The sequence below is a fragment of the Pristis pectinata genome, chromosome 1 (genome assembly GCF_009764475.1).
Source record: "Pristis pectinata isolate sPriPec2 chromosome 1, sPriPec2.1.pri, whole genome shotgun sequence".
NCBI classification, from domain to species: Eukaryota; Metazoa; Chordata; class Chondrichthyes; order Rhinopristiformes; family Pristidae; genus Pristis; species Pristis pectinata.
This window is the reverse complement of record NC_067405.1, coordinates 87450993-88027708: the sequence shown is the minus strand read 5'-3', so window position 1 is coordinate 88027708 and position 576716 is coordinate 87450993. Positions and strand designations below refer to the sequence as shown.

Genomic DNA, 576716 nt, shown 5'->3' with positions numbered 1-576716 from the left:
CCAGGGGAATGATATCTCTGTCCAGTCATCAACAACGTTCATTTGGTTGGACTCATTAGCAGGGGCCACAATTACAGGAGGCTAGCACCACTTAAAACAATTGCCCTGCTTCAAACGAGCACCTGGTTGTTAAAAGGAAGGCATATTGTATCTGGAGCAGGTGCCAGGATTCAATGGCTTAGGAAATAGTAAAGGAGAGGACAGCATGGGAGAGAAACGGCTCCCAAGGAGTTGGGTCTCTGCAAATGAAGCCTTGGTTGAGGAGAGATGTCCTGAATCCCTCGGGGACAAGGAAGGCCTCTCGACCCAGTGAGAGGAGACAGCTCTGGAGGTCAGTGCCAGGAGTTAAGTCCCAAGGACTTGGATGCGATGCCCCACTATGTTCAATAGTGATACACCGAAACCGCAAGAAACTGCAGGGAGTTGTTGACACAGCTCAGCACATCACGGAAGCCAGCCTCCCCTCCATGGACTCTGTCTGCACTTGCCACTGCTGGGAAAAGCAGCCAGCATAATCAAAGACCCCAGTCACCCCTGACATCCTCTCTTCCCCCCCTTCCCATCGGGCAGAAGATACAAAAGCCTGAAAGCCACGTGCCACCAGGCTCAAGGACAGCTTCTATCCCACTGTTATAAGACTATTAAACGGACCTCAAGTATGATAAGATGGATTCTTGACCTCACAATCTACCTTGTTATGTCCTTGCACCTTATTGTCTGCCTGCACTGTATATAATAGTAACACTATATTCTGTATACTCTTATTGTTTTCCCTTCTACTACCTCAATGCACTGTTGTAATGAAATGATCTGTATGGATAGCATACAAAACAAAGTTTTTCACTGTACCTCGGTACATGTGACAATAATAAACCAATTTAATTGAATTTAATTAACTTATCCATGTACCTGTCCAAGTGCCTTTTAAATGTTGTTAATGTACTGCCTCAACCACTTCCTCTGGCAGCTCGTTCCATGTACCGACCACCCTCTGGGTGAAGAAGTTTCCCCTCAGGTTCCTATTAAATCTCTCCCCTCTAGTTCTTGATTCCCCAACCCTGGGAAAAAGGCTGTGCACATTCACCCTATCTATACCCCACATAAATTTATACACCTTCATCGGTTAATATTTCAAGTCCGAGACCTTTTGCCAGAACTGTAACCACAAAATAGTATGTCCACACCTAATACAGCAATACCTTCCGATTTCTAAAGTGCTGCTCTTGCCTGTCCCTTCCACTCACTGTCAGACCTCCACATAGATGGCCTTCCACTTACAGAGGACCAAACCCCCACCTCTTCAGGGACCATCTGCCACACAGAAAAGGTCTCGATCAGCCGTTAGCTCACGGCCTGGCACTTTGCACCCTGCGTTCGTTCTACACAGGCTGGGCACGTCGTGGGACTGGGCACAATTGGCCTGTACCCAGGGCAGGGAGGTGAGGGAGAGGGCACATGGGACTTCCATGCCAGAGGAGTCAGATGAGGACGTCAGGCTACCAATGAAGATCGATGTGCATGCACGGCGAGGTGATGGAAACCCCATGTGAATAGTCAAAGGTGCAAGACACTTTGACCTGGCATTGGGCAGAGACTGGAACCCACCCATTCCAGCTCCATGCCAATATTTGTGGGCCCAACCACCGTGCCAAGTCTGGTTCCCTTGCAGTCCTGAGCTTGCAGACCAGCTTCCATCGCAGTGCTGGTAGAAGTCACCCAGTGCAGGAGAACCGCACTCACTGGGAGCTGGTCTGCAGACTCAGGGCTCTGGGGTTCCGCCCTTAAGGGGCATTGTCAGCAGTCCAGCAACTCCTGCTCTGGCAGATGTAACTAAATGTGTGGTGGTGGGGCTGCCTTTAACACAGGCAAAGATTTACCCAGTATTCCTGGCTGAAGACACCCCAGAGAGGCACTGCCAGTCCAGCACTCTCCCCTCCAGCCCAGATGTTCGTGGATCCAGGTTCCACTCCGGTGTGTAGAGAGGGCTTGGGGAAACTTCACATCACATGTCCAGACTAAGTTTGCCAATATTGGAAGTAATTGCCAATCTTCACAGATGCACCATAGAAAGCATCCTACCGGATGCATCACCGCTTGGTATGGCAGCTGCTCTGCCCGTGACCGCAAGATATTGCAGACAGTTGTGAATGCAGACCAGTTCATCGTGAAAACCAGCCGCCCCTCCATGAACTCAGTCGACACTTCCCGCTGCCTTGGGAAAACAGCCAACGTAATCAAGTACCCCTTCCATCCCAGTCTTTCCCTCTTCTCCCCTCTCCCTTTGGGGCAAAAGATACAAAAGCTTGAAAACACGCTCCACCAGACTCAAGGACAGCTTCTATCCTTACCTTATAAGACTCTTGAACAGACCTTTCATACACTAAAAGATGAACTTCTGATCTCTCAATCTACCTTGTCATGGCCTTGCACTTTATTTGCCTGCTCTGCACTTTCTCTGTAATTGCAACACTACATTCTGCATTCTGTTTTCCTTTTAACTACCTCAATGTACTCGTGTATGGAATGATTTGGCCGGATGGCATGCAAACAAAAGCTTTTCATTTATCTTGGTGCATGTGACAGTAATAAACCAATACCAGTGCCAAAATGACTCAGTGGGCAAGGGAGTGAAATTCAGCCAATCTCTTGCCCGAGACTAGTGTTTGAACCAACACCACTATCGACACATTCCCCACCTTGTCAGCTCACTATGTTCTGGGACCCAGCTCTCCCAAACAACACTCAAGCACTTAGAGAAATATGGAATATGTGCGCCTTACTGCAAGAGGCCAAGTACTTTGGGTGTTAGGCCTCCATGCACCCTATTACATTAAATCTTCACTCATTGCTTGGAGTGACCACCCACACTGGGTGCTGCCATAGACTGTTTACTTGCTTTGTAACATGGTCTCAGTTTCCACATGTATGAATAAATTAAAGCCGTTTCCCTCTTATTAAGAACAGTGTGGAGAAACAGATCCTTGCTGCTAAGTGCGTGCAAGAGTTTGAGTTGCTGGTCGTGCCAACTGAAATCAATGGCGTAAGAGTGAGGGAGCCAAGTCAGTGCTAGATAAACAGAAGCTTTCCACAGCTAAATAATGGGAAGAGTGAAGTCCCCATCACAAACTTTGTTTCCCAGTCATCATTTCCTACTTCTTGGAAACTGTCCTGGGATACTAGCTCTCTGAAAGTGGCTGCACAAGTTGATGGGGTGGTAAAGAAGGTGTTTGGCATGCTTGCCTTTATTAGTCGAAGCATTGAGTTCAAGAGTCAGGAAGTTATGTTGCAGCTTTATGAAGCTCTGGTTAGGCGCATCTGGAGTATTGCATTCAATTCTGGTCACCCCATTATAGGAAGGATGTGGAGGCTTTGGAGAGGGTGCAGAAGAAGTTTACCAGGATGCTGCCTGGACTAGAGGGTATGTGCTATGAGAAGTTGAACAAACTTGGGTTGTTTTCTCTGGAATGGCGGAGGCTGAGGGGAGACCTGATAGGTTTATAAGTCTATGAGGGCCACAGATAGAGTAGACAGCCGGTATCTTTTCAGCAGGTTTGATATGTCCAATACCAGAGGACATGCATTTAAGGTGAGAGGGGGAAAGTTCAAAGGAGATGTGTGGGGCATGTTTTTTACACAGAGGGTGGTGGGTGCCTGGAATGTGCTGCCAGGGGTGGTAGTGGAGGCAGATACAAATGAGGCGTTTAAGAGGCTCTTAGATAGGCACATGAATGTGCAGAGAATGGAGGGATATGGACATTGTGTGGGCAGAAGGGACTAGTTTAGTTAGGCTTTTGATTACTAGTTTAATTAGCTTTGCACAACATCGTGGGCTGAAAGGCCTGCTCCTGTTCTGTGTTCTAATCTCCCAATCCTGAAACATCTGGTCCAGAACTGAGCTTTGGACCACAATTCTGTGCCATCGTGACATCCACCAATTTCCTTCTCCACAACATCACCGATTCCTCCCCTGACTCATCTAAAACCCGCATCCATTCCTTTGTTACCTTGAGCCTTCTAATGGGCTTTTCATCTGGTCTCCCTATTCTATCCACCATAGGCAAGGTCATCCAACACTCAGCTCACTGCGCCCAAAGTTCCATCAGCACCCATCTCCCCTGGTGCAAACCAACCCGCACTGTCTTCCGGTTTCCATGTAAAACTTCTCATCCTTCTTCACAAACCCCTCCATGGCCCCGCCCCTTCCTGTTTCTGTGATCTCCCCCGATTCGTTCATCCTCCATTACCTTCCATATCTGATCTCATGATGGTCCGGAATGTAATTGGTTCATTACTGGTGTCCACTTCTTCCGCTGCCGAAGCTTGAACTCTGGAATTCCCACCCCAATCATTTTGACATCATTCCCACTCCCCCCCCCCCACCTCATCTGCCTATAACCCTCCCCCCTCCCACGCCCAGATCTACCTATCACCTCTTCACATTACTACCATCGGGCAGGAGGTACAGGAGCCTGAGGACCCACACTCAACGTTTCAAGAATAGCTTATTCCCCTCCGCCAATAGATTTCTGAAGGGTCCATGAACCCACGAACACTACCTCGTTATTCCTTTTTTTTGCACTATTTACTTATTTTTCTAATTTATAATAATTTTATGTCCTTGCACCATACTGCTGCTGCAAAACAATATATTTCACATCATCTAGATCAGTGATAATAAATCTGATTCTGATTCTGCTTCACCTGCCAGCTCTTGCTCCACTCCTTCCCTCCACCTTTTTATACTGGCCATCTCCCCTCTTTCCAGTCCAGATAAAGGGCCTTGAAACGTCGACTGTCCATTTCCCTCCACAGACGCTGCCTGACCCACTGAGTTCCTCCAGCATTTTTTGTGTTGCTATAGATTCCAGTATCTGCAGTCTCTTGTGTCTTCACCCCAGACACTTGCTGCCTCTCCACCTCTTCCTGTTTTAGGACTCTGACTGAGCTTTCCCATTGGGCTTGGTGTTGAATTTTTTTCCTGTGAGCCACCTTGCGACACTACTCCTTCATTAAAGATACTGGATAAACATGCACTGTTGTAAGCACAATGGGGACACTCCACAGTAGTGAGGAAATTCCCAGCATCACCTCCATCAGGATCTCACCGCCAGCATCTTGCACTCCCAGTGCAGTTTCAGCACAGGTTCAAATGGAGTGAAGCTACCTCTTAGACGACCCTATCAAACAGTGTTGGATATGCAACAAAGTTCTCTCTGCACTATCCCATCCAACACACCCAGTGTTGTGCAGTGCAGGTTAGAAACAGAGTGAAAGGTACACAAGAGACTGCAGATGCTGGAATCTGGAGCAATAAACAGTCTGCTGGAGGGACTCAGCAGGTCAAGGAGCAGATTGTTGTTCCAGATTCCAGTCGCATCTGAAACCTTGACAATTCCTTTCCCCACCATCACAGATGCTTCTCGACCCACTGAGTTCCTCCAGCAGATTGTTACAGAGTAAAGTTCCCTCCTCACAAACACTGTTAGGTTAACAATAGCATGAGATAGATATGGAATAAAGCTCTCTCTACACAATTCCATTCAATGCACTCAGTATTGTACAGCATGGAATCAAAGCTCTCTCTAGACTATCCCATCAAATGCCCCTGGATAAACAAAATAAGTTAGATACAGAGCAAAGCTCTCTCTACACAATCCCTTCCAATGTTCTGAAATGATATTACATGGATTAGATACAGAGTGAAACTCCCTTTAAAGTTATCTGACATTTTCCATGTTGCTTGCCAGCCATGAGAGATAAATGAGGGTCAGTTCTGCCCCGTGCACTCCCTGGGACCTTGGATTAAACTAAATGCATTCACTTCTCAGATTGAGCATGCTTTAAACCTTTTGCTTGGGATTCCACTTTAAGGAATCCCAAGCAAAGCAACAGTAACAAACCCACAGCTGTGGCCCCATCCTCTTCCCATTAGCACCCCGTGTTTGACTGCTGCCTCAGGCTAAACATTTGCTTGGTAAATCATAAGGCACAGCCCAAGCAGAACGTTATGTCAAGCTACAGCTACAATTGGATTCACAGCAAAGAAACATGAGCAGTTCTCACTCCACAGAGCCAAGAGACAAATGGCTTTATTACAAGGGGGAATGTTAATTGAACTGCATTTAGGAACGTAGGGACTATATTTTGCTCAGAACGTGAGCCAGCTGCTGGTGAGTTGGGTTTCCCACACAACTTACTGGGACTTGCAAAGGCTGTAGAGCAAGGTTCACTTCCATACTTGCCCTGGCACTGAGAGGTCTGTGGTTCACTCCAAATGTACTGTAGGGAATGGCCCAATGTCACTGGACAGATGAGATTGTCTGATAGATTGGGGTAGAGTTAGGCGTGCAATCTCAGAACGCTCAGTCCCACCCCTAGGCACTTTCCACCATGAGATGGACTCTGACCTCACGATCTACCTTGTTGTGACCTTGTACCTTATTGCGCTGCATTTTCTCTGTAGCTGTGACGCTTTACTCTGCACTGTTATTCTTTTTACCTGTACTACATCAATGAACTGTACTAACTCAGTGTAACTGCACTATGTAATGAATTGACCCATACGATCGGTATGCAAGACAAGTTTTTCACTGTACCTCACTACAAGTGACAATAATAAACCAATACCAATACCAGTATTGGTGTGCAGTTACTGTTGTCCAAGATTTCAGCAAAGTACCCCGAAAGTGAGACAAATGAACGGGCAACCTGTTGCTGGAAGGGTTGAACACTGGTCCCAACACTGAGAGAATCCCCTTTTGATTCACTGGAGTGTTACACGGATTGAAGCATTTCAGTTAAAAGGAGGGATCAGATAGGTTTGGTTTGTTTTCCCCGGAGCAGAGGAGGCTGAGGGGTGACCTGAAAGAGGCATTGAAAATTATGAGGGGGATAGACAGCAGATAGTAAGAATCTTTCTCCAATAGTGGGGGCGTCCAAGACAAGAGGGCATTGGTTTAAAGTGAAGATGTAGGAGGTTTACAGAGAATCTGAGAGGGAATTTTTTTTTTCACACAGAGTGATTGCAATCTAGTACACACTGCCTGAGGAAGTGGTGGAGGTAGGTACTTCCATAACATTTAAGAAGCATTTCGACAACCATTCAAATTGCCAAAGCGTAGAAGGCTATGGATCTAATGTTGGTAAATGGGATTGGTATGGATAAGTACAATGGGCAGTATGGACACGGTGGTCTAAGGGGCCTGTTCCTGCACTGCACAACTCTATGGGTTTCTCCATTCAGGCTGATCTCACGTTGAGATCCCCAGTGGGCTAGTAGTTAGCCTGGTCCACCTCCCACCGCTACCACCACAGACTGATCAACCAAACCTTTCACCCTCACCACTGGACCAGTTTTCAGTCGGACTTCAAAGTGGTAAGCCTGGGTGGCCACAACAGAAGTTACGTTCCTGGTTACATACAGTGCTCAGGGATATGACAGCCAACAGCCCTAATGAGGGAAGGAAGGAGCCAGGAGGGGCCCATACTGAATAAGATTGTTTCTGCTGCATTCCTTCAAACACCGTTGGATTGCGAACGCTGGAGTGGACTTGAAGTAGAACGAGTAAAAGCAAGTCAGCTTTGGTTCCTTGCTTTCTCTTTCCTTTCCTTTCCAATGCTCACATGTAAGAGTTCTTTGCTTTGGAATCGCAGCTTATAAATTATGTTAAAATGAAATTAAACTGCTGTATTTAATGAGGCTTTTAGACAGGCACATGAATATGCAGGGACTGGGGGGATATGGATCATGTGCAGGCAAAAGAGATTTAGTTTAGATTAGCATCATAGTCGGCACAGACATCGTGGGCCAAAGGGCCTGTTCCTGCACTGTTCTATGTTCCATGCTGCTTAGGAAGAGGAACAGTAATTAAAGGGCATGTGGTCTCAGCAAAAAAGTGGGGCTAGAGGAAGTACCTTATGTTGATAAAAGTTGGTGTAGCCAAAACCCAAGACTAAATGCCATCTTTCTATGCACCAGCCCTTCCTTGTCATTGCCCAGTGAGCTGTGCTGTTAATGTCATGGCTCATGGACAGACAAAAATGGACAGGACAGCTACCTGCCAATGCTCTCCCATTCTTAGTGTGTACTAATGTTGAGTATCAGGACTGGCACATGAGGTATGGTCCCGTAGGGAAACAGTTGCCAGAATTGGGGGGGAGCTGGAAATTGGACTCCAGCTGAAAGAACGTTGGGGAACAAACAGAGCAGTGATCCAAAATCATTCCCAATGGTGTCACAGGGACACTTGTCCTGGCGCTTGCCAAGTATTCTACACACGGTTACCTGACACCCAACAGCACATCTCATTTCTCAACAGCAAAAATTGCACAAGGAATTCTCTTTGAGGTTCAGCTCAGGTGGCTGGAAGGAGGTTGAGGGTCAAACCCAGCTGTAGAACCGGCTCCAGTCTTCCTGCTGAGAGGAGATGAAATCTCAGAGCTGCCTCTCTGCTGGCGATAGGTTCGTTCTCCACCGTGACTGGTAACATGGCTCACCTCTCCCCTTTACTTCCACCTGCAGCAGCTCCAGCCATTCAATCGGCCCCATCTAATGGGCCACGGATTCGATTAATTTCCTTCCTGACAACCTTGTACCTTCTTCAAAGTGACAAGACTTTCATTTCTTTTTGTCTATAGCTGTGCAACAAGGGAGTTTGTTACACCCACTCCTCATTAATGTGCCATTTATTGAATAATTTGGCTCTTTAATCCCCTCCTCTGTATTCTGCCAAATAAAATCCATTAATAGTCACAGTGACTCTTTAATCCACTCTCTGCACTGTGCCAAGCAAACTCATCCTTGACCAATTTTGGCTCCTTAATCTTCTTCCCCTTACTGTGCCAATCAAACCCCACTATTGATCAATGTGACTCTTTAATTCCCTCTGCTCTGCTGTGCCAAATAATTCCATAAGGATTGATTGAAGTGTATTAATTCCCTCCCATCCCATGCCAGCTGGACTTCACTGAGCATTAGATATCTTTGCTGCTCTTCTTGCAAATGTGGTAATTGGTTTATTATTGTCACATGCACCAAGATACAGTGCAACACTTCTGTTTGTGTGCCATCCAGACAGATTATTCCATATATAAGTACATTGAGGTAGTACAAAAGGAAAAAACAAACAGAATGCAGGATATAATGTTACAGTTAAAGAGAAAGTGCAGCACAGGTAGGGAAATAAAGTCCAAGGGCCATGACAGGTCAGACTGAGAGATCAAGAGTTCATCTTTATCATATAAGAGGTCCATTTAAAAGCCTTATAACAGCAGGGTAGAAGCTGTCCTTGAGTCTGGTGGTACCTGCTCTCAAGCTTTTGTATCTTCTGTTCAATGGAAGGCGGGAGAAGAGAGAATGACTTGGGTATAGGGGATCCTTGATTACGTTGGCTGCTTTCCCAAGGCTGCGGGAAGTGTAGACGGAGTCAATGGAGGGGAGGTTGGTTTTCGTGATGGACTGGGCTGCGTTCGCAACTCACTGCAATTTGCAAAAAACATTCACCACTCAAAAGGGTTAATCTTTTTCATTTCTGGGATGAGGTCACACAGCATGGACACAGGCCCTTCAGCCCACCAAATTGTATGACCACTTTGATCACTTTGCATTAAAGTGGTCTTTTGTTCTAATTGCATTGTTTCTTGTAAAAACTGTGTATAATTTATGTTTAATTTATGTTTTTCTTGTGAATGCTGTTCATATGATGCTACGTGCCTGTGATACTGGTGAGGTCCTGGATGCCGCCTTCTTGAGGCACCGCCTCTTGAAGATGACCTCAATGGCGGGGAGGGTTGTGCCCATGATGGAGCTGGTTGAGTCTACAACCCTCTGCAGTCTCTTTCAATCCTGCACATTGGAGCCTCCATACCAGGCGGTGATGCAACCAGCCAGAATGCTCTCCACCGTACATCTGTAGAAATTTGCAAGAGTCATTGGTGACATACCAAATCTCCTCAAACTCCTAATGAAGTAGAGCCACTGGCATGCCTTCTTCATGATTGCATCAATATGTTGGGCCCAGGATAGATCCTCTGAGATGTTGACGCCCAGGAACTTGAAGCGGCTCACCCTTTCCACCACTGACCCTTCAGTGAAGACTGGTGTGTGTTCTTCCTGCTTCCCCTTCCTGAAGTCCACAATCAATTCCTTGGTCTTGCTGACATTGAGTGCGAGGTTGTAGTTGGGACATCACTCAGCCAGCCGATCTATCTCACTTCTGTACACCTCCTCATCGCCATCTGAGATTCTGCCAACAACGGTGGTGTCACCGGCGAATTTATAGATGGTGTTTGACCTGTGCTTAGCCACACAATCATGAGTGTAGAGAGAGTAGAGCAGTGGGCTAAGCATGCATCCTTGACTTGCGCCTATGTTGATTGTCAGCGAGGAGGAGATGTTACTACCGATCTGCATTAACTGTGGTCTCCCGATAAGGAAGTTGAGGATCCAGTTGCAGATGCAGGTACAGAGGCCCAGGTTTTGAAGTTTGTTGATTCGTATTAAACTCCACACAGATAGCACCCGAGGTTAGGATTGAACTTGGGGTCTCTGGAGTTGTGAGGCAGCGGTTCTACTAGCTGCACCACTTTGCCTTCCAAATGTGTCAGGGTACACAGGAATCCTGAAAATTTGACATAACTGAATTAAACAAAGAAATTCAAAAGCCACAGCCTATCATCAGATAACAAACAAACCTCCATCTGAAGGAAGTGTCCTGGCATTGAAGAGGCTCATGATCCCGAGATAAAATACCGTAACTGCACCAAAAGCACCTGAATTTCCAAACACTGAAACTCTACCCACTCACCACAACCCACACAGTCATCTCAACGAGACATACTTTCACTTGGCCTGTAACCCTTCTGTGACTGTGGCTTCTAGTGAGGATTGAAAATAACAATCCCATGTCCCACCTTAAGCCTCTCTATTACAACAAGCACATTAACCCAAGGCAAATGGACTAACTGTCCATTAATCAACTTGGACTATACACAAGGAGTTGAGTGCTGCACTATTGAAGGGTCTGCCTTTTTGAATGTGGCATTAAACCAAGTTCCCAGCTGCACGATGTAAAAACATCCAATGTCACCACCTTAAGAAGAGCTAGGGAGTTATCCCAAGTACAGTTAGCTACTTTCACAACATTTAACAAGTATCTTGATGTGTACCTGAATCACTAAGACTTGGAAGGCTACAGACTGTACTGGTAAATGGGATTTCTATAGATAGCTAGTTGATGGTCAGCATGGACATGGTGGGGCAAAAGGCCTGCTTCTGTGCTGGATGTGATGTTATTGGGGTGGGCCGTACATGCTGGCTTTGTTAGTAACACCTCCATGCCACATTATGAATAAAAATTACCCTTGGTCCTGAGATACATCAGAGCCTGTGTGGGTCAGGATGACCCTACTGGGTAAATCAGAATAGACTCGTACTGTCATAGAGTAATACAGCACAGAAAGAGGCCCTTCAGCCCAACTCATCCATGCCAACCAAAATGCCCACCCAAGCTAGTCCCATTTGCCCCATATCCCTCTAAACCTTTCCTATCCAGGTACCTGTCCAAATGTCTTTTAAAAGCTGTTATTGTACCTGCTTCAACCACTTCCTCTGGCAGCTCATTCCATGTAACCACCACCCTCGTGTGAAGAAATTGCCCCTCAGGTCCCTTTTTAAATCTTTCCCCTCTCATCTTAAACCTATGCCCTCTAGTTTTTGATTCCCTTTCCTTGGGAAAACGACTGTAGGCATTCACCCTATCTATGCCCCTCATGGTATTTTATACACCTCCATAAGATCACCCCTCAGTCTCCTGCACTCCAATGAGTTAAGTCCTAGCCTGCCCAACCTCTCCCTATAACTCATAAATCTTCATCCTCATAAATCTTCTTTACACTCTTTCTAGCTTAATGACGTCTTTCCTATAACAAGGTGACCAAAACGGTACATGATACTCCAGGTGCGCCTCACCAACGTCTTGTACAACTGCAACATACATCCACCATCATGAAATGCTTTGACAGGTTGGTCATGGCACGCATCAACTCCAGCCTCCCAGACAACCTGGACCCATTGCAATTCGCCTATCGCCAAAACAGGTCTACAGCGGATGCCATCTCCCTGGCCCTACACTCAGCTCTGGAGCATCTGGACAGTAAAGGCACATACGTTAGGCTATTGTTTACTGACTACAGCTCTGCCTTCAATACAATAATCCCAAGCAAGCTTGTCACCAAACTCCGAGACCTAGGACTCAACACCTCCCTCTGTAACTGGATCCTGGACTTTCTAACAAACAGACTGCAATTAGTGAGAATAGGCAGCAATACCTCCGACACGATTATTCTCAACACTGGTGCCTCACAAGGCAGCGTCCTCAGCCCTCCACTCTACTCCCTATACACTCATGACTGTGTGACCAGATTCTGCTCTAACTCCATCTACAAGTTTGCAGATGATACCACTGTTGTAGGCTGTATCTCAAACAGTGATAAGACAGAGTACAAGAAGGAGATAGAGAGCTTAGTGGAATGGTGTCATGACAACAACCTTTCCCTCAATGTCAACAAAACAAAAGAGCTGGTCATTGACTTCGGGAAAGGGGGCGGTGTACATGCACCTGTCTACATCAATGGTGCTGAGGTCGAGAGGGTTGACAGCTTCAAGTTCCTGGGAGTGAACATCACTAACAGTCAAATCACATAGATACCAGGCCAAGAAAGCTCACCAGCGCCTCTCCTTCCTCAGGAGGCTAAAGAATTTGGTGTGTACCCTATGACTCTCACCAACTTTTACTGATGCACCATAGAAAGCATCCTATCTGGATGCATCACGGCTTGGTACAGCAACTGCTCTGCCCAGGGCCGCAAGAAACCGCAGAGAGTTGTGGACACAGCCCAGCGCATCACGGACACCAGCCTCCCTTCCTTGGACTCTATCTTTACCTCTCGTTGTCTTGGTGAAGCAGCCAGCATAATCAAAGATCCCACCCACCCGGGACATTCTCTCTTCTCTCCTCTTCCATCGGGTAGAAGATACAGGAGCCTGAGGGCACGTACCACCAGACTTAAGGACAGCTTCTACCCCACTGTGATAAGACTATTGAACAGTTCCCTTATACAATGAGATGGACTCTGACCTCACGATCTACCTTGTTGTGACCTTGCTCCTTATTGCACTGCACTTTCTCTGTAGCAGTGACACTTTACTCTGTACTGTTATTGTTTTTTAGCTGTACTACATCGATGCACTCTGTACTAACACAATGTAACTGCACTGTGTAATGAATTGACCTGTACGATCGGTATGCAAGACAAGTTTTGATTATGCAAGACAAGACACAGGCCCTTCAGCCCACTGAGACTGAGTCCGTGCTGACCATCAGCCATCCATTGACACGAACCCATCTGATTCTCCCCATCAACTCCCCTCAGGTTCTACCACACACCGACAGACTAGACTGGTCAATTAACCTCCAAACCTGCACCTCTTTGGGATGTGGAAAGAAACCAGAGCGCCTGGGGAAACCCACATGGTCACAGGGAGAACGTGTAAACTCCACAAAGGCGGAAGTCAGGATCGAACCCACTTTGCTGGAGCTGTGAGAATTCAGCTCTACTACTGTGCCGTCCTGGACATGCTGAATTCTTTCTCGGCTGGCCTGATGTCGATGTAGTTTTGGAGCTTTGGTCTTTCTCTTCACTGACGACGACTCTCAGCCTGCCTACTGAGCACAGCCTCTGGCCAGTGATCGTGAGGCACATGCTGCACACCTCCCAGCCATTGAACCCAGAGAGCATCCAGTGAACTCTGCACTGACGATAAGCTGGATCTCTCAAGGATTTCATTGCTAATGATCCTTGGAGATATGACTCCAACCAACAGATTGAAGGCAGAATCTGTTCAGTCTCCTGCTTGGAGTTCTGTAAGTTAAACCACAGCAGGACGTACACAGTAAATGGTAGGAACCTGGAGAGTGCTGTAGAACAGAGAGACATAGGGATACAAGTACATAGTACCCTGGAAGTGGAGACGCAGTGTGGAGAAGAAGGCGTTTGGCACGCTTGCCTTCATTCGAAAGGGCATTGAGTATAGGACTTCTAGTTACAACTGTAGAAGATGTTGATGAGGCCACAACTGAAGTATAGTGTACAGTTCTGGTTGCCCAGCTATAGCTAAATTGGTTTATTATTATCACATGTACTGAGATACAGTGAAAAACTTTGTTTTGCATGCCATCCATACAAATCATTTCATCACATCAGTACATCACCAGGACGGACGTCATTAAGCTGGAAAGGGTGCAGAAAAGATTCACCAGGATGTTACCAGGACTGGAGGGCTTGAGTTATAAGGAGAGGCTGGATAGGCTGGAGCTTTTTTCCCTGGGGCATAGGAGGCTGAGGGGTGACCTTATAGAATTTTTAAAAAATCATGATGGGTATAGATAAGGGGGATAGTCACAGTCCTTTTTTCCAGGGTAGGGGAATCTAAAACAAGAGGTTACAGGTTTAAGGTGAGAGGGGAAAGATTTAAAAGGGAGCCGAAGGGCAACTTTTTCCACACAGAGGATGGTGGATATGTGGAATGAGCTGTCAGAGAAAGCTGTGGAGATGGGCACAATTCTAACTTTTAAAAGACATTTAGATACATGGATAGGAAAGGTTTAAAGGGATGTGGGGCAAATGCAGGTAAATGGGACTAACTCAAGTAGACAATTTGGTTGGTACGAATGAGTTGGGCCAAAGGGCCTGTTTCTGTGCTGTATAGCTCTATGACCCTGTGAGCATGTGACCAGCATTAACAGCCATATAAAGAGTACTCAGTGCACAAGCCTAATTGACAGAAACCTTAGTGTTCAGGATCCCAGACTCACGAGGTAACTTCACCAAAGCTGACAGAGGCTTTGCTGCTTTTAGATCAAGATGTTAATCAAGGTGCAGTGAACTGATAAGACATGAACCTAGAGTGACTTAGAGCTGGGTGGGATGTTGAGACGACAGCAGTTTTCGTGATACTGATCACCAGGCTGAAGTTCACACTTGCATCATTTCATCATGATCTGTAACGCTCAAGATGAGGGGGAGTTGAATGTAGCGCATTCTACAAAGAGCAGGCCTTGAACACTGAACTGGGTGGCATGCTCGAAAATCACATGTTGAACAGGATGCTGCCCACCCTCAATTCCGCCAGTACACCAAATAGCTCACTTTGCAAAGAAACGATGGCAGAGCGAGGACGCAGCCAGTATCAGTGGTGAACTCAGGCAACGTTTCACTTTCATACCAGGTGGCTGCCTTGTAAACTTGTTAAGTGGGGAGAGCACCCATTGTGGGTTTCCAGCTTGCGACAGGATCGTGTCAATCTGAAACCCTTGCCCAAGTTTGGCACATCTTATGTCAAGGGGTGGGTTTTATCTTGCAAAAAGCGAGCTTGCCTGTCTCTACTTCATCAACCATCGAAGCGCAGGACCCTCAAGGTCAAGGAATCTTGGCTGGCAGTCCAGACAGCCACCAAAGCCTGTGCAAGCAGATTCAGATCCGCTGTCAGAGAGGGGACCTTCAATGTACCTGCAATGGCATCAGACACTTGGTGCGATGTGTGAAAGGTAGAAGACGATAGCAGCCTAACTGACAGACAACAGGTGGAAATAAAGAACAACAGGAAATGCTGAGGATACTCAGCAGGTCAGGCAGTAGCTGCAAAGAGAAGAAACTGTGTTGATGGCTCAGTTTGAAGACTCTTCACCAGAACTGGGAAAGAGGGAAAAATTTAGTTTGAAGTTTCAGCGAGTGTGGGTAGGTCCACAGGGATAGCTCAGATAGTGCTAGTTCTGGTTGCCGTGGGGATGCGTTGTGAATGGATGCAGTTAGAGGGTGACAAAGTGGATGTGTTGCAAATAGTGGGTCGGGGGTACTGATGGAGAGGGAGAGAAAACTGAGCTAACATCACAGATGGCTTACAGAAGAACTGATTGGTTGTGATACAGGCACCAACAACTTAACAGGTGGACTGAACCCTGCTCTGCTGAACACATGCCCTCATCTGTGATACGGTCTTGCTGCTATTCCCCAGCCTACAACCACGGGAAAGGTGCATTCAATTCTGAAAAGCATCAGCACCGGTCCATCTATCACAAAGGAGATGGGAAGGGAGGCGGAGGGAGGCACATGGACTATACACAGCACAGGTGAGCAGGAACAAGTAGGGATGGGCCTGCATATGTCACTCCTGAGCTGGTACTCAAAACCATCTGGCAGAATGGCTCATCACCAGATCTCACCAACAAGCACCAAGACCTCACTTGGCTGGCAGTGAGACGGACCCTCCCCATTAAATCCTTCATTCGTGGTCAGAGTCTCGCTCCCAACACTCGACACCATAGAGGACATAACAGCTCACTTGATAGGCACCCCATCCACAACCATTCGCTCACTCCACCAATGACGCACAGTAGCAGCAGTTTGTACTATCTCCAGGATGCACTGCAGCAACTTACCAAGACTCCTTAGACAACACCTTCCAAACCCACAACCTTCTCCAGTTAAAGGCAGCAAAAGCATGGGAACGCCACCACCCGGAAGTTGCCCCTCCAAGCCCCGCTTCATTCTGACTGGAAATATGTCGCCGTTCCCTCACTGTCACTGGGTCAACATCCTGGAACTCTCTCCCCAACAGCATTGTGGGTACACCCACACCTCAAAGACTGCAGCGGATCAAGAAGGCAGCTCACCACCACCTTCTCAAGGGCAACCGGGGATGGGCAATTAAATGCTGGCTCAGTCTGCGAAGCCCACATCCCTTGAATGAATATAAAAAAACTTTCTCTGTGACTGATACATGTAATGATGGGCTGTCCAACATTCCCACTGGGACTCAGTCCAAGGGTCTCTCCAGATTCATTATCCCACCCTTGAATTTCCCTTTGTTCCTTGATATGTAAAACACAGAATCCTGTTCACCTGTTTTAAGGCATTTTCTTCAGTCCTCTTATTTCCAAAGTCTGTGTGTGGGTGTATCCTCTGATCTCCCTGTTCATTTGTACTTGCCCTGTTTTCTAACAAGAGCACCCATCCACTTTCAGCAGTGGGTGGTGAGGTGGCACAGTGGCACAGCTGGTAGAGCCACCGCCTCACAGCTCCAGAGACCTGGGTTCGATCCTAACCTCAGGTGCCGTCTGTGTGGAGCTTGCATGTTCTCCTTGTGACCGCGAGGGTTTCCCCCCTCATCCCAAAGACGTGCAGATTGGTAGGTTAATTAGACACTGTAGATTGCCTCAGGCAAGTGGTGTTGATGGGAGTGTGGGCAGAAAAGGTTGCAGGAAAAAATGATTGGCTGAATGGAATTGCCCCAAGAGCTGGCATAGACTCGACGGGTTGAATGGCCTCCTTATGTTGCAGGGAAATATGAGATCTATGTAAAATTTTGGGAAGGAGTTACAGATCCTACCATCAAGGTGAAGCCATCTTTTCCAGTTGTTGGCCTTTCCTATTTGTGTTTAGTGCAGTGGCACCCCCCATGTAACAAAAGCCCAGGGATCACCAGTCGCAAGAAGAAAGGAAAGAGTAAGCAATTATATGACTTCTCCACAAATGTTGGAACTTTCCTTAGCCTTTCATCCCTCTGATTATCAGCATTCCCTTTGCTTGCCCTTTCAGAAAGGGTTAAAGGTCCTTCCAAAGGGAATCCCCGGCATGATGGGTCATGACTCAGCGACCACACTCTCCCTCCTGACTCAGCTGTCTGTGGGTTTAAGTCCTACTCCAGGGAGTTGACCACAAAACCTCGGCTGAACCTCCAGCAGTGTTTGTGAGGAGGGGGTGCTGGCTGTCAAGGTACCACCTTCCCGATGAAATGGTAAACAGGACCCCATCTGCCCTCAGATGGATGTAAAGGATCCCATGGCTTTATATCAAGGATCAGGGGAGTTCTTTCTGTGTCCTGCTCAATATATGTTAACATTGTGCAACATCACACCGTGGCTTGAGTGCAGATTGCCGCTGTGTTTCCAATAGTGGTTCCCCTTCAAAAATAGAGAATTGGCTGTCAAGTGCTTTGGGATGTCTTGAGGATATGAAAGCCATTGTATATGCACGAGTCATCTCCCTCTTTACTTCCCAGAAAAAAAAACAGGAGAAAAGCCACAAAGTAGCCTGAAAACATCTGAAAGGTTCAGCAGGTCAGGCAGCACCTGAAGAGAGAGTTACAGTCCAAGACCCTTGGCCAGAAGGCGGGTGAGCCTCAGGCTGGTGAGACTCCCTGGGTGATACCATACTGATTGCTCCCACTTGCATTTGCCTGAAGAAGGTTCAGAGGATGAAATTGTCCTTGATTGTATCACACTGGTGATAAAGGAATATGCTCAAAGATGGCATAAGCTTACCAGAATGATAATGATGAGACTGCACTTGGAAACAGAGGGGAAGGAGAGGTGAAAATGGAGTACTGTGCAGTATTGGGGATGGGGCATGCTTAGGGAAGTTTGGTGGAGGGGTGTAATTCACTTTATTTCTTGTTGGTTCGAGTAACACTCTGTCATTATTCATTCAGGGATGCTGTCCAGAGCTATAGGTTCTGCCCATTTCACTTTCCCAAGTAGAGTGATACAAGGGCTGAGTCTCAGTCATTGCAAATGGGGCAACATGACAGGCATGGAAAGCACCAGCCATTCGACATTCTGGGCATAGGGTAGTTGGGACATTGGGTAGTCTGGGCACTGGATATTCTCGGCATTGAACAGTCTGGGCATAGGGTAGTCTGGGAACAGGGTAGTCTGGTCACTGGACATTCTGAGCATTGAACAGTCTGGGCAGAGGGTAGTCTGGGCACTGGATAGTTTGGGTATAGAGCAATCTGGAGACTGGATAATTAGGCAGTCTTTTCATTGCACTGTCTGATCATCAGCTAACCTCCTTCTTGTGGTCTATGGTTATTGGGCATGTTTAGGCAGTCTGGTCATTATTCAGTGTGGGAATTGTGTATGATAACAATTAGGCAGTCTGGTCATTGGGAGATCTGGGCACTGGGTACTTTCACCATTGAGCAGTCTAAGCACTGGGTCATTTAACAGTCTGTTCACTTGATAGTCTGGTTATCAGTGATCTGGGCATAGGACAGAGTGGTCATTGGTCACTCTGGTCATTGGAGAGTCTGTCTGGTCATTGGTCACTCTGGTCATTGGGCTGTCTATTGATTCAGCAGCTTAGTTGACAGACAGACAGGTAGCTGGACAGTTTGGCACCTAGGCTAATTAATCATTGGACTAATTTGGCATCGTACAGGCTAATCAGTAGGCGGGCAAACAGGTTTAGCTTTGGGATGAATGGCCATTGGGATGACTAGTGGACGCATGGATAGGAGTTGTGCCAATCCTTCATTGGCCTGAATGAGAAATGGATAGATTGGTCTTGGGAAAACGGGTCTTGAGGAGATCGGTTGTGAGTCGATTGGTAGGGCAAAGGGACTGAGGGGTCTCATGTAGAACATTCATGAGCGGACAGATCTTGGCTTTATCAATCTTGAACGTAGATAGGAATAGATAATCAGAATCTTATTTCCAGGGCAGGGGAGTCTAAAGCTAGCGGGCACAGGTGTAAGGTGAGAGGGGTGAAATTTAAAGGAGATCTGAGGGGTAGATTTTTCACACAAAGGGCAGTGAATATTTGGAACGATTTGCCAGACGAAGCGGTAGAGGCTGATGTTATTACAATGTTTAAAAGGCATTTGGACGAGTACTTGGGTGGGAAATGAGTTGAATGATATGGGTCTAATGCAGGCACATGGGATTAGCATAGATGGAGATCAGGGTCAGCGTGGACAAGAGAAACCAACAGTGAAGTCTAAACAGGCTAGAAATCCACAGCTGGCTGATAAGAAAATGAGGCCTCAAAAAATGTTATGTGGTTTGACAGAGTAGACACAGAGAGGATGCTTGTACTTATGGCAGTGGTGGATGGTTTGAAATCTGAAGGCTGTAAATACTCTGGTGTATAAAACTATGAGGGACATAGATAGGGTGAATACATGCAGTCTTTTTGCCAGGGTTGGGGAATCAAGAACTAGAGGGCATAGGTTTAAGGTGAGAGGGGAGAGATTTAGTAGGCACTTGAGGGGCAACTTTTTTTCACCCAGGGAGTGCTCAGTATATGGAACGAGCTGCCAGAGGAGGCGGTTGAGGCAGGTACATCAAGGACATTTAAAGGTACTTGGACAGGTACATGGATAAGAAAGGTTTAGAGGGATATGGGCCAAATGTGGGCAAATGGGACCAACTTTGATGGGAATCTTGCTCGGAATGGACCAGTTGGGCCAAAGGTCCAGTTTCTGTGCTGTGTGACTCTGTGACCCTACTTTAATTAGGAAATCATTGAAATGTGCAGTATTTGAGATAAATAGCAGAGATACATTTCAGGACAAAATAGGCAGGTAGAGGATGGAGAAAGGAATCGAAGACTTTCTAACTGCCAACCCACCAAACTATCAGACAGCCAAATGGGCAATCAATCCAATGACCAATTCATCGAACTACCAATATGTCCAACTAATGTGAACTAATCCCCAGACTGCCCAATGACCTGACCATTATGGTTAAATTAAACATTGTGTGGGGGGCTCATGTGAAACACAGAAATAATTTCTGTATTTTCATAAATTATTTAAAACTAGCAAATTGAAAGCATTTAAAAAGGCTAATGGAATATTGGCCTTTTTCCAAAGGGGTTAGACTATAATGCAGAGGAAGTTGTGCTCCAATTGCAAAGAGCCTTTGATCAAACCCCATCCGGAGTAGTGTCCAACATAGATCTGTGGGGCTGAGTAGATTTTCTCAATCGGGTACATTCTCTGTAGGAAAATCTGAGCCCACCCTCCTCAAAGCAAAGCTAAATTCTTCTGAATATAAGAAATAACAAGCTGTCTTTCACATGGGATGTGAAACCAGAGCCCTGTCTGAGTTAGCAGATGGAAACAGAAAGTTGCAAAGGGAAGTTGATAGATTAAATAAATAAGCTAAACTATGGAAGGCAGAGGTTACATGGCAAGGAAAAGGCATTATCAGAAATGGGGAGAAACTCAGAACTCTAGAGAAAAGAGAATTTGATTGCTTTCTGTGGATTTGTTTTGAATAATTTCTCTATTTTCATGCATTATTTAAAACTGGCAAATGTAAAGCATTCAGAAAGGCTAATGGAATATTGGACTTTATCCAAAGGAGTTAGACTATGAAGCAGGGGAAGTTATGCTCCAATTGCAAAGAGCATTTGATCAGATGCCATGTTGTTCAATCTTGGGCACCACGTCTCAGCAAAGATAATAATGGCCCTGGAAGGAGTGCAGTGTGGGATCATCAAATTAACATTGAGAGGTAGAGGGTTAGATTAGGAAGACAGATATGCTGGACAGAGCTGGTTTTAATTTCTTTCTGGATGGGAGATGAAACCTCGTTGATTTACTCAGAGGAGTTACAGGATTAAGAAGGGTAAGTCAGGTAAGACCACTTTCACCGCTGGGGAATCGAGAACAGAGAGAGACACAAGCTTATAATTATACAGGCCATTTGATACAAGAGAAGGTGAGGAAGGCAGAGAGGAGGGAAGTTCAGATGGTGGAGGGTACATCAACAGAAGCCAGTAACAAAACAAGGATTTCTCCCTCCCAAAATGCGTCCAGGGATATTTGGAGCGTCCAAGATGGTTGTTAGGTAGGACCTTATGGAGGCATTATTCACCTTATAGAGGTGTATAACATCATGGGGCATAGACAGGGTGAATGCACACAGTCTTTTCCCCAGGGAAATGGAACCAAAAACTAGAGGGCAGAGGTTTAAGGTGAGAGGGGGAAGATTTAAAAGGGACCTGAGGGGCAAGCTCTTCATGCAGAGAGTGGTGTGTATATGAAAAGAGCTGCTAGAGAAAATAGGTGTGGCAGATACAATAGCAAAATTTAAAAAACATTTGGTTAAGTATATGGATAGGAAAGGTTTAGAGGGATCCGGGCCAAATGTGGGCAAATGGGCTGGGATCCTTGGTCGGCATGGACTAGTTGGGCCAAAGGGCCTGTTTCCGTGCTGTATGACTCTATGACTCTATGATTCCAATGGATATGAAGCAAAGGTGCACAGATGGACTTAAATGAGACATGATGTCATCGAGAAGCGCAAGGGGGCTCAATGGCCCATTCTTCTTCCGAAAGCTCTTACGTTACCGCTCAGCAGGTCCCATCAGTGTACCACCAGCAGACAGAAAATTGCACCAGGCAGTCTGCCATCAGCTGAGCTCTGGCAAAGGAACCCCTTTCAAGTGAAGCCTTTCTCTTGCAAAAGTTAATTGGCCCTCTTAGCCTCCCCCAGCCCTGAGAGGTGTTGCTGATACAAGCTTTGAAAAGCAGTCTTCACTCTGCCACTTTCGTTTGGGGTTGCCCCATTACAAGAAACATTGAGCACAGGAGTTCAGAATTATAAAACTAATTATAAAATTATTAAACCATCGGACATTCTCTCTTCTCCCCCCTCCCATCGGGCAGAAGATACAAAAGCCTGAAAGCACGTACCACCAGGCTCAAGGACAGTTTCTATCCCGCTGTTATAAGACTATTGAACAGACCTCTCGTACAATAAAATGGACTCTTGACCACATAATCTACCTCGTTATGGCCTTACACCTTATTGTCTGCCTGCACTGCATTTTCTCTGTAATTGTAACACTATATTCTGCATTCTGTTATTGCTTCCCTTGTACTGCCTCAATGTACTGTTGTGACGAGATGATCTGTATGAATAGCATGCCAAACAAAGCTTTTCATTGTATCTCGGTACATGTGACAATAATAAATCAATTTACCAATCTAAAGATGAGAGAGGTTGGTGGGACTGAGGTGAGAAGAAAGTCCAAGGTTGTAAATCTTTGGAGTTATCTACCCAGAGGATTGCAGATGCTCAGTCACTGGATACCTTTGGATTCTCAATTATTCAGTTGCAACAAGTAAATCTCACCTAATCCCTAACTGGAACATTGTTTGTATTTTCACCAATAAAGCTCAGAATAAATGTCAACCTTACAGGATTTACATCGTCATTCATTAGCTGCTATGTCTATCTTTCAAAATGTTGATACAGGCCATTCCCTTGAGTTTGTTTGGACACATTGGTCAGAGATGCGTAAAGCTGGGAGAGTGAAGGCCTGGGTAGAAATGGGGCGAAGAACAAAAAAGTTTAATGCAATTACATGAAATAAAAAGCAAGATTTTGTCAGAAGTAATTAAGGGGAAGCCTGCAATTGTTATTATTACCTGTTTCAATTTAGTTTCCCTTTATAGACCAGAGGCATCTACTGAGTGAATGACTTTCTTAAGAATGGAAAGTACCTGATTTTGATGTTTACTGACAAAAACCAAAAGTAAGACAAAACAGTCCAGAAAGGATCCAATAAGAAAAACTGGAATATTCCAACGCCAAGTGTATTCAAGGCTGAAATCAATAGAATTTGGACGCAGGTAACCGACGGATAAGGGAATCGGGTGGAAAAGTGATTGAGGTGTAGAATAGGCATGGTCTTATTGAATGACACACCTCCATGTATCATATGGCCTACTCCTGCTTTTATTTCTAATGTGCCTCTGGCCACCATATGACCTGTTCCACTCGTTTTACCTTGTCCCATTCCACTGTTGTGGCCCAGTCCAAGGTCTTCTTCCTTCCTCCACCCTGGACAGTGACCCAGTCTATCATCTTCCTTTAGTGCCTTTTCCCCTCACAATCTATGAACCTTCCCATTGCCTTGCAGTCTTCATCACCTTCTCCCACCTATTATGTTGTCTCTTCTCTATGATCTACCCTTCAGCAATCATCTATTACTTTGTAACCCCTCCCCACCCCCATCACCCCATCACCTTGCCCCAGAGTACAACATGGATATGTGAATTGAGGTAGGGAGGACGTAGACCACAGAGACAGACACATCAGGGATCCAATGGCTGGAAAATGGGAGCTGGACAATTGGAGGCAGAAAGTCCAGGAGTACATCCGGCCACCTTAACATCAGCCTGAGAGCTGGTAGGTTCTAGAAGCCCAGCTGTGTGCTATTGGGTTCAACTTCCCAGCAGTTTGAAAGCCACATTTCAATAAAGGGGAATGAGAAACAGCACAGTCATTGACTCCAACTTCATTTCATAATTGCTCACAGATATGCTTCTTTAAATACCAAAATTAAATTAACACCCTCCACCCATTATAAGATACTGCGGTCCCAATCCAGAGCCAAGCGTTTCACCATAGGTTCTGTAACTGGCCATTTTTCAAGCTTTGATTGTCAGATTACATGTGCCATGCATTCCTGAGTAAGTCCGACCCATGCAGTGCATGATCCCGTCTTCAAACACACTCTGGAGAGTGCCTCCCCGCACATGGTGAGGAGTTAGGGTAATGAGTATCATTATCAATTTGACATAATCAAAATGAGTCAGTCAACATGAAGCCTGTCTTCTTCGCCTTTACTTCAGCCAGAGGCCACCCACTCTCTTCTGCAAAAACACACTATTTATAGCATGCCTTAAACTCAGTAAAAGGTTCTTACAAGTCTTCTCGTGAGCATTGTCAAACATAATTTGGCCATGGGTCACCAGAGGAGATGGTGGAGAAGGTGAGCTAGGGTTGAAAAGAGGAAAGAGAGGTAGAGAGGCAGAGAGATTTAGGGAAGGAATTCCAGAGCTTGAAGCCTTGAGAGTTAAGCAACTGACAACTAAAATCCAGGATAACCCAGAGTTGGAAGAGTGAAAATAACTCTGATTGCTGGGATGGAGAAGATTACAAAGGTGGGAAGGCCATGGAAGGATTTAAAACAATGATGAGAGTATTAAAGATTGAAGCGGGGCTAAACTAAGGAGCAGTTGAGGCTAGTGAACAGAGGGCTGCTGGGTGAGTGGGGATTGCTTTGAGTCAGGATGCTGCAGGTTGAACTATCTGAAGTTTATGGAGAGTATGGTGTGGGTGACCGGCCAGAGTAGACAAAGGTTTCTGCAGCAGATGATTCGAGGCAGAGGAACAGTCACACAGAAGTGGAAACATGCAGTTATAGTGCTGGCAAAGATATGAACAATAGGAATAGAAAATTTACAACACAGGACACCGTTTGGCCCATCAAATCCATGCTGGGCAAAAAGAGCTCCCCAATCTAACCCTGCCTCCTAAGACTGGTTACATACCCCTCCAGACACCAGCACCTCAAGTATACATCACAGCAAAGTTTAAGTGTGATGAAGACTTCTGCCTCCACCACACATTCATGCTGTGAGTTCCTGACCCCACCACCTGAAAAAATGTTTCCTCATCTCTTGAATCCCGTGCCGCTGGTTTTTGACCTCTCTCCTTCCTGTTTTCCCCAACTATGTCCCTCAGAATCTTATCCACTTAATTTAAGCCTTCTGTCAGCTTCCTCTGGTCTGATAAAACATCCCGAGCTCATCCCATCATTGCTCCAATTCTCCAGCCCTAGGCAACATTCTACTGAATCCCCTCTGCACCCCTCTTTGGCACAATTACAACTTGCCCGTGCTTTGATGACCAGAACTGCACCAGACCAGTGCTGAAGCTGGAACAAGAGTTCCATACAATTGCAGTGCAGCCCCCCCACCTCCCCCCCCTTCCCTTTCACTCTGTGGCTTGGCTAATAGACAAAAGTATCCTGTATCCCCTTCAACCACCTCACTGACCTAGCCTGGTCTCTTTGAGGATCTGTGGACCTACACTTCAAGGTCCTTCTGTTTCTCCACACCACTCAATATGCTTTGATTTATTGGGTGCACCTCACTTTGTTGCACCTCTCCAAATGAACCATCTCACATTTCTCTGGCTAAATTCATTTGCCATCTTTTCTGCCCAACTGACCAGTCCATCTGTACCTCCCCTCCTCTCTCTCGATGTCATAGACAACTTCTGTCATCCACAAACTTCTCGAATGTCTCACCCATTAATATGTTATGGAAAGCCAGGGATTTAACACCTACCTCTGTGGAATTCCACCACCAATATATTTCCAATCACAAAAACGCTGTCAACCATTACGGTTTTCTCCATGGCACTGAGCCAATTTTGGATCCAAGATACCATTCTCTACCTTTGGATTGCTTTTTGACCAAGCTGCCATGTGAGGCCTTGTCAAAAGTTTTGCTAACATCCATGTAGATTACATCAAATATACTGCCCTTACTGGCCCTCCTTATTACCTCCCTGCTAATAACCACATAAACTACATCAAATATACTGCCCTCATCGGCCCTCCTTGTTACCTCCTTGCTAACATCCATGTAAACTACATCAAATATACTGCCCTTACTGACCTTCCTTGTTGCTACCTTACGTGTAGTCTACATCAAATATACTGCCCTCATCGGCCCTCCTTGTTACCTCCCTGCTAATATCCATGTAAACTACATCAAGTATACTGCCCTTATTAACCTTCCTTGTTGCAGCCTTACATGTAGTTTACATCAAATGTACTGCCCTCATCGGCCCTCATTGTTACCTCCCTGCTAACTCCATGTACATTACATCAAATATACTGCCCTTATTGAACCTTCTTGTTACTGAAAATTAAGTCATTAGTCAGACCGTACTTTCCCTAACTAATCCATGCTGACTATTTGTGATTAATCTTTGCCCTTCTAATTGAAGTTTCATATTGGTCCTTAGAATTGGGTCCAATAATTTGCCCACCACCAAAATTAACTAACTGTCCTGTCATTACTTTCTGCCTTTTTTAAATCAATGATATAACATTAGCAGTCTGCCAATCCTCTGGCGCCATTCACAGCCAGAGAGGATCGAAAAGTTGTAGTCAGAGCACCAACAATTTCCTCCCTTCTTTAACAGCTGGGGTTAAGCATATCTATTTTCAAGCATGATGAATTCCTTAATACTTCTTCTTTTACTATATTTATTCTGTCCAACATTTCACACTTGTTTGCCTTAATTACGTCATAGGTATCATTCCTCTCTTTTGCAGAATCAGCCATACAGTATTCATCCTTCCACACACAATATTAGAGTCCAGTAAAGTAATAAAGAGTAGATGATAAAGGCTTATCTCTGAGTCAGACATAACCAAGGACATGAACAGTCTGCTTTAGCTTCAGACAATTGCCAGGGAGAGGGAGAGAGGCGATGGCTGGGAAATGAAGTTTGTGACAGACACTGAGGACCTTCTCAATATTTAGTCTGGGAAAATTCCTACTCAGCCAGTAGTAAATACTGAATAAGGCAGTCTGACAACTTAGGGACAGAAGAGAAATCGAGAGATGTGATGTCAGGCAGAAAATCGTGTTTTCAGAAGATGTTATGGAAGGGTTATGTGGTATGGAATGAAGTTAGATCCTGGGAAGGTTTCTAATGGACTAATGGTCCAGGGAGCAGGAAGAGAAGCCACTGTAGGAGACCCTCTGACAGTGACTGAGAAGAGGAGATTGGAACCAGAAGGGTGTGTTCCCACCTAGCTGGATGACAGTGGAGAGGTGTTAGCGCCCTGTCAGAAGACGAGCAGGGTTCGTTACCTTCATCAGAGCCTGCGGTTTTCATTTGCGATTTTGCCATCTCGATACAGGGCCCGCGTGCAGAACTGATGGGAGGATCCAATTCTAGGAAAGGTGGGCACGGGTTTGGGAGAGGTAACTGGTTCAAGGACTCTGGAGTGGAAAATAAGGTGGAGGGTGTCCTTTGAGGAGATGGTCAGTGACAGCTAATTTGACAGAAAGGAGCAGAGCTAACCAAGGAAAGGGAAAGTTTAGCAATATCAGCTCTGTGAATTTGTGATATGTGGTGGATGGGTAGGAGTGTCTGTACTGGAGGAAGCTCCACACCTTCCCTTCTGGGCACTAATCCCTTCCAGGTCAGGTACATATCACATGAGAAAAACTCCTTTTACACTGTCCTATCAAACATTTCCAGGGCAGGTACAACATGGGTTGGAAACAGAGTAAAATGTCTTTTATGCTGTTAGTCCCATGAAATGTTCAGCACAGGTTAGTTACGGAATGAAGATTCTGGTACACTGTCTCAGCAAACTTTACCAGGGTAGATACAGCACAGGTTAGTTAGAACATAGAACATTACAGCACAGTACAGGCCCTTTGGCCCACAATGTTGTGCTGACATTTTATCCTGCTCTAAAATCTAACCCTTCCCTCCCACATAGCCCTCCATTTCTCTATCATTCATGTGTCTATCTAAGAGTCTCTTAAATGTCCCTAATGTATCTGCCCCCAAACCTCTGCCGGCAGTGCGTTCCACTCACCCACCACTCTCTGTGTAAAAAAACTTACCCCTGATATCCCCCTTATATCTTCCTCCAATCACCTTAAAACGATGCCCCCTCATGTTAGCCATTTTCACCCTGGGAAAAAGTCTCACTGTCCACTCGATCTATGCCTCTTATCATCTTGTACACCTCTATCAAGTCACCTCTCAACCTCCTTCTCTCCAAAGAGAAAAGCCCTAGCTCATTCAATCCATCCTCATAAGTTACAGAGTAAAGTTCCCTCTACATCGTCCCTCCAGATGTTCCCAGACCAGGTGATGAGCTGCTCCCCATGCTTCTAAAGCTCAGTGAGATGATCGTGTTCAGCACCCGTTGCAAGCAGCAAGAGGCCACCATCTTCTGCAGGATTAAATGCTAAGAATAAAATTTGATCTGTGTCCACACTGGCACAGAGATGGAACCAAACCCTGAAGTTACTCAACTTGGCACACCTATGTCCTTCAGGTCAAGTTTCACCACAAACCCAACAGAGCAATTTCACATAATTGCCTCTCTTTGCCCACTGAAACACACTGAGATTTAATTATGCTCATTTATTCTTGGATTCCAATACCTTGGCTCAGTGGCAAAACTAAAAAATTCTGAGCATTGACTGGCCTGTTGGAACCCAACAAGTCAAGTGAGATCCACAAACCTGCTTGTCTATAGAGTCCAAGAAAAGAAACGATCAAACCTGAAGGCATCCTTTTTACCCCCTAGATAAAAAAGTTGTCTTCCCTCTAGTAAATGAAAATTAAAAAAAACTGCAGATGCCAGAAATCTGAAATAAAACCAGAAAGTACTAGAAACTATCAGCAGACCAGGCAGCTTCTGTGGAAACAGAAACAGAGTTAACGCTTCAGATTCAAGGGAAAATTTTTGACAAAGAGATTTTGACCTTAAATTTTGACTCAGAAAACAGGTCAAAAGCTTAGGGCTTATTTAGGTCTTCAATCAGAAATGTTAACTTTGTTTCTCTCTCCACAGATGCTGCCTGACCTATGAGGGTCTCCAGCGTTCTCTGTTCATGTTTCTTGTGAAATGGGGATGAGAGAAACAAGTTAGTCGAGGTAGCCTCTAGGTACACTGATTCATTTTCGTTAAATCTAAATATTAATGCAAGGTGCAATTGCACTGGATGCCAACAGTCTCTCAAGGCGATTCCCTCACTTAAACCCAATACGAACAAGTTGCTACTGAGTTAAGTGAACCACACCACCAAACAAGTAAGTTCAGTGAGCTAATTGGGAGCTATTACCATGACAAAACTTTATCATGTACACATTACCATGGTGAGAAGGGCTCCTTTAAGAAAAATTGATTTCTTGTGAAGATTTCATGATACAGGTCTAACTTTTACAAATCTCATTGTTCCAGGGTTTTTTTTTGCCATACCTTCTCTGACCAGTCATGGCACAAACCAATCCTCCTGATTAACCCTGGAGTTCTCTCAACTTGCTCAACAATAGCTCAGTAGTCTATGGTAAGTTCTTCTAATGTGGGGGCCTTGCTTCAACAAGACATTGTGCATCAGCCACATGTGGGGGATTATCCTGCTTTTTAGTAAAGAGGCGATGGATGTCATAAAGTGCTGGCCTTTGGCAAGATTGGAACACACTGGTGCAGGATAGAGGCAGGAAGTATATGGCAAGGTACTGAATGAGTTGTGTGCAAGGATCTGGAATGTCAGAGAGAGATTTTTGGGTTACCTAAAATTTGTGAAAATGTGACTAACAAAATGAGGTCGGGATGAGGGACTTCAGTCATGTAGATAGACCGAAGAAGCAGGGAATATTCTCCTTGAAAGAGAGGAGAGTGTGCAGAGATCTGATGGAAGTTTTTAAAGTAATGAAGCGTCTAGAAAGTAGACAGAGAGAAAATGATCCCGATGGTGGAGGAGTCAAGAACGAAGGGAATTAGAATGAGGTAGCTGGCAAAAGAAGCAAAAGTGACAGAAAGGAAAGCTTTTTTACACAGCGAGTGTCGGCGTCCAGAGGCAGGGGCATTCAAAAGAGAGCCGGACAAGTTTCTGAATGGAAAGAAATTTGCAGGGCTTTGGGCAGAGGGTGGGAAGAATGAGATCAGCACAATGGTGTTTACAGAACAACACACAAAACGCTGGAGGAACTCAGTGGGTCAGGCAACACCTATGGAGGGAAATGGACAGTCAACATTTCGGGTCGAGGTCCAGTCTAGATGAAGGCTCTCAGCCCGAAGCATCAACTGTCCATTTCCTGCCACAGGTGCTGCCTGACCTGCTGAGTTCCTCCAGCGCTTTGCGTTGCTCCAGATTCCAGCACCTGCAGTCTCGTGTCTCCTCTGGCTTTTCCACAGAGCCAAGTATAGACTCAGTGGGCCACACGGACTTCCATGCTGTAACCATTCTGAGACCCTTGGGATGGGATAACCGGCAGTAAAGTAAGGGAGATCAGGGGCAGCCGGCGCTCTTGAGGTGAATGAGTTTTGTCGATTGGAAGAAACGAATATGCACCATCTCCAGATCAGTGTTTGGGGTAGAAATTCATCACAGGGCAGAGTGGGCGAAAACAGACCAGCAGACTGGTCTGACCTCCTGACGTTCCAGTGAGGTTCCAAGCCAAGCTATACTCCAATGTTCCCTTCTTTAAATACAGGCAACACTGTCCATGTTAAATTTCAGAAATCCATAAATTTCCACAGCACTCTTTCCAACACCAGAAGTACAACAGCACTGTTCAAAACCAGACCTGACAATCGCAAATCCAGCTCCATCATATGGTTCTCTAAGCAATGTTGAGAGGGCGGAGGGGCGATGTTGGAGGGAAGTAAAAGACAACGAGGGTCAGATGGTAAAAGGTTAGAGAGCAGACAGACCAGGAGATCACTGACATCCGTGTTATAAAGTTATACAGCACGGAAACAGGCCCTTCGGCCCAACTCATCCATGCCGACCATATGTTTGTGTGGAGGTCCCAAAAGAGTAAAGCAGGCAGTGCAAGATGTTCTTGAGGCTCGAAGTGTACAGACAGTACTGAGAAATCCCTGATCCAATTTACAGAAGATCATTGAAACCAGATAAGATGAGGAGAGCACTAATTAATACTCCTGGTGATCACATAGAAATTACCAAGGAGGTGGTTTCCACATACAAATTACCGAGGAGGAGGTATTGGCGACCTTAAATACATAAGTACATCGAGGTAGTACAAAAGGAAAACAAAAACAGAATGCAGAATATAGAGCAAGTGCAGTGCAGGTGGACAAATAAAGTGCAGGAGTCACAATAAGTCGATCGAGAGATCAAGAGTTCATCTTTATCATACAAGAGGTCCATTCAAGAGCCTTATAACAGCTGGATAGAAGCTGTCCTAGAGTCTGGTGGTTCATGTTCTCAAGGTTTTGTATCTTCTGCCTGATGGGAGAGGGGAGAAGAGAGAATAACCAGGGTTGGAAGGGTCTTCGATTATGCTGGCTGCTTGCCCGAGGCAGCGGGAAGTGTAGACGGAGTCAATGGAGGGAAGGCTGGTTTCCATGATGGTGTTTCTGGTACTTCTGGTGTTGGAAAGAGTGCTGTGGAAATTTATGGATTTCTGAAATTTAACATGGACAGTGATGCCTGTACTTAAAGAAAGGAACATTGGAGTATAGCTTGGCTTGGAACCTCACTGGAACGTAAGGAGGTCAGACCAGTCTGCTGGTCTGTTTTCACCCACTCTGCCCTGTGATGAATTTCTACCCCAAACACTGATATGGAGATGGTGCATATTCGTTTTTTTCCAATTGACAAAACTCATTCACCTCAAGACCGTTGGTTGACCCTGACCTTCCTTTCTCTACTGCCAGTTATCCCATCCCAAGAGTCACAGAATGGTTACAGCACGTAAGTCCGTGTGGCCCACTGAGTCTGTACTGGCTCTGTGGAAAAGCCAGAGGATACACAAGACTGCAGATGATGCAATCTGGAGCAACGCAAAGCACTGGAGGAACTCAGCAGATCAGGCAGCATCTGTGGAGGGAAATGGACAGTTGATGCTTCAGGTCACAACTCTGCAGTTTCTTGTGGTCCTGGGCAGGACAGTTGCCGTACCAAGCCATGACGCATCCAGATAGGATGCTTTCTAGGTTTGGGTGCAGGGACCAGCTGCATGCTTAGTCTCTGACCTGCCAAAGCTCTGAAGCTAAACGCTGCTCCCCCAGTGCTGGGCGCAGGAAGAGGGCAAACAAGAGCCGCGTATTTGAAACGCAGGCTCTGCGCAGGCCTCCTTGTGTCACAGCGCCACCAAAGGAAAGAACAGGGCACTGCACTCACTGGCATGACAACGTGACTGGCTTCAGCTAGTAGGCACTGAGACTAGCTACACTCCTTTCCCCTGAGCCTATCCATAAGCAGTCACTCTCCTTTCATTCCAGCATCACAGCGGTCTCCTCCAGGGTCAGGGATGGAGCAGAGAAGTGGGGCGTTCCCACGTCACAGCGAGTGAGGCGTAGACACTCTCCAGACTGATTGGCAGAAGCAATAAACAAGCCAGAATAAAACAAAAGAGGAAACTGCAAACAAAACGCTAGGTACTTTTTAACATTCTGTAAATATCAGTGTGATGTAGACTGCAGCTAAAATTAGAACCTGTCCCTCTCTCTCTTTTTCTGGCAAGCTGCAGTTGAACTTCACAGTGCAAGCACTATGACATACTGTCACCTTCAGACATCTGTGAACTCATCAATGTTCAACCTCTTTTTTAGAAAAGTACCTTACTTCTTCCCTCTTCTACCCCTGCAACTCTGTCACTCCCCCTCCCTCCTGTACTGAAGGCTGCAGTGCATCTCCCCAGCGTAAAAAGGCCACCTACCTGTGCTGTGTGTGTGAACCACAGAGAGCGTAGCTATTCAACTGTGGTGGGCATCATGACCCAGCCTGATTTCCCAGACGCCTGCCTTTGGTGGGTGCAGATTGGGTCGGTTGGTGAACAACAGACGGAATGGTCCTTACATAGAACATGGTACAGCACAGGAATAGGCCCTCCGGCCCACGATGTCTGTGCCATGATGCCAATACGAACTAGCCCCATCTGCCTATACATGGTCTCTGCCTATCTGTGTAAATGCCTCTTAAACATTGCCATTGTATCTGCTTCCACCACCTCCCCTGGCAGCGTGTTCCGGGAACCTACCACATAACCTACCTCGCACATCTCCTTTAAACCTTCCCCCTCTCACCTTAAAGCTATGTCCTCTAATATTTGACATTTCCTCTGGGGAAAAGACTCTAACCCTCCATCCCCGTAACCCATCAGCCAAATCTTCCCCATCTCAGAGAGGCTCGGATTCACTCAGGATAGTTGGAGAGCTCATAAGGAGATGCGCAGTGGGCGTGGACCAGTGTTCCTGTTTCTGATCACCATTCTGGAATGGGAAAAGTGCACTGAGGGCAGACAGAGAAGGGGGAAACAGCTGAATAACCTCAGGGGGGTCAGGGGCCTGGGAGAGATTCAGCACTGCGGCTTCACCACTACCAATTGTCCTGGTAAAAGTCAGCTGGCTGCATCATGGTCTGGAACGGCAATTCGAATGCACAGGAACATAAGAAGCTGCAGAGAGTCGTGGACTCAGCCCAATACATCACGGGCACATCCCTCCCCATCATCGGTAGTATCTACAAGAGGTGCTGCCTCAGGAAGGCAACATCCATCATCAAAGATCCCCACCATCTGGGCCATGCCATCTTCTCGCAGCTACCATTGGGCAGGAGGTACAGAAGCCTGAAGTCCCACACCACCAGGTTCAAAAACGGTTACTTCCCTTCAACCATTTGCTTCTTGAACCTACCTGCACAACCCCAATCACTACCATTTAGCAACACTATGACCACTTTGCACTAAAATTGATTTTTTTTGTTCTAATTGTGTTCTTTCTTGTGTATACTTTATGTTTAATTTATGTTCTTCTTGTGAATTCTGCTGATCTGATGCTATGTGCCTGTGATGCTGCTGCAAGTAAGTTTTTCATTGCACCTGTGCATACATGTACTTGTGTGTATGACAATAAACTCGACCTTGACTTTGAATTAGAAGTGAGGGAACAAAACAGTAGGGGCAGAGTGCCCAGATATTGTGTGACTGTGCAGGCAAGCTCATGTACAGGGGTGACCATGGTTACTCTTCGCTAATTTCAACCACAAAGAATTAAGGTAAAATGCATATTGAGCTAAACACTCTTCATCTTATTCAATAAATATCGATAGATGTCTATTGGTTGTCCAATCTATGGAGAAAATCATCAGGAACCTCCCTCGCCAACAGCACTGTGGGAGCAACTTCACCAGAAGGACTGCGGTGGTTCAAGGTGGCAGCTCTTCACCACCTTCTCAAGGGCAGTGAGCGATGGGCGATAACTGCTGGCCCAGATCCCAAAAAAGATGAATAAATAGAAAAAGGCAACAATGGAGCCTGCAACAGAAACCCCCGTAAATGTCAACTGCAATCAGCAAGCAGTTGGTGAGCCACAGGAGGCAAAGGCCACACTGTCCTCAAGGTGAGGGCACTGCAAGGAATGGACCCCTGAGGACAGGACACGAAGCAGAGTGGTTGAGCTGGGGTAAGCTCCCAGGACCGGGAATAAATCCCTATTGCTTCTGTAGCTTCTCCCCGCATCCGGTGTGTGGGACACAAGTGCAGTTCTCCCTACCTCTAGGTTGGTACCAACGCTTAGCTTGGGATCGACCTCACTCACATGTCTCCCGTTGTTATCATTGTCCCCCCTGGTGCAGCCTGTAGTTGCACCGGATCCTTCAGGATCATAGGGAAGGGGCAGTGGAGCGTGAGGAGGCGAAGAGCAGCTGCAGAAGTCTTTCCCAACCGAGGAATCAGCACCTTGAGGAGAGTAAGGGGAGGGAAGGCAAATGTAAGAGTAACATACCGGATAAGAGAGGGAGGGACTTTGCAGATGGTGTTGGGAAATGAATTGGCCGGGTTCAGTAGTCTGCATTAACTCAGTGCACCACCCCGTCCCCGTTGAACAGATGAGAACTCCATCCCATCTGCCTGCCCGATCCGACTTCGAATCTCAGAGATGAAAGTCTAACGTTGGAGCTTAGCGTGACTGCCCATGCCCGCACTGCCCTGAACTTCATTGCAGATGTTCTGCTCCGGTGACACCCTCGCTGAACTTGCTTCACACAACTCAGCGGCGACAGGCATTGACGCTGGAGGGGTCCTCTGTAAAAGGGAGGGCTTGGGGAGGATCAGCCCACCCCCTGAGGATGGATCCTGATGCCCATATCGTCACCCCATTTCTGCACCCCCCAACTCTTTAATAAAACGTTCTGAAAGTGGCTTCCCTTTTACAAGATGTTGGGTTGTCAACGTGTGTGGGTGTGAGTGTGAACATGTCAGTATCACTGTGTGTGTGTGTGTGTGTGTGTGTGTGTGTGTGTGTGTGTGTGTGTGTGTGTGTGTGTGTGTGTGTGTGTGGGCTTATGAATGTGAGTGTGTGTATAGCAGGGTGCATGTGTGCGCATGGGTATGTGTGTAACTTGAGTGCATGTGTGAGTGTGTCAGTGTGAGGATGAGGATGTGTGGGAGCAGTGTGTGGTTGTGAGCATGAGTGCGCAGGACTGAGGGTGTGAGTGCCGGTTGTGTGTGCAGGTGTGGAGGACAGAGTGTGGCTGTGTGGTTGTAAAGGTGTGTGTGTGTGTGTGTGTGTGTGTGTGTGTGTGTGTGTGTGTGTGTGTGTGTGTGTGTAAATGTGGATGTGTGGTTGTGAGTGTGTGGATCTGGGTATGTGTGTGTGTGTGAGAGTGTGTGTGTGAGACAGAGAGAGGGTGTGAGTGTGTGCGAGAGAGTGTTTGTCTGAGAGAGAGTGTGTGTCTGAGACAGAGGGTGTGAGTGTGTGCAAGAGTGTGTGCGAGAAAGTGTGTGTGTGAGAGTGTGTGTGACAGAGAGGGTGTGAGTGTGCGAGAGAGTGTGTGTGAGTGTTTTTGTGTGTGAGAAAGAAAGTATGTGTGTGAGACAGAGAGAGGGGGTGTGAGTGTGTGAGAAAGTGTGTGAGTGTGAGAGAGAGTGTGTGTGTGTGCACACCTGGGGTTGTAGTATGGGTGTGAACGTTTGATCTAAGTGTGGTGGTGAGTGTGCAGTTGTGTGTTGGTGGGTCTTGAGTATGTGTGAGTGTGAGTGTGCAAGTATGGGTGCATGAGATTGAATGTGTGGGTGGATGGTTATGAATATGTGGCTGTGAGTGCATGGTTGTGATTGTGTGGGCATGCAGCTGTGAATACATATTAAACAATACAAACGGACTAAACTATATTCCGCATGCCCACACAATCACAACCATGAGTGTGTGGGAGTGAATACACCAGTATGAGTGTACAAGGGTATGGTTGTGAGTGATCGAGTGAGTGTGCAGGAGACAGTGTGTGAATATGTGGGGGTGCATATGCGGTTGTCCGTGTGCAAGTGCAGTTGTGAGGGATTGTGTTGTGTGGCTCTACGGTTGTGAGTGTGTGTTGGAGTGTGGCTAAATAATTGTGAGTGCGCGAGTGTGTGTATGTTGGAGTGAGCATGAACTTGTGAGTGCGAGAAGCGGTGTGCAAGTGCGGTGATGTGTTTGTGAGTGTGCGAGGGTGCAGGCATGTCAGTCAGTGTGGGATCGTGCGCTTGTGCCCTGCAGGCTTTCGGTCCCGCTGCTCGTGCGCACGCACGCACACACACACACACACACACACACACACACACACACACACACACACACACACACACACACTCACACTCACACTCTGACTGTCCTGGGACATGTGTGAGAGGGAGCCCAGGCTGTGCCTGAGGACCTGACCCAGGGGACAAGTCGCAGCAGATCCTGCGGCCCCTGGGACGGACGTGTGGGTACACTGACTGCGACGGTGCAGTTCCACTCCAACTCCCGGAGACAGGAAAGGAAGTTGTGCGTCTGTGCAGTCCCCTGTGAGAGGGTGCAGCTGCTGTCCGCTCCACTCCAACACCCAGCCAACCCCCATCCCCACCCCCTCACCAGCACCTCCTACAGCAGCCACTCGGCCGTGAGGTTCCAGAACAGGCAGCACTCTGAACGTGGGTGATCAGGTGCCAGGCCCCCAACCCTGCCCTCAGCGGCTGTGGGGGAGTCAGGGGATTGAAGACTGGCGAGAGGCATGAATTATTTCAGCTCTGCTCCTTTCTGTTCCGTCACATGGTTTCACTTAGAACAAGGCCCGAGTTCAAATAACAGCCGAGTGCGCTGCCAGACTGCTGCTCTGTGGCTGACCTGCTTGAATGAGACTTTTAAGCACATTAATCCAACAATCAACCCTTTCTTGTGTGAGAGCCTCCCTGGGAAGTTTAGGATTTGGATTTAAGATCCCATGTCGGCTCCCTCTCACTGGTTTGCTGATGGGAAGGACGACCCCCATGCCTTCTGGCTGCCTGTGGACCTCGTGTGCTCACCTCCCCCTCTCTTTCTCCCCACCCTAACCAACCGTGGACCTCACCTGATCCTCCTCTTGCCCAAAGGATAGGAGGGTTTTAGAGGGATGTGGGCCAAACACAGGCAAATGGGAATGATCTCAGTGGGCACCATGGTCAGCATGGACAAGTTGGGCTGAAGGGCTTGTTTCCGTGCTGTATTACTCTATAGTTCTAAAAGGGGCAGCCATGTTTTCACTCTGGGGTCAATGGATGGGAATCCCGGGGAGCCCTCCCCACTACCCCCAGAACATTTAAGGCTGAACATAACCCCCACCAACCCCACTCTGGCTGAAAATCCAGTCAAATAGGCACAGGCCGAGAATGGAACCTGGGACTTTCCTGATGAGCGTGACAGCAAGAGGCACACCGACCACGGCTAGCAGCTCAGCCAAGCCAAGATTTTCAACAGACGGAGGCTTTCCTTTGGTCCCTGTCTCCCACCCAATTCTGAGACGATTTAGGTTAGATTTTTGCTTCTTCCTCTTCCTTTTCCCCTCAAGATTGCACCATGAGGCACAGGACAAAGGTTCTTCCAGTCTCGAGCAGCTCACATTTAGGGAATGGTGATGGAATGGGCTGTAAGATGACAGCTCACACTGAGATAGCTCCTGCTCTGGTTCCTGGCACTTCCAACCCACCCATACTGTTCGGGAATTAAAATATAATCTCTGCTATCAGACTGGGAAGAAGTCATTGTCTGACAAATGCAGTCTTTTTAGTATTGAAGTATTAGAGATATTTGACCATCAGGAATCATTCAGTTAGGGTCACAAAGAATTTATCCAATCAGCAATAGGAGGACGGGAGGGGCAATATGGGAAAATAAAAACAGAAAATACTGGGGACACCCCTTCATTGACTCTGTCTACACTTCCTGTTGCCTTGGGAAAGCAACCAACATAATCAAGGACCCCTCCCACCCTGGTCATTCTCTCTTCTTCCCCCCCTCCCATCGGGCAGAAGATACAAAAGCATCAGAGCACATACTGTACCACCAGGCTCAAGGACAGCTTCTATCCCGCTGTCATCAGACACTTAAATGGACCTCTCATACGCTGAAAGATAAACTCTTGATCTCTCAACCTACCTCGTTGTGGCCCTTGCACTTTATTTGTTGGCCTGCACTGCACTTTCTCTGTAACTGCAACACCTTATTCTGCATTCTGTTTTCCTTCTACCACCAGGACGTACTTACGTGTGGCATGATCCGTCTGAATGGCAGACAAAACAAAAGCTTTTCACCGCATCTCAGTACTTGTGACAATAATAAACCAACACCAGTGCTCAGCAGGTCAGGCAGCCCCCGTGGAGAGAGAAACGGCTGACATTTCAGGTCAATGACCCTTGCTCAGAACCGGGAAAGTGAGGAAACAAGTGTGTTTTAAGTCGCAGAGAGGAGCAGGGGTGAAGGCCAGAGGGTGGAGAATCCTCTTGGTTTCTAGGATTTCCTTGGTCTCCGCCCTCTCAAGGACTACATGGAGGGCTATGTGGGAGGGAAGGGTTAGGTAGATATTAGAGCAGGATAAGATGTCGGCACAACATTGTGGGCCGAAGGGCCTGTACTGTGCTGTAACGTTTGATGTTCTATGACATTCCCTCTGCTCCAATTTTAAGTCAGTGGAGCTCCACACCAGGGGAAACCCTGTCGGTGTACCAGTACTGTCTCCCGTTTAGAGAGGATGTTGTTAAGTGTGTCAGCAGCGGGCATATTCAGATCATCACTCCTCCCTCTGACAGCACTCCGGCTGTTGCTACCCGCCACCCTGGGCACTGGCCATTTTCCATGGGTGCCACTGCGTGCCAGTAGCTTGGTCAGGGTAATTGCTCCACGCTGCTCATTCACCGACCCCAACAGGGTCATTCCACAGATGGTGGAAAAAGTGTGGTGTCCTTGAGCTGGGGGAAAAATTTGTGTCATAGTGACAGCGGAAGGAAGCAAGAAACAATGATGATCCGTCGACCTAGCCACAGGGCTGGCTGAGGAGGAGTGAGTTGGGGGTGGGTCAGTCACTGCACTCAGGTAGACAGGAAGCCAGAAAACAATCAGCGGGGGCTGTTCTGGGCCAGTTTTTGATGTGTGCCATGGAGAGAAATGCTGTGGTTTATCCACCTGTAATGCTCACTCAGTTCTCCCTCCACTGACACTGCCTGGTCCCCTGGGCATTTCTGACATTTCACAGCTTTTACGTGACCCCTTTGTTTCTCTCTCTCTCTCTCTCTCTCTCTCTCTCTTTCTAACTGCTTTCATCAATCTATGACCTTATAAAATCATGAGGGGCATAATTAAGGGGGATGGTCACAGTCTTTCTCCCAGGGTAGGGGAATCTAAAGCTAGAGGGCAAAGGTTTAAGGTGAGAGGGGCAAGATTTAAAGGGGACCTCACACCGCGCACTCGCAGGAGGTGCTTGCTTTTCACTACACGGTGGAGCCACTGCTCCAGAGCTGCTGAGAGTGCTGCCAGGGCAGCAGCAAACCTGTGTGTCTCAGTTGCAGTCACCGTAGCACAGAAAGCCTTGTGCTGGGAGGTACAGTTCACAGGGAAGTTCACCATTGCCAGTGGAGTTCCCAGTCCACTGTTCTGGCCCCTTCGCCTTCACTGCCAGGGAGATGCTGGAAAGACGAAACAAGAAAACCCAGAAAATTCCAGAGACGCTTCATAAAGTCTGTGGAGAGAGATACAGAGTTAACTTTTCAGGCCTCAGGCTGCCAGAACTGGGAAGGGGAGAAGGGAGATTCGTGTTATGTTGCAGAGAAGACGGTGGATGGGTAGGACAAAGGGAGTATCTTAGATAGGGCGAGGGTTATCGTGGTGGTAACCTGCTGATGATAGAGTCGCTGAGTCACCCACCAAGGAAACAGGCCCGGCCCAATTCGTCCATGCCAACCAAGTTGACTACCTGATCTAGTCGAGTTTGCCTGTGTTTGGCCCATATCCCTCTAAACCTTTCCTGTCCACGTACCTGTCTAAATAAATATCTTTTAAGCTTTGTAATTGTCCCCGCCTCAACCATTTTCTCCGGCAGCTTGTTCCATATACCCACCACCCTCTGTATGAAGAAGTTTCCCCTCAGGTCCCCTTCAAATCTTTCCCCTTCTCACCGTAAACCTACAGTATGCCCTCTAGTTTGAGACTCCCCTACCCTGGGAAAAAGACTGCAACCATCCATCTTATCTGTGCCCCTTGTGATTTTATAAACCTCTAAGGTCATAGACTGATGAGAGCAGTTAGAGAGAGAAAACAAAGGGGTCATGTAAAAGCTGTAAAATGCAGGTCAGGACTGGGCAGTGTCAGTGGAGGGAGAACAGACTGACTGAGTGAGTATCACAGGTGGATAACCCACAGCATTCTTCCCTTTACTACCAAGTGCTCAGCCCTACCCTGTAGCGCACTCCAACCTGAGGTCACTTCGGAAGCCCAAATCCTTTGCAGAACATGGGTGAAGATTTCACATCACACTAAAGACTACTAAAGAAGTGAGGAAAGCAAGATCATTCCGTCCTTCCCATCGCCTCCTCTTCACCGCAGTGATGGTGTTCACCTTTTGCATGTTTTGAATGGTACTGAGGTACTAGTTGTCTGGGACTGTCCTGTAATTGAAGGTTCATGCCCTGGATGCTGCTCCAAACAATCTCTGGAGAAAAAGCGGTATATAAAATCATGAGGGGCCTAGATAGGGCGATTGCACTCAGTTTTATTCCCAGGGTTCGGGAATCAAGAACTAGAGGGCATAGGATTAAGGTGAGAGGAGAAAGAGTTAATAGGAGGGGCAACTTTTTTACACAAAGGGTGGGTTACATGTGGAATGAGCTGCCAGAGGAAGTTGTTGAGGCAGGTAAAATAAAAACTTTTAAAAGACAGTTGGACGGGTACATGGACAGGAAAGGTTTAGAAGGTTATGGGCCAAATGCTGGCAAATGGGACTGGCTTGGATGGGGCACCTTGGTCGGCATGGACTAGTTGGGCCGAAGGGCCTGTTTCCATGCTGTATGACTCTATCCCTCTATGAGGGAGGAAGAGAGAGAGAGAGAAGGGGAGAGCAAGAAAGAGAGAGAGAGAGCAAGAGAGAGAGGGAAAGAAGGAGAGAGAGTTTAGAGAAGAAGTTTCAGAGCCTGGTTAAGCAGTTGAAGGCATGGCTGCCAATGAAGTTCCCTGCATCACAGGCTCAGGTATATCCTGACTAACTATATTATAGACCATTTTAACAACCCTTAAGTTCTAAGTATATGGAAGCAGAAAGCAGAAAGAAGGTAGACTGCCCAAACACTGAAACCTGTGTGGAAATGAGCCATGTGGACCAAGCTAAATCCGGGCTGCATTAGCTACTGAATAGTAGTGCAGCCAAGGTCAACCAGCACAGGACTGGGTCAAGTGGTGGTGGGGGTGATAATCAGGCAACTTTCCTGTTCTCTGCTAAAATCCAGATTGAGTCCTTGGTGTCCTGAGCATCAGGTAAGACTGTGGGGCCCTCCGTGAACATGCAATAGAATGCATTAAGAAGGACACCGTTAGTTGTTTACAAGCTGCGACGGCAGTAAGAGCAATATCAAATGATCTCCGTGACTCCAATCTGGCAATTGAATCCAGCTTTTCTGGGGAGAACCCACTCCTCCTCCTCGGGGTTATTGATGTGGATACAAGTCATCAGCTCCCTTGGGAAAGGTCTGGACTGGACCACCGCTTTGGACGTGAGCCAATCAGCCACCCCCACTTCCCCACCCCTAGAAGGAACAGAATCGGAATGTCTTTTGTAGCTTCGCCACATCAGGACGTCAAGTCCTCTTTGAGCTGAGTCCTAGTCACTGTGTTGAAAATATGCCAACCAGGTTGTATAGAGCAAGATCCCACAAACATGAGCAGGTAACCTGTTTCCATGATTCTGGTTAAAGGATTCCAGGGATAACAAGTTACCAGTCTCGCCTACCCTATCCATCCACCCCCATGCCCACCCCTCCCAATCACTGTGCTTATTCCAACAGTCCCATGGGGTCTGTTAAGTTCATTTGAAAAGGCAGGCATGGTCTCAGTTTCTCTTAACTAAGAGATAAGAGCTCTTTATTAGTCACACGTACATCAAAACACACAGTGAAATGCAACTTTTGCGTAGAGTGTTCTGGGGGCAGCCCGCAAGTGTCGCCACGCTTCCAGCGCCAACGTGGTGAGCCATCACCTCCAAACAATCTCCCCTGGACTGTGTGCCTGCAACTCGGGACTGGTAATCAAGAAATAACAGCATTTTACTCAAAACCTGACACATAAACAGAAAATGCTCAGCAGGTCAGGCGGCATCTGTGGAGAGAGAAACAGTCAATGTTGGCAGTTAACCTGAAACGTTAACTGTTTCTCTTTCCACAGACACCACCTGACCTGCTGAGCAATGGGTCTATGAGTAATGCAGGACATGTGCAGTTCTGGTCACCACACCATAGGAAGGAGGTGACGGCGCTGGAGAGAGTGCAGAGGAGATTCACCAGGTTGCCTGGATTGGAGGACTTTAGTTATGGGGAGAGACTGCATAGGCTGGACTTGCTTTCCCTGGAGTAAAGGAGGCTGAGTGACCTGATGGAGGTATTTAAGTTACGAGATGCATTGGTTAGGTAGATGATCAAAATCTTTTTCCCATTGTGAGGGTATCAAAAACAAGAAGGCAAAGTTTAAGATGATAGGAAGGAGTTTTAAAGGGGATCTGCAAAGTAAGTTTTTTTTACACAGCGGTTGATACCTTGGTGCTAGAGGTGGTGAAATCAGATACAAACACTACCTTTAAAAGGCACTTAGACACTTAAATAGGCAAGGCATAGAAGGATATGGCCCTAATGGAGGCAAACGGGATTAGTGTGGATGGCAAAAAAGTCAGCATAGACGCGATGGGCCGAAGGGCCCTTTTCTGTGTTAAGGCTGTACTCAAATAGGAAAGACTGAAACGCTGTGTCTTTAATTAAAGGCAGAAGGTGGAGGGAAACACACAGAGAGAAAGCGAGCGGGGCGTTATTTTTAAAAAAGTAAACTTTCCAGCAAACTATCTGAAGTGGAGGACGGGCGAAACGGGGCCTATTTTGCGAGAGCCGGAATTGTTTACAGTGTGTGAGAGCAGGAAGTACTGCAACACGCCATCCCATAGAACCTCCCCTCCCTGTAGCCGGGGGGGTGGAATCAGACCCAGAGCAAGATTAGACATAGACCCGGCACATGGAGAGAGGCGTCAGAGCAAGGAGCAGTTGCACTCCCTCAGATGAATCTAAAGAGATTGTCTTTGGGTTCGAGCTCCTACCAAATATATCTCAGTGGCCGATAAGGTAATTAACCAAAACCTTTCAAACCGACCCAGTCTCTGCTCATTCCGGCTTCTCTTTTTTTTGAAAAGAATGTCTGTCGCTAGACCATTTCCAGAAAAAATAATATATGCAAAAATAAAGTTGAGTTGCACTTGATTGACGACCTGTAGTTAACTTTCTGCCGAGCATCAGCCATGTGCAGATGGGTTTAAGAGTTTGGGGACTGATGTTTGAATGTGCATTATTTTCATTTTCCCTAAGGTGAATTAAACTGGAAATCCAGCACAGTTCCTGACCTTCCCTTTACGCGTCGTCAGTTCATAGATTTAACATTGATGAATGCTAAGATGTGAGGGAATTAAAATAAAACACACACGAAACATATTTAGTGAAAACTTGTTTGTTTTTTGCTAATCCGGTAAGTATTTGCATTAAATTCAACAGGAAATTGGGACCTTTTGGAGCTACTTGTGTTTTTAAAAGAGGTAGGAAGTCTTTTAAATTTTAAAAATTCCGTGAATTAAATCGGAACTCTCCATTCTGTTTAGTTTAAAAAAAACTACCGCATTCCTCTAGCCAAAAGACAAGGCAAAGAAAAACAGGCCTAGCTACTAATATAAATACTGGTTTTCCCCCGTCAGCTGGTTTTAATAAGCCTTTTTTTTAAACCTCCGGGGTTATTTTGTTTAGGATTAACAGCGGGAATACTTGACTCTTTACTTTAGAAATACTCGTTTGCCCTTTCGAATTATTTTTTTAAAGATTTTAATAACATTACCCCACTTTATTTGAATTCCCCTCCCCAGCCAAAAAAACCCCTTTTAGCGCCATGTGCGCTCTCCCGCCAAAACCCGTTGCAACAGACTGAAATTGTAACCATCTGTTACACATGATAAGCTGCGCACAATGCAAATCAGTCGGAAACGAGTGCCAGAACACGGCGAGTGGACATCAGGCTTTGCAAAAAAACACTAACCTAGGCTTTGACAAACAACTCCACAAACTTCTAAGCTTATCCAACTTTCACTACCCTTTTTTCAAAAAAAAGCACAACAAACCTAGACCCTTTAATCGATTACATTTTAAAAATGGGACAGTAAAACAGAAAGGGTTTTAAACAACTGTGCACTCTGTCCTCTTGCTCGAACATTTCGCAATAACTATATTCCCCCATCTAGATCCAATCCCTTTTGAGCTGGGGAGCTAGTCCAAATCCCGCCCCCCCCCCCCAGGAAAAAACAATAAAAACCTATCAATTAGTTACTTAAATTTTCTCGGTGAGGTCATTAAAGTACATTATTTATTAAATATTAATTTTACGATCCAAAAGTTTTCTTTAAAAATGAACAGACTTTAGAAGGTTTTAAAGTTATTAAAAGTCTTGAATGTTTCTTTTTTGGGGCGAGTTAAAAAAATGCTGGTGGGTGTAGTTACTGTCAGTCAAGAAGTTGTTTCGCTAGCCCACAAGCTTGGCTGATTTAAATACCAGGGATCCGCCTACGGATGGAAGGGAAATTATTTATGGGTGATGTCGGACTGCGAGTTGCTAAAAGTCTGCGGGGCGAGTGGGAAGCTTGCAAACGAGAGAGGAAAGAAAAATAATAGCAGCCGGAGACTCGCTGCAGTTGATTCGACCCGATCTAAGCCGTCCCGTCCCGTCTCCGGCCGCCAGTCTTCCCTCTCGCTGCCGCGTGGCCCTGCTCAGTGTTAACATCGGCAATGTCCACGAAATTAGTCTCTTGTTTCTACGATATTGGAGAAGTTTTATGCAAGGTAAAAAAAAGCAAACTTTGAGTTGGGTTGGGGGGGGGGGAGGGTTGGGGGGAATGGGCGCTATTAATAACAACACGTTGCAGCTTTTAAACACTCCCGATCTTGCACCATTCATTCTGAAACTTTAAAAAAAACATTTGCAGTTTTGAATTCAGTCTCTTTTCGCAGACCCTACAAAAAAAAACAAGCCTGTTGATCCTAGCGTTTTAATTTTTAAAGACATTTGCTATCGGATTGTGTTTTTTTCCAATTCCCTTCCAATTTTAGTGGATTTTCTGCGACTTTGGATTTTGTGTTGGAGGAGCTAGTTTGTTGATCTTTGGAAGTTTTTATTTTGTCTGACCCATTTCTGTCTCTGTGTGTATGTTGAATTTTAACTCTTGTGTTCATAACATTTAATCCACTTTTATCTTACTCCTCCTCTCCAAACTGGCTGTTTTAAGTCCAGAGGGAAAGGTTTTGATCCTGAATAAAGTAATGTTGATTTTGAGTCTGGAGGTTCTGATTTAGAACGTAGCTGGTCTGATTTTGGAACGTTGGCAATGTGATTTAGAACGGGCCGGTGTTCTGAATTGGAGCGTTCGATTCCCGCCAGCTCCGTTCCTTTTTGAACGTCTTGTCCCGTCTTGTGGTCGCCGGCGCTAGATGGTCAACCGCCTCTTTGAAAACACCGACCCGCCGCAGAGATAAGGGGCTGGCAACGGGTCCCCCGGGCGGGGATCTACGGCAGAGACCCGAGCCACATGCGGGGACTCTCAAGTCACCCGCTTCAAATGTGTCTCGTCCGAGCGCGCTTTTATTTTAAGTTCGATTGCGTGCTTTTAGTTGGGACGTTGCCACCTCGTTTTTCCTAGACAATTGGGAGGTGTGTGTGTGTTTTATTTTGGGACAGGGTTCTCTGGGTATTGGAGGAAAAAAAAGTTGGGAGATGGAGAGAGCAGAGTGGGCGACACTGGCTTGGTGATTTTGCAGGGGAGAGGAGCGCCTAGTGGGTGGAATCTTAAATCTACAACAGGCTTAACAAGCTAGCAGTGGGGCTTACCTTTATTGTAACTGTATGAGGAACAGGCTTTATGGGGACTAATTGGTGTCTACTTCCGCCCACTTAACTGCAGTCTGTTTCTTGCCTGTTAATGTAAACAAGATTTTATCATGTTTGATGTCAAATTCAACCAGCTTCCACTGAGGGCGGCACTCCTTGGCAACTCCTTGTGCCTTGTCATGGAAAGGGGGGGAGCAGGCAAGGGTCGCTATTTTTTTAAAGTAGAGTGTGTGAAACTAAGGGAGTTTAATCAGGGGTAGGCTTGGAATACGAGTCTGTGGCGATTTGTATGAGGGCAGTCCCGTAAGGAGGAAGAGACGAGGCTGAGTTCAACTACTCCTTCCACACCATTGGCTCTTGCCTGCTTCTCATTCAACACCATCACAGAATGAGAGGGGCGTGCCCAGCAGCTCCTGCTCTCCTCCAATAGGGTGGGTAGGCCTTGTCTACAGTGCTCTTCCAATGGGCTGCTGGGCAGTCCCACCTCATAACCCCCTCCCCCTCCTCCCACACTACCTTCAAGGAAGACTTGTGCTCCTTGTCTCGAACCCTAGCAACCTGTGCCAGCTACCCAGCCTCACCAGGAGTGGATTGAATATGGGGCTCGTCTTTGGCAATGTGTTCAGCACAGACATGGTGGGCCGAAGGGCCTGTTCCTGTGCTGAACTGTTCTATGTTCTATCCCCAATTGGTGCGATTGTGAAAGGAAGCTGGGGAAAGACGTTATGCTGGTTGGGTGGGGAAAAAGACAGCCCAAAGCTAGCATTAACCATTTGGGCTGAATGGCCTCTTTCTATGCTAGATGTCCCATGTGACTTCTAATGTGATATGTTATCTTCTTCCAACCCTGCCCATTCCAGAACAAGATGATGAGCTACAATAACAACATCAACACAGGCAGCACCGGGGTGCCCCTGCTGGACAGGAAGGCAGTCGGGACACCAACTCTGGTCGACTACCAGAGGCGGCATTCGGTCACCCTCGGCAACACTAACTCCAAGTTCACACAGAACCAGCTCCTCAACAGCCTGAAGCTGGAGCAGGGTGGCGGCGGCAACGCGGCCAACAAGGAGAACAAGTTCCGGGACCGCTCCTTCTCTGAGACGGGCCTCCAGAAGCCCCAGAGCCAGGTGAACTCCAGCCGCTACAAGACGGAGCTGTGCCGCCCCTTCGAGGAGAACGGCGCATGCAAGTACGGTGACAAGTGCCAGTTCGCCCATGGCATTCACGAGCTGAGGAGCCTGGCCCGCCACCCCAAGTACAAGACGGAGCTCTGCCGCACTTTCCACACCATTGGCTTCTGCCCCTACGGACCCCGCTGCCACTTCATCCACAACGCGGAAGAGAGGCGCATGTCACCCGGGCATGATCAGCACCACCTCCCACTCTCCTCCTCCAACAAGGTGGACAGGCCCTGTCTACAGCACAGCTACAGCTTCTCCGGCTTCTCCAGTTCCTCCAATGGGCTGCTGGACAGTCCCACCTCCATCACCCCTCCGCCTATCTTCACCGCGGAAGACCTGAGCTCCTCCCCCACCTTGCCGAGCTGCGCCAGCAACCCTTTCACCTACTCAAGCCAGGAGCTGGCTAGCCTCTTCGCGCCCAGCATCGGCATCCAGGTCCCCACGGTGTCCACCAATGGTGGCGCCCACTCCCCCACTTCGTTCCTGCTCCGCCCCCTGGCCGAGTCGCCCCAGCTCTTCGAGCCTTCGCCCAGCCCCCCCGACTCGTTGTCCGATGATTGCCTCAGCAGCTCCGGCAGCGTGAGCGGCTCCGAGTCACCAGTCCTTGACTTTAACAAGCGCCTTCCCATCTTCAGCAGACTTTCCATCACGGACGACTAGCTCGGTTCCTCCTTTTCCCCCCATCCCGAGCGCCGGAAGAAGCGGAGAGCTGTCAGCAGTAACGAAACATAGCCCTAATCTGAGCAAGCATTTAAGATGGACCTTTTATTCCTTAATGTACCAGTTAGCCAGCCTTTGACCCACTACCCAGGTTAGAATTGACTTACCAGCTATGTACCATATCCACTGATGACCTACAATCCAACTGTTGAGTTTTCACTGTGATCAGCAGGGGTACTGCACATTTACTTAGCTCTCTTTGTTTTCTGTGATAAGAAATTCAATTTTTGGAAATGGATTGATTTCCCCACCTCCCCTACTCAGTACGTTCCTGATATGTCAGCAGTTTGGGATTTGCAGAGAATTGTCATCCCAGCACGATCTGTTAGGTTTGGACTGCCTGATTGGATTGGCCCAGTTGAGTCGAGGCACTTTGTTGAAAGAGTTTGACGTCAAACAGCTACCTATCTGCCGGACTGTAAAAGTCCATGTGTTGTCGAAGAGAATTTTGTTTTAAAAAGAGAACTGCGTGGTGTAATTATCAGTCATTTGCTGAAACAGATCGTTGATGTAGCAGAATCTGGATTTGATACCCCTTTGCAGTAACTTTCTGTGCCCTCCCTTCTGGAGTTGCTGCATTGTCTGTGACAGTGGCCTCTCCATCCCCTCCCAAAGTGCCTTTGCACAGTTTGGGTGATCTTTTTGGTGGGGATGATGCTTGTACACATCCTACTCTGATGCTTTTGTGAAATGAACCAGGTATCAGGACACCTCTGCCTAACCATCTTTCACAAACCTCCCATTAGTACCGACTCTGCTTACCTCGTTCCTCACCTTGCTTTGCCCCTCCATCTAAGTCCTCTAATGACAATCTATCAACACCAGGGACTGGATTTGAACAAGCACGGCGCTGATTGCTTCCATTATAGCCACTGGGATTGTTCTACAGGAGGTGTTACCTTGCCTGGGATTGACAATTGCTGGTGACTTACTGTTACAATTCTGGCTGACTTGTTTCTGAGCACCTGTTGGACAAAACAACTGTAGGAATTAGCCTTTTTTTGTGTTATGGGAGGGACAGGGAAAATTTCCTTGCAGGGGTTTAAAAAAATAGTTGGATAGTTGGTATTCCAGCTCCCCAATGGGTGGGGAGGGGAGGGTGAGAGATCGTATAACCAGCTAGTCTTCAGCCTTTGACTTGTGCCAAGTTAATTCATTTTATTTCCTTTTGTTTTCCTTTTTTTTAAAAAAGTTCTGCAGAACATTCAGAAAGGATTTAAAAATATCGCTTGTCACTGCATTCACTTACACATACACACAAAAAAATGCTTATTTAACTTATCAAAAACATATTTATTGCAAAACATATGCATTTTTGTTTGTATTTATCACAATGACGAACGATAGAAATATATTTTTCTTTTATGTTTAAATTATGATCTTATTAATCTTAAAATTGTGAGGTTTTTCCTTTTCTTATTTTCGTTTTCACAGTTTAATATATTATACTACAATGACGAGGGTTTTTGTAACTTTACTCTTCAGTTATTTTATTTAATAAAAAAAGTAATTTAAAAACACAAAAACATTTGAATTTATTTATTTTTTAGTTTTCCCTCCCTGCCCCCTTCCTTTTTAAAATAAAATAGTTTTTTTCTCATGTATTTTTATGTCAGCCTTGTGTTTACTGCCTTTAAGCTCTTGTTGCCAACGATGGCCTTGTACTTTAGGCTTTTGGGTCAGCTTCCATAATGCAAGAGACTTAAGAAAGTGCAGACTCAGTACTGTGACACAAAAGTGCCTGTTGAACACATTCCAAGCATTGATGTATGCTTTCCGTGTAATTAATACTTATATTGGTAGGTCCTGCCCTCTTTTAGAGAGAAACAAGCAGGACTTGGCACAAAGAGAAGTTGAATGTATTTTTTCTCATTGTTCACTACATTTGTTTATTTTTTAATGTCTGTTTATACAGAATGCTTTTGTAATGACTGGTTCTGATGTAAACCAATAAACCCCAATGTTTTTTTTCCAAAGTGTGGTAACTCTGGATTTGTCCCTCCTGGAACTGTTGCCTTGTGCTCTGCTAAAATCCAAGGCAAGGTGTAGCCAGGGTGTGCTGGTGTTGAGTGATGTGCTAATGATGTGAATTAATGCCGTCCTAACAGAAATTTAATGCAAACACAATGGTCACTAAACTTGTCCAACCTGATCTCGAACTTGCAGACTTGTTTTTCTAGCATGTGATAACCAGCTCTTAAAATGAGTTGACACCGCTGGACAAAATCCGATTAGAGGAAATTGGAACCTGCAAAGGCCGGGAAATAGAGGGAAAGTTGTGAATGCACAAAGTACAGGGCCAAGGTTAGGACTCTGTGTGGATCTGACACTGTCCTGAAATGGCATAGTGGCACTGCTGGTACAGCCACTCCCTCACAGTTCCAATGATCCAGATTCAATCCTGATCTTGGCCGTTGTCTATGTGGACTTTGCACATTCTCCCTGTGACAGTGGGTTTCCCCGAGGTGTTCCAGTTTCCTCCCATGTCCCAAAGATTTATGGGTTAGTGGGTTAATTGGCTGCTGTAAATGGACCCTACTGTGCAGGTGAGTGGTAGGATCTGGGCAGAGTTGATGGAAATGGGGGGGTGGGGGGTAGAGAATAAAATGGGATTAGTGTAAATGGGTGGTTGATGGTCAACAGGGACTTGATGGGCAGAAGGACCTGTTTCTGTGCTGTATGACTGATTAATGGGAGTTACTTACTATATTTCCAGAGTGGACCTTGGTACTGGGTTCAGGTTCAGACAGAATCGAGAGTTGGTGCGGTGGGGATAAATGGATAGTGGTCAAGATAGTAATGATACACCACAGGCAGATGATCCTCACCCGACCTCAGGCAGTCTGTTGGGTAGCAACAGAGTGCATGGTACTAAGGTGATACAAAGGGAGAGTGAGTGATAAAATCATGGGATGTGAATGTTAGCAAACTAAACAAGATTATTTTTAGCTATGACAAACACAACAAAAGGTACTGTGTATTACGGTGCTGGCTGTTTTGAGATGTCAGAGGGCTTGCAATTGAGATGAAGCACTTGATCCCAAAATGTTCTACAAGTAGCCTTCCCTGCCTTGGAAGGAGAATAAGTGAATTTTTTCAATGAGTGTGCGTGCAGTTCTGAAATAATGAGAATTGGATGGACCTCTTGGCCTGAGGACCCTGCCAGGATCGGTGAGATGAAAGCAAAGGTTCTCGGAGTTTCTATGAAGCAAGCTTGAAGAGTCCTTACTCTGTTCATACAGTAGAAAAAACACACTAAGTTGGAACTAAGTGACTTCAGGACGGCATGGGGATATGAATAACAAGTTCCTCTTTGGATTTGGTTCGAAAGTGATGCTATCAATCACAGTCAACATGTGATTAGTGCATTTGTGAGACAACGAATAAATTTGTGCCGTGATGAAAAAGGCAGATCAAGAGTGTCTAATACATGGGCCAAATCCAGACCACCGTGTCCCCTCATGATGTTGGCTACATAGCAACCTCTTCCACACCCGCCATATCCACAACCCCACCCAACTGCCACATTGACGGCATTCTATACCCCATCCTCTGTTCTGTTAACAATTCTCAGCCAGTATGGGGAAAGAATGCTTTTACAGTATCTCGGTGGACCAAGTCTGGGTTGCTGTGGTTGCTTGGAAACCCAACCACCATCTTGGATCTGGCCCTCAGCTGCTGGAAGTCTTTGGAGCAACTGTCCCTCATATTTGGTGATTTCTTCTTTGGTCTTTTGAAATGGGCAAAGAATCTTCTTTCATCTAGTTAAAAGCAAAGCCCTTTGTTGTTTAAACACGCAATGGTTTTATAAATCCCCCTTAAACTATATGCAATGCCTGATAGTAACCCCATGCCCATGTCATTGAGATTTGCATTATCTTTTGATTAACAGGAGTCAGGAGGATTTTTTTGATCCTCCTACTAACCTTGGACCAATCTAAAGTATGTGTTTGCAGGGTAGTGTGAGGATTGTAATGCACCAGTTTCATTTCCTACATCATGTGTCCCGATCCTACTATTTAGACACTGTCCACCATTGATGTTGCTCAAGAGCCAATGCATGTGGCTGAACTCAATGCCTTGTGGTCAATGGGTGAGGGGTTACTCTGTCCCTTCTCCTGCAGTGTTCCGTCCTTCCCAAACCTGACTGCCCCTGCCCCTCTCTTGCTCCCCATGACCCAGACCGGGGCGGGGTCTTTCCTTGCTCTAAGACCATCACCTCCTCTGTTCCCTCCCCACTGTTCCCTGTACTTGCTGCTCCTCCCTAAGCCATCCTTCACAAGATCTTAAGGCAGAGGGATTTGGGGAGAGGGAAGATCGAGCAGGAGGTAATGATGAGGTGGAGGCAATGGGCAGAAGTATGTGAGTGCTGACAGGTATCTGGATGCTTGTCCACCTGTTTGTGGGTGCCATAATATCCCTGTAGCAGAGCCTGGGGTCTCCATTTGCCTTGGGCTTCCTTGCCATTGGTCCAAGACCTCCCTCTGTCAAGACTGTGGCTGCTGGTATGCACAGCCACCCCATGTTAAAAGTGTGCAGGAACCTTATACTCTTCAGTGTGATGTTCAGGACCCTCTCCACTATTGTAACACAGGATCTTGCATTCTGACATGGATATCGATGAAAAACGACAGACAGTAGATAACCAGCTCAACAAAGCGATGGGGCAGACCAAGAGAAGGTATGGGGGTCTTCATGCTGTGGGACTGATGTCTGAACAACTCTCCTAGTGAAACAAGTGAACATCTCATGATCGTCTGGCTCATTCCAACATAGAAGCAGCAGGTCACAGTTATGAATACATTTGCCCAACCCTGGAAGCTCTGGATGGAGCCCAAGGAGAACTTCTATTTTGACCTGGAAAAAACCCTGGCCCACAGCCCAGAAGGAAATAAACTGATCCCTCCCGGGCAACTTCAGTACTGGGTTGGATAACATAGAATCATCCGGAACAGAGGGTGTAGGGAAGGGTAACTCCAAATTCTTGGAGCGTGTTTTGTCATAGACAACAACTGAGACAAGCAGAGGGCCTCAGGGCACTGGCTCAAGGTATGTCATCATCCAAGCGAGAGACCACAAGGGTGTACACATCATTCATGCCAAGCACTGAAGACCACCTGCTGTGTTATCTCCAGCAGCCTGGCTCCAAAACAGGGGCAGCAACAGAAACTCCACCACCAGCAAAATCAGTGTTGAGGGTCACAAAGATCCTGTGAGGCTCCTCTGAGACTGGGCCTTCCAGACAATCTGACAGCCTCAACCAACAGCAGCCATGGAACATCTGCAACACCTGGACAGTGCTAAAGACAACCATAGCATTAGTGAGGAGACTCTTGGCTTCTCTTCCACAAGATACCAGGGCTGCTTTGATGAGAATGACTAGGTGCCAATTAACCACAAACACAAGCCATTCATTGATTGGAAACTCCTTCACACCTCAAGGAACAAGGCATCCAGAGGACGTGGTCCAATAGAAAACCCACTACTTAAAGAACAATGGTGGGAGGAAAGAGAGCAGGAGATCCAGTAACTCGCTGGTAACCACAACATGGACTTTCCTCAAAGCTGGCAAGGCTGCCTATTGCCTAAACATCCAAGGGCTCATCCTGTTGAGAACAAATAATGGAGGGGAACAAAGATGGGGAGAACTCCTCAAGTGAGACTCCTTGTCTCATCCCCACAGCACACACTATCCAGACCAGTTTCCCTCCCAGCACAGAAAACAGGCCCTTCAGCCCAACTTGTTCATGCTGACCAAGTTGCTGACCTGAGCTAGTCCCAGTTGCCTGCTTTTAGCCCATATCCCTCTAAACCCTTCCTATCCATGTGCCTGTCTAAATGTCTTTTAAATGTCGTAATTGTACCTGCCTCAACCACTCCCTCTGGCAGCATGTTCCACATACCCACCACCCTTTGCCCCCCGGGTCCCTTTTAAATCTTTCCTCTCTCACCTTAAACCTAGGTCCACAAATTCTGGACTCCCCTACACTGGGGAAGAGACTGTGGCTATTCACCTTATCAACGGCCCCAAACATCTATAAGGTCACCCCCTCAGCTTCCTTTACTCCAGGGGAAAGAAGTCCCAGCCTATCCAGCCCCTCCTTACAACTCAAACCCAACAGTCCCAGTAACATCCTTGTAAATCTTTTTTTTTGTACCCTTTTCGGTTTAATGACATCCTACAGCAGGTTGACCAAAACTGTACACTGTACTCCAAATATGGCTTTACTGATGTCTTGAACAGATATAATGTCTTGTAAAGCCGGTATATCAGCCCAGACTGATAATAAGTCAAAGAGGCCAGATGTCACCTGAAAGCTCGCAAGGCCACAGAGGCAGATGGTATTCTTGCTCAGGTTCTAAGGGTTAGTGGAGAGGTACTTTAAAGACAAATACACAGCCTCATCTGGATAGAGAAGGTTATACCTTGGAGATACTGTAATTGTGACTTCTCTTCAAGAGAGGTGGTGACTACAGACACAGACACAAGAGATCCTGCAGAAGCTGGAATCTGGAGCAACACACACAAAATGCTGGAGGAACTCAGCAGGTCAGGCAGCATCCATGGAAGGAAATAAACAGTCAACATTTTGGGTCGAGACCCTTTATCAGGACTGGAAAGGAAGAGGGTAGAAGCCAGAATAAGAAGGTGGGGGGAGGGGGAGGAGCACAAGTTGGCAGGGGATAGGTGAGTCCAGGTGAGAGAGGGAGGGTAGGTGGGTGGGTGAGGGGGAGAAGATGTAATAAGCTGAAAGGTGATAAGTAGAAAAGGCAAAGGGCTGAAGAAGAAGGAATCCAGTAGGAGAGGGCAGTGGACCATGGAATAAAGGACGGAGGAGAGGAGATGGGCAGGTCATCAAGGCAGGCGAAAGGAATCACAGGAATAAGGGAACACAAAAGAGTTGGGGGGGAACTACAGAAGGGTCTCCAGAAGAAAGTCAGTGCCAGGGTCCTCCTTAACGAATTCATCTCAGTGGCCGGAGAGCGACATCCCAAATCGCAGTGGGGATTCTGTCCATATGGAGAGACAGCGATCTTGATGAACTCCAAGAGAAATGTAGGGAGTCATTATTGGATCTTATAAAAGCCTTTGACTCCACCAATCAAAAGGCATCGTGGAATATCCTTCTCCAATTTGGCTTCTGTCAGAAAATTGTCTCCATCTTGCGTCTTATGCAAGCCGTGATCTTAACCCACAGGTGCACAATCCCAGTACAGACTGGTGTCATGCAAGGCTGTATCATCCCCTGATCTTTCATGCCACAGTGAAGCCCCTCCCCTCCAATGGGCTTCCCACTGGAGTGGAGATCACATGGAAACTGTTCAGTCTATATTGCCTCCAAGGACCTTCCACAGCTTTGATCATCAAACCACAGGACACAGATGAGAACAACGATGCAGGTAATTGAAATTCTTGAGGCGCAATCCAATTCCAATTGGTCCAAGTCCCCAAGGTGCAGTCACACCGTAACCTAAGATAATTCCCGAGGTCTGTGCAGATCTACTCTCTGTCCCATTCGATCTCAAGCCATCCAGGCAACTTTGATTACAGGTACTCCTCGATTCATGAACATCCCATTACAAATCTGTAACATCATTAACTCTTCGGGATACGTTCCTTCAATTTACAAAGCTATTTCCTTCTACAATAAATAACACGCCGCTTCCCACCTAGAACTGTACCAAAATACCCATAATGAATTCCACCTATCTTTTTCAAACTACAAACTTTTGCTTAAGACATTTTCCGGAAGCCCAATCCCAAGTCAAGTCGAGTTTATTGTCATATGCACAAGAACATGTATGCATAGGTGCAATGAAAAACTTGCTTGCAGCAGCATTTGCAAGCACATAGCATTAGATACACAACGTTCAAAAGGAAAATATAAATTAAACATAAATTATACAGTATATAAATTGTACAAAAATTATACAAGAAAACAGAATTAGAACAAAAAAACAAAGTTCATCATAGTGCAAAGTGGTCATAGTGTTACTATGCTGAGGTAGTGATTAGGGTTGTGCAGGTTGGTTCAAGAACTGAATGGTATCAAGGTATGGCGGTAAGTTTGCCACTGTTCTATGGTCCTTGCTGATTGCAAATCTTCATTGTTCAGACATTTCTGCATTGAGTCTATTTGGAGCAAAAAAGCAAACAGCTGTAGCGACTCAGTGGGTCGAGGCGCCTCTATGGAGGCAAAGGGATAGTTGATGTTTTGGATCAAGACCCAGCATCAGGACTGAGAGGGTAGAGAAGAGGTAGCCAGTATAAAGAGGTGAGAGGGAGGGGTGAGGCAGGGGCTGGCAGGCGATAGGTGGAACCAGGTGAAAAAGGAGATGATGGGCAGACGGAGCCAGGCGGGCGAGGGGTGGAGTTGGGAGACAGCGGCCAGTGGGTGATAGAGACCGATAAGGGGAGTGGGAAAAGGGGGCAGATTGAGCCAGGTTGGGGGGAGGGGAGGATGGAAGGTGGGAAGTGGAGACACAAGAGGCTGCAGAATTGGATAAGGGAGGGGTGATAGGCAGATGGAACCTCTTTTTGCTTTAAATACCTCTTCTCCAACACTCCTGTCACCTATTTCTTCTTCCACTGCAGTATCTTCTACAACCACAGATGTTAAATGCTGCTTGCCCATTATTTGGCAGACTCACTTTTATCATTTCTGAGCCTCTTCCTCAGATTCCACACCCGTCCTCTTTTATGGGGTCGCTTGCATCTAGTCCCAAAATGTGAACAGCTACAAAGGTGTGACAACACAGTGTGGAAAATATCGCAAGCTAAGGTCCGGTCCCGTCCCTGTGCAAGGAGCCTGATCTGATTTTTTTGCCTTCTGCCTCTGGGCTCTCAGGTCAGATGTTGCATGTAGAATGAGCACAGATTAGGCCTTGAATCTCAGAGCTGCTGCTCTCTGCGTCTCATTGACCTCCAACTACTGGGGGCTTCTAAAATAGCAGGTCATCTTTCAGCTAATTTAAAGCAAGACATCTTAAACTTAGAAGAGACTGCAGTTTGCCCTTGCTGCCTGGGCATACAACAGAAACTAGACGTAGATCAACCACACTTACCATTATAACGTTGATTGTATGGTTATTCATAACTCAAGAGAAAGCTGATGTAGAACAGCTTTCTCTTGAGTTATGAATAACCATACAATCAGTTCTACATCAGTGCCTTCCCTGTTGACAGCCACCTTTCCCCCAATGTCAGCAAAACAAAAGAGCTAGTCATCGACTTCAGGAAAGGCAGGCACTGCACACACTCCTGTTTACATCAATGGTGCTGAGGTCGAGAGGATTGATTGATTTATGATTCTATGACTTTGTTGACAGGTTAATTGGCCACTTTAAGTTGCCTCCCCGGTGTGTAAATAAGTGGTAGAATCTGGGGAATGGGGGAATGGGCAACTTGACGGGAATATGGGGAGAATAGAATGGATTGGGGTTAGATTAGTATAAATGAGTGCTTGGCGGTCGGTGCAGACTTGGTGGGCTGAAGGGCCTGTTTCTGTGCTGTGGCTCTTTCTAACTTAACTCGGTTGAATTAAAACACATCGGTCAGATTCTCATTGCTCCTCCCTGCAGCCGTTCCTCTCCACTCAGCTGAGTGGGCTGGTACTACTGCAGCAGATCTGTGGGTTCAGTGGTCAGATTTCCCAGTGTTAGGTACCGAGAAGCTGTGGAGCTTCCTGCTACACTGCTGAGCTCCATGGGGAGTCCAGCACAGGAGCACGGTGACCCTGTCAGTGACGATCAGCCACGCGGGTGGTCAGGACTTGCACGTTTGTCCACCCAAACCTTGAGAGAGTTACCCAGGTAATGGTGATTCTGGTGCAACGGGCAGCTTTTCAGCAGAAGGATCAGCCCGTGGTGCTGTTAACCAAAAACTCCGGTGGTTTGAAACAGGGCTTTAAAGAAGGAAAGGCTAAAACTGAAACAGAAACTGTTGAGATTCAGAAACACTCAGCAGGTCAGGCAGCATCTGCGGAGAGAGAGAAACAGGGTTATCATTTTAGTTCTGAGACCCTTTGTCAGATCTTGTCAAGTTGAGAGGTTTACCAGGATGCTGCCTGGATTAGAGGGTGTGTGCTATATGGAGAGGCTGGTTGTTTTCTCTGGAGCAGCTGAGGGGAGACCGGATAGAAGTTTATGAAATCATGAGAGGCACAGACAGAGTAGACAGCAGGTATCTTTTTCCCAAGGTCAAAATGTCTAATACTAGAGGGCATGCATTTAAGGTGAGAGGGGGAAAGTTCAAATGAGATATGCCGGGCAAGTGGTGGGTGCCTGATAGGCACATGAATGTGCAGAGAATGGAGGGATATGGAGGAGATACGGATCATGTGCAGACAGAAGAGATTAAGTGTCAGTAGCTTAATTAGTTTGGCACAACATTGTGGGCTGAAGGGCCTGTTCCTGTGCTGTACTGTTCTATGTTCTTTGAGATGCTTACTGGTGGGATTCCAGAGCTTGAGACTGAGGCAGCTGAAGGCACAACTGCCGCTGGTGGACCAATGAAAATCAGGGGCATGCACGAGACCCGGACTGGAGGAGGGTAAAGTGTAGTGATTAGCGTACTGCTATTACAGCGCCAGCGACCTGGGTTCAGTTCCGGCCGCTGTCTGTAAGGAGTTTGTACGTTCTCCTCGTGTCTGCATGGGTCTCCTCCGGGTGCTCCGGTTTCCTCCCACATTCCAAAGACGTACAGGTTAGGAAGTTGTGGGCATGCTATGTTGGCGCCGGAAGTGTTGGCAACACTTGTGGGCTGCCTGCAGAACACTCTACACAAAAGATGTATTTCACTGTGTGTTTCGATGTACAAGTGACTAATAAAGATATCTTATCTTTTAAATTATGAGAGTGAGTAAGGGGACAAGGGAGATAACAAGAGTCTGGCAGTACCAGCTTTGGGTTTGCTATAGATCTCCAGCTTGGTTTTGCCCCACTCCTTCAACACTCTTCTAAGGAAGAGTTCTCAATGGTCACTGCCTCTGAGAACCCAAGGGCTTGTATGGCTCAGCTCCCATCCAGTTTAGGCCTGTCCTTTGTACAAGATGCTGTCTGGTCCTGACAGCGGCCAGCCGGGTTTTTGTACCAGTGTAGATCCACGTTCTGAGGACTTTAAATAGTCACATCCCTTTAATTCCTGGCCACAGCCCTTTAAGAGTTGGTAATGTCCCAGATCTCATTTTGATCCCTCTCACCCCTTTGCCAGTATGAAACCTAATGCAAGGTATAAGGAGAAGTTGGACAAACTTGGATTGTTTTCTCTGGAGCGTTGGAGACTGAGGGATGAGCTGATAGAAGTGTATAAAATTATAAGAGGAATAGACAGGGTAGATAGTCAGAGCCTTTTTCCCAGAGTGGAAATGTCAGAAACTGGAGGGCATTGGTTGAAGGTGAGAGGGGGAAAGTTTAAAGGAGATTTATGAGGCACATTTTTTACATAGAGAGTGGTAGAAGCAGATACAACAGCTATGTTTAAGAAGCACTTAGACACATGAACAGGCAGGAAGTGGAGGGGATATAGATCACGTGCAGGCAAATGGGATAGGTTTAATTTGGCTTCGTGGTCAGCACAGACATCGTGGGCTGAAGGGCCTGTTCCTGTGTTGTACTGCTCCACATTCTAAAGCAGAAGCTTCTATGCACATTTATTTATTTGGCTGTGGTGTGCAGGTGTTGCTGGTATACCAACCATCCATTATTGCTTTTGAGAAGGTGGGGAAATTCAAGCTTTTTGAATCACTGCGGTCCTTCTGGTTAGGGTGCTCCCACAGTACTGTTGGATCAAGATTTAGAGGATTTAGACACAACGGCGTTGAAGAGATGAAAATAAAAGAAACCTGCAGATGTTGGAAATCTGAAATAAAAACAGAAAATGCTGGAAACACTCAGCAGGTCAGGCTGCATCTGTGGGAAGAGAAACAGAACTAAGGTTTCAGATCAAAGAACCTTCGTCAGAATTAGGAAGGAGACAAAATGAGCTCGTTAATCTGCAGGGAGGGTGGGGGAGGAGGATGTCTGTGATGGGGTGACCATGGGGATAAGCTGTAAATAAGGTTATCTGGTCAATGAGTGAATGGGAATAGCTAGAGGGTGAAAACATAGCCGAAAGAACCTAGGCGAAACAATGTAGGAGTTGCAAAATGCAGAGCAGGAAGACATGCCTGGCAGGTTTAAACTGGGGTTATCCTCCATTCCCAGAGGGAAAAAAAAGAAAAAAGGGAGAAAAAGAAACAGACAATCTGAGCCATTATCACAGATGGAGGACTGATACAGATGGATGTCAAGTTACCTCAAGTGACGATGAGGGAATGGTGATATAGTCCCAAGTCAGGATGGTGTATGACATGAAGGGTAATCTTCAGGTGGTGTCCTGGTCCTCTTGGTGGCAGATATCAGGGGTTTAGGAGGTGGTGTTAAAGTACCTCAGCAATATGCTGTGGTGTACTTTGTATAGATTTAGCATGGTGGATGCGAATTAAGCCGGCTCCTATTTTCCCAGATAGACTCAGAGTGTTGTCAGAGGTGTACTGATCCAAGCAAGTGAAAGGTATTCCATCACATGGACAACTAAAATACTGAGGATGCTGGAAATCTGAAAAAAAAACAGGAAATGCTGATCAGCAGGTCAGGCAGCATCCGTCGAGAGAGGCAAACTGAGTCGATGTTTTAGATTGATGACCTTTCATGTCTGACTTGATGATGGAAGAGCTTTGAGGTGTCAGTTGAGTCTCTCACCACAGGATGCTCAGCCTCTGACCTACTTTTGGAACATAGAACAGTACAGCACAGGAACAGGCCCTTTGGCCCACCATATTTGCACTGACCATGATGCCAGTCTAAAGTAATCTCATCTGCCTGTACGTGGTCTGTATCCCTCTATCCCCTGCTTCTTTATGTGTCTGTCTAAATGCCTCATCACATCTTCTTCCACCACCACCCCTGGCGGCGCATTCCAGGCACCCACCACCCTCTGTGCAAAAAACTTGCCTCACACATCACTCCTGTAGCCACAGCATTTATGTGGTTGGTCCAGTTGAGTTTCAGGTCAACGGTGATGCCCCAGAATGTTGACTATGGGACCCCCAGCAGTGGTACTGCTGTTGAATATCAAAGGTGGGCAGTTAGACTCTCTCTTGTTGGAGAGGGTCATTGCCTGACATTGTGGAGTCTGCACATGACAGGCAATGATATCTTTTTCCTGGGCGTGGTGTCGATATTCGACTGGTTTCACACCTTGGAACACTTTACAACATTAAAGGTGCTCTCTATACATGCAAACTATTATTGACACCACATAGATGGGCCAAGTGGCCTCTAGTACCTCTATTTATCTTTCTCAGCAGTGTGATTGCACCCTCCTCTGTGTGTAAACAGGGCAAAGTATCGCATGTTGCTGTGATAACGGCAGCTTTCAAAGGCAAAGCAAACAGCACGAGATAAGGAATGGAAAAGGCAAAGAACAAAGTCTGGCCATAGTACTTGAAAAGACTGAGATCACAACCTTCATCTCCTCCCACCACTCTATCCCACCCCTGCAGCACCAGTACATACCTCGATTTACTTCACTGTAATTGGGGCAACAAGCACTTTATGATCCATAGGATGGGGCCAGAATCTACGACTGGATCAGCTGAGAAAATAGGAGACCTCCTGTGGTCAACTCTTACCACACTATGCACCATAGGAAGCATTCTATCCGGATACATCACAGCTTGGCATAGCCTCTGCTCCGCGCAAGACCACGAGAAATTGCAGAGAGTTGTGAATGCAGCCCAGTCCATCATGAAAACCAGCCTCCCCTCTATTGACTCTGTCTATACTTCCCGCTGCCTCAGGAAAGCAGTCAGCATAATCCCCCACTTTGGTCATTCTCTCTTCTCCCCCCCCTCCCATCAGGCAGAAGATACACAAGTTTGAGAACATGTACCACTAGGCTCGAGGACAGCTTCTACCTCACTGTTATAAAACTCTTGAATGGACCTCTTAAATGATAACTCTTGATCTCCCAATCTACCTCGTCGTGGCCCTCGCACTTTATTTGTCTACCTGCACTGCACTTTCTCTGTAACTGTAACACTATATTCTGTATTCTGTTTGTTTTTCCTTTTGTACTACCTTGATGTACTTATGTATGGAATGATCTGTCTGGATGGCTGCAAACAAAAGCTTTTCACTGTATCTCGGTATATGTGACAATAATAAACCAATTACCACTGACTGCAAGTAATCAGGGGAGGACCATGCAGTGCTCCCTTGGGCAAGGCCAGAGAGGTCAGGACTGCTGGATGAGAAGTTAGAGGTCTATGAAAAAAGTACAGGAAAATAAGACAGTAGGTCATTAAGTCCCTCAAACTCGAGTCCTGTAATCAATATGGTCAAGGCTGATCTAATTTCATCTGTCCTTTGTTCCACATCTACCAATTTGAAATTAACCACCTGGTATCACTTGCCGTTTGTGGAAAAGAGCTCCTCCAGGCTTTGCTAAAAAGGAGTTTCCCAACTTTGCTCCTGAGAGTCTGGTTCTAATTTTTAGAATTGCACCCAGTACTAAACTCCCCAACCAGTAGAAGTAGTTTCTACTGAACATTAATTCCCCTTGATTTCTGAAAAAGTCAGCCTTTAACCTTTGAAACTTGAGGGAATACAACCCTGGCTTGCATTACCCCACTCTGTCACCCCTCCTCCCCTCATTCTTAAGTTAAACCTTGGAGACCACATATTATTTGGGTAAATTTACGCTGCATTACCCAAGGTGAACAGCTATGGTCTAACTCAGGATTTGCTGAGCTGTAGTGTAACTTCTCCCATTGTGGGGCATTCACTAACTGTCAGTATTCCAGCAGCCTTTTCCATAATGGAGTCATAGTCATAGAGAAACAGAGCACGGAAACAGGCCTCTTCGCCCATAGAGTCTGTACCGACCATCAACCACCCATTTACACTTAATCTACTTTAATCCCATATTTTATTCTTCCCACATTCCTATCAATTCCCCCGAGATTCCACCACTCACCTACTCACTAGGGGCAATTTACAGCAGCCAATTAACCTACCAACCTGCACATCTTTGGCATGTGAGAAGGAACCAGAGCAACCGGAGGGAAACCCATACATTCACAAGGAGAACGTGCAAACTCCACACAGGCCACACCCAAGATCAAGACTGAACTCGGGTCGCTGGAACCGCGAGGCAGTGGCTCTACTAACTGTGCCTCTGTGTCACCCACAAATCCTCCCAGCCTGCCTGCAACATTTTAATCATATATGTCCATGTACTCCCAAGACTCTTTGGATTTCCAGCTTTACAGCATTTAGAAAGTGCTTGGTTCTGTCCTTCCTGGGTCCACAGATGGTGACCCCACATTTGCCAAGATCCAAATCCACTTGCTTCAGTTTTCCCCATTTGCTCAACCTGTTAATATTGTTTAGTAATTTGATTCATTGCATTATCGTCAAACTTGGCTAAGTTGCTTTCTGTCCTACCATTGATAAAGGTGATGATGCTGCTATCTGTCAGCATCAGTGGTATTACACTGACATTACTTGGTGTGGGGGAGGGGGGGGAGTGTGTTTGTTCTACAGAGTCGTGTTCCCACGTGCAGAACCATGTTGCAATGTTTGCGTTTCTGGCTGAAGCCTCTTGAATCACGTTTGTTCCCAGGAGGGCAAGCATAGGATTTTACAATAAGTGCACAAAGATTTCTCCATCTCAGAGTCACTAAACCTTTGTAACTGGATGAGACACTTGGCTGGATCGGAGGGTTTATCGAACTGGAATTTTTCTGAATATGCAGCTCATGAGGTATTTATTTAAACAGTAGGAATCAGGTTCATTTACCTGTCCACATACTGTTCTGCCAACCATTCAGCCAACAGTGCAATGCTGCATGGAATCTTAACATCACTTACCAGGCCTCATTCTGATCCATGTGGTTTAGTGTGTCATCTTGTCACACACTGTGAAATACCTGTTACTGTGTATTGTCACAGCTTACAATGATTATGTTTCATGGTCAAAAGGACAGACAGAGAAAGGAGAGAAAGGAAAAAAATTAAGGGAGGAGATAGGAGAGAAGCCCAAAGGTAAGAGTGCACACGGTGAGATGAGAAAGAAAACTATAAGGGAGGTGGAAAAAGGCCAGAATTTTGCCTTAACTGCATCGGAGAATGTCACAGGGTAGTAATCACAATGCCAGTTCACAGTTATGTCAGGAATGTGAGCACTAACCTAGCAGAATTAATTTATATCACCAATCATGGCTCACGGTCAGCATGGATGAGTTGGGCCGAAGGTCCTGTTTCTATGCTGTATCACTCTATGACTGTAATTTCAAGTTCAAGTTTATTGTTGTCATAGGCACACATACCCAGGGTATAAATGCCATGAAAACGAGCTTTTTGCAGCAGCAACACAGTACATTACAAATATAAGGGACATTTAAGAGACTCTTAGACAGCCACACAAATGACAGAGAAATGGGGGCTATGTGGGAGGGAAGGGTTAGATAGATCTTAGAGCAGGATAAAATGTCGACACAACATTGTGGGCTGAAGGGCCTCTGCTGTGCTGTAGTGTTCTATGTTCTATAAGTTAACATAAACTTAAATTAACATAAATTATATTTAACTGAGAGGTGCGCAAAAATAAACAACAAAATAAACAGAACGACAGTAGTGCAAGACTCCCCATAGCATGGTGGGTTTACGACTTCCTTCAGAGAGCTGCTGTCCTAAGGCAGTTCTGAGGAAGTGCAACATTATTCTAAGCTCTTTCAAAATCACGCTCCCTTCTGTCCTTGGAAGGGATCGCAAAACTTCCCTTGGCATTATTCAGAGAAGAACAGGAGAGTTCTCCCAGGTATCCTGGCCAAGCACACTCCTTGCAAAATCAATACTATACTTTAAAAGTAATCTCTTGACTGTGAAGCTCTTTAGAGTCATTCTCCAGACACGAAATCAGCTGTGTAAGTAAGGGTGTGAGGCACAGTGGTGTAGCTGACAGAGTTGAGAGGTTAATTGGCCACTGTGCATAAAGGTGAGGGGTAGAATCTGTAGGGAGTTGATGGGAATATGGGAAGAATAAAATAAGATTGGTGTAGGATTAATGTTAAGGGATGCTTGACGGTTGGTGTGGACTCGGTGGGCCAAAGGGTCTATTTCCGTGCTGTATGGCTCCTGATTCTTCTTTTGCATGCAAGCAAATTCAGTTCGAATGTAGACCCATGCCTGGATTTAAAGGACAAACCATGGTTTAGCTTTTCATTGTTACGGCATTCTGGTTCCCCACACCCAGGTTGGTCCTAACACCTCAGCACAGATAGTCCTATTTTGGGAATGGCAACACTTAGGAGGTGGGGAATCCATGATGATTCCTTGAGATTGGCTGGACCAAGGAATATCCATGGCTTCAGGCCATTGGTAATGCACAGTTAGAAAGCGTAGCCATGTCAACCGATTGGCCCATGCAATTCTGGTGTGTGGCCATGACACTCACTTATGACACTTGCTCATGAGAGTGGTCATCAGGTGGACATGTAATCATGGACTACAATCATCATTCCTTGGAGAACTGGAGGCTCCTTGGAGCATAAGAGACTAAGGGGGGTAACCGATAGAGGTAGGCAAAATTATGAGAGGTGTAGATGGTAAGAAACTTTTCTCCATGGGTGAGATGTCTAAGACCAGTGTGCATCGGTTTATGGGCAAAGATTTAAAGGGGATCTGAGGAAGAAGTTTTCCTCCCAGAGGGTGGTGGAAACCTGGGATGCAGATGATAGTGGAGGCCGGTGGTCACAAAACATTTAAGAAGTATTTGGATGAGCCTTTGAATTGCCAAGGAACAGTAGGCAACAGACCAAGTGTTGACAATTGGGATTGGTGTAGATAGGTATGTGATTGTCAGTATAGACATGGTGAACCGAAGGGCCTGTTTCTGTGCTACATGAGTCTATGACTCTATACATGGTCATGACATTGGCAGCCAGCAAGATATGGTACAGAGCCACATTCAACTATTGGGAAGGGCAGACTGTAAGTAACATTTCACAGTTTTAGGACATCATCGAATTATAGTTTGTTTTCTTTAAAGATTCCAAGATCTGAAACAGTTCTCTCACAACCTGGTACTGAGAGATTAGAGAAAGCAGCCATTATCAGCTCAGAGGGTGAGGCATGGATTAAAACTGATTGTGCACAAATATCCTTACCAGCACGTCCGCCTGTCTGACCCTGTGTCACCAGCAGGAGAAGGGTAGCGTGACAGAGCCCTTCTGCTTGTGATACCATTTATGATAATGTTCGAGACGCAAGAGACCGCAGGTGCTGGAATCTGGAGCAACAAACAATCTGCTGGAGGAACTCAGTGGATTGAGCAGCATCTGTGGGAGAAAAGGAACTGGGCATTTCAGATCAAAACCCTGCATTAGGACCCAATGCTGGACCTTCATATAATCTCAGTCACACCTGACAATCAGCTTTCAGTGCAGGTGTCCACGTAGTCACAGCGATGAGATGGTGCAATGGTTAAACTGCTGGAAAGTAACCCAAAGACTGGGTTGAAATCCACCATGGCAGCTGAGGAATTCAATTTGATTAAGACTAACCTGCAATTAAAATTTTAAAAATAGTAATGGTGACCATCGAAACTACTGAATTCTATTTTAAAAAAAACATTTGACTACTGCTTTTCAGAGGAATTAATCTGCCATCCTTACCAAGAGAAGACCCTCCATCCCAGATCCCAACGTGTTTCAAGAGGTTTGGTATGTCACCAAAGACTCTTGCAAATTTCTAAAGATGTATGGTAGAGAGCATTCTGGCTGGTTGGATCACCGCCTGGTATGGATGCTCCAATGCACAGGATTGCAAGAGGCTGCAGACAGTTGTAGACTCAGGCGTTTCCATCACGGGCACAACCCTCCCCACAATCAAGGACATCTTCAAGAGGCGGTGCCTGAAGAAGGCGGCATCCATCACTAAGGACCCTCACCATCCAGGACATGCCCTCTTCGTGTTACTACCATTGGGGAGAAGGTACAAGGGCCTGAAGACCCACACTCAATGATTCAGAAACAGCTTCTTCCCCTCCACCATCAGATTTCTGAATGGTCTGTGAACCCATGAACACTACCTCGTCAGTCCTTTTTTTGCACTATTTATGTACTTTTGTAATTTACAGTAATTTTATTTCTCTGCACTGTACTGCTGCCACAAAACATTTCACATCATTTAAGTCAGTGATAATAAACCTGATTCTGACCATCAGAGAAGTTAGTCTTCAGCCAGTTTGATTCACTCCACGTAATATCAACAACAGAGACCTACGGATACAGCAAAGGTCAAGGACCGGACAACACCCCAACTGTAGTACAGAAGACCTGAGCTCCAGAACTAGCTGTGTTTCTAGCCAATACTGTCACAACCCTGACAATGAGGAAAATTGCTCAGCTTTGTTTGTTCACAATAAGAAGGATGTTCCAATCCACCTAATTACTATTAAATCACTCAACTCTTGAGCATCACAAAGTGATGGAAGGTGTCATTGACCATGCTATCAAGCAGCAGTTATTAAGATGGAAGGTGTCATTGACCATGCTATCGAGCAGCAGTTATTAAGCAATAACCCTACTCCTTTGGATTTTGCTGGGACAACTCACCTCGAGACCTTGGTCCAAACACAGACCAAAGTGTTGAATTCTAGATGTAAATTGGGGGTGACTGCCCTTAATGCCAAGGCCACACCGGACCTAGTGTGGCATCAAGAAGCCCTGGTAAAACCAAGGTCAATGGGCATTGAGAGGAAGACACAGCAATGGTTGGAGTTGTTGCAGATCAGTCATCCCAGTCCCAGGACATCACTGCAGGAGTTCCTCAGGGCAGTGTCCCAGACTCAACCATCTTCAGCTGCTTTATCAATGACCTTCCTTCCATCATGAGGTCAGGAGTGGAGATGTTCGCTGATGAATGCACAACGTTCAATTCCATTCACAGAAAATGAAGCAGCCCATGTAAACATGCAGCAATCCCTGGACAACATTCTAGTCTGATTGTCAGGTGGACCACTTCCAACATGAGAGATTTTATCCAACTACCTTTGTCTTTCAGTGGCACGACCAACACTGAGCTCCTCCACCAGAAACATCTAAACCTTCTCCTGGACCAGCTGCATCAATACTAAGGCTGCAAGAGAAGGTCAGGGGCTGGGTATCCTGTGGCTGTGGTGGTACACCAAGGCCTTTCCATCATCTACAAGGCACAAGTGTCAGGAGCGTGATGGAATTTCCTTCACTTGCCTGTACAAAAGCAGCTCCAACAAGCTCAACAGCGCTCAGGACAAAGCAGCCCATTTCACTGGCACCCCATCCACCACTCTAAATGTATTCATTCCACTACCATGGCAGAGTGTGTACCTTCCACAAAATGCACTACTGTTACTCATCTGGGCTGTTCCCAGAGCACCACACTGACTTGTAAATATGTTGCTGATCCTGTAACATCTAACTCCTGGGACTTTCTCCCCAGCAACACCATTGCAGTAGCAACACCTGAAGGACTGCAGTGGTTCAAGAAGGCAGCTCGCCGCCGCTTTCTCAAGGGTGAATAGAAACAAGCGATCTATACTGGCCTGTAGTGATGAGTAATTATGCAGTCATGAGTAAAAAAAATACTTTGAGGGAACTCAGTACAGGTCCTCCCCAGCTTAGGGATACTCAACCTAGGTACAGCCCGTACGTTTGAACAAGCGTTTGGGAGACAGGAGAGATGGATCTGCTGGCTGCTGTGGGGCTGCAGGCATCTCCTGCCGTGTGGGAACTCAGTTCGTGGCCACACTTACGACTTGTGCACTGTCGGGTTACAAACACTTCACAGGAACAGAACCCTGGGGAGGACCTGTGTAGCGGCCAGGAGTGATGGATTTGCCCCTCTGTGATCAGAGGGTGTTGAGAGTAATTATTGTGGATTTCACTGTGCCAGACCTCAAGCTAGGAATCAAATTAGCACCCTTTTCATCTGCAGTCCCATGGACTCAAGTGATGGAGCCCTTGGCTGAGTCTCTTGATGTGTTATTGGAAAATATATACGGTTTATAGTGTGTACAAGGTATGGTGTGAGAGCTTGTGGTTGAGCCACTAATTGCAGACTGAATGTTCATGATGTGGACGCTTGTTGATACATAGTGTGAGGGTAATTGCAACTCCAAATATCAGATGCTGAGGGGGTTTGGATCATAAAAACATTGAAACTGTCAGCCATTTAGCCTCAATGGCTCCTTCACCATTCTCTTATGTCAAGGCACATCTGTACCTTAACTCCATTGATCTGCCTCCGTTCCATGCCCCTCAATAACCTTAGGTAACAAAAATCCATCCATCTTAAGTTTAAAGACTCCAGTGTCCTTCTTCCAGGGGATGAGAGTTATGAGCTTCCCCCATGGTTTGTTGGAAAAAATGTTTCCAGATTTCGCTTCAGTGGACCAGCTCTAACTTTACCTCTCCTATCTGCATTCACCCATCAGAGGAACTTCTTAGGCAGTTCCAAGGGACTGAGGATGATTTGCTTCCACCTAGTTTTTGTGGGTTGTGAGGTGGCTGATGAGGGTGATATGGGAACAGTCTGATAGGATGTGTGGATGGTTAGTTTGTGAGGTGGTGTGCTCCTTCTGCCAGTTAGGCACTGCCTCTGTGTGTTCCCAATGCCTGGCCTCGAGGTTCTCAAAACCATCCTGAATGTTCCCTCTTCACATTGAGCAGTCATGGGTCAGAAGTTCCCAGGAGACAGCGGGAATGTTGCATTTCTTCAAGGAAGTTTTGAGGTCATCCTTGAACTCTGTCCGCTTGGTAGTCTCTTCCTATGACAGTTCTCGGAATAGAGTGCCCACTTTGGGAGTCTGTCGTTGGACCTGCAAGTGATGTGGCCTCCCCAATATAGTCAGCTGCATATAGCTAAGGCCTCAGTGCTGGGGAAGGTAGTGAGAGAGGACACTGGCATTGGTTCGTTTATCCTCCCAGTGAACTTGGAGTACTTTGCAGAGACAACGTTGGTAATACTTTTCCAGTGCTTTGAGATGTCTGCTGTAAGTAGTCCGGGTCTTAGAAGCATCCCAGAGGGCAGGGGTCACTGTTGCCTGGTAGACCATGGGTTTGTGCCAGGTCTGAGGTCTTAATCTTCAAACTCCCTTTCCTTGATTGACCAAAAGCTATGCTGGCCCATTGAAGGCGTTAATGAATTTCATCATCCTTCACTAAGAGGTGGCTCCTGAGATATGGGAAGAGGTCCACATTTTCCAAGGTCTCGCTGTGAACCTTCATTCCGAAGGGTAGTGTGGTGCAGCAGGAGCAGCTCGGTAGAGGACCATTGTTTCATGGATGTTGACTGTAGGCCCACCTTCTTGTATGCTTCAGTGAACAAGTCAACAATGGCCTCTGAGTACACACAAACCTAAGTGTCATCTGTACATTTCAGTTCAACTAGTGAGCTTCAGATAATCTTGATTCTGGAGTGTTCCTGATGTAACTTGAGTAGTTTTCCATTATTTCTGAAGATAAGCCACTGAAGAACCAGAGGAACTCCTTCTCTGTATCTACCCTATCAACTTCCAGTACATACACCTACGTTAGACTATTGTTTATTGACTACAGTTCTGCCTTCAATACTATAATCCCAAGCAAACTCATCACCAGACTCTGAGACCTAGGACTCAACACCTCCCTCTGTAACTGGATCCTTGACTTTTTGACCAAAAGACCGCAATCAGTGAGGATAGGCAGCAATACCTCCGGCACGATTATTCTCAACACTGGTGCCCCACAAGGCTGCGTCCTCAGCCCTCTACTCTACTCCCTATACACTCATGACTGTGTGGCCAGATTCTGCTCTAACTCCATCTACAAGTTTGCAGATGATACCACCGTTGTAGGCTGTATCTCAAACCGCGATGAGTCAAGGTACAGGGCACAGTGTAATGAATTGATCTGTACGATCGGTATGCAAGATAAGTTTTTCACTGTACCTCGGTACAAGTGACAATAATAAACCAATACCAATACCAATACTATAAATGCATCAACACATACAAAGTGCTGGAGGAACTCAGGCAGCAGCAATGGAGGGAGATAAACAGTCGACGTTGCGGGTCAAAACCCTTCATCGGGACCCTTCATTCTCCCTCCACAGATGCTGCTTGACCTGCCGAGTTCCTCCAGCACTTTGTGTGTGTTGCTCCAGATTCCAGCATCTGCAGAATCTCTTATGTCTCCACGATAAATACATCGATTGTTTTCTCTTTAAAACCATTCAGGAATTGCTGGCAAGGCCAGAATTTACTGCTAATCCCAAATTATCCTGGCCAAGGCAGTGGTGAGGCTGAGTTATCTTCTTACCTGGAAATAGAAAATACAAGTAGGAATAGCCCATCAGCCTTTTAAGCCCTGCTTTCAGTCATTCAATATCATTGTGGCTGATCATCCAAATTAAGTGCCCAGTTCCTGCTTTCTCTCCATATCCCTGGATCTATTTAGCCAGACTTCCTTCTTGAATGCTTGCAGTCCTTTGGTGAAGGTGCTCCCACCTGTGTTATTAGGGAGAGAGTTTCAGGAATTAGACTCAGTGAGGATGAAATACTTCAAAGTCAGAGTAGTGTACAGCTTAGCAGAGAACCTGCGTTGGATTTCCCCATTTCTCTGCTGCCCTGTCTTTCTGAGTACAAACTTGGAGATGCAGTTGAAGAAACTGTGGTGAGTAAGTGCAGTGCATTTTGTACATGCTACACACTGTACCCAGTGTGCTCCAGCAGTAGAGGTGGTAGATGTGGACGTCCCTTGAGAGTTGTTGGTGCTGCACCCATCTGGGCAAGTGGAGAGTAATCCTTCTCACTCTTGCCCTGTCCCTTGTAAGTGGCAGAAAAGCTTTGGGGTGTCAGAAGAAGAGTCACTCACCGCAGGATATCCAGCCTCTCGCCTGCTTCTGGGGCAACAGAATTCTAGTTAAGTTTTTGATTAACTTAAGTGGGGATCAGGAGGGCTAAAAGGGACTATGAAATATCTTTGATAAGTAGGAAGAAGGAAAATCCCAAGGCATTTTATGCAGACATTAAAAACAAAAGGATAACTAGGGAGAGGGCAGGACAACTCAAGGACGAAGGAGGGAATTTATGCCTGGAGCCAGAGGAAGCAGACGAGCTGGTAAACAAATGATTCGCATCAGTATTCACCAAGGAGAAGGACATAGAGGATAGTGAGATCAGGGAGGGGTTTGCTGATATTCTGGAACATGCTGATATCAGGAAGGAGGCGGTGTTGGGTGTCTTGAAGAACATTAAGGTGCATAAGTCCACAGGGCCTTATGGGATCTATCCCAAGTTATTGAGAGAGGCGAGAGAGATTTCTGGGCTTTGACAGAGATCTTTGTATCCTCTCTTGCAACAGGTGAGGTCTCAGAACTGGAAAATAGCCAGTGTTGTTCCTTTGTTTAAGAAGGGCAATAGGGATAATTCAGCAAATTATAGGCCATTAACCATTTCACCAGTGGTAGGGAAATTATTGGAGAAGATTCTCAGGGATATGATCTACTCACATCTGGGAAAGTAAAGACTTGTTAAGGATTGTCGATATGGCTTTGTGTGGGGGAGGTCACGCCTTATCAACTCGATTGAGTTATTTGAGGAGGTGATGAAGATTGAGGAGGGTAGAACAGTGGATGTTGTATACATGGGCTTTAGTACAGCATTTGACAAGGCCCCTCATGGTAGGCTGATCCAGAAGATTAAGGCATATGGGATCCATGGTAACTTGGTAGATTTGATTCAAAATTGGCTTGGCCACAGAAGGCAGAGTGTAGAGATGGAGGGGTGTTATTCTGAGTGGAGGTCTGTGACTGGTGGTGTTCTACAAGAATCAGTGCTAGGACCTCTGGTGTTTTTGATATATATATAAATGGCTTGAATGAAAATGTAGGTGAGCTGATTAGTAAGTCTGCAAATGACACAAAAATTGGTGAAGTTGTAGAAAGTGTGAGGTGTTGCATTTTTAGAGATCAAAGGTAAGAGGAAATTCTAGAGTTAATGGCAGGCCCCTTGGGAGTATTGATGTAGAGAGGGAACTTGGGGTGCAAGTCCATTGCTCCTTGAAAGTGGTAACACAAGTAGATAGGGTGATAAAGAAGTCATGTGGTATCACGGAGACACAAAAAATTCTGCAGATGTTGGAACCTGGAGCAACACACACACAAATAGTGCTGGAGGAACTCAGCAGGTCAGGCAGCATCCATGGGGGGAAATAACCAGTCGACATTTCGGGCCGAGACCCTTCATCAGGACTGGGAAAGGAAGAGGGCAGAAGCCAGAATAAGAAGGTGGGGGACGGGGAGAAGCACACGCAGGCAGGGGATAAGTAAGTTCAGGTGAGAGGGGGAAGGTAGGTGGGTGGGGGAGGGGGAGAAGATGTAATAAGCTGAGAGGTGATAGGTAGAAGAGGCAAAGGGCTAGAGAAGAAGGAATCCGGTGGGAGAGGGCAGTGGACCATGGAATAAAGGACGGAGGCATGCTTGCCTTCATCGGTCAGGGCATTGAGTAGAAAAGCTGGCAAGTCATGTTGCAGCTGTATAATACTTTGATTAGGCCACATTTGTGTGCAGTCCTGGTCGCAGCCTTACAGGAAAGATGTGGAGGCTTTGGACAGGGTGCAGAAGAGGTTCACCAGGATGTTCCCTAGGGAGTATTAACTATAAGGTGAGGTTTGACAAACTTGGATTGTTTTCTCTGGAATGTCGGAGGCTGAGGGGTGACCTGATAGAAGTTTATAAAAATTAGGAGAGGCATAGACAGAGTAAATAGTCAGGGTCCTTATCCAAGGGTAGAAATGACAAATACTGGAGGGCATAGGGGAAGTTCAAGGGAGATTTAAGAGGTGAGTTTTTTTACACAGAGAGTGGTAGGTGCCTGGAGTGCACTGCCAGGGGAAGTGGTGGAAACAGATATGATATTTATAGCAATATTTAACAGATGGAAATATTTAGGAGGCATTTAGACAGACACATGAACAGAGGGATATAGACCACGTGCAGGCAGATTGGATTAGTTTAAATTGGCATCATGGTCAGCACAGACATTGCGGGATGAAGGGCCTCTTCCTGTGCCATACCGTTCTGTGTTCTATGAATAGTATGTTGATGGCTGGGATTTAAAAATGGCATTGAATGTCATGGGAGCTGGTCTTTCTCTTTCTTGTTAGAGATGGTCATTGCCTGCATAGCACAGAATTTACTTAATATTTCCAAGGTTGAACTCTGTCAAGATCATCATGCTTCCTTATTTGAGGAATAGCAAATGGAACTGAACGGTGGAACTTCTGGGATGATGCAGCACCTCAGTGGGAGTGTTGATTGTTTGGGATCATGATGAGTTGAGTGATAGAGGGGTGTGATGTGTGGAGAATGCAGGAGATAAAGGTTGCATTTGCTGGCTTTCGGCTTTCACGATGTGACCCTTTACCACACAAGGTAATTAAACTTCAACCAACACTAACTGCAGACTTCACAACTCTCTGAAACCTCCCTGAACCCATTATCGATAATCTAGTCCTGACTGTGAACCAAAACGTTAAATGGACCAAAAATACTACTGACTGCAAGCAGGTCAGAGGCTGGGTATCCTGTGGTAAGTGACTCACCTTCCGCCATCCCAAAACCTTTCCGCCACGCACAAGGCACATGCCTGGAATGTGGATGACTGCAACAACTCCTGACACCATCCAGGGCAAGGCAGCTCACTTGATTGTCATTCCATCAATCACCCAAAACAGTCATTCCCTCTACCACTGGCACACAGTGGCTGCAGTGTGTACCATCTCAAAATGTATTGTCGTTACTCACTCCAACAGCACCTCCCAAACCTGTGACCTCCACCACCAAGAAGGTCAAGGACTGCAAATACATGAGAACACGAACTACCTGCAGGTTCCCCGCCAAGTTTCAGGTGTACAGTATATTGTGGGTCCTTAATTGTTGCTGGGTCTGGAAGCAGATAAGATAATGGCGGTTGCTTCTATCCCACTTTTATAAGACTATTGAACCTTGTATGATAAAATGGACTCTTGACCTAACAATCTACCTCGTTATGACCTTGCACCTTATTGCCTGCCTGGACTGCACTTTCTCTGTAGTTGTTACATTTTATTCTCTGTTCTGTATTATTTTACCTCGTACTACTTCAATGCACTGTGTAATGTATGACCAGTATACAAGACAAGCTTTTCACTGTACCTCGGTACATGTGACAATAGTAAACCAATTCCAACTCCAATTATGCAGGCAATGGAGGGATATGGATCATGTGCAGGCAGGAGGGATTGAATTTAATTTGGCACCATTTTCGGCACAGATATTGTGGGCCCAAGAGCCTGTTCTTGTGCTATACTCTTCTATGTTCTAAATTCTGGGACTCAATCCCAACAGCCCTGCAGGACTACTTTCACCAGGCGTGCAGCGGTTCAAGAAAGTGGCTTACCATTTTCTCAGGGGAATTAGGGCTGGGCAACAAATGGTGACAGCAGCAGCCATTTCTCATGGATGGGGTTAGGTCCCAGCTGCTGTGGTGGGATAGGTGCTGATGGCTCTGGATCATTGGTCCAGGCTCCTCTGTCACTGGCCCAAAAACTACCTCTGCTCCCGACTCTCGCGTCTATATATTCTGGAAACAATAGAGGGCATGCTTTGCAATCTGACATCATGCCTTGGCAAGGAGAACGTGTCAGGTGCCTCGATGCACACTTACCTCTTCAGGATCTAGGCAGCATGTTGGTAGAGGCGGCGGGGGAGCTGTTTAGATGTCAAGCTGGTGAAGTTGGAGGCTGTGTGGAAACTCGGCAGGGGTGCTTAAAGGAGAAAAGTGCTGAGGATTTGAAATGTGAGTTGGAGATGGTTCATCGACAATCATGAGAAGGTTAATACAACATAGGAAATAGAAACAGGAGTAGGCCATTCAGCCCCTCGGGCCTGTTCTGTCATTCAATAAGATCATGGCTGATCTTTGACCTCAGCACCACTTGCCTGCACTATTCATATATCCCTCCATTCCCTTAATGTCTAATAATCTATCATTCTGTGCCTTGAACATACTCGGTGACTGATCTTGGATAGAGAATTCCAATGATGAGAGCTTTCTTCTCATCCCTGACCTCTTAGTTTGAGACTGTGACCCCTGGTTCTAGACACCCCAGCCAGGGGAAACATCCAGTCCACATCTGCCCTGGCAAGTCATGCAGTAACTCTGTATGTTTCAATGAGATTGTCTCTTGTTCTTCGAATTTCACGAGTACAGGCCTATTCTGCATGATTCCTTATGACACAACAAACCAACCCCATCATAGAAGTCAGTTTGTCATCTTCTGCTGAACTCCCACTGTGGAAGTATATCACTCCTTAAGCAGGGAGACCAGAGTTGTACCCAATATTCCAGAAGCAGTCTTGTAATAAGACATCTCTACTCGTAGAGTCATGGAGTTACACACCACAGAAATAGGCCTTTTGGCCCAACTCAACCAAGGTGTCTTCCTGAGCTGGTCCCATTTGCCTGCCCATATCCTTCTAAACCTTTCCTATCTGTCTATCTGTCCAATTGTCTTCTAAACATCGTAGTTTTATCTGCTTCATTCCCTATACCCACTATTCTTGTGTTTGAATTCCACAAGAACTAGAAACTGAACACTTGAGGCTAAACAAATGGATGGGGACGAAATGCAAGGGATGTAAATGCCTGCTGCCAGGAACCCAAGATGTGGGGAAAGATTGGAGAGGCCCAGAGTAAGAGATGACTGAGAGAGACTTTGATCAGTAAATGGCAGAGGAAGCTAGACCTGAAATACTGCTTCAAATTGAATTGACGGGACAAGGCTGCAAAGAGTGAGAGGAGACTTGAGGACTGGTACCAGGAAGTTCCTCACAATAGACAGTGACTGGCACATTGAAGAAACCACTTTGCAGAACAACTCCATTCAGTCCATAAGGGTGACCCTGAGCTTCCAGTTCCCGCTACTTTAATTATCCATCCCACTCCCACTCTGTTCGATCTGTACATGTTTCCCCTCACTGTTCCATTGAGGCCCCACATAAGTTTCCTCATCTTTTGTCTGCAACATTAGGAACTCAATATCAAATTCAACCATTTCAATTGACTTGCTTTCAGCTCTTTGCATCTGAACCGACCAGTCCTGCCATGGGTTATCCGAATGTAATATTAACTCGGTTTTCTTGTCTCCACAGATGCCGCCTGACCTGCTGGGCATTTCCAGCATCCTCCTTTTAGTTTCAGGTTTCAGCAACAGCTCCGACTTGCATTTCACAGCTTTCTTCTCTCTCTGACTGCCTTCATTAATCTAACAGCCAGAAGACCCTGTCTTTTTTTTACAAAGGAAGTGGTAAATGCCTGGAACGTTCCTGGGGGTAGTGGCGGAAGCAGATACAATAGTGCCGTTCAAGAGGCTTTTAGATAGGCACATGAATATGCAGGGGACTGGAGGGATATGGATCATGTGCAAACAGAAGGGCTTAGTTAAATTTGGCATTATGTTTGGCACAGATACAGTGGGACCAAGGGCCTGTTCCTGTGTTGTACTGTTCTATGCCCCATGTAACATCACTCAGGCAACCTTGGCCTCACTAACAGAGATATCCCTGCCTCACCTTCTCTGCAATTTAAAACCAACTTATTTTCTCCTTTTCCCAGTTCCGATGAAGGGGCTTCAACCTGAAACATTATCTTTGTTTCTCTTTCCACTAAGGCTGCCTGACCTGCTGAGTCTTTCCAGCATTCTCTGTTCTTAGTGCTGAATAGGAGATCAACAGTAGAAAAGACCAACCCCTCCTACACCACCTCCTACTAATCCAGCATCTCTGTTTATAGGGACCATCATGTCCCTCACTGGTTAGTTTTCACTTGATCTCTTCTGACCACTCTCATGACTCTTGGACTATTTTGTGCTTCCTTCAGCTGTTCCAAGTTACAGAAGTCTACAGGGAAAAAAGTGACACGTGTTGAAGGGCTTTTCTTGCAGCAATCAAAGTTTGTCTACAAAGCAGCTAATGCCATGCTGCTTAACCCTTGGTGAACCCAAGCCCAATTCACCTTTCACCAACAGTCCTACATCTGACCTTCCCTCTGTTACTGACAGCCACAGCATTCATTCACCTACAGAAGACGGGATCATTAGAAGGTGTTTACCGGGAGAAGGAGCAACACAAGGCAGCGGCAAGGAGACGAGGTGGGAGTGAGGCCACTTCCGCTCAAGATGTTCAGAGAGCAGCTCTCCTCCCTGAATCTCAGCCAGAAAACAGCCGTGTAGGATGCTTGCACTTCAATAAGGATGCCCTTACTGAAATCTGTCATTTGCTGCAGATACAGCTGCAAGGTCAGAGCAGGGCAAGGACTGCATTGTCAGTGGCTGTCAGGAAACCATGTGCTCTTTCCGACGGAAGGTCTGATGAAGTGCCGCAGACCTGGCACGTTGGACTGTTTCTCTTTCCGCAGATGCTACCTGAACTGCTGAGTTTTTCCGCATGTTTCCCATGAGTGACCCCTTGTTCTGTAATTTTGCCCCCTCTGTACAGCAGCATTCTGTGGGTCTCCTTGCATTTGAACGATCCTTTCTGCTCTTCCTAGCAAAGTGAATGACTTCACATCTCCCCACATTATACTCCATTGCCAAATTCTTGCCCACTTATTTAACTTTTCTATATCCTTTTGTGGATTCTCTGAGTCCTCCGCACAACTTATTTCCCTGCCTACCTTGGTATTGTCAGTGAATTTGGCCACAATATACTCAATCCCTTCATATATAGATTGTAACTAGTCGAGGCCATAACACTGATCCCTGTGGTACTCCACTAACTACAGCTTGTCAGTCTGAAAATGAATCTTTATCTGGATTTCAGTCCTCCATACGTACCATCATATTAAAGCCAATGCCATATTGTTCAGTAATCTTTTGTTACATCTTGTCAAACACCTTTAGGAACTCCAATTACACTACATCTACTAGTCTACTAGTTCCCCTTAATCCACCCCACTACCACATCCTTAAAGAACTCCAATAAATTTATCAAACTTGATTTCCCTTTTATAAAACCACATTGAGGCTGCTTGATCATCTTATGATCTCCTAAATATCCTACTATTACCTCCTTAATAATGACTTCCAATGTATTGCCAATGACAGATGTCAAGGTAACTCAGTTCCTGCCTTCTGTCTCGCCCTGTTCTTGAACAGTGGGCAGCACAGTGGCACAGCTGGTACAAACGCTGCCTCACAGCACCAGAGGCCCAGGTTCAATCCAGACCTCGGCCGCTGTCTGTGCAGAGTTTGCACGTTGTCCCTGTGACCACATGGGTTTGCTCCAGTTTCCTCCCACAAACCAAAGGCATGCAGGTTGGTAGGTTAATTGGGCACAGTACATTGTCCCCAGTGTGTAGGTGAGTGGTAGACTCTGGCGGGGAGGGGGGGGGGGTCGTTGAGAATGTGGGGAGAATAAAAAAATGTAGGATTGGAGTAAATGGGTGGTTTATGGTCAGCACAGACCCTGTTTCCATGCTGGATTTCTCTGTGACTTTGTAGTTTTCAAATCTGGCAGAGTTTTTCAAGAACCTATTGTATTTTGGAAGATCAGAACCAATGCATTCACTATCTCTGCAGCCACTGAATCTAAGGCTCCACGACACAGGGCATCAGATCCAGGACAATCGTCAATCTTTAGTGCTTTAGTTTCCTCAGTACTACCCTCTGTTTCATCTCTTAATCTTCTTGTATTATTGGGATGCTTTTAGTGACTTCTACCATGAAAACAAATGAAAAATGATGTTTGTTCAAAGTTCCTGCCTTTTCCCTTTTTTTCCCAGTAGAAAATGAAAATGCAGAATTAGTAAGGGATGATCAGAAACTTTAGCCAGCAAAAACAAACTGCAGATGCTCGAAGTCTGAATAAAAGCAGAAAATGCTGAAAACACTCAGCAGGTCAGGCAGCATCTGTGGAGAGAGAGGTACAGAGCTAATGTTTCAAGTTGGTGGCTTGCCATCATTTTCTGTTTTTATTTACTTTAACAACCTTACTTCCCCTCTGTTCTTATATTTCTTATTAGTTGGCTCTCATATTTTCTTCCTATTATCTTTTTAGTCATACTTTGCTGGTTTTTACAACGTTCCCAACACTCCAGCCTATCACTAACCTTTACAACATTTTACACCTATTCTTTCAATTACATACTTTAGTTGTCCCAGAATGATCATCTTTTTTGTAGTCTTCATTTTGCAATGTAACACACCTTTGTTGAGAATGATGAAATATTGCCTTAAATGTCTACTGCTGCTTATCCACCGTGTAACCTTTTAAACTTCTTTCCCAGTCCACTTCCGATTGTTCGGAAATCCTGATGTTTTGGCATCTGGCTCACTCATTGGCATGAAAGCTGGAGGTCCAGAGTGTGAATGAGGTGTGCGGCCACAGCTGAAGCCAGGCTCCAGAGCACTTAGGTATTTCCCACTCCCTTTACGGTCCACTGGAAAAGTTATTATACCGCTGTGTAATATATAAAAGTAGTGAAATAAATGTATTGATAGGAGTAACATCCAATAGTTTGGAAAGCCTGCTAGTCCCACACTGCCAAAGTCCCAAGATTCCTGATTATCAGTATTTTGCTGTAATTACTTTTATTTAGGTTTACAACACTAGTTTCAGACCTAAATTTCTCACTCATAAACTGAATGTGAAATCACATCATATTATGATTATTCTTCCCCAGAAGATAATTTACTACAAGATCCTGTCTCTTTACAAGTGTCCAAACTTAAAATAGTCAGTTTCCTGGTTGGTCCCACAACATATTTTTCCAAAGAACTGTTGTGAATTCACTCAATGAACTCATCCTCAAGGTTACCTTTAACAACTTAATTTGTCCAATCTATAAGAAGACCAAATTCACCCACGAATATCATTTTCTGCAAGGTCCATTATTTTTTTAGTTATATTTTGTCCTACTGTATGGTTACTGCTGGGATGAGGGTGGGGCTATATACCACACCCACCAGTAATGTTGTTTCCTTTACCTCAACCCAAGCATACTACATGTTGATTTTCCAAACAAGAACATTTCTCACTCATGTGCATAGGTACTTATGATCGTATGCCTCTTTGTGTGTGTGTGTGTGTGTGTGTGTGTACTGTGCCTGTGTACAAGGGTGTGGTTGCAGTGTGCAGTGTGGTGGGAGGCATGTGTGTGTGTGTGTGTGTGTGTGTGTGCGCGTCTGTCCAAGGCTATGGTTGTAGTGGGAGGTTGTAGTGTGTGTGTAGTGTGCATACAGGTGTGTGTTGTCTGCATGTGTCTGTAGTTTGCATGCCCATCTGTTTGTGTCTGTGCGACTATCTATGTGCCAGTGGTGTAATGATCTGTGTGATGTTCATGCTTGTGTGTGCATCTGTGCACGTGTACCTGTCTCCATCTATATATATGTGTGCATCTGTGCCTCTCTGTATGCTTGAGCCTACAACTAAACACAAGTTTGATCATACAACTCAGTAGACATCCTTGTATCACCACACTTTACTGTGTACAATATTGTTTGATGCTCTCCCTCAGTAGACATTGCCAAGCCTCTAATGTATAATGGTGAAACATCAGTGAAAGATTTCCTATCTTCTACATGTAGTGAGTAATGCATTAAGAATGCTCTACTCAGTCCCGTCCAGTAAAGGCTCCCTCCCATTCTGCACCAGACAGCTGAAGCAGTCTAAGAGATGAACACAATCAACAAGGAGACAGAACAAACCCCTTTCTGAGGTCCAGAGTATCACGTGATGGCTCTGCCATCAATGGAGTGGAAAACCTCTACCCATCCCCACTCCTTCTCCTAAATAGTTCAATGCCTTCTGCAGCTGCACATGATAATATCTTCTGAGAAGCAGTACGCCTTTAGCCCTGCAGGCTGCAGTCAGCTCTGCCGTCACTTACTGCAAGAGGAGGAGGACTTTCAGCCCATCTAACCTACTTGCTTATTCAACAAAACACTCTGATCTGCATCTCAAATAGTAAGCAGCCTTTGCTTCATATCGAACATTAGATTTGATTCCCCCAGAGTCCCATAGTGTTCTGGCCACTTTTTATCCTTTAACCCACATCACTGAAAAAGCTTATCCAATCTTAGAGTCCTACAGCACAGAAACAAGCCCTTCGGCCCACCGAGTCCGTGCCAACCATCAAGCACCCATTTACACTAATCGCATTTTACACTCCCAATGTTCCCCTCAACTAGATTCTCCCACTCACCTATATGTTCACAGAGGGGAGGAACCGAGGCAGCAAGTATCTAAAGGAGGCACAGCAATTTGAGAGTCTGTAAAGAAGGCATATAGAATCTTTATCTTTATAAACAAAGACAGAGGGTATGAAAGAACGTTGTACCAGGTTTTTATAAGTCACTGGCTAGACTTCAGATGTCTATTGATTCATAGAGGGACATAACACACAAACATGCCCACTGAGTTCACACTGACCATTAATGCCTTTTTTTTATTCTCCCCACACTTCCATCATCTTCCACAAGACTCTACTGCTCACCTACACACTCGGGGCAATTTACAGCGGCCGATTAACCAACTGACCCACATGCTCAGGAAACCAGAGCACCCAGCGGAAATCCACACGGTCACAGGGAGAATGTGCAAACTCCACACGGACAGCGCCTGAGGTCGGGATTGAACCCAGGTCTCTGGAGTTGAGAGGCAGTGGCCATACCAGCTGTGCCACTGTGCTGGTCAGTGTCTACTTGTGGAACTCGCTGGGTTCAAACTGACTGTTGTGATTTCTCCATCATAACAGTGGGAGTACCTCAGGGTACCTCTGGCATTACCAAAGCTCGTATATAGAAGAATCAAAATCTGGAGGTGTGTTCAAGCCACACCTCCAGATTTTGATTCTTCTATATACGAGCTTTGGTAATGCCAGTTTGGTTAAAACTTTGGTGCAACTCTGGTTGCCCCATTAGAGAATGGATGTGGAGGCTTTAGAAAGAGTGCAGAAGAGGTTTACCAGGATGCTGCCTGGATTAGAGAGTATGAGCTATAAGCAGCGGTCGGACAAACTTGGGTTATTTCCTCTAAAGCATCAGAGGCTAAGGGGAGACCTGATAGAACTTTACAAGATTATGAGAGGAATAGATAGGGTCAGAATCTTTATCCCAGGGTAGAAATGTCAAGTACTAGAGGACAAGCATTTAAGATGACAGGGGGAAAGTTGAATGGAGATGTGCTGGGCAAGTTTTTTTTACACAGAGAGTGGTGGGCACCTGGAACAGGCTGCTGGGGAGAGTAGTGGAAGCAGATGAGACTGTGGTGCTTGAGAAACTGTTAGATAGACACGTGAATATGCAGGGAATGGAGGGATATGGATCATGTGCAGGCAGAAGAGATTTCATTTAATTCGGCACTGTGTTTGGCACAGACATTGTGGGCTGAAGGGCCTTATGCTCTTCTGATGCCTTTCTTTAAAGTGACCTAAGGGGTCACTTGAAATGAATAGTCCTGAATTCAAATTGAAATAGAACTGGTGTTCCCCTGCCCAATCTGGGTTTCTAAACTTCGTTAGTCTATCGTGCGTCTGTTCTATGGTTGTTCTAAGCTATCTGTATCCTTCAGCTGGATCTGAACCTGTAACCCACCGCCGTGTAATTGTTATTTTGTAAGATCTCTATGAAATATATTTTAGCCTGCCAACCACTGCTGGGTCTCCATTACGTTACCTCTCTCACCTAGAAGGGCAGGGGCAGCAAGTGCATGGGAACACCACCACCTACAGGTTCCCCACCTTCCTCACTGGGAAATATATATCATCACTCTTTCATTGTCGTGGAGTTTAAATCCTGGAACACCCTCCCCACCAAAACTCTGGGAGCATCTTCACCAGTGGCTCAAGAAGGCAGCTCACCACCACCTTCTCAAGGACACTGAGGGATGGGTCATAAACACGAGCAGATCCCAAAATATGAATAAATAAAAAATAGTAATGACTACGTTATCGCATCATTTATACCTCTGTGTCATACAATGAACTGTCCAAGTCAGTAATTGTGTGATTGCACCAGTTTTATGGTCTCTACGTAGACACAATGATAATCAGTCTTGAAGGTAGAGGATTATCAAATCTGTCATTGGTAAAATGATCAAGGCACTCTTTCTTTAAGGTGACCTAAGGGGTCACTTGAAATGAATAGTCCCAAGTTCAAATTGAAATAGAACTGGTGTTCCCCTGCCCAATCTGGGTTTCTAAACTTGGTCAGCCTGTTGTGCATTTGTGGTATGCGACCTCACAGAAGGTTGAGGGAGAAAAGGGACTCTTCTTGCAAAGGATGGTGTATCTTTGGAACTCTCTACCCCAATGGGTTGTGGAGGGTGGATCACTGGAGGTAGACAATTTTTTGAAAGATTAGGGAATTGAAGGCTGTGGGAAACTGGGACAGAAGAGATGAGGCCTGGGGCAGATCAGCCATGATTGCATTGAATGGTGTGGTAGAACTGAGAGGCTGAGTGGCCTACTCCTGTGACTATTTCCTTGTGTTCTTATGAAAACTTCTGAGAGGCATTTGGTTTTGTGTTGTCGATTCTGTTGCTCACAAAACGAGTGCTGCCCTTGGCCCAACCACCAACCGACCCTAGCACTTCACTGGGATCCTCATCTCTAGCCAAAGCTGTTTCCCCAGTGAGCTGGCCCAGACCGTCAAAGTGATGGTGGCAATTCACCAGCACCAGAGAATCCTGGGCTTCATTTATCAGCCACTACTGAGCACTACCGAGTCTGTTCTGAGAGACGCTTGCTGGATTCCTATGGATCTGAGCGGGAGCTGTCAATTCTCGACTGGAAGTCTGGAAAAATCTCCCTCGTTCCAACAGAAGAGCTGCAATTCAGTGCTTCCAATCCTAGCCCTGCCTGCATTTCGGAACAGTTTATCGCCGGCTGTCTATGAACCAATGAGTCAATGGCCTCTCTGTGGAAAGAATCAACTGCAAATGTCTAGCAGGGCCTGGAGGCTGACAGCAAATGAAAAGATAATGAATTGTACACAGCAGACTCGCCTAATCAGGAGCTTTTCCACACACCCATCCTCATTATCTGTGCATTGCATAGAATGGACAAGGCAAGACCTTGTTTATCAATATGAATTACGAGTCCATGTTGTAGTCTCATGTTTGACAGAGGAAGGCGGGGTGGGGAGAGGGGGGAGGGTAGTGGCAAAATGGAACAAAGGAACCCTCACAGCACAGAAAACAGGAGGAAATCTGTAAGCTGGGAAAAGGCAGCACAAAACTTGAGGGAGTGTGTTCTACAGTCCTGGAAGTGCCATGGTGGTTGGGGTGTCCAGAGGAACAAGTTTGCACTGTCCACAGTGCGGGGCATCATCTGGCCTGTACCCGAGAGTCAGTCCTCCTGGGAAAGAGATCCCCGCAGTTAACAGGCCTCTCCCTGTAAGTGGGCCCAGAATAAAGAGCTGTCTTCAGGCAGTTCTCTCTTATTCAATATTTCTGATTTGGTTTTATCCTAGGTTAAAGAAAACCCAAACCTAGAAATTTCTTGGCAGTTAGCGTAACGCTATTGCAACGCCAGCAATCAGGGTTCAATTCCTGTTGCTGTTTGCAAGGAGTTTGTACGTTCTCCCCATGACTGCGTGGGTTTCCTCCGGGTGCTCCGGTTTCCTCCTACATTCCAAAGACGTACGGGTTAGTAGGTTAACATGGGTGTAATTGAGTGGCGCGGGCTCGTTGGGCCGGAAGGACCTGTTACCGTAGTGCATAAATAAAGTTTAAAGTTTAAGAAAAAAGAAGGGGCACTTTAATCTATTGTTATATATGTGCCGATGACTGGTGGGAGGAAGGTGGCGGGCAACACATTAGGCCCACAGATCGGGTCCTGTGGTGGGTCCCGTTGGTGCATGACGCCATCAGTCTAGGGGCTTGGGGAGGAGGTCACCCTCGAGTCATGAATGTGGGGAGGGATTTCATTGACTACCTTAAAGGGGACCTGGCCCAGCTGGGTTGCCAGTGTAGAGTGGGGTAGGATTGGAGGGAACGGCAAGGACAGGCTGCTCTGAAGGAGCATTGCTCAGGGAATCCCATCGTTAGGTATGGAACTCCTGCAGGAAACGTGTCATCGGTACAAAAGCCCGGTTAAACTTCTGGACCTGGGCAATCCAACCCAAAAATGATCATCCCCCCTTTCTGCTTTGGAGAAAAATAACCAATCTTTATACGCAGAGTGCAGAAACGAACAGTGCTTTGTATCCAAATTTCTAGTCCAAGAACTTCCCCTGAATCGCTGAAAATGTGGTGCTCTTACTTTTGAGTCAGAAAATTGGGGTACAAGTCTCCCATGACTTGAGAGCAAAAACCTAAGTTAATGCCCCAGAGTGTAGTTATTGGTATCGGTTTATTATTTCTACATGTACTGAGATACAGTGAAAAGCTTTTGTTTGCATGCCATCCAGACAGATCATTCCATGCATAAGTACATTCAAGTGGTAAAAAGAATGCAGAATGAAGTGTTACAGTTACAGGAAAAGTGCAGTGCAGGTAGACAGATAAAGTGTAAGGGCCATGACGAGGTAGATTGAGAGATCAAGAGTTCATCTTTTAGTGTCTGAGAGGTCCATTCAAGAGTCTGATAACAGTGGGATAGAAGTATCTTTGAGTCTGGTGGTTTGTGTTCTCAAGCTTTTGTATCTTCTGCCTGGTGGGGTGGGGGGGAGGGGAAGAAGAGATAATGACCAGGGTGGGAGGGGTCCTTGATCATGTTGGCTGTTTTCCCAAGGTACTGGGGAGTCAATGGACGGGAGGCTGGTTTGTGTGATGGACCGGGCTGTGTTCCGTCAGGAAGAAGTGGGAGATCTAGTTTATTTGAGGACCTCCAAAGTGGGCAGAGAATATTCCACTACATTCTAGCGAAGAGCAAGTGAGGAACAAACAGATGAATTAGGAGCTGTTCTAAGTCATCAGCCCCTCAAGCATGCTGCACCATTGAACAAGTTCACGGCTGATCTGATTGTAACCTTGACTTTGCTTTTCTCTCTACCCTTGGTAACCTTTCACCCCCTTGCTTAACAAGAACCTTTCGACCTCTGCCTCAAAAATATTCAAGCACTCTGCTTCCGCAGTGTTTTAAGGAAGGGAGATCCAAAGACTCATGACCCTCTGAGAGAAAAAAATAATCTCATTTCTCTCTTAAATATTTTTATATACTGACCTTTAGTTTCAGATTCTCCCAGAGGAGGAAACATCTGTTCCATATCTATCCTCTCAATATCTATCCTCTCCATATCTACCCGTCAGGATGTGGTATGTTTCAATCAAGTCCCCTTTCATTCCAGTGCATACTGGCCTCGTCTGTCCAACCTTTCCAGGTTCTCCACAGTGTCCTCGCCAGTGTTTACCCCTCAGTTAATTTCACCACAAAGAGTTATCTTAGCATTACTGTGCCTCCGTTTGTGGGTTCTTATTATGCACAGATCAGCCCATGTTTTACCTGCTGTTCCTGCACCTTGGTCAGACTTCACAGCCCAGAAGGTGTTTTGTGACATGCTAGGACCATTGAAACGCTATCAAATAAACTTATTGTTTATTTATCTGTTTTTACCCTTTGACATTTTAACTTCATCACTCTTTGGGTCTTCCTAGCCACAAAGATGGAGATGGCAACAGGGAGGTCAAACCAATTCACCCTCAGAGGCCACCCTGTCTCTACATGTCAAGAATCCAATGTTTGCAAATCTTGGGACTGATTTATGCCTCTGAGACTTATTGCCCCACCCCATACACACTGCTTATCTGTATCCAGTATACGTAACACTAATCCATGTCCCTCTACACGTAATGCTGACTTGTCTTCCCACAGCATCATAGCCATTTATGTGTAGATAACACTGATGTGTAGATAACACTGATATGTAGCTACACTTTCATAATACTGTCTTCAACCTGAAACATTAACTGTTCCTTTTTCCACGGATCCTGCCCAGAACTAGAATACTGAACAGTAATTCCCAACTCCAGGTCCACCTCTACAAAACCGCAGTATTTGACTGATAACAAAAGAAACTGGAGTGAAATATTTGAATTATTTTACTTATCCTGAGCTAACTTTATTGAAATACCCGTGGAACCATACACAAACTAATTACCCTGATGGGAAACAGCTGAATTGATTTAACTGTTCTGTCATCTTTAACCAAAATAGCTTAAGTTTCTGAAATGAAGTATCAGGACTCGTTATGAACTGCATGTACCAATGCACCAGATCTTAAGAAACCTGAATTAAGAAATCTAGACTAAAACAGCTGTACTTAAATAATAATATAAAAACAGAAATCCTGGAAAAACGTTCTGTGGAAAGAGAAACTGTTAAGGTTGAAGACCCTTCATTATAACTGAGAAAGAGAGAGGGAGTGTCCGGGTAACAGACAAGGTGGGGGAGGACAATGAGTGGAACAAAGGGAATGTCTGTAATCTCTCTCCACAGATGCTGCCTGACCGGCTGAGTATTTCCAGCATTTTCTGTTTCATTTGAGTTTTCCAGAATTTACACTGTTTTTGGTTTGCACTTCCTTAAATAACACCTGGTCTGAAATATCTGAAAGAAAATTACTCTACTGAAACACCTGAAATAACATAAATTAACTTAAATACTGACTTCCAATGCCCATACTTAATGCCTGAAGTAAAATACTGGATCCAAATTACTGAAATCTTTAAACTGAAACACCTGAATTTAAAATATCTGCATTAAAACCTAAGATAAAACAAACCTCTGTGCTGTAAGAGTCGTGCATTAATACCTGAAGTGAAAAGAGCATGCCTTGGAACACCTGGATGTAGTCAGCTGAATTGATATACCATACCCACAGTGTAGTATCTGAACTAAAATATCTATGTGCAATTACCTAATTTTGAATACCCAAAGTGAAACACTTAAATAGTCATACTGAAATAGTGAACTGGAATCCTTGCTGAAATCTCTGAACTACTTGCTCTTTCTTACCATTTGTAAAGAAAATGTTTCCCAAGAGAGTTCTATTCTTGTACCTCTCAGTGTGTGAAGACATGCTTCCCTGACTTTACTTCTGAAAGACCTGGTTCCAAGTTTTGGACTCTACCTTTACTCCTGGACTGACCAAGCTGGAGAAATGTTTACTCTCCCTCTACCTTTCAGTTTCCATCAATACCTTGAAAATTCTATTCAAATCGGCCCTTGACGTTCTAAGTTCCAGGGACTACAATTCCAGTTTGTGGAATCTCTCTGTGCAATTTAACCCTTGAACAACAGGTACACTACACTGCTTATTAGGCTAATGTATCCATCCAAGGGTGTAATAACTTGACTCAGGCACTGAAATATCTTGTACTATCTTGTTTTATCTTTCAATACTTGTACTGAAATATCTGAGCTGAAATAGTCCCGAAATACTGACCATTACTCCCCTTTTTATAAATTCACCCCACATTTCCATCATCTTCCACAAGACTTTACCACTCGCCTACACGCTAGGGGCACAGTGGCATAGCCGGTATGGCCACTGTCTCTCAGCTCTGGAGACCTGGTTCAATCCCGACCTGTGTGGAGTTTGCACATTCTCTCTGTGACTGCGTGGGTTTCCTCCGGGTGCTCTGGTTTCCTCCCACATCCCAAAAATATGTGGGTTGGGAGATTAATTGGCTGCAGTAAATTGGCTTTACTAGAATAATGAAGCCGGAATATCCGAAATAAATACCTACACTTAAAAAATTGCATCTGAATAGCATCTGCTGAACTAAAATACCTGAACAGACCAGTGTTGCATAATTGCAGATTTTATGAATAAATTATACTCCGTGGAAAAAAAACTGGACTAAGGTGATGTAGTGAAATTCTTGTATTAGATCACATGCAGTAAAATGTACTAGAATGCCTCAACAAACAAATAATATGCTTAAATGTTAAAACAAGAATGTGTGAACTACAATATTGAATATATTCATGTAGGGAGATATCTGAATACAATTGTCGGTGCTAAAGTGATGAGTTGAAATGTGTAAATTTAAATATGTAAAACTGAAAATCTGCATTAGAATACTTGAACTGAGATATGAAAACTAAAACACATGTTTTGAAATAGTTGAAGTAATGTACTTAAAGTAAAGCTTTTATATATCAATAGCTCAAGAGCAGTAACTATACAGTAAATGTTAAACTTATCTGTTTTAACCCGACAATTAAGTCAGGGATGATGTGCAATACAATGATACATGTTTGTAGGTTGGGCAATAAATTGTTCTGTGTTCCATTCTCTCTCTGCTAGCCCATTCTGCACATTACATAGATTATTTCTTGCCAGTTTTGCATTGTAGTTGCACTTGCCATGGACTGCCTGCCTTCACACAGTCTGCTGTGTTAAGTAAAAGGTCATGATAAATGGCATCAACTCAGTGACTGACTGTGCAGAAAGGAATCAAACCACTCAACAAGTTGAATATCTGTACTTAAGTTCCTGCAACAAAATACCTGGTGTAAATACCTCTACTTAACTGCCTGAGCTAGAACACATAAAATCGAATTCCTGTACTGACATGTCTGAAATAAACCACTAAATTCCTGTACTTAAACCACAATACGTGTTCTGAAATAACTAAACTAAACCTTGCTGAAATATCTCACTGGAGTGTTTGTGCTAGAACTATGGTACCTACCAGTACTTGGAAACCTTGAGTGAAGTCCAAATAAATGTGTGGCATTGCATTTGGGAGATCAAACCAGGGTAGGACTTGTACAGTGAATGGTAGGGCCCTGGGGAGTGTAACGGAACAGAGGGACCGAGGAGTTCAAGTGCATAGTTCGCTGAAAGTGGCTGCACAGGTAGATGGGGTAGTTAGGAAGGTGTTTGGCACGCCTGCCTTCATCGGTCAGGGCATAGCGTATAGGAGTTGGAAAGTTATGTTGCAGTTATATAAAACGTTGGTGAGGCCGCACTTGGAATATTGTGTACAGTTTTGGTCACCATGTTAATTAAACTAGAAAGAGTGCAGAAAAGATTTACCAGGATATTGCCTGGACTTGGGTGCCTGAGTTATAAGGAGAGGTTGTGTAGACTAGGACTTTATTCCCTGAAACGTAGGAGATTGAGGGGTGACCTGATAGAGGTGTATAAGATCAGAGTGAAAGCACATAGTCTTTTTCCCAGGGAGGGGATGCTAAAAACAAGAGGGCATAGGTTTTAGATCATACATGAGAGATTTAAAAGGATATCAGGGGAAGCTTCTTCACACAAAGGGTGGTGCGTATTTGGAATGAGCTGCCAGAAATAGTGGTTGAGGCGGGCACATTAGCAACATTTAAAAGCCATCTAGGTAAGTACATGGATAGGAGAGGTTTAGAGGGCTATGGGCCAAATGTAGGCAGATGGGACTAGCTCGCTGGACAACATGGTCAGCATGGACGAGTTGGGCTGAATGGCCTGTTTCCATGCTGTATGACTCTATGACTCTAAGTATTCACACCAAAACACCTGAAGTACCTCCTTTACATTATATGATGTGAAATGCCTGTACTTAAAATGTCTTTACTGAAATACCTGAGCTAAACTATATGAATAACTGAAACAGAATACTTGAACTCTGATGCCTGAAATAAAATACATTAGTTTGAAGGTATGAACTAAATTAATTAAACTGAGAAACATCAAGTAGATTACATGAAATAGTATATGGAAGCTAACATTCTTGTCCTGAAGTACCTGCACTAAGATATCTAGACTGAAATACCTCTAGTTAAACACCTGAACTATCACATATGAACTGAAGCAAATGATGAATAGGAAGCTCTGTTCAACTGGGAATGGAAGGGCATGGAGAGTGTTGTAGAACGGAGGCACATAGGAGTTCTCTGTAAATGACAACGAAGGCGGACAAGGTGGTGAAGAAGGTGTTTGGCATGCTTGCCTTCGTTGGTTAGGGCACTGAGTACAGGAGTTAGGATGTCATATTGCAACTGCACAAGTCGTTGGCGAGGCCACACTTGAAGTATTGTGTGCAGTTCTGGTCACCCAGCTATAGGAAGGATGTCATTAAGCTGGAGAGGGTGCAGAAAAGATTCAAAAGGATGTTACTGGGACTGGAGGGCTTGAGTTATAAGGAGAGGCTGGATAGACTGGGACTGTCTTTCCTGGAGATTAGGAGGGATGACTCTATATAGGTCTATAAAATTACACAGAGCGTAGATAAGGTGGATGGTTGCAGTCTTTGTCCGAGGTTAGGGGAGTCTAAAACAAGAGGACATAACCTGAGGGGCAACTTTTTCACACAGAGGGTAGTGGGTATATGGAATGAGCTGCCAGAAGAAGCTGTACAGGCAGGCGCAATCATTACATTTAAAAGACATTTGGACAGGCACATGGATAGGGAAGATTTAGAGGGATATGGGCCAAACAGAGGCAAATGGACTAGCTCAGGTAGACAACTTCGTCAGCATGGACAAGTTGGGCAGAAGGGCCTGTTTCTGTGCTGTATAACTCTATCACTCTTAAGGGTACAGAGCAAAGGTAAATAGATGGGATTGAGGTACAGATTGTTCATGAATTTCAGAGCAAGTTGGAGGGGTTAAATGGTTAACGTTCTGGAGCCGGGTTAGCGATGAGATAGGAACAGACGAGTCCGAGCTTCTGAACAATGCTAATCACAGACTGTGCAATTCTTGTTTTTAAAGCTCGCACCGACTCTGTTGGAAAAATGAAAGTCACGTTTTGGCTGACAGCGGAGAGCAGCAGGGTTCCAGGAATCTTCTGAGGACATTCCTGAGGTGGAGGTTATGCAGAAGTCAATGAGATGCATGCAGTACAAGCTCTCCTTTCATTCCAGAGCAACATTTGGCTCTTCCCCCATGATTGCACATTGTCTTCAAGCACATAATAAACACGGTCAGAGGGTCCGCTGACTTTTTATCCTGACATAAAAATAAATACCAGCCTAGGACATTGGCAAAAGCTGCCCAACTAAAACAGCTCGCGCAGCCTCCTGGGGGATGAACGGTCCCAGACAGCTCTGAACACAACCCAACATCACCAGCAATCAGACCGAAAGTGCAACAGGATTGACAGAGGCTAAAGTACAGGCAAAACCAACCTCTGATCAGCTGACTGCAGATAAGAATATTCCAATGGTACAAGGATGCAGAGAGTCATAGAGGGAAACAGGCCCTTCAGCCCATCACATCCATGCCAACTATCCACCACCCATTTTTACATGTATCCTCCCTAACCCAGTTTATTCTCCCCACATTACTATCAACTCCCAGATTCCACCACTCACCTACACACCAGGGGTAATTTACAGCGGCCAATTAACCTACCGACCTGCATGTCTTTCGGACGTGGGAGGAAACTGGAGCAACTCGGGGAAACCCACGCGGTCACAGGGAGAACGTGCAAACTCCACAGCTACAGCACCAGTGGTCAGGATTGAATCTGGGCGTCTGGTGCTGTGAGGCAGAAGCTCTACTAGCTGCAGCCCTGAAAGATAACCTCCAAGTACAGCAGCAGTTAGAAACATAAATGAATGGTTCGCTTATACGATGAGATGGACTCTGACCTCACGATCTACCTTGCTGTGACCTTGCACCTTATTGTCTACCTGCACTGCACTTTCTCTGTAGCTGTGACACTTTACTCTGTACTGTTATTGTTTTTACCTGTACTACCTCAATGCACTCTGTACTAACTCAATGTAACTGCACTGTGTAATGAATTGACCTGTACGATTGGTATGCAAGACAAGTTTTTCACTGTACCTTGGTGAAATAATAATAAACTAATACCAATACCAATAACAAATGGCCTTTTTCACAAGAATATTTGAGTTCAAGAGTAAAGGTATCTTACTACAGTTATATATGTTCTTGGTGAGACCATACCTGGAGAATTGTGTATAACTTTGGCCTCTTTATCTGAAAAAATGCCACACGTCCTATAGAGGGAGTGTAGCAAAGATTCACCAGACAGGTAACTGCTATGGCAGAACTGTCACATGAAGAGAGATTGAGTAGACGAGACCTCTAACCTCTGGTGTTCAGGGGAATAACAGGTGACCTCATTGAAGCATACAACGTAGTTGGAAGGCTCAACAGGAAGGATGTTATTGCTGGTTGAGGAGTCTAGAACTAGAGATCGCAGTCATAATATAATATAAAGGACTGAAATAAGGACATTTCTTCACTCAATGTGTGGTGAACCTTTGGAATGCTCTTCCTTGGAAGGCTGTGGAGGATCAGTCATTTCATTCGAACCTGAGATCAAAACAGGTTTCTAGATACGCGAGGAATCAGGATATTTGGATGGGCCTGGAAAACGATGTTGATGGAGAAGATCAGCCTTGATCTTATTGAACGGTGGAGTAGACCTGAAGGGCTGAATGGCCCACTACTATTCCTTATGCTCTTGCGAGAGACAATGTTTTTAGATGCTGGTCTGGGCAACAGTGGAGGAGGTGGAAACTTGACATTGTGTAGGTGGAGAAGGTTTACCAAACATATTCAATTGCACAGGAGCAGCCTGACTTGGAGGTTAATCCCAGGAATCAAGCCCAGTGGACCTAGACACAGTGCCACAAGGAGTTCAATGACTTCCCATGAAAGGTCAAGGTCAGTGAAGGCACCTTCAAATGCCATACTCCACCCGCTGGATGGGGGATTGGGGTTGTGGGATCACACTCAGATGACTCCCCATGGGAATGCATGAGCAGGGAAGAGCTCTGCACCCTCTTCCTGGAGAGGGTGCAGAAAAGATTCACAGGAATGCTGCCTGGAGTGGAGGGCTTGAGTTACAAGGAAAGACTGGATAGGCTGGGGCTGTTTCCCTGGAGTGAAGGAGACCGAGGGGTGACGTTATTGGAGTTTATAAAATCAAGAGGGGCACAGATAAAGTGGATGGTCACAGTCTTTTTCCCGGGGTAGGGGAGTCTAAAACTAGAGAGCATAGGTTTAACATGAGAGGGGAAAGATTTAAAAGGGGACCTGAGGGGCAACTTTTTTTATGCAGTGGGTGGTGGGTATATGGAACGAACTGCCAGAACAAGAGGTAGAGGCAGGTACAATTATATTGTTTAAAAGACATTTAGACAGAAATATGAACAGGAAAAGTTTAGAGGGATATGGGCCAAAGGCCCTATTTCCATGCCGTATGACTCTATTGCTCCATTGTTACTTCCAATGTAATGGGATTAGCGTAGATAGGCATCTTTTTCAGCATGTACATGTTGGGCTGAAGGGCCTGTTTCTATGCTGTATAACTGTATGAATCCCTCTTTATCCCCCTACTCCTTATGCGGGTGGGGTGATGTGTTTTGCAGTGACCTCCGGTGAGAACTGCAGAGGTCCTCCAGAGCTGCCAAAGCTGCAGAAGCCTTGCTCCACAGGTCAGGAGACTGCTCTGTCACACCTCATGCACACAGCTCTCGGGGACAGGGATTGGGACGGCCCTCTGATACGGTGTAGTGGATCGAATGCAGCCAGCACGTGGACCGTTACAGAATGAAGGCATCACGACAAGTGCCAGGATACTGGGCACAGGCCCACAGGATTCACTGCCCTTGCTCACACACCAGCTGGACCCTGAGGAAGTGGAATGCCTCTCTGTTCCAACACAGGATAGTCACCACCTGCTAAGCATTGTGCACCCAGTCTACGGCACTCTGGACCACAGGGGATGCCTGCAATCTGCTCTCTCCACCTGCCGCTCCGAGACAAGAGACAATGAAATGTAATGCTCTCTCTGAGAGGGGAGCCTCAATAACCTCTCTTACTCAACAAGCTGCAAGACCTTGCAAATGTCTCCATTTCCCACCTGGAAGGATCTTGACACAAAAAATTGTTACCTTGAGAACCCCTGGCAATCTGGTCCTTGCCCTGCTCTGAGCTTGTCATTAAGTTGCAGGAGCAACACACACACACAATGCTGGAGGAACTCAGCAGGTCAGGCAGCATCTACGGAGGGAAATAAACAGTCGACGTTTCGGGGTGAGACCCTTCATCAGGACTGGAAAGGAAGAGGGCAGAAGCCAGAATAAGGTCGGGGGAGGTGCACACACAGGCAGGGGATAGGTGACTCCAGGTGAGAGGGGGAAGGTAGGTGGGTGGGGGAGGGGGGATGAGAGGGAGTGATGTAAGAAGCTGAGAGGTGATAGGTGGAAGAGGCAAAGGGCTGAAGGAGGAGGAATCTGGTAGGAGAGGACAGTAGACCATGGAATAAAGGGAAGGAGGTGGGGAATAGATGGGCAGGTCATGGGGGCAGGGGAGCAGAAAGCAGGAGATGCCGAGTTTCAGTGACACAGTCCTCAGTGAAGGGCAAATATCTCGAAAGTTATTGTAAAGAAAAACTGCAGATGCCAGAAATCTGAAATAAAAGCAGACCTGAAACACTGAAGCTGCTTCTTTCTCCACGGATGCTGCCTGACCTGTTGAGTGTTTCCATCTTGAAAATTATTCCTTGCTGGGGTTCAAGTAGTTGACTTGTTCAATGAATACCCTGGATTGAAGTGTCCTTCTATCCAGAGCCTTCCTGCTCTTGCCGCCTCTCCCACTGGCCTGTCTTGATCTGGAGGTTTTCGCTCCTCCTGCAGGAGGGGTGTCTACCAATGCAGCTGTGTTTGCGAGCAAATAGACGGTGCAGCATCCTGAAGTTGGCAAAACAGCATCCTGCTCCCTGTAGTTATTCATCAGCTTGAAGTAACAATGGAGTCATAGAGTCATACAGCACGGAAAAAGGCCCTTTGGCTCAACTCATCCATGCTGACCAAGGTGCCTTCCTGAGTTAGTCCCATTTTGCCCACATTTGCCCCATGTCCCTCCAAACCTTTCCTATCCACGTACCTGTCCAAGTGTCTTTTAAATGCTGTAATTGTACCTGCCTCTACCACTTCCTCTGACAGCTCGTTCCATGCACGCACCACCCTCTGAAACAATGGAAAGAACCAAACACTGGTAGAACTGCAGCAACAATTGGAAAAAAATCAACCAGCAACCAACTAGTCAGCAGTTGATGGTGCTTGTAAATAGTGTAAGTGGACTGTGGTACAGTATGAGTTTGCCATCCAACATTAAGAAGGCACTAGATGTAGCTCTGGGCTCCAAAATACCCGTTGGCATCTATATTCATCATGTGCTAACACCCTCACCCATAGTTATCCTCACAGAAACATCCACACTGCGGATCAGAGGTTCAAGCCACTCAAAGAGCACCCTCAACAGAGTAAACCATACCAAGGCACAATGCAAGGAGTGATGTCAAACACAGTTTGTCCCAGCCACATACCACTTTGATTGATTTGATCAGAGTAGGTTCTAAGGTGGAAGGTTTTGAGCAGGCACCCTAGCCCTCTCTGCTGGCCAGCTCTGCTGTTTACAGGGAGGTCAACCAGAAGATCAGAGATACGTCTGTATTCCAGCCCTGTCCACCTTCCATCAGGGCCCGCTGCTCTGGAATCAGCAATTCCTCCTGCAGGCCCACTGACATCAAACAGCACACTGCTGCCCACTGTCCTCTGTGTGATCAGCTCCTTCACTCGTGCAGACTGCTCTGCTGTAGGGTATTAACCAGGACACCACAAAGAGTCAGAGACAATCAGGACTGGTACTCATCAAGAGTTCAGAATCCAGCTCAGTAATCCTTCCACATAACAATCTGTAGAACCCACTGTGCCTCTACTATTTTTAGTCCTGCACCCCATTCACTCAGTAACTTTCCCACAGCACCGTTTGCTACTGACTGTGTCTCTACTGGTGTTAATCCAGCTCCCTCACACTGTCCCTCAGTAACCCCTCTCCCCCACAACCTGTGTCACTGACTGTGTCTCCACTGATGTTAATCCAGCTCCATTGCCCAATGCTCTGTGTCACTACCTGTTGTTCTCATGCTGAGACCTCTCTTTTAAAGCGGTATGATATGTAACTCTGTCCAGAAATGTTATCCAGATTGTGCGGCCTGCATGTTGTTTATTTTACTTAACAAGTCCAGGCACCCATACACCCCCAGGCTATGCAGCGACCTCTTTAAAAGTTGGTCAATGGCGTTTTGAAACAGAACCCACATTTAAAGGTGAATAATGTATAACAGAGAGTGGGAGGGGACGTGCGGCTGAGAAACTCCTCCCACCTGCAGTATTGCACAGCATTTCTGCTCCCCAGCCGACGCTGAGCACTATTTGCATCTAAATGGCAACGTGACCATCTGGGAGTTCAGGACGTGCTCAAGCACAGCTCCCCTCTCGGTGCCGCGCACTCGGGTATTTCCCACTCTGAAGGACTGGCTTGGAGTCCCCTGGAATCAATTATAGAGCATTGCTGCAAGCAAATCTCAGGGAAAAGTCGGCGCTACGTGAAACTCTTCTAAGTTTGTTTTTATTAGTTCAAACAACACTAGAGCTGGGCTTGGGAACCAAGCAACTCTTGAGGTGCTCCCTCCTAGCAGAAGTCCTGCCAGAGTAGCAGCTCTCTGCTAACGTCAGATAATACACAAGGAGTGGAGCTTCTTCAAACCGTAAGACGCGAAGTTATTGATTGCAAAGGAGATGTTTTCTCTCAGGCAGTTAAAACGAAATCCCAAGTTTTCCCTTTCTCGGGCTGACCTGTTTTCTCAGCTTTTTCCCTCACCACAGCCGGCGGGATGGCTCCCTCTACTGGCTTGTCCAGGAAGCTGATCGGCTGAAGTCAGACTCCAGCAGTGATGGTCGGCTTTGTATTAGCCTTGAGCGTGGATTGAAAGTGGTACCAATAGCATGGGTGTGGGCAGCCCCTGTGCCAGCTTTGCAGGGATGCAGGAAAATTAATCTAACCAAATAAGTCAATTGTTCTTTAACAGAGCAGCCAGTGCAACACTGAAAAATGACACACAATTAACCAGAATGCTCCGGGTAAACTGGTTTATTATTCTCTTGTACCGAGGTACAGTGAAAAACTTGTCCTGCATACCTTTCATACAGATTAATTCGTTACACAGTGCATTGAGGTAGTACAAGGTAAAACAATAACAGAACGCAGAATATACAGCTACAGTGCAGGTAGACAATAAGGTGCAAGATCATAACGAGGTAGGTTGTGAGGTCAAGAGTCCATTTTATCGTACGAGGGAATCATTCAATAATCTTATAACAGTGGGACAGAAGCTGTCCTGATAGAGGGTGGTGGGACTCATAGAGTTATCATCAGAAGATCCAAGGCCAGCACCGATAGAACTCAATCCACTGCCAGAAGGGTTATTGAGGATCTTTCCTTCCCCAGCAACTTGAAAGGGTCATGTGGCAATGGAAACAGGCCCTTCTGCCTGTTGAATCCATGCCAACCATCCATTTACACTAATCGCACATTCCCATCAACTCCCCCCCTCAGATTCTACCACTCACCCACACACTAATATCAATTTATAGCGGCCATTTACCTTACCAACCTGCACGTCTTTGGGATGTGGAAGGAAACCAGAGCACTCGGAGGAAACCCACACGGTCACAGGGAGAGCGTGAAGACTCCACACAGAGAGTAGCGGAGGTCAGGGTCGAACCCGGGTCATTGGAACAGTGAGGCAGCGGCTCTATCAGCTGCACCATTGGGGTGCCCTTGATATCTTTGTCCCGTTGGGGGAATCTCAATTATCTGAGTGCTCTCTGGATTCAACCTATCTCCACTCCCTCCTTATTTGACCTCTGGACCCAGTGAGGATCTCCTTAACATAAACTCAATGGGCAGTTTAAAATAATAATTGGCTCTGGGGTAACATGCGGCTTAAATGTAAAGCAAGCCTACCCTGGCAGCCAACAACCCCAGAGGCCCCGGAAGCGACAGATATTTGTGTCTAACGAAACCAACACTGATACTTGTAGAACGATTAGAATGACAGATTGTCATTGGACATGGCAGATATCTCAACACTACTGAAACCAGGTCTGGGTGTGGGAGGCTGATCACAGTGACTTGAATTCCTGTGGGACCAAGGACATATTTGCACTTGGTCTTTGATTACCATCAGCGTCTTGTGATAGGTCTGTTTACCTGCAAGCTCAAAGCTTGTCTGGGGCACTCCCACACACCTGTCAGAGCCAGCTTCTAATTCACAGCACGGGAGCAGAGCCTTGCCCTTGGAGTTGTGCTGAGTATTGCAGCACCAGCAAGGAACCTCTCCCAACCCAGGTCCAGTTTCGGTGACGCTGGCCATTGCATCCAACGTGACTATGGGATGATATGGACTTGAAGATATTTGTTGTACTTCCTCTGCTCCAACAGAAGGAGAAAGCGTGAAAGTCAAAATTAGCCTGCAGACATTGAAAATCTGAAATAAAAACAGACAATGACTTGGCAGATCAGGCAGCATCCAGAGAGAGAGAGAGAGAGAGACAGTAAACATTTCAGGTCCAAGACTCTTTGTCAGACAGGAAAAGCCTGATGCTTACACAGTGCCGTAAACATCAGCCTTATGGTGGCCTGAAAGAGTCCGTATTTTAATTTACTTTTAAGGATCTAGGCACCACTGGCAAGGTCAGCATTTATTGCCCATCCCTAACACCCTAGGGAAGGTTCTGATGGAGCTGCTCCCATGATGTTGTTGGGAATAAGGATTCCAGGATTTAGACCCAGTAATGGTAAAGGAATGCTGATATATTTCCAAAATGGGATGATGTGCAACTTGGAAGGGAACCTCCCAAGAAGGCAGACCAGTGTCACTACTTCCTCAGAGGGCTGAGGAAATTCGGCATGTCCCCAATGACCCTTGCCAATTTTTACAGATGCGCCACAGAAAGCATCCTCTCCGGATGCATCATGGTTTGGTATGGCAACTGCTCTGCCCAAGACAGCAAGAAATTGCAGAGTTGTGGACACAGCCCAGTCTGTCATGAAAACCAGCCTTCCCTCCATGGACTCTGTCAACACTTCCCACTGCCTCGGGAAAGCAGCCAATATAATCAAGGATCCCTCCCACCCCAGTCATTCTCTCTTCTCCCCCCTTCCATTGGTCAGAAGATACAAAAGCTTGAGAACACGCACCACCAGGCTCAAGGACAGCTTCAACCCCACTGTTATAAAGCTCTTGGACAGACCTCTTATAGGGTAAAGATGAAGTCTTGATCTCTCAATCTACCTCGTCATGACCCTTGCACTGTATTTGTCTACCTGCATGGTTAATGACACCAAAACTGGTGGTGTGAAGGACAGTGAAGGAGGTGAGGGGATGTAAGAATTTTTCACATTCTCTGTAACTGTAACACTATATTCTGCATTGTTTTTTTTCCCTCTTTCGTGCTACCTTAATGTACTTATGTATGGAATGGTCAGTCTGGATGGCACGCAAACAAAAGCTTTTCACCGTATCTTGGTACATGTGACAATAATAAACCAATTACCGATTACTAGGTGGCGCAGTACCCTTGCCCCTGCATCCGTTATCCTTCTTGGTGCTGGAGGTGCGGATTTGGGAAGGGTATCAGAGCAGCCTGGGCAAGTATCTGCAGTGCATTTTTGTAAGTGGCGCACACCACATTCATTGCATGCCAATGGTAGTGAGAGTGAATGTTTCAGTGGTGGATGGTTGCTAGTCAGTGGGATACATTGACCAGGATGGGGTTGAGCTGTTTGAGGATTGGCGCTGCACTCATTGAGGCAATTGGAAAGTATTCCCAATGTTCCTTTAGATTGTGGAAAGGACTTGGAGTGACAGGAGCAGCACAGTGGTTAAGTTATTAGACTTGTAACCCAAAGACTGGACAACTATCCTGAGACATGAAATCAAATCCCACCATAATAGCTATGGAATTTGTGTTCAAATAATCTAGAATTTTAAAAAAGCTAGTCAGTAATGACAATCATGAAACTATTGGAGTAGTGATAAAATCTATCTGCCTTAAGTAAGCCACGGAAGGAAATCCACCATCCTTACCCAATTTGGCTCTCTGCAACCCTGGAGTCTAGCCCCGCAGCAAGTTAAATCTCAACCGTCCTCTGACTTGGTCCAGCAAGTCAGTCAGTAGTATCACCGATGGATTATTTTGAAGTGCAGTCATGGTTATGATGGAGGCCAGGATAGGCCTAAATTGCATACATGGATTTCAGAAGTTCAAGAAGGTAGCTCACATCTGCCTTCACAAGGGCAAAGAGCCTAAGAGTCAATTGGCATCGGGGTGCACATCCCATGGGAAAGTGGAAAAGGCAGTTTGATCTCATGGTCTGTGTATCCATTATCCACCACACCGAGAGTACATTACACTTCCAGTTAGAGCTAGAACAGGAAAATGGCAAAAAGACAAAACTGAAAAGTATCTGAAGGCATGCAGCGTTCATAACATAATGGCAAGTAAGGTGCCAGTTGGCTCTGATGCTAATTGCCCTTGTGAAGGCATTTGTGATCTGCCTCCTTAAACTGCTGCAATCCCCGTGGTTAATGCCCTGCACAGCCCTTTAACCCAGTAACAATGAAGGTAGGGTGATGTATGAACATACATGACAGAGAATTAATGGCACAAATGGAAATAAATGGGGGTGATCTTACAGCATTTAGAGATGTGATTGCAAAGTGAATGTTGAGAATGAAATATTGCAGGATACCTAACTTTTAGAAGAGATAGGCGTAAGAGAAAAGTACCTGAGGTAGTCCTGACATTAATGAATGGGGTAAAGGCAGCAGATATTTAGGATCCTAGCTCAGAAAATCAAGAAATAGAATCAGTATGGGTGGAGTTAAGAAAGAGCAAGGGAAAGAAAACCATTACTGGGAGTTGCCTGTGGGTCCCCAAAACACCAATGGTGAAGTAGGGCACAGAATAAATCAGAAAATTACAATGGTAAAACAATCATCATGGGGTTTTTAATCTATGTATAGACTGGGCAAATAAAATAGTGGGAATATTGTGAAGGATGAACATGTGGAATGTAAAAGAAATGTTTTTCTAGATCACAGTGTTGAAGAGGGAATAAGGAAAAGGCAGAGGAATGAACAAATATTTTGTATTCGCCTTTGTGGAAGTAGACACTGAAAGCCTTCTGGAAACAGTGGAGAACCAAGGGTCATACAAGGATACAATTCAGGAGCAGGAAGCCTCTTAGACCCTTGCATCTGCTCCTCCATGTAATAAGATCCTGGCTGATCTGACTGTAACCTCAAATCCACATCCACAACTACTTGTGATACCCTTTCACTCCCCCTTTGCTTATCAAGTATCTATCTACCTCTGCCATATGCATATGCAAATTATGCTTCCACCAACCACTGAGGAAAAGGGCAAAGCTGTAGATGTGCTGTATTTGGACTTACAGAAAGCCTTTGATAAGGTGGCAAGGAAGAGGTAATTACACAGAATTAGAGCACACTGTATAGAGGACTTATTCTGGCACAGAATGAGGTTTGGCTTGTGGGTAGAAAATACAGAGCAGGAATAAGCTGGTTAGTTTTGTGTTGGGAGGATGTGCTCAGTGGAATGTGACCAGGAATGGCAGAAAATGTCCGAGCTCAACCTGGAATAGCACCGACTGTGTGAAGGTCCAGGATTGGGAGCAGCAATCTGACTGAACACCAGGTCCGGGAGTGGCAGACAGTCTGAATTCAAGAACCAGGAATGTCAGAGGCAGCCTGAACTTGAGGTTTAGAAATGGTAAACAGTTTGAGCTCAAGAACCTGGGATGACAGACACTGTGAACTTGAGATCAAAGAATGGCAGAGGCAGTCAGAACTGAAGGTCCAGGAATTCCAAAGTGCCTGCACTTGAGATGCAGGAGCAGAAGACAGTCTGAACTTGAGGACCAGAAATAGCCGACAGTCTGAATTGAAGGTCCAGGAACCGCAAAGCCAATTCAAATGATCATGCATTGGAACAGCAGACGAACTGAATTTGAAGATCAGGATTGACATAGAAGAGTACAGCACAAGAACAGGCCTTTCAGCCCACGATGTCTGCACTGACCACAATGCTGAATTAAACTCAATCTCTTCTGCCTGCACATGATCCATCTCCCTCCATTCCCTGCATATTCATGTGCCTACCTAAAATCCTCTGAAACACCACTATTGTATCCGCTTCCACCACCACCCTTGGCAGCCCGTTCCAGGCACCCACCACTCTCTGTGTAGAGAAACTTGCCCTGCACATCTCCTTAAAACTTTCCCTCTCTCATCTTAAATGCATGTCCTCTGGTACTTGACATTTATACCCTGGGGAAAAGATTCTGTCTACCCTATCTATGTCTCTCATAATTTTATAAACTCCCCTCAGCCTCCGCCACTCCAGAGAAAATAACCCAAGTTTGTCCAACCTCTCCTTATAGCTCATACCCTCTAATCCAGGCAGCATCCTGGTAAACCTCGCCTGCATCCATTCCAAAGCCCCCACATCCTTCCTGTAATGGGGCGACCAGAACGGCACACAGAGGTAGTCTGAATATGAGGCGGCAGGAATGGCAGGCAGTCAGAACTCAAGGGCTGGGAATGGACCCGACAGTTTCAAATTGAGATCCGGGACTGCAGAGGCGGTGCGAGCTTGAGGTGTAGAAATGGCGGACACTCTTGTTCTTGGAACAAAAGGACATTTGAACTTGAGGATCAGGGTCGACAGACCAATATCAACCGCCAGGAGTGTAAGTCTGAACTTCAGATCGAGGATTGGCAGAAACTGAACTTCGCCAATAAATGGAAAGACAGGCTGAGTTTGAGACCCACAAATAGTAGACAGTCTGAATTCAAGATCCTGGAATGGCAGACAGTATGAAGTATCAGAAACAGGAGAAAAAAAAATCAAGGGAGTTGCAAGAATCTGATTGCTGAATCAGACAATGCACACTAGATGCTGTGTACTCTCAGACAGGGGCAAGGACTGGACATCAACAATGTGCCTTGGCTTAATAACAAGTTTATAAACAACATTAATAGCTGAGGAAGATGTTGACGCATTATTCATGCTTAAATATTGACAGGAACTCCTCCAGAACAAAAGATCTGGAGAGCTTTGTAGTAACAAAGAGAGAAAGTGACCCCAGTGTCTGACAGAGTGCAAACGTCAGTCGGGGACACTGCCTTTGTGTGTACTGGAATGATGGGGAAATGCACCAACCTCCTTCCCAAATCTCCTCATCGAGGGAGACCCCTCTGTAATCACCACTGCCAAATTAATCTCCTTTCTTAAAGGTGGTCGCAATAATAAGGTTCCCCGACATGTCCTCTGCTAGGGAGATGATGCAGCTGATCCATGACTGAATTTTCTCTTTGCCACGTGCTTAATGTGGGCAAATATTATGAGTGTAGATGGACAAAAAGGTCGGCTTGGACCTGATGGGCTGAAGGGCCTATTTCTATGCTGTACAACTCTGTGATGCAACATTTTGGAAGTACAGCAGGGATACCACTTACTTCAGAGGCCCTGTGCTTCTACAGTTGACATATGACACTTTCAACATGGAGTCATGGAGCAATACAGCACTGATACAGGCCTTTCGGCCCAACCAGTCCATGCCGACCACAGTGCCCACCCTGCTAGTCCCAATTTCCTGTGTTCAGCCCATATCCCTCTAAGCCCCACCCCTCCACGTACCTATCCAAGTGCTTCTTAAATGATACTATTGTACCTGCCTCAACCACCTCCTCTGGCAGCTCATTCCACATATGGACCACCCTTTGGGTGAAACAGTTACCCCACAGGTCCCTTTTAAATCTTTCCCCTCTCACCTTAAATCTATGCTCCCTAATTTTGGACTCCCCTACCCTGGGGAAAAGACTGTTACTGTCCACCTTATCTATGTCTCTCATAATTTTACGCACATCTCTAAAGTCACCCGTCATTCTCCTACGTTCCAAGGAATAAAGACCTAGCCTGGCCAACCTCTCCCTATGATTTAAACCCTCTAGCCCTGGCAACATCCTCGTAAATCCCTGCACTCTTTCCAGTTTAACTACGTTTTTCCTATAACAGGGTGACCAAAACTGTACACTGTACTCCAAATGCAGCCTCACTAACGACTCGTACTACCGCAATATAATGTCCCAACTCCTATACTCAGTGCACCTGACTATTACAGCTAGCGTGCTAAACACCTTTTTTACCAGCCTCTCTACTTGTGACACCACTTTCAACGAACTATGCACTTGTACTCCTAGGTCCTTCTGTTTCATTACACTCCCTGATGCTCTACCATCCATAGTACAAGTCATATGCTGGTTTAACTTTCCAAAATGCATCACCTCACACTTATCTGTATTGAAATCCATTTGCCACCCCTCGGCCCACTTCCCTCACTGATCAAGGTCACCTTGTAATCTATGATAATCTTCTTCACTATCAACAACGTCTCCTAATTCTGTGTTATCCACAAATTTATTGATCAAGTCTTGTGCATTTGCATCCAAATCATTTATATAAAGAACGAATAACAAGGGTCCCAACACTGACCCCTGCCGCACATTTGGTCTGGGATGGTGCTGAACTGGATAGAGAATGTGCTGTGGGATGGAATCACGAACAACATCCATGTTGAGGAATTCTTCAAAGTGGACCTTCCGTGGGTGGTGAATACCTCTCTATTCTTGCTGTTCTCCTCTGTTCTTGGCTATATCAGCAGAGTGCTTGTGCTGTAGATAGCTTTGACAGAAACCGCACACGGTTTCATGGCTGTTGTTGGACCTCCTGTGCTCTTTCTAGCCGTCATCTGTTCCTTAGGTCATGTATTTTCTGTTGGACCTGGGGCCTTGCTTTGACAGAAACCGCACACGGTTTCATGGCTGTTGTTGGACCTCCTGTGCTCTTTCTAGCCGTCATCTGTTCCTTAGGTCATGTATTTTCTGTTGGACCTGGGGCCTTTAGATGCCTGCACAGCTGTTTCCTTTCCCCTGAGCACAGTAGGGCTTCCAATCCAAAAACACCTAATCCAAGTGCAGAGTGCGGTCAGGCAAGGATGCATCATCGCTCCTGATGCATTCCTCAATCTTTTGTACTGCAATCTTGGCCTTTACCTCCTGTTAGATCTGAACTAATCTACAAGTTATCTACCTCCCTTTGCAACTGGATCCTTGACTTCTTGACCAACAGACTGTAATCAGTAAGGATAGGCAGCAACACCTCCGTAATGATTATCCTCAACACTCAAGGCTGTGTCCTCAGCCCCCTACGCTACTCCCTATACACTCACTACTGTGTGGCCAGATTCTGCTCTAACTCCATCTACAAGTTTGCAGGTGACACCATCGTAGTAGGTGTATCTCAAATAACAAGAAGACTGAGTACAGGGAGGAGGTAGAGAGCCTAGTGACATGGTATTATGATAACAACCTTTTCCTCAATGTCAGGAAAACAAAAGAGCTGGTCATTGACTTCAGGAGGGGAGGCAGTGCCACATGCTCCTGTTACATTAACGGTGCTGAGGTTGAGAGGGTTGAAAGCTTCAAGTTCCAAGAAGTGAACTTCACCAGTAGCCTGTCCTGGTCCAACCACGTAGACGCCACTACCACGAAGGCTCATTAGCATCTCTACTTCCTCAGGAGGCTAAAGAAATTTGGCATGTCCCCTTTGACCTTCACCAATTTTTATTGATGCATCATAGAAAGCATCCTATTCAGATGCATCACGGCTTGGTACGGCAACTGCTGTGCCAATGACCTAAGAAACTGCAAAGAGTTGTGGACACAGCTCAGCACCTCACTGAAACCAGCCTCCTCTCCATGGACTCTGTCTACACTTCTTCTTGCCTTGGTAAAGCAGCCAACATAATAAAAGACCCCACCCACCCCGGACATTCTCTCTTCTCCCCCCTCCCCTCGGGCAGAAGATACAAAAGCCTGAAAGCAAATACCACCAGGCTCAAGGACAGTTTCTATCCTGCTGTTATAAGACTATTGAACAGGCCTCTTCTATGATAAGATGGACTCTTGACCTCACAATCTACCTCATTATGGCCTTGCACCTTATTGTCTGCCTGCACTGCATTTTCTCTGTATTCTCCTTCTCATTCTCCTTTCTCATTCTCCTTCAATGTCTGTATGCATAAGTGTTTTTCTAAAGTGCTTCTGAACATAAGCTTAATCTAGTTTTAGGGTTACATGGTTACAAGACTATTGAATAGACCTACTGTATGATAAGATGGGCTCTTGACCTCATAATCTATCTCGTCATGGCCTTGCACCTTATTGTCTGCCTGCACTGCACCTTTTCTGTAACTGTAATACTTTATTCAGCATTCTGTTATTGTTTCCCCTTGTAATACCTTAATGCGCTGTTGTAATGAAATGATCTGTATGGATGGCATGCAAAGCAAAGTTTTTCACTGTATCTCGGTACATATGACAATAATAAACTAATTTACCAGGTACCAAGTCCATGGTCCACTGGCCCTCCTTTATGCACTGAAACTTGGACTACCTACTGCAGGTGTCTCAAACAACTGCAGAGAAAATACCAGTAATGCCTCTGTAAAATCCACAAGATAAGTGAACTTATCGCTGAGGACTTCTATCCCTTGGTCGGGATCACGCAGAAGCCCAGTAAGAAAGGTGGAAGGAGTGCACCACCTCAGAAACATTCATCTGTCCGCCCTATTGAGCACTGCTTGTCACACCTGTGGTAGAGTCTGTGGTTCCCATATTGGCCTCATCGGTTACCTCGGAAACCACAGGACACGAGTATAAGCAACTCATCCTGGACCATGAGGGGCTGCCAGAGAAAGGAAACTAGATGCAAACAGATGACCTCTTTCAGTGTCGTTGTTGGGGAAGACATTTTACCAGGGTTAGATCTTCTGTGTCAACCTTTAAAGAGTAAAATGGGCCTTGATTTATCATCTTTTTGAAAGCACCTCCAACACTGCAGGACCTCCTCAATGGAGCAGAGAAGCATCACCATAGCCCTTTCTGCTCAAGTGCCTGCAGTCGCATTTGTAACGACATTCTGAGGCAACTTAGCCACTGCTGGAGAACATTTCCATCATGCCCTTCATGGCCCCAGGACAACCCAAAGCACTTTACAGCCAACTAGATATGTTTAGAAGTGACGTAGGAAGCACAACGGCCAATTTGTGCACAGCAAGATCCCACAAAAAACACACGAAAAGTAAATGAGTGGATGATGTGGCTTTAGTGATGTGGGTCAGGGATGAATATGGCCACGACTCTGAGGACCATTCTCACGGTCTTCATTGCCAGTGGATCTTTTATCTTTGACTCTAACTGAGAGGGCAGCTAGGGCCTCGGTTAAATGTCTCATTCAGAAGGCAACTCCTTAGAATAGCCCTTGGCGCTGTGGAGCCCATAATGTCCACAGAACAGTGGTGCAGCTGGTAGAGCTGCTGTCTCACAGCGCCAGAGACCCAGTTTCAACCCTGACCTCTGGTGCTGTCTGTGTGGAGTTTGCACATTCCCCCTGCGACTGTGTGGGTTTCCTCCCCATCTCAAAGACATGTAGATCGGTAGGTTAATTGACCATTGTAAATTGCCCCTAGTGTGTAGGTGAGTGGTAGAATCTTAGGGGAGTAGATGGGATAAATAGAACGGGAATAAAGCAGGATTAGTGAAAAGGGATAGTCAGCACAGACTTAGTGGGCCGAAGTGCCTGCTTCCATGATGTATCTCTCTCTGACTCTCATGACCTTACAGTTGAAGTACTTCGGGGGTCAGAGCTCAGCTCCTCCATGGTTCAGACAACTTCTACTGACTTATACAAGTATGGAGCCACATACCAGGCTTTCCCAATATTCACCCTCAAGAGCCAACCTTGCCTTGCACACGGTATCAACAGTCCTGCATTGTAAACACCCTGCTCCTCGTGTTTGAGTCCACACTGTGCATTTTGGTAGATCTTCCACCATGAGGGACATGTCACCGTGTGCTCACCCTATGTCCAACCTCCAGCATGGAATGGTCAGGAGCAGGAAGCTTGCCTGCTTCTTATTCCTACCCTAACCCAGCCAGGAGAGGCAAGTGGCTGCAGCTGCTCCAGGTCAATCCAGGTCAAAGTCGAGCCTGGGGCTTCCCTTGGACTGTGCAGCCCAGTGACACGTTACTAAGTAAGGCCAAAATAATCCTCAGAATGGAGTGAAGGACTGGCCATTGGGATTTAAGATGGTGGATTGCAACACCAACTCTGCAGTTCTTCCTGTTAGTTGCTGATTAGTTGAGGATTCAGTGTTGTACGGTGTGCCCTCACCAGTAACAATGTAACACTCACTGACTGCGAGCCCCTCTATTAATTGGTTTTCATGCCAAACTAATATTTATTTAGCAAGCAAATGTTGATGACTTTACTGGGGAAAGCAGTGAACACAGGAGTCCCCGGAGTGAAGGAGATGGTTTAACGAGAGCAGAGATTAACCACAGTTGTTAACCTGGTCGGGGGTCATCCCTGGAGAAAGTCATTTTGGGAATCGCTGAAAAGGAACACAAGGACCTAGCGACTGAAGAACCACAGTGCAAACCAACCTGCAGGGCGATACGCACGACAGGAATCTGAGTGTATACCCACTGTGTGAACTGACTCCGAGGCCTGTAAAGGTGTGAACAGTCTGAACAAAATGTCCCCAGTTATTACAATCCACAGCAAACTGAATGATGGCACAGGCCTGTCCAACAGTGGGTTACTGGTGTGATTCCACTGCTCATCTTAAGTTAAGTGGAAAGCTGTTGCCAAGTCTGAGACAGCTGCTAACTCCTGGATACAGTCTCCCAGCAATAGTCTCAGGAGAGCAATTAAAGGCAGGAATCCAGACTGAATCCTCCACCCCCAAACACACAGACCATGGAGTTATGGTGTTAGGTTTGCCCAGCTTCTGGGACTTCCCAGGGAAACTGGGAGAAAACGAATGTGGTCCCCTTTTGAAGTGTTTCTTGCTGGTGAAAACACTGGAATCAGTGGTAATCATTTGGATATAGCTGATCCCATAATCAGCCCAGAATTAGCTGCCCTCTCTCAGCTAGGGGCAGCTACTGAAAGACAGGCTGGCCCAAGGGCATACGCTTCCCAATTAAGGTGGGTCAGCAGCTCACCCAGTTCTAAATCATGTTGGGTGCTGTTCAGCATCCAAAGGACTCTGCAGCAACCGAAGATTGAACACCGCACAGCACAGTGGTGAGGCAGGTAGAGCCGCTGCCTCACAACTCCAGAGACCCAGGTTCAATCCTGATCTCGGGTGCTGTCTGTGTGGAGTTTGCACGTTCTGCCTGTGACCATGTGGGTTTCCCCCAGGTGCTCCGGTTTCCTCCCACATCCCAAAGACGTGCGGGTTGGTAGGTAAATCAGCCACTGTAAATTGCCCCCTAGTGTGTGGGTGAGTTGTATAATCTGGGGAAAGTTGATGGGAATGTGGACAGAACTTTAAAAAATGGGAATAATTGGTGTAGATGGGAGTTTGATGGTCAGCATGGAGTCAGTGGGCCGAAGGGTCTGCTTTTCTGCTGCGTCTCTCTATGAATCTCATGCTGTGCCAGGACCATGTATCCGATCTGACACTGGGCATCATCTGTTCCTCTAGCCAAAGCAGATTGCGAATGTCACTGGTGTGAGGCGGGTGTGGTGAGATTAGAGTGATCGAAAGTGCACACCCCAAAGTGTGGCCCTTACAGTGGCCACCACAAACTGCCCCCCCAAAAGGGTGCTTATGTGCTGTTTAACTTGCCTCACTGTGGAGTCACGGAGGTCGGGAAAATTCCTGCGGAGGTACAAGCCGCTGATAGCCACCACCCCTAACACCTTCCTGTAACCATTCCCTGCTTGTGAGAGCAGTGAATCAACAGGTTATTCCACAGAAAGCACATCAAAATGTGGCCCTGTCCTGATCCCTCACAAAACTTCTGACCTGAGTTACTAAACAGGTCCTTAATCGTCACCCTACACCATCAGCCCTTTCTCAGAGACAAGTGCAGTGGCCTCCCTCATGCCCTAGTGAGAATGGGGATGAACCTCATTGCTTTAGCACGCATTCACAGGCTGAATTATTATGGTTGTGTTGAGATTTATTTAAAATGGAAAACCCAACCCCCCAGAGCTTGAGTCCTGAATAAAAGTTAGCAGAAGGATGTGCCTCATATTTGGCTGTGGGCAATTCTTCACTGGTGCTACTCTGATTCATTCACGTCACACTGAATTTTACCACAACACTTGATTCCTAAGCTGGTTCTTTCAAACGCTGTGCTGTCATCACAAGGCTTCCTCGATGAATAATTCAGTGCATTCCCGTCCATCATTTCTCCGCGTTTCAAACAGTGCTCCATTTGGCAAGCGGCCTCAGCCTCAGTATCAGCAGGTGAGGATCAACATTCCCCGATCCAGGCGATCAGAATAGTAGTACAGTGGGCAAACGTTGATCAGATCCCACATTACTCAGGGCTTGGCTTGAGGTAGCACTGACAGGTCCCCACCAGAGCAGTGGCCGATGGAGCTACGAACTCTGATAGGCTGAAGTCCAGGGTCTGTACCCTCGCTCAGCAAACTGCTTCGGTCATCTTTACCTGGGGAACAGAGGCAGGGGAAGAAGTTAATCAAGTGCCTAGTTATCGGAATTGCAGCCCATCACTACTATCACTGCCACAATATTGGAAGAGCTGCCCTAATGGCACTGAGTAGCTTTAAGTCCTTCAAAAACAGAAAATGACCAGGCTAAATTCACACTCCATATCAGGAAGCAGTTCTCAGAAGGAATACTGCAGATGGTTGTAGATTTCACATTAAACAAATGATAGAGAGGCGCTGGAAGAGACAATAAGGTGTACCAGGGAATGAATGGACACCAATGAGGTTTGGTATGTAGTGACTGGATGTCACTGAGGTTTGGTGCATGGTGATTGGAGTTCACTGAAGTTTGGTATGTGGTGATTGGATTCCACTGAGGCTAGGTGCATGGTGATTGGATTCCACTTAGGTTTGGTGTGTGGTGATTGGATTCCACTAAGGTTTGGTGTGCAGTGATTGGATTCTGCTGAGGTTTGGTGCATGGTTATTGGACTCACTGAGGTTTTGTGCATGGTGATTGAACTCACATTGAGGTTTGGTGTCTGGTGACTAGACTCTCCCTGAAGGTTGGTGTGTGATGATTGGACTCCCATTTAGGTTTTGTGTGTGGTGATTGGATTCTATTGAGGTTTGGCATGTGATTCTTATTTCCCATTGAGGTTTGGTGTGTGATGATTGGACTCCACTTAGTTTTGGTGTGGGGATGATCGGACTCCATTGAGGTTGACGTGGTAAATGGACTCCCATTGAGGTTGGTGTGTGTTGATTGAAGTCTACTGAGGTTTGGTGCATGGAGGGGTAGATGGAATTCCTTTTACATTTGGGAATCAGTTCCATTGTTTTGTTGATGTGACACCATTTTATGCATATGCATTGCATCTTGTTTACATTCCCATGTTATCTGGTGTCAGGATATGACCAAATCGCCCCATCAAATGTAAACCTATTCTGTATGATTCAGCGAAAGTCTGGAAATTGCCAGTTCTCTTGTGACTGAATCTAAATCATTGTGCAGTTGTTGCATAATTATTTAATGACTGGTCTTCAAGAATGTGAACGTTAATTTTCAGTCAATCCCCTATCCGTGCTCTGAATTAATCAAATGTTTACTTTTAAAGCTATTCATAGTTTTAAAAGTCAATTAACACAGGGCCTCAAATCGCATTTGCCACCAATGTTAAAAGCATGACCTCATTTTTGGCATTCCCCCAAAGTCTATTTAAACTTTGCTGCAAAACAGGAACTCAGAACATTAACAGTGACAAGCACTCAATCTGGTGAAGAAACAGGAACCCTGTGTATCTAACTCATTAACCCTTGCCCTGCCAGAGAAATAGGAATTGTAAGCAGTTACAGTACATACTGAGGAACCACCCCCCTCCCCTCCACCGCCACCCCATCATGATGAATTAACTTGAACTCTATACAGTTAGTGTATGAATAAAGGGAGATGGATTGGGGTCAGTATCTGTTCTAACTACAGAAAAGTAATGGCAATGGAAATAAAGGACAATAATAATATTAACATTGAATAGCATTCAACAGGGTGAGCAGTTTCAAGTTCCTGAGCATCAACATCTCGGATGATCTATCCTGGGCCCAACACATTGATGCAATCAAGAAGAAGGCAACCAGTGGCTCTACTAGGTTAGGAGTTTGAGGAGATTTGGTATATCACCAAAGACAAATTTCTGTGGATGTGCAGTGGAAAGCATTCTGACTGGTTGCATCACAGCCTGGTATGGTGGATCCAATGCAAGGATTGCAAGAAGCTGCAGAGGGTTGTAGACTCAGCCACCTCCATCACAGGCACAACCCTCCCCACCATCGAGGACATATTCAAGAGCTGATGCCTCAAGAAGGCGGCATCCATCACTAAGGACCCTCACCAGCTGGGACATGCCCTCTTCATGTTACTACCATCGGGGAGGAGGTACAGGAGCCTGAAGACCCGCACTCAACGATTTAGGAACAGCTTCTTCCCCTCCGCCATCAGATTGCTGAATGGTCCATGAACCCATGACCACTACCTAGTTATTCCTTTTCCTTTGTTTCCACTATTTATTTATTTTTGTAATTTTATATTAATTTTTAATCTTTGCACTATACTGCTGCCACAAAACAACAAATTTCACATCATCCAAGTCAGTGGTAATAAATCTGATTCTGAATCAAAACCCACGCGGATTGAGACAGAAGACTGGACACAATTTACCAGATTATTTGTATTTTATATAGACCACCTAATAATGGAAAGAAACGCGTTGCCAAACTTATAAGTAAAATCAATGGCTTAGGAATTGAAAGTGCTTGAAATATTCAGCAAGCCAGGCATCGATCTGTGGAGAGAGAAACAGACTTAATGCTTCAGAGCAATGAACTTTCATAAAGGGTCATTGACCTGAAACATTAACTCTATTCATCTCTCCACAGATGCTGCCTAACCTGTTTAGCGTTTCCCGCATCTTCTGTTTTTATTTCAGATTTCCAGCCTCTGTGATTTTCATTCAGGTCTAGAAGTTGTTCTGTGCTTTAAACTCGTGATGCTAAAGCTAAGTTTCATGCTATTTATACCCTGGCTATGTATGCCTATGACAGTAAACTTGAACTTGTTGATCAAGATAGGTTTGGTGTTTGGGCCTTCCATTGCCAATTCTCTGAAAGCTGAAACAAAACTGGCCTCCCACGTAAACTGCTCAGTAAATACCCAATGGCAAATAGGTACCTTATTTTGTCTTCGCAAAATAATTTATAGGGCAAAGACAAAAACAAAAGCAGCAGATTGTAAACAAGTTAGTATTGAGGGAGAGAAAACAAGGGAAGATAATCTGGTAACAACATTGACAAAGATAGAACACCAATGGAAAATATTTGAAATGAATCAAACTTCAAGAGAAATACATTCTTCTAAAAGACAAGGACAATCTGATTAATAAGAAAACACCAGGAACATAATAGAGGGTAAAAGTGAAACTGAAGGTATGTGTGGATACAAAATAAGAGAATGACAAAAGCAAATACAATGTGGTTGAGTAAGAACTAAAACAGGAAAGAGGAACTATGAAATTACCAAAGACTATAGAAGGAGATCACAAAACTACAGAAATAATAAAAGAAGAATCAAAATTTGTATTGGAAACAGTAGAAAATAAATTTCTGAATATGTTCCCTTACTATTTACCCAGTCACAAGGCAGTCACAAGAGAAGAGAACAAGAATGATATAAAGATGAATAAGACAAAAAGGGAGGAAATAACAGATAAACCAAATCAATCAAGTTCAGGGTGATAAGAGCCCTGAACCAAATGAACTGCATGCATGAAAATTAAAAGTAGTAATAAACTATTCTATGCCAGAGGAATGGTGGACAGCTAACTGCAATAGTGAAAATGGGTGATACCACAAGTCCAGGAGACGATAACCCAGTTGGCTGAATATCTGTGATAGGAAAGATAATGAAACCTATCAAACACATTTAAACCAAAATTATAATAATGCCTCAGCATAGATTTCGAAAGGAAAGATCATGCTTGACCAATCATATTAATATCTTCAAAGCAACAGAAAATAGAGTAGATCATATATCTTGGAATTTTCAAAAGGCTTTTGATAAAGTACACATATTGCACGTATGAAGGTCAGTTTGTGCTTTTCCTTGACCACTCTCATTGTTGTCCTACACCGGGAGCTAAGTGATTCAGCAGGGATTAATAGCCTTAGTTTTTGTCAGCTCCTTTAGCTGAACTCCAAGTAGTTACCCAGAGCAAAGATAACACAGTAAGAGCTCCCAGTCTGATATTCCTGCACCTGAAAATCTCTAGATAGTTTGGCATTGTTGTCATGGGCAGACGAGTTTCAAAGATATTGTTTAAACTTTCTGGTATCCAACATTTGCCTTAATTATAAGATAAGATATCTTTATTAGTCACATGTACATCGAAACACACAGTGAAATGCATCTTTTGCCTAGAGTGTCCTGGGGGCAGCCCGCAAGTGTCGCCACGCTTCTGGCGCCAACATAGCATCCCCACAACTTCCTAAACCACATGTCTTTGGAATGTAGGAGGAAACCAGAGCACCCGGAGGAAACCCATGCAGACACAGGGAGAACGTACAAACTCCTTACAGACGGTGTCTGGAATTGAACCCGGGTTCCTGGCGCTGTAATAGCTTTGCTCTAACCGCTGCACTACCGTTTATGCTGTGAATGAGGGGAAGATGACTGATATCTTCTGTCAAGATACAGGACAAAAAAGGGTGACATTGTTCACAGCCAACATTTATTGTTCATCCACGATTGCCTTTGAAAAGTTGCTTGTGTAGGTGATCCCACATTGCTTCTGGGGAGGATGTAGACCCAGTGATGAAAGGACAGATGATATATTCCCAAGTCAGGATACGACTTGGAGGACAACCTGTGATGTTATGTACATGCTTCATTTACCCTTCTTGGTGGTAGGGATCACCAGTTTGGGACGCTGCCAGATTAGCCTGAGTATTTTGTAGATGTTATACATCTAGCCACTGTGCACTGGTGGTACAGAGAATGGATGTTTAGAGTGGTGGACGATGAGCCAATCAAAAAGGCTGCCTTGTCCTGGAAGGTGTTGCCCTTCTCAATAGATGCTGGCACTGCACTCATCCAAGTTGAGTGTATTTCATTATTCTCCAGATTTGTGCTTTGTACATGATGGAAAGGCCTTGGGGTGTCAGGAGGTGAGTCACTCTCTGCAGGATACACAGCCTCTAACCTGCTCTTGTAACCATGATATTTCTATGAATGGTCCATTGAATTTTTGGTTCGTGGTAACCCCCTCCCCCACTCTCCAGGATACTAATAGTGGGGACTCGGTGATGGTAATGTCAAGGGTGGGTGGTTGGACTCTCTCTTGTTGGAGATGGCCATTGCCTGGCACTTCTGTGGCACAAATGTTGCTTCATGCTTGTCAGGCCATGCTTGAACATTGTCCAGATCTTGCTGCATGCAGGTATGGGCTGCTTCATTTGCTGAGGAGCTGCAAATGAAATTGAACATCATGTAACCGTCAGCAAGCATCCCTACTTCTGACCTTATGATGGAAAGAAGGAATGAAGCAGCTGAAGGTGGTTGAGCCTCAGACACCACCCTGAGGAACTCCTTCAGTCTGTCCCAGAAATGGGATGATTGACTGGTTGCATCACCGCCTGGTATGGAGGCTCCAATGTGCAGGGTCGCAAGAGGCTGCAGAGGGTTGTAGACTTAGCTAGCTCCTCCATGGATAGAACCCTTCCTGCCATGGAGGACATCTTCAAGAGGTGCTGCCTCAAGAAGGAGGCATCCATCATTAAGGACCCTCACCATCCAGGATATGCCTCCTCACGTTACTACCATCAGGGAGGAGGTACAGGAGCCTGAAGACCCACACTCACCATTTTAGGAACAGCTTTTTCTCCTCCGCCATCAGATTTCTGAATGGTCCATGATTCCTCTTTTGCACTATTTATTTATTTTTGTGACTTATAGTAATTTTATGTCTTTGCACTATGCTGCTGCCACAAAACAACACATTTCACAACATATGTCAGTGATAATAAACCCGATTCTGATCTCCAACAACACAGCCATCTTCCTTTGTGCAAGGTATGGCTCCAACCTCTGGTGTGCTTTCCCACTGCTGCCCACTGACTTCAGTTTTACCAGGGCACCTTGAATCCACATTTGGTCAGATGTCAAGGGCAGTTACTCTCACCTCACCTCCGGAATCCACCCCTCTAATCCATGTTTGGACAAAGGCTGTGGTGAGGTCTGGAGCTTAGTGGTTCCGGCGAAACCCAAACTGGGCGTCGGCAGGCAGGTTTTCGTAAGTGCTGCTTGATAGCACTATCACTGGCATCTTCCTGATTGGGCGCTGATTAACCAGATTGGATTTGTCCTGTTCTTTTTTGTGTGAACAGGACATACCTGGGCAGCTTTCAGCATTGTCAGGTAGATGTTGGTGTTGTAAATGGACTGGAATGACTTGGCTGGAGGTGCAGCTAGTTCTGCAGCACGGGTTGTGCAGCTTTTCATACTTAAGACTGAGACAACCAATGTCTTTCTGGCTAGAGAAACCCCTAAGCCTGGGAGTGCACTCTCTGTGGAGAGTGATTTGGAGATCTGCTCCTGTTACTGAGTTCTATAAGGGCACTCGGTATTGCAGTGTCAGCTGTGATGCACTATCCGCAAATGAGTCAGCAAGACAGAAAGCCGTGTTTTCAAAAGGCATGAGCATTAATTTCGGCTGACCCTTCTGTCCACCACTTCCGTACTGTAGGGAGGTGCCGTCTTTCAAATGGAAGCAACAGACCATAGAACAGTGGAGCACAGGAACAGGCCCTTCAGCCCACCAGGTCTGCGCCAACCATGAACCCAATCTCATCTAATCACATCTGCCTGCACATGGTCCGTATCCCTCCATTCCCTGCCTGCTCAGGGTCTGCTTAAATGCCTCTTAAACATTGTCATCATTATCTGCTTCTATCACCTCCCCGGCAGCAAGTTCCAGACACCTACACTCTCTGTGTACAAAAAAAGTCTTGTACATCTCCCTTAAACTTTCCCCCTCTCACCTTTAAGTTATGCCTTCTAGTATTTGACATTTCCATCCTGGGAAAAAGTCTCTGTTATCTACCCAATCTATGCCTCTCATAATTTTACATACTTCTCAGGATACAGTGGATAGCAGATAACATTGTTACATCTGAGAAGCCCTGTGCATGTTCACGTTTGTGGAAAGGAGGTATGGGGGTGGTGGGTATTTGGGGGAGAAGGTTGAGGGTGAAGAAAGGCGCTTTGGGTCCAAGGACTGACCTCAGTGCCCACAGGTTATACCAGAGGATATGAGAAGCAGGAAATTGGAGTAGTTAGGGGTTTGCTCTGATTGGTCATCCTATGATTATGTGAATATATTGGCAGTGGGCAGGATTGTGGAGCTGTACAGACTCTTTCAGTCGTACAGCAAGGAAACAGGCCTTTCGGCCCACCACGTCTGTGCCAACCATCAAGCAGCCATCAACACTAATCCCATTTTTATTCTCCTTACAGTCCCATTACCTCCCCCGAGATCCTATCACTCAAATACACAGTAGGGGCAATTTACTGTGGCCAATTAACCTAAAAATCTACACCACATTGGGATGTGGGAGGAAATCAATCCCCCGACGTGCAAACTCCACATAGACAGCACCAGAGGTCAGGATCAAAGCCGGGTTTCTGGAGCTCTGAGGCAGCAGCTCTACTAGTTACTAACTCGTGATTGTAAAGTAAAATGTAAAGGCAGCATCCAGGAATGTTATCAGATTAATTTTGACATTGGGTATCAGGAAATACTTGGTAACAGACTTTTTTTTAAAGTAGGGACAAAGGAGGATGAGGGAGAGAGGTGATGGGGGAGACAATTGAGGAGCTCAAAGCCCAGGAAGCTGACAAAACAGCCACCGAAGGTGAAAGTAGTAAAAATCAGGGGCTGACATCAGGCTAGAATGGGAAGAGTGCAGAGATTGCAGGGGATTGTAGGACAGCAAAATGTTACCAATATTGGGAAGGGCATTGGAGGGATTGAAAACCAGATGCAAGATATTAAACTGAGGCACGGCCAGATTGCCTGCCAATGTGTGTGACAGTACATACTGCTGACTCTCATCATGCAAACAATAAACAGAACAAGAAAGTGAGTGAAGCCTTGCTGAAGCTGGGCTACAGGAGAGGAGAAAGTTGGCAAGGATGAAGGCTGTCAGAGATTTGTTGACAGGGTATTTCAAAGCAGCAGTGATGCTTCCTTTGGAAATTGTTGTAACTTAAACCAGCAGATTTTTGGAGATTTGTTCAACAGGAGCCCAGATGTGTAACTAAGGCTGATTCCTCCTGGCTTCCGGTCTCCCACCCCTTGTTTACACTTCTGGAAGAAAAACTATCACGTGGCAATTTTTCAAAAGTCACTGAGCAGCACAGGCTGTAAATCCTGGAGAGCCCGCAATAACAGAGCAAACAGTTCGAGACTACATGCCCTTGTTCCCCCTCCCCCAGTCCCCTGTATACAGACCCTTCCTTTTCCATTAAGCTTCATAAACACATATTAGTCAAACTTTCTCTCCCTGATTGAGAAATTCCAACCCTCTTCATCCTCACAAATATCAGTTGGCCCTCACACAAAATATGAAGCACTGCAGAGTGAAACTTTGTGGAGCCTTTAACTCAGATTGCGTTGACTCAAGCTTTTGTTTATGGCACAGGCACTTTGAACAAAGCTCTCTTTACTTCAAACGGTTGGGTTGAGTGACAAATCATTTTTCTGTTAGCGAGATCGAGCCATTTCTCTTCAGAGATGAGCAATCAAAGCGAAACACTCAACAATGGCCTCGTGAATAAACACATGGAAGGTGCTCCATCAGTTGACCTGCTGTGCTGAGGAGTAGGAAGTGACAGAGGCTGTGACTACACCTAGCCAATGCTTGGCTGCACGCCTTGTATTCAGCCGTGTCTTCACTGGGTCAAGATCGTGGAATTTCCCAGCTGAATTTTAGCAACGTTCCAGTGAAGACAGCAATGAAACAGACATCCACTTGTGAGGTTGAAGGCTGCTCCAACAACAGTCAGGAAGCTTATCATCGGTCTGGACAGTGCAAGTCTCTTCGCTGATGTCCCTGAACTCAATACCATATCGCTGTATTGTGCATTAACTAACTTTAGTACTCTCTTCCTCCTCTGTTACCTCCAAAGTCTGGAAGATCAACTGCAGCAATATCATGGGAACACCTGGTCACACATACTGATAATATACCATCGCTTCTGACATTCAGGAAGCCTCTACCAAATGGCACTGTAGGAATACCTTCAGTCCAGGGACTGCAGCAGTGCAGGAAGACAGCACATTTCTACCATCGCCTTGGGACAACTAGGAATGGGCAAAAACGTAGAAAATATATGAAATGCAGAATTGCATTTATATAGCACCATCCACACCTGCCTCACATACAGTTCATTACTTTCAAAGTATGGTCACTGCTGTAAATCTGTGGCAGCACACAACAAACCCGTAAATGACATTAGAGGTTAAATCTGGCTTGATTGAGGGATGGATGTTGGTCAGGGCCTCATTCTTCTTCAAATAGTGTTGCAGCATCTTTAATGTCCATCTCAAAGGACAGTGAGAACCTTGATCTAATAACTCGTCAGAAAGATGGTGCCTCTGATATTACAGTATTCCTTCTTTATAGCAGTGGAATGTGAGCTGCATTATGGGCTCAAGAGTGACATTGCAAAGATCAGGAAGGCCATCAATTTTTGTATTTCAGGGTTCTTTCAGACTGGAGCAGGGTATCCCTGCAATGCAATAGCAGGGGCTATGGACACTATTCTCCTGGAGAGTGGAACGGATTGTCTTCTCCTTCAGTGGAGGGAAGCAGGCAAGTTTGTGAAGTCACTGGCTTCCTGATGGTGGAGGCTGCGGCTGACTGCATTCACATCTCATTACCGTGTGTTCCAGAAGAGCGAGGGAAGGGTTTCCATTTCCTGACTGTGCAGCTGCTCTGTGACTGTACCTCGAGCATCACAAATAGTCACTGCATGGCATCCAGGTGGCAGTCACAGTGCTTCTGATTTTTGCACCAAGTCTGCTGTGTCCTGCAACTTCCATCAAAGGAAATCTACTGGGAGGTAATCACTGACACTTTCATCACTTGGCCCTCAACTCCACTGCGAAACCCACACACACGAGAGCAGAGCACACATTTAAAGACAGCCCACGGCCTTAGTGGGATTGTTAGTGCACTGAAGCAAAGCTTCCACTGCCTCAACTGAATTGGGGGCAGCTTTGTGGTACAGGTTTCCAGATCTGTGGCCTGTTGCAGGCAGTACAACCCAGCAATCATGTGAGCTCTTGGCTTGCAATCTACTGCAGAGCACAAGATGGAGGTGTGGGAAGTGAGGTGTCCCGTTCTTTACGGGAAACATGGGAACCACTTGGAGTATTGTGTTCAGTTTTGATTGCCCTGCTATAGGAAACATGTTATTAAACTGGAAAGAGTGCAGAAAAGATTTACAAGGATGTTGCTAGGACTTGTAGGGCTGAGTTATAGGGAGAGGTTGGACAGGCTAGGACTTTATTCCTTGGAGCATAGGAGACTATGAGGTGATCTTACAGAGATGTATAAAATCATGAGGGGCATAGATAGGGTGAATGTACTCAGTCTTTTTCCCAGGGCTGGGGAATCAAAAACTAGAGGGCATAGGTTTATGGTGAGAGGGGGAAGATTTAATAGGAATTTAAGGGGCAACTTTTTTTCCACAAAGGGCTATATATATGTGCAATGAGCTGCCAGAGGAAGAGGTTGAGGCAGGTACAATAACAATTTTTAAAAGACATTTGGACAGGTATATGGATTGGAAAGATTAAGAAGGTTATGGGCCAAACGCTGGCAAATGGGACTAGCTTGGTTGGGGCATCTTGGTCAGCATGGACCAGTTGGGCCAAAGGGCCTGATTCTGCGCTGTATAATTCTATTACTCATAGGGCTGTACCTTCAATCACCACAAGCCCAATTCCTCATTCCACTTCCCAGCTTGCTCTTTCACTGTTCCTGATCATTTCAACATCATCTTCACCACGATGCCAGAACAAAAGCCCGACATTCAAAACCGTACTTGTACACCCAACCATGAAAATCACACTTGAATTTTAGCAAGGTTCCAGTGAGGACAGCAATGAAATAGACATCCACTTGCGAGGATGAAGGCTGCTCCAACAATTGGGGAGCTTATCAGTAGTCCGGACAGTGCAAATCTCTTAGCTGATGTCCCTGAGCTCAGTACCAATACACAATTACTGTATTATGCACCAAGCTAACTTATGATGAACCAGTTGGATGTCAGCAAGATCCTGTTGACCACAAACGCTGCCATCCTAACAGATCCAGGCTCCGTGAAACCACAGCCGCTCTCCTGTGCCAGCACTTCAACAACTTTTCTCAGCAGTTGAATCAGTGGGCCTGGTCTTTGGTGAGTGGTCTCAGCCAAGGCCTCTGTGATGGTTGCTTTAATAATATTCTCTTCACTGAGGCAGGGCAAAGCATTGCAGCCTGGCCCTGCCAGTTTATTGCAACTGGCACCAACAGTGTTCCAACTTGTTCAACAAGAGTAAATATTGCTCCATGTGTTTGACTGATGCGTTTATCAAGGTTGAACAATTTGGAGAACGTGCAAACAATGTAAATTGGTAAATTGGTTTATTATTGTCATATGTACCAAGATACAGTGAAAAACTTTGTTTTGCATGCCATTCATACAGATCATTTCATCACATCAGTGCCTTGAGGTAGTACAAGGAAAAAGCAATAACAGAACACAGAATATAGTGTTACAGTTACAGAGAAAGTGCAGTGCAGGCAACCAATAAGGTGCAAGGCCATGACGAAGTAGATTGTGAGGTCAAGAGTCCATCTTCTTGCACAAAGGGACCATTCAATAGTCTTATAGCAGCAGGATAGAAGGTGTCCTTAAACCTGATGCTATGTGGTTTCAGGCTTTTGTATCTTTTGCCCGATGGGAGGGGGGAGAAGAGAGAATGTCTGGGGTGGGAGGGGTCTTTGATTATGTTGGCTGCTTTACCGAGGCAGCGAGAAGTGTAGACAGCGTCCATGGAGGGGAGGCTGGTTTCTGTGATGTGTTCACAACTCTCTGCAATTTCTTGCGGTCTTGGGCAGAGCAGTTGCCATACCAAAGTGTGATGCATCCAGATAGGATGCTCTCTGTGGTGCGTCTTTAAAAACTGGTGCGCTGGAACACCATGGCAGGTTGTACTGTGCGGAGGCTGGAGGCATCCCTTCCAGCAGGAAGTAGTGGGCATCACCCCACCTGAGGAGCCAGTCACAACCTGAAGGCCAGTCTCTGTTCCCACTGCAGAACAAGAAGCCAGTCGACTTCACAATGCTGCAGTATACGTTGAGACTGCCACCACAGTGGTTCTAGATACCAGCATTCACAGCACCTTTCAAAGTGTATGAAGTCTAATGTATTAGGGGGGTATGCTGAGGCAGCTTCCTGAAGGAGTGCCGGGGGCTCCTTGGAGCATATACCTGCAGCTCCCCACCTTGGTGGCGCTCCACTTCTGCTCTCTCAGTGTTGGCTGCCAGGCCAGGCTGTGGTTGCAGATGGTACATCGATGCGGTCCAAAGGTATGTCCAGCACTGACCCTCAAAGCCGTCTGTAGCCTGCTCAACTGCATATCGGCCTTCCGGCAACCAAGCTGGGGTACCGTGATGGTAGGTAAATGTACACTGAACACAGCCATCTAGGGTAATTAATTACTTACAGTGGTTTGATTTGAAATGTTTTTCTTCATGTTAGTTTTTATATTTGCATTAGTGGCCAGGCTAGCACATCAAGATGATTTCCAAAACTATTTCCAGCCCTTGCTGTGCCACAGTGGGCATACCTGTCAAGAGGTGTTAAGAGATGCAGGTTGGCTTTCCAGGATGCTGGACACCCACAGTACTGGCCTACAGCCACTCAGGCTGCAATCAAAGTGTTTAGCAAGCAATACGAGGATGACTGCGTTGACAGCAACAAGTGCACCATGATCCCCGTGTCTGTTTTTGAGAGCTATCAAATTCAGCCCCAGGCTATCCATGTTTGGGAGAGTGAGGGAGAGAGAGAGAGGGAGAGAGGGAGAGGGATTGATTGATCAAAAGGTTTGCCTACAGGGTCCTACTGTCTGGGTGCTACAGGTGCAAATTTGGTGTAGTCCAAGTTGGACAGCCAGATGAGGAAGGCGTGCCACGCTCCTGTCCTCTGGAACTATGCAAAGCGAGCAGATCATGACATCATTCAGTGTGTAGTGCTGACTTAATGCTTGGGCTCCCCATGAGAACCTCAATGATGCAGCAAATGCCATATGTTTAACATTCACAGAGGATCAAGTATTTAAGCAGCAGGAAGAAATCACTAAGTCCCACACACAGCTGCTTGACTTATTGGGATTGTCAACTGTTGTTTAGTTTCTGGTTGATTTCTATGGAGTGTTGGCACCATGCATCATGGGAAGCTTCAATCCATACAAAGCCATGTGCTTACCCTGCCTGCTATACTTTGGCAAGTGAGGATCTCAGTCTACAATGGGCAGCAAGCTGCAAGATACAGCAAATACTTCCAGTTCCAAGGTGGAAGGAGCTTGACTCATGAAGATTCGTGCCTGCTGTGATGTTGACACCAGTGATAATGTAGTCATATTAGGTGGTAGACTTTAGAGAGGACAAATTTACTGAAGCTTGTCCATAGAAGACAGAGGGTAGTGGTGGAAGGGTGTTATCCTGGCTAAAGATCCGTGACAGTGGTTCCGCAGGGATCAGTGCTGGGACCTCTGCTGCTTGTGAGATATATATATATATACACACACACACACACACACACACACACACACACACACACACACACACACACATATATATATAAAAAATAAATGACAGATGAAAATGTAGATGGGTGGGTTAGTAAGTTTGCAGATGCCACAAAGACTTGTGGAGTTGTGGACACTGAAGAAGGTTGTCAAAGGATACAGCAGAATATAGATCACTTACAGATATAGACGAAGAAATGGTAGATGGAGTTTAATCCAGCCAAGTGTGAGGTGTTGCACTTGGAAGGTCAAATGTACACTGTTAATGGCAAGACCCTTAATAGCATTAATATACAGAGGGATCTTGGGGTCCAAGTCCACAGCTCACTGAAAGTGGCCACTCAAGTAGATAGGGTGGTAAAGATGGCATAAGGCATTCATTGGTCAGGGCAATGAGTGTAAGAACAAGGAATTCATATTGGAGCTATATAAAACTTTGGTTCGGCCACATTTGGAGTATTGTGTGCAGTTTTGGTCACCCCATTATATGAAGGATGTGGAGGCTTTGGAAAGAGTACAGAAAAGGTTTACCACAATGCTGCTTGGATTACAGGGTATGAGCTATAAGGAGAAGTTGGACAAACATGGGTTGTTTTCTCTGGAGTGTTGGAGGCTGAGGGAAGACCTGATAGGGTTATTAAATTATGAGGGGCATAGATAGGGTAGTCAGTCTGAATCTTTTTTCCCAGGGTAGAAATGTTAAACACTAGAGGGCATGTATTTAAGGTGACTAAGAATACTGTGGGCAGCTAGGGAAGAAATTGCAGGAGCTCTGGCTGAGATACTTGCATCATCATTAGCCAGGGGTCAGGTGCCGGTAGACTGGACGATTGTGAATGTTGTGCCTTTATTTAAGAAGGGTGGCAAAGAAAAACCTGGGAATTATAGGCCAGTAAGTCTAACATCTGTGGTAGGTAAGTTATTGGAGAGGATTTTGAAGGATAAGATATACGTGCATCTGGAAAGACAGGAGTTGATTAGGGGTAGTCAGAATGGCTTTGTGCATGGGAGATCATGTCTTACAAACTTGATTGAGTTTTTTGATGAGGTGACCGAGAAAGTTGATGAGGGCTGGGCAGTAGACGTGGTTCATATGGACTTCAGTAAGGCCTTTGATAAGATTCCACATGATAGGCTGCTCTGGAAGGTTAGATTGCATGGAATCCAGGGATAGCTGGCTAATTGGATGCACAATTGGCTTGATGATAGAAAGCAGATGGTGACGATGGAAAGTTGTTTGTCGGACTCGAGGCCCGTGATAGTGGTGTGCCTCAGGGGTCGGTGCTGGGCCCATTGTTGTTTGTTATCTTTATCAACAATTTGGACGAGAATATACAAGGCATGGCTAGTAAGTTTGCAGATGACACTAAAATAGGTGGTATAGTGGACAATGAAGGTTTTCAAAAATTACAGGGGGATCTTGATCAGCTGAGTAAGTGAGCTGAGGAATGGCAAATGGTGTTTAATTCGGATAAGTGCGAGGTGTTCCATTTTGGAAAGTCAAATCCTGGTAGGACTTTCACAGGGCCCTGGGGAGTGTTGGAGAACAGAGGGACCTTGGAGTACAAGTATATGGTTCATTGAAAGTGAAGTCACAGGTAGACAGGGTGGTGAAGGCGGCTTTTGGCATGCTGACCTTCATGAATCAGGACATTGAATATAATGTCCTGAGGTCATGTTGTGGTTGTATAGGATGCTGGTGAGGCTGCACTTGGAGTATTGTGTTCAGTTTCGGTCACCCTGCTATATGAAAGATGCTAGTAAACTAGAAAGAGTGCGGAAAAGATTTACAAGGATGCTGCCAGGACTTGAGGGACTGAGTTATGGGAAGAGGTTGGACAGGCTAGGACTTTATTCCTTAGAGCATAGGATACTGAGAGGTGATCTTATAGAGGTGTATAAAATCATGAGTGGCATAGATAGGGTGAATGCACTCAGTCTATTTCCCAGAGTTGGAGTATCAAGGACTAGAGGGCATAGGTTTAAGGTGAGAGAGGAAAGATTTAAGAGGAACATGAGGGGCAACCTTTTTATACAAAGGGTGGGATCTATGTAGAATGAGCTGCCACAGGAAGTGGTTGAGGCAGGTACAATAACAACTTTTAAAAGATGGTTGGACAGGTACATGGATTGGAAAGGTTTAGACGGTTATGGGCCAAACACTGGCAAATGGGACTAGCTTGGATGGGGCATCTTGGTCGGCATGGACCAGTTGGGCTGAAGGGTCTGTATCTGTGCTGTATGACTCTATGGGAGGGGGAAAGTTTAAAGGAGATGTGTGGGGCAAGTTTTTTTAGACAGGGAGTGCTGGGTGCCTGGAACAGGATGCCAGGGGTAGTAGTGGAAGCAGATACAATATTGGTGTTTAAGAGGCACTTGGAGATTTAGTTTAATTTGGTATTGTGTTTGGTGCAGACATCGTGGGCCGAAGGGCCTGTTCCTATGCTGTACTGTTCCGTGTTCCATGTTCTAGATATCTCACACATCACTTCCCAATGAGTTTCAGGACACCCTGGAATGGGTTCCTCCTCTCCTCCTCCCTCTTGCAATCCAGTCATAAGGAAATGGCTATCAAAACACCCATGACTAAGAGGGCTTGTGTAGAAGTCCAGTTGGTTAAAAGCCCTTCAGCTCTGCAATGTTACTCCCTGTACACTTCTGAGCTTGAAATAAAATGCACCAAGCATTTGTAGAATGGCAGCAACAATGAGAAAACAACCAACATGGAGCCTGGTTAATAAGTGTTCCTTTTAAATATATGCTGGTGGGAGGTCCTTGCTGCTGCTGGATGCATCTCCATCTGTGTGAGGTTTAGAGTGGGTGGCAGTTGGAACATTGAGCTCCACAAGCTGGAGTTGTAACAGCATTGCACACTGATTGCTATTGAGTCACACAGCATGGAAACAGGCCCTTCGGCCCAACTCGTCTATGCTGACCAAGATGCCCATCCATGCTAGTCCCATTTGTCCACGTTTGGCCCACATCCCTCTAAACCTTTCTTATCCATGTACCTGCCCCAGTGTCTTTTAAACATTGATATTGTACCTGCCTCAACCACTTCCTCAGTCACCACGTACCTGTCCAAATGTCTTTTAAACCACCACCCTCTGTGTGAAGAAGTTGTCACTCATGTCCCTTTTAAACCTTTCCCCTCTCACCTTAAGCCTATGCCCTCTAGTTTTTGATTCCCTTTCCCTGCGAAAAACACTGTGTGCATTCATCCTATCTATGCCCCTCATAATTTCTATAAGGTCACCCCTCAGTCTCCTACGCTCCAATGAATAAGGACAAATTCTAACTCAGGTCCTCGAGTCTTGGCAACATTCTCATGTCTTCTTTGCACTCCTTCCAGCTTAATGACGTCTTTCCTATAACAGGGTGACCAAATCTGTACACAATACACCAGGTGTGGCCTCACCAACATCTTGTACAACTGCAACGAAACGTCCCAATTCCTGTACTTAGTGCCCTGACTGATGAAGGCCAGCGTGCCAAATGCCTTCTTCACCACCCTGTCTACCTGTGACGCCACTTTCAGGGACCTATGTACTTGTACTCCATGGTCCCTCTGTTCTACAACACTCCCCAGGTCCCGACCATTCACCGTGAATGAGTCTTGTCACATTCGTGCCCAGTCTACATTCTTTCAGTGAGCATTAGCTGAATGTGTGCTAATGCCTTCATTGGCATGCTGCCTGGTGCATATCACAACAATATGCACGCATCAGATGGTATTTTGGATCCCTGTGAACAGAAATTAGATTTCACCCACTTTTGGTGCACCAAGCAGGCAATATATTTCGCCAAATCGAGTGTCACCAAGAAATTTCTAAACTTGGGAATGCTATGGGTTAAGAAATTTCCTGATAAGTGGGACTTCCAGAAAAAACGGGCATAAGCAATTCAAAATATGCACAAAATGTTTTTATTGTGCGACTTATAGTAAAGTACAGGAACAGGCCCTTCGGCCCACGACGTTGTGCCGAACTAATTAAACTAGTAATTAAATACCTAACTAAACTAATCCCTTCTGCCTACACAATGTCCATATTCCTCCATTCTCTGCATATTCATGTACTTATCTAACAGCCTCTTGAATGTCTTTATCATATTTGCCTCCACTACCACCCCTGGCAGCACATTCCAGGCACCCACTACATGCCCCACCCATCTCCTTTGAATTTACCCCCTCTCACCTTAAATGCATGCCCTCTAGTAGTAGACATTTCAACCCTGGGAGAAAGATACCATCTGTCCACTCCATCTATGCCTCTCATAAACTTATAACCTTCTGTCAGGTCTCCCCTCAGCCTCCGCTGCTCCAGAGAAAACAACCCAAGTTTGTCCAACCTCTCCTCATAGCACATGCCCTTTAATCCAGGCAGCATCCTGGTAAACCTCTTCTGCACTAATGCATAAAAGCGGGCACAAATAGCATTTTACCAATATAATTTCAAGGCAATAGTGCTCCCAAAAAATGTGAGTTACTGATTTTAATTTTTATTGCTTCTCTGTCCGATTCACAAATGCTCTCGCTTTCTCAGGTGACCACCATGTTAAGACAGTTTGATTAATGGAAATTCGTCATTACTGAATTCAAAATTACTACCAAAAAATCCGGGATATGGAATAAAGATTTAGGTGAAAGGAAAAAGTAAATGAATAAACACAGTTTATTTTTTTCAACTCACATTTCTTGACCTATGCACAGAAGATGTGGGTTTGCATTATGGACGGTTTTCTAGAAACCCTCCTGTATTGCGGGGGGTTGCCTGTACACACTTGCCCTCTCAGCAGTTGATGCTCTTCCTTCCTTGCCTCCACCCCTGCCTCCCTTTCTTTCTCACTCTCTCTGCTTCATTTACTCTGTTTCTCTCTCTCCCTTTCAAAACCTCCAGTTGATGGGGCACTTTCCTTATTTCAGGATTTCTGGTCTGTCGCTGGTCCCATGGGATCAGTTTGCTCTGAAAACAACAAAGTAGATTGAGGGACAGCTGCTGCAGAGCAGTGCCCGAAGCATCATCCCAAGGGGCCATACGAGGAAAAGTAAAGGTCCTGAACTTTATGTGTGAACGAAGTCTGAGGCTGTTGATTTGTTGACTCCTGAAACAGCTCTTGGGCACCACGACTGACATGTAGGAAGATGGATCAGAAGATGGCACTGATCAGTAGCCTCTGATGGAATGATGCACATAATCACTGGCTCGCGTTCAGGTTTAACATGTAGAAGTAGGCTCTTCACCCTTCCAACCAGAAGCATGCAGCCTTATGCCTCGTCTTAAATAAAGTCGAGTTGGAGTACAGGAAGAAGATAGAGAGCCTAGTGACATGGTGTCATGACAACAACCATTCCCTCAGTGTCAGAAAAACAAAATAACTGGTTTGTTTTGAAGAAAGCGCGGCAGAGTACATGCCTGTTTGTATCAATGGTGCTGAAGTAGAGGTGGTTGAGAGCTTCAAGTTCCGAGGGGTAAATATCACCAATAGCTTGTTGTAGTCCAACTACATAGACACCATGGCCAAGAAAGCACACCAGTGCCTCTACTTCCTTAGAAGGATAAGGAAATTCAGCATGTTCCCATTGACCCTCATCAATTTTTATAGATGTACAATTGAAAGCATCCTATCCAGATGCATCACAGCTTGGTATGGCAACTGCTCTGCCCAAGACCGCAAGAAACTGCAGAAAGTTGTGGACACAGGTCAGCACATCACAAAAAACAGTGTCCCCTCCATGGACTCTGTCTACACTTCTCGCTGCCTCGGTAAAGCAGCCAACATAATCAAAGACCCCTCCCACCCTGGACATTCTCTCTTCTCCCCCCCCCTTCCATTGGGCAGAAGATACAAAAGCCTGAAAGCATGTACAGCTTCTATCCTGCTGTAATAAGACTCTTGAACAGCCCCCTTGTACGCTGAAGATGAACTCTTGACCTTACAATCTACCTCGTCACGGCCCTTGCACCTTATTGTCTACCTGCATTGCATTTTCTCTGTAACTGTAACTGCAACACTTCATTCTGCATTCTGTTACTGCTTTTCCCTTGTACTACCTCAAAGTACTTACGTTTTTAACATGATCTGTATGGACGGCTTGCAAAACTAAGTTTTTCACTGTACCTCGGTACATTTGACAATAATAAACCAAGACCAATAATGCTGTTTACTGTCTTCATACAGAATGGCCAGACCTGGAGGATGCAAAACTGATCCTAAACCAGGAGTCAACATCTTCCCAAGAGAGAAGATGTCAGCAAGAGGAATAAGAAATATTCTCACCTTTTAGTCCAATATTTTAATGTGGTTGTTATTAATCGTATCTATCATTCATCCTTTCTCTTATTCACTTGTGCCACAATGGAGCTTTATCTGATGAATACTAAGATTTTATTGCTTGTGAGATTAATTGTATCTGTTACTCACTTATGCAGAAGCAAATACGCTCTGACAAAGGGTGTTCTGCCCAAACTTTTAATTGTTTCCCTTTCTACAGATGCTGCTTGACTTGCTGAGTGTTTCCAACATTTCCAGTTTGTATTTTCAACCTGTCTAATTGTTGAATGAGTACAAGCTGGTGGAAAGGCAGGCAGCCAAATGGGAGAGAGAAACCAACCCCATCCCCACCCAATGCCCTGCAGTAGATCTCAGTAAAAGCAGCAGGTCGTCCCCATGTTACGACAGGGTTCCAACCCAGTGAACTGCAAAAGATGCCTGCAGCCCCACAGCAGCCGGCAAATCCATCCCTCCTGTTTCCCAAAACACTCGGTTGTATGTACAGGCTGTACATAAGTCGGGTGTTCATAACCTGGGGAGGACCTGTGCAGATTCATTCTGGAATCACAGAAGTTGCCCAGGGCGTAATGGACAAGTTCTGGACCGTGTGCAAGGATCAGGATCAGCATCAGGTCTTGGTATCAGATACAGCACATGTTGCTGCTGGAGTAAGGACACAGTCTACACTGGTGTCGGGGTAGAGCTGTTAAAGAGGTCTAAAGAGGTATTAAAGTAAAGTATTACTGGTATAAACCTGCCTGTGATGATGAGCTGGAAACATGGGTGTTGGGTCTCTACTGGTGTCTGTGTCGCCTGATGATGCTGAAGTGGGAACAGAGGTGCAGGGTCTGTATTCTACAGTTAGGAACACAGGTGTGGAGTCTGTACTGGAGCCAAGTGTTGGTCTGTGGTTTTGAGCCAGAAACACAGGCATGGAGTCTGTATTGCTCTTGAGAATAGTGCTGTCCTGCTCTATAGTACAGAGCTGGGAACATGTCACCCATGATGCCAAACTGGAAACAGAAGTGTGGGGTCTGTACTGCTCTTCAGTATGGGGCTTGGAACACAGGTGGGAGGTCTGTATTCTCTGTAGTTTGGAATTGGGAAGATATCTGTGCTGAAATCAGTATTGTTCTATAGTGATGAGTTGGGAACACAGACCTGTCCTGCTCGATAGGGTGGAGCTGGGAACTGTGGGGTCTGTATTGGGGTCAGTATTGCTGTCAGGTAAAAGATGGGAACATTGGTGCAGAGTCTGATCTGCTGTCAGTGTTGATCTAGTGTTGTGCTGGCAATAATGCACGGGGATTGGCCACAATGTGCATCATGTCAGACTGGCCAGCATGACTCATGCCGAGAGGTGGCCAGTCAAAACTCCAGAGTGGTGTGGAACAGTCATTACTACTGTTCACTCTGTTCAATCAGCCTGCGCTGAAATACACAGCCCCCTGTGGTTGAAATTGTAGGTCTATGAACTTTATTTCTTCAATCCAGAATGGTTAATAAATTTTAATAAATTTTCCAATCAGATTTCCAGCATCTTGTGACCAATGTATTTTTTACATTAAATCAAACGATGCCATCTGGAGAGTATACATAGGCTGGATTTCAAATGAATTCTTTTCCTTTGTGCAAGCATCCTCCGTGACTCATCTCCATCCCACGCAGTAAAGAAGCAGGGAGATTACATAGACAGCTTTTCCCAGCAGTGCAGGCTGTGCCACACATTCGGGAATAGCGCGGTCAACTGCTTGAGTGCTGGGATTCCTGAGGTTAGGAGCTGCGGGCATGCTACATTGGCGCCGGAAGAGTGGTGACATTTGCGAGCTGCCCCCCAGCACATTCTCAGTAACGCAACAAGACGCATTTCACCATGTGTTTTGATGAACATGTGACTAATAAATAAATAAACACACCTAACCCTCCTCCACAAGCTCGAGAAACACAGAGAAACAGCAGAAGGCCCCACGCTAAGTTCTGGTCAATGCCCTCATCTGCAGCCCTTTGTCGCCTCCCATCTATCACCTCTCAGCCTTTGCCGCTATTTCCACCCTTCCCTCCTCCATCTGCCCATCACCCCTCCTCAGGTGGATCCACCTATCACTTGCCACCTCTTCAAGTCAAGTCAAGTTTATTGTCGAGTTTATTATCATGTGCACAAGTACGGTGAGGTACAGTGCAATGAAAAACTTGCTTGCAGCAGCATCAGAGGCATGTGCTCCACCCCTTCCCCTCACCTCTTTAGCCTTTATCTCCTCTCTATCTTTCAGTTCACATGAAGGGTCTTGACCCAAAACGCCGACTGTCCATTTCCCTCCACGGATGCTGCCTGACCCACTGAGTTCCCCCAGCAGTTTGTTTCTCGTTCCCTTCTGTTTCACTTGGTGGCCAAAGCCAATGCAAGGTCAGCTTGAATTCCCACCCCTTATGAATTTTGTGGGTGTCAGAAGTATGAAGACCATCATTATGGGAAAGGAGCCTGAACAGAGTGGGTCACTGATGATCTCCGATCTCCAACATACTAATTCCAAGGTTCCCAAATGGGTGTGCATCGTGTTGCGTTATCCCGAGCTTTGATCAACTCATGATGGCTTTCATATTTCTACCACAATTCCTCCTGAAAAACTCTTGCACCGTTATTCCATCTATGTCAAGAATAAAAGGGGCAGATTTAACTGCAGTAAATATACATTATCAAATCTGATTAGACCCAGCAGTTCTCTAACTCCTTCCCAACTGCCATCTACTGGGTGAAAGTCAGCTTGGGGTGCAAACAGCCTGATGTTTCCCCAGGACCAACTTTCTCCACAAAACCCTCTCTTTGACTTCACCACAAACAACTCCAGCTGCGTCTCTGCCTACCATCTGCCCTCAGGCCCTCTTGGAGTGAATCTCATCCAGAGGATTCACCTCTCGTTCATGTCATATTTCCTGGTGTGCACATGAGAGAGAGTGAGAGAGAGAGAGACAGAGAGAGAGTGAGAGATTGAGAGAGTGTGTGAGTGAGAGAGAGAGTGTGGGAGAGAGTGAGAGATTGAGAGAGAGAGTGATTGAGAGAGAGAAAGTGTGTGTGAATGAGAGAGTGAGAGATTGAGAGAGAGAGAGATCGAGATTGAGAGAGAGAGAGGCCATTTGGCCCACAGTGTCTATGCCATCTCTCAGAACAATCTCAACAATCCCATTCCCCCCACTTATTCTCACCAGCTTGAGGCCGCCAAGTTTCCACTCTAGGCCTCCACACTCACTACTGGTACACAATATTTCCCTCTCCTCAGAGGTTCTATTGTTTCCCTTTAAATGTGCTGCCCTCACCACTCTCCTCACACCATCCTTCACCCTTCTATTTTGTAAACTGCTGTCCTTTAAACTTGCTTCCATCTCCAATGCCAGCCCACCATTTCTCTGCTACATTCTGTGTGATGGTAGTGGAGGACACTATCCCCCTCAAATGGAGCATACTATCCTCTTCCAGTGGATCCACCATCCCCCTCCAGTGGTACACACTATCCTGCTGTAGTGGAGCACACTATCTCCCTCCAGTGGACCACACCTTCTTCCTCCAGTGGAACACACCACCTGCCTCCAGTGGAGCACACTATCCCCTTCTAGTGGACCACACCTTCTTCCTCCAGTGGAACACACTATCCCCTTCCAGCGGAGCATACTATCCCCCTCCAGTGGAGCACACTATCCCCTTCCAGTGGACCACACTTTCTTCCTCCAGTGGAGCATACTATCCCCCTCCAGTGGAGCACACTATCCCCTTCCAGTGGACCACACCTTCTTCCTCCAGTGGAACACACTATCCCCTTCCAGCGGAGCATACTATCCCCCTCCAGTGGAGCACACTATCCCCTTCCAGTGGACCACACTTTCTTCCTCCAGTGGAGCATACTATCCCCCTCCAGTGGAGCACACTATCCCCTTCCAGTGGACCACACTTTCTTCCTCCAGTGGAGCATACTATCCCCCTCCAGTGGAGCACACTATCCCCTTCCAGTGGACCACACCTTCTTCCTCCAGTGGAACACACTATCCCCTTCCAGCGGAGCATACTATCCCCCTCCAGTGGAGCACACTATCCCCTTCCAGTGGACCACACCTTCTTCCTCCAGTGGCGCACACTATCCCCCTCCAGTGCCTTTCCTCTGCTGTCCAGCTAGGTGGAGCAGCTCTGTTTGCCTGCCCTCTCATCTATCAACTTTAGCATGAGCATCCACCAGAATAACATCTCTTCTGTATCTTGCACATTTTTGCCAACTTATTCCTGACCCACTCCTTCTCTTTATCCGCTTGCCGTCCATCAGCAGTATCATAAACACAGGGTAGGTTTCCACACAGATGTTGATGACCACTTCATTCTTGACCATCATCGACCTCTCTTTCCTACTTTGATGTCACTTCGTACCTCCAACACCCACTCTTGGATTTAGTGCAATTACTTCTGGCTAAACACTGAGTGGGTATAAGGCAACATGGCTTTTGCCACCCCTGTCCCACCCCCATCACAATATCTACTCTCAAGCCATCATTTCCACTCATTTCCCGACCAGTCCCAGGCTCAATCTGACCTTTAGCTGGCTAAGCAGCCAACTGGCTATAGGATGAGTCTTTGGCCTTGTAGTCCCTCACAAGGACTACCTATATCTTTACCATCATCTCGGCCAATATGTCACTGAAGCTCTGTAGATCAGTGTCCTTGTCACTTCTAGCTTTGATTACCAGCCTGCCTATTTTCTACCTATCTAGCATCTTTAACTCACCTAAAACAATGCCGTCTTCATCTTTATTCCCTACCTTGTCCTGCTCAACCATTATCCCTGCCCTCAGTGATCTACATTGGAGTCCAATCAGCTAATGCATTATATTTGAAAATCTCAACTTTGTCATCCTCTCCACCTCTGTAACCTACTTTCTCTACAATCCTTCCTCAAAATTGTTGCTCCTCTGACTCTGTCCATTTGCATACCAAGCCTTCTGCCCACGTCCCGCTGACACCCTACACCTAACTAGATCCCATGCTGTAGAAGCCCTTCCTGAATTTCTGCGAACAAAGGGCCAGGAGTAGGACAATCAGCTCCTGGAGTGTTTTCTGTCATTCAGTGAGATGGTGCATCTTAACTCCCATCAGTGGTTGTGATAGTGAATAATTGTGAGCAATTTTGGGCCCCTTATCTAAGGAAAGATGTGCTTGCTCTTGAGATGGTCCACAGGAGGTTCACAAGAATGATCTTAGGAATGAAAGGCTTGACATGTGAGGTGCATTTGATGTCTCTGGGCCTGTACTCGATGGAGTTCAGAAGGATGAGGGTGGATCTCATTGAAACCTACTGGATACTGAAAGGCCTAAATAGAGGGGACATAGGGAGGATGTTTCCATTAGTAGGAGAGTCTAGGAGCTGAAGGCACAGCCTCAGAATAAAGGGATGTCCCTTTAGGACTGAGATGAGGAGGAATTTCTTCAACCAGAGGGTGGTGAATCTGTGGAATTCATTGCCACAGAGGGCCATAGAGGCCAAGTCATCGGTTATATTTAAGACAGATTGATAAGTTCTTGATTGGCAAGGGGGTTAACGATTTTGGGAGAATAGGGTTGAAAAAAAATCAGCCATGATTGAATGGCGGAGTAGACTCAATGGACCGAATGGCTTAATTCTACTCCTCTATTTATGGTCTTATCTTTGGGTCTAACAGCTGCCTTGGCCCTACATCCTTATAGCAAAATTGTCACATGTTGTGTGAAAAAGTGTGTGAAGAATTTCCCTCCTGAACGAGAACGGAAATTGCTGGAAATACTCAGTAGATCTGGCTGCCTGTCCTGTTTGAGTGTTTCCAGAATTTTCATTTCTGACTTCAGACTTCCAACACCTGCAGTACTTTGCTTCTCTCCTGAACGGTCTGCTTCTGATTTTAAGTAACATCCCATCATTTGAGATTCCCTACCCCAGGAACAAGCATCTTTCTATCTACTTTACTGCATCCTTTCAAAATCATAACAAACAGAATCAAATCAATGCCCTATAATGCAGGAAATACAAGACTAGCCCATAGGATCTCTCCTCATTGATTAATCCTTGCAGAGCTGCTTGCCTGCTGATGAATCTGTAAGGCACTGCTTCCAAGATCAAGATATCTTTTCCAAAGTGTTCTTCCCAGAACTGTACACTAGTACAACACATGGCCTAAAGAGAGCTTTATATAGTTGTGGCAAAATATTTTACTGATCTCTGTATATGGACCCTCCAATTGCTTTGGCCCGCAATATTCATGGCTTTTCACCATTTCAATAATATGCAGCTCGCTCCCTTTAGATTCAGAATGGATGACCTCAGAATTAGCTGTGGTGAAATCCATCTGTTACAGTTTTGCCAACTCACTTAATCAATCAATGTCACTTTGTAATTTAACATTCCCCTCGACACAATACCACCAATTATCTGTGTTACCAGCAAGCTTGGTGCAAGGCTCTCCGTTGTATTACATGTAATTAATAAACATTGTGCATAGCTGAAAATCAATAGCACTCTTCCCACCCTATATGTTTTTGCCCTTCAATAGTTTGCCTTCAAGTTCATGAGCTGCTTCCTGTGTGGAAGTATATCAAATGTTTCCTGGAAGCCCACATAGACAATTTATGTCTTTAGTTAGTTCCACAAAGAATTTGAGTTGGATTCATTAAACATGACCTGCTCTCAACAATTCCACATTGGCTTGCTCTACTCACCTTAAATTTCTCAAAGAGCTCAGTCAATCCGTCTTTAATTATATTCTCCATTGACTTTCCCATAATAGCAGCTCTATAATATTCTGGTTTCTGTATCACAACTTTCTCTACTGCTTTCTTTTAGGACACTCCTCAAAACCTCCTTGACTTAGGAACTGGTTAGCCCTACGAATCTGACGGCATCAAATTCTGTTTGATTACATCATAGTGAAATGGCTTCGCACCAAGTTGCTACTATAGGACGTCTACTGTCCAATGGTGACCAGCAGCCAACCAATACCTCAGCCATAAGGACATTCTTCTTGCAAGTTGGTAAGGTCAACCATAGAGAATGTCATAGCTGAGCTCATCCGATGTCCATGCATGCATGGACATTGGGCAATTATTGTACAGGAACCCTGACCCAGGGATGAAAAAAAACAATAATAATATGTCATTAAGCTGGAAAGGGTGCAGAAACAATTCACAAGGATGTTACCAGGACTAGAGGGTTTGAGTTATATGGCAAGACCGGATTGGCTGGGGCTTTTTCCCTTGGAGTGCAGAAGGCTGAATGGTGACCTTATAGAGGTATATAAAATCATAAGGGCATAGGTAACGTCACAGTCTTTTTCCCAGGGACGGGGAGTCTAAAACTAGAGGACATCGGTTTAAGGCGTGAGAGGAAAGATTTAAAGGATACCTGAGGGGCATGTTTTTCACACAGATGGTGGTGGGTATGTGGAACAAGCAGCCAGAGGAAGTGGTAGAGGCAGGTACAATTACAATGTTTAAAAGACATTTAAACAGGTACATGGATAGGAAAGGTTTAGAGGTATAAGGGCCAAACACAGGCAAATGGGACTAGCTCAGTAGGCACCTTGATCAGCATGGATGTGTTGGGCCGAAGGGCCTGTTTCTGTGCTGTATAATTCTATGACTCTCTGCTTCCTGGCTGATACAGGACAGACCAAGCTATCAACTAGATACCCGTCTCCAACCTTCACACTCCCCTTCCCCCCACCTTGCTCCATCTGCCTCTCAATTTTTCTTCTCTCTCTTTGCTTCCATCTATCATTCACCTGCCACTGTCTCCGAACTCCACCCCCCTCCCCTCCCCCACCTGGCGTAACCTGCCTGTCATCTTGCACCCCTCCTCAGTCCACCAATCACCTTGAACTCCTGCTTACCACATCCCTTCTCCTCTTTATGCTAGCCATTTCCCCTCTCCACTCTCAGTCCTGATGCAGGGTTTCGACCCGAAATGTCGACAATTTCTTTCCCCCCCAACAGATGCTGCTTGACCCTTGAGTTCCTCCAGCAGATTGTTTGTTGCTCTAGATACCTGATTATTTTGTTTTACATGCTGACTTTACCAACTATGTTAGACCAAGTTACATTTTTAGCAAAGAATATTTAAGTATTTCTGGTGTAATGATCAGCCTTGCTCCTCTAAGTTCCTTGTCCAAAATGTTTTCTTTCCCACAGTTAGAAATTGCTGGAGCGATTCTAAATTTATAGGGCAGTGATGTGGTGCCAAATATCTCCCCTTAGATATTGCCAAGGCGGAAATCAGGAGAGGTCAAAACAGTGTCAGAATGATGGCTTGAATTCTGAAGTTCAATTTGTTGACAATGAAAATTCCTTCCAAACCCTTGGAACCTTAATTACGGATGTCTCTACATCAGGAGACATAACAGTTAATTAAAAAAACTGAACAATGGACTTCTTTGTTCAAATCCGACTCTTGTCCAAGGTTCTTTTCAGACACTTCCAGACACGGTGATCAAAGATCGGATTATCCAGACCAGTGACAGATCTGGGCAAAGATAAACATTGCTATGCCAACACCTTCCACTTCAGCAGCTGGCCAAGTGACATACTGGTCTCTGTCTTTCAGAAGGTTGGCTCCATTTCTATACTGGTACAAAGGCCAGGAGTAAACCTAACAGGAAAAATATTCAAATCCCTGAGTTTACCTCCAGCTACAATCATTTAACCGTGAAATTTATATGTGGATCTCACTGTAGCATGAGTTGGAAAATTACCTCTATGGCCTAGTAGGTACGTTAACCATTTATTGGGAACCAGGAAGCAACCAGATTCAATCCACTGCCTGTGCTGAATTACAACTTTTAGATGGAGTGCAATAACTTATATTTTAATGAAAGGTGACCCTGGTATCAACTGTGTCTTAGTGGGTAGCACTTGTTCATTATCACCAAGTCTAAGTACTGGAACTCCCTATCCAATAGGACTGTGTGGATACTTTCACCTCCTAGTCCACAGTGGTGGAAGGAGGTGACTCACCACCAACTTCTCCAGGACAGTGAGAGATGGCCTTGCCAGCGACATCCAAGTGAATGGAAAAAAAGTATATCAGACATTTGTGGTTGATATTTCAAATGCACTTGTGACTGGCCTCCTTAGTTTTATTCTCCGTCATTTGAAGCCATCCAAACTCTGATGCCTATGTGCTAAATCATACCAAGTCCCAATCACCTATCTTTCCCATGCTTGATGGTCCCACACAGCCTCACAGCTGAACAATGCCTCAATTTTAATATCCTTCTGTGATTTTTCCTCTCCTTATCTTTGCAACCTCCTCCTGTCCCATAACCTAGAGATATCTGTACTCCCCCAAATAGAACAGAGGTTCATGGTACAGCACAACAACAGGCCATTTGGTCCATGATGTATGTGCCAAACACAATGCCAAATTAAACTAAATCCCTTCTACCTGCACATGATCCATATCTTGCCATTTCCTGCACATTTATACGAATAACTAAATGCCTCTTAAACACCACTATCGTATCTCCTTCCAGAAATTCTGGACTGCTTTGCATCCCTGAATTTAGTACCAGCTGCCATGCCTTCAGCTGCCAATATCCTAAGTTCTGGAAATCCCTTACTTAAGATTACCACCCGATTTCTCTTTTGAAAGGGCTTGTTAAAGCCTACAGGCTAGTGAATTGTACATCAATAGTAAGGAAACTTTGGAAAAAATTCTAAGGGACAGGAATTATCTTCACTTGATTGATACAGTCAGCGTGACTTTGTGAGGGGGAAATCCTGTTTCCAGATATGACTGAATTTTTTGAGGAGGTAACTAAGGAGATTGATGAATGCAGGGAGGTAGATGTTGACTACATGAACTTTATTGAAGACTCTGTATGATAGGCTGGTCCAGAAGGTTAGAGCTCATGGGATCCAGGGCAGGCTGGCAAATTGGATCCAAAATTGACTTGGTAATAGGAGGCAGAGGGTGGTGGTGGATAGATGCTTTTCTGACTGGAAGTTTGAGACCAGTGATATACTAGAAGGATCAGTGCTGGGACCCTCAATGTTTATGATGAATATTAAGGACATGGATGTACAGGAGGTGTGATAAGTAAGTTTGCAGATGACATGAAAATTGGTGGTATTGATGACAGCAAGGAAGACGATAGCATGATATCTATCATCTGGAAAATTGGGCAGAGCAATGGCAAAGGGAACTTAATCCTGACAAATGTGAAGTGATGCATTTTGAGAAGGCAAACAAGGTAGCATGTACAGTAAATGAGGTGCCCTAGGGAGTGTTGATGAACACTGGGACCTAGGGGTAGAAGTCTATAGTTCCCTGGATGTGGCGGCACAGGTAGATAAGGTAGCGAAGAGTATATGGAATGCTTGCCTATGTTTGCTGTAGCATAGCATAAAAGAGCTGGGACGTCATGATGCAACTTTATGAAACATTGATTGGGCCACACCTTGAGTACTGTGTGCAGTTCTGATCACTGTACCATAGGAAGGACGTGACTGAGCTGGGGAAGGTGCATAGGAGATTCACCAGGATGTTGCCTGGATTGGATCATTACAGTTATAAGGAGAGACAGGATAGGCTGGGTTTGTTTTCCCCACAGTGGAGATGGCTATGGGGTGACATGATTGACATATACAAAACGGTGAGGGGGATAGATGCGGTAGATAGTAAAATATCTTTCTTGCACAGTGGGGGTATCTAAGACAGGAGGGCATAGGTTTAAGGTGAAAGGTAGGAGGTTTAGAGGGGATCTGGGTAATTTTTTCACACACAGATCGGTTGGAGTCTGGAATGAACTGGCTGAGGAGATGGAGGAGGCAGAAACCCTCATGACATTTAAAAAGCATCAAGACAAGTACTTGAATCACCATAGAAGACATGGACTTAATGCAGGTAAATGGGACTAGTGCAGATAGGTACAATGTGCAGCGTGGATATAGTGGGCTGAAGGGCCTGTTTCGATACTGTACAAAACTCTATGACCCTGTACTTGTCTGACCAAGCCTTTGGTAATTTGTTCTAAAATCAAACATAAGAAAATAGGAGCAGGAGTAGTCCACTTGGCCCCACCATTCACCATGAGCACTGGTGATCTGCCCCAGGCCTTATCTCCTCTTCTGTACCAGTTCCCTGCAGCCCTCAATTCCCTGACCTTCCAAAAATGTATCTACTTCCTCCTTAAATTCCCAAAGTGATCTTGCTTCTACAATTCTCTGAGATAGAGAATTCCAGAGATTCACCAAATCGACTGCCGTGTTTCCTACTTTACAACAGTGGCTCTGAATACTTCATTAGCATTAAAGCACTTTGGGTTTATGTTGAGGTTGTGAAGGGTGCAATATAACTTTTTATGTACAATCCAATGTCCCTGTATGAAGGGGATATTTATCAGATTCCTTATTCCTGGGCGCTATCCAGGATTTCCCCGAGAGAAACTTAAATGCATGGATATCAATCCAACATTTGACAATTTGATTCAACTTTGAAGGGAAAGAGGAAAAACTGAGGGTAAGTGTACACAAATCTTTGAAGGTGGAAAGATAAGCAGTTAAAAAGACATATGGGATCATTGATTTTATTAAGAGAAGCTGAGTGCAGAAGAAAGGAAGTTATTAAACATCTATAAACCTGTGGTTTGGAGCATTGTGGCTAATTCTGGGCACCACATATTCAAGCGGATATCAAGACATCTAAAAAGAGATTCATTAGAGTGGTGTGGCATTTCAATAATGTGGAGGGAGCAGAGAAGCCAGACTGTACTCCTTAGAGCTGAGAATGCTGAAGGGAGATGTGAAATCCTGGATGGTTTCACCTCTTGTGACAAAGCAGTCGCCAGTCAGAGTGCACAGAAACAGGAAGATCCAATTATCTATCCGATTAATTCCCATTTGGAAGTTATGATTCAATCTGGCTCCAATGTCTTCAGCCAAAGAATTCCAAGTCATTGTTAAAATGGCTATAGATCCAGCAACAATGTGAGGAATCATTTACTTTAACAATGACTTGGAATTCTTTGGCTGAAGACGTTGGAGGCAGATTGGATCACAACTTTCAAATGGGAATTCGATAAATAATCAGAGAGAGGAATTTATGGGATGATTGGGAAGTGCAAGGAACTGGACAGCTCTTTCGACAAATGGCATAACACTCTCCGTGTTGTGCCAGTCAAATTGTTCCGTGACCTTCTTCTACTCTTCTTCTCAGGCAATGCCTGACGGATGAGGATGATTTGCTTCCAGTCCATTTCTGTGGGTTCTGCTGAGGCTAATGTGGGACCCAAAGGGATCTACCACATGTGGGGTGGAGGACAGGTGGGGTGCTCTGTTGGCCATGAAAGAATTGAAATCTGCAATACAGCTAACTGGAATGAGTCAAGGACTGTGGAAGTAGACAAAACAAATGTCCCTGTCATTGGCATGTGGTGGAAGGAATGGAGGCTGCCATTTAGTGAGACTTTTTTTGGGGCCACCATTTTGTGAACTGTTTTGTGAACTGGTTCTTCCTCAGGGATGGCTGGATCAGAGCCAATTTAAAGTGGACACGACAAGGCTCCTACTGATAATAAGACCATAAGATATAGGAGCAGAATTAGGTCAGTTGGCCCACCGAGTCCGCTCTGCCATTCAATCATGGCTGATTATTTTTTCAACCCCATTCTCACGCCTTCTCCCTGTAACCCTTAACCCGCTTACCAATCAAGAACCTATCCATCTCTGCCTTAAATACACCCAATAACCTGGCCTCCACAGCCCTCTGTGCCAAAGAATTCCACAGATTCACCACCCTTTGGCTGAAGAAATTCCTCCTCATCTCAGTTCTAAAGGGACGTCCCTTTATTCTGAGGCTGTGCCCTTGGATTCTAGACTCTCCTACTAATGGAACATCCTCTCTATGTCCACTCTATCCAGGCCTTTCAGTATCCAGTAGGTTTCAATGAGATCTCTCCTCTTCTAAACCAAAGATCATTTCCAAATAAGGAGCTGTTTGTGAACTATTCTTTGGGAATATAAGACCTGCTGACTTATGGAAGAGCAGTCTGTGTTTGTGAACTGAAGTAACCTGAGCCCATTGGCATGGCTTAAGCTGGATGCAACTGGTTTGAATTGGCATTACTCAGGGAGAAGCAAAGAAGTGATACAAGGCACAAGTCCTTATTTGGGAGAAGAGCAATGAGGTAGTGCTACTTGTAGCCTTGGGCCAGAGCCAATGAAAGGTTGACATAGGCTAGCCAGATAAGCTAGAACCAATGGAATCAAAGCATAACAGTTCGGAACTATAATAAGGATGGAGGATTTCGGGTGTAGGGCAGTGAGAACTCCGGAGGCTAACTATTGAAGACCCCCATGCCCAGGGCAGGGCGAAAAAGGATCAATCACCTGGAAAATAGGAGATCCCCTTTTTCGGAGTTGTAAGCTAAAGTGGTAGTTCGGGTAAGTACTGGTACTTGCAGAACATTAGCACTCAGGACACTAGGTAATTTACGTGGATATTTACATGGATATAATAAAGTGAAAATTTTGAATTCATTAAGATGCGTGTGGTGATTTATCTAACCTAAGTTGTTGGCCCAGGGTCAACAGCTCTTTCTGCGCTTATACTGGGCTTCTTTGTGCTTTCATCGAATGGCCTTGAAGCTCGCAATACCATCCCAAATGGTCCTCCTCTGCCTTGAGTGGTCATGGGCCAGGGATTCCCAAGAGTCAGTAGGGATGTTACACATTTTCAGGGAGGTTTTGATACGTCCTTGAATCACCTCCTCTATCCACCTATAACTTCTCGGCATGACAGAGCTCAGAGCAGAGCATCTGTTTCAGAGGTCTGGTATGGGACATGTTAACACCAAGGCCTGTCAATAGAGTGGACTGAGTGCAAATGGGGCCTCAGTGCTGGAGACGTTGGACTGGGAGAGGGCACTGATGCTGCTTCACCAGTGAATTTGGAGGAGTGTGTGAAGACAGCGTTGGTTTACCTCTCCAGTGCTTTCAACAAAGGCAAGCATGACAAATGACTTCTTTACCACCCTGTCTACCTGTGTTGTCACTTTCAGAGAACTATTTACCTATAACCCTAGAGAAGTATTGTTACAATTGTCCAGTGTGTTGGTGAGACCACACCTCTAATATCATGCACACCCTTGGCCCCTTAATCAAGAAAGGATATCCTAATGTTAGAGGCAGTCCAGAAGAGATTCACTAGATTCACTAGATATTGTCCTATCATGAATAGTTAAGAATGTTAGATCAGTATTCTTTGAAGTTTAGAAGAACGAGGGGTGATATTCAAATATAGAAGATTCTAAAGGCACGACAGGGTAGATATTGAGACGTTTCCACTGGGGAGAGAGCCTTGAATGAAGGAACATGGTTACAAGGCAACAGGGCAGTCATTTAAAACTGAGGTGCTTAAGAAATTCTTCTCACAAAGGGTGGCAAATCTCTGGAACTCTTTATCCTGGCAGGTTGTAGAGAGTAGAAGGATTTAAAGAGGAATTGGCACAGGAGAAGAATTGAGGCTTGAGGTAGATCAGCCATGACCATGTTGAGCGATGGGGCAGGCTGGAGGATTTTACTCTCTTATTGTTCTTGTAACCAGGCAGCAGTGATCCCTGCCCTCCTATACACTTCTAAGACATGGTCAGAGCACTGAGAACAGGAGTTGGGACATCATATTGCAACTATACATGTCATTGGTGAGACCACACTTGGAGTATTGTGTGTAGTTCTGGTCACACAGCTATAGGAAGGACGTCATTAAGCTGGAAAGGGTGCAAATAAGATTCATGAGGATGTTACCAGTACTGGAGGGCTTGAGTTAAAAGGAGAGGCTGGATAGGCTGGGAGTTCTTTTCCCTGGAGCGTAGGGGGCTGAGGGGTGACCTTATAGAGGTTTATAAATTCAGGCGCAGATAAGGTGAATGGTCACAGTTTCTTCCCCAGTCTAAAACTACAGGACATAGATTTAAGATGAGAAAGGAAAGATTTAAAACAGACCTGAGGGGAAACCTTTTTCACAAGGTGGTGGGTATATAAAATGAGCTGTAGAGGTGGGTACAAATACAATGTTTGAGAGACACTTAGGTACATGGCTAGAAAGGATTTAGAGGGATATGGGCCAAACGCAGGCAATTGGGACTATCTTGGATAGACATCTTGGTTGGCATGGATGAGTTTGACTGAAGGGCCTGCTTTCATGCTGTATAACTTTGTGACTCTGCTTTTGAACTCCAAACTTCTTAAAATAAAGGCCAATGTGCCATTTGCCGTCCTGACTACTTGTTGCACCTGCCTGCTAACTTTCTGTGTTTCATACACAAGAACACTTAGATCCCTCTGTACTCCATTCAATTGCAGTCTCTCTCCATTTAGATCATAGTCTACTTTTGGATTCCTCCTACCAAAATGTATGACCTCACACTTTCCTGCATTGGACTCCATTTGCTAAATTTTCACCCACACAACCCATCCCCATCCTGTTGCAGATTCCAACTGTCCTCTTTGCAGCATGTCCTCCCACTTAATTTTCATGTCATCAGTAAACTATGAGCTTTGTATCAGATTTTGAGGTCTTGATCTTCAAACAATCTTTTCCTCAGTCAACCATTAGCACATAGCATTCCTGGCCATCGTGGCAACATTTCTTATCCATTTAGAACATGGTTTATGATACCTGTTCCCCTGTGACATGGCTTTAGTAGGTAAGGAGAGTGGAAATGAGTGACAGAAAGATTAATCGTGAATTGTAGCTTTGTTTAACAAGCACAATGGGCCCAGTTTGCTGCTTAATAAATCTAAAAAGTGCTCAACAACGCAGATTAGTCCTTCCAACCACACAATGGGACTGAACAATGAAAAATTGTTTCTTTTTAAGTCAGCGCCAGCCAAAGAGAGACCCAAGAACAATGTGTTGAAATATCAAAGGTAGAAATATCACAGGAGATTATGAATCAAAGTTCTGCTTGATCCAGAAGGCTTCATGCAACCTGCAAATGGTTCGGAGCTGAATGCCATCCAGTGCATTCTAAGCCTGCATCCGGGTCAGGATTGCAACCTACACCACAAGATAAAACTGTCCAAAACCCTTGTACAGCTGTCCACTTAACCAATCAACACCATAATAAAAATGGAAGAAAGCACTCAAAACATGCTGTGCCATTAGTTTTGGTAAATATTTCACTGTATTTACATGAAAAGGAGGAGTGGACTGGGAGGATTTACGTCACTGACGTATTGCAGAATCGACATCATTTCAGATAATCCACCATAGTGACAAAACTGAAGAAAGCCTGATGCATTGGAATATCTGACAATAGGAGTTAAACATAAATAGCTAGGTCCAATGTTGTACAGTCAGAGAAACACAGAGTCATGCAGCACAGAAACAGACCCTTCAGCCCACCATATCCACTGTACATGTGTATACTACTCCCATTTACCTGCATTTGGTCCATTGCCTTCTCTGGCTTGGCAATTTAAGTGCTAGAGTGGATGCTCCTTCAATGTCAGGCAGGACATTCCAGACTCCAAGCACTGTGTGTGAAAAAAATTCTCCCTCAGATCCCCTCTAAATCTCCCTTAATCCTTAAACCAATGCCTTCTTAAGATAAGATGATATCTTTATTGGTCACATGTACATCGAAACACACAGTGAAATGCACCTTTTTTGCGTAGAGTGTTCTGGGGGCAGCCCACAAGTATTGCCACACTTCTGGCGTCAACATATCATGCTTCCTAACCTGTACGTCTTTGGAATGTGGGAGGAAACCAGAGCACCCAGAGGAGACCCATGCAGACACAGGGAGAACGTACAAACTCCTTACAGACAGTGGCCGGAATTGAACCCAGGTCGCTGGCACTGTAATAGCGTTACGCTAACTGCTACACTACCGTGCCTGCCCCTTCTTGCTTTAGATTCTTACTATCTACCCTACCCATAATTTTGGATACTTCTATCAGGTCACCTCTCAGCCTCCTCCGCTCTAGAAAACAAACCCAGCCTATCTTGTTTCTTTAACTGCCCGTTGTCGTTTGCGAATGGATGCAACAGGACTGCAGCAGTTTAATCTGGTCCATACGTGCGAGGGTCACTTCATTCTATTTGACTTTAAAACTTCTTGAACTGGCAAGTAATACATTTACCAACTCAGCTATCGCAGCAAACACACTACACCGAAACCATAATTGCACAGCCCACCAAGGTGGCTGCTCAACTCCATCAAGCACAACAGAAACAAATGTAATTTAACACACGTACCAACTATGTGTGCCTCAGGCCTGCAGTTTAGGGGGTGGACAGTCTGTCACAGAGCTGTCAGCATTTTCTGCAGCTGGCATCCTCTGGCCTACCCTCCCCTACCCTCCCTCTGCCTGCCAACCCCACTCCTCCAGAGCTTATTGTCTAAACAACTCAATACACTGAGAGAAGATAGAGACTCACAAACTACCCACCTGCCTCCCCTCTGTTATGAGACAAGTTTGAGGTCTTGAAAGTAATGGACTCTGAACACAGTCTGGCAAGGAAGGATTTTATTTACAAAGACAAACGCAGGAAAGGGTGATGAGGGCAACACACACACACATGCACCGGTGATAGCACACATGGGAAAATCACAACAGGGGTAAAAATACATACACACACACACACACACACACACACACACACACACACACAAAAAACGAACTGGGTACAAACAATCAAGGAAAAGCACTACACTACCCGCCACCCCTTGACTCAGTGCAGGCACGGCTCCACGCCCCCGGGAATCCTACATTAAGATGCTTCTAAACCTGCCGAGGTGCACAGCTTACCGGTGGTCTCTCCAGTGTTGTTGCACGATTCCTCCGGGACAACAAAGAGACAGAACCAACACATGGAGCACTCTTTATAGTGCTGGAGGGCTGGGGGTGGCCCAGCCCAGGTAGTTCAAACATGCCAATGACCCAGGGCCAGGTACAAAGGTGTTTACTGAAGCCAATCATCAGGTGTGCCTGGGTGGGGGTGGAGCCAGGCCTTGATTGACAGTGATGGGGCTTTCGACCAGGTGCCAGGCCGTGCTGTCACGTGACAGCCTCAGTCCTCCACAATACACCCTCTCATCCACCACCTACACCATTTGTGGAAGAATCTGTGGTTCCCATACTGGCCCCATCAGCCGCCTCAGAACCCACAAAATCAGAGTGGAAGCAAGTCATGCTTGAACATCAGGAACTGCTTAAGAAGAAGAACAGCACTTGGGACCAGAAAATGTCACTCCAGCGAAGGGTATGGAATTGGAATTGGTTTATTATTGTCACTTGTACCGAGGTACAGTGAAAAACTTGTCTTGCATACCATTCATACAGATCAATTCATTACACAGTGCATTGAGGTAGTGCAAGGTAAAACAATACAGAATGCAGAGTAAAGTGTCACAGCTACAGAGAAAGTGCAGTGCACTTTTTGTATGGAGAAGGGCAAGTCATACAGATGGCCATAACTCCACTGCCTCAAGTCTTGAGCTGTGCAATCTGAAAGGCAAGGTCTGAGAGCTGTGGAAAAGCAGCCCACAGCAGCTTCCCTTCCACAGCAGGTTCACAAATCATTGAAAAGTAAAAAAAATACTGCAGATGCTGCAAGTCTGAAATTAAAACAGAAAATGCTGCGGATACTCAGCAGGTCACTTTTTCAGTTCTGATAAAGGGGTCTTCGACCTGAAACATCAACCTTTATTCTTCTCTCCACAGATGCTGCTTGACCTACTGGGTATCGCCAGCTCTTTTTCTGCTTTAATTATTTGTAGCAAAGTAAGTTAACAAGGCCATTTGAAAAGTGCAAGCAAAACACTAGGTCCAAAATCAGAGAAGGTTGGAAATTCCTGCTGGGGTTCAGGTCCAGAGAAATATAACAGAAAAACTGAGGAGTTAAGTTAAACAAATAGAACCTTGGTTAGACTACATTTGGAGTAGTGGAGACAACTCTAGCCTCAAGGTTAGAAAGAAACAAGAATAGAGAGACAGGAGTAAAGCCGGAACTGAGACTAGAACTATCTGGATAGACTAAACAGGGTTATTGTTCTCAGGGAAGGGGAAAGCTGAGTTTTGATCTAGTAGAGGTCTTAAAAACTTTGAGGTCAGAGGGGGAGTGGGGGTGTTGATAGTGCAGATGTGTAGTGTAGATGGGGGAGAAATTTGCTCCTGCTGACTGCAGGCAGTTAGTTCTTCTGAAGTTTCTAGAACAGAAGGCACATTCAGAGTGATGCCATTGACAGATGAATTTCTCATATTGTCTTACAATGGAGAAGGAAGCTATTCAGCCCACTGAGTCAATGCTGGCTTTCAGGGCAATCCCACCAGTCCCATTCTCCCATTTATTTCCCTGTAACCAATTCTCTCTTACACACACATCAACTCCTTCCCCAGTTCTCCTGTCACCCAACTGCACCAGAAGCAATTCACTGTATTAACCTAGCAGCCATTTTTGTGATGTTGGATGAAACCAGAGCACCCAGGGGATACCCACGCAGCCACAGGGGGAATATGCAAGGTCCACACAGACAGCACCGGAGGTCAGGATCGAACCTAGGTTACTTGAGCTGTGCAGCAAAGGAAAATAGTTCCACTTGTATGGGAGTCCAAAAGCAGGGTCATAAATATACAGCAAATCCAAAACAGAAATAAAACAAGACATCTTTATCCAGAGAATGGCTGGAATGAGAAACCTGTTCTCACAAGGAGAGGCCAGGACACAGGTGCACGGAAGGAGAAGCTAGGCAGGAACATGGAGAAAAGCAGCAGACGGTTCTGTTGATCGAGCTTGGTGAGGAGTGTTGCTGGTGATTTTTACAGCAATGACCATCTGGGTGAAATGGGTGGTGGACTGGTAAAGTAGTCTGGTTGCTCATTACAGAACTCACTCGAATGTCATTCCATTCAATTTCCAAGACTAAACTGGCTGTTAGCGCCATAATCTCGATCCAAATCTACTAAAGCCAAGCCAACGCAGATGTTAGTGAAATGCACATTACTCCCATCCAACGGAAAATGCTCCTGGCGTTCAAACCAAAATTTGTAATTATGAATATTTAATGTCATAACTAATGTCCTCATCCAAAGCAACTATGTTGACTAAATAATGAACATGTGGAAGTAATTTGATGTGATTAATTTTAGAAAAATTAAGTTACATTGTCATGGAGCAATAAATCCATCTCCTCTGGATCACTTTCCCGCCCCCCTCCCCCTCCCCCCCATCACCCCTTTCCTAGTCACCTTTGATACGTTTCCATCTGGCCTGCAGCACCCTGCCTTCCGCTACTCTGTCTGACCAAAAGTGTTCCCTAATTTACCCAACTGATAGCCCCTTGTCTTCTGATACTATGTATGAACAGGATTCCCCCCTCCCACTCCAGCTCTTCTATAACACACTTACATTGTTATTGTAATGCTCAAGGATGCAGAAAGCAAACAAAAAACCATGGTTAAAACAGCCCATTAACACTCAGGGCTGGACCAGGTACATGAAGTAATTTGAACACACTGCCAAGAAAAGGGAGAAGGAGGCCAGGGGTGGAGGTGGAGGCCCCTGCTGATTGCCCCTTCATCCTCTCTTCAAGATATAGACTCTTGCTTAGTGGTCACATTGGATCTAAAATGTCTTCTGGAACCTCAGACAAGTGCTCCTGTTTCTTGTTTGCAAGCCAAGACCATGATTACCAGAGAGCTTTTCCACAGTGGGAAACAGACTAAGATATTAACCTAAGCTCAGTCAACATCCATCCACTTGTACTTTCCAAGCAGAAGGTACTCGGTAGGCATTGGGAGATGGAAGCTAAGCTATGGACCAAAGATGCACACTCCATTCTCAGGGCTGGACACCATCACCTAACTCCATACAGAAAGGCGGACAAATTTAGGATCTCCAGAGTATACGCTTCAGGGCAATTAAACAGCGCCTTTACACATTACGGGCTTGCAGTTTATTTTGCCCTATGGATACACAAATTAGTTCAGGGATGAGCTTGTCTTTGGCTCTTGTTATATTATAAGCTTGTCCACGAAAATCAAATCACAAAGGACATTTTAAACATTTGCATATGATTGCTGCAGCTCTCCCCTTGCTTGCAAAGGAAGGGGGCATAGCTTGCATTCTTTATTGTGCTGGGTGAAAAGTCATTATGATCCTACATGGTGTACTTAGTGGACCAGTTCATTAAAGCTTCTCAATGGGCTGCCTGTACCCAATCCAATTAAGACCTTTGTAGGTCTGGAAATAAAGCAAGTACTGAAGGTGCCGACATGGGCTGTGGTCAATCAATTATGCAGCCCTGCATGTCAATCATTTCCTGTTGGCAACTGGATTCATTTGCTACAAATAATGAGCTGTGATTTGGAATTCCATTCCCCAAGGTTACTAAGTAATCCGAGCTCTGGTCCATGAGGATTCATTTTTTATTCTCAGCCACATACCTCCAAGTGGAGGAACCGACACAGACCAAATGTACTTTGTGTTTTGCTGGTTTTCTTGCCTCAGACATAGTTCAGAGGGCAGCGCTCTTGCTGCCGAGTGCAGACAAGAACACAACAGGGCACTGTTGGGCAAACAATGGCAGAGCAAGCCCCAACTAAGTGCAGCAATGCTGTGGTTACAGGGGTTCACTTCTGCAACAGCCAATGCATGATGTGTTGCTTGCCTGGTTCTGGAGTACATGACATCACTCAGAGGACACAGGACATTTGGCAAAGAAAAGGAGGACAGCTGAAGTCATGGTCCATGGGTGCCAATGACACAGAAAGGAAAGGGATTGAGGTCTTGTGATCAGTGTTTCAGGAACCAAGGAGAAAACTAAACAGCAGGACTTTAAAGGCAGTAATCTCTGGATTGTCCACAGGGCCACCTGCAGATGGTTTAAGAGTGCATGCATGTAAACATAGAAAACCTACAGCATATACAGGCCCTTCAGCCCACAAAGTTGTGCTGAACATGTCCCTACTTTAGAAATTACTAGGCTTACCCACAGACCTCTATTTTTCTAAGCTCCATGTACCTATCCAAAAGTCTCTTAAAAGACCCTATTGTATCCGCCTCCACCACCGTTGCCGGCAGCCCATTCCACGCACTCACCACTCTCTGAGTGAAAAACTTACCCCGACATCTCCCCTATACCTACTCCCCAGCACCTTAAACCTATGTCCTCTTGTGGCAACAATTTCAGCCCTGGGACAAAGCCTGACTATCCATGCAATCAATGCCTCTCATCATCTTATACACCTCTATCAGGTCACCTCCCATCCTCCGTTGCTCCAAGGAGAAAAGGCCGAGTTCACTCAACCTGTTTTCATAAGTCATGCTCCCCAATCCAGGCAACATCCTTGTAAATCTCCTCTGCACCCTTTCTATGGCTTCCACATCCTTCTTGTAATGAGGCGACCAGAACTGAGCACAGTACTCCAAGTGGGGTCTGACCAGGGTCCTATATAGCTGCAACAATACCTCTCGGCTCCTAAATTCAATTCCACGATTGATGAAGGACAATACACCGTATGCCTTCTTAACCACAGAGTCAACCTGTGCAGCTGCTTTGAGCGTCCTATGGACTCAGATCCCAAGATCCCTCTGATCCTCCACACTGCCAAGAGTCTTACCATTAATACTATATTCTGCCATCATATTTGACCTACCAAAATGAACCACTTCACACTTATCTGGGTTGAACTCCACCTGCCACTTCTCAGCTGAGTTTTGCATCCTATCTATGTCCCGCTGTAACCTCTGACAGCCCTCCACACTATCCACAACACCTCCAACCTTTGTGTCATCAGCAAACTTACTAACCCATCCCTCCATTTCCTCATCCAGGTCATTTATAAAAATCACGAAGAGTAAGGGTCCCAGAACAGATCCTTGAGGCACACCACTGGTCACTGACCTCCATGCAGAATATGACCTGTCAACAACCACTGTTTACCTTCTGTGGGCCAGCCAGTTCTAGATCCACAAAGCAATGTCCCCTTGGATCCCATGCCTCCTTACTTTCTCAATAAGCCTTGCATGGGGTACCTTATCAAATGCCTTGCTGAAATCCATATACACTACATCTACTGCTCTTCCTTCGTCAATGTGTTTAGTCACATCCTCAAGAAATTCAATCAGGCTCATAAGGCAAGACCTGCCCTTGACAGAGCCATGCTGACTATTTCTAATCATATTATACCTCTCCAAATGTTCATAGGTCCTGCCTCTCAGGATCTACTCCATCAACTTACCAACCACTGAAGTAAGACTCACTGGTCTATAATTTCCTGGGCTATCTCTACTCCCTTCCTTGAATAAAGGAACAACATCCGCAACCCTCCAATTCTCCGGAACCTCTCCCGTCCCCATTGATGATGGAAAGATCATTGCCAGAGGTTCAGCAATCTCCACCCTCGCCTCCCACAGTAGCCTGGGGTACATCTCATCCGGTCCCAGCGACTTATCCAACTTGACGCTTTCCAAAAGCTCCAGCACATCTTCTTAATATCTACATGCTCAAGCTTTTCAGTCTGCTGCAAGTCATCACTACAATCACCAAGATCCTCTTCCATAGTGAATACTGAAGTAAAGTATTCATTAAGTACCTCTGCTATTTCCTCAGGACCCATACACACCTTCCCACTGTTACACTTGATAGGTCCTATTCTTTCACGTCTTATCCTCTTGCTCTTCACATACTTGTGGAATGCCTTGGGGTTTTCCTTAATCCTGCCTGCCAAGGTCTTCTCATGGCCCCTTCTGGATCTCCTAATTTCCTTCTTAAGCTCCTTCCTGTTAGCCTTACAATCTTTCAGATCTCTAACATTACCTAGCTCTCTGAACCTTTTGTAAGCTTTTCTTTTCTTCTTGACTAGATTTATTACAGCCTTTGTACACCATGGTTCCTGTACCCTATCATAACTTCCCTGTCTCATTGGAACATACCAATGCAAAACTCCACACAAATATCCCCTGAACATTTGCCACATTTCTTCCGTACTTTTCCCTGAGAACATCTGTTCCCAATTTAAGCTTCCAATTTCCTTCCTGAGAGCCTCATAATTCCCCTTGCTCCAATTAAACGCTTTTCTAACTTGTCTGTTCCTATCTCTCTCCAATGCTATTGTAAAGGAGATAGAATTATGATCACTATCTCCAAAATGCTCTCCCACTGAGAGATCTGATACCTGACCAGGTTCATTTCTCAATACCAAATCCAGTACTGTCTCTCCTCTTGTAGGCTTATCTACATATTGTGTCAAGAAACCTTCCTGAACACACCTAACAAACTCCACCCCATCTAAACCCCTTGATCTAGGGAGATGCCAATTGATATTTGGAAAATTAAAATCTCCCATCACGACAACTCAGTTATTATCACACCTTTCCGGGATCTGTTTCCCTATCTGCTCCTTGATATCCCTGTTACTATTGGGCAGCCAATAAAAAACACCCAATGAAGTTATTGACCCCTTCCTGTTCCTAGCCTCCACCCACAGAGACTCCGTAGTCAATCCCTCCATGACGTCCACCTTTTCTGCAGACATGATACTATCTCTGATCAACAGTGCCACGCCCCCACCTCTTTTGCCTCCCTCCCTGTCCTTTCTGAAACATCTAAAACCCGGCACTTGAAGTAACCATTCCTGCCCCTGAGCCATCCAAGTCTCCGTAATGGCCACCACATCATAGCTCCAAGTACTGATCCACGCTTTAAGCTCATCCGTTTTGTTCACAATACTCCTTGCGTAAAATAGACACATCTCAAACCATCGGTCTGAGTGCGTCCCTTCTCTATCACCTGCCTATCCTCCCTCTTGCACTGTCTACAAGCTTTCTCTGTTTGAGAGCCAACCTCTTCCCCAGTCTCTTCAGTTCAGTTCCCACCCCCCAAAAATTCTAGTTTAAATTCTCCCCAGTAGCCTTAGCAAACCTCCCCGCCAGGATATTGGTCCCCCTGGGATTCAAGTGCAACCCGTCCTTTTTGTACAGGTCACACCTGTTCCAAAAGAGGTCCCAATGATCCAGAAAGTCTGAAAAAGCAGAGCAAGCTAAATAAGATTTGTGAGCTGCAGGCACAAGTTGCCACATGGGACTATGATGTCAATAGTAGAGACCTGGATCAACAAGTGGAAATTACAAGGTGGGAAAAGGAGGGACTCTGTCAGAATTTGTTAAACAATTATAGCCGTGGAGAGAGAAGATTCATCAGAGGGTTCAAAGAAGGAATCTATTTCTCAATGATCAAGAAATCTTAAGAGACATTAATCCAGGGTAAAGTCACTGGTACTTGGAAATGTATGAGCTAACCTATGAAAGTCAGCACAGATTTGTTTGATCGTATTTGATCATTTGCAATCATGTTTGATTAACGAATGAGTTTTTTGAGGAAGTAACAGAGACGGGCTCATGAGGTTTACATGGATGATGTGTAGAAAGACTTCCAAAAGGTATTTGATAAACCACGGTTTAATAAGTTTGTCAGCCTCAGCATTGCAGTCCTTGGCATTGAAGGAACAATGGCTTCCTGGACACAACTAGAAAGGGAGAGCTCTGGTGAATGTTTTCTCAAAATTATTTTCTTTCTCCTGTTTTTTTAAAGAATTATTCTCCATCCCTGAGTGCTCTTGAGTAGGTGGTGATGAGCGATCCTTTTGAACCACTGTGGGATTACTTTTAGGTGAAGGCGCTCCCAGAGTGATGTTGGGTAAGGTGATCAAGGATTAGCTCCAGCAACAAAGAAGGACTGGTGACATATTTCCAAATCAGAATGGTGTGTGATTTGAAAGAGAGCCTACAGATGGTGGTATTCCTATGAGCCTGTTGCCTTGTCCTTCTAGGTGGTAGAGATCACAAGATGGGTGGTCCTGTCAGACCAGCCTAGGTGAGTAACTGCAGTAGAGTCATAATAAACAGGCCCTTCAGCCTAACTGGGCCATGTCGACCAAGATTCTCATCTCAACTAGTCCCATTTGCTTGCATTTGGCCCATTCCCTCTAAACCTTTCCTATCCATGTACCTGTTCAAGTGTCTTTTAAATCTTGTTAATGTACTTGCCTCAACCACTTCCTCTGACAGCTCATTCCATATACTGACCACCCTCTGGGTGAAGCAGTTGCCCCTCAGGTCACTATTAAATCTCTCCCTTCTCACCCTAAACCTATGCCCTCTAGTTCTTGATTCCCCAACCCTGGGAAAAAAGACTGTGACCACTGACCCTATCCATGCCCCTCATGAGTTTATACACCTCATTCTCCTACACTCCAATGAATAAAATCCCAACCTGCTCAACCTCTCTCCATAACTCAATCCCTCATGTCCTGGCAACATCCTCATAAATCTCCTCTGCACTCTTTCCAGCTTAATGGCATCTTTCCTATAGCAGGCTGACCAATACTGAACACAACTGACCCAAACTGAACACATTTTGTGGATGGCAATGCCTGCAGTCACTGCGAGCCAATGGTGGGAGGAATGAATAGGTAGGGTGGCAAATGGGATGCCAGTCTAGTGGATTGCTTTGTCCTTTTGAGCTTCTTGAGTATCTTGGAGCTGCATTCATACAAGCAATTGGAGAGTGCCCATCACACTCCTGACTTGTGCCTTGCAGACGGTGGAAAGGTTTGGCTTATGTGGAGTTAAGTCACTAACCACAAGAACCCAGTCCCTGACCTGGTCTTACAGCCACAGAATTTATGCGACTAGTCAAGTTGAGTTTCCAAAGGGAAGTTTTCTCTGGGAGTTGGCAATAGGACCAGTACTGTTTATGATAGTTATAAATGATCTGGACTTGAGTGTACAGGACACAACTTGAAACCCTGCAGATGACATGAAGTTCAGAAATGTAGTAAACACCGAAGAGAACAGCAACAGATTTCAGAGGACATGAGCCAGACTGGTGAAATGGACAGACACAAACGAGATAAAACTTAAGGTTGAGAAGTGTGAAGTAATTAAATTGAATGGGAAGAGGTATAGTACAAATTTTAAAGGGGATGTAAGAAACCCAAAACTTGAGGGGTATGTTCACATCTTTTATGATAAATAACACATGTTTTACAGGGATAATGCTTCCCTTACCATGGTGTCCAGAAACAGGGGTCACAGGCTCAAAATAAAGGGTTAGCCATTCAGAACTGAAATAAGAAGAAATCCTCAGAACAACACACTGTCCTCAGTCCAACTCAACTATACCTGTAGTCCAACACACCTGTAATCACACTTCCACACCTGTATTCTCAGTTCAACGTACCTGCATCCTCAGTCAAACGCACCTGTATCCCCAGAGCAACACACCTGTATCCCCAGATCAATGCAGGTATCCTTAGTCCAATGCACCTCTAACCTCAGTCCAATGCACCTGTAACCTCAGTCCAACGCACCTGTAACCTCAGTCCAACGCACCTGTAACGTCAGTCCAACGCATCTGTAACCTCAGTCAATGCACCTGTAACCTCAGTTGAATGTACCTGTAACCCCAGAGCAACACACCTGCCCACTCAGTCCAACACCGACATATGCTTGACTGACGATACATATCCCTGAGATACAAACACCTGCATCCTACTTCCAATGGACCTGCATCCTTAGTCCAATGCAAGGGTGGAGAATGGTGAACCAGTCAAGCAGGCTGCTTTGTCCTGAATAGTGTCAAGCTCCTTGAGAGTTGTTGAAGCTGCACTCATCCAGACAAGTGCAGAGTATTCTATTACATTCCTGACCTGTGCCTAGTAGACGGTAGATAGGCTTTGTAATGTCAGGTAGTGAGTCACTCATTGCAAGGTAGCCAACTTCAGACCTGCTCTTGTAGCCACGGTACATACGTGGCTGTTCTAATTGAATTTCTGGTCACTGGTAATCCCAGGATGTCGATGGTGGGGGGGGGGGGGGGCAACGGGACTCGGTGATTGGAACTGGATACTCAAGTCCAACACTTATTGCTTTCCTCCATCCAAAGCATCTGCAGCCTCAGTCCAACACACAGCTGTTCTCAGTCAAAAGCACCTACAGCACTAGTATCAACGTGTCTATATCCACACCTGACGCAAGTGGATCCTCTGTCTGACACTCCTGGACCCTCCGTCCGCTGCTCTTTTGTCCATCACTCCTGGATCCCCAGTCTGATAATCCAGGATCCTCCATCTGATGCACCTGGATCTTCCCGGATCCGTAGTCCATTGCATCTGAATTCTCAGCTGAATGCACCTACATCGTTTGACCTGCATTCTCAGTCCAATTCTCTGCAATTCCCAGTCCAACAAACCACTATCCTTATTCGAATACATAAACATCCTCTGTCCAAAGCATGATGGCTGAGATGAAATGACACCTCTTTTCCCTTCCCTCTCAGTAATTGTATTCTCTGTCCCTGCTGTTGAACAATTGTGAGCTCCCCCACCCCACCCCCAGATGAGTGTTTCAAAGCGACACCAGCTACTTGTCTTCCCCAACATGATTTTGGCAAGTGCTTTATGCTTGTGAATCGAGTCGGCCTGAGAAAACCTGATTGCAACGAGGCTCCAGCTTGTGTGCAGGAGCGGTGCTTTCTAAGATGCACATTTTCAAAAGTGAGTTTCTGCCTTCTGACTCGCAATGAACAATAGCCCCAAACCCTTCCATTTGGTTCAGAAGATGTCAGATGATCACTGTAGCCTTTCTGTTGGATTTGGTCCTAATTGGGATCTGAGCAAAAACTCCCTGTGCCGTCAGTGATTAAATTACCCATAGAGACACACTTCGTCTTCTAACAGTGAGAGTGTGCTGACAGCTATGGAATGGCCTTGAGAATTTGATTAACCTCCAAATCACGGCACCCTGAGCACTGCGCAAGAGCAACCCAGGCTGCACATTTTGCTCGGCAGCCAAACTTTCTTTTTGTTATTTTGCTGCCTCCCTTTAGAGGAGGTGAAGGCCATTCCCTCCCACCAGGAGAATAAAGACAGGAAAGAGCTTGGATGCACTCAGACGAATTGGCAGACAGCTCTTTCCCACAGGTCCCTGCAGAGGAAGAGCTCTCTTTCACAATGGAGTGAGCTTGCCTTCAGGTAACTGAACGCAACAAAGGAACATCATCTGTAGGAGGCATTCTGCCCTTTATGGGTAGTTACCCACTGGAGGCGTCATATTGTAAAATTGGTAATTGGTTTATTATTGTCACATGTACCGAGGTACAGTGAAAAACTTTGTTTTGCATGCCATCTATACAGATCATTTCATCACATCAGTGCATTGAGGTGGTACAAGGGAAAACAATAACAGAATGCAGAATAAAGTGTTACAGTTACAGAGAAAGTGCAGTGCAGGCAGACAATAAGGTGCAAGGCCATAATGAGGTAGATTGTGAGGTTGAGTCTACCTTATACTAGGGGACCGTTCAATCGCCTTATAACAGCAGGGTAGAAGCTGTCCTTGAGTCTGGTGGTGTGTGCTTTCAGGCTTTTGTACCTTCTGCCTGATGGGAGGGAGGAGAAGAGAGAATGTCTGGGGTGGGAGACTTCTTTGATTATGCTGGCTGCTTTAGCAAGGCAGCGAGAATTGTGGTTCTGTCGGTCTGAACAACACAAGCTGAAATTTCACTCTCACAGTCAGACAATTCAAACTCAATTTTCTCTTTAAAAAACTCTGTAACTAGAATGAATCCAAACAATTCAATAACCTCCTTTAGGGATATCCACCATCACGAGGTCCGACTATACACAAGACTCCATTCCCACACAACATGGTTGGCAGTGGTACTATTATTATCTCAAAGAGGTATGATTGGGCCATTAATGCCAGCCTTGCCCACATCCTAAGAACAAACAGAAAAATTAGAAGATGAAGGTCAACAAAACAACATGGTGACAAGTTGTCACAGGGTAACTGTGGTTACTGAGCCGCAGCTGAGAAAACTCTCGAGTCTCAAAACTTAGTCCAGCATCTCACTTTGCAAGGCAGCTGGGTTATTAAGTTGGCTTCATCGACACTAGGTAAGGGAAGAGAAGGGGGAAGAGGCTCAGCCTTGGTTCTTCTATACTTCCCTACTGTTTTCTGCAATTAAGCCTGATGTTTGCAGTGTAGACTCAGACACAACCAAAGCCCACATTCAACAGAGGGTGGGTCAGTAAGAATCAACCATTTCATGAGAGGACAGACAATGAGACAATACTGAAGGCAGGCTCAAATAAAACCATACTATTTGGAATAAGACACTACTGAGGAAAGAAGCACAATTCAAAAAACATATAAAACTGTACAGTTGTACAAGACATTGGTAAGGCCACATTTGGAGTACTGCGTGCAGTTCTGGTCACCCTGCAAAAAAGGAGGGTGCAAAAAAGATTTTACAAGGATGTTATCGGGACTGAAGGGCTTGAGTTATAAGGAGAGGCTGGATAGGCTGGGACTGTATTCCCTGGAGGCTGAGGGGTGACCTTATGGAGTTTTACAAAATTATGAGGGGCACAGATAAGGTGAATGGTCACAGACTTTATCCCAGGATCGGGGAGTCTGAGGGCGTAGGTTTAAGGTGAGAGAGGAAAGATTTAAAAGGGATCTGAGGGGTAAGCCTTTCACACAGAGGGTGGTGTGTAAATGGAAAGAGCTGCCACAGGAAGTGGTTGAGGCAGGGACAATTACTTCATTTAAAAGACATGGCAAGTACATGGATAGGAAAGGTTTAGATGGATATAAGCAAAACACAAGTGAATGGGACTAGCTCAGTTAGGCAACTTGGTCGCAATGGACAAGTTGGGCTGAAGGGCCTCTTTCCATGCTGTATAGCTCTATTAATCTATGACTCTAAAACTGTGACAGAACTACATTCTAGAATTTGAGACTGTGACCATCCATTACAGAATTTTTACATTTGCAACTGTATATTTAACAGCATTGCAACACTACAATGGAACTTTGCAGTGGATACAAAGTGAAGCAGCCATGCATGCACACATGTAGGCAAAACGTGGCATGGAACACTGAATCACTTCAGTGCAACCACCGATCAGACCAGAGGAAACTTTCTAGTTACTTTATGCTGTTATTACTTAACAAAACATTGGGAACCATGACTGGTAGTCGGTTGCCAGATCATCATTAAAAAATCCACACTTGCCTTTTTTTTTAAAGACAACAAAACAGACAATATTGGATCATTTGCCTGTTATACACAAGCAATGGCATTAATTTTTAGCTGCTGTGTGTAATGAGCAGCCAATCCACAATCACCTGGATTTGGCACGCTGGCCTTCATAAGTCAGGGCATTGAGTATAAAAGGTGCAGTTGTACGGGACACTGGTGAGGCTGGACTTGTATTGACTAGCTTGGGAGGGACATCTTGGTCGGCATGGACCAGTTGGGCCGAAGGGCCTGTTTCTGTGCTGTATAACTCTATTACTTAATGACCTGTTTTGCAACAAGGTCCAAGAAGAATCTCCTCCCCTTGCGAATCCTTCCCCATCAACAACGATGCATTTCACAAGCTATAACAGATTTCACCAGATTCCCTCAACAACTTCCAGTCCTATGGACCCTTTAATGTAGCAAAACACCTGAAGTGTTTCAGAACTAAATGCAGTAAATCAAATTCACATGTAAACCCCAATAATACGGCACTCTTGGGACTCTGGTGGTGGCTGGACTAGTAGATTTTCTGGACTATTAGATGTTACTCCTATTAATACCTAAACCATTCTTATTTCACTTGCTTTCACAAGTTACACAGTAGTACAATAAATTTTTCAGTGAACCCAGTGAGGTTAAAGGCAGTGGGAAATATAGAAGCATTCCAGACCCTGACTATAACTTCAAACCCATCCACATTCCTGACGCCACCCACCACCAACCACCCCCCCCCCACCCCCCCCACTGGTGTTCTGGACCCCAACCCTGGCTCTAGCCAGCTACACACCTGGCCCACTGCCTGGATCCCGGCCCTGGCTGCACCCTGGATCCCTGGCCTGGCCACACACCCTGCTTGCACTCAGGACCCCCGGCTTATATCGCAGACTAGTGACTCAGTTAAATGCCGCACCGTCAGGATTTCTGAACAATCCGATGCTGGATTCTTGGAGTTTTCCTACGCAAGGATAAATGACCAAAAGATGTAGGTTTTAAGTTCCGTTTAAAGGAGGTAAAGAGAGCTTAAAAGGAAATTCCAGGGATTAGGTCCCTGGCAGGTGAAGGCTCAGTTGCCAACAGTGAAATAATTCAATCCAAGGACGAGCAGGAAGCCTGAATTTGAGAAGCCTAGACATCTCAGGAGGTTGTAATCTGGAGAGGGTTACAGAGAGAGGATGAGCTAGAGCAGGAAGGGATTTGGAAACAAGGGCAAGGAAGGTGCTGCCCAAAGGACAGAAAAACCAGGGGATGATGGTTTTGATGCAAGCAAGGAAGCATATGTTGGACTGGTCAAGTCTAGGATCAAAAAAGGCATGGTGAGAGTTTCAGCTGCAAATGAGCAGAGGCAGGAAGGTACCCAGCAACAACTAGAAGGCAGAGAGAGGCAGTCCTGGTGATGGATTTGTGGTCTGGAGATTTTAGAGTCAACTATGTCAGCAAGATTACAGGAGCAACAGACAATTCCAGCATCTGCAATCTCTTGTCTCCAGTGAGGTTACAGATTCAGATAGCTTTCAGGAAGACGGATGGAATCGGAGTCAAGGGAATGGAGGTTGTGGTGGGAACCAAAGACAATGGCTTGAGTCTTGAATTCGGGGTTGGAGAAGTTTCTACTCATCCTGTCCTCTTGGAGTTACACAGCATGGAAGCAGGCTCCTTGGCCCACAGATTCCGTGCCAACTATCAAATAATCCTGACACTAATCCCATTTTATTCTCCCCACATTCCCATCAACTCCCCCAAGGATCTACCACACTAGGGGCGATTTACAGCGGCCAATCAACCTACCAACCCTTTGGGATGTGAGAGGAAACCGGAGTGCCCAGGGGAAACCCATGCAGTCACAGGGAGAACGTGCAAACTCCACTCAAACAGCACCGAAGGTCAGGATCGAACCTGGGTCACAGGAGCTGAGAGGCAGTGGCTGTGTCACTGCGACACCCTATTGCTCAAGCAGTCTGAGAGAGTTCATGGTGAAGGGGTACAGGAGTTGCAGTGGGATCTGGGAAGGGAAACCACCAGCTGCAGTTGGATAAATAAGAATGGAGGCAAGTGAATGCAATTCCACTCAGTACCACAAAGTCGGAGAGGAGTCTGAGGAGAACGATGTGGTCAACAGCATCACAGGCTGCAGACTGGATGAGATGGACAAGAAGACATGTCACGGACACAAAGGATGTCATTAGTGGCTCTGATCAGGGATGTTTGACGAACATGGCAGAAATGGAAAACTGCTGAAAGTGGAACACAAGGAGTTTCTGGAAACCGCACCAACTTGTCACACTCAAAGACCGCAGAGAAGAAAGGGTGTTTAGAGACGGTGTGTAATTTGTAAGGATGGACAGGTTAATCACTACAACAGACAGATGATCACTGGAGAAGCAGATTAATGCTTATTTTGGCTACCTTAATCAGACCATGCCTTAACCTCACCATCTCCAGAGGAAATGTTCATCCAGCCTTTGTCAGCCTTAGGTCTTCATGCAGATATTATCTCTGTGCACTGTTTTCCTAGTGTACCTTTCCTAAGGTAAAGCACTCAAAACAACACCTTATGGATCAGGTCTGACCAGTGGCAGTCTGTGCAACTACAGTCACTCTTTTTTATTTTAAATCTCTGCGGAATGGCTGGCACTCTTGCTTCTGAGTCAAGAAGGCTATGGATCCAAGCTCAACTCCAGAGATACGAACACGATGTGGGCATTGCTGGCAAGACCAGCATTCATTTCCCATCCCTAATACCCCTTGGACTGAGTATGACAAGATGCCATTGCTGTGATTATGGACTCAGGTAGAGGCCAAACTAGGTAAAGGGGCAGATTCTCACCCTAAACAACAAAAATGATACAGAAGGGTTTGTAATTTCATGGCCACCATTCCTGACATTAGACTGACATCTGTATTGGGGCTGTGCAAGTGTGTTGGAAGTGCTGTCTTTCTCGTGAGATCCTGGATTAAAGGCCCTGTCTAGCAAATGTCTGAAATTGGTAGAAGAGCAAGTGCTAAACCTAAAAAGATCCCATATCATGATTTAAAGAAGAGCACAGGAGTTGTCCCTGATGTCTTGGTCCATACTTATCCCATTATTAAGAGAGCAAACCTGATTTAGAAACAAACTGGAAATATCCACAACATTTTGCTTTTATATTGCTAAACCGTAGGAGCAGCCGCGATCTGCCATCTCATCATGATGGACCTTATGAAGTAATAAAAACAGAAAACGTGGAGTGAGCAACAGGTGCTGCCTGACTAAAGATAGTCAGAATCTTTTTCCCAGGGTAGGGGTATCAAAAACAACCTGGTGTAGATTTAAGGTGAGAAGGAGGAAGGGAATCTGAAGGGTAGTTTTTTTTTCCCACACAGAGAGCAGTTGATATCTGGAATGTGCTGCCAGAGAAGGTTGTGGAATCAGATACAAACACTGCATTTAAGAGACATTTAGACAGGCACTCGAATAGGCAAGGCATAGAAGGATAGGGTCCTAATGCAGGCAAATGGGATTAGTGTAGATGGGCAAAAAGGTCGGCATGGATGTGGTGGGCCGAAGGGCCTGTTTCTGTGCTGTACGACTATGACCAGTGTACCAGTGATGGGTGATGTCTCATACCATCAGAATGCTTATCTACTGTGTCACCCAGTAGCACTCTCACCTCTGAGTCAGAAGGTTGTGGGCTGCATATTGTTCCTCCTCTCTTATCGAACCAAAGCATCAGAGATAACAACTGGGACCTTGTTGGTTTAAGCAGCTCAATTGATAATCAGCTTACTGAACCATCTCTGGTGTTTCCTGTGGCTCAATGGTAGCATGCTCACCCAAAGGTTGTTCTTCAAAGTCCCACAGTCCACAGACTTGAATGTGCCATATAAGTTGATACACAGTACTAGACTGAGGGAGTGATGGGAGAAAGAGGTGAGGTGTTGGGGGGGGGGGGTGTTGGGCTGCTTCCGGATTGGGAAATTGTACCCCTGTGGACTGGTGGGGGAAGAAGAAGTCTAGGATGCTTTGCAGTGCACTGCATGGGAGTGTGGGTGTGCTATCATTAAAGGTCAGGATGAGGTTATTAGTGTAAAATGAGACAGCTGGCAGAGGAGAAAGGGTAAATGTCAAAGAGAGGGAAACCGTGGGTGGAAGAAGGTGGGTTATACTGGAGTTGGAGGAAGTGCCGATGGGAGGGAAGTGATTAATATTAGAGACACAGTTGCTCTGCATGGGAAGGGAGGGGTTAATATTAGATAACGTTTGCTGTGGATTTGAGGGCATCCTAAGGTGGATGGAAAAGCAAGAGGGTAAATGATGCTTGAAGTGCTGTGAATGAGAAAGGAAGGGTTAACAGCATTAACTGTGGGAGAGGGTTAACATGCATCAGAAAAGAGGAGTAAATATGGATGGTGAGAGAAGAGTATGTATTGAGTGAAGGGTTAACATTAGTTTTCAGGTGCTGTGGATGGAAGAAATGGGTTAGTGATAAAACTTGAGCGCTATTAATGTGGAAGGAAGAGTCATCATGAAAGGGCAAGGAACAGTTAATAAAGATTAGATCGTCATACTGGAAGGACTTTAGTTGCGTGAGAAGGGTTAATATTGATAGAAAGAAGACAGGTTAATATTAGTGTCTATGCTGTTCTTGCTGGGAGGAAGTTGGTGTCGAGGGGTTACGGTATCTGCCCCCCTCCATCCTCCCAGTGGGAGGGGTAAGATGTGATCTGACACATACAGTAAAAGGGTTCTATCTGTTAATCTAGTTCCTTCTACAAGGTAGAAATTTTACCAGCTCAAGCCCTGACCTGATTGTTAGAAGTGTAAAAATGCCACAATGGTTCCTGTTCAAATGTCAAATTTCCTGCCAAGGCAGTTTTGTCTCTCCCCACTGAGATTGCATGAACCCTTGCCTTCTTTCCTATCCACGTTAAAATACAATTCTCTTTTAAACAAAACAAAAACTTTAAAAAAACTTCTTCTATCTAAATGATGACAAAACTAGAGCTAAACTGATTTAATGTCCTGCCCTTTGAGCTGAACTTCCTTCTCTTGCTCCTAATCCTTTTCCTAACAATGTCTCCTTTACTCTATCCTGTGTACTTTGGCACAGCACAAAATGAAAAGACCATGGCCCATCATATAAGTGCTGGCACTTTAATGCAGCTATAGAGTCACAGTCTTTCAAATGAGATTAGAACCGGACTCTTCCTCAACCACTTGGAGTACTGTGTACAGTTTTGGTCACCGTGTTACAGGAAAGACATCATTAAGACAGAAAGAGTGCAAAGAAGATTTATGAGAATGTAGCTAGGACTTGAAGGCCTGAGTTATAGGGAGAGGTTGGGCAGTCTAGGACTTTATTCCTAGGAGGGTAGGGGACCGAAAGGTGACTTTATAGAGGTGTATAAAATCCTGAGGGGCATAGATAGGGTGAATGCACACAGTCTTTTTCCCTGGAAAAGGGAACCAAATACCAGAAGGCATAGGTTTAAAGTGAGAGGGGAAAGATTGAAAATGGACCTGAGGGGCAACTTCTTCATGCAGAGGGTAGCAGGTGTTTGGAATAAGGGCCAGAACAAGTGGTAGAGATGAGTTCAATTACTACATTCAAAAGACATTTAGATAGGCACATGGATAGGAAAGGTTTAGAGGGACCTGGGCCAAATGCAGGCAAATGGGACTAGCTCAGTCAGGCATTTGGTTGCCATGAATGAGTTAAGCCAAAGGGCCTGCTTCCATGCTGTACAGTTTATGACTCCATAACCATCATTTGAGGCAGAGCGCTATATTCCAACTCACTGTGCAACAGAAATTCTCATCTCACCTCCAGTTTCTCTAGCAGAACCCTTCCTGAATGGAAGGCATCTAATCAAATCTTCTCTTCCCTTCTGCGTAATCAAGGATCAATCTCACCTCTCCATTCTTTCCAGTTAATGCTAGTCCCTTATGCCTGATACTAATCTAACAGGTATCCTTCACCCTCACTGAAGCCTTGACAGCATTCATAGAGTGGGGTACCCAAAACCCACAACACAGTGGCGACACTCTGGCACAGCTAGTAGAGTTGCTGCCTCACAGCTCCAACAATCTGGGTTCAATCTGACCTCGGCTGCTGTCTGTGTGGAAGTTTGCATGTTGTCCCTGTGACCGTGTGGGTTTCCTCTGCATGCTCCAGTTTCCTCCCACTTTGCAGAGAAGGGTCGGTTGGTAGGTTAAATTGGACACTATAAATTGCCCCGAGTGTGTAGGTGAGTGGGAGAATCTGGGGGGGGGAGTTGGTGGGATTGTAGGGAGAATAGACAAAAGGGATTAATGGTTGTTACAGACTCCATGGGCTGAAGGGTCTGCTTCTGTGCTGTATACCTCGATGAATCAATATGACATCTGGAGCCCAGCCAGTGACTTATAAAAAGCTGGTACAACTTGTTGCTTTTGTACCCTTTGTCTTTGTTTATAAAGGTAAAGATCCTATTTGCCTTTTTAACAGCCTCTCAGATTGCCCTGCCTCCTTTACAGGTTTGCTGCTTTGGTTCCTAACCACTTTGAATGTGTAGTTTTCAGTTCAAATTGCCGCTTCTCATGTAAGGTTATCAGTCTTGGTAAAGAGATTAGAAAAGCAGAATATAGTTTAAATGGAGAGAGACTGCAAAATGCTGCTCTACAGAGGGAACGAAGTGTCCTTGAACACGGAACACTGAAAGTCAGCATGCACGTACAGCAAGCAATTAGGAAGGCAAAGAAGGTACATCAGCCTTTATTGCAAAGGGGGCGGAGTAAAAAAGTATGAAAGCCTTACTACAACTGTATAGAATGTTGGTGAGGCGCTTTCTGGAGAGCTGTGCACAATTTCAGTCTCCTTAGTTAAGTAGGGATATAATTGCATTTGAGGCAATTCAGAGTTGTTTCACTGGGTTGGTTCCTGAGTGAAAAAAGGTGAAGCAGTTCAGAAAAACGGGGATATTATTGAAGTATATATGATTCTGAGGAAGCCTGACAAATAGTTTAGAGGATATTCCACCCTCAAGGGAGTTTTAAAACGAGGGACGTAATTTTACAATGAGGGGCGACCCACTTAAGATGGCGATGAGGAGGAATTTCTTCTCTGAGGCTGCTGAATCTTTGGAATTCTCTTCCCCAGAGAGCTGTGGAGGCAAACCCACTGAATATATTAAAAGCTAAAGATAGACAAAATTTTGGACTGCAATGAACCTTTCACTCTACTCTCTGCAGTCTTGAGGTCATCCAAACTCTGCTGCCCAGTTTCTAACACGTCAAGCACGTGCTTGCTGATCTACACACGCACCTCAGCAACAACATAACATTCTTACATTCATTTCCAAATCACTCCAGGGCCTAGCCCTTCCCTCTCTTTGGGAAGGGTCCTAAAACCCTTCAAGATATCCGCACTCCTCCAATTCAGACCCCTTCTCTATCCCTGAATTTTTAAAAACTTCCTCTACCTTTACAATGACAAAACTAGAGCTAAACTGATTTAATGTCAATATTGGCAGCCTTGCCTTTGACAAAGCATTTGATCACCTGCCCTAAAAGGTCCAGCATCGATATTTTGCTCAGAAACATTCCTGTGAAGTGCACTGAGACATTTCTGCTACATTGAAGATGCTGTTTAAGTTGACATTATTCCTCTTGTTACACCTTCTCAATGCTGGGTCAAAATCCTGGAGTTTCTTACTTAACAACACTGTGGGAGTACTTTCACCATAAGGACTGCGGCTCTTCACCAGCACTTTCTCAGCATCTATTTGTCTTACACACGAATTGCTGATCTTGCCATTGACTCCCCCATACCCCAGGATCGGCAACCAAATCCTGTCACTGTAAATATCAACATGTTTCCAAGGCAGGCACAGTAGTATAGCAGTTAGTGTAAAGCTATTACAGCGCCAGAGACCCAGGTTCAATTCTGGCCGCTGTTTGTAAGGAGTTTGTACATTCTCCACGTGTCCACGTGGGTTTCCTCCGGGTGCACCCGTTTCCTCCCACATTCCAAAGACATAAGGGTTAGGAAGTTGTGGGCGTGCTACGTTGGCACTGGAAACATGGCGACACTTGCGGGCCACCCCCAGAACAGTCTACGCAAAAGATGCATTTCACTGTGTGTTTCGATGTACATGTGACTAATAAAGATATCTTAAAATAACGGCATACTCCCAGTCTCCCCTTGTTAATACTGGTGAGCTCCTGAGGATATTCGTGACACACACTCAGCAACCTTTCGTATACAATGACACACAAGTTCCAAAGACCCTTGTGAAAGAAAATGTTGCAGTCTCACAGGCACTCTGTAAATACATTCATGTTCCTAGGGATCGCCTGCTAATACAGGCAGTCTCCTGGGAACACATGTTACAAAAAGTGACGCACTCTCAGAGATACTCTATAAGTAGTGACACACAAGACAGAGAGGGATATAAAAGAGGTGGTGGCATTGCACTGGTAGTCAAAGAATGCATTACTTCAGAACTAAGGGAGGATATCCTAGAAGGCTCCTCAAATGAGACCATATGGATAAGGATTAGGAACAAAAAGGGTGTTGTCACTTTGCTGGGGTCGTACTACAGACCTCCTAACAGTCAGTAGCCTATAGAGCAACAGTTATGTACGGAAATAGCAGAGAGGTGTTATAAAAATAGGGTTATAGTATGAGGGGATTTCAATTTCCCAAATATTACCTGGGATTGCTTAGTGTAAAGAGCTCAGAGGGGGCAGAATTTTTGAGGTAGGTCCATGTACCGAATACTGAAAGGCCTGGATAGAGTGGATGAGGAGAGGATGTTTCCATTGGTAGGAGAGTCTAGGGTCTGAGGGCACAGCCTCAGAATAAAGGGATGTCTCTTTAAAACTGAGAAGAGGAGGAATTTCTACAGCCAGAGGGTGGTGAATCCGTGGAATTCATTGCCACAGAGGGTTGTGGATGCCAAGTCATTGGGTGGATTTAAGGCAGAGATTGATATGTTCTTGATTGGTAGGGGGATTAAGGGTTACAGGGAGAAAGCAAGAGAATGGAATGAAATAAATCAGCCATGATTGAATGACTGAGCAGACTCAATGGGCCGAATGGCCTAATTCTGCTCCTATATCTTAAGCACTTATGGAGAGCTTTCTGACACCGTATGTAGACAGACCAACAAGGGCAGGAGCAATAATAAACCTTATCTTGAGGGGAGTCACTGATCAAATTGAGGGGGTGTCAGTGGGGGAGCACCTTGGAGATAGCACCCATAACTGCATATATTTCAAAGAGGTCATGGAAAAAGATAGGAATGGACCAGGAATAAGTGTCTTATGTTGAGGGAAGGCAAATTTCATTAAAATAAGAAAGGACCTGGAAAATGTAAACTGGCAGCATCTACATCTGCATGGTGGGAAGCATTCAAAGGAGAAAGAATTCAGGGTCAACATGGTCCTGAAAGGGTACAAGCCAAGGGTTGCAAGTACAGGCAACTTGGGATGTTGAGAGATATCAAGGGTTGGATAAAGAGAAGAAAGGAAGCATATAGCAGGTATAGAGGACTAATACTCTTAATACTAACACTCATAGACAAATACTTCTACTCTTGACAGGAGAGGCCTGTCAGGAGTATAAAAGGTGTAGGGAACTACTTAAAAAGGAAATCATGAAGGCAAAGAGGAGACATGGAATATTATTAGTATCAGGTATTAAGGTAAATCTGAAGGCATTTTACAAATATATTCAGGGCAAAAGAATAATCAGTGAAAGAGTAGGCCCCATGAGGGATAACAGGGGCAATCTGTGCATGGAGCTGGAAGGAATAGGTGAGGTCCTAAATGAATACTTTTCATTTGGTATTCACTGAGGAAACAGACGTTGTGGATGGAGGATTCAGTGAAGGGGTTGGTGAAAATCTAGTGCAGTCTCCATAAATAAAGAGGAGGTACTCGATGCCTTAGCAGGCTTAAAGGTGGATAAATCCCTAGGGCTCGATGAGATTTATCCCAGGCTGCTGTGGGAGGCAGATATTGCTGGAGCTTTGACTGAGGTTTTTAAATGTTCGAGAGCCACCAGATGAATGGAAGATGGCAAATGTGCCCCCCCACTCCACCTTTTTCAAAAAAGGCAGCAGGGAAACACCTGGTAATTACAGATCCGTGAGCCTAACATCAGCAGTAGGGAAGTTATTGGAAAGAATTCTGAGAGCGAGAGGATTAATGATCACTTGGAAAGGCAGGGACTAATCAGCAATAGCCAACATAGCTTTGTCAAGATCAGATTCCGTCTGACTAATCTGATTGAATCTTTTGAACAGGTAACAAAGTGCATTGATGAGGACAGGGCAGAAGATGTGATTTATTTGCACCTCAGTAAGGCCTTCAACCAGGTCCCACTTGGCAGAAAGGTCCAAAAGGTTAGGGCCCAAGGGATCTAGGCAAGTTGGTACACTGGGTCCAAAACTGGCTTGGCAATAGGAAACAGAGGGTGATGGTAGTGGGTTGTTTTTGTGATTGGATTTTGTAACTAGTGGCTTTTCATGGGGATTGGTGCTGGGAACCTTGCTGCTTGTAATATATGTGAATGATTTGGATGTGAATGTAAACAGTAACACACTCCCAGAAAAAAAATCTCTGAAGTGCTTGTGGTGGGCCAGTGACACCCCGTAAATTCTCAGTGAGGCTCCGGTAAATAAAATTCACTTCCTTTAAATACTGAAACACACACTCAAGCATCCCCACAATACTGGCACGTTTCCAGGGCTCTCTGTAAGAACTGTGGTACTTCCAATGTACGTGTGCAAATACAGACCATCTCAAGGAGCTCTTCTCAATTGGGATACCCTGTAAATAGTAACACAATCCTCAAGACCCTCCCCCTGTATTTACTTATACACTCTCCAAGGACCACTGCAAACAGCGATGCTGTTCCTCGGATACTATCATGTTCAAAGTGACCAACTATAAATGTTGGCATTTTCCCAGGGGTTCTTGTACAACTGATAACACATCCCCAGGGACCAACCATAAATTCTGGCAAACTTCTGTAACACTGAAACATTGGTAGGTACTCCCAGTTAGCTCTAATAGTTTCCAAGGGATCCCCTGCAATACTGACCCACTCCCATCAACACCAGAAATACTGACAGACTCCCAGGGATTTCCTACACATGCTGATACACTTCAGGGAATCGTTCCTCTTAGGCAGTCCCTCAGGATCGAGAATGACTTGCTTCCGCTCTACTTTGGTGGGTTCTGAAGTGGTTGATAAGGCCAATATGGGAAATGCAGACGTTCCCATGGGTAGGGCAGGTGGCGGCTGAGGGGTGGGTAGTTTGTGAGACGGTGCACTCCTTCCCCATTTACATGGGTTTGTGCGTGGTCCTGATGTATGGGCTCAATACCATCCTGAATGCTCCTCTTTACTCCGTGCCATCAGGGGCCAGAGATAATCAGGAGTCAGCAGGGTCGCTGCATGAAGCTTTGAGCACATCCTTGAACCTTTACCTCTGTCCGCCTCGTAATCTTTTCCCAAGACAGAGCTTGAAATAGAGTGTCTGCATCGGGAGCCTGGTGTTGGGCATGTGAATGATGTGGCCCTGCCCAACAGAGCTGACTGAATGCCTGCAAGTAACAACACAGATCCAGCGGCCCCTGTAAACAGTGGCGTACCATTAGGAGTATCACACATGCAGAGAGACCCTGAAGCATTGGCACAAAGCAAGTAAGATTCTTCCACATTCTGGCACATTGCCAAGGAGCTGCAGTAAATATTACATACATCCAGGGAGACACTGTTGGTACCAACACATTTCCATCAAATAAAATGCACCTCCAAGGACCAGGTTTAAATAATGAGGAGACCCGCGGATTCCTGGTGCACCCTAGCAACACTCTGTGAAAGCTGACATCCAAGTACATTTGAACATTGATGCCTACTTGGGGACCAATTACAACCAATATGTCCCAGACTCAAGGACCAACTCATGTGGTCTCAGGTACCAAATGCAAATCTTGATACATTTTCAGGGAAACACATGCAAACAATAGCAAGTCCTATAGTCATTGGAAAATTGGTTTATTATTGTCACGTGAACTGAGGTACAGTGAAAAACTTTGTTTGGCGTGCTATCCATATTGATTATTTCATCACATCAGTGCACTGAGGTAGTACAAGGGAAAACAATAACAGAATGCAGAATAAAAGTGTTACAGTTACACAGAAACACACAGAAAACGCTGGAGGAACTGAGTGGGTCAGGCAGCATCTATGGAGGGAAATAAACAGTCAATGTTTCGGGTCGAGACCCTTCATTGGGACTGGAAAGGAAGAGGGCAGAGGCCAGAATAAGACACAGGCTGGAGGAACAACACCTCATATTCCGCTTTGGTGGTCTCCAACCTGTCGGCCTCAACATCGATTTCTCTAACTTCCGGTAACCCCTCCACTCCCCCCCCCCGCCCCGTTTTCCCTCATTCCTGTAGCCCCCTCACCCCTTCTCTTTCCCCTCCCCCACCCTCATGACCTGCCCATCTATTCCCCAACTCCTTCCCTCTTTTCAATGGTCCACTGCCCTCTCCTACCAGAGTCCTTCTTCAGCCTTTTGCCTCTTCCACCTATCACCTCTCAGCTTCTTACATCACTCCCTTTCAGCCCCTCCTCCCCCACCCACCTACGCTCCCCCCTCACCCGCACTCACCTATCCCCTGCCTGCGTGTGCTCCTCCCCCCTCCCCTCACCTTATTCTGGCTTCTGCCCTCTTCCTTTCCAGTCCTGACGAAGAGTCTCGACCAGAAACGCCGACTGTTTATTTCCCTCCATAGATGTTGCCTGACCTGCTGAGTTCCTCCAGCATTTTGTGTGTGTTGCTCCAGATTCCAGCATTTGTAGAATCTCGTGCAAGGCCATAACAAGAAGATTATGAGGCCAAGAGTCCATCTTATCGTACTAAGGGACCGTTCAATAGTCTTATAACAGCAGGATAGAAGTTGTCTTTGAGCCTGCTCTCAATTGTACATAAATGCTAACATTTATCCAGGGAGCTTGAGAAATACTGGCATACACACAGTGCAAACACCTGTAAGTAATGAATCGATCTTAAGGGCCCAGTACAGAAACTGTCCCACTTCCAGAGGTCCCCGAAAAGAAGGACTCGTTTCCAGAGACCTCCTCCTTGCAAACTTCTATGGAGCTTGGAAGGACTTTGAAGGCCACATGAGACAAACACACACACACACACACACACACACACACACACACACACACACACACACAGAGGGACCTTCCCTTAATACAGGCAGAGTCCAGAGGATCCCCTGAAATAATGGAGACGCAAGAGACTGCGGATGCTGGGATCTAGAGTAAAAACAAGCTGCCGGAGGAACTCAGCAGACAGGCAGCACCACAGTAGGTTTGGAACAGGCTGGCGTAGCTAAGGCCCATGGGACTGCCCATGGCTACACCTTCTATTTGTAGAAAGTGAGAGGAATTAATTGTTCAGGGTGAGAATAAGTTCGGTCAGAGTAGCTTTGGAATATGGACTGCTTGAAGGGCCTGAAACGTTGACTACCCCTTTGCCCCTAAAGATGCTGACTGACCCACTGAGTTCCTCCAGCAGTTTGTTTTTTGCCCCTGAAATAATGGGCTGGATCCAACAATTGGTCTAAAGTTGCCACCCACATGCCTGAATACAGAGGGCTGACTGAGCTGACCCTTCATACCCGAGGCCCCTCCCATGAAGCAGTGTAGGTCGTGAGCAGTGACTGGGCCTCCAAGCAGTGAATCCTGAAGGCCCCTTATCAGTTTGCTATTGCCAAAGACTGTTCAACTGCTTTTAAATTAAAGCAGGAGAAAGCAGGGAATTACTCAGCAGGTCAGGCAGCATCTGTGGAAAGAGAAACAGTCAACATTTCAGGTAAGAGATCCTTCATCAGAACTGGGAGTCAGAGAAAACAAGTTAGATTTTTGTAGCAGAGGAAGTGGGGGATGGATGTGTAGAACAAAGAGAACATCGCTGATATTCCTGAACTATGACTTCCCCTCTACCGTGGTGGACAGAGCCCAGAGAGAGGTTACAGGGGAAATGATTGATATGATTGCTCTGTGAGCCAGCATAGACCTGAAGGGCCAAAGTGGCCTTCTTCGATATCGTAGAGAAATATGGAAAATCTCTCCTCATATACGTAACCCACCACCCCTGGAGTCACTTAGACGAAGCTTCACTGAAGTCTCTCAATGACCAGGAAATTCTTTTTCAGGTAAGGAAACCAAAACTACACAGAACTCCAGGTTTTGAAGATGCTATGTAAGTGGAATTTGTTGTCGTAGTACAAAAGATCCCTTGTAAGCAGGGCATCAGCTGTCTCCTGTATGAGAAACCCAGCAATCCTGGAATAACTCAGCGGGTCAGGCAGCATCTATGGAGGGAAGTGGAGAGTCGGCTGCCTGACCCGCTGAGTTCCTCCAGTGTGTTGCTCCAGATTCCAGTATCTGCAGTCTCATGTGCCTCCAATCCCGCAATAATCCTGAAGTGTACAAGCTGACAGCTGTGATCTCTTGAACAACCAAGGACAGAGCACATCCATTGGGTCCAGCGAGCAGAAGGTCTTGCTCAAGGAGGCTGAAGAGACTTGCCACTGCCTGAACCTCCTGAGGCACTGCTGTCCCAACACAGAGGGTCCATCCATACACTGCATCAGCAGGCTGCAGACTCCTGTGAGCTGCACCTTTGGAATAAGGCCCTCTATTCGTACAACGAATGGTGGGTTACCCAGTATTGTTGCTGATCCCCAGGCTCCAATGCTGCCTATGCTCACTCAGCCTCTGGGTTACAGAGTAACACAGCATGGAAACAGCCCTTCAGCCCACCGTGTCAATGCAGACCATCAGCCAACCATTCACACTAATCCTACGTTAATCTCGTTTTATTCTCCCCACATTCCCACCAACTCTCCCCAGATTCTACCATTCATCTACACCTCAGGGCAACTGACAGTGGCCAATGTGCCTACCACCTGCACGTCTTTGGAATGTGTGAGGAAACTGGAGTACCCGGGGGAAACCCGCACGGTCACAGGGAGAACGTGAAAACTCCACACAGACAGTGGCAGAGGTCAGGATTGAACCCAGGTCTCTGGTGCTGTGAGGCAGTGGCTCAACCTACTGTGCCACTGTGCAGGAGCAGTATCATCTTCAAGTCTCAACCTGTGAACTGCAAGTAACGGGCAGGTCCAAGGGTCTGGATGCTGAACAACAAGCTCAGCACTAATCCACTCCAAATTTGCTCCAAGATTTGCTCAGGAAAGAAACTGCATTGCTCCTAATAGCATAGAAAACCTCTACAAGGAGAGCATTTCGGAGATAGTGACCATAACTCTGGTTCACAAGAATGACCCCAGGAATGAAAGGCTTGACATATGAGGTGCGCTTGATGTCTCTGGACCTGTACTCGATGGAGTTCAGAAGGATGAAGGGGATCTCAGTGAAACCTACTGGATACTGAAAGGCCTGGATAAAGTGGACGAGGAGAGGATGTTTCCATTAGTAGGAGAGTCTAAGATCCGAGGGCATAGCCTCAGAATAAAGGGACATCCTTTTAAAACCAAGATAAGGAGGAATTTCTTCAGCCAGAGGTTGCTGAATCTGTGAAATGCGTTGCCAAAGAGGGCAGTGGAGGCCAAGCCATTGGGTATATATATAAGGCAGAGACTGGTAAGGTAGGTTAAGGGTTATGGGGGAAGGCGGGAGAATGGGGTCGAAAGAAAAATCAGCCAGAGTTGAATGGTGGAGCAGACTTGATGGGCTGAATGGCCTGGTTCTGCTCCTGTATCTTATGGTCTGATGGAAGTTTCAAGACAATTATGAGGAAGGACAAGGATGTTTGGAAATTAGCACTCAGGGAAGGCTGAGTTCAATGAGATAAGACAGGATCTGGCAGAAGGGAATTAGGAGCTGCCACTTGGCAAGTAACATGCACCCCACGTGAGTCACTCAAAAATGAAACGGTGAGTGTTCAGAGCCAATGTATTCCCATCAAGGTGAAAGGTAAGATCAACAAATCTAAGGAACCCAGGATGTCAAGAGATATGGTTGAACAAGAAAAGGCAGCTTATTGCAGATACAGAGAACTGAAGCCAGGAGAGGCTTGGCAAGAGGATACTAAGTGTAGTGGGGTGTGGCTCTCCCTCCTCAAATTCCCTCTGTGGACCCCACCACAGCAAAGCAGGAGAAGTATAAAATTCCACATTCTTGGGACATTAATCAAGATGACAGGGATGATGAGAGATGCCAACTCAGTGGAAGTAAACATGGACCTTCTCAGGAGCATACAGCTCAGCTCGCACTTGTATGAAGAATCTAAATACCCAGGGAGTTCCACTCCTACTGGAGCTGCTATTATAGTTGCACCATAAATACCATTTTAATAGTAGGCAGAATGCTGTGAGATTGTGAAATGGGCTGTAGGAGCAGACAGGGGCAGGTTGTGTTTGAGGGTGGTCTTCGATGAAGTCACGATGAGGTCCACAGAAGGAATTTCTGGAAGGAGGTACAGTCGCCAACGCTGGAGGAGGCAGATCCTGGATGGGGCAGGAGGGGTGGGAATGTTCGGCTGGAGGAGGTTACAGGGCTAGGGAGGCAGGGAGGAGGTGGGGGCAAACTCAAGGAAGGGATCTGAATGAGATAGGTTCGAGGCTTTGGGAGATGGGGGTTGTCATGGACCAACTAAATCAAGGACAAGTGAAGCAGAGCTTGGCCTGAAAGGTTTTAGAGAGTGAGGAGAGAGGCCGGACTGGAGTAACTGAAGGATATGCACCCCTCTCAAGAAGCACCTGGCCCTGTGTTCAGGGCACACTCATGACAAAGGCTGATTGTGTTTTGCAGCAATGGCTCCAGGGCACGTGATCCTGAACTCCCCACCCCATTGTCTGTGTTCTGCCTCTTTTAATTGTTGATTGTTTGCTCTCAGAAGTCTACCATTAGTGTGGTGAAATGATGTGACACCAGCCAGTCTAGCGTTATCCCACAAACAGCAGCTCGCCTATTGTGCTCTAGTCACAGGGCAAAGGTGAGAGAGGGAAAGGTCACCGCGTACAATGGCGGAGCATCCAGTTTGTGTGGTCCTGTTGCGGGGATTGCTTCTGGTCAGCCAAACAGCACAAAAGTGTGTGTCAGGACGCAACTAATTACTGCTGAGTAACTTTTGTGGGTGGGGAGAGAAAAAAGGGCTCTTGTGAGGCCATGTTTGGTGCTACATCTTTTATGTAAATGTGGATCTCTAATGGACCGCGGGCTGTGCCTGCATTGTGCTGCCTGCGTCACGGTCTGCAGTGAACGTGGGAATCCCAGCTCTGTGGAGTTCAGCAGAGGGAAGGTAATTCAGGGATTGTCTGCTCAGCACAGCTCAGTTAGGGGCGACCTCTGACAAACAGGCTGAACTGAAAGTAGCAGCCACAAACAAAAGCAAATCTATTCAGAGACAACGGATCCACTCCATTGCTCGCTCTCTTGCCTGTGATATGCACTGTGCGTCTCCACTGGCTGGCTTGGGTTCAGCTGTAGCGGCTATGGTAGAATGCAAGCCACCCTGTAGTATAGCTTCCACTTCAACTCCCATATATTACCAAAGGTTCCATCATAAGACCTCTTGCCTCCAATTGCCTGACCCAGTTACACTGCCTTGTATCCCACTGCTGTTTGCATAACACGAAGCAAAACTGTACAAAGAGAAGTTTAAAAAAAAATAACTATTTTAATACCTGTATGATTTTTCTCTTGAACTACCCACAGCAATGTGCAGAAATTAGTCTTTAATTCCTGGAAACGCCAGGATAATCCTAGAAGGTTGGCAGTCAGCAGCAAGCTGGGAGGTAGCCACTTCTTTGGAACCTCCCAGGCACTTGTGGCTTGGCCTAACTCGGAGGCCCCAAGTTCCCTCACCAACATTGTGTGCTGCTCCCAGTCCTTCTGGCACATGGAGAGAGGGTGAACTGCCAGTATTAAACCAAGCCCCCTGTCTTCAATCATGACAACTGTGGGGACCTTTACCTCGGAACAACGCCACATTCTCAGTGCCGCAACATTCATTTTGAGCTTTGCGAAGTACCTGCTGCTTCCCCATTGGAGAAGGTGGAGATTTCCTTTATTTCTCATAAACCATTAGAGTAAATGTTTTGTTTTGACAGGATGATTCACTGTTCAGCTCACTCCTGCCTGAGCACTGCCAACCTCGTTCACAATCCATATTATCTTTTGGTGCTCTCTCTTTGGATGGTTCATGTTGATAAAGCCACCATGGAGGCATCTGGATAGGGAAAGGAGGATCTAGTTTGATGGTCTGTGATATATTTGCCATTAATGGCAGAACTGTAAAGAAGCGTCAATCAAAAGAGTAGAGATACTGCCTCCGGAGAGCTGGGTTCAATCCTGATCTCAGATACTGTCTGTGTGGAGTTTGCACGTTCTCCCTGTGGGTGGGTTTCCTCTGGGTGCTCTGATTCCCTCCCACAACCCAAAGGCACGTGGTTTGACAGGTTATTTGGACACTTTAAATTGCCCCTAGTGTGTAGATAAGTGGCAGGAACTGGGGAGAGTTGATGAGGATGTGGGGAGAATAAAAAAAATGGTATTAACATAGGATTCGTGTGAATGGGTGATGTTTGCGTCTGTGTTGTATGACTCTGTATTTCTTCTTAATGGAGGTCCTAAGAGACACCACACTGTAGAAGGAGGAGGTAAGCAGGAAGAGGAAGGGAAACAGGAAGAATAAGAGGGAGAGTAAATTGGAGGATTTTGGAGCAAGACACAGAAGAGGACCAGGAGGAGGAAAAGGGGTGGAAGAAGAGAAAGCGGCTGAGAATAAGGGATGTAGGTTTAGTGGAGGAAAGTGGTGCCAAGGTAAAAGGTCAGCCATGATCTTATTGAGTGTGGAGCAGATATGAGGACCTGAATGGCCAACTCCTGCTTCTATCTCTTAGGTTTTTATTTAAGAGGAAAAGAAGATGAGAAAGTTGAAAGTGCAGGAGGAAGAGGAGCTGGAGAAGGAAGATGCAGAAGCACTGGAGGAACAGAAGGAGGAGGAAACAGTGCTGGACGAGGAAAAGGAGCCAAAGAGAGGGTGCACTATGAAGGAAGAAGGCAGACGATGGATAGTTTTGCAGGGGGAAGATGAGGGCGAGAAGCAGGAGGAAGGAGCAGGAGACGTAAGGAAACCAGGAGAAACGACTGGAGTTTGTGGCTTTTAGGAAAGAGGATGAAAACTGAAGGGAAATTACATGGGAAATGCTAGAAACTATTCAAAAAGGAACAAAGATTTGGCAGTTATGTTTTCAAGCACTTGGATTAAAAATAATTTGGAAAAGGACTGTGGCTTGTTTGGCAATCTAGGGCAGAGAGTGTTTGCGGTTTATGGGTCTGTATGAATACCATTCTGTGATTCATTCCCACTTTGTTTTGCCTATTAATCCAAGGGTTTGTGAACTTTAAAATGAGAGCAGTGCTTTACAAAGCAAACATCTCACACCCAGTCCTCCACCACAGCTCAGCTGGTTCATATTAAAAGCCTGTGTCATAGCACATGTGGTATTGAACTTTTTCAAACTTGTTAGGACCTTGCTCTGCATTAAGTTTAGTTTTTTTTAAATTTTATTTCATTTTCTCTTTAAGTCATGCAAAATTCCCACAAAGAGGCATCTCCTTGTAATGTGCTGGTATGTTTTGAATGGGCAACCATCCCCTTACCCAACTCTCTTCTCATTACTGCAAAGCAAAAACTGATGAAGGGTCAATGACCTGAAACATTGACTCTGATTATCTCTCCACAGACAGTGCAAGATCTGCTGAATGTTTTCACACTTTGTGTTCTTATTTCTTCCCACCGGCAGCGTAAATAGAGAAGCAAAAATAGGTCATTCAGCCCCTTAGGCATGTTCTGCCATTCTCTTTGATCCCAGCTGTATCTCCATTATTTATTGGGTGTTGGGGGGAAGGGGTGAAGGAGTCTACATTTCCATGAACTTTTATATGGAAAGTGCTTCTGAACATAAGCTTGATCTCATTTTAGGGTTACATGGTTATAAGACTATTGAACGAACCTCTTGTACGATAAGATGGACTCTTGACCTCACAATCTACCTAGTCATGGCCTTGCACTTTATTGTCTACCTGCACTGCACTTTCTCTGTAATTGTAACACAATGTTCTGCATTTTATTATTGCTTTTCCCTTGAACTAACTCGATGTACTGATGTTTGGAAATGCCCTGTACGAATGGCATGCAAAACAAAGTTTTTCACTGTACCTCGGTACATGTGACAATAATAAACCAATTACCAATGCCTTCTTATTTTGTAGTTTCTCTCTACATAGTCTATTTATCTTCAATTAGCTTACGCACCCCAACTCATGTACTCAAGCACATCAGACACTTGTTGGGCTGTGGTTCAACGGGCAAGGTCACCCCAGCACCATTATTTCATGAGTAATGCACAGAAGAGGAGTGGAAGGAGGTCAGAGCCAGGCCCAAATCTATTCTAACTCATCTCTCTCTGCACATGAATGTACTTCGTGGCAGAGATCTTGAGAAGGGGATTAGTGCTAAATTCAATTGCTGTCACAACCTATGGGGTAAAATACCACCTTAAATCAACATCTCAGGAAGGAGGGCAAAGAACTAAAAGGGGAGAGAAAACTTTATCTGTGCCCCATGAAAATGTGCTTGAATATCTTGCTCAGAAGAATCCTTCGCTACAGAATCACAAGCTGTCTCAACAACAACGTTCACTTATCCAGAACATCACCCGATAGTGATCTACATTATCAGTTTTAAGTTGACACCGAGCTCCATTAGGAGGTATTAGGAGAGCTTACCAAAAGCTTGGCCAAAGAGGTTGGTTTTAAGAAGCCTCTTAAAGGAGGATGAAAAGGCAAGAAAATTTAAGGAGGGACTTCATTAACAGGGCCGAAGCAGCAAGTATCAAGTATGGATATGGGTCCAGTGGACGGACAGTCCTGATTTTGTCAACTCAAGCATTTTTTAAGGATCTGAATGGTCAACCTAAGGTATTGAGATAATGGGCAATTTCAATCCATTTTAAACCTATGCAACAGAGGGCCCTATCATTGAATGCTGCTTTCAGACAATGCCTGCTTCTCCTGGGTTGATCATCCTGGAGTTCAAGAGCATAACCTTTCCTTTAAAGCAGGTTAATCAAACACGGCATATCAGCTGTACTCTTACAACATACTAAATCGGCTGACACAATCTGGAATGCAATCCTGCTTTAACCAAGCTCCTAAATTGTTGCTAATGGGTCTCTGTCTCTTTCTGTCTCTACCACTCTTCAATAACCTCTTCAGCTATTTTGTTCACCACATTCAGAGCTGGGACCATTGAAAAGGAAATATTTGCAGGGCTATGGGGAAAGTGGGACTAATCGGACAACTTTTTCAAAGAACTGAAATAAGTAAAAGCAAAAAAAAATTGCTGGAAACACTTGGCTGGTCCTGTGGAGAGAGAACAGAGTTTATGCTTCAGGTCAATGACTCTTCAACAGAATTAGAAAATGCTAATAAAGCAAGTTTTACGATAAGGGGAGAAGACAAAAGAGATGTCTGTGGCAGGATGGAAGGCAAGAACTGAAAGAGAAGGTGGAGGAATATAAAAGGGGATGGTAATGGGACAAATATAGAAACAAACAATGGGGATAAAAGAAATGTAAATGCAAATAGAGGAACATTATCACTACTGACCCAACAGTGACTTCAGAAGGCTATAATATAGCTGGTTGTAGCAGTTCTTGAGCTTCTGTGGCACTTCACTGGAACAGAGTAGGAAATCAAGGAGAGAGTGGTTGGAATAGGAGTGGGGAGGAGAATTAAAATGACACATGATTAGAAGCTCCAGGCCACACTAGTAGACTGTAAAGAGGTCTTCCACAGAGCATTCACCCAATCAGTGCTTTGTCGCCACAAAGCAGAGGGCACATCATGAGCTGCAGAGTAGCTGTCTAAATTGAAATGAGTGTACATTTATCACGGCGTCACCTGGAAAGTGGTCTGGGGCGTGGACTGTGGGTAGCAGGTAGATAAAGGGGCAGGTGTTGCATCCTCTGCACTCCCAGGGAAGCTTACCAACATTGTATTCCAACAATGGGACAGGTTGTGGGCAGGGCCAGTACAAGCTCCCCTGGGTAATAGAAAATCCGGCAAGCAGGACTGATTCAGTGGGCCAGACTGTGACCATGAACACTATGTGAAATGATACGAATCAAGTCAAAGAGGAGAACAAAAATGTCACACAGGATCCACCAGTAACCTGTCCCTGATATCTAATGATTAATTGCTAAAACTTCAAGCCATTCAGAAAAAAATACATAAATCATAAACTTTATTTCAAAGTTAGGTGTTCACACTTTAGCTGGCAAACATTTCCCAATCATCTAAGTCAGAAAGCTGATCATTTCCTTACCATCCACCCTTAACGACCACTGACCTTTGCAGCATCAACATCGCCAGGGACTCCCTCGCTCACATGCAACTGCCCATCTCTAATGAGTGTTAAAATCCGGAGGGGAGTTGGGGCAGGATTGGGAATTCAAAAATCCTTACAGCCCATATTGCCCATAACAGCTCTTTAAAAGAGCTCTTTGAAGTTGTGGTTAGTGCCAGGAAGAGACCTGCTTCTCGTTCCCAGGCTGGTCCTTGGTCCCCAGGCTTGTTCCCTTGTGTCTCAAGAGGATCAAGGATAGCATCTTGTGGTATTTCTGGCAGCTTGTGTTTTTATTTCAGATTTTCAACAGCCACAGTATTTTCCTTAAAAAGCTGGTACAGACATGATGGAGTGAATGGCCTCACTCTGTGCAGCCAGATGCTGCGACCCTTTTAACTTTCATTTGCGTTCTATGCTTAAGGCCCAACCTACGCACAGCTGTAAGTTGTCTTGTGCATGCAGAAAGCCTTCACTGAACATCAAAAGATGAAAAGATACATGCTGTCCCCAGGTTATGAAGCCGCGACTTATAGACACTCACAGATACGAATGAGCTCCCATAACGTTACCAAATTCAAAAGCTGACGTACATACAAATGTTTGTTCCTACGAACGGCAGAACTAGTTTCCCCCCCCCCCACCTTTAGTACTTCTTCTTTCTTATTAGTATTATGTGCTTTTGATGCCATTCATCACAATACTGTGGAGTTATGGTTACCATATCTAGTGATTTTTGTGTATTTTCCAACTTATGGACATAATTTACTTAAGGAGATCAGTAAAAATGGAACCTGCTTGTTACCTGGGGACAGCCTGTAGTCCACTCGGCCCCTCAAGCCTACCCCACAATTTGATACGATCATGACAGAACCGCCCCAGGCCTCATCTCCTCTTCTGTGCCAGTTCTCCATAGCCCTCAATTCCCTGATCTTTCTTTCTTTTTAGAATATTTTTATTAACTCCACAAAAAAAATACAGAGTACCTGCATCAAAGAGAGGATAAAAATACTACTGAATGCATTGTGTTAAATCATACTTGAGATCACTCCTGATCTTTCAAAAATGCATCCACCTCCTCTTTAAATACCCCAATGTTCAACCTTCTGGGGTGGAAAATTCCAGCGACTCACCACCCTCTGGGAGAAGTTCCTATGTACCTCAGTTTTAAATGACTGTCACCTAACTTTGCAACTACATCCCGTTGTTCAAGATTCTCTGATCATGTTGCTTTAAACTGCCGATTTTATATTGGTCTTGGGTCGCTGGTGAAAGAATTTAAGTAATGCTACTGGGTTTGTTTTTAATTACAGTCCCCCAGCCTCCAGTGACCACCCTTAACTGCCTTCAGTCTTTCTGGGATCACTTTGGAAGCAGCGAAGGGGTTTCAGCACAGGTAGGTGTGTGTGTGTTTATTATAAGACCGGTTACCTATCAGAAAGGCTGATACTGCAGGGTACAGGTTACAGGACCAGTAATTGAGAGAATGAAAGTTCAAATGCCACTCTGGTCTCTTGAGAAATTAAATTCAGATTTAATAAAACAAAAGAGGAAAAAATATTGCCTTCGGTAAAAGTGATCATGAAGCAGTTGAAATGTGGTTTTTAACTAAAAAAAAACATAGCAAGTGCTGAGAAAGAAACTCAGGCTCCTTACCCATCTGATCTTTAGTCCCACACCAAGGCCCTCTGAAACACCCAGGGGCTATTTTGTTGTTTGAAGTCATTTCAATTAACCAGCAGTTAAAAGAGGTCCACCAGTATCTTCACAAGGCAACAAGGGCAGTGGCGCAACCAGTAGAGCTGCTGCCTCACAGTGCCTGAAACCCGGGTTCAATCCTGACCTTGGGTGCTGTCTGTGTGGAGTCTGTATGTTCTCCCTGTGACGGTGTGGGTTTCCTCTGAGGGCTCTGGTTTCCTCCCACATCCCAAAGACGTGTGGGTTGGTAGGTTAATTGGCCACTGCAGATTAACCCTTGTGTGGAGGTGAGTGGTAGAATCTGGCGGGGGAGAATGTTGATGGGAACGTCAGGAGAATAAGAGAAAATGGATTAATGTAAAATTAGCATAAATGATCGGCACGGACTTGGTGGACTTATGCTGTTTTGCTCTACAGGTCCTCCCTGGGTTACAAATGCCTGATTTATGGGCATCCTGCGCAAATGAACGAGCAATTGGGAGACCGGCAGGACGGATTTGTTGGCGAGATGGTGCCAGAGAGTGGCGACTCGTTGCAAGCTGCTCTCTATAGATCTACTCATTACACTTACTATAATCGTTCTACACTTTTAAACTTAAATTCTATGTCACTTACTATTACCTTGTTGTGACCTTGCAGCTTATTGTCTACCTGCACTGCACTTCCCTGTAGCTGTGACACTTTACTCTGTACTGTTATTGTTTTTACCTGTACTACATCAATGCACTCTGTACTAACTCAATGTAACTGCACTGTGTAGTGATTTGACCTGTACGATCGGTATGCAAGACAAGTTTTTCACTGTACCTCGGTACAAGTGACAATAATAAACCAATACCAATACCAATTTGTCGGCTGCTGTGAGGCTGCAGGCATCTTCTCCTGGGTGGGAAACGCGGGCATTTCCACCTGCCTTCTCTCTTCCCTCCCCCTTCTCCCCAAGCCACAACAATCGGGGGCTGGGTGGAGCCAAGCAGAGCTGGGAGCGCTGAACAGACTCACTCGCTCACTCACTAAGTCATTGAGGCCAGTTGGCAGCCACTCTTCCCTTGCCTGCTCGCTCTCCCGTCACAGCTGTATCTGTGACCCTTTCCCACAAACTGTTGTTCATTTCCGATGTACAAACAATTCAGGCTACGAACAGTTCTCAGGAAGAGAACCCTGTCATAACCCGAGGTCTGCCTGTATACAGTACGTACATCTATTACTGGCCATGCCAAGATGCTCATATCCCAAGACTGAACACAAAAATCTGAAGGCCACCCAGGCTCTCTTCAACGTTAAAATATTCAAGACTTTTATTTCTTGATTTACTTTTAATTTTGATTTCTCAAACCTTCCTGAGAGGATTTGAACTGGCATTCTCTGGATTACTGTCCCACTAACAAAACTGTGATGCAGTTCCAGTATTCTGAGACTGAGATAAGGCCAACAATTCTCCAGATGTGCCCCACTCCAACTCGGTTAGGAGCTGAATGGTAAAGAAGGGGCCCAATGAGTGACCCCGGTAGCTGTCTCCCAGGTGCTCTGGTTTCTTCCCACATCCCAAAGACTCGCTAAGTTAATTGCGTGTTGTAGATTACCCCTAGTGTAAAAGAACTAAAGGGGAGTATGTAAGAAAGAGTAAGCTGCTACAGGGAATATTTTGGTTGACCATGGGAGATCCAAGTTCTCAGAGTGGTGGCCTCCAATTCAAGCTGGGCTACAGGGCAATAAGAATGAGGGAATGACACTGATAGGATCGCTCTGCTGGGAGACATGGGCTAAATTTGCCTGTGTCATAAGAAGTAAATAAGGAATCTGGAACAAGACAGCATGACATCCGCACTAAAATCAGTAGGAAGTCTGGAAATATGTTTGATACAAAATGTGGTAGAAATGTGGAATATTCCTCAAAGAACACTAGCCATGAGTTCAATTTTACATCTGAGATTAAGAGATCTTTGCTATCCAAGGGTACTGATGGAGCCAAATGATAGCTGGACTTAGGTCAGCTGGGATCTCATTAAAAGGCAGAAAAGGCTTGCACTGAATATCCTGCTCTTTCTCCTCACTTCCGAATAGTTGTGGAGTGGGGTCATTGTACTCAAAGCACCTCTCCTTTATCCCAAGGATGGGGACAAACCTGAACTCCTGGGAGAGCTTTGCTCGGAATGCCAGGAATCCTGGTATTCATGGAATCATAGAAAATGTGACCAAGCCAGTCAAGAAGGGACTTTAGGTTAAAGTTCTTGGAAAATAAGCCCTTCCTGTCTCAGTCCGTTGTAAGTTTATAGACCTAGTCTCCCCCATGTTCCAAAGAAAACTCCAACCTAGCCAGAGACACAAGAGATTCTGCAGATGCTGGAATCTGGAGCAACACACACACAAAAGTGCTGGAGGAACTCAGCAGGTCAGGCAGCATCTATGGAGGGAAATAAACAGTTGACGTTTTGGGTCGAGACCCTTCGTCAGGACTGGAAAGGAAGAGGGCAGAAGCCAGAATAAGAAGGTCATGGGAAGGGGAGGAGCTCAGGCTGGCAGGTGATAGGTGAGTCCAGGTGAGAGGGGGAAGGTAGGTGGGTGGGAAGAAGGAATGCGGTAGGAGAGGGCAGTGGACTATGGAATAAAGGGAAGGATGTGGGGGACAGAACAATCACTTTATTCCATGGACCACTGCCCTCTCCTACCGGATTCCTCCTTCTTCAGCCCTTTGCCTCTTCTACCTATCACCTCTCAGCTTATTACATCTCCCCCCTCCCCCACCCACTTACCTTCCCCCCTCACCTGGACTCGCCTATCACCTGCCTGCCTGTGCTCCTCCCCTTCCCATGACCTTCTTATTCTGGCTTCTGCCCTCTTCCTTTCCAGCTCTGATGAAGGGTCTCGACCTGAAACATTGACTGTTTATTTCTCTCCATAGATGCTGGCTGACTTGCTGAGTTCCTCCAGCACTTTTGTGTGTGTGTTGCTCCAACCTAGCCAGCCTCTCCTTATTAGTCTAATTCTCCAGCCCTGGCAACATCCTCATAAACCTCCTCTGGTCCCTCTCTGGTGCTGCCGCATCATTCTGTGGTGTGGTGTCCAGAACCACATACAGTGCTCAATTGATGTTGAAGGAGGGAGATTATTGCCCTGTTTAACATTTACCACTGACTCTCATATATTTCACTCCAAACCACCTCATGTTAGCTCCTTGTGCTCTCCTAAATCCAGAGTGGGAACAACATGAACTTGCATTTACATAGGATACTAAAACATTTCATGGGAATACCATTCAACAAAACTTGACACTGAGACATTTTGTTAATCAGGTAGGCTTCAAGGAGCGACTTAAGGGAAGAGAGACCGATCTGAAGAGGGAATTCCACGGATGAAGGCACTGGCAACCGAAGGTATGGTGGACAGTGGTGGAGTGATGAAAGTCAGGGACGAGTATGAGGTCAATACTGGAGGAGCGCAGTGATCTCAAGGAGTTGGAGGACTGAAGGATGTTGCAGAGGATGGAAGAGCAAAGCCATGAATTGATTTACAACAAAGGGAAGAGCTTTAAAATTGAGGCTTTTCTGGACCAGGAGACGCTACAGGGCAGCGAGATTGTTGGACAGGGTTGGTGAGAGCTAGGTATGGACAACAAGAGTTCTGGATAAATTCAAGTCTACTGCAGATGGGAGGGAGTCCAGAAGAAAATTGGAAAGGTTGCATCTGGAAGTAATTATGGTTCAGATGAAATTTCAGCAGCATCAATTACATTTTAATGCCTGCTTGACCTTACCCGCCCTATCCATGTATTCTCCTCCAGCCTCATACCCCTCTGAGATATCTGCACTACTTGAGCTTTTTGAGCAATATTGTTTTCAATCATCCCACTATTGTCAGCCATGCCTTCAGACACCACCACTCTAAGCTCTAGAATTCCCTCTCTAAACCATCCTGCCTCTCTTCCCTTCTTTCCATCAGTCCTATCCATTGTCTGCTCTAATGCCTCCCTGTGTGACTCACTGTTTGGTTTGATAAAATTACAGTGAAGCATATTAGGACACTTCACTTGATCAAGGGTGCTAGATGAATGAAAACAAATTATTGTTGCAATAGGAAGTGTTTGTAGGGGTGATTGGAGGGGAGGAGCTGGAGTGGTGCTGGTGGTGCACTCCATAGGTATTGAGGCTGGAGTGGGAAGAGGAGTTATTCCAGGTGATACACCAATCGACCGTGGAAAGATAGGAATGGAACCAGGTAAGTGCAGGTCCACCCAGTTGGGGGACAGAGAGCTATGGGAGATGGAGCCGCGATCAACCAAGATAAATGCTGATTAACAGGTCGAGGAGGGATGAGTTACTTCTGTCACAATCACATAGAAGTTAATTGTGACTCTGATAAGAAACCGGGCAGGCACGGTAGTGCAGTGGTTAGCATAACATTTTTACAGCGCCAGTGACCCAGGTTCAATTCTGGCCACTATCTTTAAGGAGTTTGTACGTTCTCCCTGTGTCTGTGTGGGTTTCCTCCGGGTGCTCCGGTTTCCTCCCACATTCCAAAGATGTAAGGGTTAGGAAGTTGTGGGCATGCTATGTTGGTGCCGGAAGCATGGCGACACTTGTGGGCTGCCCCAGAACACTTTATGCAAAAGATGTATTTCACTGTGTGTTTTGATGTACATGTGACTAATAAAGATATCTTAACTGTATTTGGTGCGGAATTGGAATTACGATTGAAGGGTTTGAAGTGTGTTCCAGGAAAGATGAGAATGGATTTTGGGATGGTCAGCGGAGAGAAGGAAGAACATGAAATAGGAAGAGGAGTAGGCCACTCAGCCCTCAATCCTGTCCCACCATTCAATATTATTCATGGTTGATCTCCCCAAGCCCTCATCTCCTATTCCTCTGTTGGAGATGGGGAGGTAGTTTGCAAATATAAAGGGCTCCTTCAGGAGATGAGGCAGAAAACAGAGTGAGTATTGGGTTGGTACAACACGAGGGGCTGTTCAACATGAGTCTGTTTCAGGAGAGACAAGCTTTCCCCTTTTACGGGCTCCAGCAGTCACTATGCTACAGTTGGAGAGCTGAAGGACTGAGTTCTGGTCTGGATTTTATGGTAATTTCTAGGTTAAACCAGATGCATTGATGACTAATTTGCCAGAAAATATTATTCTTGGCTAGACGGTCTTGTATAACAGGAGTTATTAAGAAGGGGATGGTGGAATTTTCTACTGGGGATCAAATATGGATCTTCGCTGGATCCATGAGCTGCCAAACATTATTCACCTGTTTTACAAAACAGGAAACATTTTATCCTCTGGATACCTGCCAAGAAAATGTTTCTCTCCAACCCCCATGGTCACAACCCATAATATCAATTCTCTCCATGAAAGACACTGGATCTGGCTCAGTGGACATACTTTGCCTCCGAGTCACAAAAGAATCTGGGTTCAGATTCCATCTCGGAGACTTGAGTTCATGTTCCAGACCAGCAGCGCAGAGAATGTGCTTTGCTGCCACTAAACCACTTTGGAGCATGCTCAGAGGCATAATCCCACTCAAACTTAATCCCACTGCAAAGGCTACTTTACTCAAAGCAAGATCCTGATGATTTCAGGATCCAGAATCAAGAATCAAGAAACATCAAGAATTCCTCCCCCCACCCCACCCCCCCCACAGATGCTGTTCGACCTGCTGAGTTCCTTCAGCACATTGTTGCTCCTGATTCCAGCCTTTTGTGTCTCTGTAATCCCAAAAATAACTTGTTTTCTCTCTTTCCCACTGGTAGCCAAGGGTCTTGGACCCAAAACGTTAACTGTTTCTCTTTCCACAGATGCTGCCTGACCTGCTGAGCATTTCCAGCATATTGTTTTTATTTCAGATTTCCAACATCTGCAGGTTTATTCATGTTGATGCCCAAATTGTCATATTTTTGGTGAAGCTGGTTGACGGGCTGGAATAAACAGAGAAACATTGACTGCACTTCTTTGAAATAGTGTACTGGGATTTTTGTTGTTTACCTGATACATAATCCAAAAGATGGCCTCTCTGATCGTGGCAATCCCTTGGTCCAATCTAGGCTGTGCACCCACCTCTACAATGGGCTTCAAATCATGACCTTGGAGGGGACAGCTCTAATCACTACTGTCACTGTATTCTTGCAAAAGCTGGCACCCTCAAAATAAAGAATGTTGTTGGAAATTTGAGGAGATTCAGCAATGGTGAATTGCAAGAAACAAACAGAGGGGAGAGGGGATGCTGTGTGTTATAGTGATCTGGAATACACTCTTTGAAAGTGTGATGGAAGCAAGTTCAGTTACAACCCTCAGAAGGGTTTGGGGATAAACACTTAAAAAGGAACACATGTCAGCACCATGGGAGAACTGCAGGGGAGAATGAATTGGGTAGTTTTTGCAAAGAGTTGAGATAAGCAAAATGGGCCAAATGTTCTCCTGTACTGTATCACTCTACAGAATGCAGAGGAAAACTGGGCTTGCCTGCAGGCAACAAGTTACAGCTCGTTACTGACTGGGATAGTTTTATCAGACCATTATCTGCATTGCTTTATCACAAGTGACGTACTAAGAGAGGCTAAATTCTCCACATTAGCTTTAGTCATCTAGGTAGGACACTGCAGCCAAATTTCCCAATCTGTCATTCAGAGGTGTGAAGGTAGACAGTGCAAAGTGCCGGTCTCATCACACACACACACACACACACACACACACACACACACACACACACACACACACACACACACACACACACACACACACACACACACACACACACACACACACACACACACACACACACACACACACACAGCCAGTTAAGCATAGTGCTTACATCCAGAAGAGAGTAAATGCAAAATAGACCATTTGCCCATTGCTTTAGAGGGGAAGTGTGTGGGGGGGAGGGGGGGAATTGAGCATTACAGTATTTTAACATTACCATACCCCCTAAATTTGGGCTGATTAAATCTGCAGGAAAAGAGCTGTGTTGCTAAATGATGCTAATTTGATGCAGGCCTGTGAAACAGTGAGTGTGTTTTTTAAAAAGCAACCTACCCAAATATTCGTGCCGTGCTGAGTATCAGCAACGTGAATCACTCCTTCTGTCCTAAAGTAGTTGAGCTCCTGGCAATACAAATTCCATTCATTAAACATCTTCCTGTGGCGCAGATGAGATTTCCAGAGTTCAGCTCAAGTTGAAGCTATGTCAGGCCCTGTCAGGTTGGGCTGTGATTTGTCCCCTCAACTTCTGCTTCTCTCTGACAAGAAACTCCTAAAGTCAATAAACCACATTCTGTTATACGAGCACCCACCCAAAACCATGGCTTCAAAGATGATGGCAACACTCCTAACCGAGTGATAGTAGGCTATTCAACCAGGACAACCGTCGCTTTCTTCCTAACAGCTTCCACATGCACAGGACTTGGAGAAGTGACTTTATATCAATCATGAGTGGTCCTGCCCTAACTACTCATCAATAAGAACATGAACCTCAGAACCAGGAGCAGGAGAAGGCCACCTAGCCCTTTGAGCCTGCTCTGCCGTTTATCAAGATTATGGCTGATCTCCTGTTCTGGCTGCATTTTCCTGCGCTATCCCCATGTTGTTTGATTCCCTTAATATCCAGAAATCTATTGGTCTCTGTTTTGAATGCAAAGATGGAGCCTCCTCATCCCTCCAGGGTGGAGAATTCCAAAGGTTTACCACCATCAGGACCAGGGGCCACAGTCTCAGCCTACTCCTTTATTCTGAGACTGTGGTCCCTGGTCCTAGTCTCCTTACTCTGGGGAAATATCCTCCCTACCCAGTAAGAATTTTATACATTTCAGTGAGATAAACATAGAACAGTACAGCACAGGAACAGGCCCTTCCACCCACCATGTCTGTGCCAACCATGCTAATTTAAACTAATCCCATCTGACTGCACATGATCCGTTTCCCTCTATTCCCTGCCTGTCCCTATACCTCTCTCAATGCCTCTTTAACGCTGCCATCATATCTGCTTCTATCACTTACCCTAGCGGTACATTCCAGGCACCTACCACTCTCTGTGTAAAAAAAACCTGCCCAGCACATCTCCTTTAAACTTCCCCCTCACCTTACATCTATGCCCTCTAAGCATTTGACATTTGCACCCTGGGAAAAAGACTCTATCTACCCTATTTGTGCCTCTCATAATTTTATATACTTCTATCAGGTCATCTCTCAGCCTCTGATGCTCTAGTGAAAACAATCCAAGTTTGTCCAACCTATCTTTATAGATAATCCTCTCTTATTCAGCAACGTCCTGGTGAACTTCTTCTACACCCTCTTCAAAGCCTCCATATCCTTCCTAAACTGTGGCGACCAGAACTGCACACAATACTCCAAACGTGGCCTAACCAAAGTTTTAAACAGCTGCCTGTAAGGAGTTTGTATGTTCTCCCCGTGTCTGTGTGGGTTTCCTCCGGGTGCTCCGGTTTCCTCCCACATTCTGAAGACATACAGGTTAGGAAGTTGTGGGCATGCTATGTTGGCACCGGAAGCATGGCGACACTTGCGGGCTACCCCCAGAACACTCTACACAGAAGATGTATTTCACTGTGTGTTTTGATGTACATGTGACTAATAAAGAAATCTTAACTACCTCTTAACTTAACTTACCAACTTTTATACTCAATGCCCTGACCGATGAAAGCAAGCATGTTGTACGCCTTCTTTATAACCCTATCCACTTGTGTTGCCACTATCAGGGAGCTATGGACTTACACCCTAAGATCTCTCTGTACATTAATGCTCCTAAGGGTCCTGCCATTTACTACATACTTCCTTGTTGCATTTGACCTCCCAAAATGCACCCTCTCACACTTATCCAGATTAAACTCCATCTGCTATCTCTCTACCCATGTTTCTAAATGGTCTATATCTTAATATATCCTTTGACAACCTTCCTCATTATCTACAACTCCACCAATTTTTGTGTTGTCTGCAAACTTACTAATTAGACCACCTACATGTTCATTCAAATCATTTACATATATTACAAACAACAGAAGTGCCAGCACTGATCCTTGCAGAACACCACTGGTTACATAGCTTCAGTCAGACCTCCAAACTCTAGAGAACCCAGGCCTGGTCTACTCAATCTCTCCTCATTAGACAAACCCACTATGCATTGAATCTGTCTAGCGAATCTTACTTGCAATCCCTCTACGTCTTTTTTTAGGCTAGCTATACACTATATTCCCAGTGCAGTATCATCAAGACCTTATAACTGCAATTAAACATCTTTACCACTGTGCTCAAATTCTCTCGATGCAAAGCCCAACAACGTCCAGCAACTTAGCCCAGATGGAATAAAAACCTTTCCATTTATGAAGGCTGTGTCATTTTCCAGGAGCGGTACAACATGGGTGACATTCAGTAAAACCCATTACATTGTTACATCCAGCCCAACTGTAGCATAGGTTAGATATAAAATAAAACTCCCTCAACTTTGTTCTGTCAAATATTTCTAGGACTGTTAGATACAAAAGTTTGACTTGTGTTATCCTTTCAAACATTCTTAGGGCAGGTTGAACACATGTTCACTCACACCCTATTCCTTGCAAATGCTTCCCACCATCAGAGTAACATTTCATTCTCTGAGCTTCTGTCCAGGTGTGGATTGCAAGACTCTTTCAGGTCCATGCTGGACCTTGGACTGTTCTCAGTTTGGTTGCTTTCTGCTGGTCCAACTGGATACTGCGGAAGATCTGTCCAATGTTCTACTGCACAATGTATCATCGCTTTTTGTCATTACAGCTACTGAGGACTGTGGTTTGGTGCCAATTAGGGCTGGATTATGGGTGTTCTCTCAGGAGGGGAACCAGGGATGATAATGCTCAAAACTGATCATACGCAGGGAAGACTCCATTTCAATCTCATGGCAGGCTGGTCCAGAAGGTAGGATCAAATGGCTTGGTTATAGGAGGCTGACCATGGTAGTGGAAGGTGGTTTTTCAGACTGGAGACCTGTGAACTGTGGCGTGCTGCAGGGATTGGTGCTGGGTCCTTTGTTGTTTGTCATATAAATTAATGATTTGGATGAGAGTGGAAGTGGCATGATTAATGAGTTTGCAGATGACACCAAAACTGGTGGTGTAGTGGACAGTGAAGAAGGTCAGCTGAGGTTACGATGGGATATTGATCTACTGGGAAAATGGGCGGAGGAATGACAGGTGGAATTTAACGTGCAAAGTGATGCATTTTGGGAAGTTAAACCAGGCCAGGACAAACACAGTGAGCGGCAGGGCCCTGGGGAGTGTTGTAGAACAGAGAAACCCAGGGGTACAAGTACATAGTTCCCTGAAAGTGGCAACATAAGTAGACAGGGTGGTAAAGAAGGTGCTTGCTTGCCATCATCGGCCTTAGCAACAGCCATGTGGATAGTGCATGGCATGCTTGTCTCATTGGCCTTGAGTATAAGGATTGAGATGTCATGTTACATTTGTACAAAACTTTGGTTAGACTGCACTTGGAGTATTTAGTCACCACATGGGAATGTAATTCAGCCAAAAAGGGTGCAGAAAAGATTCATATGGATGATGCCTGGACTGGAAGGCTTGAGTTATAAGGAGAGACTGGATAGGCTGGGACTGTTGCCCCTGGAGTGAAGGAGGCTGAGGGGTGGCCTTATGGAATTTTATAAAATCATGAACGGCATAATGTGAATGGTCACAGTCTTTTTCCCAGGGCAGGGGAGTCTAAAGCTAGAGGGCATAGGTTTAAGGTGAGAGGGGAAAGATTGGAAAGGGACCTTGGGGACAACTTTTCACACATATAGAACAAGCTGCCAGAGGAAGTGGTAGAGGCAGGTACAATCATATTGCTTAAAAAACATTTGGACAGAAAAGGTTTAGAGAGATATGGGCTAATCACAGGCAAATGGAATTAGCTTAGATAGGTGTCTTGGCTGGCACAAATGAGTTGGGCCAAAGGGCCTGTTTCTGTGCTGTATTACTCAATGCATCGATGAATCTATCTGCTGGGTTTCTTACTGACCAATTCTCCTCACTATTTTACAATAAGCACATCAGCCAGCAGCTTAAATTTCAAACTGAACCACTGAACCTTGTCTGTCCACCTTCTTTGTTCATTGATCACTAGTGATGCAGCAGTCCTGCATCACTATGCTGTGGTCCCTCCAATATCCAAAGATGTGCTGGTGGATCAACTGGCTAAACTACCCTTGGTGTCGATAAGATTCAAAGTTGATGAGCATGTAAGAGAGAATAATTTACAGTGGAGAAGGGGAAATGGGATTGCTCTGCTTGGAGCCATCATGGACCCAATAGGCTGAATAAGTTCAGGTGCCATTAGGAGTAAAGATGGCACAGGAGGTACTTATCTCTGACTTGGAGGGTTGTGGATTTGGTTACAGCCCCAAAGACTTGAGCACATAACCTGAACTCATGCCTGTTCTTATAATCTTTACAACTCTCTATCTCAAAGGGCTGTGGGTATTCAGATGTTGGCTATGCTGAATGAATAACATTTTGGAGTCCAGGTGAATCAATGGAAAAGGTAATTGAGAGGGAAAAATGGAGCCAAGGTTGAAGAGTTTCTTTTTTTATTCATTCACGGGACGTTTGAATCACCAGCAAGGTTAGCGTTTAACACGTAGCGCTACCTGCGGTAAACCTGAGCAGCCTGCTAGGCCATTTCAGAGGGCAGTTAAGAGTTAACCACATTGCTGATTTCTCTGTGTTTACTAGAAGAGTTGTGATCTGCAGAACTTCAGACCTGGTGCTGGAAGGTGGGATTAAGCTGCACAGCTCCTATTCAACTATCATTGACACAACAGTCTCCTCTATGTTGTAAATTTTCTACATTGCTATTGGTCTAGGTTTACATATGCGCCACACTAGGTAGGCTCTGCAGGCTTCCTCCCTAAAGGACATTACCCAGCCAGATTGCCTTTTTTACGAGTCATAGTCACCTTCACTGATGCCAGCTTTTTAGCTCCAGAGTTTATTTAATGATTTCCCCAGCTGCTGTGATTAGATCTGAACTCAAACCTCCAGATAATTAGTTCAGGCCTTTGAACATAACCACTATCCTACTGTTCCATGATCTTGTTAAATGCCAGATCAGGCTCGAATTCCTTAAATTTCTATGACACACCACTGTGGCACTGAGGAGGCAGGGCATTGTTGGGGGAGCCATTTTTGAAATCAACCGAGGCCTCACAGATGAATGTCTAAAGACCACATGGCACTGTAGAGCAGCAGAGAAATTCTCCCTCAATTATTCATCTCTCAACTTCTGTCGGTCAAGCACTTTAGTTAGTTGTTACCTCACTACTAAACATGGGGCCTTGCTTTATGCAAATTACTGAATGCATTGCCCACACCATTATAGTTATCACAGAGGCTGCAAAGGCCTTTGGGGTATCCCAAGATCATGAAAGGTGCTGTACCTATTCAAGTTCTTTCTGTCAATCACAGCACCTTGGTTGATTAGTTCCAGACTTCTAACACTGCAGCCACATCCGTTGATGCCTGCACTTACTAAGCCATTGGTTAAGCTGATGACTTTCATAGAAATCTGTTCACTTCACAGCAACATTGTAAATATGCTCATCTGTGGACAACCTTGGTGAGGATATTCTAACAGTAATTGTTAATGGGGCTCCAAGTCACCGAACAACTTTATAGATTGACGATAAATAATATTTAACATCAAAATTATAATATTTAACATCAAATTTGTAGACTGGCGCCGGAAGTAAGAACAGATCTCATTATGAAGGTGGCAAAATCCCTAAATAAAGTGGAACACGAATCCTACTGGATGTGTAAATTAACCAGATATAGAAAGTATTACCACACTACGTGGTGGCGAATACCAAGGCAAATAATATTGGAAGGCTGTATAAACAACTGCATAAAAGCTCAAGGAGATTACACTGACACCGTAAGTCATAGGTACAGCTATAGTTGGGGTCTGCTTTGCATTCCTGCTTAGTATAAGTGCAAACCCTGGTTCACTTTTAACTGCCCTCTGAAATGGCCCAGCAAGCTACACAGTTGGGGAAATAAAAATCATTCAGTGATTCAAGACAGTGGACCAACACCACTTTCTTAGGGGAACCAGGGATGGGCAATAAGCACCAGACCTTCATGTGGCATCTCTGGTTGGAGAATAAATGAAAGTCACAAAAAGATGTGAGCAGATCCTGGATAAAAATTAACAGAGGCTGAGCGAGAGGGAAACTGGGTATGAAACTAAAATAACCTGTATTTTCTTTGCAAGGAGTGCAGAGTAAATGAAAAGGAAGCTCAAAATAAAACTTCTGGAGAGGACATATTCAAGAAGCGGTGCCTCAAGAAGGCGGCATCCATCACTAAGGACCCTCACCATCCGGGACATGCCCTCTTCTCGCTACTACCATCAGGGAGGAGGTACAGGAGCCTGAAGGCCCACACTCAATGTTTCAGGAACAGCTTCTTCCCCTCTGCCGTCAGACTTCTGAATGGTCCATGAATCCAACCTTGTTAGTCCCTCTATCACATTATTTATTTATTTTTGTGACTTACTGTAATTTTTGTCTTTGCACCATACTGTTGCTGCAAAACAACAAATTTCGCGTCATATAAATCAGTGATAATAAACCTCTTTCTGATTCTGTTCATTCAAAGAAAAGGTGCTGACAAGCAGGGCAGGAGGTAGAAGTATAACACGCCTTGAAACCACAGCTCAACTATAAACATAATGGAATTACTGCCACGAAGATCTTGGTCACACTGAAAGTCATGCAAATAAAGAGCGGCCCTTTCCAACACCACCACCTGAGCACAATCACACAAGCTTTCCTGCACTTTAAACCTCGAATAGCCAGTTCCAAACCAGTTTAATTCCTGCTCTGTTTGCATATACAATTAGGCTGTTTGCTGAGATTCATTGAAGGCCTAGTATCTGGCTGAACCTTCTGACTCTAGCAGGGTCTGCATTACTTCTGGACCTTGTCTTAAGTCTGCTTGGCCAGCAGCAAGTGTATCCTTCTTGGACGGGAGTTTTCGTGACGGGAGGGCAGTACGTGGTGGGTTTCTGCATGGCTTTCTGTGCCATATTCCTTTGCTTTCTGTGATATAGATGAATGATGTGGATTTAGGTGTCACAGATACAATTAAGAAGTTTGCCAGTGATCCCAAGGTTAGCAGTCAGGTTGATAGAAAGCTGCTAACCTTTGGATCACTGGCAAGCTTCTTAATCGTGGGCACATAAACAGCAAATTGACTTTACCTCGAAGTGTGAGGTGACACAGCTGTGGAGGTCAAACGAGGCAGGGAGTACACAGTAAATGGAAGAGGAGTAAGAAGTGTGGGGGAATGGAGGGGATTGTGGAGTGGCTGTCCACAGATCCCCCAAGGGTAGCAGGAGCAGTGGATAAGGTAGCTGAGATGATAAGTGGGAATCCTTGCTTTACTATCTGAGGCACGGTAGACAAGAGGAGATAAGGCATGCGAGAACTGTAGAAAACATTGATTAGATGACAGCTGAAGGAGTAGAGCTCTTGTCACCACACCATAAGAATGACGTGATAGACCCAGAGAGGATGCAGAGGAGGTTTTTCCAGGAAGTTGCTGGGGCTGGAGATTTGTAGTGATGAGGAGAGACCAGCTTGGCTCGGGTGTAGCTTCTTTGGAACAAATGAAACCCAGAGAAGAATTAAATGAGTTGTATAAAACAATCAGAGGAGAACAAGAAATAACTACTTTCTGTAGCAGCAAAGATAGTAACAAAGGTTGGATTCTAGAAATCTCTGCCTGAGAGGGTGGTGGAGGGGGAAACCCAGACCATATCCCTGAGTATCTGAAATAGCAACTTGGAGATTCACAAACTATAAAGACAAGGATAAAGAACAGGGAAGTGGGATAAATTCGGTCCACCTCGGGGCATCTTGGATATGTTGGCCCAAAAGGACCCGTCTATGCAAAACTTACTGGGATTTGTCCTGGGCCTTATTGCAAATTCTCTCAGTTAGGCTTGTTAATTCACAATCTTGGTGACTGTTCGTGGATCCAGACCCTGGTTGTCTGCTCCGGATGCCGGCCATCTGGCTCCCTCAATGCAGACCCCCACTGTCTGGCTCCCCCCAGCACAGACCCCCACCATCTGGCTCCCCCCAGTGCAGACCCCCACCGTCTGGCTCCCCGGCACAGACACCCACTGTCTGGCAACCTCCCCCCCCCAACCCCGGCGCAGACCCCCACTGTCTGGCTCCCCAGAGCAGACCCCACCGCCTGCCGCCTGGCTCCCCTCCGGCACAGACCCCCACCGTCTGGCTCCCCGGCACAGACAACCACTGTCTGGCAACCTCCCCACCCCCCCCGACCCCGGTGCAGACCCCCACTGTCTGGCTCCCCAGAGCAGACCCCACCGCCTGGCTCCCCTCCGGCACAGACCCCCACCATCTGACTCCCTGGCACAGACCCCCACCACCTGGCTCCCCCACCGGCGCAGACCTCCACTGTCTGGCCCCCCCCCCCCCCCCCGGCGCAGACCCCCACCGCCTGGCCCACCCCCCCCCCCCCCCCCGGCGCAGACCCCCACCGCCTGGCTCCCCCCAGCACAGACCCCCACTGTCTGGCTCCCAACCCCCCCCCCCGTGCAGACCCCCACCGTCTGGCTCCCCCCCGGCACACATCCCCACCGTCTTGCTCCCCCCGGCACAGACCCCCCACCGTCTGGCTCCCCCCCCCACGCAGACCCCCACTGTCTGGCTCCCCCCCTGGCGCAGATCCCCACCGCCTGGCTCCCCCCGGCACAGACCCCCACCGTCTGGCTCCCCCCCGCGCAGACCCCCACCATCTGGCTCCCCCCCGGCGCAGATCCCCACCGTCTTGCTCCCCCCGGCACAGACCCCCACCGTCTGGCTCCCCCCCCCCCGCGCAGACCCCCACCGTTTGGCTCCCCCTCCGGCGCAGATCCCCACCGTCTTGCTCCCCCCCGGCACAGACCCCCACCGTCTGGCTCCCCCCCCCCCACACGGCGCAGATCCCCACCGTCTTGCTCCCCCCGGCACAGACCCCCACCGTCTGGCTCCCCCCCCGCGCAGACCCCCACCGTCTGGCTCCCCCCCCCCCCCCCGGCGCAGATCCCCACCGTCTTGCTCCCCCCGGCACAGACCCCCACCGTCTGGCTCCCCCCCCCCCCCCAGCGCAGATCTCCACCGTCTTGCTCCCCCCGGCGCAGACCCCTGCCGTCTGCTCCACTCAGCTTGGAAGTTGGAGGTTTCTGGGAGCATTAATTTCAGATGATTTGAGAAGTGTCCTGAATGCTAAGAAGAATTCTAAAAGCTCGGCTTGTTTGGAAAGTACACACAGATGACTTAAGATAAACAGTCCTCTGAGACGAGGTTCGAGTTCTGTAAAGGACCATCTGAGCCCTTGCATTGTGTGTGAGAGTGGCAGGATTCTGGATGAAGGCTTGGTCTGGTACCTCAGCCCTGTTCTCTTTCAGCCCGTGTTTACTTGGCTCTGTCCACTGATTAGCGGAGTCTCTAACTCTGAGATGGATTGCTGGCACCTTCCCACCCCATAATAAATGTCAACATTGTGTGCCTCGCTCACGCTGTGCTTCCTCCTTGCACCTGCTCCTTGCTGTTGTGGAGAACAACCCAACCAACCCCCTCTCCCTCCCTCCCTTTCTCCCACGCAACACACATCAGCCTCCCACTCTGCTATACTTTCCCACCCGACTCTGCTGGGGTAGAGCGAGGAGGGAGAGGTCATATGACGCCTCGGCCCTGTTCCCCCTTCTCACGGTGCCTGTGGGCCCTGCTGCTTTTTTTTCCCCCGTGAAGCACTTGTTCCAAGGCCTCCGAAGTTTGGCATTCCCATGCTTTGTTCTCTGCTCGCTTCCCCCCCCCCACTCCCTCCCCCCACCCAGGATTAGAGCGATCAATACAGGAATTGTGCAAGGCCGAAAGAGGCAAAATAGGCCCGACTTAAAGCATGAATGCCCACACTCAATCATCACTGGGTCCTGGTGGTGAATAGAAATACCTGCATAATGGTAGAGAGTCCCTTCTGAAGAGAGAGAGTCAACACAGAGAGGGAGACAGCGTTACGGGACAAGGAAGCCGTTCAATCGCAAGTCTCACATCTCGCCCATCCTTAATCACCTTGAACTGCTGGAAGGACTGAGAAATGGAAGCACTTAAAGGAACAACAAATAAAATACTCATTACTTTGACTGCAGTTGAATTACACTCCTGCGAGCATTGTTAATTAAAAGAGCTCGAGTGCAGGCCTCTGAAAGCCTCTGCGGATATCTAATTGGCAATTAGGTTAGCAAAGACAGGACAAGGGCAATTTCCCTGTGAAAAGGGGTCTCATCTTACTGCCCTGCTCCTGCTCCACCCCCCACTCTTGCCTCAATCTTCCGTTCACGCTTGGGTTTCTGCGGTGTATTGTCACATTGCCTCCTTCTGCACTGTGAAGGACAGGGATATAATGGAGGGAGCCAATAGCTGCTGCTTCCCGAGCTTCCCATCGCTGCCTAATCTCCCTGTTGTCTGGCCTCTCAATGCAGCATGCACTCTGCTCCCTAGGTGACATTTACTTTGATTTTACTTTTGAGATGCAGGGACTGGGGTAGGGGGAGGAGGGCATTTAAGATACAAAGGGGTCTCGGTTCTCAGCTTTAGTGCCAGACTCTCAGGCATGCAGTTCTCGTGGGGAGGGGAGGTGAGTCTGTACTCCTATGGCAACCAACATCTGGATGGCATGCCTTGCGTCTGGATGGCCCCTCTTTGAATGAAATGCGACGCAATGCGCAAAATGCTGCGAGCACTCTGAATCTGCCGGGGAGGCAAGGTTCATCTCTTCATGTGTCGGTCCATCACAGCATTGATTTGCTGTTGACCTCCTCTGACCACCCAGAGCAGGGAAATTATATGCTTTTAGACCCTACCCTGTGCTATGTGAAAAAGGGTGATCTGTTTTACATTTGCCCTCAGGGTGCTGACTGCTCTCTACAGGTCTCCGGTTCTGCTGACATGTTCCAGTGCCAGCTGTTCCCCACGTGTTCGGAAAGGAAGCAATGCAATGCCATACAGCCATGTGCACAGAAGCAGGCCCTTCGGCCCACTGAGTCCATGCTGACCACCAAGCACCCATTTACACTCAGCGTGGATTGATCCCATTTTATTCTCCCCATATTCCCATCCTCCGCACTCAAACACAGTCTAAGGGCAATTTACAGTGGTCAATTAACCTACCAAACCATATGTCTTTGGGATATGGGAGGAAACCGGAGTATCCGGGGAAAACCCATGTGGCCACAGGGAGAGCATGGAAATTCCACACAGACAGCACCGGAGGTCAGGATTGAGACTGGGTTGCTGGAGCTGTGCGACAGCAGCTTTACTAGCCATGCCAACGTGCTGCCCCCAAATGTCCCAGAAGCTGGAACCCTTGCAGATTTCCCTCACAACTGCCTGTCAGCATTGTTGTTTGTAGCATCCTCCATCTGTTGTCCCAGCAGCGGCAAGCGACTTTGTCACCTGTCTGGGCTTGAAACTTGGGACTAGCCCCAGTCTGCATGGTTCTCATTACTACAAGTAGTGCCTTATTGCAAAAGAGATACCGTGGTACTGTAATTATTGCCAAGGGTCACAGTCTCAGAATAAGGGGTTGGCTTTTTAGATCTCAGATGAGGAGAAATTTCTTCACTGAGAGAGTAGCAGAACTTTGGAATTCTGTACCCCAAATGGCCTTGGAGGCTCAATCACTGTTCATTTAATGACAAGACATTGATTTCTGGACATTAAGGGGATCAGGGGATATAGTCATAGAGTCAGAAAGCATGGAAATGGCCTTTTGGCCCAACCCAATATGCCAACCAATATGCCCATCTAAGGTAGACCCATTTGCCCGCATTTGGCCCATATTCCTCGAAACTTTTCCTATCCATGTAGCCGGCCAAGTCCCTTTTAAATGTTGTTAATGTACCTGCCTCAACCTCTTCCTCTGGCAGCTCATTCCATATACTGACTACTCTCCTGGTGAAAACGTTGCCTCTCAGGCTGCTATTAAATCTCTCCCTTCTCACCTTAAACCTATGCCCTCTAGTTCTCGATCCCCCAACCCTGGGAAAAATGGGAATGGGGATAGTGCAGAAAAATGGCGGGTAGAAGATCAGCTATGACTAGATGAATGCAGAGTAGGCTCAAAAGATGGCCAACTCATGCTCCTATTTCTCATGCCCTTAACTTTGCTTCTTTGCTCTGGTAAGCAGCAGTGTCTCAGTTGGAATATGGGTTGCAGGACCATCACGGAGAGCTGAGCACAAAATTCAAGCTGACACTCTCTGCACAGTGCTGAGGGAGTGCTGTGCTGTCAGAGATGTTAAACCAGAATCCAGTCTGCTTTCTCGGGTTGATGGCATAGTGAGGGGAAGGTTTCAGCCAGAAACATTTGACAGGCGCCAGCTTTGCATGCCAACATTCTGTCCATTTATAAACAACCAGCACAGCATCTCCTCTGTACCTCCCTTTATCTGTGGGTATATTTGAGCAAACAGGGTTAAGGAAACCCACCAGTCCTGGCCCTGTGCCCAAGAAGCAATCTCCTGGCTTGTGTTCAATGAATCATAAGAAACGATTGTCTCTCACAGCCAGGGTTATTATGTCTGGCTTTCTCTTCTGTCACCCCTGTCCCTCTGCTCAATGTGTGCCACTGACAGGGGTGTTCATCTGTGTCATTAAGCCTGAAGCAGGAACCTTGGCTAATTTTTCTCACAATGGCCTGCCTGCTGCACAGTGATCAAAAAGAATGTCCACTGCAACTGGAGCACTCCTCCGATGTTAAACCATTCAGAGTGGACTGTCTCAGATCAGATCCCAGAAATAACAGCGACCTCTTTCGTTGCTGAACAGCATCTCTGTTTTAATCCATTCAGAACTACTAATCATCCTGTTTGCAGAGTATGAACGTGCCCTAACTTTGGGACTGTGAGTGAACTTGGACAGGCATGCACTGGAGGACCCTGACTGACAGCTGTTGTCTTCCTTTCCAAGCCAGAAAAGTAAAGCAACAGAAGTGACTTCCACAATCACCAAAACAACAAGGCTCATGTACTGCACACTGTCAATTTAACCCTTGCTGTACAACTGCCTAAAAATTGGATTTCACCTACATCTTGTGCACTAAAACATTGTTGTGTTTAGTGCTTGCACCAAACTGGGACTCCCTCAAAAAACAAACCAGAAAGTAGCAAGTACACCTGGAAAGAAGGGTTAAAACATGACTTGTATGGCATCAGCCATTAAAGGCACACTCCCTTTGGCAGCTGGACAGCAGCAAAACATATTATAGCTGCCATGAAGGAGGGGGTAGGGGGAGAGGGAAATTCACAGAGAGGGATGTAGGAGTCTCATCAGTAAGATACATGCCCGGAGGGACGTCTGTGGAGGAGGGGAAGGGGGCAGCCAGGAGACTTGCCAAGGCCACCGTTTTGGTCTCCCTTGGGAGTGACGTGCCACACAGTGGAGAAATGTTGGAAGAAATTTCATGACCTCACAAGATATGTCAAGGTGATCTTAAAAATATTGCGCTTCCATACAGATAAACCTATCCACACACACAGACACAACACGTATACATGCAAAGCAACTTCATACACACACCCCCTCACAGTATCCACACCGTCCCCCCACCCCTTACTCATATTGTCCTTTCCAACCCCAACACAAGAGTTCAGGCTCCAAAGGTACGATAATGAAAAGGTCACTCAATGTCCTATCTCCATTTAGTCAAAGGCAGCAAGGAGGGAGCGAGACAAGGCTTTCTGATGGAAGGAACATTGTCTAGAGTGCAGCACTGACTGGGATAAGTGTAGGACTAGTGTAAGTGGGTGCCTGATGGTCGATGCAGACTTGGGGGTGGGGGGGGCACTGAAGGACATGTTTCCGTGCTGTGCTGTATGGTGTTATACAGCACCAGGCTGGAGGGAACAATCTGCTCATGGGTCAAGCAGACACAACACCAAATCTCCTAGATGTGGTCACTGACAACATTTCATTGCAATTACTACATCTGGACACACAGCAACATCTCCTCACCTACTGTAGGACTGGCAATTGCATTGAGGAGATCAATGGCACTTTCTACCATTTTCACACAGTCATATATCACAGATTCAGGCCTTTTGGCCCATTGAGTCTGTGCTGACCATCAAGCACCCATTTACTCCAATTCTAGTTTTATTCTCCCCACATTCCAACAACTCGCCCCAGATACCACCCACTCACCCACACACTAGGGGAATTTACATTGGCCAATTAACTGACCAACCTGAACGTCTTTGGGATGTGGGAGGAAACTGGAACATCTGGGGGAAACCCATGGAGTCACAGGGAGAACATGCAAACTCCACAGAGACAGCACCCGAGGTCAGGATTGAACCGGGTTGCTGGAGTTGTGAGGTAGCATCTCCACTAGCTGCGACACTGTGCCCTGTGTACTCAAGTGGCTCCTGTGGTATCTGTGCTTTGCCAGTGTGGTTGGAGGGCGAAGTGGTGTGAGAAGCCACAGAATCAGAGGGAGGCCTTTTCTCCCCTAGGATTCATCCCTCTGGACAGCAATGTCCAGCTCTGCAGACTCCCCATAGTCATGAAAAAAACCCATTTCATTATTCGGGGCCTCATGGCAATAAAGTAAATCAGATGGTAGCAGGTATGGGTGTTGTAATAAATGGGAAACTGTAATTAATACAGGTGCAACAATAAATGGAAGACTGCAGTTAATACAGGTGCTGTGTTAAATGGAAGACTGCTGTTAGTACAGGTGCAGCGATAAATGGAAGACTGTAGTTAGTACAGGTGCAGCGATAAATGGAAGACTGTAGTTAGTACAGGTGCAGCGATAAATGGAAGACTGTAGTTAGTACAGGTGCAGCGATAAATGGAAGACTGTAGTTAGTACAGGGTGTGGTGAAAAATTAGAGGCAGCAGTTAATGCAGGGTGTTGTTATAAATGGGAGATTGTAGTTAATACAGTAAAACTCTGATAATCTGTTATCCAATTATTTGGAAATCTTGATGATTCAGTACCTTTCTCACAGGTTGTTGATTCCCGCGCTACCTTTAAGCTCGTCGGGGCCCCAATTTCCTCACTCAGCTGGTTCTGTTTCCTGCCCTTACTTGAAATTACCAGATTCACTGGAAGATTTATTACTTTACTCTGTAACATCTAAAACAAAATAAATTTAAAGTGTGTTGGATTATTAAAAGGTGTAACACCCAATAGTCCAGAAAATCTGCTGGCCTGGCACCACCAAAGTTCTGCATTTTCTGGATTAATGCAGTTTTACTGTGCAAGGTGTTGCGTTAAAAGGGAGACTGTATTAATACTGGATGTTGTGATAAATGGGACACTGTAGATAATACAGGCTCACGGTGTCATACTGCATGGAAGCACATCCCTCAGTCCCCTGAGTCTGCATCAACCATCAAGCACCCATTTACACTAGTCCCACACTTATCCCATTTTATTCTCCCCACATTCCCATCCACTTCCCCTAGATTCCACCGGTCACTGACACCAGGGGAAATTTGCATGTCTTTGGGATGTGAGAGGAAACTGGAACATTTGGAGGAAACCCACGTGGTCCCAGGGAGAAGATGCAATCTCTACGCAGACATCACTGGAGGTCAGGATTGAACCTGGGTCGCTGGAGCTGTGAGGCAGCAGCTCTTGCAGCTCTACTGTCCATTGCTTTTTAAACATATTGCCAACTGCAGTTAGTGTATAGGTGTTGTAATAAGTGGGAGATCGTAGTTAGTACAGAGTGTTATAATATAGGAAATTTAGTTACTTGGCTATTATGGGAAATGGGAGGCTGCAGTTAGTGCATTGTGGTAAATGGGGAAAGTAGTTAGTACAGGTTGTGGTGATCAATGGGAGACCGTCGTTAGTACAGATTACTGTTTAAATGGGGGACTGTGGTAAGTAGAGGGCACTTAGGTAATGTAAGACTAGTTAGTACAGCATATTATAGTAATGGAAAGTGGTTTGTACAAGGCAAAATGGTTAATGGGAAACGGTAGATAGTGCAGCATATTGTGGTAATGGAAGACATGTTAGTACAGGGTAACGTCTTAAATGGAAGACTGCAGTCAGTTCAGGGCATTGTGCTAATGGGAACCTGTAGTTAGTACAGTGTAGTGTGGCAAGTGGGAACCTGTGGCTATTAGACAGTACTGTGGTAATGGAATACTGGTTAGTACTATGTGTTGTGTTAAATGGGAGGCTGTAGTTAGAAAATAATATTGCATTAAATGGAAGACTTTATTTCGAACAGAGTTCGAAAATGGGAGTTAACACAATGTAGCACGGTAAATAACAGCTTGTGAAGTACAGGGTGTTGTGACGAACAGAAAACCATTGTGTTAAATGGAGGCTGTAGTTAGTACGAGGTATTGTGGTAAAGAGGAGACCATAGTTATAAAAGTATATTGTGTTAAATGCGAGAACAATTAGAATAGATTATTGTGAAACAGGAGGGACTGTAGTCAGAGATTGTAGCATTACAGGGTGTTGTGAGGGACTACAGTTTGAACAGGTTATTGTGGTATATGGGAGACTGTAGTTATCGCAGGGCTTTGTGGTAAACGAGAAACTAGCCAGTACGGGGTATTGTGGCAAATGGAGACCGTAGTTAGAATAAGACATTGTGGTATGTCTAGTTAGTACAGTGTATTCTGTTAAATGGGAGTGTTGTTGCTGGAGGTGTTGTGGTAAATGGGAGATTGTGGTTAGTGCAGATTACTGTTGCAAAAGGATTAGTATATTGTGGGGAGTGTGAAATGAACTCAATTATATTAACAACAGGGAGTCTTGTAAAATAGCTGCCAAATGACTTTTACAAGATCCTCTTCTGTGTATCGCAGCCCTGGAGAGCATCTCTTTCTCTGTAATAGCTATATATCATAACCTCAGTAGCATTGAATTGCAATGGTTTACTCCCCTAGTCTTGCTGGAGCATAGTTCTACAGCTAGGGGTCTGTCAGCACATGACCAGTCTTCATAGATGTAAGATGCTCCATTGTGCAGGTCTTTACTGCCAAACCCAAGCTTATTCCTTCTTATCCCATGGGAGCGACTGGTTGGTGATCTAAACATGTACCTTGGCTGATTCATTTCCCCCAATCCCTGACTGCAGCTGTCACGTGGTCCTTCCTGATGGGAGCATCAGTTGAGGGCAACCATCTCAACATAGCCTGGTATTCTAACTGAGTCCTCCTTCTATGTGCCATTGGGCAATGACCCTAGCTGGGGGCCATTTGGTAGCTGGTACACGATGTTTCTTGCACTAAGGTTGGAAGATGGGTTGTCGGAGCTCCTTTCACAACCTCACAATGCCCCAAAGTGGTTACAGCCAATCAAAAGCTACAAAAGTATAGCCCACGCAGTGATGTGCTGTGACGCTGTTATAAGACTATTGAATGGTCCCCTTATACAATAAGATGGACTCTTTACCTCATAAACTACCTCATCATGGCCTTGCACCTTATTGTCTGCCTGCACTTTCTCTGTAACTGTAACACTTTATTCTGCACTCCATTATTGTTTTCCCTTGTACTACCTCAATGCACCGATGTGATGAAATGATTTGTATGGATGGCATGCAAAACAAAGGTTTTCACTGTACCTTGGTACACATGACACTGATGAACCAATCTACCAATGTAGGACATCTGGCGGACAACTGGTGCACAGCAAGCTCCCACCAACAGCCAAGTGACATGACTAGAGACCGTGCTTCACTGATGTGAACTTGAGGGGAATTGCCCAACAAAAGAGATCCCAAACCATCATTCACCTGTCACTTTAATTCTCCTGTCCCATTCTGACCACCCTGTCCTCCGCCTCCCACACTACTCCACCAATGCTGAATGTGAGCTTGCAGAACAGCACGTCATCTTCCCGAAAGGCCAACATTGTTCAAAGATGTTAAATAATGAGCATTTCCAGTGTTTCCTGGTTTTAATTCAGTTTCCAGCTTACATTATGTTTTTTTTGCTAATTTCAGATAAACCATCAGCTTCTCCAATTTTCAACTCATGGTTTTTATTTCTTTTGTTGCTCCATTACCATTCTATCTCACCTTGCATTGGCTGTAAAGCCCTGTGAGATGCTTCAGGCACTACAGAAATGTAACTTTTTTCTGTCATTGGTTCACTGCTGCCCAGAATTTTCCTTTTATTTTTCCTCCCTGTCTCTGCACGCTCACACCTCTCCCTTTTCCTACTTCTGACAAAAGGTTAACAACCTCCAATGTTCTCTTTCTCCACAGCTTCTATTTTTAGCACTTTCTGTTTTGATATAAATATTGGCTGACTCCATGCTTTTCTCAAGCAAAATCACCTTGGCTTCTTTGTCCTAGCAAACCATTACCACATCTCTAACCTACGTTTCCTTTCCTAAGTTCTTGGACACACTTAGCCTCCTGGATTCATGTGTATACTTCCAAGAGTTGTATGTCTGAATCCCTTCAATCAGGTCTCCATACATGCTACAGCAACTGAAAGGCCCTTGTCAGAGTACAGTGATAAAACAGCACCAATACTTTAAAGATGATATCATTGGCTCTTAAGCTTTTTGGGATGCTTCAGGTTGTACAGAAGTGCAATTTCTTTTCTGTTTATGAACAAGAAACCCTCAGCAGTTTGCGGGAACACAGAACACCCAAAGTGATGAGAGAGAATGGAGAGATGCTGGAAATTGGAAATAAAGCAAGCAGCATGTTGTAAGTTCAGAGGATAGTCAGGTCAATGAGTATGATGGCAGTGCAGACCATCAATCCTGGGACAACAAACAAGATGCTGGAGGAATTCAGCAGGTCAGGCAGCATCTGTGGAGAAAAATGGACAGTCGATGTTGTAGGTTGAGACCCTTCATCTGAACCACTGAGTTCCTCCAACATCTTGTTTGTTGCTACAGATTCCAGCATCTGCAGTCTCTTGTGTCTCCATCAATCTTGGGGCCTGAACTAAGTATCGGGAGAGAGGAGTTCTAATCTCATGCCAACTATAGAATCTAAATACAGGTAATCAAGTCATCTGGAATTACAATAAAAAGGTGGCTTCAGTAATAGTGGCCAAGAGATGTGTGAATTGTTTTAAGAATACAGTGGTGCCTAATGCTGCTCACCAAAAAATATCTCCCCCCCCCCACCCCCAACTTATCCCGCCCAGTCTATATGTTACTCCAGGCACATAATCAAGTGGCAGACTCTTAACTACCTTCTGAAATGGCCCAGCAAGTCCTTCAGATGTATTATAAGTAAAGTGAATAAAGAGGAATAGACTACCCAGCATCAAGCCAGACACCAGATTTTAAAAAAATTTTTAAATTTTATTTACAGCATGGTAACAGGCCCTTCCGGCCCAACGAGTCTGCGCCACCCATTTTAAACCCCCATGTTAACCTACCTGTACGTCTTTGGAATGTGGGAGGAAACCGGAGCACCCGGAGGAAACCCATGCAGACATGGGAGAACATACAAACTCCTTACAGACAGCGACGGGAATCGAACCCCCATTGCTGGTGCTGTAATAGCGTCATGCTAACCACTGCTACCGTGCCGCAGCAATGTCACTCCTAGCCTAGTCAACCAGACCCTGGGTAACAGAATCAGCCACAGTTCCAGTCAAACTGTTCTTTTATAGTAACAACATTAGTGTCTACCCAACAATGTGGAAAATTTCACAGCTATGTCCTATTCAAAAAGAAGTGAGACAAATCAAATCCAGATATTTGTATTGGTTTTCGTATTGGTTTATTATTGTCACATGTACCGAGATATAGTGAAAAGCTTTTGTTTGCATGCCGTGCAGACAGATCATTCCTTACAAAAGTACATCAAGATAGTACAAAAGGAAAATGTAATGCAGAATATAGTGTTGCAGTGCAAGTAAAATGCAAGGGCCATGATGTGGTAGATTTGGAGGTCAAGAGTTCATCTTTCACTGCATGAGAGGTCCATTCAGGAGTCTGATAACAGCGGGATAGGAGTTGTTCTGAGAAGTTATCCTTGAGTGGTACGTTCTCAAACTTTTGTATCTTCTGCCCAAAGGGAGATGACAGAAGAGGAAATGACCGGGGTTGGAAGGGATCCTTGATTATGATGGCTGCTTTCCCGAGGCAGCAGGAAGGGTAGGTAGAGTCATTGGAGGGGAGGCTGGTTTGCATGATGGATTGGGCTGTGTTCACAGCTCTCTACAATTTCTTGCAATCTTGGGCAGAGAATTGCCATACCAAGCTGTGATACATCTGGAGAGGATGCTTTCTATGGTGCATCTGTAAAAATTGGTGACGGTCATCAGGGACATGCCAAATTTCCTCAGCCTTCTGAGGAAGTAGAGAGGTTGGTGTGCCTAGCCATAGCGTCCACGTAACTGGACCAGGATTAGAAAATTTAGCAGCATCTGATCGAGTTGTGGTATCAAAGAGCCCGGGTAAAACTTAAGTCAAAGGGCATCAAGGGGAAATGGCTGGAGTTAAACCTTGCACAAAGGAAGATTTTTTTGTTTGGTTCTCTGAGGTCAATCATCCCACCTCTAGGATATCACTGCAGGAGTTCCGTGGGGCAGTGTCCTAGACCTGACCATCTTCAGCTGCTGCATCAATAACCTTCCTTCCATCATAAGGTCAGAAGTTGAGATGATTGCTGATGATTGCATAATGTTCAATTCCATTTGTAGCTCCTCATCAAATGAAGCAGCTCATGCCTATAGGCAGCAAGACCCAGACAACATAAGTAGCAAGTAATGTTCATGCCACAGATGTGTGGGGCAATAACATCTCCAACAAGAGAGAGTCTAACCACCTACCCTTCACATTCAAAGACATTACCATCCTCATATTTCCCACCATCAACATTGCGGGAATTATCAGCAGAAACTCAACTGTACCCACTACATACAGTGGCATGCAAAAGTTTGGGCACCCCTGGTCAAAATTTCTGTTACTGTGAATAGCTAAGTGAGTAAAAGATGACCTGATTTCCAAAAGGCATAAAGTTAAAGATGACACATTTCTTTAACATTTTAAGCAAGATTTCTTTTTTATTTCCATCTTTTACAGTTTCAAAATAACAAAAAAGGAAAAGGGGCCGAAGCAACAGTTTGGGCACCCTGCATGGTCAGTACTTAGTAACACCCCCTTTGGCAAGTATCACAGCTTGTAAACACATTCTGTAGCCAGCTAAGAGTCTTTCAATTCTTGTTTGGTGAATTTTCACCCATTGTTCCTTGCAAAAGGCTTCTAGTTAAATTTAAATTTTTAAAAAATTTTATTTACAGCATGGTAACAGGCCCTTCCGGCCCAATGAGTCCGCGCCGCCCATTTTAAACCCCAAATTAACCTACCCGTACGTCTTTAGAACGTGGGAGGAAACCGGAGCACCCGGAGGAAACCCACGCAGACACGGGAGAACGTACAAACTCCTTACAGACAGCAACGGGAATCGAACCCCAATCGCTAGTGCTGTAATAGGTCGTGCTAACCGCTACGCTACTGTGCCGCCCATTAGTTCTATGAGCCGTCTTGCATGCACTGCTCTTTTGAGGTCTATCCACAGATTTTCGATGATGTTTAGGTTAGGGAACTGTGAAGGCCATGGCAAAACCTTCAGCTTGTGTCCCGAGGTAGTCTATTGTGGATTTTTAGGTGTGTTTAGGATCGTTATCCTGTTGTAGAAGCCATCCCCTTTTCATCTTCAGCTTTTTTTTACAGACGGTGTAATGTTTGCTTCCAGAATTTGCTGGTATTTAATTGAATTCATTCTTCCCTCTACCAGTGAAATGTTCCCCGTGCCACTGGCTGCAACACAAGCCCAAAGTATGATCAATCCACCCCTGTGCTTAACAGTTGGAGAGGTGTTCTTTTCATGAAATTCTGCACCCTTCTTTCTCCAAACATACCTTTGCTCATTGTGGCCAAAAAGTTCTATTTTAACTTCATCAGTCCACAGGACTTGTTTCCAAAATGCATCAGGCTTGTTTAGATGTTCCTTTGTAAACTTCTGATGCTGAATTTTGTGGACGCAGGAAAGATTTTCTTCTGATGACTCTTCCATGAAGGTCATATTTGTGCAGGTGTCCTGCACAGTAGAACAGTACACCACCACTCCAGAGTCTGCTAAATCTTCCTGAAGGTCTTTTGCAGTCAAACGGGGGTTTTGATTTGCCTTTCTAGCAATCCTACGAGCAGTTCTCTCGGAAAGTTTTCTTGGTCTTCCACACCTCAACTTGACCTCCACCGTTCCTGTTAACTGCCATTTCTTAATTACATTACGAACTGAAGAAACAGCTACCTGAAAATGCTTTGCTATCTTCTTATAGCCTTCTCCTGCTTTGGGGGCATCATTTATTTTAATTTTCAGTGTGCTAGGCAGCTGCTTAGAGGAGCCCATGACTACTGATTGTTGGGACAAGGTTTGAGGAGTCAGGGTATTTATAAAGCTTTGAAATTTGCATCACCTGGCCTTTCCTAATGATGACTGTGAACAAGCCATAGCCCTAACAAGCTAATGAAGGTCTGAGACCTTGGTAAAAGTTATCTGAGAGCTCAACTCTCTTGGGGTGCCCAAACTTTTGCATGGTGCTCCTTCCCTTTTTTTCACTCTAAAATTGTACAGAACAAAAATGATACTCTCATCTTGCTTAAAATGTTGAAAAGAATGTTTCATCTTTAACTTTATGACTTTTGGAGATCAGTTCATCTTCTACTCACTTAACTATTCACAGTAACAGGAAGTTTGACCAGGGGTGCCCAAATTTTTGCATGCCACTGTACATATTGTGCTACAAGAGCAGATCAGAGCCTGGATATTCTTTGCCGAGTAGCTCATCTTCTGACACCACAAGGCCTTTCCATCATCCACAAGACACAAATAAAAAGTGTGGTAGAAAAATCTCCGCTTGCCTGGATGAATACAGCTCCAACAACTTCACGATGCTTGGCACCATCCAGGACAAAGCTTTCCATTTGATTACTCCTCCATCCAAAACCTTGAATGTTCATTCTCTCCATCACTGGCACACTGTAGCTGCAGTGTGTGTCATCTTCAAAATGTATTGCCGTGACTTGCCTAGGCTCCTCTGAGAAAACTTCTTAAACAAGCAACCTTTACCACCTGGAAGGATGAGGGCAGCATGCACATGGCAGCACCGCCATCTCCAGGTTCTCCTCCAAGGCGCACACTATTCTGACTTGCAAACATGTACCCATTCCTGATGCAAGGTCTCAACCCAAAACGCTGACCATTCCTTCCCCTCCACAAATGCTGCCTAACCGCTGAGTTCCTTCAGCAGTTTGTTTTTTTGCTGTTCCTTCATCAAAACCTGGAACTCCCTCCCCAACAGCACTGTGGGAGTACCTTCAACAGAAGGATTGCAGCAGCTCAAGGTAGCTAACCATCACCTTCTCAAACTAACTAAGGATGGGCAATAAATGCTGGCCTTGCCAACAACATGCAGATCCTGAAAGTGACTGGCGAGCCTGCAGTGTGAAGAATGAATAAATAAGTGTAGGGCGGCACAGCGGCACAGCTAGTAGGACTGCTGCCTCACAGTTCCAGTGAGCCTGGTTCAATGCTAACCTCCGGTGCTATGTGCGTGGAGTGTGTGCCTCCTCCCTGTGTTCAGGTGGATTTCCTCCAGATGCTCCTACATCCCACTTACCAAAGATATGTGGGTTGGTGCGTTAACTGGCCACTGTACATTGCTCCTAGTGTAAGTAGATGGCAGAAGAATCGGGGGGTGGGGGATTTGACAGTAATGTGAGGGGAAAACAATGGGATTAGTGCAACTGGGTGTTTGATGGTTGGCGTGAACTCGTGGTGGGTGGGGAGGTGTATAGGGCCTGTTTCTCTGCTGTACGACTCCATGAGATCTTCAGATCGAACCGAAAGTGTCTGGATTCGGAAGGCAGATGATGAACTTGCTGTGTCTTGGGAATCTCAAGAACAAAAAGCCCTGCCAGCAGCAAATGAATGAATTGCTGGTCAACTTTTATTTCCCGAGTGCATATATCAAGGTGGGAAACAGATCATTAGCTATTGTTTACCCCACAAGCGAAAGGGAAATGCTTCAGTTCAAACGGAAAGAGCAATCAGGGAGAGAACTGCATCAATTGACTCCCAATGGGCTGTTGACAGTTTATATCAGCATAGCTCTTTTAAATGAAAACAAAATAAAGGCTAGTCATGGGTGCAACCAGAGATGCTGCTCGTTTAACCAGCAGTTTGGGCTCCGCAGTGACTGGGGTGATTTCATCGAACTGTGCACACACACGTACACACTATAGAAAGCCCTCATTAGTACTCAGTTTGCCCATTTCAGCACTAGCGTACTACAACCAGCATCAGTATTCCTGAACAGTATCCTCAAATCCAGCTGGAAAATGGGAAAGGGGAAGAGGGGGGATTTTTGAAGAAAAGCCTGAACTGGTTGCAGTTACAATGCGCCTACCAACACTTAGTCTTCGCTGGAGTTGCCATTCCCTCCAGGATTGTCCTGGAGTTTCTGGGAATAAACTTTCCAGGAATATTTTATTCAGAGGAGCAATATCACAAAGCATCAAAAACGCATTTACCTTACTTTTCTGAAGAAATTCAATTATTTGTTAAAAGAAAAAGATTTGGAAAAAAAAACCTGCTTACAGAAGCTCAGTTTGGGTTCTGCCGAAGTCACTCAGCTCCTGACCTCATTACAGCCTTGTGATGAGCAAAATAGCCGAACTCCAGAGATGAAGTAAGAGTAGCTGCCCTTGACATCAAGGCAGCATTTGATCAAGTATGGAATCAAGGAACCCTGGGTAAACTGGAGTTAATGGGAATCAGGGGGAAAACCATCTACTGGTTGGAACCATACCCAGCACAAAGGAAAATGGTTGTGGTGGTCTTAGGTCAAACATCTCAGCCACAGGACATCTCTGCAGGAGTTCCTCAGGGTGGTGTCCTCAGCCCAACCATCTTCAACTGCAAGGTCAGAAGTAGGGATGTTTGCTGATGATTGCACAATGTTCAGCACCATTCACGACTCCTGAGATATTGAAGCAGTCCACACCCAAATGTAGCAAGATCTGGACAATATCCAGGCCTGGGCTGATAGGTAGCAAGCAACATTTGCGCCACACAAGTGCCAGGCAATGACGATATCCAATAAGAGAAAATCCATCTATCACCACCTGACATTCAATTGCATTACCATCACTGAATCACCCACTGTCAACATCCTGGGGTTACATTGACCAGAAACTGAACAGGAGTTGCCACATACACAATGTGGCTACAAGAGCAGGTCAGAGGCGAGGAATCCTGTGGCGAGTAACTGACCTCCCAACTCTCCAAAGCCTGTGCACCGTCTGCAAGGCTCAAGCCAGGAGTGTGATGGAATACTCTCACTTGCCTGGACGAGTGCAACTTCAACAACACTCAAGAATCTTGACACCATACAGGACATAGTAGCCCACTTGATAGGCACCCCATCCACAACCATTCACGCACTCCGCCACCAATACACAGTAGCATTAGTTTGCACCATCTCCAGAATGCACTGCAGCAACTCACCAAGACTCCTTAGACAGCACCTTCCAAACCCACATCCTCTATCAGCCAGAAGGACAGGGGCAGCAAAAGCATGTTGACACCTCCACCTGAAAGTTGCCCTCCAAGCCACACATCATCCTGACTTGCAAATATATCGCCGCCATTCCTTCATCATCGCTGGGTCAAAGCCCTGGGAGTCTCTCCCTGACAACATTGTGGGTGTACCCACACCTCAAGGACTGCAGCGGATCAAGAAGGCAGCTCACCGCCACCTTCTCAAGGGCACCTAGGGATGGGCAATTAAATGCTGGCTCATCCTGAGAAGCCCACATCCCTTGAATGAATATAAAAAAAGACCACACAACATCAGCCAGACTTCACAACATTAGCAATGCATTACACAAACAAAGGAGCTTAACTACTCATTCAATGGCTGTCCATCATTTCGCCCTATTACTGACATTCCATTTGTTCCACCCATTGGGCTCCCTCACCTTCTCTGTGACTTAGACCAACTTGTTTTCTCTCTTTCTCAGTTCTGATGAAGGGCCTTTGACCTGAAATGTTAACTGTTTCTCTTTCCACAAATGCTACTTAACTGGCTGAGCTCTTCCAGCATATCTGTTCATGTAATATGGAAATGGCAACTGTGGCCTGAATGAGCAAGACAAGAAACAGGATGTCTCTTTTTCCAATTACATTTCAGAATTGTAATTACATTTCAGAATGAGAAGGCGGCCCCAGTTGGAAGGGGTGAATTCATTGCCAATTCAGATACAGGATGAAAAATAAGGAGAAGCAATTGAATTAAGATTGAACAGAGAGGAAACTTTTTTTTTAATTTTTCATTTTTTTAATAAACCAACAATTCATAACACTTGCAGGAATGACACTCTGGACCTGTAATGATTAATTTTCAGCACCTATAGTTGTTTAGCAACTATTAACCCATATTATGTCATTAAGCGGATACCAAAACTGAAATGGACAAAAACTTTCTGTGGTGAATATAGTTTGCAGCTTCTGCATAGGTGGTGAAACCTCACCCCATTCAATGCACTTCAGTGACAATGCATTGTGTTTTGAAAAGCCAATGGCAGAGTGGTGCAACTCTGGAGATACGGAGGGGTTTGCTTCTTAATCAATAATTTGTGGTGCTCGGACATGACAGTCCTGACGAGCTCCTGCTCATACAGTCTGGAATATCTAACGGTGAGGTGTCGACCATACTATCTGCCACGGGAGATCACTTCAGCTATCCTGATGGCAGTCTACATCCCACCCCAGACGGACATGAAGCCTGCACTCAATGAACTATACTCTGTGGTCAACAACCTTGAGACAAGATACCCTGAGGCCCTCTTCATTATTGCAGGTGACTTCAACCAGGCCAACCTCAAGAGTGTGCTACCAAAGTAATACCATAACATCTCCTGTCCCACCAGGGGTGCTAACACCCTCGACCATTGCTATACAACCATCAAAGATGTCTTCCGAGCTACCCCTCGCCCTCACTTTGGTAAATCTGACCACCAGGCTGTGCTTCTCCTCCCTGCATACAAACAGAAACTGAAACAGGAGGATCCAGTACAGAGAGCCGTGCAATGCTGGTCTGAGGGAATAGATGAGCTTCTGTGTGACTGCTTTCAGTAGTGGACTGGTCCATGTTCAAAGACTCAGCTGCCAGCCTAGATGAATATGTCACCACCATCGCGAACGTTATCAGTAAGTGTGTGGAGGACTGTGTACCAAAGAGGACAATACGGGTGTTCCCAAACTGGAAACCATGGATGAACCAGGAGATCCACTCCTTACAGAAGTCAAGGACTGCTGCATTCAAATCAGGTGACCCTAACCTTTACAAGAAATCGAGATACGACCTGCGGAAAGCTATCAGGAATGCCAAGAGACAATACCGGTTCAAAATAGAGTCCCAGACCAGCCGTCAGTTGTGGCAGGGCTTACACACTATAACGGGCTACAAAGTGAAGTCAGGCAGCATATTTAACACAAGCGCATCCCTTCCTGATGAGCTTAACACATTCTATGCGCATTTTGAACAGAAGGGGAGTGGACTGTCACCAACCACCCGACAGCCTCCAATACAACTGAACCCATGGTCACCATCGAGGACGTAAGATAAGTCTTCCAGAGAGTGAACCCAAGGAAAGCATCTGGCCTGGATGGTGTCCTTAGCCGCGTGCTCAGATTTTGTGCTGATCAGCTGGCAGGGATATTTGCAGACATATTTAACCTCTCCCTGCTTCAATCTGAGGTTCCCACCTGTTTTAAGAAGACCACTATCATCCCGGTACCATAGGAAAACAAGGTAACTTGCCTTAATGACTACCAACCAGTGGCTCTGACATCCACCATCATGAAGTGCTTCAAGAGGCAGGTCATGGCATACATTACCTCCAGCCTCATAGACAACCTCGACCCACTCCAATTTGCCTACCACCGAAACAGATCTACAGTAGATGCCATCTCCCTGGCCCAACACTCATCTCTGGAGCATCTGGACAGTAAAGACACTTATGTTAGACTATTGTTTATTGACTACAGCTCCGTCTTCAATACCATAATTCCAAGCAAACTCATCACCAAACTACAAGACCTGGGACTCAACACCTCCCTCTGCAACCAGATCCTTGACTTTTTGACCAGCAGACCACAATCAGTGAGGATTGGCAGCAACACCTCTGCCACGATTATTCTCAACACTGGTGCCCCACAGGCTGCGTCCTCAGCCAGCATAATCAAAGACCCCACCCACCTGAGTCATTCTCTCTTCTCCCCTCTCCCATCAGGCACATACCACCAGGCTCAAGGACAGCTTCTATCCCACTGTGATAAGACTATTGAACGGTTCCCTTATACAATGAGATGGACTCTTGACTCACAATTTACCTTGTTATGACCTTCCACCTTATTGTCTACCTGCAATACACTTTCCTGTAGCTGTGACACTTTACTCTGTATTCTATTATTGGTTTTACCCTGTACTACCTCAATGCACTGTGTAATAAATTGATCTCTATGAATGGTATGCAAGACAAGTTTTTCTCTGTACCTTGGTACAATAATAAACCAATACCAAATACCAATACCTTTCGATTATTGTACTTAAGCATGCAATTGCCCCTTGCCTGAGAATGGTTACACTGTTTGTGAAGCATCATAATGTAAATGATAGCTGATGCCTGCAGCCATTGGAGGAAAAGAAATGGTGCAAACTGAGCATTTTCAACATGGATAGTGAGTATAACGCCCGGTAGTTTCAATGGGAAGTCCTGACTATCACTGACTGAAGTCGCTGCTACCATCCTTTGCTGGAGGGTCACTGATTGCTGCCCAAGTCAACCCCAGTTACACAAATTGCAAGAAGTCAAAGCAGGGAACAGTGCTGCAAAAACATCAGTTGTGCATGATCGACAGAGAGAAAGAGCTTGCATTTACACATTGCCTCCAACAACCTCAGGATGCACCAAGGAGCTTCATGGTCAGTTTGAATTGCAGTCACTGTTGAGATGTAGAGAAAAACAACCAAGGCACAAAGGGGTTGTGGACCAAGGCACAAGGGAGAACTTCTTTGCTCTTTACTGAAATAAATTTACATTTCTCCAACACCCTTGACCTCTATGAATTATCTCTGCATTTTGATGTCTGAGACCAGGATGTTTTGCAGTCAGAAATCTCAGGAGGAGGTGGCCCTAAGAATGGTAGACAGAATTTAACTCGGACAAGTGTGAGATGTTGCACTTTGGTAAGTTAAACTAGGGGCAGGAGTGTTGTGAGAAATCCACATGGCTGTCACGTGACAGTAACGACAATGACCCCCACTGACCGGAGGACAGCATTGCTCCTCTGATCGGAAGTGATACTACTGTCAATCAAGGTGCGGCTCCACCCACCCCTCAGGTGTGAGAGTACCTTTTGCCTCTGAACTTGCCTGACCAGTATCCTTTGTCTCTGAACCTGCTTGACCATTGGCTGTGGCAGGAACCTTTGTCTTTGACTCCCACACCATTGGCTCATTTAAATCACAACAGTGAGGCTCCACCCAGCCTCCTAGCACCATAAAAAGGGCTGCATCACCTAACCCTTCCTCTTTGACGACCCCAGGAGTAGTGAGACAACGCTGCAGAGATCATTGGTAAGAGTGCATCACCACATGGTCAGGGAGCGTTTCACTCAGACTCAGGGAGCGTTAAGGGCCAATGCTAGTGTGGGTCAGGCACTGAAGTGTTGTATCCTGAAGTTGTACATTGTTATTGTGTGCTTATTTGTATCAGTGTGTGTGTGTGTGAGTGTATTTTACCCCAGTTGCGATTCCCCTCTCGTGTTCGTGGTATCCTGTGCATGAGTGAGCGTGCGTCTGTTCCCATCCATTCTGTCCCGCGTTTGCCTTTGTGATTAAACTAGTTTTGGTCTACAAAGCTCGTGTCCAGAGTCCTTGATCCTTAAGACAGAAAAGAACGATTTCACACAACAAGGAGTTACACAGTAAATGGTAGAGCCTTGGAGAGTGCTGTAAAACGGAGAGACCTAGGGGTACAAATACATAGTTTCCTGGAAGTAGAGACACAGGTAGACAGGTTGGTGAAGAAGGCATTTGATTCGCTTGCCTTCATCAGTCAGGGCATTGAGTACAGAAGTTGGGGGACATCATGTTACAACTGTGCAAGTCTTTTGGGAGACCACACTTGGGAGTATTGTGTACAGTTCAGGAAGGATGTCATTAAGCTGGAAAGGGTGCAGAAAAGCTTCACAAGGACGTTGCCTAGACTGGAGGGCTTGAGTTATAAGGAGAGACTGGACAGGCTAGGACATTTTTCCCTGGAGCACAGGAGGATGATGCGTGACCTTATAGAGGTAGATAACATCACGAGGGACATAGATAAGGGGGATGGTCACAGTCATTTTCCCAAGGTAGGGGAGTCTAAAACTAGAGGGCATAGGTTTGTGAGAGGGAAAAGATTTAAAAGGGACTTGATGGTCAACTTTTTCACACAGTGGGTGGGGGGTATATAGAATGAGCATTTAAAATACACTTAGACAGGTACATGGATAGGACCGTCCACCTTATCTTCCTGGAGCTGAGTGACCAGAACCGCGCACAATACTCCAAATGTGGGCGTGAATTTGAGAATTAAAGAAGATGTGGACAAGTTCCTTTATTGATAGCAAAATCGCTTCTGAATAAGTCTTTCAGATGAAAGTCAAGGGTGTGACCAACCTTACGAGGTATAGCAGGAAGGATAAAGAGCCATGGGGGTCAACAGAATATACTTGGATCTCAAAAACCCTTCAGTAGAATACTGCAAAATAGTCATAACATGTGGAATCAGAGGGACACATAGCAGAGTGAATGAAAATTGAATACAAACAAAAAGAGACAATGGGGGTTAGAGGTAGTTATGCTAACTTGCAACTGGTGGAAATTGGTTTTCCACGAGTATCAATGATAACATTAGCCATTGTACCATAGGAAGGAACAGATTAAACCTTTACTCCTGAAAACATTGCTCCACGTATAACACAGAATGAGGAGTAAACAGGCCCTTTACTCCTGGTAACAGTCTCCCTGTACAGTACCAAATGAAGAACCCACTACCCCTTTAATCCTGAAAATACTATTGCCTATAAAGAGAATACAGTGACCTTTCATTCAGGAAAAAGTGCCTGATAATTTACAAGTGACCATGAAAACCATTTCAAATTTTTTGTCTATCTCTTGAATTCCGAATTCTGTATAGTTCCTACCTTGAAGAATAAGACCCGAATTCTGAATGGTGAAAATAAACATGGCAAACGGAGCAAGCGGAGACTTGGCAACGATGATCTGCAACAAGACCAGAGGACAAAGGGAGATGAGTTAAAGGTAACTGAGCCAGTTCAAGTCTGCAGGAAGCATATTAGGTATGGCTGCCTCTCACAATATCTTCCTCCACCTTCAAGTTATTATGAAAATTACCAATTTACAGTCAAGAAGAAATACATTAATGGAATTTAGGAAGAGGAGAAGGCCACTCAGATTCTCATTAGCAATTCAATGCAATCACAATACATACCCATTTTGTCCCACATCCTTTAAGACTTTTCTTCAACTAAAGTCTATCAATCTCAGATCTGAAACTAACAATTGCCCTATCAACAATGGCAGCTCTTAGAAGAGAACTGCAAATTCTATAAAGAAGAATTTGACTTGTCCCCTTTGACCCCACCAATTTTTATCGATGCACCATAGAAAGCATCCTATCCAGATGCATCACAGCTTGGTATGGCAACTGCTCAGCCCAAGACTGCAAGAAATTGGAGACAGTTGTGGACACGGATCAGCACATCACAGAAACCAGGATCCCCTACATAGACACACAAAATGCTAGCTGAACTCAGCAGGTCAGGCAGCATCTATGGAGGGAAATAAACAGTCATCGTTTCGGGTCAAGACCATTCTCGACCAGAAACGTCGACTGTTTATTTCCCTCCACAGATGCTGCCTTACCTGCTGAGTTCAGCTAGCATTTTGTTTGTCGCTCCAAATTCCAGCACCTGCAGTATCTCTTGTGTCCCCTCCATGGACTCAGTCTACAATTCTCACTGCCTCTGTAAAGCAGCCAACACAATCAAAGACCCCACCCACCACTGATATTCTCTCTTCTCCCCTCTCCCATGGGGCAGAAGATTCAAAAGCCTGAAAGCATGTACATCCAGGCTCAAGGACAGCTTGTATATCGCTGTTATAAAACTACTGAACGGTCCCTTAGTGCAATAAGATGGACTCTTGACCTCACAATCTACCTCATTATGACCTTGCACCTTATTGTCTGCCTGCATTGCACATTCTCTGTAACTGTAACACTTTATTTTGCATTCTGTCATTGTTTTTCCCTTGTACTACCTCAACGTACTGATGTGATGAAATGATCTGTATGGATGGCATGCAAAACAAAATTCTTCTCTGTACCTCGGTACATGTGACAATAATAAACCAATTTACCAATTTCTTGCAGCATCTACATGCGGAATTATTTTCCTAATTTCACTGCTGAAAGGCCTGTTTCAGAGTATTACTCCAAAGATAAACTCCTCAGCCAACAGAAGAGCTCTTCATTTACCTATAACTTCCTTTTGATGTCTTGAATACTTCAAATCACCTTTTAACCTTCTAAGTTCTAGACATTGCAACCCTAGCTTGTGCATAAACTCCTCATAATCCAGGAGGCATCTACTCTGCATTTCTTCCAAGACTAATCCTTCTCAGGGTGCTGACAGCACTCCAGGTACAGTCTAACCACAGCTCTACAGCTCTACAGAGCTGTGGAATAATTTCTAACCACTTGTCAACAGCTCTCTGTGTGCTGCAGAATGTGTTGAGAATGTTACTTTAGTGCCTGTAGTTCTTACTGTGACGGTTGTCCATACTGCGGACGTTTCTTCACCTTTGGGTAAAAACCATCAAAGTTTTCTTGCAGCACTCTTCAAAGGTCAAGAACTAGAGAGTGAAAAAGCATGGCAATAAACAGCACAGGACTAGAATGTGCCTTATACACCGTAGATCAACTATGGCAGTGTGTTAGTGCTTAAATAATGATGGCCCTCACCATCCCAGTCTGGGCTTGGTGCAAACTCCAAACCCTCTGCGCCTTAATCCAAATCTCTAAAACCACCCCCTCCTTTAAAATGTGATGCTATCTCCTGCTATCCTTCTCCTTCATATCTTACACTGCTGAAATACACATCAATGCCTTTGTTTCCTTGAGATTTGACTACTGCAATACATTCTTGGCTAGTCTTAGCCCACCTTTCACTCCCTGCCAGCTTAACTTGTCCCAGAACTCCGCTGTGTGGCCCAACACATACTAAACCCCCTGCCCACTGATGTACAGTGGTTCCAGTTAATATTGTAGACTCTCTTATTTGCTTTCCAATATCTCCTTTCCTTATCATAGGAGAAAGATCATAAAACAGTACAGCACAGGAATAGGCCCTTCGGCCCACCATGTCTGTGCCAACCATGATACTAATCTGAACTAATCCCATCGGCCTGCCCAAGGTCCATACCTCTGTATTCCCTGACTGTTCATGTACCTGTCTAGATGCTCCTTAAACGTTACTATCATATCTGCTTCTATTACTTCACCTAGCTGTGTGTTCCAGGCCCCTACCAGTCTCTGTGTAAAGAATCTTGCCTCACAAATCTCATAGAACATAGAACACCACAGCACAGTACAGGCCCTTCAGCCCACAATGTTGTGCCGACATTTTATCCTGTTCTAATATCTATCTAACCCTTCCCTCCCAAATGTTAACCCTTCCCTCCCATTTCTCTATCATTCATGTGGCTATCTAAGAGTCTCTTAAAAGTACCTACTGTATCTGCCCCCACAACCTCTGCCAGCAGTGCGTATCACGCACCCACCACTCTGTGTAAAAAACTTACCTCTGACATCCCCCATTTACCTTCCTCCAATCACCTTAAAATTATGCCCCCTCGTGTTAGCCATTTTTGCCCTGGGAGAAAGTCTCTGACAGTCCACTTGATCTATGCCTCTTATTATCTTGACACCTCTATCAAGTCACCTCTCATCCTCCTTCTCTTCAAAGAGAAAAGCCCTAACCACTCAATCTCCTTTAAAACTTTTCCTCTCTCACCTTAAACCTATGCCTTCTAGTATTTGGCTTTTCACGTTGGGAAAAAGACTATATCTATTTATGCCCCTCATAATTTTATATACTTCTATCAGGTCATCCATCCTCCCAATATCATTAATCTCCACCAGTCCTGCACTACCCTCTGAGATATCTGTGCACTCTGACCTCTTGATCATCTGTGATTTTTAAGCACTCATCCATCAGCAGCCATGTTTTCAGTTGTTAAAGCAATGGATTTGTCTTTTCCTCCCTTAACCTCAGCCTCTCAATCAGTGTTTACTCCATTATGTGGAATATCAAGCACCTCATTCTATCGTGTGAAAGGTGACCCTTGAGAATACAAGGAGGTGCAGTGTGTTGATCTACTCCACGTACAGAACATTGGGAGTTGGGACTAAGGCAGCCATCAGTGTATGCCCTGCTACAGAATCTAATTGGTAGAATTGTGTCTCAGGGTGATCAGATTGCTCATATTTCATCCATTTCTCATAAAAGGAGGCATTTCAGCTCATCGAATCTATGCTGGCACTCAGAACATTCTCATTAGTTCTACTCCTCCAATTATTTCCCTGTCGCTTACTCTCTCTCACATGCCCATCAACCCTCACCACTCCCCTGGCCCTGATCCCCCACCCACCCACGTACACTAGGGGTAACTTACAGTTGCCAGTTAATCCAAACTTAGGGATGTGTGAGGAAATCAGGGGGGAGAGCCACTTGATCACAGAGTGAATGTGGAGACACCACACAGACAGAACTGGAGGTCAAGTATCTATTACGACTTTTTTAGGTAGGTTATCTACCCGAAAACATATCCTTCTATCTATGCATGTTAAACTGGCACGGGTAAAATAATAAATTAAAATAAAAAAGACTGCACTGGTGAGTCTTGGTGTGGCCAACCAAGTTAGCACAATGTCTACATTATCTGATATGTTGAAGCAAAATTTAAAAAAAATATTAAAACAAACTTTATTAACGTAGCCCAAGACAAATATAAAAAGTAAAAAAAAACATGCAAAGCCACCACCAATTATATAAAACTGACAAAGTTTAAGAATCGATTAAAAAAAATGCAGAATTTCAAGCATCTCAGCTAGCGCTTCCCTTGATACCAAGGAGGTAAAACTTTTATATCAAGTGATGCTCAAATACCTCATGGCCAATAAAAAGGGATCACTTCTCCCGGCACCAAAATAGATGACCTCATCAACACCAGAGCTGAGAGGCAGCAGTGTTAACTTGACAACTCCTTGCGCAAGCACACACGATCTAGATCCTGGAAGCATCAAGAAAGTCCTCAAATCAAGAAAGCATCAAATAAGGTCGCCCCTCATTCTCCTGCGTTCCAAGGAATAAAGACCTAGCCTGGCCAAACTCTCCCTGTAACTCAGGCCCTCTAGTCCTGGCAACATCCTCGTAAATCTTTTTGCTTATTCCTGCTTCTGCTTCCTGCTAAATCTTCTTGATTTTTGCTTATATGTCTTCCTAGCCATAGCCCACATCATCCTTTGGAAGAGAAATTATAGCCATAGAGTCATAGAGAATGGAAACAGGCCCATCGGCCCGCTGAGTCTGCACTGAGCAACAGCCACCCATTTATATTAACCTGACATTAATCCCATTTTTTTATTCTTCCCCACAGTTCCAGCAATTTCCCTCAGATTCTACCACTCATCTGCACACTAAGGGCAACTTACAGTGGCCAATTAACCCACCAACTCACACATCTTTGGGATGTGGGAGGAAACCAGGATACATAGAGGAAACTCATGGGATCACAGGGAGAATGTACAAACTCCACACTTACAGCACGCAAGGTCAGGATCGAACCCAGGTCACTAGCAGTATGAGGCAGTGATTTTGCTAGCTACACCACTGTATTTGTAAAGGAATTGTTGGAAGTAGGAAAGGTAGAGGAACTATAATGCCTGCAAGTCATGAACTGCAGAAGCTGATTCAAAATTGAAGGAGCAATTGTTTTGTGAGCATGACTTCTTTGACCAAGATGAGCTCAATGTACTGATGGATGAAAACCAAATATTTGTGAGGGTCTGTATGGTTGGTAGCTCACAGGGCGCTGAACTGAACCACTGTTCTCACTTACACTGAGTCTGCATCGAAGGTTTTTTTTTCCTTTATTAATTTATCAGAAGAATCTTTTATTGCTAACTTCATATAAAGGACTATGCCTGTGACAACTCTTTACACTTCCTTATATTGGTTATGGGCACGTTTCTTTTAATCTGGTAATCATAGAAGTCTGAGAACTCCCCTCCTCCCACGCAGCCCAGAAGGAAGCTTGTGTTCCAAACCAGAGAATGTTATAATTGTTCTCACTGGCCTTGGCTTAAGAGGAACAACGTTAGCCATGTTTCTCGAGCACTACGGAGTGGCCTTGACATAAAGAGTGTAGATGTTCTGGTCATCACACTACAGGAAGGATGTGGTTAAGCTAGAGAAGGTGCAGAAAAGATTTACAAGGATGTTGCCTGGATTGGAGGGCTTGAGTTATAAGGAGAGATTGGACAGGCTGGGTCTGTTTTCCCTGCAACAAAGGAGACTAAGAGGTGACGTGATAGAGGGATATAAAATTATGAGAGGCATAGATAAGGTAGATAGCCAGTGTCTGTTTCCCATGGTTACCTAAAACTTGAGGGCATAGGTTTAAGGTGAAAGAGAGGAGGTTGAAAGGGGATCTGAGGGGGTAAATGTTTCTCACAAGGTGTAGTTAGTATCTGTAATGAGCTGCTGGAGGAGGTGGTGGAGGTAAGAACAGGAACGACATTTAAGAGGCATCTAGACAGGTACTTGAATGAGCAAGATATAGAGCGATACAAAATTAATACAGGCAAGTGGGATTAGTATAGATGGTCAGCACAGTCGTAGTGGGTCAAAGGGCCTGTTTCAATGCTGTACAACTCTATGACTCTGTGCTGGGTGAGGAAAACATTAGGGTTAAGGTTAGGACTCGGAGCACATCAACAATCAGAATGGCCTACTCAATGAGCCAGAACACTCAACCTGCTGTCTGCCAGTATCCTAGCTGGCAGGAACAACCACAATGCCGGCTGCTCGGCAAACCCTGTTAACCCTATTTCCTTTAACCCGACCAAACTCCTGAGTTCAGCAGTCCCTACACTGGCCTATCAACAAGCGTGATCAGCACAAACATGACAAGCCCCCACCACTCCGCCCCCAAATAACAGGTTGTTCAAGTCAAGTCCAGCACTTACCCGATACAAGTCATTGGGTGGATAATTATTTCCATAATGAGTCTTTAATTCAATGGACGTGAATGTATAGCTAGGTTCCAATTAGATTGCTTAACTTGAACTGATAGGGTGGATAATTTTTTAGCTATTTCAGTATTTATTTCTATTTTCAGTCAGGTAAATCTTTAGTTATATTTAGAACATAATAATTATGCACATCTTCACAATTCTCTGCGTCATTCAGTAGAATAAATAACACCACTTGCAGAACCAGTAATGGGGTCTGTCAATCTATGTTGTTTTACGAATGTTATTTTTCACAGCTAGATTAGGACTCAGCTACTGCTTATTAAGACCACTTCATTACTTGAGAAAAGATATACTGGCTTTGGAGGTGGTGCAGAGGAGGTTCACCAGGTTGATTCCTGAGATGAGGGGGTTAGCCTATGAGGAGAGATTGAGTCACTTGGACTATACTCTCTGGAATTCAGAAGAATAAGAGAGGACCTTATAGAAACACATAAAATTATGAAAGAGGTAGATAAGATAGTGGCAGGAAAGCTGTTTCCACTGTTAAGTGAGAGTAGAACTAGGCGACATAGCCTCAAGATATGGTGGAGCAGATTAAGGACGCAGATTAGGAGAAACTGCTTTTTCCCACAGAGTAGTGAATCTGTGGAGTTATCTGCCCAGTGAAGCAGTAGAGGCTACCTCATTAAGTATATTTAAGACACAGTTAGATAGATTTTTGCATAGTAGGGGAATTAAGGTTTATGGGGAAAAGGCAGGTAGGTGTCATGGCTAGATCAGCCATGATCCTATTGAATATCAGAGCAGGCTCGACGGGCCAGATGGCCTACTATTTCTTATGCTTCTTCTGCTCCTTCTTCTGCTCCTATTTCTTATGCCATCTCACTACAGGCAATGACATGGGAGAGGATGATCGCTCTGGTATCTCACTTGAAGAGAGGTATTTCTGACAGTGTAGCACTCCCTCAGTACGGCACTGAACCGCCAGCCAGGATTATGTAAAATTTTTCAAGAATCCCTTATCCAAGATCATTCTGCACTAAAATATTTCCATCAGATAGCGATGTCTACAGACATCGGAAAGAATTTGGAAGACTACAGCGTGTGGTCCATTAAGGCCAGCTTTTGGTTTCAATGATAAAGTGCAGAACTACAGACACAGGCACAGGCACAAGCCTGCTCAGATATGTAATGCTTGGACTGGGATCTGTATGCACTTGGAATGAATAGGCTCTGAGAAACAGGAATGCTACATTTAGTTGAAAAATGTCTTCATCAGGACTGTGTCATTTCTGGTATGCTGCAGTGTTATCTGAAGCAACCACTCAGAGGAACAGTCAAGGAGCTGGGTCAAAGTTATGTTGGAGCCTTGCTAATTCAAAAACTTGGATTTATACAATGCCTTCTATAAGTTCAAGAATTTTATAACCAATGAAGTCTTTCTAAAGTGCAGTTGTAAGGCAGGAACCAGCAGCAAGTTACCATACATTAAGCACAGACAGATAGCAAAGTGTGAACTACCAAATATTTTAAAGATTTGGATTCCACAACTCAATCCAAATCACAACTTCAGAAACGTTATGAAATTGGGGGAATGATGCAAGGAATTCCTGGGCCACACCTGCTCAACGTGGAGCAGGAGTATTTTGTGATGACACTGAGAACCTTGAGTTCCTCCACTGAATGCAGATGGAGGGCACGTCCACCTGAACCAACCACCCTCTTGCACTTTCTTCCAGCCTGTGGCAGAGTCTGCGAGTCCCACATTGGCCTCGTCAGCTACCTCAGAACCGGAGTGGAAGCAAGTCATCCTCGATTCCAAGGGACCGTCCAAGAAGAAAGATGAAACACTGATCTATAGCTGGTTAGCAAAAGGTTATCACTTGTTCTACAACAGGTGGAACAGGCCAATCGCCAGTCCATTATTTTCATTAAGTCATAGAGTCGCACAGCACAGAAAAGGACCCTTTGGCCCAACACATCCATGCTGACCATACTGTCCATCCACATTAATCCCATTTGCCCACATTAAGTCAGTACCCTTCTGTGCCTTGCCTATTTAAGTGGCTGTTTAGATGCCTCAAATATAGTGATTGTATCTGATTCCACCACCTCCTCTGGCAGTGAATTCCAGATATCAACCACTCTCTGTGTAAAATAACTTTTCCCTCTAATCCCCTTTAAAATTTCTTCTTTTCCCATTAAATCTTTGCCTATGTTTTTGATACCCCTGCCATAAGGTTCTGACTACCTACTCTGTTTATGGCTCTCATAATCGTACTTCCTTCTATCAGGTCATCCCTCAGCTGCCTTCACCCAGGGAAATTTTTTTTTGAGATCCTGTTGGCTAACTGCTAATCTGTGAGCGGACACCAAAGTTGGATCCTTGAAGAAATAGCTTTTCTGCAGAAAGGAGTTAAAGCAGCAAAACCCATGTGTCCAGACCTTCTGCTCGGCTAACAATGCATCAGAATTTATAAGCCTGTGGCTTCAAAGTGATCACCATTTAATGACCCGTAAGGACTCAGGAACAAGAGTGAAAAAAACAAAGTAGCTACCAGAAATCTGAAATGATGATAGAAAATACTGAAAATACTCGGTGGGGGAGACACTGGGATCCAGGGAAAGTTGGCAAACTGGATCCAAAATTGGCTCAGGAAAAGGAGGCAGAGGGTGATGGTGGAAGGTGTGATTGGGAGCCTGTGAGGAGTGGTATACCACAGGGATCTGTGCTGGAATTCCTACTGTTTGCTGTATGCAATAACAGTCTGGATATGAAGAGGTAGGGGAGGTCCTGAATGAATACTTTGCTTCAATATTCACCAGTGACAGAGACCTTCACGCTTGTGAGGATTGCGTACAACAGGCTGATATGCTAGGACATGTCAACATGAGGAAAGAGGATGTGGTGGAACTTTTGAAAAACATTAGGATAGATAAACCACAGAGGCCGGATAGGATCTATCCAAGGTTATTACAGGAAGCGGGGGAAGAGATTGCTGCGCTTTTGGCAATGATCTTTGTGTCCTCACTGGCCACAGGAGTAGTGCCAGATGATTGGAGGATGGCAAGTGTTGTTCCTTTGTTTAAGAAAGGGAGTAGGGATAACCCTGGGAATTACAGACCAGTGAGTCTTACTTCAGTGGTGGGCAAATTACTGGAGAAAGTTCTTAGAGACAGGATTTATGGGCATTTGGAGAAGCACAGGCTGATTAGGGACAGTCAGCATGGCTTTGTGAGGGGCAGGTCGTGTCTCACGAGCCTGACTGATTTCTTTGAGGATGTGACAAAGCACTTTAAAGAAGGTAGAGCAGTGGATGTAGTGTACATGGATTTTAGTTAGGTGTTTGATAAGGTTCCTCATGGAAGGCTCATTCAGAAAGTCAGGAGGCATGGGATCAAGAGAAACTTGGCTGTGTGGATTCAGAATTGGCTCGCCCATAGAAGACAGGGGGTGGTGGTAGATGGACCATATTCTGCCTGGAGGTCGGTGACCAGTTGTGTTCCGCAGCGTACTATTCTTGGACCCCTGCTCTTTGTGATTTTTATAAATTACTTGGATGAGGATGTGGAAGGGTGGGTTAGTAAGTTTGCTGATGACACAAAGGTTGGTGGTGTTGTGGATAATGTAGAAGGTTGCTGCAGAGTACAAGACATTGATAGGATGCAGACCTATCTGAAGTGGCAGATGGAGTTCAACCCAGAAAAGCATGAAGTGATATACTTTGGGAGATCAAATTTGAAGGCAGAATACAAGGTTAATGGCAGGACTCTGAGCAGTGTGGAGGAACCAGAGGGATCTTGGGGTCCACGTCCATAGATCCCCCAAGGTTGCTGAGCAGGTCAATAGGGTTGTTAAGAAAGCGTATAGTGTGTTGGCCGTCATTAGTTGGGCTATTGAGTTCAAGAGCCATGAGGTAATTTTACAGCACTATAGAACTCTGGTTGGACTGTGGCGACTTACTGGTATTGAACCGGCTCTCGAGATCGTGAGCGTCGTTGGAGGCCCCGACTGACCCAAGATGGCGTGGGGCCCTCCTTCTCCATCGTTGGGCTAGAAAAGCCCGTGCACGGGAAGGTCAGGTGACCCGCGTGTGACATCAGCGCGGGAACTGTAACGCGGGAAGAGTTTTGGTATTAAAAGGCGCACCGCGCCCCTGTCGAGCAATCGACTTCTGACTCCAAGCAACAGAATCCGTGTCTTTATTCTATAGTAGTGTAGCTAGCCGCTACATTGGTGACCCCGACGGGCCCAAACGTTTTTGGACCCATGATGTCCACGCAACAAGAGGTACAGGCAGTAGCCCTTAAACTGCCCACCTTTTGGCCCCTCCGGCCACGTGTTTGGTTCGACCAGGCCAAGGCCCAGTTCCAGATTCGCCAGGTCACCAGGGACAACACCAAGTACTACTACGTGGTGAGCGCCCTCGACCAAGACACCGCAGCCCAGGTCAAGGACTTCATTCAGGCACCCCCGGAAGAGGAGAAGTATGATAAGTTCAAGACCCTCCTTCTTGAGACTTACGGCCTTTCCCGACGTGAACGGGCCTCCCGCCTCCTCCACCTCGATGGGATGGGATGGGTTGCGCTCATGAACGAGATGTTCGACCTGGCAGACGGACACAAACCCTGCCTGATGTTTGAGCAGGCCTTTCTGGAGCAGTTACCCAACGACATCCACCTGCTCCTGGCGGATGCCGACTTCAGCGACCCCTGGAAGGTGGCCGCCCGGGCTGATGTCCTTTGGTGGGCGAAGGACAGCGAGGCATCTGTCAAGCGTGTTGCCACGCCAAGTACCCAGTGGCCCAGCAGGCCAGACCCGGCAATCGAACGCACCCCACCCGCCACCAGGTCTGAGACACCGACCGACCAATGGTGTTTCTACCACCAGCGGTGGGGCGCAGACGCCTGCAGGTGCTGGCCACCATGGAGGTTTCGGGGAAATGCCAGGGCCAGCCGCCGCTGATGGCTACGGCGGCTGGCCACCCGGATAGCCTCTTGCGAATGTGGGACAGGCATTCTGGCCGCCATTTCCTGGTAGATAATGGGGCCGAAGTCAGCGTCATGCCTCCCAACAGCCACGAGACTCGCAACCGCACACCAGGACCTGCTTTCAGAGCCGCCAACGGCAGCGCCATCCGGACCTTTGGCACCAGTTCGGTGCAACTCCAGTTCGGCACCAGCAACTTTACCTGGACATTCATCCTGGCCACCGTTGCGCAACCACTCCTCGGGGCAGACTTCCTTCGCGCCAACAGTCTGCTGGTTGACCTGCGGGGTAAGCATTTGGTACATGCCAGGGCCTTCCAAGCATCCTCGTTGGGTGAGGCTAAGCTACCGGGCCCGCACCTTGACTCCGTCACCACGCCGATCAACGAGTTCGTCAGGGTCCTGGCAGAGTTCCCGTCTGTGCTAACGCCCCAGTTCTCCACCACCTTGCCCAAGTACGGCATCCAGCATCACATCCCCACCCAGAGCCCACCCCTCCACGCCCGCACCCGATGGCTACCCCCGGACAAGCTCCGCCTCGTGAAGGAGGAATTCAAGAAGATGGAGGAATTGGGGATCATCCGCAGGTCGGACAGCCCATGGGCCTCTCCGCTACACATGGTCCCCAAGGCAGCCGGAGGCTGGCGACCCTGGGTCTATTACCGACGCCTGAACGACATAACTACCCTGGACTGGTACCCCGTGCCTCATATTCAGAACTTCGCTGCCAATCTGCACGGGCGGTCCATTTTTTCCAAGGTCGACCTCGTCCATGGCTATCACCAGATCCTGGTGCATCCGGACGACATTCCAAAGACGGTGCTAATTACACCTTTTGGCCTCTTTGAATTCATCCGAATGCCCTTTGGCCTCAAGAACGCTGCTCAGTCCTTCCAACGACTGATGGACGCGGTTGGGCGTGACCTTGACTTCGTCTTCATATACCTCGACGACATCTTGATCGCCAGCAGCAGCTGCCAGGAACATCTCACGCACCTCCGCCAACTCTGTTCTCGCCTGAGGGATTCCGGCCTGACCATCAACCCAGCCAAATGCCAGTTCGGGCTCGAGACAATCAATTTCCTGGGCCATCAGATCGACAAACATGGCGCCTTGCCCCTGCCGGCAAAGGTCGACGCCATCCGCCACTTCGCCAGACCCACCTCCAGCAAGGGCCTGCAGGAATTTCTCGGTATGGTAAACTTTTATCACCGATTCCTACCATCCGCAGCCCACATCATGCGCCCGTTGTTTGCTCTCCTGTCGGGCGGAAGCAAGGACCTTGTTTGGTCAGAGGATGCTGACACCGCGTTTGTCAAAACCAAGCAGGCCTTGGCGGACGCGGTCACGTTGGTGCATCCTCGTACGGACGTCCCGACTGCCCTCACGGTTGATGCCTCCAGCACAGCAGTCGGAGGCGTTCTAAAGCAGCTCATCAAAGGGCGTTGGCAACCGCTGGCGTTCTTCAGCAGACACCTTCAACCACCAGAGCTCAAATATAGCGCCTTCGACCGCAAGCTGTTGGCGTTGTACCTGGCCATCAGACACTTCCGATACTTCTTAGAGGGCAGGCCATTTACAGCTTTCACCAACCACAAGCCATTGACCTTCGCTTTCAACAAGGTCTCAGATCCCTGGTCAGCACAGCAGCAGCGGCACTTGTCATACATCTCAGAGCACACCACTGACATCCGCCATCTGTTTGGGAAAAAGAATGCGGTCGCGGATGCACTTTCTCGGCCCAGTATCCAAGTTTTGTCCCAGAGGGTGGATTTCGGCGCCTTGGCGGAGGCACAACAAACAGACATGGAGATGCCCAGCTATCGCACCGCAGTCTCGGGCCTGCAACTGCAAGACCTACAGGAAGGCCCCGGTGAGCGCACCCTGCTCTGCGATATCTCCACCGGTAAATCCCGCCCCATCGTTCCAGCTGCCTGGCGTCAACGGGTGTTTGATTCCATCCACGGCCTGGCACACCCATCCATCCGGACTACTGTCCGGATGGTGTCCAATAAGTTCGTCTGGCATGGCCTGCGTAAACAGATTTCCGAATGGGCCCGGTCCTGCACACACTGCCAAACCTCGAAAGTACAGCAGCATGTCAAGGCCCCTCTGCAGGACTTTCAACTTACCCACCGGAGGTTCGACCATATCCACGTCGACCTTGTCAGTCCCCTCCCAGTCTCCCGAGGAGCGCGGTACCTCCTCACAATTGTTGACCGCTTTACCCACTGGCCCGAAGCAATTCTCCTTGCGGACACCTCCACCTAGTCCTGCGCACGGGTCCTTTTGTCAACTTGGGTGGCCCGTTTTGGTGTCCCGGCCCATATCACCTCAGACAGGGGAGCTCAATTCACCTCCGGCCTGTTGTCTACCGTCGCTGACTTGTGGGGTTCCCAGATCCACCTCACCACTGCCTATCATCCACAATCCAATGGGCTGGTGGAGAGGTTCCATCGACACCTGAAGTCGGCACTCATGGCCCACCTTAAGGGGCCCAACTGGGTGGACGAACTCCTCTGGGTCCTGCTGGGGATACGTACCGCGCCAAAAGAGGACCTGCATGCCTCGTTCGCAGGGATGGTCTACGGAATGCCCTTGGTCGTCCCAGGCAAGTTCCTACCAGCCCCTCGGGGGCCAAGGGAAGAACCTGCTGCGACGCTCGACTGGCTGCGCGAACGGCTTGGCAACCTGGCCCCGATACCCACCTCACAACACGGACAGGCCCCGACCCGTATGCCGACGTCCCGCCAAGACTGTAAGTTTGTCTTTGTCAGGAGGGGCGTGCACTGAACACCGCTGCAACGGCCATATGAAGGGCTATTCCGGGTCATCAAGAACAATGGGTCTACGTTTGTGCTGGACATTGGGGGGCGCGAGGAGGTTTTTACAATTGACCGGCTGAAGCCGGCTCACTTAGACCTGGACCAACCGGTAGTGGTCCAGCGAGCGCAACGCAGGGGCAGGCCACCCAAGTCATAGTTTATTTAATTCTGGCTTTCGCGACGGTATCGCCGGTTCTGGGGGGCGGTTATGTGGCGACTTACCGGTATCAAACCGGCCCCCGAGATTGCGAACATTGTCGGAGGCCCCGACCCAAGATAGCGCGGGGCCCTCCTTCTTCTCCATCGTTGGGCTAGGAAAGCCCAAGCGCGGGAAGGTCAGGTGACCCGCGCGTGACATCAGTGCGGGAACTGTAACGCGGGAAGCGTTTCGGCATTAAAAGGCGCACCGCGCCCCTGTCGAGCAATCGACTTCTGACTCCAAGCAACAGACTCCGTGTCTTTATTCTATAGTAGTGTAGCTAGCCGCTACAAGACCACACTTAGAATATTGTGTTCAGTTCTGGTTGCCTCATTATAGGAAGAATATGGAAGCTTTAGAGAGGGTTCAGAGGAGATTTACCAGGATGCTGCCTGGATTGGAGAGCATGTCTTATAAGGATAGGTTGAGTGAGCTTTGGAGAGAAGGATGAGAGGTGACTTGATAGAGATCTACAAGATGATAAGAGGCATAGAGACTCTTTCCTAGGGCGAAAATGGCTAACATGAGGGGGCATATTTTTAAGGTGATTGGAGGAAGGTATAAGGGGGATATCTGAGGTAAGTTTTTTACACAGAGAATGGTGGGTGGGTGGAACGCACTGCTGGCAGAGGTTGTGGGGGCAGATACATTAGGGACATTTAAGAGACCCATAGCCACATGAATGATAGAGAAATGGGGGGCTATGTGGGAGGGAAGGGTTAGATGGATATTAGAGCAGGATAAAATGTCGGCACAACATTGTGGGCCGAAGGGCCTGTAATGTGCTGTAATGTTCTATGTTCTCATGAATGGTAGGGCCTTGTGGACGAATAGAGGGATCTTGGTAAACAAGTCCAAGGATCCCTGAAGGTCACAGCACAGGTAGATAGTGTGGTGAAGAATGCATAAGGAACGCTTGCTTTCATTAGCAGGGGTATAGATTGAGAGCAGGAAAATAATTGTCCAACTTCATAAAACATTGGTTCGGCAACAGCTGGAGCACCATGCACAGTTCTGTCTCCACACTATAGGAAGGTGTAATTGTACTGGAGAGGGTGCAGAGGAGATTCACTTGGATGTTATCTGGGTTGGAGTGTTTCAGTCACCAGGAGAGAATGGGTTCATTTTCCTATGAGCAGAGGAGGCTAAGGGGAGACCTGACAGAGTTGTACAGAATTATGAGCAGCATTGATCGGGTAGATGGTAAGAAATTTTTCCCCATAGCAGAGGTATTTAAAACTCAAGGGCATATGTTTAGGGTAAGGGGTAGGAGATTTTTTAGGGCACCTGAGAAAGAACTTTTTCACCCAGAGGATGGTTGGAATCTGAAACACACTGCAAGTAGTAAAAACAGGTACTCTCACAACATTTGAGAAGTATCTAGATGAGTATTTGAATCGCCAAGGCATAGAAGGCTATGGGCCAAGTGCTGGTAAATGGGATTAGTATAGATAGGTAGTCAGGGAGAATAGAGCACAGAAACAGGCCCTTCAGTCCAGTGAATCAGCGACAAACATCAACCACCCATTTACATTGATCCTATATTAATCCCATTTTTTTCACATCAACTCCATCCGGATTCTACCACTAACCAACATACCAGGAGCAATCTACAGTGGCTAATTAACCTACCAACCTGCACGTCTTTGGGCCATGGGAGGAAACTGGACCATCCTGCCCATAAATTTATTTGGACCATTTCTGACACTTCTCTCCCTTTTCTGGATCTCTCCATCTCAGGAGATGGACTATCCACCGATATCTACTATAAAACCACTGACTCCCATAGCAACCTCGACTACACCTCCTTCCATCCTGTAAGGACACTGTCCCTCTCCATCAGCTTCTCCGTCTCCACCACAATCCGTTCTCAAACTGGGTCTTTCTGCTCCAGGACTCCTGAAATGTCCTCCTTTTTTCAGGAAACGTGGCTTTCCTTCTACCATAGTTGATGAAGTCCTTACCTACATTTCCCAGACTTCTGCTCTCACCACCATCCCACCCTCTTCTGTTCTGTCCTCAGCTTTCATCCCACCAGCCTCCATATCCAGCACATTATTCTTCACCACTTCCACCAGCTGCAACGGGATCCCAGCACCTGTCACATCTTGCCCTCTCCCCTCCTTTCTACTTTACACAAGGACCGCTTTCTTTGTGACTCCCTGGTCCACTCATCAATCCCCACCAACCCACCGCTGTCCCCTGGCACTTCCCCTTGCGACCATAATGGCTTTCCTAACATGAGAGGACATAATTTTAAGGTGATTGGAGGAAGGTATAAGGGGGATGTCAGGGGTAAGTTTTTTACACAGAGAGTGGTGGGTGCGTGGAACGCACTGCCTGCAGAGGTTGTGGGGGCAGATACATTAGGGACATTCAAGAGACTCTTAGATAGACACATAAATGATAGAAAAATCAGGGGCTATGTGGGAGGGAAGGGTTAGATAGATCTTAGAGCAGGATAAAATATCGGCAAACTTTGTGGGCCAAAGGGCCTGTACTGTGCTGTTGTGTTCCATGTTCATAGGAGGTGAAACACCTGTCCCCATGCCACCTCCCTTGCCACCATCCATGGACCTAAACAGCTCTTCCAGGTGAGGCAGAGATTCAAATGCACCTCCTGTAACCTGGGTCTATTGGATTCAGAGTGTGGCCTCTTCTACACTGGTGAGACCAAGTGTAGACTAGGCGAGCATTTTGTGGAGCACCTACACTCTGTCCGCAATGTCCATCTTGTGCTTCTGGTTGCATGTCATTTTAACTCTCCTTCCCACTCCCACACTGACCTCACCACACTGTCTGACCTCTGCCTTCTCCACTATTGCCATGGTGAGGTCAAACACAAACTAGAAGAACACTACCTTATGTCCCACTTGGGCAGCCAACAACCCAATGGTATGAACGTTGAACTTTCTAATTTCAGGTAACCCACATCCCCGTGTTCCTTTCTCACTCCCAGCAGTCCATCCAGGGTCTCTGTTCGCCTTTACCATCCTCCCCTCCCCCCCATTACCTGGATCCATTACCCTCCCCCACCTGGTTCTACCTGTCCATCATCCCTCACTTACTGGTTACATTTATCACTTTCTAGCCCCTGTTTCTACTTTTCCCCTCCTCTTCCCCCACCTGGCTCCATCTCTCTAACCCTCTTTCTTCCCTTATTTGTTTCCACCTATCACCCACCAGCCTCTGTCACTATAATCCCCCTACACCTGTCCCACCTGGCTCCTTTTGTCCATATTCCCTCCCTTACCTGGTTCCATATCACCTCCAGCCTCTGCCTCTACCTTCCCCCTCCCCTCTCCCCACCTCGCTCCATCTACCCATCATCCCCTACTTCACCTGATTCCACCTATCACCTACCAGCCCCTGTCTCACCTCTCCCTTTCACCTCTTTATACCAGCTATCTCCCTCTACACTCTCAATCCTGATGCAGGGTCTCGACCCAAAACATCGGTCATCCCTTTGCCTCCGCAGATGCTGTTTGACCTGCTGAGTTCCTCCAGCAGTTTGCTCCAGATTCCCACATCTACAGTCTCTTATTTCTCCATTAGTAAATGTGATGGTGGTCTATTCTCATTAAGACATCCCTCTACTCCCACTTCAGCTACGGTGATCTTTACTTCCTTCCACTGAATGGAGCAGTTCAAACAAACAAGTTGAAGCAGGAAGCTCTGCAATAATGGAATTTCACGTCAGGCAGTTTAAGAAAGAAGGAAGGAAGGTAAGAATAGTCATGGTCTTAGGATTCCAAGTGCTTTAGAACCAACAAAGTACTTTAAAAAGCAGGTTTCATTAATGCTGAGAATGAGTCCAGTATTTTGCTGCAAATTCTTAACTTGGCATAGAGAAAAGATAAATACAATCTTATTCCATGGGTCTAAGGCAAGCTTAGGCAGTTTGCAGCTGTGTAAATTGAGGGCATTTATTTCACCTCTCTCACCCCAGCCCTCCTCAATTGTGTGCTCAGGGCTCTGGAGTGGGAGTTTATCTGTTAACTTACGGTAGGAAGCTGAGACCACCAGCATCTCCAATGTTTGCTGTCAGAAGTGCCTTATTACAGGGAGATCCATGCTGGTGTGAAATACTTCCTGCTTTGCCCCTTCCTGGGTAACAGGAGTAGGTGGGATCATAGTTACAATCCATTGAACGGTGAAACAGGCTAGAGGGGTCAAGTAGCTCCTCCTACATATATATGTATGCATTCCTTGAGGCAATTCTCCTTCAAGGCTTCTTCTCCCTTGGGGATAGGGAATACTCACAGGGATGGATGAGGGTGACAGATAAGGAAGCCACAGAACAACTTAAGTGTGTGAAGCATCTTTAATGTCGTTAAATATTACAAGGCATTGAGTCATAGAGTTCTACAGCACGGAAACAGGCCCTTCAGCCCAACTCATCCATGCCAACCAAGATGTCTATCCAAGCTAATCCCATTTGCCTGCGTGTGGCCCACATCCCTCTAAACCTTTTTTATCCATGTCCCTGTCTAAATTTCTTTTGTACAATGCAATTGTACCCACCTCTACAGCTTCCTCTGGTAGCTTGTTCCATATACCCAGCAAGCTGTATGAAAAATTTTCCCCTCAGGTCCCTTTTAAATCTTTCCCCTCTCACCTTAAATCTATGTCCTCTAGTTTTAGACTCCTCTACCCTGGGAAAAAGACTGTGATCTTATCTATGCCCCTTATCTATTATATATCTTTACAAGGTTGCCCCTCAGACTCCTACACTCAGGGAAAAAAGTCCCAGCCTATCCAGTCTCTCATAACTCAAGCCCTGCAGTCCCAGTAACATCCTCGTGAATCTCTAAGTCTCATACAATGGGACTTAGAGTTCAGGGACCTAGTCCTTATCAACTGTGTCCCTGCTGAGAAATCTTTTCTGCACCCTATCCAGCTTAATGACATCCTATAAATTGGGCGACTAGAACAGTACATAATACTCCAAGTGTGGTCTCACCGACGTCTTGTACATTTGCAACATAACTTTCCAACTCCTGTGTTGAATGCCCTGACCAGTGAAGGCAAGCATGCCAAATGCCTTCTTCACCCTCCTGTCTAATTGTGATGATCAAGCTCAATGAAAATGGTAGGGGCTCTTTAATGACAAAGCATTTGGATGCTGTGATGGATGAACTTCAAGCTTCTTCTGCATCATGTCAAATCCAGAACATCTTTATAAATCCGAGCACTCAAGCAACAGTACCTTATGTTCATTGGTGAAGTGATTATACAATGGGATTTAGAGTTCAGGGACCTAGTCTTTATCAACTGTGTCCCTGCTGAGAAATCTTTTGTTTACTCTCAGTTGCAGCAGGTTTTCCCCACTTTCTCTTTCCCAATACCTCAGTGTGTCAGCATGGTTTTCTATCTCCCAGAGTTAAATAACATCTTGGTACAACTCCAACTCAAGTTTGCATTCTTTAGTAGTTTATAGTACAATTTGTGCTCTGCGTGGGATCTTATCCCAATAGTTCTCTGGTATAAAATTACGTCAATTAGAATTCACTTCCCATAGCATTGCTCATGGACGAAAACATAAGACAAAACACTTTGTGGTTTATTGTATTGTCTGCATATGAGAAAAAGTATTAAGTTACATTTATTAAATACACTTACCAGCCAGAGAGATTCATTATTAAACTCTATAACACAAGACATGACAACCAGAGATCAGTTTCTGTTTTGCAGTAAATCATGAAAAGGGAGCAATCTTTCTTTTGAAAGACCTGCCCATTGTCTCCTTACTTGTTGGTTCTTACTGTGAGCAGTGGTTCAGTAGAACCACTCTTGCTTCTGAATCAAGGTCATGAGTTCTAGCCCAACTCCAGAGACTGGGAGGCATAATCGAAGTTGACACTGGTACAGTACTGAAGGAGTACTGTCTGAGGTGCTTTCTTTTGGATGGGATGTTAAATTGAAGCCCTCTCACTGAGTGAAGAAGACCCCACACACAATTTTAATGGCATCCTGGCTAATATTTATATCTTAACTAACATCACTTAAAGCACAGCTTGTTGTTTACGGGAGTTTGCTGTGCACACATCGACAGTGGTATTTCTCACATTACAAAACAAACCCTATTTCAAAAGTACTTCAGTGTCTGCAAAGTGCTATGAGGTTATTCTGAGGTTGTGATTAGCACCTTGTATATAATTCTCACATAATGTTTCCCCAGACCGGAAATCCTGCTGCACATAACACACACTGCTTATTCTCCACATCAAAAATATTCTACAAGAGTACATTATAGACAACCCTAATATATTTTCCAGCAGCATTCACAGGTCAATGGTTGGGTTGTGAAGTTCTGGATGATATTTCCCCATCCCTAATTTGGTGGTGTTGAAGTCAATGATGGGCGGCACAGTGGTGCTGCTAATAGAGTGGCTACCTCACAGATCCAGTGACTCGGGTTCAATCCTGAACCCCAGCGATGTCTGTGTAGAGTTTGCACATTCTCCCTGTGACAGCACGGATTTCCTCTGGGTACTCCAGTTTCCTCCCAAATCCCAAAGATGTGCAGGTTGGTGGGTTAACTGTAAATTGCCTTGAGTGTGTAGGTGTGTGGTGCAATCTGAGGTGCGTTGATATGAATGTGGGGATTAGTGAAAATAGGTGGTTGATGCTCAGTGTGGACTCGGTGGGCTTAGGGTCCTGTTTCCGTGCTGTATCTCTCTGTGACTCTATGGCTGAGAGCACAGAATTGAGGAGATACTTGGAAGCTACCCTGGCATTGCCTGTTTGGAGACAACATGAGACCGGAGGTGCCGGAATCTGGAGCAACATAACGCCTGTAACACTTGGCCCCCATCACCATGTCTTTTTCCCCTCTTCCACCCTCTCCATGTGCTAATCACCCACACACTGCTCCCACTGGTTTCCCTCCCCACTACTCCCCTCTGCCCTCCCCACCTCCCCCCCCCCTCCGCCCCCATTCCATGCTCCACCTTCCTCTCCTATCAGATTCCATCATATTCAGCCCTTTGTCACCTCCACCTAGCTTCTGGCACTATTCCCCTCCTCCATCCGCCTATCACCCCCACCCTCCTTGCCTGGATCCACCTGTCACCTGCCAGCTCTTGCTCCACCCCTTCCCTCCACCTCTTTATACTGGCTATCTCCCCTCTGTTTTTCAGTCCAGATGAAGGGTTGACTGTCCATATCCCTCCGCAGATGCTGCCTGACCCACTGAGTTCCTCCAGCGATTTGTTGCCTGTAGTTTGTTGGTTTCACCTGTTGCACAAAAAAAATTGTGCAGCAATTTATCAAGATGGTTTGGGAAATTAATGTCAACTCCTGTATTTTGTGACTCATCCATCACAATCAAGGTGCATTTGCTTGTGGGTCAGTTTGAAATGGGCTGCACAGGGCTTGTGTGGAGGACTGGTTGGTAAATGCAAAGCTTGTGGCAATATGTTATTGTAGTCAAGGGAAAGAACCATGTCTTGCTGAGATGAGCTAAGTCGTTGAATTTCCGGTCTGTGTGGCTTCACAAGACATCAAGCAATGGCATCACCCACTTAACAGGTTTTCAACCAAAACAAAGGAAACTGAAGGTACGAGGGGCAGACTAAGACACTGCATTAAAGTAGATCACAGTGGACAGGCAATGGCTAGCATCTACAGAAATATTACATGATTTGCAACAAATATACAGTCTCTTTACAAGAATATAAGTGGTCCAGGAGACACAAGAGACTGCAGGTGCTGGAATCTGGAGCAAAAGATAAACTGCTGGAAGAACTCAGTGGGTTGAGCAGCATTTGCGGAGACAAAGATATGGTCAATGTTTTGGGTCAAGACGCTGCATCAGGACTGAGGGTGCAGAGGGGAAGATAGCCATTATATAGAAGTGAGAGGGAGGAGTGAGACAGAGGCTGGCAGGTGATGGGTAGCCAGTACATAGAAGTGGGAGAGAGGGGTGAACCAGTACATAGAAGTGAGAGGGAGTGGTCCACTCATGGATTATAGGAGAAATCTAATGCAGTATCAATTCTTAAGGATAAGGCTTATAAAGTTTCCAGGAAAAGCAGCAAGTCCTAGGATTGGGAATAATTTAGAATTCAGTGAACGAATAATCAAGATAAAGGAAGGAAAAACAGAATATGAGACTAATCAGTCGACAAGAGCTTCTATAAGTATATAAAAATGAAAGTACAAGCATGCAATTTATTATTCTTTATAGACAAAGGTAGAAAAAATTATAATGGGGAATAAAGGAATAACAGAGGAATTAAACAACTAATTTGCATTTATCTTCAGAAGACATAAAAACCTTCTGAGGTACCAGAGAACCAAGAGTCCAAAGCTAGTACAGTTAAGAAATTAGTACTCTTGAAGAAATACCACTAGGGAGGTTAATGGGCCTAAAAACAAAAAAGTCCCAAGGACCTGATAGAATTTTGAAAGAAAAGCAGAAATGCTGGAAGAACTCAGACAGTCAATCTGTGGAAAAGGAAACAAGTCAATGTTTTGGGTCAATCAAGCTTCCTCAGAACTGGGGGCAAGAGTTTTCAAAGCAGAGCTGGGTGAGGAGTGAGGTACAAGACAAAAGACCATCTGGATGTAGGTTAAGATACATCATGTGATAAGGAGCATAAGTAATGAACTTGGAAAATTTGATGTTCATTCCAGTTTACAAAGTGCTGAGACAGAAGATTAGATGCTGTTCTTTTAGTTTATGTTGGGGCCTCACTTATGGCAGTGCAGGAGGCCACAGATAGGTCGACGTGGGAATGGGATCGAGAACTACAGTGGCATGCAACAGGAAGCTCCCGATCAACCTGCGAATTGAGTGCAGATGCTCTGCAAAGCAATTACTCAAACTGCAATTGGTTTCTCCAATGTAGAGGAGGTCACATGGTGAACAACGACTGCAATATACTAGGTTGGAAGTGAATCCCTGCTTCACCTGGAATGACCGTTTGAGTCCCTGGATGGTGGGACGGAAAGAGGTAAGCGGGCAGGTGTTACATATCCTCTGATTGCTTTGGGAAAGGAAAGTGCTGTGGGATGGGGAGTGGTGGTAACAGAGAGCGGACCAGGGAGTCACAGAGTGAGTGGTCCCTGCAAAATGCAGAAAGGGGAGGAGATGTGACTGGTGGTGGGATCATGTTGGAACTGGCACAAATTGCAAAGGATAATATGTTGAAAGCGAAGGCTGATGGGGCGGAAGGTGAGTACCAGAGAAACTCTGTACCAGTGGAGAGGGGATGAAAGCAGATGTGCGGGAAATAGGAAAAAATACAGGTTAGAGCTCCATCCACAATGGTAGAGGAGAAACAATGTTTCAGGAAGGAGGAGGACATTTCAGAGCCACCAGAGGGGAAGGTTAGATGTTTCCTAAATGCCATGAGAGTAACTGCCTCCATCACCTCTTCAGGCAGTGCATTCCAGTCCCCAACCACCCTCTGTGTGAAATATCTCCCCCTCAGATCCCCTCTACACCTCACACCTTAAATCTATATCGTGCCTGGAGATCACACAGCTGTCGAGAGTGGAATTCGTTTCACACACTGTTTGTATCCTGTAACTTTCCTTCACTCAAGGGATTTTGGTGATGGAACCTGCTTTTATCAGGAAAAATTGTATTTCCAGTTGAGTTCTGCTTCATTTTTAGAGATTACTTAAAGAGATTCAGCTGTAAGTGTTGCTGCTGCTCCTCCTCACTTATATACATATTGATGACCACGCAGTCTCTGGTAAGAAACAGCATTCTGCTTGAGGATTAGACTACTAACCACAGGTTTGAGAGGCATTCTTTGCTGCTAAAGTATAAGATCCATGATCTCAAGAACACTGTTTAAAATGCTCATCTACTGTCAGGCATGGGACATGGTCCCATAAGAACAGCTCTACCAGCAGTACATATGGTGGACTATTTAACACTGCAGCAGTCCATCATGAAGCTCCAAGCAATTCTGAGTATTGCACTAGGGGCTCCCCACAGCCAAAATGCCAGAGAGAAATCAAATACAAACAGGGTATACTGGAAAACATTCAGCAAGTCAGGCAACATCTGTGGAATGAGAAACAGAGCTAATGTTTCATGTCTGAGACCCTTTGACAGCTCTGGGAAAGAAAGAAAACAAGTTAGTTTTCAGTAGGAGAGAAGGTGGGGGAGGGATGGGTAGAACATAGGGAGTATCTCTGATAGGGTGAGACCAAATGAAGTAATGTGGTAGCTAGAGGCAGACTCTGTTTCTCTGTCTGTGCTAATGGCAGGGTTCTGGGACATGTCCGTACTATACTAATGGTGATAGATTAATTGAGCTTGAGAGAACACCCCTGCTCCTCTCCAAATAGTGCCACTGATCTATTCCATTCATTTCCAAGGGCAGACAGTGGCTGAGTTTAAAGGCCTTTCATCTGACAGCGCAACACTCCCTCAGCCCTGCACTGGATTCTCAGCCGAGTTTGTGGTCAAGTCTTTGGAGTAGAATTTGAACTCATGCCCTCCTGACTCAGAGGCGAAAATGAGACACAGATGACATCAGACATAATTAAAGGATTGTTAGGTAAATATTGTAATAAAAATATTAAACGATGCCAGAATGAGCCAATTCCTCCCGACTGTCAATTTATTTTATATGCAATTTTGAAGTAACAGAGGTGGAACGGAAACCACACATTTAAATAATGCCTTCTACAACCTTAGGACGCCACAAAGTGTTTTATTGTGCAGTCACTGTTGTAATGCAGAATCCGTGGCAGTCAACAAAGGGTTGACAAATGACAATAAATAAGTAACCGAATGATGTGTTTCAAGGATGATGGTGAGGGGTAAATAATGGCCAGACCTCCATTCCCTACCTTCGAAGTAGTCCACCTGAGAGCTCCCTCAGTACTGAAATGGAATTTCAGCCTTCAGTGTACTCAGGTCTTGAAAATGGGGCTAGAATCCACAGACTGGCGACTCATTGTGTCATGCAGCATGAAAACAGGCCTTTCGGCCCAACTTGGCCATGCCAACCTAGTTGCCCATCTAAGCTAGTCCTATTTGACTGTGTTTGGCCTGTATCTGTCTAAACCTTTTCTATCCATGTCCAAATGCTTAATGATGTCTTTCCTATAACAGCATAATCAAAACTGTACACAATACTCCAGTTGCGAGCTTACCAAGGTCTCGTACAAATGACTCAGATGAGAATACTTCACAACTAGAGCTTGCAGGGGAAGGAAAGAGTCATAGAGAGACACAGTGTGGAAACAGGCCCTTCGGCCCACTGAGTCTACATCGACCATCAACCACCCATTTACACCAATCCAACAGTAATCCCATTTTTCATTCTCCCCACATTCTCATCAACTGAGCCCAGATTCTACCACTCACCTACACCATAGGGGCAATTTACAATAGCTAATTAACCTATCAACCTGTACATCTTTGGGATGTGGGAGGAAACCAAGGCGGTCACAAGGAGAACGTCCAAATTCCACACAGTACCCAAGGTCAGGATTGAACCGGGGTCTGTGGCATTGTGAGGCAGCAGCTCTACTAGCTGCGCCATCGTGCCGCCCAGTATACCAGGTTTCCTCCTCCTGTTTTAAAATTACTACAACAGTCATTCTAAGACTGAGAAGGTATGTTTGTGTTGTTCAGAGATGCACAGTCTTTGATAAAGGGAAGAGAACGGTCAGTCAGAGACTTGCAGCACACGCACCTGATTAATGTGCTTCTGTGTGTTACAAAGGAAGTGGATAAACAGGAACTCGGGCTGACTGAGAAGCAACTAGCACATTTTACAGCTTATTGCAATCTATTCTCAGGAGCTTCTCTCTGCTCTGGCACATTAGAGCTCTGCATACTGCCCCTGCTTATCTCCCCTTGTGGTTGAGGTCTTGAACACTGTGTGGCAACCCACACATTGAAAAGGAGGCTTTGTTTCCTCCGCCTCCACCCTGGCTCACAGCCCCTGTGAATCTCACCTGCCTGCTGTGGTAGTCCAGATACTGCATAATGAGTCTGGTGTTGACGCTGTGGCTCCACGTGTTTCCCAGGGCTGCAGTTACATAGCCTGTTTCCCCATCAGGGTTTACCCCACAACCTGCAAACAAGGGCAAAGCACAGAAAGCAATTTAGCTGAAGCTGAGAAAGCAAACTTTATTTACTGCAGATGTTTTCAGTTCTACCATTTATTTTGTGGTGGTGCTCTTCACATTACTACCATCAGGGAAGAGGTACAGGAGCCGGAAGACCCACACTCAACGTTTGAGTAACAATGTATTCCCCTCGACAGTCAGATTTCCGAATGGTCCCTGAACCCATGAACACTACCTTATTGTTCCTCTTCTGCACTATTTGTTTTTGTAATTTATAGAAATTATGTCTTTATATCTTGCACTGTACTGCTGCCACAAAACAACAAATTTCACAACATATGTCAGTGATAATAAACTTGATCCTGATTCTGAATCTGCTATATGACGTGAGTCTCCCAATATCTACATCAAGTACTCCCCAGCTCACCTGTAGATCAGTGTGGTACAGGGTAAAGGCAAGAGAAAGAATCTGCCTTTCATAATGTCAAGACAGCATGAAGCACTTCATAGCTAATTAAGTACATCGGAAGCATTTTCACAGTTGCATTGCAGTAAATGCAGCAGCCAATTTATGCACAGTAAGTTACCACAAATAGTAGTGTGACTATAACTAGATTTTTTTTAAGGTGTCAGTCATGTTAAATACTGGTTAGGAGGCCTGGGGTAAACAGCCAAGCTGTTCATAGAATAGTGCCATATGATCTTTCATGTTCAGCCTGAGGAGAGAGAGGGGTTTTGACTTAGCCTCACATTCAAAAGATAGCACCTGCAAAGGTGCAGCAATCCCTCAGTTATGCACTGGAGGATTATCCTTGAATTGTCTGTTCAAGTCTCTGGAAAGAAACTTGAAACTACAACCTCTGACTCAGAGGTTAGGGTGTTACTACTGAGCCACAGTTGATATAACACTCCTATACTCCGCCCTGAGGCAATTTCACATACCTTCGAAGTTGCTCTTCATTCTATGTTTTGTAAACAACATTTATAATGAAATTCAACAAGCAAGCACACTACCTTTCCATTAGTGTGACTTAGGATCCTGTGCTTATACACTGCATGCAAGTCTGCTGTCAGGTGAGTAGAAGGGTCCTTGCAGGAAACATTTTCAAACACCATTCAAAAACACACAACGTGGAACATAAATTGATAAACTCACTTGGCAAGGATGCACACACGGTGAAAGTATCAACTACACATGTAAATGTAGGTCTTTCTACTGGAAACACCGCACACCCCTCCTCCAACCTGTTCTAGCCCCTCACACTCCTCCCCCACCTGTTCTAGCACATCCTGCCCCTTCCCCTGCCTTTTTAGCCCCTTATGCCTCCCCCTGCCTCTTCTAGCCCCTGATGCCCCTCCCTCTGCCTGTTCTAGTACCTCTGCCCTTCCCTTTGCCTGTTCTAGCACCTCACACTCCTCCTCCTGCCTGAAATTGCATCACATGCCCATCTTCAAGCACGTACATTTTTTTATTCTTTAAAGGGATGTGGGCTTCACAGACTGAACCAGCATTTAATTGCCCTTGAGAAGGTGGTAGTGAGCTGTCTTCTTGAACCACTGCAGTCCCTGAGGTGTGGGTACATCCACAATGCTGTTAGGGAGAGAGTTTCAGGATCTTGACCCAGTGACGGTGAAGGAATGGCGATATATTCCCAAGTCAGAACGGTGTGGGGCTTGGAGGGCATGCTTTTGCTGCCCTTGTCCTTCTAGCTGGTAGAAGTCATGGGTTTGGAAGGTGTTGGTAAGTTGCTGCAGTGCATCGTGGAGATGGTACAAATTGTTTCTACTGTGTATTGGTGGCGGAGTGCGTGAATGGTTGTGGATGGGGTGCCTATCAAGTGGGCTACTATGTCCTGTATGGTGTCGAGATTCTTGAGTGTTGTTGAAGTTGCACATCCAGGCAAGTGAGAGTATTTCATCACACTCCAGGGTTGAGCCTTGTAGATGGTGCACAGGCTTCGGGGAGTTGGGAGGTCAGTTACTCGCCACAGAATTCCTCGTCTCTGACCTGCTCTTGTAGCCACATTGTGTATATGGCTACTCTGGTTCAGTTTCTGGTCAATGGTAACCCCCATGATATTGATAGTGGGGGATTCAGTGATGGTAATACCATTGAAGTCAGGAGGTGATAGACGGATTTTCTTTTGTTGGATATCGTCATTGCCTGGAACTTAGGTAGCAAGTAACTTTCATGCCACACATCAGCCCAGACCAAGATATTATAGAACATAGAACATCACAGCAAAGTACAGGCCCTTCGGCCCACAATGTTGTGCCGACATTTTATCCTGCTCTAAGCCTTCCCTCCCACATAGCCCTCCATTTCTCTATCATTCATGTGTCTATCTAAGAGTCTCTTAAATGTCCCTAAATGTACCTGCCCCCACAACCTCTGCCGGCAGTGCATTCCACACACCCACCACTCTCTGTGTAAAAAACCTGCCCCTGACATCCCCCTTACATCTCTCTCCAATCACCTTAAAATTATGTCCCCTTGTGTTAGCCATTGTCACCCTGGGAAAAAGTCTCTGACTGTGCACTCAATCTATGCCTCTTATCATCTTTGTACACCTCTATCAAGTCACCTCTCATCCTCCTCTCTAAAGAGAAAAGACCTAGCCCACTCAACCTATCCTCATAAGACAGGTCCGGACATAAGACATTGTCCAGGTCTTGCTGCATTTGGTAGTGGACTGCTTCAATATCTGGGAAGTCGTGAATGGTGCTGAACATTACGCAATCATCAGCAAATATCTCTACTTCTGACCTTACGACTGAAGGGAGGTGATTGATAAAGAGCTGAAGATAGTTGTTCCAGGAGACTAACCTGAAGAGATGTCCTGTGGCTGAGATGACTGACCACCAATAATCTTTCTTTGTGCTAGGTATGATTCGAACCAGCGGAGGGTTTCCCCAATTCCCATTGACTGCCGTTTAGCCAGAGCTCCTTGATGCCATATTCAACTAAATGCTGCCTTAATGTTCAGGACAGTTACTTATACAGTAACCTGTTGTCCTTCATGCTCTTCACTGTACACCCATCCTTTTGTCTGTTCTTGCACTATACACTACCACTCCCATCTGTACTTGCACTGTAACAACCCTCAATTACTGGATTTACACCCATCATCTTGCATGTACTTACAGTGTACACCCCATTCTCACCTCTGTACTTGTACCTGACCTGTTAGTGTTACCTACAGGCACGCTGCCTATAAGCACTGGTTTAACTCAACCTGTTGTCATTAATTATACTGTCCATGCAACCACACTACGTACAGTGGCATGCAAAAGTTTGGGCACCCCAGTCAAAATTTCTGTTACTGTGAATAGCTAAGTGAGTAAAAGATGACCTGATTTCCAAAAGGCATAAAGTTAAAGATGACACATTTCTTTAATATTTTAAGCAAGATTACTTTTTTATTTCCATCTTTTACAGTTTCAAAATAACAAAAAAGGAAAAGGGCCTGAAGCAACAGTTTGGGCACCCTGCATGGTCAGAACTTAGTAACATCCCCTTTGGCAAGTATCACAGCTTGTAAACACTTTCTGTAGCCAGCTAAGAGTCTTTCAGTTCTTGTTTGGAGGATTTTTGCCCATTCTTCCTTGCAAAAGGATTCTAGTTCTGTGAGATTCTTGGGCCGTCTTGCATGCACTGCTCTTCTGAGGTCTATCCACAGATCTTTGATGATGTTTAGGTCGGGGGACCATGAGGGCCACGGCAAAACCTTCAGTTTGTGCCTCTTGAGGTAGTCCATTGTGGATTTTGAGGTGTGTTTAGGATTGTTATCCTGTTGTAGAAGCCATCCTCTTTTCAGCTTCAGCTTTTTTACAGATGGTATGATGTTTGCTTCCAGAATTTGGTGGTATTTAATTGAATTCATTCTTCCCTCTACCAGTGAAATGTTCCCCGTGCCACTGGCTGCAACACAAGCCCAAAGCATGATCGATCCACCCCCGTGCTTAACAGTTGGAGAGGTGTTCTTTTCATGAAATTCTGCACCCTTTTTTCTCCAAACGTACCTTTGCTCATTGCTGCCAAAAAGTTCTATTTTAACTTCATCAGTCCACAGGACTTGTTTCCAAAATGCATCAGGCTTGTTTAGATTTTCCTTTGCAAACTTCTGACGCTGAATTTTGTGGTGAGGGCACAGGAAAGTTTGGAGGTCAGAGTCCATCTCATCGTATAAGTGAACTGTTCAATAATCTTATCACCGTGGGATAGAAGCTATCCTTGAGCCTGGTGGTACATACCCTCAGGCTCCTGTATCTTCTACCTGATGGGAAAGGGGAGAAGAGAGAATGACCCGGGTGATTGGGGTCTTTGATTATGCTGGCTGCTTCACCAAGGCAGCGAGAGGTACAGACAGAGAGTCCACGGAAGGGAGGCTGGTTTTCATGATGTGCTGGGCTGTGTCCACAACTCTCTCCAGTTTCTTGCAGTCCTGGGCAGAGCAGTTGCCATACCAAGCCGTGATGCATCCAGATAGCATGCTTTCTATGGTGCATCGATAAAAGTTGGTGAGTGTCAAAGGGGATGTGCCAAATTTCTTTAGCCTCCCGAGGAAGTAGAGGTGTTGGTGAGCTTTCCTGGCCGTCCTACATGAATTTATACCAACCTAACCACTCCAACCGGTAATTACAGCTTGCAGTCTCTAAACTCCTCATGACAATTCAGCAATCAGATCCCATAACCTTGTGTGTCATTGCACTTGAGCCTTCTTCCCCTGATTGCATTGTATAGTAAGTCACAGTTCTACAGTACCAAACGGGCCCTTCAACCCAGTTGATCTGTGTTAGTATCCTTGTTCCACACAAGCCTCTATCCACTCCACTTCATTTCCCGCTTTCAACACATCATTACATTTGAGCCTCCTTATTTACTTTACTGGCTTCACATCTACACTGAGCTTAAACACTCCAGATGGTGGCAAGTTCCAGGTCACTAAACCAATCCAACAGAGGATACTGGAACTCGTAGATTTTGGCTGTCATCCTGACATCAACTTTTAGTTTTAACCTCAGTTTTAACTGTCCTACTCCCCCCACCACTTAGCCCATTGGGAATTGAGAGTGGGAATGCAGGATTGGACTAAATTAAAATAAGTTCCAAGCCCCATCTTCCCAGCCTTTTACATTTTGTTAAATCAAACTCAGGCCACCAAGCAGACTCCCATGAAAGTGTGGCCTGATGGCATCATCAGTGTGCAGTATAGAATGATATGATCACCAGGTTACCTGTATTGTCAGCTGGCTGGCAGCAAATCCAAGGTGGGAGGCACCCTTTGGCAAGGGTAAGTACGTATATTAGCCTACCCATGTGTGCCTTCTGTGTCAGGAGTCATTCAGAACCCTCCACCCTTCCTGCATGAGAGTGGCAACTCCACTGCCAGTGAACAGCCAACTTTGGACTGCTTAAGGATGAAAGGTCATTGCCCTGTAACTTTAAGTCTGTTTCTCTCTCTACACCTGCTCAGTAGCCCCAGAATTTTTATTTTCATTTCAGATTTCCAGCACTTTTTTGTTGCTTTTTCACAGTCTTTCGAATCCTTTCGAAGCACAATTTACAGCAGCATGACACCAGTGCGAACTTTCCATTCAGTTCAGACCCAGCTTGTATCAAAGGTTTCCACTTGGATAAAGGCAGTGTAATGGCCAGCCTGCTGGGCCCTGTACTTTGTGACCCAGTCTCAGCATTCACTTGACCACTTCCTCATTTCATCTAACTCTGGTGTCCCAACAAGCACTTGCACAAACCAGCTCTCAAGCTACTCTATTGCAATAGATAACCCGACCCGATATCTACCACCGAATAGGAGAGAACAGTATTAACATTTTCACAGGGTTTAATAGACCACTGCACTTCTTCAGAATGTGGTTTGAATAACTTCCAACCTTCACTTTGGCTGACCATGTTTGCTTCCGCTTGTGGCAATTATAGCATTACTCTGATGGCTTAGTTAGTGAGTGCCCTGTACAGGGCAGAGTTGAGCCACACAGACCAGTTAGATACCAAATCCCAAACTAGGCTGTGGCTCTATCGGGCGAATGCTAGCCCATTTTGACTGGGTTGAGACTGCTAACGAATGCTGGGAGATGTAAATTCTAACCACCAACCGACTGGAATATGTTGGATGTCAGGAGACAATGTGACAGGCTCAACTGTGCTTTCCTGTGACACCCTGATCCAGGATGATTTAGTGGCTTCGGAACAGCGTGAGGAAATTACACAGAGCAAGAAAATGAGGATCAATGCTATCTCAGCCCAACAAACAAAAAAGATAAACAGAAAATTGAAAACCTCAGCTTTATTAATAGACAGTTAGAAGTTTCTGTACCTCCCCAAACCCACTTTTATTTCACACACTGTTGCTCTAAGCATCTCCCCAGACCCCTTTCCATTCTGTTGTACCTCTGTACCTTTATTCAATTCACCAACTCTGCTCTGTACTCAAGCCTGAGCTTCCTTCCTATGTCTCATCTTCACAGCATAGAATTTTCTCAATATTTACTGCCATCAAAATTGATAATGATATTGCCTTCTTTGTTGCAAATCGCTGGTAATAAATGTGAATGGTGTGGGTGCCTGGAGGAAAACATGTAACTGCTTATCTCTACGAGCTGCAATCAATAAGAATAGCAAAGATATAACTAGGTGGAACAGCACACAAGGATACCAGAGTGGTAAGCAACAACGGCTGAACATGTAATCACATAAGTGTTTCTACAGAGCAACTTTGCAAAGGAAGAACTAAATAAAAGGAATGTGTTATCCTAAAGCAAGTTAAGGTTTGCCTTGGGGATAGTGTTAGTAAAAACAGGTATTTAAACAACAGACAGGATGCTGGAGGAACTCAGATGGTCAGGCAGCATCTGTGGAGGGAAATGAACAGTCGACATTTTGGGTGGAGACCCTTCATCTGGACTGTCCATTTCACTCCAAAGATGCTACATGACCTGCTGAATTCCTCCAGTATCTTGTTTGTTGCTCCAGATTCCAGCATTTCTAGTCTCTTGTGTCTCCAGTGGTATTTAAGTGCAGTTTTCCCTTGCATTGCCTGCTCACTGTTTGTCTCTGAACATGTCACTATCCAGCATTGAAGTCTGAGCAGTGATCAGCAGGCAGTCATGGCACTTCTGCTGAGGGCCTGTCCCATAAGTCCAGAAACACCCGTCAATCTCAGGGTCCAATTCTAGCACCGACACTATTCAAGTTGACTGAGGAACATTAAACACCGGCTTCACACAGTAAACGAGAGACCAAGAACAAGGTCCAACATATCCAGGCGACGTTTGCTGACAGATCCTCTTGTCTGGTTCCCATGATTTTGCTCTCCCACATCATCTGTGGGCAAAATTCAATATAAGCCAACATGGATGTCAAGAACCAGCTTCAAGAGAAAGGATTGGGAATTTAAGACAGGAAGGGAAATTTCTTCTTTCAGGAGTCTGTGGTCATTTTGGAATTCTTATGGCAGAGGGCTATGACACTTGATTAATAAGCAGATCTGAGATAGAGATCTGGATATTTCATGGAACTAAGAGAATAAAGGGATAATAGACACAGCAGGAAAGTGATGAACTGATATGTGCATCATGACACAACACAAATTGCACCGATATCTGCTTCAATTTCTCATATTCTTATGCTTTTAGATTACACCCTTTGCCCTGGTTCCGTAATGTACCAGCACAACACCCCGCATCGTGCTATTAAACAGTTAGGGGTTTCGATGGAGTAAAAATGTTTCCAAGGCAAGAAGGCTACTGACCAGCACAGTTAAGACAACTGGCAAAACAACCAACGAGAAGATGAGATGTCTCTTAAACCCAGCAAGTACAATGCAGTGCTCAAAAGGGTGGTGGAAGTTGATTCACAAATAACTTTCCACAAAGGAACTAAATAAATATTCACAAAGGGAAAAATTGCCAGGCCTCAGAGAAAGAGTAGGGAATGGAGCAAAGACTGGATGGCTTTTGTTCTCTACTGTGTGAGTTTGAGATACTGAGAGCTCAGTTAAAGAGTCAAATCAAAGCATGTTAAGATTTTGATTTGATTTATTTTTGAGAACAGTTTCAAGTATTATAGATGTCAAATGGCATAGTGCTGGTTGCAGTCTCTTTCATCTTCCATGTACTTTCATTTCCTCTAAATAAATTTGTCTTTGTGCTAGTTGTGGTGGAGGTATCTGCATCACCCCAGCAACACAGTGATTTCCACCAATCAGAACGTACTGAACCATGTGGTGAATAACCTGTGTGGACCTCTCGTATTTAACAGTATGGTACCATGGCAATTTTAAGTACTGCTGTGTGCCATCTTATTAGAAATTAGCAACTGAGAAACACTCCCGTAAAGTACTTTACTGTGTGATGCAATCTCTATAAATGCAAATTGTTGATGAGGGGGAAACTGGTGGTTAAAACATAATATATTTCACCCTTGCACAAAAGTAACTTCTGGGGTATTATTTCCTGTTGCATTCAATCATGGATGACTAGAGGTTTGGTGCAGGGCAGATAATGAAAAAAAAATCCACAGCAACAAAGTATTGGGGGAAAGAAGGTGGCAGTCTGATACAAAATGGAGCGTGTTAAAACATACCCCTTGGGAAACTTGAATTCACTAGCCACCGTGCTATTAAAAACGACAAATGACCAAAATAGTATTACGGAAATTTAAATGTCTTTGCTGGACACTATATTTGGGTGTCACTTTGAGGTGAATGAGGTCCCTTAGGTCTTTGTGGGTTCCTGTCCTGTGAATGTTTCCACTGAGATCAGCAACTCAAGCAGGAAGTGTGGAACTAATTATAGAGGGCATTTTACTGCTTTGACCCAGGCTTCGGTGTGCTGTACAAACACACTGTGTGTACAAATCACATAGCACCTTATACGACAGCATCACTAAAAACCTGGCAGTTCTTTGCTCTCCCATTTCTGCTTCCAAACTGCCCTCTCAACTACTTACCTCTCCTCCACTGAAGGTTTGTTGGAGGAAGATTGAATAGGTGGCAAACATTTAATGCTGTAAAACAACAACCTGCATGCATTTCTAGAGCACAGGATCAGGCCCTTTGGCCCATCAAGTCTGCACTGATCATCAATCACCCATTTACACTAATCCTACATTATTCTCATTTTTTATTCTCCCCACATTCTCGTCAATGTGCTCCAGGGTCTACCACTCACCTACATACTAACGGCAATTTACAGTGGCAAATTAACCTATCAATCTGCATGTCATGTGGGAGGACCTGGAGGAAACACACGCAGTCACAGGGAGAACGTGCAAACTCTACACAGAGAGCACGCAAGGTCCTGATTGAACCTGGTTCTCTGGTACTATGAGGCAGCAGTTCTACTAACTGCACCTCCACTTTCAATGTAATGTTATGTAGGGAGCAGTCATAGTTCAATATCAAGTTTAGCAATCCATTCAACAGCTTCAGGTGAGGTAGTACAAATACTTCTAATACCACAAGATATGGCTCTAACAGGGTAAGAACTCAGTATGTGGACAATGGTCTGACTTGGTGGCCAGAATCACAATTTGCACTGTCTCCCATTCCACTTGTGGAGCAGATGCCCACGTCACTCCTGACAAAACAGTAGCGATGGCTAAGTGCCTCACAGAGTCAAGAGACACACTTATAGTGTCAATAATCAGAGACAACTAGAGACATTGGACTTTTCAGACTGGGAAGAAGGTGTCTCAAAATTGGCCTCATTAAATTGCATAAAACACACAGCACAAGAGACCTGTCCAACTCATTTGAATCTCCTCTCTTCCTTCCTTATTGAAATCTCTCAACATAAAGTAATAATTGCTCATTCCTTCCATACTGATCTAGCTTCTCCTTAAATCATCTATACTATTGATTTCAGCCATTCTTTCACTATGGTCTGGTAATGACACATCTTCTGAATTCCCTATTCAATTCCTTGGTGAATATCAATAGATGGCCTCTAATTTTGCCCATCCCCACTAATGGAAATGGCCTTGCCTAGAAATTCTAGTCAACTACTTTACACGGGGGAAAAAGTGACCAGCAAATTCCATTCTGTGCATAGGGGGCAGGGGTAAGAGGAGGAGAGGGAGGGATAGAATTGGAGATAATTTGTTTTTACAACTCTAATATGTCACTTTGTAAGCTTCACTGTGGAAATAGTGTCAATGCCCAGAAATGCCCTGTCACATGTTCGGAGAGATGTGAAGCAACCTGGAAATGGTCATTGTCACTTTCCACTTTGGAAGAATACCAATACCAATTTCAGTTGCTTCACATTGAAAAGATGTTCTGGAACTGAATTTCTGGGCACATGTGTCTATTCTAACACGGTTTATTTCTTGAAACAGTTCTACTAGGTCGCTCCACATTCCCTTCTCACCACCAACCCAGGTCCCTGCCAAACAAACCCCTGGCCTCAACCCACCCATCAAGAGAAAAGAAGCACAACTTGTTCATCCTTTCCGCACCAGTATAACTGGATTTCAGGTACCCTTTTCAGTCCCTCTCCTCTCTGCCTCACAGCCTCCCCCAGCACGGGCAGATTCCTCCCCACCATCGGTAGTATCTACATGAGGCGCTGCCTCAAGAAGGAAACATCCATTATCAGAGATCCCTACCACCTGGGCCATGCCATCTTCTCACAGCTACCATCAGGCAGACAGTACAGAAGCCTGAAGTCCCACACCACCAGGTTTAAGAACAGCTATTTCCCTTCAAACATCTGACTCTTGAAACAACCCGCACAACCCTAATCACTACCTCAGTAGAGCAACACAATGACCACTTTGCACTACAATGGACTTTTTATCGTTCTAATTGTGTTCTTCCTTGTAAAAAGTGTGTATAATTTATGTTTAATTTATGTTTTTCTTGTGAATATTGTGTATCTGATGCTAAGTGCCTGTGATGCTGCTGCATAAGTTTTTCATTGCACCTGTGTATACATGTACTTGTGTGTATGACAATAAACTTGACTTTGATCTGCTGCAACACCATGGCTCTATTGTCCAGCCTGAAGATCCAGAAATCTTCAAGCTACCGATTCACAACCTGAGGACGCGCTCCAACTCCATTTTACCAGACAGGCCCCAATTTTATTCTGCATAAGCATCACTAAACCAAGGACACCATTTCTAAATTTAGGATATTTGGATACTATAATCAATAATTTCCATTTGTGATAGAATTCAGTATTACACTGACAGAATAACAAATACATTCCCAGTCATTCCGAAGAAAAGACTTTTGGTGTCCAAGCAGTTAATAAAGAACCAATGAGAGTGACATCACAAAGAGCTGCTCTGAGGGCTCCTGAACCACTTGATATTTAGCCAATGCTAAACTCCTGTGAATACCTAAACTATTTCTTTCATTTGCAGTGCAGGCAAAGGCACATAGAACAGAAAACTTAATGGAGGAGATTCAAGAGGCAGTGCCTCAAGAAGGCAGCATCCATCACTAAGGAGCCTCACCATCCGGGACATGCCCTCTTCTTGTTACTACCATCAAGGAGGAAGTACAGGAAGCTGAAGACCCACACTCAATGATTCAGAAACAGCTTTTTCCTCTCCGCCATCAAATTTCTGAAAGGTTCATGAACACTACCTCGTTATTCCTTCTTTGTGCACTACTTATTTATTTTTGTTACTTATAGTAATTTTATGCCTTTGCACTGTTCTGCTGCCACAAAACAACAAATTCCATATCATTTAAGTCAGTGATAATAAATCTGATTCTGATGTCAGGATCTTGTATAGAATGGCAATGATGGTCACATTTCCATTGAGAAGATGGAGCATGAATTAACGGGCCCCCATCTCTGCAGCCTTCCTTGGTAAAGCTATCCTCTTGAGTAGTACCAAATCATACCAAACAGAGGGCTTCAGTTTGAAAATTCAAGCGTGGCCAAGGTTTTACATGCCATCTAGCTGTGGTTAGCCTTTGTTAGATGCTCCCCTCAGAGAAATTAATGTTTCAGACCTTTATTTGACTCATATTCTGGGATTTTGGAGCTGAAAACAATTCTGTCCTTCAAATCAAAAATGATTTCCTGTGGGAGGTAACAGATAGGCAATCACTTGCACTCTTTCACCTCTTGTCAAGGCCTCGTGACATTCAAAGTGCTTTACAGCCAATGAAGTTTTAAAACTGAGATCAATCCTCCATGCATTCAGGATAGAAATCCCTGACCCATTATGTTTCTGCTGTCAGACTTCTGAACCAATCACCTCTCTCAGATCCCCTTCCTGGTGGTGCTACCGTGTTCTCGAACCTTTAATTCTACCTCTTCTGTGACTGTCACTTTAGCATTTTTTTTTGCACTACCTCAGTTTGCACTACTATACTTTGCACAATTCTGCAGTTTATGAGCTTGTTGTGGTATTTGTTATTGTATTTATTATTACCATGTACACTGTTTACACTGTGAGCTTCATGCAAGCAAGGAATTTCATTGTACCCTAGTGTATATGACAATAAACTAATCTGAAATTTGACCCCCTTACGAACGATGGTGGGAACTGGGACACTGTGATAAGAGGTGAAGCAAGAATTAATGTTAGAGGACTATGGTCATTCACCGGGCAGAAGGCAGCCATTCATGGAGTCATACAGCATGGAAACAGGCCCAATGGCCCAGCAATTCCACCCTGGGCTTCTCATGTCTGCACCAGTACTTGGTGACAGGAATCCAAAACAACAATTAGATGAGTAAAAGAGGGATAAATTTTGGCCAGCATACCATGAGAAATCACTGCTTTCATCATGTACATCACCACAGCTAAAACTGTCCAGGGTACAGGTCAGAACAATAAGCATATTACCCCTTTACTCCTGATTATACAACACCAATGGATTTGAATCACCTTGGAGACCAGCCACTGCAGTTGCTCTTTAAAATTTATTATTGATGATGATGTTTCTGTAATTTCCAGATACTAAGCCCTAGGCAAGTGCCAGGACTGAAGATGACGTCCTATGATTCAGGCAGACCTTATAGCATTAGCAGATTTATTTTTAATTATATTATGCAATTGGGCAGGGCAAATGCTCAACAGACAAACACCCTTCTGGGAAAAGCATCAGAGAAGGTGCAGACAAAAAGATCTGAGCAAGCACCACCAAAGGTATAAGAGCAATACAGCAAGGCATTAGCTAAAATAAGTAGAATATTGCAGTGAGTTAATAGGCCTATTGATTCAAAGTTGATCTGCAATATTTTGTCCTTGTACAAGATCATGGTTGGGACTCAACTGGAATAGTCTCCAGATTTGGATTCCTCGTTTGGAGGTGCAATTGAGTCTCCTGAAACAGTTCAGAGAGTGTTTTCCAGAATAATTCCAGCCTTAGTCATCTAATTCCCTCTATAAATTGGCTTTGTATGGCAACTGCTTTGCCCGAGACCACAAGAAACTGCAGAAAGCTGTGGAGACAGCTCAGTACATCAGCCTCCCCTCCATGGACTCTCTCTGCACTTCTTGTTGCCTCGGTAAAGCAGCAAACATAATGAAAGACCCCTCCAACCCCGAACATTCTCTCTTCTCACTCCTCCCATCGGACAGATGATACAAAAGCCTGAAAGCATGTACCACCATGCTCAAGAACAGCTTCTATCCCGCTGTTATAAGACCTTTGAACGGTTCCCTTGTACAATAAGATGGACTCTTGACCTCACAATCTACCTCATTATGGCCTTGCACCTTATTGTCTGCCTGCACTGCACTTTCTCTGTAATCGTAACACTTTATTCTGCATTCTGTTATTGCCTTTCCCTTGTACTACCTCAATCCATGGATGTGATAAAATGATCTGTATGGATGGCATGCAAAACAAAGTTTTTCACTGTACCACAGTACATGTGACAATAATAAACCAATTTACCAAGTTCAGTCATTAAGATCTTAACCTTTTTGGGGCTCTGCACTCCATTGAAGCATGGACTTGAGTGTTGCCTGTCTCAGCTTTATAAGATGAAGAGATCAGTTTGCAATGACAGTTTGTTTCAATTTAATGTTAGGGGAAGAGAGAGGACCCCTTTGCTTTGTTCTTGTGCAACTGATGATATGCTACATCATATGCTATGAACTTGGTAAATTGTGGTACAGTGAAAAACTTTGTTTTGCAGAGTTCTTACAGCAGTTTAAAATCTGTTGTTGATGCAAAGAATTCAATGTAAGTTCTGTTTCGTAGACAGCAGAAAAGGAAGGAATCCAACAAAAAGAAATCATACCTAAATCAATGATTTGTGTTGTTCTGTTTTCCACCGTGTGTTTATACAATGTCTTTTCACAGCCTGACCTCGTTTCTATTCTGCATTTCTCCCAGGCCTACAACACATCAAGTCTACCTCCAGAATGCAAGGCCTTTCAGTGAGGTGGTCTAGCAACTTCTCAACTTTAAAATCCACATCCTTGTTTTCAAATCCATCCATGGTTTTGCCCCTCCCTCACTCTGTCTGTAGCCCTCACACCACACAACTTGAGATATCTAGGTCCCTCCAGTTCTGGCCCCTTGCATATCCCCAATTTCATTGCTCCCCCATTAGCAGCCGCATCTTCAGCACCTTTTCCCCAAACTCTGGAATTTAGTGCTTCAACCTCTCCACCTTCATCACCATTTAAACACTCCTTTAAAAAAGACTTTAAGCAACTCCTTTGACCAAGCTTTTTTCCCCCCGAAACTTCCCCAATATCTTTTCATGTGTTAAGTTTTGTTTCATAGCACTCCTGTGAAACACCTCGGGTGCACTGAAGGCATTACAAGTTGTTGTTCTGCTTGGCTTGTTTGAACACTTCAATCTATTCACACTCACAATCTACGATTCATTTTGCTCCCTTTTTATAAGTGTTGACGGGATGTGGGCCTTGCAGGATGGCCTGCATTTACTGCTCATCTCTAAATGCCCCTGAATGGAGCAACTTGCTTTCCATGTCAGAGGGCAGTTGGGACTCAACTGCATTGCTGTGGGTCTGGAGCCGCACGTTTACCAAACAGGCAAAATATGGCAGACTTCCTTGCCTGAAAGGAGTACATAAACCTGGCTGTCTGACAATCTGGTGGAATCACGGTCACCAGTACTGCAACAAACTTTATTCCCGATTTATGATTTGAATTTCAGTCCCCCAGCTGCTCATGTTTCTGGATTACTATTCTAGTATAGATGCCAGTTTGATGAAACCCAGCCAACGTAGCGGTAGCAGGTGCTATAATTAGTCTCAGCATTAATCCATGAGCTATGGGAGAGTATTAGCAAGCTGTCCCACATCTGAAGGGGAATGCGATTCCCAGCATGTGTAAAGGTTAACAAAGCAAACAGTTGCATTTAGGTGGAGGAGGTGCCCAATGCAATTGTCTCAGAGTCCCAGTTACAGAACTCTGGAGTACAGCTAGTGTACTCCAGTTCCACCACCAGTCCTGACTCAATCAATGACATCTAGTCACTGCTGCTGAGAGAGTGGAAATAAAGGGAACCTTGTGTGACAAGTGGTCTTCACAGGCATCTGGGCTGGAGCCTCAGCTTTTCACTGTTTATGTCAATAGTTTGGATGAAGGAACAGAGAGCTGTATATCCAAGTTTGAAACACAACACTCAGGAGGAACTAGGTTGGTCTGGATGGGAAAAGGAAATTGCACAGATTGGAGTGGACTCAAGTGTGAGGTCAACTACTCTGGATCAAGGAAAAATAAATCAGAATGTTCTTTTAATGGTGAGAATCTTGGAATATAAAGAAGGGGTCTGCCTGTCCAGATACCACATCACTAACTAAAAGCTAGACTGTGGGTACCAGAAATAATTCAACAGGCCAATGAAAGCTGGCCTTGATGTTAATGCAGTTAGTGACAAGGGAAGTTTCAGATACACAGAATTTTGGTCAGTCGTTATCTGGAGCACTGCGGTCAAATATGGGCACCATATGTAATGAAGAATATATTGGCCAATTAACCAAAACAGCAACAGGATTTAAAGGATTAGACAGAATGCATAAACCTGGCTTTGTATCCCAGTGAGCTTTTTAAAAATTCCAGCAATGATTTAATCTAAAATATTAGCAGGATTTAATATACCAAAGAAAAAATTACTTCTCTCCTGTGGGTATCCAGAACAAGGCTATATAAACCTTAAAAAATAAAGTAGGGCCATTTAGAATGTGAAATTTGACTGAGGTCAACAGATTTTTGTGATGTAAATATATCAGTGAAAAGGCAGGTAAATGAGAGTGAAGGTAAAGAAAACCATTGTGTAAATGAACATTCCAAACATTCCTTCTCCCCGCCCAAATGACAGTACGGACTCCAATGCCATTCCTCAACAACGTCCCCAAACCCCAGCAACTGGCCACCTGCCCATTCCCCCAACCCCCAAACCCCACCGCTCTTGGGCACAAGCAGCAGAAGAGGGGGTTGCCAATGAGGAAAGTGGTCTTTTCTGCCCTACTAGTGTCCATCCAGTACACTGGGATTTTATGGGCCTATTTATTGATCTAATCGCTTGTTATATCTGCACTTCTCAATCCTTCTATACACTGAACACTTGCTAGTTTATCCAGATTTTTAAAAAATATTTCCACTGACCGAAATGAACTACCTCAGACTTGCCTACATCTGCTACCTTCCTGTCCACTGACTCAAGTTGCATGTTTCCTAGTGTCTTCCTTATTATTTACTTTGTCACCTGGCTTTGCATTATCTTAAAACCTGGGGAGGTTACATGCTAATTTATGAAGTTAAATGGTGAATAAGTGAGGGTTCAATACTGAGTCCTGTGGCATCTCACTCCACCACCTCCCACATCTCTTTCTTTGCCATCAAGAGATGTACCTTTTAGACCCCATGCTCCAGAATTTCCTCCCTAAACCTTTCCTGTTACTCTAAAGTATTCCATGGTGTCAAACTTTTATCCGATTGCCTCCCTGTGATGCACCATGGGAAATGTTAGTGTTTAAGGGCCCATATAAATACAAGGTGTTGTTTAGATGCATGGATTCACAGAGTCATACAGCAAGGAAACAGGCCCTTCAGCCCAATTTGTCCATGCTAACCAACAAGCCTATCTACGCTAATCCTATTTGCCTGTGTTTGGCCCATATCCCTCTCAACCTTTCCTATCCATGTACCTGTCCAAATGTCTTTTAACCATTGTTATTTTACCCGCCTCTACCACCACCTCTGGCAGCTCGTTCCATATACCCACCACTCTGTGTGGAAAAACTTGCCCTTCAGGTCCCCTATAAATCTTTCCCCTCTCACCTGAAATACATACCCTCTAGTTTTAGACTCCCCTAGCATGGGAAAAAGACTGTGACTATTTACCCTACCTATGCCCCTCATAATTTTATAAGCTTCCCTAAGGTCACCCCTCACTTTTGATCCAGGGAAAACAGTCCAGTTTATCCAATCTCTCCTTATAACTCAAGCCCTCCAGTCCAGGCAACATTCCTGTTCTGCACCCTCTCTAGCTTAATCACATCCTTCTATAGAGTTATAAATCATTCAGTTGCTCACTAGTCAACCAGTTCACTAATACCCAACCTGGGTGGCACAGTGGTGCAGCTGTTTCATGCTGCTGCTGCCTCACAACTCCAGAGACCTGGGTTCAATCCTGACCTTAGGTGCTGCCTGTGTGGAGTTTGCATGTTCTTCCTGTGACTGCATGGGTTTCCCAAGTGCTCAGCTTTCCTCCCACATCCCAAACAGATGCTGGTTGGTAGATTAATTAGCCTCTGTTAAATAACCCTAGCATAGGTAAATGGTAAGAGAATCAAGAGGAGTTAATAGGATGCAAGGGAGAATGAGTTACAGGGAAACACATGAGGACAGAAGAATAATGGGATTACTCTAAGAGCCAGCATTGATTTGATGGGCAGAGTGGCTAGCTTCTACTTCGTAAGCAAATATGAGAACTACGATTCTTCATATTTCCTCCATTGCCCCGTTTGAAACATTGACCATGGTTAGTTTCAGGCATTAGGTCCCAACCCGCACTTGGAATTATCCAGGAAAGGTTGGGGGACAGAAAATACATCCCACCAATCTAGATTCTTCTGTGATGAAGTGATGGTAAATTCCTTATGAAAATTTCAGAAGCTTTAACATTCCATCTTATTTAAAAGGCACATTTCTAGTCCAAGGGCAAATGGCTGATTGTAATAAGTAGATCTGAAGTTAACAAAAAAACACATGCACAAGTATGCTTATATATGTATGCATAGTAATGCACACAAGACAAATATTATAATGTATAATGAGCAGAGGCATGCAGGAATGCTTTGGCAGGGCCTCATATAGGCATGCACGTGAGCACCGTTATTGACAGGCACACAAGCTCAAACATGCTTCAGCACACACACATACTCACATTTGACACCATATCACTCATGTATACACCACTCACATGTGAATGTGAAACAGTCACCACCACATAGAATCTCACAAAGTACAAACACTCTTGGAGGTGAATAGCCACACACATATGCACCCAGACAGCAAATGCTCTCGAACCAACATGCATCCAAATAAAGCCCTGTGGTTTTTAGAACTGACATTATGTCTCTGGTCAAGTATCATGTTCCCTGTGGCAAATGCCGGGCAGCAAAGGAGTAACCTCTGGTTCCTGGAAACTCACTGTGGTCAGCTGGACTGAGATTCATCAGAAATAAAAATAAAAGTCCCCCCTTAAACCTCTCTCCCTCTTTCCTTTAAGAGTTACCTAAACTTAGCTCTGATGAAGGAGTACCTATCCTACCATGTTAAGTCACTTGATACTAAATTTTGTTTGACAATGCCCCTGTGAAGTGATATGCAACATCTGACCAGGTTAAAAGTACAATATAAATACAAGTTGTTGTCAATGCCAATGGCTTGATTTACATACACATCAATGCAGATGGTCTGTGTGGAGATTTTTTCTTTTTGCAAGATGACAAATGCAGCCCATATAAAAAACTGCAGTTTTCAGTTGTGTCCTGATAGATTAGATCCATTAACATTAAGTCCATTTCACTTCCCCCCCCCCCCACCCCCAAACCACCCCACCCTTGCACATGTCTTTTGAGGACAGCCCCACTATAAAAACCTCAACATCTTATTCAGACCATCTAAGGAGTCTTTGATGTGGCCTCTCTCTCCCTTTGTGAAAAAGAGCGGAAATATTTTGGTGTACATAGAAGTTGTAACTTATTTTCAGTTTGACAGCTTAGTCCCACAGCGCCAAGATAATCCACAGTCAAATACAAGCTGGACCTCTGTTCCTCTCAGAGGCTCAGAGGGTAACTCCAGTACCTCGGGTGGTACAAAATCACATCATCCAGGTCCACTGCTGTACAAGGCGATCTCGGGCAAGGTATTAGAAGGGGCTGGGTGAAAGAATCAGGAGCCAAACAAGGGTCTAATGGCTCACTTCTCATAAACGCACATGGAAAATGAATACCTGAGGCAGGTGGCACCTTTGAAACTGCATCCAGCATCTTTAGGAGAGGGCCATCACCAGAATAACCCTCAGTTTTCCTACTTTGCGATGTGGAACCGAGACGTACAGAGCAGACAGTACCTAGCTTCAGATAAAAGACAGTCAGTCAGGACATAGTAAGTTTGGCCTTTGAATGCTCTTGTTCCTGATTAGCATGCATTGATTTCAGATAGAAAATGAGGAAAGAAAGAAGGGAAAAGGAAGAAAAAACACACAAAAATAACACTGTGGCTTTCATAACCTCAAGTTATCCAAAAGCACCTTCTAGCCATTGAAGAACTGTCACTGAACTGAAGTGCAATCACTGTTGTAAAACAGCTAACACAACAGGCATGTTATAGAACATAGCACAGGAACAGGCCCTTTGGACCACGATGTTGTGACAAACTAATTAAACTAGTAATTAAATGCCTAACTAAACTAATCCCTTCTGCCTATACAATGTCCATATCCCTCCATTCTCTGCACATTCATGTGCCCGTCTAAGAGCCTTTTAAACACCTCTATCGTATTTGCCTCCACCACCACCCCTGGCAGTGCATTCCAGGTGCCCACCACTCTCTGTGTAAAAAATTTACCCTGCACATCTCCTTTGAACTCACCCCCTCTCACCTTAAATGCATGCCCTCTAATATTAGACATTTCAACCCTGGGAAAAAGATACCGGCTGTCTACCCTGTCTATGCCTCTCATAATCTTATGAACTTCTATCAGGTCTCCCCTGAGTCTCTGTCACTCCAGAAGAAACAACCCAAGTTTGTCCAACTTCTCCTAACAGCACATACCCTCTAATCCAGGCAGCATTCTGGCAAACCTCTTCTGCACTCTCTCCAAAGCCTCCACATCTTTCCTATAATGAGGTGACCAGAACTGAATGCAATATTCTGAATGCAGCCTAGCCAGAGTTTTATACAGCTGCAAACAGTTTTATGAAGCTGTTATGAACAGCTAGTTCCCGCAGAAACAATATGATAAAGACTACGTGATTTGCATATGATGTTGCTTGAAAGATAAATACAGGCCAGGACTCCTGGAAAAACTTCCCAATTTTTTTTTCCAACACCTTTTCCATCTATCTGAGGAAACCGGTAAAAGAAAATGGGAAACATTCCTATAGTAACGTGACACTGCTGTCTGTTAAGGCAGGGAATGCATCATCCCAGGGTCTTCGCTGGGAGAGATTAGCATATGGGATTTGCTGGAAACCCAGGAAACACTGCACAGTAAATATCAAAAGCACCACTGTGCAGTTGGTGTAGATCTCTCATTATAATGCTGGCACTATGATGTCATGAGAACATGATGTGACTGCCATGTGGAGGATGGGGAGATCAGTTCTGAGGGTGGTCAGCATCAGCCATGGTCAAATCCGCCCCTTGAAACTGGCAAAACCTACAAGGTGGCATTTTTTGTCTATTGTTTACTTGTCTGTTTTAAGGATCAACCACATAGTATGGGATTGAACCATAGGTCGGCCAAATCAGAAAGAAGGCACGTTCCCTTTCCTGAAAAGCATTAACAAAGCAAGTGTATTTTCCAGTGATTATATTTTTTTCCTCTGGTGCCAGTTCACAAGTCACCAGATTTAACTGGATTCACTGTCACAATTTGCTATGGTGAGATTTAAACTCAAGGGTCCTGATTTGCTGACCCCGTACTATATCTTGCCAACTTTACTCAAACAGTTGCTGACTAGATTATACTTCAACTAGTTTTAAGGCATTGAATGAATACAACTTGTTGATCTAACATAAAAGTGCACTGCAAGGTTTATGCACACACACTCAGCACCAAGGAGCGGCATGCATTATCCACTGTTGTCCACTCTCAAGGTAGAAATTGCCACACTTCTGGCCTAGAGTGTGCACAATACACCAAGTCAAATTCATTCCAAGAAGCTTGATATACAAAAATTAAAAGAAAAAGGAAATCAGCAGCAAAAAAAACATCTGATTTCCATTATACTTATCCTTCAGCTGAGTTCCTCAGTGCTTGTTTACAGAGGATGGGAAGCCAGCCAGGAGAGCACTACAATATAGGACACTGAAGGAACAAGGCTGTGTTGATGCTGAGCGGATGTGATGGAGTTCACTGTGCGGTTGGAGGTAGCACAGGGAAACCCCATGCATTTTGTTAGAACTCATTCAATTGAAACAAACTCCCTCCACTGCCTACAGTGCTGCACGGGATTTGCCCAGGATCACTTAATCTCTTATATGGACAAAAGCTGTGTCTGGTTTACTATACCACTGTGTAATATCAGAGGTGTTTCCAACCACTTTGCAGTTGGTTGATACAGACTGACATAACCTGCACCAATGGCATTCTGCAGCAGCCTGGCATCCACAAAGCAGCTCATATGAAAACCCATATGGGTTTGCCTTTAATGGGGCCATAAATTCTACTGATAGGATCAGAGGTGTTACTGTCTGAAGCTGCTCTCCCCAGTTCAATAAATCATACAAGAATAAGAAATAGTCACCACTCATCAAAGAACATGCACATACCAGGTTGGAGTTTAAAGAAACAGGTACAAGGTGGGATCTTCAACCAGACAAGCTAATTCAATTTCTTTTTCCACAGATGCTGCCAGACCTGCCCAGAGTCTTCAGCATTTTTTTTTATTTACGGAGGCAGGTAGAGGCCGAGACTCAGGCATTACAGAAATGAGGACAATCTGACATTAGCATTTACAGAGATGGATACAGACTGGGGCTAGAGATGACAGAAATTGGAACCGGTTGGGTCTGGAGGTTGTGGAGACAGATGACCGGGCTGTCCTGGGATGGAGGTAGCCAGTGACAGCATGGGCATGGATCAGAGATACCCTGGAGTAATGCAATTCACACTGTTGGTTCCTGAGAACATGAGTCCTGGAGTCTTACAACACAGAAACAGGCCTTTCAGCCCATTGAATCCACACTGACCATCACCACCCATTTACACTAATCCCATTGTGTTCTCCCAACATTCCCATCAAATCCCCTCATGATTCTACCAACACACTAGAGGTAACTTACAGTAGCCAATTTACCTACCAACCCGCACATCTTTGGAACATGGGAGAAAATGGAGCACCCGGAGGAAACCTGCGCGGTCACAGGGAGAACGTGCAAACTCCACACAGACAACACTGGAGATCAGGATCGAACCTGGGTCTCTGGAGCTGTGAGGCAACAGCTCTATCAGCTGCTCTACTGTGTCATCCCAGTGTTCTCTTTCGTGCCTCCCAGTAGCTACTTACTGATATGTGCTGATTGGCTGGACTCTGGACAGATGGACTGAATGCTGAAAATCATGAGGATTTACTGGTCCCTCCTTTCATCAGTTGATTTTAAAATTTTGCATTACTTGCACCAAAGCCTAAATAGCAACATTCTGCTCAGAGAACAGACTGAGCCCAATACCAAACAGACAAGTTCCAACTGCAAACAGAATATCATCCATGTAATAACCTCAATACACACATGAACTGTTTATTGGGTAAACCATGTCCGAACTTGCAACGTCCCATTCATACATCATCAGGTGCTCGCTGACCTATATTGGTTCCCAGTTATGCAATTGCAATTTCGCACAGTTCACATCCTTGTTTACAGACGCCCCCAAGGCCACAATTATTCTCTACATCTGTAGTCTCCTCCAAGGTATCTGTTCCCCTTCAGGACTGACCTCTTGAATATGGCTAGCTTTGCTCACCTGTTATCGCTGGCCATTTAGTGTCCTTGGCCCTAAACTTTAGAATTCTATCTCTAAGCCTCTGCAAATTCTCTGCCACTTTCTTGAGGTTCTGTAAAACCTACTTCTTTGCCCAGGCTTTTGGTCACTGTCTTCACTGTACTTTCTCTGTAACTGTAACACTATATTCTGCATTATATTATTGTTTTTCCCTGCACATTCTCTACCTCTTCCTTGAGGTTCTTCAAAACTGACCTCTTTGCCCAGGCTTTTGGTCTGCTGTCTTCATATCTTCTCCTGAGGCCTCAAGTCATAGATTGGTTCCCAGCACAGAAACAGGCTCTTTGACCCACTGACTCCATGGCAACCATCGAACTCCCATTTACAACTGTCCAATCTTATTGTCATTAACTCCCTCTGGATCCTCTACTTCACTCACCTACACAGTTTACAGTGACAAATTAACCTGTCAACCCGCATGCTTTTGGGGAAAATCAGAGCACCGGGGGAATCCTATACGGTCACAGAGAGAAATGTATCCAACTGGATAAAGCATCATTGTGCCAATGAAAGATCAACATCAATAAGCCTGCTGTGGGTTTCTCTTCGGCACAGCTACAGCCTTTGGAACATTGCAGCCAGCGAACTGTGACCTACATTGAACTCCCCTAATTATGGAAAAGTTGAAATATTGTCCTGCAGTGACTCTTCTCCCACCGAGATAGGGGTTCAAAACAAAAACAGCTACACTTACCACAGAACCTGCTGCAATCAACTTATCCCTTCTGTTAAATCAACAGACCCTAAACATGACTCACGACTACAGGAAAACAGCCAGTACATAATGTTAAGCTACTGAAGCAAGGAAACCATCACAACAATAATCACTTGCAGAAAACAGCATCTGCAGTCTCTCTAATGTCTCCAACAATCACTTGCATTTGTTTAGCCCTTTTAATGTAGTAAAACATCTTAAAATATCTCATAAGAACATTATCAAACAAAATATGGCATAGGGCAGCACAATGGTGCAGCTAGTAGGGCTGCTGCCTCTCAGCTCCAGTGACCCGGGTTTAATCCTGACCTCTGGTGCTGTCCGTGTGGAGTTTGCATACTCTCCCTGTGACTGCATGGGTTTCCCCGGGTACTCCAGTTTCTTCCCGTATCCCAAAGACAAGTGGCTTGATAGGTTAATTGGCCGCTGTGAACTGTCTCGTGTGTAGGTGAGCACAGCAGAGATGGAAGGATCTGGGAGGAGTTGATGAGAATAAAACTGGACGATTGTAAATGGGAGCTTGATGGTCTGCACAGACTAGGCAGGCCGAAGGGCCTGTTTCCATGCTACATGTTTCTATGACATGAATCCTCAGGAGAAGATTTGAATTGGTAATTGGCTTACAATTGTCACATGTACCATGATACAGTGAAAAACTTTGTTTTGCAATGCCATCCATACAGGTTATGTCAAAACGTAAGTACATCAAGATGGTACACAGGGAAAAGCAATAATATAATCCAGAATGGAGACACAAGCAATATAGCGTTACAGTTATAGTTGCAGAGAAAGTGCAGTGAAGACAGAAGACCAAAATACTGGGCAAAGAGATAAGTTTTACAGAACCTCAAGGAAGAGGTAGAGAATGTGCAGAGGTTTAGGAAGAAAATACCAGAGCTTAGGGCCAAGGCCAATGACAGGTGAACAGAGCTGGAAATATTCAAGAGGTCAGTCCTGAAGGAGAGCAGATACCTTGGAGGAGACTACAGATGTAGAGAAGAATTGTGGCCTTGGGGGCATCTGTAAACAAGGATGAGAACCGTGCAAAATTGCAATTGCGTAACTGGGAACCAATATAGGTCAGTGAGTAACTGATGATGTGTGAATGGGACATTGCAAGTTAGGACATGGGCAGCAGATTTTGGATGATATCTAGTTTTTAAGAGGGGGAGATTTAGAGAAGAACGTGTCAGAACAACCAAGTCTAGGGGGTGATAAAGGCAAAGATAAGGGCTACAACAGTGTATCATTTGAAGCAGGAGGATGTAATGTGAAGATGGAAACAGGTGATCTTCGTAATGATGCTGAAGATGTGCAGTCAGTTCTGCTAAGCAGCAAAAATGAAACCAGAGTTATAAATGTCTGGTTCAGCCTCAATCAGTTCCCAGAAAATAAAAACAATTATATGCCTGCACTTTGGTTTCAGGGCAGCCTGAACTGCCTTATGGTAAATGGATCACTTTAAGTATTTTTACCACTGCAATGTAGGAAGAGGGAGTAATAAGTAGTAGTCAGTGTGGAAAGAATACAGTTTCTGAATTCTTCAGAGTGAAAATGTTAGAGAGATTGGGGGAAGCGGGCTGAGACCTGGAACCTTCAGCTCTCGGAGATGAACTTCAGCTCTTCTGCCCATAGCACCATTGCCCCTACTGCGATGTACAGGGAGCCACCAATCAGACTTTGAGGGAGTGAGGGAAGGAGCCAGACCAAGTTCCTGCCAATGTTTCCACAAATTCCACTCCCACAGATTCCTCCTGAATGGCCGAATGTGGCTGGGCATTAAGGGAATCTAGGGAAGTGGGGAACACTCCGGCTTTACTTGCCCCTCATTCCACCCACTCGTCCCTCGCTCTGGTCATTCAGTACCAACTTGTCCCTTCTTCAGCCACTCGACCCTCGCTTCAGCTACTCGGAATTCACTTGTCCCTCTCTCTGGCCAGTCAACCCTTGCTCTGGCTGCCCAGTCCCCACTCGTACCTCACTACAACCGGTCTCCATTCATCCCTCACCCTGATCACTTGTCTCCCATGACTGCCTCTTCTCTCTTTGCAAAGTGGTCTAAATGAGGGGCAGTCACCAAATACATGTGATCTTTCTTTAGCGAGAGTATCTGAAAACAAATGCTAGCTCTATATCATATTGATTCAGGCAAAAAGTGAAATCTATCCCATATTTGTAATAAAATTCCTAGCAGAAAGAAAGCAAAGCCTAAATTTGCTAAATAAGTAATGCTAACCCATTAATCCTGAGTAGATTGTACTTGATATTAAACACAGATCAATTTGAGTACTCTTGCAATCCACACTGTGTATGCTAATCCCATTAATCAAGGCCAGATCTGGAATGCAAGCAGTTCTGGCACCAGAATCACTGCAGAGTTTCATGGTATTGAGTGTGCAGAATAATATAGAGACAAGGTTTATTTAATTGACAGTATATCATAGCTCTCAGATCTACTCAAGTAGAGCTTTAAAAACAAGAGGCCACATAGTTGGTGGTTTTAACCTTGAGTGGGACATGACTTAGGCTGCGCTTTCATTCCCACACACCCCTGCAAGCAGTATCATCAAATATGTTTCTTACCCACAGAGAGCTAGCCCCAGTCAGAGGGACAGACTGATTTCAAGCCCAAAGACCCCTTGCTGCTCCAAGAGATGAGGCGAGATTAAGGAAGCAGAAGCTGGTAGTTGAAGGATGTGTGGAGGAGGAATGTCAGGAGTCAGATGAGTGATCCTATGTTTTTTGAACTATGGCCATGTGAAGAAAAATACAAGATTAAAATGTGATAAAGTGTCCCAAAGCACTTTTTAGAGATTCTTATTTTTTGCAGGAAGAGTGACTACATCATGCCAAATAGTTAGGTTGCTCAATAGCCGTATTGTGTGGCATCACTCTATTCCACAGCCAAAGAATGTCAGGACCTTTCCATTCTATAGTTGGGAATGAACAGGATCAATTCCAGCCCAAGGTCAGGGATCAATGCGATCACTCCATGCAAAAGCCAAAAGTCACAGGGATCATTCCATCCCATGGCCAAGAACACCAGACTAATTCAATCACATAGTTAGGGCTCATTGGGATCACTCCATGTCTTAATTGAAAAATGCTGGAATCATTCCATAGAATATAAGAGCAGGGAGGTTATGGTGAAACTTTATAAAACATTAATTACGCCACAGCTGAAGTACAGTGCACAGTTCTGGTCGCCACACTGTAGTAAAGATGTAATTGTAGTGGAGAGGGTGCAGAGGAGATTCACTGGGATGTTGCCTGGGATGTTTCAGTTATGAGGAGCTATGAGGATAGCCTGGGTTTATTTTCCATGGAGTAGAGGGGGCTTTGATATACAAAGGGAGGCATAGATAGGGTAGCGAGTTGGAAACTTTCCCACATAAGAGAGACATAAGACATTAGTGGGCATAAGTTTAGGGTAAGGGATAGGAGGTTCAGAGGGGATCTGAAGGAGGACTTTTTTTTAACCCAAATGATTGCAAACTGGATCACACGGCCTGAAGGGATGATGGAGGCAGGTACTCTCACAACATTGAAGTATCTGGATGAGCACTTGAATCACCAAGGCAAGAAAGGCTACAGATCAAGTGCTGCTAAATGGGATTGGTATGGATAGGTACTAGACGTCATCGCGGATGTGGTGGGCTGAAGGTGCTTCATTGCTGCATGGCTCTATGATTCAACCCTAAGTCAGTCTGAATGGGATCTCTCGTGTCAGGGCCCCGAATCACACTGTACCCCATTGGGAAGGTGGGTGTACTCCAGAGAGAACCCAGAATCACTCCATACCTTTGTTGGGTGAATAGGGATCAGCATGAGCTGTGGTTACTTGCCTGATCTTTGATCCCTGACGAAAACTGCTGGAGGAAATGCTTCAAAACCACTGTTAAATGTAGCTATGAGTGTTTGGGTTAGCAACATAAACATGTTTGATGTAAACCTTGCACTGGAACTCAGAACAGACAAATCTGTTGACAGCAATAGGATTGAGTCAGGATCTAAAGGGACAGTCTGCAAACAGTAGGAACCACTCTGAGCTACAAACACAAGAGGCCACCCTGTGGCTATGACATTGTCACCACAACTTTATATTGATTGGGCTTGGATAACCTTCTCACAAGACGTCTTTTGAGGAAGGACATGAATTTCTATCGTCCTTTTCACATTGACTTGAAAGACTTTACAGCCGATGAATTATTTTAAGTGTGTAGTCACTGTTGCAGGTTACAACAGCCCATTTACACAGAAAAAATGCAAACAAACAGAAATGTGATACTGGACATAGAACTTGTTTTATGATTTTGGATCTGCAATGTTTTTGAATGGTAGCCTTTGAGGCAGCTTGAGATGTTTTACCACATAAATGGTGCCAACATAAATGCAAGTTGTTGTTGTTGGATAGGTGTTGGCCAGCTCCCTGGGAAAACACTGCTTCAAGTAATTCCATGAGTCTTTAACACACCTGAGAAGGCAGACTAGGTCTTGGTTTAAATACGCATCCTACAAGCTCTGGGCACTCCCTCAGGTCTTCACTGGAACATTCAGACAGATTTTGTGCTCAAATCTATGAAGGAAGGCTTGAATTATCTGATTTAGAGCAGCAAACAATCTGCTGCAGGATTGAGCACCATTTGTGTGAGGAAAGGAATTGTCGACCTTTCTGGACGTTGCTGTCATCTTCAGCCTGTGAGCCAAGGCTGAAATGGTACCAGGAACTCATTTGGGTGTCAGTCACAACTAGCATGGAGCAAAGAGCGTTGACCATTACATACCAGAGTCTATCTTCATCTGTACTGAGTTAGCTGGTCCCAACTAATGGGGAAGGTAGAACTGCATTACTGATGGAGGTGAGGTAGGAGAAGAGAAATATGCTATCTCCTATCTCACCTCTGATATGCTGATGAAATATGCTGATGTTCATTGTTCAACAAGTCCATGCTATTGAGCAAGGAAGGATTCAAGCATCTGTGATGCAGGCAGATGGAAATGGCTTGCTCTAATTTCTGTGGTGAATGATGTTAGTCACAATGGCTGTTGGAGCTGGTGACCAAAAAGAGTAGGGGAGGAACGGTAGCGTAGCGGTTAGCACGACGCTATTACAGTGCCAGTGATTGGGGTTCGATTCCCGTCGCTGTCTGTAAGGAGCTTGTACGTTCTCCTGTGTCTGCGTGGGTTTCCTCTGGGTGCTCCGGTTTCCTCCCACATTGCAAAGACGTACGGGTAGGTTAATTTGGGTTCAAAATGGGCAGCGTGGACTCGTTGGGCCGGAAGGGCCTGTTACCACGCTGTAAATAAAAGTTAAAAATTTGAAACCAAGTCATAAATGTTCCCACCATTATGAACCATGGCGAATGGTGTGACTCCTGTACACAAGTAGTATGGAAGTGCTATCAATATTGTTCAGGGCAGGGTAATTGCAACATTAGCCAGGCTGAAGTTTGGTTTGATTATCTGTCTGGGGGATGGGATTATCTCAACCACAACCAAATTTATACAGCAATGTAGCAAAATATCACAAAGTGCTTCGTAATTAAAATCTGCCATAGTGCCACATGAGGATACTGTATATTAAAATAGGTGACCAAATGCTTGGTCAAAGAGGTTAAGTATTTAGGGAAGAACTGGATAACTGGAGAAGTTTAATAAGGGAATTCCTGAGTTAAACAGCTGGACTGCTTAAGGCACATCCCTCAAAGATGGAGCAATTAAAATCAGGAACAGGTAAGAGGTGAGAATTGGAGTGCAGAGTTGGGAGGATTTAGGACTAAAGAAAGTTGCATCAATAGAACCATTTTCTGGAGTTTCTCCTTCTGATCATAAATCTATACATATTTAGTATGGAGTTAAAAACAAGCTGCTGGGGGAACTCAGTGGGTCAGGCAGCATCTGTGGAGGCAAAGGGATAGTCGACATTCTGGGTCAAGGTCCTGTATCAGGACTGATGCAGGATCTTGACCTGAAACGTCGACAATTCCTTGCCCTCGACAGATGCTGTCTGACCCGCTGAGTTCCTTCAGCATCTTGTTTGCTGCTCCAGGTCCCAACATCTGCAGTCTCTTGTGTCTCCATATTTTGTGTGGAGTCTCCCACAGGAAGCATTATATCCAGGCCAGGAGAAACAGTGGGTTGAATAGCCATGTCATGCTCTCAAGCTCTTTATGCACACCACCTGCCACGGTTCACAACAGGAGCTGCATTGAGAGTGGAAATATAGAGGAACATTGTTTGCCCCTGGCTGTGCTGGAAAACCTCTGAGCACCGGTATTCATTATGAGTCAGGACTTCCTGCAAAGTTAAGTGACTGATGACTATGAAGCAGCAGTTGCAGGATAGGGTGATAAATTATAGTGGGTACAGCAACGACATGAGGTGGCCGACTGTTAATATCTGGAGGGTGGGAAGAACGAGGGCAGTGACCACATCTGGAGGGGTGATGGATAAATTAGAGGGCGATTCATTTGCCCAGACACTCAAAACTAATTGGCCGAAACACAATGACCCCCACCTCACGCTGCACTCAACCAGTTGCCTCAATCACCTCTCATCCCATGCAACCTCACTTCCCCCAGGTGAGCCTCTCTCCAATCAGTCTCCTCACCCACCTCTCTCTCCCGATCACTTCCTCTGCGATCTCCATTTCCCATAATGGTGGGAGGTCACAGATTAAAGGCCCCAAGGCACTGCATCTCTTGCTCAGTGGAATTTCCAATCCTTCCTTCAGTGGGCCATACCCAGGGCCAAAGTTAGCCCCCAAGACATAGTTTAGACATCCTGACATGGCCGTCTGTTGCTTTTCCTCCCCCCAATAATGGTGGCACTATTATTGGGTCCTGAAGCACCTTACCGAGAACAAACAGCAGTGCAATAAGGTTTCCTGATGGTCTGGTGGGAGGAGAGAGCTTCTATTTCTTCAGGCAATGAATCTGAACCTCAATCAGCAGGCGCGTGCCTGTAGATGTAGTAACTTTGATGCACGCTATCAGTAGAGTCAGAAAGTATCCAATATTACAACACTACCCCCATCCACAAGCCTGTCCCTTCCCCTATTCAGTCTGGCACTCACAGCAACAGAAGCAACCCATAACTGAACGCTTCCAGGCACAGATGCAGAGAAAAGACAACTGTCCCAATCCCTTCCCTAACCAGCTCGTCCTGAGAAACATTCTTCACCTGCGTGAAATTCCATCCTTGGGCAGAGAGCCAAGAGGCCAGAGACAGGGCAGAGAGCTCTCTCTGCACTTGGCTCAGTGATTTACAATTTGTACTGCTGGAATGTTTTACAATAGGCCTGAATGAAATACTATCCAGGGAGCATTAATGTCAACTTCCCAGCCACCAGTTCTGATTTCAATTGCTAAGAAATCTGCCACCTACATCAGCCTACATTGAAACAGATGATCTACTGATTCCATCACCTGGAAATTCAATGCTTCCGGTTATCAAATTAATTAAAACATTCTCAGTTTTACCTTTTGAAGCACAGTCACTGCAGTTATAATACAAAACACACAAGACACCAACGCAATTTTCAAAGCAATTGTTGTATTAACCATAATATATGGGTTGCACTGGGATTAGAGGGAGAATGAGCATGTCACTCATGGCCAGATCAGATATCAGATCAGCATTGCAATTAACAATGGTTCTTCATTCACATACCTGCGAAATCACCAACCTCATTAAACACCTGCTGATGGCATGAGAAGTGATCTTTTGTCACTTTATATATGAATGTATATATACACACATATACAAGGGTACTGAAAAAGACAAGAATTTCAGGTCAAACAGGGTTAATTCTGTATGCAGGGAGTCAGGAGTGAACAGGCATCAGGTGACAAATCACTGAGAGTTGGGTTTGTGCAAATTATTCGCTGACGGGGATTTTACCCAGCTGGCTCCGATAATACTGGCACAGTGGTGCCGTGACAGTGTTGCTGCTGCAAAGCTCCCGCAACCCGGGTTTGTTTCTGAACTCAGGTGCTGTCTGTGCGGAGTTTGCACGTTCTCCCTGTGATGAGATGGATTTCCTCGAGGTGCTCTGGATTCCTCCCACATCCCAAAGATGTGCTGGTAGGTTAAATGGCCACTGTAAATTGCCGCTAGTGTGTAGATGTAATGGAAGAAAGTCAGCATAAACTCAATGGGCCAAGTGGCTTCCTTCTAAGTCATAAGAGAACATGAACGTGATTGCTGTGGTTTGACAACTTTCTACCTGTGCGGGAGCAGGCACTGAGACACCACATGTAAAAGGTAAATTGTTCTTTTTGCCTACTGCGTACTGTACTTTGAAAATTACAGGTCCTCCCCAGTTTATGAAGGCCTGACCTATGTACAGCCCATACATATGAATGAGTGTTTGGGAGACTGGTGGGATGGATTTGCCGGCTGTTGACATTAGCTGGAACACTTCCACATTGAACCCAAGAGGAATACATTCTAGTTAGCACGCTGATGCCCATTTTGCGAATCCTACCTCGAGACATGCCATCCTTTATAAGACCATCAATAGCATTTAAACCCTTGCCTGCAGCAAAATCATTGAAAAGAATATCATTATTAGCCTGAGGCAGGCTTGGACTAAATTTGTTAATCAGTTTTTTTATTAAGAATGGCAAAACGAGATTAAAATGCTTCTCCAGGCTATCTATTCCCATGGGACAAGCCACCTGTGCAGAGGCATCTTCTGCTGTGTGGGAACTCAGCTTGCAGCCGCATTTCCAACCTGCGAACTGTTCAGATAATGGACAGTTCTCAGGAACGGAACCCAGCCTAACCTGGGGAGGACCTGTATGTAGAAAGGCAGATTTTAATATCTACAGCACTGTTCACAACCCTCTCGGGAAATTCCAAAATGCCTTACAACCAGTGAAACAGTCTCAAAATATATCACTGCTGTAATGAAACCCAACAGGTGCTAGGGTCTGGATCGGAGTGTTATCACAAAGTCTTTGTGTTCATTTCTCTGGCATAACAGGATGCTGATTACGGCAAAATTGTGCTGTAAGCATTTAGTCAGGAGGTGGATTCCACTGGCATTATCTTTCCTTATTTTCTCCTTACTAATACCATACCAAAGTATTGCATGTTTCCAACCCCAGCACTGAAGAAGGATTAGTTTATCTCCCTCTGGGCTGTGGGCCAGGGTTTTTTTTCAAGGTCGATGTATGTTCTCCTTGGGCTTCATCCAGAGCTTCCGGAGTTGAGTGAATGTGCTAATGAAGTGGCATGCTGATTCCACATTGAGTGAACCAGAGGTCCCCGAGACAATTTGCTTGTCCCACAGGGAAGTAACTGAGATGTTAAACAATTTTGATCTTGATGGCAAAACCCAACCCATGAACACAACGATCCCCTCTCTGTCCCTCCAGAGGAGGTATACCCACCACCTTGTTTTACAAGCTGGGCAGTGATGTCAGTCATAGGGTCCAAATTCCCAAGCTATGGTAGCAGAGCAACCTTCAGGTTCGTCACTGCTGGAGCTGTCCATGAGGGTCCTGATGTTCCAGGTTCTGAACTTCATACTGAAGGGCAGAACCTGCATGTGTGTACCTTCTTTTATTTGGAGTTGGATGTTGCATATTAGCTACCACACAGGCTTTGACTAAACAAGCTCCGGGTCCAGCAGCAAGAGGGCCAAAGCAACTGGAGACCAACTCTGCTGCATGGACATGACGATCAACACATGTGGACAGTACGCAAGCACTCACTCACACACACACACACACACACACACACACACACGGATAGATGCGGGTACAGATGAGCTTGCCCACTGCTTCCACCTCTCTTCTCCTCTCCCACCCATTCCTTGATCCTCTTGCCTCCAACCCTCCCTCACCCCAGTCTCTTCACTTTGCATCCGCCTTGCCCCGTAACCTCCTCTGGAATATCTTTCCTCCCTTCCTGAGACAACCCCTTCCGCTGATTCTTACACCACCACCCCTACCCCCAGTCTCCTTCGCTTGCATGCTGCTGTTTGGTCCCCTCCTTCCTTCCCTGCATTTGGCACCCCTCCCCCTCTCTTTCCTCTGCCCCTCCCCTTCAACATCTATTCTCATGCCCCCATCTCTCTTCTACCAGGGCCTCCCTGCTTGCTTAACAGTGCTAAGAACCACTCCCCCTGTCGCCAAGCAACAGTTCCTCAGCAACAGGCTGGGCAGGGCTTCAGGTGGCTGAGATGGACAGCCCAATTCAGCGGGAAATCCATTCAGCTGCAACGTGACTTCCACTCTTTTGAATTCCTGTCCTTCTGAGGTAATGGCCAACATTCCTTTACCCCTTGGAATTACTTTTAGTGGTAGGAACAGAGAAAGTAGGTAGAAGTATAAACTCAGAGTTCCTCTTTTTCCTTGGTAAAGGATCTACAAAATAGGAACATTAAGGAAATTGAGGTGCTCAGATGATCACCAACACTGTGCACCAGTGTGGAAATAAGGCTGCTAAGCATTCATGCTGTTGGATCATCTGGGAGGAGAGCGTTAAAGGCTCTTGTGCACATGCACAACTGCACCTGGTTCTACTGTGGATCTCTTGTCACTGGGTCAGGAGCTGAGAGGTCAAATCTCACTCCAGAATGATGAAGACGGTTCAGATGAAATGTTAAATTGAAGCCCCAACTACCCTCTCACCTGCACACTAGGGGCCATTTATAGCAGCTAATTAACCCACCAACCCCCATTGGGATGTGGCAGGAACCTTGAGCACCTGGAGGAAATCCACACAGTCACAGGGAGAACGTGCAAACTCCACACAGACAGCAGCTGATCCAGTGGAACAGTTTCATTGAAGGGGGGAGATATCTTCTCAACTAATAAAACCAAAACGGATAATTTAGCCATTATAACTTCATTGTGGGAATATACAGCTCCCAGATTGGCTGCCATATTTCCTAGATTAGAACTATAAACACACTTATGTACTTCATTGGCTATTGGATGTTCCGAGAATCCTGGAACCATGGTAGGTCAAATACACATACTTCATTATTCTGATACAAATTGTTTGGCAGGAACAGCCCTGCCAAGGGACTGACTCGTGAAGCAACTAAGTGAAGACCAAGGTGCTAAGCAAGACAAAGGAAGCAACCATTACCTTCAGATTGGAGTAAATCATCCACCATTGAACCAGGCTTAAAGATGGCAGCTTGTCTTTGACCAATCCTGGTTGTAATTTGGTTTGTGAGAATGACCTGCAAAAGATAAAAACAGCCTTTATAGCAGGGGGATGGTCAGCCTCCCACTATCTGCCCTTTCCAACCAACCTATCAAGTCTACATGGCATTTAATTGTAGCTGGTTTTCCCAAATGTTTGCATTACAAGCCATGCAATAGCATTAATAGAGCTATACAGCAGGGAAAGAGGCTCTTTAGCCCAACTCATTCATGTCGGCCAAGGTGCCTTCCTGAGCTAGTCCCATTTGCCCATGTTTGGCCCATATCCTTCTAAACCTTTCCTATCCATGTACCTGTCCACATGTCTTTTAAACATTGTAATTGTACCTGCCCCTACCACCGACTCTGGCAGCTTGTTCCATCCACCCACCATCCTCTGTGTGAAAAATTTGCCCCTCAGGTCCCCATTGCATTGTTCGCATCTCAGATTTAAACCTGTGCCTTCGAGTTCTAGGCTCCCCAACCCTGGAAAAAAAGACTGCAACAATCCGTCTTATCTAAGGCCCTTTTATGAACCACTATAGGGTCATCGCTCAGCCTCCTTCGCTCCAAGGACAACAATCTCTCCTTATAACTCAAGCTCTCCAGTCTCTGCAACATCCTTGTGAACCTTTTCTACATTCTCTCTAGATTAATCACATCCTTACTCCAGCATGGCAACCAGAACTGCACACAATATTCTTGGTGTGGTCTCTTGAACAGCTGTCCCAACTCTTATGCTCAATGCCCAGTCCAATGAAGGCAAGTATGTTATAATGCCTCCTTCACCATTTTGTCTACCTGTATCGCCACTTTCAGGGAATTATGTATCTGTACTCCCAGATTTCTCTGTTCTACAACACTCGCCAGGATCCTGTCATTCACTGTGCATGCCCTGCCCTGGTTTAATTTCCCAAAATGCATCACTTCACACTTGTCTACTTAAATTCCACCTGCCATTCCTTTGCCCATTTTCCCAGTTGATCTAGATCCTGTTGTACCCTTAGACAACCTCCTTCGCTGTCTATCCCACACCACCACTTTTGGTGTCATCTGGAAACTTACTAATCATGGCATCCACATTCTCATCCAAATCATTAATATATATGACAAACAACAGTGGACCCAGCACCAATCCTTGTGGTACACCACTGGTCACAGGCCTCCAGTCTGAAAAACAACCTTCCACTACCACCCTCTGTCTCCTTCCACCAAGCCAATTTTGTATCCAATTGGCTAGCTCACCCTGGATCCTATGTGATCTCACCTCCCAGGTCAGCTTACCATGCGGGACCTTTGTCAAAAGCCTTGCTAAAGTCCATATAAACCACGTCTTCTGCCATGCCCTTTTCAATCTTCTTCGTCTCCCTTTAGAAAACACAAATTTGTGAGACACGATTTCCCATGCACAAGGCCTTGCTGACTACCCCTAATCAGTCCTTGCCTTTCCAAGTGCAGATGTGTCCTGTCTCTCAGAATCCCCTCCAATAAATTTCCCCAGCACTGATCTTAGGCTCACCGGCTTGTAGTTCCCTGGCTTGTCCTTGCAGCTCTTCTTAAATAAAAGCACATTAGCCATTCTCCAGACTTCAGTTATCTCACCTGTGGCTAAGGAAGGTACAAAAATCTCTGCCAGAACCCCAGCAATTTCTTCCCTTGCTTCCCACAACATCCTAGGATACACTAGGTCTGGCCCTGGGGATTTATTCACCTTTACGTGTGTCAAGGCCACCGATACCTCTTCTTTCATAACGTCAATTACGTTTCAGGACATTGCTGTTCTCTTCCCCGAATTCCCTAGCTTCCATGACTTTCTCTGTGGTAAATACAGATGAGGAGTATTCATTTAAGACCTCACACCCATCTCCCGTGGCTCCACACCTACAGGACCACACTGATCCTTAAGGGTACCTATTCTCTCCCTAGTTATTCTTTTGCTCTTTATATATTCTTGGTGACCAGGTGCTGCTTCTATTTGGTTAGCAGGCAAAATAGTTCAGGTTATTAACCCGACCACAACTGCTACTGTGGGATTTGAACTCAGTCTCTGGGGTACCCACCCAGGTATCCGGTTGATAAGCCTAGTAATTTACCAAGCATGATGTTGTTAGGTCAGTTACATAACAGCAAATGGGCTATCTCTAAGACTCTACAGTGCTGATGGGTTGCACAGCCCTTGACCACTTCAGAAACTTTATCTCTTATAGGCTGTTTCCAGGGATGCATGCCAAAATCAACATCAACTGCTGTTGGAAGATCATCAACTTGGTAAAAGATACACTCTGGTCTGCCTGAACCATGCTGGTCTTCCAGTACAACTAGATGTCCAGAAGTGAATGCTGCTGACTGGCATATCCCAGGCTGAAGGAGTACGTGCTAAGGAACGCACTGAAGCTCAATGCCACCAAGCCAAATGATTTGTGGGGAAGGACTGCGATCTAAGGTCCTGCTGCCACTGGACACTGAGGGGCTGGGACCTGTGTAACAGCCTCTCAAACACTTGATGGATGCATTGTTCAAAGAGGCCATATGAGTGGCAATGGTACTTTCCAAACAGAATCTATTGGTCTGATGGCACAATGAATGTATAAACTTGACAACAATATGAATGTAAAGAAAGATAAGCTGATTGTATTGTATTTCCTGTATATATTTCTGTGAAGAAAATTTATTTTTAAAATAAAGAAACTCCAGAAACAATTAGGAAGAGTACACTGAGAGGATGAATCCAGATGGGTATACACTAGGGTCTATGACAAAGAACCAGTTGGTGCTTGCTGCCCCGCCTGATACCAGTCTTCCTGCCACAAGGCCTCCGAGGTTACATCCTAGCATGGCTGTCTCACCCACAAAGGACACTGCGATACAAGGCATACATCAGGTAGGCTGATCAGTGTGAGTAGCTTTCCTAAAGCACTCTCCCACTTAATGCAAAGAGGAAAGTTGTGGCTCAGAACTGGGAGCCGTGAAAGACCAGTTGGTGGAAGAGCTCCTGTGAAGATCTGCATCATCCAATTAAGCTGGATAACTATGCGTTTGATATGTGCTGAACAACTCCATACCACTACATGGTGCTCTGCCTCACATACAAGATGGCCAGGGCTCACATTGCAAGAAGGCTACCAGTTTATGAAGATTCTTGCATATCTGCACACTATTGATTTGCAGGCATCATGACAGCATACAGCTCCTCTTTCAACGCATGAAATTCGTGATAATCAAGGTGTTAGTTTCAGAGAACAAAACACTTCACCCACTCAGAAATGCAATGTCAGCATCAATCACTCTCGGGACAGGTAAAGCACAGGGTAAACACAAGGTAGTTTGTTGCTCTGTTCCATCAACAATCCCAGGGAAGCCATACCAGAGAGGAAATCTCTCTAAATACTCCCAAGCCAGATATAAACAGGCAAATGCAAATTAACCCTCCTCTGTTGCATTATGACAATTGCAAAAAGCCAAGTTTGAGAATAATATTCCCTTCACACTATTCTGTCAGGGCAGATACTATCATTCAATATCATTCCATTCCATATACTATGTCATTGGTTCCTCACCCTTAAAAGTCACAATAGCAAACCCCCAAATGGGTGTTCCATTTCCCCCCACCAGCACGCTAGGGCACCATTGATTAAGATGTCAAAATAAGGCAATTTCACCTTTGTGGATCTCCATTCAGCTGAAACTAATCTGAGAATGTCCAATTTTATCTCATACCAACTCATGTCAAAAATGTGATACACCAAAAGATTGCATTTATATTGCATTTTTAAAGTGACTGGATATCCCAGGCACTTTACAAGTTTATTAGAAAAGTGAGACTCTGAACTAAAAAAGATATTGGAAAGTGCAAGCACCTTGCATGGAGCTTAAAGAGATAGTGAGCAGCATAGTCACAGACAGATTTGATCACACATTGCAAAACTTCTACTAAGTGCTAATTGCAAGAAATTAAGAGAAATGAAAACTTCTCTTTGCATGCAATCAAACAAATATCTTAGGCACATGCTCATCGGAACCACATTGTGCAGCTGAAAGACGGATCACTCAATGCCTGAAATTTTCGGCATCGAAACAAGAGCAAGGGTGGAAGCAGTGTGGGTTTGAAAATGGGGCGCATGTGTAACCACAACACATGCAGCCGAGAGCAAGAAATCCAGCCAGTGTGGCTCAGCTGCTTCCATATCACTGCTCAATGCACTTGTCGAAAAACAGCAAACAAGATGCCTTTGCCCAGGCTTTGCTTCTGGTGAGGGGGATGCTCCTTACCTTAAAACATTATATATTCCCTGCAGCAATAACAAGGGATATTGTACATCATTAACATAGCAAGGTGCCCCAGAGCACTGAGCAGGAAAGTTACCAGACAAAACTCGACACCAAAGCACAAATGAGATGAGATGACAGATGAGACTTAGACAAAGAAGGTTTTAGGAAGTATCTTAAAAGGAAGAGAGAAATATCGAGGTGGACACACTGAGAAAGAAGATGACTTGTAGTGGCAGGACAAATGCAATCAGGGCACATCAAGAGGCCGGAACTGGATGCACAGCAGGTTCTCAGAGCGTTGCAGGGCAGTGGAGATTACAAAGAGGGAGAGATAAAGTGAGTGGGATTGAAGTTTTAAAATCGAGGCATTGCTTAACCTCACTTGAAAGTAGGTCAGCCAATGCAGGTGCAATGGGGGAACAAAACTTGGCTCAAATTAAGATATGGATGGTAGAGTTTTAGAAAGCACTGCTGCTTTGTCCTACATTTAATGAAGAAGGTTCAGCAAAGCCTACACTCAATCTTTCTGCTACTATGCATCTTCAAATCTATAAGAACAGAGGTGGACACGTGGGGGGGGGGAGGGGGGTGGGGAAGACACAGGCAGGGGTGGGGAGACACAGAGTTGGGGAAGTGAGACAGGTTGGGGAGGTGGGTAGCAGGAGTTGGGAAGAGAGGATGGCAGTGGGGGGAAGAGAGGAAGGCGGAAAGAGACAGTCAGGTGGAGGGGGAGACACAGGCAGGAGGGAGAGGCAGGCAAAGAGGCAGGCGGGGGGAGAGGCAGGCAGGGAGGAAACAGGCAAGTGGGGAGACAGGCAGGTGGAGGGGGGGACAGGCAGGTGGGGACGCAGAGGCAAGCGGGGGGGGTGGGAGAGACAGGCAGGCGGGGAGGGGGGTGGGTTAAGACAGGCAGGCGGGGAAGGGGGTGTGGGGGAAGACAAGCAGAGAGGAAGCCCTGTTAAAGGGTTAAGTGGATGGATGCACCATGTAACAGATGACCTGGAGCCGGGTTCAGAGTTGCAGCTTCCACTGCCTGGGTTTGTTGGAAGCTATCCCGAGTTATCCAGCTGCTACAGAGCCCGAGGCCTTGTCTGCTGAAGGCAGAGCCCAGCTTTGCACATAAACCTCTGTCACACTTAGATTACATTGCCTACACTTCACAAGTAGCTCATTGGGTGTTTCGCATACCCCACAGTCACAAAAGCTGCTATAGAAATGCTGGTTCCTTTCTTTCTTTATCTTTTATCAAAAGGCAAACAACTCGAGAGGGTTTGGGGAGTTTGTGTGTTTTTTTGCTGGCGTATACGATTTTATAAAGCTGATGAATTATCTGACAAAGCTTGTTTGGAAAGAGTACGCGAGTGAATGCAGGCTTTGGGCTGGTTACATTAGATAAGGTGGGTTTCAGGCACTGCTTGTTTCCATTTATTTAATCCTCTGTCAGTAAGAGATTTACTGGTGTCCAAGCCCACACGATTACAGGGCAAGAGCTTTTCTGGGCCACCTGCTTACTCCGGTCATTTCAGAAATTACACAGTTCAGCTTCTCCTTGCAATGGTAATAACCTTCATGTTCATGTCTCCACGCTAGCTCTGGTGCATCGGCAGTCAACGCCGGTAAGAGCAGAGCATTTGTTCCTGTCGGGTACTCTACAGCTCATGTATGTCTCAGTGCCAGCCACCCTACATGTGCAGTACACAATGAGTAAAAGGGAACAATTCAGTCCTGTCCAGTATTGTATGACTCATGTGTAACTTAGTGTCAGCATCTGCATATCTACAGTACACAGGATAAAAGATGGGCCACTCCTGTTTGATACTGTACAAGTCAGAGTCAGACAGTCAGAAACAGGTCCTTCAGTCCACAAAATTCATGCTGACCATCAAGTAATGATTCTACAGTGATTCTATTTCATTCTCCCCACATTCCCATCAACTCCCCCCCACCCCCACCCCCACCCCCCCCGAGATTCTACCACTCACCTACACACCAGGGACAACTTATAGTGGCCAATTAATCTATCAACCTGCATGTCTTTAGGATATAGGAGGAAACCGGAGCACCCAGAAGAAACCCACATGGTCACAGGGAGAACATGAAAACTCCACACAGACAGCACCTGAGATCAGGATTGAACCACGGTCTCTGGTGCTGTGAGGCAGCGCCTCTACACAGATAGATAGCAACAGGGGTCAGAATTGAAGCCAGGTCTACTAACTGTAGTATCGTGCCATACTCATGCATGTCTCAAGTATTGGCTACTATACAACTACACACGAGTAAAACCTGGTTATAATCTCAGTGTCAGCTCCTTCATGCATGTATCATACAAAGGGTAAAAGGGAACATTACACTTTCACCTGATCCTACTCAGCCCGTGTCTGCCTCAGCATCTGCACATTCCTGTCCTATCCTGCATCACTTGACCCCCACCATGTCCATGAATCTAGCAACCTGAGCCTTGTGTATACTCAGTGACTAGGCATCCACAGCTCTTGAGGGTATGGAGCTCCAAAAGTTCACTACCTTCTGTTTAGAAATTTCTTCTCATCTTACTCCTAAATTGCTGACTATTTATTTTAAAACTGGAGACCTCGTGCAAGAACATGGCATCACAGCGTGCAGCCTATCATGCCATCTACGAATTTTATACAAACTCCAGCTGTAACAATGGTAGCAATACATTTAACGCCAAGAGAGTGGGCCAAACTCGACCAAAATTTCCACTTCTGATTCATGACGGAAATTGGACAAATGGGAGAGGAACAGTGCAGGGAATTGGAGTCCGCAGGAAATTGAGAGAGTATTTTATTTGATAATACCTGGTCCTCAGCTGTTTTAAATGTCAAAATGATGCTACAGTCCCAGACTGGAAGAAAAATACAGAAATGGAAAAGGATTGGAGCAGTGCTGAAAAATCCGGCTCTGGTTATTGGCAGTGATTACTACCTGTAACTTTTCTGCCCTGAGTGATGGAGCCTCATACCACTGCAGCTGCTGCTTTTGGTCCAAAGCCGCTTGCACTCGTGAAACTGAGCGAGGCACACTGGTGATCTGGAAAACTTTCAGTCGTAACCCATTCATGAGAGGTCTTAGAGTTTGGGCAAGGGCCTCAAGTCTAGGCAGCCGAGGTAGAGCTGGCATTGGTAAAGCAATGAAAATCCAGCAGGAGCTAGATCACCAAAGGAAAATAAACAAAAACAGTTCCAACCTCTGTAAGCCAGCCAACCTTACTGTCTGCATCCAGCATATACTGTCCCATTTGCCTGTTGTCCCAGGGCTCAATGATCTACATAGACTCCTTGTCTGCCAAGCCTCATTTTTAAATACTTGTTTCCAATTACCTCACCGTTCCCAATCTCTGGGAACCACCCGCCAAGATTTCTGCACTCCTCCAATTCCAGCAACTTTGATATTCCGTTCCTTCATTGTTGGCTATGTCTTAGGCTGCCTGAACCCTAATCCGTGGAATTCACTCCCTAAACCTCTCCATCTCTCATTCTTCTACTGTTGATCCTTATACCACACTCTCTGACTGAACTTTTGCCCATTTCTCTTAAAAAAAAGTAAATAAGTGCCAGCAAATGTTTTGTGCTGTTTAAAGTGAATCCCCACCAAAGGAATTTGGAAGGTGGTTTATAATCAATCTTCTGACAGATAACAAGCTGCTTTCATTTGGAATGCGCTGCCTGAATGGGTGGTGGATGCAGATTCAATAATAACTATCAGTAAGTAATTGGATCAATACCCTCAGGGAAAACGACTGCAGGGCTGCCAGCTGCAAAGCTAAACGGGTTGAACTAAAATGCAAAAACAAAAGGAGTAGTTGCAAAGTTGGAGTGTACTACACACCTCCAAATAGTCCAAGGGAGATCTAGGAGTTCACTTGTAGGCAAAATTCTGGTGAGTGCAAAAGCATTTGTGCACTAATAATAGACTTTAAGTGTAAAAGATACAGATACCTTAAGAACAAAACACAAAATGCTGGAAGAACTCAGCGGGTCAGGCAGCATCTACGGAGAGAAATGGACAGTCGATGTTTCGGGTTGAGACCCTTCATCAATACTGGAAAGAAAAGGGGGGAGATAGCCAGTATAAAAAGGTGGGGGGAAGGGGTGAAACAAGAGCTGGCGGGTGATGGGTGGATCCAGGTGAGGGGGGGGGGTGATAATCAGGTGAGAGGGGAGAGAGTGGGAATGATGTAAGAAGCTGGGAGGTGATAAGTGGAAGTGACAAAGGGCTGGAGAAAATGGAATCTGATGGGAGAGGACGATGGATCATGGAATAAAGGGAAGGAGGGGAACTGGAGGGAGGAATGTGTCAGCGATGGGCAGATTGAGAGGGCAGGGGAGGGGAAAGAGATAGGGTGAGGGGGCCAGTGCAATGAGGGAAAAAGGGAACAGAGGGGAGTGGTTACCGGAAGTTAGAGAAATCGATGTTCATGCTGTCAGGTTGGAAAGTACCAACTCAGAATATGAGGTGCTGTTCCTCTAATCTGTGTCTAGCCTCAGCTTGGCAGTAGAGGACACCATGGATGGAGGTCTAAACTTCATCCAAGAGAAGTTGTTGTAATCAGTCCATCAACAAGGACAAGAGGGCAATTGTAGACTTTGCTGCATAAAAAGAAACTGGGCAGGTGAAAGGAGGATTGGTGGGAAAACATTTTTGGATAGTGATCATGATTTAGTTAGATTTAACATGGTTATGTAAAAGGACAAAGAAAATTGGAGTAAGGGTTCTAAGTTGGGGTAAGGTCAATTTTACTAGACTGAGAAGCAATTTAACAAAAGTGGACTGGGATCTGCTACTTGAAAGTAAAATCAGTCTGAGAGCAACAAGGGGCTAGGAATGCTCCCACAAAGGAGGGCGGGCCAGAAAATCTCGTTCCTAAATGACCAGATGCACAGAGGGTTAAAAAAAGAACAAAAAAAAGGAAACTTTGGTGAGACATCGAGAAGTTAATACCACAGAAAGCCAAGAATGGTACAAAAAGTGCAAGGATGAAATTAAAATGATGGTATGAAAAATTACAAGCAAGGAAAATCCAAAGATACTTTGTAAGTATATAAAGAGCAAGAGGGTGATTAAGAAAAAAGGAGAGCCTATTCAGGATCAAAAAGGTAACCAGGCATGGAGGTGGAGGGTGTGGGTAGGCTTCTTGGTTAATATTTTCTGATCATTTTCACTAAAGAAAAGGGTGATGCCATCACTTGGTTAAGGAGGAATATAAAATTGGATAGGTATACAAATTTTAAAAATGTATTAAAAGATTGATCATTTTTGTAAAGGGATAACTTGTCAGACTTGGTTGAAATACATCCCAGGCTATTAAAAGAAGCAAGGGTAGAAATTGCATAGACCACAATTCTTCAATGCTCCCTGACTACAGGAGTGATGCCAGAGGAGTGAAAGCTCTAACCTGAACTCTTGTATAAAACAAGAAGGGAAGAAATGATAAATTGACCAATTACAGGCCATTTAGTTTAACCTTAGTGGTGGAAAAATGATTGGAATCAATTCTGAGGGGCATATATATGTAGAGCATACCTTTAAAACCAACTTTGTGTCATGTGGAATTTCAGGTACTTTATGATACTCTGACACTACAGTTTAGTTGAGTGACTGCCTTCAGAAAAAGCGCAACATCTTATGCAAGTTAACAACATAAAGGCACCTACAGACATTACTAGCACAAATCTTTTAAAATGGCATGCATCAATCAATTGTTAAGGGAAAATCACAACCATCTAACTTGATTAAAGTTATTGAGGATAAAACAAGGAGAGTCAATGAGAGCAGTGTATTTGAAGTAGTCCACATGGATGTTAGAAAGCTTTTTGACAAGGTAACACATGGTAGGGTGGTCAAAATAAAAAATTACACACTCATGGGCTCCAGGAGAGAGTGGCAAATTGTCTCAGTGGCAGGAGCAAAGAGTGATGGCTGATGATTGGAAGGCTGTTACCATTGAGCTCCACAGGGCTATGGTTGATCCCTTGTTATTTGTAATGTTTATTAATGATTCAGACCCCAATGTAGAAAGCATGATAAGAAAGTCTGCAGATGATACAAAAATTGACTTTATGACTGACAGTGAGGAGGAAATTTTTAGATTGCAGGAGGTTAGCAAAATGGCAAAAGAAAACTTAACCATCCAAGTGCAAGGTAATGAATTTGGGGAGGAGCAACAAGGCAAGGGAACATGTAATAAATGGGAGAACACTGAATGGTGTGGAGGAACAAAGGGACCTTGTGGTGTGCAATCATAGTTCCTTAAAGGTAGCAGAATAAAAAGGCACATGAGGAACTTTCCTGAATTAGCTAGGGCAAAGAATACAAAGACATACAGAAGTGCACGCAACACTAGTTAAGCCACAACTCGAGTCCTGTGCAAAGTTCTGGTCACCAATTTCAAGAGGCATGTGATTGCACTGGAGAGGCTTCAGAGGAGATTCATGAGAATGTCACCAGGATTGGAAAGCTGTAGTCATGGGGAAAGATTGGACAAGCTCAGGGTCGTTGGATCTACGGTGCCTCAGATGTTCACACAGAGCAAAAATAAAACAGAGGATCTATATCGTTTAGTAGAAAGATCAAAAACCAGGGAAAGAGATGTAAAGGAATTCATAGGGGTGATAAAGAGGAATTTTTTCACTCAGTGAGCGGTAAGGGTCTGGAACTCACTGTCTGAAAGGGCAGTGGGGGCAGAAATTCTCATCACATTTAAACAGTACTTGGATGAGTACTTGAAGAGTCGTGACCCCAGGGCTACTGACAATGAGCTGGAAGGTGGGGTTAGGCCAGAAATCTTCTTTTTGACCATCATGGACGTGAAAGCTTTCCGGCCTCCTTCAGTGTTATAAATTCTCTATGATTCTCAGTCACAGTGTCATACAGCAAGGAAACAGGCCCTTTGGTCTGCCAAGTCCATGTCGACCATTTACACCAGTCCCATTTTATTCTCCCCATGCCTCCATCAGCTCCCCACAGAGTCTACCACTCATCTATACACTAGGGGCAATTAATAGTGGCCAATTAAACTGCCAGCCCACACATCTTTGTGATGTGGGAGGAAACCAACGCAGTCACAGGGAGAACAAGCAAACTCCACATGGACAGTTCCAGAGGTCAGGATCGAACGGGGTGATTGAAGCTGTGTGGCAGCAGCTCTACTTCTACGACGAGTGTGGAGGAGAATGTCTGACTAGATAGTTTTTTCAAAGAGCCTGCAAAGGCACATAGATTTGACCAACACAAAGATTCTATGACTTGAAGTGTGTTCTTTTATTTATTCCAGGAAAATAAATAAGCGATGTTTTTCCTGGCAACTACTGCTAGAAAATTAAAGAACTCTACATAGTACCCATAAATGAATCTCCTCACCCTGGTAGAAGTTGCATTTTATAGTTTATATGTTTAGGGGTTTTTATATCAAGGTGAAATGCATCAAATCTGACAATAGCTCTGTCGAATCGGTATTTTTCCTTCTTGTATCTTCACAACACAACTAAATATCACTTAATAAAATCAGCGTTTAATTCTATTTAAACAACTTTCGATTAAACATGCTACAGTCGTCCCGCCTCAACATCGTATTCAACAACTTCAGATTTTAAGCAGGCTGTTAAAAGAAAGTATGCAGGCTCTTTGGCTTTGTAAATAATGGCAGCGATTACTAAAGCAAGGAAGTTACATTAATCCTCTTACAAATCACTGGTTAAGCCCCAGCTGAATTATTGCAGCCATTTCAGGGCATCACACGCAAGGAAGGCCTTGCTGAGAATAAAACCATGAATGGAGGACTTCAGTAATGTGGAAGGAACTAGAGAGTGCTATTGTTCAACCAGAAAAGGTTAAGGGAGACTTAGTAAAGGTGTTCAAAATTATAAGGAGCTTTAAAGGAGGAACGAGGAGAAACTTTTATCAGCTACATTTGGATCAGTAACCAGAGTTTACAGAATGCGACTGGCAAAAGAAAGGGGAGAGAAGGAGTTTTTTTTTACTAAATCTGGAGAGCACTGGAGGATGAAGGATGCCAATTCAATAGAACTTTACCTTATATTTATAACAAAACAGAGGAGACTATTTGGCCCATCATATCCATGCTGGGTCCAGAGGAACAATCACATCCATCCAATTTCATTACTCCTTATTTCCCTGTATCCCTGGAACTTATTATCTTGCACACATACCCACCAATTCCTCTTTAAGTTTTTGTTTAGCATTAACCTACACTAAGGGGTAATTTACAGCAGCCAACTAAGCTACCAGCACATCTTTGGGATGTGGGAGGAAACCTACACAGTCAGATAGAGAACAGGGAAACTCTGCCCAGACAACACGTGAGGTCAAGATCTAAACCGGGTTGCTAGAGCTCTGAGGCTGCAGTATAAATTGGAGTTTATATTTCTCCAAAATTTTGGAGTGCTATTGTGAAAGAGCAAGGGATCAGGAACTGAGCAGTTAACTCTTTTAAGCAGCCAGCTTAGGCGCAAAAGGCCAATTTTTTTTTCATTTTGTACATCCACAAAGCCCAGCATTTAATGGCTATCATTAACTGCCCTTGAATAGATGGTGCTGGTGAAGACAGAGAGTTCCCGGAGTTTGACGCAGTGACGACAAAGCAATGCCTTTCCAAGTCAGGTATTACACTAATCCTACATTAATCCCATATTTTATGTTCCCCACATTCCCATCAACTCCCTCCAGATTCGACTGCTCACCTACACAATATAAGCAATTTACAATGGGCAATTAACGTATCAAGTCACACATCTTTTGTGAGAGGAAACTAGAGCACCTGGAGGGAACCTACACGGTCACAGGGAGAAGGAAAAAACTCCACACAGACAGCGCCAGAGGTCAGGATTGAACCCAGGTCTCTGGCATTGTGAGGCAGCAGCTCTACTGGCTATGCCCCTATGCTGCCCTAATATGTTAAATACTTCTCCTTCCTCAGGGGCTGTCTGGCATACTGAGTATTTCCTTCAATTTCTGTTTTTATTTCAGATTTCCAATACATGCAATATTTTGCTTTTATTTTAATTTAGAATAAATGGTTTTTTTGCTATTCGATATACCAAACAGACATTAAGTTCTATGTTCTGCTGCAAGCAGAAGGATATAAAAATATAAAATTCACTTTCACCTTTTTCATTGCATACCAACAGTGACTGACAAAATGCCCCCACTGGCCCACAAGTAAAAAACTGTCCCACACTACTGTGATACTTTATATTTATAATATATTCCCTCTCCTCCTCACTCATAACCATGTGCCATCTGATTCCTTGGGAGAGGTGAAAAACTGGAATTGAAATCTAGGTCAATTTTCGTAGGGATTCCCTGGGAGATTCCTCCACAGAGGCATGACAGGGTCTTGCAGGAAAAATAGGCAGCATAGCCATTCTGGGTGCCACCACAGACCATGATCAGTGCAGTCCTGCGAACATGTCAGCTGCTCCATCCCCTGTACAATTCCAAGTGTCCAGCTGCTGACTGATTGGCATAGTGCTGCCCTACAGCCCTGCCCCGCAACCCTTGAATAAACTACACCCCAAAAAAAATGCAAGACCCAACTTTCAAAAAAGAAATTGAATAAGTTTCTTTAAGAAAACAAATCTACTCATTATAAGCATATTTTGGCAAGTTTACTCCCAGCTGCTTATGTGTTTGAAACAATTCCAAGAGATTCCTTGTTTTAATTTTCGAACTTACCTCAGAAGAGATCATGTTTCAACGTGTGCTGATGTTTACACATTAGAGAGTAGCTACTCAAGGTACTTTCTTGGCAGTTTTACTCCATAACTTTCCACCTGAGGTGATGGGATTTACAAAGAGAATGCTCATGCTAATTTTGCTGTCAGTTAGAAGAAAGCACTGGGAATTGCATGGAGCCGAGTCTCTTTAGCCACTATTTCTTCCTCCTTGGTGGGTTATCAGTCAACTACTTTCATGATTGATTCACATACCCACTACCTCTTAGTTGCAATTTGTGACTGGTCTATGAATCTGAAATATCAGTGTTAACTTTCAATAACATATCACAGACTCTCTGACATGTTGCACAGAACATATCCCAGCTTATGTTTCCTGGGCACCGAACATATGCCAGGCTATGTTTTACTCCACATGTTATGCATCCAAGTCTGCTTTTAGTATTGCTTTTAACATGTCCCAGGCTGTGTTTGATCCTGCATCTAACGTATCCCAGACCATGTCCTGAAAATAACATGTACCAGCCTGTGTGTCCGCTGTACGGAACAAATTCTCTCCCAGCCATGCATTTAAATGTGCAGGGCTGCAGGCAGAACTGGACCCAAGAGGAGTATACCCACTTGCCAAGATTCAAGGGATATATTTGGCCCTGTGCAGATCCTCCTGCCTCCTACAGCTTTCCTGTAAAATTCTCCAGGTTCTGGCTGACTGAATTACAGCAGCCTGTAAAAATCCTGCTGACACAACCCTGCAAATGTTTCAAGTTCTGTCTGACCAACCTATGGTGCATGGCATGCTTAGAGAAATGTTTGGTGCCCAGGAAACACCCGAGCAGCACCTTCCTGTCTGCAGCAGGGCCAATCCTACACCTCCTGAACCAGTCCAAAGGAATGGCAGCAGTACAATGGTGGGGGTGGGGGGAGGAGTTGGGGGGGGAGTGGGTGGGGTGGTTGCGACCAAAACCAGGAGCCATAAACACTTCAGAAATTCAAGATGAATTTCCTTGTCCAGGCAGTGGTGAGAATATTGAACTCACTACCATGTGGCATGGTAGCTTAGAAGCAGTTAAGGAAAAGCTGGAGGGAAGGGACTGGTTTGGACAAAATAGTGGTTACAATACCAGAAACCATTCTTACATCATGCAGTTTTGCCATCTGTAGTACACATCTACCAACACACATTAATTCTGATTGTTTAATATTCCATCCAGAGCATAGTTAGAGTACAAAAAAGCTTCAATAATTTTTGTCCCTAGGTTGTTCATCGAAGAAACTTCAGAAGGGTCCAGGATGGTCCAGAGAGTCGGTAGCCCTACACTGGCCAGACTTTTTCCATGTAAGGATCCAGTGACACTAATGCCTCATTAATCCCAAAGTAAATCCAACTAGAACCTAGACGTAAGAACCAAAAATGCAAGTTCCTTTTGCCACCTTTTTAGATCTTACAGCTGCCTCACAGTCCCAATGACCAGGGTTCGATTCTCCAATGCTGTCTGTGTGGAGTTTGCACGCTCTCTCTGTGACCGTGTGGGTTTCTCCTGGGTGTTCTGGTTCCCTCCCACATCTCGAAGACATGCAGTTTGGTAGGTTAATTGCGCTGTAAATTGTTCCTAATGTGTAGGTGAGGGGTAGAATCTAGAGGGGTAGATGGGAACATGGGGAGAATAAAATGGGATTAGTGTAAAATAGGTGCTTGATCATCAGCGTGGTCTCATTGGGCCAAAGGACCTGTTTTCATGCTCCATCTCTCTGATTCTCTCTCTCCAAGCACAGTTCACACCCTCAGCACACCTTACGCACTGTGCCGCTCATCAAGTCCTTGAGTAATGCAGTCAGTGTTACTCTGGAGGTATAAGCAGCAGCTGCACTACACACAGCAAGTTCCTACAAAGAACAATGAGATGATAAAAGGACGTTGACCCTGAAACACCAACACTATCTTTCCTCTTCACAGATGCTTCCTGGCCTGCAGAGCATTTAGACCATTTACCAATTTTACTTCAGATTTCCAGCAGCTGCAGCATTTTGCTTTACAATGAGACAAATGACGCATTTACCTGTTTGAGGGCTGCAAGTTAAGGGATGAGCGAAGCCCAGCCAAGAGAAACAACCCTGCATGTTTTCAAGACATTGCTGTAGCATCTTTTACAGCTGACTGACAGAGGCGATAGAGACATCGTTTAATATCCCATCTGAAGAGGATTGCATCTTGTCCTGATGAAAGGTCTCAACCTGAAATGTCGACTGTTTATTTCCCTCCGTAGATACTGCCTAACCTGCTGAGTTCCTCCAGCATTTTGTGTGTATAAAAACACATGCCTAGATCCAGAGTCTCTACTGTAGGATCGGTGAGGTAAAATTCTGTGGAATTTCAGCAAGTTTGGACTCTGCCGCTGGAGCAAGCCTGGGACCTAGAGTGGGAATGGCCAAACACCAGCAGTTCCTCTTGGAACCAACGGCTACAGCCAGCAACATTTGGCCCAAGGTGTCTCTCACACAATTTGGATGTCCCCAAGGATGTCACAGCAGATGAAATTCTTTTGATGTACAGTCACGATTACTCTCCAGTTAAAACAGGGCAGCCAATGCATGGCCAACAAGTTTACGCAGTGAGCACTGAGAATATTTTTAAGGAGATAGAAGTACAAGGAGAACATGGGAATACAGTGTTGAGTTAGATCAGTCATGAATGCAGAGCAGACTCGAAGGAACAAATTTCCTACTCACAAACTTTTTTCTCCTCTGTTTCTTAAGAATTACCCCATTTTTAACTAGGAAAGAGCCTTATTACTTTTCTTTAATATCCTGTTGAGGGATCCTTTGCAACCATTTGCAAGGGTGCACAGAGTCCTCAGTGTAAGTCATACAGAAGGTGACAAATATAGTATTTCTTCATTACCACACTGACAGCGTGGGCCAATATTAGGAGGAAGACGCTTATTTCTGAATGGACTTATCCCTGTCGAGGGTTCAGTGGGTTAAACCACTGCTGACCCAATGAAGATCTGAAGGACCCAGGCTCCATTCCCAGTCTGTGCTAAGCTTGCTGATTTTAACCATGGCAGCTGCCAGGACTGCAATTGACCTCAGGTCCTTGGGCTGGAATGGGAGATATCACGCCAACAGCAGAAGGTGGCTTCTCTCCCCTGATCTGGGACCAACAGCACCCAAAGAGGCAAGACATGAAGCTCACTGCAACGGCTTGGAACACGAATCTCTCACGGGTTAAGAACTTCAAAGTTATTCACTCTCAATGGACAGAGTCCCAGCACCACCCGTTTCACCTGCTTGTTTACACAGCTCTAATCTGAAAGACCAGCACATTCTTCCTCCCATTCGGACAGAAGGCGCAGCAGACTTAATGCAGTACTCCAATGGAAAAGGAAGCAAGCTATCGGAGTATGCTTTTCAAATTTCTCCAACTCTCTCCTTAATGCATTAACACTCAGGCTGTTCTACATACCAACAGGATTCCCCCTCCTCAACTTCAGCCTGTGGTTACCTAGGCTGAGGTGATAAAATTAGTGACTGTGTGCCCTAGGTGGGAGAATAACTCACTACCACACTGGTTATCCTGCACAGTCCAGTCACCTCTGCTGGAAAGTGCTTGCACTCTCCAAAGACGGCCAAGGTGCAGTCCTGGCTGCATGCCTCATGGAATAGAATGCCCTCCTGTTAATCAAAAGTAAAGTACATAAGTGGTAATGGTGCTATGGTTTAAAAAGTGTTAGCACTACTGAATGTATTGACTATACGGCACTTAAGAATGTAAAAAGGTTTTGCACTGTGTTTATTCTTTTATATATATATTTTTATTATGAATAAAGTTTATTTTTTAAATAAAAAAAGTAAAGTACAAAGGCTGGGATGTGTCATGGCATTTCCCCCCTTTCCTCTTTCTTCCTCCCTCAGGTCTGTTTAAAAACAAAGAACAGGTAAGCGGGAGGTTTGTGCACAAGTCCAACTGCCCCGTCCCACCAGCCCTACAACGTTCCAATTCTGAAGTCAGCCCTGACTTAATTGATCCACCACCGGTGGCCTTCCCTCAACTAGCCAGGAAGGAAGGTACAGTATTTCTTCCCTAAACTTCAATACCTTTCTCGCCTCCTTTAAGAAACTGAACAAATGTTTCATCAATTGTCTTAATATCTCCTCCTGTGCCTATGTATTAAACTTTATTGGAGTAGATTATATCCCCAAAATGCCTTATGTCCCCAAAATGATCACTTACTATGTTAGAGACAATTCATGAACTGTTGAGGGGCTCAATTACATTATTTGAATGTGGTGATCATGCCCACACAGAGCAATTATACAGTGGTTAATTTTTTCAAAAAGCAGGTAAGCTGACTATAATTGTCCTAGAACCAGCATCTGTTACAGGTTATGTACGAGTTAAGACGTGTTAGATGAGAGGTGTACACTTATTGCAGCTAGGCATTTTATACAATGGTTGTGCAACTGTGATAATACCCAGAAAAAATTTGTTGTGTTTGCGATATCAAAACTGGTGCCGTCATTCAATATCCTTAGCTGTGCCTCTGTAGATCAGAGAAACAAAGGACTGTAGATGCCGGAATCTAGATGAAAAACACTATGATGCTGGAAGAACTCAGGAGGCCAGGCAGCATCCGTGGGGAAAAGCAGGCGGTCAAGGTTTCCGGTCAGGACCCCTATCCCTGTTGGGTCTGGGAGGGGTAGGGGTGAGAGCAGAGGTGTGGGAAATGGCAGAGATGCAGGTGCGAGCTCTCTCTGTGGTGCACCACAGTCGGGGGGAAGCCCCGGTTAGAAAAGAAGTTGGACATCTTGGATGTCCTGGAGTGGAAAGCCAGATGCGATGGGAGCAGATGCAATGGAGGCGGAAAAATTGAGAAAAAGGGAGAGTATCCCCGCAGCTCCTCTCCCCCATTGAGAGAGCTCGCACCCGTATCTCTGTTATTTCCTGTACCTCCGCTCTCATCCCACCCCTCCCAGACACAACAGGGATAGGATCCCCACATTTCATCCCACCAGCCTACGTATCCAACACATCATTCTCCGCCACTTCCACCATCTCCAATGGGACCTCGCCACCAAGCATATCTTCCCTTCCCCACCCCTTTCTGCCTATCGCAGGGACAGCGCTCTCTGCGATTCCCTCGTTCACTCCTCCTCACCACCATCCATCCCACTCCCTCCCCGGGAACTTTCCACTGCCCCCGCCATAGGTGCAACACCTACCCCTACACCACCTCCATCCAGGGACCCAAAGAGTCCTTTCAGGTGAGACAGAGATTCACCTGCACCTCCTTAATATCATCTACTGCATTCGGTGCTCCAAGTGTGGCCTCCTCTACATTGGTGAGACCAAACGCAGACTAGGTGACCTTTTCGCAAAACCTTGCGCTCCGTCCGTAACCACAACCTGCATCTTCCCGTTGCCAGTCACTTCAACTACCCCTCCCACACTATCACTGATATGACAGTCCTCGGCCTCCTCCACTGCCAGGAGAATTCCAAGCGCGAACTGGAAGAACAGCACCTCATTTTCCGTCTTGGAGCCTTGCAGCCTAACTGGCATGAATATTGGAATCCCCCACCACCCTTCTCCCCACTGCCCCCCCCCACACCATGCTTCTTCTCTTCTTCCCTTCCTAGTCCTCTTTTTTTCCTCTCTCTTCTACCTTGAGCCATCCCCCACTGGATCTGTCTCCCCTTTCCCCTGCACCTGCCTATCCATTTCTCTGACCCTGCATCTACCTATCACCACCCTGTGCCCACCCCACCTCCCCTCTTTTGTCCACCTATCACTGCTATGCTTTTCCCTCCTATATATTGGGCTTCTTCTTTTTCCTATCTTCAGTCTTGAGAAGGGTCCTGACCCGAAATGTTGACACCTGCTTTTCTCCACAGATGCTGCCTGGCCCCTTGGTTGGAAGATCTCTTGCCTCAGAGCCAGAAAGTTATACATTTGAGTGCCATTCCAGACACTCAAGCATAAAAATCTGACCAAGACCAGATTTGACTGGATACTACCCCACCAGAGGTGCCAGATAAGTTAAACCAAGGGCCACAGCTGCCTTTAAGTGGGTACCAAAGATCTGATCACACTATTTCAGGAAACACTTGGGGGTGGCGGTTATTCCCAGCACCTTGTCTGATATTTATCTTTCAATCATTACTGCAAAACAGATTACTGATCATTATCACATTGCTTATGGGAAGGGATGTGGTGTACAAGTTGGCTGCTATGTTTCTTACTCTACAACCAAGGAGAGCGTGCTTCACAAAATTGTTCAAAGGAAAGAGTTTAACTGAAATGCTTTCTGACACTGAGATCATTAAGCTACCATACAAATGTAAACTCCCTTCCTTCAATGACACAGACACATAAATTGTAAATGGCAGTAGATAATTATTCCTGTAAATCTATATGAACTGACCACATCAAGAAACTAACAATACCAAAAGCATGCTGGTTGGTAGGTTAATAGCCGCTCTAAATTGCCCTTAATGTTTGGGTGAATATTAGTAGAGATGTTACAATGCAGAATCGGGGGGGGGGGTTGCAGGAGGCGGTGTAAGTTGATGGGAATGTGGGGAGAACAAAATGGGATTAGTATAGGATTCATGGAAATGGATGCTGATGGTCAGCAAGGACTGATTGTGTGAAGGGGCCTGTTCGTGGTGTTTCTACTATAATACTACGAAAATGCTCAAGTAACGACGATTATAGAATCATAAAATGATACAACAGAAAATGATCATCTGCTCATGCCTTAAAGAGATACTGAATTTGTCACAGTCCTCCACTCATTCCCCTACAGCCCTGCAAATTCCTTCTCCTTAGTCCCCTTTTGAAAGTCCCAGGTGAATGTGTTTTCCATCACCCTTCCAAGTCAAATTCATTCACACAAGTCCATGTATGCACAGGTGCAATGAACAAACTTACTTGCAGCAGCATCACAGGCACATAGCATCATATAAGCAGCATTCACAAGAAAAACATAAATTAAACATAAATGATACACAATTTTTATAAGAAAGAACACAATTACAAGAACACAATTAGAACAAAAAAACAAGTCTATTTTAGTGCAAAATGATCAAAGTGGTCAAAGTGTTGCTAAACTGTAGTGATTAGGGTTGTGCCAGTTGGTTCAAGAACCGAGTGGTTGAACGTAAGTACACAAGAGATTCTGCAGATGCTGGAATCTGGAGCAACACACACAAGATGCTGGAGGAATTCAGCAGGTCAGGCACCATCTATGGATGGAAGTAAACAGTCAACATTTCAGGTTGAGACCCTTCATCAGGATGGAAATAGCTGTTTTAGAACCTAGTGGTGTGGGACTTCGGGCTTCTGTACCTCCTGGCCGACGGTAGCCGTGAGAAGATGGCATGGCCCGGGTAGTGGGGATCTTTGATGACTGATGTTGCCTTATTGAGGCAGCACCTCCTGTAGATACTACCGATGATGGGGAGGGATGTGGCTGTGATGTATTGGGTAGAGTCCAATTCTCTGCAGCTTCTTATGTTCCTGTGCATTCCAATTGTCGCACCAGACCATGATGTAACCAGTCAGGACACTTTCAACAGTACATCCATAGAAGTTTGTTAGAGTGTTCGGTGACATGCCGAACCTCCCGGACCTTCTAAGAAAGTAAAGACGCTGGTGTACCTTCCTTGTGATTGCATCTATGGGCCCAGGACGGGTCATCAGAGCTGATGCATTGCAGATCAAAATAATGCACAGTGTTTAAAAGAACTGTCTTCCCAATGAGTCCTTTCCCAATGGTTTTCAGCTCCTCATGACCAGGTGGAGAAGAGGGGTCCAGAGCAGCATAAAGCTGTAGAGGTCACCTGAGGCCAAGGGTGAAATGATCTTGTTGTCGTGTGAATAGGAATGCCCAGGGATGTTGGGAGAATCAGAAGATCCTTGGTGGAAAGCATGCAAGGCACAGACGCCAGGACAAGACAAGTCTGAACTTACTTGGAATGTTACCAAAGTAAACCTCACAACAGGTGAGGTGACACTGGTTTCCCTGTGTGGAGTGAGCAGTAAACAACTCTAGGAGAGGAGACGGAAGGAAATGGAAAAGCGGATGAATGAGACCTGGTTGGAAGAGTGAGGGAGAAACTGAGTTGGAGGAAATCAGATTTCATATCAACATGTACAATGCCAAGTGATTCCTGCCACTGCAACCTTCAAACCTACACAGTTTAAAGCTGTGTAATACAATTATCAAAAAGCAAAACAAATATCCTGCAGATTCCAGAAATTTCAAAAATAGAAAATGCTATAAACACTCAGCAGGTCATTAACCTGAAAAGTTCACCCTTTCTCGCTCCACAGATCCACCTGACATGAATATTTCCAGCATTCCTGTTCTTAATTTGATTTGTCAATGGTTTTTGCCACTGGATTTCCTTTGCATTAATTCAAACTGTTGCAAAGAAAAGTTACTGAATTCACATGAGACAAGGCAGTGATAGTCTAAATACAGACAAGCGTACCCAAGATGTGTAAACTTGCATTTGCATGCACACTTGAATGTGTATAAACACTCATACTTGCCCAACAGACACATACACACAATCTTGATACCAATAGGAGCCAATGAACACTAATCAACAAGTCGCTTTGACAAATCCTCTGTGCTGCAGCTCCCTGAGTGATTTACCTTGGTCATACAGAAGAGATGCAAGCCTTGAAAGCATGATAACATCCTTTTGAATAAGAAAGGAGTGGGTTCAAATGCCGAAGTCTTAGGCAGTGCATTCAAGTCTCAGTCCAGAAACTTTAAGACAAACTCCAGGCCATTGCTCCTGCACTGTAGTGTGCTGAAGGAATGCTTCACTACTAGATGAAACATTAAACTCAGGCCCCATCTGTTGTCCCAAATGGGTGTTAAAGGTCCCACAGCATTATTTTGAAGAACAGCAGGAGAGTTTTCACCGGGACTCTGGCCCGTATTTATCTTTCAACAAACATTATTAAAGCAAATGTTCTAGTTATTATCACACTGGGATGTGCAAGGGCTCAGAAATCAAGAAGGCCTTCAGGAGGGCAAGCCTGAAAATGACAAGTTTTAAACCAAACCTCAGTGCCCAACTTTGATGCTGTGTCTTTGGAAACCACTCAGTGCAACGAGCGGCTGATAAAAGTGCAGCTGGACCCCATGAGGTCAGTTCAGGGCAGGTGCTAAACCCACTACATCAAACAAGAACAGCATCCCCAGGGGAACCCCACCCACCAATTTATACAACTGCCCAGCACCACTCAGAGCTTCATGTCATGAACCAGCAACAAAAGAAATACACTGAGCATGATTCAGTGTTAAAAACTATTTTATTAATTACTACTTATGATAATACGTAAAATAAAAGTAAAAATGTTAGTAGTTCAGAATTCAAAAATGTTAAACCTCGAACGTTAACCCCAAAACTAAACTCGTCGTGTGTGTCGTGTGTGACAAAGTCCAAAACTCCCAGTTCCGGAATGGTTCTTAAAGTTCAGTTCCGCAAGCCATAAGGTGAAACATGAGCAAGGGCTTCTTCAACAACCACCGTTGTCAGAAGATAAGACGTAGATGTAGAAAAACATAGAGAGAGTAAATATGAAATCCAAATGTTCCACGATGGAACCCAAACGACACTTCAGTGTTTACTCGGTAGTGACTTCCTCACCCCGGAAAGCATCCGAACCGTGGTCGTCCACACACAAATACCTGTTTCCTTCTACAGGTCAGCAACAAAGTGAACTCCACTGGATTACTTCCAACTTCCATACATGGGTTTCAGTGGCAAACACAGTTATTGTTTCTCATCCATCGATAGAGAAAACAAGCAGGCTGGTGTCTCTCTCCCTTCTCTCTCTCTCCTCCTTCTTCCTCTGACTTCTTCAACAACGTCATTACGTCCTTTATCTTCTATTGACGTAAGCACGCCCCACACACACATACACACACACTCTCTATCTTAAAGGGACTTTCACTGAGTCCGTAACATTCATCAAAGGCTCCACAAGTGAAGCAATCTCTGCTCATCAACAAAACTCACCACCAAGCTTATTTGAACAAGGCATTTAGATCAACAACAGAGTTAATGTCCATCTCGATTCAAACTCCTCCCATCTTAGTGCCTCTAGTTTCACTTTACCCCTGCAATGTTGAAGACAGGATTCGATACTTTAATGTCTTCATGGTAACTGCAACTCCAGCTACTTTTTTTATTCCTCTTAAATGACATATGCCACCTTTACCTGAAGGGTCAGGTAAAATTTAAATCATCCCCAAGTGGTCCAGGCAAGGTTGAGTACTCTCCAGGACAACCTGGAATCTCTCGAGAGGACACCCAAGAGGACCACAGTTTAAGGTCTGCCTGCCACAGGAACCTGAAGTCTGGCGTAATAGCCTCTCAAGCATATCATGAGTGCACTGTTTAAAGAGGAAATGTGAGTGGCATTAATGCTCTGTAAAAAAAAACAGACTTGATGGCACAACAAATACAAAGAAAGACACAAAATCACGGAGCAATTCAGCGCAGATACAGGCCCTTTGGCCCAACTAGTCCATGCTAACCAAGGTGCCAACCCAGCTGGTCCCAATTTCCTGTGATCTGCCCATATCCCTCTAAGCCCCGCCTCTCTATGTAGCTATCCAAGTGCTCCTTAAATGACATTATTGTACCTTCCTCAACCACTTCCTCTGGCAGCTCGTTCCATTTACTCACAATCCTCTGCGTGAAAAAGCTGCCCCTCACATCCCCCTTTAAATCTTCCCCCCTCACCCTAAACCTATGCCCCCTAGTTTTGGACTCCCCTACCCTGGGGAAAAGACTGTTACCTTCCACCTTATCTATGCCTCTCATAATTTTAAATACTTCTATAGGGACCACATGTATTATCTTGTATATATATTTATGAATAAAGTATTGTGGTGACTCACCTTACTGGTATTGAATCAGCTCCTGAGATCGCGAGCGTCGTCGGAGACCCCGACCCAAGATGGCGCAGGGCCCTCCTTCTTCTCCATTGTTGGGCTCAGAAAGCCCGTGCATAGGAAGGTCAGGACCCTCCTGCCCCGTGTCTGGTTCAACCAGGCGGAGGCCCAGTTCCAGATTCGCCAGATCACCAGGGACAACACCAAGTACTACTCCATGGTGAGCGCCCTCAACCAAGACACTGCAGCCCAGGTCGAGGACTTCATTCAGGCGCCCCCGGAGGAGGAGAAGTATGATAAGTTCAAGACCCTCCTTCTTGAGACTTACGGCCTTTCCCGACGCGAACAGGCCTCCCGCCTCCTCCACCTCGATGGGTTGGGTGACAGACCCCCCTCTGCGCTCATGAACGAGATGTTGGCCCTGGCAGACGGCCACAAACCCTGCCTGATGTTCGAGCAGGCCTTTCTGGAGCAGTTACCCGACGACATCCACCTGCTCCTGGCGGATGCCGATTTCAGCGACCCCCGGAAGGTGGCCAGCCATGCTGATGTCCTTTGGTGGGCGAAGGAGAGCGGGGCGTCTGTCGAGCGCATTGCCACACCATGTACCCAGCGGCCCAGCAGACCACACCCGGCAATCGACCTCACCCCACCCGCCACCAGGTCTGAGACACCGACCGACCAATGGTGTTTCTACCACCAGCGGTGGGGCACAGACGCCGGCAGGTGCCGGCCACCATGCAGGTTTCCGGGAAATGCCAGGGCCAGCCACTGCTGATGGCTACGGCGGCTGGCCACCCGGATAGCCTCTTGCATGTGTGGGACAGGCATTCTGGCCGTCGTTTCCTGGTGGATACCGGGGCCGAGGTCAGCGTCATACCTCCCAACAGCCACAAGACTCGCAATGGCACACCAGGACCCGCCACCAACAGCTGCGCCATCTGGACCTTTGGCACCCATTCGGTGCAACTCCAGTTCGGCACCAGCAACTTTACCTGGACATTCACCCTGGCCGCCATTGCGCAACCACTCCTCGGGGTAGATTTCCTTCGCCGCCAACAGTCTGCTGGTTGACCTGCGGGGTAAGCATTTGGTACATGCCAGGGCTTTCCAAGCATCCTCGTTGGGTGAGGCTAAGCTACCGGGCCCACGCCTTGACTCCGTCACCACACCGACCAACGAGTTCGCCAGGGTCCTGGCAGAGTTCCCGTCTGTGCTAATGCCCCAGTTCTCCACCACCTTGCCCAAGCACAGCGCCAGCATCACATCCCCACCCAGGGCCCACCCCTCCATGCCCGCGCCCGAGGGCTACCCCCGGACAAACTCCGCCTCGCGAAGGAGGAATTCAGGAAGATGGAGGAGTTGGGGATCATCCGCAGGTCGGATAGCCTCTGGGCCTCTCTGCTGCACATGGTCCCCAAGGCAGCCAGAGGCTGGCGACCCTGCGGCAATTACCAACGCCCTGAAACGACAGAACTACCCCGGACCGGTACCCGTGCCGCATATTCAGGACTTCGCTGCCAACCTGCACGGGTGGTCCATATTTTCCAAGGTCGACCTCGTCCACGGCTGTCACCAGATCCCGGTGCATCTGGACGACATTCCAAAGACGGCGCTGATCACCACCTTTCGGCCTCTTTGAATTCGTCCAGATGCCCTTTGGCCTCAAGAACACTGCTCAGTCCTTCCAACGACTGATGGACGCGGTCGGGCACGAACTTCACTTCGTTTTCATATACCTCGACGACATCTTGATCGCCAGCAGCAGCCGCCAGGAACATCTCCACGCACCTCCACCAACTCTGTTCTCACCTGAAGGATTTTCAGCCTGACCATCAACCCAGCCAAATGCCAGTTCGGGCTCGAGACAATCGATTCCCGGGCCATCGGATCGACAAACAGGGCGCCTCGCCCCTGCCTGCAAAGGTCGACATCATCTGCCACTTCGCCGGACCCACCTCCATCAAGGGCCTGCAGGAATTTCTCGGTATGGTAAAACTTTTATCACCGATTTCTACCATCCGTGGCCCGCATCATGCGCCCATAGTCTGCTCTCCTGTCGGGCAGAAGCAAGGACCTTGTTTGGTCAGAGGAGGCTGACACTGCGTTTGTCAAAACCAAGCAGGCCTTGCGGACCGCGGTCATGTTGGCGCATCCTCATACGGACGTCCTGACTGCCCTCACGGTCGATGCCTCCAGCCACAGCGGTCGGGGGCATTCTAGAGCAGCTCATCGAAGGGCGTTAGCAACCGCCGGCGTTCTTCAGCAGACACCCTCCACCACCAGAGTTCAAATATAGCGCCTTTGACCGCGAGCTGTTTGGCGTTTTACCTGGCCATCAGACATTCCGATACTTCTTAGAGGGCAGGCCGTTTACAGCTTTCACCGACCACAGGCCATTGACTTTCGCTTTCCACAAGGTCTCAGATCCCTGGTCAGCACGGCAGCAGCGGCACTTGTCGTACATCTCAGAGCACACCACTGACGTCCGCCATCTCTCTGGGAAAAAGAATGTGGTCGCGGATGCACTTTCACGGCCCAGCATCCAAGTTTTGTCCCAGGGGGTGGATTTCGGCGCCTTGGCGGAGGCACAACAAACAGACATAGAGATGCCCAGCTATCGCACTGCAGTCTCGGGCCTGCAACTGCAAGACCTACTGGTAGGCCCCGGTGAGCGCACCCTGCTCTGCGATATCTCCACTGGTAAACCCCGCCCCATCGTTCCAGCTGCCTGGCGTCGATGGGTGTTTGATTCCATCCACAGCCTGGCACACCCATCCATCCGGACTACTGTCCAGATGGTTTCCGATAAGTTTGTCTGGCATGGCCTGCGTAAACAGGTTTCCGAATGGGCCCGGTCCTGCACACACTGCCAAACCTCGAAAGTACAGCAGCATGTCAAGACCCCTCTGCAGGACTTTCAACCTACCCGCCAGTGGTTCGACCATATCAATGTCGACCTTGTCGGTCCCCTCCGAGTCTCCCAAGGAGCACGGTACCTCCTCATGGTTGTTGACCGCTGGCCTGAAGCCATTCCCCTCGCAGACACCTCCACCCAGTCCTGTTCACGGGCCCTTTTGTCAACTTTGGTGGGCTTGTTTTGGTGTCCCGGGGCCATATCACCTCAGATAGGGGAGCTCAATTCACCTCCGGCCTGTGGTCTGCCGTCGCCGACTTGTGGGGTTCCCAGATCCACCTCACCGCCTATCATCCGCAATCCAGTGGGCTGGTGCAGAGGTTCCATTGACACCTGAAGTCGGCGCACATGGCCCGCCTTAAGGGGCCCAACTGGGTGGACGAACTCCCCTGGGTCCTGCTGGGGATACGTACTGCGCCAAAAGAGGACCTGCATGTCTTGTCCACGGAGATGGTCTACTGAATGCCCTTGGTCGTCCCGAGCGAGTTCCTACCAGCCCCTCAGGGGCCAGAGGAAGAACCTGCTGTGACGCTCGACCGCTGCGTGAGCGGCTTGGCAACCTGGCCCGATACCCACCTCGTGACACGGACAGGCCCCGACCCGTATGCCGACGTCCCTCTGAGACTGTAAATTTGTCTTTGTCAGGAGGCGCGTGCACCGAACACTGCTGCAACGGCCGTATGAAGGGCCATTCCAGGTCATCAAGGACAATGGGTCTACGTTTGTGCTGGACACTGGGGGGTGCAAGGAGGTTTTTACAATTGACCGGCTGAAGCCGACTCATTTAGACCTGGACCAACCGGTAGTGGTCCAGCGAGCACGATGCATAGTTTATTTAATTCTGGCTTTTGCGACGGTATCGCCCGTTCTGGGTGGGGGTGGCGGGGGTGGGTGTTGTGTGGCGAATCACCTTACCGGTATCAAACCAGCTCCCGAGATCGTGAGCATTGTCGGAGGCCCCGACCCAAGATGGCGTGGGGCCCTCCTTCCTCTCCATTGTTGGGCTAGGAAAACCTGCGTGCAGGAAGGTCAGGTGACCCACACATGACATCAGCGCGGGAAGAGTTTGAGTATTAAAAGGCGCACTGTGCCCGTTGGTCAGTCGACTTCTGACTCCAAGCAACGGACTCCGTGTCTTTATTCTTTAGTGTGTAGCTAGCCACTACAGTATATATTTGAAAAAATAACACAGGAGGAATATCACAGAGGTTGAGAATAAAATAATGTGCTTTTACACATGCATTTATTAGTTATACATTTAGTAGAGATTGGTTGGTGAACAAATAAACAACCAAGGTGGACATTTTAGACTAGTGATGACAAATATATGCGGGCTTCGGGACAGAGATCATGTGATGAAACCTCCAGGGAGATGACTGACCAGTGATAACAAATCAAGTTCCAAGTAAGAGACTTAAGTTCCATGTCATACCTGTTGAGGAAATCAACTGACTGTACCTCCCCTCTGAATTGCAAAGTTAAAAATTAGGAACAGGGGGAATTAGCTGAAGCTTCTTCACTCAGAATGAAAGACTCGCTGGAATATTCTGAATGATCACTGAATATCACTGAAGCTGACAATATCAATAGATCCAACAATCAATGAGATGGATTTCAGGATGAGAAAAGTTAATCAAAGTTGTTTTTTAAATATTTTTTGATGACATAGGCCATTCAGCCCATCGAGTCTACAGCAGCTTTCATACCGTTCCCATCAGTCCCATTCCCCTACTTATTTCCCTATAACCTATTCTCTCTCATGCCAATCAACTCCCCTGATTCTTCTACTATCCATGTACATTAGGGGAAATTTTACAGTGGCCAGTTAACCTACCAACCCATATATCTTTGGGATGTGGGAGGAAACCGGAGTAGCCAGGGAAGCCCAAAAGGGTCACAGAGCAAACACACAAACATGCAAACTCCACGCAGACAGCACCCAAGGTTAGGATCGAAACTATGAGACTGCTACTCATAGAAACTGCCTCCTCTGGTGAGCTATCTGGGCTGTGAAGTAATGATTCAGAAGAGAAATAACAAGAGTCCCTTTCTAAAGCATCTTTCAGCTGCGCAGAAGTGTTATCAAACAAAGAAGTAACTCACATCCACATAACATCAGGCCAGGTGACCAAGAGATTGGCCAATGAGATAGTTTTAAAGGAGCAGAGAGAGGCGGAGAGCTGAAAGCTGGGTCAAATTTATCAAAATGGTCCAAGGTTTTTCAACCTAACAGGGTTTCCAAACTCCTAACCTCTTAATTCTTTGGATACCTCACCTCCTTATGCTCTCAGTCTCTCATCAATGATCATCTTGTGCACATAATACTCCCAAGAACCTCAAACCAAGACCATACCAACTGGTATTGGTAAACTCCTTGGACACATCTACTTTCTGGGTTTGGAATAAAACAAAATCAGATTTCCATTATGCATACAAAGTACTGTGCACGTTCCACCATACTGTGATACTGAATCCTCCACACCCTCAGGAGTCATACACAAGGGACAACATAAGAAATAGGAGTAGGAATAGCTCTGCTATTCAAAAGGATCATGGCTGATTTCACTACAACATCACTTTCCTGCATTAACCCCATATTCCTTGATTCCATTAATTACTAATAATGCACAAATCTCTGTCGTGAATATGCTCAGTGATTGAGCCATCACAGGCCTCTTGGGTGGAGAATTGCAAAGATTCACTGACCTCTGGTGAAGAAATTTCTTCTCAAATCTGTCCTGAAAGGTGAACCCCCCCCCCCCCCCCCCCCCCCCCCCCCATCTCAGACAGACTGCCATGGGAAACATCAACTCCCTGTCTCTCCTGCCAAGACTTGTAAGAATTTGAATGTTCACTGAGATCACTTCTCACTCTTTAAACTTCAGAGAATGCAGGCCCAGTTTCCCTGCTTTCTCCTCAAACAACAAACCCACCATGCCAGGAATCAATCTAGTGGACCCTTGCTGCACTCCCTCCAATTTAAGTAGGGAGATCAGACCTGTACACAGAATTGCAGATGTGATTTCACCAGGCCCCCATGTAAATGGGGTAGAACTAAAATCCTTTTACAATACCATTTCCCTTCCTACTCATCTGCTGTAGCTGCATGCTAACTTTCAATGACTCAAATACAAAGATACCCAGGTCTCTATAAGCACCACCAACATGCCACCATAGTAAAAATGCTCTGCCTTTCCATTTTTCCAACTAAAGTGGACAACCTCAGATTTTCAACATTATATTCCATCCACCAAGTCCCTACTCATTTATTTAGCTGGTTTACATCCCCCATGAAGTCTCTCTACATTTCCTTCACAGCCCACTTTGCCTTTCAGCAGACTTGTATATCTTATCATTGATACCCTCATTCTAATCATTGATTCGAAACAGCTGGGGTCCCAGCTCCCAGCACCAATCCCTGTGGCACCCCACTGCACACAATTTCCCAAGCCCAATCCAATTTGTTTTCTGTCCGTTAACCAATCCCTAATCCATATCAGAGCATCAGCCCCAACTCTGTGTGCTCTAATTCTGTTTAATAATCTCTTCTGTGGCACCTTATGGAAGATCTTTTGAAAATCCAATCACATCCACCAGCACCCCATTATATTCAGCTGGTTGCCACCTCAAAAAGTTCCAACAGATATGTCGAACACAAGTTCCCTTTCATTAACACATGTTGACTCTGCCCAATCCCATTATCTTTCTTATCTTGCAATACTTCCTTAATAACAGGTTTCAGCACCACACCCTACAGGATCCAAAGTGGAAATGTGCAGAAAATATCAAGCGGTACAGTTCTTTTGAAGACGTAAGGAAGCTGCTTACTAGTGAATCAGCTGATAGGTGGCAGAATGACTTCAACGTTGGTAGGCTCAGTTTAAGAAGAACAATAAACATACTGAGTAGAAACAGGTCCATCAAGCAAACCAGCCTCCCCTCCATTGACTCCATCTACACTTCCCACTGCCTCAGGAAAGCAGCCAACCTAATCAAGGACTCCTTCCACCCTTGTCATTCTCTCTTCTGCCCGATGGGAGTTGGGGGGAGAAGATACAAAAGCCACCAGGCTCAAGGTCAATTTCTATCCCACTGTTATCAGACTCTGAACAAACCTTTCATATGCTAAAATATGAACACTTGGTTCCCCAGTCTACCTCACTGTGGCCCTTGCACTTTATTTGTCTACCTGCACTGCACTTTCTCTATAACCGTGACACTATATTCTACATTCTGTTTTCCTTTTGTACTACCTCGATGTACTTATGTACGCAATGATCTGTCTGGATGGCGTGCAAACAAAAACTTTTTACTATCTCAGTATATGACAATAATAAACCAATTCCAGTTCTAGGTTCTTTTGGAAGAGCAGAGGGATTAGGTGAGCAGGACATTAAAGGCAACCCTTCATTGGGTACGACTATATTAAAAGGTAATGGTTTAACTTCAACATGTATAGAATGTGAAGGTTATTTGACTTTGAAGACCAAGACAAATCTAATTCTCACACATGAGCACTTTTCATGACCATGATCAAGAGGCAAGAAAAGCTAGCTGATAATTCCCAGCTGTAATACCACAACAGTCCAAGGTCAGCGAGCTGTGTACAAACTGGGCCATTCTTGTCCTCATGACTTGCACCTTATCTTACTGCAGAAAAGGCAAATAAGAGGGTTGTTTGTTCTAGCATGAGCACCCCAGCATGGAGGAAATGTGGGGGCAGATGAATAAGTGGTATCAGCTTTAAACAAGCAGACCCCTGATAGTCTCTACAGGAAGAACTTTTCTCTGCTTGCACAGCTCGGTACCTGCTAGGGAGAGCAACGGTGTCGAACTTGCTGTGTTGCCACTTACTGCTCATCCTGCTTTACGACATCAGTGCAAGGAGCTGCCAAGGCAGAACAGTGACTAATAAGACAAGCATTCTCCACCACTATCATAACTGAGTTGTCAGCCCTGCACAAGCCAAGATTTCAGTTGGACTTACAGGGATCAGATCGTCTGTGCACCAGGGTCAGCTCACTACACAGAAAACTTTCAACAGCCTGCCCTGAAAGCAGTTCAACCCCTCAAAGCAGTTCAAAGAAACAGTTATCAAATAATATTTGGCACTGAGCCACTTAGGAGCTGATTATGCACAACATTAACCATAAATGTTAACTCTTCCCCTCTCTTCCCAAATGCTACCTGACTAGTTGTATATTTCCAGATTTTCTATTTTTATTAGGTGCCCATCGTCCACAGTATTTTGTATTTGTAAGAATCCAGAAGCGATAAAACAACAGAAACTAAGGCAGATTCAGAATATTGGTTAACCTTCAATTTATGCAGGAAAGAAAATGGGATACATGCAAACAAAGCAGTGAAATGTCTGGTTAGAAATACAAAGAGCCTGCAGATGATGGAAATCTGAAGTAAAAACAGAATATGCTGGAAGCAATCATCAGGTCAGGCAGCGTCTGTAGAGAGAGAAACAGTTAACATTTCAGTTTGAAAACCTTTCATCAGAACTGGCAAAGTGAGCAAACAAGTTAAAGAGAAGGCAGGGGGGGACTGGGCCAGGGTTGCTGTAGTGCTATGCTGTTTACAAAGCCTTCTAGTTGATAGATGAGGGCAGTAAAAGAGAGAGAGGGAAAACAAAGCTGTGAAATGCAGCTCAGAACTGTGGCTAAAACCAAAAAGAGAATGCTGGAAATGGCCAGCAGATCAGGTGGTGTCTGAGGAGAGAAAAAAGCTGAGTTAATACTACGTGGATAATCTTATGGCAGAACTGGCTAATTCATCTATAACTAGAGAAACTAGGTTGCCTGAAATTGTTGAATTCAACCTCAAATCCCAAAGGCTACATGTAACCTGACGGAAGAAGGAGTGCTATTTTTCAAGCTTATCTTGGGCCTTGTTAGACAAGTACAGGGTAGACACTCAAATGGGTCAAAGTAGGAGAGAGATGGAGAATTAAAGTGTCAGGGCAGCTTGGGGTCATCTTGTGGACTTAACAAAGTTGATCTCTTTCTCTCTCTCTCTCTCTCATAGTCAGAGTCATAAAACGATACAGCATAGGAACAGGCCCTTCAAGCCAACTGAGTCATTGCTGACCATCCATCACCCATTTACACTAATCCTATTTAATTCTCCCCACATTCTGATCAACTCCCTCCAGATCTTACCACTCACCTACATACTAGGGTCAATTTACAGTGACCAATTAATCACCAATCCACACATTTTTGGGTCATGGGAGGAAACTGGAGCATCTGGGAGAAACCCACGCGGTCACAGGGAAGGCGTGCAAACTCCACGCAGACGGGATTGAACCTAGGTCGCTGGAGCTGTGAGGCAATGGCTTTCTGGATGGATTTGTGCATAACATCACCACAGATACCCTGGCTACATCCCATCACAGATTCGCCTGATCCATCCCTCCTACATCCTCTCTGCAACTTAAAATTAGCTTGTTTTCCGACTTTCCCATTTCTGATGAAGGGCCTTTGACCTGAAACGTCAACCGTTTCTCTTTCCATAGATGCTGCCTGACCAGCTTTTGCTGTTTTTATTGGCATATATGAGCCTGGTGATACAATAGCTTGAAGGGCCTGGATAGAGTGGACGTGGAGAGGACGTTTCCAGTAGTGGGAGAGTCTAGGACCAGAGGGCACAGCCTCAGAATAGAAGGACATCCCTTTAGAACAGAGAAGAGGAGGAATTTCTTTAGCCGGAGGGTGGTGAATCTGTGGAATCCATTGTCACAGACAGCTGTGGAGGCCAAGACATTGGGTATATTTAAAGTGGAGGTTGATAGGTTCTTGATTAGTAAGGGTGTCAAAGGTTACAGGGAGAAGGCAGGAGAATGGGGTTTCAGAGAAAAAAATAAATCAGCCATGATTGAATGGCAGAGCAGACTCGATGGGCCAAATGGCCTAATTCTGCTCCTATGTCTTATGGTCTCATGGAGTGAACATCAGCAGAAGATGAAATGAGACAGGGTGGAGATAAAAATATGTTTTGGAGCTGGAAGTGGAGAGGATGTGTGGTTGGTAAAGTTCAACTTTAGGTCAACTTGGATGGTGAGTTAGCACAACATTAAGTGGTCAACCTTAGACTGTTGCAGGAGAGAGTTATGGAGTTAGTGGCTAAGGCGTGGAGTCTGACAGAGGCTCAAAGTCATGTCTTTTGTCTTTGCAATATTCATTTACAAAGTAATACAACTAACATATTGATAGGGTGTAAATAATAAGTAACGTTTAAACAAAAGAATGATCACACTGTCATTTCATAGAGATCATTTCAAATTAGAAATGATCAAACTAAGGACTTTGCTAATTTATTCTATTTTACAGTGAGATGCATCATGTATTATTATGTGTGATATCAGCAAATATGCACCAAGAATCAAACCTTGGGTGTGTACCAGGTAGCATCTACCCCTATTAGGTTATCAGTAAAGCAGAAAATTTATTTCTAAAAGAATGGCTGCACCCATTATTTGCAGATCAAGGATCACCAGGCACAGGCACCTTTGCAGGAGGTGCCGAGAATAAATGGGTCAAAGTGGGGGAAGCAAATAATTTGATCTTATTCCCGTCAATGCCTGAACCTAAACCACAATTCAACAGCATTCCTATTATGAAGTGCAAATGTTTTGTTTCCTGATTTATTACAATCCAAAGGTAGAGAAGAAACAGCTCCATGGGGGTTAGAGACAGGTTATTCACAGACCACATTCTTCCTGCATTGCAAGAATGTGCACTGCACTCTTGAAGTGTCAAGAACTTCCAACTCCTTCATAACCACCACCCCATGACATCCCAGTTCATATCCATCAATCAACCTGTAAATTACATCCTTTTATACAATACTGGCTCAACACGCTTTTCCAGTGAATGCAGAGCCAGGAAGATCCCAAGCCTGTTGTTTGCTGGTGTGGAGTCAACTGAACTCAGCACGTGTTATTGCACAGATATCAGCACAGCCTGGTTAACAAAATATCAGCAAGCAAGCCATCTCTGACCATCATCAGCGAACCTTGCTGGAAAGCAGATATACATGCAGTGATGATGGACCAAGAACAGACCATCAAAGAGTTTTCCAATGCTCATTACTACATTTATAACATCCACTAAGAAGGACATTGAAGACCTGCTGGTGGAAATGTATCAGTCTGAAGTCAGGACCTTCACGAGGTTGGAAGAATAATACCTGCACAGGGTGATGCATTTGCACAGGAAGGTACAAAAGGTACATAAGAACATTCTCTCTTCTCCCCGCTCCCATTGGGCAGAAGATACAAAAGCCTGAAAGTACGTACCACCAGGATCAAGGACAGCTTCTATCCCACTGTTATAAGACTATTGAACGGTCCCCTAGTACGATAAGATGGACTCTTGAACCCACAATTTACCTCATTGTGGCCTTTCACCTTATTGTCTGCCTGCACTGCACTTTCTCTGTAACTGTGACACTATATTCTGCATTCTGTTATTGTTTTTTCCTTGTACTACCTCACTCTATGGATTTGATGGAATGTTCTGTGTGGATGGCATGCAAAACAAAGTTTTTCACTGTACCTTGGTACATGTAACAATAATAAACAAACTGATCAATTTACCAATTTTACCAAAAGCAACTAGACTCCGAGAGGGTGTTTAAAACAACCCATCCAGGGATCTTTGAAACAAAGGTGCTAATTGCTACTGACAAGGTACCAACCAAAATCTGGGCTATTATCAGAGTGAAAGATAAAAGAGATTACTAGCCAAGTGTGAGGGAACAACATTTACTGCCTTACTGTACATCTAGGGTTGTTAAACACAGAGAAGTCACGAAATACCAGTGCAAGAGAAATAGGTTAAGATGGGTACAGTCAGTGACAAAGGGTCCAAGGCTAGGAGTTGTTGAGGGAGAGTAAAGGAACTGTTTTATCAGTAGAGATACAACCAGTTTCAAAAGTTATGCATGTTAATAAAATTATTCAGCCCTAGTCAGGCACAGTAAACTTTCCAAGCCACTAATCTTCAACTTAATCAATAACACACAGTGAGCATGGAAAATATTCACAGAATAGACCAAAATAATAACAAAAACAGTGACATTGAAGTTTACCAGAAACCTTAATAATTCCTCTAATTAAAGTGATGCAACCTCCTCTCCTCATTGGCATCCTATTTCAAGTCCAGTCCTGGGACCAATTCCAGACCAAGCTGAGATCCACCAAAATTCTGAGAGTACAGCCAACTTAAGTCTCCAAGCTCAAGAACCCAAGGCGAGGCTTGCTTTAAAAATGATTTAAACGATGGGGTGAAGGATAAGCAGGAAAATATACAACAATGGAATGGAGAGAATACTGGAATACACTGATGCAGCAAGATCCCATACTGCAGAGTTGTAGAGCCAGAGTTATATAGCACGGAAACAGGCCCTTCAGCCCAACTCATCCATGCCAACCAACGTGCTTTCCCTAGCTGGTCCCATATCCCTCTAAACCCTTCCGATCCATGTACGTGTCCAAACATCTCTTAAATGTAGTAATTGTACCCACCTCTACCACTGCCTCTGGTAGCTCATTCCATCACTCGCTGTGTGATAAAGTTGCCCCTCAGGTCCCCTTTAAATCTTTCCACTCTCACCTTAAACTTATGCCCTCTAGTTTTAGGCTACACTACCCTGGGGAAAAGACCATGACCTTTCACCTTATCTATACACCTCATGATTTAATAAACCTCCATAAGGTCACACCTCAGCCTCCTCCGCTGCAGGGAAAAGAGTGCCAGCCTATCCAGTCTCTCTCTATAACTCAAGTTCCCCAGTCCCAGCAAGACTTATGAATCCTTTCTGCACCCTCTCCAGCTTAATCACATCCTGCCTATTGCATGGCGACCAGGAATGCACACAATATTCCAGGTGTGGTCTCACCAACATCCTATGTAGCTGTAAATTGGTGTCCCAACTCATGTACTCAGTGTATCCAATGAAGGCAAGTGCACCATTTGCCTTCTTTACCACCTTGTCTATCTGTGTCACCACTTTCAGGGAACTATGTATTTGTACTCCCAGGTCTCTCTGTTCTACAATACTCCCCAGGATCCTGCCATTCACTGTGTATGACCTACCCTGATTTACTTTCCCAAAATGCATCACTTCGCACTTGTCCGAGTTAAATTCCATCTGTCATTCCTTTGCCCACTTTCCCAGTTGACCTAGATCCTGTTGTACCCTTAAACAACCTTCTCCACTGTTCACCACACCACTAATTTTGGTGTCATTCACAAACTTACTAATCATGCCACCTACGTTCTCGTCCAAATCATTAATATACCTGACAAACAACAGTGGACCCAGCACCAATCACTGTGGCACATGACTGGTCTCAGGCCTCCAGTCTGATAAACAACCCTCCACTATCACCTGGTGTTAAGCCAATGTTGTATTCAGTTAGCTAGTTCACCTTGGATCCTATGTGATTTCACGTGATCTCACCTTCCAGACCAGTTTACCATGCAGGCCCTTGTCAAAGGCCTTGCTAAAGTCCACACAGACAATGTCTGCTACCCTGCCCTCGTCAATCCCCTTGGTCACCTCTTCAAAAATCCGTGAGACATGATTTCCTAATCACAAATCCATGCTGACTATCCCTAATCAGTCCTTGCCGTTCCACATGGGAGGCTTGGCAATATGAGCCACAGCAAATCAGTTTAGTGTGACCTACATGCAGTATAGCATGGTACAGGTCCTCCCCAACTTAGGAATTCCTGACTTATCTACAGCCTGTACATATGAGTGAGCACTTAGGTGACCAGCGGTATGGATTTGCCGGCTGCTGCAGGGCTGCATGCACCTTCTGCTGCTTGCAAGCTCTACTTTTAGCTGCATTTCCAACTTGCAAACTGTTTGGGTTACGAGCAGCCCTGTCATAACCTGGGGTTGACTTATAAACTAGACACAGTGGTAAAATTATGGGATGGAATTATGCTGAGCTCCTTGCATTTAAGATGGACGTACATCAGTGACAGATGCAGCTTGGAATTGGAAATGGAATTGGTTTATTATTGTCACATATACTGAGGTACAGCGAGAAGCTTGGCTTGCATACCATTCATACGGATCAATGCATTACAACAATGCACTGAGGTAGTACAAGGTAAAACAATAAAAGAATGCAGAATAAAGTGTAACAGCTACAGAGAAAGTGCAGTGCAGGTAGACATTAAGGTGCAAGGTCATAACGAGGTAGATTGTGAGGTCCATTTTATTGTACTAGGGAACTATTCAACAGTCTTGTAACGGCGGGGAAGAAGCTGTCCTTGAGCCTGGTGGTACAGGCTTTCAGGCTTTTGTATCTTCTGCCCGATAGGAGAGTGGAGAAGAGAGAATGTCCGGGATGAGTGGGGTCTTTGATTATGTTGGCTGCTTTACTGAGGCAGTGAGAAGTGTAGACAGAGTCCATGGAGGGGAGGCTGGTTTCCGTGATGTGCTGGGCTGTGTCCACAACTCTCTGCAGTTTTTTGTGGTCACGGGCAGAGCAGTTGCCCTACCAAGCTGTGATGCATCCAGGTAGGATGCTTTCTATGTTGCATCAATAAAAGTTGGTAAGGATTGACAGGGACATGCCAAATTTCTTTACCCTCCTGAGGAAGTACAGGCATTGGTGAGCCTTCTTGGCCAAGGCATCTATGGTGTTGGACCAGGACAGGCTATTAGTGATGTTCACTCCTCGGAATTTGAAGGTCTCAACCCTCTTGACCTCGGCACCATTGATGTAGACAGGAGCATGTGCACTGCCCCCCTTCCTGAAGTCAATGACCAGCTAATTTGTTTTGCTGACATTGAGGGAAAGGTTGTTGTCATGACACCATGTCACTAAGCCCTCTACCTCCTTCCTGTACTCTGACTCATCATTATTTGAGATACACTCACTACGTAGGTATCATCTGCAAACTTGTAGATGGAGTCCGAGCAGAATCTGGTCATACAGTCAGGAGTATATAGGGAGTAGAGTAGGGGGCTGAGGACGTAGCCTTGTGGAGCACCAGTGTTGAGAATAATCGTGGCTGAGGCATACACAGTGAGTTAGATACAGAAACATCAAGGATAAAACACTCATATTTTTGATTAAGAACTCTGTTGCTTAAGTTCACATTATGTGCCAATAACCTCCACATGCTCAGTGGCAAGTTGCCACTTGAAGGGTAACCTGGCATTAGGCAGCTCTGACCCAGTGTAAAGAAATTAATCAAGCATGAGAAACCCAGACCAGTCTGTTTCACTGATAAGAAAATAGTGTTAAAAAGAGTGGGCAAAGAAAGAATGCATTTACTAAGCAAATCATATTCTCAGACTACCCCAAACTGCTTCCCTGTCAACAAACCATGGACATAAAGGGAAATATTGAGGGTAGAAAGCTCTGCTAACTGTAATGAAAGGGTTGATCCATATCATTGATACTTTGGTAATTTTCATTGACGAAACTCCCCTGGTCTCTCTCAAAAAGTACCATGGGATTTTGTATCCACCTGAAGGGATGCGCAGGAATCCCTCTTTGTGAAGCATCCTAATCATCTTATAGGTTCTAGCCTGGTCTCGCAGAACAGCTGTAAACTCGGGGCTACACTGCACTTTAGGAAAGGTAAACTGGCCTTGCAGGGAAAACAGAAGGAAACACCCCAAGGCACTGCATAGGACTGATTACCAGACTAAATTTGACACCAAGGTTATATGAGGAGATTTTGGAACAGGTTATCAAGATCTGTCTAAAACAAAGGATCTTAAAGGACAAGGACGAGAAAGAAAATAGAGAAGTGGTGAGGTTTAGAGATGAAATTCCTAAACTTAGCTTTTGGTCCTCTGATGGTGGATTGATAAAAGTTGTTCATGTGTAATGTGGTAGAATTGGAGAAGTGAGTCGGTCTCGAAGGGTTGCAGAGGTTGGAAGGGAACAAAAATCCCAGTCTCTGCAGAGCAAACTAACATCTACTATGGTTAGGAGTTGGAACACTGCACTGGGAGCGGCTGAATATGTGGAAGATACGGGTCATTCCATGCTGATTACTGACTGACTGTTACTGGAAATGGGATGCGAGATGATTGGGCTTGATTGTGAAGTTTTCCACTCATCATCTGTACTCATGCATAAAGAGTGATCACTTGGTGAGTATAACTGGACCCAATGCAAGAAGCCAGGTAGGGAAGGTAAAATTCCAATTGATTGTCGCACCGCAATCCCCTCCAAATCACCAACCAAAAGAAAATAATCATGGGACATAGAACATAGATTCATACAACAATGGGGCACACTTACAACATAGGAGCCTGAAAGAGCTTTTCAATTGATCCCAATCCCCAAACAAAGTCCCCCATCACTGTCCAATTCTGGTAAATCTCTTCTCTGCACTCTCCAAAGCTTTGACAGCAATCTTCCATTCGTGATGTTTTATATCAAAATGAACTGACTGGTAATGTATGAAAGGGTCAAGACTCATTGAGTCGCTGCCCAGAAAAACAGCTCTTACAAGGCCAAACTTATTGTGGCATATGGAGCTAACAACTCAAAACAGCAAGCCTGCTTAATACTGGAGGGAGCAGCAGGGAACATTTGCTTGTTAACTCACGAAGATGTCTCATAAAAGAGAAATTTTATTAAAAAGTAATTGGCACATCGACAACAAAGTTGATAACTAAAAATAAGAGTGTTACAAAATTCGCTTCCCACAATCCATCTCAGACAAGTTTTGTTTAATGGGCTTTGAGCCGAGTTTCTCTCCCTTACTTATGTGAGTCAACAGCAAACTATTTCAAAAAAATATATTAAAAAAACATCCAAAGCCTTTTAGTTAAGTTCAATCCACTTAACGTCTCTTAAAAACGCCAATTATTAAAAAATCATGTAATGTTTGGCTGGTATGAGTTTCACAAGGGTGATCAAAAATAAAAGCATATTCAGAACAGTCAATGAACAAGGATGGAAGATTCGGGAACAGTAAAGGGCTGTTATCTTCACAGAGAAAAGGACTGCACTCTTCAGTTGTCAAATAAGGATATGCACTGCCCACCAAATTCCAGTGGGCACTGCCTCCCAGGACTAACCTCCACCCTTGGGGTAACTAGGGGTCTCAGTTGGAAACGTGGCGTGCTCTGCTTAAGAAGTGGAATTGCAAAGTAGGGTCCCAGTTGCTGTCCGGTGTACAGAGAGCAGAGGCTATTCATGGCCTCCTCTGCTCAGTAGCCTGGACACAATCATGCTCCAGGCATGGCCAGCTGGGTGACTTGCAGGGGACCAGCGCAAGTTCAGTTTGTTGACTGCCTCAAACATCCCATTCTCACAATAGAACTCTACAATCAAAGGGATCTATCAATCTCTGCAGAACTCTGCTGACGTACAACATCTCAGATTATTTTTAAGGCGTTGATTTGCCAGAATTTTGAGATAAGATTTTTTTCCACAATTATCAGTAGAGGAGAGACTTTCTACTAACAGGAGGGTTCGTAACCAGAGGAGGCAAATTTAAGATAAATGGAAAGGATGTCGAGGGAGATGAAGAGTACTTTTGTGATGATCTGAATGCACTGTCTGAAAAGGTGGAAGCAGATTCAATCATAAATTTCAAAAGGATATTTGATATATACCTCAGAAACTTAAAAAGGCTATGGGGAAAAGCAGCAATGAAGCAGGACTAACTGCACAGCCCTTTCAAAGAGACACCTGAAGGCTAAAGCACAAGAATATTCCAGTGTTGAAGGAGGTCACCCAGCCCCTCAAGCCTGTGCTGGCTATATGAAAAATACAGATATTCCTACTCAGCCACTCTCTCCCTAATTTCCTTTCAAGTACTTAACTAGTTCACTTTGAATGCCACTAATGAATCTGCCTCCACTGGTCCACTGGCAGCGCACTCCAGATCCTAATCACTTGCTGCATAAACAAGTTTTTCCTCACATCACTTCCAGTTCTTTTGACAATAACCCTCGTTCTATGTCCTCTGGTATAATCACTTTGTGTGTTTTATGATTCTAACATCGAGTCCAAAACCTCAGCAGGAAATAAAAGTCAAATACTGCTCGAGGGTGGTGAATTTTGTAAAAGAACGTCCGAGTTTTGCGCTCACTGACCAAGTTCAATAGAACACCTTCCTCTGGGATCTATCCATATTGCAGACTGGAAATCAGTCAATGAACTAACCACAGCATAAAACCTTAGTTCCCTTCTGAAATGAATTCAAACGATAATGCCAAACCTTAAAACAGGGTTTGGAGCAGAGGTTGTAGTGAGCAGGGTGAAAGTGGAAGTCTGCTAATGTGCAATTTCATTGCAGATAAAATAATTTTTGATTTAAGAATACTACTTAGCTTGGGGGAAACGACAATGTTCTTACAAACACCATTTAATTTTTCCCAATTATAATAACTTATTAAGTTCCATGATATGCAGTTAAGTGCCTATCTAAGGCAGAATGTTGCAGCATTTTTGCTCCACCTTTGCCTGGAGGTTCTGGGACATTGCAACTTTTTGGCATCAGTTTGGAGCCCAAGTCAGGAAGGCCAGTGGTCAAAGGCCCAATTGGACCTGTGCAATGGGTTAGGGGATGGGAGAGGTAGCCATGGAGCATGAACTTGTGAACAAATGCACTGAGGGTGGGGTGCCCTTGAACTATGATCGTGAGCTGCTCTGTGTCCCGGGTCAACCCTGTGCTCGGAGGACTATACTGGTCCAGGAGTGTCCAATGAGGAACAACATGGCCTAATTTCTTGTGCAATGCACCAAAAGCAGCGCTGTGAAATGAATGGTGCTATCCCATGTTGCAGAAATTGCATCAGTGGTTCAAGGCTGTCTTGTGACCAAAGTGGACGGTCAAATTTCCACAATGACAGAATGGTCACTAACCCATTGTACTTCCAGAAAAAAAAATCAACTTTCAATTGCATAGTGCTAGAAAAAAAGGCGCTATGCAATTGAATATCTTTCATTATTTGAAAATTTTATTTGTTTTAACATTTCTTCTTCTGCTCAAACTGTGGTTGCCTCCTCTTCCCAAGTCAATCACTTTCATAACATGTGTGCTATTGCATTGAGCTAAGATTTATGCTCTGAGTGCAGCTCATTCAGCTGCATGCAACACAAATGTAAACTCAGAGGGATTTACTGAGATAATCTTAGTAAAAACACCAAGCTTACATGGTTTCAGGCTAACTGCACACTGGATGAGGGTAGTTACTCATACAGCCTCACAAGCCAAATAAATCCAGCTTTAGTCTCCTATAATTTACGATCATTATTGTACCCCCTCAAAACTCTTTCCAATGGAAACACTGTGCATTTGAGATCTGCCATCTATATCATGAACAGATCCCCAAATTCTATGGGAGGTTTATAGCAACATAAATATTTAAAGATAGTTTCTGCAGCTGCCATCTGGAAGTATATAGTGCCTCGCAGACTAAGGCACTGTAGCTCAAAGGGGAGGGAAGGGGAGAGTGGGAAGAGCAGAATGGTGTGGTACTGATAGGGGAAGAGATGGTGTGCTCTGCAGACAAGAATGAGAATCCTGAAGGACACATGCCAAAGTAGAGGAAATTTCATGGAACCTGGAGAGGAACCTGAAAAGTGATGGAGTAAATCCAGTTGTCATGGTCCACATGGGTACAAGTAAAATAGGTAGACATAGGGAGGACATCCTGCTGAAAGAGTACCAGGAGCGTGGCTCTAAGAGGGTAATAACCTCTGAATTATTGCTGAAGCGCAGACAGAGCTGGAGAATTAATATTAACGGGGTGGTCTGGGAAAGAGAGGGTCATTCTTATGGGGCAATGACACAGGACAGAGGTATGGGACAGGAAACAGCTGCATTATGGCACAGTCGCCACCTGATGTGATGGGACCCATGTCTTAGCAAACAGGGTAAATAGAGAAGTGGCAAAGGCTTTAGACTAGTACAAAATGGGGAAGGACCTTGAAGAAACATAAGCAGCCAAAATATAAACAAATCAGGAAAAGAAAACATAAGAAAGAATAACCTAGGGGAGAACATTGATGGCAAGAGCACAAAAAGTTAACGGAATCTAAAAAGACAGTTAACCATAAAGTGAGAGGAAATTCTGGTAAAAATGTGTTAAACTCTCTGTACAGTGATGCACAAAGTGTCTGTAATAAAATGGGGCTTGAAGGTAAAGTGCGCTGGGAGGAAACAAACATGTTGAGAGTACTGAGTAATGGTTACAGGAAAATCATAATTTGGAGTGAAACATTGTTGGGTATTACATATTTAGAAAAAGGAAGAAGAGGAGATGAAACAGCAGTACTTAGTAGGGATAACATAATGGCAGTAGAAAACAAATCAAGGAGCCATAAGAAAGACAAAAATAGAATTCATATGGATAGACATAAAGGATAATAAGGATCAATCACACTGATGGGCAGAATAAATGCTGACTTTTGCAAAGTTCAGTTAATGGATAATGGGAAGGAAATTGGATTATAACTTTTTTGAAGTACGGCATTCAAAATTATCCACACAGTAATTATACCTGCCAGTGCCCAAAGTAACAGGAAAAAATCTGCATCAAGCAATATTATACAGGACTACAGAAGTACTTATGAAGTGTAGTCATTGTTGTAATACAGCCAATGTGGTAACTAATTGGACACACCAAGGGCCCACAAACATGAACAGGTGATCCATTTAAATTGTGTAGTTTGAGGGATAGGTATTGACCGGGAACACTAACAATAACTTGTGTAACTTGTTTACCTCTAAATGCCGCCAATAACCAATAGGCCCTAAAGTCTACAACTTTATAGCGACTGATCTTTCAAGCATTATGATCGATAATCATCCCATTTTTTCTTTGCAGACATCTATTCACTCTGCATACTGTTAATGTTTCCTCATACATTATCTTACATTTATACTCACATTAGACTCCTCTTATTACTCAATGTGCTTAATTCCTCTAAACCCCACAGATTACCACTAATCTTCTTTCTGCTCTCCAGCCACACACAGTATGTGTCATCAATAAGTTTGTTAACATGTTATAAACTGCTGGTATCTTGTTCCATATCACCCACAAGCATTGCGAACAGCAAAGATCTAAAACAGATCCCAATGAATTAACTCTGGTTACTGCACCTCCATTACCTCTTGTTTTTTGTCATTCCCTGTCAATTCTCAGTCCACTTAGATAATGCATTATCTATTCCATGGCCTTGATGATGCCAGATTTAGCTCTGGCAGATGAGGAATAGGAGGAAGTAGGGGGAAGATCCTTTTGAAATCTATCAATGTAAAACAAAATTCAGGGTCCAGCTTTCCTCCCATCACTGGAAATGTTGGCCTAATAAGTCACCAACATACACATGCATTGAATAGTCCAGTGGCCAGTTGCACACAATTAAACATCACCCATTGAAATGTACAAAATTTGGCAGGCCAACTACAGCAATTAAAACCCTATGAACCAGTTGGTACTGCCCATACAAGGTGTAGACAGCCTCCTGCACAATCAATGAGTTAAAGAATATTTAAAAATCACTACTAAAGTCAAGCATTAATGAAAGTGGCATCACAGTATGAACTGTTAAATAGACTCTTCCATGTAACAGACACAATTAAAGATAGCTCTGAGCCCTTCACTTTGGAAGAGAAGGACGAGATGTCCAGCAAGTGGCTCTGCAACTTTAAGTTAACTCCGATGCAATCAATTACTGGGAGTTAGAGGTGGAATTCTTTGATAGACAAGCAAAGTACAGCAATTCTGGAAATCTGAAATAAATGCAGAAAATGCTGGGGATACTCAGCAATTCAGACAGCACTTACAGAGAGAGAAGCTGAGCTAATGTTTCAGGTGGATGGCTTTTCATCAAGCTATTTCCAATTCTAATGGAAGGTCATCAACCTGAAAGCATCAGCTCTATTAACAGCACTTTCTGATTTTTAATTCAAACTTTAATGCCCAACTTGTTTTGGGAATGGAATGTGATCCCAGTGCAAACACTACTACCAGCATCAAACAGCATAATCAGGATCCCTCTCCCCAACAATGTGTTCCCACTTCATCCACAGAACATCTCATGCAACACCCCACCAATTCCACCCCAAGGCAGCAGTGTTATTCTTTTGTTCTATGCCCATTCCCAGCTATTTTTTAATGTAAATCAGAACCAAAACAGGTTTTATCAATCTCAGTGAACCCAAGGCTACTGGGGTGAGTGTGAATTCAGTCCTTGTCTTCAACATTGATAAAAGGCTTTCACGTGTGTCTGAAGGATGATTTCTATTCATTTAGCGAATTTTAATGCCCTCAAAATATTTATCAGCCCACGAACTACCCTTTTTACCACAGTCAATACTGAATTAGATGCAATGATCCACCAATTTGCCCACAGCAACGATGGCCTAATAATCTGTTTTAGTAATTTGAATGATGGATAATTATTGACCATGGCACCAGTAATAATTCATTTTCTATCCTTCATGATTATGGTGTAGGATCTTTTACATTCCAGGTGGGCTGCAGTTCAAAAACTCATCTGAACAAAGGTACATTTGGAGACACGAGAGAATGCAGACACTGGAATCTGGTATATTTGAAAGAAGTAGGCCAGTCTGCCCCTCAAGCCTGCTCTGCCACCCAATATGTTCATGACAGATCTGCCCCTGGCCTCATCTCCTCTTCTGTGCCAGTTCCCCATAGTCTTTAATTCCATGATTTCTCAAACAAAAATATTACCAACATCCTCTTTAAATATCCCCAAAGATCTGGCCTCCGCAACCCTCCAGGGTAGAGAATTCCAGAGGTTCAACAGCCTCTGCAAGAAGTTCCCATGCACATCAGATCAAGTTTAAGTTTATTGTCATACATACCCAGGGTATAAATGTCATCAAAGTTAGCTGTTTGCAGCAGCAGCAGAGTACATTACAAACATAAGTTAACATAGACTCAAATTAACATAAATTATACATAACTTACATGACAAAAATAAACTAAAATAAACTTAATGACATTTTATTGACAAACAAATATTGCAAGTTGTGAGAAAAAAGAAACATAATAGGTAATGTTAGGGTTTTTCAGGTCAGTTCAAGAACCTGATGGCAGTGGGGAAGAAGCTGTTGTTGAGCCTTGAGGTGTGGGTCTTCAGGCTCCTGTACCTCCTACCCAATGGCAGCACTGAGAAGAGAACATGGCCCAGATGATGGGGGTCCTTAATGATGGATGTTGCCTTCCTGAGACATCGCCTCTTGATAGTGGGGAGAGCTGTACCTATGATGGTACTGGATAAGTCCACCACTCTCTGTAGCCTGTTATGTTCCTGTGCACTGCAGTTTCCATACCAGGCTGTGATGCAACCAGAGTCTTTGATGACATGCCAAATCTCCTCAAACCTCTCAGAAAGTGAAGACATTGGCATACCTTCTTCTTGGTTGTATCTATATGCTAGGCCCAGGATAGATCCTCCAAGACACTGATACCCAGGAACTTGAAGCAGGCCCTTCATGAGGACTGGTGTGTGTTCACCCGACTTCCCCTTCCTATAGTCCACAACCAGTTCCTTGGTCTTGCACAAGGTTGTTACAACACCATTCAACCAGCTGACCTATCTCACTCCACTGCCTTGTCACCATCTGTGATTCTGCCACAACTGTGGTGTAATCGGCAAATTTGTAGATGCCATTGCAGCTATGCTTAGCCACACCATTGTAGGTATAGAGAGAGTATAGCAGGGGGCTAAGCATGCAGCCCTGAGGTGTGCCTCTGGTGATGATCAGTGAGGAGGAGATGATGTTTCCAATCCATAGTGATTGTAGTCTCCCAGTGAAGAAGTCAAGGATCCAACTGTGGGGGGGGGGGGGGGGGGGGGGGAGCGCGGGAAACAGAGGCTCAGGTCTTGGAGCTTGACAAGTTTTGAGGGGGTGATGCTGTTGAACGCCGAGCTGTAGTCAATGAGCAACAGCCTCATGTGCGTGTTCTGGTAGTCCAGGCAGTCCAAAACAGAGTGGGGAGCCCGTGAGATAGCATCTGCTGTAGACCTATTGTAGCAATAGGTGAACTGAAGCAGTCTGGGTCCTTGCTGAGGCAGGAGTTGATCTAAGCCATAATCAAAGCACTTCATTACGGTGGATGTAAGCGCTACCAGACGGTATTCGTTGAGGCAGGTCACCCTGCTCTTCTTCAGCACCAGTAAAATTGATGTCTTTTTGAAGTAGGTGGGAACCTCAGACCACAGAATCGAGAGATTGAAGATGTCCCTCAACACTCCAGCCAGTTGGTGAGCGCAGGTTTTTAGCACTCAACCAGGTACACCATTAGGGACATATTGCGAGGGTTCACCCCGCTGAAGGATATTGTGCCGCTGGCCTCTGAGACTGAGATAACTGGTCGTCAGGTGCTGTGGGGACTCATGCAGGTATGTCATTATTCTCCCTCTCAAATCGTGCATAAAAGACATTAAGCTCATCAGGGAGTGATGCATCACTGCCGCCTATGCTATTTGTTCTCACCTTGTAGGAGGTGACAGCATGCAAGCCCTGCCACAGCTGTCGAGCATCCGTTTGTGTATCCAGTTTCGTCCAGAATTGCCTCGCTCTTGTGATAGCCTTCTGGAGATCATACCTGGACTTCTTGTAGGTTTCTGGATTGTCAGTCCTGAACACCATAAATCTAGCCCTTAGCTGACACAAATCTCCTGGTTCTTCCAGGCATTCTGGTTTGGGAAGACCTGATACATTTTTGTGGGCACACACTCGTCCACACAAGTCTTGATAAAGTCGGAGATGACTGTGGCATATATGTTCAGATCCATTAATGAATCTTTCAATATGGTCCAGTACACTGATTCAAAGCAATTTAGATGACCTCCCTTAATCTGGTGATTATGATCTCTTGTTCAAAACTCTCCCATCAGTGGAAACACCTCGACATCTATCTAGATGAAGGTTCTCAACCCGAAATGTCCACTGTCCATTTCCCTCTACAGATGCTGCTTGCCTCACTGAGTTTCTCTTGCAGATTGTTTTTTGCATCTACCCTGTTATGTTCCCTTAGGATCTTATATATTTTAATAAGTCAGCCCTCATTCTTCTCAACTCCAAAGAATAAAGATGTGATTTCTTCAGCTACTCGTACCTCATACTGTTGCATTCTTTTGGTGTTACAATAGAACGTCAGCCTGGAATTTTGTGCTAATACTCTGGAGTATAGCCTTCTGACTCACAGGTGAGAGTACCATTATTGCGTACACTTCAGGACTACATTAGAAACAAGAGCAAGTGAGGGTGTAGACTGATAGAAAGCTGGAGATGGAGAGAGAGAGACTTTATTAGATTTGAAACAAAATTCAGCCACTCACCACTAATAACTGTGCCACTGTTGACAGTCAAGAAGCTCCATCAAAATAATGCAGAAAGAAAAGCAAAAAACAGCAGGTGCTGGAAATCTGAAATAAAAACAGAAAATGCTGGAAGTACTCATTCAGTCAGGAAGTGTCCATGGAAAGAGAAATAGGGATCGCGTTTCAGGTCTGAGACCCTTTACAGTTCTGATAAAGGATGTGAAACATTCACTGTTTCTCCCTCCATGGATGCTGCACACTTACTGAGCGTTTCCGGCATTTTTGTTTTTGTCTCAGTGTGGAAAGATTGCCCTTTGATGACATAATGTATTAGACTTCACTCTCTACAAGAGGTCAGTTCTGTTTATGCGAGTCACGTGGCATGAACAAGTGTTGAGTGAAGTCTAAGAACTACAGTCTATAAACATCAAATATACTGCCCACTAATCTCTCAATTAAATTCAGTCAGAGTAGTTTTAGTCCAAAGTCAAAACACAAAAGCAGGCAGAATTCATTCAACTTAAAGCTATGGGGCCAAGAGAGATTGGATGTTCCATGCAACTGGTGCAAAGATGGCATGCAAACAGTACAGCTCCCTGCACAGTGATAAATTCGAGTTTCTGCCTAAGCCTATATAGAATCAGGGTGTAACTACATTATGTAACCATGCACTGAATTGGCTTTGGAACCTGGCAATGCTGAGAAATTCAAGAGGGTTATAAAAGCAAAGCAATCACATCTGATTTTATGGTGCGCAAGTGAAAGCTCACAATTGCTGGAGTTTTCCCTGGAGTATCTCTTTCATTCCTGCATTATCCATTTAATCCCCAGAATGTTACTGTTTGATTAATCTTCTTCAGTTCTGTGGATATAACTCCACTTCAAAGATATGCAATCAATCCTGAGGATATCGTGAGAGGCAGAGAGTGTTGAAATATTTATGCACGAGGAGTCAGCATATTTCTATCATCTTCCTCTCCCCCTCTCTCAGAAACTGTATTGCTTGTGACAATCCCTCTTGCATGCATCCACACAGATCCTGAATCTCCACACAGATCACATCAACACTAGTCCACTGGGCTTGCCATCAGCCAAGAGATATTTCGTCAATGGCTCTTTGGTTCAGTACCTGGACCAAGTTTTTCCATTCATGGAAAAGGTCCCAAACCCCATCTGCATTAGCTAATCTCAGTCAAGATTTAGAATTGGCCAAGAGAGATGAATATTGTTCAGGCCCCTAATAACTATACAGTGACTCTTTCTGGGATCTCTATGCATGAGAACAGGATCCAGCCCTGCACATTAGCCATCCTACAGTCAAACAGCCTGCTAATATTCTCAACTCTTTAGCCATGGCTGAAAATGGCTGCAAGCAACTGTGAAATTATGCCTCATCAGTCAATAGGTGATGAAATAGCAGTATGTTAGAACTACAATATCTCACATGCTAAATTTCCTATTTCAGCTGCAATGCAGATGGCATCCTTACCAACTGTACTTTAGTGATAGGGGAGATATGTCAAGATAGTAAGGCCAGGACATATAGGGAAGAATAACAAACAATGTCAATACGAGGAAGAATCAAACCGCAATCTTTCTGGTATCCCTCTGGGGTAACCTAGAATAAAACAGCAGCTGTCAAATGCTTGGAAGCAAGTCTGTAAGTTAGATAAGTATCCACAATGTGAGCAAGATGGAACAGCAAACATATGTCCCTGTGCTCTACAAGTACTTTTCTTGAACATTCCTTCATTTCCTTCAAAGACACAAAGGAGGCCATTTGGCCCATTGAGCCAAAGCCATCAGGAATGCACACTTCTCAGCTCAGCCTGTAGCCTTGTGGATACAGCATGTGAAGTGTTCACCTAAGCACCTTCTGCCTTCGCCACCCCTTCAGGCAATGAGTTCAATACCTTCACTGCTCACTGGAGCAAACAAAATCTCAATTCCCTTTAAATCATTCTACCAATTCGTTTAAAAACAACACTCCTAGCAATTGATTTGTCTGCTGAGAGAATTAGGGCTTTCTATCTGCTCTATTTACTCTTGACATAATATTCTAAACCTCAATCAAATATCCCCTAAGCCTCCTCTGTTCCAAAGAAAACAAATCCAGTTTATTTAATCTTTCCTCATAAATGAACTAATCTAGTCCTGGCAACACCCTTTTCATTCTTCTTTGTACCCTCTCTAGTGCTGTCATATTTTTGCCATAATTTAGTGATCAGAATTGTACACAGTAACCAGCTGTGACCAGTTCTAGCATGACCTCTGCTATCCCTCGGCAATATGGGAACATTTTCTGTAAACCTTCTAAGTCAACTTTTCTATCTGCCCTGCCTCCTTCATGGATCAGGGAACCTTTGGCCCTCTGTATTTCTCAGTATCCTACCGTTCATTATGTGTTCCCTTCCATTGTTTCTCTTCACTAATGCATTACCTTACACCACTCTGGACAAGTTCTGTTTGCCACATTTCTACCCCTGTGACTGTTTCATTAAAATCTCCATGCAGTGTGTTGCTTTCTTCCTCACCATGAGATACAGGGCTAATTTTTGCATCATCTGCAAACATTTTTATTATTATCCCTACATTTGTCCAATTTGTTGATCCTAGAATTGATCCTGTAAGAACTGCAATGAAAAAACCCTCCAGTCACTGAAGTTGAACACACTTTGCTTCCAAACCCTCAACTGTTTTTGGATCTGCACACCACTTCCCTTGCATCAAATGGACCTGGAGAATTTTCCAATAACCTCCCAACTTAATGTCAGCTCTGAACCTGGGATAGGAAGCAGGGGGTTTGGGGGGGGGGGGGGGTGAGGTAGTTGGGTGATGGTGGGGGCAAGGGAGAGAGGAAAAGTGAAAGGTAGCAAGAGAGAGAAAGTGGGCGGGGGGTAGAAGGGAAAGAGTGAGCGAGGGAGGGAGAACAAGCGACAGAGTGCTTGCAAGAGAGGGAGTGAAAGAGAAAATGTAGAGGCAGGTAGAAATAAGAGAGAACACACAGAAAAAGATAAGTGGTAAAGGCTGCACAGAAGAAAGAGAACTGAAGAAAAAAGAAAGTGGGGACCGAGGTACAGAGAGAGGTTAAAGAGCATGCAGCAGTTAAGGGAAGAAAGAGCCAGGTGCATGTGACAACAGACAATCCAGCACCTCTGAAAGATGGCATGCAGTGAGTTCCAGCAGCACACCAAATATATTTTAAAAACTCACATGTGCAACCCTGCTGAACTGCCTACCACCCCAAAAGCAGTGAAACAAGGACAGAGGTGACAGCTCTGTTTAGCATTGAGCCACCAGAGCGATAACCATTTGAATCAAATGACCTCCTGGAATATTTTTGTTGGCATCAATCCTAATGGCAGAGAAACACAAACCTCCACCATAGTCCATAAAACAAAGGTGTGGGTAAGGAATGGCTTTATCCGATTCTGTTAAAGTGCAAACCAAGTACCAAATGCAATCGATTATTAACCTTCTAGCTGGTACAACAGGTCAATACACCAGTCAGAGGAGGTTAATGAGTTTGATTCCATTTCTGGATACAAAGCATCTTTGTAATCTCCTTGGAGGGAAGAGGCCCACAGGGAGCCGGAGACCAGCAAGCTAATTAATTTTCTTTCTAGCCTCTGACTTTGATCAAGAGAAGAACGATGTTTTCAGCTGTGTGTGGCAAGGTTCTGTGCAGGGCATCCAAGTTCATTTGGGCAGGGTGCACACAACAGTGACTGGAACAGCAAAGCAGGGGGTGGGGAGGGGGAGAAGAACCATTAAACCATCACAGTCTGCAGAAGGGATGGAGCGCACTCTGGTGGGCACAGCAGTGCTACAGTGCACTAGAGCTGGCATAGCAACACAACTTTGTGGGCAAAATGGCCCTTACATGTCTGCAGCATGTCCCAAACGTAATCTATTGGACCAAATGATTTCAGCATCTGAGATACCATGAGAGGCTGTACATCCTGGCTGGGGGGGGGGGGTGGTCTGGAAACAAAGATCAGCCATTTCAACCTGACACAAGCAGAGAGCTTTGTTCACTTATGGCAGTATGAATTCTTTAACCTGGGGGGCTGTGTCATTGAATATAGCTAAGACTTTTGATAGTTTCTTAGATCTTTGTGGAATCAAAGAAAATGGGGGAGGAGGTGGGAGATAAAAGTGGGATTGATGTGAAAATTGAATCATTGTCTTATCAAATGTTGACCAAATGTAGGTGACCCTATGGCTTCCTCCAGCTCCTATTGCTAATACAATCTTCTTTTCATTGAGTCATAAACTCATACAGCATGGAAACAGGTCCTTCAGCCCAACTGATCCATGCCAACCAAGATGCCCATCCAAGCTAGTCCCATTTGCCAACAATTGACCCAGATCCTTCTAAACCTTTCATATCCATGTACCTGTCCAATTGTTAAAAGTTGTAATTGTATCAGCTTCAACCACTTCGTCTGGCAGCTCATTCCATATACGTACCTGTGTAAAAAATAGTCGCCCCTTAAGTTCCTATTAAATCTTTCCCCTCTCACCTTAAACCTATGCCCTCTAGTTCTTGAATCCCCAACCCTGGGAAAAAAGACTGAGTGCATTCACCCTGTCTATGTCCCTCATGATTTTATACACCTCTGTAAGATAACCTCTCAGTCTCCTACGCTCCAAGGAAAAAAGTCCTAGCCTGTCCAAGCTCTCCCCATAACTCAGTCCTTCAAGTCCGGGCAACATCCTCGTAAATCTTTTCTCCACTCTTTCCAGTTTAATAGCACCTTTCCGAAAGCAGAGTGACCAAAACTGAACACAATACTCCAAGTGCAGCCTCACAGTTTCGACATCCACATGAAAAGGCAGACGAGATTGGATTCCTATCTCACTCAAGGGAGAGCATCCTCAGCAATGCAGAATCTCACCAGCACTGCACCAGAGTGTTTGCTCAGATAATCCATCCACACCTCAAGGTGGGGTTCAAAAAACAACTTTCCCAGCCTGCGCATGAGCACTGTCTGCCAAGCCAAGATTATCACAGTGATATTCCCCCAATGAGAACCAAGGGAGTCCCAACACCAAGGGAAAAGTGGGGACAAAACAAAATGTGGAGAGAAAGAAAAATTCAACACATTTTACAACCTTTGGAAGTTCTGTGTTATGCAGCTATTCAAGCATTTGTAAATAGCAGTAAATTTGACAGCTAGTTTGCACACAAAGTTTCACAAATGGCAACAATGCAGAAGCAGCAAGTCACGTTGATTAAGATGTAACCCTTTGACAAAACAAAGCACCAGGACATCTCTGCAGGAGTTCCTAGGCCCAACCATCTTCAGCTGCTTCATCAATAACCGTCCTTCATTCGTAAGGTCAGAAGTAGGTATACTCTCTGATGATTGCACAATGTTCAGCACCATTCACAACCCCTGAGATAATGAAACAGTCCACATCCAAATGCAGCAAGACCTGGACAATATCCAGGCCTGGGCTGGTGGGTGGCAAGTACCATTCACGCCACACAATCACCAGGCAATGACGATATCCAATAAGAGAAAATTCAGCTATCACCCCCCGACTTCAATGGCATTACCTTCACTGAATCCCCCACTATCAATACACTGGGGGTTACCATTGACCAGAAACTGAACCGGAATAGCCATATACACAATGTGGCTACAAGAGCAGGTCAGAGGCGAGGAATCCTGAGGCGAGTAACTCACTTCCCAACTCCCCAAAGCCTTGCACCATCTACAAGGCTCAAGTCTGAAGTGTGATGGAATACTCTCACTTGCATGGATTAGTGCAGCTTCAACACCATACAGGACATAGCAGCCCACTTGATAGCTACTATATCCACAACCATTCACTCACTCTACCATCAACACACAGTAGCAGCAGTTTGTACCATCTCTAGGATGCACTGCAGCAACACACCAAGACTCCTTAGACAGCACCTTCCAAACCCACGGCCTCTACCAGCCAGAAGGACAAGGGCAGCAAAAGCAAGGGAACACCACCACCTGGAAGCTCCCTGCAAGGCACGCACCATCCTGACTTGGAAATATATTGCCGTTCCTTCATCGCGCTAGAGTCAAAATCCTGGAACTCATTGGAGGTATACCCACAGCGCAAGGACTGCAACGTTACAAGAAGGCAGATCACCACCACCTTTTCAAGGGCAATTAGGGATGGGCAATTAAATGCTGGCTCAGCCTGCGAAGCCTGTGAATGAATAAGAAAAAATAAACTCTCCTTCTCTATTTCAAATGGTGCCACTGCATATCTTACTGCTTTGCTGAATATAGCACTTCCATAAATGCAGAATGCCAATGCTACCCTGGATTATATGCTGACATTTCATTGCACGGTACAGGTTAGATAAAGAGTAAAGCTCCTTCTGCATTATCCCACCATGCATTCCCAGTGCCAATGCAGTACGGATTTGAAACAAAATAAAGCTCTTGCTGTACATTGTATAGTATGGTGGTCCAGTTTCTGGATCATTGATCCCGAGATTTGAGTTCAAATCCCACCATAGCTGTTGGGAAACTTAAACCTGAGTAATTAAATGAATTTGGAATTTTAAATAAAGCTAGTCTCAATAATGGCAACCATGAAATTGTCAGATTATCATAAAAACCTAATCTCCTTTAGGGAAAGAAATCTGCCCGTCTTACCTGGTCTTCTCTGCATTTGGCACCAGACCCACAAATGTGGTCGACTCTTAACTACCTCCTCTGTTTGGGGTAACTTCAGATGGTCAGTAAATACCGGTGTTGCCAGGAGCATCTACATTTGTGAATGAATAAAAGAATTCCCAGGGCAAGTCCAGTACAGGTTAAACATAAAGTTCCCTTTATAGCGTTAGATCAAACAACATGATTTAAGTACATAAGAAAGGACAGCAAGCGTCACTCATTTACCCCTGAAACCTGTTCCACGATTCAACAAAACAATAGCTCAACTTCTGCACGAGCTTTATTTCACCAAGGTGTTCCTACATTCCTTAACTCCCTCAATTCTCAAACATCCCGAATGAGTTCCGTGGGGTAGAGAATTTCAAAGATTCACAACCCTGGCTGAAGATTTTTTTTAATCGACTCATTCCTCTAAGCTGCAGCCAACAGTGACACTTACTCTAGACTCTCATGCCAAGGAAACAGCAGTTTATCAGGCCATCTCAGATTTTTATTCAGCAAGATCACTTTATAATCTCATAAACTCAAGACAATTTGGAACCACTGTACTATCTGATCATTGGACACACCCACTTATCCAGGAATAAATCCAGCAAATTAAAAACAGAAAATGTCGGAGGTAAATGGAGTGAAAACAGAGTTAACATTTCAGGTCAATGACTTTTCATCACTGCTGAATATTTCTCATTTTTTTGTTTTTATTTCAGATTTCTAGCAACTGTCGTTTTCTGCTTTTGGATAAATCAACTGAACTTGGGTAGACATTCATTCCACAGCAAATCTACCCTTCTTTATGCAAAGTGATCAAAACTGTACACTTTATAATTGCAAAAAGGATTCCTTTACTAAAATTAACAATAGAAAATCAATACTTGTCGTAGGCACATCACATTTTGTACTCAGTTCCACTAAAAGATTCTTGGTCAGATGCAGCTAAGGTTAAATAAAGAGTAAAACTCCCTTTATAATGCCCTATCAAACACTCCTGGGACTGTGTACAGCAGCTTTACACAATATCCTCCTTGATACACAATTGAGACACCCTATTTACTCCAAACACCAGCCACTTTGTGATCTTAAGAGGTTCTTAATTTAGTGGAGGGCATTGGGAATTTATGTGCTGAAGATCCATTCTCAATACTGTCAAATCCTGCCAACAAAGAAAGAGAACTGTAATTTCATCAACAAACAATCTGCTGGAGGAATTCAGCAGGTCAAGCAGTATCTGTGGGAGGAAAGGAACAGTCGACATTTCGGGTTGAAACCCTGCATCAGGATTTCATCAACCTGGTCTCGATATAAATTTCAGCTCAAAGGGGCAGAGAGTCTCAAAGTCACTGCATCACCTAGTTCCTCTATACAGTTCTTTCAATCCAGAGTATACATAAGTAATATTCACTCTCAGTTATTCTGTTCCTAGTCAAGCATTTAATGGTATTACCACCTATTACAATTTCTAGCATATGTCAACGTGACCACCACCTGCGAGTCTGCCACACTCCAGGTAAAATAAAAAGACTGGAGTTGGGTTGCTTGTTTGTAAACATTTTTTTTAAGAAAGCAATAAGTTTAGAACATTGACTCTCCCCTCACCCTGCCCCTGAAATTCCAGCAATCCAATTATGTAGAAACATAGGCAATTCAACGACACTGCCTTGGAAGATAAATCTAGGTGAAAAAATATTTGGAATGGCAAAAAGGATAAGAATTGGGATTTTAATGATAAAGGATGCCATGGTTATTTGAGCATAGTTGTTGAGACTATTCCAGAGACTTATGGATTGCCCACAGTTCCACATCACAGAAAATCTGATATCACCCACTGATATGACATTCATCTCTCTCTTGCTACTTTGCTACTTAGCTACTTAAATAATAAGCCTTTCTGTGCAGTCAACTTCACTGTTCCTGGTGAGAGAAGCTCATTCAGCACAGATTATCTCTGGGACCTTTCCTTCTATGCAAGTAAGCTCACTGAACCAACTGAGGCAGAGGCCACTGTGTCTTCCTGAAGCATGTTCTTATAAGATTAACATCACTTCTAGCATGCTGCACTCTGGAGTGGTGCAGTAAAACTGTCTATAAATTTTGGGCTCTTGTAACCTTTCAATCCGATTGATTTCAGCGAGACCTCTGTACAACAGAGATTTGGTATTGTTCTTCTTACGTGTGAAAGAGCAAGATTCTCTGGGCTACATACACAGTACTTTATAAAGAACTATACAACTGCTTTTGTATAGTACTTTGTAAATGGAGATTTATATTCAGGTAAAAAAAAACCTTCTTTGTTCAATATCATTACCTGCACACTTTTTGACATACTTTGGTGCTGAAAGATAAAGTAAAAATGCAACTATTTCTTCCTATCTAGCCTCTGTCCCACTGAGACACAGCTTTCAGCCTTAATAAAATACTCTGCCTGACTAGGAATTAACAAGATTTACACTCATCCATTCCTGGATTTAAAGCTGTGCCCATGTTCCCAGATTGGTGCTCTGGTGTACCCATGATTTCCTTCAATGCATCACAGACATCATAGACATAACTACATCTATTTGTTCCTTTAAGTCACTCCTAATTCCATGCGTCTTTTGTGTTACTAAATGCTCAGGGTACTGAACTCTTGTTAACTGACTCATGTGCATACTTTGCATGTGCACTTTGCAGTGGATGGATAATCTGGAACTCTGACTGATTTTCCCTTACATAGGTTAGGGGACACAGCACAAACTGTATTCACCTCGTGGGACGCAGTGACAGATTCAATGAGTGGATAAACCAATGATAATCCAGTTCAATGCTGAGATTATGATGTTGTCTGCTTTGGACCCAAAAAAGAATGGATAAGGTGCTCGAAAAGTAGTGGAGATCAAGAAGATCAAGAAGATTAAAAAATACAAGAAGACACTAAAAGTTATATTACACCTGTACCAGCATGGGTTAAAGCACATCTGAGGCACTGCAACCAGTTCTGAACACTCGATTTCAAGAAAGATGCATTGACCTTGAAGGCGATGCAGAACAAATTCATCAATATGATACTGGAGCTAGAGGGAGTAAATTATGAGCAAGGGTTGCATGGACCAGGTTTGCATTACCTTAGGCATGAATGATTAAGTGATCTCATTGTGATGTTTAAAATGATTAAAAGATTTGATAACTAAGTATTTCCTTCTGAGGAAGTCCAGAACAAGAGGAATCAAAATTAGAGCTGTGCCATTTAGAGATGATGTGAAAAGGCACTTTCTCCATACCAATCGTCTGGAATGCTCTTTTAACAAAAGCTGAAGTTGGGAGGCTCAAATGAAAATTCCAACTTTGAAAATGAGATTTTTGCGAATTAAGAATATTAAAAGTTGTATTACCAAGGTCGTTAAATGGGGTTAATGCATAACCAGCGGCATCATCAGTTCTGTAGGCCTTCACCAGCAATCACAGTTTACCACATATCAGATTTCACCAGCACTCTTTAGTCTTAAACAGCTCTCTTGATTAGTGCCAAGTTCAGAAGGAAACAATCCATAATTGCATTGCTGGTTGGAGAATTTGCACACCCACTGTTAAGGTGTACTAAAACTCTCGCTTTGACACTATAAAGATTTTATATTAATTGGGCTAATTGTCTTCATTACACTAACATGAGATTGAGATTCTTCCATCTGAAGATGCACCCCATTCACCCATGAAAGATTTATTATCGAATTTTATGTTGAGAATAAAATGATTTTGCTCAATCCAAAACCAGGGTCTTAAATAGGGATTATTACTATATTTACCAATGGATCCAATGAGGAACTGAGGAGAAACTTTTCTCTCCAAAGTGCAGTCAGAATGTGGAACTTGCTAACACAGAGCAGTTGAGATGAATGACACTCTTGGAATTAAGGAGAATCTGGAGAAGCATATGAAGAAAGAAATAGAAAGTTTATATAACACAGGAGGGAAAGAGGCTCATGTGGCTTTGATCAAATGGCCAGTTTATGCGACATAAATTCTGTTGTAATTCTACACCACTAGACAGACAGATGGACTTATGACTTATCTAGTCTGAAGAGGTCAATAATCACTTTAACTATCTGTTGACTCGCCTTCTACTGCCTTATCCAGCCCACAGTAAATCTGGAATTTTTGTTTCTGAGAAGATAGTCTCATTAATCGTGACAAAACTACCAGTTGGTTGTGAAAATCCATCTGGCTCATTAATGTCCTTCAGAGAAGGGAATCTGCCATCTGTGGCCTGGTGTGGTCTACGTGACTACCTACCCATCAAGGTGGTTGACTCTTAATAAGAAAATGGCAGATAAATTAAACAAATATTTGGTGTCCCTCTTCAAGAAAGACAAAGAAAACTTCCCAAAAACAGTGGCACAGGTCTGGGGTGAATAAGAAGCAAGAAGAAACTGGCATCAGTTAGAAGTCAGTATTAGAGCAATCAGTGGGACTAAAAGCCAATAAATCCCCGGGTCCTGATGACCTGAATCTAATGTTTTAAAGGAGGTGGCTACAATGATAGTGGATGCACTGGTTGCCAATTTACAAAATTCAATAGATTCTTGAATCATTCCCACAGATTAGAAGGTAGCAAATATATTCCCATTATATAAGAAAGGAGGGAGTGAGAAAACAGATACTTCTGACATAAGTAGCCAGGATGATGCCAGAATCCATTATTAAGAAGCAGGACACAAAGAAATTAATAGGAGTTGACACAGATTGACTAAAGGGACAAACATCTTGGGAGTTTTGAGGATGAAACTAGCAAAATACATAGGAAAGAGATGATATAGTGTATTTGAACTTCCAGAAGGCCTTCAATAAGGTACCACACAAGAGGTTAGTTAAAAAAAATTATAACACATAGGATTGGGCATAATAATGGTGCAGATTAATAAACAGAAAGCTGTAAGAATAAATGGGTTATTTCTGGATTGAGAAGCTGTGACCCCTGAGGAGCCAAGGGATTGCTGCTATGGTCCAGCTGTTCAGAATCTATATTAGTGGTTTGTATGAAGGGATCAAATGAATATATCAGGTCTGTTGATGATACAAAGCTGGTACCAGTGTGGAATGTGAGGAGGATGCAGAGAGGCTTCAGGGGCTGTCTAAATGAATGGGCAAGGACACGGCAGCTGACAATATAATGTGGAAAAAACAAGGCCATCTACATGGTAGAGAAAATAGAAAAGCGGGGCTTTTTTTTTAAACGATGAGAGACTGAAAGAATAGTATACAAGAGGACCGGTGTGCCCTTCACTGAAAGTTAACATGCGGGCAAGCAAATGGTAGGCTGGCCTTTATCGCAAGTGGATTTGAGTTCAATAATAAAGACAGCTCGCCGGTGAGACGACACTTGGAATACTGCGGACAACTCTAATCTGCCGACTTAACAAATGATGTACTTGCGATAGGGAGAGTACAATAAAGGGGTCACCAGATTGAATCCTGGATTGGGGATTTGTTCCAGGAGGAGAGAATGATAGGCAATCTCATTAATACATAAAATATTCTTACTGGGGGAAGTGCACGAATGATGTTCACCCTGGCTCTGATGTCCAGAATCAAGAGTCACAGTCTCAAAATAAAGGATTGGCCATTCAGGGCTGGGATGAGAAGAAACTTCTTCACCCAGAGGGTGGTGAATCTTTGGATTTCTCTAATCAAAGAGGGCTGTGAAGACTCAGTTACCAAGTCTATTCAGGACAGATTAATAGATAATTGGATACTAAAATAAATATTCAGCCATGATCTTCCTGAGTGGTGGAACAGGCAAGAGGGGCCAAATGGCCTTCAACTACTTTTTTCTTCGATTCTTAATTCATTAACCTGGTCTGGCAAATTGCTCAATTTTTAAACTCTCCTCATTGTTTCAATGTCATTACAGGCCCAGCACATAGATACAATCATAAGGAAAGTGTGTCAGTGTCTTTACTGTCTTAGAAGGTTAAGGAGGTTTGGCATGTTACTGAATACTAACAAACCTACAGAGGTACTGTTGAAAGTATCTTGATTGGTTGCATCGTGGTCTGGTACAGCAATTCGAATGCGCAGGAATGTAAGAAGCTGCAGAGAGTAGTGGACTCAAGCCCAATATATCACAGGCACATCCCTCCCCACCATCGAATGTATCTACATGAGGCGCTGCTTCTGGAAGGCAACATCTATCATCAAAGATCCCCACCATCCGGGTCATGCCATCTTCTCTCAGCTACCATTGGGCAGGAAGTACAGAACCCTGAAGTTCCACGCCACCAGGCTCAAGAACAGCTACTTCCCTTCAACTATTTAATTCTTGAACCAACCAGCACAACCCTAATCACTAGCTCAGCATAGCAACACTATGACCACTTTTCACAACAATGGACTCTTTTATGCTCTAATTGTGTTCTTTCTTGTATAATTTTGTATAATGTTTTTTATGTGAATGTTGTGTCTCTAATGCTATGTGCCTGTGAACCTGCTGCAAGTAAGTTTTTCCATTGTACCTGTACATACATGTACTTGGGCATATGACAATAAACTCGACTTTGACTACAGGTCTCACTACTCCCTACTACTGTACCCTCTTCAAGGTCTAATGCCTTCTGAGATCTCTGCCAGTTCTGGCCTCCATGCCTGCAAGCTGCCTATAACTGGAACCAACTTCTATAGGCAGCGTATTGTAAATTAGGCACTGTTATAGGGGTATGGCTTAGGGAAGCTACGATGCTTCACAGACTGGAGGTATGCAAGTTTGCAGCCATGATCCAACAGGGAGATTAGACAAATAAGCACCTTGGACCTGTACATCCATCATGAATGCATTTGAATTTAATTACCATGCATCTGTAGCAGGAAACAACAACAAGTAGAGGTACTGAGTAGGGCGCTCAGAGATTTATTATAACTCTCCCGGAACTGAGATCACACCTATCAGAAAAGATTAACCAGGAAGGGCATCTTTTCTCTGGAAAAGAGAAGCAAGATGGATGACATAATAGACGTGCTTAAAACTATGAAGGAGCTTGAGAGTGTTGACTGAGAAGCCACATATGAAGCTGGTAATCAATTCAATAAAGAATTTAGAATATTTTGTTTAAAACACAGATTGATTGGGGTCTGGCATATATTGTAAATGGATGAATAGAGAGACCCAGGAGTCTAAATCCATAGTTTCCTGAAAGTGGCAATACAGGTGGCTAGGGTGATGAAGGCACTTGGCATGCTTGCCTTCATAGGTCAGGGCAGAGAATATGAGAGTTGGGATGTCATGCTGCAATTTTACAAAACACTGGTTAAGCCACATTTGGAGTATTGTGTGCAGTTCTGGTCGCCATACTATAGGAAGGATGTGCTGGTGCTAGAGAGAGCGCAGAGGAGATTCACCAAGATACGGGCTGGATTGGAGGATTTTAGTTATGGGGAGAGATTGGATAGGCCAGGCTTGTTTTCCCTGGAGCAAAGGAGGCCAAGGGGTGATCTGATAGAGGTATATAAGATTATGAGAGGCATAAATGGGACAGATGGTCAGAATCTTTTCCTAGTGGTAGGGGTATCAAAAACAAGAGGGCAGAGGTTTAATGTGAGAGGAAGAAGTTTAAAGGGGATCTGAGTGTTAAGATTTTTTTACACAGAGAGTGATTGATATCTGGAACATCCTGCCAGAGGACATGGTAGAATCAGATACAATTACTACAGTTAAGATGCATTTAGACAGATAGTTAAATAGGCAAAGCATAGAAGGAACCGGTCCTTATGCAGGAAAGTGGGAGTCATGTAGATGGTCAAAGAGGTCGGCATGGATGTGGTGGGCTGAAGGGCCCGTTTCTGTGCTGTACAAACTCTATGACTCTATGAGAAGGACACATTGCTAGGGCTGGATGAGGTACAGCGGGGAGATGGCTTGTGTGGAGTAAAAACACAGACCACTTCGGCCAAATGATCTATTCCCCTGCCGTACACTCTATGGAAGATTCCCTGTATACATACTTGGCCGCACACAGCATGCAACGGGACCAGAGATATAAAAAGGATAAAGTATTTGCAGAATCTCCATCAGCTGTGGCTCAATGGAACAAACTAAAATACATTTCCAAAAGATTTGCATGCAGAAGATTTTTGATTTCAGACATCATTGGAACATGTTGGCCTTTCAAACCCTTGAGCCAGTTCTGTCACTCAGTTAGATCATGGCTGATCTCTAGAGTCACAGAGTAATACAGCATGCAAACAGGCCCTTTGGCCCAACTCACTCATACAGACCATGCTTCCCACCAAACTTGTCCCATTTGCACGCGTTTGGCCCATATCCCTCTAAACTTCTCCTATCCATGTACTTATCTAAGTGCTTTTTGAATGTTTTTATTGTATCTGCCTCAACCACTTTTTCTGTCAGCTCATTCCATATATGTACCACTCTACATGTGAAAAAGTTGCCCCTTAGCTCCTTTTTAAATCTTTCACCTCTCGCCTTAAACCTATGCCCTCTAGTTTTTAGTTCCCCTTCCCTGGGAAAAAGACTATGTGCGTTCACCCTATCTATGCCCCTCATTATTTTATACACCTCTATAAGGTCACCCCTCAGTCTCCTATGCTCCAAGGAATTGAGTACTAGCCTACCCAAGTTCTCCCTATAACTCAAATCATGGCAGCATCCTTGTAAATCTTCTCTGCACTCTTTCCAGTCTAATGATGTCTTTCCTATAGCAGGGTCCCCAGAACTGTACACGATACTCCAAGTGCGGTCTCACCAATGTCTTGTACAACTCTAGCTTGATTCCAACAGTACACTGTGGTTCACAGTCTCTAATATCCTTGCTCAACAAAAATCTATGGATTTCAGTTTTCAACTGACCCAGGGATTAATAGCTTTTAGAGGGAGGAATTATCAGATTTTCATTATCCTTTGTCATGGACTCTTCCGTTTCAGGAAACATTTGCTATCTACTGCATCACTCCCTTAATTACTTTAAACACTGCACTTAGATCAACCCTTTAATCTTCCTGCCATCAATATGGCACTATCATACAACCCCAAACTGCATGGCTTGCCTTGAGGTTACGAGTGTATTACTGAGGTGGATTTGATAATGTAACTGTGATAACCAAGGACCTGTAATGAAAACAGCCTTGCAGCCCTAAGTGTGAATCCAGATTTAGATAGTGCAGATAACAACACAGCCCAACAGACAGGGAACAGCTCAGTCCACAAAGTCCCAGATTATTGCTCTGCCGCCAATTTGTTGGCTTCGTCCTTGGGAGGGAGAAACGTGAAAACCAGCCAGGTTCCACGTCCCACAATGCTGACAGCTGCCACAGACGAGCACAGCCAGGCTTCTGGCGGGGTCAGGATCAGCCCTGGCTGACACGGCTCGGGCCAAATTGGACCCCTGCGCTCCCCCGTGCCAGCTTGCAAATGAATAAAATGGCCCAAGTGAGGCACAGAACATGTGGGATTGCATCTCTTCAGGATGTCAGTAATGAGGAAGAAAGTGGAGGGTGGGAAAGAGTTCAGAAACAACACTGCTTCTGGGATTCATTCCTCTTCCCCACCCCCATGAACACACATGCCAGGCTCTGGTTACTCTCTGTTAAACCTCCCCTTGAGAAACGCAACTCAAGGCTGACAGGTGCCATAACACAGAAGGGCTGCATTGATGACGTGAAGTTCCGGCAAAGGCCAACTGGGGCTGTGTAGTTAATCCACAGCAGTTGGACCTGACCAATATCTCTTTCCATGACATCAGCGTGCTCTGCCTGGAATGTTTGCCGGAGTGCTCAGTGATTGACTGCCGTCTGAATCCAGCATCAAGTCAGAGCACCTTGCAGCTGCAAGCCAGCTGAGGAGAGTTTAAAAAGAAACTGCAGCCAGAACAAAAAGGGGATCTGACCTTCAGTGCAATTTAACAACCATTTCTCTCAATCGACCAGAGCCTAAAGCTGGGCGTAAACACTCCCTGAGAAAGGGACATGCAGGCCATGCAGGAATAATGAAGTTGGAAGATAGAACACAGAATATTACAGCACCAGAACAGGCCCTTTGGCCCACAATGTTGTGCCAAACTAATAAAACTATTAATTAAATGCCTAATTAAACTAATCCCTTCTGCCTACACAATGTCCATATCCCTGCATTCTCAGCACATCCACGTACCTATCTAAGAGCCTCTAAGATCGTCTCTCAGTTTCATTCCTCTCCCTCAGTCCCACTAAAGGTGGGTTCCAGTAGTTGTAGGCATGGGTTGGGAAAAGTTTCACTGTCAGTGACTTCGATACTAAAGCCAGACTGCTTCCTGCACCTGGAAACCTCCAGTGATATAATCACATTGTGCTGTGAAAAGATTTGGGCAGAGAATTACTAACCACACCACCCAGGCAGTAACTGGATACAGGCAGGTCAGAGGCCTGTTGCAAATCTTGAATTGCCAAACCTCTGGGAATGTCACAGTTGCAGAACAGAATCAAAGAAACTTACAGCCCAGGAGGAGGCCATTTGACCCACAGAGCCCAACCAACCAGTTGTAGACCAGAGTTAATCTCACTTCCCTGTTCTTGGTCCATAGCCTTGTATGTAATGAATCTTCAAATGCTCATCGAAGTATGTGCTAAAAGTTCCTTTTCCCACCAGCCTTTCAGGCAGTGAGTTCCAGACCCCCGCCACTCATTGAATGAAAGTTCTTTTCATGACTTGTCTAATTCATCCATAATTAACTTAAATTTATGCCCCCAGTTATTGTCCTTTCTCCTAAGGAAACTAGGTCTTCCTTATCACCCTATATCAGCCTCTTATCATTTTATACACCTCAATCAAATTTTCCCTTGGTGTCCTTTGTTGCAAAAACCTTGGAGTGCATATCCACATTGTGGAGTCTTACAGCACAGAAAGAGGTCCTTTGGCCCAACTCAACCATGCCGACCAAAGTGCTTCCCATTTGCCTGCATTTGGCCCATATCCCACTAAGCCTTTTCTGTCCATGAACCTGTCCAAATGTCTTTTAAACATTGTAAATGTACCCGCCTCTACTGCTTGCTCTGGTAGCTGGTTCCATATATCCAGCACCTTCTATGTGAAAAAGTTGCCCCTCCAGTCCCCTTTAGATCTTTCTCCTCTCACCTTACACCTATGCCCTCTAGCTTTAGACTCTCCTACCCTGGGAAAAAGACTGTCACCATTCACCTGATCTATGCCCCTCATATTTTATATACCTCCATGAGGTTACCCCTCAGCCTTCCACATTCCAGGGAAAACAGCCTCAGCCTATCCAGTGTCTCCTTATAACTCCAGCCGTGCAGTCCCGGCAACATCCTCATCAATCTTTTCTGCACTTTCCAGCTTAATGACATCCTTCCTATAGCTGGGTGGCCAGAACTGCACACAATACTCTAAGTGCAATCCAACCAACAACTTGTACAGATGTAACATGACATTCCAACGCCGGTACTCAATTCCCTGACCGATCATGTACCCATGAAGATTTTAGAATAGACAGATGAGGTAGCTGAGAGCGTATAAAAGCATACACATCTTCATTTTCTGAGACACAGCATACATTAGCAGAGAAATCATGCTAAAGCTGTGTAAAACATAAATAGAAAGAGTTCTGGAAACATTCAGCAGATCAGGCAGCATCTATGGAGATCGATGACCTTTCATCAGAACTGGAAAAGGAAGAAAGCAAGTGGATTTTAAGTTGCAGAAAGATGCAGGGGTGGAGCCTGATGAAGAGTCACTGACCTGAAAAATTAACAGTTCCCCTTTATACAGATGCTGCTTGACCTGCTGAATGTTTCTAACACTTCCAGTTTTTATTCCAGATTTCCAATATCTACAGTTTTTTTGATTTTCAATTCCTCTGTAAAATATTAGTTAGGTGACGATTAGTGGGCTGTGCACAGTTCTGGTCACAGTACAACAGGAAGGATATGATAGCCCTTGAGAGGGTGCAGAGGAGATTTACAAGATGTTACCCGCACCAGAGAATTTTTGTAATGAGGAGAGAAAGTCTGGGTTGGTGTTGTCAGAGTCATTGAACAGAATCACAGAAACAACCTCATCACCTCAATGCCAAATTGTGTTTGATAACACTCCACTGAAATGTCCTGGAACACTTTACTACATTAAAAAGTGTTATAAAAATACCAGACTTTATTGCTGGGGAAGTAATACTGCATGCACTGGGGCAATAATGGATGCTGATTCCAGCACAGCTGCTCTCCCACGAAGTATGCTCTACGCACCTTCTCACACAACTGCTGATTGAAACCGAAGAGTACAAATCAGGCGAGTAGAAACGTGAAAGCACATAATAAGAAGGGAAAAGAAGTTAACATAATTATAAGCCAGAGCAAAATCAAGATACGGTTAAAGAGGAGAGCTTTTTTTTGGATATGTTGACTCAGGTGGTAGAACTCTTGCCTCTGAGTCTGAAGGTTGGGTGTTTGAGACCCTTTCCAGGGATCTGTTCTGACACTCCCACTGACTGAGCCACTTCCAGAGGTGCCTCTTTCTAACAACACGCCAAACCCTGCCCCCTTCTGCACTCTAAAGACATAAAATGTTCCATGGTATTGTTCTAAACTGGAGCAGGAGATTTCTCCCTTCTGTCCTGACTAATATTGGGTCAGAGAGATATTGCCCCAGTAATTGTTAAGCTTTTGGATCACAGCCAGTGTTCTCACCCAGAGGCTTGAGTTTGAATCACACCACAGCAGTCCCAGTAATGGCAATCACAAAACAACCCAAATGTCATAAAAACTTGCCTGGTACACTCATGCCTTTCAGAAAAGGAAATCTGCCATCCTTACCCCAGTTTGGTCAGTAGGAGAGTACTGCCCAACAATGAGGGTGGCTCTTATAACTGCCTCAGTTCTGGAACAATTAAGGATGGACAATAAATGGTGATATTGGCAGCAACATCTATATCCTGTGAACAAATGATTAGAAGGAGAAGAACATGCTGCTAGAAGTAAGCCTCACAGAGAGTAATGTCATCACTGGGGTGGGATAGAACAAGCCCAACTCATCCAACAGCTGGGATAAATGATGACAACAGTAAAGCCACTCTCCCAAAACATTAACAATAAAATTAATTAAGCTACATTATTTTAAAATATTAAAAATTAAAACATCTAAAAATCATTAAAACACTGAACAAAGCTCAATTAATTAGAAAATAGGTTAACCAATTAATTTGGAAAATAGGGTAACCAATAATTTGTACCTTTCTTCCTTACATCCATTCTTCTCCATTGAGATGAATGAGCATACTATTCCTGAGCTATAATAATTCCACATTCTTCTGCTTAAGTCCAATGTTGGAACAGAGTCAAAAAACTTGAGCAGGAAGTGGCCAGAAAGTTTAGGACTCTCAAATTTCCTGACACCTACAGGGTAAATGTTGGTAGTTCAGCACAGACCTGTCAGCATTTCTCAGCAAATTCACACCCAATTCTCTTTAAACAAATATCAGCAATTACTCCTGTATTTCTGTGTGACACAGGAACCATTTGGCCCATCGAGTCTATGCCAACTCATACAGCAATGCCATTCCCCAGCTAATTTCCCATGTAACCCATTCTCCCCACATTTCCACCCACCTACAGTGGGAGCAACTTACAGTAGCCATTTCACCTACCAATCCGCACGGGTTTGAGATGCATGAAGAAACCAGAGCCCCTGGGGGAAGCCACGCAGTCACAGGGAGAACATGCAAACTCCACATAGACAGCATCTGAGGTCAGGACTGATCTTGGGTCACTGGAGCTAAAGCAGCAGCTCCACTTGCTGTGCCGCTGTGTCACCCTAAGTATATTTGGCTGCTATGACCATGCTGTGCATATGTGCTTCAAAAGATGTAATGCATTGTATAAATTGGAGCTCCTTTATTCTGAATCAGGGAAAGGAGGGATAATAATCATAGAACATGCCCTTGGGAGGGTATTCGGAGGACTGGATGGAGAGTGGAGAGCAGTAACTGAAACAAATGCTTTCAATTGGTGGGATTGGAGAGGAGATAAAAGGAGGCTTCAAAAAGGAGAGCAAAACACTGACGAATGTGCAGGACAGTAGGTTAATTGGCCCTAGTGTAGGCAAGTGGTGGAATTGATGGGAATGTGGGGAAAATATGTTACAAGGAAAATGAGCAAGGAAATACGATTGCTTTGTGATATGTCATAAACTCGATGGGTTAGAACATGAAGCAGAGACAGAGACTGCAGATGCTGGATTCTGGAGCAGAAAACAAACAGCTAAAGGAACTCAGCATCCGTGGACGGAAATGGGCAGTCGACATTTCAGATCCAAGACATTTCATCTGGACTGAAAGAGTAGAAGGGAGATAGCCAGTATAAAGAGGTGAGGGGAAGGGATGGAGCAAGAGCTGGCAAGTGATAGGTGGATCCAGGTGAGGAGGGGTGATAGGCAGATGGAGGAGGGAAGGGTGGAAACAGTGACAGAGACTGGGAGATGATAGGTGGAGGGGACAGAAACAGGGCGATGGGGGGCTGGCATGGGTGGGGTTTCGGTGTGTGTAGGAGAAACTGGGTGGATCAGAAGGACAGAGGTGGAGCAAGTTACCTGAAATTGGAGAATTCAATGTTCATGCTGTCAAGTTGTAGACTACCCAGACAGAATATGAGATGCTGTTCCTCTAGTCTGCATTTGGCCTCACCTTAACAGTGGAGGAGGTCGAGGGCAGACAGGTCTGTGTGGGAATGGGAAGGGGCATTAAAATGGTGATGGTTTGACATTGGTAGTGGGTGAAGGGAAGGGAAAAGTATGGGTGGTAGACAGGGCAAGGAGACACAAGAGACTGCAGATACTGGAATCTGGAGCAACACAAAAAGTGCTTTTGTGTTGAGACAGGGCAAGTATGTGGGTTCCATGCTTTGGGTGATTCAATAGTTATTGGTGCCGTGGTTTCCTGATGAAGGACACCCATGTGACTCACGGTTACACCAACTGAGATACCAACACGACACCCTTCCCCATCGCGCCTTCCTCCCTTCCGATTTTCCTCACCTCTCCAGAGACGCTAACAAGGATCTATTTTGGCACCATGAAGAACTATCTGTGCTGTCATTATATAACCAGGTCTCACTAGTTGAAACTCTTGAAATTCAGATTAATTAATGATGTGAAACCAGCAGCAGAGCTGCCTGGTCCCTGCAGGAACCAATTTTTGCACAGCCCAGCTGAACAAATACAGGACGATTAGACAGACCCCCAAGTGGCAGCTAAACAACTTGCTTGGAGTCAAGGAATGTTCCTTTCTCATCCCAGTGGAAAAGTTAATTGCTGGCATGGAGAGAGCCAAGCATAATGATTTCCTTATATAAACACGAGGTCCGCTATCGGCAGCCAACACAAAGAAACACAGATGACTGCCCTGACAAACACTATATTGCGATGGCCTTTCTCTTCCCTAGCAAAATATTTTGCTTGTCGATAGCGAGGACAGGCAAACTGGGAAGCCAAGTACACTGGCTGCCCTCACTCCCCTCGATAACATTTCCTGTAGAAAAGGGACCAGCAGACCTTACATAATGAAACCCTCGAGGCGTTGGGGGAGGAAGGAAGAGAAAAAAAACAAGTTAAATCTTTGACCAGGCACAATTTATGAGTGGGGGTGGGGGAAGCAAAAATAAACATTTCACTCTCCAGAAAGTATGAGGTAGAGCCTGCTATATTCATCAAATGCCAGTGGAAACAGTCTCATTCAAGTCAAGGCCAATTTTGAGCGCATGTTCCTTTCAATAAATATTTTGATTCCATTAGTCGAACAGCTGGCAAAGTGTCTGAACCACAATTGTTTTAGCTTTCGGTAAGAGTGCACCAACACATCTCATTCACAGTTACATGATCCCTCTTTACAAGCTCAAATCTCCGAAGTGTTGTGAAGCCTGTTATTTACTGTGGGGAGGGATGAGAGCAAAAAAGTTCTGCACCTCTTAACCCTTTGAGTGCCAATATTTTCTGCTTGTCTCCTCTGCTTTTGCTGTTGGTTCCTTCTGCAGCCCAACCTGTCCAACTATCTCCACCAAGTTGGAGAAGCTCTTACTTGTCAAGCATTTGTACTAAAGCCATTTGAGCAAACAAAAGCAGCTCAGATGGTTCTCCTTGGAGCAGAAAGGCTGCCAAAATTATAAACAGTTTGGATGGAGGCAACAGAGAGAGAGACTGTTACACTGTTTCTACTGCCAGAATGGTCCGCATCAAAAGGGCTTAATAGAACTTGCAAAAGAGCCAGAGGAACAAAAGGAGAAATTCCTTTGCAGAGCAAATTGTTATGATCTGGAATGCACTGCCTGAAAAGGGAGTGCAACCAGATTCCATACCATTCCTCAGAGGGGAGCTGGATTAGTTATTCAAGGGGAAAACCGCAGAGCTATGGATAAAGAGCAGGGAGAGATTTATGGCCACAATTACTTTCTTAAGTGCTGTATGATACTATGATTCCATGTGCTTCAGGTATATGCAAGGTAAAGATTCCACATTATAGATGACTCGACGTTTAATCAATCATAGAATTGTTACAGAACAGAGGTTGCCCATTTGACCCATAAATTCATACTAACTCCTTATAAAGCAATCCCATCAGCCCCATTCTCCATTTTCTCTCTCTGTAACCTTGCGCATTATTTTCCCTTGCTTATCCAATTCTGTTTTTGTTTCTACCAGAATTATTGGCAGCAACTTTCTAGATCAGAACCATACTCTGTTTCCCCAGACCTTTTGCCCATTTTATAGCTGTGTTCCCTGGACTATGAACCATCTGCCTCTCTTTATTTACCCCATCTAGAACTGTCACAATCATCTTATTACTCAATGAATTATCCTCCAAATCTCTTTGCTCTAACAGCACAACCCCAGCTTCAACAGTCTAACCTTGAAGCTGAAATGTCTCAACCCCTGAACCATTCCAGTAAATCTTTTTTGCACCCTCTCTAGGACCATCACATTCTCCTTAAATTGTAATAAAGAGAAATGTAGAAAAATAGTAGGAACAGGCCATTCAGGCCTTTGAGCCCGCTCTGACCCAGATGCAATACTCCAGTTGAGGCCTAGCCAATGTTTCATAAAGGTTCAACCTGACTTCCCTGCTATGCTTCTATTTATGACGAACAATCTTCCACATGCTTTACTCACCACTTGCACTTATACTCATATATATCCAGGCCCTTGTGCCCCTTCACACCTTTTAAAGCTAGTCTATTTTTATCTATTCTAGTCTATTTTTATCACCTACCACCTCTTAGCTTCTCACATCATTCACTTTCATCTCCACTCCCCCACCCACCTACCTTCCCCCTCTCACCTGGACTCACTTATCACCTGAACTCACCTATCACCTGCTTGCGGGTGCTCCTCCCCCTCCCCCCACCTTGTTATTCTGGCTTCTGCCCTCTTCCTTTCCAGTCCTGATGAAGGGTCTCGACCTGAAACATCGACTGTTTATTTCCTTCCAATAATGCTGCCTGACCTGCTGATTTCCTCCAGATTCCAGCGTCTGCAGAATCTCGTGTGTCTATATTTTTATCTCTTCTTGTTCTTTATGAAAAAATGTAACACTGCACTTTTCCCTACATTAAATTTTATATCCCACTAGTTCACATGTTCTGCCAGGTCATGTCCACATATAATATGAAGACAGTGAAGGTGGTTATCAAAAATTACAGGGGATCTTGATCAGCTCGGTAAGTGGGCCGAGGAGTGGCAAATATATGGGCCATATATGAGTGGTCCATCTATGGAATGAGCTGTTAGAGGAAGTGGTTGAGGCAGGTACAATAACACCATTCAAAAGACATTTGGATAAGTACATGGATAGGAGCGGTTTAGAAAGATATGGGCCAAATGCAGGCAAACAGAACTAGCTCGGTGGGCACCATGGTCAGCATGGACAAGTTGGGCCGAAAGGCCTGCTTCCATACTGTATGACTCAATGTATGATCCCAACACTGAGCCAGTCAAAAACCACAATCTACCATTCCCCAATCTGAGTAACAACTGTTTACCTCCACTTTCTGTCCTTGAAGCCAATTTCTTATCAAAGCTGCCACTAAATGTTTGATTTCATGGGCTTCAATTTTGCCAACCAGCCTTGTGTGGAAATTCTGAGAATCCATGTAAGAAGCAGCTAATGCATTCCTCTCTTCAACCTTCTGTTACCACATCAAAAAATTCAATCCGATTAATAAAACACAATTTGCCTTGAACAAAAACATGCAAGCTCTTCTTTATTAACTCAAATTTATTCAAGTGTCTATTAATTATTCCATTGCTTAAACTTCCTGAAAAGGTGCTCCATCACAAGGTTAAACTGACCAGCCTGCAGTTACCTAGCACATCTTCACACTCCTTTTTGAAGAGCACTGTTCATTTTCCATTCTCTAGTCCTCAGGCACCCTTTCTGTGTCTAAGTATGATCAAAAAACTCATCCAATTTCCAGCCTGATTTTGTTCAGCAATCCAGGAAACATCCCTAACAAACAAGTGACTTGTTTACCTTAAGAACAGCTTGCTTTTATTGTAATAAAATCATAAAATGCTCAAAAAACTCAGCAGGTCAGGCAGTATATTTGGAAAGAGAAACAGTTGATGCCTCAGGTCTGGGACCCTTCCTCAGAACTGAGAAAGAGAGAAAACAAGTTAGTCTGGGTAACAGAGAAGGTGAGGGAGGTCAATGAGTGAAACTAAAGGAATGTCTGTAATAGGGTGAAATAGTGTAGCCATTGAATGGAAAATTAAGCTCCTCTGTCTCTGTAATTCATTGCTAATATCATATAGTCTTGCCTACTGGGACAGGCCCAGCAGGACAGAATATAGTCATAGCACTATACAGCAGCGAAACAGGCCCTTCAGCCCAACTCGTCCATGCCGACTGTTTTTTTTAAATCAAAATAAACTTTATTCATAATAAAGGACAAACTATATACAATAATAAAACAGTGCAAACCCTTACATTCGTGTACAGATCAATGATTAGTGTTACGTTTTATAAAAACCACAGCACCGATGCCGCTCGTGTGGCTCCCTGGGGTGATACCCCAGTCCCATATTTACAATCTTGAAGGGGCTTCCTCACCTGACCCCACCCCTCCCTCTCCTGTGGCAGAAGAACCCTAAACTGTTGTCCTTCCCCACCGAGCCCTTGCATTGGCTGCACCCAGCTTCAGTGCATCCCTCAGCACGTACTCCTGCAGCCTGGAATGTGCCAGTCAGCAGCATTCCCCTACGGACATCTCGCAGTGCTGGGAGACCAACAAGTTTCGGGCAGACCAAAGGGCGTCTTTCACCGAGTTGATGACCTTCCAGCAGCGGTTGATGTCTGTCTCTGTGTGCGTCCCCGGGAGCAGCCCGAAGATCAGAGAATCCTCTGTTACACAGCTGCTGGGGATGAAACGTGACAAGGACCCTCGCATCTTTCGCCACACCCTCCTCGCAAACCCACAGCCCGCAAAGAGGTGGGCGACCGTCTCATCCCCAGTGCAGTCCTTGCCCAGCGAGCTAGTCCCACCTGCCTGCGTTTGGCCCACAGCCCTCTAAACCCCTCCTATCCATCTACTTATCTAGACAGCTTTTAAATGTTGCTAATGTGCCCGCCTCAACCACTATTTCTGGCAGCTCATTCCAAATATGCACCACCCTTTGTGTGAAGCTGCCACCCTGATGTCCCTTTTAAATCTCTTGCCTCTGATCTTAAACCTATGCCCTCTTGTTTTTAGCACCCCCTCCCTGGGAAAAAGACTATATGCTTACACCCTGTCTATGCCCCTCATGATTTTATATACCTCTATCAGCTCACCCCTCAATCTCCTACCTTCCAGGGAATAAAGTCCTCGTCTACACAACCTCTCCTCGTAACTCAGGCCCCCCAAGTCTAAGCAACATTCTGGTAAATCTTTTCTGCACTATTTCTAGTTTAATAACAAGTTTCCTATAACAGGGTGACCAAAACTGTACACAATACAAAAGTGTGGCTTCACCAGCATTTTACATAACTGCGACATAACTTCCCAACTCCTCTACTTGGTGCCCTGACTGATGAAGGCCAGCATGCCAATACACCTTCTTCACCACCTGAGATGCTGTTTTCAGCAAGCTGTGCACTTGTGTGTTTGTTCTATAACATATCCCAGGGCCCTACCATTCACTGTACAAGTCTTACCCTGGTTTGATCTCCCAAAATCCAATACCTCACATTTATCTGGATTGAAAGCCATTTGCCAATCCTCAGCCCACATACTTCGCTGATCAAGACCCCCTCTGCAATTTTTTATGAAGGCAATTTTTTTTTCATATGAACGAAAAAAAGAGATGAATGGCGAGCAAAAATGGTCATCCTGATACAAACCCATCTAAAGTTGGAGGATTCACTATCGAGTCCTGCAGACAGCAATGTGCCCAGTCGAAAGATGAGGCCTTGTTCCTCGAGTTTACATTGGATCTTGTAATAGTGCAGGAGGCCACAGACAGAGGTCAGAGTGGGAGTAGGATGGTGAATTAAAACTTCAGGCAACTAAAAGCTCAGGGTCATTCCTGCAGGCTGAGCGCAAGTGTTCCACAAAGCAATCACCCAATCTGTATTTGGTTTCTCCAACGTAAAGACCACATTGGGATTACCAAATGTAGTAAACTAGATTAGAAGTACAAGTGAATCACTGCCTTATCTGGAAAGACTGTTTGGGTTCCTGAATGGTGGAAAGAGAAGTGAAAGGACTGGTATTGCACATCCTGCAATTGCATGGGTAAGTGTCATACGACAGGGAGCAGTAGGTGGGGATGAAAGAGTCACACTATTATTGACATCCCCTTCGTTCCACCCATTGCCTTCTCTCACCTCCTCTGTTACCTAGACTAAGTCATTTCTCTCCTTCTCGGTTCTGATGAAGTGTCTTTGACCTGAAACATTAATTCTGTTTCTCTCTCCACTGATGCTTCCCGACCTGTGAAGTCTCTCCAGCATTTTCTGTTTTTATTTCAGATTTCCAGCATCTGCAGTTTTATTGATTTTCAGTGTTTCTTGTACCTCCTCCTTACTATTTTTCACACCATCCATTACCTCCACCTTCCCTTGGACAGCATCCTCTTTTTGCTAAAAACTTGAGACTGATACAAAATACTCATTTGGTATATCAGCCAAGTCCTCCATCTCAAGGCATCAACTACTTGATCCCTAACCTCTTCTCCTTATACACATTTATTATTTACATGATTACAGAAGACCTTTGTGTTCTCTTTTATACTAACTGCCATTCTCTTACATTCTCATATTCTCTCTTTACCCATCTAATTTTCCTTTTCTTGTGTGAATTAACCTGATGTGCATTTTTACAACCCTTTTTTATCTTACCATATTGTATCTCCTTAGTCAAACAAAAAGCTATTACTTGGTTACCTTACCTTTCTTCATTGGTGTAAATATAACTAGCATGTTCCTATTACATCTCTTCATTAATCTATCTACTCCATCATGTCAAGGAGCACAAGCTATATCATTCATTGGTGATGTCAGGAAGCCCTTCGCACAAAAGATAGTGGAAAGTTCGAAATGTGTCCTCAAAGAGCTGTTAAGGCTATGGTTCAGTTTGTGAATGGAGTCTGACATTTTTTTTGGGGATGGGGATATTAGAGGTTATGGAACCACAGCAAGCAGCTGGTGTTATGGCACAGATCAGCCAATATTTCAATTGTGGTCTTCTTTGGTTGCTACCCATTGAATTGTACTAAATACATCCTTGTTATGACTTCCACACCCAATACACCAAGTCAAACCATAGCATCATTTGTCTGCACTAAACCAAAGAAACCTATAATATCACATTCTTTAGGTCAAGTAAGAGGATCACACTGTTGAGTTCCCAAAAAGCTAAAGCAACTCCACTTGCTCTCAGTTCCTCTGTGAATAAGGGCACAAAGTTGTATTCTAATGAGCCAAGAACAGACCTAGATGGTGAGGTTCAATCTTTCATCTTGTGGAGTTAGAACATCTCAGATTGACGATTTAGGTTTGGTATCATCAGATAGCAAGTGAAAGAAATCAGTCACATAGGTATTAACAAAGATATTGGGTCTTCCAAAATGTAATTACTGCCTTGATGCTAGTTTATAAGCAGTGGGAGACAACAGAAATTGCTTAAATGATGCAATTAACAGAATGCAAATTGTTTAGAGATAGAATAAGCTAGTTTGGTACAGTGAAGTCTAATGGGAATAAATGTTGTCATTTTCTCCCCTCGTAACTGACCAAAACAGAGGAGCAAGTTCCAGGATGACAATGATAATTTTGAATCCGTCAACCTGGAGCACATGGAAGCTCAGAGAAAACAGTGGAAGCACCGCCTCCCACCCACCAACTCTGCCAAGCGCCTCCTGTCTCACTTGTCTGTAGACACCACATAGGCCTCATCAGCTTCTTCAAAAACCAGGGAATTGGTGGAAGCAAGCCATCCTCAACCCAAAGGGACTGCCCATGAAGAAGTTGTTAAGACTAATTTATCACTGACAATACAAAACAAATGTGGGAAAGTAACTCATGTAGAGGACACAAAGAATCTACAAAGGGAACTACACATTAAAGGGGCAAAAAGAAGGCAGATCGAGTATAATGTGAAAATGTGAGATTATCCACCTTGGTTGGAAGAATAGAAAAGCAGATTATTAAAACCGTCTGATTATAATCAATGTCAGTGTTCAAAAAATCTGGGTGCCTCATAAAAACACTGGTAGACAGGTAATTAGGAAGGTAAATCAAATGTTGACTTTCATTGCAAGATGTATGGAGTATAAAAGTAGGGAGGTCTTGTTCCAATAGGAGTGGCTTTGGCTAGATCCCACCTAGAATACTGTGCAGTCCTCATCTCCTTATTTAAGAAAGGATATATGTGACTTAGAGGCTGTGCACCAAAGGTTCAATAGACTGATTTCTGAGGCAAGGGAGAGTTGAACAGATTGGATTTATACCCTTTGGAGTTTCGGTGATCTCATTGAGACACACAAGATTCATGGACTTGATAGGTTAGATGCTGTGAGAGTCCAGAAATATAGGGCACAGGCTTGGAACAAGGGGTTGGCTAATTAACACAGAAACAAAAATGAATTTTTTCTCTCAACATTTTATGAATGGGTGGTTGGTGGCCAGTGTGGCCTCAATGGGCCAAATGGCACATGTCCTTGCTGTATCTCTCTATGACTCTATCTTTGTCGCAGAAAGCAATAAATCTACCATTCTAAAACCATAAATGCTGAGTCATTAAGTACATTCAAAGGCAAAGCCAAAGTCCAGTTTATTGTCATATGAACAAGTACATGTGTGCGCAGGTGCAATGTAAAACTTACCTGGCAGCAGCACCACAGGCATGTAGCATCAGTTAAGCATCACACAGCATCATATAAAATTCACGACTTTTAAAGACAGGCAAATTGATATTCGACTGCAGGGGAATCAACGGTTATAGGGATTAGACAGGAAGATGAAGTCAAGGTCAAAAATTAGATTAGCCATGAGCTTAATGAATCCCAGAGCAGGCTTGAGGGTCCTATTGCCTACCCTGTCTCCTACTTCTTATATGATCAGCAGTGGAAATAGCTTAGCATTGCAAGGTGTACTGGGAATAATTTAGGACTGTGATGCGTATGATGTAGTTTAGAGCTAGAATGTAAACCGGGAATAAATTATTGTTCTCTTGTTCTTGATTGCCACGTTGGAGGAAGGGGTTTCTAGTTATCACTCCCATCAAATCCATCTGATATTATAAACACCTCTAGCAGATAAATCTTCTATACTCAAAGAGATGCAAGTCAAGTTTATGTCATCTGTCCTCTAATCCAACCTGTGAATCAAAGCTGCTTTTCTTCCCATTGGTCCCTCTGCCCAGAACATTTGAGGTAAAAGGCAACACTCTATTAACCTTTACAATAATATTTTTTATCAGTGCATAAGATTTTAATAATGGACATGATTTGACTCATTGCTCCCCCACAGTTCCTAAGAGAATATTCCACTTTATCTTGCTTAGGTTTGAAGTGGCTGGCCCTTCATTTTGCCACAATGAATTCCACTAATGGGACTGAAACAATCTAACTTTGGGAAAGGTATTGGGAACACTTGAACCATTGACAACCATCAGTGGGCATGCTTCCAGGAGTGAGTTTATTAAATTATTTTAGTCCCAACCTACACAGTAACTTTAAAATCGAGTTCCTTCAGTGAAGAAAGAATCAGAGATCTGAGTTTATTGTGCTGTGAGCAACAAGTTCCACACACCAGGGTACAATTGTTTAATTCAACAGGAAACATTTGTGGAGATCAGGCTGAAGCAGACACAAGAGAAGGAAAGGCAATGATGAACAGTGCAGAGTGAGAGGAAAACGGAAGTTCTACAATGTTCAAGGATAACAGGAAGTATCCAAGGATAACAGGAAGTGCCAACAATGGCTGTCATCAATTAACAACAAGTAGCAAATCCTGAAAAAAGGATCGAGACACAAGGACTGTCATCACGGGATATATTACTAATCTAGCTGTGATTTCACTTACTAATAAACAATTACAATTCTTAACTAGAAAGTACAGGACTGTGTGGCTGCAGATTTGACAGGGGTATTTGCTTATTGCAGCACATGACCAAAAACATAGCAGCATTCAGACCAGACAAGCTGGGAACGGAAGCATCAAAATATAGTGGATAGGAGAGGTCCAGCAAAGGTCTGCAGCCCTTAGTCCTGATCTACTAGTACTGAGCTATCCATCGAAACCAAATAGAAAAATTTTTAAAGAACTTGTAGTTAAACCAATTTTACAGCCAATTAAGTGCTTTTCATGAGTATAGAATGCAGGAAACATGGCAGCCAATTTGAGTAGTAAAGCAAAGTAATAATGGCCAGATCACCTCCTAGATGATGGATGAATGCTGACAAGTCACTGGGAGAACTCTCCTCAGTGTCCCATCAATTATGTGCACAAAACTCTGGAGAAAAGTAACTTCCAATCCCACCGCCCCAACCGCCCATCCCCAGAATTTCTCCTTGCAGACATTCACATCATAAAGAAAACCATCTGACCCTTCAAGGTTGTGCTTGCTTTTGTGAGACCACTCTGAACTAAGGATTGGTGTAATTGGATGGCTGAGAGTCGGCACAGCCTCAGTGGGCCAAAGGGCCTGTTTCCATGCTGTATATATCTCTACGACTCACATCTCATTGTCTCACATTCTACCCATATTCCCCACATATCTTTTTCCACCTCAAATACATAATCATTTCCCATTAAGTTATGCAATGACATCTGTCTCAATCACTCTGTGGAAGATCATTCCACTTCAAAAACCCTCTCTTGAAGGAATTTGCCAATCTTTTGTTCTTATTAAACCGATGACTCGTGTCATTGACTCCCTCACCATTCGTCTTTCTCTGTTCATTCTATCAAAATCTTTCAATTTGCAAAATAAATCTGTAATTCAAAACAGTTTCTCTGTTCTACTGAGGGTAGATTCCAGGATTTCAATTCTCTTCTCTCCCATATTTCTCCATATGGCATATTCTGCTTAATCTAACTTAATCCATGACTTTAACATCCTTTCCATAATCTGACTGCTCTAAATTATTCAGTGTTCTAACTGCAGCCAAATCATTCCCATGCACAAATTTATTACCTCCTTTCCATTGTTTTCTATAGCCCTATTCATTAAAAACCTGCAATGCTACTAAACTTGTACTGGATTTATCTAAAAGCACTTACACTTTTTAGACAATTATGTATTTGGTCTTCCATGCTTCTCTGTGCACTCCACAAATTTTAGTGTAGTGTACACTCACATCGTTTCCCCACAAATAAAATCAGCAATCAACCATTCAGCCCCTTAAGCTCATTCTACCATGCAGTGAGAGATTGGCTGATCTGTCACTTACCTCCATCCACTCATCACAGTTTTATATCTTTACATCCCTGCAAAATTCTAATCTGTCTGAGAATTAAAATGAGCATTTTTAAAAAAAAATTAATTTAAAGACATGGGTGTCGCTGGCAAGGCCAGCATTATTTCCCATCCCTAAGTGCCCTTGAATTGAGTGGTTTGTTAGGCCATTTCAGAAGACGGGTAAGAGTCAATCACATGGAGTGGGCCTGGAGTTACGTGGGCCAGATCAGGAAAGTACAGCAGATTTCCTCCCCTGAAGAGGATTAGTAAACCAGATGGGTTTTTACAGCAATCTGGTAGTTTTTGGAGTCATCATTACTGGGCCCAGCTGACATTTTTTCCCCCAAATTCCAGTTTATTAACTGAGTTCCATACTTGCCATGGTGAGATTTGAACCCTGATTGCCTGGATTGCTAGACCAGGCCTCTGGATTAATAGTCCTGCAATTTTACAACTGTGTCACTATCATACACCATAATTAAGCTGACCATCTATTATGTTTTGGTGGAAAAGAGTTCCAAAAATTCAAACAAAATCCTTGTGGAAGTGTTTTTTTTTGAGTCTGGCTTAAGTGGTTTGGGACTTATTTTAAGAATATATCTACTTCTCCCAGACTCCCAAGCCAGTGGAATAAATCTCTCTCCATTCACCCTTCCAATTTCCTTCAATATATGATGCTTACAACCTCTGTCCTTCCCAGCAGTTTTGAATCCCACTTATTCCAAAAGCCTATCAATAAATGTTAGTGTTTGTCTGAAAACAAAGGTGGGTCAAGCAAAGGCATTCCCACCCTGCTGCTCAGAATAAATCACTTCCTATCCTATATCATTCAGACCAATATTCAGCATTCACAATTGATAATTTCTTTGTGCACATAGACTTAAATCAGCCAACCTTCTGGGCTTGTCTCTAAATTTCCAGCACATTGTTACAAGCAAACTCAGGAGAAAAAAAAAATCAAAGGAAAAATAAGTTGCATTTCTAACATCTTAATAGTTATAAAATAATCTAATGGGGGGGGGGGGGAAATAGGGCTGTTTGACCAACACTCAAGCACTATGCAATACGACATCAATCAGAATGTTTTACGCTTATTCGGTACAGACATGCATTGCATCATGAGGGTGAACGTTTGGCGAACTAGTGGTGAGGGTGTGGTGGCTGAGGCAAGAGGTTTAGTGTTTGAAACTTTACATCTGATTGGATGAAAGATTACATCCAATCAGAGATGGAAAAGCAGAGAGACACCATATCAAATATCTTCTGAACATATAGTCATGCTACCTCTACTGCATTCCCATTATCAAACATGACTATTATATGATAAACATGCCTAGTCTTTTATGAAATCTGTACTGCTTGCCCTTGATTATCCTATGATTTGCTGTAAGGTGACTAATCTGGTCTCAAGATAGAACCTCTCAAACTAGGGATTAGCTCCATTGTGCATATATTCTTGGCCCTGAATGAACAACTGTCATGTCTCCATGAGTGGCCAAGCCAGTGCACTGCAGAGTTTCTTGCCGAACAACATGGAGTCATAATTGTGCCCAGCCTTTTACAAAATCTGTACTGTCTGCCCTTGATTATCTTTTGCATTGCGAGTTCCTGTCTGACATCTTGTGCAGCTGAGGGAAGTCAAGAAAAAATGGAATTGATTGAGGGGTAGAAGCATATCAACATGGTATGGTATGGAGAACACCCACTAGTCCTTATTGAGGGGTCAGCAGTGGAAAGGGTAAGCAACTTTAAGTTCCTGGGTGTCAACATCTCAGAGGATCTATCCTGGGCCCATCACACTGATGCAATCATGAAGAAGGCACGCCAGCAGCTCTACTTCGTTAGAGTGGAACTACTGAATATTAAAAGGCCTGGACAGAGTGGACGTGGACAGGATGTTTCCAGTAGTGGGAGAGTCTAGGACCAGAGGGCACAGCCTCAGAATAAAAGGACATCCCTTTAGAACTGAGATGAGGAGGAATTTCTTTAGCCAGACGGTGGTGAGTCTGTGGAATTAATTGCCACAGACGGTTGTGGAGGCCAAGCCACTGGGTATATTTAAAGTAGAGGTTGATGGGTTCTTGATTCGTAAGGGTGTCAAAGGTTACAGGGAGAAGGCAGAAGAATAGGGTTGAGAGGGAAAAACCCCAGCCATGATTGGCCATGATTGAATGGTGGAGCAGACTCGATGTGTCGAACGACCTAATTCTGCTCCTATGTCTTATGGTCAGGAGTTTAAGGAGATCTGATATGTCACCAAAGACCCTTGCAAATTACTTAGCTGTACAGTGGAGAGCATTCCGACTGGTTTTATAACAGCTTGATATGGAGGCTCCAATGCATATGGTCGCAAGAGGCTGCAGAGGGTTGTAGACTCAGCCAGCTCCATCACGGGCACAACCCTCCCCACCATTAAAAACATCTTCAAGGAGCAGTGCTTCAAGAAGGTGGCATCCATCATTAAGGACCCTCACCATCTGGGACATGCCCTCTTCTCATTACTACCATCGGGGAGGAGGTACAGGAGCCTGAAGACCCGCACTCAGTGACCTAGGAACAGCTTCTTCCCCTCCGCCATCAGATTTCTAAATGGTGCATAAACCCATGAACACTACTTCGTCATTTCTTTTTTTTGCACTACTTTATTTATTTTGTAATTTATAGTAATTGTATGTTTTTGCACTATACTGCTGCCCCAAAGCAACAAATTTCACGTCATTAAGGCAGTGACAATAAACCTGATTCTGGTTTGGTAAAAATGCATAAAATAGTGGGCATTACACACAGCCCCCAACCCCCCACCACCAATGTACGTGGGTAGCTGAAAAACCCCAGTTGCATCCTATAAAGGCCATCATAGTATGAGTTACACCCAGCCTGCATAGCTTGCTTAGGATTCATTTTCAAACATCCACCACAAAGTGCTTAAAGAGTGCTTCCTGATTCCACTCTTAAATAGCCCAGCTCTAATCATAAGGCTGATTCAGATTACCCCAACTTGTCGATACCTATTCCATCAAATCCTTTAAACATTTTAAAGGCCCCAATTAGTTTCCTTTCAACCATCAAGGTTCAAGGAATCAAACACAAGTTTATGCAACCTGCCTTTACAATTTAACCCATTAAGCCCTGAATTATTCTAATGAATCCATATCATATAGACACTTCCCAAGGCATGGGGCTTAAAACTGAAAATTTGAAAAGGCAAGAGGTATGTGGGAGTCCCAGTAAGAGAACTTCTAAACACAGGAGGGTTAATTTTAACCCTGCCCGTCCAGTGGATAGCCAGTCAGTTAAAAATTGATCCAGTGATTTACTGCTTGGATCTGGCCACCCTCAGTTTAAACCTGCTCTTTCAAACAGGTAGCCAGCACACCCAGTGGAGGCTAGTGGGATCCCGTTCTAATTGGGCAGATTAGTTAGTGGGGACTGGGTCACATCACTGGGCCATGAATGCGATTTTAAGTTGGTAAATTGGTTTATTATTGTCACATGTTACCGAGATACAGTTAAAAACTTTGTCTCGTATGCCATCCATACATATCATTTCATTACAACAGTGCATTGAGGTAGTACAAGGGAAAGCAATAACAGAATGCAGAATAAAGTGTACAGAAGAAGCGCAGTGCAGGCAGACAATAAGGTGCATGGCCATAATGAGGTAGATTGTGAGGTCAAGAGTCCATCTTATCGTACAAGAGGTCCATTCAATAGTCTTATAACAGCGGGATAGAAGCTGTCCTTGAGCCTGGTGGTGAATATTGAAGGAAAAGGATCTGGGATTGAAAGATATGATCTGTTTTTTCGAAAAAGACTTGCCTTGTGGGTGGGTCCCACTGGAAAAGTTTAAGCTCACCTTGATTCATACTCCACAGAATCCTCCCAAAACTTCATAGTAACTTAGCATCCTGCCACCTAAATTCTTGGAGGATAGGTCAAATAACTATGTGGATAAAGGGATGGTGTAGAAGGGAAGACTTTAGATCTCTGCATTGATGGGACCTGTACAAAATGGAAAGGTTGCAGCTGAACTTGAACAGATCAAATATTCTTGCGGGGAGGTTAGCTCGTGCTGTTGGGGAGGGTTGAGTTGAATTTGACAAGGAAACGGGATTTACAGTGGGGGTGGAGATGCAGACAAATATAGACAGAAGACAAAGTCAGTCCAGAAAGCAGAGCAGACATGGGCGTGAGAAGACATATGGGAGGAATGTAAGACTAAATTGCATCTATTTTAATACTCTTCATAAATAGATGAACAGGAACATTGAACAGCACATATATTAGTGCTATCACAGAGACATGGTTGAAAGAAAGGCAAGACTGGCAATTCAACATTCCAAGGGATAGAACTGTAGATAGGGAGGGTTGTAAAAGGCAGTGTTATTGCAATATTCATTCAGAAGTCCATTACTGCAGTAACAAGAGAGGATATCAAAGAAGACTCTTCAAATGAGGCTATATTGGTAAAGTTTAGGAACAAAGAGGGGGCATTCACTTTGCTGGGAATATACTACAGACCAGGAGTAAGCAGGAGATAGAGAAGTAAATATATAGACAAATCAGAGAGATGCAAGAGTAATAGAGATTTAGTCGTAAGAGATTTCAACTTCCCCAATATTAGCTGGGATCACCTTAGTGTGAAAGGTGCAGAGGTGTGGAATTTTTAAAATGTGACCAGGAAGAGTAAAATCAGCAGGGCAAAATGGAGTCATGAAAAATCACTGGCGAACAGGATTAAGGAAAATCCCAAAGCATTTTCTCAGTATCTTCTCTTACTAAGGGTAAAAGTAACCAAAGAAAGTGCAGGGCCCATTAGAGACTAAAATGACAATTTGCATATGGAGCCAGAGGACATAGTTGAGGACTAAGTGAGTACTTTTCATCTGTACTAACGAAGAGGACATTGTGCTTGGGAAATCTGGGAGGTGGATGGTGGAATTTGGGAATATGTTATCATCAAAAAGGAAGAGGGATTACATGTCAGCAGGTTTAAAGGTGGATAAATCACCAGGGAAGAGAATGCTGACCATGGGTAACGTGTCTGATGACTGCAGGATAGCAAATATGATACCTTTATTCAAGGAGGACCGCAGGGAAAAGCCAGATAACTACTGGCCAGTGAGTCTAATGTCAGTGGAAAGGAAGTTATTAGAATAAGCACGAAGGGACATGATTTATTTACATTTAGAAAAGCAGGATAAATCAAAGGTGGTCAGCATGACTTTGTTAGAGGGAGATCCTGTTTGAGCAATTTGATTAAATTTTATGAAAAGGTAACAAAATTGGTATTGGTTTATTATTGGTATTGATAACAATAATAAATGTATTGATGAGGGCCATGTAGCTGATGTAGTTTATGTGGATTTCAGTAAAGAAAGAATTACATGGGAAACTAGTCCAGAATGTTACAGCCCATGAGCCTCCAGTCAAGTTGGCAAATTCGATCCATAATTGACTTGGTAATAGGAGACAGATGTTGATGGTGAAGGTCGTTTTGGTGATTGGAAGCCTTGATCAGTAGGTAAGATGGTCAGAGCAATGCTTGATGGAAGTTAATTGAAATAAATGCAAGATGATGCACTTTGGGAGGACTAACATGGGTAAGGCATACACAATGAACAGTGGAGCCCCAGGAAGTATTGAGGAACAGAGGGTCCTTGGTGTACAAGGATCCCTGAAGGTGGCAGCTCAGATAGATAAGAAATATGGAATACTTGCCTTCATCAGCTGGGCATAGAATGAGCAGGGAGGTTATGGTGCAACTTTATGAAACATTGGTTAGATCACAGCTAGAGTATTGTGCACAGTTCCGATCACCACACTATGGAAGGCTGTCATTGCACTGGTGGTGGAGGTTGGTACTCTCACAACATTTAAGAAGAATCTAAATGAGCGCCTAAATAGCCAAGACATAGAAGCCTATTGACCAAGTGCCGTAAATGGGATTAGTACAGATAGGTACTTGGTGGGTTTAGACATGGTTGGCTGAAGGGCCTCTTTCTGTGCTGTATGACTCTATGACAGAGTACACCGAGGCACAGTGGATAGAAGTAGGTTACAGGAGAAAATTAGTGATGGAATGGGCAAGTGGCCTTCCTCTATGTAAAAGGACATTACACTGCCGAGGTCAGGATTTTATCATTCCTCCATATCCCATTTATACATTTTTATAGCACCTTTCAAGACCTCAGTATTGTCAAGGGCCTCATGACCAATAAAGTGCAATCACTTGTTTAGTTTAGGAAATGCCGCAGCCAATGTGTACACACCATAAACCATAAATAGATAATGTTACCTAATCTGAGCAATCTTTTATTAGTCATGTAGGTGGAGGAATTAATACTGACTAGGACATCGCTTAGCTTTCACTTTTGCAAGCTGAGAGAGCAGTTCAAACACCTGATCCAACAGACAGCACCCCCAACAGTGCAGCTCACCTTCGGCACTGGAGTGTCAGAGATTTGGTTACTGGAATGGAATTTAAGTCCACAAACAGATGATTCAGAGCAACAGCTGACAACTTAAACTAATTTTCCAATTGAAACAATGGCAAACAAACAGGAGGAATCAGAGGCCGATGATAAAAGCAGAGCTAAATGTTATCAAAGAAAGGAGCAAGTGGAAGATTAAACATAATCAAAAAGAAATTGAAGGAACAATTAAAATGGACACAAATTAAGGGGAAGGAAATTCCTGTCCCTTTCCCAGCAAATAACAAGATGTCGGAAGGGCCAAAATTGCCAAATCATCCCTTTGGTCCTGTGATGTTTTAACGTTGGGTCTGATGGAACTTTCACCTGTTATTTTCCAAATTGCTACCTGTTGTCTCTGTCTCAGTTCTGCTTCATTTTGCACTAATAGATCGGGGCTGTATGTGGGGTTGGGGGAGAAGTCTGTCCTTTAGTCTTCACAGGCCCCAGATACTAGGATATCTAAGTCACATGTCTTCTGACTTTCTCCATTGGAATATGGCTTGAGGAATAACTCAGCAATACCTAGAAATTCACCCTCAGTCAGCAGCACTAGACTGGCTGTAGTGTTGGAAGCATGGTGAACTGTTTCTGACTTTCCTTCTGAGTCAATTGAACCAAGTTTTGGAAGCACATGGGCTGACAGCTACCATATAGCACTAACAACCAGAGTTGGGTATCTAAACACTGTTCTCCTTTTGTTAGCTGGCACTGCCATTTAGAACATGGAATGAAAATTCTGGGGAATGGGTCAAACTTGCAAGGGTTCTCCACACAGAAGAGTTTGAACACAACTGTGGTAACATGTGTCAGTGCCGAAGAGATGGAGATTTTCACTGCTCCAAATTGTACAACACCCAGTTAAGGATTATCTTGCACTCCAAATGGTGTAGAAGTCTAATAGTACCTGGGCAGCAGTGGAACACCATAGCTTGCCTAATTGTTAACCCTCTCAAGACAAATTGAACCTGTTCAGGCTTCATTTCCTGATTTTTCCCCCAGTAATCTCTTGCTGCAGAGTACATATGATTGAATCGGGCAAGGATAAGATGGCATTCATTCATAGAATGATAGCATTGGCAGGACATAATCAGTCCATCGTGTCCATGTTGGTTATAAAGAAACAACCTCACTTTCTACCACGGGTCCATAGCTGTACAGGTTTCTTCAAGTGTTCATTCGTGAAGGTTTTAGCCTCTACCCTTCTTCCACTGTGATAGAGTGATTCCCACAGTATTTAAATAGCCTTCCAAATGTTGGCTGGGCAGGCAACTCCTTCACTGCCTGAGATAGAAATGGAAGCCTCTACTTCCTCAGGAGGCTAAAGAAATTTGGTTTGTCCCCTTTGACTCTCACCAACTTTTACAAATGCACCATAGAAAGCATCCTATCTGCATGTATCACAGCTTGGTACGGCAACTGCTCTGCCCAGGACCGCAAGAAACTGCAGAGTTGTGGACACAGCCCAGCGCATCATGGACACCAGCCTCCCCTCCTTGGACTCTGTCTTTACCTCTCATTGTCTTGGTGAAGCAGCCAGCATAATCAAAGACCTCACTCACCCGGGACATTCTCTCTTCTCTCCTCTTCCATCAGGTAGGAGATACAGGAGCCTGAGGGCACATACCACCAGACTAAAGGACAGCTTCTACCCCACTGTGACAAGACTATTGAATGGTTCCCTTATACAATGAGATGGACTATGACCTCACAATCTACTTGTTGTGACCTTGCACCTTATTGCACTGCACCTTCTCTGTAGCTGTGACACTTTACTCTGTACTGTTATTGTTTTTACCTGTACTACATCAATGCACTCTGTACTAACTCAATGTAACTGCACTGTGTAATGAATTGACCTGTATGATCTGTTTGTAAGACAAGCTTTTCACTGTACCTCGGTACAAGTGGCAATAATAAACCAATACCAATACTAAAGTTGCTGACAACATTTAACATGATTCTAGACGAGCACCAGGTATAGAAGACTATGGGCCAAGTGCTGGAAAGTGGGATTAAAACAGATGGGTACCCACTGGTTGGCGTGAACTTAGTGGGACGAATGGCCTGTTTCAATGGTGTATGACTATGACTATGACTCTAAAGATCTGCTCTGGCCATGAGGATTCTTCAAGGAGCAACAAACAATCTGCCAGATGAACTCACCAGGTCGGTGTTTCAGGTTGAGACCCGGCATCAAGATCTGATGTCGGGTCTCAACCCAAAATATCGACAATTCCTTTTCCCCCCACAGATGCTGCCCGACCCGCTGAGTTCCTCCAACAGATTGTTTGTTGCTCCAGATTCCAGCATCTGCGGTCTCTTGTGTCTACAAGCTTCTTTAGAAGATTGATCAGAACTCAAAATCTTAAAAAAGCAGTCTTAGCTACATGAAATCAAGAAATATAAAATAGATTTTGAGGGGATTTTTTTCTTGAAATCACCAAAAAGGATAAAGAACAGACAAAGAAACATTCAGCCAGTGCATTTCTTCACTTGATTATTGCTATGACCCAACGATTTAACCAAGAAGCAGGTGGAGAGTACATTTGCTGGCAGTGAAGAGTTATGATCTGGATGTGCTTTCTGGAGGAGTGGTGGAAGCCAATCCAATTGCAACTTTCAAAAGGTAATTGGATAAATATTTGAAAAGGAGAAAGGAAATGCAGGGCCTCGGGATGTGAAAATAATTGTACCAGCATTTTCAAAAAGATATACAAGTATGAAGGACTGAATGACCTCCTTCTGTGCTATGAGATTTCACAATTCTGTTCAATAACTTGCATATTTCTAAGATAAATAGCATCAGATGTTATCCAGGCATATCAGCACAAGAAGTCAATCAGGGGGCTGCAATTCATTGATTTACTGCCCTAATATTTTGAGTGTAGTATAGCTCAGTTGAATGCAGGTTAAAAAGATGCTGCCAAAAACTTGGAACAACACTCCCTGCTGCATCTACCACTACTGTCTTCATGCAACACCAACCACTGCATGTCAAGCGGATACCAAGAAAGGGAATGTTGCACTGTGCCCTCATACAATCAGGCTCAGACGCTTCAGGTACATGCTCTACATTTAGAGAGGCAATGTTGTCAATGAGTACTCTTGCATTCCAGGTTCCAAAGTCTAGCTGAGTACAGTAATGGTGATCATGCTGATTGCAGTTGCCCAACCTGGAGAGATTGGTTAGCCATGTCTCAGCCACCTTTTCTGGCCCTCCCCACGCACCCCCACCCCCATCCTTAAGAGCACTGCTCAGTGGCAAATGCAGCTGCTGAAAGACACTCCTGTCTCAACACAGTGCCCTAATGGTCATCAAATTTGTCTATTGTGTGCAGATTTTTGGCTAAGGATCTCTAGGTATCATATCATGCCCTCATCACCAATCCTTATGGGATGGGGGCCTACATGTGTCACATTTAGGGTGGGGACTCCAATGCACACGCTGGTTACACCATCTTAACAGTTGGTGGCCAGGTTCACTGGCATGGCAGACCACAACGATGATGGCCTCTTCCCTGTTGCAGCCTTCTTCCACCTCTGACAGTCACTGGGGTTTCTACCCACCAATGACTTCTTGGATTGTTCTTTGTCTGGAACCTCTTCCTTCACTCACAACCGATAAACCAACCAGGAGCACAAGCTCCAGACAGCATTGCTCTTAGAATCATTGGAACACACAAGGCTCTCATGGCAAGGCAACGATCCTCAGAGACCTTGCTGTGCGCAAATTGGCTGCCACGTTTCCTGCGCTGCAGCAATTCAAAAATATTACCTTCGCTGTAAAACGTTTTAGCACTGAGGTCATGAAAGATAGAAATAAAAGGTTCTTTCTTTCTCGACCCATTTAACACTATGGGCTGCATTCCAGTCCTGGTTCTAGAGATGAACCAGCTGCCTACCCGGTCTCCCAGGGTTACAAGAAGACTGGTGCTTTCTTTAAAACAAGTTAACCACTTGATGATTGTACAACATTTGGAGGAATATGAAGCCTTCATTGCAATTCAAGGAACTTCATGCAGTCAAGTAGCAACCTTCAGTGCTCACTTTTTGTGGGAAGCTTTATCTTTCTTTATTTTACAAAGCTATGATGGCACTATAATAGTGCCTCATTTGGGGGTAAACACCTTGGGATATCTTGAGGCTGTGAAAAGGCACCAGAGAAATGTGAATTCTTTTCCTCAGACGAAGAAGTTCTGATGCAGTTGTCAGAACTGGTCTGCGTACAAAGACACTGTCGATGTTTGGGTGTTGTTTAGTCACAACTATGCAAGGTGCTGTAAGTCTGATCATTCTGGAATAGGGTAAATCCCTTCCCCTCACTGGGCTGTTAAATATGTGTGGCTTCTGACTGGTGAGAGGCAAGGAGAACGAAGGCTGCTGGAAATCTTCCAACGAAAAGATACAATATTGAAGGCACACAGACATAATTTGTAAGTAAAATAGTTGAGGAATAACCTTTTGCTAGAGCCCACATTCTATTCTATAATGGACCTTTCTCATTGATAAATTCCTACCCCTAGCTCTAACATTTCCCAGAGTGGACACTGGCTTTGTGCCATGACAATGGATCTTCAAATAAATTGCTCCATGGTCATGTTGTGGCCAGAGGATTGGAGTAGTGGCGTGCAGGGTGTAAATCAGTCAAAAGACCAACAAACAGGCTGCCTATCCTGATAATCAAACAGCATGGTTCCTTCGACATGAAGATAGAAAAAGCAGTAACCCATACCATCCCAGCAGCTGCTTCATGGGGTGAGGGAAGACTGTACACAAGGAGGGAAATAAGTTACCAGTGATCATATGAATATATATCCATGCAAATGAGTGCACATGAATGCATGATTGAAAAAAGGCTTACATTTTTATGACACCTATCACAAAGTATCCTAAAAGTGTCCCAAAGTGCTTTACAGCCAAAGAACTACTTTGGAAGCAAATCCTTATTGTAATGTAGGAAATCCAGCATCTAATCTGTGCACAGCAAGATCCCAAAACAGCAATGAAATAATAACTGGGTACCCTTTAGTTAATAAAGTTGGACAAAGGATAAGTATTGTGAGCAGGAGAAATTGCCTGCTCGTTTTTGAAATGGCTCTTTGGAGATCTTTTACAGCGCAGCACCTTCTCAGGAATCCCCTGGGATTGTCAACCTAGACGATTTCTCAATCGGGGTACAACAAAAAAATGCTTTTCAAACTGAATTGCAGTTATATTGGGTAGCAGCTCAAACTAAAGGCACAAAAAGTGCAATACCTGTCAACCAAGCAACTCATTCCTGCCAACATCAACCCCCAAAATGTTAATCAACACCAAACACAGCATTCCTGCTTCTCAGTCAGCTTATCAGAATAGCGTGACTAAATCTGTTAAACTTTGCAAGGGAACATCACGTGCTGTTAAATAGATAACAGACAAGCATTTTAAAGTAATTTAAGGCAGGTCTCCAGGTTCATTCTTTGCCTGTTGATATGACTGACAGCTGCTGCAGGGAAGACAAAGAGTTTTCTTCCCTGCATGTCAGCTTCAGGTTACCACTAATAAGGTTATTCTCAGTCCAGAGAAGGGAGAGACAACAAAAAAAAGTGCTGACAGCCAGAAAACAAAGACGCAGCTTAAGCATTTTGTTTGTACTTTTCGGCCTTTGGGGAGTACATACATGCTGGCCCTAACCCCACACTCCATAAGGAAACTTCAACACAATTCCAGAAAGCAGTATTGTTGTACGACATAGCTAAATGCTAGAGTTAAGGGGAATACGAATGGAGATGGAAACCTTTAGAAGGAGATGGATATAGAAAGAGGGAGAGATTCATGCACAGGAAATACAGGCATGAAAAGAATGGACTATCAACAGTACAGATAAATGAAGATGGTGCAAGAAAGATTAAAAAAAGGAGAGTGAAAGAAAAAAATAAAAGAAATAGGAAGTGCATTAATACCTGACTGAACCAAAATTTGGAGGATGAAGCCAACCAGGGTTTCTTCCCGGGATTGACTGCTGATTACCAGCCCTGCTGATAAGTATATTTGTGTGGCTATTGGAGGGTTGGCTGAGGGAAAAGAATAGTCAACAGCTATGCTTATGGCACAATCAATGTTTATAGGATACAGATCAGGCAGTGGACACTGACCACAGCAACATGCAGAGCAAGGATCGGGGAGTGAGCACACAGACACGAATCAAGGCAGTGAACATACAGACACAGATCAGGCAGTGAATTCTGACCGCAGCAACACACTGGGTCAGAGCGATAACCAGGGTTGGGAAGAGAAGTCCAAGGTACCAAAGGAGATAGGAAATATAGAGGGACTGAGAAAGGTAGTATTGGTGATCTGTCATATCTCTGAACAATTGGACATGTTATGCTATCAAAGTAATCAAAAATAACTCCACTCAGGTCATTTAACGGATTATTACTCAATTGCACAGACATTCTACATCTGGAAGACATAGAGATTAAGTACAGTTTCATGATGTGTATCTCCAGATTTCCAAAAAAATGTTTTGGCCAATTGACTGCTTTATACAACTTTTGACAGATACTTTTGAATTGCATACCAATGACCCTGGAGCATTTTATTCAGTCTGTTGTATACAGCTAAAGCAAATAACCACCTTAAAATAGAAACGACTTTTACTTCTTCAGCTCTGCAGATGGATAAACTCAGATTGTATCGGATAGCTTTGCTGTGATATAATCTTGAGTGGAATCAGCAAGATAAAGACACACATTTTAAATTGCCCTCTGTATCTTTTTAATTCATCTCTCCAGCTGCACAGTACCTAAACTGTAAAGTGGTGTTAATTACTCTTTAAAGCATTCCCATGGTTATACTTTCCTTGTTGTTTCTTAAATTTCCTGTACCATCAGATCTTTCTGTTTTACTTTACCCACAGGCCATTGGTGAAACAGCAGCAAATTATGAGTAAAATTATCAGGAACACTATGGAAAAAGCAAGCAAATTAGATTAAAAAAACTAACTTAGCAAAGTAGTAACAGAAAAAAACTTCAAAATTTATATATTTCACTCTGACACACAACTTAACAATATTGTTGTCTGTTGTGTCTTTCTATACCTTTAATATTTTTACTTCAAGATCTCAGCTCCCCATGCAGCCCCGTGATCACTCTCCACCATTCAGTCAGACCGTAGCTGAACTGTATGTTAACTCTACATACCCAATTTTGCTCTATATCCTTTACTACTCTCTTCTTCTCAGCCCTGGATGATCTATTTTACAGCATCCACGGCCCATTGAAGGAAAAGATTCCAGATTCTCAACAAACTATGGGTTAAAAAATGCTGTTTGATTTCCCCATTGATTTCCCCACCCTAAATATAACTTTAGTTTTAAAATTATACTGAATTGCCCCATGTTTTTCCATATCAGCACTTTTGAATGCTCTTAGATGTGTTTTTTTTTGCCACTGGTCACCATTTTAACTGCTCACTGCAGCTTGAAGGTTGAGCAATCCAGCAGAAAAATGGCAGACATGAATTTATATCATGTCTTTCACAACCACAGAATAACCCAAAGCTTTTGCCAACAGTGAAATAATTTGGAAGGAGAGTTACTATTGTAAAGTTGGAAATGGAGCAGGCAGTTTGCACAGACCATGACCCATCTTCCTGAAAGGGTAGTGAGAGCATAAGTTTATTATTTCATCTGAAATATGGCAAATCCAACAGTGCAGCACTGTTTCAGTAGATTATATAAGTGACAGCCAAGGTTCTGTGCTCAGGAACCAGGATTGGGATCTGTCTCAGAGGTGATAGCACTGCCCACTGAGCCACAGCCAATATTGTACATGCAGCAGGAGAGAAGGAAACAACAACGTGAGGACAACAGAAACAGGCAAGACAGAGACCAGATGCTGACACTCACCATGTGTAAGACGATGGAAATGCACCAGAAAATTTAAGAAAAATCAAGGGTGCATTTTTCTTAATATAGTCATATTACTTCCCCCTCAAAATATACCCGAGGTGCATTCTTCCCTACAGAATATGCATGGATCAAAATACTTGAATTTACACCGTTCATAACTGTTTCAAAACCAAATAATTTGTTTTCCAGATAAGCAATTGCAGCCAATGTGCACATTCGGGACATACTATACCCTAAACAGTATCGCTGTGACAAAGATTATAAACTGGGTAAGTTACTTATGAAGAAATATGCTACAGAGCATGTGACTCACTACGAAATATCTTGGGTACACTTTTCTTCAACAGATGTGAAATAATGTGTGCTGTTCCCTTTAGAATAAACTGCAGGACTTTCTAGTTCTGAAAGCTATGAAGATAGGAATATTTTATAAAGAACAGCACCAACACATGCTTTTATCATTGGTCTCATCAACATGCTACCCTGTGGTGAAATCATCTGAGAACAGAGTTTCCACATGAATGCTGATAACACCCGGCATCATCCTATCACCATGTGCCCCTTGACCCTTTCATCGTCTTTAGATTTTCAGATTGCATATTGACATCTGGTTAAGCAGAAATTTCCTCCAACTATATATTAGCATGACCAAAGCCACTGTCTTCAGTTCCCATCACAACCATTGCCTAGCTGACTCTTCAACAACTGTTTGAAATTGAACCACACTGTTCACAAATTTAATTGTATTTGACTCTGAGATGAACTTTGGACCCCACATTCAGGTCATCACCAAAGCTGTCCATTCCTACTTGAATGCATGGCAAAATGAGAAATCATTTAACACAAATATGGAATTGCATTGAAATGACAAACATTGAAACAGCCCATTCTGCCCAACGGATCTGAGCCGCGGTTTAGACTGCATAAGCCTCCTCCCACATTCCTTCATCCAACCCTGTTATATTCTTCCATTCCTTTCTGCTGAATGATGCACATCAGGGATAACTTTTACTGTCTTAAGCATTCAAGAAGAACTTCCACAGCTTTCCTATGCATGCTATATATGTTGGGCGGAGAGAGCTATGTTTGGTATGAGAGGTATAAATAATGGAACAGCATGCAGTGTACCTGAACTTTTTTCCATTTTACACATTATGTGTGATGCTGTCGAAGCCAGCATTTGTTGCCCATTTCTAATTCTCCTCGGGAAGGTGATGGTGAACCACCTTCTTAACCTGCTGTGCTCCTTCTGGTGAAGATATTCCCAAATCCAGGGAAAAGTTATTGATGAGCAAGTTCCACAGTGAAGCGACAGCAATATATTTCCAAGTCAGGATGGTGTGCAACTTGGAAGTGAACCTGCAGCTGGGTGTGTTCCCATGCACTTACTGCCCTTGTCCTTGGTGGTAGAGGTTGAGGATTTGGGAAGTACTGCTGGACTAACCTAGGCAAGCAACTGGACTGCATTTTGTAGATAGTACACACTGCAATTTCAGAGCATTGCTGGTGGAGGGAGTAAATATTTAGGGTATTTTTCCCTGGATGTATAGGAAGCTGAACTCGTCCAGGCAAGTGGAGGGAGCTTAATCACACTCCTTATTTGTACCTTGTAGATGCTTAAAAGACTTTGGGTGCCATAAGGTTAGTAATTCTCCAGAGGATCACCTCCTGTTATGTTACCAAGCTAATTTTGCTGCTCCTGCAGTTGAGTCTCAGGTCAAAATGGACGATGATGGGGAATCTGTGATGATACTGCCTTTGAATGTCAAAGGTAGGTGACTAGACATTTTCTTGTTGCAGTCGGTCATTGTCTGACAATTTTGTGCCTCAAATATTACTTGTCACTTATCAGCCCATAACTGTGAGTGGTTCTGGTCTCCAACTAGGGAGTTTAACCATTTACTCTCAATGTTCTGTCACATTACCATCATCAACAATCTGGATGTCACCACTAATCAAAAACTCAGCTAGAGAAGCCATTAGGATACTGTGGGTATAAGAACAGATCAGAGGTTGTATATCCTGCAGCAAGTGACTCACTTCTGACACCCCAAAGCCATCTACAAGACTCAAGTGGGAGCGCAAGATCAAATAGTCTCCTCTTGCCTCGATGAGTACAGTTCCAATAAAATTCAAGAAGCCTGACACCATCTAGGTCGAAGTAAATTCATTCTGTCCACCATGGCGGCAGTAGCAAATACCATCTATGAAATGGACCCAGGCTACTCCAATAACTCAAACTCGCAACCATGACAACCAACAAAGTTACGGGCAGCAAGCACATGACCACATCACACTTGCAGTTTCCCCTCCAAGTTGCACACCATCTTAACTTGAAAAGATATTTCCTCATCATCACTAGGTCTAAATCCTACCCAAATGCATTGTGGGAGCACCTTCACCAGAAGGACTGCAGTGTTCAAGACGATTGCTAACCACTACCTTGTCCATCAGGATAGGAAATAGATGCTGGCCTTGTCCACTGAGAAACTCATCCCAAAAATGAATAAATAAAAAAGTATAATTTGTTGGAAGCACTGCACTTGTAGGAATAATGATTGTGTATACTCTGTTAGAAACACTGGGTATGATCAACATACATGTGGAAACTGAAAGTGCTTTTGGGCATTACCAAGGGGTGGGATGTTAATGAGAGCAACAAGTGGACAACAGATTTTGGAGGAGGTAAGCAGGAAATGACAGATAACATAAAGGGAAATATCACATGGCTCTTTCTGGTATACAGTATATAGAGGAAAAAAGTATGTGGAGTTTCTGGTGTATAATTGGGAGTAAGTTTTATGGAATGTTTGGCTTCCAAAGGAGGCACTTGGATTTTTGTAAATATAGCACAGAAGAAAAGGAATGCAGATTTTTGCAGATATAAGGTAGATAAATCTTTGGGATATAATACCATAGTAAAGATACAAAGATCTTTTGCAAATATTATACAAGAAAAGGTGTATTGATTTTTTGGGAAAAAGTATTGGGAAAATGAGAAGCCACAAGGAGTGATGGAATGTGGAGGGGAGTACGGAAAGCACTTCTCCCCCACCAAAATAATCTTGTGCACTGCAATGAGGTTCTTCACAGATCACATCTGTACAGCAGCTGGCTTCATACCTGAGAAAGCTGCTGCTGATCCTTATTTTTCATTTGGGTGTTTGCAGTTGTAGTTCTTTTTTTTCTAACTTTCTGGCTTCTTACCTGTCTTGCATGCTGCATCTTCCAACCTGTTAGGGGTCTTTCCAATAAAAAAGGGAATCTTTTTTGCTTGTATTGGTATCTCTTCTTTCAGTAGATGCATTTATTTCCTTATTGTGTAATTATACCACATCATAAATATTTACTCCAATAAAAGGGGCAAAAAAAACTAAGTGCATTCAAAATGAGCCTTTTACATTTGTTACTGGGCCAGCCTGCCCCAACACATTCACAATCAGAAAATCATTCCAAAAGACTCAAATATCAGTGCTGAAAGACAAGATCAATGAAGGGAGACCAGGGTGATGCAGGCATGTTCTTACCATAATGACAGCTTCCAACAAGAGTCAGCAGAATCTTTAACCCTATGACTACCATCCTCCACTTCTCTCTCTCTGAACATTGAACTGTGTACATTTTCTGTACATTCTAACTCACCCATTAACAAATTATACTGCACAGAATATCCACTTTCAATCTGTTCAGATGGCCAATTTAGGTGTCCAGCAAGCTATGGGATGTAATTGTCAGAAAACTGAATGTTACACTTATTATTGCACTGCCTTTCTTAAGCAGCCCCTCAGATTAAGGGCGACTCGCTTCCACTCCTGTTGAGTGGATTCTGAGGTGGCTGATGTGATATTCGCAGATGGTGCTCAATGGGGTGAGTGGATGGTTGTGTGGGAGGTTTTTGTTATTTCAAAATATACTTTAATCATAAACAGTTATATAATACAGAACATTCAAATCAACATTTTCAGAACAAGTTATGTTAGTCCTATTACTTGCTGTTGAGCATGTCATCACTTACCATTCATATATATCCTTAAGCAAACAGGTCTGAGATTTTAGCATGGATTTCAACTCATTAGTGTGCAATGTCAGGAGAGCCCTAAACTGTGGCTCTTCCCCCACAGCTCCCCAAGACTGCATTGAGCTTCTGCACATCACTCGACCCATAGTCCTGGAACTCTGAGCAAGCCGGTTTGCAGCACTTGATTGCGGGCAACACTTTGCTCTGGAATACTAGCTAGGTTAGGGCAGACCATTGGGCATTTTTCACCGGGTTGATCGAAGACAAAGTCCAGTTTATTGTCATGTGCACAAGTACATGCCTGCACAGGTGCCATTATAAACTTACTTGCAGCAACATCTCAGGCACATCGCAGCATATACACAGCATTCACAAGAAAAACATAAATTAAACATAAATTATGCACAATTTTTACAAAATAACATAATTAGAACAAAAAGAAAGTCCATTGTAGTGCAAAGTGATCATAGTGTTGCAAGACTGAGGGAGTGATTAGGGTTGTGCAGGTTGGTTCAAGAACCAAATGGTTGAAGGGAAGTAGCTGTTCTTGAACCTGGTGGTGTGGGACTTCTTGAGGCAGCACCTCCTGTAGATACTACCACTGGTAGGGAGGGATGTGCCTGCAACGTATTGTGCTGAGTCCACTACTTTCTGCAGCTTCTTACGTTCCTGTGCATTTGAATTGCTGTACCAGACCATGATGCAACCAGTCAGGATACTTTCAACAGTACATCTGTAGAAGTTTGTTAGAGTGTTCAGTGACAAGCCAAACCTCCTTAACCTCCTAAGAAAGTAGAGACGCTGGCGTGCCTTCCTTGTGATTGCATCTATGTGCTGGGCCCAGGACAGATCATCCGATATGTTAACACCCAGGAACTTAAAGCTGCTGACTCTCTCCACCACCCATCCCCCAAAGTAGACTGGCCCATGTTTGCCCTCCTACCCCTTCCTGAAGTCAACAATCAACTTTGCAAAAGCAACTGATAGTTTCCCAGAAGCAATTGATATTTGTTTCAGTGTGCAGTAGGTTCTATATTCCTTCTGCTGTTCATGCTGCCAAAGACACAAAGTGTTCATTGCCTTCCTGGATGTTTATTCCCCGCTTTGAGCAGCCATGAGCCAGGAGTGTCAATAAGAATATTATCTTTTCAAGGAAGCTTAAAAATACCCAAGAATCCTTAATCGCAGCATAATTTTCACCACTTCCTAAAATCACAGTCCAACTTTCCTCATTCTCTCTACTCCTGGGTAATGTGCTTTATTCTTAACCAGTCTTGGCAAGTCTCCTCAGTTTTCTGGGATTGTGGTAAGTCAGAGGATACTTGCACAGACGTTAAACTACCTGAAGACAGAAGAAAACTCTCAAGAAAGAACCAGCCCGAGTGAAATACAAAATGTACACCTGCCATCCCTCCTCACACCAGCACTTCTTCAATAACATGTATTCACAGTTCAAATGTTTGCAGTTTTGGAAAGAATCCAACATCTCCAGGTTTCCTTGTGGGAGATGAATAAGATAACTTTCCTGGCAGTGAGCAGCGTCAGTTGTTGCAAACAATGTCACTGCTCACAATAAGCTGCTATTACAATTGCTTTTTGTTTGAACCATTTACCAGGTGAAAGCTGTTAGTGCTGGGGAATGGAGTACAATTGAGGACAGAAAGTACCTGCCTTTCTTGGTTCTGGAAATTGCAGAACACACAGAATTTACAGGATAGACAGACTATTTGGCCCAATTGGGCCAAGATCTTGTTTATGCTCCACACAAGGAGGTGACATCTATCATCAAGGATTCCCACCATCTGGGTCATGCTTTCTTCTCACTGCTACCGTCAGGCAGGAGGTACAGAAGCCTGAAGTCCCACACCACCAGGTTCAGAAACAGCTACTTTCCTACAACCGTCAGGTTCTTGAACTGACTTGCACAACCCTAACCCTACCTTAGCAATGGAACACTACAGACCACCTCTTGCACTACAATGGACTTGTCTCCGATTGTGTTTTTTTGCACTAAGGTCTTGTTTGTGCAGTCTTTTTTTTCTCTCTCCCTTCACTGTCTTGTATAATTTATGTAAAATTTATATTCTGTGTGTTGTCTACCTGTTGTCTCTCTCAGTTGTATTGGAAAGAAGCAAAACTGTTCACACTTTTCAAACAGTTAGAACTTTTAAGTTCCAGTATCACCTGCTACATAACACATGAGCTGGGTTCAGCAAAGGCTCAGTGCAAAGGGTCAAGCAAGACATTGTCATCGCTCCAATGCTTGCCTCAGTCCTCCTCGCTGCATACTCCACCTCACCTCCAACAAATTCCCACTGGAAGGAGTTAATCAACAGGTTGAATGACAAAGCACTCAACTTTCGCAGCCTCCACTCCAAAACCAAGGTCAGTCCAACCTCTTGAGATGCAGCACTAGACAATGCTTGCTTATGCGTACACTCAGATGCCAAGCTCTGAGTCATCATTAGCTCATTCACTGGTGTATGAGTGAATGAGCTTTACACTAAGCATTCATAAGATATAGGTCTTCCACCAATCTGTCTCCAGCCCCCTCAACTCCCCAGCAAAACACTGACAACCCCACTCCCCCCCCCATCCCCATAACAAAGACCCACAAAGAGATTGTGAAAGCACGGGTCACCATCTACACCTCTAGATCCACTCTCTAACATAAGCAGGAGTCGAGGCCAAGATACAGCACTGCCTCAAGTTCTCTAGCACAGCCTTCAGCCATCTAAGGAAAAGACCATCTGAAGACCAAGTCCTTTGAACAAATAGAGTCCCTGGGATCAACACTCTCCAATCTATATCAGAGGCACAAACTACCCATAGATGGACAGGTCCGACCAAGTGAATGAGAAAGATCTGGAAAAAGGACTATAATGAAGGAAAATATGACACTTGAAGAAGGCACACCAGTTGATCTACTTCATTCGGAGCTTGAAGAGATTTGGTATGTCACCAAAGACTCTTGCAAATTTCTTTAGATGTACGGTGGAGAGCATTCTGACTGGTTGCATCACAGCCTGGTATGGAGGCTCCAATGCACAAGGTCATAAGAGGCTGCAGAGGGTTGTAGACTCAGCCAGCTTCATCACAGGCACAACCCTCCCCACCATCTTCAAACGGTGTTGCCTCAAGGAGGCGGCATCCATCATGAAGGACCCTCACCATCCGGGACGTGCCCTCTTCTCATTACTACTATCACATAGGTGGTACAGGAGCCTGAAGACCCACACTCAACGATCCAGGAACAGTTTCTTCCCCTCCACCATCAGATTTCTGAGCAGTCCATGAACATTACTTTGTTATTCTTTTTATTACACTATTTATTTATTTTGTAATTTACAGTAATTTTATGTCTATTGTACTACTGCCACAAAACAATAAATTTCATGACATATAAGTCAGTGATAATAAATCTGATTTTGAATAATTAAAAAAAGCATCTTATCTCTATAGTGCAAAGTTGCACACCTTGAGATGCAGAGGGATGTGGGTATCCAAGTGTATGAATGACAAAAGGCTAGTATTCAGGAACAGCATGTAATTAAGAAAGCTAACACAAAGTTATCACTTATTGCTAGTGGAAATGAATACATAAGTATGCTTTTGTTATGCTTCGGATCACACCCTCTGCCCCTCACCCCCATGCCCTATCTAAAAGAGAGTACTTTGTACAGCGTCAATCCTTATTTAAGGAAAGATGTTAATGCATTGGAAGCAGTTTTACTAGACAAATACCTGAAATGGGTGGGTAGTCTTAGGAGGAAAGTTAGTACAAGCTAGCCTTGTATTCACCAGAGCTTTTAAAAGAGTGAAAGGGAACATGACAAAGATGCAAGATCCTGAAAGTCTTGACAGGGTGGATGTGGGGAGGATGCTTCCCCTATGCAAGAATCTGGAATTAAACGTTGCTGTTTAAAGATAAGGGGATGCCCATCAAAGACAAGGACGTTCTTCTTTTCTCTCAGAGGATTGTGATTTTGGAAATTTTTTTCTTCTAAGGGCAGTTGAAGTAGAGTCTTTGACTATTTTCAAAGCAGAGGTAGATGGGTACTTGATAAGGGTGTGAAACATTAGACAGGAATGCAAAATTGAGGTTACAGTTGGATCAGCCACAATCTTATTAAATGGCAGAGTGGGCTTGAGGGGCTGAGTGGCCTATTCCTGCTCCTAATTCAAATGTTTCTATTTTTACCAATGCCACCTCTGCAAAAATCTTCCAAGTCCTCCATTTTCATTGTAGGATAACTACTCTAACTTGGTATCCTCCCCATATCTATATCTTCAGAACTGAGGCTCTAATTGCACTTAGCTGGCTCTAATGGGCAGATCACATTGTCTACATACCTAACAGCAGTCTCCCAAAACAGGCACTCTTCTCCAATCTCCATCACAGCAAGAGGTTTCCAGGAGAATAGGGAGACCACTTTGGGGACATTCTCCACATCACTTTGGAAGAAGTACCACCCTCATCAGGTCATGGGAATCCTAGGCCAACAACTACAAAGAGAAGGAGCATCCATTAAGGCATTCTGCATCTCAAGACCCGTTTGCAGGAGCATGCAGAAGTAAGAAAACATCCCATCGAGCACCCATCTGTGGAAGGATCTATCAATCCCACGTTGGCCTTAACAACCACCTTGGAACCTATAGAACTGCAGTGGAAGCAAGTTATCCTCAAGTATAAGTGCCTGCCTGAGGTGATATCAAAATTCCTTTTCACTTCTCCACTAGGGTCAATCTCCCTCTACACTGTGTCAACAAACACTCACCAAGCATGGTCAGCAAGGATGAGGTACTAAAGTAAACCTTCCTGTGAAATTTCACTTAACTGGCTAGATTCTCCATCTCATTCGAAACTGACCCCAGAATGAATTCATGTTTGGCACGTCAATTAAAGTGCACATAGGTAGAGTTAACCGTAAAAACCAGTTATACAACATCTCTTTTCAGCCTTGATGGAGCATGTTTTATGTCTCCCACCCACATATCGAAAAAATTGTCACCGTTTAACAACAGCATAATTCTAAAGCATTGAGGGTATTTTCTAGAATCTGGCAGCTGGACAAAAATTGGTAAATAGGAAACATGGAATTTTTTTTCTATGACTAAAAAAAATTTCATAAGCTTGTCTCATAGAACATAGAACAGTTAGCAATGGACAGGCTATTTAGCCCATGATGTTGTGCCGATCTTGATGCCAATTTGTGTGAAATATCCTCCTCCTGCTTATCATCCATATCCCTCCATTCCCTTCATATTCATGTGCCAATCTAAAAGCCTCTTAAACTCCACCAAACTGCCTGCTTCCACTACTACCCCTGGTAACCCATTCCAGGCACCTACCACTCTCTGCGTAAAAAACTTGCTCCTCACGTGGCCTTTAAACTTCCCTTCTCTAACCTTAAAAGCATGTCCTCTGGTGTTTGATATCTCTACCCTGGGGAAAAGATTCTGACTATCTACCCTATCCGTGCCTGTCATAATTTTAAAAACCTCTATCAAGTCTCCCCTCAGCCTCCGATGCTCTAGGGAGAACAACCCAGGTTTACTCAACCTTTCCTTATAGCACATACCCTCTAATCCAGGCAGCATCCTGGTAAACTTCTTCTGTACCCTCTCCATAGCCTCCACCTTCTTGCTATAATGGGGCGACCCAAACTGCACACAATATTCCAAGTGCAGTCTGACTAAACTTTTATATAGCTGCAGCATGATTTCCTTACGCTTATACTCAACACCCCTACCACTGAAGGCAAGCATTCCATATGCCTTCTTTACCACCTTATCCATTTGCATAGCCACTTTCAGTGAACTATGGACCTGGCCCCTAAGATCCCTCTGTACCTCAATGCAATTTAGGGGTCTACTATTAACTGTGTACTTTCTCCTTTCATTTGACCTCCCAAAGCGCAACACCTCACACTTGCCCAGATTAAACTCCATCTGCCACTTATCTGCCCATATCTGTAACTAATCTATATCCCGCTGTATTCTTTGATAGTCCTTTACACTGTCCACAACTCCACCAATCTTGGTGTCATCCGCAAACCTACTAATCCACATATCTACATTTTCATCCAAATCATTGATATATATCACAAACAACAGAGGTCCCAGCAACAATCCTTGCAGAATACCACTGGTCACGGACCTCCAGCCAGAATAACAGCTTTCCACACACTAAAGATCCCATGCATCTTCATCTTCTGAATCAACCTACCATGAGGGACCTTATCAAATGCCTAACTAAAGTCCATGTAGATAACCATCCACTGCCTTACCCTCATCAAGCTCTTCTGTCACCTCCTCAAAAATCTTGATTCGTAAAGCATGACCTGCCCCGCACAAATCCATGCTGACTGTCCCTAAGCAGGCCATGCCTTTCCAAATGCACATAGATCCTATCCCTCAGTATCTTCTCCAATAGCTGTCCTACCACTGACGTGAGGCTCACTGGCCAATAGTTACCTGCATTATCCCTATTTCCGTTCTTGAACAAAGGCACAACATTTGCTACTCTCCGGTCCTCTGGGACTTCACCTGTTGCTAGTGAGGACAGAAAGATTTTCGTCAAAGGCCCAGCAATCTCCTCACTTGCTTCTTTCAGTATTCTGGGTTATATGCCATCAGGCCCTGGAGACTTATCCACCTTAATGCTTTTCAGAAGACCCAACACTACCTCCTCCTTAATCTCAAAATGTCCCAGCACATTAGCATGCCCCACTCTGTTTTCACTATCCTCCAAATCCTTCTCCTCAGTAAATACTGACACAAAGTACTCATTTAGTACCTCAGTCATTGCTCCAAGCACATGACTCCAAGCGCAAATTCCCTCCTTTATCCTTGAGTGGACCTACCCTCTCCTTAGTTGTCCTCTTTTTCTTAATACAAGTATAAAATGCCTTAGGATTATCCTTGATCCTGCTCACCAAGGTCATTTTGTGGCTCCTTTTGGCCTTCCTAATTGCCTGCTTGAGCACTTTCCTGCTGTCTTTATATTCTACAAGGTCCCAGTCTAATTTTAGTTTCCTAAACCTTACATATGCTTCTTTTTACTTTCTGACTAAATTTACAAACTCTCGGGTCATCCAAGGTTCCCTTACCTTACCATCCGTGTCATTACTCCTTACCAGAACATGCCGATCCTGAACTCTGATCAGCTGTCTTTAAGCAACTCCCGCATGTAAGAAATGGACTTGTCCGACAGCAGCTGCTCCCAATCAATGCCCCTTAGCTCCTGTCTTATCCTGTCATAATTTTCCCTCTCCCAATTTAGTACCTTTCTACAAGATCTGATTTTATCCTTACTCATAACTATAAGGATAAAATTAGATCTTGTGTCCCTATTCCCAAAATGTCCACCCACTATCAAGTCTGTCACCTGGCCTAGCTCATTTCCCAAAACCAGGTCCAGGATGTTTTCTCCTCTGGTTTGACTCTCCACATACTGTTTCAAGAACCCCTCCTGGATGCACTGAAGAAATCACGACCCATCTAAGCTTCTTGTATTAGGGAAGTTCCGATCAATACTGGGGAAGTTAAAGTCCCCCACTATGACAACCTTGTTGTTTCTGCACCATTCCATAATCTGTCTACGTATCTGTTCCTCCACCTCTCTGTGGCTATTGGGAGGCCTATAGTACAATCCCATCAACGTAATTGCCCCTTTCTTATTTCAGAGCTCCACCTAAATTGCCTCTTTGGATGAGCCCTCCAGTGTCTTGAGTACTGCTATGACACTCTCCCTTATCAGTAATGCAACCCCTCCACCTCTTTTACCCCCCTCTCTGTAACGTTTAAAACAACAAAACCCAGGAACGTTGAGCTACCAGTCCTGTCCCTCACACAACCAGGTTTCTGTAATGGCAACAACACTGTAATTCCATGTAGTGATCCAGGCTCTAAGTTCATCCTCCTTACCCATAATACTCCTTGTGTTGAAATAACCACATTTCAGCCCATCAGTCCCACCAAGTTTATTCGCCTGCCCCTTGCTGTCCTTCCTTTCAGTCTTACTTGTCAGACCATCTTTCTTGCCCTCAGCAATACCAGCTGTTGCCCTGCTGCTGTGGTTCCCACCCCCTCCCACTCTGGTCTCAGTTAATGAAAAAACCTCACCCCCACTGAGTTGCAAAGTCCTATGATCTATGACAGATACACCTTTGAGAGAAAAATAATTTGCACAGGCAATCAGACTTGTTGAAGCAGGAAAACAATGGTGGAGAACAGTAACAAGCCCTCTTATTCAACACAGAGGCATAGAGTTGTACAGCACATAAACAGGCCCTTCAGCCCATCATGTCCATGTTGTTTTGCCCATCTACACTAACCTCATTTGCCCATCTACACTCACCTCATTTGCCCATATTACATCCATATCTCTCTATGCCTTGCCTATTTACATGCCTCTTAAATGCAGTAATTGTATCTGACTCCATCACCTCTTCTGGCAGCACGTTCCAGGTATCAAGGACTCCCTGTGTCAAAAACATTCCCCTCAGATCCCCTTTGAAGCTTCTTCCTCTCACCGTAAACCTATGCCCTCTTGTCTTTGACACTCCTACCATGGGAAAAAGATTCTGACTCCCTACCCTATCTACACCCCTCATAATTTTATATAGCTCTATCAGGTCACTCTTCAGCCTCCTTTGCTCCAGGGAAAACAAGCCTAGCATTATCCAATCTCTCCTTATAAATCAAGTCCTCCAATCTGAGCAATTAAGTCAAGAAAGATGACCCACTGATGTAGGGAAAAATAGGTTGCCCAACTTTAAGCAGAATGCAAAGAAATTCATCTCAGAAAGCAGAAGGGTAGCATTGTACAGGCCCAAGCTATATTGTTGTATAGAGAGGACAACAAGAGCCACCTCCTGTAAAGGATCCTCACATGGTGCCGAACCTAAGCAGTGGTTAAAGCCAAACCCTAATTTGTAAAATATATTCTCAACCAGAAATGTGTCAGCTTCTGAAATAAAGTGACAGAATGGCACCTCAGCATGTCTAAAGTAGAATATTCATGAAGGCTGAACTGGATTAGCTTCAATGCACAAGTAGAACACAGAAGATTTCTTCTCTAAAAATGATACATAGGCTACTGGCAGGAAGTGTTACACCAATCACAATTGGAGTACTGTGTTCAGTTTTGACTCTACTCAACAGAATGGATATTGAAGGTTTGTCAGGTGGAAATATCCCCTTCCCACCACTAACATTCTTCCAAGCTGGGGGCAAATTGAAAATTTCAAAACAGAATGATAAATTTGCAAGTTTTGAAACTAAGGTGAATTAGAATTAGAATATAAATCATCAATGGCATAATTGGTGGTTTAACAAGCATGAGGGGCTGAATCACCTCCTGCTTCACCCAGACAAAGCAGATGCCAGCAATGCATTCGGACTTCATTTCATCACTTTTGTTTTTTTCCCTTTTGAGTGGCATCTTGGTTTGAAATAATGAAATTTGGAGCTTGCTAACAATGATGGGGTACCTAGGACCATGCGGACCAAGTACTTGCCAGAGGTCAGTGATAGGAAATGCAGCAAATAACAAGGAGGACATGGAGACACAAGAAATTCTGCAGATGCTGGAATCTGGAGCAATACACACAAAAAATAATGCTGGAGAAACTCAGCAGATCAGGCAGCATCCATGGAGGGAAATAAACAGTCGACGTTTCGGGCCGAGACTCTTCATCAGGACTGGAAAGGAAGAGGGCAGAAGCCAGAATAAGAAGGTGGGGGAGGGGGAGGAGCACAAGCAGGCAGGGGATAGGCGAGTTCAGGTGATAGGCGAGTCCAGGTGAGAGGAGGAAGGTAGTGGGTGGGGCAGGGGGAGAAGATGTAATAAACTGAGAGGTGATAGGTAGAAGAGGCAAAAGGCTGAAGAAGAAGGAATCCGGTAGGAGAGGGCAGTGGATCATGGAATAAAGGATGGGAGAGGGGAGGAGAGGAGAGGGGCAAGACATTAAGGCGGGGGAAGGGAGTCATAGGAATAAGGGAAGACAAGGAGCTGGGGGGGGGGGAGAAAAAGGAGGGGTGGAGTTACAGGAAGTTAGAGAAATCGATGTTGAGGCCATCAGGTTGGAGATTCCCAAGGCAGAATATGAGGTGTTGTTCCTCCAACCTGCACCTGGCCTCAATGTGGCAGCAGAGGAGGCCATGGATAGACGTGTCAGTATGGGAATGGGATGTGGAATTGAAGTGGGTGGCCACCGGGAGGTCCTGGCTATTGCAGCGGACGCAGCGAAGGTGCTCGACGAAGCGATCACCCAATCTGCATCGGGTCTCATCAATGTACAGGAGGCTGCGCTGCGAGCAGCAGATGCAATAAATGACACCCTCGGACTCACAAGTGAAGTGCTGCCTCACCTGGAAGGATTATCTGGGACCCTGAATGGTGGTGAGGGAGGAGGTTTAGGGACAGGTGTAGCACTTGGTGCAGTTGCAGGCATAAGTGCTGGGGGTGGGGGGGGGGGTGTGGAGGTGGCGAGGTTATTGATGGAGAGGGACGAGTGGACAAGGGAGTCGTGGAGAGAGTGGTCCCTTCAGAAAGCGCAGAGGGAGGGTGAGGGGAAGATGTGCCTGGTGGTAGGATCCTGTTGGAGGTGGCAGAAGTTGCAGAGAATGATGTGTTGGATATGGAGGCTCGTGGGGTGGTAGGTGAAGACAAGGGGAACCCTGTCCCTGTTATGTCGACAGGAAGAGGGGGTGAGGGCAGACGTGCGGGAAGTGGAGGAGATGCGGGTGAGGGCAAGATTGATGGTGATGAAAGGAAAACCTTGGTTATTGAAAAAGGAGGACATCTCTGATGTCCTAGAATGGAAAGCCTCATCATGGGAACAGATGCGGCGGAGGCGTGGGAACTGGGAAAAGGGGATGGCGTCCTTACAAGTGACAGGGTGGGAAGAGGTATTGTCAAGGTAACTGTGGAAGTCGGTGGGTTTGTAGAAGATGTCTGTGGTTAATCTGTCTCCGGAAATGGAGACAGAGAGATCCAGAAAGGGGAGAAAGGCGTCAGAGATGGACCAAGTGAATCTGAGGGCAGGGTGGAAGTTGGAGGCAAAGTTGATGAAATTGATGAGCTCAGCGCGGGTCCAGGAAGCAGCCCCAATGCAGTCGTCAATTTAGTGGAGAAAGAGTTGGGGGGCATTACTGGTGTAGGCTTGGAACATGGACTGTTCCACATAGCTGACAGAGGCTGGCATAGCTGGGGCCCATGTAAGTGCCCATCGCTACACTTTCAGTTTGGATAAAGTGGGAGGAGCCAAAAGAAAAGTTGTTAAGGGTGAGTACCAGTTCCGCCAGACGGAGAAGGGTGGTGGTGGAGGGGAACTGGTTGGGTCTGTTATCAAGAAAGAAACGGAGAGCCTTAAGGCCTTCTTGATGGGGGATGGAAGTGTACAGAGACTCGACGACCATGGTGAAAATGAGGCGGTCAGGGCCGGGGAACTGGAAGTTGTTGAAGTGATGGAGAGCATGCAAAGTGTCATGGACATAGGTAGGAAGGGACTGAACCAAGGGGGACAAAATGGAGTCAAGATATGAGGACACAAGTTCAATGGGGCAGGAGCCGGCAGAAGCAATGGGTCTACCAGGGCAGTTGGGTTTATGAATCTTGGGTAGGAGGTAGAAACAGGCAGTGCAGGGTAGGGGAACTATAAGATTGGAGGCTGCAGAGGAGAGGTCCCTGGAGGTGATGTGGTCAGTGACAGTGCATTTTTTTTGTATATTGAGCAAGGAGGACATGTCTGGTTTACATGTAATACAGCATAGGGAAATGTGGGGTTATACACTGTGGTAGGAAGAATAAAGGTGTAGACTATTTTCTAAACGGGAGAAAATTCAGAAATCAGAGGTGTAAAGGGACTTGGGAGTCCTAGTTCAGGATTCCTCCAAGGTTAACTTGCAGGTTGAGTCAGTAGCAAAGAAGGCAAATGCAATGTTAGCATTCATTTTAAGAGAATTAGAACTTAGAACATAAGTAAGGATGTACTGCTGAGGCTTTATAAGGTGTTGGTCACACTGCATTTGGAATATTGTGAGCAATTTTGGGCCCCATATCTCAGGAAGGATGCGCTGGCCCTGGAGAGGGTCCAGAGGAGGTTCACAAGAAATGGCCCCAGGAATAAAAGGGTTAACATATGAAGAGCATTTGATATCTCTGGGCCTGTACTCGATGGAGTTCAGAAGGATGAGGGGGGATCTCATTGAAACCTACCGGATACTGAAAGGCCTGGACAGAGTGGACACTTCCATCAGTAGGAGAGTTTAGGATCTGAGGGCACAGCCCCGAAAAGAGGGACATCCCTTTAAAACTGAAATGAGGAGGAATTTCTTCAGCCAAAGGGTGGTGAATCTGTGAAATTCGTTGCCATAGAGAGCTGTGGAGGCCAAGTCATTGGGTGTATTTAAGGCAGAGATTGATAGGTTCTTGATTGATACGGGGGTTAAGGGTTACAGGGAGAAGGTGGGAGAATGGGTTAAAAAAAAATCAGCCATGATTGAACGGCAGAGCAGACTCAATGGGTCGAATGGCCTCATTCTGCTCCTAAAGTTTCTGGTCTTAAAGTTTCCACAGATTGATTACTTCATTGGAAGGCATCATCAAATGTTCAGCCTTACACCACTGCAATGGCTATGGTTCTTTCTGCTTCTCATTTCACTTTCCTCAGTGACTGCTGCTTCACCAAACAGAATGTAAACACCTACAGTGGATTTGCACTTTGTCATCTACACCAATGTCCCGTCAAATGCCGTTTTCCATTAATCTAAGGTTGCAGTTGGGAAAGGAACTAGTGTTACTATTGGTGTTTAGACTCTGGGTTCATTTACACATTTGGAGTCCATGTGAAGCAATCTTAGCCGTTCACCTGCACAAACATGCAAGTCCATGTTATTAATACCAGAAAGTGGACTGAATCTATGAAAAGTGAGCACATTTTTTTAAATTTCAAAAATAAGCTTTGTAATAAAAAAATATACAAAAGAATAAACAGTGCAAAGCTCCACATTCTTGGGTGTCATTTGGTCAATATGTTCAGTGGTTAGCACATCTTATGTTGTACATATCATCATTGCCACTCATGTGGCCCCCTGGGGTGATACGCCCTTCCATTGTTTGAGGGGCTTCCCCACCGGACTCAGACCCTCAGTGTCCAGTAGCAGAAGGAGCCTAGACTGTGGTCCTTCCGCACAGAGCCTTTGCAATGACTGCATCGAGCTTCAATGCACCTGAGCCTGGAATATGCCAATCGGCAGCATTCCCTTTCGGACAACTCACTGTGTTGGGAGACCAACAAGTTTCAGGCAGACCACAGAACATCTTTCACTGAGTTAATGATTTTCCAGCAGCACCTGATGTCTGTGTGTGTGTGTGTCTGTGTGTGTGTGTGTGTGTGTGTGTGTCCGTCCGTCCGTCCGTCCCTGGGAACAGCCCGTAAATCAGAGAGTTCTCTGTTACACAGCTGCTTGGGATGAACCGTGACAAGGACCCTTGCCTCTTTCACATTTGATTCAGCAACTTCTACTGACCCATTCGCCTTAACTCACAGCATGCAGCAGGCACATCAGCCCAATGGGATGAGGGACCCCAGTTAACTCATGCATGTGTCATCTGCACCTGCCACACTATGTAACACAAGTTAAACAAATAGTTTGCAATTTAAGCTATGGACACACAGTGCCCTGTGTTTCTGTGACAATTAACTCACTTGCACATCAAGCCATCGGCTGCTCACTTCTGTAAAAATACCCAACACTCTCCCCTTCCCCGTACTGACATAAGTATATATATTCTCTCTCTCACACACACACACACACACACACACACACACACACACAGGAAGCAGCAGACAACCTTGTGATAACAGCCAGAAGCCAATCTGATGGTATCTCCAACCTCCATCACTCTGGCAATTGTATTCCTGCAGTGTTCAACCTCCATTGTGAACAATCACCTCAACTCCAATTCGGTAATGCTTCTCTGGAAATGTGTGACACATTATGGAGGATCATGGATGATGCTAATGTCATTGGAACCCCAGTTACTTTCATAAATTCCTCACAATTGCAGAATAAGTTTAGAAAGTTCTCAGATATGGAAGTGAGATTCTCCCCACTAGGAGGTTTCACTAAGTTTCTGCCTGACAGCTGCAATTCTGGGTGCATTTATACATTGATGCTGCACTAACAGTAAATTCACTCAAATTACTTAACGGAGCAGCACGAACATATATAGCTTTTCATATTTTCCACCTACTCCACCTCTTTGTTATTTTTACATCGACATTGTTCAATGGCTACAAAATGAAGTTAAAAATAAGATGCTTAACAGAATCCAATTTACTTTTGACCTGACTCAACTTGTAATTTTCCCAGCAAGGAGGGGCACGTTAATCCCACGCTTTGTGGCTGTCCCTGTAGGCAGAATCTATTGGAACCAGCAGGCTGAGATGTCTACACCTTTTCCCTGTAAGGCACAGTTCACTCTTGAAGGGCTGAGAGATGCGCCAGCACCCGTTTCTGTCTGTCCCTCCAGGGGACAAGGTGGTGCTGGTAATGGTTGGGAAGGGTAGTTGGGGAGGAGCCATTGAAACTGACAGGTCAAGAAAGCTGCACCTACATGTGGAGTCCCCACAGGGCGAGGAGCCAGTATCAGAGGCAGGCTGACAAGACATGCGCCCCTGTGAAGCAGTCCCTGGAGGCAGTTAAGATAGCAGAAGGAAATTTATCCATGAGTTCAACCTGATCGATTGCCAGTCAGTAACCCAAAATCACACCCTACCATTATAAATCAGTACAAAATGAAAAGGTTTAAACACTGGGTATTTATATGGACCATTAAATTCAAGAAAGAAACTCCCACTTATACAATGTCTTTCATGGCCTCCGGTCAATCCAAAGTGATTAACAGCCAAAGAGCTACTTTTTAACTGTGCTCACCATGGCAATTAAGTGCAAACCTGTCTCTCCAGAAAGAGAAATTACAGCCATATCTCCATGCTCACCCTCAAAGATGGACTCCCACAGCCATTCCTCTAGAATTGCCAAACCTAATTGTCCTCCTTCCTGGTGGTTTGATCACATAACTCCCCATCCCTATCTTCCTCTTCACACCCTCCCAGCTGCCTTCCTACAGCCAAATGGAAAGCACATGAACTCCCTGTTAACTAGTCATATTAATCATGTCTGTTAACTGAATGCTATCTTTAATATTGAAATCATTTACCAGGTTGTTCAAAATAATGGAAACAGAACATGCATTACTGCAAGTTAACTTTCAGGTATAACAAGCAATTAGGAAGGTATGCTGACCTTTAATGCAAGAAGATTTGAATACAAAAGAAAGATGTCTTGCTCCAGCTACATAGGGTGCTGTTGAGATAACATCTGGCTAAGTCTTGTCTCCCTACCGAAGGAAGGGGAAACTTGGGATAGCCAGTAAAGCAAAGGTTGACTAGATTAATTCCTGGAATGGCAGGGTTGTCCTTTGAGCAGAGATTAAGCAGACTAAGCCTATCCTTTCTGGATTTTAGAAGAACAAGAGCCAATCTCATTAAAATGTACAGAACTTTCGCAGGGCTTGACTGGGTAGATGAAGGGATGATGCCTCCCCCATCGGGGTATCCGGAACCAGACTCAAGATAAGTGGTTTGGCATTCAGGACAGAGATTAGAAGAAACCTCTTCACCCAGAGAGTAGTGAATCTTTGGAAATCTCCACCCATGAGGGTCGTGGAGGCTCTGTCACTGAGAGGAAATATAGCAATGAGGTAGAAGATCGGTCATGATCTTACTGAATTGTGGAATAGCCAACTCTTGCACCTACATTGTTAACAGTTTTGTTTAATTGCAATGGAGATGGCAGGTTAGGGTGTGGTCGGAGAATGCAGTGGAAATAATTTCAGATTTGAAATCTTCAACTCCTGGAATTTGTACAACATACAACAGGGCTGAGACCCAGGCTTCTTGAAGTCCCTAGTCTTGTATTAATTAACATAAGGGATTCCTGGCACGCTCAGCACACAGGCTTACACTTGGACTGTTTTTTATTCCAACTCTTGTTCTCCTCTTCTCCACCCTCCCCCCCTCACCACCCCCAAGAACAAGAATAACTACTGATCCCTCCATGGATGTGTATATGGGCAACAAAGGGCATGGGTATCCACAGCACTAACCCCTATCCCCTTCACCAAAATAATCATCCAAAAATTAGGTACGGTATAACTTGAAGTAATCAATGTGCATGAGCACATTCTTTCCATGTTACCTTTCTAATACCCAACAAATTTAAATTTTTGAGTACACCCAAGCCCGTTTGAGCCTGTGCCATCATGGCCAATATGTTTCTTAACACCACTTCCCATACTTTACATGTAAATCCAGACAGAAAATGTCAAAAGCAACAGAACACACACACACACAAAGTGAGCATACAAATAGAGCAGGAAACCAAGCTCATTTTTTTGAGTCTTTAAATCTCCTTAGCCCAGGGGCTCAGAGACCAATTAACTCAGCACAGATCAGGGATCAAACCAGGGAACATCTGGTCTGTACAGTTCACTGAGGCTCTAAGTGGTGCCTTTAGCCACTGGACCACCAGGGGAACTGAGAAACTCCTCTTTGACCTTGTACAATAACATCATTGGCAAAGGTCTTTTAAAGGAGAGGGCTCTAATCTTTGGCAAGTTCATTTGAAATTTCCAGAAAATAACCAGCAAACTACAAAATAATTCTTCTTCTTTCACTTCAGCAAAATTGTCTCTATTTCAGCTCCCAGTTCATACCCTGCTGTCAATGACCCCTTGGCACACTGGGCAGAGGCCTGTGCTCATGGGATACAGTGAATACCTTCTTACAAATTGGGGCAAAAGAAATGACAAGACGCATCACATAATCACACATCAATGCAGTATCAATGGACATCCCTCTTAAGAAAACTTCATTGCTCAGTACTCCTCTGCTCCTTGATGCTCATATGTGTCCTGTTCCTCGTAACCTTGGCATACTCTATCAGTACAGATCTCCTCCCCTACTCACATTCCCACTGCACTCAAATCAAGACTCACAGCACCAGTTCCTGCACTAACTCATTGCTTCCCTTACATGTCAAAAACCATACACAGCTACTTAGGTCCTGCCCTTTTATTAGTGAAATGCCAGCATGCTTTCAAACAAACTTGGCTACACCCAATCACCACTTCTTGTTTTACTTCAACTGCTCTTCCAGATGCTTCCCAGGCAGCTGCCACTCGATTTTGAAGTGAATCACTCAGTGTGCATTGCTTCAAATTAATTCTGAACAATTCCAAAATGCAAGCCTTCCTGTTAACTATTTTTGCAATGTCCTCTAAATGGGCCCTGGCTGTTCATTTAATTTCCCAAACAAACACACAGTACAGGTACAACTATTGCATATGAATCCTGGGTCTTTTTAAAAGCATATTATTGATTGCTCTATATTCAGGCTAGAACTTGCCCTTGATCATAATTGCTTCACTCTTTTTCCAATTCATTGTTGGCTCTCCAATCAAACAGCCACACACAAATTCATACAAGCCCAGTTTAGGATTTTTACCAAACACATCACAGCACATATCCACTCACTCTAAAGCAAGAAAATACACAAAGGAAATGGTAAGCAGTCGACACGGCCACACTGTCTGCAATGCTTCCATAGTCAAATGGTACTGCATAGAATCTCTAACGCAGGAAAAAAACAATTTGGCCCAACTATTTTGTTCCAAGGTTTATGATCCACATAAGATAGTTCCCACTCATCTTCATTAAACCTTCTCTTCCTTACTCCCTCAAATACTTATTTGGCTTTACTTTAACTGCACCAAAGATGTTCACATCTCATACTGCCTGCAACAGCCAGTTCCACATTCTTAAATAGACATCAAGGTTTCTTCCAATTACTGTAATGGACATTGAAAACAGTTTTTATTACTGCAAAAGTTATAAGGGAAGGCTTCCATTTCTGTTTCTCCTTTAGAGTACTCTGTACAGTATCCATAACTCTCTTTGCCAATATGAATTTAAAAAAAGAGAATTCTGTCCCAACTGGTCACTATCCAACTAACAAAAAGCATGGTAAAGAAAGAAGAATGTGCATAGAGAAATCTCTCAAGGGGCTTGGCATACAACAAGCGACACTGAAACCCACTGCCTGTCACGCAAGACAAGGCGAAGAGAGCAGACAGCAGCCTTCATCAAAAGATAGTTGTGCCAGGAACAGTCTGTGAAAGGAGTGAGCATGCTTGACAAACCCTGGCACCAGTCAGACTCAGCTGCAACAAATGATAGATGCTCATTTTTGGTCCCACTTCCCCTTGATCACTAAAGCTCAAGACAGAGTAAAGTTGATGCTATATAGACTGAGCGATCAGCAAATATACCTGGAGGATATCTTGCTATCTTAGATCTGGTCCTGTGCAATAAGATGGGTAAAATTAACGATCTTGTAGTTAGGGATCCTCTAGGAAAGAGTGACCATAGTATGACTGAATTTCTCATACAAATTGAGGGTGTAATAGTTTGATCTAAAACCAGTGTATTATGCCTAAACAAGGGAGACTGCAACAGGATGAGGGAGGAGTTGGCTCGGGTAGACTGGGACACAGCCCATATGGTGGGACAGTTGAGGAACAGTGGAAGACTTTCAAAGAGATTTTTTACAGTGGTCAACAAAAGTATATTCCAGTTAAAAGCAAGGACAGTAAGGGTGGGGAGAGCAAGGCTTGGATAAATAAGGAAACAAAATAAGGCATCAGACTAAAAGCTCATGCATATAACGTCACCAGGAATAGTGGGAAACTGGAAGATTGGGAAAACTTTATATAAAGTAACAAAGAACCACTTAGCAAGCAATAAGGAAAGGGAAGATAGATTATGAAAGTAAACTAGCACAAAATATAAGAACAGATAGTAAAAGATTTTATAATTATATAAAGCGGAAAAGGGTGACTAAAGGTCCCTTGGAAGATGAGAAGAGGGAATTAATATTGAGTAATGTGGAAATGGCCGAAGCCTTGAACAACAATGTTGTGTCGGTCTTCATGGTGGTGGCCATGTCCAACACGCCAAATAGAGATGTTATGGATGCAATGGGAGGTGAGGACCTTGGTACAATCGCTGCCACTAAAGAGGTAGTGATGAGCAACTAGTGTGCCTAAGGTAGACAAGCCCCCTGGTCCTGATGGGATGCATCACAGGGTACTGAAAGAAATGGCGTTAGTAGACGTACTTGTGATAATTTACCAAAATTCTCTGGACTCTGGGCAGGTCCAGGCTGATTGGAAGACAACAAATGTCACACCACTGTTTAAAAAAGGATGTAGGCAAAAGGCAGGTAACTATAGGCCAGTTAGTTTAACGTCTGTAGTTAGGAAAATGCTTGAAGCTATCATTAAGGAAGAAATAGCGAGACATCTGGATAGAGGTGGTTCCATCAGGCAGATGCAGCATGGATTCAGGAAGGGCAGGTCCTGTTTGACAAACTTATTGAAGTTCTTTGAGGATATAATGAGCGCAGTGGATAGAGGGGAACAGGTAGATGTTGTATACTTGGATTTTCAGAAGGCGTTCGATAAGGTGCCGCATAAAAGACTTATCCATAAGATAAGGATGCATGGAGTTTGGGGTAATATATTAGCATGGATAGAGGATTAGTTAACCAATAGAAGGCAAAGAGTTGGGATAAGCGGGTGTTTCCCTGGTTGGCAATCAGTAGTGTGCGGGGTGCCGCAGGGGTCGGTGCTGGGCCCACAACTGTTCATGATATACATTAATGATTTTGAAGAGGGGACTGAGTATAGCATATCTAAGTTTGCTGATGACACTAAATTGAGTGGAAAAGCAAATTATGCAGAGGATGTGGAGAGTCTGCAGAGAGATATAGATAGGTTAAGTGAGTGGGCAAGGATCTGGCAATGTTGGTAAATGTGAGGTCATCCACTTCGGTAGGAAAAATAGAAGATCAGATTATTATTTAAATGGTGAAAGATTGCAGCATGCTGTTGTGCAGAGGGACTTGGGAGTGTTTTGCACAAATCGCAAAAGGTTGACTGGCAGGTGCAACAGGTTATCAAGAAGGCAAATGGAATGTTGGCCTTCAGTGCTAGAGGGATTGAATTTAAGAGCTGGAAGGTTATGCTGCAACTGTACAGGGTACTGGTGAGGCCGCACCTGGAGTTCTGCATGCAGTTCTGGTCTCCTTACTTGAGGAAAGATACACTAGCTTTGGAGGTGGTGCAGAGGAGGTTCATCAGGTTGATTCCAGCGATGAGTGGGTTAGCCTATGAGAGATTGATTCTCCTGGGACTATACTCGCTGGAATTCAGAAGAATGAGAGGGGATCTTACAGAAATGTATAAAATTATGAAAGGGATAGATAAGATAGAGGCAGGAAGGCTGTTTCCACTGGTAGGTGAGACGAGAACTAGGGGACATAGCCTCAAGATTCAGGAGAATAGACTTAGGCTAGAGATGAGGAGAAACTGTTTTTCCCAGAGGGTAGTGAATCTGTGGAATTCTCTGCCCAGGGAAGCAGGAGAGGCTACCTCATTAAATATATTTAAGACACAGTTAGATAGATTTTTGCATAGTCAGGGAATTAAGGGTTATGGGGAAAAGGCAGGTAGGTGAATCTGAGTCCACGGCCAGATCAGCCACGATCTTATTGAGTAGCGGAGCAGGCTCAACGGGCCAGATGGCCTACTCCTGCTCCTATTTCTTATGTTCTTATGTTAGGATCCATTTAACATGGTCACAGTCACTCTTTCATCCAGGCTTTGCTAAAACAAAGTACCATGAAGATTAGTATGGGTGACAGTAACAGCAAAATACAGCTGCTATAATCAGACAAAAACATTGGCACGTGCTTCTGATTTCTTCAAGCCAGAATATAGAATCATACAGCACATCTGGCTCATCACACCCGTGCCAGCTCTTTGAATTACTTCCAAACTTCTGCTTATTCCTCCTAACTAGACAATTGTTTTCTTTATAAATATACACCCTTTTGCAAGCTTTCATTGAATCCTAGTCATGCTAATCCACCACCACACTGAGAAGTGCATTTCAGATCATAATCCACATAAAAAAAATTATCTCCCTTCTAGTTCTTTCACCAATCTATTTCCTCTAGTTGCTGAAGGTTTTTCCTAATCAATTCTATCCAACTCCCTCAAAATGCTAAAGTTTGCTATTCAATCTCACTAATATTCTCTGGTCTAAGGAGAACTGCTTCAAGTTTCTCCACATAATTGAATTTTCTAATTTTTGATACTCTTCTGGTATATCTCCTCCACTCCCCCAACTAAAGTTCAATGCCAAGAGCTGGACACAATTCTCTGAGCAGGGGCTAGTGTTTATGGCAGTTCGCCATTACTTCTGATAGTGTGAAGGAGGGCTGGCCAGGAACAAAGAGTAAGAAACAAATGATTTCATAAGGACTATGGCTTACAAGGTGCCTGCAGTATCTTTTAATTTCCACAGTTGACTGAGAAACACAGTAGTTTCTTAGGCTTTCAGCTGATCGTTCACAGTGGATGATGGGAGAAACTCACTGGAACATATATCTGATAAATATTAGGAGTATTATCCCAAGGTCGAGCAAGATCCTGAAGAGAAAAAGGAGAGCTTACTCTACCTTGGGATAATACTCCTAATGTTTATCAGAGATACATTCCCAGGATACCACCTTCTACTTTAAAATTAAAGGGATGGCATAGGCACTAAATATTGGGAGACGTCATTATCAAACCCCAAGCCTCATTAGCTAATAGCCATAACTATGCTCCATTTTAATGGAGATAGGAAACATAGGAAGAGAAGATGAGCATTTTGCCCCCTGAGGCTGCTTCAAGATCTAATGAGATCATGGCTGATCTCTCATTGCTCAATATCTAGGTCTATGTTAAAGAGGAATTGTCAATGTCAATATGCACGCTGAATAGGGGAATCCAATGCTCAAACAAAATAACTCCCAATCCTTTTGGATAACAAAAATTTATCAATCTCAGACTTGAAATTAAAAATTGACCCATTAATGGAGGTCTACAGAAGTCTACTCAACCCTTGTTGCTCATACAGGCGTCTTCCAAAAACATACCTTGGAGGCTTGGTTATAAATTTTGAGACAATGTCTTCTGGTTCAGTGGGATCAGGATCTGGATATTTACTCTGCTTTGAGATCCTTTTGTTGTCTTCCACGTTCTGCCCAGCTGATGGAAGTTAAGTCAGTACAGAACAAGATACATGCTGGTTAAACCAACTGAATTGGGGGGGGGGGGGGGGGGGGGTCAAACTCAAAACAAAGAGACTGTTGTCCATGTAAACTGAATGCATGCCCAGCAATAGCTAAGAATTAGGGTGATCAAGGTTTAGGAGTGATGCCCCTTGTGAATCTGACCAATCTGTGCCTGAGACCCTCCAAATTAATAACAGGTTAATACTGAAATCCCACATTACACATGCATACAGGTATTAACACCACCTCTTTTACTAGAATGGACCAAGGTATTGAGACAGTCTATAACAAGTATGTATGACACTCTCAGTTAGACTAATCTTCATTACAGTGGAGTCAGTTCTTCAGACCTCTGAAACAATGCCTTCTGAAGAGACATACTCTTGGCTTTATCGTGTTACATTGTGAATCACTTGGTCTGAGGCAACATTCTGCCAGAAGCAAAGTAAGAGACTCAACAAGCAGTTGAACGGTCAACTGCACATTTTTTATGCACAGCAAATATAAATACTTCCGAAAGAGAGTTCCTCTACAAAATCCCTTTGTTCGAAACCACTTATAGTAACTCAGAACTCACTGCAAAAGTGGCATATTGTGTTGAAATTTTAAGCTTCAGTAAAGTAGAAAGGCAAGTGAGTAAAATATGATCCTGAAGAATGCAGGGATGAGGTCACTGTTCCTCCAATGGCTGTATTTTCAAGTGAAATGCAGAAACTGGCCTTTATTCGTAGCATATTTTCAACATTTTACCAAACAGAAAGAATTCAAGCTCAGTTATTTGAAAACTGTAAGTTAAGAGTGTTTCTCTCCCCAAGCAGTAAACACGTGCAGTTTTCTTTAACAGAATTCTAACAGGAATGTTCTAAGTTAATCCAGACTCAACTGGCTATTGTGGCGAAGGGTTCAAAGGGAGCAGAAAATGAAAAAAACAGTTTAGGAATTTTAAAAAAAAGCCAATCAGCTGGAACTTCTTAATCCAAAGGGCAGCTGATCAGGGCAATAATTTACGAAGTAAGGCCATTGAGTCAAACAGGATCAATGGGTTCAAGAGACAATTGGATGATCTTTTATTGTGGTAAGTATAACAGGCTTAGGTTTAAAGTCACTTCTTTCCTCCCATGGTTCTCAAACCTCTGCTCTGCTAGAAATTCTTACATCTTCTGGATAGAAATAATTAGAGTGAAGGGGGATGGGTAGGGTTGTGCTATACAATGTATTTCCCTGCTGATAACCCTGACATTCTTTTATTCTTCTTAAGCAATTCTCTCTCTACATTTTTTCTACATCTTTGCACCTTGACCAATAGGCTGTCAGGTGCTAAAATGCTTCTGCCTCTCTCTGAAGACCCACAGGGTACATAAACAATAACTGTAAACTCACAAAGAACTCTCTTCATTCATGTTGCTACCATTAAATAGTAATAGCAAGATTGTTCTACTCACCAGAAACCTGCCTCTTGCACTTTAGCCCAGGAAACAAATCCGAGAAGTGGAAAGCATGCAGTTGGGGAACGGCCAAGATTATGTCAAATATATACTGCAGAGCAGGTCACTGGGCACAACCAGCCTATGCCAAATTTTATATTCTTCCTATCTTCTTACATCCTTCACCTCTCTTACCATATCCTTTCTGTTCTCCTCGACATCCCAGGTGTATCAACTCTCCTCTCACCAAATGCAATCTTCTCCAACGATTACACTTAGCAGCAGAACACCCCATATCCTCTCCTAGATGAGCTATTCCTGATCCTATTTCTTATATTCTGTGTAAAAAAAGAGCTTTCTTTGAAGTGTCATTGGATATTTTTCATCCTTCCTTGTTCTGAACTTGCCAACAGATGAAAACAGGTGGTTAATGGGCCAAGCAAAGGCTTGAACATATATTTCTCCACCCAACCACCACCACCCACCCAACTGCATTTACTCTGAAGTGTGAATAAAATGTTTATGTTGTTGTGTTTTATGGACCCGAGATACCTCTTGCATCCTCAAGTCATCCGTAGCATCACTTCTCCAAGGCTCCTTCAGAGAAGCCTTAGTAAATCTCCATACCATTCAATGTGCTGCTTAAGCCAAGCTAAGCAAACCATCTCCAACTGGATAAACCGTTCTTCCAATACCCTCAATGATCATTATTGTCCGGATATTTGAGTGCATTAGAGTCACAGAGAGATACAACACAGAATCAGGTATTTGGCCTAGCGCGCCTGCACCATCCATCAACCAATTTACACTAATCCTACATTAATCCCACAGTCCCATTGACCCCCCCCCCCCCAAGATTCTACCACTCACCTACACACTAGGAGCAATTTACAGTGGACAATTAACCTACCAGCCTGCACCTCTTTGGGATGTGGGAGAAAACCAGAGCACCCAGAGGAAACCCACAGGAAGAACGTGCAAACTCCACGCAAAGTTAGGACTGAACCTGGTTTGCTGGAGCAGTGAGGCAGCTGCTCTACTAGCTGCACCATTGGAATGGCCCTCCTACCACCCACCACCCATGTCCCTCCACATAATTGATCATTTTGATTGTTCCCAAGGCCCGCTCACCAGACACAGAGCATGCTCAAAGTCTATGACATTCCACCTGATATTCCTTTCTCAAGGCTGGGCTTGTGAGGTCACTTGCCATAGGCCCGATTGTGGAGGCACTGGAGCCCAGCACTGCAAGTGGGGCAAATAAGGTAGGATCAACAGTCAATTAGTATTGGGGCGGGGGGGGGGGGGGGGGGTACCTGAGGAGCAGAAGGGCACCCGCTGGTGCTTGGGAAGGGAATGGGCAGAATGGTATTTATGTTCAGAAAAGATTGGCATGTTATTGGGGATAGGAGTTGAGGGGAGAGAGGGAGAAATTGGGTTGGTAGGGAAACAAATGAGGACCAGCAGAATATTACAGAGGAAGGGGTGAGATCACATGGGGTTGAGAGAGGGCTGCCTGGAGCTTACTGGTTGTCGGTGGGGGGGTGGAGGAGGTGTGTTTCAATGCAGAAATGGGGGCAGGGTGTGCAAGGATGAAAGTTACTAAGTTACTTACATATCCCTGTCCAGTACCCTGCTGATAAGTCAAACTCCTGGGAGTGTCCTAAGGACAATGAGCTCAAGATCCCCTGCAACTCTCCAATAGGAGCATGAGATGGGAATGATGTCATCACATGCACCCATGTTGCAAAGGTGACTGACACCAGAAACCATTCTGGTTAACACGAAACAACTTGGAATTATCATTTTTCTCTCAGGTAAAAACTGATTTATAATTGTGCAAAGCTGAGAAAAACAATATTACTGCAATTATTTTTTGTGACTTGCATCTGCAATACAGTGGAAAAATATTAGCATTAAGCAAAAAGAATCGATGTCTCCAAACTAAAATACTATCTACAATAAACAGAACATAAGAGGTGTTTTATCTAAAGCTAATGCTACTAGTGCCAGCTAACTCGTGATTTAATGCAAGTTGAACTCAACAATAACCACCACAATATTTAGTGGCTTGCACAAGGGAGAAAAAAACAGAAGGGGTCCAAACAGAATGAATTAGGAGCAGAAAATGAAAGAATGTCTGAATAGTCACGAACTAAGAAATCAACCTTTTTTCCTGTGAGTGTGCAGTACTTTAAGACAGGGTGAAGAAAGAGAGAGGGGGGCAGAGGAAAAGAAATACAGCATAAGTTGAGGATTAGTTCACACAACATTCTGCAGAGCAAGTGATAAAGATATTGATCTGGAGTAATGAGGATCAACTTGAATTGTTCCTTCCAGCTTTCAAGAGCAAATTGCTTTTAAGCAAGCTCAGCAAGGATCACTAATGATTTGGATTCCCAGACCAAGTTAGCAGGCTGCTCTAAACTCATTACAAGACTCGAGCGAAACAATGCTGCAAGGTTGGAGGGCAAATTTTCAGGAACAATAATTAGTCTGTCTGCCTCTGTAGCATTAGTACCAGTCATTCCAGGCTCCAGTTTTGTTTTAGGGCCAGTCACAGTGATGGATCATAAATGTACAGCCCGCAGCATTCATCTTCACTCTATTCTAACTAATAACCTTTTATTTGGCTTATATATGCCTTCAACTATTTACAAGTCAAAGGGTCTGCTTCTGGGGATTTGTGGAGTTTCTTAGCTCAGACTAGCGTCTGGTAGGGTGGGTGGGGGGGCCACAAAGCAGTGATCTCCCTGCAGTGCCTGGCAGCTCATAGGGGCTCTTCCACAGTACTGGTCAGCTCCTATTCTTAGTTGCTGTTCAACGGGCTGCCAAACACGAAACAGCGAATAAGCACTGCACATTCCAATCAGGTAGCTGCTGCGACAAGCAGCCACAAGGGACCTGTTAAAAAGACCATCATGAAATCAGCACTTCTCCCATTTAGAGTACAACAAAATCTGTGCTGTATCAAACATACCCTATCAATGGCAGTTTCAGTGTAGTAAAATATCTCTGAGTACTTCACAGGAATGTTATCAAATACAAGTTGACGCCCAGCCACATAACCAAGCAAAACAGCCACTAAAGATAATAGCCCAAATCTTCCACAGAAATGCTGGCAGATCCACATACAACTCCACAAAAGCTAAGGATTTCCCAGTTGCGATCCTAATGTTAGATGCCTCATGCAGTCTGCAGTGGAGGGTGAATTTCTTCAACTTCTCAGCACTTATACCAGGAAATCTGCTAATTGGACCTGTATCAAATTAGATTTGGCACAGCGAAAAACAAAAAAAAACTAGACTGCAGATGCTGGAAATCTAAAGCAAAAGCAGAATATGTTGGAAATACTCAGCAGGTCAGGCTGCATCTGTGGAAAGAGAAACAGAGTTTGAGGATTTCCAGCATTTTCTAGATCTGGCACAGGCTCTTGCGAATGAAGAATAAAGTAATTAAAGTAATAAAGTAGTAAGAGTAAAGTAATTACATTTTTTCACTTAATTTACTTCATTAAAATGTATTTAATTGGTTTTACGTGTTTTCCACTGTCCTTTGGTATTTTATTCTTTTTTAAACTTTTACATCTTTCTATAGAATATTAGATATGTAATAGACCTCGACTGTCAATAAATCTCAGATTCTTCAAAAGCATTATTTTTTGGCAGCTGATTCAGCTGTGGGGCATGGCTTAACCATCTGCCAAAACATTTCGGTGGGATGTACAATTGAATGGCTGTGCCAGGCTTTGCTGATCAAGTGGGAGCTGTCAAACTTGTGGGTTCACTCCTCGGGACCCACTCAAGGCTACTGTAGGTTTAGCAGGGGACTGGTGAGTTCTGGCACACTGACACTCAACAGAACATTTGGGACATCAAGGTAAGTAAACAAAAGTTTGCTCCAAGGGAAGTTGTAAGGACTTACTTGGAGGAAAATTAAAGAGGGACTTTGAGAGATTAGGGTCCAAGGCAGGTGAAGGCATTGCCTCCTAAAATTCAGTGATTAACAAAGGGATGTGCAAGAGGTTGGAATTGGACATATATGCAGATTTCAAGAGCTACAGGGAGAGGCAAGGTCACAGAAGGATTGGAAAAATGGACAAGCTTGTGATTAAACTGAGGTATTGTCAATGTAGGTCAGCAAGCACAGGGGTGACATGAATTGGATGATGCGTGTTAGGATACAGGTAGTAGACTGATTCAAGACAATGGTTCTAGTCTTTCTGATATTTAATTGGGAATAATACCCAACAGAAGAATGTGAAAAGGGTTTCCAGTGCATTTCATCATTCAATTTATCTACCTGTTACTATTTACTGAACCAGAGATCTGATAATGCATCTGAGTTTTCTCTCCCCGCAGTCTCCAACACATCGCAAGTTTGTGGCTCATTCAAGCAGCAACCCATTGAAATGCAGAAGGGGTGACCCTTCCTCCCTGCTCTCATTATTCTACTATGAAAAATAAACCAACTTACGAAAATGAATGTTTACTACTCAAACACTTCACAAACTAGTTTTCGATCCTGGTCTATTGGATGCACAAGGGATAGAGACATTTTTTATCTTTTGAAGAAAAGGTTAATCAAGGTATCACCTGATTGCCGTTCCTTAATCATTACTGGGTCTAAATCCTTGAACTCTCACCACAACTGCACTATGGGAATTCTGACTACAGTGGTTCAGGGAGGCAGTTCACTACCCACCTTCTCAGGATCAATTAGGGATGGGCAATAAACACCTTGTGATGCCCCAGATGTAGAACATTAACACAGCAGCAGCAGAAATCCACCACTAATCTTCGGATCCATGAGGCTTGGCTCAATAATGCACATCACATCAATACACATCATAAACAGAATATGTGGAATCAAACACTGTCAAATAATCAATACACCTATTTAATGAATTAAGAAATGAAGCAATTCTCTTGTGAATGATCTCAACGGCAATACTGCCATCACCACAAGCTGTCATTATTGCTTGGAAATCGTGAATGGCGGATGTTTTGTATACTGGTTTTACATCATACATTAAGAGGGTTTGTAGCTTTGCAGAGAACTAAATTTCTTCCATGGTGTGCACATTAAAATAAATCACAGCATCTGTGAGTAAAGTGCATATAATAGCAACACTCCAACAGAGCTGATGTTTACCACTATGGGCTGACAGATTAAATGCTCCAAACTCAAGAATCATAATGTTATTCCTTATGCCAAGTTTATAATCATACTTATTGTTTCCACAGCCTTAATAAGCATCCCTATCTTTCAGCACATCCTTACTTTCCATTTTATTTAATACTCATCATAAGAGAATTGAAAATAGCTCCTTTCATTCCTAGATTACTTTGGTTACGGTTCTATTTGCAAGAATGTCAGTAACAATCACAATTTCTTTTATGTTTATGTCTCATCAATATTTTCAACATCTGCATACCTTCAGCATATAGCACCTTTGCTCAATGCATATTAAAAGATCAATTGCAGTATTACATGTTTGAAGATTTGTTTGTTCTAATTTTAGTACTTTCTTCCTTGTCCAAGGGTTAGTCTAAGCAGAGGACTTTTTGTATCAGAAGTGATGCTACATGTGGTGGCTTAGACAAACATTCACATGGAATCATTCAGGTGCAGGGTATGTGTTTGTCCAAGTCAACCACTTTCCCTCATTTCACAACTTACCATCATCACAGGCTGGATCTTTGGGAACCATTCTGAGCTTCAAATACTTGAATTTGTCTTATTTTAAAAGCATTTGTATTTATGTGGCATATTTTATGACTGCAGAATGTTCCCACACACTTCACAACCAATCAAGCACTTTTTTGAAGTCTAGTCACTACTGTAAATATAGAAAATATGCAAGCTGATTTGCACAAAGCAAGCTCCAAAAAACAGTTACATGATAATGACAATATGTATGCTTTATGATATTAGTTAAGGATGTTGCTCAATGTCGGACAGCTCTTCTTAAATAGTACAAGAGGTCTTTTACATCCCCCGGAAAGGTGCACTGCACTTTCAGATTGTGAATGGTGTTGGTTAATTCAAGGATTATTCTATTGATGGCATCTTCTGCATCATTGGTCCTACTTCCCTACTCCAGGTCATCATTAACCAGACACCATAACTTTCTGGAGGTGCCCAGGTTATTTCATCTCTGTTGTTACTCACCATTGTGCAGGCCAAGGAAGTACCACCAACTGAAAAACACCTACTTTGAAAGCAGACCTGACTGATCATTAAAAACCATTCATCTCAAGACAACTTGCTGGACTTTCTGCCCCAAACAGCATATTTTTATTATCCAATGGGCATTGCTCACAAGGCCAGCATTTATTTGCATCCTTAAATGCATTTAAGGTGGTGATGACTCTCAGCAGTCTTGCTGGGATAGAATTCGCACAGGATTTAGATTAGCAACGACTAAGGAAGAATAAAATAAGGCAGGACAGTGTGCATTTTGGATGGGAACCTGTAGGTGGTGATGCTCCAAAGTGCTCAAGTCCACATCTAACTAATAGGTTGGTTTTGTGAAATGCTGCCAGAGTAGCCCAGGTATATGTTGAAGATGGTACATAACTGCAGCCACAGTGTGCTGGTGATAAGTGAACATAGGAGGTGCTGATCAAGAGGGCTGCTTTGGCGTAGATGCCACATCACCAGCCACTGTAGTTCCAATGAAATTTCTCATGGAAACTGTCTTTGGACATTTGATAGATATGACAAAGGTGCAAGTCTGATTCCACTCCAACCTCAGCATCACTCCTCCAGTAACTTGACACTTTATTCCTCCAGTACTGATGGAAGGTCATCAAACCTCACATGAACTCTCTCCACACATGCTGCCTGACTTGCTGAGTATTTCCAACATTCTATTTTACAGTAGATTTCCAGTAACTGCAGTGTTTCATAGCTCACAGTTCCAGCAATGAGTTTTTCTCCTCTATACTGGGTTCTCATTCATCCCTTTCTACTTACATCTCCCCACGGCAAATCAGCAGTGATTAACAAGCCTTCAGTACCTCCTCTCAGCCAGCAGCACCACCACCTTTCATTCATTTTCTCTTGATCACCACCCTATCAAGGCATTCCCCTTTTCCTTTCCACCCCTGATTCTTCTCCGCACCTTAAAGCACGTTTGATTTCTAACTTTTCCGAGTTCTGATGAAAGGTCATCAAGCTGAAACATCAGCTGTTTCTGTCTCCGCAGCTGCTGCCTGATCTGCTGAGTATTTCCAACATTCTTTCTTTTATTTCAACTGTGGAGTTGACACATTCTCTCATTAAATATGCTTAAATTGCTATATTAAATTAGATCATGAGTAATCTGTACCTGAAATCTATTTCAGCTTAGCTCCATATCCCTTAATACCTTGACAAACATATCTACCAATACTCCAATAACCTCTAGTTTAATGCATCAGTTTTCTGACAAGTTTGTATCTATGCTCCCCTTCTCACCATCACAATTTATTATGTTTTGACTTTTCCCTTTCAATACCATTCTGCAGTGTGCAAAGCTGACTGACACACTTGCTGACACACTATTGGTGACTGAACTTCATTAGTACCTCACTACTTGTGCAGTGTTTTGAAACATCATCAAGTCATGAAAAGTTCTATAGAAATGGGAGTTCCTTTTTTCTCTGACATTCTTCTGGAAAGGCACCACTCAAAGTCTCTTTTTCAGGACAAAGTGCCCAGGTTTCCCCAGTCTTCCCTTTGAAACTAGAGATGAGCTGTGTGGCTTTTCCCCACCGTAGACCTGATGCTGGCAGTGTTGGTCTTGATATACAACCTTCTCTAATTTCTTTCCTGCATTTACTCCAATGCCTTTGCCTTTTGAAACAATTTTCCCATTTCACTGCAGGTTTGTCAAATTAAAATGATGTTTCTCCACAAAATGAACAATCTTTAATTCATTTAAAAAAAGATCAACATTGACTTGCTCTCCTGGCATCAAGTAATTTTTTATTTATTCCTCTCATCCCCACTGCCTCCTTCCAATCCCCACAGACGTTGCACCAAATAAGCCTTGAAGTTCTTAGGAACTTTGTGACTAACTAGTGGTGCAAGAGTGCAATGCAGTTAGCTCACTCTCTCTCTCTCTCGCTCACACACAAACATATACGCTCACCTGTACACATGTGCATGTAACTATCTCTGTTTTACAAGACAAAATCACAGAAACAAGACCAAAGGTAACAGGAGCTTGATCTGTTTCAACCCTTGAGTCATTCCCAATATTCTGCAGATAAAGTGAAACATGAGCTCTGCTAGTGATGGTCCAATGGTGATGCAGTGTTCCAAAGCCTACTCTCCAAGAGTGCATCTGGACACTTTTACAGTCTAGTTTGTTCCAACTCCAAGTGTTGCAGGTGTGCTTTATGCGTGGCAGCCTTCCATTTTTCCAAACAAAATCCAAGCCAGATATGTACTTGGTTTTCAATTGAAACCCATTAATACAGTGCAGGCATGACAGATGTGGGCACTTTTGTTCAAAGCACCCGTTTCTGTGAGCACGGTCAATGCCATGGTGATTTATGTACAACCATTGTAATTGTCTTTTCTTCGTGTTCATAGAATGTGGGCAAAATGGTGTGCAACTTGAAGAGGAACTTTGCCAATTGTGGTGATCCGTTACACATATCCTTATCCTGCCAAGTGGTGGAGGATATAGGTTTAAGAGGTGATATCAAAGCAACTTTAGCAAGTGGCTACAATGAATCTTGTAGAATGCTTTACTGCAGCCATGATACACTGGTAGTGGAGGGAGTGAATGTTTGATATGGAGGATTGGGTGCCAGTCAAGGTGGCTGCATTAACCTAGATGGTGTCAAGTCCTCGAGTGCTGTTGGAGCTGCACTCAATCTAGGCAAGTAGAGAGTTTTTCAGTGCACTCCTGACTTGTTCCTTGTAGATGGTGGAAGGGCTTGGGCAATCAGAAAGTGAGTAATGCTCAGAATCTGATGTGCTCTTGTTGACATAGTGAAAACAAAAGGCTGGTCAAGATAAGTTTCCAGAGTGGTGACCAATACATTGATAGAAGGGGGCATGGCAATGGTTATCCTCTTGAACACCAAGTGGAGGCAGTTAGATTTATCTCATCAGAAATGGTCATTGTCTGGGACTTGCAAGTGTAAATATTACTGCCCATATCACCTGCTTCATGGACAGCTGAGCTGCAAATGGAATTGAATACTGTGCAGTCATCTATGAGCATAGGAACCTAAAAATGCAAGAATTAGGAGCAGAAGATCATGGCTGATCTACTACAGCTCTGCTTTCCAGCACTATCCCCATATCCTTTGATTCCTTTAACATCCAGAGCTCAATCTCTGTTTTGATTGATCCTCCACAATCCTCAAGGGTAGTGAACTCCCAAGATTCACCACCCATTGAGTGAAGAAATTTCTTATCTCAGTCGTAACTGGTCTACTCCTATTCTAAGAATTTGACCCCTGGTTCTAGACTCGTCAGTCAGGGGAATCATCTTCCTTGTATCCCCTTATCAAGCCCTCTAACAATTTTATGAGCTTCATTGAGGTCATCTCTCAGCCTTCTAAACAGGGCTACATTACTCAACTTCTCTTCATACAGTAAACCTGTCATCACTGCAACGCAAGCTGGTAAATCTTCATTCTGATAGGACATGCTCAGAAGACCAAGCTTTACTAATGGAGAGAAAGACTGGGCCAATATCACAGATGGATGACTTGAAATGGCCAGTTCTAAAACAGGCAGAGAAATCGTTTCATCTGAAGTGGTGGAATTCGATATGGAGTCCAGAAGGTTGCTGAGATGGAGGATGAGGTGTTGTTCCACAAGTTTGAGTTGTGCCACAGTGCAACAGTTCAGGAGACCACAGTCAGATAGGTCAGAGTGGAAGTTGATTTTAGAATTAAAGTGGCAGGCAACAGGAAACACAGGGTCGCCATTCTGGACTGAATGCAGGTGCAGCTCCATGGAAGTGCCATCAGCAGACCAGGGAATTGTGTAGGGAACGGTCTCTTTGAAATGATAAAAGGAGAGGGGAGGAGATGCATTTGGTGGTGAGATCTGGTCGGAGCTGGCAGAAAACGATGATCCATGAACGGGGAGGTTGGTAGGTTCAAGACAAGGACTAGGGGAACCATCTTTGCTCTACCCAGGAGGAGAGGGGGCTGAGAGCAAGCTTACAGGAAATAGATGAGATGCAGTTAATGATTCTGTTCACTATGATAGAAGGGGAAGCCAGTTCAGGAAGAAGGAAGAAATTTCAGAGGCATCTGTGTGATTTTCCAACCTAATTAATCACATTTGGGTTCTTTTGAACATTAACGTTACCTACTCCCTCACCATTTAACAATATTCTACCTTTCTGTTTTATACATTGAAGTGGAAGACCTCATTTGTTCACATTATGTTTCATCTGCCATGTTCTCACCCACTCACTTACATTGTTTGTCTCCTCTTGAAGCCTCTTTATATCTTCCTCTGTACTCACAAACCCACCTAGTTTTCTATCAGCAGCAAACTTGGAAATATAACATTTGGTCTCCTTAGCCAAACCATTGACATAGATGATAAATAACCAGGCAAAATCACCAATCCCTACAGCTTGCCAACTGCAAAAAGATACATTTATTCCAACTCCATGCTTTCTATCTGTTAACCAATCCTCAATCCATGCATGTGCATTATCTCCAAATTCCATGTGCTCCAACCTTATTGAAATCTGAATACCTCACATTCATTTGTTCCTTCTCATCTATTCAACTAGGCATAAAGGAATCCAATAGATTAGTCAAACATGATTTCCTCTACATAAATCCTGAAGAGCTTTTGTTAGCCTTCTTTCATTGTTGCTGGATCTAAATCTTGTAATTCCCTACTGAGTACCATCAGCAGATAGACTACAACAGTTCAAGGGTGATTAGAGCTGCAGAATAAATGCTTGGTCTTGCCAGCAAAGCTTACATCTGTAAACAAAATATAAATTTCTAACCTTATAATGGTAGCAGGCTATTGATGATTATCATTGGGCTGAAGAAAATACTTTGAGGTACTGTTGTAGTAACAACCTGAGACTGAGATGATCATCTTCCAAAACCCAGAATCATGTCCCTTTGTACGAGTTATCACATGTGGGGAGTTCACTTCTCGTTCAATTTTACTGAGGTTCCTTGATATCACATTCAGTCAAGTGGCTGCCTTGATATCCGGGGCTGACACCGTCCTGAAATTCAACTCGTCACCAATGTTTGGATTAAAGCTGTAATGAGATCGCCAACAAGTGATCCGAGCAAAATTCAGCCCAAGTTTCAGTGTGCAAGTGCTTGATGACTCGTGGAGCAATAATTGATCAGAATGAATTTGTTCTACCGTTTGCGGACAGCTGTAAGCTACGGAAGAGCATCTTAACTAAAGGTGCAGCTTATTCCTGCTGTTCTAAGACTCTCTTGAACTGACCTCTTATACAATAAAGATGATCTCTCAATCTACGTCATGGCCCTTGCACTTTATTTGTCTACCTGCACTGCACCTTCTCTGTACCTGTAACACTACATTCTACGTTCTGTTTTTTTGTATTACCTCGATGTACTTATGTATGGAATGATCTGTCTGGATGGCATGCAAACAAAAACTTTTCACTGTATCTCAGTACATGTGACAACAATAAACCAATTGCCAATTATCCCAGAGAACAAGCCAATGTACACAAGTGCCATAGCGCCCGCTGTATGAAGGGATCCCTGCAATTTCATGGCATTATGTGAATTGCATTGATTCAGTTGAAGAATGGCTTCTTGTCAGGATGGGGATCTCATGGCTGAGGTGGATCGTCCATTCAGGACTTCAGCAGGTGCTTCAGCCTTGTCTTTTCTTCACATGTGCTACCATCATCGAATATGGGATGGGGTGCTCTTGGAGTTTTCCTTCTCCTATTAACTGTTTAAATCCACAACACCATTTACAGCTAAATGATAACATGAATGGGTCAACAGTAAAACACCCTTGTGAATAATGCAAAAGTCTGAGCATGTGAGTCCCATGTGTGATGATGTATCTTAGAGATTCCATTTGGCGTTAATGCATTGGAGTTTCCACCAAGTAACAGGAACCAGTAGGCCTATTGTCAACTGTTCTCAAGTAGATTAATAATTGATGGAACCAGGGACTCTGTGATTTGTGTTGCTCCTCTTGCGTCAAAGTTACAGCTGAAACATTGAATGGGGGGGGGGGGGGGTCCTCATTTTTAAGTGGCACCTGTTGCCTCTTGAGTGGAGGAAAATGCTGAAAGAATTGTTTCCGGTTATTTTATTCAGAGGACAAGTTACAGATTAACAACATAACAAGCAAAGGTGGACAGTTAAGTAAGGCCAGATATAAACATATAACAATCAGAAACTTGATCATTCAGGCCAACTGATCCATGCCAGTATCACCACACTAGCATCCACCCCACATTATCAGCATATTCTTCTATTCTTATCTCCCTCATTCACTCATCCAGCTTTTATTTCAAGAGATCAATGCTATTAACCTTAATTCTACACAGTAGAAAGTTTCACATTTTAACTTTGGATAAATAAGTGCCTTCCAAATTACTTAATGGATTTATTACTTATGACCCCACATTTTTCCTTCCCTACAGAACATCCTCTCCATGTCTACCCCACAAAACCTTCTTTAAAATCTATGCAATATTATAATGGCTTTAGCTAGCTTGCATATGCAAGATCAAGATCAGCAGTGCCCTGATAATTTGTCAGCCACAGACAAATATTAGTTAGGTCACTGGTAAGAACAGCCCCACTATTCTTAAAAGTAATGAACTAAGATGCTTTATGTCCCAGTACGAGTATACACTAGAAAGTTCACATTTCAGGAGATAACAGGATTACCACAAAACTCCAAATCCACTTCAATGCTGACACCAGTCTGAGGTGTCGACAGGGTTAACACTGGAGGAAAGGAACGTTGTAAAACATAATAACTTAAGTAAGCAGCCAAGGCTTTAAGACTGTGTTGAGGCTGAAAAACATCATGTGGAATGGTCCATTGAGTGTTGTTAGACTGGGTACTAAGCACATACTACATACATTAGAGTTATCCATCCAACTTCATCCCCACCCTGAACCTCCTTCACCTTGGCATTGCAGAGACGTCCTTAAATATATCAAAGGATATATTTAATTACTCAGCGTCAGCACTCAATTTCCTAGTAGCATCTCACTCAGAAGCGCTCTCTCTATTGCCTACATGTGCTGGGACATAAAGCACCCTGGTGCACAATTTTTAAGAAGAGTGAGGACATTCTCATCAATGTGCTAACCGATATTTGTCCTCAGCTAACTAATTATCAGTTCACTGCTGACTGTGAGATCTTGCTAGTTGCAGTCATTACAGTATTGGCTCCAATGCTGAAGTGCTTCATTGGTTGTGAAATGCTCTCGGACACTCCAACACCATAAATGATACAAATACAGATCTCTTCTTCATACAGCTTTAGATTCTCAGTGGAGATGCTGATGATGGAGTAAAGCTGATGGAGTGGGCCCAGCCTCTCCTTTCAGTGAACAATGGACACATCTCATAGGAGAAGAGCAACCATGCTTCTATCAAAAGGGTGTTAGGGGAAGTATCACACCCCAGGGACCTTAATAACTGTATCAATAAGTGGGTGGGAATCTAAACAGCTTCCTAATCAAATCAGGAGTTAGGCAAGCCTGCCATCCCTCCTCTGTCTTATTTTCACATTGAAGTGAGCTTCTTGCCAAATCCATCAGGAAGCATGTGGACATAAGAAAAGCGATGATGCTAGGCCATAGAAGCACTTCAGTCAAAGCCTCTCCATACAGTTTTCTGTTCCGATCCATCATCGGTTCATGTCTGCACTCAGGTCCAACTGGCCTTCAGCCAAAGAGAATTACAGCAGAAGTGAGACAGGTTCTTTGGAAGCTGGTCTGATGAATTCTTTGCCCACTTCACCATCAGGTGACCTGCTGGAGATGGGAGTATGGTTTGCAGGAGCAGGGGCATGCACCAAGAACTGAGCGCAGAGTGCCAAAGTGAAGCAGAATCTGGGAGTGGTGCTCCCTTTCAACTGTGGGAAAGAAACACATATTCAGATGCAAGATGCTCTGGATATTGCTGCTCTTAGAGCAGGTGGGGACCATACAGCAGTCACCCCAAGCACATTCCATTTCATCTGGAGATCAAGAATGGACCCAGTGCCTGTAGAGACACCGTGTGCATCCCACCAGAGAAAGGACAGGGGAGATACGAACATACCTAATGAGTCCTACATTCTGATAGCCACCTTAGTGTGGCTATCAAGTTGTGCATTAACTCTGGGAAGGAAAACACCAAATGTCATTACATGCTATCTGTCCCTGAAGCTGCCTGACCATCTTGCCATGGAATGCTCTATTCAACTGAACTGTACCAGGCCACCCGTCCTTTATAGCAAAGCTTGCTCAGAAGAACACCTTTAACCAACCCCAAGTTCATGCCTTTGAAACTCTGTGGGAAATGGTGGATCCTGACTGATAGTTCCCCAAACAAGCTGTCAATTACTTGGCAGAGGCCTGATGACCAGAGTTTTCAAATGACCACCAAGACACTGCATCATATGACTGCCCTTTTCCTCCACAGATGACAGAAGACCTGCATTCCCTTTCACAAGTCCTTCAGCCAGCAATAAATCTACCCAGCCAGCCTTGCCCATGGCAACAGTAGCTCTCAGCCACCCAGCAGACTGGCCAATCCGATTAAGCAAATGTTACTTAGCCTCCGTTTAAAGGAAAGATTAAATGTGCACACATTTTTAATGGGCTTTAGTTTGAACCAACATTCCTGAAAAAAATGTTTCGGCATTTTATCATTTGCCTCCAATAGATGGCAGGGAATAAAGCTTTAGCGCCTTTGTTCCAGAAAAGTTAATAAATAAGCCATGTGCTGTAATTGATTTCCATGCTGCGTTTATCATCCATCTGGATTTAATTACTGCTGGGAATGAGAGTGTATAACAGCAGGAGAAGCCTTGCTCACAGATTTCTCACGCTCAAAGGCTCTCTGTTTGGGAAACTTTCATATTTGGGGTATGATGAGGTTTTGTGGGGGCAACTGCCCCCACACTTTTATGGCACTTTAACACTGAGTGGCAGCAGACCCCCTCCAGTCCAAACCCCTATTACAAGGGGCAATAATAGGGGGCAGATAGTGCTCCCACCTTGTGCTTACCAAGCTGCTGCTACACCCTGATTGTTTTTGTTTGAGGGGCAGGCAGAGCTATCATTCATGCCAGTTTCCAACTTAACATCCTTGCCACCAGCCAAACAAAGTCTTGGTGCTTGTTTAAAAATTCTGGTCCCTGAAGTCTCTGCCAGATGACTGACAGCCTCCATGGGGAACTATTTAATCAGGAAAACTCCCGCATTTATATGATGCATTTCATTTCTCAGGACATCCCGAAAGTTTTGCAGCCAAACAAGTACTTTTAGAATGCACAGAGAAGTTTCTTGCAAATAGCAATGCGATAATGAGTAAATCAGGAGGTATGGGGGCAAGGTGGTGGTTAGTTGTTGAGGAAGAACTCCTGTTGTCATTGAGAGACAGCCCAACAAATCCACACTGATCATCATCAAGCACTGAAATCTTATCCTAACCCATTTTATTCCGTCCACATTCCCACCAACTCGCCCCAGATTCTGCCTCTCATCCACACACTAGGGCAATTTACAACGGCCAGTTAAACTACCAACCTGCGTGATTTTGCAATGTGGGACAAAATCGGAGCACCCGGAGAAATCCATGAAGTTACAAAAGGAGCATGCAAACTCTGCATCAACTGCACCGGAGGCCAAGATAGAACCCGAGTCGCTGGAGCTGTGAAGCAACAGCTCCACTAGCTGTACCTCTGTGACTAGTCCCATGAGATCTTTTGGGTCCATTCAAGAAGGCAATGAGGCCTGGGTTTAATATCTTGTCTGAAAGGCAACTGACTATGTAGTATTCCCTCAGTAATGCACTGAAGAGCCAGGCAGGATTAAGCATTCTTGTCCCTGGAGCGAGATCTAATTCAGGTGGGGAAAAGCAATTTACTGAGCCATGGATGTTGCAAAAAGGAGCTGGTGAAGCAAAAGGAGCTTTCCAATTAGCTTTGAGAGGGAAAAGGAAATTGAACTCGCCACATAATTGAAACAAATCAAAAGATCTGGAAATCTGAAACAAAAGCAGAAATTGAAGGAAACACTCAGCAGGTCAGATAGCATGTGGAAAAAGAAAAACTAGCAACATTTCTGGACTTGGCCCCTTCATCAGAGCTGGGAAAGAAGAAAAAAAATAAGCAGCAGAGAAGGCAGGGGAAGCAATGGGCAGAACAATTGAAATATATCTGATGGGGTGAGACCAAATGATGGCAGTCAGAGAAACAGTTGGAAGCAAATTGAGCTACCACATAATGGCTTGCCAAAACTAGAGTCAGGCTTTTGAAAACCCAGGCCAGCAATCACCTCCTTCACTCGCCCAATGCAGAAGAATAAACCTTAGTCTAGTGGAAATCTGCTGCTTGCTGGAACTGATGGAATGGTGGCTACAGCCACTGCTTCCCACTTATAGATCAATCTCTCCCATCCAATAGGCACAGTACCACATTCATCCAAGTCTGCGTCTCACAATCTACTCTTCCAGCAGCTGACTGAGGTAGGAAACAAAAATCATGCTACCATTTGCCATGTGATCATAACAACTTGTATTGGCATTGCATCTACAGTGTAGTAAAATGTCCCAAGGCAACTTACAGGAGTGTAACTTAAAATGAACAGAGCCATAACGACATGTGACCAAACAGGGGACAAACAAGAATACAAGAAAATAGAAGTAGGAATGGGCCCCTCAAGTCTGACATTTAAACAATATTTCAAAGAGAAACAGAGGGAGAACTTCTAGAGCATAGGGCCTTGGCTGCTCAAAGCACAGATGCCAAAGATGAAGCCATGAAAATTAGGAATACAGAAAAGTCCAGAATCAGAGATCTCAGTGGGCTTTAGAGATGAATATACATAGAAAGTCAGGGTTGTTGGGGCATGAGGCAAGAGGGAGGCGGAAAGGTAGAGGTGTCATGGCAAAGAGGGATTTGAACATGAAGATGAGAGTTTTAAAATTCGAACATGCTTAGTTAATGCAAGTTGATGGTTGTACAGGATTTAATGCAAGATAGGCTACTGACAAGAGAGTTTTTAAACAAGTTCAGTTCTACGGAGGGTACGAGACTGGTCTGAAGAGCACTGGAATATTCAAGACTGGAGTTAACAAAGCCATTGATGAGAACGAATGAGCTTCAAATCATCCTCTGAGTTCCTCTAGCAGATTGTGTGTTGCTCCAGATTCCAGCATCTGCAGTCTCTTGTATCTCCATTGTGCAAGTTTGAGTTCTCTTCTATGGCACAAAGAAGGCTGTGGGGTAGCCTGATAACTAGCTTTAAATTATGGAGACACAAGAGACTGCAGGAATCTGGAGCAAAAAGCAAACAGCAGCCCTCCACCTTTCACCTCGGCCTCTGTCGTTATTTCCACCCTTCCCTCCTCCATCTGCCAATCACCTCTCATCACCTGGATCCACCTATCACCTGCCAGCTCTTGTTCCACCCCTACCCCTTACCTCTTTATACTGGACACTTCCCTCTGCTCTTTCAGTCCAGATGAAGGGTCTCGACCTGAAACATCCACTGTCCATTTCCCTCTACTGATGCCGCTTGACCCATTGAGTTCCTCCAGCAGTTTGTTTTATGGCTTTAAAATTATGATGGGGTTAGATAGGAGTAGGCAAAGAGGATATGTTACCATTCTTGGAGAATGCAAAACTGGGAATCATAAAACTTAGACATTTACTAATAAATCCAAGAAAGAATTCAGGAGAACCTTATTTAACTGGAGAGAATGAGGAACTTGCTAATAGAAGGTGGTAAATAGCAGATGCAGTTGAGGGGAAGCTGGAGAAACACGATGGGGGAAAAGGAATAGGCGGATATATTGGGTTGAAGTCGGTCAAGCGGAAGTTTGCATTGAGTTTAAACGCTGCCGCAGACCAACAGGGCAAGTGGTTATTTCTGTACTGCAAATTCTGTATTTTGATACAAAAGTGTAGAGCCTGTCCCCTGACCTTTATAACATCCTGAAATTTCCCTTCCTGAGCAACAATCTCTCTGCTTCACCAATAGTGATAGAATCATCAGCACTCTCTATCCTATTCTCTGCAACTCCCTCGCATGCCTCTGTTATCTCTCCTTCTGCTGCTTTACAGCCCATTCCTTTGACCAGTTTTCTAGTCACTAACACAAAACTTTCTGCCCATGTAGCACTTAAAGGTGCAATACAAATCCAAGTCTGCTGTTATGCAAGCACCAATGAACACAAGATCAGACTCTACTTCCACAGCTGAATAGGTTGCCAACATTCACTGCTGAGGCTTGTCCAAGTAGAATGCCAGCTTGGGTTAGAGGTCACCCTGCAGCTGTGGAGGTTTGATGCAAAGAGAGTCTGTCCTTTTAGAAGAGAAAATGGTGTCAAAAAAAACTCCAGCAATGTCTGAATATACCTCTCCAATTAATGTATAGCCTGCACTGCCAGATTGAAAAGTAATATAGCTCTAATGCTCCCATATCAAACATCAACAGCAGCCAATGTTTAAGTATTTCCAAAGCTGTCTAGATTGTTTCCTGTGCTCAGCCTTTGGCAAAGATACATAGGGAGGAGCACGCACAACATTGTAAAAACAATAATCCACAAGTTGGGTATTGTATTCCTGAGCTCCGTGCTGGGTAGACTTTAATCAGGCTGTAACACAAAAGGTACGTATCATACCTGTGCCCAAAGACAAAGTTGGACTTTTGCTCATTCCTTCAGATTACTTTACTAACTTTCCATTTCAAGATGCCAAACCTGGTCTCACCAGATGTCTTATCTGGCAGAGACATCAAGTAGGTCAATTAACTATGTAGATTTAAGGGAAACCTTGCAATAGTGCTCCTCATATCCTGAGGACATCCCAAAGAATTTCACACCCAGTTAATTACTTTTGATGCAAGGTTCAGTGGATATTGAAAATATGAAATAAAAGTAGAAAATACACAGAAAGTCAGGCAGCGTCCATGGGGGAGAAGTAAAGTTAGTATTTCAGGTGCATGTTTCTGATGTCCAGCCATTGTTCAACTGTAGGAAACGCAGCAGCCAATTTACACAGAGAAAAGTAACAAGCAACAATGAAACAATGATGAGGCAATTAGATGTCTCAGCGAATATTGACCAGAACACTGGGAAAACCTCATCAATGTGAAAGGCAGAGAATTCTGATTCAAGTTGTTGCAGTTGCTAATTTGCCTTGCTATAGATGGCAGAGTTTCATGTAACCAGGTGCATACGCGAGAACAAATGCCACACTTGGGATTCCGCTTGGTAAGATGGGGAAAATGAGCACCTAGGCACCAATGATAATTCACCTTGAACAATTGCAACGCACTCTAAAGGGGAACGGAGACATTGCTGCAAGGTTTGCAAACTGTTCCATTTTACCATTCAAAAATACATCTTCTGTGGTTCCTTTCCACCACCCAGGAAGAATAAACAGCAAGTGATAGCTCTGAATCTGGGGAATATTTAAACTGTTTAATTATAAATACTGCAGTACAATTTATACTCATCACAAGGTCTCAATCACTGAACCAAATGAAGCAGGTAGAGACAATTAATGTGCCTTTATTTTTGGCAATTAACTCCCTCCCATGCCTCTGTTATCTCTTCCTCTGCTGCCTTACATCCCAGTCCTTTGAACAGTGTCAGTAAAGTTTGCTTTGTTTCTTTAAACATGGGTCCATGAGCAAATCGCACGCAATTGTCTTGCTATTCTGCCCTTGACTCTTTCAGGAGGTCTGTAGTAATTCCCGTGTGGTGAAGCTCTCAGCCATGAGAACTGCAAACGGTCACTGTGACAGCGTGATTCCAGCTGCGACCTCCAAGAAGCAACAAAGCTCATTATTTTCAGTGGGTTTACAGGATCGGAGATTAGCAAGTGCTTTTTGCCTCAAAGATCACACAGAGGTCAATGCAGAGTATAGAAAGGAAAGCTTGGGGGAGGGGGGTGGTCATTGAGAGAACACCATAGAACAGGAATTCCATTTTAGGGAAAGCATCTTTTCAGGAGTCTGAAAAATGGGTGGAGGTGGATGGACAGCAACTCATCAAGTATGTTGAGACAGACACAGAATTATCTTTAAACACAAAACATTCCCTCACAGAAACATGGAAGTAGGCCATTCAGCCCAATAGACCTATCCCCTGTATGCTCTACAAGACCCTCCTCCTCAACTCATTCAATTAACTTATCCTGTCCCCCTTTTCCATACGTCATACATGTTCCAAAAGAAAATTTCTTAATAGGATAACATTTTCATAAATCATTCCAAGGACAACTTAAATTTATATTCTTATAATATATCCAAGAGGTGTGAACACTGCCAATTATTGCCCACCCATTATTGCCCTAGAGAAGTGAGCCACTTTCGTAAACTGCTCCAGTCCTTCTAATGAATTCACATTGTTGTTGCATAAGGACCTCCAGGATTTAGATCCAACACTGATGAACAAAAGGCTACATATTTCTAGTCTGGATGTTGCTCTTGCTCCTCTTAGTAGTAGATGTCATGGATTTGAGAGATGTTGTTGAGGTAGTCTTGGAGAATAATTGCAATGCATTTTGTAGATGATAAACTTCACAGCCACTGTGCACTGTGATGAAAAGAATAAATGTTCAGACTGGTAGACCAGGCTGCTTCGCCTTACCTGGTGTCAAGTTTCTAATATTTTTGGAGCTGCATCAGCCGTAATTTGAGAATATTCTATCATGCTTCTAATTTATGTCTTGTTCTTTTCCACCATCTACATCAGAAGATCAATCGCTGCCCAAAGGATATACAACAACTTTTACGTTCCTGTAGCCATGTTTCTGGTGATCAGGATGTTGATAATAGGGGACAATGAGATCACGAATGCTATTTTCCATTTATAAGCCTTGGCTGAATCTTTCTAGGCCTTAGTGCATTCAGCCATATGCTGCTTTATTTTTTAGGGAACTGCAGACGGATTCGAATGTTGTACAATGAACAACGCACTTCTGATTTAACAATGGAAAGAAAGACCCTGATGAAGCAGATGAAGATGCTTTTAATGTAGTAAAATATCCCAAGTTTACAGGGGGAAAAAAATGGGAACTGAGCCACATAAGCAGGCATTAGGGCTAGCAACAAAATATATTTCAGTAAAGATCTTAAAGGAGTTCCGGGGAGAAGCAGCGTGATTAAGGGAGGGATTCAGAGCTCAGCACTTAGACAGCTGAAGGCACAACCCAGTGAGGGGTGATGAAATTCAGGTATGGGTAAGCAGCCAGATCAGTGAAATCTTGGGAGGACTGTCAGGGTGGAGGAAGCTAAAGAGAGAGGAGAAAGACCATGGGTACTGGAGTGGGTAGGGTAAGTTGCAACTGTAGACAAGAATCTTACAACTGAAACATTGCCAAATTTTAAGGCATGCAGGACAACTCACTAATTATGCTCGGCCATGCCTCTGGCACACACATTCTTCATTCTCTACTCAAAGATCTGCAATGATAAAATAAAATACAGCTTTCACAGAAATTAAAAATCCTTAGGACTTGGATTAAGAGTGGGGAGAAACACAGTAACTGGTAGACATTGAGAGAAATGAAGAGGCACGGTAGCAAAACTCAACCTAGAAACTAACATCCAATTACTTATTTATTATGACACAGAAAGAGGTCTTTCAGCTCATTGGCTCCATGCCAGCTTCCAGCAGAACAATGCCATCAGTTCTATTTCCCCTCTCCTTATTCCACTGTACCCATACAACCGACTTCTCTCACACATGCCCATCAACTCCTCTGTTTTTTTTTGTCACTAACATACATTGGGAGTTTATTGTTAATTTACAGGGACCAATTAACCGACCAGCAGGTCTTTGAGATGCAAGAGGAAACTCAAGCACTTGGGGAAAACCCACACAGACAAAGGGAGAATGTGAAAGCTCCACACAGACAGCATCTGAGGCAGGAGCAAACCTGGGTCCCTGAAGCTGAGAGGCTATAGCGCTAAATGCTGTGCCAACATCCTACCAGCTCTTCTGATATTCCCAGTTAGGTCTGGATGCCAAGCAGCATAAGAAGCGCTGCAACTTGATCAGCGGGATGAGAGAAAGTAGACTATGCCATGGGGATATTCTGAGCAGACAGAGGCAAAACGCCAGTCTGGAAGATATGGGAGCAAAGCAAAAAGCCAATAGAAAAGCTAGGAAAGGGGAGAGGGGGGAGGGGAAACAAAGGTTCCCGACCCTTCTCTTATCGCTCAACTTGCATGTGATCAATTCCATCTTTTAACGTGGCAGGACTGCTCCTGACTGGGGCACAGATTTATGGACACCAGCTGCCCATCTGCATCTTATTCAAGGAGTCACTCCTCAAGGGCGAGCCTCAGCCATGAGTGTTGGCCTATTGTCACACACAGAGATGAAACTTTCTGGGACCCAATATGTATATATTCCTGGCCCTCTCAGCAGGTATCCAGCCCACAGCTGCTGAGGCCAGAAGCACTGTCCCAATCACCATAATAACTCACCACCGACCTTTCTCTTTTGTGCAGCTCAGTCCCAGATCTGGTGGATTTCACACAAGATGCTCAATGGTCAGTATTACTCACCTGCATCTCCCATCCATTGTGCTCCAGGGTACACCTTTGCTTCTCAATATCTACTTAAATAACAGTAAGTCCTGGAGGTGCAAGTTGGCACCTGTACTAGTACTGTGACACAATGTGTGTTCTCCCTAATACGAGTAACATATGGAATTGAATTAATTGAATTATTTTGTATTAGAATGAACAGAACATTCATTGAAATTTGACCAACTCCAGTCTCTCCACGGTCCATGTAAATTTATGCGTCTGTTGCTCCTTCAGACCAAACATTCATCCTCAAGCCAACTGTTCTTAAGCCAACTACCTTGTGGCTTCTGCTGTTCTCAGGGAGTTGCACCCTTGGTATGATGTGACTGACCCACATGGTGAAGAACAATCTATCTTGCCAAGATATGACTGGGAATTTTTATTTCATAAACCATGAGCACATCCTCCATTAATCTTATCAGGAAAGAAAGCAAGCTAACTGGAAATGCTCTTCATCCAGGGAAACATTTCAGCCAGCAGCCTTCCAGATCTCTCTGTTGTTAAAGCTACAGTAAGATGCAGAAATAAAATTGAATGACTGTCCCAGTTCTCCTTGTGAGAGTTCATTAGATACTCAAACCCATGAATCTATTTCCTAACAGTGAATACCCACCAGCTTTAACATCGCCAGGCAATTCTGCAAATTGCTGTATGCAGCCAAATTTAAACTTCTGAATAATATTATAACAACTTAAATGAAAAACCCTTTGCAGACCATAAAAAGAGGTCAAGTTGTAGGAGAGATCAGATTGGTCATCTTTGCACTCAGAAGGGTCTCACAAAGTTCAAAAAAGCTTTTCTGGTGCTCCATATGTGACAAGTATTGGAAAGGTATCTGGAAATCATCTTGGACAGTAGACCAAAGAAAGAGCAGCGAACCAAGAATAATATAAATAATAAACTACAAAACCACTCGAAAGAACACCTTTTTGAAAATGAAACCATTTCTCAAGTGCTGGGCAGCAATCTCTGCTTGCAAATCCAATCTTCGTATAAGTGATTCTCTGCCATGTCTGAACAAATGCTCGACACACACATAAACAAATAATAACCAGACAGATTGATGGAGTGCAGGCTTGTGAACAGGGAGGCTTTCACCTGAGTGCTGAAAATTACTGACACCATCAAAGCCTCACAGAAAACAAACCGAGATTCTAACATAGCCATAAGGGCAGCGTTGAGAGACTAGACCAGGGCTGGCCATGACCCCTATTCAAAGATGCTTCATTAACTAGAAAAGGGCCCACGGCTTCAGAAACAACAGCTATACAGCCGTCATTAACCCTTAATGCCGATTGTTTACTGCACTCCTTAGTAAATCCTGCTCTTGGACCTGGTATTGGGCTGGCTGCAATACAATGGCTTCATTAATGCTGCTTGGCCTCTCATACTCAGTTAAACCTCCAGAGAGGATCATGATTGTGATTCTTCACTATTTCAGCACCCCGGACACACAATGGAAAAATGTAAGGTACCCTTCATTTGTTAGCTGCTTCAATTCTTGCCCATTGGCAGCATTAATTCAAGCTAGATGCCATTCTTTTTTTGATCCTACCTTCGCATTTTCCCCACCAAGCTTGCTGAAGGTGCTCAGTTGCATTAATATCCATGACCAAGGTATCTCACTATCAGAGAGTTTAAACCACAGAGTGGTGGAGATGTTGGGGTGGTGTGTGGGGGGGGGGGTGGTGGGAACCATTTCAGCTGAGCCCAAAACAGTTTTCAACCCTCCCATACTGACCAGTCTTTCCAGGAATTAAAATTCAACATTTAAACTTCTGCTATGAGCAATCAGAGGGGAAAATTTTTGGGCCACAAGTTCAAAACTTCCAAGTTTCATTGACTTGATTTGAACACTTTTGCTTATTCCTTAAAACATATTACAAGCAAATGGATCACTCCCATTGAACTGGTTAACAAGATTTAAATTTATTTTCCAATTAGCAAGACTGGAGAGGGCCACAAGTTTGGACCTGCTAGCCAACCAAAGGCTGAGTGATAATGGGGTTTTGAGGGTTGGCGGGGGTGTCATGTAACAAAACCTCCCACAAAATGCCCCCACCAAGCTGACAACAGCAAAATTCCCATGCAGAATATTCGTAGATCAATATTTGAAACATAAACTTTCCTGTTGGATCTGCTGTGTACTACTTTGATGCTGCAGCTTAATCTGCACTTTGATTAGTCATAGTATAAGTTAATGTAATATACCCCTACCACTTCACCATACCAACACCAGTTACAGTTTATGACAGAGCTGTATATAATTTAAACAATAAACTGAACAGTCCAATCAAAAATCAATAAAGTGAGTTTTTCATTCGCACCATTTTCTCAGCTGTCATATTCTTGCTGTTATTTCTCAATTTAAGTGGTTAAATGTTATAATCCTGATTTTACTGCTCCATTATTGGTGGTTCCCCTAAAGACCAAATTCTCTAAACCCTTTCAGCTTTCATTTGCAGAATTGCAGAGAGTTGTGAATGCAGCCCAGTCCATCACGAAAACCAGCCTCCCCTTCATTGACTCCATCTACACTTCCCACTGCCTCAGACAAGCAGCCAACTTAATCAAGGACCCCTCCCACCCCAGTCATTCTCTCTTCTCCCCTCTCCTGTCAGGCAGAAAATATAAAAGCCTGAGAGTACAAACCACCAGACTCAAGGACAGCTTCTATCCCACTGTTATCAGATTCTTGAATGGACCTCTCATACACTAAAGGTAGACTTTCAGTCTCCCAATCTACCTCGTCATGGCACTTTCACTATATTTTGCATTCTGTTTTCCTTCTTACTACCTCAATGTACATGCATGGAATGATCTGTCTGGATGACACACAAACAAAATCTTATTGTATCTTGGTACATATGACAATATAAACCAATTCAATCCAATTCATTTCCTACCAGTTTTAAAGAAGTTTTTGGACATATCCTCATATGGTTTGATGTCGATTTTCCTATAAAGCACATTGGGACATGTTACATTTCCAAAGCACCTTTTAACATTGTAAAATGTTGCAGTTATGTAAATTTCCTTAATAATTAAATACATATTGAGAGATTAGCTCTTTCACCAGCATGTCAGTCTGCACAGTTCCTACTTGTGCTAGACTTACACAGGGTCTCCAGGAGTGTGCAGCATTTATAGAGGTTGCCCAGGAGTGTATCAGAATTCACAGGAGTTTTGCAAGTTATGTAATTATTTGCAGAGTGATCACCAGGAGCACGTCAAGGTTTATGGCATTTTTATTAAGATGGAAAAGTTACAAGTGATTCCATCTTGGAGAAAGAACATTAGTTTCGAACAGCACTCTGCAACATTACCAAAATCAAGAGGTTTGCTGAGCACATCTAAACCAATCTGGTTACAGATGCCCAAAACCATCATCCACACCCAGATGCCTACAATGCAACAAGCCAGGCCTAAGTTGCACAGGCTTGTGAGGAGTAAACATCAACAACTAGATGCTGGCTGTGAGTAGTTGATACAGTCAGATCAGACCATCTGAGTGGACTGAAAGTGTGGGCACGGCAGAGCCTGCAGCAAGCATCCATAGAAGCTAAACAAGGTACACATAGTGACAGCCACCCATCTGCTGGAAGACCAGGTTGCTGGCCACCTGTCGACTGGAGATTTGCTCAAATTACAGGTTCTCCAGAGCAGCGTTTATCATTAACATTACACTTATACCAGCAATGAATTGGTTGAGTCACAGAGTCATAGGAGTTATACAGCACGGAAACAGGCCCTTCGACCCAACTCGTCTAGGCTGACCAACATGTCTATCCAAGCCAGCCTCATTTGCCTGCATTTGGCCCATATCCATCTAAACCTTTCCTATCTCTGTACCTGTTCTAATGTCTTCTAAACATTGTAATTGTACCCACCTCTACCACTTCCTCTGGCAGCTCGTTCCATATACCCACAACCATCTGTGTGAAAAAGTTACCCCTCAGGTCCCTTTTAAATCTTTCCCATCTCACTTTAAATCTCTGCTCTCTAGTTTTAGACTCCCCTCCCTTGGTAAAAACTGTGACCATCCACCTTATCTACGCTCCTCATAATTGTATAAACCTCTAGAAGGCCACTCCTCAGCCTCCTACACTTCAGGGAAAAAAAGTCCCAGGCTATCCAGCTTCTCCTTATAGCTCAAGCCCTCCAGTCCCAGTAACATCCTGGTGGATCTTTTCTGCAACCTTTCCAGCTTAATGACATCCTTCCTATAGTTAGGCAACCAAAATTGAGCACAACACACCAAGTGTGGTCTCACCAACAACTTGTACAGTTGAGACATGACCTTCCAATTCCTGTATTCAGTGCCCTGACTGACGAAGGCAAACGTGCCAAACACCTTCATCACCACCCTGTCTACACCAAAGACGTACAGGTTAGGAAGTTACAGGCATGCTATGTTGGCGCCGGAAGCGTGGCGACACTTGCGGGCTGCCCCCCAAAATCACTACGCAAAAGATGTATTTCACTGTGTGTTTCGATGTACATGTGACTAATAAAGATCTTATCTTATCTTATCTTACCTGTATTGCCACTTTCAGGGAACTATGTACCTGTACCTCAAGCCCTCTCTGTCCAACAACCCTCTCCAGGGCCCAACCACTTACTGTGCACGTCCTGCCCTGGTTTAACTTCCCTAAGTGCAACACCTCACAAATGCACTCTGGTGTCTCAGGCTTCTGCCTCTATTTTTTTTATAAATATTACGATGAACTGTGAGGAATGTTTCAGAACTCAAGTAGGGTGAGTGTACATTAACATAAAGCTGCCTTTTTTAATTCCAACACCTCAGTAGACCTACTGGGCATTTCTAATGCTGTGTATTTGACTCAATACCTTTGAGTTGGATTGGGAGAAATCAATTGCTTTTTTAAAAAAATGACTTCAAAGGACGGAGTGCAGCAGTGTGCAAAATGTCATTCTGCTCCAGCAGACAGACTGAATGAGATAAATTGAGAGAGAAACAATATCGGCAGTGACAAAAAAAATCTGTCGGCACAGTCAAGGCGATGGAATGCACAAGAACCGTGAATCTAATCAGCGAATCTAAATGGGATCCTGTTACAATGAAGCACCGCAGTGAAAAGGCAGCCAGAGCCACCAAATGCCCATGTAACCCAGGCTCTTTCTGCTTCTTTCCGACCCACACTCACTGGCCAAGCTTCTCTCCTCACTTGTTAATGGATATAGTCACACCTCCCAGCTCCACAGCCCATCAAAAGGAGTCTGGTATGTTTGCAAGGAGGGCGAAATGTTAGTCATCAGCCGCTACATTAAGTAGAAGCTGTTGAAACACAAAGGAGTTCCTCTTGCTGAACATGTTCAAAGATGGAACATTCTGCTTTTCCAGCAGGTTTAGAATTACTCACACCAATCTGCCTATTTTAACCTTTTTCATTTTCTATCCAGACACCCCAACACTTCAAAGACTACTTCCGAGCCCCCCACAAAAAATCCTAAAGGCAATTACTTTTAGACTATGTTCTTCTGGCGACAGGTTCCTGACACTGCTGAAAGGCTCCTGATAAGAATGTCCCATCTGAGAGTAAACATACCATGATTGCTAAGGTTGGCAATATATATCACCGACATTGCACAAGTCCAACAACAAGATAAGAGCTTTATTGCAGAAGTCACACCTCAACATTAGCATGGAGCCCAAGGGCAAAACAACAGGAGCTTTACTACATTACAGTCACATCTCACCATTAGTATGGGTTTGAGGGCAATATGAAAATAGCTCAGATTTCAGACTTGTTCATTGTTATACACACCAGAGTGCAATGAAATTCCTTGCTTGCATGAAGCTCACAGAGTAAACAGTATACATGGTAATAATAAATACAACAAGCACAAAACAGCAGAATGGTGTAAAGATTGTAGTGCAAACTGAAAGAGTGCAAAAAGAAATGCTACAGTGACAATAATGGAATAAGTGAAAGAGGTAGAATTAAGAGTACTGGAATGTGGAGGCACCACCGGGAAGGGGAAGTGAAAGAGGTGATTGGTCCAGAAGTCTGATAGTAGTGGGGAAGAAGCCATTCTTGAGTGTGGACGTTGAGGCTTTCAAACTCCCCTATCTTCTCCCAGAAGCTAAAAGAGAGAAAAGGGAATGGCCAGGGTGGCAGACATCCTTGACAATACTGTTGCCTTTCTGAAGCAACATACCATGAAGATTGGACTGGATGGAAAGAAGTGATGAGCCTGTGTTTACCACTCTCTGCAGGTTCCAGAGCAGAGCAGTTGGCATACCAGGCTAAGATGCAACCCACCTGGATACGTTCTATAGCGCACCTGTAGAAGTTCAAGAGAATCTTTATGGACATTCCAAATCTTTTCAGATGCCTAAAAAAGCAAATACACTCTCTTGATCACTGCATCAGTGTGAAGGGACCAGGTAAGGTTGCTGATGATATGGATACCAAGGAACTTGAAGCTGTTGACCATCTCTATAGCAGTTCCGTTGATGGGGACGGGGTTGTGCTCACCCCCTGCTTCCTTGCGTCAACAACTAACTCTTTCATCTTGCTGACATTAAGGGCTGGGTTGTTGTTCTTCAACTACAGACAATTCACCTTTAGCATGGGTCCGAGGGTGACATAACATAATCTGTACTCTGGTATAGTTAAAACTTAAGCCTGTGAGCAATATCCCAGATGGTTTATTGCAATACAGATAGATCTCACCATTTGCATTGGCCTAAAATAGATGGTTTATTGAGGTACGAATACACCCCACTGTTAGTTCAAAGTAAGAGGCAATGAAGGTCAGCAATGTTTCCATTCTAACGGAATGAACCTGCAGCTTCACTTCCCTACGATGCTGAACCAACAACTTTCAGAATCAGATTATTACTGACGTATGTAGTGAAATTTGTTGTTTTGCGGCAACAGTACAGTACAAGACATAAAGATTACTATAAGTTACAAATATCTATATATAAGTAAATAAATGGTGGAAGAGAGGAATAACGAGGTAGTGTTCATGGACCGTTCAGAATTCTGATGGCGGAGGGGAAGAAGCTGTTCCTAAAACATTGAGTGTGGGTCTTCAGGCTCCTGTACCTCCTCCCTGATGGTAGAAATGAGAAGAGGGCATGTCCAGAATGGTGAGGGTCATTAATGATGGATGCCGCCTTCTTGAGGCACCACTTCTTGAAGATGTCCTCGATGATGGGAAAGGTTGAGCCCCTGATGGAGCTGGCTGAGTCTACATCCCTCTGAAACCTTTTTTGATCCTGCACATTGGAGCCTCCATACCAGGCAGTGATGCAACCAGTCAGAATGCTCTCCACCATACATCTGTAGAAATTTACAAGAGTCTTTGGTGACATACCAAATCTCCCCAAACTTCTAATGAAGTAGAGCCGCTGGTGTGCCTTCTTCGTGATTGCATCAATATGTTGGCCCTAGGATAGGTCCTCTCCTTCTCCTTCTTAGGCAGTCTTTCAGGGTTGAGGAGGAGATAGACTCCAGTCTGGTGGATTCTGAAGGTCATCAGTGCAGGTTGTATAGATTCAGTTGGGGAGAGGGCTGGCAGGTAGATTCATTGGATTATTGCACACTGCTTCCACTCTTTGCACTGGCCTTCACATGCTCCTAGAGAGATTCAGAGCGTCCTTCTGATTGCTTCTCCGCAGAATCAACCAGAGGGATATTTTGAATGGCCATGGGACAGCAAATGTCAGTGGAGTATTTTCTTAGTTCTCCTGGAAATCCCTTAGAGCCGTGGAGCAGGAAGTACAGCGTCTATTTCAGGAATATGACGTCAAGCATGCAGACGACATGACCAGTACATTAGAGCTGGTGAAGTGTGATCAACACTGCCACATTGGGTACATTGACCTGGGAGAGGATTCTGATTTTGGTTTGTCTATCCTGTTAGCAGATATGGATGATTTTCTGGAGACAGTGTTGGTGGTACCCCCTGCAACCTCCCCCCCCCCCCCCCCAGTGCTTTGAAGTGCCTGCTGTAGGTAGTCAAGTCTCTGATTCATACAAGAGAATGGGGATCAGGGCTGCCCAGCTTGAAATCTTGGTCTTAACAAAAAACTGCACTGGCATGCTGGAGGTGGTGGTGAATTTCATCTTCAGTATCTGCCTTCATTGAAAAATGACTCCTGGGATAAGGGAAGAGATCCACATGACCAGGGTCTTGCTTGGCTCTTCATTCTCAGGGGTAGGAATTGGAGCAGAGTAGTGAAGGTCCTTTGCTTTCCAGATGTTACTGTGAGGCCCATCCTCTTGTACACAGAAGCAATTAACAGTAGTTTAGAACTCAGCCTCCACAAATGTCATCAATAAATCGATGACAGAGGTGAGAGTGATCTCAGATTTGGACTGGAAGCAAATTCTGAAGTTTCCCACTCATTCTGTGGATTAATTCCACTCCAGCGGGAAGCTTGTTGGAGGTGTAGTGAAATATTACAGCAAGTAGGTTGAGAAGAGGATTGATGCAATGACAGGCCTGGTTAAACATATTCTGCACTGCAGGAAAGGGCTAAGGAGGGCTTATCTCAGACGGAAAGGTAGTCCATTCTGCTGAAAGAAACAGTTCAAAGCTCTCCTCAACCAAGTCTCTGTCTTTGAAGTGAAAATCCTTGACTCCAATGAACAACACAGTACTCATGACAATCTCACAGCCAAAAAACAAGGCCTCTGAAGCAGATGAAATCCCTACTGAAGTACTGAAACACAGCAGAGAAGAACGTCTGGCATATATTCATGACCTCATTTTCCTCACTTGGGAAGAGAAAAACATGCCAGGAGATCTCAGAGGTGCCAGAATTATGACTATTTTCAGGTATGGAGACTTAATGATGATTACAATTTGGCACAGATGTGAACATGACCACTTGAGGGAAGTATCAGATTGTACTGGAACTCTGGACCATAAAAGAGAAACAGATAACCTGAAAGGTTTGCAAAAATTACTTCTATTCATCCTCATCCAACCTTTTAACGATGACCAGTTTCACTCATGTTGTTTTTTGTGCCCCATCCCCAATCAGTCAATCTTGGGAACTGTGCCACCAATACCCCTCTCCACTGGCATGTTTCAAACCCAAATCAATTTCCACGTTTGAATCAAAATCTACGGACTCACACAAGTCAAAGCACAGTAAAGGACTAACAGTGCATTCAATATAGTACAATGATATCCTCACTCCAAGTTTTAACCAAAAACAAACAAACCCTATTTGAATATCATCAGAGAAACAGCCAAAACAACAGCAACACTTGGTGCTTTGTTGAGCTGTGGCCTTGACTTTAAAGCTATGTATAGATATGGCAATAACATTTAGCATAAGACGAGGAGCTGCAACTTCATATTATCACAATGAGGTCATTGAATAAACACAGCTGCCAAAATCTATTCAAAGCCATTGGCATTAGAAACCTAGTTAACTTAATACTCTTGGAAATTCAAGCAAAGCAGGACACCTGTCGGCCATATTGAATGCTGTAGAAAGTATGACAGCCTCAATTTTACTTCAAGTTTTACATGCCTTTAAAAAAAACACCCTTCTAAAACAGTACACAGCATTCATGATTTTTCATATCACCCCAGTACAAACAGTAGTGGAGATCTGGGAGCACCACACAAGTTTCCGAGATCAAACCAATTGAAAGTTTTGCAAACCAAGATTAAATGAGTTTTGTTAGGAAAGAAATTGAAGGCTATTGAATCCAGGGAGGTAAATGAAGTTAAAATACAGTTGGGCCACGTTCTACTTGAATAACCGAACGAAGCCAAGGGGCTAGAAAGTCTCGCTCTGTTCATATATTTTTGACTGGGCTTCTGCCTTTGGCATGGATACTCAATTAATTTGGTAAGGGATATGCACTTCACCAGAATTCAGTGACAATGCTTATACAGTCAGATGCATGAAGACTACAAGGCAGTTTAGTCTGACTGCAAAGGAATGCAAGGGTCGACAAGACTTGTGGGCCTGACAGGGGACCATGAAGCCCAGGTCGGTCATCGCCAACATTCGCTCCGCATTTTGTGTGAACTTATTCAAAAAAAACTGAGAACTGTACCCTGCACTGCTGGACCACTATAAACAAAGAGAACATTCAGGCACAGCAATGATATTGGGCTATGAAACAAACTCAAGTGAATCTTCACATCTGAAATAGCATACTTAAACTGCAGCTTAAACTACAATTCCCAGGCAAATTTACAGTAAGTGAAAGCACAGTGCCCTGTGAAGTGATTTAACAGTCTGCCTACAATGGCAATTTCAAACTTTCCTCATGTCCTTGTTTAATATTTCCTTCCCTTGCCTCAATTTATTAAAAGTTGTGAAATTTGATGTTGCATATAAATAAAAAAAACTATTGCAAGGGATTAAATCTAAAGGCAATAACTTAGGATATCAGCCTTTTGGATCTTTTATTGAAGCTGGGCCAGCAAATGGACAGCTCCGGAAACTCTACTGCCCCCTCATCCAGAAGACTGATAGTGAAGACCATCACAGAATGGACATACGCTTGAGAAACTGAGGTCAACTGCTGCAGCAAGAACAATGGCAGTCAGTCACTGCACTTGAGTAAATACGACAACACCAGGAATACAGGAGATCAGTTACATGGGTAATCATTTTGTATCAATAATTCACTCATACTGGACATTGTTTGTAAGACCAACATTGTATAACCACCCCTGAGAGCCATGAGAAGTTGGTGATGACCAACCTCTCTGAACTCCTGCATTCATAATAGTGATGCTCCCACAGTGCTGTTTGGTACAGTATCATGATTTGACCCAGTGTAATGAAGCGATATTTTTCCAAGTCTGGATGGTGTGCAGCTTGGGAGGGAACCTGCAAGAACTGATAATTGTGTGCATCTACTGGTTTTGGCTTTTTAAGTGGTAGAGGTTTTTGAAGATTCTGTCAGAGAAACTTTGGTGAGTTGTTGGTCTGCAGTACATTTTGTAGATGGTACACACTACAGACAAAGTGTGCCAGAAAAAAAAGCTCCCCTATCCAGCAGCTCCCCTGCTGGATAGGGGAGCAATCCAGCAGGCTACCTTGTCCTACATGATGGTAATCCTGCATGGTGGTAAACCTCTGGGAGGTGCAACTGGAGAGTATTCCTTCACACTCCTGACTTTTGTCATGGAAATGGTGAATAGAATTTGGGTCAACTTAATTATCCTGAGATACTCAGGCTCTGACCCACTCATGTAACCACAATTAAATTTCCAGTGAAGCTGCAGGATGGTGGTGGTGAAGGATTTGGCAATGGATGAAAGGAACATGGCCTCTTGTGTTACTGATCCTGTCCAGCTATCACTAATCTGTAATCTATCTTCAAATACCCACCACCGTAACTGTAAACCACTATTAATATTGGTCGAGTAGTGCAATAACCTTGGAGTTTTAATAATTTGCCCTTTAAAGTAAAAAAATCCACGTTTCTACTATGCTGTGTGCGTAGGCAATCCCTAATTTCACTCCTGAAAGGACTGGTTCTCTAATTATCTAGAATGCAGATCACAAGTCTCATTGGAGCTACACGGCTTCCAGCTTTTCACCATTTAAGAGGTGCTCCGTCTGTTTTGCTTAGTGGATGGCCTCGCATCTGTGGGAAATGAAATCTATTTGCCACAATTTTATCCACTTACCCAATTTATTATTTTCTCTTTGTAATTTAATGCATCCAGCTATACTGTTTAAAATGCCACCCAGCTTTGTGTAACGAGTAAACTTGGATATGTGGCTTTCTATCTCATCTTAAACAATTATTTTCAAGATTTATAAAAATGGCCCCAATACAAATCCTTGTGTGACATCACGTCACATCCTGTTAAATTTGAGTGCATGCCTATTATCCCTCCCTCACACTGTTTAGCTAATTTTCCACCCACCTCAAATGCATTGCATTCAATTCTATGAGCTTCACCTTTTGAAGGACATTATCAAATTGCTTCCATGTAAATAACCTGGCTGCTACCTTAGTCACCTCTTCAAATAAAAAAAACCATCAGGCAGGAACTATGATTTTTCATCAACTCATCAAGGTGCTCAATCACTCTAGTCTTAATTATAGACTCCATTAATTTCCCCAACAACATACATTAAGCTGACTGGTCTATAATTCCTTCCCACATTTCTGAAGTAGTGAGTGACATAAAATATTTTCCAACCTAAAAGGAATGGTTCCTGAAATGAAAGAACATTTGAAGATTATGGTTATACCACTATAAAGTTTTTAAACTATGTTCTTAAGTATCCTGGGATGGAAACCATCTGGGTCTTGGTATTTCCCAACTATTTGTTAGTTACTCTGCTGATGTTAATTTTGGCAAACCCTGTTGCCCAATTCGATATTATTTTCCTTGAGATACCTGAAATGCAATCCTCTTGCTCCAATATAAATACTAATATAAAGTAATCATTCTTCATATTCTCCACTTTCTTTGATATGTTTACCATATTGTTGTCATCATTTCAAGGGGCCCATGTTGCTCTCATCACTGTTTCCCTTACATAATTGTGGAGATAATTCAATAGCAATGGCACTGGATGTTATGGCGAAGCGAGACTCTTTCTAGCTGTAGATTGTCATTGCATGCCATTCATGGAGTGCAAATTGATCAACCTAGGCTTGAATTTTGTGCAACTTTTACTGCAGGCTGAAATGGACTACATCAGTATCTGAGGAGCAGCAAATGGAACTGAGCAGTGTGTGATCACCGTCAAACTTCTCGACCAATAATGGCAGGAAGGTCACTGATCATGCAGCTGGAAATAACTAGATCCCATCCTCTGCCCTGAAGAAGAACTCCTGTAACAGCCTCCTGAAGGTGAGATGATTAAACTCCAATAACCACAATCCTTTTCCTTTATAATTACAGTGCAGTTTTCCTTGATCCCCAATAACTTCAGTTTCACTAAGGTTCCTTGATGTGAAACTCAGTCACATGCTTCCCTGATGTCAAGGGTAATCACTCCCATGTCTCTTGAGAATTCATCTCTTTTGCCTATGTTTGGATCAAGACTGCATGGCTACAGAACCTGTAGCTGCAGCAGGGAAGGTTAAGGGTAAATTTGATGAATATATTCAAAATCTATGATGTGTTTTATGATGATAGATTGAGCGAGTTAAGGCTTTTCTCTTTGGAGCAAAGGAGGATGAGAGGTGACTTGATAGAGGTGTACAAGATGATAAGAGGCATAGATCAAGTGGACAGTCAGAGACCTTTTCCCAGGGTGAAAATGGCTAATACGAGGGGGTGCAATTTTAAGGTGATTGAAGGAAGGTATAGGGGGGATGTCAGAGGTAAGTTTTTTTTTTACACAGAGAGTGGTGGGTGCGTGGAACGCACTGCCGGCAGATAATTAGGGACATTTAAGAGACTCTTAGATAGGCACATGAATGACAGAAAAGTGAAGGGCCATGTGGGAGGGAAGGGTTAGATAGATCTTAGAGTAGGATAAAATGTCAGCACAACATCGTGGGCCAAAGGGCCTGTACTGTGCTGTAATGTTCTATGTTTAGACAGAACAAACACAAAACCATTTCCAATACCAAACCAGACCCAGAGCAATTTCTTTTTTAAAAACACACACTACATGCCGATTTCAAATGTGCAGAGGGAAGGAAGTTGAATAGTAACTTGGAAAAAAATTGGATGAATACCTGGAAAGACTTGTGGTATGAATGGATAATTCTTTCCAAGAACTATCATAGACACTGTGACGCCAGTGGTCTACTGTGCTGCACTCTATGACTTCCATATCTCAATAACAATTACACTTCAAGAGTGCATCTCTGATTGATCATAATATGCTTTGATACATCCTAAGATTCCGAGAGATGTTACTGAAAGGTGAGGCTTTCTTTCATCTCTTGATCCAGATGAAAGCTGTACTCCTATTATTTGAGTAGCTCTGTTGCACAGTTTGGAGATACCAAACAAAGAGACAAAGATAACAGATCATGGTCATTCCCTTCCTCACCCATCCCCAACTAAAGGTGCTGGTGTTTGCTAAAAGGAAAGTTCCAACTGGCTTAAACTGAAAAGATTAACAGTGGGCTAAAAACAAAAATCGAGAAAGGCATTGTAGTAAAGCTATTCTTATCCACAAAAGAATATAAGAAAATAGAGGCAGGAGTCAGCCATCAGGCCCCTCAAGTCTGTACTGTCATTCAATATGATCATGGCTTAATCATGGCTATGATTATTTCAGAGGGTGCAGGAGAGATTTACCAATATACTGCCTGAATTAGAGGGCATGTGCTATAAGGAGAGGTTGGACAAACTTGCGTTGTTTTCTCTGGAGCAGCGGAGGCTAAGTGGAGATCTGATAGAAGTTTATAAGATTATGAGAGGCATAAATAGAGTAGACAGCTGGTATCTTTTTCCCAGGATAGAATGTCTAATACTAGAGGGCATGCATTTAGGGTGAGAGAGGGTAAGTTCAAAGGAGATGTGCAGGGCGATTTTTTTTTACACAGAAAATGATGGGTGCCTGGAATGCTCTGTCAGGTATAGTGCTGGAGGCAGATATGACAGAGGCGTTTAAGAGGCTCTTAGAAAGGCAAATGAATGTGCAGGGAATGGAGGGATATGGGCATTGCGTAGGCAGAAGGGATTAGTTTAGTTAGGCATTTAACTACCAGTTTAATTGGTTCAGCACAACATCGTGGGCCGAAGGGACTGTTCCTATGCTGTACTGTTCTATGTTCTATGGCTGATCTATGCTGGGATCAAATCCTCTTCTATGCCAGCTCCCCCTAGCTTTCAATTCCTCAATCTTTCAAATATTTATTTAACTCCATCTTAAGTATTTCTAATGACCTGGCCTCCACCACCCTCTGGGGGACAGAATTCCAGAGATTCACCATTGCCTGAGAGAAGAAATTTCCACGGACCTCAGTTCAAAATGGCCAGCCCTCATCTTGTAACTATGTCCCCTTGTCTGAGACTCTCCTACCAGTGAAAACAACATTTTCTGCATTGCACTGATGACCATACTTCAAAAGTTGTTAACTGGGCTTAAACCACCCCGGAGTATTCTGGGGTCAGGCACGTTGCTGTGATAATGAAAGTTTCGACAAGATCAAATGCAATGTGTGGCTGCTTTCCTTCTCCTCTGCCAGAAATCCCAAGGCTAATGATGGTGCCTTGGTCACCATGCCTTGTAGTGGAGAACGATCAACTTGCAGGACCAGCCACGCACAACACATCAGGAGTCTGATACTGAAAATGGAAGGGTGGGTTGGGGGTGAGTGGCAATCTCGTTCTGGGTCAGATAGAGGGAGAGGAACTAAATGTCAACGCTTGTGCTGTTCTCTTTTCAACATTAAGCATACGCTCTAAACTAGCGATAGACCACAGGGGAAGGTTGGCACCATTAATGGAAAATGTGAACGATGCCTGCAGAAAACAGATTTGTACTTCAAAGTCCTTAATTTGAAATGACTGAAGCATAACTCAGAGCACAAGGAGCTACAATCAATGCCATACACTCACCACTATGGATTGCTCACTAGAAGAAGAAAAATATTTAACACAGTGACTTTCACAAACTCAGTTTGCCCCAAAATTTGAACATATTTACTTAAATTCCACCAGTAATGCAATGCAGATAACACGGCAGTCAAATGTGTACACAGCAAGCTCCCGCAAACATCAACAGCATGCTCAGCACAGCACTGAAGCATTCACTTAGGTTATGTGCTTAACTCTCAAGAGAGGGACTTGAACCCATAAACATGACTCAGATGTGAGTCACTGAGCCACAACTGAATCCTCCAGCTTGTGCCAAACCAGAGTTTTAACTGGCTGGAAGTTCCACCGGAAAGTCTCTCAGCCTCTTCAGCTTCCCTAGTCACTAATTACTCCATCCAATGTGTTCTTGAGTTGTGGTTCATGTGGCTTGGCTCAGTGATAGCATTCTCCTTGGAAACAGAAGGTCGTGGGTTTAAAGCCCACCACAGGACTTGAACGTGCATTACAGGTCAATGCTTCCGTCAAGGAAGACAATGCACTGTCCATACTAGATCTGACCAATATGTGACTCCAGCTCCACTACTGTGTTTGAGTCTTAATCACCCTCGGAAGTGGCTGAGCAAGACATTCGGTCCAGGGGGATTTAGGGGTGTATATAAAATGGTAGCCTAGCCAGTGACATCCACTGAGAATAAGTAAAGTAACTCTGGTTCAATAGTGAGAGACTGCTGTACTATTAGAGGTGTTGTATGCTACAATGCTATGTAATACATTCAATAATGATGCCATTTTAATTGCCTCTCTCCCAATAATCTCTCACTTCACTCTCTGTCTGATGAAAGGGGTTACAATTGCCTTTTCAATATTGGATAGCCCACCAGGCCTTTGATTAAAATGCAAGGTCACCACCTGACTTCAGGCGAGAACAGCAGAGCAAATGGTAACGAAGCCATGTTATCTGGGGACATCTCACACCATTCATTCATTTCACAGTTTTATTTTAAAAAGAACAATATGATTTATCTCTTCAATTGATCAGAGCAGAATCTCAAGGATTTACTTGTCTAATTCCTGGGGACCACAGGACAAATTTTTTGGCAACACTATAAACTCCAGCCAAACCTCAGAAATCCAATTCTCAAAACCAAAGTATCTCAAACTACCTCTTTACTGTTCCATTCTTTGCTGCTTGGATGTTTGTAAGGGGCAGGGCCAAGTTACCCAAATGGAGGATAAATCAGGTAACTGAGAATAATGAGGCATTATTGAGTATATTAGATTAAGCAGTGACCTTTACTTGAGACATTTAAGGTAAATAAAGAATTTGATTAGCAAGTTGCAGGACTCAAAACAAGGGAGATGTCTAGCTGGAAGTAATGTGACAAATAAACCTGGAACTCTCTACTATCAGCACAGTAGCACAGCAAATAGAGCTAGGTTCAATCTTGACCCCAAGTGCTCTCTGTGCAAGATTCAACATTCCCCCCCCCCCCCCATGACAATGTGGGTTTTATTCCAGGTGTTCCGGTTTCCTCCCAATCCCAAAGCTGTGCAGTCTGGTACATTAATTGGCCACTATAAATTGTGGCGCTAGTGTATAGGGGAGTGATGGAACCTGGGGGGAGGGGGCGGAGGTAGTTGATGGGAATGTGGAGAGAATAAAATGGGATTAGTGCAAGATTAGTGTAAATGGATGACTGATAGTTGGCACAGACTCGCAGGCCAAAGAGCCAGTTTCCATTCTCTATGACTCTAGATCTTCCTCCAAGATGTTACTGAGGCTGGGATTTAAATGAAAACTAATTTAATTATAAATTTAAATAGAAATTGATTTTATTTTGTTAAGCAGCAACAAGCAATCAAGGTCAGGTAGAGGGGTGCAGATCAGACAGGACCCAATTCAACAGGGAAGACACTTGATAGGCTGAATGGCCACAAGTTCCTTTGGTGAAAAGATCTGGTCACATCTATGAAGGGAGATTGGAGAGGCTTGGTCTGTTCTCCCTGGAGCAAAAGAAATTAAGGGGGGGACATGTTGAAATATATATAAAATGAGAGGTATAGATAGCATAGATTGCAGGAAATTTTTCTCCATAACAGAGGTAGATAAAACTAGAGGACACAGATTTAAGGTAAGGGGCAAGAGATTCAGAGGAGATATGAGGGAACCTTCTTCACTCAAAGAGTGGTAAGTACCCAGAATGCACGGCCTGAGAGAGTGGTTGAAGCTGGGTCACCGACAGGTGATTTAAGCAGTGTCTACATGAGCACCTGAATGGCCTGGGCACTGAAGGCTATAGTCCAAATGCTGGAAGGTGGGATTAATACTTAAGGGTGCCAACTGGTAGGTGTGGACAAGTTGGACCAAATGGTTTGTTTCCATGCTGAAAGATACTATGACAGCAGTAACTCAAGGTTTAGGCAGATCACCAGGAAATTAGACATCATGGATAAGGGACCCAGAGGCATTAGATATATAACAGGAATTACCATTGAGTGGTGAGCGCATACCATCCCACTGTCCAAATGTCAGAAAGCAGCAGTGCTGGCTTACATCACAGCGGTGCACAGAATCAAACCCCAGATGTGAAAATAAACCTTCAACTTGCAACTAAGCAATCAATTTGCCTCTGTGGAGAGCATCAAGTGCTGCGTGAAAATAACATATCAGATTTGCATTTAATAAATAACTGCTGCTAACTGAAAATTTAAATATTTTAATTTCTAGCCATCGTTTTGAATTATCAGCTCTGATCCCTGGTGAGTACTTTCTCGGCCAGAACATTCAGGCAAGGAACAGCAAGAACCTAGGTTTAAGGACACCCCGAGGGCCTGAAGTTTAATCATCTGAACAGTTTGCATTTATACACTGCCTTTACCAGTGTAAGATATCCCAAAGCACTTAATAGAATAGACAGCGTGGAGCAAAGCTTTCGAGGGAAATGAACGTAAGGGTTTGAAAACAAGGATTTAATTTGGATCTTTGCTGGACTGGGAATCAGTCAGTTAGGCAGGCAGAAGGATGTCTGTGGCTTCAGTGAGGATACAGACAGGCAAATACAGCACAGAAACAAGCCTTCGTCCCAACTAGACCCTGCTGACCAAGATGCCCATTTCAGCTAGTCCCATTTGCCTGCATTTGTCCCATATCCCTTTAAACCTTTCCTATCCATGTACCTGTCCAAGTGCCTTTTAAATGTTGTTATTGTACGTGCCTCAACCACTTCCTCTGGCAGCTCATTCTATATACTGACCATCCTCTGTGTGAAGAAGTTGCCCCTCAGGTTCCTGTTAAATCTCTCCCCTCTCACCTTAAACCTATGTCCTCCAGTTCTTGATTCCCCAACCCTGGGAAAAAGACTGGTGCATCCACCCAATCTATGCCCCTCATGACTTTATACACCTCTATAAGATCACTCCTCATTCTCCTATTTTCAAATGTTTTAGACTTATGACTGAGATCCAAATCAGAAATAACAGCACAAGTTCGTTTTCTGTGCCTGTACCAACGGAAACTGTTCAGCTGATGCTATCTATTTTTCTCCCAACTCTCCCAAGCAGGAAGATCACTATCTGTGGAGAGGCAACCCACCACTGCAAGTGTGAACGAGTCAGTTCGACTGGGCAGCCATAAATAGCATTCTGCAGGAGGGGGCTGGCTTGCTAAATTTGCATTTGGGTAGGGGAGAGGGTCTGCTTGGTACCAAACCTCCCAATAACAGACATAGCACTTGCAGCGCGAATCATTTATGTAGACTTGCATAAATATCTAGAGTACCTTCCATGAACTCAGAACGTTACAAGTGCTTCAAGGCCAGTGAAGTCACTTTCAAAATATATTCACCACTGTGATGTTGAAAACATGGCAGCAGGATCCCCAAATAGCAATGTAATTAAGACCAAACAATCTATTGTACTTATGTTGGTTGAGGGATAACAATTTGTCTAAGGCATCTTGATGAACCCTGCTGCACTTCTTTCAAACAGTGTGATGGAATCCCCCCGAGATCATTGAAAAGACCTCAGTTTCATTGATAATGTCAGCACACCTTTAGTACTACACCAGCACATCAAACTAGATTTTGAACTCAAGTCTCTGGAGTCAGCCACATACAGTAGAGTATACTGCAGACAACATGGGCAGCGTTACCTCACCACTCAGAATAGATCAGGACAGATGTGGAGTGTGGGAAGGAAAGTAGTCAGAGTAGGTTGGGGCAGGTGGAGAGGCTGGAAGGTATAGGGGCTAGAACAAAACCCACCTTGGCATTTGTGAATTTGAAACTTAAGTAATGAAATTAATCTGGAATAAAATGCTAGTGTCAGTAGAGGTGAACATGAAGCTACTAGGTGCTGTAAGAGCCCACCTGCTTCAGTGAAGGCCTCAGGTGAGGAAAGCCCTGATCCTTACCTGGTCTGGCCTGAACATGAATCTGGGCCCACTGACATCAGTGTCTTCACGAACCTTATAGGCTGTGCATTCCAGACCCCTCCCACTCTTTGGGTGACTTGTTTTCTTTATCACATCTGTAATACTTCCACCAGTTACTTTAAACCTATATCCCCTCAGCTAAGGGAAGTAGATCTCCTTATTTGTATTAAACTCCTCTATTTTGCATACCTCTTTTAGGTGTCTCCTCAAACTACTCTATTTCAAAGAAAACAACCTGAGCTTATCCAATCTTTCCTCATAGCTACAAACTTCCATTCAATATTTTCATTGATGTCCTCCGCACTGCCTCCAGTGCAATCACAACTTTCCTGTAATGTGGTGACCAGAACTGTACTCAATATTCAAGCTGTGGCCTGCCTGGTGTGGTATACGGTTCTACCCAATTAATCTGCAACGTTTGCAATGAAGGCTCATACCATTCCTTAGAATTGATTCCAATAATTTGACCGTCACCAAAGTTAAACCAACGGGCCTGTAATTACTTGGTTTATTATTGTGCTCAGTCTTTCATTCTGAATACACTTCGTAACCTTCAGAGCACTCAGTCTAGTTTTAGGTAACAATCACAACTGTGGGCCACTATGAACAAACAATTGCTTTTTGCAGAGTTTGAAGCCTTTAACAGATGTCAGTACTGACACACTGAGCCAGACGTGGAGACACTTTATTTTTTGATTGAGCTGAAGCATTACACGGGTCAGTACTGAAGAGAGTACTACATGACCACAGCCCAGCAGGAGCACTCTCTGGGACTGCGTGTGGAATTCCAGCTTGTAGCTCAGCCCTTTGGGTACAAATGCACTCATTTGTTTGTGTCAGCTTTATTCGCTCTTTAAATGGCCACAGAGAGAGCACTGGGTCAGTTTCTTGTACTTTTGCAGGATTAAGAGCATGTTTTCTTTCTCTTATACGCTTGTCTGGCAAATTATAGAATCATGCAGTTCAGAAAAAAGGGCCCTTTGTGCTTCTGCTGGTTCTTTGAATTGACCCAATCAATTGCAATCTCCTGTTCTCTCTCCTCAGTCCTACTGTTGCTTATATCCCCCCCATTTTCAAGTTTATTGTTTATAAAGTGACTGCAGAATCTGTTTCCACTTTCCATCCTGCATTTTAAATCTTGTCTTCCATTTGCCATAATGCTAACTGCCGCAAGGTAATATCCTTCCAGCTGCATGAGACCCCTCCTGATTTTGAGCATCTCTATGCCATACCTTTTTTAGTATTCTCCGTCCTAAAGCAAGCAAACACAGTTCCTCTAGACTAAATCAGACAAACAAAGTCCTTCATGGCTGGATCAGCCAAAACTCATATTTATGGAAGGCTTGGCAACCAATAGCAAACCCAAAAGCTTCAAGGAAGAAGAAAAAAAGTCACACTGAAATCTGGACAAGCTGGATTTAGACACAGAACTCTTGGATAACCTAATGCCGCTGCAGGCAGGCTGGAAGTTTCAGTCAACATTCATGCTTTAAGGGAGTCAACATGAAAACTAGGAGACTTTATAGAGGTAAAAACATATATGGTTAATGTGCAGGTCCTTGTGCTCAGTACAATGCAGGCAAAAGGTTGAAGATTAGCTTATCTGCGACATCACAAGATGCGTGTTCCAGAGTCCAACTGAGCTATGCTGCCTGAACAAGAGCATCACTGGGTAATTGATGTGTTTTGCTTATTTTAATTATTACAACTTGCAGAGTTTTTAAATCACCCAGGATTTCCTGCAAAATAAAGCTGGCCATTTGTCCTAATTCACCAGTGTATATGCTCAAATTGCTCTATCTCATATTATCCTATCAGCATTACCTTCTATTCCTTTCTCTCTCGTGCATTTATCTACCTAACCCTTTAAATGCAATCTATGCTCTTCATAGCTTGAGTTGCAAAAGCCTTTAAATAATTTACTCTGTACAGGATCAGCTTTTGACAGCACATGCCTGGGCCAATCCTCAGTACAAAGAACTGCACTTGATTTGCATCTGAAGAGCACTGTTTCAATATTTCATTGTCTGGTCCTATATTCAAAGCCTCTGGCTCTCTCCGACAAATGCAGGTTCCTCTGCTGTGAGTAGGGAGAATGCTCACACTAAATTGCTGGGGATTCCTTATCCAGCATGCATTTTCCAGCATTGTCCCACTGGGTATGTGGCTTCCCATTACCACCCTCCCTCTGCCCCCTCACCAACTACTTTCAGACATTATTTTCCCACCAATGTGATGTATTAAATGGATTGGTTTACCTTTATATTGGCTCATTCACCATCCCAAAACTGACCTACTTTTGAAGTGTGGAAACACAGCAGTTGATTTTCCTATAGCAAGCTCCCAAACAAGTGGAACAACTTCCATAACAACAAGAGGGCATGCCCAAGTGTTTTACAACCAGTTTTCTACTCTTTTGAAAGAGACTCACTATTATAATGATAGAAATGGCAAAGAGGTAATGGCCACATAAACCTGCTGAAAGAGGAATAAATGAAAATTTAATCAGTGGAACTATGAAATAAAAACAGAGGACATTGGAAGCACTCAGCAGGTCAGGCAGCATCTGTGGAGAGAGAAACTGAATTAATGTTTCAGGTCGAAGACACTTTGTCAGTACTGAAGAAGGTTGAGTGATAAATGTTGGCCAAGACAGACAGCACGTTCACACTCAAAGAGATTGCAGATGCTGGAATCTAGAGCAACAAGCATGAAGTTGGAGGAACTCAGCAGGTCAGGCAACACCTTGGAGGGAAGTGGATAGTTGATGTGTTGGGTTGAGACCTTTCATCTGGATTGAAAGAAAGAGGGGAGACAGCCAGTATAAAGAGGTGAGGGGAAGGGGTGGAGCAAGAGCTGGCAAGCAATAGGTGGATGCAGGTGAGGAGGGGGTGATAGGCAGATGGAGGAGAGAAGAGTGGAAATTGCTACAGAGGCTGGGAGGTGACGGGTGGAGGCAACGAAGGGCTGCAGATGATGGAATCTGATAGGAAAGGAAAGTGGAGCATGGCATCAAATAAGGGAGGTGGGGGGGCAAATTGGAACGGTAGGGGGAGGGGACCCAGTGGGAGGAGTGTGTGGATGATGGGCAGCTGGAGTGTGTGGAGTAGGGGAAAGAAACAGGGCAATGGCGGGCTGGGGTGGGTGTAGGAGGAACTCGGTAGATCAGTAGGAGAGAGAAAAGGGACAGAGGGGGAGCAGTGTACCTGAAGATGAAGAATTCAATGTCCATTCATCGGGTTGTAGACTACCCAGGTGGAATATGAGGTTCTGTTCCTCTAGTTTGCATTTAGCCTCACCCTGCCAGTGAAGGAGGCCGAGGACAGACAGGTCAGTGTGGGAATGGGGAGGGGAATTAAAATGGTTGGCAACTAGGAACTCCAAAAGGCCATGGTGGAAGGAGTGCAGGTGCTTGGCAAAGCGATCGCCTTGTCTGCGTTTGGTCTCACCGAGGCCACATCGGGAGCACTAGATACAATAAACGAGGTTGGAGAAGATGCATGTGAATGTCTGTCTCATCTGGAAGGACTGTTTGGGGCCCTGGACACTCCTCTAGGTCACTCATCAGCTTACTTTTCAGTTACACATGGGGAAAGGGATAATTGTTCACAGAAATGCATGAATGTTTCACTGAAAATTTGATCACAGAAAGTTAAATTTTAAAAGATGCCCATGGTGATCTTATAAAAGAGAGACATGGAAAAATATTACCAAAAACAGGACTGAAAGTAGAATCATTTATTGTTTTTAAAGGGAAACTGGACGAAAAATTTAAAAACACAAAAACATTTAATCAGGACTGGGGAAGGAACAGGCAAAAGAAATGTAGATACTGATGCCTGTGGACAAACAGCAGTAAAATCTGATCATTCTGTTCCGGCACAGAAAGGGTTAGGCCTGATGCATTCACTAAGACCACTTTTAGATTTTAAATCTACTTCAAATTTTCACCCCAAATCTCACAGACAATGAGGATACTACTGCTTTGGATCCCTTCTATGTACTTGAGCACATTTCGGAGGTGGTTTGTGAGTGCAGGATGAGACAGAGGGGAGTGAGAGGATGTTGTGTGCATCAGATTGTTCAGTGCCTACAAAAGAAGCAGTGTCTCTCTAATTTGGCTTTGGGAAACTTCCTGGCTCTTTTTGGCTGTTATAATACAGTGTCTCACACAGAACATCTGTTCGTTCTCCCATTCACCAGGGCACAGCATGGGGGAGGGGAAAATATTCCCCTTTAACACCTTCATGCCCCAGGGAATCTTTCTGCACCACATCTAAAACATTAACCACAGCAAGGAGCTCCCTTTGTATCGCAGCACAATAGGGTCATTCCTACAGAATGGTCTTCCTGGAGTGGCAAGAAAGAGTCGTACGGAGTGTATTATGTGGGCTGAGGTGGTCACCACATAGTCTCCTAAGGACTTCCTCCACTTACTGGATCCAGAGTGAGCCCAGGCCACAGTCATATACCCATATGCTGTGTAAAATTAGTCTTAAATCACATTAAGGGACATGTCTAGACAGTGGCACACTGTCCCGTGTGCAAAAAAAAACATGCCTGTTTCTATATGCCTCACAACTTCCAGGATACCCAAAGCCCTCTACAGCCAAACATACTTTTGAGGTGCAGACATGGTTGAAGTGTGGAACCTATGGCAGCCAATATGTGCACAGCAAGCTCCCACAAACAGATGAGGGATAGATAAGATACGATACCTTTATTTGTCACATGTACATTGAAACACACCGTGAAATGTATCCTTTGCATAGAGCATTTTGGGGGCAGTCCGCAAGGGTCGCAATGCTTCCAGCACCAACATAGCATGCCCACAACTTCCTAACCCGTACGTCTTTGGAATGTGGGAGGAAACTGGAGCACCCAGAGGAAACCCACGCACACATGGGGATAACGTACAAACTCCTTACAGACAGTGGCCAGAATTGAACCCGAGTCGCTGGCGCTGTAATAGTGTTACGCTAACCGCTACAAAATTGGGAAAACTTTCCTTTTCCAACATGGTTCTGTAGAGTTTGTGGCTTAATTTTTCATCTGAAAGACAGGATTCTCTGATGTAAGCAGCTTTAGGCAAAATCTCTCATAAAGCACCCATATGTTCTTGATCGTACATTTAATTTGCATTGAACTGAATATCATTGGCTCTTTTCCAGAACCTCCTGCTACGCTGTCTTCTTCATTCATGTTTCACTATCCTCAAATGACTTCTAAGTCCCAGTCCTCCGATTACCAGGACCTTCATTTTATCCTGCCTTCAGGCTGATTCTGAGCTCCTTACTTACCCTCTGTAATCTTAACAATATTGTTTCTGCTCTGAGCATATCCCTGAATGTGTATTTAGTTTCCCACTTGTATTGCTTCCCATTTAATCCCCACTCCCACAACTCTTCAGCTCAAACATTTTTCTGAAGCACTGCACATCTGTTTCACTTGGTCTTTAATATACCATCAAATCTAATTCTCTATCATCAGTGGAATCCAGGGATAACCTACTCCCTGCTTAGTGATCACTGCTGATGGATTTCTAACAGATTTCCAGTAGTCCAAATCGCTTGCCGTTTAGTTCTGTTTGTATTTCATATCCTTCCCTTCCAATTGTCAATGATCCATACATTTTACCTTAAGGAGTAGTAGCAATTTCACGGTGTGGTGAGATTCCATTCAGACATTGGCTAAATCCTCAGAATATGTTGAAATACTTACAAGCACGAGTGCATGCAGGCATGACCATGTGTTTACATGCACACAAGTGTGCAACATGTGCAAACACAAATGAGAGTGACCATTGTGTGTGCCTGAGCAAGCAGGAAAGTGTGAACCAGCAAGTAGAAAGGAGTCATTGGGAGCAAGTGAATATGTCCATAAGCCTGTGAGTTTGCATCTGGCTTGTCTACCCAAGTTAATGCACTTGCATGCGAGTAATTACACATGTGAGCACACCACATCAAGAATAAACCAACCGTCCTGAACAGCACTCTGTCCACCATCATGGACATTCACTCTCTTTACCTCCAGCACACTGTGGCTGCAATGCACATCACCTACAAAATGCAATGCAGCAATTGCCAAGGCTTTCCCCACAGCACCTCCTAAAACTCTGAAGCAGAAAGACACAAAGACTACGACCTGCTGGTTCCCCTCCCAAGACACACACCATCCTGACGAGAAGACATTACCATTCTTTCATCTGTACTGGTTCAAACCCTAACTGAATAAGGCTATGGAAGTACCTTCTTCAGAAGGGCTGCAGCAGTTTAAGGAGGTAATGCTCCACCACCTTCAAGGGCAAAGTACAACTGTGACATTCATCACATTTGAAGAAACTGCCATCAAATACCTCAGCACAAAGACTGCAGGGGTGATTAACAATAGATAGCTGGCACTGTACAACCACACCCAGGAAGATCCCAATGCCTTCCTGTTGCATCCAAACTGATTAACCCGTTCATGGGCACCCCTTTTATTCACGAGGAGGGGGAGAGCTGAAGGGACAGAATGGCCCAATATAATACTTAGGTTGCTTTTAAAAAGTAGGAGAGTGAAATTTCGGGAAGGTGTTCTGGAAAGGCAAGATAGAAGATGAGGGGAACAAGCACAGAGAAAACTGAAAGCACAGCCTAATACAAGGAACTGGAGGGAACAACAGAGGTATATTCTGCGTGAAAGCTGTGGAGAGATCTGGAGAGCTAAAATAAGGATTTTTATTGCAGTGCAGTGGAAGTAAGGAACCAATGAAACTCAGCAAAGACAGTTGGGCACCTGCAGCTAATGTGTTTTGATTCAGGTGGCAGAGGGTTACAGAAGCTGAGCAGGATGGAGATGACTGGTAATAGGGCACTGAGATTCAGCCTGGCATTCAAGTTCAAGTTTATTGTCCTGGACAGGGTATAAATGCCATCAAAATTAGCTTTTTACAGCAGCACAGTACATGACAAACATAAATTACATAAACTGAGAAGCCAATGGCTCAACGTAAACAGCACAAGACCCTAGAAAATGTGGACCGCTTCTCCTAACTGCCTCTAAGATAAGTCAGATATTGATGATGAAATTCACTATCACCTTCAGTGCACTGGCCGATAGAGCAAGAGAGTGCAAACCCATTGTAGTCTATTGCACAGCAGTGATCTCCACACTCCTACATGTTTCTGAGGCATGGACAACCTAACAGCAGGAACTTCAAGTCACTGGAGAGGTACCATCAATACTGTCTCTACGAAGTCCTCCAAATTCACTGACAGGATAAGCAAGCCAATGTCAGTCAGACCTCTCCCCGGGCAGTATACCCGCCAATGAGGCCCCAGTTACTTTCAGACAACTGCATTCACAGGGCACATTGCTCACATGCCTGACACCAGACTCCCGAAATACAGACTATTCCAAGCTCTCTCACAGCAAGAGATTGGCAGTCGGAGAAGCGCAATTATTCAAGGATGTTCTCAAAGCCTCTTTGAAAATCTGTAGCATTCCAGATTTCCAGCATCTGCAGTCTCCTGTGCCAACATTCTCACCAACTTTTGGTAATCCCTGGCCCATGGTTGCTCAAAAGTACAGAAGCAGCATTTCGGGATGGCATTGAGATCCAAGTCCATCCATAGAGACCACACAGAACCCCAGTGTAAATGGTGCAAGGAGCGTACCACCTCACAAACTAACCGCCCTTCTGGCAGACTACTGATCTCACATTGGCCTCATCAGCCATCTCAGAGCTCAGAGAATAAGTGGAAGCAAGTCATCCTTGATCCTGAAGGACTACCTAAGCAGCACAAGTTACTTGCCACGGGATCATCTTATGAAGTTGGGCCGAACTCAGCAAGAATTTTTCATTAATTACTTTTCCCCAACAATATACTTCACGCTACAATACAATAATTGAAAAGCTTTTCAGAGACAAGGATTTTGGAGAATAAAGAGAAGCTTTAATCTAGTCTAGTTCATCCTGTACTTGGTAGTGTTTGGTCAGATCATGTAGGGCTGCTTTTCTCTTTTCTACTTGTTTAGGTAAGACAGGGTAGAGTGGCCTTTACTATATATTTAACCTATGCTGCACGTACCACAGGAATAGTTGATAGATCAGTCTGCAGGGTGCTTTATCCTGTACATATTTGTTCAGAGTAGAGTTTATTCCACATCTAATTCTTGCCATGCTTGCTCTGAGAATATTGCTGTGCTCTAAATACTTGACTGATAATTGCCACTGCAAAAAAATTTTATTCTGTATCAAATTAATTTTATATTACCTTGCAGGTATTACATGTGGCAAGGTGCAAAAAGTTTTATATATAAACAGATGTATGTATAACTGAAACTGTACACTTGATGAGGCAGAGTAGAAGGAGATTGACGACACGGTAGTGGTATTGGTATTGCTTTATTATTGTCACTTGTACCGAGGTACAGTGAAAAACTTGTCTTGTATACCGATCATACAGGTCAGTGTAGCGGTTAGTGTAACACTATTACAGGTTCAATTCCTGCCACTGTCTGTAAGGAGTTTGTACATTTTCCCCGTGTCTGCGTGGGTTTCCTCCAGGTGCTCCGGTTTCCTCCCACATTCCAGAGACGTACGGGTTAGGAAAGTTGTGGGCATGCTATGTTGACGCTGGAAGCGTGGTGACACTTGTGGGCTGCTCCCAGAACACTCTAAGCAAAAGATGCATTTCACTGTGTGTTTCGATGCACACGTGACTAATAAAGATATCTTATCGTATCTATCCTATCTCCTTCTGTGCCCAACTGGGAGAACTTGATGCAGGCGCTGATCACTTTCTGATTATATCTGAATAAGCATAAATTTAATTCCAAAAACATAAAAAAACAAATTCAGATGTGAATGAACCCTTGGCCCTGATCTTAACTAGCAAACCACTGACATCTATGGATAGGTAATCAGTACTACAAGCATATGAATGAATGCCATGTTTAGTGCAACATAAAAAGATAGTGAAAAAATTTGTCGCAGAACTTTACTATAAATTAGCCTTTGCAAAAAAACATGGTCCCTCATTTAAATCTAATGATAGAGCAGAGGAGCACAGCCAGCTCAAGAAGCCAATAATTAATCACAGAAAAAAGCTATACAATTTGCCCCATTCTCCAACTATTCCTAATATCAATATATATTTTTTTTACATTTTTCAGTGTGGAGGAACAGAGGGATCTTGGGGTCCAAGTCCATAGATCCCTCAAAGTTGCTGCACAAGTTAATAGGGTTGTTAAGAAGGTGAATGGAGTGTTGGCCTTCATTAGTCGGGGGATTGAGTTCAAGAGCCATGAGGTAATGTTGCAGCTCTACAAAACCCTAGTTGGACCACACTTAGAATATTGTGTTCAGTTCTGGTCACCTCACTATAGGAAGGATGTGGAAGCTTTAGAAAGGGTGCAGAGGAGATTTACCAGGATGCTACCTGGATTGAGGTTGAGTGAGGTAGGTTGAGCAAGCTAGGGCTTTTCTCTTTGGAGCAAAGGGGGATGAGAGGTGACCTGATAGAGGTGTACAGATGATAAGAGGCATAGATCGAGTAGACAGCCAGAGACTTTTTCCCATGGCAGAAATGGCTAACACGAGGGGGCATAATTTTAAGGTGATTGGAGGAAAGTACAGGGGAGATATCAGAAGTAAGTTTTTTTTACACAGAGAGTGGTGGGTGCGTGGAACACGCTTCCAGGGGTGCTGGTGGAGGCAAATACATAAGGGACATGGATAATAAAAAAGTGGAGGGGTATGTGGGAGGGAATGGCTAAAAGGTCGGCACAACATCGTGAGCCGAAGGGCCTGTACTGTGCTGTAATGTTCTATGTAATACCTGGTAATGTCAAGCAATTTCCCCTTTCAACGTCAATTTTGAATCTGGTTCCAGTGCCTCATCAGAAATTCTCCAAATATATTCCTTGATTCTTTTATTAATATCTTCAATCTGTGCCCTCTGGTTATTGACTTGCCAACTTTTGTTTATCTTTATTTTTCTTATGATAATATATACAGCATTATTAATGTAGCATAGCATTCATGAAGGTGTAACCTGAAAGTAAATCCACAGAAATTCCTGGCTATAATGGATCCTTGAGCGCAGGATCAATGAAACAACATGTATGTTGATACGTGAGACAAGCCAACATAAACATTCCTTCCTCCCCACCCACCCACCCACCCACCACCATCGCCCCCCACCAACAAGGGATGTGAACTTGCACAGGCTGTGGAAGGTTGTGGGAATTCCTTCACATCAGAAAGATCTGGGTTCAATCAAATGCTTTATCAACCAATCTCACTTGAGTGCACAGTTAGAATTTTACTATTAGAACTCAGGATTAAAAAGACACACACAAGTTTATGGAGCACCTTCCTTATTACCAGTGGTTAAGTGAAAATAGACACAAGCCCCTTGCATTAGTAATCACTTCATTTGCAGAGTACATGGCTAATTGATGGTGAAAACCAAAGCTCAGATCCAGCTTTAATGCCCAATGTGGTTGGATAGAGAAGTGAGACAATGCCTCTGCTCACACAAGAACACATGCATCCTGCAGGGTGTGCTCCAGAATCATCATCGACCCAAGAAGTTGGTGCTTTCAGTGCAGGAGAATAAGTAGAAAGCATGAAGGAAAGTGACAAAGCAGCAGAGGCAAGAGAGAGTTTGTTCAACCCACCAGTGTCATGGACCTCCCAAATAAATTCCCATCCCACTGAAGACTTACAGCCAGCACAAGGTGTCAGCCTTTAATTTGTAGCAATGAGGCAGAACTGCGAGGAGTGGGCAGACATTTTCCAGGCCTCACCCGATAATCAGTTCGCAAGGAGCTAGCTGTTTGCAGTATTTTGAAATGGAGGCCTGGCAAAGGGCAGCCTGTGTCTTCAAGTCACAAGCATGGCAGGGAGAGCTGTGGCTTGTAAACTCTGAGTTGCAATTGAATCTTGCTCTGTAATTATAATTCCCTTTCATGAACTTGCACTATAAAGCATCACTCCATGCTACTGCAAGGAGGTTTCAAACAAAAATGTGACAAAATATTACAGCAGGTGACAGGTCACATTAATAAGTTTTAAGCAGCAGAGGAGGAGATAAAGAGGTGGAAAATTTTAGGGAGAAAATTCCAGAGACTGGGGTAGCTAATGCAAGGCTACCAATGGCTGAGTGATTACAATTAGAGATGTGCAAAATAACAAGTTCACATCAAAAAGGTTTTGCTGGACTGAACTAGGATGTGGCAGTGTTGTGAAATGAATAGGAAGGAAAAGTGTGGGGAGAATGACCTCAGAGAAATCAGGCAACACTGTGGAGTAACTGAAATACTCAACAGAGCCTGTTTCTTGGTGAGGATGTGGAAACAGTTCCACGCTTCGCTGAGGGCCCCCATATGGCCAAATCCTGAAACTGCAGCTTTGAAATAACAGTCTGAACAGTTGAAGGTCAAAAATCTTAGTGTTTTAGAATAGGCTGGCTGCCAAGAATAGAGAACCAAACATATCTACCACTGGTCACAATGCCAATGTTGGAACGCTGCAGCACACAAGGCGAGCTATGATCTTTACTGCTTATCTTTCAGATCTGTGCTCCGTATATGTTTACAGTACACCCTCCCAACATGTATTGTTTCTGAACCAGTTCTCCTGGCTCTTAGAGAGCTGGAACGCCCTCAAGTCAAACATGAGGAAAATTACTTAAACATCCAGAGAGCAGCTGGTGTTTCTCTCAAATCCCATGCCGAAAGAGATAACAAATAAGCATTTATTTGTGTGCCTGAATCAGTAATATAATGCAGGGCCTGGGCAGTAAAATGACATGGATAACCTTGCAAGTGGACTATACCAGCCAAGGCTGGATCCATAGCATAAATTCTCCAACTAAAAACATGACCTAAATAGTAGAAAGATAAATAAAATCGAGCAGGAATGCCATCTAAACAACAGTTGAGAACTCTTGTGGTTGGAGTTTCAGTATAGGACAGGCCACACAATTTCCTGGAATGGCTCCAATTTCCTGCAGAAATGAAGAATAGGCCCTTTTTCTATTAACTGTTTTGTTTGCTTCTTGAAGCCGATTTCTGCCCACAACTCTCCTTCCTTCTCCCTTCAGACCTCGTATCAGCAGGTTAACCAACCACTAGAGCTCAGAAAGCTTTCTGACCCCACACGCTCCATCAGGCAATGCTCATACTGCAGAATCACTCAAGTGTCAGCAGTAGGGAGTTACCAGTGGACTAATAAGGGAAATATACACATGTAGGAATACAGATTGAGCAACACAAGCCCAAGTCATGGGGGAAGGAAACAATTATAAATACCCCAGCAGTTCCCAAAGCAGACAATGCATTTTAGATGGAGACACCAGAGACTGCAGAGGCTGGAGCAACACAAAAGGTGCTGGAGGAACTCAGGTGTCAGGCAGCATCTATGGAGGGAAATGGACAGTTGACGTTTCAGGTCGAGACCCTTCATCTGGACCTTTGCAAGGATCCAGTGCCTTTTGTGTTGCAATGCATTTTACATTTCTAACTACTCCCCATTAGTGTATAGGTCTCAGCTATAGCAAAGCATTAGCCATGGCTTGGTTAACAGCAGTCACGCCACCACCTCAGAATGTTGTGGGTTAAAACCCCATTCCAGAGGCTTGAGCACCAAATCTCAGTGTGGGACCCGCAAAAAGGGGCGGGGGAGGGTGCCTTCTTTCAGATAAAATGGTGAAATGAGGTATCCTCTGCCTGCTGAGAAAAGACCCATGAGACTCCCTGGTGCCTTGACCAATATTTATTCATCAATGAAGTAGGTTATCTTAAATGGGACCTGTTGTACACTAATGGTCTGCCACATTTGCTGCAATGCAATATAGTTACACTTCAAAAGTACTTGAAATCTCAATCATATTGCACAGAAAGGCATCCATCCTGCCCATGTCAGTTCTGTGATAAAGTTGACCATAGTAATTCAACCCGTCACCTTGCTCCATAATTCGGCAATTTTGGACTCCTAACATATGTGTCACAGTTATATGCATCAGGTTTTTTGATGAAGTGACCAATAAGGTCGATGAGAGACAGGCGGTAGACATGATCTATGTGGCTTTCAGTGAGGCCTTTGATAAGGTTCCACATGGTATCCAGGGAGAGCTGGCTAATTGCATACACAATTGGCTTGATGGTGGGAAGCAGAAAGTGACAGTCGAAGGCTGTTTATCGGACTGGAGGCCTGTGACTAGTGGTGTGCCTCAGGGATTGGTGCTGGGCCCATTGTTGTTTAATCACCTATATCAACAATTTGGATAAGAATGTACAAGGCACAGTTAGTAAGTTTGCAGATGACAGTAAAATAGGCTACATCGTTGACAGTGAAAAAGGTTATCAAAAATTACAGGGGGATTTTGATCAGCTGGGTAAATGGGCTAAAGATTGGCAAATGGAGTTTAATTCAAATAAGTGTGAGGAGTTGCATTTTGGAAAGTCAAATCAAGGTAAGACTATCACAGTAAACAGTAGAGCCCTGGGAGAGTTATAGAACAGAGGGAGTTCAGCTACATGGTTCCCTGGAAGTGGAGTCACAGGTAGACAGGGTGGTGAAGAAGGCTTTTGGCATGCCGGCCTTTATCAGTCAGGGCACTGAATATAGGAGTTGGAATGTTATGTTACAGTTGTACAAGACGTTGGTGAGGCCGCACTTGGAATATTGTGTTCAGTTTTGGTCACCATGCTATAGGAAAAATGTTATTAAACTGGAAAGAGTGCAGAAAAGATTTACAAGGACGTTGCCAGGACTTGAGGGACTGAGTTATAGGGAGAGATTGAACAGGCTAGGACTTTTTTCCTAAAGCATTTGAGCATAGGAGATTGAGAGATGATCTTATAGAAGTGTATAAAATCATGAGGAGCATACATAGGGTGAATGCACTCAGTCTTTTTCTCAGATTTGGGGAATCAAGAACTCGAGGGCATAGGTTTAAGATGAGGGGAAGATTTAATAGGAACTTGAGGGGCAACTTCTGTTTACACAGAGGGTGGTGCATATACAGAATGAGCTCCCAGGAAAAGTAACTGAGGAAGGTACAATAACAACTTTTAAAAGCCAGCTAGACAGGTATATGGATAGGAAAGTTTGGAAGGATATGGGCCAACCACAAATGGGACTTGCTCCAATGGGTATCTTCATCAGCATGGACAAGTTGGACCGAAGAATCTGTTTCCATGCTGTTTGACTCTATGACTCTAATAGTACATACTATTCATGACAGGTTTACGCTGTAACTGTTACATAAACCACTCAGTATATGGGCATCAGTTATAAAGCTGTTACATGCATCCATCAGTATATGCTTTTCAGTTACAGCACCGTTCCATACACCCCTCAATATGTTCATCTTCTTTATTACACTCTCTGGGTGGACCTTAGTTACAACATCCTGCTCTAGACTAGACACGGAGCGCTTTTGTTCAGACTACAAAGGTGACCCGAGTTTCCAATTGTCTGTGACTTGAATTTTCCATACTGTTCATACTCTGGCTTGACAGTCTTTGGCCTCCTGCACTGTTCCAACAAAGCTCAAGGAAAAGCACACATTACAGCCTTCCGGTCAACAATTTTAGATACTCAGCCTCTTCAATTTTATATCACACACTTCCAGCTTTGTTTTTTTTCCCTCCTCTCCTCTGGTAATTTTATATGTCTGGGAAAGGATAAATAGGAAGAGACAAATCCACTGGAGACACAAGAGACTGCAGATGCTGGAATCTGGAGCGAAAAAAACAGCTGGAGGAACTCACCGGGTCAGGCAGCATTTGTAGAGGGAAAGGGACAGTCGATATTTTGGGTTGAGACAAATCTTTTGTTGTTCACTAGCCTTTCCCACCCTCTCTCAACCAACACCACCACTTCAGATGGAGACCAGGAGAAACTGAATGACCCACCTTGGACCTTACCTTATTTCTTTCCCACTCTAACCAGCCTTTGGCCCTCTTCTCTGTTCCAAGGAAGACCTTGCTCCCCTCTCTCTGCAAACTTTCTCTGACTTTTCCCAGTTCTATTGAGAGATTATCAACCTGTTTTTTTCTTCACAGATGCTGTCTGAGTTTCTCCAGTTATTTTGTTTTATTTCAATTTTCCAGCAGTTGCACTATTTGCTTTGAATCTGTGTATTCTCCTGGTCCACGTTTTTTTATTCATTCACTATAAATGTTTATTGCCCTACCTTTCTTTAAACTGAGCAGCCTTCTAAGTTATTTCAGGGGGCAATTAAAAGCCACTATTGAGTTGTGTGGCCCCACATCAGCTACGTTACTAAGGATGAAAGATTTCCCTTCCTAAAAGATCCAAATAGGTTTTTATGGCAGTCTAGTAGCTTCTTAAATCATCAGTGCTACTTAAAGACACTTTTTATTATTAACCCATTTAAATTCTTCAGCTACTATAGGGTATTTAGAACTATCTCTGGACCGTTAGTTCTAGTCTCTTAGACCTTAGTCCAGTGACAGAACCTCAAATCATGTGGTGGTTCCAAGATGTGAGCTGAGTGTCATCTACAGGTCAGATGAGGTATAGCATCAAATCCTGCAGTTACTCTAAATGTTGGGGACAAACAGAGAGAGCAGTGGGCCATCTACTGTGCCTGAAAACCTGTGTCTAGCTGAGCCTGCCTGCAAAGAATAAATCATACATTTAAAAAGAATTGAATTAAATTATTGCAAAGCAAAGGGACATTAAAGCAAACATAGTGATAATTGGCTACCACATTTCTAACTATAGCAGTTACTGCATTTTAAGACTGTGCAGTAGATAGTGCTGCTGCCTCACAGTTCCAGTGACCCTGACCTTCAATGGAGTTTGTATGTTCTTCCTGTGACTGTATGGGTTTCCCCCGGCTGGTTTCCTCCCACATCCCAAAAAATGTTCTGGTTATCTTGTGTAGACTTCCCATAGTGTAGGTGATTGGCAGAAAAATCAAGGTGGGGGGCGGGGTGGTGAGGAGGGGGGCGGGCAGTGGGAAGAGTTGATGGACATGTGAGAACTAAGTATAGGGATGGGATTGTTCAGAGCTGGCATGGACTCAAATGGGCCTAATGGCCTTTTTCTCTGTCATAAGGAATTCTGAGCAAAAGGTGCTTCACTGGGTGTAAAACCATTTTTGGCTATTTCACAGTTGTGAAATTTTTACAAACATTTAAGGTTTTCTTTTTGGAGATTTTCTTTCTAGACTTCTTTTCGGCAGTCCAGATGAAGGGTCTCAACCTGAAACATCCACTGTTCATTTCCCTCCACAAATGCTGCCTGACCTGCTGAGTTCTTCAGCAGCTTGTTTGTTGTTTAAGATTTTCTTTTGGCGAACTCAAGAATGTGAGGATTCCAGATAATATCCACATGCCCAGTTCAAAGGATCACTCCCAGAATAGATATCTTTATTAGTCACATGTACATTGAACCATGGCTCAATAAAAAATACGAAATAAAACGTGTTCCCTGGAATGCATGAACAATGAGAGAAGGAACTTGTATATATACCTCTTTCACAAAAGCTCTGTGTACAGTAATGTGATATTGACCAGTTAATCTCTTCTAGAGAAGTTGGTTGATGGATAAGTACTGGCCAGAGCTGAGGGAACTCCCTGGATCCCCCTTGGGATAGAGCCACATTCACCCGAAAAGGAGAAGTGTGCCTCTCTACTGGCTCATCTAAAAGCAGACATATCATAGTACAAAAGGCTATTCAGCCCATCATGCCTGCCTTTGAAGGAACTATCTAATTTGCCTCACAATATTTCCCTCACAGCCAACAAATTCTTTGCTTCAATGAGGCAGTGCCTCTATACCACATGAGGGTGCTGGTCTTGATTATCTCCAAACTGGGGCTGGACCCTTCCCAGAGGGAAAGGCGACTACCAGTGAGCCATGTACAATACCCAACCTGTCCCATGGCAGTTCACAGGAGCCCAATCAGACAAAAACAGTTGATGCATCATTAGCACAGATGACCCAAATGCCTGGTCAAAGAGGAGGTGCTGAAAGGAGGACATAAGACTGCAGAAAGACAGAAGGGTTCAGAGTGGAAATTATGAAGTCGGGGGTCTGGACGGCTACTAAAGGTAGCAGGAGATGCACAACAGCCAGGGGTAAAGAATGCAGCATTCTCAGAGAGATATTCACACACAGAGGTTGGTGAGTATATGGAACGAGCTGCCAGAGGAAGAGGTAGAGGCGGGTGCAATTATAATACTTAAAAGGCACTTGGACAGTTACATGGATTGGAAAGGTTTAGGGGCATGTGGGCCAAACACAGGCATATGGGACAAGCTCAGTTAGGCAACTTGGTCTGCATGGACCAGTTGAGCCGAAGAGCCCATTTCTGTGATGTATGGCTCTATGGCTCTAGAACTAGAGGGGATTGTGGAGATAGGGAGGTTCAGGCCATGGGGAGATATACAAACAACAGTTTTGGAATTATTTAGTTAAGGAACAGGTGGCAACTTAGTTCAGCTGTGATTTTGAATGAGCTTCTGTTTGCAGAGGGCTGAAAATGAGAGGCTGGCCAGATGAGCACTGCAGTAAGAAACACATTGCTGAGGCCCAGGTCTTTTCAGGTGTCGGATCACATGATTCAATTCTGCCCAGCCATATAAAACACAGGTATATAATGCAATGGTACCAAGACAACATGTAGCAGAAGCTGGAAATCTGAAATAAAACCAACACAGCTGCGTACAAGTACTTCCAGCACTTCTGAAGAAATAAAAGGTGAACGCCCCAGATTCATGACCTCTCACCAGAACCCAGTTTGTTTCTGTCTAACTGCTGAGCATTTCCCGAATTACATTTAAAATATTATACTTGTAAGTCCATGGATAGTTTGGGAACAATGGTAAATTGCTTAGTGTGGGGACTCTTGCCTATTCTAACACCAATGCAGAGTACAATTGTGTGTCCAGATTGCCTACAGGTGGATGAAACTCCGAATTGTCTTTGCACACGTTAGGTATGTAAATGAGGTTCCCTCATAACATCAAGAATTGGATCTGTTGTGAAGAAGCCAGAAGTGCCAAAAAAATTCCAACAACTCCCACAGCATTTTGCATTTAATCAATTCAAAGTTGTATCAAGGCACTTCTCAGTTTGACATGATCCACATTAGATGAAATGCTGCATTTGCTAAAATTCCAAAACATATTCCAAAATGCTAGAAAACTCAACATGTCAGGTAGCTGAGAGAGAAATAGTTACCTCTTCAGTTCACTCACCTGCAGTTTTTCGCTTTTCAATTTTTACAGCAACCTGAAACATTAACTGCTCCTTTCTCCATAGATACTGCCTGACCTACTGAATGGTGGCTCTGACATCCACCATCATGAAATGCTTCGAGAGGCTGGTCATGGCATGCATTAACTCCAGCCTCCCAGACAACTTCAACCAACTGCAATTCGCCTACTGCCGAAACAGGTCTACAGTGAACACTCTCCCTGGCCCTACACTGAGCTCTGGAGCATCTGGACAGTAAAGACTACGTTAGACTATTGTTTATTGACTACAGCTCCAACTTCAATACTATAATTCCAAGCAAACTTATCACTAAACTCTGAGACCTGGGACTCAACCCCTCCCTCTGCAACTGGATCCTTGACTTCCTGACCAACAGACCACAATGAGTAAGGATATGCAGCAACACCTCTGTCACGACTGTTCTCAACACTAGTGCTCCACAGGCTGCGTCCTCAGTCCCATACTCTACTCTCTATACACTCATGACTGTGTGACCAGATTCTGCTAACTGCATTTACAAGTTTGCAGATGATACCACCGTAGCGGGCCGGATCTCAAATAATAATGAGTCAGAGTACAAGAAGGAGATAGAAAGCTTAGTAAAATGGCGTCATGACAACAACCGTTCCCTCAATGTCAGCAAAACAAAAGAGCTGGTCATTGACTTCAGGAAGGAGGGCAGTCTACATGTTGCTGTCTACGTCAACAGCGCTGAGGTCGGCAGGATTGACAGCTTCAAGTTCCAAGGAATGAACATCACCAATAGCCTTTCCTGGTCTAACCACGTAGACACCACAGCAAAGAAAGCTCACCAGCGCCTCTACTACCTCAGGAGGCTAAACTAATTTGGCATGTCCCCATCGACCCTCACCAATTTTTAATCGATACACAATAGAAGACATCCTATCTGGATGCATCACGGCTTGGTATGGCAACTGCTCTGCCCATGACTGCAAGAAACTGCAGAGGATTGTGGACACAGCTCAGCACATCACAGAAACCAGCCTCCCCTCCATGGACTCTTTCTATGCTTCTTGCTGCCACGGTAAAACAGCCAACATAATCAAAGGCCCCACCCACCCCAGACATTCTCTCTTCTCCATTCTTCCATTAGGCAGAAGATACAAAAGCCTGAAAGCACATACCACCATGCTCAAGGACAGCTTCTATCCTGCTGATATAAGACTATTGAACGGTTCCCTAGTACAATTAGATGGACTCTTGACCTCACAATCTACCTCATTATGGTCTTGCACCTTATTGTCTACCTGCACTGCACTTTCTCTGTAGCTGTTACACTTTATTCTGCATTCTGTTATTGTTTTACCTCATACTACCTCAATGCACTGTGTAATGAATTGATTTATGTGAATGGTATGCAAGACAAGTTTTTCACCGTATCTCAGTACATGTGATGATAATAAACCAATTCCAATTCCAGTGTTTCTTTGCTTTACAGATACTTCCAGCTCAATGAAATTCCATTATAACTGCTTAACTAAACTTAAAGAAGATTCCCAGGAGGACAGGGTGGAATTCGAGAGATTCAGGCTCCAAAGTTCAAGGTCTGGCTGCACTGGTGGGACGTGGGATATATAAGCAGTTGGCGCTATAGGTACAGAAGAGAGATGTTGCATTAGTAACAGAAAATAACTTCACAAGGTAGTATAGCTACATGAAGAATAGACAAAGATAAACTGAAAGGAGGAGTATAATATCCAGGTCTGGACTCTCCAAAGGAAAGATAAACCTGGGATAGTCAATGTCATGTTCATTGTCATATGCACAAGTATATGTATGCACAGGTGCAATGAAAAACTCACTTACAGCAGCTTCACAGACATATAGCATCATATAAGCAGCATTCACAAGAAAAACAAAAATCATACACAATTTTACAAGAAAGTACACAATTAGAACAAAGAAAACAAAGTCCATACTGTACTGTACAAAGACTGTAGCAATGTTTTGCCAAATCAATCCCTGGGCTGGGAGGTTTTGCCCAGCGAGCAGAGATTGAGCAGACTGGGGCTGTATTTTCTTGAGTTTCACAAGAATGAGGGGTGATTTCATTGGAGCATACAAGAATAAAAACAGAAAATGCTGGTGAAACCTCAACAGGTTAGGCAGCAGCTGTGGGAAAAGAAACCAATGAAGGGTCTTCAAGCCAAAATGTTAACCGTTTCCCTTTCTGTAGCTACTGCCTGAACTGCTGAGTTTTTCTAGCATTTTCTGTTTTATTGCAGATTTTATGTTTGGATTTTCAAAATTCTTACAAGGCTTAACATGGATACCAGGGGTCATAGTTTCAAAATAAAAGATATTCAGGACCAAAATGCTTTTATGAACCTCTGGAATATTTATCCAAGAGAGCTGTGGAGACCCAATGGCTAAGTACACTCAAGACAGATTTTTAGATATTAAGGGAATCAGGGGATCATGGGGTTAGTGAAGGAAAGTCTTGCCGAGATAAAAGAGCAGCTACTATTTTACTGAATGGCAGAACAGACACAAGGGGCCATATGGCCTACTCCTGTTTCTATTTCTTATATAAGAGGAGGAGAGAATTCCCAAATGACAGTGTGAACAGTGGGAAATGCAACCTTCGGTTCATGTTCACAATAAGGACAGTTTCATTCAGATTTAGCTGTGACTACTCACCCCTGGAGCACACCTCTCATTACATCATAACCCTCATCTTTGTAATGTAGAAAGTTCACTTCAGTGCTGTTCTCCTTCAGTAATTCCTCCAGTACTAATGATTATAAAAACGAAAAGGATCATCCTGATCATCTACCCCTAATCAGGGTACAAATAGAACACAAATAGAAATTGAGCATTTGTCCTATAGGAAGTGAGTTTGGGAATTAATCGTGCAAAACAAGGAGATGGCAGATGAAACAGGTATTTTGCATCAGTCTTCACTAGAGAGGATAGAAGTAACATCCCACAAATAACTATAAATCAGGAAGTCACATAGTCACTTAACAAAGACAGGGACATGTTTCAAAGCAAAATTTGGCACCAAACTATTTAAAGGGGTACCTTTGTCAATATAGACACAAGAGGTTCTGCAGATGCTGGAATCTTGAGCAACACATACAAAATGCTGGAGGAACTCAGCAGGTCAGACAGCATCTATGGAGAGAAATAAACAGTCAATGTTTCCGGTTGAGACCCAAAACGTCGACTGTTTATTTCTCTCCATACATGCTTCCTGACCTGCTGAGTTCTTCCAGCAGTTTTTGTGTATTACCTTAGTCAATGTACGAGCTTTTAGATATTTCAAAACCAATCAATAATAGGATTCAGAGAAGATAAAAAAATAAAAAGATCATGTTTCTTAAAAAAACACCAGACCACCAAGCAGAACTGGACACCTCCCAAACGTACGTGAACAACACTGTGAAGTGGCACGCATCTTACATCCATCAACAAGTCGATGGGAGCTAGGGGAAGACTGTAGTTCAACAAGCAATTTTTAATTTTGTTTCCTGTCCTCCTTAAGACATGCACCTCAGTTTATTAACAAGATTAATTGTTGTCTCATCCGTGGCCCTGTTCCCAAATGGACATCCATGGGACAAATGTCTCCCCTTTCTGTGGCCTGGGGAATTACATTTGAGGCAGTTTCTCTTTCCCCAGAGTATGGTTGATGCTTGTCACAAGTTGCTGACTCATGCACTGAGTGCTGACATTGTAAAAGAGACTGAACCAGTTAGGAGGAGGTGTTAGGTTATAAAAGAGAAGTAAGGTATCCAGTAATGTAAGGAGGTCCGGGACTATTTTATGATTGAGGAAAGCTGTTGGCCTTTGGCATTGGAGGTGTTTGGTCTCCAACAGTGTTTGCAGCCCCTTAGTACATAACACTATAATCTCTGCTGCAATGGTGACCCTGCACCTCACTGTGGCATCAGGTCACTCAGAGCTCCATCAGGGTAGTCCTTTCTGCACGTGGATCTGTGGTTGCCAAGGGGATGGGAATTGACCACCTTCGCAGTGCACATCTTGGCAAAGACATGGTGGTAACAATGATTGTCTGCATTTCCTTTTCAGAAATATACCTTGGGACTTGGTGCTTTTTTTCTGGCAAGACTAATGGCAGGGCCAATTCTGCTATCTTTCAGAGTACCCGACCTGGAGTTCGCATTCAATGCAACAACGAGAGTGGGCCAAATTCCAATCCAAATTCTTGTGCCAAAAGCAGGTGTGTCAAGTGGTGCAGCTGGTAAATTTGCTGCTTCACTGCCCCAGTGAACCGGGTTCAATCCTGAACTCCAGTGCTGTCTGTGTGGACATTCTCCATGACTGCGTGGGTTTCCTCCCACAGCCCAAAAATGTGCAGGTTAGTAGGCCAACTGGTCACTGTAAATTTACCCTCATGTAGAGGAGTGGTAGAATCTGGGGGAGTTGACAGAGAAAATAAAATGGAATTACTGTAGGATTAGTGCAAATCGGCACAGACTCAGTGGACCAAAAGACCCGTTTCTGAGCTGTATGACTCCATGATTTGCCTTGGTCACTGGTTCTCTCCCATTCACTTGCTGGCTAGAACAGCATGTGTCAGCAAGTCCTTTTTTCATTCATTCATTTTTTTAAAATTTGGCCAGGATTTATTGCCCATCCCTAATTGGCCCTCTGGAAGGTGGCGGCTAATCACTGCAGTGGACTGTGGCAATCCTTCTGCTCCCACAGTGCTATTGGGTAGGGAATGACAGTATTTAGTTCCGGCATCGATGAAAGAAAGTCAAATGGTGTGATAAGATGGTGATATTTTCATGTCCCTACTTCTCTTGTACCTCTAGGTAATAGAGGTTGTGGGTTTGGAGGTGCTGTCAGAATAACTTAGGCAAGTAAGTGCAGTGCATTTTGTACATGGTACACACTCCAGCCACAGAACTGGCTATGATTGGGGGTCAAGTGAAGAGGAAAGCCTGGCCCTGAATGGTACAGAACCTCTTCGCAATTGTTCGAGTTGCACTCATTGAAGCAAGAGAGAGTACTCCAGCATGCTCCTGATGCAGATGGAGGAAAGGTATATGATATCTCACACAAGCAATGCACTGTCTTAGAAAATGTAACACTTTTCACCACCACAGGACACCAACAGTATTCTACATCCTATTATTTCATTCTGAAGTTCAATTACTATTGTAATCACAGAAGTGCAAAATCCAAACTATGCACAGTAAGATCCCACAAAGAGCAACCTGGAACTCACTAATCACTAGTGTTTTCTTTCAAAAGTGAATTGCTTGAGGGATGATTATTGCTCTTTAATGAAAGAACAGCGCGTACAGGGAGATTACAGGATCTGGGGATAGCGCTGGTAGGTGAAGTTGAGACAGAAGCTCCTAGTTCTTATGTCCCATCCAAGAGGACATACAAGGCCTTAGTTTAATGTGCCATATTAAAGCTGATACCTCTGCCAGTACAGCATTCATGCAATACAGGAGTGGAACGTAAATCTACCATCAGAGTTGGAGGAAAGAGCACGATACTACAGCCAAAGTTCTGGGCTCACATAAAGAATAGTTCTTTGCAGCTGAGGACATCTAGTTCCTCTGCGGCCAGAACTTTGTAATTCCTTTTGCAAAGAAAAAGTGGGAAAACAGAATTGTGGACAAAATGATTCCAGCCTATTGGAGGATCATTAGTTAGACACGAGGCGCAGATCCTATCTGATAACTTATTAATAATGAGTTAATCTGCAGATGGCATAATAGCATAAATCAAAGACAACAGATTGCTTCAAGTTCATCCAGCAAAACAGACAAGATAGGAGACATGACTTCTACTGTACAAATCATACTGGAACCAACTCAATAATATCATACAACCAGAAGTTTGGACTTAATCACAGGTGTTTGAGTCAAGGGGCAATTAGAACATAGAACAGTGCAGCACAGGAACAGGCCCTTTGGCCCACGATGTTGCGCTCAACTAATTAAATTAGTAATTAAACGTCTAACTAAACTAACCATTTCTGCCTACACAATGTCCACATCCCTTCATTCTCTACAGATTCAGGTGCCAAGCTAAGTCTCTTAAATGCCTCTACTGTATTTGCCTCCACCACTACCCCTGGCAACACATTCCAGACACACACCACTCTGTGTAAAAAAAACTTGCCCATCACATCTCCTTTGAACTTACCCCCCCCTTACCTTAAATGCATGTTCTCTAATATTAGAAATTTTGATCCTGAGAGAAAGATACTGGCTGTCTACTCAATCTATGCCTCTCATAATCTTAGAAACTTATATCAGGTCTCCCCTCAGCCTCCACCACTCCAGAGAAAGCAACCTCTCCTTATAGCACACGCCCTCTAATCCAGCAGCATCCTGATAAACCTCTTCTGCACCCTCCCCAAAGCCTCCACATCCTTCCTATAATGGGGTGACCGGAATTGAATGCAATACTCCATCCAGATGCGACCTATCCAGAGTTTTATAAAGCTGCAGCATAACTTCCTGACTCTTGAACTCAGTGCCTTGACTAATAAAGGCAAACATGCCATATGCCTTCTTTACCACCCTATCAACCTGTGCAGCCACTTTCAGGGAGCTATAGACCTAGACCCCAAGATCTCTCTGTATGTCAACACTATTAAGGGACTTGCTATTAACAGTGTACTGTCTCTTTACATTTGACCTCCCAAAGTACAATACCTCACACTTGGCTGGATTAAACTCCCATCTGCCCACATCTGCAACTGATCTATATCCTGCTGTATCCTTTGGCAATCTTCTACACTATCCACAACACCACCAATCTTTGAATTGACTGCGAACTTGCTAACCCACCCATCCACACTTTCATTCAAGTCATTTGTATATATCACAAACAGCAGAGGTCCCAGTATGGATCCCTGCGGAACACCACTAGTCACAGACCTCCAGCCAGAATAAGTTCCATCGACCACTACCCTCTGTCTTCTTTGGGCACGCCAATTCTGAATCCAAATGGCCAAGTCACCGTGGATCCCATTTTAAAAAAAGAATACATTGCTTTCTAATCAAGTTGCAGATATCAGAGCATCAGTAGCAAATGCTCCTAGAGTGGGAATAGCACAGGTTAGGTACAAAGTTCTTTTTATTGTTGGATAGTGTTCATTGACAGGTCTATTCCACCACTGTTTTGGTGGTTATGCCTTCTGCTTCCCTGGCCCCATGTTCTGGAGGTCCTTAAACCCTCTCTCACTTCCCCTGCAATGACAAGTATGTGGCATTCCTTTTACAGCCAACTCTTCAACCAACTTTTGCACACCTATCTTTTTGTGTGTGACAATCCTCCCATGCACTATCACAGGACAGTTTATCACAGTAAAGCCCCTATACTGATTGTAGTTGCCACAGCATTCTACCTAGATCATGACTGAAGTCAGCCATAAACCCCTTCACCAAAATCAGGACTTGGTGCCATTCCCAAAGCACATTTATTTTGTAGACGGATGCCATACTGACTAATTTTGCGGTAAAGATCCAGATGGGCATGACCTTTGCAGATTTTACTTTTGCCATTTTGTTGCAAATAGAGTGAATGGTGCACAAGCAAAGATGATCAGCAGTGAAATTGATGCCAGAGAGACTTTTTATTTCATTGCAGCTTTTTTTTGTGGGGGGAGGGGTGTGTGGGGGTGGGAATCACATGAGGATGAATGTGTGTGCATGCTTTTGTGGAGGTATACACAGAGGGTAGTGGGTATATGGAACAAACTGCCAGAGCAAGTGGGAGAGGCGGGTACAATTACAATGTTTAAAAGGCACTTGGACAGGATTGTGGATAGGAAAGGTTTAGAGGGATATGGGCCAAACGCAGGCAAGTGGGACCAGCTCAGATAGACATCTTGGTTGGTATGGATATGTTGGGCCGAAAGGCCTGTTTCCATGCTATATGACTTGATGACTCTATAAGTTCATCAATTGATGAGAAAGAAAATGCAAGTGTTAAGTGAGAGAAGGAGAAACGTAAAGAGAAGCTGATGAATGGAAATGAAAGTGTTAGAGAGGTAGTGCAGGTACACATTAACATACATTCTCTTCAGGGGAGAAAAGGATCAAGGTTGGGTCAAATAGCCTATTATTTACTAACCAGTGGCCAATCCAACACTTTAATAATGGGTAAGATGTTGAGAGTCACAGAACAGGAGACTGTAGGAAAAGTAAATAAAATGTAATCAAGCCACTTTCCAGCAGTTTCCCACAGAATGCTAAGTTGTGTTCTGGATCGCTCAAATACAGTAACCTGAACTTCAGCTGAGGCCAAGCCTTTGTGTAGACTTTCTATTGCTCCAAGGAGGGCTTGGACTCTTCCCAGGTTTGGTTCCTTACACAATATGATAAACATCCTTCAGAAAATGCCTTTCAATTCGGGCTGGAAAAACCTTCACGACTGAATCGAAAATGATGTCCGTGCTCGCCAACTGATTTGGCAATTTCACTGAAAAGCGCTTGCCAGACTGAGCAGGAAATAGCATTTCAAAAGCAGGCTTAGATTCAAAGTACAAATCAAATTGCTCTTGTTCTCAAAAACTAGGATCAAAGGAATCAAGAAAGAACTGCCACAGGCAACTCAGCTTGTGACAGAACAATAATATAGCAGCTCTTCATCATCTCCAATCAGGTATTTCAAACCCACCAACAACTGAAGCTTGAACCTTCCTCATATTTTTAAATGTTCCTTTTTCCCGTTTCTGACCCACTGCATTCCCACCACTGACACCACTCAAACACCCTACACCATCACCCAAAGCCCCTCCCATCCCCACAATAGACACTAGTTTGTGTTGTGATGATGTTCTACCAATATCAACTGTGTTCCAACTGTACTTTGGCCAATTGCCCATTCTTCACCTCCCCAGTTGTCTTTTGGGAGACGGCATCCATGGAGGAGACCAGAACAAGGGATCATATCTTAAAATTAGAGCTCAGCTACTCAGAGCTAATAGTGTCATAGAGTAATACAGCACAGAAACAGGCCCTTCAGCCCAACTCGTCCATGCCAACCAAGGTGCCACCTGTTAGTCCCATTTGCCCACATTTGGCCTGTATTCCTCTAAACCTTTCCTATCCATATACTTATCCAAGTATCTCTTAAAGGTTGTTATTGTACCTGCCTGAACTACTTTCTCTGGCAGCTCATTCCATATACGCACCACCCTCTGAATGAAGTTACCCGTCAGGTCCCTTTTATATCTTTCCCCTCTCACCTTAAACCTATGCCCTCTAGTTTTTGAGTCTCTTTCCCTGGGAAAAAGACTGAGTGTATTCACCCTATCTATGCCCCTCATAGTTTTATACAGCTCTATACGGTCACCCCTCAGTCTCCTACGCTCCAAGGAATAAAGTCCCAGCCTACCCAACGTCTCCCTATAACTCAGGCCCTCGAGTCCCCACAACATTCTTGTAAATCTTCTTTGAACTCTTTCCAGCATAATGAAATCTTCCATACAACAGGGTTATCAAAACTGTGCACAATGCTCCAGGTGCAGCCTCACCAATGTCTTGTACAACTGCAACATAATGTCTCAACTCTTATACTCAATGTACTTACTGATGAAGGCTAGCGTGCCAGACGCATTCTTCACCAACCTATCTACCTGTAATGCCACTTTCAGTGAACCTTATACCTGTACTCCTAGGTTCCTCTGTTCCAAAATGCTCCCCAGAGTGTTACCATTCACTGTACAAGTCCTAACATAATTTAACTTCCCAAAATGCAAGACATCACACTCATCTGGATCATACACCATTTGTCAATCTTTGGCCTACTTACCGAACTGATCAAGATTCCCCCTGAAATTTTTGATGACCTTCTTCACTGTCTACGATACCACCTATTTTAGTAACATCCATAAATTTACTAACCATGTCTTGTACATTCTCATCCAAATCATTTATATAAATAATGAACAACAAAGGTCCCAGCACTGAACCCTATTGCACACCACTCGTCACAGGTCTCCAGTCTGAGAAACACCTTTCCACCATCCACCTCTCACCTGGACTCACCTCTCACCTGCCTGCATGTATTCCTCCCCCTCCCCTGACCTTCTTATTCTGGCTTCTGCCATCTTCGTTTCCAATCCTGATGAAGGGTCTGGACCCAAAACGTCAACTGTTTATTTCTCTCCATTCATGCGGCCTGAGCTGCTGAGTTCGTCCAGCATTTTGCGTGTGTTGCACCACCATCACCCACTGCTTCCTACCATTGAACCAATTATGAATTCAGTTAACTAGCTCTCCCCGGATCCCTTGCAATCTCACTTTCCAGACTAGCCTTCCATGCAGGTCCTTATCAAAGGCCTTGCTAAAGTCCATACAGACAACGTCCACTGCCCTGCCCTCATCTATCCTCTTGGTCACCTCTTCAAAAAAAATTCTCACAGATTTGTCAGGCACGATTTCCCATGCACAAAGCCATACTGACTATTTCTGAGCAATTCTTCACAAAAGTCAACGGAACCTGAAGAGCTCTCACTAAGAAAGATCAGCTGAGACTTCCAAAACCTCAAAAACTAAAACTGATAGATCCTTCTTGGGCAAGAGATATATGAGCAACAAGAGTAGGCAGAGAAGAAGCACAGATTAACTGTGATCCAATCAAATGGTGGCAGAGGCTCAAGCAACTACCTGAGCAGATCTTTTGTAACCTCTGCCTAACGCCCATCAAGTTATCAGTCATCAACAACTGAATGTTTGGCCATTATCACACTGATGTCTGCAGGAATTTGCTCTGAGTAGGTTGTCCTAAATTAGAATGTTGGCTAATCTTCATAAAGAATTTAATTACCACAGAGTACTTTGCAATATCAAAGCTGCTAAACAACAACAGAAACACAACTTTAATCTCTTTTCAGTGGAGACTAAATCCACTTTAACATGGTAAAGTAATGTGAGCATCAGATTTTGCTTCAACATCACTCTCCCAGCACCTTCAAATCCAAAGACTATTTATATCCATTTCTTGTAATGGAAGCCAATAAAACTTTCATCAGTCAATTAAGTAGTAGGCCTTCAGAGACAATGCAATCCATTCAGTTTATGATAATATTAATTCTTCATATTGTGTGTTTTGATACAACCTGGAGGAAAAGACTAGGCACTGGAGCTTGTAAAATGGGTACCATGTCTTTTGCTGTCTCAAGAATTATTCAGTAAGAAAAATAATGAAATCCACACTGAAACAAATGACTGGAAACTACCTGCTGCCTGTCTCAAGTATAAATGCTTTCTCCAGAGGGGAAGCTAATTTTAGCCAAACAGCACTCAAGCAGAAGGAAGTGGAGATAAAGAGGGTTTAATGTTGGGTAAGGAAGAAGAAAATACCATAAATACACAAAAACTATCATGATCAGTGCAGTGCCAAGATGGGATACTCAAAATAATTGTTAGTGACAGGGATAGTATCTTCTTCCTCCTTTGGACCAATTCTGAGGGGAAATTTTAAAGAGGTATTCAACTAAGAACTTCTTGCCTCTCAGGTGGATGCAAAAGGTCTAATGCCACTATTTCCTCAAAGAGCAGGGTAATTTCACCTCGTGTTCTGTAGAGAGATTATCTGATTATTATCCCTTTGATGTTACTGGGAGCTTGCTTAGCACAAATTAGCAAATGTATTTCCATTAAGGCACCACTGACTCCAAAGGACTGGCAGAGTGCGGGTGAAGCGCCTGAGAGAACTTTCACATGAAAATCTCAAGCTCCAATCAGGTTTTTTTTCCTTAAGTCAGTATGTATTCCTGCACTTATAATGAAAGGAACACATAATTTCAGAAGCAACTCTAACTGGAGCCTCTTCAGTATTAACAGCCGGTCCTGATAGCAATCAGGAACTGCTTCAGAGAACACGCAGTTACAAGAATGCATTTGTTTTACAGGGCCAACCCTAATCCTTTGCATCAATCCTACTCCACGTGCCCCCCACCCCTCCCCCCACAATACTTGTCACAGGTGTTGCATGCCTGAAGTACATGCCAGTGGCAGGGAACAGAATGAAACACATCACATAGCTTTTGCCAAGTGTGTCAATGCAGGAAAGCACAGCCAAATTCAATTCTCTCTTAACCCCTTTGAGACGTCGGCAGCTATGGGTTAGCAGGTAGCTCTGTCACCTCCGAGTCAGAAAGCTGCAGTCCTTGTCCTACTTCAGCACAAAATTTAGGGTGACGTTCTGAGTGCAGCAGTGAGGGAGTGCCACACTGTCAGATGTGGAGTGCTACATTTTCAGAAGGCTGAGGGGGGAATCTCATTGAAACCTACCAGATACCGCAAGGCCTGGATAGAGTGGACATGGAGAGGATACTTCCATCAGTAGGAGTCTAGAATCTGAGGGCACAGCCTCAGAATATAAGGACCTCCCTTTAAAACTGAGATCAGGAGGAATTTCTCCAGCCAGAGGGTGGTGAATCTGTGGAATTCGTTGCCACAGAGGGCTGTGGAGACCAAGTCATTGGGTGTATTTAAGGCAGAGATTGATAGGTTCTTGATTGGTAAGGAAGCTAATGGTTACGGGGAGAAGGCAGGAAAATAAGGTTGAACAAAAAACAGCCATGATTGAATGTCTGAGTAGACTCAATGGGCCAAATGGCTTGATTCTGCTCCTGTATCTTGTTGTCTTATGGTCTTTGAATGCAGCATTAAATAAAGGAATATGAGCCTTCTCAAACAGATAAAAATCAAAATCCTATAGTGCAACCCTAAATACAAAGACATGATCACCCAGTTTCACTTCAATACTTTTTCTCCAACCAACACTGTTAAAAACAATTATTTTATCCTTAATGTTAGTGGGAGTTTTGTTGGAAGAAAATAGCATCTGCATTTCCAACATTACATCTTTGACAATGCTTCAACTGTACTTGATTGGCTGTAGTTTTTGGGGCATGCTAAGGTTGTGAAAAGATGTACTCCTGACTAATAGCAATTCGGGTAATGGAAATTCGCCCTTACAGAATTCACAATTCACTACCAAAAAATTTGAGATATGAAATAAAAATTCACTCTCACAGAATTTATGTGATAAAAGAAATAAGTAAATAAACACAAAATGCAAAAGAAACAACAAATTTTGTGAATTTTTGTCAAGGGTTTGCATTACAGAAAATCAGGATATAGACAGTTTTCCAGGAATGCAACCCCTCCATAACACAGGGATGCACTGTATGCAAATTGAAATCTTTTCAGCTTTTCCACTCCTCCAGCAGGAGCCCCTTCTTTGTTTGAACCAATAAATTGGTTCAGATTTGCCAAAGCCTAACAATGTCTGTTCATTACTGGCAAGTTCCCCTTCTATGAAGAGGGCCCAACACAAAAAAACAAATTCTGCGGTCGAGTAAATGAAAGATTTACAACTGCTTTAATTTTCTAGACAGAACTAAAATTCAACACTCCAGATTTTAACACAAGGGGAAAAGCAAAGCCTTTTGCAGATGAATAATTAAAAATAAAATGCTGAAAATACACTAAAGGCCAGCTACTGATTGCAAGAAATCTCGCACCTTCACCCATAATGCTCTCTCTTCTTGTCACTCGAGTCCATTTACAGTACTTTTGGCATTTTCCATCACTCGTACAAGTCACCCAATCTGTTACTGGGATAAGCGACACTACAACAATAACTTCAGTCAGCCTGAACAAGGAGAATATCTATGAGGTCTTACACACACTTGATGTTGCACATTAATACAATATTTTAAAATGTAGTCATTTCTGTAATACAAAAAAAAGGCCACCCAATTTGCAGACTGCAAGGTTCCACAAGCAGCAGAATGTTTAATGGCAATTTATAGTTTTAGTCATGTTACCTGGAAATAAATATTTGCCACAATACCGGAGATCTCTCTTTCAAACAGTGCTGAGATCTTTGGTGTCCATCTGGAAGGACAGACCAGCTTCAAGTTTCATTCAAAAATAAGAATCTCTGACATGGTGACACTTGTCTAACCTTCTGTTTTGTTCAACGTGTTAGTATAGTCTATGACCTTAAATCCTGGGAGATGGAACCCACACCTTGACAGAGTATGTCAGTGGCAGAAAATAAAGAATTTTAGGCCACATTCATATATATTTTATGTTCAGCCACAGAGTATCCTTAGCAACAAATAATATACTGAGGAACTCAGAGGGTCAAGCAGTATCTGGGGGAGGAAAGGAATACTCGATGTTTCGGGTCACAACCCTACACATCAAGATTCAAAAGGAACTGTCAAAGTTTTGACCCGAAACATCGACAAATCCTTCCCCCCCACCAACAGATGCTGCTCAACCTGCTGAGTTCCTCCAGCAGATTGTTTGTTGCTCCAGATTCCAGCATCTGCAGTCTCTGGTGTCAACATAAAATCCTTTGATTTCTTAAAACACAAAATCTTGTCATGTCAAGTCTATTTGATTGACTTGTGATTCTTAATAATGTCCAGCTATTACCTCTTTCATAATGGATTCCAGCATTTTCCCAAAGACAAGCATTAGGCTAACTGGCCCATAATTCCCTGCTTTGTTTTCCTCCTTTCTTGATTAGTGGTATAACTTTTTATGGTTTTCCAATCCTCAAACCTCCAGAATTCAGGGAATTTGGGCAGATTACAACTAACACCTCCACCATCTCTGGACCCATTTCCTTTAAGACTATCAGATGAATGCCATCAAGGCCAAGGAACATGTCGGCCTTCAGCTTCATTATTTGTCTCATACTTTCTCTATGGTGATAGAGATTGGTTTAAGTTCCTCCCTGGATTATCTATTATTATTGGGATGTTTGTTCTGAAGACAGATCCAAAATAATTTAGAATCTGCCACTTCCCATTATTAAATCTGCCATCTCATCCCCTCTATTTTTTCATTATTAAATCCTGAATTTCATCCTCTCGGAGACAAACATTTACAGAGACTACTCACTTCCTTTCCATGTATCTGTAGAACTTCTTACTATTATGTTATTACTGGTTTATTATTGTATGTCTTTTCTTTCAATGTAATACCATCCTTAACTTCCTTAATTAGCCATGGATGCTGAATCCTCCTTACTGAGACTATTTCCTGCAGGAATATACCTTTGCTTGCTACTCATATGATGCTATGTGCCTGTGATGCTGCTCCAAGAAAGGTTTTCATTGCACCTGTGCATACATGTACTTGTGGATATGACAATAAACTCGACTTTGACTTTATTAAGGTTTATGAAATATCTTCTTTAATGTCGACCTCTATCAATCTACCTTCTCACCCTTGAATCTATCTTCCCAGGCCACTTTCGACAATTTTGTCCTCATATCATTGTAACTAAGTTTAGCACCCAGACACGTTTCTCACCCTCAAACAGAAACGATCTTTCTGAGGAGATCTCTTACTGTGAGATAATTAATTCCATCTCAGTATACAATACCAAATCTAAGATAGCCTGCTCGATGGTTGGTTTGTCAATGATTTGCTCAAAACAAAAACAACATTCTGAATAGTATCTATAAATTTGTCCTCAAGAGTACCATTGCCAAATTTGACTTGTCCAATCTAAATGATTATTGCATGGGCAATTTTAACTAGGATTGTGGAGCTCCCTCAAATCGACATAAATTCATCTCCACTTTCATGATAGCATGTAAACCATGATCTTCATCAGCTGTTCCACAACAAAGCCAATCTCATTGCCAACTGGTATTAAGCAAGGCTACACCATTGCATCAATATTTTTCTCAATGTTTCTCACTGCAATGCTGCACCTCATCTCCCACCCATCCTCACACTGGAGTACAATTAATGAACTAATGAAAAACTTTCAACCTACTTTACCTCCACTCCAGCACCCTCACCTCCATTATCAAGCTTCGGTATGTACATTACATGTCTACTTGCGCATATTCCGAAGCCGAGCTCCAAATCACTATCAACTTATTTACCGAGTGTGAAAGCAGATTTAACACTGACATGCCAAGTTATGTTCTCTCATGATGGAATCAGTTATTAATGAAGCATTCAGTAATGATGAGCAACCAGGCCTGATGCTCACATGGTAAGAACATCTTCTAGGTCTACATGGAACTGGGTACGTATGCTTCTTTTAGCATGTGTTGTCATTTACGTTGCTTTTCAAAGCAGGAACATTGATGATGGGGCTGATTCAAACTCCAATATCAGAAAGGGCAAAAAGTATTTCAAAGCCTTCAGACTTGAAACACTTTAAAGTGTGATATCAGGCTGTGTATAGAGTTTTAATTTACAAAATGACTTGCAGTGGTGGGGGTTTCAGAATAGCAAGAGGTTACAAAGAGCCTCTTGTACACCTTTCAAAGCATTACTTAGATCTCAATACGTCAATTTTTCAGGAGGCTGCACTTATACAGGTTTCTCTGTGCAGTAAACCCTTCTTGGTTCTCAATGTATCAAGCTTCACCAGATTTGCAATCTGCAAAATTTATAAAGGCAAAAGCCAGGTCTCAGAAACAGTAATAAAAAAATATGGCAACGAAACATGCTTAATGGTGAGCTGAAGGGCCTGTATTGTGCTGTATTGTTCTATGGTTTAATACAACTCGGTCCTCATTGCAGTGTCACTGTAACATAGCAGTGCACCTCACAGACATGCGCTCAACAGAAAAATCAGCCATAAACCATAAATCAGCCATGGGAGAGAAAGTTGGATGTGCAAAATGGGGCTGAGTTTAGAGCAGAGAGGTGAAGCAAAATGGCAAGAGCTTGGGCAAAAAAATTAAACGCTTTCATTGAATCTCGCAGAATACGGCAGCCATTTCACCTTTTTGTTTTGAAAGGCACAATGTGTCCTACTCCACTGCCTTTTTTCCACACCCCTCCAGATATAGCCTTTTAAAATAACATGTCATGTAATTTAAAAATAGCAACAGGCCTTTGAGACAGTGTATTCCAGATCAGAGCTCATTTTTTATTTGCCATTACCTTAACTGTGCCCTCTGGTTGCTGATCCTGTACCACTGCAAGCACCCCTTTTTTTTATATATGCAAAAAAAATCCAATGTTTTCTGATTTTGAACACCTTTATAAACATTTCTTCTCCAAGAACAATACCGGTTTTTCTGGCTTACCCACATTACTGACCACCATTCTAGTAAATCTCTTCTGCATCCTCCCTGAGACATCTTGCCTAAAGTTTGGTTGCAGAATTAAATGCCATCCCCAAGCTGGGGCCAATTTTAAAAGGTTTATCTTAGCTTTCTGGCTTTTGTACACTGTGCTTCCAGATGTACAGACCTGTACCATTGTTTATATCATCCCACATTCTTCCTACCAAAATGAATCATTTCATACTTCTCTGTTTAAACTTCATCTGCCACGTGCCTTTCTAATTCACTGGGCGGTCAATGCTCTCCTGAAGTTCGCTCCTATCCTCTTCGCCCTTTACCACATTTGGGTTCCAAAGTCGTATCCCACATGTTTACACAACACCTTTGAAGTGGAAATGAATATCAAGAACTTAAGACATGGAAAGAAAGCAGGCATTTGTTGAGCAAAATTTAAAGAATTAGTGGGGCTGAGGCCACAAAATACAGGAACTATAGACAGAGGTAAATAACACACAGCCTATGTAGCCACTTGGAGCTACATGAAGGAGAATGAGGTCTCTTAGACCATTAATCTTACTGAGACCAAAATGAAACCACAGTTGAACAAAAGTGAGGCAACAGAATAAAACTAAGACTACATTGGTGAAAAAAATTCATACAAATAATTCTTAAGTAGCAACCAACCCAACGTCATTTAGAAATTTTTTAGATTCTCTTTGTGAATGCTTCACCAAACTATTGGTCTGATGGAAAAATCTGATCTATTCAGATCCCAGAATCAAGATGACATAGTTCAAAAAAGTTTGAAAAAATATTGCTTTCCATTTAACATCTCTCAAAGTTCATTATGTGCAGCATGCTTGCTCTGGTCTAGAAATGATCATACATCTGTGTTATGATATGAAGGCAGAAATACGCAACGGTTATGAAATTAGGTCTGGCCAAATGAACAGAACTTCTATAAAATTGATTCATAGAGCATCTTGACTTCTAATCTTGTGAAGTAAATGGGAAGTATGAAAGAATGGCAACTCAAATGTGAGAATTCCACTTTGAAGGTTTTTTTTCAAAACAGAATCCCACAACATTTAGGTGAAAAATTTTTAAAAACTGCAAATGTTGATAATCTAAAACAAAAACAAAAAGTGCTGGAAATATTCTGCAGATCAAGCTGCATCTGTGGGAAGAGAAACAGAGTTAACGGTTCAGGTCTGACAAATGTCTTCAATCTGAAACGCTGACTCTGTTTCCCTTCCTGCAGATGTGGCCTGCCCTGCTGAGTACTTCCAGCATTTTCTGTTTCTGTTTTAGATCCCACATTGTTTCCTTGCCAAATCAGTCAGTCATCTCTGCTGACCAAATTGTTTGAACTATTTACTGTTCCTCAGTATGCACCTTTCTGGAAACTATGAACTTTCACCTGGTGCCCATCTGGGTTTGCAATATTTCCAGATTATCAGCATATCTCCTGGAATCAAAAGCTCCCAAGTTCATCTGTGAGCAATTTGAGGTAGAAAAAAATAAGAGAGGGAACTTTATTCTATTTCACTCCAGCCAGAAGCAAGGTTACAACATTCCCAGGACATAAAGTGGCCCTGGAACCTATGTGCATTATAAAACTGAAGGACAAGCTGGTCACTCTTGGGAATGCAAGAATTGTGGTTATAAGAGAGACTATTATTGATTGCCATTGCAAGGTGGGTGAAATGAGGTGGTGGATGGTGAGCAAAAGAGTTTGCTGGTGGGTAAATGCAAACATCCTAGGATAAGATCCAACTAAGTTACTGCGCCTAAATCAGTCTACACTGATCACTCCAACTTTTGAGTTTTCTGAAGTTTAAAAGAGGAAAGGGCAAGATCTTCTCCAACATCTCCTGGCTAAAAGGCTGGAGGCATGCATTCCCCCTTAAAAAAATTAATAAAAGATTAAATGATGAACTAGAACCTTCCTCAAAACCTCCTATTCAGAATCTGGGCATTACATTGCTAGATATTTATTCAATTATGTTCTATGTTAGATACAGCACCCAACCTCACGGTCTCTTGAGACATTAATTTAGATTTGATGATTGTCAAAATCTCAAACCCAAGAACTGAACTACTGGCCCAATAGGAAGATCAAACATCCTGTCAATCAATTTCACTTCGCCTGCTTGAAGCTCTTTCACTTCACAACTCTCCAAAGTGTGCCTGGTCGGAAGGCAATAAATACAGTTCCAGGAAAAGGCTGTGCAATAGGATTTGCTGAACCTGAAAACTTAGCACAACTAATGCAATGGCATCAACTCCAAAATGAATTTCAAATCCCAGAAGCCAACACACATTAAACAAGCTTAGCTACAAGAAAATAAAGGCAAGGGGCAACTCAGATATAGTACTCCATCAGGCTTTCCCCAACACACGTTATGCCAAAATTAGAAATTACACCACTTATAATAAATAACTTGTCCCACAAACATACAGGAAAGCCAGGTTTCACTTTTATATTTTGCAAATATTTTTCTTCTTTACTCCGTCAGAGACCAGCAAAGCAGCTAACAAATCATGATTTGGATGAGAATGTTGTTTTCTTTTTAAATATTCTTTCCAGGGATGTGGGCTTCGCTGGCTGAGCCAGCATTTATTGCCCATCCCTAATTGCCCTTGAGAAGGTGGTGGCGAGCTGCCTTCTTGAAATGCTGCAGTCCTTGAGGTGTAGGTACACTCACAATGTTGTTATGGAGAGACTTCCAGGATTTTGACCTAGCGACAGTGAAGGAACGGCAATATATTTCCAAGTCAGGATGGTGTGTGGTTTGGAGGGTAACTCCCAGGTGATGGTGTTCCCATGCTTTTGTTGCCCTTGTCCTTCTAGCTGGTAGAGGTCATGGGTTTGGAAGGTGAGGTCCAAGGAGTCTTGATGAGTTGCTGCAGATGGTACAAACTGCTACTACTGTGTGACGGTGACGCAGTGAGTGAATGGCTGTGGATGGGGTACCTATCAACAATGAGTTCTTGTAAAATATTGAGACCATATGATGTGCACAGCCAGTAAAGATCAATGTCCAAAAATAAAGTAGCAAAAAACTATTTGGAAGTATTTGCAACTTTGCTGTGGAAATCACCCAGAAAAAAGGCCAAACATCTAAATATGCATAGATAGGGTGAACGCACACAGTCTTTTTCCCAGGGAAAATGAACTGAAAACTAGAGGGTATAGGTTTAAAGTGAGAGAGGAAGAATTTAAAAGGGACCCGGGGGGCAACTTCTTTATGAAGAGGTGGTGCATATATGGAATGAGCCACCAGAGAAAGTAGTTGAGGCAGATACAATAACAACATTTAAAAGACATTTGGACAAGTACATGGATAGGAAAGGTTTAGAGGGATATGGGCCAAATACAGGGAAATAGGACTAGCTTAGGTGGGCACCTTGGTCAGCATGGATGAATTGGGCTGAAGGGCCATACCCGTACTGTATTACTCTATGGCTCAATGAATTTCAGTTCCGAATTGAGCCTTGTAGATGGTACAAGCTCTGGGTAGTTAGCAGGCGAGTTACCCACGTTGGATTCCTAGCCTCTGACCAGCTCTTTGAGCCACGTTGTGTATGTGGCTACTCCAGTTCAGTTTCTGGTCAATGACAACTCCCAGGGTATTGATAATGTCAAGTCGAGTTGAGTTTATTGTCATATGCACAAGTACATGAATGCAAAGGTGCAATGAAAAACTTATTTGCAGCAGTATCGCAGGCACATAGCATTAGAGACACATTCAAAAGAAAAATGTAAATTAAACATAAATTGTACAAAAATTATGCAAGAAAGAACACAATTGGAACAAAAATTAGGGGGGGGATTCAGAGATGGTAATGCCATTGAATATGAAAGCTGGACTTTCTCTTGTTGGATATCATCATCGCCTGGCAAGTGTGTCATGAATGATCCTTGCCACCCATCAGCCCAGGCCCGGATATTGTCCAAGTCTTGGTGCATTTGATTGTGGACTGCCTCATTAGCTGAGGGATCATGAATTCTTCTGACCTTACAAATGAAGGAAGGGCATTGAGGAAGTAGCTGAAGATGGTTTAGCCTAGGACACTACCATGAGGAACTCCTGCAGAGATGTCCTGTAGCTGAGATGACACAGGTGGGCTGGTTACTATGTTTGCAGAAAAAATGGCAGAGCTGTGGATTGTGAAGAAGGCTGTCAAAGGATACAGCAGGATATAAAACAGTTGGAAATATGAGCAGAGAAATGGCAGATGGAGTTTAATCCCGACAAGTGTGAGGCATTGCACTTTGGGAGGTCAAATGTAAGAGAAAAGTGTACTGTAAATGGCAAGACCCTTAGGAGCAATGATGTAGAGAGGGAACTTGGGGTGCAAGTCCATAGCTCATTGAAAGTGACAACACAGTAGACAGGGTGGTGAAGAAGGCGTATGGCATACTTGCCTTCATAGATCAGGGTGTTGAGTATAAAAGTCGGGAAAAGCTGTATTAAGACTTTGGATAGGCCACATTTGGAGTATTGTGTGAAGTTTTGGTCACCCCATTACAGGAAGGATGTGGAGACTTTGGAGAGGGTACAGAAGAGGTTCACCAGAATGTTGCCTGGATTACAGAGTAGTAGCTGTAAGGGGAGGTTGGTCAACTTGGATTGTTTTCTCTGGAGCGTCGGAGGCTGAAGGGCGACCTGATAGAAGTATATAAAATTATAAGAGGCGTAGATAGGCTAAATAATCAGAGTCTTTTCCCTAGGGTGGAAATGTCAAACATGAGAGATCATAGCTTTAAGGTGAAAAGGGGAAAGTTTAAAGGAGATTTATGAGGCAAGTTTTTTTTACACCGAGAACAATAGGTGTCTGGAATACACTGGCATGGGAGCTGGTGGAAGCAGATACAATGGCAACATTTAAGAAGCATTTACACAGGCACATGAACAGGCAGGGAATGGCAGGGTACAGACCACATGCAGCCGGATGGGATTAGTTTCAGTTGGCATCATGGTCAGCACAGACAGCATAGGCCAGAGGGCCTGTTCCTTTGCTGTACTGTTCTATGTTCTAAGCCTATCACCATATTAGTGATTTGCTTTCCATTTGTTTTCCATTCCATGCTTACAACCATGCAATAATTTGTTCTTTATTTCAATGTTTTGCTTAAAGCATCTGCAGTGAAAAAGTGGTTTACATCTTTTTAAAAACTCACACACCATTGAAAAGAAATCACCCTCCCCCTAAATGATCCTCCAGCTACGTACAGAATTCCACATTCTTTCCATTCTTGGAGTTTTATATGCAGTCTATCTCATGTTCTACTCCATTTCATTCATCTGCCCTCAAAAGCCTTTAGACAACTGGTCTTCATTGTTTCTGAACTGGTCCATGATTCCTCTAGCCTGCACCTACTCAGCCTCTCCCATTGCCTCTGGTGGATCCTATTGCTGAAGTGCTGTTAAGTTACACTGACAATAACTGCTACAGGATACTACAATAGCTTGGGAACTCAGAAGCTTTGACATCCAAGAATGCCAATTTCATGGAATGAGCTTTGCCATCATGTATAAATTCGTTCAGCGTCTCAGCCACTCACGTGCAGAATTTGTGAATGCCTTATGAGCCTCTAGCTCACTCTAAGGATGGAACTGATACTCTATAGTTATCAGTGTGTGCCCCTGAAGCTTCAGATAAAGCCAAGGAGGACTTTGCCCTTGGGAAAAAACCCTGGTTTGCCCTTGTAACAAATCCAAGGCATCATCCTAAACGGGAGTAAAATGATGCTCCTTGGGGACCACAATGCCAGAGTGGGAAGGGACATAACCTAACAAGGCATGATCAGCAAGGAAGGAGTAGGGAAGGCCAACATCAACAGGTTGCTTCCCCTGACAAAATATTTGGAATAAGGCTTCGTATAACAAACATCGTGTTCTGTCAGAGAGATGACACAAAATGGCATGGCAACATCCCCTGCCAAGCTCTAGCAAGTGCTGGATTACATTACTTGCTGAGCAAGGGACCTCAAAGGCACCCATGTGATCCGCACCACTCCGGTCGTTATTGAATGCTGACTGTCATATCTGCTCTATTACCTCCATCAACCTAGCTCCAAAACATCGGCATCAACAGAAGAGCTACTGCAAGAGGATCAATATTAAAACTTTCGAGGATATCCCCTCTCTCCATCACCAGCCCCCTGCCCCACAGTTAGTCAGACACCATTTCATCCTTTCATCTCTCAGCCTACAGATGCACAAAGTCTCCACAGTTTATAGGCTGCTCTGAAGTCTGTAATAATTGGCACCTATGAAGAAACTCTAAGCTCTTCTGACAAGAACCATCAGGACTGGTTTGGTAAGAATAACGAGGAAATTGAGAAGCTAATTGAAAACAAATGTAAGGTGTTCTCATGCTCAAATAATAAATTAATGACCACCTTTTATTGGGAGATTGAGAGCAGAGGATCAAGTTGGTCAAAAATAACATACACGATGAAGGGGATTGCAAAGGAGTTGATCTCCATATCAAATTTGGAAACTGCATTCTCAACCTGGCCAATCACAGCATTAAAAATGTAATCTACTGACCAGCCTGTGTGACATGGATAGATATAACTAGCAACAAGATGGGCAATGAGGAACTCATTGAGTTAATGCCCACCAGAGGGCAGAGAAAGCAGCATGTGGTCCACCCTTCCAAGTTCATAATCCATGAAACCCCAGGTGTGAACCTTGAAGACAAGGGAAATCCTTAATGATGGCTTTTGCCAATTTGCAATTAAATTTACAGACCATAAGTACTATTTTCACAACTGATAGAAACCTGGTGTTTATTGCCCTGAGGACCTTTCACAATTGTACCTCTCAATCCAGTTTATTCAGCAGGGCAAGGGTTAATCACTGTGTAACTGTACACAATCGCTGTTTATTCACCAAGAGAACAGTAAGATATAAGCAATAAACCTTTGAAAATGTTTTTCCACATTGGACAATGACTGAAAAACTTAAGCATCTGCAAAGAGATTATAATCATCTAAACCAGTGGGAAAAATCTACAGATTTACAACTCCATGAGAAAGAAACCTTCTTCCTTTTTTTTTGGATTAATATACAGTTTTATGACCACTGATGCAGAAAAAGATCTAACAGAGTCCTGGTCTCAGTCCAATGGAAACTTTCATCAACATAAGCATGTATTTCATTAAATCAAGTTCAACCCTTAAGCCGTTATTTAACTGACTATAAATCAGATAACGCAAGGAATTTTTATTGCCCTATAAAACGTTGACTAGAACCAAATGGCCTTGCAGAAGGGCTTGTCATTACATCTCCATTGCAATGGAGCAATGATAACTCAAAGACAAAGGCACATTGTGCAAGACAAGATAAGTGATATTTGGGGTGACTGGTTTTGATCTGAACACACTAATGGAGCTAGGTTCCATAATCATCTTGCCTCAAATACAGGTCACTTATCACTCAACAGGTTGAATACAAAGTTGCAATATTCCCTTCTACACAAAGTTCTTCCCTGACTTCATCTTTCTGTAGAAAGTAATTATGGGCTTAAACTTTGCGGTATTTCACTTTCTTTAATAAAATAAAATGCCTTAATTAAAAGGTGAAATTACCACACATGCAAAAAGGGAAAATAAATGCAGCCAACAATTCTAAAGAGGACAATCAAGGCTCGATGAATCTTGCAGAATTCATTGAGGATATAATTGAGATGACAGATGTAGAGTGCATGCAGCAGTGCATGCAGAGTGCATGAAAGGTATTGTGAAGGTATCACACAGAAAATATTCAATATCTCAGTCTGTTATAAGGTTAGGAATGCAAGATTAAAAAATTTGGTTAGTAGGGAGAAAACAGTTAAGGCCATTTCCTCAGTGGTTTTCAGAAAATAGAGATGTCCTGAAGGATTGTTGTCCTGAGACCACATCTATTCACATTAAAAATGAATGTTTTGGATATTGAACTTGAAGTGGTGGTGAAAGCATGGGTCAAAACCTAATTTGTTAAAAGATCAAAAGCACAAAGGTGGAAGAATGGATTAAAAATGGGCAAATGCTCTGCAGAGTTGCTAAATGTGAAATTCTAAATTGGCTAAAAAAATATTAACAGTAATTAAGGATCTGAATGGACAGGAGCTCAGGGCTATGGAAGAGCAGAGGAAATTGAAGTGCATCAGGCTTACAGTCATAAGAACAATCTATGTAAAGCTCAAATAATCCAGTATGCTCAGGACTTTGGCGGTGCTGGACTACAGATTATCTGGACTACTGGGTATCATTCTGACTAATACCCCATTGCACTTCAAATTCATTTCCTTTGGATGTCATACAGCATCATACAGCATTATAATAAATTTTCCAGTGAGCCCCAGAGGTTTAAAGGATGTGCAGGGTCGTGGTGAGTTTCAGGGGAGCACGGGAAACATCACAAGTGGGCCAGATGCCAAGCCACCAGGATTTCTGAACAATCGGATGGCAGATCAACAGAGTTTTACTGTAATGATATTCTTGGTTGCAACACTGAGGTGCAGTATATAAGCCTACATTAAATCTTAAGACCTTGTCTGAAGTAGTGAATGCACTGTTCAATTGTGTCCATAGCAAAGTTTAAGAACTTATGTGCAAGGTTAGCCATTGAGGCTCTATCAAGACTCAAGATTAGATTACATGAGCAGATGAAGGAAAGGAGACGACAGGATAAGGGAACAGGCCAAGTAATGTAATTAGGATCAATTGTTGGAGCCCAGAGTAAAAAGACTGGCTGAAGAGCTGCAAAAGTATTTGAAAATCGCTTTCTTTCTTGTTGGGGTTGAGACATACTATAAATGTCAGATTGCCATTTCATCCATACTAGAAACGTTACATCACTAAACTTGGCAAATTCATTTCAATTCTATGGATTTAGTGTATTCTCTGCATACCAATGAATGGCCCAATTATCCAATATGGAAACAAGGCCCACGGAAAATATGGTAGCCTTGCACCCACACACCCAGCTCACTTCCCAGTTCCCATGGCCAAGGCCAATAATTTGTGGTTTCACTTTAAAATAAGCTAAATGTCAGAATACAAAAATCACCCAAATACCTCAAGAACCACCTGGAAACTTCAGTAATAAAGAAAGTATTTTAAGTTGCGGTATAAATCATGGGCTTTAATTGTATACTGGCAGAATTGGAGCGTGCATCTCCTGGAACAGAAGCGGGATAGAGAATCCTGAAACTAAAGCTTCCCAATTAAAAGTCTGTTCTGTTTTTGAGTCACAAAACTAGTCAAATCACAAGAGAAATCGAGGAACAAAATCGATCCCAACACTCCCAGTTCAATGCTGACAGAGTACTGCCTTATAGAATCCTAGGTCTTTTGGATATGCAGCATTAAACTGGAGGTCCCATTTGTCTCTCAGGTAAATGTAAAAGATCCCATGGAACAAACTGAAGAAGAGAGTACTTCATGGTGCCTTGGCCATTATATTTCTCTCTCTCAACTAAAATGATAATCATCATTGCAGTTTCTGGAACCACCCCGGTTGCATCACAGAATTGTTACTGCACAGGTAACGGCCATTTACCCCAACTGACTCTGTTGCAGTTTTACAGTGCAATCCAGCTCCTCCCAAAACCCTTGGTCTTTCCTTATAGCTCTCCAAATTCTTGTCTAACTTTCTTTGGTTGTCCTACATAATAAGAACGCTTGATTCCTTCAAGGGTTTTTGAAATCTTCAGAGGTGTGAAAGCAACAATTCAAATGTAAATCTTTTCTTTCAATTGGACTTAATCAGCCCCAATTAATTTATAGCCCTGTTCTAGTCAACACAAATAAATGAATAATTTGTTCTGAAATAAGCTTCCACTGGAGAACTCACGTTGATCTCAGAAATTGCCTAGGAAGAGTAAATACTACCCACATTGTCCAGTTATCTTCTGACTATAGCTGAAAAGCATCTAAAGGACCCACATCCAACAGGAGCAGAAGTGGGCTTGGTGGTGATTCAAATTTGGGATACTTGCCAAAAATATTTTCCTTGGTGCTGATACCAAAGACAAACTCAGTTTCCAGCTAAGTGTAACAACCCCTCAAAGACGTGGTACGTCTGTCAGTTTTACAGCTTCTGCTGTTCCTCAACTAATTCCAGTCTTGCTTCCTGAGGTCCTGGGGTTCAAGTCCCACTCCAGGGACTTCAGAACAAAAATCTAGGCTGATACTCCAGCACAGCAATGAAGTGCTGCACCATCTTTCAGATGAGATGCTGAATTAAGATTCTGTCTTCTCTCATGTGCATATAAATGATCCAGACGCCATGCAATTTTTCCCTCTGGTTGATATACTGCAGTCTTTTTGGCCTCTGCAAAATCCTCCAAACCCATTGGTAGAATAAGCAAACCAACATCAATGTCATCTCTCTAGCAGAGAATTCTTAACTGCACTCAAGCTGGCTCCATTGGTCAGGCCATTTCAATTGCACACTTGATATTGGACTCCCAAAACTGAAAAGCTATCCCCAATTGTCATGGGAAGGAATTACCTGGTGGACAGAGGAAAAGGTTTAAGAATTTTCTCAAAACCTCCTTAAAAAGGAGCAACATTCCTATCAACTGTAAATCCCTGGCCCATGACCCAACAAGGAGCAGCAGCATTTGGGATGGCATTGAGAGCATCGAGTGCTTATGTGGGAAACTCACAGGAGCCAACCACAAACAGGGGACTGGGGGTTAGGTAAAAAAACATCAATTAAGCTGCAGATGCTGGAAACCTGAAATAAAAACAAAAAAATGGTGGAAACTCTCAGCACGGCAGGCAGCATCTGAGGAAAGAGAAACAGTTCACATTTCAGGCCCCGATGAAGGGTTCCAACTCTGAAACATTAACAGTTTCTCTTTGCGCAGGTACTGCCTGACTTACTGAGGGTTTCCAGCATTACCTGTTTTTACTACAAAAAGGACGGAGCACACCACCTCCCACCCCACCAAGCACATCAAGCCCCACCTATAGCAAAAAAGTCTTTGGATCCCACATCAGCATCAACTACTTCAGAACCCACAGTGAAGCAAGTCATCCTCAATCCTGAGGGAGCATTTAAGAAAATGTTAAATGATCCAAAAACATTATTTCAAAGAGATAAGCAAGTTATCCTTAATGTCATGGATGACAATAATTATCTTTCAGCCAACAATGTGAATAAAATGTAATCATTGCCGCTGTATGTGGGAAGTTGCTGAGAAAAATTTGGTTTCTGTGTTCCCTACATTAATTCAGCAACCACAATAAAAGTAATAAACTGTAAGTATTGTGGAACATTCTGAAAGAGACATGAAAGTTGTGTAAATGCAAGTGTGTGTCAAGATGCCATATAACGACCTTGAGCAAACATCATTTGACACCGTCCAACAATACTAATATGCAGCAACAAGCAAGATGCTGGAGGAACTTAGCGGGTTAAATAGCATCTGTAGAGGGAAATGGACAGTCGATGTTTTGGGTCAAAACCTTTCATCTGAACTAAAAGGTTAAGGGTTGATGGCCAATATAAAGAGGTGAAGGGAAGGGGTGGAGCAAGTGCTCGCAAACAATAGGTGGATTCAGGTGAGGAGGGGAGAGTGAAAATAGTGACAGAGGTTGGGAGGTGATAGGTGCAGTCAACAAAGGGCTACAGATGATGGAACCTGATAGCAAAGGAAGGTGGAGCATGGAATCAAGTGAGGGAGGTGGGAAGGACAGATCAAAACAATTGGTGGGAGGGGAACCTTAAGGAGTGTGTGGGAAATGTCGACTGTCCATTTCCGTCCACTGATGCTGCTCAACCTGCTGTTCTTCCAGCATCTTGTTTATTACTCTAAGTTCCACCACCTACAGTCTCTTGGGTATCCAATGCTAATTATGCTGCAAATTCATCCACTATAGTGGTGCATCTATTAGCACTGCTGCCTCATACCACCATCAACCCAGGTTCGATCCTGAACTCTGAGGCTGTCTGCGTGGAGTTTGCATATTCTTCCTGTGACTGTGTGGGTTTCGTCCAAGGGCCCCAGTTTCCTCCCACGTTCCAATGACGCGCGAGTGGGTAGGTTAACTGGTAATTGTAAACTGCCTCTAGTATGTAGGTGAGTGGTAGAATCTGGGGATAAACTGGGAGATGATGGGAATTTGGGGAGAATAGATTACAGTGAAAATTAATGGGTGAATGGAAATGTTACAAAAACACAGGCTGAATGGTCTGCTTCTATGTCCAAACGATATATAGAAGTAAACTAAAGAAACAAAAGCAAAGGCAAATGGATTTATAGTAACATGCAACCATTCCACATTAAAATTTAAAACATTGTTTGTATATCCTCCATTGAACTGGACCAGAAATAAGACCATAAGATATAGTAGAATTAGATCATTCAGCCCAGTGAATCTGCTCCGCCATTCCATTATGGCTGATTTTTTTCAATTCCATTCTCCTGCCTTCTCCCCATAACTCTTAACCCCCTTACCAATCAAGAACCTATCAATCTTTGCCTTAAATACACCCAGTGACTTGGCCTTCACAGCGCTCTGTGGATCTGTGAATTCCACAGATTCACCACCCTCTGGCTGAAGAAATTCCTCCTCATCTCAGTTTTAAAGGGATGTCCCTTTATTCTGAGACTGTGCCCTCGGATCCTGAACTCTCCACATCCACTCTATATGTATTCACAAAAGTATTCAAGGTATTTGGCTATTGCAAGTTGTCCCTGTTGTAGGTGGCAAAAAGGGAGAGTTGATGGGCATGTGAGAGAGAATAAGTTGCAGGCAAATCAGAGGGGGAATGAGGCTGATGGCAATGCTGTTGGAAAGTGGTATGGATCTGATGGGCCAAACAGCCTCCTTCTGTCATAATAAGATCGCTCAATGTACGACTGTAGTAATTGTAATATGCAAAACCTTACTTCCTTCAATGAACTATGTACATATTTTTCTATTTTATGTAATATAATTACATAGAACATAGAACATTACAGCACAGTACAGTACAGGCCCTTCGGCCCACGATGTTGTGCCCACATTTTATTCTGCTCTAATATCTATCTAACCCTTCCCTCCCACATAGCCCTCCATTTCTCTATCATTCATGTGCCTATCTAATAGTCTCTTAAATGTCCCTAATGTATCTGCCCCCACAACCTCTGCCCACAGTGCATTCCACGGACCTACCACTTTCTGTGTAAAAAATATACCTCTGACATGCCCCTTGTACCTTCCTCCAATCACCTTAAAATTATGCCCCCTCGTGTTAGCCATTTTCGCCCTGGGAAAAGGTCTCTGACTGTCCACTTGATCTATGCCTCTTATCATCTTGTACAGCTCTATCCAGTTACCTCTCATCCTCCTTCACTCCAAAGAGAAAAGCCCTAGCTCGCTCAACCTTTCCTCATAAGACATGCTCTCCAATCCAGGTAGCATCCTGGTAAATCTCCTCTGCACCCTCTCTAAAGCTTCCACATCCTTTCTATAATGAGGCGACCAGAACTGAACACAATACTCCAAGGTCTAACCAGAGTTCTATAGAGCTGCAACGTTACCTCGCGGCTCTTGAACTCAATACCTTGACTAATGAAGGTCAGCACACCATATGCCTTCTTAACAACCCTATCAACCTGCGCAGCAACCTTGAGGGATCTAAGGACGTGGACCCCAAGATCCCTCTGTTCTTCCACACTTAGCAGTGTGCCATTAACCTTGTATTCTGCCTCCAAACTCGATCTTCCAAAGTGTATCACTTCACACTTATCCGGGTTGAACTCCATCTGCCACTTCTCAGCCCAGCTCTGCATCCTATGAGTGTCCTGTTGTAATCTACAGCAACCTTCTACACTATCCACAACACCACCAACCTTCGTGTCATCAACAAACTTACTAATCCACCAGTCCACATCCTCATCCAAGTCATTTATAAAAATCACAAAGAGCAGGGGTCCCAGAACAGATCCCTGCTGAACACCACTGGTCACTGACCTCCAGGCAGAATACACTCCATCTACCACCACCCTCTGTCTTCTATGGGTGAGCCAATTCTGAATCCACACAGCCAAGTTTCCCTGGATCCCATGCCTCCTGACTTTCTGAATGAGCCTTCCATGAGGAACCTTATCAAACGCCTTACTAAAATCCATGTACATCATGTACACATGAAGTATTTAATTTTATATATAAAAAATGAAAATACATCAGGCATTCCTAACAATAGAGCTGTCATCAAATAGACAAAGGATTGTGATTCTTATATCCAAGTCAAGTCTTCCCAGTAATCAATGCAAAAAGGTAATCAACATGCTGTTTGGCACACAAATACTGCAGCTGCCCCTTCCAGTTGGATTCAAAGTTATGTCCCAACCTGTCTGTCCCAATCAAGTTCTCAAAGTGACAATCAGCTTAAACAGATTTTCAGGTCTACAAAATGGCAAACTGCAAAAAACTTACACTTAGGAAAAATTATCCAAAGACACTTGATGGGTACATCATCAGAAAATTAGGTAGTCACAAAAAGAAATATGAGGACATTAGTTTAATCAAAGAAATAGGCTTTAATGTTCATCTTAAAATGGAGAGGTAGAGGGAGGAAGGTGATGAGGGAAAGAATTGAAGAATTTGGGGCCACTGTGGTTGAATTCAAAGACACCAATGATAGAACAATTAAAATAAAAGGCAAAGACTGGAGAAGCACAGACCTCAGAAAGTAGTGTAGCTGGAGAAAGATTCAGAGGTAAGAAACTGAAGGCATGGCGAGACCAAAAATAATATTGAGAATTATAAACTGGAGACATTGCCAGACGGGGAGCCAGGAAAGTCAGTGAGCACAGGAGTGATAGTTAAAAGACTTGGCGCAAGGTTGATGAGCTTAAATCTACAGACTCTTAAGTCTACACACCAGCAAAAGGACAAGTTGTGCCCAGAGCTCAAGCCGAAAGGTAAAAGGATCAAAAACATCATACACAGTGCTAAAGCCAGGCCAAAGAGCTCCAGCTATAAAATCAAATCAACAAACATGACAGGCAGAGCTATTTCTAGGGTGCAAGTATCATTTATGGTCCAAGCTTCTATTCTCCCATTTCTCTTCAATCACTAGAAAGATCAATGGTTCTAAAAAGGACAAAAAAGCCCTTCCAACCAGTGACTGAACACTGTTCCTTATTTATCCTTATGGCACAGGAGACTGTCATTTGGCCCATCAAGTCTATGCCAGCTCTCAGAGTGCACCCATCAGTCCTATTCCCCCACTTCTGGCCCTGCAACCTACTCTCTCTCACGTACCCATCAATCCCCACCCCCAATTTTCCAGCCATCCTCCTACATTGGGGAAACTTACTGTGGATAATTAACCTACCAGCACGTCTTTGGGATGTGGGAGGAAGCTGGAGCTCCCAGTATTCAGTCACTGACAGAATATACAAACTGCACTTAGATAGCACCAGAGGTCAGGACCAAGATGGGGTCCCTGCAGCTGTGAGGCAATGACACTACCTGCTGTGCCACCCTGAACCAGTTAACTATATCAGATGCCACTTTCAAATCTGTCCATAATTGAAGCAAGAACAAGGTGAGGGATCAGATACCATGCTCATGGAAGCCAACAAGGCTGAGCACAAGAAATTACAATGGATCTTCACAAACTAGTTCTCTCAATATGACAACATGCAAGGATTCCAAGAGACTGAAGATTGCTAACATATACCTATCTTTAAAAAGGATGAGATCAATGTACGAAAATCATCACGGTATTCTGCTTTACACCACACGGAAATGTTTTGTCCACATCCTCTGAAACATCTTCCTATTACCAGCAGGGCTTCTTTCCAAGGATCCAGACCATCCTGAGGAATGTCCAATACGATCATCATTGCTTGGCAGATTCACAAACAAATATCGGGACAACATCAGAACCTGTACATAGTTTCATTAACCTGACAAAGGCTTTCACCAGTCTTTGGACTCCATAAATAATGAAGCCTTTTGTAAATCACTAGATAGATTTGGCTATCCTACAAAATTCATTAAAGGTCCTGAAGTTTTGTATGATTCGTTGTTTGTTAGTGTTCTCCACACTGGTTTGGAGGCAACTCAACCCAAAATGGATTCAAGCAATTGTGCTTCATCAGTCCAAGCTTGTTCTTCATCTTCCTAGCACCTGTCCTAATCCTCACCAAAGGCAATCTCATCTTAGTAATCAACATTGAATACAAAATACTCAAAGACCAGAACTTCCAAGACATCCACCACTGATCTCCAAAGTACTGATGACTGTGTTATCCTTGCCAAGTCTGATTTTTTTGTAGCAGAGGTCCAGCACAGACCTCATGATAGAGCACCTTGTCTTTTCAATTAATCTCACAGCCCAGCAATTGACCCATCACAATTCACAAAAGAGCCTAGAAACAGTCGAACACTTCCCTTAACCCAAATCTCCCAAAATGCAGTGTTGAGATTCAGCTCAGGATCCAATGCAGTAAGCATCTCTTTGAGAAACTGCTTCAATGTCTATATGACTGTGACCTGCAGACTGACACCAAATATACACAGTTCAGTTATCATCCTGGCCCTTTTTTTGAATACAAAATGGTCCTTTTTTAATTCTTTTTTTTTGACCTCTGAATATCATTGGCAAGGCTAGCATTTATTGGAAATGGACTCATTCTGTCACTGATTGAAGCAAGTGGCTTGTCTGGCCATTTCAGCGGGCTTTAAAAGTCTGGAGTCACAGTGCAAGCATGGCTAATGTCCTTCAGAGAAGGAAATGTATGAACCAATTAGCTTATGATGACAACCGGCAGTCTTATGGTCATTATTACCTATGACTAGTTTGTTTTGAAACTCCAGGTTTTTCCAATTTAAATTCATCAACTACCATGGTGGGATTTGAACTTGGATTTATGGACTTCAAACCCCCAGATTACCAGCCTGGTGACTAATATTGCAGCATCACCAACACCACTTCAAGAACCTGGAGAAATTCCACCAACAATGCCTCCTAAAGATCTTCCACATTAACAGGGAAGACAACTAAACTAACAGCTATGCTGCTAGTCAAAGCCAAAATCACCAACATTAAGGCATTAACTCTGCTTGAAAGAATACAAAATGGATACCCAGTTCTCAACTTCCCCAAAAATTTTATACCCCTGGCTCAGTCATGGACAGGGAACCCATACTATTCATAGGATATGCCATAAAGACACACTAAAGACATACCTCAGAATAAATAGGCATGGACAAGAGTTGGGAAGAGTTGGCAACCAACTGATCTCAAAAGAGCAAAACATCCATCTGTAGGAGCCTGCTCCAGAAGAGAAACATCTTGCTGAAAAGGGTGCGTGAAAAGGAAAGGGAAAAAAAAGGCAGCCAGCAGGCAGCTATCCCAAATGGAAAACATCTGTAATTTCTATGGACACATTTGCAACTTTTGATTGTAGAGTCATAGAAGCAGGCCATTCGGCCCAACTTATCAATGCCAACCAAATCGTCTACCTGAGGTGGTCCCATTTGCCTGCATTTGGCCTCAATCCCTCTAAACCTTCCTATCTATGTACCTGTCTAAACATTGTAATTATACCCACCTCTACAACTTCCTTTGGCAGCTCTTTCCATTTACCCACCACCCTCTGTGTGGAAAAAGTTGCCCCTCAGGTCCCTTCTAAATCTTTCCCCTCTCACGTTAAACCTACGCCCTCTAGTTTTAAACTCCCCTACCCTAGGAAAAAGACTGTGACCATCCACCTTATCTACACCTCTCATGATTTTATAAATCTCTGTAAGGTCATCCTTCAGCCTCCTATGCTCCAGTGGAAAAAATCCCAGCCTCTCCTTGTAACTTAAGCCCTCCAGTCCAGTAACATCCTTGTGAATCTTTTTGGTACCCTTTCCAGCTTAAGTCATCTCAGGATCCATAACAGAACCATTGTAGAGATCATCCTTAAATCAAAAGGATCAGCACCGTCAATCAGAGAACTGACAATGCCTGTGTAATCAATGTCCAACTCAAATAATCCATCCAGATAAGAAGAGTCATCACATCAAGCCAGGCTTCAAATAACAGCCATTTCAAGGGCTGAAACCAAACAAAATAAAGGAAGATTCCAAATGTTTCTGAAACCTACAAAGAATCCTGCTGTGAAATCATTGATAATGACATTCATAATGGAATCTCCAAGGATGTCAATACTTTCTTAAAAGTAGAAATCACTCAACTTGCTCATCACAAATCTGCTTTACCTAATAAAGGCAGGAGAAACCGAGTGTGTGGCAAAAGAAGAAATATAGCAGTGTGGTTGAGAGCCAGGAAACTAAAGGTTAAGGTCACTAAGAGTTATTGGATGAAGACACTGGAATTTGTTTTTTGGAGAGACTTGAGCACTGGCAGAACAAAATAAAACTGACACAGAAGTATCCTTTTTGAAAGCAGTACGAAGATCTCAAAACATGGAGGGAAGCAGGTTGAAAAACTTTCCTGCGTCCTCACCACAAAATTCAGCATCAGAAGTTTACAAAGGAACATCTAAACAAGCCTGATGCATTTTGGAAACAAATCCTGTGGACTGATGAAGTTAAAATAGAACTTTTTGGCTGCAATGAGCAAAGGTATGTTTGGAGAAAAAAGGGTGCAGAATTTCATGAAAAGGACACCTCTCCAACTGTTAAGCACGGGGGTGGATTGATCATGCTTTGGGCTTGTGTTGCAACCAGTGGCACGGGGAACATTTCACTGGTAGAAGGAAGAATGAATTCAATTAAATACCAGCAAATTCTGGAAGCAAACATCACACCGTCTGTAAAAAAGCTGAAGATGAAAAGAGGATGGCTTCTACAACAGGATAACTATCCTAAACACACCTCAAAATCCACAATGGACTACCTCAAGAGGCACAAGCTGAAGGTTTTGCCATGGCCCTCACAGTCCCCCGACCTAAATGTTATCGAAAATCTGTGGATAGACCTCAAAAGAGCAGTGCATGCAAGATGGCCCAAGAATCTCACAGAACGAGAACCTTTTGCAAGGAAGAATGAGCAAAAATCCCCCAAACAAGAATCGAAAGACTCTTAGCTGGCTGCAGAGAGCGTTTACAAGCTGTGATACTTGCCAAAGGGAGTGTTACTAAGTACCGACCATGCAGGGTGCCCAAACTTTTGCTTCAGGCCCTTTTTCTTGTTTGTTATTTTGAAACTGTAAAAGATGGAAATAAAAAAGTAATCTTGCTTAAAATATTAAAGAAATGTGTCATCTTTAACTTTATGCCTTTTGGAAATCAGGTCATCTTTTACTCACTTAGCTATTCACAGTAACAGAAATTTTGACCAGGGGTGCCCAAACTTTTGCATGCCACTATATATATAGAAAGTGTCTGAGATTCAACCAGGTCTCAGACGCTTATTCAGGGACAGCTACATCCAAATAATGTAACCATGAATTTCATCGAGAGATTTTCTGAGTACTAAAAAGCATGGATCAGTAAGCATCATCCTCCCATCTCCAAGAAAACAGATGGATTCACTGGTTCACTGGTTTGCTTTCACCTACAATCATTCTCATTTCTGAAGCCTGGTCAATAAGATCCGATTTGGGATCTGAGCTCCATTCATTGGGGTTTCAAGTTCATTTCCATCTCGTGGTTATGCTGCATAGAGGGAGAAATGTGATTCTGGAATCTACGTCATTGACATTTGGCATTGTCAAGCATCCGGAGATCATGCTTTAGCAAAGAAACAAAGAAATCTTCAAAATTGACACTTTACAGGCATGGGCTAGTAAGTCATCCATCTCTGACGTTGGCTCAGTTTTTCTCTCTCCATAAGCACAGCTTGACCTCCTGAGCACATCCTATTGGTCTGCATTTTGCAACATTTAGATCTTTTTGTATGCAGTCTCGCTCTCTAACTGCCCTCATTTCAAGATTTTGGTCATATTCTCTCCAACTCACCTCCCCATTAACCCATCAACTGGATGACCTCTGCAACTTATGTCCACCGCACCCCCAGCTTTGTCCCATCAGAGGTATTTCCCTTTGCCCTGTCTATCCGTCCCCCAGCCCCTCCGCAACTTTAAACTAACTTGTTTTCTGTTCATCCTGAAATATTAACTCTGTTTCTTTCTCCACAGATGCCTCCTGATCTGCTGAGTTTTTCCTGTATTTTGTTTTTTATTCGAAATATGTCGCCGTTCCTTAATTGTCAATGGTCTAAATCCTGGAACTCCTTCTTCAACAGCATTGTTGGAGTACCTTCACCAGAGGGTTGCAGCAGTTCAAGACAGCAGCTAACTACCAACTTCCTAAGGGAAGTCAGGGATTGGCAATAAATGCCAGCCTCACCAATGTCACCCTTACCCCAAAAAAATGAATTAAAAAGCATTTCTTCAATGATGATCATTAAATAAGTACCAAATCAAAGCCATAGAGTAAAACAATCTTTACCCAGGGAGTCTAGTAATGGCCAGAATTATTCTGACAAGGTCAGTCTGGCTAGGTACCAAGACTTAACATTATGGTTATCACAATGCTTTCCAAAGGTAAGGAGAGATCTGAAGTCAAATAAAGCAGCTTCCAAGTCAGAGCTTGCTGCTAATGTTCTGTGCAAATAAAATGAATCAAGGCACATGCAGAAGCCTGGTACAGGTTCAGTTGCCTGGATACCTTCAAAGTTTATTGTCTGTATAGTACAGATTAATATTAGTGGACTCAAACTTAGAATTCAATTCAAACATTTTGCAGAATTAGGGGAGAGAGACATTAATCAACTCATCTACTCTGGGTTCAAGCTCATGTCGCCACAGATCAGGACCTTGAGCCTGACTAACAGACACAGTACTCGCAAGTCAAGATGCATTACTCCAAAGGAGGAAATGTGTTTCCCTTCTTAAGCTATACAAAAGATTCTGACTGCCCTCACTGCTTTTTAATGTTGGCAGGGTTCTCCAGTATATGCTGTGGGGGTAAACCTCATGGTAGAATAAGCACTTCTCTCTATTTCACTTGCAGTAGTTTCTGGAGCAACAGCCTCAGAAAATGGAGTAAATCTGAAATGGGTCCAAATTCTGACAATTCACCGTGTGTTTAATACTGTACTATATTATGGCACATTTAATGCACAAACACCAAAAACAAGTAATGGCTTCTATTAGACTTCTCTTTTTTCACAGAAATGTTTTTTCAGCTCATTTGCCAAAGCTATGAAGGCAAATTCAATTTGGAGCAACTACAATTTTGTGGATTCAAGCTTTTAAACTCTTTCCATTAGAAATATGCTCTTATAAATTGTTACAAGTCTACTCTCAGGACTGTAAAATACCATATTTCCAGTACTCTACGTAAGCAATTATTAAATCAGTTTTTCCTACATCAGTTTTTGTAGGCACCTCCATTCACAGTGAATTTTTCCAGGGAACTGACTATTCAGTCATAACTCCTCCAGTTTAATGTACTATAATAAGGCTGAAGTTAAGTTCTCCTCTCCTTTCCTAAGATCTTAAATCTGAACCCAGTTGCCTACAAATTGGTTAGTGCCTGTAAAAGGTACTTTATTCAAACTACTCGCAGAGAGCTGAACAAACTTTTTTCGGAGGGCATTCTGCTCGAAAATTTAATAGCACAAGGCAATGTGTGATACTCCTAACATACTTAAGGTCTTTCCTTCAAGGTGGAGCTCACAACCAAATCAGTTCAGCCCAGCCTGAGCAGAGGTGAGTGTGTCTGGGGCCAGAATCAACCAGGACCAGGACCAGAAGGACCATAGTGGAGGTGGGATGAGGATCAGTTTCCTGGAGATGGGCAAGATTGGGAATACTTATCTAAAACTGAATTATCCAAAAGAGGGTTCCCAGCATTAGCTTGGAATCTGCTCCAGCAGGCTTGCTTTAAGTCATGCAGAAAAAGGATTCCCAGGCTGGCTTCTGCACAAGTGGTCAAGGACACCCCTGCTCAAGTCCAAGGACCTCCATGGGTGAGCCTCATGGAAGATTTGGAACAATGCAACAGACAAAGTGACAAGAGCATAGATAGAATGAAAGCGCACAGTCTTTTTTCCAGGGTTGGGGAATCAAGAATTAGAGGGGATAAATTTGTGGGAGGGGAGAGATATAATAGGAACCTGAGCTGCCAGAGGAAGTGGCTGAGGCAGGTACCTTCACAACATTTAAAAAGTACTTGGACTTTGATAGGAAAGGTTTAGAGGGATATGGGCCAAACACAGGCAAATGGAACTAGCTTAGCTAGGAATCTTGGTCGGCATGGACCAGTTGGGCCTAAGGGCCTGCTTCCATGCTGTGTTCTACGATATTGTTCTGACAATGTTCCAAGACATTGTTCAACTGTCTGCCCCCCAAATTTTCAACAACTTTTCATTGAAACATCAAAACTGGATTGAGCAATGCACAAAAACATTGCACTCCTTAACCTAATTTCTAGGTAAAATCTACCTCCATTCTCTCACTAACCTTGAATTGAGTCCAAATCAGACGCACAACAGTCAACTTTATACAAAATGGCAGAAGCCACTGCCACTTTGTCTTGGCATTTCCAGAACTAAAACGATTTACAAAATGAAGTCTATCAGTTCTGGCATTGACTTCAGAGGAGTGTTTCAGGTTTTAATGCAAATTAAAAACATTCTTGCATAGTGAGGGTAAATTTCAGATATGGACACAGCCTGGCAATACATCAATACAGGTTTCAATGCCATATTTGTGGTGTATAGTTGGCTTTGCCCATTGTGTGCAAAAGCACCATAGCCAATTTGCAAACTAGGCAAATACTGGTGAAAGTTGCCAGAAGAAAAAAGCACAGATCAATCTGAATAGTATTCCAAACCACAGTTCAAACAAGGGTTCACTTGATGGAACTGTTGCCTAAATTCATGGAGTGCAAGTGAACCCAGAGGTGATAGACAATCTAATGGGCATAACGCATTGACAAAGTGACAATTAGAATAAACTGCCTCAACCCTGTGCCAACCAAATACAGCCACACAAACACAAAGAGATCCCAGAAATAAACCTCTGTCTGCATTTAACATAATCCCACATGACCCACATACAAATCAAAATATTCCAATATCCAAACTGACTAGGATTCAATTCATTTATGGCAGTGTCTGGAGCACAGGGCCTTCAGTTCAAATATAATGAGTGTCTTCACGATCAAAATATAAATCAGAAAAGTCTATTGTGTTTATTATGTGTGTTCTTTACATGCCTGTGGTTACATATCAAAGCACCAAAGAGGAAGGAAATCATGTCAGGACTGGTCCAGCACCAACCCATACTGCAAACAATTTTTTTCAATAAAAAAATTTCCACAGCATGTCACCTCCCTCTTGAATGGTGCGTACTTGGCTGACATTAACAGTTTCATTGGAACTGTAAAGAAATTTACAAGTTTGCACAAGTCTTCATTCTGTGGATTCCTTAAAGAAAGTTGCAGCCAGCTGCCTGAATATACTCAGCAAGCACAAACTTAGCTATGTCCAAAATTCAACCGCTTGGATCCCATCTCACAATAGTTCTCCCATTCTCCTTCCTTCTTCATTAATATTTCTTCAATCTGACTGTACATTCTTGCATCCCTCCTCTCCAAACTTCTCCACCAACTCCTGGACCAAATTCCATTTTCCTGATTTTTTGGCTTTTCCTGGACCTTCATCTTCACTGGAACCTGCCTCAATATTTTAGCAGGCTATCTTCTCAACAGGAGACAAGAGACTGCAGATGCTGGAATCTGGAGCAACAAACAACCTGCTGAAGGCACAGCACGTCAAACAGCATCTGTGGGGGGAAAGGGACTGTCAATCTTCTCAACCACTCCCACCATGTCTTTCCTGCCCTTTACTCAAATAAATCAATTCTTCCTCCTCCTTGAGGCTTGACTTGCATTCTCTCTAAGTCCAAGGAGTCCTGAAAAGTGCATCTCAGAGTCAGAGACGGAGTCATACAGCATGGAAACAACATTCAGCCCATTGTCCATGCCAACCAGTCAGCGTCCATCCATATTAATACCATCTTCCAGCACTTGGTCTATGGCCTTTATGCCCAGGGGAATCAAGTACTCATCTAGACACAACTTAAATGATGTCAGCAACTCTGCTTCCACCAATCTCTCAGGCAATGTATTCCAGGTACTCACCACTCTCTGAGTGTAAAAGGTCCCCCCACAGATTCCCTTACCCAAAATCTATGTCCTCTGGTTTTATCTATCCCAGATATGGGGAACAGTTTCCTGCAGTCTACTCTATCTACACTCCTCATAAATTTTATATACCTCAATCACGTCCCCTCTTAACCCTCTTCGCTCCAGGGAAAACAGACCCAATCTCTCTACATAACTGAAATGCTCTATCCAGGCAAAATCCGGGTGAATTTCCTCTGCACCCTCTCCAGTGCTGTCACATCTTTCCTATAGCTTGGTGACCAGAACTGCATGTAGTACTCTATCTGAAGTTTAAACATTGTTTTATAAAGTTGGAGCATAACTCCCCTGCTCTCATATTCAATGTCACGAGTAATGAAGGCTGGCATCCCATAAGCCTTCTTAACCACGTCATCCATCTGCATTGTGTCACCTTCAAGCATCTGACGAAATAACTTGTTTAGCCATCTGTTGGTTGATCCATCTGGACCATATCAAGCAATGATGGACCTCAACATTTTTCCAAAAACTGCCCACTAGTCTAGGACCTCCAGCTGGAGTGGGCTCCAGAATGCACCACTATCTTTCTTTCTCCACTATCAGCCATCTCCTTAAACTTCTTCTGCCTCTCCACATTTGAATCAACTGTGAGCAAAAATTCTTGGATTTTTGTCATTATGATTGAGATCATCTGATCAAATGCCTTTCAACTTATTTACCCATTAGTCCACACATCCCGTCAGGCTCTTATTTTAATCACTATCACCCCACCACATACTTTGTTAGTCCAACCTCTTTCAACAATCCCCTAAGAGACTTCAACTCATCCAAAACTCTGCTATCTGTAAACCAAACTGATCTCATTCATCATTACCATTGTCCTTATGTGTAACATCAGTTCCTGGTCCTCTAAAGTCACAAACCTAAAACAATTAACAAAAAATAACATACAAAGGCATTGTTTCTGTAGCATGCAAAACGTCAGAATGCAGTTGAATAGTCCCTGTTGAATAGCCAGGAAATTTGGGACTTCTGTTTGCACAAGCTAGCTTGGAGATCCTGAAATTTCTTGTGCTTACACAGGGAAAAGCCGCCGGTGAGACATGGAACTGCCAGCATTTTCCTACCAAACTCAGTCAATTGCTCTATAATTAAAAAGAAGAAAATGCTGGAAACTCTCAGCAGGTCAGGCATTTTTTGTTTTAATTCAGATATGCAGTGAATGCAGTTTTTTAAATTTTCACTTAACATATTTCCAAGTCAGGACAGTTTGAAAATTAGCAAGGGGTGGGGGGGGGGGGGGGGGGGAGGGGTGGGGGGGTAACCTAAAAGTGGTGAGGTTCCCATAAAACTGAATCCCATGTTCTTCTTTGACGGTTGGAGGTGGTGTTGAAGTAGCTAATTGCAATCGCTTTTTCTTTGATTGCTGTCCCCATTAACCAGAACTGTCACTGATGTATCAGTGGTAACACTTTCTGACCTCCTAGGCAGTAGGCTGCAGATTCAGGTCCTACTGGAGATTTCAGCACAAACTGCATTCGAATCCAGTACCGCGTGAGTCAGAGGAGCTGGTCTTCAATTGAGAGACTGCACCACTCAAGCAGACATAAAAAATCCTACAACCAAATGATGCTGCAGTGCTTCCCGGCAACCTGATTTTTTTTCCCTTTCAAAAGCCACCTCCATGAATTCTGTCTACAGTTCTCGCTGCCTCAGAAAGCAGCCAACATAATCAAAGACCTCACCTCCCTCCCATCGGGCAGAAGATTCAAAAGCCTAAAAGCAAGTACCACCAGGCTCAAGGACAGCTTCCATCCCGCTGTTATAAGGCTAATGACCAGTCCTCTATTACAATAAGATGGACTCTTAACCTCACAACCTAACTCGTTATGACCTTGCACTTTCTCTGTAACTGTAACACTTTATTCTGCTTTCTGTTATTGTTTTCCCTTGTACTACCTCAATGCACTGATGTGATGAAATGACCTGTATGGATGGCAGTTAAAACAAAGTTTTTCACTGTACCTCAGTACATGTGACAATAATAAACCAATTTAACTTAATTTAAAACAGATTATTTACCTATTGTCTAATTTTCTTTGGAGGGAATCGGCTTTGTGCAAACTTGCTGCAATGTTTACTACATTACAATAAGCAAATGTACATCAAACACATTTGGGACTTTAAGGTCCTGTCAAATTGCACTGCCTTGGGAAAAAAAGACTTGCAGGAACTTGAACAGGAAAACTACACAGCTCAAATGTCAAAAGAAGTTTACAGCACCAGAGCCCCTAAATTTTCAGGTTATACAGTGAGAAAACGGAAATCAAGCCTGGTGTATTAACTCAGGAGAGTTACAGGGCCAGAAGAAATTAGAGATAAGGGTGAGGTGGGAAGTGCTTGAGGGATGTCAAACTAAGACTGAGACTTTTAAAATCGAGGTGATGTTTACCATAGAACAATAGAACAATACAGCACAGTACAGGCCCTTCGGCCCACCATGTTGTGCCGACCTTTAAACCACACCCAAGACTATCTAACCCCTTCCTCCCACATATCCCCCTATTTTAAATTCCTCGTTATGCTTATCTAACAATCTCTTGAACTTGACCAACATACCTGCCTCCACCACTACCCCAGGTGGCGCATTCCATGCACCTACCACTCTCTGGGTGAAAAACCTCCCTCTGATATCTCCCTTGAACTTCCCACCCATTACCTTAAAGCCATGCCTCTTGTGTTGAGCACTGGTGCCCTGGGAAAGAGGCACTGGCTGTCTACTCTATCTATTCCTCAAATAATTTAATTCTTCAAATAGTTTAAGTGGGAGCCAATATAGGTCAGCAAGCACAAGGATGAAGGATGAACAGGACTTGGTATAAGTAGTGGTACTTACAGCAGACTTCTGTATGATTCCAGGATTACAAAATTATGAGTGGCAGAGATAGAGTAGACAGATGGTATCTCTTTCCCAGGGTTGGAATGTCCAATACCAGAGGGCATACGGTTTGGTTGGGGGGGGGGGGGGGGGGGTTTAAAGGAGATGTGTGGGGCAAGTTTCTTTTTTTTAAAACACAGAGAGTGGTGGGTGCCTGGAATGCACTGCCAGGGGTGATGGTGGAGGCAGATGTAATAGAGGTGTTTAAGAGGCTCTTAGATTGGCACATGAATATGCAGAGAATGGAGAATATGGATCATGATCAAGCAGAAGGGATCAGTTTAATTAGGCATCAATAGCTCGGCCAACATCGTGGGCCAAAAGGCCTACTCCTGTGCTTCACTGTTCCATGTTCTACATACACAGTGTTGAATGCGGGAGGGTCAGCCATTAGTGGGTTCGAATTACCAGTTTAGAGATAACAAGAGAAAGAAGTGTTTCAGAAGCAGGTGAACAGAGAGAGGGACAAAATTAGACAGTGTGAAAAGAGATAGAAATTGGCAGTCTTACAAACAGCAAGGATATAAGGTCTGAAATTTAACTCAGGTTAAATATAGCACCAAGGTTGAAGAGGGCTGTGTTTGTGATGTGTAGGGTATACAAGCCCAGAGCTTAGCACGAGTCAAACTGGTAAATAGGTTTATTTTTGTCACACGTACCAAGGTACAGTGAAAAATTTGTCTTGCATACCATCCATACAGATCAATTCATTACAATAGCACATTGAGGTAGTACAAGGTAAAACAATAACAGAATGCAGAATAAAGTGTTTTAGTTACAGAGTAAGTGCAGTGCAGGTAGACAATAAGGTGCAAGACCATAACAAGATAGACTGTGAACTCAATAGTCCATTTTATTGTACTAGAGTCCATCTGAATGTCAAGATTGTAAACCAGTTCAAGTGTGAGTAAATAACTGCACAGAAAGATTGTGTGGCATTTACAGTGAGGGTTAGAAATGATGCTCTCCAGTGCTTAACAACAACAGGATTACAGAACAACAGAGTCAGAGGGGAAGCTAGCCAAACTGCTACCTCACAACTCCAGTGACCCAGGTTTAATTTTCACCCTCGGTGCTGTGTGGAGTTTGCACTCTCCCTGTGAACGAATGGGTTTCCGTCTGCTACTCCAGTTTGCAGGGAAGTTGGTAGGTTAATTGGCCACTGTAAATTGCCCCTAGTGAGTGGTGGAATCCAGGAATAGTCAATGGGAATGTGGGGATAACAAAATGAGATTTGTGTAGGATTCATGTCAATAGGTGTTTGATGGTCAGCACAGACTTGGTGGCTAAAGGGTCTGCTTCTATGCGGCTTGACTCAATGGCTCTGTAACAACACATTGGAAATGGAGGCAGTGAAATGTGTTAAGGTAGATGGAGTAATGCAACTGAACTTCAATGTAGTACGTGGAAGCTGACCTTAAATTTTTGAAGAGCAATGTGCACAAGGAACAGGAGTAAGTATCAGGAGCTCTGTTCCACCATTCAATGTGATTATAACTGATCTGTGACCTAACTCTAAATACTGTGCTTTGCCAGATGTGTTAATAAAAATATACAAATCCTAGATTTAACAAGAGAGCATGGAATACCCCACTTTAATGTTTAAGCCAATGACTCCCTGCCTGGAGCTCTGCAGCCTGGGTAAGCAGCTTCACTCCAATTTACCTTATCAGTTTCTTTCATCCATGTCGCAGATACTTTGGCTGCAATTGGATAAGTAAGACTGGAAGTGAAGGTCAGTGCCAGCAAACAGTACAACAGAGCAGAGATGTGAGAAAAGGATAGTGTGGTAAACCAAATTAAATTAGTAAATTGGTTTACTATTGTCACATGTACTATTGTACAGTGAAAAACTTTGTTTTGCATGCCATCCATACAGGTAGCAGAGAGGTCAAGGAGGGATTGCGTATCACGCTCGCAGTGATAGTGACTATAATCTTATCAGTCGGGTCATAATATCATTAAGTAAGTGGGAAAGCAAAGCACAGATCTGGAAGAAAACGATATATAAAAAGATCCTTGAAGAGGATTTGAGGTTAGTGATGGGCAATTGTTTGCAAGGACAAAGGCAGAAGGAAATACAAAAGAGAATTTGTTCGTGGTCAGGATGGGGGCTGGGGGGGGGGGGGGGGGGGGGGGAAGCAATGGACAGGTACGTTTTGAAAGGAAAGAGGACCTGAAGGGCGGAAGCTGGAAACTGAATAGCCTCAAGATGATAGAAGACTGTTCACTAGCACTAGTTATTAGAGACTAGTATCGGTTCGTTGAACAAGGATTAGATTTTAGAAAGCGAGGGTGATGCTGGTGGTTCCAAGCTCATCTTAATGTACAAAACCTTTCAGAAAAGGCACTTAATCAGAACAAGTCTTCCTGAGTACACCTTGCATCCATAGTGTGGTTTTACAGGTTGAGGGATAGATAATCTGCTCTTTACATATAGCCTTAAGCTTGTTCGTTTGAACTTGCAAATTGAGCTAATGGAGCAGATCCTTGCATGCAGCAAGGATTAAAGTGGTTGAGGGAAAGTGATTATTGCAGAGACTGTTGCAAACCTTTACTACAACAACATGGCAGATTTGCCCTTAAAATCAATTTGAAACTCCGCAAAATTCATTAAACTGAGGACCCAAAACAAATAAAAATCATGGCTGCAACTTTAAATTCATGAGACCTGATCTACCACAACAAAAAAGATAAAAAAGTAAATTTGATTGCAGTTTGAAATGAGTTCTACTGGTAACACAAGACTAGTCCAGGCCAACTCCAAGCTACTCACTCATGGTTGACATTGGCACACGTCAGGGCTGAGGTCATCCTTATGAGCTCTCAGCCATGGCCACAGTTGCTCCATAGCCTAGGACCACATGATCCAAGCTACATACATAAATGAATGGTCAAGTTAAAGAGTAAGAATAGTTTTTGAATGCTGTGGCATGAAGGAATTTTTGTTTGAAATGTTAGGTTATAAAACAGAAGGGCCACCCACAAACCACCATCACAAAGTATCTTGGCTAACTAGCTGCCAAAAGCTAATATTATTTAAAAGGTCACAAAGCAGTCCATTCTCTCCCAGGCTATATCTAACTCGGGATGCTGCTTCCTAGTATGCTCAAGTTGCACAGCTACAACGTTTGCTACATTTTATTTTTGAAGTCAAAGAAATTTTATTCACAATAAAAAATATACAAAAAAATAAACAGTGCAAAGCTCTTCACATTCTTAGTATCATTTGGTCAATACATTCAGTAGTGTTAGCACATCTTTTTTTCTACATTGCATATTGCCACTCATGTGGCCCCCTGGGGTGATACACCCTTCCATTGTCTGAGGGGCTTCCCCACCGGACTCAGACCCTCAACATCTAGTAGCAGAAGGACCTGAGACTGTGGTCCTTCCCGACAAAGCCTTTGTGCTGGCTGCACCAAGCTTCAGTGTGTCCCTCAGCACGTACTCCTACAGCCTCGAATGTGCCAGTCAGCAGCATCCCCTTCCGGCATCTCGCTGTGCTGGAAAACCAACATGCTTCGGTCAGACCAAAGAGAGTCTTTCACTGAGTTGATAATCTTCCAGCAGCACTTGATGTCTGTGTCCCCCCCAGGAACAGCCTACAGATCAGACAGTCCTCAGTCACCAGCTGCTCGGGATGAACCGTGACAAGGACCTTTGCATCCTCCTCTACACCCTCTTGGCAAATCCAAAGAGTTGAGTGACTGGCTCCTCCTCAATGCAGTCATCCTGAGGGCAGCGTGAATTAGGGGTGATATTCCAGCCATACAGAAAGGATCTGACTAGAAGGGTCCGTCTCACTGCCAGCCATGCAAGGTCTTCGTGCTCCTTGGCGAGTTCTGGTTATGAGGCATTTTGCCAGATGATTTGGACAGAATACTCAGGGAAGCACCCCATAATATCCATCAAGTCCTTATCCCCCAGTATCTGCAGGACATTCCATGCTGGCTGCTACGTGATGGACCTATGGTCAAAAGATATTTGTCTGGAAGAACTTTTCCCACAAAGGACAGGTAGTGAAACAATATCCAGCTGACTGGAACATTGCATGGCAACGGGGCCAGACCCATCCTTTACAACACTGGGGACAGGTAGAACCTCAGCACATAGTGACACTTGGTGCACAACTTGATGCAGCCACACGTGAAAGTGATCATCAGAATGAGGGTGATGTTGGGTAGCTTTTGCCCACATTGTCTAGGGACATGCATTGTAACCCACTGGACTCGTTCTATCTTGGATCCCTGGATGAACCAGAAGATGGCCTGGGTGATTTCCAAGGCAGAGGAGCAGGGATGGGCCACACCTGGGCCACACCGAGAGCATTGCGCACCTGATGAACAGGCTCTCCCCAGTTAGAGAGGGAGCATCATTCCTACAGTCCCAATTTTTGTTTAATCATTCCTACCCAGTCCAGCCTATTCTTGTGACGCACCTCGGCCCCTCCGAACCAGACCCCTAGCACCTTCAGGTAATCAGACCTGAAGTTAAGGGGATGGTGGACTGGGCGGGCCAAGTGCCAAAGTCATTGCATTTACACCTCACTTTTCCTACCGTTGACTTTGATACCTGATGTCAACTCAAACTGGGCACATATGCTGAATCGAGCAGAAGACATTTATGACGTCCATGTACAGGGAGATTTTGACCTGGATACCTCCACTGCCTAGCAACGTCACTCCTCTTATGCCCTTGTCCTTCCTGATAGATTTGTTCTATGCTATGTACAAACAAGACAGGGGACAGTGGACAACCCTGCCTGAGTCTAAACTTTATGGAAAAGCTATCAGTTTCTCACCCAATTATTTGAACTGCACTACGGCTATGTGTCAGCCAGTTGGATCCAATTCCTGATTCCCTGCCCAAAGCCCATTTTGGAGAGCACGTCCATTGTGTACATGTGTGATATCCTGTTGAAGGCCTTCTGGTGGTCCAAGCTGACCAGGCAGGTGTCCACCAGTCTTGAAGGTAGGTGATGGTATCAACAAGCAGTGCAAGGCTGTTAAAGATTTTCCTGCCATGTACAACACAGGTTTAGTCCAGCTGGATCACCTGTTGCCAGAGCAGACTTTTTATTTCAAAAATAAACTTTATTCATAATAAAACAATATACAAAGTAAGAAACAGCGCAAAAACAAAATCCTAACCTTCATGGTTGTTACATTCAGTAGTGTAAAGTTTAAAGAGAAAGACACACAAACCATTGCCACTTGTGTGGCTCCCTGAGGTGATACCCCTTTCATTGTTCGAGGGGCTTCCCAACCCGACTCTGCCCCTCCATGTGCAGTAGCAGAAGGAGCTTATACTGTGGTCCTTCCCTGCAGAGCCTTAGCATTGGCTGAACTAAGCTTCGGTACATCCCTCAGCACTACTCCTGCAGCCTGGACTGTGCCAGTCAGCAGCATTCCCTCATGGACATCTCGCGGTGCTGGACGGCCAATGTTTGGGCAAGCCAAAGAGTGTCCTTCACCGAGTTGATGACCTTCCAGCAACACTTGACGTCTCTCTCAATGTGTGTCCATGGGAATAGCCCGTAGATCAGAGTCTGCTGTCACGCAGCTGCTGGGGATGAACCGGAACACAGACCCTCTTAGCAAATCCACAGAGCAAACTTCCTGGTTACTGTAGCAAACATTAGCCAATCTGCCACTTGGTAAATCTTGTATTCTGCTATTGTCAGAACTAAACCACATACACCCACTTCTCAGTCAACTGTACTCCCATCATTGTTGCAACACTGCCCAGTTCAGAAATTTTCCCCTTGGAACTTCCCAGAAAGCTCCAAGTATTTCCTTAGGCTGAGCTAACACTAGTTAACACAGGTTAGGCATTATCTAACAATCTGCACTTCACTTATGAAGTAATTGCATTTACACCCCCCATCACTAACAGCTCAAAATGTTTTTACATACAGTGAATCGTGGTGTTTGTTGTGTTTGCTAATATGCCAATCACTGTAAGTGGCAAAATCCCACAGATAGTAATAAGATAAATTACCAGATAATCAATTGAGAGAAACATCAACCAACACACCTCCATGTAATGCCAAACAACCGCTCATTCAGCTGAAGATAATGAACTAATTTAACACCTCAGAAGAATAGATCACACCCTCTGTCATATAATAAAGTATGAATCTAGGTTATACTCCAATTCCAGTGCAGGCTCTGAACTTCAGTTAAGGATTTCTTTTAAAGAAAAAAGAAAAAGGCACATTTCTGGCATTTGCAAGAGTGCATGATTGTCAAATTGTATAACCCAAAGATAATTCACAAAAGTTGAATTAGCATCCATGATACACCCCAACGAATTCAGATTAGTTTATTGTCATGTACACCAGGGTGCAATGAAATTCCTTGCTCAAGTGAAGCTCACAAAGTAAACAGAATACAAGGTAATGATAAACACAACAATAAGTACACAACAAGCACAAAAACAATGGAGTGGTGCAAAGTTTAACAGTGCTCCAAATCACAAAATATTTCCCTTCTAATGACAGATTCATGATCAAGGATGAATTGCTTTCACTCCAGTTCTGTGGTAACTGGAGGTGGCTGATGAGGCCAGTGAAAGACATGCAGACCCTCTCACAGGTGGGACACGGTACTTGAAACTGCACAAGTATAAGGAGTGCATGAGGCAGTACACTCCTCCTGTGTGCACCTAAACGTAACCAGAGGTCCCCAGTGACATGCTGTTTTGCCAGTTTGATTGGTCACAGGCTAGCGATGCCCAGGAGTTAGTGAGGGTGTTATCTTATGTCAAGGGAGGTCCAAAGACATCCTTAAAACATTTCCCTGTCTCCTCCTAGTAATGTCTTGCCACAATGATGCTTGAAGGTTGCCTAATTCAGGAGTCTGGAATCAGGATGCAACCACGGCCTGCCCATCAGAGATTATAGCCTCGATGCTGGGGATGTGGGCCTCAGGACACTGATAGTAGGTTTAGAAGATTTTATGGGTGGGGAGCAGCACTGGTGAACCTCTCTAGGGCTCCGACATGCCTCTTGCAAGGTTGCCCATTTTACAGAAGCATAGGGGGCAGGGATTACTGCTTCCCTGTAGACTACAAGCTGCGTGGGGGATCCAAGTTCTTGACCTTCAAAAACATTTATACAGATGGCCAAAGGCCATTCTGGCACACTGAGCAGCAGTGGTGAAATTTATCATTCATGTCCATCTTCGCTAGGGAATGGCTCTCAAGGTGCAGAGAAGGTCCATGGCGTAAAAGTGCATCTCTGCTTAAGGGATATATCCCAGGTCCAACCTTTCCTCAACCATCCCACTCCCGAACTTCCCAGGGATAAATAGGTCACGAGTGAGCATGCACAGCTCAACATTACCATCCAGTGACTGAAATGAGCCACTGCATGATTAAAAAAAAATGAAATTTAAAAACACAATAGTCAAAAAAATTAAGAATGCAGTGAAGAGCAAAGGGAAAAGTTGCTTATTCTTTCTTTAGCATTTTATTTTAATTTCTAAGATTTTCCCCAGTGGTGAGGGAGTCAAAAACAATGTGCAAGTGCACAACCATCAAGAGAAAGAAAACGATAGATGTTATTGATGTAGTAAAGAGTGCTGGACAAAAAAAAACAGGTATATACGGACAAACACTGGTAGGTATGGCAAAACAAAGGCCTGGGAGAGAGAAAGACAACAGATGTCTAAATGAGGCTAATATAGAAATCAAGCAATAGTGAGAGGGAATGTTACAAGCTGGGAAGGCAATTAAAAAAAGAGACAAAAATAGTTGCAGAGTCAGAAGAGCTAGCAGTACACAAGTGGTCAGTGATACTGATTTCCTAGTCTTTTTTCTCCCTCCAAATATGAGGCAATAATTTGTGGAGTTTCATACAATGAAGAAAAGCTCACACAATTAATGTATAGAACCCCAAAATGTTACAACCATATCTTCTGCTCCAGACCCTGGAACAATCTTGATACTGGGTAAAAGTATTACTCAATGAAAAGTTATGTAAAACCTTCCATAAAGTCTCCCAGATTTAAGTCCTAGGCTGTGCAGGATTCCAGGATCTCAATGCAGTGGTTGGAGTGATGAAATGCACCACAGTGCTCCAAGGGAAAAAAGATAGATTCAACAAAATATCCTGTTGTACATTGGTATCCCACATCCACTTTTGTACTTTCAGTTTTCCTCTATATAGTGCGAATGAATTCTCAGCCCAATTAACAGTCTGGCAGGTTAGGGATAATATTTTTTGTACTTTCCATTTAGTACCCCTGAGATCAGTATGAAGTAGTGGAAGGATTCATGGGCTGATTAACAGCCTGGCAGGCTACAATGTTATCATCCTACACAGCTGTAACCACTGTTTAGGTGGTTTCATTCTGGATGTTCCAGAACCACTCACCAAAACATCAAGACAGGTTTGAATCCTTTACTTTTTGGCTTAAATCAGTCCTTAAACCAAAATAAATTCTAGTAATGATTAACTGAAACACCAAAACAAAACAGCCAAGAGCTCATTGGAAATATTTTTCCATCAATAAAATCTCTTTCAGTTGTAAATGGTAAGCATGCAGAATCTTCATTTTATTTGAAGGATACAGCAGTGGAACTTCCAAAATATGCATATGAATTGTTGAGCAATCCCACCTCTGAAATGTACTTGTTCATGGAGGGAGTATGGCAAGCAAAATCTGCAGTAAAAGCACATGTTAAAAAAAATGGGAGTGGAAAAACAATCAAAAGATGCATCCAGCTATTCAAAAGAAAATAAAGATTTTGCTAAAAAGTCACTCACTGTTGGGGATTACACTGCAAAGGCTGTGTTGCTAAGCACAAAATTTGCCAACAGTATTCAGCAAAGCAGTTAACACCCTCTAAACAAAAACCAAAAATAAATTCTGACAGTTTCATTTATGGTTTTCAACTTGTACCTCACTTCAACTCCCATTCAAGTTTGAATAAAGCAACAGCACAAGTGATAAAAAATAATTTATTCCTACAAGAGTTAAGGCCAGCCTTTATCATCATTTCTAGCAAGAGACCTTGGCCCCCAGCATGTATTCCACTAAAAGTAGGGCAAGTACACTTCAAATTGCAACACAGCTTCACCACCCAGCTTGTATGATTACTCCACAGCAGCCCACAATTGTTGTTTCTTTGATTTAGTGGTATTTGTAGAAGCCCAAGCTGAAGTATCTTATTCGTTGAATTGTGCTTGTTACCAAAATTGACCCATTTTTCCCCCCAATACTGGAGAAAGCCCACACTCAACCAAAAACAATCAAGCTCCTAGTCATAAACCTAGCCTAGTCCTGACTTCACAATGCAACAAGATGTGCACTTCTGGTGAATGAGGAACAAAAGCTCTTCTTTAACCCAGCAGCAAAGCAGTCCATGATTAAGCCCAACAGAAAAAGCAACTACCAGCACAAACTAGAAATCTAACTTGGCCCTTGAAGAAAGATTAGCAACAATATTTTGAAACAAAAAGCATGTACAAATCTGTTGGAAGTCATGTATTGATCAACAATCATGATACGGGCATAAATTGGAAGCAAAACCAGGACTAAAACATTGGATTGGTCACAAGGGGGTCTCAGAAAGATACATTAGAGTTCCCAGTCATTACTGGACTAATGAAGACCCCAGACTCCATCCTTCAATAGCATTAACAGACCCCGTGAAGAGATTAGAGATCCCAATTGGTGCCATAAAAGAATGTTAAATCACTCAAGTAGAGTTGCTTTTGTTGTTTCACCTCAGTACAAGCATTCACAAGGTCAGCATTCATTATCCATCCGTAATTATGCCAGGACACAAGAGACTGCAGATGCTCGAATCTGCAACAACAAACTGCTGGAGAAACTCAGCAGCATCTGTGGAGGCAGAGGGATAGTCGATGTCTTGACTCAAAACATCGACTATCCCTCGACCACAACAGATGCTGCCTGACCCACTGAGTTCCTCTAGCAGTTTGTTTTCTTTTAAAAGATGCATTTATCCCAAGATGTGGTCTTGGACCACCTTCTTGAATTTATGCCCGTATCATGATACGTGTTCTTCCGAAGGGATTTTTAAAATTTTGACTCAATGCTGAAGGAATGACAATAAACATACAATTCAGGTGTTTGACTGAAGGGGACATGGAGATGGTGCTATTGCATTGCACTTGCTGCCTTTGTTTTTCTAGACCAAGTGGTACATAGCATAAGGTCTGTGGGCCAGATCCAACCATCCTGGGGAGCAGTGTGCTGCCCAGACTCTACATACCTGTACCAAACTAACCCTGGCAACAAAATAGCACCATTGGCTGGCTTATGAGTGGCTTGGACATGCACAGTGCAGGGCCTTCCTGCCAAAAACAGCAAGTCCTGCCCCATAAAGCTTTGGCATTTGGCGAACTCGCACTTCCTAGGTCTACCAGCTGTGAAAGGACTTGGAAGGTGCCGCTGAAGGAGCCTTGGCTAATGATCAGAACACACTGCAATTACAAATGCACCAATGATGGAAGAGGTGGATATTTGCACAGAAATGGCTGCACCAATGACTTTATTTTTGTAATCCATAAAAGGTTCAGTTGCCTGCACACCTATCCAAATCAGATAGTCATGGGTTCAACCTCCATTTCAGAGTCTTGAGACAAAATCTAGACCAACATTCTTAATCTATTGTGCATATGTATTGCAATATTGATATCTGGGCTACGACAGCACCTGTTCCCAACAATGTACATGTTTGTGCACCTTGCATGTCCACTTGGCTCAGTGAACAACATGCTCAGCTTGGAGACTCTGGATTCAAATCCTATTCCAGGGTATCAAGGTTTCCATTTCAATAGTATGAGGAAGAACCGCACGGCCAGAGGTGCCACCTTTCAGTTCAACGCAGGACCCATCAGCTCTCTCTGGTCATGAAAAAAGGTCCATGACACCAGAAAGAGTGTTCTTCCAATTTGTTTGTTTTTTGCTAAACTCCCAGCACCTTTTGTCTCTTATGCCTACTACTCCACTGCAGTCTCTTTAATATATGTCCACGTTGAAGAAGTTTTCCTCTTCTCTTCAACAGGAGCTCTGTGGGACCCTCTCACTGCTCCCCCTCTGCGACTTCCACTGCTCTTCAATCATGTTCTTACCAAGCCACATGTCACTTGCCAGCTCCTGTCCCACCTCTCTTTTACTGGATGTCTCACCTTTACACGCTCAGTTCTGATGCAGGGTCTCAACCTGACATGTTGACTATCTTTTTCCCTCCACAGGTGCTACCTGATATGATGAGTTCCTCCAGCAGCTTGTTTTTTTCGCTCAGGTCACAGCATCTGCAGTCCCATGTACCTCTAGAGAATTCTTCCAAGTCCCTTACCAATATTTATCCCTCAATCAACATAATTAAAACTGATTTATCTGTTAATTTGTTTTCAATTTGTTGTGCACAAATTGGCTGCCACACCCTATTCAACAATAAACACTGCATTGGCTGCAGAGCATTCCGGGACATTCCAAGCTTATGAGAAATGCTATAGAAATGCAAGTCTTTCATTCCTCAGTGTATTCTGTGTTCCAACACCCTGCAAAGAAACCGAGTCATTGAGCGATTCCTGTGTAAAGCTGTTGCAGCTTCTTGGTTTGCCAGATCCTTTCCACAGGCCACTGTTGCTCATTTCTTGTTCTAGCAGTCTGAAACTGAGTAGATCTTACCAAGGAAAATCAACAAGGAGAAATGCAAGAATGAAAAAAAAAATCAACAGCCCCACTTGGACTGTCCTCAGTGTGCAAAGTTTCAAGATGCAAAATAAAGGGAAGCTGGAGATGACTGCAAAGCCACTGTCTTCCTCCTGCAGTACAATTCCACAACCTCCCTTGAGTAAGATTGCATCAGCTCAAGATGGTGGACAACTTGGAATGGATCCCATTACCATGAGCCGACTTCTCCTTTCCCTCCAAGACAGTGTCCTGAAGAATGCCTGCAGTAAACTCCCAAGTGCTTACCTTCTAACAATCACAGAACATGGTATCACATGGAATAGCTAAGGCGACTACCATAGACTGATTTAAAAGGCAGCAGTGCACAACAACACTTAAGGGCCAGTTGCACAAAAAAGCAGCTTTGAGGTCCTTCCCACTATTACATCAACTATGCTATGATGCGGAATTCCTCCTGGAATTTCTTGAGATTTTCTGCAATTCTGAGGGGAAATCTATCCACTGAACTTGGACTAGTCACTAACCCCATTACAGTGGGGAGAAAACGGCTCAAAAGGATAAAGCCAAGTTTCAGATAATTCAACTTTTTGTATTAAGTGATCATTTAAACACTTAATTAGAACACAACAGTAAATGAATATCTTCAATTAAATTTTTTTATTTAAATATTGTACTTCTTGCCCCACAGAAATGTTCTAGGAGTATTTTTTTAATGTTTGTAAGGGCCAGAAAGATTTTCACTATTTCAATTTTGCTACCCAGAAAGTTTAGGGTCACAGATAAACCAGCTATCATAGCTTCACTGGGCCTTGCTAGTCAGCCCTCAGGCACCAAACTACCACTCTCACAGCCCACTCTAAGGCATGGGCTATGAGAGAAACAAAAACATTTGTCCTTAACAGGTCTTAGGTTTGGGGTTTTGGCAGAATGCAACTGCACACCTGATTATTTCTTCATGCAAGCAGGAGAACATCAAATGAGAGCAGCTCACTGCTCACCAGGGACAGCTAGAGGGAACAGTCCCATAGGCTATACATTTTTCATTGCAGTTTTAAATGTGCAAGTACACAAGGGAGAAAAGTCAAAAGTATAAAAATATACATGTATGAACACTGACAGGCACTCAGTTGAGTTTATTGTCATATGCACAAGTACATGAAAAAGTCTTTTCACAGCTACCATCAAGCAGGAGGTACAGAAGCCTGAAAAGTCCCACACCACCAGGTTCGAGAACAGCTACTTCAACTATTCGGTTCTTGAACCAACCTGCACAACTCTGATCAGTACCTCAGTATTGCAACATTATGACCACTTTGCACTGAAATGAACAGTTTTTGTTCTGTGTTCTCTTATAAAAATGTGTAAAATTTGTGTTTAATTTGTTTTTTTTGTGAATGCTGCTGATATGATGCTATGTGCATTGGGTTGAGTGTACTGTTTAAGAGCTGTAAATGCTACCTTAAAACAGAAACATCTTTTGGTGGAACACAGAGGAGTGTGACCTCTGCCACCATCCAGACTTCCATTGACTTCAGCTTTACCAGAACTCAAACACAAATGGTGCTTAGATGAGGAAGACAATAATTCTCAAGCCACTTTAGAGTTCAGCTCTTTCATCCACATGGCCAGGTACGGAGCAAAGTTCCTGGCAATTAAAGATCAAGCAATGATGAGTAACTTGGTAATGGCATCAATTTGCTGATTTTTCACAGGAACTCATGGGGTAGCACTTCACCAGAATGGATTTGCCATGTTTTTTTTGTGGCTAGGATATACTTGGGCATTTTTCCAATATTCCAGGTATTGTAACTAAAATTATAGCTGATTACAGAGCAGAGGCTTTCAACCAGGATGCTAGGGCCTTCTGCTTTCACCAAGGCTGGTGTCCCAAGTTATTTCCTGACATCACATGGTCAAAACAAATTGACTGAAGGCCAGCTGTTATGATAGGGAAGCTCAGCTTGTGACCCAAATGGATCACCCACTCAGCAATTCTGATGAAGGCGTTTGTAAGCATTTCAGCTATGCCATCTTCTGCACTCCAACACAGTCTCGGACCAGGATTCTTGCCTTTGGTTAATCATAGAATCATACAGCACAGAAAACAGGCCCTTCAACCCACACATATATGCCGACCTCTGTACTTATCCATGCTCATCTCATTTACCCATATTGGGTCTGTAGTCTTCTACGCCTTGGCGATTCATGTGCCTGTGTAGATGCCTCTGACAAGACAGGCAGCACATTCCAGACTCCAGTCACCTGAAACCCATGCCCTTGTGTCTTAGACACCCCCAATGCGGGAAAAAAAAAGATTCTTACAATCTACCCCATCACCCTCATAACTTTGTGTAGCTGTGTCAGGTCACCTCTCAACCTCCAGCCGCAAAGGGAAAACAAACCCAGCCTATCTAATAGTTGCCTACCACTATTTACAAACGGATGCAGCAATTCGATCTGATCCATGTTGTGAGGGATAACTTCATTCCATTTGACTTTAAAAGTTCTTGAACTAGCAAGCAATAAATTTACCAGATCAGTTACTAAAGCAAACACTACACTGAGACCACAACTTCACAGCCCACTGAAGTTGCTGCTCAACTCATGAGACAGAGCTACCTGACAGAATAGAAACAAATTAGCACATTTCACTCATGTTCAGACTGCACTGCAGAGCACTTTTCATTAATCACTGGATCCTAATACTTTCTGCTGGCTCAATCCACAGAAGTCTTGTAGCTTGTGCAGCAATATAGATCAAATCAGGAAATTCCTACTATTCAATTCACTTCTTGGTAAACTACTGCGGCTGAGACCAAAAACTTTATTCATGCACCACCACCCATCACTGCATGTAGAGCACCAAAAGCTAAAGGACCTCAGTGATCAGAGGATCCAACTTGCAAGGGCTGGATGCATGCACACACACAATGCACTAGACATCAATCAACTCAACAGCTTTAAAAATAAATTACAAACAACTTATGAAAAAATTTACAAACTCAGATTAGATGCTAGCCTGTAGCTCACTCCCATATACTGAATGAACAAGAGTGATCAATAGTCAGTGACAAATAGATGTCTCCCCTGCAAACTCATACTGGTAGCTCAAATTGGTTTTGGTCTTAACTGTGATGCAGCAAAGATTAGTTACTCACATATGTTGGAGGTGGAGGGGAGCAAGGTGACTGTCGTCAGAGAGGTTGTTGTCACTGGTCTTCACACCTCCTGCTAGTGTAGTGGTTTTCAAACATTTTTCAGACAACCCAAAATTTAACCAAATGGTTCACCCATGTGACCCAATAATAATAATGTTGTCTGAACTGCAGGCTGGTGTTTACTTAAAGCAGCAGAGATAGCAACCCATTTTTCAACATCCTACGACCCAAGGGTCACAGCCCTCACTTTGAGAGCAACTGCTCTAAAGCTGCAGTCTGAACTGCTCAGCATTTCCCCCAACATATCTTGGATAGTTTCCACTGTTATTCGACACCTGCAAATCGATTTTCCAAGTAAATATTTGGTCTATTTCCAATACAAGTCAAAATTGAGCTTTACCCCAGAGACCAATCTCACTTGCACGGATAAATGTATTCTTCCTTAGCACATTTTCTCAGATTCTCTGGACTACTTTATAAGACAATTTGAAAATGCACTTCAGTTCTACACAAAAAAATACAATTATAAATATCACAAGTTAAATGGACATAACGACGGACAAAAATCTTTATTCCAGTTAAGCTGGAACACCATTGAGAAGGAAACTGATTTTTAACATCTTGTGCATCAGGAAGTGTACATGCAAGCCAATTGTGACAACTAAACACAGCTCAATACAAAGATTAATATTTCATTCCACAAGGTTTTAAATCTGTAGCTAGTTGCCATCTCAATGACCTGCTCAAACTTCATCTTGTCAAGTGCTCAGTGTTATCTACTGGGAGCCTGGAAAGAAAGCAGGCAGGGGAGTGGAGCAGTCAACCAGTGAGGAGAGAATTGCTGTTACATTATTAATAGTATGGCACTCCACCAACATCATCATTACTGTCACTATTGTAAGTAGATTCATCACGTCACACTCCTCTGATTAAATACTTATTACAAGAAGTCTTTGTCCTTAACATCAGCATTCTAATATTCCCACAGCAGCAAGAGTTAAACATTGAATACGAGAAGCTGTAAAAGAAAAATGGGGGCATGTTTTTCCAAGAGCAATAACGTAACAGTACCTCTGTGTAGAACAATGAGTGGACCTGTGAGAAAGTGTGGCAGGATGTCTCCTTGAGCACTTCATAATTAGCAGCTCTGCCATCCAAATGTCAAAAGAACCACCATCAACCCACATAGTGAACAGTCCAGGCCTGACAACCATTGTTTTGTTAAATTCAAATCATCATTTTGTTTACTGGAAGAGACCAAGACTTACCGGAATGGAGAACTCTTCTGCCAAATACTTTAGTGTGGCAGCTTCGCTCGACAGCAGATTACTACGCTCCGAAAGGTTACCCTGAAGACGCGTGTCAAATTCCTTTCGAATGACTGATGCAATCGAATCCACTACAATCAATTTCACCCCTTTCGAGATAACATCATCTTCTAAGGACTCAACTCTAGTTTTGAAAAAAGGGAGAGGGAAGGAGTAGAAATTACCACACAAATCCTTAATGGCCAGAAGTGGAGGGCAGACTAATTGAGGGTTGTCGTATCATAAGTGGCCAAAGAAATTAGATCTAGATTTGATAACTGTTAAGCAGCCTTCCAGTACCCTAGCCAGATAATAGCTTTTCCATACAAGCATAGACATTGTGTCAGCTTGCTACCTGTCTGAATGGCCAGTGTCAGACATGCTGCACAGCTGTGTCAGCAGTAGCTCAATGACAGCACTTTCACCTCTAAGTCAAAAGGCTCCACAGTAAAGTCCAATCTAGGCACGAGCACAAAACTCTGGTCTTACAAAGTGTTGAATTGTGGGAGATATCATCTTAAGGACAGAAAATAGGTGAAGACCACTCTGCCCTCTTGAGCTGGCTCCACCCCTCAACAACATTATGGGCAATTCTCACCTTGCCTGCTTCCCTCCCCAGTCCCTACATCCCTCAATCATATTTGATTAAAAGTAATAATTGACTGCATGTCCACAGCTCCATAATCTCAAAAGTTTATAACATTGTGTACAGAAATTTCTTCAGTTCAGTCCAAGATGACCAATCACTTCTGAGATTCTGCTCTCTAGTTCTAGACTCTCCAGCCAGAGGAAACAAGAATGTTTAGTATTTTATCTCTCATTCTTCTCCTGTAAATATAGGGCAACAATGCAGTCTAACTTCATAGGGCAAGCCTTCTTACCAAGAGCAAAGGTATTTATTATCTTTCTTGGGCTAAGTATACATTTCCAAACTGCATAAAGTTCTTGAATGGTTTTGTAAAAGCCCTGGATATTTGCAGAAATACTCACACTTTTGTTGCTATGGCCAACATGCCATTCAACTTCTAAACTAGAGGCTCCATTTCTGCCTCAACTTTCTGTCCTTGGTTTACCAACATCCTCAGACTGCCTGCACATTGGTATTGGTATATTATTGTCACTTGTACCGAGGTACAGTGAAAAACTTGTCTTGCATACCAATTGTACAGGTCAATTCATTACATAGTGCAGTTACACTGAGTTAGTGGAGAGTGCATTGACATAGTACAGGTAAAAACAATAACAGTACAGAGTAAAGTGTCACAGCTACAGAGAAAGTGCAGTGCAATAAAGGTGCAAGGTTACAGCAAGGTAGATCGTGAGGTCATCATATAAGGGAACAGTTCAATCGTCTTATCACAGTGGGATAGAAGCTGTCCTTAAGCCTGGAGGTATGTGCCCTCAGGCTCCTGTATCTTCTACCCGATGGGAGAGGAGAAAAGAGAGAATGACCTGGGTGGATGGGGTCTTTGATTATGCTGGCTGCTTCACCAAGACAGCGAGAGGTAAAGACAGAGTCCAAGGAAGGGAGGCTGGTGTCCGTGATGTGCTGGGCTGTGTCCACAACTCTCTGCAGTTTCTTGCAATCCTGGGCAGAGCAGTTGCTGTACCAAGCCATGATGCATCTAGATAGGATGCTTTCTATGGTGCATCGGTAAAAGTTGGTGAGTGTCAAAGGGGACATGCCAAGTTTCTTTAGCCTCCTGAGGAAGTAGAGGCACTGGTGAGCTTTCTTGGCCATGGCATCTAAGTGATTTGACCAGGACAGGTAATGATGATGTTCACTCCCAGGAACTTGAAGCTCTCAACTCTCTCAACCTCAGCACCATTGATGTAGACAGGTGCATGTACACCACCCCCTTTCCTGAAGTCAATGAGCAGCTCTTTTGTTTTGTTGACATTGAGGGAAAGGTTGTTGTCATGACGCCATTTCACTAACCTCTCCATCTCCTTCCTGTACCCCAACTCATCATTGTTTGAGATATGGCCTACAACAGTGGTATCATCTGCAAACTTGTAGATGGAGTTACAGCAGAATCTGGCCACACAGTCATGAGTATATAGTATTTACTAGCTTCTAAACAGTAAAAAAAACTTCTTCTATTCTTCTTCCAAAAGTGAATAACCTCATGTTTTACCACAATATAACAAGGCTTCTTCCATTTTAATTCTCCATCCTTTCGCAATAAAGGAAAGTGTTCCATTTTCCTTCCTAATTACAGTAAAACTCCAATAATCCGCCATCTAGCAATTCAGATATCCTGATGGTTTGGGATTTGGCTCATCACAATGTTTACTACACTTTTTCCAACAGATCAGGATCCTGTTTCTTGAACTTCCCTTAAAGCTACCTGGTTCACTGGAAAATTTATTATAATGCTGTGTATCATCTAAAAAGGTGAATTAAAAATGCATTAAGGTATTAATATGAATAACATCCAAGAGACTGGAAAATTTGCAAATCCAGCACCAAAGAACCGAGCATGCCAGATTACCAGAGTTGCTCCAAATTAGTTTTGTGCTTTCTGCACAAGGACGTCAAACAGTTTTGTACAGCATTCTGTAACCTCTCTATTTAAATAATATTCTGCTTCTCTCTTCTTCCTACTGAAGCAGACAACCTCACTTTCTTCTACATTACATGCCACTCAAAATTTTCACCAGCTTGCTCAACCAAATTGTATCTTTTTGAAGACCATATGTTCTTCTCACAACTTGCTTTCCCACCTAGCAATAAACCTGGCTACACTCTATGCTTTCATCCAATTCATTGATATAGATTGGAAGTCGTCAAGTACCCCATGTAGCACTCCACTCATTACAGGTCATCAACTTGAAAACGAACCATTTATCCAGACTCTATTTTGTAAGTGGATTGGCAATTATCAACGCTAATATATTATCACCTTGCCATGAACTTTCTGTGCAGTAATGCTTTGTGGTGTTTTAGCTTTTTGGAAACTCAAAAACACTACTCGTTGCCCAAAATCCACAGTAGTGCAGCAGTTAGTGCAATGCTATTACAGCACCAGCAACCCAGGTTCAATTCTGGCCACTTTAAGTTGTTTGTACGTTCTCCCAGAGTCTGTACGGGTTTCATCTGGGTGCTCCAGGTTCCTCCCACATTCCAAAGATGTAAGGGTTAGGAAGTTGTGGGCATGCTATGTTGGCGCTGGAAGCGTGGCGACACTTGCAGGCTGCTCCCAGAAACACTCGGCGCAAAAGATGCATTTCCTGTGTTTCGATGTACATGTGACTAATAAAGATATCTTTTAAAAAATCCATCTTCCTAATTCCGTCCTACAGCAGTACCCCACAAACAGCAGCAAGAAAAATTGCCGTCACTGATTTTCATTGGTGGTAGTGCCTTCAGCAATTTCAGCCTCAAGCTCTTGAATTACTTCCTTAAACCTTTCTGCCCCATACCCACAATCCCCTCACCCCCACACTTCTCCCTTAGCCTTATGGACCATCTTAATGGACAAGTTTTAAACCAAGCTTTCGCTCACCTGCACACATATTCCTTTATGATTAGTCCTCAAACTTTATCTGATAATCACCCTCATGAGCACTAAAGGCAACTATAAAAAATGCAAGTTGTTTTTGTTGCCATAAATGAGAAAACAATTGAAAGCAAGATGAGGATAAGAATAAAAAAAGCATTTACTCAATTGCGATTGATATTTGGAAGTTGTGCATAATAATATAAATGCAGTGCTTTTCTCTTCCATTCAAGTCCTTAAGATCAAAGAAAGGGAAAACAGAAGGATGAGGACAAAATTGAAGTCATTTACCTTCTCAGTACATCTGAGCAGGTGAGTTCACGGTACAGGTGAATTTTATTGGTCATTCTAATCAATTCCTGCTCTGTGCAGAAATAATCGGGGAAGCGGCACCTTGCTATTTCTACCAACCTGAAACACAAGTAGAGTTAGGTTACACATACATGCAACTGTTACAATAGTTCACAAATCATAATAGGCCCAAGCAGATGCTGCAGCAGTCAAAGAAATCTTTCAGATGCATGTTCTTGGATACAACCTCACCATTATTGGAGACAAACTCCCTCAAAGAGGAAGGCCTCCACCTATAAAACTTGCACCCAAAAAGTTTACCAAAATATACAGCAGGATTGCACAACTAGCAACAAGAGCAATTTGCCAGTTCATCGGTTTTTGATGGTGCTGGTCGGAAGGGAGAGAATGTTGGCCAAGGTACCATTCTTCAAAGAGTCACCTCTTTCCCACCCAAGTAAATTAGTTGGAACAGGGAGTGGTGAACCTAGTTTGATGCCTTAACAGAAGGGCAGCAATGACAGCATAGAACACCCTAAAGTACTGTGCTAAAAGCCTCCAGATTCAGAGGCAAGGGCCCTGCTGGAATCTCAGAAATAATGGCTTGAAAGTAAATCTCTCAGATATTGTTAGAGTCACGCTGGTCCAAGTTTAATTACAGAGATATCACTCACCACATAAATCCTGTTTATTCATTTATGCAAGTTCAGGCTCTAATTTTGGCTAAGAGGGTACAGAGTGGTTGAGAGACAAATCATTCCTTACAGATGTGCACTCCGATATAGTGAGAAAGCAGTGGATACATCATAAAATGGCATCAGGAGGCAAGTTACCTCAATTCATACAAGAATGATGCACCAGACGCTGAACTACCTGCAAGGAATGGATGCAATTATCCATCACATCTTGCAGGGAAGACATTCCTGTATGTGGTTCAGGAGGTATACTGGCAGTGATGAAGGAAAGGTGATTCTTATCAAAACCAGGATAGCACTTGAACAGAGTACCACCTCAAATGTTCCCAGAACATTGAAGTTCTTATCCTCCTCAATAGAAATTAGGATGCTTTGCAAGTAATCCTGAAAAGTTCTTGCACTGTATCCCATTAACTGCAGCCACAGATGATGCAGACTGAACTCAGTGGCACAGGTGTTGATGTTTCCACCTAACTGAAGCTCCAGACGCACGGTGAGCACAAAAGCAATTTCCTAACACGGGCCTTAGTGGAAAAGCATTGAGGGTTAGGAGACAGGTCACTCAACAAGTACCTAACCTCCAGCTCGCTCTTGTAATCAGCACTTTCATTAGTTAAGCTTGGCGAACACTGATATATGGTAACCATTGCTTCCAAGATTTCTTTACAATATTTTTATTAAATCCACGAAAAAGAAATAGAGTACATGCATCAAAAAGAGGGTAAAAATACTACTGAACACATTGTGTTAAATCATACTTAGGATCACAATTAACAATCACGTGCTAGTTAGTTAATAAAAAATTGGAATATTTTATTATAAAAAAAAGTCTACTCCCACTACCAAAAACCAAAGCTGTTTAATAAAAACAAAGAAAAACCCTTGAAACCCTTCCAAGATTTCAATGAATGTCTGCAAGAATTTGGGTTTCTCATGCTGGACAACAATTCCCTGGCACTTATGCAATGACTGTTTACTCAGGCCAAGCCCAATTTAATCCAGGTCCTGCCATGGGCCAGGATTGGCTATTTCTCCATCAGAGGAACTGTGAATTGAACAAATACTAGAAGCCTCAGAAAACAGCCCCACTTCATCACAAAGGGAGCATCATTGATGGAGGAGTGGATGATGCTGTATCAAAGACAAAATAGAAATTTTTGCAGTGACATCCAGGTCTCATCTTTGAGCTGGCTACAAGTCCAGGTAATGGAAGATTTCTCCCTCAGCCACAATGATCTAGGGATCCCTGACACCACATGCTAAACAAAAAGTCTCAATACTGAACTCAGCTACTCTCACCCTCCTGTGGCCATTGTAACAACATCCACCCTCCTCCAGATCCCAACCTCTAGTCTGGAGCCAAGTGGCTCCAGTGGAAACCAAACTGTGGTGAATAGGCAAGTTCAAAGCCATTACTAATGTCTCATTTCATTACATTATTGACAATTGGGAGAAGGTACACAGCCTAACTTACTGGCTTAGATAATTCTACCATTATTTTGTAGTCAAGATACACCTCGGCATTTTTGCACCTTCGGCGAAGTAAATGCAAATGGATATTTGGTTAGACCTTGTCACATTGTCACACCTGGTTTGGGGACTGGATTTCTTTATTATAGCTGGCATTTGTCAAAATTCACAGCTTTTGCAGTATCCACACATGCAAACTGTAATTTTCTGTGCTAGCTGACGAAACATTGGGTTTATTGGAAATTATTTAACATACCATAGTGGAACTTAAATTCTTGATTTTAAGTAGTATTCTGTAGTTGATGGGCTCATAGTACCAGTGTTATATCTTGGAACCAATCCTCTCACCTTTCAGCACTAAAAGCAGACTCTGTATCGATGTAAACTACTGTACCATCCAAGCCACCCTTGCTAATGGGCAAGGTCGCCAATACACTCAACATTATACAGAACTGAGTCTTTCCACAGCCTGAAGGTCCCGTCACCTGAAAACAGAGGAACACCTTTAAGAATTATTCTGGCAAAAGCTAGTACTGGACCAATAAGATTGAAAAGCAACAGTATTAACCACACAGTACCACAGAAGTTGTCTTGCAAGTTGATTTATGTCTTCAGCATACAAAAGTCAAAACCAACCATAGCCTGGTACATTTCCCTGCAACACTTATATTGCTCCAACACAACAGAATCAAATTAAAATTAAGTAACTAACTCCATCTAAACACTCTTAACTTTTCTTCAGTGGGAAAGTGCATTCTGGTACAGACCAGAGTGATACCAGATTGGATTCCTGACCTGTACCCAGCTCCTTCATCTTAACAGGGATACTACATCTCGCCTTAACGTCCAGAGTCTCCAAAAGAGTTGAACTCAATTGGTTAGATGTCACATCTCCCCGAATCCTGCTGTGGTATAATGCCAGTGGCATCTTTACACATCCATCCCTGCTGTTGGACTTGGGATGGATGTGTAAAGATGCCACTGGCATTATACCACAGCAGGATTCAGGGAGAAGGCTACAGTTCATAAAACACGTTAAGATAGCAAATACGTAATAGGCTCAGCCACAAGTAGATGCAGCTCATTCCTGACACTTCCAATTCCTGCTTCAGTAGGATATTTCCACCCGGGGAAGAAGGGAATTTTAGTTTGTCTCTCCCTCACAGGGGAAAACCCAGTTAAAGAACAAAGGTAAATGTCAGCCTCATTAATCCAAGCGAGAGAGATCAGCTGCTACTCACAGCACACAGCTGGATAATCATAGTTCATTTCAAAAACCCAGAAGCATGACGGTGGAATGAACAGTGGGTGGCTGGCTTGTGAAGGAAAGGGAGGAAGGTATTAAAAAAAAAATGGAGGGGCAAACACTGAAGGATTAATGTTTCTTGGCAGGGATATGGTACAGAGGGAGACAGAGTAGGAACGTTGGGTAATTAATTTGCAGCAGGTTAAATGGGAATACTGGGTGATAGACCAAAATGTTTGTTTGAAGATGGAGGAATAACAAAAGAGGGTGGAAGAAAGAGGGAAAAGAGAGGTGTTGATATGAATGCTGCCTAATTAGGGCTCAGTGTGAACAATGAACTATTGGGCTGTTTGTGGGCAGATGTGCAGGAGGGAGGTTGGGCATAAGTGTACAAGGGTGAAATGGATGTGGAGATTAAAGATTTAAAAAAAAACAAAAAAATCAGTTTGAAGTTAGCTTTCCTAGATCCATATTTGTGCTAATGTCTCCTGCCCAATTTGGTGTAGTATTGTGTTCACCCAAAATACAATCAAAACCCACCTTCAATGGTAGCAACTCGCACACCCAACTTGTGCTGTGACATCAGCTATTAAGAATGACCAGGTGGGCAACCAACAGGAGGAGAAAGGATTGGGTGAATCTTTGAATCTTACCTCAGTGAGAGTTCCACAAGCTAATCCACCATGAAGAACCTCATCCAGTTCCACCAGAGAAGTGGGGAAGAAGGCAGTGGATGGGCAGGAACACTTTTCATTTTTCATTTCAAGTGCCTGATGAAGACAACAATGAAAAAGTTCTGTTTGAAGCACATCCCATGAATTTACATCGTGATGCTATCAGTCAAGAATTTAAAATAATGACAACAGACTTTAATCTGGCCTTCTGGGAGGACATCATGCAAATGCTGGTGTTGGCGTACACTTGGAGGACAAGCTTCAAATCATCATTGACATATTTACCCCATTACTACTGCTGAACAGATTAAACAATCCAAAGGGGAGTCCATCAAAATGTTTAAATTCAAAATAGCAGTTGCAGAGTATTTGGAGCAACAAACAATCTGCTGGAGGAACTCAGCAGGTTCAGCAACATATGAAAGAGGAAAAGAATTATTGACATTTCAGGTCAAGAGAGTACTTGAAGGTGGATAGCTCCATCCAGAATAGAGACAGCAGAAAAGGATGTATTTATAGTTTCAGCATTGGACTTCAAACACATTAATTGAGGATTCTTGATCCCTCTATAAAAATGTGCAAGAGGGAAAGGGTGCAGGTGCAAGTAAAACTGAATGACCTATAATGAAAGCCTATAACCACACTGGAACTAACATTCAGACTGAATGCAGTTTAGTGTTAAAACCACAAATACCACAAAAAAAAATATCATCACATAAACAAACAGCTAGAAGCACACTTTTTGGAGAGGATTTTGCCTCCCCAGGTCACGAACATCAGACACTGCTTTCTGGAGTCACATATTTCTTATTAGGATCCATTTGTCCAGAGAAGGACAAATAAAAGCTGTTGAAAGATACTTATTAGTTGACTAGCAAAATGGTATCTGTGTATTCCCACAACATCAGCTCCAGCAGAAATCATTCTCCACTGCAGGGTACATAGTCAACAGATTTTGTAGTCAGCTCTCTAGATCATGCAGGTGCTTTGTTATTATTTTTAAAAACAAATTTTTTGTAATATTATAACAATGTCTTTTGGTACCTGCTGTAGATAGTTCAGGTGTCAGATGCCTATAGGAGGCAGGAATCACTGCTGCCCAGTGGACCTTGAGATTTGTGTGAGGACTCAGGTCCTGATCTCCAAACATCTTTTCCTCAATCGACCAAAGGCTAAGCTGGCACATTGAAGGTGGCTGTGAATCTCATCCTCAATTTCTGCCTTTGCCCAGAGGTAGCTCGCAAGATACAAATGATTATCCATGTTTTCCAGGGCTTGGCATGAATCTTTATTGTCAGAGGGGAGCATGGTGCAGCGGGGTAGATTGGTGGAGAGCTTTTGTCTTGCAGCTGTTGAGTGCAAGGCTCACCCTCCTGTGCTTAAATGAGCAAATCATCGATGGCTTGGAACTCACCTCTGAGCGCCCACAAGTAGACATTATTGATTCAAAGAAATTTAAGAATTTCAACACTGTGGTCTCTTCCACCAACCAAACAGAACAGCAGAATATGAGCAGCAATCAATAGGACTTCCGGTGTACAATTTCATGACAACGCACAACTGCAGATCATGAAACTCCAATAATCCAGCATTCACTTGTTCCGAAATCCTGACATTGCAACATCTGGCTCACTCAAGAGTCCGGAATGTGGGGGCGGAGCTCCAGACTGTAAGCAGGGTGTGCAGCCAAGACCAGGGATCCAGAATGCAACTGGGGCCTGGGGCTGGACTGTAGGCCAGGTGTGCAGCCGGAGTTGGCATTGAGATCCTGAAGGTAGGTAGGTCTGCAGCCAGAACAGAGGTCTGGAGTGTTTATCCATTTCCTGATCCCTTGAAGCTCAACGGGCTTAAATGGGGAATTTAAGCTAAACTGTGTAACATGCAAAAAGGGCAAAATAAAAAGGGTGGAGACACAGGGGACCGCAGCTGCGGGCATTTGGAGCAACACACTGTTTGGGTGTTTCAGGAACATCCAATCATCCAGAAAATCTGCTCGCCAGGCACTACCAAAGTCCCAAAGGCACCAGACTATTGGAGTTTTACTGTACCAGGTAATTTGCAACACAAGGCCACAAGACTCCATCATCTTGCTGCAGAAGTCTTCAAGGGAAAGTTCATGCGCAGTGAGGCCAATTGCTAACCTCTTTATGAACCAGCAGAGGCACGATGGACCAAATGACCTCCTCCTGGGCCACCTATTTTACAACACACCAAATATTGCTCCATTAGTGCCTTTACGGATCAACTAAGGTGTGATTTTGACTATAATCAAGAAGAAGATTTTCATCCTCAAAACTGAGGTAAATGCTGACTGGGAGCATAGGAGGATAGCAAAGGGAAGAACAAATTACACAGCAACTTCACACAGTGAACCTAGCAATGGTGAATTTACTTACAGTGATCATTTTAGGGGCACAAGCCTTGCTGACAGTTTTTGCCAATGCATACACCTTGTGGATACTCTGACCCGTGAACCTCATCAACTCCAGAGGTGAAAGGGATAGGAAATCCTGTTAAAAACAGAAGATCTCTCTCAAAACCTCAATTACAATTTTTTAAGTGACAGAGTAGATAAGAAAATTGGAATAGAATAGAGGTATTTGCAAGTTTGGGACAGCAAACAGGAGCATATGCCAGGCCCCCCCATTACTACTAAGTATGCATTTATATATAATGTGACCATTTAATCTACCCCTCAGAAAACAATCAAATTTAAAATTGTCTATTCAACTTACATGGAGATACTTCTAAAAAAAAATCTTCAAAATAAGGCCTCTGACTGCCAAATAAAAATACAGAGAACGTTGAGGTAGGAGGACAAAAGGAATGCCTCAACTAAGACAAGAGATGGAGCAATGCTTGCACTGAAATAAGGAAAAAAAAATTGTAGTTAACCCCTCCGACGATGTTACTTAAGCCCATTGTACTTTATAACCAATTAAGTAATTTTGATGTGCTACAATAGTGGAAAATAACATCCATGATGTGCTCAGCAAGCCTCAAGTACATTAATGTGAAAAGAATGGATAATTAAATTGTGGTAGTAGTTTAAGGATAATTATTGCCCAGGACACTGGATAAATACTTCTCTATATATAGAGCACATGATATTTCAGGGCCATCCAAAAGGGAAGGTGGGACCTCATTTTATCTGCTTAACTGAAAAGTAGCAGCTCTGCAAATGCAACACACTTTCAGGGCTGTCCTGTGGTGTCAGGGTAGACCACATGCTCAAGTTTCTGGAATGGGACATACTCCAGCCAGCCAAGTGTGAAGTTCTGCAGTTTGGGAGATCAAATGTAAAGGGACAGTACACTGTTAATGGCAGGACCCTTAACAGTGTTAATCTTCAGAGGGATCTCGGGGTCCAAGTCCATATTTCCCTGAAAGTGGCTGCACAGGTTGCTAGGCGGTAAAGAAGGCATATGGCACATTTGCTTTTATTAGTTGAGGAATTGAGTTCAAGAGTCAAGAAGTTATGCTGCAGCTTTATAAAACTCTGGTTAAGCCACATCTAGAGCATTCAATTCTGGTCCCCATTATAGGAAGGATGTGGAAGCTTTGGAGAGGGTGCAGCAGATGTTTAGCAGGATGCTGCCTGGATTAGAGGGCATGTGCTACAAGAGGTTGGACAAAATTGGTATGTTTTCTCTGAAGTGGCGGAGGTTGAGGAGAGACCTGATAGATGCTTAAGATTATAAAAAGCATAGATAGAGCAGACAGACGGTATCTTTTTCCCAGGGTCAAAATGTCTAATTCTAGAGGGCATGTATTAAAAGTGAGAGGGGGTAAGTTCAAAGGAAATGTGTGAGCCAAGTTTCTTTTTCTACTCCAACTGATGGGTACCTGGAATGCACGTCTAGTAGTAGTGGAGGCAAATATGATAGAGGCATTTAAGAGGCTCTTAAATAGGCACATAAATGTGCCAAGAATGGAGGAATATGGACATTGTTTAGGCATAACAGTTTAGTTTAGTTAGGCATTTAATTACTAATTTAATTAGTTCAACATAACATTGTGGGCCAAAGAGCCTGTTCCTGTATTGTTCTATGTTCTAAACCCATTATATTCTAATCAACACTCAAATTACTACTGACTAGACCAAGGCTTAAAGTTTTAACTGTGACCCATGCTTGCAGAAGACTATTGCTGATGGTGAAACCAAGAGACAGTAATAGACTTTGGTCAAGCAAGGCAGAGGATGGGGAAAAGAAGAAAGTTAGAGGCAAGATAGAGCAAAGCCACAGAAGAAGTTTGTAAACCAGAAACAAGATTTTGAAATTGACAAAGTGAGATTTGCAGAGCCAACTGACTAGGATTGCAGGCATGAAAGAGGAAGAATTTTTCCCTGGATCAAGTCAGAATAGACAGGGTCTATACTGTCAAATCAAACATGCTATAGCTAAAATACCTTACAGTGCAGTCATCTAATAGGTAAAGCCAACAGTACAGTACTGAACAACATGGCTCAAGTCCCCAAGTTAGGTAATTCTCTTCACAGGACACAATTAGCCTCAGATGAAGGGAGACAAAAGCTTCAGCCAGGGTTCCTGTTACAATGACCCTTGATGGAAAAAAAATGTATTTTGTGAAAACAGATCTAGCTTGCTAAAGGTGTTCTCCACTGCCAACAGACAACACACCTAGTCTAGGCTTCCACTCAAAAGATGGTCACTAAGCCAAGTTATGGGTAAGTCAAGAGTTCCTTTAGAATTATACCCCAAGAGAATGGAGTGGAACTGGAACAAGGAAACTATGGTGTTCATGCACAGTGCTATATTTCTTCATTAGTCTGTGGGACAGAAGAGAATTTTGTTGCAGCATGCAATAGCTTTCTACTGTACTTGTGTTTACTATTACATCACTCAATCATTGCCTTACCCGACAGTTGATGATCTGGTATTTGCTAAGCCTCTCACACAAATCTAAAGGCAATCCTGTCCTCTTCAGCATTTTATTAGCCATCATTAGCAACCTAGTTTAGGGAAATTAAATCAGACATAAACAATCATATCGTTACACACCTATCTATATTTCTTTTAACCGTAGCAAGCAAAGACACCATGTGGTATACAGGGCGACACAGGAGTTAGTGTTGCTGCCTCACAGCACCAGGGGCCTAGGTGTAATCCTGACCTTGAATGTAGTCTGTGTGGCTCTGCTCAGGACCTCACGGGTTGTCACTGGGTCCTCTGACTTCATCTGACATCCCAAAGATGCACTGGTGGATTACTTAGCTATTGTAAATTACCCTTCAGTGTAGGTAAGTGGCACAAAAAAATTGAAGGAATGTCAATGGTTATTGAGAGAGAGAATAAATTGCAGGGCTAAAGGGAAATAAGGAAGACGTGGGAATGTAACTGATGGGCTTGCTCTTTTGGGAGGCGGTAAGGATTTGATGTACTGAATGACAAAAGGATTTAACGACCTCCTTCTCTGTTGTAACTAGTTAGTTAAGGACTCCCATAGCAGCTGAATGTCTCCCCTCCTCCCCCACACCCAAGAACGACATAAATGCAGGTACAAACATTTCCTCCAAGGAATAAGTCAGCATTCAGTGATCCTGATCTCCTTGAGATATCATATGTTAAAGATAGTATGAATGAAGTTCATAGGCTTATTTTGTAACTGAGATTTGCTGCCACAAATATGTAATGTCATTAGCAGATATCTAACACCTCTAATGTTATTAACCCATCTTGTAAAAGGCCCAAAATACAAAATAAGTCACTTTTCACATGTTTTTCCACGTTCTAGCTAAAAGTCAGTTGTCAAACACAATCTGACACTTATGTTTAAGTTTCTTACATATTTAAGATATACCTCAGTAAAGATGGTGAACTTGGAACAAACAATGAGGCCTAATAACAAAGTATTCCATAAATATATAATGCCAATGTGCATTCCATACATCTCCGTATCAGCAGAAACTCCACACACAATTAAAACTAAGCTACCAATTTCATATTATCAATAAAATCATACAATGAAAGCACAAAACAGATGATTGCACATCATGCATTTAACTTTCAGGCATATTTTCAGTGTTGGAATTATTTCCATGGAGGCAACCATTTGCAAACTACTACCAGACAAAACCACAATCAGTCAAAGACTAACACAAGCAAAAGAGATGTTTTAGGAGGTAACCAGTCTTGGGGAAAGCAGTGGAGGAATGGAACAACCTCGATCTTCATCCCCTGACACATCCCCACTCCCCAACTTTGTGTTACAGACCCAAGACCTTTAGAAGGATATGAGCCAAATGGGACTCGCTTAGATAGGTGTCTCGGTCGACTTGGACCGAAGGGCCTGTTTCCATGCTGACTAGCTCTCCGACTTCCCCCTCTAGCCCTCACACCCCAAGCACCCCAACTCTACGCTTCTTCCCTCTCCATTGCCCAAACCCCCAACTACGAGCTTCCCCCTCACAACCCCGAACTCCCCTTTCGCCCGAACCCCGAACACCGGCCCTCGGTCCCACACCTGAGCCAGAAATTTCCCGGGCTGCGGGACTGCATCTAAACCTCCGTTCCTATTGGTCTGCTCCTTCAACAAGATTACACCAATCAGCGCGATCGATAAAAATGTGGGCTCGTCGCTGACTGAGAGGAACTCTTCCATTGGTCTATGTGCTCAGCGCGCCTGAACCAATTGCAGTTAAGCGAAGGTATGTTAACCAATCACGATGGAGGGTTTACGATGACGAAACGAACGATTTTCGAATGTACGTGCGTCGGCGGGGGGTAAACGTCTCTGCGCATGCGTTTGGCTCTGGCGCCGCTGGTGGTTGCCGTGGTGACAGCCGCTTTCATGAGGACGCCGCGGGCCGGCCCAGCTCCATCACTGAGCTGTTTTCACCTCCCTGTGCCTTTGGCCCTCTTTGTCCAAGCTTCTGATTACCGTACCGTGGGCCGGAAGACAATGGCAGCTTAGCAACTTGCAGTTAATGTAGGGAAAGCGCCAAGTGGAACTGTGTTGCCAACACTCCCAGTATATCGAGAGATTTAAGTTAAGGGTGCTTGAAGTTTCCTCCCCCAGAAGGACATCTTCCAATCCTAACACACTCCTTGCCACCTTCCCCAAACTTGCTGTGAGTAAACAGTGGAACTCCAGTGTAAATATGGAAGTCTGCCCCGCAGCGCAGCCCCTCCGGGAACGGCAAGTGAGTGACTCTGCCACGCAATTGACAAGTTATTGTGCAGCCTGCTTCATTAATTATGTGGCAAAGAACCATTTGTATTTCTATAGTAACCTTCATTAGAATTTCCCAAGATTACAGAATGTTACAATATAAGGAGATCATTTGGCCCATCAAGTCTGTGCTAGCTCTAACTAAGAGCAATCCAGCAAGCCCCATTCCTCCAACCTTTTCCCATAGCCCTGCAAGCTCTGCACTTTTACATATTTATTCAGTTCCTTATTGAAGGCTAAAATTAAGTCTGTCACTGCTACGACCCCTAGCCGTGTATCCCAGACCCTAACCAGTCACTGTGTAAAACACAAAAGCTTTTCCTCACATTAGTTATGCTCTTTTGCCAATCACCTTCACCCTGTGTCCTCTGGTAGTTGTTTTCTTTGCCTTTGGGAACAGTTTCTATTGCTTTATATCCTTCATGAAGGTAAAGATCTTCATCCAGTCCCATCACAACTCCTCTGTACCAAGAAGATCATCCATAACAAAGGAAAAGGCCCTTCAGCCCACAATGTCTGCACAGACCACGATGCCAATCCAAACTAATCCCATCTGCCCGCACATGGTCTACATCCCTCCATTCCCTGCCTGTTCATGTGCCCATCTTAAATAATGCTATCATATCTGCAAATTGGGGTAACGTGGATTGGGGAATGGTTAACAGACAGAAATCAGAAAAGAGAAATAAACAGGTCATTTTCAATTTAGGAAGGTGTGACCAGTGGCATACCACAGAGATAGATGCTCACAATCTCTATCAGTGATTTGGATAAGGGGATCAGGTGTAATTATTGTTTTGTTCATCCATTTTGGGGATCTGGGCATTGCAGACAAGGTTGGGATCTATTGCACATTCCTAATTGCCTTTGAGAAGGTGGTGATGAGCAGCTGTTTTGAACTGCTGCAATCCTTCTGGTGAAAGTACTCCCACAGTGCTGCTGCGAAAGGAGTTCCATGATTTATACCCAGCAACAATATATTTCCAAATCAGGATGCTGTGCAACTTGGAGGGGAACTTACAGCTGGTGGTGTTCCCTTGTGCCTGCTGCCCTTCTTCTTCTACATGGTACTGGTTTGGGAACTGCTGTTGGAGTAGCATAGCTGATGATGTGCAGTGCATTTTATAGATGGTACACATTGTGCACTAGCGATGGAGGGAACCAACTTGTGGGTGGTTCATGGGTGCCAACCAAGCAAGCAACTTTGTCTTCGGTGATGTCAAGGTTCTTGAGAGTTGCTGGTGTTGCATTCCTCCAGGGAAGTGGAGAGTATTCGATCATGTTCCTGACTTGTGCCTTGTGGATGGTAGAAAGGCCTTAGGGCTAGAAGAACAGATTTATTCTTGTAGCCCACCATTTATGTGGTTAGTCCAGTTGAAGTTCTGGTCATCCCAGAATATTGATGGTGGGAAACTCAGCAAGGATAGTGCCATTGAATGTAAGATGCAGGTGGTTACTCTCTCCTGTTGAAGATTGTTATCACCTGGCACTTGTAAGGCACAAATGTTACTTGCCACTTATCAGCCCATGCCTGAATGTAACCTAGGTCTTGGTGCTTTATTTGCTATGGTGCATGAATGGATTTGAATATTGTGCAATCATCCATGAGCATCCCCCTTTTTGACCTAATGGTGGAAATGTATCCAAGTTTGCTGATGATATGAAGCATGATAGCAAAGTGGTCTATGAGGATGCAGAGAGGCTTCAGTGGGTTATAGTCAGGCTCAGCAAATGGGCAAGGACATGGCAGGTGGAATATATTGTGGAAAATTGTGAGGTCTCCAATCTATCTTTGCTGAGACCCCAGAAGATTTTTCTTCCTTGGTGAAGACTGACGTACATACATAGTACTTCAGCTATGTCCTCTGCCTTCATAAATTGGCTTTCTTTTGGTCATTAATTAACCCCTTTCTTATTCACATGCCTATGGAATGTTTTTGAATTCCCTTTTATATTTGCTGGTAGTTTTTTTCTTGTGTTCTCCCGTTGCCTCTCATTTCCTTTTTTTTACTTTCTGTGGTCAACCTATTTCTCGTGTATTAACAGCCTCTTTTGTTCTGCTCTATCTTATTCTCTATAAGGAGTGCAGGAGCAGAGGGACCTGGAGGTATGAATGCATGTCATTCAAAGTGGGAAGGCAGTTTGAGAAAGTGGTTAATAAGGCATACACAATTCTGGACTTTATCAATAGAGGCTTAGAGTGTAAAAGCAGGAAGTCATACTAAACCTTTATAGCATCAGCCAGAGTAATTGTATTTAATCCTAGTCACTTCATTGTAGGAAGAATGTGGAGACACTGGAGAGAGTCCAGAGGAATTTATGAGAATAGGACAGTTACAATGTTAGAGTGGAGAGACTGGGACTGTTTTCTTCAGAGAAAGCTGAGAAGAGATCTGACAGATATAGATAAAATGATGAGGATTCTGAACAGAATGGATATTCAGTGTGGACATTTGGGTACCAATATTGTTTGTAACAATAAGGGACAAATCATAAGCAGGTTTGTCTTTGGAGCTTGTATGGACAGGGCAGCTGTATGCCCCACTGGATAGAAGATCCTGGGAGCAGGACAGGCTCGGTGGACAAACTGGTTCCTGTAAGCATGAACTTGGTATGAGTTGTCATTAAATAAGTGAAAGAGGAAAAAGAAAATACTACACAGGATCTACCAGTTACCTGTTCCTGAAATCTGACTATTAATCTCTAAATGCAGAACTTCAGGGCAGTCAAAGAACCATAAAAGTTATGTTTTCTTCAAAAAGCTAACTGTTCACACTTTAATCTCAGACAGCAAGCATTTCCCACTTGTATAAGTCAGGAGGCTGGACTCGCTTCCTTTCCACACGTCCTCAAAAACCACTGACCTTCACCATGTCAGTGTTATCTGAAAAACCCTCAAGTGTACACTAGTAAACCTATCTCGAACAAGAATAAAATCTGGAAGGGAGGCTGAGACAAACCTGTTTACTCAAAGAAAAAACTTTTTACCATTGTACCTGTAACAACTTATTAAAGAACTCTTTGAAATTGCAGTTTGTGCCAGTATGAGACTTACCCAAACCTAGGCTGAGCCCTAGTGTCCATGTCCTGACTGAACTGGTTCCTGGTGCCAAGTACAGGTTGGTTTTGGTGCTCAGGGATAACCTGGTGGGCCAAAGGCCTGACACTAGAACGTAGGCCAGATATTGACTGCGGCTCAAGGTGGCTTCACTTCATTGGCAATGGCAGCGTAGACTCTCCTGAATGTCCCTGACTGAGGCAGTTAGAGCTGACCAGAGTTTTACCATTATCATTACAGACACCGTTTTTTCTTTTAAATTGCAAATTTGTTTGATTTCTTGAAGTTGTCCAGTTGCCGTGGTTGAATTTGAACTTGTGAACCCAGATCAATAGTCCCATATGCTACCCAATCCAAGCCACTATCCCATGGCCAAGCGTGAACAAGGGAACTGTGGCTGATGCACAAGAAGCTCAAGCTTACCCGCTTAATCTCTCACCATGATGGTGCTGCTACTGCAAACTGTGGGGGAGATTCAGCTGTCATTCTGTTCAGACATGCCGATGTTCAATGGAACTTGATGGCAGCAGAAATAAAAACATGGGGCAAGGATCGGTGTAGCCAGGCTTTGCCATACCCAAAGTAACAAAGGGAGTTGTCTTCAAGATGCACGTACTTCTGGTTTTTCAATATAGATCAGAAAAATCCATTGTAGTCCTGCATGGAGGAATCCCCAGAAGTTACTCAAGTAAGGAATGTCCCTATAAGCAGTGCTCAAGTAGATTTTCTGCCTATCATAAGGGTTGTTATCCTCATCAAGACCCTTGCTGTGTCCCTGTTATCTATACACACTCAAATGTTGGAGGAACAGTGCATTGCACTGGTGTCACTGCTGCGTGACCAATGGTTCTCATACATGCAGTTCAGTTTCCCATTAGTCATGATTAGAGGTGCACAATCATGATACTTAGAAAAAAAAATTCTATTTAAGAGCATCCCATGCAAGAAAATACTCCACATCCTTAAATCCAATCCAGCTTTTCTTTTAGCTGACTGCTTCTTCCTGACATCTGGTTCCCCACAAAACCATGATTAAAAAAAGACAATTTTTTTCACACCCACAGGAAGGCCCGAAGCACTTTATAGCTAATTAAGCTCTCTTGAAGGGTGGTCACTGTTTAAATTTCCACATAGGATCACCTAAAACTGCCAGTATTATGAGGATGAGATAATAGATTTCAGTAATGATTTTGGATGAGTGATAAAACTAGTCAGGCCACAGAGGACAACCTGCCTACTCTTCTTCAAAATAGTAACATATAATATGTCAATCTTAGCAGACAAACTGGGCCTTGGTTTAACATCCAAAAGACTTGATGGGAGTTCAAAAGTAGACCAATCCATTTTGGCAGACATTATGAGTGTTGTCTTCATGTCAATGGGGCTGGAATATAGTTGCCAGAGTTATAGGAGATAGTTGCTTATTCCAGGATCTTGTGTTCATTGGGTCCATGCACAATCTGTTCATTATTGTGGGAATACAATACTACCTTTCTAAACAAGCTTTCTGCATCTATCCCCACCAGTGAGCTCACTCCTGTCCCCCCCTCCAGCGAACCCACTCTTCCCCTCCCCCAACACACTCATTCTTCCCCATTCCCCCACAACCACAGAGAAAATTAAGGGTTGCTTTAATAATTGTGTTCAAACTTTCAAAGGCTTTTTTTGGGATAATTAAAGGGAAATAATTTCCACACAGGCGAGTCAGTAACCAAACGATAGAATTTTAAGGGTTCTTCTGAAAGATCTTCGACCTGAAACATTCATTGTGTTTTCTTTCACACATACTGCCTGACCTGCTGAGTATTTCCTGCTTTTTTATGCCTTATTTCAGAATAATAGCATCATCAGTGTTTTGATTTTCAGATTAGAGATTCGAGGAAATTGACAACAGAACCACAGGACAGTGCCTGTGCAAATGGATTATCATGATTAAGATTCTGTGCTTAACTGTGAGGAGGTCCAAAGCTTCAACAATGAATTGCAGTGTTGGCTGGTGATACGGACTGTACATGGAGAGGGAATGTTGGGTGTGCTTTGTATGCCTGAAGACATCAAAGGCAAACTGAATAACAATAAAGGGGAATCATAGTACCCAAGTGCTCACTATGTTTTTAGGGGTCATATTTAACTGATGATGTTAATGCATCTGCTAGATGCCTAGTTGCCCTTCATACTAGTTTACTATTTTCTTCTAGCAAAAGCTGCCTCTTAATAAAAGGCAGAGGGAATTCTCCAGGCGCTCCAGAAGAAGAGGCCCTCATAATGCTGGGACAAGTGAGAAACAAAGGTGGTGATAGCACTTAACATCCACCTTCCTCTGCCTAAACAGGTACAGACTATTGGATGTCGCTCCTCCTACAGCCCAATTCTGAAAGACTGGTGAGCTGTGTTAAAATCCAGACATTAGACATACTTGTATTCCTTAGGAGAGATTTTTGAGATTGAGTTCACCATATGTAGATCACCCTCCCTGCCCACAGCAGTTTCACCTTCTGGCTACAAATCTACACCAACACAGATGATTTCTTAATCACCTATACACAGGGGAAAACAAGTCTGGTATATGCAATCTTTGCTGACAATTTAATATTTTTAGCTCTTGTATCATTCAAGTGAATCTGCACTGCACCTCTCCAAAGCCACTACATCCTTCATTAGATGTGGTGTCCAGAGAGGAACATATTCCTTAAGATGTGGTTTGACTGGAGGTGTGTACAACTATATTTTTTCCAACCCTTTGTTGTTCAGTCCAGACTTCAACTGAAAGTTTTGTAATTGAATTTAAATTCCCTTCACTTCAATTGAACAGACTCCTGGAAATAGAAGACGCTTAACTAGAATTTGACTAGTAACAATGAATAAATGGTTTGATATGACCATGTGATGAAGTTTAGAAGGGAAATTGCTGCTCTTGTTCATATACAGTGTCAAGTAAAGAGGTATTTTACATAAAATTTATGCACCTGAATTTCTATCAGTTTAACTCTTAGGGTGATCAGATTGAGCTTTACAAAGCCAGTAACTTGGAGTTAATCTTAGCTGTTCTATTTCCAGGGTATCTTTGGGCATTAAGGGATTGATGTAACTTTGAGTTCAATGATTGTTAATTGCACAGCTCTCCTTCTGCAGCAACTTAGTGAAGAGCATATACTAGGTCATCTTCATCTCACTGGTGTAAAACTCTCGTGTCACTCTTGAATATAGACATTTCCCCATATGGTTGAAGGTTGTTTCTCCTAATGGAATTCAGATGCAATATTTGTATTTCAAATGCATTAATACTAATAAAATAAAAATCCAAACACCCAGAATTTAGAAGGTGGAGACTTGGCAATGATAATACTATTGAACATAAAGAATAGGTTGTTAGACTCTGTTCTGTTGGAGAATGGACATTGCCTGGCAGTTGTGTGACACAAATATTACTTGCCATTTATCTGCCCATGTTTTACTGTTGTCTTGCTAGGACCATGTGCAGGAAAGGCTGTTTCTTTTCTGAAGAGCTGTGAATGGAATTGAATATTGTGCCTTTATAGTTAGCAGCAGCTTACAGGTAGGACCCGAAAGAGCTTGTAAATGCTGTGAATGCTACTTTTTTCAGCCACAAACTTGTGATTTTATCATCCTTCCTGAAGGTTACTGATCTCTGTATTTCCTCATTAATCCTTCTTTGTTATAGTTAAGAGACAGTGTGGGAGAAATTCATCTTTGGTCACAAATGGTAAAAGTGTCAGAATATCAGTGCCCAGTTGTGCACCCCTCGGCAGTTCATTTGTATTAAAGTGAATGCGTTTTCTTTTGTTTTCGTAAAATTTTAAGATTTAAGTCTTTTGTAGGATTTTTAGCTCAAATCTGGCTAGGAATGGTACTTTCCCTTCGTGCTCACCACTCCCCTAACCACTGAGGCCATAGTTACCTTGAGCTGGCTCCAGCCTGGTTGGTGAGGCCCTGTGCTACTCACAACCTCCAAGCTGTCAATGGCATGATGTGTCGGAGCATGAACCACCCACCAGAGAACTGCTTTGACAGTCAGCTGAGCCATGCTCCCAGGCCAAACCTTTTTTCCCTTAGCATTCGGGATAGCGGCGAGTGACTGCGCAGGTGCATGACGTCACTCGGTAGTGTGCGGGCAATTTAAAAAAACTGCCATATCCAGCAGGCAGCGTCGGAGCGGGCAGCAGAGTGAGAGAAAGCAGAGTGGTTGGGCTTTGGCTCAACGGGCTTAGGCGAGACCAGGTAAAAGGCAAGATTTATAGACCGGGTGTAAGTAACTGGTTTACTTATCTTAGTAGTATTGGACAGTGCCATAGCAGTATGCATCTGGGATTATTTTTATGTTTGGAGTGCCAGATGTGGGGACACTGGGAGACTACCAGCCTCCCCGATGACTACGTCTGCACAAAATGCATTGAGATGCAGCTCCTCAGGGAACGTGTTGAGAGTCTGGAGCAGCAGTTCGATGACCTTCGGCTAATTAGGGAGAGTGAGCAGGAAATAGACAGTAGTTATAAAGAGTATGTAGAGAGTACCTCTGTGGTGGTCCCCCTCAAAAATCAATATCTCATTTTAGATTCTGTTGGAGAGGATAACCCGAGAGAAGAAGACCACAGCATTCAGGACTTTGGCACCGTGCCTGGTGCTGTGGTCCAGCGGGGAAGGAGTAATGCAGTGGTTATTGGGGATTCTATAGTGAGGGGAACAGATAAGAGATTCTGCGAACCCAACAATGAATCCCAGATGGTGTGTTGCCTCCCTGGTGCCAGGGTATGGGATGTCACAGACTGGGTCCAGAATATTCTGAGGGGAGAGGGTGATCAGCCAGAAGTCTTGGTACATGTAGGTACCAATGACATAGGTAGAAAAAGAGAAGAGGTCCTGAAGGAGGAATACAAGGAGTTAGGTAGAAAGTTGAGAAGCAGGACCTCTAAGGTGGTAATTTCAGGATTACGACCTGTGCCACATGCTAATGGAAGTAAGAATAGAAAGATCTGGTAGATGAATGCATGGCTGAGTGACTGGTGCAGGGGGCAGGGCTTCAAATTTCTGGATCATTGGGTCCTTTTTTGGGAGAGGCATGACCTATTCACAAACGATGGGTTACACCTGAACTCCAAGGGGTCCAATATCCTGGCAGGAGTATTTAATTTAGCTGTTGGGGAGGATTTAAACTAATCTGGCAGGGGGATGGAAACCAGGATGTTAGTATACAAGATGTTAGGATAGAGGAAGAGGTATATATGAACAAGTCCAAGATAGTGTGCCGTGAAGATGGTAAGAAGGACAGGCAGGTGAAAAGTCAGGATAATTTGCTGAACAATAGTAGTACAACAAAATCGGTAGCAGGTACTGGCCTAAATGTACTATATTTAAATGCACGTAGCATTAGGAATAAAGTGGATGACCTAGTGGCACAACTACAGATTTAAAAATATGACATTGTGGCAATCACTGAGTCATGGCTTTATGACGGATGTGATTGGGAACTGAATGTCCAGGGGTACACAGTGCATAGGAAGGATAGGAGGGTAGGCAGAGGGGGTGGTGTGGCCCTGATGGTTAGTAATGATATAAAATCAATTGAAAGGAAGGACACTGGGTCAGAAGAAGTGGAATCCTTGTCGGTGGAACTAAGAAATAGCAAGGGTAAAAGGACAATAATAGCAGTTATATATAGGCCCCCATAACAGCAGCCGGGATGTGGACTGCAAGTTACAGTTAGAAATAGAAAAAGTGTGTCAGAGTGACAACGTTAAGATAATTATGGGGGAATTTAACATGAAGGTGGATTGGGAAAGCCAGCAAGGCAGTGGATCTCAGGAGAGCGAGTTTGTGGAGTGTCTACGGGACGGCTTTTTGGTGCAACTTGTTGATGAGCCCACCAGTGGATCAGCTGTCTTGGATTGGGTGCTGTGTAACGAACCAGAGGTGATTAGGGAACTAAAGGTAAAGGAACCATTAGGAACTAGTGATCACAATATGATTGAGTTCAGTTTCAAATTTGAGAAGGAGAAGTTGATAGCAGGTGTATCGATATTTCAGTGGAACAAAGGAAATTACAGTGGCATGAGAGAGGAACTGGCACAAATTGATTGGAAAAGTAAGCTATTTGGAGGGATGGCAGAGCAGAAATGGATAAAATTTCTACAAAAAATAAGGAAAATGCAGGGTAGATATATTCCAAGAAAAAAGGTTTTGAATGGAAAAAAGGCACAAATGTGGATAACGAGAGAGGTGAAGGCTAAAATAAGAGCAAAAGGGAGGGCGTACAAGGAAGCAAAAATTAGTGGGAAAACAGAAGACTGGGAAACTTTTAAAAACCTGCAGAAAGAAACTAAGAAGGTCATTAGGAAAGAAAAGATGAATTATGAAAGGAAGTTGGCAGATAACATTCAAAAGGATACTAAGAATTTTTTTAAATATATAAAGAGTAAAAGAGAGACACGGGTTGATATAGGACCGATTGAAAATGGTGCAGGAGAGATTATAATGGATAGCAAAGAGATGGCAGAGGAACTAAATGAGTATTTTGCATCGGTCTTCACTGTGGAGGACATCAGCAATATACCAGATAGTCAGGGGTCTCAAGGGATGGAACTGAGTTCAGTTAAGATTACTAGAGAGAAGGTGCTAGGAAAGCTAAATGGACTAAAGACAGGTAAGTCTCCTGGACCGGATGAGGTGTATCCCCGGGTTTTGAAGGAGGTGGCTTTAGAGATTGCGGAGGCATTGGTGATAATTTTCCAGGAATCAATAGACTCCGGCATGGTTCCGGAGGACTGGAGGGTAACAAATGTAGTTTCACTGTATAAGAAAGGTGGGAGGCAGCATAAAGGAAATTACAGACCTATTAGTCTGACATCGGTGGCGGGAAAGATATTGGAATCTATCCTCAAGGATGAGGTTATGGAATACCTAGAGGTGCAAGGCAAGATAGGTCCAAGCCAGCATGGTTTCGTGAAGGGAAGATCTTTCCTGACCAACCTATTGGAGCTTTTTGAGGAAATCTCCGGTAGGGTGGATAAGGGAGAGGCTGTGGATGTTGTGTATTTAGACTTTCAAAAGGCCTTCGACAAGGTGCCGCACAAGAGGCTGATTAATAAGATGAGAGCTCATGGAATTACAGGTAGGATAGGAGATTGGGTGGAGCATTGGCTGGTAGGCAGAAAGCAAAGGGTGGGAATAAAAGGATCCTGTTCTGGTTGGCTACCGGTTACTAGTGGTGTTCCGCAGGGGTCGGTGTTAGGGCCGCTTCTTTTTACTTGGTACATTAATGGTTTGGATGATGGAGTAAATGGTTTTGTGGCTAAGTTTGCAGACGAAACCAAGATAGGTGGAGGAGTAGGGAGTATTGAAGAAATAGGAAGGTTGCGGAGAAACTTAGATAGTTTAGGAGAATGGGCAAAGAAATGGCAGATGAGATTCAATGTTGAGAAATGTGCCATTGTACACTTTGGAAACAGAAATAAACGGGCAGATTATTATCTTGAAGGGGAGAAAATTCAAAGTACAGAAGTACAAAGGGACTTGGGGGTACTCGTGCAGGATACCCTAAAGGTTAACCACCAGGTCGGATCGGCAGTAAGGAAAGTGAATGCTATGTTGGCATTCATTTCGAGAGGTATAGTGCATAAAAGTAGAGAAGTGTTGATGAGGCTCTACGGGGCACTGGTGAGGCCCCATTTGGAATACTGTGTGCAGTTTTGGGCCCCATATCTTAGGAAGGATGTACTGATGTTGGAGAGGGTTCAGAAAGGATTTACGAGGATGACTCCTGGAATGAAAGGGCTAACATATGATGAGCATTTATCAGCTCTTGGACTGTACTCACTGGAGTACAGAAGAATGAGAGGGGACCTCATAGAAACATTTAGAATGTTGAAAGGACTGGACAGAGTAAATGTGGCTAAGCTGTTTCCCTTGGTGGGTGAGTCCAGGACCAGAGGGCACAATCTTAGAATTAGAGGGTACCAGTTTAAAACAGAGATGAGGAGAAATTTCTTTAGCCAGAGGGTAGTGAAATTATGGAATTCTTTGCCACGTACAGCTGTGGAGGCCAGATCATTGGAGGCATTTAAGGGGGAGATAGATAGGTATCTAATTAGTCAAGGTATCAAGGGATATGGGGATAAGGCTGGAAATTGGGACTAGATAGGAATAGTATTAGTTTAGCTCACGGAGCAGACTCAATGGGCCGAATGGCCTACTTCTGCTCCTTTGTCTTGTGATCTTGTGAAACCAGCTGTCAAATGATATAAATGTTTGTGAAGGCCCTTCATCGCACCTATTTACACCAATCCTACATTAATCCCATTACTTTATTCTCACTGCATTCTCTTCGTCCCCCCAGATTCTACCATTCACCTACACACTAGTGGCAATTTGCAGTAGCCAATTAACCTATCAATCAGCACGATTTGGGGATGTGGAGGAAACTGGAGAACCCAAGGGAAATCCACAGGGAGAACATGCAAACTCCACACAGATGGCATTCAGGATTGAACTTCTGGGTCTGTAGAGCTGTGAGGCAGTGGGTCTTTTAGCTGTGCCACCGTGCCACCCAGACTAGGGCTATTGAAAATTAACCACACTACACAAGCTACTTTAAAATAATGAAAACCTTTTAAAATTATTTAAATAAATTTGTTAACTCAAATTATTTTAAAAAGTTGCTTGAAACTTACCTTTCTCTTTTACCGCCCTTGCTGCCAAACAGGATAGAGTTGCTGAATTTGTAGCAAATATGACCTGGAGCAGGTTCAGCAGGTAAATTTCCCGTTCTTACTGCTAAAGAGTTTTAGAAATTTGGTATCTGCCCACTGGAGGAATCCAGTTCTCAGAACATTTAGGACTTCCACATTTGTGTACATTTGTATGGGAATCCTGACTTCCCCAACACTTTTATTGTGTCAGCATATATGGTACTTTTTGCATCTTAAGTATATTTATTGGTTGTATGTTACTGTGTAACATTAACAAATAAAGAAAATGCCTGACCTATTAAACAAAAACATTTAAACATAATGGCTGAGAAACTGTAACACGATTTATAAAGACTTGTAAAGGTGTAGATGTGGGGACCCATACCAGTTTTGTGCCACACAACATTATCACCCCAATCCCAACCTAGCTTGAATATTCTATTGTGCACAAGGCCTAAGTTTTTCTACAGTATGTAGTAGAATAGGCAGTACAAGACTAAACTTTTAAAACTTTCTCTCTGCCATTGCAGAGTATGGAACCATGGCAGAAGTGAGTTGAGGACTGGATTGGCATGTTGGGTGGGAAGAATAGCATGGAGTGGGTTGTGTGAAGTGAATTGTGGGAATGTAAGGAGACCCTTCTGTTGAGTTGTAAGTGTGGAGATGATTGGGGTCAGTGGGCTGTGGAGGTCATTGAGATTGAAATGGTGGGGAAGATTATTGTTTTAGCTGTGGAGGAATGAAAAGAAGACAGGAGAGATGATTGGATGGAGAGTGTTAGGGATTTCATTGGTGGGGAAATGATCAGAAGGCATAGCACAGTGATAATTGTGTCAGAGAAATGATTCTGCAACTGAGAAGCACCCTCCAATCAGAGCCAGCGTTAAGTGAGCACAGCAGAAAGTGACAGATGCGAGTGGTTTGTGAGAGAAGGAAGTTTCCTTTTCTGAAAAAGCGCACCTATATTGACTAAAGTCAGCCCATACACAAGAAAATATTAGGACCCCAAATGAATGTAACAAATCTGGTTATTTGTCTCGTTTTGTTGTTATGGGAAAATTGGTAGCTGCTTTACTTTTGTTCTCTCTCCTCTTAGATGGGCAAAAGATCTAAGGGAACTCAACTAACATACTAAAGTCAAATGCCTGGGGCTTGTGGGAGCTTGCTGTTTCCTAAATGGCAACTGAAATTCCCTCCATAAATGGGCAGTTCAGTCTATTGCACAATTGACTAACAACAGCCTGGCACCTATTTTGTTATTGAAGAGTCACAATGTTTTTAAGAGCTCAATGTTTCTGGAAAATGTTTCACAATACCCCTTGGCAATATGTTTTGCATAACTGAGAGCAAAAATCCATTTCAATATTTGGTTGTAAGATTCTCATCTATTGCGTGATCACTCTTACCACACTTGATTAGATATTTTACTCTTTAATAAGATCAAACAATATTGATAGATGAAAGCAGAACCATTTTGAGGTTAAAAAAAACTTGTCCAAGTCCCTTCAAGAGCAGAGTTTTCCTCTGACGATTTAAAATGTAGGTCTGAAAGCTGACCATGGAGCCTGCAGCACAGAAGGAAAGATCATTTAGTCAAGCAAAAGGCTTGGGCATCTGTTGTGTTACATGCATTATCTGCTCTGTCTGAGTATAAACCAAGAAATAAAAAATAAAACTGATCTGATAATTTTAACCCTAAAATATTTATTTGAACCAACCTGCACCTATGTGACAAAGTACTAAATACTAGTTCAAAACTAGTTATGTAACAGTTTTTTTTTGCATTCTTTTCAGAACAAGTGGTGGGATGGGGCAGTAGTTGCAAAACAGAATGTTAAGTGTCAATGATTAAAACATAGAAAAGACATAGAACATAGAAAAGTACAGCACAGGAACAGGCCCTTTGGCCCACGATGTCTGCGCTGACCCTGATGCCAGTCTAACTAATTCCATCTGCCTGCACTTGATCCATATGCCTCCATCCCCTGCCTGTTCATGTGTCTGTTTAATGCCTCCTAAACATTGTTATCGTATCTGCTTCTATTACCTCCTCTGACACCCATCATTCTCTGTGTAAAAAAACTTGCCCCACACACTTCCTATAAACTTTCCCCCTCTCACCTTTAACCTATGCCCTCTAGTACTTGATATTTCCACTTGGGAAGAAGACTCTGATTATCTACTCTATCTGTGCTTCTCAGTTTTATATACTTCTATCATGTCACCCCTCGGCCTCTGACGCTCCAAAGAAAGCAATCTAAATCTGTCCAACCTCTCCTTATAGCTAATACACTCCAATCCAGGACACCCAGCAGTTTAAATATCTTAAAAGATCAATGACAGATCTCCATTCGCTGCAGAACATTTAATTTCAAACCTCAAAGCCTCAATTCTTCAAGTGATTACTCTCACACTCAGCTCCCCTGGTGGACAGATCTAGCTATGCCACACACACCAACAGAATTAGGGGAGGCACTCACTATGACCAACTCAACATCTGGTTATCATAAATCCTTCAGTTTCTGCTTCGGTTTGCAGTCAGCAGGCTGATGCTCCAAGTGAGACTGTAGTTTTTCAGCCTAATCTTGTCCTCCAGGTCCATCTTCTCCATGATGAGGCTGATTTAATTTTCACAAAGAGCTTGTCGTCTATCAGGTAGTTTGAAAACATGTCAAACACTTCCATGTTCCCTTCAGTTCTTAAGTATTTTCTTGCATCTTTTAAGGAACTTTTGTGATTAAGGTTTCACTGCAAAAAAAAAACAAAATATAAATCTCATGTGAAATAAGGTGCCCACTGTGCTATCTGTTTGCCCAATGCAAAAGCTGAGGAAACTAAGTTAATCAAAGCCATTGAGAAGCACTCTCAGCCATAAATAATCCTTGCAACCTTGATGTAAACTAGATGTTCCGTAAAGTTCACTATTCTGTTCATTCTTATCCAGTGCTGTCCCGAAGGTGCTACCTTTTGTTTGTGGGATTTTGAGGGGCAATTTTTTTAATACATATAAAAATACCACTGAGATGAGAATTTCTAGTTCCACTGATTTAGATCTCCCTTCCATCTCTGGAGTTCATGGTTCTAAATAACTTCAGAGTATATGTATGAAATAAATTTAATTATCATTTTCAATGTCGCAGTTACATTCGCTAGGCATCTGGACTACAAACTATAGCTACACCTCTGGAATAATTTCAGTTCATATTTAACATTAGATAATAATTTAATGGGCAGTGAAAATTATTACAACCAGGAGCTGGAGTTAATATTGATAAGATGTTCATCAGATGACCATAAGTTGTTACATACAAATGGTAATGCAATTGATCCAACTTTCTTTGGGAATTACTGATGTGATTTTCCATTCCTTGTAGTCTCCATACTGAACCATTACTGCAATTCAAAGACCACTTCTGTGGATAACAAGCTTTGTTTCCTAAAGGGCATTAGTGAACCATTTGTGGCATTATGACAATATAACACCTTCGCATCCATTTTTACTGAAAGCAGCTATTTCATATCCAGATAATCAATACAATTCAAATACGCAAACTGTCATAGTAGAATTTGAGCATATCCCTTGTAATATTTGTCAAGCCGCTGGTTTACCAATCCAGTGTCTTAACAACTGCACCAACTAATGATAGAGAGGCTTTACTTGCCCTCATGTAAGATGGTGAAGCCTTCCAGAGGTTGGAAAGACACAAAGCCACATACCCGCTTGTCCAGAGAGGTGCCGTCCTCCAGGATGTCGAGGTCAATCTCTACTCCAGCCAGAAAGGGACAATAGCAGGTTGACAACTTTGTCCGGATCTCCGATGAACATTCTGAAGTTGCTGACCTCATTGGGTTTGCAGACACCTTTCACCATGGCCTTCACCTCATCACCCAGCAGGCCGTTGAACAGGATGTCGTCCTGCAGGCTCTCTTAGGCATCAAGCAGCACCTTCAGCTTCTTGCTTATAATGCCCATCTGTTCTTGGTGTTAGACCAAAACTAGACCGACCAAAAGATGCTGGGGCTTTCAGAAACACTACACAACAGCCCCAATCTCAAGTTATTTATAGTTACAGGTGAAAAGAAACATTTCAAAACAGTTCAATATCTAATTTAGTTGCTCCAAGTCTATTTTCCTTATGCAGTATTATGCAAAAGGACAAATTTTTGTTTTCATGCCGAACTTGCAGCCTAAACCCCAACTAGCACATTAGCCACTTGCACGTACGACTAATTCAGAATCCAGAGGTGGCTAATTGTTTATTTACTATCCAGAAATTCAATTAGAAATAGACACCAGTTTATTCCCTTGGTTGCCAAATTGTAGATTGTGTGCAAGGCAGATTCTACAAATACTCCCACATTTTGGGAGCCATTTTACAGTGAAAGCATGCATTCCTTCAGTGCAATAGCACAAGCCTTGGGCTGTTTGAGGAAATGAGTGTTTGAAAATTAAGATCTCAAATCTGACACAAGGCTTGGAGTTTACCAGGCAACAGTGATCCCTGGTCTTTGGACTACCTTCACCAGCTACCGCGACAACACCAGAGAGGTAGCACCAATGCTGTCTTAATAAAATCCTCTAAATACACTAGCAGGGAAAGCAAACCAATGTCAGAGTCCTCACCCAGGCCAACACCTCCAGCACTGAGGCCCCAATTAGACTTAGTTGGCTCCAGTGAGTAGACTACATCATTAACATGCCTGACACCAGACATTTCCAGAACAGACACTCTTTCGATCTCTGTCACAGCAAAAGATTGCAGTAGACCGAGAAAGAGATTCAAGGTTTCCTCAAGAAAGGGTGACATTCCACCAGCCTGTGGAAATCCCTGGTCCACGACCACTCACAATGGACAAGGAGCATTTGGGATGGCACTGAGAACCCTGAGTCCATGCGTCAGGAGCACCAGTCTAAAAGGTGGAAGGACTGCAGGTTGCACACTGGGCTTATTAGTCATCTTGGGACCCATGGAAACAGTGGTAGCAAGATTTCCTCCAATGTGAGAGACTGCCCAAGAGGATTAGTACATGTGGCTCAAACTAGGTGGCCTCATGGCTGGTCAGTGATTGCTTTTGGACCACATTAGGCTACAGAGTTTGACTGACAGCACTCTAATTTTACCAGATCTTTTGTAAGTCAAATGGCCATGAGATTTGCCGAAACCTATGTTTAAGACTCCCATGCAGGCTGCTGTAAAATCCACACCAAAGTCTAAACTTTCTATGGCATACCCTTTAAACCAACAGTGCTGTCTCTACACATTTCCTCAGGTCAGATGCAGAGGCAAACATTTAGGTTCCCTCAAACCATCCAGATGTTGCCATTTTAACCAAATCAAGGCAACCGCTGGCTGCCCCCTCCTTGGGACCACCCACCTCTTGAAGGCTGTTTGGGATGGTCGATATAAGCTGGCTTTGCCCGCATCCCATGAATGAATTAGAAGGTGAATTCCCTAAGTGCATTTAAGGTGGAAGCAGTTAGTCAAATAAGGCAAAAAGAAACAAACTGCGGACAGAGGTAGATGAGAAGGGCTGGGAGGAGGGTTGTGAGGACCATGAACACTGACACCGACCAGTTAAATCAATAGGTCTATTTCTATGTAAATAATATGATTTTAAACAACTTGGGATGGGATTATTTTCTCAGAATTCTACTTAGAAATTAATTAGCTCTAAAGTCAGGGGTACAGCTTCTGCCCAGAGTAATGACTTCATCCCAGCGCCATCTCCCAGCTGTCGCTCAACACAACATGAGCTCACGTCATTGCAGGGAGCTTTACAGATCAAATTACAAATCAGCCTGAGAATGATTAATCGCCACAATCGATCCAGTTAGAGAGACAGCCTGGCTAAATCTAATTCAGTTTAGAAGCTGTATTCTATTCTGAGCAGAAGGCAGGTATTAGCGCGAAATAACCTCAGCACCTCTATTGCTTAGGTTATTCAAAGTCAATCAACTGAGAAACCTTCATTTCTGTACAGTTGCCATTTACTACATCTTCAGAGTCTCCACCTTTCTGTATCTGCTGCTGCATATTCAGCTGCTCAGCCTTTGGGGGGAAAAGGCGGAAACATAGCATATTGAGTTTAAAGTGAGGAAAACTTCATTGGGCAAAGTCTCCTCATCCCCTAGAAGTAATAAGTACTCAGGCACCACATGGCAAGATAGCTTATCCAACCATAACAAAACCTCCTTTACTGAAATACTATTGACTGAGACAACATTGAAGTGGTGGCCCCTTGAACTGAAAATGCAACTACATTGTGGTGCTTGGTTTCTCTGACAGAAGCTAAGAGTCTAGGTACAATGGCTCTGCAGCCTTTTGGTTGGAAACGTTTACCAATTTACTGGAATTGGACGGGAATATATATGCCCTCCAGAGGATCCTCTCCAAAATTATTCAAGCACTCAACAAAAGTGCAGAAATTGCTCCATGAAGAGGCTGGGTTTTGAGGAGAAGGAATAGGTGGAGTGTTTGTAGGAGTTCCATGGGACTTCATAAGACAAAGAAAAAATGCGACCAACTCTCTTGGGTGAGATTTGATCACTTGATCAGAGAGCTATTTTGAATCATAGAATTGTTATATTCCATCAAGTCATTACCAACTGCTAATACAGTAATCCTGTCAGGGCCATTCTCCCAGACCCTTGTGAAAATCCTGATTAGTACTGCTTCCACCATCCCTGCAGGCAGTGAGTCCCACATCTTAACTATTTACTGCATTTAATTTTTTTAAAATCACATCCCCTTGTATCTTTTGCCCAAAGTTTAAAACCACAAGGCCATGTCCATGAACCGTACACTTTTGGGAACAGCTTCCCTCTATCTACCCTGTCTAAACCAGTCAAGATGATTCACTCTCAACCATTTCCTCAGTTCAGGGGCAATTAGGGTTGGACAACAAATGCTGGAATTGCCAGTGACATCCATCTTCCTTGAACAAATAAATAAAAATCTAAATCATGATCTTGCATGCACTCCCGCAGCAGGGGAAATAATTCTCTTTTTCCCTATCAAACTCTTCCAAACAACTTAATTAGATTGATCTATTCTTCTATATTCTAAGGAATACAAGTCTGGCCTATGAAAATTACCCCTTCTATTAAGCTAAATTAAACACCTCTTTCCTTTTATTCAAGCGTGGTTACTACTACCACTGGGATATGTGGCAGCCATTTTACAAACAAGATCTGACAAACAGCAAGTGGCAATGACCAGATAATTTATCTGTGAGTTTCGTTGAAGGATAAATATTGACCAGGACATTGTGAAGAACTCTCCAGCTCAGCCTTAAATAGCGTCATGGAATATTTATGTCAAGGCAGACAAGATTCTGATTAAACTCATTTGAAAGACAACAGTGGAGCATTCCCTGAGGCTGACATTCAAATCTGTTGAAACCATGGTCTATAAATTGCCTTACCACATTTTAAAGACAAAAGAAGAGTTATCCTAACACTGTTTCTAAAAGTCTCATTAAACTTGCAAGTTCAGCTGCAAGGTTTACAGAATAGCATAGTTGGATTTTTCTGTGTAACGCTGCACTGTGTCAATTTTAATTCAGTGCAATCCTAATCTATTTCTCACGGATGCCAACATTTAGTCTTGTGGCTGCCACCTTGGACATATGACAACTAAAACAACCTTCTTCCAACTAAAAGAGTGTTGATGCTTACTGAATAGATGCTGCAATGATAGGAGGTGAAGGGACAGTGGTGGGGCTAGTAAAACTGCTGCCTCACAGCACCAGAGACTTGGGTTTGATCCTGACCTCGGGCACTGTCTGTGTAGAGCTTGCATGTTCTCTGTTCCCTACCACAAAGGTGTACAGGTTGCTAAATTAATTAGCCACAATAAATTGCCGGTGAATTATATAATCTGGGGGGGTTGATGAAAATGTGGGGAGAATAAAAAATGGGATTAGTGTAAGATTAGTGTAAATGGGTGGTTGATGGTTGCCATGGACTCGGTGGGCAAAAGAGCCTGTTTCCATGCTGTGTCTTTCTTTGACTGTGACTCTAGGATGCTGCTCCCCAGAGAGTCAAAGAGACCTAAACAGACTCATGAAAGGACAAGGCATGTTCTTAGAGCAAGGGGATCACAGATATCTACAAGGGCTACAGCCAGACGATCATGGTAGAATATTACCGGGGAGTTTTCCGTAAAGATTAATACAACACAGGTGCAGTTATTGACTACCTACACATTGAGGAAGCCTGCAATGCAAGTAAATGCCTGTGCCCACGCTGCCCACTTCTATGGACAGAAAGAAAAGGCAAATGAAGTGTACTGGATATAGATCTGGTCACCTGGCAGGAAAGATGGCACTGGAGAGGATGCACAGCAGATTTACAAGGATGTGGCCAGGACTGGAACATCCTTGACTGAAATAGCTATGAGGAACAATTGGATAAGCTCCAGTTGTTTTCTTTGGAACTAAAGAAGCTGGGGGAAGACTGAACTGAGTTGTATAAAATAATCAGCAGCCTTCATAAATAGCAAAGATCTATTTCCCTTATCAGAGTGGTCAAAGAACAAATAGCATAGATTTCAAGTAATTGATAGGAGGACTAGGGAGGAGACGAGGAAACCCAGAGAGTGAGAGAGATCTGGAACTCACTGCCTGAAAGGTTGGTCAAAGTAGAAACCCTTATCACACTGAAATGGTACTTAGATGTGTTCTTGAAGTGCTGTGACTTGCAGGGTATGAACCTAGTGCTGGATGGTGGGATCAGACTCATTCTAGCCAGCACAGGCATAATGGGACAAAAGGCCCCATGGTTCATAAGTTTTCCACGTTTCTATGATTCTCCCCTTTAGCATGGAAGTTGGATGACCTTTCTAATGAACAGCCACAGTGAGATGTGGCAGAGAGCAGCAGCAGCAACCTGGAATGATCCTGAGACTAGGAAGCTGATGATGACCGTTATCTTGACCTCCACAGGCAAAGCAGTCCCGCCCACAAGTGAGGTTCAAGGTTGCAGAAGCTCACAGATCTCAGTGAACACAAAGACAAGGGTGATTTTACATTAGCCCTTTAAGTAGTACAGTTTCAAGGGAAACCAAGTTAGTAAAACCTATGAGTAGATGAGAACTATCAGTTCTCAGACCAGAGAGTTTGTAAGTCACATTGAAGGTGAATTTTGGCTGTTGCATGACTGCTGGCTCCATTTGGGAGAGTTCTACTCTGGAGGAAAAGATGCTAAGGTGAATAGAAATTCCACCAAAAATTCACGAGTCAAATTTCCCGACAGACATTAAATCACCCAGAAATGAGCAGTTTTGCTCTACTCTAGTTTTCAACTGCACAACACTGGGTTTTTGTTTTGGAGTTGTGTTAGGAAATTTCTAGGCCACATCTTTTAGGTTGAGCTTGAGGTTAGAAGGACTTCAATTGACATGGTCTCATCTTTCCAGAAGAAAGATATACCTCGTAATAAGCACTCAAGCCCCTTAATTATTTTTAAATTCTTTTCTGAACCCCCCCCCCCCACTCCTGTGAATATTGCCAGAGATTAATTCTGACTTGAAAACATTCACCAAGAAGCACAAAGCGTGAGAGGTGGCATGGTGATGGGGTTGGGACTGGTGGTGTTGGATATGGTTGACACCCACTCATTTCCTGGCTGGAGTTGACCAGCTGCAGTTTTAAATTCCCAGTATCACTGACACCTCTCCTAAACCAGCAGGAAATCTTCAAATGTGAGGATTGGGCTCTGATTATGCATTGCAACACTGATCTACCATTTTAACCAGAGAAAGCAGAGGTGGGGTTGCCAATGGTCCCCTATTATAAGGTATTTCCTTATTTCATAATGAAGTCGACTGCCTTGTATGAGATTGATACTGGATCGCTTTTTTTCTCTTATAATTTTCCTGACTCAGACACCCGGTCCATGGAGTTTGAGCCCCAAGCTTGGAAATTAATATGTTCTTGTTCTCTGCTGGTTCCCCAGTGAATGCAAATAAATCAAAATTAAAATGACCAGGCGGTCATTCTCGCTGCAGTAAGGTTGCCAACAACGTGCTTCAAACGAAAGGGGCAGGTCATGGGTGGGATTTGTTGCCATGAACAAGGGTTGTTGCCATGACAAGGCCTGTTGATATGGACAAGGGTCCCTTGACTTTGCCAGGAGGTATTCCGGCATTCCTGGAATTGCCTGTTGGGAGGATCATGCTGGTAGGTTTCAATGAATTCAGTCAACAGTGAGACGGCAGTGCTTGTCACTGACACGCAAAGTCCCGTGCCCTTACGTCTGTTGGGTGACTTTGAACAACAAAGTGTCCCAGAATCATTCAGCTCAGGACCAGCCCAGGACTCAGTCCACATGAGGTCGGAGATATTATATATATATATGTGTGTATATGTATATGTATATATATATATATATATATATATATATATATATATATATATATATATACACACACACACAGGAAAATGGGCAACACATACCGATGTCGTGCAGAGCAGCCAATATCCTATGCAAGTGTAAGCCAACTCATCCAAATGGGATTTTTGGCAAACCTGCTCCTGCTGTGTCCCACTTCCCTTGCTCCATGCACTTACCCAGCACATCACCCCTCCCTGCTTGGTAGGTACAACCCTCCCCTAGCAACACCAGCCTCAACATTTCTATTAAGAACATAAACAGGAGCTGGAATCAGCCCCCCTGTGCCTGCTAATGGCTGATCTTCTACCTCAGCATCACTTTTCAATACTAACCCCACATCCCTTGATTTCCTCAACATCCAAAAGTCTATCAGCCTCTGTCTTGAATTTACTCAGCAACTAAGTCTCTACAGTTCTTGGGTAGAAAATTGGATGAAGACATTCCTTATAATTTCTGTCATGAATCACTTGATCCTTTATTTTGAACCAGTGATCCCAGGTTCTAGGCACCCCAGCCAGGGGTAACATGCTTCCCCTAACCAGCCAGTCAACCCCAGAAAAATGTTTTACATTTCAATAAGATTGCCTCTCGTTCATCCAAACTTTAAAGAGTACAGGCACATCCTGCTTGCCCTGCACTCACTGGGCAATCCAGTAGCGCACCATCTTCTGCAGGGTGGGCAGGATTTACAACCTCAAACTCCCTCCAGGAGACACTCACAAGGACCGTGTTTTGTATTGTCGTTCATAACCAGATATGCTTAAAGATACACGTGGCATAGTTCTTGCTGCTCCATCTCGAGCTCCCCACAGACCCCTCATTGCTCCACTCCCCACCCCCTCACTCCCACCATAGTGCCTCCTGATTCTCTGCTCCTTCACTATCCCACTCAATACTCCTGTCGCTTTGTTTGCATTGGTCCACTTGGCACATCTTTCATACTCCTTTCCACTTTGCCAGAGCTCTGTCACTGACCCAATGCTATACAGTGACAGACCTGTCCTTACCTGTACAGTACCCCAGTTATACAGTGACAGACCCATCCCCACCAGTACTGTACGCTGGTGTTATAAAAATGACAGACCTATCCCTACAAGTACTGTTCCTGTGTTATACAGAGGCACACCCATCCCCACCAATACTGCACTGTTTTACAGTGATGGAGCTGTCCCCACCAGAACTGTGTCCCAGTGTTACACAGTGACCAACCTGTCCCCACTAGTACGTTATCCCAGTGTTATACAGTGACAGACCCATCCCGAGCAGTACTGTTTTCGTATTATACAGTGACAGACCTGTCCCACCAATACTGTATCCCAGTGGTATAAAGTGATAGACCTGTCCCCCTGGTACTGTACCCCAGTGGTATACAGTGACAGACATGTCTTCAGCAGTACTGTGCCCCAGCAGCACTGTACCCCAGGGTTACACAGTGACAGAGTTGTCCTCACCAGCACTGTTTCCCAGTGTTATACAGGACTGACCTGTACCCTGCAGTTCTGTATCCCAGTGTGATATAGTGACACCTGTATCCAGCAGCAGTACTGTACCCATTTTACAATGGCAGACCCTTACCCATCGGTGTGTATATCTGGGTGTAGAGAGTACGTGGAGCTGGATCTGGACTTGGTATCAGAAGACAAGACCAGATCCGACATGGTCCCTGCAGTTCTCATCCCTGGCTGCCTGGTGCATGGGTCAGTCTCATCTCTGGTGCCAGGCACATTCAGGTTCTCTGGAGTTTGGCATTGTGGGCTGGTGGTGAGAGGATCCTGAGGCCCCACACCTGACGTACACTATGAAATCATACAATGGCTACTCCCAGCCGTTCAGTGAAAGTCTTTGACCAGGGAAGGGAGATGAATTGAGGAAGGAGGGGGATTGAGGTAGGGGAATGAAGGGGACAGTTGAGAGGGGAGGGAGGGAGATGAAGGGAAGGGAGGGGAAGGAAAGGGAGAGAGAGGTAGAGTTGTCAGCAGCCCCATATATTTGTTGAAACATGGAGTATTCAAATTGAAAATCTGCCGCCCCACACAATGTATCATCTCCCTGTCCTAAGCAACTAACCTACAAGGTTCGTCCTGGGCCAGCCCTGAGCTGAGGCACTCTGGACATGATTTGTTCCATGTCAGTGACAAGGGCCCGGGGTTTTGCAGTCCACGGGAAGCACTGCCGGCTCAACGCTGACCTCCAAGTTAATTGAAACTTACCTGGTGCGATCTTCCCCGCAGACTGTCCCGGTGGAATCATTCCCGGGCGAGATGGCACGAGTCCCGCCCCACCCACGACCTCCCCCTTAATGCTCGAAGTACGACATTGCCAACTCTATGTGCAGCCAAGGGCTCAGTCGGATTTGAGGTGGCCGTTTGCCACGACGTCACTCGGCCGCGGGGTACCCGGGGCAACTTCGAGGTGGGGCTCGAAGCGGAGGCGGAGGGTGTTCCTGATGACCAGTTTCTCCATGATGAAGGAGGCGCAGAACCAGGGGATGGCGTACTCCAGGGTGATCAGACCCATGAAGTCAAACTCAAACTGGGAGTAGTCCCAGGGGCAGGCGTTGAACTGGCGCAAGATGTAGCCCGTGCAGAACTCCCAGATATAGGTCCAGATGGTGTAGATGAGGCAGCGGGTAACAGTACGGCACCTGTCCCTCAGGTAGAGGTACATCCGTTCCACTATCAGCATGGAGGTGCCGTAGATGAAAAGTGCCCAGACACTGGTGACTCCGGGGAACTTCCAGTTGAAATGCACCACAAAATCCCACGCTGCTGTGAACATCACCTCGCAGAAATAGCCATGGATGGCATAGAGATACCACCGAGAGAGGGCACTCAGGGGCTCTGCTGTGGCCATCCTTTCAGCCGGTGGAGGGAAGGGATAAAAGCAGATGGAGAGAGATGCGGCTGCAAAGACAAAATAGATCCAGTTACACAAAATAAGCTGATGAAGGCAGCATTAAGCACAACCTTGGAAACGGAGAGAATTAATTTTTAAGGAGACACCAACCTGCTGAACCCCTTCACCCCTCATTAATCAGCTCTCAGCGTTTGTGCCGACAATGGATCTGCACCGGGCGAGAGAGAGAGAAAAGAGGGAAGCACTTAGCAGAAGCAGAATGTGGAAAGTACCACAGCTCAGAGCTGAATGGGGAACGGTGTTGAGCTTCGATGGAGCATCCCTGCAGCTTTTTAGAGGGCAGATGAGAAGTGAGGACATGAAAGGGAGTTCATAAAGCAGCACAGACACACCACAATGTGCATTTTAACTCCCAGTCTGTCAGGCAGACAAAAGCCAAAGATATTAAATACACTGCAGTCATCTAATATTCTGAGGCTGTCAAAGTATTTCGATCTAAAGACAAGGGCTGGACGGAGACCAGAGCCAATATCCAACCATCCCTCTCGCTCTCTTTCTCACACACATACAGAATCTTATACGTGCCCGTTTAGGCCAGTGCATACATATTACGCGCATTTCATGAGAATGCACATGTATTTGCATGAATGTACCCAGACATCATCAACATCACACATACATTTGCAGTGACTGCATTTACACTGCCATGCAATGCTGTCTTAGGAATGCAGCCAGCTCTTGGGAGTAAATAAAACAAGGCACTGCACGAGACCTGGCAGTGAGGAAATATATTCCCCAGATTCTGTGGGCAGTCACTGACGACAGAATGACACTGCTTCCATTGTTTAGCTGACAGCTAGCACAAAGTGCTTATGTTATCAGCAGAACATTTTGTATAGCAGAGAAACACAGTCCTTTAACTTTGCTTAACTTGCCTCATCAAATGCAGACCATTGAAAAATCTATAGACACACATGGAGATTACATTGGTGTGGATGCTGGTTGTTTGCAACATATAAAAAAAAATCCAAGTAAATAATTTTCAGCCATTTAGAAGCTTTTGTATTTGTCTTTGTTGTGTCCTTGTTGCTCTGATTTATCTTTTGACTTACCAGGAGCCCTACAGTGGGGATAATTCGTTGCACTAGATTCTGCACATAAATTTGCAAACAAATTTCAGGAAATGTAAAAACAGCATGCTGATAATGGCTCCTTTGGTTTCAGTATCATCTGATCATTTATTGGGCTCTTCAGCTTTTCACCTGCAGAACGGTCTGGTGTGTGCAGACTCCAGCCAAAATTGGCGGTTTACATATTAGTTTGGCCTATTGCTCGACTTGATATAAAACCAAAAGAGAGGCCATACAATATTGCAAAAATTAGTGGGAAGCTAGAGGATTGGGAAGCTTTTGAAAACCAGCAGAAGGCAACTAAAAAAGCAATAAGGGGAGAAAAGATGAAATGTGAAGGTAAGCCAGCCAATAATATAAAAGAGGATACTAAAAGTTTTTTCAAATATATAAAGAGTAAAAGAGGCAAGAGTGGACATCGGACTGCTGGAAAATGATGCTGGAGAAATGGTAATGGGGAATAAAGAAATGGCGGACGAACTGAATAAGTATTTTGTGTCAGTCTTCACTGTGGAAGACACCAGCAACATGTCAGAAATTCGAGAAGGTCGGGGGCAGAAGCGAGTGTAGTCGCTATTACTAAGGAGAAGGTGCTTGGGAAACTGAAAGGTCTGAAGGTAGATAAGTCACCTGGACTGGATGGACCAGGGTTCTGAAAGAGGTAGCTGAAGAGATCGTGGAGGCATTAGAGGTGATCTTTCAAAAATCACTAGAGTCAGGAATGGTTCTGGAGGACTGGAAAATCGTAAATGTCACTCCACTAATTAAGAAGCGAGGGAGGCAAAAGACAGGAAATTATAGGCCAGTTAGCTTGACCTCAGTGGTTGGTAAGCTGTTAGAGTCCATTATTAGGGTTGAGGTTTCTGAGTACTTGGAAGCTCATGATAAAATAGGCCGAAGTCAGTGTGGTTTCCTTAAGGGGAAATTTTGCCTGACAAATCTGTTGGAATCCTTTGAGAAAGTAACAGGCAGGATAGACAAAGGAGAGCCAGTGGATGTTGTTTACTTGGATTTTCAGAAGGCCTTTGACAAGGTGCCACACATGAGGCTGCTAAACAAGATAAGAGCCCGTGGTATTACAGGAAAGGTACGAGCATGGATAGAAGATTGGCTGACTGGCAGAAGGTAAAGAGTGGGAATAAAGGGGGCCTTTTCTGGTTGGCTGCCGGTGACTAGTAGTCTTCCGCAGGGGTCGGTGTTTTCAGGTTACATGTTAATGATCTGGATGATGGAATTGATGGCTTTGTGGCCAAGTTTGTGGATGATACAAAGATAGGTGGAGGGGCAGGTAGTGTTGAGGAAGCAAGGAGTCTGCAGAAGAACTTGGACTTGGGAGAATGGGCAAAGAAGTGGCAGATGGAATACAGTGTAGGGAAGTGTATGGCCATGCACTTTGGTGGAAGGAATAAAGGCGTAGACTATTTTCTAAATGGGGATCGAATTCAAAAATTGGAGGTGCAAAGGGTCTTGGGAGTCCTAGTGCAGGATTCCCTAAAGATTAACTTGCAGGTTGAGTCAGTAGTAAGGAAGGCAAATGCAATGTTAGCATTCATTTCAAGAGGACTAGAATATAAAAGCAAGGATGTAATGCTGAGATTTTATAAGGTGTTGGTCAGACCACATTTGGAGTATTGTGAGCAGTTTTGGGCCCCATATCTAAGGAAGGATATGCTGGCATTGGAGAGGGTCCAGAGGAGGTTTGCAAGAATGATCCCGGGAATGAAAGGGTTAATGTATGAGGACCATTTAATGCCTCTGGCCCTGTACTCGATGGAGTTTAGAAGGATCGGGGGGATTTCA

At 44.1% G+C, this 576716-nt stretch overlaps 3 protein-coding genes across 7 annotated transcripts; 1 reads left to right on the top strand and 2 right to left on the bottom strand.

The window, feature by feature from the left end:
• The first annotated feature begins 43893 nt into the window (after positions 1 to 43893).
• LOC127577940 (mRNA decay activator protein ZFP36L1-like) lies at positions 43894 to 50692 on the top strand. 2 transcript variants are annotated; one of them, XM_052029654.1, is made up of 2 exons: positions 43894 to 44024; positions 47679 to 50692. In XM_052029654.1, exon 2 carries the CDS (start codon positions 47685 to 47687, stop codon positions 48660 to 48662), a length of 978 nt encoding a protein of 325 aa, XP_051885614.1. In that variant the 5' UTR covers positions 43894 to 44024; positions 47679 to 47684; the 3' UTR covers positions 48663 to 50692. The 2 variants fall into 2 exon arrangements, with proteins under 2 accessions (XP_051885614.1, XP_051885607.1); XM_052029647.1 differs by lacking the exon at positions 43894 to 44024 and adding an exon at positions 45403 to 45776.
• A 61722-nt stretch (positions 50693 to 112414) lies between these two features.
• On the bottom strand, positions 112415 to 548192 carry rad51b (RAD51 paralog B). Of its 4 annotated transcripts, none has more exons than XM_052029616.1 (11): positions 548067 to 548192; positions 546462 to 546555; positions 543977 to 544090; positions 541560 to 541676; positions 540009 to 540145; positions 537496 to 537615; positions 533663 to 533846; positions 287682 to 287778; positions 252533 to 252651; positions 226449 to 226527; positions 112415 to 113215 (listed from the first exon to the last, which is right to left on the bottom strand). In XM_052029616.1, exons 1-11 carry the CDS (start codon positions 548099 to 548101, stop codon positions 113088 to 113090), a joined length of 1224 nt encoding a protein of 407 aa, XP_051885576.1. In that variant the 5' UTR covers positions 548102 to 548192; the 3' UTR covers positions 112415 to 113087. The 4 variants fall into 4 exon arrangements, with proteins under 4 accessions (XP_051885576.1, XP_051885583.1, XP_051885593.1 ...); XM_052029623.1 differs by lacking the exon at positions 548067 to 548192 and adding an exon at positions 546717 to 546763; XM_052029633.1 differs by lacking the exon at positions 226449 to 226527.
• A 25073-nt stretch (positions 548193 to 573265) lies between these two features.
• On the bottom strand, positions 573266 to 574068 carry LOC127577920 (transmembrane protein 229B-like). Its single transcript, XM_052029603.1, has 2 exons — positions 573937 to 574068; positions 573266 to 573833 (listed from the first exon to the last, which is right to left on the bottom strand). The coding sequence occupies exon 2, from the start codon at positions 573781 to 573783 to the stop codon at positions 573274 to 573276; it is 510 nt and encodes a 169-aa protein (XP_051885563.1). The 5' UTR covers positions 573784 to 573833; positions 573937 to 574068; the 3' UTR covers positions 573266 to 573273.
• Between the last annotated feature and the right edge of the window lie 2648 nt (positions 574069 to 576716).

Bases quoted from the DNA above. Each gene is read 5' to 3' on its own strand.
- LOC127577940 (XM_052029647.1), top strand. From the start codon at position 45,723: ATGTCCACGAAATTAGTCTCTTGTTTCTACGATATTGGAGAAGTTTTA. The intron at 45,777-47,678 runs GTAAAAAAAAGC...TGCCCATTCCAG, and splicing joins TTGGAGAAGTTTTATGCAAG to AACAAGATGATGAGCTACAA.
- LOC127577920 (XM_052029603.1), bottom strand. From the start codon at position 573,783: ATGGCCACAGCAGAGCCCCTGAGTGCCCTCTCTCGGTGGTATCTCTAT.
- rad51b (XM_052029616.1), bottom strand. From the start codon at position 548,101: ATGCAGTCCCGCAGCCCGGGAAATTTCTGGCTCAG. The intron at 541,677-543,976 runs GTAAGTAAATTC...TGTCTTCATCAG, and splicing joins GTGCCCCTAAAATGATCACT to GCACTTGAAATGAAAAATGA. The intron at 537,616-540,008 runs GTGAGAGGATTG...CTTGTGTTTCAG, and splicing joins TCTGCTTTTAGTGCTGAAAG to GTTGGTAGAAATAGCAAGGT.